Here is a 474,474-nt window from a genome sequence, read left to right as displayed (position 1 = left end):
GATTTTAAAAAAGTGCTAGGCTTGGCCTTGCTTGCGTGCCTGCAAAAATAACTAGAAACAAGTTTTTATTTATAGATTGTTGAATAGACCAATAAATATTTTAATTCACAAAAGTCCTTTAACATAAAGTGATCCGTAACATGACCAAACTTTGTCTGGGTGTAAATATGCAGATGTCTAAACTGTATTAAAATGCAGTTATTTAAGACACTCGAGGGGCAGCTTATGCAAATAATGCACATAAATTTTGCAGCGACAACCTGGCAATTCGTTCTAGCTTGGCCAAAACATTTGCGGAAAATACTTCACATTTGCCACTTTTCTGGCTGCTTGATTACTTATGCCACTCCACATATTCGCAGGATAACAAACACATACACACACACACACACACAAAAAACCATATGCCAAGGAATGCAACAATGTGCATAAATTTAGCAAAACTTTAAAGTTTCTACCACCGCCCGTTGCTTTTAGCCAACAATGTAAAGTGGTACACACCCAATCTCACACTCACACTCACACACAATAGGAGAAAGTTGCAACATATTTCGAGCTGTGCCACTCCAACGCATAATTAATGTTTATTTTAGCACTTTAATTGGTTATTAGAAGTGGAACCGACAAACTTTTAATGGCCCCGACAGGGCATCCACAAAAAACTGAGGAGCATATTTGTATTAAGTGCATGGAAATTGATGATGATTGCTATTGCCATTGGCAACCTCGGCGTCGCAGAAGCCTGTTTAATTGAAATAATTGACATTTTACGCCGCATGTGGCAAAGTTCCTAATGTTAACTGGTTGCTTGGCAGGCAGCTTTGCTTGATATGCCACCTAATTAATGTCATTATTCCCGCACAAAAGTCAATTTCACAGCAATCTGAAAACCAGCAATTAGCGCAATTGACGGGACACTTTAAACACTAACTATCAAATACATAATCAAATTATAGCGCCTATAAAGTTTAGTTAAGTGCACACATCAGGAAACAAGTTAACAACAAGAAAAGTACAATTAAACTGAAGACAATAATAAGTTTTTAATTAAAGAAAAAATAACATAAAATACAATAAAGCATCACTAAAAAATTTTTAGACATATTTATCGCAAACAAAAATAGCTAAAGGTGAGATGAATATAATTTATATAAGAAAAACCATAGCTAATATCCCATAAATATTTAAATTGTTGTTAAATTTTGATCTGATGCATCGACAGAAAAAAGAAGTTCATTTATATTTCAATTTCACTGATTTAAATTAAAATATGCTTATTTTTTTTTATTAATTACCATGGATGAGGTAGGTAATTTTATTGATCGAGATGAGATCCAAAGAGTTATGACTGGTTAATGCTCTTAATGAACTTTAAGTAAAATGTCACTCTGAACCCAAAAATGCATTTACAAAGTGTCTGTTTAAATACATTTTTACATTACGATTTTTGGCTTAAGCCAAGAAGCCTTTAAGCATCTTATCAGCAGCGAAGTAACTCAATGCCCTGTCAATTAATTCCCACGCAGTATTTGTATTTACCTGGCACTTTATTTGCTTAGCAGAATGGCCCCAGTGCTCTGCACTTTCTGACTTTTTCACTCATTAATCCGGAGAAGCCCGCCATCCACTTCACACATGAGCAGACATAAGCACTTTATAATTATAACATATTAATTAAATAAAGTGCACTTCCGCTGTCATTAACACACAGCTCCCGAACTCGGAGCTCGCTCATCATAATAGCTCGACTAAGCTGGGTTCTCAGCCGGATCTCAACCCTTCGGCATTGTTTGCAGCCATCAGCAGCAAACAGAAACAGAAACAGAAACAGACAACGAGGTGGATGGATGCACCTGCAGGTGAAGCGGCGAAGGCAAATGCTATGACTGGAGTTGAGGCCACATCTCCTCCATTACCATCCCATCACATCCCGAAAGCCCAAACCCATTCCGTTGACATTTGACAGCAGGAGTCAAGCAGAGGGCGAGGTCACTACTCCCACAGCGAGGCATCCAAAGCTAGTTTATGGTCAACTAGCCGGCCCCAAGTCCATTCCCTTTGGGGGTCCAGGGCCTGAGAACCGTCACTTCACACGTGCGGGTAAGTCCCAGTTAATCCCCAGTCCAAAATGTAGTGCTGGCACCAGAGAAACTGGCTGTGATTGCGGAATCACTGACACCCAATTGGGAAAATTACACATTTTCAACTTTATGTTAAAAAATCCAAAAATTTTCAGTAATCAACATTAAAATGATGCTGAATTTTATTAGGTATTTAAGCTAAACAAGGTTTTATTTAACATTTATCTATGGGAATAAAGTTAAATAAAAGTTCATACTTTAATTGATATGAGAAATAATAATGAAACGATTTTCAACCCTTAGACACATCCTTGTCAAAACTTTAAACAACTTAATTGAGTAAGTAAATGAAAAATTAAATAAACAATTACTACAAAAATGAAATAAATGTTATCTTTTCATTATCCAATCTTATGTATTTGTAATATTGTATACAAAATGAACAATGTTTAAACAAATTCGTTTTTTTATTGAAAAAAATAAGTGATTTTCGTTAACCAATGTTTTCTCTTTTACTAAATTTTTCACTTCACATCCAATCTTTTGTTTTAAGCATTTTGCAAAAATATTCCTGGTATTCAATCGTAAATGAAATTGCCTGTCTTCGTTTGTTGAAGGTAGTGACTGCTATTCGGAACTTATGGTGAGAAGTAGTTGCTGCAATTGCATTGTCTCAGCACTGACAGGCATTTGTCCAAGGCAAAATGATCCCCACCCTGTCAGCAGTAACCCTTTCCCAACCACCCAACCACCCAACCACCCATCCCATCCCCAACCACCTAAACATTCACCCACCCACAGACACACTCACATCAAACACACATATTCAGACAATGGCACTCGAGTTGTCTGTAGTTGTTGGTGTTGCCGTTGTCTGACGTCGAGTGTATTCGAGCTTTTGTTGGCAAGTGTTGCTTTGTGCCCGCGACTTGCGATGAACTCATAATTTGAACTCTGACATCGACGACGCATGCAAAAGAACCGCCCAGATAGTGGGCAAAAAAATCAATAATGCAGCGCTGCAAATATTTGATAATGCAAGAGTGCATATTTTTCCATTAGTTTTGGAGTAGCGTAAAACTGCCAAAATCGCATTCGCATTCTGATAACATTATGCAATATTGCAATTTGTTGGGCAAATAAGTGGCATCCAAAGCAAATGCTGTTGGTAAACAATTCGGCCCACTCAATGTTGCATTTTCGCCCCCGAACGCCGAGTAATATCAATTAGCGCCACTTGTGCGATTGATGGATGCATAAATTACACGGCACGAGCAGATCGCTCTATACAAATTACGCGCAGCGTGTAATATGACAGTCGACAGTGTTCAAACAGCCATCGCTCACACCAAGAGGGGTTTTCCGGGGGGTTACGGCTCCTCCGAAGGGTCCTTCGAGCTGTGATGCCACTTTAGCAATCTAGTTGCTATTTATGGCAACTTTAATATGTTTTCTTTTTTTTGTAATTGCTATTCGCCACATATTTAGCAATTTATAATTTTTCTTAAGCAATTGATTGCACAAACTACGATATAAAATGGTTCAGAAAGAAATCGAAACTTTTATTAACTCGGTGGTTCGATTATATGAATAGCTTGAAGTGTTTGGTCACTATTTTGCTGTGTTTTATGCTTGGGTTACATCGGAATAATAAAAAATATCAAATTTTATTTTAGTTTTAACTCACTAATTTTAAATTTTTGTAAAATTCTTTTTCATATAGAAATGGTTTAATACTTCAGAACAACGCTTTTTAATTTTATTAAAATCGGAAATCGATATCATATAACTTCCAAAGAAATGATCCAATAATTGAATGGTTTTTAATAGGTATTCATATAATTCAAAATTTACATGTTTAATTTTTCCAATAGGTGCAAGGGTGTATAAACATCGGCTTGCCGAAGCCATCGTCCTTTGGTTTTTTAATTTTTTTAAAACATACATATATATGTTAATAAGAAAAATTTAAATTTTTAGTACCTTTTAGCAGTTTTTTTCCAAATCTAGCAATTTTTGCTTTGGAGATTCTGACACTACTGCCTTCGAGGGGTGCTGAGTGGAATGCCGAGGCATCACATCCGTTCTGACAGCAGCAGGTGCTGCCAGTTTGCAGTTGCCAGTTTGCAGTTTGCCAGTCGCCCATCGTCCTCTAGTCCTTCACTTAGAAAAACATTTGTCTTGACTCTAGAAATTAGAAAATTACACTTTGGATTTTGACATAAAGTCAATACTTTGTCCGTTATTGGGTTTAACTACAGTTGCTCTTAATCTATGTATTGAAGGTGGAATCTTTTGATTGGTAAAGTACATTATAAAAAATTGGATATGTAAAAAATTAGAGTTTGTTTTAAAATATTATATTTATAATTCAATTTATCCCCACAATTTAAGGATTAAAAAAATCGTATGTTATAATTGTGTTCTGTAAAAAGAACCTCTTAAGCTGGAATAAAAGTTATTTATTTTTAGTGACTTTGCTAAAAATAGTTCGCAATTTTTATTTTAATTTTCGAATTAAAACTTGATTTGAATAGTATATAAATTCTATCAAAAATCTAATAAAATTGAGATAAAAATACCAAGCTTATTTTTATGCTATTTCCCAAATGAAGACAAAGAAAATCATAGTTAATTTCCCCTTTATAATGATGACTGTTTTTTAAGTGTTTGAGACTGCTCCTTCTGGGGGCAAGACGACCCCGACCGCATAATTTGCGGCAATGCCCGGAGGAAATGTCGCCGCTAAAGTTGCGGCTGTGTTGCTTCGAAGTTTCCCATCCTTGAGCTCCTAACACACAAGCATACTTATAAACTTGCCTTCAGAGTCGTTCGGCATAAAAATTTATCATCTTTTCAGCCAACCGGGAGACATTCGAGGGGTTGTCCTCGCTGTGAAAATTAACTTAAAGTCCTTTAAAGCAGTGCGCTTTTAATGTTGTTAAGTCAAAGTTGATTTTCTCGGCTTAACCCGATTTTCTTTTGTCCCCCTTTTTCGTACAAACTGTGCTAACCACATCAATCGACTTGCACAGCTTTCCTCTCAACCGGACGCAATGGCATATTGAATTTATAAATCCCCATGATATGGCGCAAATTTGTTTCACTGACAAATCTACTCGCAGCCCTTGATGAAGTCACAAAAAGCGTATTTTTTATATTGACACATCAGCGTAAACAAATTAACTTTAACGCCCGGCAGTTGCAAACGTTGAAAAACCGTACCATAAAATGGAAAAAAGATTTCATGACAGCTGAATGAACTGAAGCGAGTGCGTGGAGTATCCAACTCACTTTAAAAGCCATAAACTGTATGCCCCACAAATTTATTATACATATATTATACATATTTATTTCAATATGATATCACAAATGTTTTTAAAAATTTAAAAATGGGCAATGATTTAGTTTTAAGTTATGAACCATTTATTAAGAATAAAGACTTAATAATAATAGCAAACAAATTTTAAGAAAATATTGAAAAATATTATGTTGCTAATCAAAAGTTAAAAGTTAAAAATACAATAATAATAAAATTTCATTTTTACCAATCAATCTACCAAATTTGTACTCACTCCTGCTAATAAATTTTCTTATCTAAGAAATCAGTTCTGCCAATTTAAAGTCTAGTCGGATCAGAAATAAAATTAAGTGCAAAAGTAGGTTTTATGCCTAAATACAATACGATTACACTATATAAATTTGTTGTTAGGGAAAGTAAAATTTAAAAAAATGTAGTTTATGTGAAAAACTTCAGTAGTTATTGAGAAATACGACGAAAATTAAAATATATAAAATTTATTGTTGAAAAATATCTATTTATTTCCAAATAATAAAATGCTGTATAAATGTGTAAAAATAATATTTCGACAGAAAATAATGTTTGTAAATATGGAATGAAATGGGAGTGATGAATTTTGTTTTTTACCCTAAAATATCTTAAACAGGGATTCGTTCCGTAAAATTCTTCAATGCAACCGGCAAATAATACAATTCCAGGGCGTAAAAAAATTATGGCAGCAATGCATTACAGATATTGATAAAAAAAACATGAAATTGTCAGCGGACGGGAAAAGTGTCCGAAGCCGAAATGAAAACGCCAGCAATAAGGGAAATCGTAAATGCTGTAAAAATGCCCGGTGGTTCTAGCATTCGGACCATTTCCCTGCGGTGGTGCGGTGGATTCGGTGGGTTGGTGGATCGGTGGTGTGATGTGTGTTATGGGTGGCAAATAGTCAGAGGTGATGATGGTGCTGCTGCACTGTTGACAGTACACAAAACCGTTTGCTCTTTCACTTTTTTGCAATCTATTTTTCTCGCAAATTTACAACTGCAATCAGGAGTGTTGAAAATGGCCGAAAGCGATTCGCGCTTAAAACAATCCAAACTGTTTTCGATTCCATTCAGTAAACACAAATAGTAGCAGCATAATGGCTTTATTTAAACGGAGCTTAAAGCGGCGGCCAAACATCAGTGTGTAAATCAGACGTTAAAGCCGAATTCAGGCTCAGTTTCATTGTCAAGTGCAGGACCCTAAACGCTCTATTCCGCATGTGTTATTATCTTGGCAAAATGCCGAGTTGTTTTTCGCCGTTTTGAATATGAATATGACTAAATGGAGACTCTGGTTGCACCTCCAAAAGCAGTCGGGAAAAACGATACGTTTTTAGCTTTAGAGTTCTTCAACTGCCACCCTACTTTTTTTAAATTTCTTTTTTGAGTAGCTGCAATTTGCAAGTGGCAAACAGTTGTTACCAATTTTTTTATTTTTTTTTTAGCGTTGCTTTTTCTGTCTGGTTTGCTTGCAGCACACGTAATTAAAAATTCATCATACGCCACGTTGACTGCGACCGACACGAGCAAAAAACAGGAGATAAAGCGAGGGCAAATTCGACGGGTGGGTGGGTGTTGGAGCTAAATGAACTTCAAACTTTTTACAGCAAAACTAATTGGAAAACAATTAAGGTTTACTAACTTTCAAAGGCTTGCTAGACAAATGAAAACGGACTAGGCCACTGAATTAAGCTGGCCAAATGAACCGGTGTACAAGTTTATATAACAATATTTACAATCAAAATATACAACAAGGCATGTCTTATTTTTTTTTTTTTTTTTGTTCGCTACAAAACTTTCAACTTGCTACTTTTAGTAGTTTCGTTTTTACCCGCGTTGTCTTGTTAAACTTGCCCTTATCCTTACCATTGGCGAGCAAACAAAACTATGGGAAGCACCTGAAATTTGCTTTAGGATCCAGGGATCCTGGAAACAGGAGCACAGCGTGGTCAGGTAATTGAAAAACTTTGAACGCTTGGGCTTTTGGGCTTAGCAGGCCGAAAGTTTTCGTTTCGAAGTTTTGCTTGTTACAACGGCGGCAAATGCGCCAAAAAGCAGTGCTTGTCGTGGCCTAATCAATTGGCGATTTAACTGGGTGCAGGTCCACTCTACTCCACTTCGAACTAGGCCAAATGCTCAATGCGCATCAATTGGCTTTGTCGCAGTCGCAGGCTTCAGTTCGGCAGCTTCCGGTTCGCCCCCGCATGCATGTCCGTGCACGTCGCGTGCGTGCTGCCAAAAAGAAGCGGAAATGCACAAATCATGGAGCGCGCACGCCATTGTTGTTGGCGCAGTCAAAACGGAAATACGAGCGAAACATATGCGTGGGTGTAAGTGTAAGTGTAAATGTGGATATGGATGTGGATGTGGATGTGGATGTGGATGTGCATATGTGGGTTTGTGGACGCCAACGGGGTCGCAATTGTGACAGCGCAATGCGGGGCAAAAAAATATGGATATGGCTGGCATACGCTGCCCCTCTGGAATAATTAATTTTCTGTGGATTTTGGGAGACGATGACCAGCATAAGGGAAGCATCAGCAAACCCATCAAGATGTTCGCAGATCTCTGCAGAGTAACTTCAGTTAAGATGTCATAAACACATCCTGAAAGAATTGCACTGAGAGCTTTTATTTTTTATTTTTATGTACTATAGTTTTTTTGTAAAGCATTTTCAAAATGTGTAAGGAGTCTAATTTGTGTAATCAATACAATCTTACAAAAATCACATATTAAACAAAGCGTACTTCAAAAAAGGCAGAATAAAACGTGTATTAATTAGAGCTAAAAATTATACATAATCCACATTTAAAATAATAAACCTCATTAAAACTTAATGGTACTAGCAATCGATAATTTTTAAAAAAATTTATAATTTTCTCAGTAATCTTAATTATTTGGAAATACACTTTCCTTATAGCTTTATTGCTATGGCAGGTTGAATATGAGATCGGAGAACTAACATAGGAACATTTGGAGAACATTTGATACAGTAATGTTCCACGACTTCAGAAATACTCATTTAATTTTATAAACATGGGACGATTATGTCTTGCAGCTGCCATTGGAAATACGAGGAAAAAAAAGGAAAAAAATAAGTTGATTTTCAAAATATACGCATATAAAGCAAGATATTACCGCTTTTTAGAAAAATACAAATTTTAATTGGATCAGCATAAATTTTACCGAAGCAAATCGGCTTTCTACTTATTCCTGGAGTCGTTGTTTAAAGACCACGAATAAAAACCTTCTCTTGAAAAAACTGCCTCTTAATTATGCTACTGGATTTTCACATATGTATATCAAACTTTTCCTTAGAAATCGCTCTGTTTTATGATTTCTGTTGCATTTTTATCGCAGTATAAGGAAGATTGGACGTCAAGTCAAACAAAAAACTATGGCAGGCAAACAGAAAGCGCAACCCAAGCGAAATCCACTACTGACACACATGCAAACGAATGGGTCTGTGGAGTTCGGGGAGAAAAAGAATGCAGGATGTTGGATGTAGGATTCTGAATTCGGGATGCAGGTGAGCTAAAGGAGGAGGGGGGGGGCGCGAATATGTTTACACATGTTATGGCCAGAATGGCTTCAGTTTTCTCCGCTCCAGTGGCTGTCAGCAACTCTTGGGCACGTTCGCTGCAATTGAAATTTAAACTTTTTCCGCAGAATGCAAAATTGTTGCAGCAATAACAAATGGCGGGGCTAAGAAAATAAATAAAGAGTGGTATCATGCCACAGCACAATGAAAGTTGAACAAAAGTTTCGGCACAAATGCATGAATGTATGCATTTTTGTGCAACTTTCAGCGGAAGCGGAAACGCGTGTAGCGCCATTGCAATGGCCGCTTTGTTTGCCAATATTTGACTCAAAATAAAACGCGTGCGAAAAACATTACACTGGCAAAAAAGGACTATTTTAAATTATCTGTATAGAAATATTTATATAGTTTTTATATTTTAAATATACCTTGTATAAGGACTTTGGGGTTATTTCAATTTCTTGACCATATTTAAATTTAATTTTAGCTACGGAAAAATTGTAAGCCTCTAAATGCAACCCTAATAATTTAATTGTAGTGAAATTCACATATAACTTTCTAATAAATTTTATTTTTGTACCAAAGAAATTGTAATGTTTTCAATGAAATAAAAGGTTAAAGTCATTTCCAAAAGCAAAATAAATTAAAAGCTTCATTTTGTTTAGAACTATAAAGTTATTTAAATCATTTTAAAGTGTAGTCCAAAAAAAAAGTATCACGAATCCGTATTTTTTCGCGGTTTTTCCATCAGTGTGAACGAGCGACGAAGGAAACCCCGGATCCATCGAGGCATGGGGCCTTCATCGCACTTCCCCAAAGGATATTGGCCGCCTGTGAATAGGTGCGAGGACAATCGACCTCCGACGTGGCCTAAATGCAATTCAATAGTTAACTTTGTGCACCATTGTGGCAACGAGAACAATACAGATTTATGCGCTTATCTATGTGCTGGTTCAACGACATTCGCAGGCACAAAGATAAAGATATAAATATAGATATAGAAGCTATAGAGACGTTGAGTTGTGGACTCCACGAAAACATAATTAAAGTGCCAGTGAAAGATGGCCGCCAGCCAATTAACCGCATTGCCAGCCCCACTCCGCTCCTTTTGGTCGCTTAAGTTTGGACAACAATGGTGCTGCAGCTAAAACTGAAGCTGAAGCTTCAGCCAGAAGCCAATGGCAATCATAAAGTCAGTTGGAGCACGGAAATTGCAAGCTGCGGTCTAAAAGGTGGCACGCTCTGGCCATAACTCAGCACCCAGCGCCACTCCACTTCACGCTATTCCCGACTCCCGACTCCCGACTCCCGACTCCTGACTCCTGATCCCGGACACGTGGCCATAGCTGCTGGCTTGGCCCAAAAAGTATGCAGCACCAGCAGCTAAACGGAAATTGCAAACTGCGGCTCCTTGTGCTCATTCCATCCACATTCACGGGCTAACCATTTTTATTTATTTCTCACTTTACAAGCACCTTGGGAGTGAAAGGGGCCAGTGAAAACGCTCTCTTTGTAATTATACATATTTAATGCCCTTTGTTATATGTACGAATACATCTATTGCAGCTCTATTGGTGCAGGTTGAGGTTCAAGTGCTGATTTGGCTTATTCTCCTGAACGACATCCACTTCGATATGCTGGGGATGCTTCTGCTCTTCGGGCTTGGCTGACAAAGAAACCAGGTGTTGATGTTGCTGCTGCTGCTTGATCTCAACTTCCATGTGCTGAGGAAGCTTGTGATCCATCTGGTGATTAGAAGGAGAGTTCGAGTGCTGCTGCTTGATTTCCACCTGCAAGTGTTGAGGCTGCTTGTGCTCCACTGGCTTTACTTCCAAATGGACCAAGTGCTCCTGGGCAGAGTTTTCATGTTGCTTGTTGATCTCGATCTCCAGGTGCTGAGGTGGCTTCTGTTCCACGGGCTTAATATCCAACTCCACCTGATGATTTGGCTGCTTGACATCAATCTCCAAATTTTGAGGCTGATTGTGATGTTGAGATGTTTGTCCCGCTGGTCGTACCTCCGCAAATATATGAGCATACTGGTCAAAGTCGCGAACTGGCGTCACCATCACCACAAGTGGCGGAGCAGCCAAAACTGAACCGATCAGTGCCAAAACTATAGCTGCCTTCATCTCGAATTGTGTACAAGAGACTGTGGATCCAGCCATGGGAAGTATCTACTTAAATAGCCGAATCAAAGTGGTTGCAATGCCAATATTTTACAGCTAATTAGGTGTCAATAACATGTTATCAGGGCACTCAAAACAGATGCCAAGAGAGGAACCCCAAAAACACACCTAATTGCAGTAGATTAGATAGGGACATCCAGATAAATCGGTCGTGACGAGACCCATCCCCTTTTTCGTTTCGTCTGCAGATGATACAGACATGTCTAATTAAACGCAGCGGTGGATGGTAATAAGGCTAGTTTAATTCACAGGTTGTCAAACTCATTCGAGCTTTAGGTCGTAGATTCGTACCAAATGATCCTCGCCGCAACTCGCCAGCTGGAGTTCTTTTCCAGGTCGAAACTGAAGTCGCCGAACAGTGAGATGATGAGCTTGGCTTTAAATTTAAAGAAATTAATATCAGAGTACATTTGAAATACAATTACCAACTCACATCTTATTCAAATCGCTGAGTAATTTCCATTCCCCACGAACCAATTGATATATCTTAATTAGCCCTGCTTCCGTACCCAAAGCCAGAATGTATGTGTCATCTGTTTTGTTAAGATAATTACGGGAAAAAGCCACAGCTGTGATTGACTCATTTTTGAGGTCCAAAACTGCTGCCGCCTGCCAGCCGTTTAGAGAAGATTCTTTGCCATCTTCGCCCTTATTCCAAGCCACTACTTTTCCATCCCTCGAGCTGGTCACAAAGAACTGGCCATCATGCGACCAATCGCATGACCAGATGATGCGGGTGTGAACTCCATTGGATTTGTCGGTGCTGGCCACCAGTTGGTAGCCCACGGAGGAGTTCTGTCTCTCGTACAGACACCAGCGACGATCCCGGGAAACAGATAGAAGATACTGCGCATCGGGGGAGAAACTAAGTTGCGTGACTGTCAACTGGTGGCCACTCAGCTTTTGCAATTGCTTCCAGTTCGAAGTGTTCCTGAAAGCGCAGTAACATTTTAGTTCTTATTATAACATATGGAAATGTATCCTAAACGAAAGCTCAATCTTCAAGTTATGGCAATCCTTTCGGGCGAAACGGATCAGCATGTCTTCTGCTGTTTATTATCTCTACTTATTTTCTCTTTTTGTTTGTTATTTTTAGTCGGGCAGAGCTGGAGGTCAGTCTACTCACCACAATATTATCTGTGCATGCTCGGCATTGCTGGCTTTGCAGGTAGATGCCAAGACGGAACCATCTGCAGTGGCAGCCAGTGCAAAGATTTCGTAACCATGGCCATAAAGCTTCTGCAGCTCCGGCCAAAGTGTGTTCTGCATTAAAGTCTCCTCCTGCGGTGGTGTTTCCAAAGTAATGGGCACAAAGTAGTTGTCCGGATAATCATCTTTCCCCTTGCTGGTCGCCTCATTGGCGGTGTCTACTTTATAGACAGCCTTGTTGGACAGGCCCAGCGAAGGCACTGAAGCTCCCTTCGGAAGAGCTAAAAAAAATGACATAGCGTGTGAATTCACTTAAGTATTATATACCTAGGATGACTTACAATCCAGTAAAGCATCTCCAGCCTCATCTTTCTTTATCCCACTGATGTTACGGAAGTTTTCGATAAAGTTCGCCGGCGCCTGAAAGGTGCGCACAATCTTTTCCTCAGCTCCACTGGCGAATTTATAGCGCGAGAGCAAGGCCAACGCCTGCATGTCGTACCCGTGCACTTGCGGACGTGCCAGCTCGTGCCAAGTGGGATTGCGTCCATCCTGCAGCCAGGGAGCGTGCAGACGTGTTGTTTGATCCGCTGAGACGCTCATTAAATAAGCGCCTTCATGCTCCCAAGCCAGATCCTCACCTCACCGTAGTGGCCGCCCACAATGACATTGGAGGTCCAGAGTTGCGGGCGCTCTAGATCCTGATTCCAAATGTGAAAGCCACCTTGGTAGCTGTGGGCCATGATCGAGTGCCCATCGGCGGAGAACTTTCCGCCAAAAAAGCCCATGGAGTTACCGCCCACTTCGCCGACACGAACTTGTTCCAACCAGACGCCTTGCTCCGTGGGCGCCCAAACAATGAGGGTTTTGTCAATGGAGGCGGATAGCAGGCGCAGCTCTGAAAAGTAACATAGTTTATGGTTTTTCGGCGAGTTGAAAATGTATTGCTTACCCTGTTCTGGTGTCTTGTGCCAGTCAACCCCATAAATCCATCCCTCATGGCCATATAAAACAGATTCCAAGCTCACTGCATACCAGGCCTGCTTTCCCAGTTGCAGTATCTTCTCCTCCACCTTGATTTCGCTGTCGTTTTCGGTTAGCTGAAGCAGATCAATCCGATTCTCACGCATTTGCTCCTCACTACGAGGCGCAATCCTCCAGAGACGAATGAAATTATCCTGCGAACCACTAGCTAGCAGCAGATCCTCTCCATCGTCCACGAAATCCAGTCCTCGAACCCAATCCTCGTGGCCAGTGAGTTTATGGACCCGCTGAAACTGCAGACCCGGTGCATCGCCACCACCTGTGGCTTCTATTTGTTCGGTCCACAGGGAAACAGTCTCGTCATCGCCACTGAAGGCCAGTAGGACATGATTGCTCTTGGGCAGCAGCTTCAGGCGAAGGGAGAAGCAGAATCCGCCAGACAATGGTATGGTCTGGAGGCACACACAATTGCCTTGTTGGTAGGTCCACAATTTGATGGTGCTATCAGCTGCAGCAGTGGCCAGCAGCCAGGAGCCATCCTGACGACGCACTCCATCCACAGCATTCACCCCACTGGCGTGTCCTTTGAGCAGAACGCTTTTGGTGGCTCCACTTTGCTCCAATTCCCAGATGATCGCATTTGCATCATCGCCGCCGGAGAAGAGTGTCCCTTGATCCAACCACTTTACAGTGTTCACTCGCTTTGTGTGCTCGACCAGGGTGTACAGGATCTTGGTCGAATTGCCATTGAACTTAAATAGGCAAAACACAATTAAATATTTCTTATATTTTTATTAGAAATCATGATTGATACCTTTGGATCCATTATGGCTATGGCATTGCAAGCTCCATAAGCAATCCATCCATTTGGGCCCCAGTCCGCGCATTCCGTGCAACGATTGCAGGCCACCGAAGTGTATAGGTTATTCACTTGCATACTTTACTATTTGTGCTTTTTCTTACACCTTTAAAACAATCAAAATTCAATTGAAAGTCGGCACTTTGTTTTGTTTTGACACATGTGCTCTAAAAACTGCAGTGATTGTCAAACTGTCGCATCTGTTGATAAACATATGTTTTTCTGGGTAGGTGCAAGCGAGACAACTATACATTTCTTACCAGGCTGCCAGAAAGGCGGAAATTGGTGGGACCAGTTGTTGACTTTGTACAGTCTGGCAGGACTGGTTCTTAAAAAATTCAGTTTTTTAAGGCTTTCTGAGGTTACCAAAACTTTGTTCTCCAAATTTTTAAGTCTTTTTTTTTCTATTTTCCTATCACATTTGAATAAAACATTTTTAGCAACCCCAAAAAGCGCTTTATAGAGTTTGACTATTTAGCGGTTTGAATCGGCCGCTTTATTAGAACCACTACTTGGCCACACTGGCGGGCAGAAAAAATAAAACAAACTCTTGTAAAAAAGCATCCGCAAATGTTTTCTAGTGCAGCTCGCAGCGTTTAATTAAAAGTAATTTTCCTAATTGATGGCCAGGGGTGAACCCCAGTCACGGTTATTTGACCTTTCACCGCCACCAGACTGAATTTCCAATCAGAGACGACAGTTTGCCAGTGAATCAGAACGAAGCCACTTCAGTTTTACCCAACTTGTTCTATTTTTTGTTTTTCTCCCCTGCAAGTTTGTGAGCATATGGAATGCTGAATGTGTTTCGCCAGCAGCATAATCGAAGCGCACAGGAAGTTATTTATAGCGCCGCCGGATCCGGATCACTCCCATCCAGCAGCCACGCCCACGATTTCGAGCAGAGGCAAGATGTCAAGGGGGAAATCGCGTTTGCAGACCGAAGTTTGCGGCGATTGTGGCGCCGGTGATCCATCCTGGGCGAGCATCAATCGCGGAATCCTCCTATGCGCCGACTGCTGCTCCGTGCATCGAAGTCTGGGCAGGCACATCTCGATCGTGAAGTCGCTGCGCCAGGGCAACTGGGAACCCTCAGTGCTGAACTTTGTGAACTCGCTGAATGCCCATGGAGCGAATAGTGTGTGGGAGCACCATCTGCTGGATGGCAGTACGGGTTCCACCGGGGGTAAACATCTGCCCCGCTGGCGCAAACCCTCGCCCAAGGATGCCCTTCACCCCACCAAATCCGACTTCATCAAGGCCAAGCATGTGAATCTAACGTTCGTGCTGAAACCCAGTCTCCAGGACGATGACGATGGCAACGGGTCCATTGGCAGTCTGGAGCAGGAGCTGAGCCGGCAACTGCATGCCAGCGTGAGGACCAGCAATCTGGAGACCTCGCTGCGCTTCTTGGTTCAGGGCGCCGATCCCAATTACTATCACGAGGACAAGCTCTCGACGCCACTTCATATGGCAGCCAAGTTCGGCCAGGCATCACAGATCGAGATGCTGTTGATCTATGGAGCCGATGTGAACGCTTTGGACGGCAATGGGATGACGCCTCTTGAGTTGGCCAGGGCCAACAACCACAACACCATCGCCGAGCGACTGCTGGAGGCCATGTACGATGTCACCGACAGGATCATCACGTTCCTGGGCGGCAAAAAGCCAGATCATGCGGTAAGTTTACTAGATTACTTATATATAAGTTTGTCAAATTCAAATTGAATTTCCCCTCAGAAGCTCATTGACTCATTCAGTTCAGATTAGGTCATGCAAGCAAGCCAAATCGATTCATCAAGTTCAGCTTACTTCAAACTGTTAATTATTTATCCGTATGGCTATTTTTAAGTAAACAAGCGACTATTTGGAGTATATGAGTTTGGTTAAAAAATAAATAATGACGTTGCTTCAAGGAAAATTCAGATTAGAAATTCCCTAATACAAAATTTTCTAAAGCTGTAAATCTGTAAAGTAAGTTTATCTGATCTATAATTCATTAGTGATTGCTCCTAATTGAAGAGACAAAAGCTTTTCACATATTAATCTTAACAACCAGCTATTAAAAGGCAAAATTATCTCCCTTGACGATTGTAAACCCTTCCTAATTATTTGATTTCCCTTCTCAGAGTGGCCGCCACATGATCATACCGGATGCCAATGGGGCTGACATAAGCGAGCAGCTGAAGATTGCCCGTGGAAAGTTGCAACTCGTGCCAAATAAGATGTTCGAGGAGCTGGTCATGGACCTGTACGACGAGGTGGACCGACGCGAATGCGAAGCTAGTAAGTAAAATGTTAATACCCATTAGTTCTTAATATAATACAATTCACTTTGCAGTCTGGTCGACGAGCACCCTGAATGCTGATCATGCAACTGTGCCATTTTTGCCGGCTAATCCATTTTTGAGCGCCACGCGCAATCAGGTTTGGCCTTGCCGTTCACAGATGATTAAAACCTTGGTTCATTAACATCGTTTCGCCGACAGGGTCGTCAGAAATTGGCACGCTTCAATCGGGCCGAGTTCACAGGTCTCCTGACCGATGTGCTCGTCGACGCCATGCGGCGGCAAAACATGGCCAACCTGCGTCCGTTGGATGCCCCACAGCCCGGCCATCAGTCGCTGCAATCGCTGCCGTATGCCAACAATTCGATGCTGCTCGGTTCGTTCGAGCAGGGCGGACACGATCCGAACCTTTCGGATGATGAGCCCATCTATGATCCGGTGGCTAGCGATGATGACTATGCGCCGGTGCCGCCGATGGCCCAGCAGGTAAACCTAATGCGCCAAAAGATACTCAAGCTGAACAATAGCTTCGGCTAGAAGCGTAAGCGAAGACTGAAAATTAGACAACCCGTGCTGTATCCATTGTGTTCATCTGTAGGCCAGGGCACTATAGCTCCCTGTTTTTTAGTCAATCTAGTCGATCCCCAATGGTAGAAATCCAAATGTAGACCTTAAGCCTCAATAAAACTAGATGATACTTATAAAAGGGTAGTTTAAATATGTGTAGTTATCCAGTTATTTGTCCGCTTTCCCTTTTGTTGAACTGCGATTGTAATTGATTTTATTTATTTATTGATTTTTTTTATTCATAATTTGTATGATTTCTTTTGCTTAGGCCATTGTCCATACGCCACCACGCAATGCGAATTCACACAATGAAATGGAAACGCTGCGCAAACAGCTCAGCGATTACAAGTCGGAGATCAATCAGCTGAAGAACGTGGTGCAGATGCTGTCTAGCGAAAACTCGCAGCTCAAGTCCAAGTTCTCGAGCGCCTCCAACAACAGCGTCTACGATGAGCCACTGTGAGAGCCCTGATTTCCATTTGCATTTGCATTTACTTTGCTTACGTTTATTTTATGATTTGTTTTTGATTTATCTTTGGTTAGTCGCATTGATCTGAGCCTTAGCAGTCCAGATACCGAGCACGAGCCCCTGTCGCTGCCAGAGGGTGGGGCTGCCAATGTGGACAGCGGCTCCTCCAATGACTCATCGAACCAGTCGACCATCAAGCGGCCGGCCAGCATGTACGAGCGTCGTCTGGTGCCCAACGTGGCCAAGGGTCAAACGGATATCCGGAATACGACCAGCATGTACCAAATGGCTGGCGATGGCAAGCCTTTCGGTGAGGAGGTTAAGCTGCGATCCGATTTGGTCACTCGCTGTCTGAAAGAGCTCATACGAGCCATGCAGCCAGTGCCGGAGGATCAAAAACAGTCGATTGCCCCGCATGGAGAACTGATTCGCAGTGCCGTGACTGATCTAATTGCTCTATATGCCAATTTGGTAAGATATCAATTGCAAGTTTCGCAAAAATCTCCTTATGATTGGTTTAATATTTCCTGTGCTATGCCAAGACATTTAGCCTTTTTATATTCGTATGACAAAAACCGAAATAACATAGGGCAGCAGTTTTTGAATCGTCACTAAGAAAACCTTATAAATTTTTTAAAAATTTAAAACAGCTTCCAAATTATGATAAATGTTTCAAATGATGGATAAAAATATTTGAATTTGATTTTAAACACTGTTTGCTTTGAACTTTGAAATAAAAAACATATTTAATTCTACATAAGTTTAGTAGGCTAATTGAAGACGAGAAAATGAGATTCTAATTTTCAAAAAGCGTACCAAAATTGGTTTACCAATATTGATTAGTTCCTATCAAACAAAATAATTCAAAATGAGATTTTGTAAAATTTAAAATAAAAAACACACCAGAGCTGATAGACTATGGGTACAGTGAGATGATATGCAAAGAAATATCAAATTTATCATAAGTCTGCACAAAAAAAAATACATTACTTTTTTTTTAAAACAATTGTTTCAATGAAACGTAAACGTAAGAAAGTTGTTAAAGAAGCTACATAAATTTTAGATTTTTACGAAACCTTAATACATAATAATGTTATGGGGCTAAGAACAAACAAAATAATGAATATTATTTTTAGCCACCAAATGCTAGCGACCCCACGCGCGAGACCCTTAAACTGCTGACCCGCCAGAACATATTAATCCAGCACGAGTGCGAGAATCTGCAGAAGGCCATCGAGGCGGACGACAAGCAGGCCATACAGAAGAACACGTTGGAGGTGCGCGACTGCGCCTTCCACATTGCCAGTGCCATAAAGACCTTGGTGTTGCAGTTCTATTGAGGTGGCCATTATAATTGCCCTAGAAGTTTAACTCACCCATATTGAAGTATTAACCCAATCACTTTAGTGCCCGCTGACTAACAAACGTGCTTCCGCCAAAATACATTTAAAGATCCCCTTTACATATAGTTTATGTATTTAATAAATGTTTACATAAATCAATGTACTTCGTTCAATATACACAAAATGCGTTATTCTACGGGCTAATGGCCCGTTGCCAAAATAGTTTAAAAGTGTTGAAGGTTGGCCCACTGCCGAGGGCGTAGAAAGAAGTCAAAAGATGTACGATATCTATATATATATATATATACATATATATATATATATACGGGTCCTTTATAATTTTAATAATCAGGTGCATTTTGAGCCTGCATATTGTTCACTTTAGTTAACTGTACGTTCTAAGCATGGACAATCAGTTAAGCATGGAGTACATATACGTGCCTTCCTCTACTTATTGTTTAACTTTGTGTAATTGAGTGGGTAGCTGCTGCCTTTGTTTTCACTTTTGTTCTGATCTCCGGTTAACCGTCAGTTATTCGCAATCAGATTGCTCTCCTATGGACAAAAATACACTCAGGCTTTTGTTGCATCTCGTGTGTGGGTGGTGTGTGCAAGTTCAAGGAACTATTTAAGATTAAAGCATTTATCCATGAGTGTTGCACGACGGTTCGTGTGTTCTAAAAAATAAAATATGTTCTTCTGTGTTCAAGCGCTCCAAAAGTGTCCCTAAAAATATACATATTCTATTTTGACATTCAAAATTAAGGTGCATTGTCTAAAATATTGCTTTACATTCACTTTACATCTGCTTGCCTCTTAAGTTTGCCAGTGCTCCTCGTGGTCGTCCAATGTTTTGCATACATACAACCTCTAGTTTTTGATTGCGTTCTGTGGACTTGGGATTGTTTAAACAACTATTTTGGAATATCTAGGGAATCTCAAAGCTCGGCTCAAACTCTTTTTTTATCAATATAATAATCAGTTGGTTGTGTAAATCAGTTTATCTAATTAAAAGTAAATTAAACTAGCGGTAAGCTTTAGGTACACGTACTCACTACATACACATACATCATATACAATATCAATATCAAGTTCATACATCTCTGGGGAAGTCTTACTAATGTTTACAACGAAACTTAGCCGAAAAAAAAAAAAACGGAGGAGCGGTAACAATAAACGGTAATAAATATAGGGCTCGATCATACAGATCTGCCAACTAACTAACTATCTATCGGGGTATATCTTTTCTTTGCTCTGCCTATAATCCCTATTTAAATGTTTCTCTCCAAATCGGAACCTGCCCTTAAATCAAGTTGTCTTATTTTCTTGTAACTAGAAAAACGAAAAGAAATAAAAAATAAACAAAAATTAAATGCAAATTGTGAATTAAATGGCATTCGGTAATTCTTTACTCGTCCTCAGCCTCGGTGATCGTGGAGTTCATGATGTGCGTTTCCTTTTTAAACAGTAACTGTCGTTGATGCTGCAGTAAAATTAGAACTTTAGTGCAAGCTCTATAGGAAATCTAAAAATGTCAAACCTCTTCGTTTTGTATCATAATGATGCGGTGCTCCAGTTGAGGCGCCAAATCGCAGGTGGACTGCTCTAAATCGTCCAAGGAAGCACGTCGTAGCATCTATACAAGAGTAACCATTAATAATTTATATAAATTACGAAAAAACTTCTGCTCACCTTCTGCGAATTTCCATGCGTCAGATCCATCGACTTGTTGTGATGACCCACCGAGAGTTTTCTGATGGGCGATGGTCCATCCAGATCCATGCTGTCGAGGCACTGCACCAGACTGTGCCTTCGGGAAGTGTTACCAACGACTGCCGATGCTTTGTGTTCTGACCGCACTTCCGCGAGTTAATCGCCTTGAAGTGATTCTGCAGTGTAATGCCCAATTCGGGACAGGCATCGTCATCCATCTGAAAAAGAGATTGGTTTTATCAGAGCAAATAACGTTTGCAATATGTGGCCTGCCTAAAAGATTAATCTTTAAATAAAGTGCAATTATATATTGAATACCACTTGACATTAGCCCCGAAATATATATATATATTTTTTTTTTTATTGAAAATCTTAAAATAATTTTTTGATTTGATTGTAATCGAATTTCTCTGGAGAAGAAAAGTACACTTACAAAATGTGTTTTAAAAAAACTAATTAAAAATCCATTTATGAATTTTTTAAATGTGATTAGATTTTTTTAGTTTTTGATATAAAGCTCCATATATACAATCTAACTTATTTCATAAAAGTTAAATGTAGAAGCAATTTTTTCACATTTCTTAGGATTACGGTTTTTCAAATGGGCGGCCAAGTCAAGAAGAAGCACATACTTTTATACTTTTACAATATGCAATTAGTAACTAGGGATTGTAAAACCCTTAAAAAAATCGAATGACTTACCAGAATAGTGGCGTCCTTGAACATGGTATAGCCGTCGCAGCCCATGAAGATGTAGCTCTTGACGCACAGCTTGTATTTCTGCTCCAGGTTGAGGTATTCATCGCCCACCTGGATTAGTTGCGGATCGATGCGCTTACCGGGCTCCGCCTGCGGATTGAAGGCGAAGCTGATGCCCGCCACTTGGGGAAAGCGACCCTCCAGCTTTGGGTAGGCGGACACGCCATTTTCCAGGGCCTGCCACAGCACCTGACCTTTGACCTCGAGCAGAATGAGTGGATCACGCATGGGGATGACATTAACCAGGTCGCCCATGGTGAAGGCACCCACCGGATGCACGCGATCCGAGCGGAAGGTGCCGCCATTCAAGATGACCACATCGGCGCCAACGGCGGCCAGCACCACGTCGCACACCCAGTTGCCCAGATTCGTCTCCTGGGTTCGCACCCGCGAGAAACGTCCGTCCAGTTCCACGCTGAACACTCCCATCACATCAGACAGCTTGCTTTCGATGAACTCTGCAAGAAAGTCGCAACGAAATTTAATTAGGTAATCAAGTAAAAGTATAGTGAAACTTCCATAACTCAAAAAACCCTTGACTTTAGTTAACACTTTTTTGTCTCAAATTTAAGGTTAGTTCCAGAAATATCAGCTAGATTACAATCTTTTTTTTCAAAAAATCTATCCGGAAAATGTAATAAGTTGTGGGTTTACCAGGTTTGGCTTTTGGTAACGATTTTGTTGTCATTGAATGTCGTTAGAAAAGTGAACGAATAAAAAAATGGGTCCTAAAGCAACCAATTCAAAATTGAAGAGGTTTCTGTGGTTCGGGAAGTAAATGTTTCTATTATCAGATGAATGTTTACATTTGGGAGCTTCGATTGCAATAAGAACAATAAAGTTAGCAAATTTAATATTATAAAATTCTTTAAAACGACAAAACTTCGAGGTATAAAACCTGTATAAAAACAATAAAGCAAGGTCAACATTCAGCTTGATTTCGTTCAATCGTTCCTTTTGCCAACTATATGATATCCTTGCCATAGCCTAATTTTTTTCTAATTAGTAATTTTAATTATTGGTTAGCTCTTAATAAATAAATAATGATATCCTAAATTTATCAATAAAGCTAGGAACAGACGGACAGACATGGCTAGATCGACTTATGATCAACAATGTATAAACTTTATAAGGTCGGAAATGATATCATCTCCAAGGGTTAAATATGATTTTCGTTATTCTCCCCACTTACTGGCATATTTGGAGAGCTCCTGTTTGAGGGCCGGATCCTCGGGAATTTTGGCCGTCACATCGAAGCACTTGACGTCCGTGGTGAAGTGCTCCCGATTGGCGGCATCCCGTTCGATGGTGATTACCGAGAACTGCTGGAAGTCAGTGCCCGACTTGACGATCATCTTGCCGTTGATTTCGGTCACCTCGCGAACGTGATCGTGGCCACCGAGGATAATGTCGATGCCGTTGCACTTCTCGGCCAGATTGATGTCGTTGGGGGTGCGCATGTGGGTGAGGGCAATAATGAGGTCACAGCCCTCGTTTCTCAGCTCGCGGGCCAGCTTATTGCCGGCCTCCACATAGTCGATGTAGGTCACCTCATTGGGATCAATGGTCGGCAGGGTCTCCAGCCACTCCCGCTCCACCAGACCTATCAATCCAATTGAGATTTGATTGTGCAGTATGAAGTGCGATATCTTGCCACCGCCCAAAGGACGACCGGTTTCGTTGTCCACCACATTGGACATAAGCCAAGGGAAGTCCGTCTGCTTGATCAGGTTCACCAGGACATCCAGGCCGTGATCTGAATTAGATAATTGGGTAGTTAACTTCAATAGAAAGGGTATCATGGGCGGCTAGTCACTCACCAAAATCATGATTGCCAAAGACGGCACAGTGTGTGCCCACCGTATTGAGCACGGGAATCATTTGTTCGCCTTGGGTGAAGGTGCTCACTGTAAGGACATATATTTATGTAGTTAGAATTCTTGAAAACAACCATCATCCCCTGATACTCACACATGCTGGGCGAGAAGGCATCTCCGCTGAAGAGGACCAGCGGATTCAGATGTGCAAAACTCTTGATGGCCGTGGCAAAACGGGCTGCTCCGCCCACCGGCTCCGTTTCCGCCATGGACTCAATGTTGTAGACATCGTTGTAGTGCAGAATGGTCAGCGGCTTGTCCTCGCCCTCGGTCATTTTCAGCAGCCTCTTGGTCTTCTCCAGCTGCGATGATATCGATGTGGATCGTCCGGTCAGGCCGTGTGTGATTATTCGCGATCCGGAAACGGATGCCGATCCGGAGCCTCGATGTCTGGGACTCTGGGGCTGGCTGACGGAGGCGTAGGCGCGTGTGGGTCTGGTCAGGAGTTCCCTGGCATCCAGCGGTGTCAGCGACTGACTTCCTCCGGTGGCGGCTGCCTCCTCTGGATCCTCCGGTCCAAATTGCAATGTGGAACCACTCAACGAGGCGGTGGCACTGGCCGGTGCAACTGGAACTTCGCTGGAGGTGGGCGTAGTGGATGTGGGCGTGCCCAGAGATAAGTCCAGGGAACGAAAGTTGGGATTGCTGCTCTGCAGCATCGACAGAGTTCGTGTGCCGGCGTCACGCACTTCAATGGAAGCCTGCAAAAGATTAAAAAAAAACAAAAGGAATTTGCAAGTCAGTGATTGCTTTTAGGAAATCCCTAAATCACATCGATGGACATCACAGGGTCAACTGAAGAATCAGGCGAGGGGGTGGGGGATGCAACACAAAAGCAAAGGGAGTGCAGGTTTGGTTTTGTTTTGTTTGGGGTGCAATGCACTGTATTGTGCTGGGTGGTTCACATCAATACGGATCACATTTTGGTTTGGGGTGTGAACAGAACCTGCTTCAGCCAGCCCACCACATTGCCCATGGCGGCGGCTCCTCCCGAACGGCTATTGCCCGACAAGTGGCTCAGGCGACGAGTGGATCCATGGCCAGTGGGTGGTGGCGTTGTGGGTGGCACTGCTGGCGATCCTGCACCAGATCCTCCGCCGCCGCCGCCTCCTCCTCCTCCTCCTCCTCCGCCATCGATTCCCGCATTGCTCATCCTACAGACGCTGCTTGGTTTGGAAAAAGATCGAAATGGAAATGGCACACAAGAGATTGGTGATGGGCACGATCTGAGAGGTAAGTTAAATGGCTTGTTTTCACGATCTGATTGCACAGCTAGTTAAAATAATTAACCTAATAATTCTACAACAAAAAAAGGTCTTCTCTTATTATATAAAACTTAGAAGACTGTAGTTCATCTATAATATTGCAAAAATTATTATAAACTAATCATATTATTTTGATATATCAAAGCAATATACGAAAAGGATACGTGATTCATTAAATGTTATAACTTCAATTTGTAAGACCCAAGTCAAGACAATACATACTATATAAATCAAGTACTATGATAATAAAACAATTTAATTTCTTTTTTAGGTATAGGTAAAATGGAATGTACATACATTACAATTTTTCATATTAATAATCAATAATAAATTAATAACAATGATACTTAAGCCAAAAAAATATATTTGTAAAAATTATTTCTACACCCACATAGTGATTTCAAGCCTTTTGGCAAGTAAACAATTTAAAAATCTCTAATTATGTTGATTGTTTTTCCATTCTTGTGAAAAAAATAAAGTTTTCTATAAGTCACGTACATATTGCATTATTTTTCCAGCTGTTAATTTTCACACGCGTAGCTAAGAAAGCAATCAAACATTTAGCTTGGGTATCAGATCGCGAAAATATAGCCTTTAGAGAACTTACAAAACGCGTGCGAAGTATCGAACTCGGCTTGGGCGCATTTTCAATTATTAATTAATAACGCAATGAGAAAATTTCGTAATTTCGCGCTAAAATAAAAAACAAACCAAGACCCGCACCACTTGAACTGCAAGACACAAATGCGATTGCAAACGAAATGAACACAATTTTCTGCGATGCAAAAATATAAAAATATATACAAACAATGATAAGGCTGAGAGCATAAAAGTGCACAGAGAGGTGTCGAGAAGTGAAGACATCAAAACGAAAGTAAATAAAGCACAGAAGGAAATCAATTTTGCACTATTTGCTCATCGCAACAAAGTGGGATTTGTTCATGGCAACAAAGTGGGATTGATTTGCCCATGACCTACAGATGGGGTTCCTTCATTATTTGCTCTTATTCCGTCTGCGGAATGCCCCCCATTAACTCAGGGTAAGACTAAAGCAATCAGCGATAATGAGAGGCAGTGGAAGATTGAAGATTGAGTGGAAAAGTATCTCACAGATTTCTCATTGAATTCTAGAGAGAGCTTATTGGGCATTCGGGCACATTGACATTGATAATGAAAGCAACAAGCAAATCAACAACAAGTCATCTAGGCAACACTCATACGCAGCGTTGGCTGAGCGAAACAAGGTCAAATGTGTTTGAAGGCTTGAGAACATCTTCTTCAGGTCGTACATTAGGCTGACGGCAACAGTTAAGCTGCGGATTGGGGCAGGACATAGGAAATGAATTGCTCTCGGACAGGAAATGCGCCAAAATTCCATTTTCAATGAACTCCCCATAAGTGGCAGAGAAAATGTGTCCGTCCAGCTTTAACTGGCTAAATTTGGCTACCAAACAATTGAAGCCAATCAGTCGACTATCAAATTATACTGACCGCACTTTGTTTTGTTTATTGGCTTAATTAATTCTCACAGAATTAAATTTCGAACACAGTTTGTTTTATCATGTTTGCATGACAACATGCTTATGTCAATGTCAATGTTTAGTTGGCCAGAGTTTCATTCTAATTGACTCATCTGACCCAAACATAATTAATTTAATATTTAAGCAAAGTGCTGTTTACCCAGAACCACATTTCATATTGCATTAAATATGCTCATCAAGCGTTCATTCAGAAACATTCATCGGAATACAGAGTGGCAACCGCAAAATCTCATTTCGGTATTTGCGCAGACCAAACAGAAACCATAAATACTTCGCCGAAATTCAGCAAATGAAGTTTCAAATACCCTCTCATAATGTTATTAATTTTTTTCCGGGTCTTTTAGGAAGTGAATTTCTTGTGATTACCCCCAAAATTGTTTCGCGCATTGATCGTAATTAACAAGACAAATAATTCTTAATTTTTTTTTGGCCCCTGTTATTTTAGTTTATTTTTTCAAATTCTTTTCTAAACTGCTGCTTCTGCTGTAAAAATTATTATAAACTTATAAAAGTTTATTTTCTGAACTGCTATCTGATAAGATCTTTAAGTTAAAATACTTGCTGAAAGGGTATACGTTTCAAAAGTGAAATCAGAGCAACATAAAATATGCATTTGGACATGACAGGCCTGATTCATGAATGTGCAACAGTTGAAGTTGGGTTTGAAATGGGAATCATTTTTTGAAGGGCTGCCCTTCTGAACCAACCAGACGGAATGGCTCCTGAATAATATTAAAAGATATTCACGTACTTAATATTGCCAGTCGTTTCGCTTTTTTTTTTGCCAAGGATTTGTGTGGGGATGAGCAGACAAGTGAAAGTAGGAGGGAAAAAACAATTGCATGCAATCAATTGGTGAAATCGGGCATGCAATTCGTATGAGTGTGTGTTTTCACCGTCCTTGACTCTTCGGCAAGGTAAATGCGGGCAGGTGTGAGACACTCTTAGGCAAGGGTTAAGGGTCAATTGGCTGACGGCTGAAGGCTGAAGGCTGCGAAGTGAGCAGTCTTTCGCCTGACTTGTTTTTCGACAACCTTAGGACATGCCCAGTTATCCGCAAACACATTTACACACACGAAAAGTTACTTTTGCAACAGTTGGGACCAAAAGGTTGGGGCTTGTACTGAATTTATCACCAGCATGTTGGCAAACAAAAGTTCATTAGCATATTACGTATACGTCTGATTGCCCTGTAACATTTTCATTTCGGTTGCGGGAAACGGAAATGAAAAGTGTAATGAGAAAAACGGAAACTCAAACAGCAACTCAGGAATAAATTATTAAGGGCATTTCCACATTAATTCAAAAAACACATATGGTTTCCACACACGAAGCAATTTTATCTATTAAAATACCCTTTCAGAACTATTTTAGTACCACTATTAAAGGTTCTTCAATGATGATTTGTACGAATCAAAGTTTACCTTCTAAACTCACTTTCCAACTATTTTAGCCTTGACATTTTATTTAGATCAATAAGTGCATTGGGCGAAAGTTTTAACAACTCTCAGTTGAGACACTCAACTGTCACAATTACCACCCCCCATTTTAATTGCATAATTGATAATTTCACCTAACGGATGCCAGTTAAGGCCACTTGTTTACTCACTTGCGTGTAAGGCTCGGTGAGTCCTCCTCCCTTGGCTCTTTTCCCTTTCCGGTGTTCGGTGGAGGTTGCCCCAGCAACAGCTTTTCTGGAGGTTTGTTGGAGGATACAAGCAAACTGCAAAAGTAAATAAACTTATTGAATAATTAAGGTAAAAGGATATACAGGCGAACTTGCCATACTCGAACTTTGTAGTAAGTTAAACTAAACTTTAAAAACTAAACTTAATGAACTTAATACAAATTATGGTCATCATTTAAAACGATTAAGTGTATAACATAGCTTCTTTTTCATCCAGAACACTACCTTAAGTTGCTTTGGTTCCAACTATATAACCGAATGTTCTTAAGACAAGATAAAAGCTATTTTTTAAAGGGAGTTTTGAAGTTTGAAGGTTGTTTATTGTTTATGGAATACGGATTTGACTTAAGTATAGCATAATAAATAAAAGGAAATTTAATAAGACAAATATTAAAAGTATACGTTATTTTTCACTTAGCAACAATAAAAGTTAAGCAATCACAAATAGGTTTTTATATGGCAAAAAAGTGGACCAACTTAATGAAGTCTGACTGTGCCAAGTCCTTTGGCACTTTCCTTGCAAGGTTTTACTATCCTCCACTACTTTGGCGCTAAAAGCTGTAACTAACATTGATGGTCGATTTTACAACCCACCACCCAGTTTGGGTTTCTACTGTAAACAAAGTATTCCATCCACACACGCACCTTCACTTTACTTGACTGCCTATTAAATCACTACATACTAATATAGCTAACCAATGCTCTTCAACCCACTGTCTGAAATTTCAAAGCCGGCTTTTTAAAAACTATTTTTAACCATTCAAAGCTTTTAATTGCGTCGTAATTTTTCAACATAACTTCAAGCATGTAACACAGCCATTAAAACATTATAAAGGTATGATGGGTTTTGTTCTTTTAATGTCATTATTTTTACTGATGGGACATCAATCAAAGTAAATGGCAATTCTGTTTTCGTTTTGTTAAAATTCAAGTACCTACCTCAAAATGGAAACTAAAGATTAAAGAAATGCTTTGTAAAATATATAATATCAAGGTCATGCATCATAATAACTGACAGCAATTACATTACAAAATGAATAAACAATAATTTAATTAATTATTAAAAAATTGAATAAAATTGTTTAGCTCCTTAATTGACTAACTTAAAACGTATTTAAATTTTTTGAAACTTTTGCCTTACAACATTTATTAAATGACAAAATAAAAACGTAAAGCATCACCTCCAAAGTTGTTTTTAGGTATTCAATAATCGACCACTTGATCAAAACAACACGCGAAAGAGGAAGTTTTGAAATGACACATTTCATTTGGCTTGTTTATTTTTGAAACGAAATGAATTCGAAAGACTTGAAGGTCAAGCAAACCTAGAGAAGACCCCGAAATGTGGTCACACTCCTTGTACACTCAGTACCCTAGACCCACATATTTGGTGCCAAGTTCAAATGGCCAAAAACATGGCCAACATCAGCAAACAATTTTTCGCCAAGAGCGGCACTTGTTGTAAAAACAAAAGGGGTGATTAAACGGGGGGGTTTCGAGTGGGCTATGTAGGGGTATTTGAGGCCAAAACTACCCATACACCGTTATGATTCTGACAATCAGCTGTGTTTGAGAGAGACTTTCTGTCGAGAGAGGAAGCTTTTTTGTGGGGGCTGCTTTTTAGCGCGTCTCTCCCCAATATTCATAATTTCTCTCTGGACGCTCTCTTAATAAGCACGTTGTTTGGTAGCTGTTATTATTGTTGCGTGTTTTTCTTATTTTTGCTGTTGTCTTTTAACTTAATATTTTAGAACGTGTTGAGCGAAGGGGCTTTCGCACACCACGTCATGTACCTATATTTATACATATATATATATATGTATATGTGTGTGTTTGTGTGTATCATGCGTAATGTAATTTTATGGGGGTTACGAGTTTTGTACACTTGAACTTGCAGCTGTCCTCTGGCATATAAAAATAAACTGTTTATGCAGTTAACTTTTGGGCCGTGCTTTTGTTACCCCGATTTAACATCATCCCCCTCCCCCCCCCCCCCCCACCAATTTTTCTATCTATCATTATTAATTCAACACACACTCCTGTTTTTCACAAAAAATGTTGCTATCGTGCGAGTTTTTCAATTGACATATCCGCTACATTAATATGTACAAGCATTTTTTTGCGGGGGATAAAGTAAATTGGCAATTTCACTTTCTATTAGAACGCACACAAAATCACTATCACTTCATAAACTCATCACTTTCAATTGCAGCTCGATTGATTTAATTCAAATATAAACAGATTAAACGCTGATTAATCATTTGGCTCATTAGACACTGATAAGGAGGATTTCCCAGTCAACACGATTGCTTCGCAATTTTTTTTTTAACCAAGACTTACAAAATACTTTTCAAGAGTTGATAAATTCCTTTGTCTCCTTTTTTCTTGAAGCTAGAGTAGATTGCTGGGTTTGCGATTTTTTTCTTCTTTTCTTGGTAAAAAATCTTCTGCGTAGCGAAAGAAGCGGCGCAGACGATTGGAAACGCGTAAAACACCAGGCCACACCGTTCACATGGGAAGCAAAACTTTGACTGGCATCATCCGCTTCTAGGTGAGCACGGTCACAAAATAAGTCCAACATGTGGGAGAGCATGCGCCAGCTGAGCGGAGAACCACTAATTGGTATCGGCCTAACAGAAAAGCTCTGCTAACATTACTGGCCAAAACAATACCCTTGAGCCAAGATCAGGTTTACAGAGACGAAGCTTAATCGCTTGAACAGTCCACATAAACGTTGTTTAAAAATTGAGCGCCAAAAACATCTTAAGCAAATTAGACAGAAATCAATAACCATTTATACACAGGAAAAAAAATTAATATTAATTTGATTTGTTGATCTCAAAAATATACATCTGAGATTATTTTAATTCGTATATAAAATAATTATTTATTTATTAAATAAACTTAAACATATAAAATGAATTTGTTGGGCAGGTGTAGGATTTAAGGGTGGGGCTATAATGCCAAGAATTGTATAATTAATAATAAACCTTAAGCCAGCGCAGTTCAATTGGAAATCTGATATCATAATTATCACCCAAAAATTTTTCGAAATTTTTCCAAATTTAATAAATAAATGAAGAAATTTGTTTTAAATATGTCCATTTTGTGTAAGCTATTTTGAAGTAGGTTATGTTTTAATAGTAATTTCTCAAATTTTTTTTAATTTTTGTTTAATGTTTGTTTATGCTGGCTGTTATTTAAAAACCAACAAATCGTTTACAATTAATTCCATGCCCAAATATAATAAAACTGAGTTTCAGATGAAATGAAAAGTATTTAATATTATTTAATAATTTTTATTTATAGTACCTCACTTTAAAAATTACGTTATACCAATATTACATTAAATGTTGTTTGTTTATTACATGGGTTTTTTGCTATTTCGGCTGTTACATAGATTGTTTCAGTGTTTCTTTTTGGGTTTACATTTACCGTTTATAATAGATATTTGCTGTATATGCATATTTGATAATCCAAAATGTGCTATAATATTGTGTGGTTAAAGGTTACACTTACACATTTAGTTAGCTTAAAATTTAAAATGTTATATTTTATTATTTTTACTCTTCTGTGATTCGCCTTCATTTTCGATTCTTCTTCAAGTTGCTGGGTTCATTTTTTAATTGCTCTTGCGACAATTTTAACAAGGTTATAATGATATTTTTTGTTTTATTGTTGATTTAACTCTTGTAGATGCTACTTCGTATGCGTTAATTAATTTACAATGATATACAGTTTTGCTATAAAACATTAAAATGAATCCAACTAAAGATAATAGGAATAGAATTAAATTATGTTGAGTTTAAGGTAAGCATATTGCATTCAGTTCTACGGGTCTATAACGCTAAAATAAATTAATTTGCAACATTTGATTTTGTAATTTTCAGATACCTGTTCCCCTAAGACAACTAACAACTAAAGAAATTATTCAAATGTATTTACAAAGATTTTCAAGTGTTCTCCGCACACGTATAGTTGAGATGAAACCAAAAAATAGTTGAAGTTACTTCAGTTGGGTGTTAAGAGTATCCTTTCCTCGTTTCCTAATTATGTAGATACGCTAGTGGAAGCTATTATACATTTTTTTTTCTTTTTAAATTACTAGTTTCAAAATTTTGAATGTAATTTTTCTCCTTGTAGATTTTATTTCCGATTTTTGATATAGATACTATTATATCTACTTTCCTTCGTGGGGCAACATAAAGCCGCTTGAATAAAGTGTTCTTTAAAGCAAGAAGGTTTATTATTACTACACTCGTTCGCTGCTACATTAAAAATTTTACAGTTCACTTAGAGATTTTTATCCATCCATATATATACGTGTGTATTTATTGGTTGATTTCTCTTACATACTTGTATTAAATCTTTGTTTTGAATGTGATTCCGAAAGGACATTATTTAGAGCTTAACATTAATAACAATTGCAGTTCGATTTGCTAATTTCGCCTGCTTTTGTTTCTGCTATTATCAAAAATACATTCCATGGGTTGTTTTCTTGCAGTTACTTCATGTCTACAAATATGTATTGGCTATATTCTTATTTCAGTTGAAATCAAATCAATATTGGTTGATTCACGGCGCCTCCAGTTAAATTCAAATAACTCTTAATTTTCTCTCTTATCTGATCTGTTTGCAGTTGTCATTACATGCTAATGAGTTTAATTTCTAGGACCTTGATAATTTGGTTTAATTCTACATTAAGGTATTCTCCCCTTCTTTCTTTTCGTTCAAACAATATGGTTATAAAGCATTTGATTCATATATGGGTTGTGTTGTATGCGTATCCACTATAGTTTTGGGCTTGGGTTTCTACAGTTTTAGGCGCACTTTCAGTCTCACACTAAGCGAAATTTATAACAAAACGTAGAAGAAGGGGGAGGAAATCTTGAATCGGGATTCCACGTTTAGCTCCTAGTTAAATGTTCTTAGAATGGTTACGAGTTCATAAATAAAAACGCGTATTCCATGTCCATTGATAACAAAGTGCTCTTAAAACTGCGAGCCCAAAACGAATTCATTTTCTTTCGAGCCTAGGCAAATCTAAAATTCATTTTTCTCTTACGATCTATGCATGTGTATATCTTTCTCTCTCAGCTCCAACTTACTTGGCTAAAACAAAGGACTTTTGCAAACCTAATACCTATATAACTATTTTCCGTATAATGTAGATAAAGCATATTTCGTTATATATTTACATTTTATACACATCTCGATTGTGTAATTAATGTCCATCTAGTTGAAAAGTGTTTTTTTTTTTTTTTTTGTGATTGGTTTGCTGCCCTCTACCCTTAGCAATTTGTTGTCTGTGGGTCATTCATATAACTTCCTTAACTGACTGATTGACTACTGTTTGGACAATAGCAAATGAAACTGGCGCAGCTTGCGCTTCCAGTGCTTGCAATTAAATCTAAACTTAATGTCCCCGGGTCTGGCCACTCCGGCAATTGTTTGCAATTGCGACTTATCATGTGGCTGATCCTGCTCCTGCTCTCAACGCTTTTGCTTGTTGGCTTTCTTGCGCTTGCTGGTGCCGCCACTGGCTGTCGACGAGCCACTGGGAGCCACCGATGGTGGTGGTGGTGGTGGTGCACTGCTCGGTCCGCTGACCAGTGCCGATATGCTGGCAAAGGGTGTGCTACTAGCCGCCGTGCTGCCACTAGTGCTGGCTCCTACTCCTACTCCTCCGACTCCTCCTCCACCACCTCCCCCACCACCGGTGCTGCCCATTATTGCCGCAGCATGCAGTGATTCTCAACTACGCTCCGGCGTGCCGTGATGCTGATAGATCTGCTGAAGCTGCTGTTGCTGCTGCTGGCTGTGCACCACCTGACTGCTCGATGTAACCACATCCTGCTGCATGTGCTGCGGATGGTGACCCGGGTGGGGCGACTGCTGCTGCTGTTGCTGCTGCTGCTGCTGCTGTTGCATGTGCACCACGTGCTGCTGCATGTGTTGCGGCGTCGGCGGACCCTGCGACGTACTGTGATGCTGCGGCGTGCTGTGGTGCTGCGGCGTTGGCGGATGCGGCGACGGGCTGTACGGGAACTGTTGCTGTAACATATGCAACTTTGCATAAATAAATTGATTATCTCGGTTAGTCAATGCTGGCATTTGTGTGTAGTGCATTTTTGTGAGGAGTTGAAAATGAAAAAGCGGCAATAACTACATCTTTATTCATTCAAACAAAATGTTATTTAAAATCCAGATATTAATTGACAAAATAAATGGTACATTGCTGTGTTTAACAATTTAAATTATGTTGTAAACGAAATTATTGATGAAACGGAATTGTTTTCTTTAAAAAATTGACCATGTGAAACTTTCAAAGCGTTAAAAATTAGTGATTTATAAAATGTTATTTAAAATTCAGATATTAATTGTACAAAATAAATGGTACATTGCTGTGTGTAACAATTTAATTTATGTTGTAAACGAAATTGTTTTGTTTAAAAAATTGACCATGTTAAACTTTCAAAGCGTTAAAAATTAGTGATTTATAAATTATTAGTATTTTTTGTCTAAGTTCGTTTAAAGACATTGTTTTGAGAGCTTGGTGGAACTGTGTTTTGCATATGCTTTTAGCTTTTCAGCTGCCGAGTGGCTACGTACCGAATTCTCCTGACTGTGCTCGATAATCTCAATGCTGCCGGTGGTGTTGCCCGAGGTGTTGAGGAGCGCCACGCCACTCGTGTTGGCCACCACGTCGTATTTGCCGCGCTTAAAGCGGCCGTAGAGCGAGCTGTAGGGCAGGTTGTAGTGAATGGCCGCCTGGTTAATGGACATTTGGCCAACGCTGTGGGGGATATGTGTCGGAAATGGTGATTAGCGACTTAATTGACGCCAGTAGTTCGCACGCACTCACCGCACTGAGTTCAGGGCCTCGTTCATGGCATCCTCGGACCAGGGCGTTGGATTCGAACGCGACAGCTCAATGCCCTCCCGTTTGCAGCGTCCGTAAAGTGTTCCTTTGAGCCGGTTGATGGAGTGGAAGAAGGGGATTAGTCACAAATCAGACATAAGGGGGGAAAAAAAAGGGATCTAGGCAAAGAGCATCACAGTTTTTTTCAGTTTCTGACATTTTTTTTTATGCAAAAGTGAGAGAAAAATTCGAAAATCACTTTTCCAGATTGGCTTCAAGTTGGAAACCGTAAAGCGGATACTTAAAACTAACATTGCATCCAATTCTTGGTCTCTTGGGACATTTAAGAATGAATTCCTATTCATATATTGTAGGCTGCCATCTTTTCTAAAAACCACATAAACTACGAAGCGGAAACGACGAAGCGGAGAAGTGGAGACCATAATTCGATATCCGGACTGGATTCGCGGACAACTCACCTGTGGGTATGCCAAACTCAGCGCTGGCTTTCTGCACCGAGGTGTTACCCGCCCGTATCGCCTCCAAGGCACGCTCCAGATCCTCGGGCGTCCACGTGGTTGGGGCGGCATTGAAGGGCGCCGCAAGGCGGATGCCCTCGCGCCGGGCAATCTTGTAGAGCGTCGAGGAGGGGATGCCGAAGGCCTTGGACGCTTTGTTCGCGGATATCTGACCCGAACGCAGCGCCTCCAAGGCATTCTGGAGGGCATCCTCGTTCCATGACTTGGTGCCGCCCTCCTTCTTGGGCGTTTCGATGCCCAGGCGATGAGCACGTTGCCACAGGGTGGTCGATGGGATGCCATAAATGGCGGACGCTTTCGTCAGGCTCATGTTTTGGTTCTTTAATGCATCTAAAGCTGAATTCATATCATCTTGTGTCCAAGCTTTGGGACCATTAAACTGACCTTTCTCGCCAGAGCCAGAGCCAGCACCACCACTCATGCCCCCACCACCACCAGCACCGCCGGGCCCCGGGCCGCAAACGCTGCCACCCAGCCCGTGTTGCTGGTCCAAATTCGTATAGTGCGGCTCCTTCTGATCATGCGGCGAGCCGTTGGCGATCATCATCGAATCCTCGCTCGTGTCCGAATTGTACATGTCTGAAAGTGATTTAAATAATTTTTTATTAGTATTAATTTACTTGGCACACGGATTAACAATGTTCAAATCTTATGGTCTCTAATGCTGTTCACAAATCATATTGACTCTTAACGATTCGGTCGGTTTCCAGTAATAACCACATAAAATAGTATTTTAATCATGATTTGATACAAAATTACAAATTTTAATTTAATTTTTGGAATACTAACTCCGCTTCTATTCCAAAGCCTAATATATGTCTAAACTTATTAAAAACGAATATTTTATTTAATTTCTTAATTGACAATTAAGATTTATCGTTTAAGAGAGTTGAATGAAATATGTTTCTACATTAAGATATTTCTTTACAATCCGGAACAAAGAAATTTAAGCAATAGGCATTTTAAGAATCATTTTCGGGCTGAGACGACCCCTTCAATTTTGTGAAGCACAACTCACCCATATGCCCTGAGGACATCATGTTGACAATCTCTGGCGTTATTATCATGCCCGGCTCGTGTTTAATCTGGCTCGGATCAATCTCCATGACTGTGGCACCGCCGATGTCGGCGTGCGTCACATGTCCCCCATGCTGGCCGTGCACACCAGCTGCTGCCGCTGCTGCAGCCTGTTGTTGCTGCTGGTGGTGTTGCTGCTGCTGCTGTTGCTGTTGCTGCTGCAACTGGGCCTGACTTTGGGCCAACATCTGCTGGGCATGGAGATGCTGCTGCTGCTGTTGCTGTTGCTGTTGTTGCTGCTGCTGTTGCTGATGCTGTTGGTGCTGCTGCTGCTGCTGCTGCTGCTGGTGGGCCTGGTGATGGGCATGTTGCTGCTGGGCCTGGCTAAGGGCATGCTGCTGGGCAGCTGCCAGGTGCTTGGCCTCGATCACCTCGCTCTTGATGTGCTGCACCAGATTGGAGTTGCTTTCATCGCCGGTATGGTGATGCGATATCGAGTGCATGGGGGACTGATCGAGCCGATGGATCTGCTGGGCCAGATGATTGTCTATATCGAGCGGTTCGGTGGGATCTGTTGGGAGGCAAATTTAGACCATATAAGTTAGTCTCTCTCTCAAGACTTTGGGATGGTACCGCGTTAGACCGCTGGCTACACTACCGATCACTCACTTGATAGATCGCGCGTATCCGTGCTGGGGTTGCAGGACAGATCGACGTGCTCCGTAACGGTGACTGGGGTGGCGGATGGTGCTGGTGGCTCGGGTGTGAAGTCCAGGAAGCCCATGGGCACGCCCAATAGGCCGCCGTTCTGCATGCAATCCAGATTCGGGGTGGAGAGAGAGATAGGAATGACAGGTTAGCAAACTAGTGTTCATTATGCCTGAGGAGATCGACCTGATCGGCGATCGATCTCTGGCTAACTGAGAGTGAATGCTGTGTGCTAACTAAACCAAACTAGCTAACCAACTTACCATGCCCATGCCTAAACTAGTCATATTTTTTGTATCTTTTCCGTCGCGCGCTACTACAATTTGTGTGACGATGGCTTGGCCGGTGGATGTCACGCCGCTCACGCCCGCTGTTGCATTGTTTGAGGCGCTGGATGAATTGGACGCCGGCGAGGCCACCGATTGCTCGGTCTTGCAGATCTTATTCGGCTTGTTCTCGTGCTCGTGATCGTGACTGTGATCGTGGCTGTGTCCGTGTCCGTGCGGATGTCCTCCGTGCCCGTGTCCGTGGCCGTGTTCGTGCTCGTGATCGTGATCGTGATCCTCGACGTCCGAATCGTCTCCTGTTCCCGTCACGGGTATATAATTGCCGTCGGCCGTCTGCTGCAGGCTCACAATTGAATTTGGATTTTGGCCCTGGATGAGTATGGTCTGCGGGTGGTGGTGATGCGCCGGCTGGGGTTGCTGCTGCTGCTGCGACGATGAACTGCTCGAGCCTCCAGAGCTTCCTGCTCCTACGCCCGTTGGCAAGTCCGGCGATTTGGAGCGCTTGAGTCGAGACCTGCGTGGCGTCGGCTGCAAACCGGATGGCGTCTGTGGTGGCTGCTGTCCGCCGGCCGAGCTTCCGCTGCTGCCGCTGGCCGAGGAGCTTAGCAACTGTCCGGATAGGGAAACACTTCCGCCGGGCACTCCGTGTTGCGTCAGCAGGGCAGCGTTGATTTGTTGCTGCTGCTGCTGTTGCTGCTGGGCATGCACCTGCTGCTGTTGCTGTTGCTGCTGCTGATGCTGTTCTTGTGCCTGCTGTTGTTGCTGCTGCTGGTGGTGTTGCTGCTGCTGTTCCAAGGAGGGCGACGGAGCTCCGGGAACTATGGTGGCATTCACAATATTACCAACGACCGCCTGCTGAATGTTCTCCGAAACAGTGATTGTTGCTGTGGCCGCGTCGTTAAGGTCATCCGCGTTCTCGGCGGTTTCGCAGAGGCCCTTGATCTTTAGCTGCTCGGCGGTGCGCAAGAGGCCCTAGAAATAATCGAGAAGGTGTAAAATATATTAGTCAACATGTTTAAAATTATTTTAGGGACACTTTTCTGAACGTCTTAGACTGACTCGTGTGTTATTCTTGGCCCAGATTTTGTAATTATAAATGAAATAGTATAAACAATGAAATAATTTAAGACTATCTGCTCGCTTTAAATCATGTTTAGTCAATGTTACGTTATGCTTTAAACAAGCCTAAACATTTATTTTAGCCAAAGTCACATTTAAACCAAATTCAAATCATTTGAGTAAGAAACATTGGTTTTATAACCAATTCTTATTTGGGTTTTATACAACTCACACGATATCGGCTACAATGACTAGTTGCCCCGATTCAAGGATATAATGGTATGCATCACATACCAATCTCCCCCAAGGCTGTACAGTGCGTTTCCCTTGGCAATTTACACACACTGAATATGGAATACGGTGATTTGATTGAAAAATAGCCTATATCGGATAGTTGAAAGCGTTCCAAAGTGCCGCACCCACTCCGCCAGTGAGACGCCCGCCCGGGGGAATACATAACAGAACTTAGGTGATGGAAATTTGTTCATTTTTTTTTTTTGTTAAAATTTTTTTTCTTTTTGGGATGGTGGCATGGAGGCATGGAAAGGGTGGTGTCTTGTGTTTGTCCATGGAGCGCTGTGACAGTCATTACGGCGTCGCTTGTCTTGGCATGGTCGGTCACCAGTGTCCACAGCAGTGTCCGATGCCCAACCCGTCCAACAACACTTTCGCCATCGCCGTCGCCGTCGCCATCGCCAATGCCAACGACAACGCCCACATTCAAGTCCCCCTTGCCACCCACTGCCACCCAGCAGCTACCTACCACCCCCATTCCGAACGCAATCCGTTGCAGTTGGCAGTCGCCGCAGCAATTGGACAGACAAATATTTACTTCAGAAGTTTTTCTTTTAAGCAGTGCGCAAAAGCCCTCCACCCTCCTCCACCTTCCCTCGCTCCCACCCCTCACCATTTTTATACATATATATTTTTTTTCCATGCTTCGCATTTTAAATTAAAAATACGGAAAAAACACTACGGCTCACGCACACTCCGGCAGCGAAGAAAAAATTCTTATTACCGCCTTTGCAAAGAAGCTGGAGATGAGGGTGGAGCTTGGGAGGATTTGGGATGGCATGGGCATGGACATGGACATGGGCATGGCTCCGGTCTGAGGTCTCCTGGCGAAACAGAAAAGAAATTAAGGCAAAAATTGAGTAGGTTGAAATTTGTGTACCCGTTCTTTCGGTTCGTTCAAGCCGCAAAGAAATGCTGCCCACCACACCCCTTGGGTCGACCCGTCGTCGTCGTCGTCGTCGTCGTCCAGTTTGTGTGTTTTAAAAAAGAGGAAAAAATCTTTTCTTCTTCGACAGCAAAAAAAAAAAAAAAAAAAAAAAAAAAGAATCTGCAAAATTGGGGAGGGGGTTGAGGATGAAGAATCCTTCGAATAAATGAAAGAAATTTTTTCTGCTGTAGATGCAAATGGCAGGCGCCGGAAACGGAACTACAGGCCAAGGGGATGGGGTGCACCGTCAGGAAAGGATGCATGATTGCTTGGATATATATGATTGGGTGGGCTGTGGTCGCTCTGCTCATCAACGCCAAGAAGACTCTCCTCCTCGTACCCATATTTATTTATTTAAAAGAAAAAAGTACATAACAAATTTACGCAACTTTTTTCTCAGCTTTTTCTTGGCCCTTTTTTTTTGTTTTGTTTTTCTTTAGCGCTGTGTCCAGCGCACTTTATTAAAAACAACAAGTACAAAAGAAAAGGGCTGAAGAAATTAAGAAAGAGCAAAAGAGTTCGGCACAGAGAATTTAAATAAATTGCGGCAAGAGGAAAGCGGTTGGATGGATGGATGGATGGAAGGTAGGTGGTGGTCGACGAGAACCCAAGGCGACCCAATCTCACAATCCGCCTTCTTGGCACATTTTTTTTCTCCGTGCAGAATTTTCCTTGTTTTTAATTACGACAACGACAGAGCACAGAACGCTCTAATGGCCGTGAGGGCACACCCGGACTTTGGACTTCTCCGGACTGTCCGGGTCTTATGTAAAGCAATACACACAAACCCCTGGAAAAAAAAGGCTGCGTGGCAAAGTCTTGGCGAGGAAGTTCAAGAAAAAAATTGGCATTGGGCAGGTATATATACGTATGTATCCAAGAGCTGCTACCCAAAAAAAAAACAAAAAAAAAACAAAAAAATCAAAGGAGAAGAGCAAAGAAAAATCACTGCCCCTTGCCTGGTTTTGATAATCTCCCACTGCAAATTCCAATTAAAAACTCTTCATGTGCCAAAGTCAAATCAAAGAGAGAAAGAGAGTTCAGGACGTGGAGTACAGGAAGGGGATGGTGGTTTATATCTCCTATTCCTATTGAAATTCTAACGCAATTAGTGCATGAAAATAAAGCGCCAATGCTGCGTATGAGTGATATATAGCTTAAATGGCACAATGGCTAGTTCAGTTCGGACCGCTTCAGCTCTCTGGGCTAAAACGGAGTGCAGGACTAGTCAGGCATAATTGAAAAGCGAGACCGACTGACAACCAGAGTAACAAGCAAGTGTAGCAAAACAAAAAAAAATGACTGGAAATGGTTAGTGAACAAGAATCGCATAGAATGAAGGGGGAGAAATGCAAAAACCTTGATCAAAGAGGCCAAATCTGTCGAAACCATAAATGAACAAGATTCGAGAGGCAACCAAAATGCAAAAAAGAAAATTTTCTTTTCTGGACATTAATTAATAGCAGAAAGGCACTTCTTTTAAAAAGTTAGTAAAGCAGACATTCGGTTTATATATGACTTATTAAATTTAGCAATATCCCATATATTGTGAATAGAATAAAAGAATTAATTTATATTTATCTATTATAGTTAAAAAATATTTGTTTTAGTATTAATGAGACAAATTATTCTGTTAAGCATTCGTTTGTCATTATTAGCGATTATTCTATGCTAATCCATTGTTATTCCTGTCATTAATAAATAATTAACTAATCAATTTTGATTTATCTAAACTATATTAAAATAAATAATACAGAGGAATTCCCTTTATCCTAAATTAAACTTTAAAAATAAATTGATACCATTATTTTGCCTACTCTACATCAATATTAATGTAATTCCGAGCAATTTGTTCGTCTTATTTATTGTATGCTGTATTCCTTCCTTTTAAAAGAGTAACCTTAGAATGTTTTCCGTTCACCCCTAATATCATCAAACAATTAAGCCCTTCCTGCCTTTTGGCATCAGGTACAGTACCCAATCCTAGCTAAAAACACAAGCCCAAGAAAAATCGATAATTACTAATGTAACTAAATACAATTAAAAGCACAACCAAAAAAAAAAGTACACATACACACACAGAAAGGAGAAAATCGCGGACATTTTCATGCAGAGACAAATGAGCGGAAGGAAGAGCAAAAACAACAACAGCAGGAGCTTGAAACAAAAAAATCGGGAAAAATGCGCTTACTTACAGCCCAGTTGGCAAATGGGCAACCCAGGATGCTACCCCATCCTCCTTCTTTATTTTTTTTTTCCACACCCCGTGGACCGTTTCCCGTACTTTCCCGCCGACTATCAAAGACAATGGCGGGCCCATTCAAGGGTTTAAAATTTCACCATTTGCATTTTTTTCCCCTCAATTCCCGCCCCTTTCCATCCCATTTTTCTGTTCAGTAATTTCATTTCATTTACCATTTTATTTTTTTTTTTTTATTCTGTTCCTATCCTTATCTTCGACTTGATTATTTTTTTCAACATTTTTTTTTATGGTTGCATGCATTTGTCATTGAAGTTTGGGAGTCGAATTCACAGCTTGATTAAATGCCCATTGAAGATGAATGAGAAATTACAAGGCGAAGAGGCATCAATATTGTAACTGAAGCTGAAGTACATGTCACAATTTGTCTATATCCCGATATCCGCCCACCCAAGGGTTGAAGTTTTTCCATCGGGGAACAGCAAAATAATTGCATGCAAATGAGCCACTGACGTGCCGCATGAAAATCTACATAATCCAACAGATAAAGGTGCGGGGAAAGATACTGAGAAGGGTGATACTACTCAGCGAAATCTTCCATGGATTTGCATTTTCACACGTTTCCAATGAAAACTCCATGCTGCCCACAACAATGTGGATAAGTTCCTTAAGCAAAGTTAGCAATTTAGCAACTCAGCAATTTAATATGAGTTTCAAGATCGATTCAAGTTGAGTCATACTAAAATTAGTAACAGTCTTATTACTTGTTAATAATGATACAAATTTCAAAAAAAAGCTGTATGGTATTACTGAAACTGATTGCTATTACTTGTTTACTAATTATGCTATTTGTGTCATAAAAATATCCCAAAAGAAGATCAGAAGTTTTGTGTGCGTAGTTGCTACGGCTTTCCAATATTTTCCATAAAGATTTAAAAGTAAATAAAAAAAAAACCGTTTGTCTGAATTGTTCAACCCACGATTAACAAATTCCTTTTCTTTGCAGTCAAAAAAAAATGTTTTCGGTGAACCACTAATCAATTTGAATCTTTGGACCCCACTGGTTACGCTTTTGGCATTTTAATTTTAAGCCCAGCAGCAAGCATAAAAACCAAATGAACAGTGAGCACTCACTAACAAGTAATTTTTGATTAAGAGTCGTGGCCTTTAGTTGCCAATTTGTGCACCGTTCGATATTTACCTGAAACGAAAAAGAAGAAAAGAGAAAATTAGTAAAAATACACAACTATGTTGGTAAAAATTTAAAATATTGTTAATAGCCAAAACGTTTGGATGATTTAGCAAGAAATGTGAAATTAAAAATCTTAAAAGAATACATCCCGGAGGCAGGGAGTCAAGGGAAAATTTCAGCCGTTGACGAAGACAAGGAAGGGGAAACTTTTCGAAAGCGGAACCAAACCAGTTGCTCCGATGGTTGAGTTTTGCTCGGTCATCAATAAGAAAACAAAATGGAGTCGGGCCATCGCAACGTTAACAACACCAACTAATTGCCCAGTTAGCGATAGATACAAAGATATATATATATTTACAACACAATAAAACAAACTGCTGGCGATTGAGAACACCTTGTTGCACAAGTTGTGAAGTTGTGAACAAGTTTTACTGCACTTAGACTAACATTTAAACTAACACAAAGCTTAGGTTTTTAAACTTAAACTTAAACAGAATCAGTTGAAAATATTTTAGGTATTACAAAAACATATTTATTATGTAGTTAACCAATTTCTGGTCAAAAATTTGCTAGAAAAGATAAAAATAAAAACTAAACTAGAATTGAGTTCAGATTTTTGGCGATTGTGAATAACTTCATTCAGAGAAAAACCAAGAGGTTAAAAAAAATATAAGCAATTTGTTAAGCAAGTAAATTACAAAATTGCTGATTGAGGTAGAAACCCAGAGGGGTTCAAGGGGGACGGAAGACCAAAAAAAATACATGTACATATATGTGTGTATATACTGAAAAGAAAGAGAAACAAAATCAAATATTCGCTAGCTGCAAAAGTTTATTGAACTTTTTTCGACGTTTCGCTGGCTCTTATTATGGCTCCATTATATTGTTGTTGCCCGACTTGGGTAAGGTGTACGCCAAAGTTATAAAATCGGCAAGAAACAACAATAACCGACGCATATTAATGAGTTTTGCATGCGACGCGACTTTTGGTTTTCGCCATTGGTGTGTGTGCGCGTGCGGAAGGTATTTTCATAGCCAATTAACAAAGGTAAAAGAAAATAAGACCGTTTGGCAATGAGGTTGAATGAAAAGCATTTGGCAAATTGTATATTTTCATAACTTGATTAATTTGTCTTCGATATTCATTAACGTTTATAAAAACTAAAAGGGTCAACAAGGTAAAAGTCCATTAAATCATTACAAAGTTTAATAACGTTAAACAACAATAACGTTTTACAAAAAAAAAAAATTTGCAGATTTTAAAATAAAACCAACAAGTGAAAAACCCCATTTAAAAGAAAGTATAGTAACGCAAAGCTAATCGAGAAAAAATCAAGTCACCGAACGACCTTCAGTCATAAAAAGAAAAGCAGGCAAACCTTGAAAAGCGCAATAAAAATCAAATAAAACAAATGCAAGCAAGTGAGAACAAACTGAATAAAGAAGGGAGAAAATGCAATTTTAGGTTTTAACCCCTCTCGACTCACACAAACACACATCCGCGCGCGTAATAAAAGCGTGAAAATATATGAATGAACGTCTAGCCCCACATCACTCCATCTCACTCACGCCCAATGTGTGTGCTTAACTTTTGATATTGAAATGGAGGAATAAAACAGAAAAGAAAAGGAAAAGCAAAATAAACAAAAAATAACATAAATTGATAGACTCAGAACGAAAAGGCGCTGAAAGCAAAGTAAAGGCTAAATTTGACGAGCAAAACAGAAGGAGCAAAGTAACAAAAAATAATCATAAAATACTTAACACACACACAACCAGTTGAGGGCATAGAAGAAAAAGAGGAAGAAGGCAAATAAAAGAAAACGAAAAACAAAAAAAAAAAAAAAGTAAAAGTTGAATTTTTCCAAAGAAACTGCAGAGCAAAACAGAGAATTACGCGAAAAATAATAATAATAAAAATACCAAAGCGAAGAGGAGAGACGAAAAGGCAGACACAAAACAAATAACGTGTGGGAGAGTAGAGTCAGTAAAATATATATGAGAATGGCTGGAGTAGATTGGGGGGCTCTACAGGATGGGACCAAAGGGGCGGGGCGGGGCGGGAAGGCAAGGTGTGACGCAAGTACGCGTCAGACAAACAGACGCAGCAGCAGCATTTTTATAGCCCTGTCTACGCGAAAAAAGCAAAAAAAAAAAAAAATCAAAAAGTGGGGAGCTGGAAAATATAGAAAAACGTGGCACAATAAGACGCCGTCGTCTCAGACGGAAAAAGCTGAAAAAGCAGACAAGTGGGGGAGAAGGATGTATGCCCCTCCAAAAAAGGACGAAAAGAGGGGATTCCCGAGCTTAAATAACATGTGAGCTGTCTAAAAGGGAATCTTAAAGTACGCAAAACGAAGGATTAATACACTCGCCTTTATTGCTAAAATTAAAATGAATTTATTAAAACCGATCTGAGCAGAATATTTCCTAAAATTAACAGAGCTATACGAAAGAGTGGTATATATTTATTAACGAAAATTTATTGTTATTATTATTGATGAAAATTACATAAAATAAAATTATAAACTTTTTTTAAGTTCAAATCAAGAAAAAGTTTTTAAAGTAGAGGGTGTCTAAAAAAAAATAGAGTGCTACAAGAAGTTGCACAAGTGCGGCTTACCATGCACATACAAATTACACTAACGGATGAATCGAAAGAGACCGCCATAGAGTTAAGTGAAAAAGAGGGATGTGTGGTAAGCAAAAGAGACAGCAGTAAGCATGTTAAGCAGCTGTTAAATGGACCCCGGCAGCTGCTACCATATGCACACTTGTACTTTTTTTTGTTCTCCTGTGTGGGAGATTCTCAAAAATCAGGTGGAATAACGAAGTGACTCTCGAATGCAGTCCCGAAAATAAACGTTTATCGGTTTTATATGTACGGAATATGTTGGGAACATCTCTGCACCTCAGTTGCAAATTTGTTGGTTGTAAAATTTGCAGACAGGAAGCGAAAAATCGAGGTCAGATGAAGTAACCCCAATAGCTTGCAATAAAAAAGGTAAAGGAAATGGTATATACAATATAATAAAAAAATGTTGCAAAAGATATCATACAAATCTGATTCAGAAATTTAAAATGTTAATAAAAATCTTTAAAAAACCTACTTTTAGTGTAATTTATTCTCTTTACCTTCAAAACAGAAAACTGGTAAAATCTATTTAAAATTTTAAATTCGGTACCAAACTATGTGCAGTAAACCCACTAAAAAAAAACTGTTCCCGCAATTGCTGGTAAACTACCCGGCAAAGTGTAGAATTATCCAGATACTAATCGGCAAACTGCAAACAATAGCTTAAGCATAATGAGAGAGGAGCAGACAGGCGGACAGAACGAGCTGAACAGGAAGTGTCGGTCATTTGGTCAGAAAAAGGCATATTTATTGGACGGATAGAGGGGAAATAAAGCTTGAAGCTGAAATTGAAAACTTATAAAATCGAATCGAACCGAACCTAAACTGAAATTGAACTCGTACTTGCCGGGGGGAAAAAGGGCAATAAGCAGCCATCTGGGATGGGATGGGGATGGAATGGGGGATGGGATTCCGGATTGCGATGTCAGATAGGTTCCACCTTCTGGCTGACTCACACATACCATATACTACCCCACATACACTGCAGAGGCCAAAATACAAATACAAATCGTGAGGCTTAATATGCATGGCTGGATAAATTGCTGGCTGCCCCGAGTCGTCGCCAACGTTGCTGATTGAAGGCAGTCGTCGGCGAGAAGCTCAGCTCAACTGAACTCTGGATGGAACAAAAAAAAAAAAAAGCGGGGAGGAGGAACAGCAGTGGGTTGTTGGGCGGTAGGGATTCGAGGGGGTCCGTTATTGAACAACATGCCATTGGGGCGGCCTCAGACGACGGAGGAGACCACGATGACGACGACAACGACGCTGGCAGTCACTCACTCAGCGAGTCTGCTTGATTGGACTTGGACGGACCTCGAAACGTGCCGATTCCCAGCTTGGATATATATTCACCCTAGGGTGGTTCGGAATTCTTTGTAATATTCAAGATCCTATTTGCCTTACAATGTCTAAAAACTCATACTGAAACAAAATTTACTCTACAAAAAAATAGTTTAATATGTTTTATATTTGAAATGGTCTTTGACTCACATTACTTTCTGCAGAAATGTACTTTGAGTTTATACAAAGTTCGAGAAATCTTTAAGCACTCAAAAAATATGAGATTTATTGGGAGCTGTCCTTTTTTTTGGTTTTATGCACACTAACTATGTGGTTTTTAAATACTCGTAATGAAAAAGAATATTTGAAAAAGGTATAGCTTTTACTTTTAATTAACTATTTTTTTTCTATTCTTATTTTTTTCTTTACCATTTTAACCAATTTAAAATCAAAAAAGTCTAATTGTAAAATTAAATGTTAAGTGTTAAAAACCTTTTAATTTTAATTTGTTACTAATTGAGTGGTCCACCCTAGTGCGAAAACATATATTTGTATGTATGCTACATTGGGCCAGCGTTTTGTTTGTGGCTTCTCTCGGCCAAAGGTTTCGCCAGCCCTTACACACACACACTTTCATATATTTAACACACACTGGCACACCACACATTCGCTGTGAAAATACACGGTTAATTTGCCATTTTTATGGTTTCATGCCTTTGGCCTGGACAGTCTAAACAGAAACAGAAACCAAACTACATATGTACATACATATGCCCAGCTCAAAGAAATTTCATAAAGCAAACTTAATACAGATTATGCATACACACACATAAGACACAAAATATATATATCCCGTCGGTCGGCTGTTTTTGCACAAATCAAAACTTTGCCTTCTCAGACTCAGGAATGAAAAAAACACATTGAAAAAAAAAATTACCAAAAATTTCAATTTCAAACCCCAAAGCCCAAGCTCAATCTTAAGTCCCTGGGCAGCAAGGGACGTCTGTGTATGTCTATATGTAAGTCTGTATGCAAACTTGGGGGAAAAAAACTTGGGATGACGAAAGCCAAAAGAAGATGCGGCAGCAGCAAACAAAAATCATCATCATTTATGCAGATTTCAAGGCAGTGATAGCGACAGCTTTTCAGAGTGTGTGCGGCCTTTTTTTTTTTTTTGGTTGTTGTGCGGGGGATACATGCGATTTGTCTCCTATCTCTGTAGGTATGTTTATGTAAGGGAACCCAGTTCGTAAAAAGCACTCATATACATAGGGGTATCTATACAGTACGTTTCGAAGGTTTAGGATAGTTTTAAGACCAATAACTTAATTCAAATATTACACCCAAAAAACGTAAAACACAAAAAAAAGGTTAAGTGTACGTTGACTCTATTCATAAATTAGATTTAAAAGGATTTATAAAAAAAGAACATAAAGTATTACAATTATTAACCGCACTGTAAGCCAAGTAAGATATGCATAAAATGTGAAAAATAAAAGAATAAATAACTGGACGCTATCAGAGCTAGAAAAAAACTTCCACTTGAAACCCTGCTCTTAGCCCCTCAACATACCGCCCGCCCTTTTTTAGCTTTTTGCAATGCAAATTTGCGTTTTTTATAGCAAAACACATGCATAAATACATAAACAAATACAGACATACATATCAATTTAAAGCCCTCTTTTCAGTGAAACTTTCTTTCTCTGATGTTTTTTGAAAGTAAAATAAAAACAAAAGTGATTGGAACTTTTTCTGGCTGATTTTAAAAACCGATAACAGGACAGCCAATGAAATATTTATGCATTCCATTCATGTGTATATATGTATAATATGGAGAGGAAACAAAGATATGAGGGCGCCGCAGCTGACTTTTCTTTCGGTCTTCCGATAAGTTTTGCTGCCAACTTATTCGCTTATCGCTTTCGCAGAGTTTCTCACAAGACCGCTGCAATTTGAGACCCTAGACAGAGTTTGTAGCCGACCCGACATGAGAACAAACCAACTATTAAACGAATCCAAACCGAACCAAGGAAAAAAACAAAGAACCTAAAGTGGCAAGCGAACCCTATAATCGAAATCGATTTCGCAATGAGGTAGACATATATATATATATATATTTTATATATAGGAGAAGCGACACCTACAAAGGGGCTGTCACCCCACCTCCCAAGACCGTTGAAATGGCACCGAGCGAAGACGATTTGCCAAATTTGCTAAACTTACAAAGTGATGGCAATGTCGTGATGGGTATTCTGTATTTTCTATGTGTGCGAATTGGTGTTTGTTTGCATGTCTTTGTAAGTAAATTATGTTAATTGTATTCTTTGACTGTCACCGTATCAAACTGCCAGGCAGGCCAGCCAACTCGGGCCCAACAATTTTTTGTCCCGTCCTCCCAGCTTTCAGCTCAACTCCGAATTCCAATCCCATTCGTAAATAAAAAAATAAAAAGACCAAAAAGAAAACAATAAAATCAGCGAAAATATTGATATGCCGAAATTGGAATACACTTGAGGAAGTGTAGCAATTTAATCCAGTAATCTGCAAACACCATGTGATTTAAGATTCTGTATTAAGAGACAATAAATTTAAAAGAACATAAATAAATTTGCTAGCCTATATTAAAGCATGTAAAGGTGCAATTTTTTAGTTAACTAGCTTTAAATAAAAATAAAGTTTAACGATCACAGTTTGCCTTAGTTGAGTTAAAATTGTAATAACGCAATAATGGATTAATATTATTTACAGAAATAAAAAAAGGTATATAGCTACAAAAAGGGACTACAAAAAACCAAAAAAAATTAAATGTAAATGTGTCGAATAAAAAGAGTATCATTAAATTAAGAAACAAATACAAACTCTCTTTACAACCACTACGTGTGTGTTTGTGGGTACCCCAAATATAAGGTTATGTACAGTACAAATATATCTGTATCTGTATCGGAACGAGCTGAATGTGCACATGCGGATCGAAATAAAACAAATTGAAATTCATTTTGTGTGCGACACGGAGCACAGAGGGGTGTAGGCGAGGGGAGCATGAGCAAAAGTCATACTCAGGGGCCATTTGGCACAGCAAATCATTTTCAGTGCCCACAAGAGATCTATTTAAAAAGATCGAAAGACACGCAGACATCCGTTTTCGAAAACCATTTTTCAAGTTCTCCGCCGATAACCAAAAAAGAAACGGGCATATATCCCTCTATTTTCAATAAAGCTCTAACAAGCTGAGCGGAAGCATTTTGTGTGAGAAACAATGGCTACAAAAAAAATAAAATAAAAACGTGCGAACCAAACTTACAAACAAGAAAATGCCGGCTCAAGTCGGACATGAGCTGAGAAACTTAATTTTTGGCTGACTGACGACTGGTGAGACAAGAAACAGGTTTCCAATTGCCGGTAAGGAAGCAGGCAAAAAGGGGGAGGTGAAGGGCGGCACGCATGACTTCAGCAGCAACCACAAAAACAAAAAAAAAAACCTCGACGCGCCGTTTTCCCAGCTGTTTGTTGACCTCAAAGAGCCAAAGCCAAAGCTGAAGCTAAAGCTAAAGCCCAAGACAGGGCAAGTCATGGTTATGGCCAGGCCAAGTCGGACCGGGCCATAAAAGAAGAGCAGGCCGAGCAGCCGAGTTAATAATAGACAGCCAAGTAAACCCAAGACGAGCCGAACAAGCAGCCGAATCCCAAGACGCCAGCAGCAAGACGAGCAGAACGATACTGGTTCTTCAAAGGGGCTAACAAAGAGAGAGGAACGGGTAGAGTTGGGGCAAAAGAGAGCACAGATGAGTGTTGGCTTACACGAGGTTTTCTGGGCGATTGGATTAAACATACAAAATTATACAAGATACCAACTATATTTTTACTCTTATCAGTAAACATTTGTTAAGCTCAAGACATTTGTAGTTGTAATCCAATTTGCTTATTTGCAAAGTACATAATACAAAGCGATTAAATTTGTCAACATCTTGAATTGAATGTTTCCTATTTAAAGCAAATAATAATTTTTGAAGGAGTCATAAAGCCTTTTCAAAATAAATCTATAATAGACGATATACATTATTTAAATTCAATGTGGCCAAAAGTAATTTAACAATTTTATTAATAAACCGTTTTCATAGATTTTTAACTATACTACAAAAAAATTAAAGTACATTTTATAAAATAACTAAATAAATCAAAACAATACTAAATGTACTTCATGAATTGAATCATATTTAAAACATATTGTACGAAAATTGAATGTCCCAATTAAGAATTAAATTAAAAAGTTCTAGCTATTTATCTGAAATTCTTAGTTTTATAATAGCGATTTGATTTTTAATACATAGTTTTCAGTGGTTTTTCAGTTGCAGTCAGTCGGCGAACCGGCAAAGTATTTTTATCTGTTGTTTAATTCTATGGACCACAATTGAGTAATCAAGCGTAAAGTCGGAGTGAATGAACACATAAGAAGGCAAAAGCAGTGTGGCTAAAAAGGATTTCCCCAAGAAGACGCCAAGAGGGGCGGCGAGGAAACCAGGGAAACGCGGACAACAGCAAATGTCAAAAACGAGATGAAAAGCGCCAAAGTGACGACACAAAAACCTATAAAGACCAAGAAAAGACACCAAAGCAGCAACAAAATATAAGACAAATCTTCAAGGACGTATGCCAAGGTAAACAGACACACATATGAAAGCCAAAGAAGGAGAAGACGGGGGAAGCGAGGCACAAAAAATAAGTAAAAGTAGAAGAAGCAAGACGGTAAAAGAAAACGCGACCTGTTTGATGGCAACACACACAGAAAAGGAGATGTGAAAAGCAAGTGTAGGAAAAACTCGTTTCCAAAACGGCAGGGTAAGGGGAAAACCCCCAACAATCAGGAATAACTCGAGTAACAAAATGTAGGTAAGTTTTATACCGTCGTCCGTTTCTTCGCCTGCTTCGTTTTCTTTTTATAAGAAGGGGGAGGGGGACAGGACAACATAAAATTTAATCAAAAGGCAAACGTTTGAAAATGTGCCAAAGAAGGAGTAAAAAAAAAAGGAAAAGAAGGGGACGATGTGCGCGTAATGTGAAGTAAAAGCCAGTTTGATATCGGTTTGTCCCCCTCTCTTTTTATTTAGCTGTTGCCCTCCCTTACTAACCCCTCATGTGTGTGTGTGTATGTGCATTGTCTAGCCTAGATTTACGGACATAAATTATGCAAGAAATGGAGCAGACAGCGAAAAGGAGAAGACGAAGGAAGAGCCAGTGAAAAAAGGAAGAGCCACTAGACTGACAAAGTCAAAGACAAGGTCAAGGTCTCTATTTCGCTCACTCTTTTTAACACTGTTTCTCCCTCCCTTTGTTAAACCTGGTCCAAAAGAGATAAAAATAATAATAATAATAATAATAATAATATTAATAATAATAAAAAGGAGCAGAGGGCCAAATAAGAAAACGTGTTCCATTAAACAGGTTCTTCTTCGGCCAAATCTAATGTTCTTGTACCTTTTTACCTGCTTTGCTACCTGTTGCAGTCCAAAAACCAAAAAAAAAAAACAAAACTGAAAGTCACTTCAAGGGGAATACAAAAGACTGACCCTCAAATCCCTCTATATAACTATCCAAAACTCAACGTTCATCCACCTGTACATAAGAAGATTGTAAAGTCAATGAGCTCAATTTATTTTGAGTCACCCCATGGCATTTATAACTATAAGTAGGTGATGTAACCACATATGTAACCCGAAAACTATAAAACAAACCTTTTTGGTAAACCAGCTGAAAATTTACAATAGGAGAGAGTGATTATCAGAAAGCGAAATCCCAAATGGAAAAATAATACAAGTCAAGGAAAAAGCTAATAGTACTAGTAATAATTAAAGGAACACCTTTATCGCATTAGATATCATTTCCATGTAATTACAATATTTTAATATTTTCTAGAATCGTCTCATTTATAAAGAGACCCTATGAAATAAGATGTACTAAACTAAAACCGGTTTCTATAATTTATAGGTAACCACACATGGGTGGATAATTTCTTATTCAATTCTTAATTGTCATGGGAGCGTAGCACAAAACGTTCTCCTTCTAATTCACTTCCCGCTTTTTGAGGTTTTCGGTTCGGTTTGGTTTGAAATTTTTTGGTAATTAATTCTACGCACTTGCGCAACAATGTCGCGTTCGCTATAATTTCCAGCCGAGTCTACGCACTGGATTTTCAAGGTCTAATGAGTTTGTTGCCACCAAGCGAGAAACCATTGGCTATAATGAGCCTGGCCGAAGAAAAATTATAATCATCATTGAAATAAATGATTAAATTGCTATGCCAACAGTGCGTTTCATGGCCATCATGTCCCTCTGAAAATATGTGATTCTTGAAGTGAATAAATTGAGAAAACTAATGAGTATTAGGGAACTAATTTTGTAATCAGACAATCTTTTCATCAATTATAAAGTGTGGATTTAAATCAAGTTCACTAAAAAAGAAGACAAAGATAAAAATCTTTTCTAAAAAGGAACACCTTAAGTCTCTTACCGGTTTTTTAATATTAAATCTACCGTTCATAAAGTTTTTTTACATTTTAATATAGTTATTTTACTTTTGTGACGCTCTGTGAACATAGTTTTTTTCCGGTTCATTATTATAATTGTAGTCACTGCATAGGCCTATGAACAATCAACTTCTTGACGATCTTTAACACCCGTGGAGGGTGAAGAAGGTTTTCCATCCGGCCAAACTTAAGTTCAAGGCCTTTGACAAAATTTCGAAGAAACTCGGCTTAGTATTTGGCAAGTTTCTAGCGAGATTGATTTGCTGCTTGTCGTCTTGTTTTTTTCTTTTTTTGCAAACTCTTTGTGATTAATTAGTGTTAATTACAATGTCGTCCAGGCGAGCGTTTCGTAAGGCTTGCTTAAAAACTTATACAATCTCCCAAAAACCAAGGCGAACGAAATCAACCAAAATCACAAATTGTAAAACGATTACATAAGCTTTTAATATGAATGAATTGGGACTGAGTCTGTGCTTCGTTTCGGTTTTTATTTGAGTTTTATTTTATACTTTCATTGGCTTATAGCTTCGAGATGAGCTCATTTTTGTTTTAAGGCAAAACGAAAAAAATATGAATATTGAAATATAATATAGGGGCAGGCAGTTCGCTTGAGGTGTCATCATTATGTTTTCTTGGTTAACAAAGTTCTTTGAACTGAATTGCTTAATGGTTGTTGGCCAAGAGGAACGATTTCGAAATTTGGTAGGGCAAAAAGAATTTGAGAGTCAAAGGAAATCTAAGCAATTTAATGTAATCAAACAAAGACAAAGGCTATTCATAGAAATTCTTTTGGTTAACTAAACTTTAATTGCACAATGAAAGATTCATGTTTGTTACTATTGTTTTAAGAATAGAGATTTGGATGTAAACTTGATAAATCCACACTTAGGAAACCCAATTTCTTTTGGATAAGCCTTATTTTGCTCTGTGTAATTAGCTTTCTAAATATTTGAAATGGCTGAATCAATCACTTCAACTAGACTACAAAGTGGCCAACATATTGACGTTAAGAGAGCAGCATCTGTGGAAGAAGTAGCAGCGGCAATTGCAGTTGCAGACCCCATTGAGAAATAGAATGTGAACACATAGCAAGTGCGTGTGGGGCTAAACATATAGCACAAAGTCGGGTAGATATATGTATGTATATCTGCACTCGATTTCTTAATTGAATTTGGTTTAAAGCACTAAGCCAAAACCGAAGCACGAACAAGACAAAAACGCATTAGGGGAAATGATGCTGGCGACTTTGCGCTAATAAGTTTATTATAAAATAATAATTACAAACCGAACTAAGACGGAGGGAAGAAAATAACGAGAAAGTCGCTGCTGCACGCTGATTAGCTTTGTGGCTACCGACTTGAGCTCCGAGTTTAGCTGGATGCTGTATCTTCTATATACATCTTGTGTATCTATGGCTCTTGCTGCACCCGTGGATGGATGCTGATTAGGCGTCAGCAGCAGTTGCAGCAAAGCGAAACCGAAATCAAACCAAGCACGTACACTAAAGTGTTAATTGCAAATGTACCAAGAAGTAAAGTTGGGGTTGAAACGGAGTTGCAGTGGAATTGCAGAGGTGCCAATACATTGAGTATGTGGCACATGTTACGCGGTTGCTAAATACAGTAACTGCTCTCTTGGACGGACAACCCAAGTTTGAGATTACAAAAATATAATTATAACAACTTAGTATAACTATTTTTACCTCAAGTCAATGATTCAAAATGGAAGTAGTGATTTTGTCCGCAAATAAGTTCTCCTGGAAAGACTTTAGGCAAAATATCTTAACTACATAAGAAAGATGGTGTTATTTAGTTCTTTGACTCTAGTATTTTATTTATTGATAGCCTATACAATAATTCGTTCCTTCAGATGTGTAAACTAATAGTATTTTTTGATCGTTCACCGAGTTATGTATTTGTCATAGTTGGTGTCCCTTTAAGACATTTAGATTGTGCAGGCAATTAGGAATAAGGAAACATATTTGTATAAAAAATAAACTGACCATTTAAGAGATCTTTCAACAAGAACACCTTGAACATCGTATAAGATATCAGGGGTCATAAGCGCATGCGCAGCTTGTGTTTTCCACTGTCAATAAGGAAACAACTGAGGGAAGACTTGAGGACTTGGCTCCATGACTCTTGCCCATAAATCGATGATCGGCAATTGGATTATGGTGGGGAATTGGTGGCCTGAGGGGACCCAAGTTGGGTGGTGTGGGGCCGTGGGGCACAAAAAGAGAGAGTGCCACACGCAGGCACAAAACAGAGGCGTCAACGAACCGGTTTGCAAAGGGTCGTCGTCGCGGCGAAGTCGCATACGCGTCAGCAATAATTAATCAATCAATAATTGAGGCAGCCCAGGCACAAACACACACACACTGGCACTTAAGCACACACACAGACAACGCCACACGCATACACTGACAGAAAGACAAATCCAGACGGCGAGTAAGAGAAACGTTCAACTAATGACAGGGCATACAAAATGGCCGACACATAAGCCCATTAAGTCCGAACAAACAGACATCCGGTGACCATCCATCGAGCAAGTGTTCAAAGAGAGGGGTGGGGTCAGTCTATAGGCTAGACTTAACCTTATCTCACCTCATATATCCGTCCAGAATCTTTTTATCCCCACCACCACCAAAATAAATTCGCTCAATATGTCTGGTAATCCACTATAATATTGCCCAATATAAACCGATCAACTTACTTTCTTTGCTCTCTTTTTCGGTGCTGTAACTTTTGCTTTTCTCTGTCACTGTTTGGTTATAGTATTTTTGTTTGTTATAGCATTTATGTTAAGACTATTCTTTTAGTTATTTAATTTAATTTTGAAAGATTTTTAAAAATTTATTGTAGTATTTTCGGGTAAGCTTAAACTTTTTTTCTTACAATATTATTTTGTGCCTCTTTCTTGACTTTCTTTTGATGGTATATTTCCCTAAGACAGTATTTTAACTTCTTGTTTCGCTATTTTCGCTATTGTTGCACTTTTTACTCGTACTTTCGCGACGTTTCGAAAATTTCGGGTAGCTCCTCTTTTTATTTATATGGGAAAGGTGAAAAAAATCGAAAACGGAACCCACATGTTTTAGGCGGCGAAGACGAGACGAAAACGAAGACAACGACGACGTCGGCGGAGGAGAAAACAAAAGCGAAGCGCACAGGTAAGGTAACGAACGTTGCGACTGTGCATAAAAATCGAACTGAACTGAAACCAAAGAAGAGCAAGAAAAAAATTCCAAAACCCAAGTTTTGACGCTGCTGCCGTCGCACCGCTGCTGCCGACGTTGCTTCGTTGTTGTTATTCTTGTTGTTGTTGTTGTTATTGTTGTTGTTGTCATTGCTGTTGGCCCGCTTTACCTGTAGACCGCTCTGCTGAATCCCAGAGAAGACCGAGCCGAACGAAGACTTTCAACGTCGCCCGCCGTTCGTTTTCTTGGTTTCTTTTTTGTTTCTGTGTGCTGCGCCAGCGTCGTCGACGTCGTGTGGTTAACGCCGCCGGCGGAGCGGCAACAACAACAACAACAACGACAAGAGCGGCTCAGCTTAGCGTGGCCCGTTCAGCTTGGCTTGACACCGGCGCACACAGGTGCGAGCAGGATAGCAAACCATACTACCGCCGCCGCCGTCGATCCTCTTCTCGTTTTAGCACATGTATCTATGTGTGTGTATTTGTGCACAGGTAAGGGTAATCTGTATATATGTGTGTGTGCGTGTATCCCTTAGGTAAGAAATGGAAATGTGTCCAACTTCAGCGAACAGGTAGACCGCACCGCTCACATGCCGGTTGTTGTTGCTATTGCTGTTGCTTTTGCTGCTGTTAATGTTGTCTCAGATATTGCTGCTGCTGTTATTGTTGATTCTTCTGATGTAGCTTCTGTTGGGAGATGTTGCTGCTGTATTTACTATTGTTGCTGCTGTCAATTATGCTCATGTCAAAGTTATAGCTTTTCATTTGACTGCTTTTATTGTCCCTATTTATGTTGCTCTTGTTCCTAATTAAATAGTTTCTTAGCTTGTTGCTGTTGGTATTAACATAACAGCTTTTATAGGGATGTTGCTGTTACAACTGATGTGTGCTGTTATTATCTATTCAGTTAATGTTGCTTTTGTAAGTTGTTATATTTCTGCCCTTTTTTTTACTTATGTTGCTGATCTAGGCGCTAGTCCCGCTGCTGTCAACACTGTATTTGTTAATATGGCTGTTAATGTTGTTGTTTCTTATGTTTCTGATCTACATAAGTGCTGCTAATACTGCTGTTGCATCTTTTAACATTGCTGCTGTTAATGTGGATATACTTATGTTGTGCTGTTAACTGTTGTAGTTTTCAATGTTGGTTTTATTTTAGCTAAAGTTGTTGCTTCTGTCTCATGCTGATGTAGTTGTTGTCGCCTCTGCTGATTTTGCCGGCAGCAGAAGCGACCGAACGGCGTCGGCGACTTCGTTTTTGCGGCTTAAATGCGCACACATCAACACACATCAAGCGGAATAGTACTACTACTCACACAAACAAGCGCAAAGTCAGCGCTTTAGGGTGCCTCACCTTATGGCAAATAAATTGACTTCTGGATAATACTGCTCAAAAGACAATGGAAAGTGTGGCGTCAATAAGCCGGGTTTACAATCCGTGTTAATGAAGTCAGAAGGAAAACCCAAAGAAACCAGAGAAATCTTTTCAGAACTGAAGAGGATTAAGGATCTCGAAGTGGGCCAACATTTTCTTAATGATCTGGGAACTATGAAAAAAATTTGATAGCAAAAATGTGTTTTAAAGTGGGAAAGTTGTCTAAATCAAGAACAAAATAGCCGACCTTAGTCAGAACTAAGGAAATACCTTTTCACCATTTAAGACGACTAGTTTTGGTGACCACAATTTCAATTAGTGACCTTTTATTATTTTTTTCAAATTCTTTTGAATAACTTTACAAATATTGGGGAAACCAATAATTAAAAAATGTAAATTATTCGCTTTGTATCACCCTAATACCCCTGCCCGCATACAGGTAACGTGAGGAAATAAAAACGGCCAGGCGTTTATGCATATGGAACGCAGACACATAAGCAGCAAGAAAGCATACGTCATACAGTGAAAATGTATGTGGAAAAATACGCGGCGACAACAACAGCAACAACAACCATAACACCAATAATAACAACAAACAATAACGAATGGCGATTTTTGCGCGTGAGTAATTTGTTGACTATGAGTGTTGTATTTTGTAGTGTTGTGAAAAGATGTGAGGGGTACATATGTATGTATGGTGGCATTTGTCCAGTTTTGTCTCTTGAGAGGCTTCTGCTGCAGGTAGGCACACACACACTCGCATACTCGCGCAAAAACCCAAACACAGATACTCCGACCCATACACAGATATAGATACTTTTGTATGGTGGTAATTATCGGTTTTCGATGCCATATGGCACTGGGCAAAAAAGAAAACAAAAACGTTAAATACGAAACGAAACCGAAATCGAGACGTATGTAAGGGCCCTCAATTTTTTTTTTTTTTAGCATTTTCTGGTGTTGGTGGTGTTATATTCAACCCAACGTTGCTAACTAGACACAATTTTAACCTGCTACGGATTGTGTCGAAACGCCCTATCTATGCATATGCGGTTGTTTGGTCTTTTTTAATTTTTTTTTGGCATCATGCATACTAACTCAATTAGCACATCGTGTAAACGTGATGTGGGAACAACCAAAAGTCTCCCAAAGGCGCCTGCCTTTGGGACCTTGCCACAGTTTGGGGATTTCGGATGCCTTGCAAACAAACAGAACCAAGTACAAATGTTCGGGAGCTAAAATGCAATCGACGATTCCAGGAAAACGCCAAACTGATCATGCAAACAACAAATATCAAGTCGCCGAACACACACACACAGACACACACTATCGAAAACAACTTTGGGGCAAGGGTTGGGGATACGGCACGCCCATGAAGTGAATGCCTCGGATGTAGTCCAGCGTTCAACAGGTAAATCTCCACTGTACATATACACTGGTATATAATACACAGTATCGCCCATATAGGTTTGTACATCTGTGGTTTTTTGGGAGTGTATCGCAGACTTCAACGGAGTTGGAGTGTCCAGCTGCTTTCGTTTTTATTTTTTACGTCTGCGATTTTTATTTTTGACACGAATTTTTGGCTTCATTAATGGAGTTTTCGCAAATACACTTCATAAAATAGTGAAAATACAAGTAAAACTTAACAGTTTCAAGACAAGTCTTAAAGTAATATGACTTTAATTTTGTATCTTTACCTTAACGGTGTTATAAAATCTAGGGTTATCTGGGATATCTAGAATTTTCTACCTTAAAATCCTAGTCACTCAAAAATGATTTGAAAGGAGCAGAGATTTATATAGCAACTCAAGGACAGACAACTTTTAGTTGGCTCTGTTAATTCAAAAAGGACCCCACAAACGTTATCGAGAGTATGGATACCTTAAACTAGGGTATTCCATCTTCGACCTGCTCTCAATCAATAATATCTCCGCTCGTTTGCTGCATTGTGATTCAGCTTGCATTTTTGCGCATTTATCGAAAATATTTGCTCTGGCTCAGCAGCTCGGCTCATATTGAATTCAATTTTAGTCGTATCCGCTGCTGGCCATCGATGAGTGAAACTTACAGTTCATTTGTTGGCTTTACTTTTATTTTTTCCGTTTTTGTATTTTTGGAATATTTGCTGGGCATTACATTGTCACGACTTGGCTTACCTGCAAAGAGAAAGATAGAGAGGAAATTGAGGTCATTAGTAAAAGGTTTTTCAGGTGTCGGGCTAACGAACTGCTTACGGCTAATTAGTGCAAATGTTTATAGATTTTCAATGAGTTTACACGCATACGAGACGAAAAATTATTTAATTTTCAGTACTCAAAGGGAAAGCCTTTAACGGACAGTCAATAAAAAACATCAAATAAACCCCAGAGCTATATTTTAACCCTCAGAAAATAAACAATACAAAAAAAAAAACATCGAGAAAGGAAACTAATTTTGAGTAAGAATCCTGAAGCCTCAAACGAAATTTTTAATTACAACTGAGCAGAAATTTATGTACGAACTCGGAGCAAGGAAAAAAGCTGTGAGTACTGGAAAAGAAAGCTGAGAAATGGATGGAAAAGGAATGCCCAGGGTGTTCAGGGTTCAGGGTGTTCTGTATGGGAAAAGGAAAAAATCTGTGCAAAGGAAATCGACATGCAGATTAAAAGGAAGTTGCACAAACCGAATGGACAGGCCAAAGGGCGTGGTGGTGCGATGCTGGTTGTAGATTGCGTAGAGCCAAGCAAAGGCAGAAAAAAAATTCGATTATCTGCGAGAGGAAAACTGTAATTAAATCTATGGGGTTTTCCACACAGGACGCCAAAGGAAATGTGAGCGAGTAGGGGGGAGGGGACGGACGGTCGAAGAGGAGGGTATCAGAAAAAATGCAACGAAATCACGTAAAGCAAACTAATACCGCAACAAGGCGTGCAGATTGCACTGGAAGAACAAGAAATGCCAGGAGTGGGTGGTGGTGATGCGGAGTCCAAAAAATGGGAGATGGGTGGCGGAAGGACACACAGCTGAGCCTGCGCAGAAATTGCTTGGTCCTTGGACTAAGAACTGGTCTGGGGTTTTGGGTCTTAGTCTGGGGCAGTGGTCTTTAGTGCCAGGGATTAAGAGCGGAGCCAAACGGCATGAGCTTAGGCTCTCGGGCGACCATTGAAACCATGATGATGGCACTGCCTGCCAAACACACACACAACCTTTAAAATACAAAAAAAAAATTGAAAAAAAAAGTGGGAACGCAAAGAAGAGGCTTCATTAGCATAGAGGATAGAGTGCCCGAGTGCGAAAAGAAAGCAGACGACGGGGTAAATATCCAGGCGGAAATGCGCCACAGTTTAAGAGCTTTAGACTGAATGTTACCGTCGAAACTTAGCTGGATTCCCAAGCATACTAATGTCTAGCTTAAATAATCTTCAGGACTTTGAGCCCAGGATCGCAGTTAAAAGAATTTCTAGTTTATGAATAACTGCATGGAGGGATTTAAAAATTATGACACAAAGAGTTTGAGTTTGTTTATTTCATTCATTTAATTATTTATTTCATTTAAAGACAACAAAGCATCTGACAATAATTAAACGATTGGAATATTGGCCTGTCCAAAAAAGAGTTCTCACCCTACACATACAGATTGTTTTATCGATACAATTTCGCTTGCCCACTCCCTGTATTTTTTCTGTGGACTTGTCATACATACCCCTAGCTGCAATATTGGCAGGGTATGGAATAGGAGAAAAAACAAAGCAATGTCGAAGTAAAGCGTTGCATGTGCGGCTTATGTACCCCATTCCTTCCCTAAACCTGCCACGCCTCCTTGCCACATAGGACCTCCAAAACTCCTTCCATTCAACTGCCGCCTGGCTACAGTTGCGGAAAATGAACAAACGCCAAGAAGAATGCTCCTCACGCTCCTGCTTCCTTCCAGTCCTGATGCTGGTATGGTGCAAAAAAAAAAGGACATTGTGAAGGATGGAAAAAATGCGGGGAAAGGCAGTGAGAAGGGAAGAAGTGGGAGCATAGAGAGTACGCTCTGGGGGACGCAAGATGCCACTAACTCAAACTCAAAACTCGAGGTACCAAAACCTTCCGAAAAAATCCACCTGAGCAGCCTGCAACAACTTGCACTTGTACAGAGAGAAAAAAAACTGTGAGTGATTTTGGGTTATAGATTTCATAGTTAAATAGAATCAAACTAAGACAACTATTCTTAATTATATAAGTTCGCTAGGGAAGCATAATTATGTTGTAAAAAATAAATTATGCCTTTTTGGATCCACTAGTCACTCATAAATAAAAATAAACTTATCCGGATTTAGATATGATTTTAAATAAAAAAATAATTGGATTATATTTTTTTTGAACAAATTACTATGCTTTAACTTTGAATGTTCAGATGGGACCTTATTTAATATCTGTATTTCTGAATTTATTTAAATTTAATTTAGTTACTTATTAAACAATTCTTTAGTTTTTTTAGTGCAGGTGAAATAAAGTGAGCTGCGGTGGTTAGTTGGGTGTTGCAGGAGCAGAAAAGAAGAGGACAGGACAGCGCCGAACAAGAGGAATGGATTGGGGAGTTCTGGCAGGACGCGCAGTTTGACTGCCGGAAATGAACATTGGAGTTGGGCCCTGGCTCTGTTTCGGTTTCTGGCTCGGATCTGGGGGATCTGGGAACTGGGATCCTGGGTAGTTTCAGTGGGACGACTACGTCGACGACGTCGGAGCACAAAAGAAATTAATTTCATTTTTTTTCGCCCTCTCTCTTTTGGCTTTCCTTCATTCTTTCCATTTCTATTGCCTGGCCTTCTCTTCGCTTTTTTTCTTTTTGTTGTGTTTGTCTTTGTTGCTTTGGCAATGTTTTGTTTTACCCTCAAGTTTGCTGCAACAAAAATTGCAAGGGAAAAATTTCTGCTAAACCAAACATTGATTGTCAGCTGGTGTGTAAGGGGAATGGGATGTGTGTGAAGATGAACAACGACTGCAGAGGAAAAAAAGGTACTTATAAAGTCAATTCAATATCAATTTAAAGTTTTCTTTTTAACATCAGCAAGCCAAAAATTTTCCATATCCAGGTTTTAAATTGAGATCAACGCATGTTTATGAAGATAAAAAGAAAAAACCTTGTTTACTGTTCATATTTTAAAACGTTTCGTGCTGAAACTTGCTTTAAAAAAAAGAGAAGTGATCAACAGAATAGTTTCAAAACCTGTAAATTTGTTTTATCTTGTTAATTATATAGGTTAGTCACACAAATGACAAACCTATTGAAAATCCTTGGTATTGATGAGCAATTTTGTTAAAATTTTTCTTCTGTGCTTGGAAATGAAATAGAATGCAAACTGGCCCAGCTGCCGCTTGTGCTGATGATGATGATGGCATTTCCCCAGCTAAGGCCCAGAATAGTTAGCTTAGGGAGCGGGAAAATTGCACTTTGCATGCTGCCACTGCTGCGGGACAAAACAAAACAAAAAAAATTGAAAAAAAAAAAACTAAAACAAAAAGCGGCGAAGGAGCAGCCGGAGAATGCTGCGGCGCGGAAGTAAATGAAGATTCGCTTGGGCTATAAACTGTCTCCACACACAGATACAAAGAAACATCCATATACGGGGACACAGGGCAGCATTTGAGTTACGGAAATGAAATGTCAGAGGAGAAAGAAGAAAAAAAACTAGGACAGGGAGCCTGGAGAATTGCCCCTTATGGGGCCCGATGTTTGTGAACGATGTTGGCTTAAATGCCAGGGTCCAGCCTAGACTAGGACCCCTTTTCCTTTCCCGACTTCGCCGATTTTTTCGGTCTCTATGCTCCTCTAGTTGAGCTTCGTTTCCGTGGTGGACTTTTGCCTGCGTGAACTTCCGGTTACGAGCTTCGGGTTCCTCCACCTCTATATTTCAGGTGTCCATATGTGCATCTATCTTTTTTTCTTTTGTCTCTATTTTTTGCAATTTACTAACTACTTTTACGCGCTCAGCTTTTGGCCAAAAACCACAGCATTTTCTCTCACCTTCCCCGCTTTTCCTTGTTTAGTTTACAAAATTACAACTACAACACGAAAGCTGCCTTGCATTTTAATTAAAAATTCTTCAAAATTCGCTTTGAGCTTGCTTCGTGAATTTTCCATCCCCTGTCTCCCACCACTTTCTTTTTATTTTCTCTTTGGGTCTGAGTGTTTTTTTTTTTTTTTTGCTGCTACCAATAATAATACGCTTGTTGTTGGCTATTTTGCTGCTGCTTTTACTACTGCATGCCACCCAAAAGTAGACCACATATTTTTAATTTGACTGCAGCACAAGGATAAAGGAGAAATGTTGCGGTGGACCCAAAAACCTGGTCATATCAAATGGTCAGGTGCTCCTGAAACCGGACAAAGTTAAGCAAGTGAACTGTAGGTAACTTGTATTTTTTAAACTTATATATAGACATTTTAGGTATTTCGGGTTATATTTTGAGTTAATGAATATTTACCCATTTTTTTGTCTGTTTAACTCGCATAAATATTATATAAAGAAAATTAAGAACGGAGAGGTTTTTTTTATAGAAATGTTACATAATGTAAAATCAAAATCAATCACTCAAATCAGCATTTCTGCTAATAAAATTCAAGATAATACAATTTTTTTTCGCGACTTGAACTTGCAATAAAAAAGGCGACAATATGGGGTCCATATTTCCAGCAGATGAAGAAAAGAGAAAATTATTGAGAGTATATAAAACCTAGAAAAAAACAAGCGGAATCAAATATAAAAATAGAAATATACAAACAAAAATTAAAGAAAATTCAAACTTAAAGACTTTTTTTTTTTGAGATAAAATGATAAAGAAAAGAAAAGTAAGCATAGGTGAAGAAACAAAACGCAAGAAAAAATCGCAGCTGTCAAGGAGTTGGTGTTTGGGGTAGCATTATCAAAATACATAATAAAATGGGGGGAGTAAGGCAAAGGAAAGCAGACGGCGGAAAAACATATGGGAGCTTGCACGAGGTGCTCAAAAAGGAAAAGGCAAGAAAAACGAAGAAGCAAGAGAGTGAAAGAAGTAACTGGGCTCAGCTGACTGACGAAAATAGTACGCGACGATAGAAAATTCGCGTGTATGTGTTTGTGTGGGGGGAGGATGATGATAAAGGGGGAAAACGAGGAGATGAAGAGATGGTGGGATGCGGATGGCATAGAAAAGAAACAGAAATCAGCCGCTTAAAGCGGCCGGCATTTTTATTATTATTTTATGTTATGTTATGTGGCCTTGGTTCGCTTTTTCTTTCTGTTGTTTTTGCCTCTTTCACGCTTTACTTTTATTTACATTGTGCGCAACGTTGCTATTTTATTAGTCGGTCATATGAGGAGTTCCTCCGTTTTCTTTTCTTCTCCTTGCCCTCTTTTTGTGCTTTCTTTCCGACTGAATGTGTATGGGTTTAAAAAAAATTGTTCTCTTCTCGTGGCTTTTATTTTGATTCAACAACTTCAAACATTGCCGCAGGTCCATCTATCGTTTTTGTTTTTCCTAATTTTGTTTTCTATTTTTCTAAACATTTTTATTGCCTATTTCCTAGCGCTTTAGAAGCGAATCCTTTTAGCTTTATTCTTTGTTTTCAAAATTAGGTTTAAAATGGATATGATAAGTAGTTTATGAAAAACAAAATACTACGCCCGCAAGGTCAGAAAAATTAAGTAATATTGATGGACTCACAATTACAGAATGTGGAATCAGGGACAAAATTAAACTTTGTTTAGCTACTGTTTTTTAGAACAACAATACCAATTTGCTAAATATTTAAATAAAAATAACAGAAATTGTACAGGGGAATGGTCTTACAAAATTGGTCGATTTACTTTTTGGAAATTGTATCCCATCAACGCATAATGTTAAATCAAATTTTAAAATGTGTCACTAAAATAAATCAAGCATTGTGGTTGAAATTTCATAATTTTTTTCTACTCAAACTTATATTACGCAACTTTTTTTTGCATAATTGTTACACCTGCCCATTTTTTGTCGTTTATATTGGCATTTATTTAACAAACACATGCCAATTAATAATCATGTGCATTAATGGTTGTACTTAAAAAACACACTAATACAATTTCTAGATGTAAACTAATAATCTTTTTAGTATAAACTAAATTTAGCTAGCTCTCTATAAATAAACAATTCTAGTAAAACAAAAACGTTTTGTTTTCCGAATAGAGACCTACTATCCATCCTCAACTATCAATTATTGGTTTTAAGTTTATTGAATGCCCAAAGCTAAGATTCTGCTTCTTCGATTCAAGGACTCGGCACAATAAAGGGACCGAATTTTTAAGGGGTGGCCTAAGTATAACTGGTAGGAACAAAACGGGAATGAGTTTTTGTCCAATGAAGCACGGCGAAAATGGGACGGTCGGCCAAATAAATAAAAAACGCAACAAAACTTAAACCTTTTCTTTATATAATATGCCCCTAGACCGTCCACACAAACAAACAACTATATACCATTTTGAGACAACAACAAATGTAATCTATATCTTTGCAGTACAATAACAACAAGCCCAGTTTAAAAGTGGAAAAAAATACTTGTATCGAGAAAGGGACGAAGACGAAGAGGTTCGGTCAAAAAAGCTTTTGGGGAGGGAAAGGCATCACGAAATCACTGGGTGTGCCCGGTGGTTCGGTGTTCGAGGTGTGGGATTAGTTGAGAAATAAAAACCCAAAGCCAAGCCAAAAAAAATCTGCTGATGAGTTGGAAACGTAGCCGAAAAAAATCGGTTATTTAGTAGTTGTGTGGGCGGCAGCACTGGGCGAATATTTTTCCTCCTTGTGGATTTTTCTGTTGTTTTGTTTCTTTCTCTTTTTTTTTTTGGGTGTGCTTCGAAAAAAAAAGTTGAAAAAAGAGAAATTAAAACAAGGGACTTTTCCATTTGGCACCCTGTGAGAAGGAGAGCTCTTCTGTATCCTTCTTTAGCATTTTTTTCACTTCTGCCAAGCAAGCTGCTGACTTTTATGTAATTATATAGCATTGTTCAATGAATGCTATAGGTAGGGGATATAGGGAAGGGGGTCGTGAAAAGTGGGTTTGATTGGTGGTGAGTCCCAATGTATTTGTTAAAAAACGCAATCGTTTGAAATTTGAATTCCAAGTGGAAATTGTGCAATGCATGGAATATAGTATTGTGGTTTTTGTGTGAAAGACAAAGAAAAAAACACAAAAACCCCTAAAAAAAATCAGATGAAGTTATTTGCAATATCCGATTGTTAGGTTCTCAGTAAATTTACCAACTATTAAAATAGTCAGGAACTTTAAAAGGTGTTTATTTAATATATTAATGGAGTAAAAATTACTCTGATAGACAGTTACTATAAATCACTAAGGAATGAAGGTTAACAAATGAACAAAATGAAAGTTCTATAGTTTGGATTCGAGGACATTTCTTCTTTTGTATCCTAAATGCACTATATAAATTCATCAACTTATTTTTTGGAGCCTTTATAAATGTTCTACTACGAGGCAAACAAAAAGTCCTTTCAGTTGGCACAATATCCCCACTATTCTCGTTTTTCACGCACTTTTTTGTAGAAAAATACATTTTTTACCTGGAAGGCATTGGGGTAAACTTTAAGCTGCTTGCCTTTGCCATAATTTCAGCTTAGAAGTTTATTTATTTCTATTATCTGATTTGACTGGAGGATTGCCCCGGAGCGAATCTTTTTTGGATATTTTTTCGCTGACCTGCCGCTGACTGTGATTGATGTTATGTTGCCGCACTGCTCGCCAATCCGATCGATTAAAAAACGGAGAAAAAGAAAAGAAAAAGCGGTAGAGACAAGAACCCAGAGAGGGAGACAATTGCACCCTTAAAAAAATGGTGAGGCAAGCCAACAACAAATAAAAGGAAAGCAATGAAATGAAAATGCCTGTCCAGTTGTTTTACATTTTCTTGTGACTTTCTTGAGTAAATTTTCGCCTTTTTGCCAGGGGTGGTGGTTCGTCCCACCCGCTTTTCTCCTTTTAACACCCACCACCTTACCAGCGACTCATTTGCGCACTAAAAAGAAATTAAGAAGTAGCAAATGAATGCAAGAAAAAAATGGAAAAACTCCCAGCAAGAATGCCAAAGGGAATGGGGCATAAACACAAAAAAAAAGGGAAACAAATTGAAAAATATAAAAATCACAGCACGGAAATACCCTGATTACGCTATCTGTGACTGTGTGAGTGTGGCGTAGCGAGGGGCGGGGCAATAAGCCGCCTTACACCACCCACTACCCCTTCCTCGTGCCTCCATCTCCACCATCTCCCAACTACACCAACAGCAAGCAGAGCCGCTCAATAGGCTTGTGATAAGCAAAAGCGATGCTTGAGTGAGCCTCAGCCTCCCTCCACAATGCACCCACACCGAAACCCCGCAATCCCAAACCCCTTATAGCAACGGACTCGGACCCGACTGACACTCGCAAAAATAGTTTAATGCCCTGTATAAATATTACAAAAAGTTTTAAGAAGTATTAAGCGCAAAAGAGTGGCCTGCTACAAAACAAGAAGCATATCTTAAGGAGGTCTCTGGGGGTCTTCAAAAAAAAACATTTTATTTTCCCAACACTTTTCCAATTTATTAATCAATCAAGGGAATTAAACTTCTTTTTAATTTCAAATTCTGAGGGTACAAATATTTTTTAACAGGAATACTCGAATAAATAACCTAAAACATGGTTATCTAAAACAATAATTCATTTAACAAAGACTGGGCTTGAAAATTTAACGAAGTTTTATTTCCTATATCCCAGGTTAATTAGAACTGACCCTAGAAACAGAAACGGAATTCAATTCTTGGGCTTTATTACACAATGTTCTTAGGGTTATAAGTTTTTTTTGAAGTTGTTGTTTTCTTTTCAGTGCAGGAAAGGAAGAGGAATATGGAAGGGCCCAACGGTCGGGCCGCTGTTTGGACTTGATAACCCGCCATTGTATACAAGTGAGGCCAAGCCGGCGCATAATCGTCGCCGTAGTCGACGGTTGGCCCTCAACCGATTTCTTCCTCTTCATGGAAAGTGGGGATAACTACGGGGGCTTAAGAGAATAAGGGGTTTTGGGGTCATAGTTTGCAAGGCAGCTCTTTTCTTTCCGAGTGCACATCTGCTCATTCGAGACTCCACCCAGAGTCACAACTTGCTCCAACTTGGACTTTATCATTTCAAAGGCTTTTGTTCTTATATCATTCACATCATGGTCAACGAGTTTTTGTTGAACTCTTCGCGATCATTTGATTCACTGATTTCTTTCTTCTTTTACTCCAGTGATTGGCTTCTTCCATGCCCCATGCATAAGAGGTGCATAGTTTTGCTGGAACCACTTGGCGAACTTTGACGCTGCTTGATGTGTGAACTTTTTTGCCGGACTGCAATCGATTCGAGCTCAGCGAGGCAACTTCGAGTAGTTTACTCGAATGGAACTGTGTACTCCAAAGTTCAGCAAACAACATCAAAGGCTATGCTGCAAAAACCTTGATTTCTTCTCTACGAGTAGGTTTTATTGCCGTAGTCTTTGAGTCTTTGGCAAGAGAAGAGAAAAAAGCAAATCGCCTATGGAATCTTAGCACAAATATATTCGACTTATAAAATAAAGCCTTGGGAAGGTTAATGAGTTAACTTTTATTTTATACATTAGCTCTTGTTTTAGGTCAAAGATTATTTTAATTCGAAAAATCGGACAACTCCGCGTTTATAGCAATATTCTAGTTAAAAAATATTATAAAAATATTTTGGGGGAATTAAAATAGTCAAAAAAAGTTAGCTTTTGTTTTTAAATGTTTGCGAACTTTTACTTATACAATTAGTTCTGAAAATTCAGATTAATTAAAGGTCCTATTAAGCAACACAATATTTTAAAATAAATTAATCTAGTAATTAGTGTTGTAAAAACCAGTATATTAATTAAGGGTCCTAATTGATTATCGATAAGAACGCTTGAAAATAAAGCCAAGCAAAAGTCGAGCACAAAATCCATTTTGGGTGCGCCCCCAAGTGAAGGAATCGGGCAAAATTTCTACATTTCTTTTTTGTACGCCTTTGTTTCGTTATGTCTCAGTTTTGCCGTTATTCTGATGGTCGCTAATTGCGAGAGTGTGTTTGTAAATGTGCGTGCGAGGGTGTGTTTTGGGTTGGATGTATTCGTGGGGGTTAGGTACATCTAATTAATGGCATTATTTTATGTGGCCTAGCCCAAAAAAACACGAAACTTATGGAGTACATTACGTCCGAAAAGCGCCCAAAAGAAAGCAGCAAAACAGAAAAGGGTTTTTTATACCTTGATCGGCGAATGGTTGTTAATTATTCCAGGGAACCAAGCATAGTAGATTTGTGTTTTTAGTTTTAAAGTTGACAAATTGTAGTAGTCGACGTGACGGAATTATTATCATACAAAAAACGGTTTGCAATACCCAAAATAAAATTAGAGAAAATAATAGATTTTATCGTGTAATAATTAATGACAATAAAAAGTAGTATATTTTTTTCGTAGGACGCAATCGGTGCGAATAGTAGATATTATATGTGTAACATCTCCTTTTAATAATGTTTATCAACACGTGGCTTTGGTATTTGTTGTTTTTTGCTATAAAAAGAACTGAAATCAATGAATATGCGGCAAAAAGAGAGCGAAAAGGAGTAAACACACGCGAATAACGCGACGAAAAGGGAATGCACATTTACATATTGTATAAAATATATAATCATAAAATGGGAAAAAGCGCACATGTATGTTTGTTTGTTTGTGTGAGGGAATGCCTTTTACTACGTAATGCAAAACGTATAGCTTTTTTTTTAATTTTTTATGCGTCTGCAGCCGGCAGTTCTGAGAGAGAGACTGGGAAAGCGAGAGAGCGATGAAAGGAGAGCGCGCGCGACTAACGGGATCAGGTGGGAGAAAGAGAGTCCGAGTTTTATTTTCAGCACATGTGAGTTTTTTATAAAACTTTTTTGATTTAAATTGGCACTAATGAAGGGTTTTTTGTGTTTTTAACGTTATATTCTTTATAAATTTATTTTGGTTTTTGAACAATTTTTTTGTACGTTTTTCCTTTTTGTTATTGCGTTATAATAACGACGTTACAATTCCGATTGTCCGAGAGATCGAAAGCGCGAGACGAGACCCACCGACTACAAATACAAATTTTGTCTGATGGCTGGCGACGCAGCGCTGGGCGAAATTGACCGTCGTCGCCGCTGCCACCGCTGCAGAGAAGAAAGAAGAAGCAGAAGAAAAGTAGAAGGAGGAGGAAATATAAAAAAACATATCAGCAGCAGCAACAACAACAAGAACAGAAGAAATCTCACTCAGATCTGTCTCTCTCGCTCTCGCTCGCGCTCTGAATTACATAGTACATGTGCGACAGAACGATGAACGATGATGATGAACCGAATTACAAATAAAAAGAATGATGCCAAAAGACGACGACAACGCCAGCGATTAGCAAAAGCAAAAGCAAAGGAGCAAAAGCACTCACACACACCACAACGCCCTCCCCACCCACTCACACATACATATAGCATACATAGCGGTGGCGAAAAAAAATCGGTCGCAATCGGAAAAAAATGCAAAGGCAGCTACAGCGGTGGCGGCAGAGCTCTCTCTGCTCTCCACATAAAAAAAAGAGAAGACGAAAAAATAAAACATAAGCAAGCTCACACACACACCGGCTCAGAAAAGTACTCAAGCAGGCTGGAAAAAAATGAGAAGAAACTTTGAGCCTGAGCGCCAACTGACAACAACAACAACAACAGCAGAGGGCAAGAAAGCCGAGGAAAAAAATTGCGGCACATCACGCGCATAGTGGGCCAAACCCCATATTTAATGAATCTAAAGATACCAAATGCTACATAAGATTGACCAACGTTTTTAAAAGCTTTTATTTTCAAACACTTTCTTAGAAAATTGCTTAATTCCAAAGATATTACATAGTTGGACAAATTAAAATTCCATAACTAAATTTAAAAATCGAATCGATATTTTGCTGCAATATCCGTAAATTATTGAAAAGTGTGCACCGGTAAATCATGGGTAAAAATGATTTATAAATGTACCGGAGCCGAAAGGTGGTACAATTATCACAATTGGAAACAGTGATAGTGGATTGAACTTGCAAACAGCGCACAAAAAATAATTTGCATTATTGATGAGGGGAACAAATTTCTTAACAAACTTGTTTGGGGACAACAGAAGAGGTGGAAATAGAAAAAAAAAATTAAAAAAGAAAAATATACAAATGAGTGAAAAATATACATAGCGAAACCCACAGTACATAGCACCCTTAGAAAATGACCAGCACACTGACCATCTACAGAAAACCCCAACCCCAAACAAAAAAAAACTCCAATACTGAAACAAACTCAAACTCAGACTTCCGACTCGCGACGCCCATTAACTGGAGATGAATCCCATTCTCAGGACCCCATGATTTGTGTTTGGGTGTCGCGTAGACATTTCTCCCCATTTCCCGAAGAACGCCAAACCAGTAGCAAAAACAATGGAACAGATGAGCAACGAATAAAAAACTAGAATAGTGCAGCAATTGATGGAAGGACGACGTAGTTGTAGTTGTTGTATTTGAAAATGGCCATAAGCGAGAACAAGCAACATGGATGTAAAAATGGGTGTGGACATTGCGCGGATGAATTGGAAATTCGAACTGGTCCAATGCCGTCCTAATTGGAAGCCGTTCTGGACTAGGGCTTACCAAAGCTAATGCAAAGTCGAGAAATTGATTTTCACTTTTTCTCATTTGGCTATCTTAAAATTCGCATACTAGATTCACGTATTTATAACCACCCAAATAGTTAATTTAAAAAAAATGCTCCTTTTCTTCATTTGATAAAGAATTATTATAATTTGTCTTATTTTATTGTCTTAAAATAAATGTTAGTAATAAGTTAGATATCTAAGGTACCTACACGATTTTCAATATTAAATCCAGCTTTCTACTCTTACGGACTTCTCGTATTGATTTTTAAAACATCCAAAACTATGACTAACGCGCCTAAATTTAAGGTTTGTATCATTAATTAAAATTATAAAATTTGTTTGTTAAATAAAATCCGTAAAGTTTTCAAATATTTGTAATATACGACTTTATCCACTTTGAACTTTGAAATGTAGTTACTAAATTCGACGCCTCATCCCACCGTGCAGCAAAAACAATGCACGTTTCGTGAGCCGCAGAAAAAATTGCGCTCTCTGGTCGAAGCAGCTACAACAACTACAACAAAAACAAAAACCAAAAGCGGGAGGAGTGCGAGAAAGAAGAGCGGCGAAGACAAGAAGCAGGACGAAAAGTTGAACAGAGAAAAAAATCCTGATGGAACTGGACAGACGCAGCGTCGTCCGCAAAAGGGGGTTGGCTAAAAGAGGTGGGGGGGGGGGGTGGTTTTGGGGCGTTAAGGCTACGACTTGGACTGAGAATGAAAGTGTATGGGTCTCAATGTGTGTGTGAGCAGCGGCCATTGTTGGGGGCACTCACACACACATAAGGGCGGGCAAAAAATTTTTTCTTTGCGCTTCACTCAATTTCGATTTTTTTCTTTTAGTCCGTTTCCTTCGAAAAGTTCAAAGTTGCAAGCGCGCTCTCGCTCTTTCACTCAGCAAAAAAAAAAACGTAATTCTGTTTGCAAGAAAGAACGAAAGAAAAAATCGGAAAAAATGCAAGCCAAGTGGTTCAGACAGAGGGAGATGAAAAGAGAGAGCGAGTGCGGGTGTTGAGCCACCCCGTTAACTGATGTCCACCTTACTCCCCGTCTCTGTCTTTCTGTCCGTGTATTTGCGACCGTTTCAGCTGCTCACATAGTTGGCCAAAGATAAAGGTGAAGGAGTGAGGGAGAACACTGAGGTACACCGAAAAAAATTACATATGACATGATGAACAATTTAACCCTAGAAGTTCAAGTTTTGAAATTGAGCAGATAGATAGTACATTCTTAAATTATCTTTAATTTTCATAAATTTCCTACTTTTTTTTAGTTTGCATTAGTTTGCAATAAAGAATGTGCATCTAGGGATAATCATTTTTTTTTTATTTTTGTCAGATAAATATTATATTATTATCCCTTAAATCTATTATTTACACTGAAATATATGTATATGTGCCAACAAAGCATTTCATTAAAGATCAGTGGGATATAAACTGGAGCCTTAATTTCCAGAAGTGGGTTCCTCAAGTAATTGTATTTAAGCAAAAATAAGAAAGCATCTGTAAATCTAATTGATTTTGCTCTGTTTTTCTCTGTGTAGCACACATGCAATGAGGCCAAAAGAGGGGAGGCAGCAAGTTGGTGGGTGGGAAAGGTACGACGCATTGGGAAGACCCTCAAGTGTTGGCATGCAAAAAATATAAGAAAAAAAAGCAGAAAAATAACAAAACAAAAAATACATAGCAATAAATATAACCAAAGCACATGGCGTGGCAGACACATGCATTTAAAAGTGAAGGAGCACTGAGGGGGTTAAGGGGCTAAGGCAACTGGCAACACTAAATCATACGTGTATGTGAGTGTATGTGTTGGCTGACCACGTTTGCTAAAAGCATTAAAGCAGCGCCAGCATTAATTAACGCTTAGCGAAAATCGAATCTGAGCTTAACCCCAAAAAGAAGGGAAGAAAACAAAACCAAGAAAGAAGTGTGGCAACGCTGGGTTCAGTAAGCGTGTGTGCGAGCGAGATACATATGTACTACATAGAAGCGTAAGAAACCGTTTCTTGAAGCGGCTTTTTCGGGTGAGCCTTCTTCACGTCAAAGGAGTTCCATTAATTGTTTTTAAATGTGCCTGCAGAACAATTACAAAAGCCACAAAGTAAAAGAGGAATTCCAATATTTTTTAGGGTGAACCTAATTTTAAAGAAGAAATTTTAGAACTTTAATAATTTTTTAAGGAATGCTAAGTTTTTTTTATAACTATTTTCCAGAAAAAAAAAGTTAACTTAAAAACAATAAGAAGATATTTGTTACATTGGCATTTCAATATAATTAAGGTAGACCTTAAGTTAAAGTTTAAATTTTTAAATTACCTATTAAAAAGATTTATTTTTTAAGCCTTTTTTTACCGTACTGAAGGTTATCACAAATTTTAAGTACAAACTTAAAGGTTCAAAAACAAAAGGTTTTTCCAATGAGCCGTTTTAAGAATCTTAAACTTTCTTAATCCATGTTATTTAAACGATATAGTTAACGTCAAAGTATTCCTAACCATTTTAGACATTTTTAACAGTTTTAACTAATATTTCTTTAAGCTGGGTGGGTAATTCAAAAGCCCCATTAATATTTTAACTAATTAAGCTGACTTTGTAATTCATTTATGTAGTTAAAAAAGTTTTTATAAGAACTCATATTCTTGGCCAGTCGCAACAACAATGAGTAAGTTTGGCAAAACAATTTTTTTCGTTGGGAAACTCCACTGCACGTCGTCCAAAAGTACGAAAACTTTTGTACTTCCCTCCCATTTTCACAGGGGTTTTCCCTTAGCGTTGCCAATCTGAAGTCCGTACAAAAATTTTTCAAGGCGAAATGGACGCGCCAAAAAAAAGGGGGGCACCACACACACTCCCAGAAAAAGCAAAAAATTATTCCCAAACACACACACAGAAAATACGCACCAAGACGAAAGCTCCAACACACACAAACGGCAGTTGCGGTTGAAACATACAAAAGTACAAGGGCAAATACAATAACAACAAGAAGCGGCGAAAATAAAAATGGGCGAACAAAAAGAAATACATAAAATAAAGGAGAAGGAGGAAACTCCAAGAACATGTGCAGAAACATCGGCGACAAACGAAAGAGATACAGCTGTAGTTGTAGTTGTAAAAATCCCCACAAAATGAAAATAAAGTAAAAGAAAATAGAGGCGCAAAAAAAATCAGCAACTTGTGGAGGCTAAGAAGGGGGAGTGGGTGGTTGGGTGGACAGATGGCCGGCAAAACTTTGCAGCGAAAATATAAAAATGGAGCGCACGTCTGTGACAAAAACAACAACGAGGCGTAGGGGGAAAAGAGAGCATGAATGGGAAGTCGCCGCAAGAAGAAGGAACGGCAGAAGAAGGGAGCTTAATGTGTGTGTTTGAGTGGGAGTGAGAGAGTGGACCACCGTTTGAGTTGTTGTTTGTTGTGTTTTTTTTTTCGCGTCCCCTCAGCTTGAGTAATTTTTATTTCTCAACAGCGACGGCGACTTGAGTGTGAAGCAAGTTGAGCGCTCGCTTATTTGCTCAAGCGGACACACGTCTCATTGGCCACCACTGTAATATGGTTGTTGTCCCCGCTTAAGTGGTTGCTGTTTAAATAAGTTAATGTTAACACTTAACAGCAACGCGGATTTCAGCTGTATACATTAACATAATACTTTTTGTGGATAATACGTTTTCTTGAATTAACCTCTTATTACCTTTTATATTATAGATCATCAATCTGAATTTTAAAACATAAGTATGTTATCTTAAAACTAAAAACCAATTTTCATTTTATAATGCAGTATAGTATCCAGTTTCGAACTTTTTTGCGCCTCATGGAAAATATTAAATAAAATATTCATAAATGTAACCACAATTTTTTAAAGAGATGTTTTTTGGCATAATGTTTAACCGGTAGCTAGCCTTAAAAAATTAAAACATGTATAGTCTATAAGCACAAATAGCAAATTGTAATGCAAATTATTCAATAAATAATTAAAATGTCATAAAATAAAAGTTAAATTTACAATACTAAATCCATTGCTCGATTATTATGTGGCATTTAAATGACAATAATAACTTGTAAGGAAATCAAATTGATGTCTGATCCAATTAGTTTCACGAATTGATTGGCCTAATTTAATTTTTCGCCTGCCCTAAGGTAAAACTCTTTGACCTGCCAGCTAATTATTGCTGAAAAATCGATACATTTGCAAAGCCCCAATGCACAGACAATGCAAATCAATATTAATTACAAGTTGCGGCAACAACAAACCTGTGGCCATGTCACATCGATAGCAAAAGCAACGACATTTCCCCGATAAATGTTCAGAGGTGGTATATATAGTTCGTTCTCTATAGCACAGAGTCTATATGCCCCAGAGCAATCGTCAGCAGCAAGAATTAATGAAGCACACAAATGACAATTACATTGGGGCGTTGTCGTCAAATGCAAAAAGCAACAGAGCGGGGCACGTTGATGCACCGAAAGAAAGGCTTACTTATTCAAAATCAATAATATTTTTAATGCTACTTATTTAAGCCAAAATAATTGTAATGAAAATTGGTTCGATTTTTTTTTCTTTTTATTTTGGAAACAAAATTACAAACTATAAACGATTTTAGTTTTAACAATATACTTATAACTTGTCTCTACTCCATACCTCTTTTATGTACAATAAGATAACCGCCAAAAACCGCCAAAAAAAACGGAAGTGGTTTTTTCGGTTACTCAATTTCAGCGAATCCTGATTCAATATTTCAAACAGACTAATTTTAGAATGTTTCCTATAAAGTCTGTTAAAAATAGATTTGAATTTGTTTGGACAGGTTATTAAATTTCTATTTATTTGAAAATTAAACATTTTCTCATTGTTTTAGTAAGGTTGTTTTCTATAACCTCAGATTAATGGTTGTTTTGTTTTTAGAGGGATAGGTAAAATATGTACGAGAAGCATTATGTAATAAATATATTTCCTATCAATAAAAGAAAAATACAAAAAAAAGGGTTCTTAAAAAATCTAAACAAATATGGTAGAATTAAGTAGATCTTCTTCCTAAAAGTATTTTTAAATTAACTTTTAAAGTTTCTGGATCTGGTTGACTTTTTATTGGATATATCCGTATACAATCTAAATTACTACATTTTGAATTGCAATTTAAGAAAAAAAATGGTCACAGTGTAGTAGGCCGGTTTTGGTGGGTGGCATTCAGATAAATACGGGAGAAAAGGGTGAGCTTGGGGAGAGGGGACTTGCAGAAGCGAGCTGTGCCGAGATAACAGCGACCCTGACAGTAATTGTACTCGTACCGCTCCGCCTCTATATTTGTGCGTTCAATTTAAAAAATAACCACTTTTGCGGTTTGGCTAGCTTGATTTTGTTGTTTTGTTTGTTGACAAACCGATTAATAGGTGGTAATTGTGGGTGCAGTGTATGTATTTCATTTGATTCGACGATCTAGTTTATACAATAAGTTATTGCTATTTTCATAATTATATGATTTTATGCCAGCAACAATTGATTATATTTTAAAACCCATTAGTTTACCCATTTTTTATATTTTTGTATATCAATTATAAAAGTTTTAATTTACACCTTATAACAGGAATAAGCCATTTGTTATAGAATGATTACTGTTCAATAAAGCGATAAACATTCTGATTTAATTATAATAATATTGATTTAACACTTATTAAAGCTGATATTTTTATTTAATTTACGTTTTGCTAACCAAACAAAGATGAGATAAGAAGAAAGATCCTAAAAATAGTCTTCAACAAAATTATCTAATCCATGAATTGTAAAGATTGTATAAAAATGTAAACATTTTATGGAACACATTTTATCAAATCGGATATTCAAAGATGAAACGTGGAATTATACGTCTATTAAACTTTCAGGGTAACATTGTAAGTAAAGTATTAGTATTTCTCATTCATTTATCGGATACTACAAATTAAATTAAATAAATAGGAATATATTTGTAAACTATTTGAATTGTTTACCTATTTTATTTTACGGTTTTATCGATATGTATTTATCATTGGTTTTATCAGATATTTACCTTATTACAATTTTGCTTGAATGTTTTATGCAAACTAAAAATACCATCTATCTATAAACCATCTATACGAATCTTACTGGCTAAGCGAACACTTAATATCGACTCACCTGTAGTTCCGATTCAGTGACGTCTATTTCACCGCGATAAACAAAATCGATAATGGTTTTCAGGTCAGTGAAGATAATGTCGGCGGGCAGGATGATCGTGGGATGTTTGCAAGGGTTCTCGAGCAATAGTTTTTGGAAATATGTCGAGCAGGCGGACAGGACAACCTAAGAAAAGAGCAAAAGAGGTTATTAGATTGATATGTGTATTTGTGGAACTTGGCGGGATACTCACCTTGTGCGCCTTGAGGGATCCGTGTTCGCAGGACAATGTGACATCCACAAAGGATAGATCCTCGCGCAGCTGTTGGAACACCGATGTCATCGTATTCTGATAGTTATTCCAGCGCAGGCTGAAATACTGATGTCCTCGTACCGCTGCCATTTTCAATGGTTTTACTTTTAAGCTTCCTCGATAAAATCCTTTTGCTGGCTTCGGTTTATTGTTGTCGCGCCAATGTCGTGACGTGTTCAACACGCTGTATATATCCTATATCCTGCTGGGAAGGCGAAAAGTGCTTGAATTAGATGCGGTGGTTTACATCGGGCTGGGAAATGGGAAATCAATCAATACAAAATGAGTGAGGCGGGGCTGCATCCTCCGTTTTTAGTTCTTCGTGAATCGCCGTCCCCGATGCAACTGAATCACCACCAACCACATGTTGAAGATGCAATAAAAAAGGAGTCGCAGTCAGTCGGTCCATTGTGTTTGAGAGCTTTGCAACGAGTTTCAGGGAATAAGCACAAATGTTGGAGGAGAAGGTAGGAAAATTTATGAAAGACGAACCCTGGTCGAATAGCTAATGTCCTGTGAGACAAGCTGTGTTATCTAACACCTCCTGGGCAAGCATCTTATCTTAAATGTTTGTTAATTCATAATTTAAACATAAAAAAAAATATTACGTTTTTGAAAAGCTCAAGAAAAGTATCTGCTTAAACTGATAAATAAATTGTTTTTTACACACATTTTTTATAAGTTTCAAAATTCAACAAAAAAGCTGCAAATACGGAAGAGGATTAAAAAAAAAACAATTGAAGCACATACTTTTATAATTTGTTTTTCTATCTGTCTGAATTTCATTAGCAAATTGTCATTATATTCGAAACTATCCGTTTCGTCCAAAAAACTAGAAAACATTCCACCGAGTACTTTGTTTTGAAAAAATTTCCGAAAATTACCTATTTATTAATGACTTACACTGGTAGACTTATACAGCATTATTTGAGAACAAATAGTTTCTGATAATGGGCAAATATTGAAAAAAAAGATCCACAACTTTAGTTTAAATGTTTATATTGAATTAAAAGGTGCCTGATAAAACGTTCTGTCTAAATATATGTTTTATTTTAGATGTTTTTATTTAAAGCTTAACCATTGACAGCCAAACGAATGGGAACTATTTCTACTTTATTTAGTAATGGTCATGTCGGCTGGTTTTAAGCACTGCACACTGAGCCAGCATGCTCGAGTTTTGGCCAAAAGTTCGTATGGGGCCCTTTTTAAAATACTTACTTATTTAATAATAAGTAATAATAATTTCCGACTTTGGTTCAACCCTTTAAGAAGACAAAACGCTCCCTAGCTTTAATATAAAAAAATAATATACAAATATAAAAATAATTGCTTTTTGGCCCAGTGTGCACTGGTGGAATAGTTTTGTTTTGCACATTTTCATGTAAAATGCTGGGCCAGGCCAAAAGGAAGAAAACCAAAACAGAAACCAGTTTTCAGTGAATCTTCTTTTTTATGCGCTGACGAAGGGTATACTAATTTTGGTCAGAAGTTTGTAACGAAGTTAAGTGATGCTAAGTAATTTTTTCGGTCGTCTTTTCTTATATATGTATGTTCCTTGTTCTTAAGCTTAGAAATCTTAAAAACAATTGGATTATTAATTAAGGCATTTTTAAAAGTACCAGAACTCTGTTTATAGACGCACTTATAAATTTTGATCAAAATCAGACGACAATATTCTAGGGGTTTCGTGTATACAATGTCAATAAGGGCAAATAAAGTTTTAATAAAATCACAAACCTCCAATCTGCTATCAGGAAAAAGGGTATTAAAAATTTAACTGGCCGAAGTTAACATGCTTTTTCATTTTCAATGGCACGTATTGAAGCCTAGACGTTTTTTTTTCTAGTTGGGGCATTGTCAAAAAAAGAAATAAAAATAGTATAATAGGAATGCTGAAAGGATGCTTGAAGAGGCAACTTGCCGTGCAAATAGAAGGGGAGGCAATGTGGCAAGGAGGAGGATGAGGAAAGGAGAAAAAAACTTTTGCTTGCAACGTCTATCGCGGAGGTTGAAATGCAACCACAACTTTATTCCAAACAGAACAATCAAGAAAAAATGAATTTTTATTACAAAGTCAAAACTACAGTGGAACCTGCTTGAGAAAACATATTTTGCAACTGGAATTTAATATACATAATTAATAAAAAAGGTGAACAATACATATCCAATGTTCTTTTATTACATTTTATTTTCAGACTTTCTATAGTTTACTTTTGTGTATCGCCCTCAGACTTTAATTTATAGTTCATATACTTTGAAAAGATTTACTGTGTTTTCATATTGTTATTGCAGAAGATTCGCAGTCAAAACAAACCAGCGGCAAGAAAACAAGGTGTAAAGAGGAGAAAGAATAGTTGTCACCACCCACTCAAGTATCAGGTCTCTCTCGTTCTCTTTGTTTCTCCCATAGAGAGGCTTATCATTAATCGCGCATTATGCGGCCTGTTTGTTCCAGTTGTTACTATTCTTCTTCGTTTTGACTAGACCACGTTTTATGTTTCTGCTATTGTTCGCGTAATTGTTGCTCGCTCACTCTCTTGCACACACATGCTGCAGATTTGCCGCTTTTTGGAGCCCCTTCATCTTCTTCATTCCCCTCTTCATCTGCATTTTTGCATGTTTATTTGGCAAATGGATAATGTGTGTTCGTAGTGTTTGTGCTTTCTTTTTACCTTTTCTTTGCTTTTAAATATTTTCTTGCACTCCATATTTTTGGTACCCTACGAAAGGCTTTGTGATCCGACAACTTTAAAAAAAAATTGTACGGTAATTACAAAAATATATATGTATGTATAAACAAATTTTTCAGATCGTTAAGTTATACTGAATTCAAAAGTAAATAACGAAAAATGAATGTATACATTTTTAAGTTTTTAAATCTTTCCGTTTAAAAAAAAAGTAAATTTAATAAAATTGTAATTGCTTTCGTGCAAAAAGAATTTTAATCAAACATTAAATAAATGTAAAATCAATAAATAAAGCCACAATAATAAGCGGAATATGCTAACAATTATTTATGATTAGACCAATTTAAATTATTTTTAGCTTTAAACCTTTTTTTTAACTTTTATTCCTTAAAGTGATCTGAAGCCCTATTTGCCCCACTGTCTGCTCTGTTAGTAACCACAATCCCACTGCGCCTCGTTTGTCCACTAATAGACTGATTTTGTCCCACAGTCGTGTTCCAGGCAAGGTAACTTCGTTTTCGTCGCGTCTCTTCTTTGCTTTTAGATGGTGCGCAAGCGAGCGAGTGAGATAGCTGCTTTGCGGGGGCGAGAGAAGAAGAGGGGGAACAGCGAAGAGGGGGAGGCAAGGGCGCAAGACAAGTGACAGCGCTCAGCGAAATGAAAGAGTGGGTGAAGGAGAGGGCAAAAGAAAATGGATTTTAAACATTTTTGTTTTGATTATTATTGTTCTTGTTCGTCGCAAAACTCTTTGCAAAGCAAATTGGGCGAGGAGAGAGCGGGAAAGGAAGTGAAAGAGTCGAGCGGAGAGAGAGAAGAGAGCGCTGTAATGTAAATGTAATGCTGAACAATTGCATTTGCCAATTGAAGCCAATTGAAAGGTTTGCAGTATTTTTATTTTTCCCCTCAAACTACAAATATGTTCGCCTCTTATTTTTAGTTTAGTTTTGTGGGGCTGCGCCTTTACCTTTTCGCTATTTATATTTGAATTTCGCTGCTGCTGCAATTTGCCGCCTGCCTTTTTGCATAATAATAATAGAGGAAATACGTCAAAGAGTTCCCGTTACGTTGCGTTTTGTTGTTGTTTTTTTGTACTGCATACGAATTTACCGCCAGTTTTGTGTTGTTTTTGTTGTTGCTTCTCTTGTTTTTTTTTCTTTTGCGTTTAGTACACCTTTTTTTATTAATTTGTTCGCTTTTATTTTTATTTTTCGCTGCGCCTTCTGCTTCTACGCTCGCTCACGCACACACGCGCAGCACCACACGAACACACACACACGCATTGCGATTGGTTTTTCATAATTCGCAAAGCAAAAACTTTAAATTTATTCTATTTGATTTTTTTGGCTGGCACGCTGTCGCTGCTTAATTTTTATTGGACTAACCATTTCGATTGGCGCCGCACTTTGACCGCTTCATAATGCGCTGCTATAAATTTCCAACCGCGCTTTTCCGCACTCTTTTTACGCGCACGCACACCGAATTTCGCTGGCAAAACGGAATTTAAAATAATAATTATTTTTTCAGCTCGTCGTTCATCGGAGTGCTCGTGTTCGCCATTTTCGTGTAGCGCTGCCAGATAGTTGTAGGTCGCTAAAAGGTAGTAAAAGGTGTTATAAGTTTGTAAATTACATTTGTTTTAATTTAAATCACTGCCTTAGTTTCTTAAAAACCTATGTATCTTATCAATGTATTTTGTTTGGTGCAAAAAATCGTTGTAAGTATGTTAATTTACCTAAAAGTATTAACTAGGTGGCATCACCTTATCGGTCGTTCTTTGCCCCGCCACATGTACTATCTAATTGTCTCGCTCGCACTCGTTACATTTGGCCTATTGATTTTTTTCACTATGGACTTTGCATTGGGCGCGTAAAATTCAGCAACTTAAATATAAGTTCAAAAATTTTACAATTTTTATAAGTTGCCATTTGCTCAATTGATCTTTTTTTTAGAGCGTGAAAAAGAATGTTAACAAATGATTTTTTTTAATACAGTCAAAAATATAGTTTTTTGAGGTGTAAAGTGAGTTTGGTTAAATATATATTGTCTGAAAATTAAGATTAAAGAAAACGCGGTGGACATCAAAATTTACTTTATTTTAATGTTTTGTATTATCCAAGAAAATATTACAGTTTATTTATTTTTAAATATTAAGCATTTAAAAAGAAATACTCCAGAGTTGCCACCTTGATACTGAACTTGCCAAACAAAAGCTGCCTGCAATGAAACTATCGATAGGCTCACATGCGGCTGTCGATAATGGGGCGCGAAAACTTTGGCAATTCAAATGCATTAGCCAGCTAAACCTCGATCCAACATTTCATTTAGGAACCCGTTTAATGCTCGTGTGCTTGCAAGTCATGAATCCGAAAATGCCAAAAAGTTTATGTATTTATAATGAGCACATAAATATTCGCCACCAATATCGGCGGGATTTGCATAATGAAGGCGAAACCATTCAAATGAGTTGCACTTTTTCCGCTGCCTTAGTTTGTATAAATATGTGCGAGTGGGTGGGAGTCGCCTAGCCCCTTAAAAAAATCCAAACAAAAAACGAAGCTGGCATACAAAACGACTGATTTGCAGCGTAAAATATATGTACATAAATACAATATATAGACATTTGCATTCGGATGCGTGGAGCCCCGGATAAAAGCTAATAGCTAATGGAGAACTTACGTGCCAATTGACATTCATGAGTCCCAAGGCCGAATACATTAAAATAATTGCATGTTCTAGCTCCAAAGCAGTAGATACAAAGTAAATATAAAAAAAAAAAACATAATTGTAGCATGATCGAAATTAATTGGCCCGGTTTTCCAACTTTCCAGCGCGGAAAAATCGATCAAATGGGAAGGTTAAAAAGGGGCTGGAAGTGGGGACCCGAGCGAGGTCGTTCCAGCAATTGACGTGAGCACCTATTTACCCACCAAAACCACATACAAACACAACCCTACCTATGCTATGCACAAGTACATATACATATATGTATGTATATATAACATATAATTATAGGCGCACATAGTACTCCCCCCAAATCCCGCCCCCTTGAAAACCTACAAACGCACCCTACTCCATTCAAATAACCCCACACGTCAACCACATATACCGTACATGCACAAGTATTTGTTTAGGTACATGCAATGCGGATGAGTGTAACTTTATCGTGTCACGAGGTTTAATACATTTGAATAAACACCGTGACACTGAAGCATCTCGGTTTTATACATACATATATGCTAAACGAAATGTTTCAGTAACAAAGAAATTAAAGGTTGACTTTAAGATGCTTTAAGAACGGATTCAAATAACGTAAAAGTTTTTGTAAGTTTGTTAAATAGTGTTTTCCCAACTTTTAATTACAATTTTTTTTTAATATATTAAAATAAAAAAACGTTTGATTATTTATAATTTAATAAAAAATGTTGTTTTGGATTAAGCTATTACGCTTTAATGTTTTAAGGACCTTTTTTATTTTTGGATCACAAATAATTAGTTCTAGGCTTGCGCTAAGACGTTTCCAAAAAATTACTCATTCGACACGTAGTCCAGTTCGAATTTTGTACAAACAAATCTCTTAACTAATACAAACTTTGTTAACTAATTGATTTTGCTTAAATTGAATTCCAAATATGGGAAGTGCAATAAGCCAAAGAGAGAAGGACCTTTGAAATTTTTATAAGCATTTTAAATACACTAATGTAAAAAAATTGGTTTTCATAAAAACGTTAGAAAATGTATTTTTTATTATACACATAACATGCAGCATATTTACATATTTACATATTATTTAATTTAAAATACCAGCAATATGTATCCTATTCAAGCGGGAACCCCCCTAACAAAACTAGCCTAAGTTAATCAGTATTGATTTAACATTCCCCAATTCCATTCGATTTCTTGTGCCATCTCTAAAACATACACACGCACACGATTCCACAATTAGAGGCAGGCAAACAAACAAAACAAAAGATCCCCCACACCAACAAGCACAACAACAATTTTGGGATCGAAATAAAACTGAAAGCAGCGCGCTGCTCCAAAAAAAACATAAAGCACGTAATGGAAATGAAGAAGGGGGAGCGCGAAAGAGAAGTAAAGAGAAGGGAACAAGAGAGAGGAAAAAGGGGAAAACGAGAGTGAGCGCATTAGAATAGCTCTGCTGCAACAATTAATGCATATTAAGGTCAGTTTTTTTGCCCTTCTGTTCTGCTTTTCGAAAAACACCAAGTGTGGCCCACAGATGGAGCCAGCAGTCTCAAGTCAAACGTGGAAAATATTAATATTATACAGTTACATTGGCTAAGAAAACTTAAGTCTTAGAAATAAAAATATGTTACAATATTTTTATGGAATTAAATAAATATATATACATTTTTTTTTTAAGTTTAAGGATATTATTAATCTGAAATAAAACTTTTTCTTTTTTTTTTTTTGTTTTTTTTGCAACAAATGTAATAACAACATAAAAAATGTTCGTGCTTAAAGAAAGTATTTAAATATATTATCCGTTAAAAAGAATGACATATTTAGAAAAAAACTTTCGACTAAAAAAAGTTTAATTATTTATTCTGAAAAGTAAAGCTAAGCTAAAAAGAGATTTATTCTTACGGTTTCCCTTTATTTTATTTTAGGAAAATTCGAGTTATGAAAGATCGATGAAGCGCGAACATAAATAGCGCTGATTTCATAGTCGATGATCCACAAACTCGGTTCACAAAAAAAATGACAATGAGCATTAGCTGCGGCCTACTCGAAATGCCGAAAAACTTCTGTTTTTGGCATGGAAAGGCAGCAACAACAAAAACAACAGCAACCAGTTAACAAAAGCTACAATTTACAGAGCGATTGACGTCATTGGAAGGTTTATTATTTTTTTTTTTCTATGGAAAAGTTTATGTAAGTCTGTGGGCAGAAAATGTGTGTATTAGTGCGCGTGCTGGGCGACAAGTGCAATGCATTTCTTGAATGGTGCGCATGCACTGACCCCCCACCCACTTTTCATATCCCCTTGCCCACACCCCTTGAAAAAACTAAGAGAATGAGAGGGAGTCGAAAAGCTTTTATATGTGTGTGCATAGCAATTTCATGTCATAAGTGCATAAAAATTGCAAGGCCCTGAAAAGCGGTTCGCTTCACATGACAAACATTAGAATTATCAGTCGAGCTCTCTTTGCCTCTCTTTCGCTCTCCATATCGCCCTCTCTTTCACTCTCCGTATCGCCCTCTCTTTCTCGGCCTCTCCACCGCTCATTATCTAATGTTCACTTTGGAGGTTTTTGCAAAAAAAAAACAAAAAGTACAAACTATAACCTGCCCTAGAACTTTTTTTTACATACTAACTTATGCACACACGCGTAGATAAAAATTCGTATGTAAGCACAGTTGGGGCCAAGAATATAGCACATGAAAATGTAACACTAGCGCTAACATATTTATAACTGTGTCATTTCTGTTTTTTATCCGCAATTGAATGTTGTTTAGATTTAGACTAGTTTGTAAGAATTAATAAATTTGCTTAATAATAAATATGATTTATTATATTTGAAGTTATTTTTAAAGTTGATCAACATTTAATTTTAATGTAACATAATTGCTATTTCAGTTAACACATGTGCTTTTCCTCAAAACACAGTAAAAGCTAGTTAATTACCCAGTCAGTTTTTAAAAGATTTGTTAACGAAAACGCTTGTTGAATTCTATGAGTTGTTGTGCAAAGCCAATAATCATATAAAACACAATATTTTAATAAATTTTTCAAGCAAGCAAAATTAAAATAAACGTTTTCAATTTTTTTTACTTTAATGCGTTATACTAATGATTTTAGATACAAATCAATTGAACAATTATAAATCATTGATTTTAGTAAAGCACATAGTGCCAAATCAAATAAACTTCAATGTATTTAAATGGAAAACAGATGATTCGTTAAAATGTAAAAAACACAAACGATAAAAAAGTACCAAATGATTATTCAGCAACCGAAAGGTAGTAATCAAATAATACTTTATTGAGACTTCAGGTTATTTTAAGGGCTGTCTCCGGGCCTATAATAGTCACCAGAGTTGTTGGTATGTACAGGCGTTAGCTATCTCATTTTGGTTGCAGTTTTTGTTGACGTGTTTTTTGCAACGAAGCCCTTCAATGGATGCCCACACAACCACACACCTGGAAACTAACTCAAAGGTAGAGAGCTAGCCTCTAGAATTATCCACGTGCATATGTGCATACGTACATATGTATGATGTATGTACATATGTAGGTCTAAGTAGCTAGCTATAGCGACAGGTGTTGGATTTTTCTTCAAACTGCAATGCGTTGACATTTAGCTCAACAAAAGTATCTGCCTATATCTGTGATCCCCGATCGATTGATTAATAAGTAATTGATACACATAAAACTTAATGCAGATCTTTTGGAAATTATCACCAATTGGATTTATGTATAATGCTCAACAAATAAAAAAAAATATTCTGTTGGGGCACTCCCTCAAAATTGGCATATCATTTTAATATTTATTCAATACAGAGTTTATTTGAATAGGAGCTTTATAATGTATTGATATCGTGTTTATTTTTGCCTGTTATATTAACTGGTTAGAACGCGTAAACTAAAAATGCTTAAATTAAAAGACAAGAAATATTTGAATATTACGGTTGAACTTTTATTAATAGCTACAATACGTATTTTTAGGTCTTAATGGATTTCTGCATTCAACAACAATTTGATATGAAATGCTTCAATTTAAAAATAATTTTACATAAATACATTATATTTTGGTTGTGTTATATAAATCTGTTTTATTTTTCTACTTTTATTTAAATATTTAAAAATTAATTAATTAATTTAAATATTTATGATATATTCCACTATATTCTGGAATATTAATTAATAAGTTAAACAAATGCTTTTGGCAACATACATAGTTTATAACCGTATCTGCTAATTTAAATCTCTAAACCCCAAGGTCTTATTCAGGTCTATGTGTCATGAAGGTGCACCATTCCCCCTTCCATGTCACTCTTTTTACCTTGGGTATGACATAATGTTCAAGCTTAGTTGAAGAGTTGCCCAAAATTTGCACTTTAAATTTAATTGTCAGTTCAATTTAATTGCGGCAACAAATTAGCAACGCTCAAAAGTTAGTTTATGGGAAAGATGAAAGTCTCCTTTTTACCTGTGTGTACTTCACACAGCTATGACCACATTAATAGTAACAAGATATTATCAACAACTTTTTCTTCAAATAAAAACATATTTTTTGCATAAGCCCTCACTATTCGAAATATATTTTTTTAATGGTTAAAAACAAGAGACTTATAGGTATATTTTGTAAATTTTATATTTTTTATATCTAGATGATGATCCAATGATCCGTTGTTTAAATTGGGTTGAGGTAACATAACTTTATTGATATTAAACTAACAAGCATTTGTTCCGAAAACAAAATTTTTACATTCACTATGAAAAAAATAGTTTTTATTTTAAAAAAAAGGAAACTGCAGCAGTTGGCTTCTTATCTTGTTTACAACATTTTTTTTTAATATTAAACTGTAAATTCAATTTAATTTAAACTACAAATTAGCCAGTATCAAATGTTGGGCTATGAGCTAATGCTCCTTCAATTTATTTCCCTTCTTCTCTTTATTTCATTATCCTTAAAGGAAAAAGCTCGCTTGGCAACAGAAGTGGAAAGTTAAGTCAAGCCAAGGGAAAAGGTGGAAAAGAGAGGAAAAAAACAGAAGCATACTTCGTGGCGCTTTAGCCTGGGCTCTCTCTTTTGTACTCCCTCTTCGACCCCCTCCCTCTCTGGCACGATTTTGGCTCGTGTGGATCTCGTGCTCTCTGTCACTCCCCCGAAAAGAGAGGAGTGAAAGCGAGAGGGAGAGGGAGAGCACGCGCATTTATCCCTTCGATCTGGAATAAGTTTTTGTGCTTGGTTGGAATGTGGAATAACGGCAATAGTACGCCTCTCATTTAACGTTATTTTAGGGTAGTTTTATGCTCTTTGGCCCTGAAGCTCTATTTGCCTCAATCGATGTTCCCTCCTTCCCACCCTACACCTCCCCTGAAAATACCCACTTTTTGGGGTGGAAATTGTTTCGGCTTCGGGGATCATCATCATCATCATCATATTGTAACGAACCGAAATAAACTTTTTTTTGTTTAGGGTTTCACCATTTTGATGTTTCCATAGTTGTTGTTGTGGGCCGACATGACAACGTGAAATTTACTTTATTGTCTGTCCGTGTATTCCATTTCAAAGCATTACTTTTTCGCTGATGCGCCCTCGGGGCGAATCGGTGAAGCGCCCACACCCATCTCCATAAATGTACAAAAAACACTATATATGTATGTAGTAACAATACACAAACTCACATGCCCAGACGACAGTCAAACTCCCATAACCATAACTCCCTAAACCATGAACTTCCAATTAGTAACATTTACCTTAAAAGACAAGAAACACAAATAAATTGTTTCCTCATAAAAATCTCAGAGCACCGAAAATCATTTTAAATTTAGATGATTTTAACGTATGACTCAAACGTTATAAAACTAAATTTTCCCTAATTTTCGGTTAATTTCATAATAAAAAGTTTTAAAAGGTATAATATAAACATAATTCTTTTTAATACAGTCCTGAATTTACAACTTTTTGAACCTAACATTACTGATTCAAATTTAATAATAGTTACTTTTTATTCTGAGATGTAAATTTATAAACCCTAAACACCTTAGCAAATCTAGCTTATAAAACGAATTACAAAACACTTAAAATAAATGTACACTTACTTTACGGTACAATAAATCAAACAAAAACACTTCTTATGGCGGTAAAAAAGTCGTGACGATCAACATATAAAATTTTTGATATTAAATTTAGTGACGAAAAATTATTTTTATAATTTCATAAATATGTTATTGACACCAATACGATAAGAAAGCGTGATTAGCATTTGACAATACCTTTTAACGACTTATACCATTTGCCTGTAGCTTTATATATATCTGATTTCCCGCCAAACCAGCTAGTTTTTAAAAAAGTCACAGAACAAATGTTTTTTCTAACGATCTGCCCAACACATCAAAAATTATTCGAGGATCACAAAATAAACCTTTACATTTTTTTAGAACCGACAAAGGCAAACAAATTTTCATTTTTTTTCTGATCCAAGCAAATTGGGTATTTTTCGACGCGTATTTTTAAAAAGAACGCAACTAAGTTAAAAAACTAGATTATTTTATTAAATTTGGGCCAAGAAGAAAAACCTTAAACATTTTTAGTATGTCACTTTCACCGCCATTTCTTGGTCTTGGTATGCACACCATTTTCTTCTTGATAAACTCTGTGGTTATATACAGTAGTCTCCTGTGCACACGCTTTTGGTGTGCATCGTCACTACATGTACTGCCGTACACAGTGATAAGTTATACAAGTCATTTGTATAGCAATCTAGAAACTACAATTAAATATGGTTCAATACCTAAAATTTATCTGAATAATTTGTGTAAACTATATACAGATTATATAAAAAATTTAACATTTTAAAAAGGATTTTAACGAAGTTTGATCTTTAAATAAACTAATGTTTTTTCGACGATAAATAAAAGGTTTAAGTTATCGAAGCCCAACTGTATCCCCATCAAGGGATCGTCGAAAAGCTCAACATCAAAATGATTTTTAAACATTGCCTTTTTGTTTTTGCATGCAACTTTCTATGTGTGTATAAATCTTTTTTATATGTAATTAACTTTTATTCGTGGCTTTTGTTTTTTTTTTCCGTTTCTTTGTTGCCATAACAATTGCAAAAAAAAAAAAACTTGATTTTCAGCGTGTACGAAAATAAGTGCTTACGATAACTGTGTTTCATCAAAAAACCGCAGCCGCATCAGCGGCACACCACTCATAACTTGGAAACCATAATTGCGCATCTTAAAATTCTGCACGTTATTAATGGCACCAAGAAATCTGAGTTTTAATATAATTAACAGACATAAAACTTGCAAAATTAAATAGCTGTAAATTGGTTGGATACAGACTAAAGATAAAAAAATTTTGAAAATAAGTTATGCATATCTGTTGTAGATATTCTATCTTTGTTTTAAATCTTTAACAATAAGTAAAATAAGTAAAAATGTACTTTGTAGTACTCGATAAAATACATACACCGAAAAGGCTAAGGAAATCCAACTATAATTACTTACAAATTTTAACTATTGAGTAAAAAAAAATATGTTAAAGGCTTTTAAATAAATAGGCACAACGAGTCACTCAAATATAACACATCAGTATGACTCTAATCTATAATGAATATTCTATTTATTCTATGAGGAACAACAACATTTTTTTTATGCCTACGGATATTGGCTTTTCTACTACAAGCTACTAAAACAATGAAAATATTGGCTAAGAGCATGAAAATAAGAAGCTGGACCTGAAGATCGAAAAATGAAAAACTTGTTTGGCTTCTGTTTTCTGTGTTGTTTTTTTTTGGAAACGTTTTTTTTTTTTATTACTGAAGCTTCGGCAAAGTGAAAATTTGAGCCGCACCTCAAGTCAGTTAAAACCCTTGCCAAAATGGGGTTTTAACCTACACTTTTATTACTAAGGAAAATGAGGAAAGGGTTTGGTTCTGTATTTTATTTTATGTGATTGAAACAAAAACATTAACTTAAAAAAAGCATTTAAACCTGTTTATGTGTAGGAAGGAAAAGTTATTATAAATAGAAACTCTCAACGATTTTAAATAACTATTTAAAGGATTCCTTTTCTTTACAATACATTGTGTTTTGTAAAGATGTTTTATAAACTTTTAAGTTAATGTTAATGTTTAAGAAAAGTCTCCACAAGGGTTAAGAACTTTTTACCGAAGTATTGTGGAATTTAGCCAAGTTAAAACGCAGATATGAGTCACTGATTGAGTGCATGAGTATGTTCAAAGCTCTTGTGGTTGGGGTTTTACCTTGTTTTCCCATCTTTTCTCCGTCTTCTCTTTTCTTGGGCTTCCAATTCGCCAGAATGGCGAACACAGCTGTTCCATAAAAATTCCTTTTTCGTGTTTAATTTTAGCCACAGAAATTGCACGGGGAAAACAAAAAGTGCAAGAACAAAAAATGTTTATTTTCGTGTTGTGCTCGAAACTCATTTACATGCTTAAAACACAAACTCACACATTGGCAAAACCAGCAAAAGAGCGAAGAAGCCGACGAAGAAAATGCGAAAAGGAAGCGAACAAAATGCGTGGGACGCCAACTCTACACCCCGGGCCACAAAAAGATGGATAACCTTGAAAGAGTCGTGGTGCCGAGCTGGCCAACAAATGGCGTCAGCGTGGGGTATATCATCATACCGCAAATGGAAATTTTTTCGGAGTAAAGTAGCTAACAAAATGTCTTAAGATCCCATTTTTATCATCAATTTTCGGTCGCTATATCTGGTTACAATAATACAAATAAAGATAAATATATTTAAAATCTTCTGAACGGTGATTGAAGCTTTATTTAAATGAGAGCACCCATAGTCTACAAAGGTCTACCGTAAATCGACGTTGAGAAAATGTATTTATAATGGCTTTTAATTAACCTGTTATCTCGTCTTAATAAAGATTTTTTGTATCTAGAAATATTTTTATAAAGCTATCTCAAGTTACCATAATCATTTCATTAAATTCATAATTTTTGCGGTTTAGTATTTCATTTGGGTATCTCCGAATCGATCAGTTTTTGGGATCAGAGTCGCATTGTTTGCCCTATCGCAGACTGTTTGTGCCACACACCCCTGATAAAATTCACATGCGAATGCAAATTGCAAATGCAAAGCTAGAGGGGGCAACATGGCCACAATTTGTGTAGTACCTATGTATGTAGAACCCACAAGACCATTTAGAAGACCCATGTATGCATCCATGCCCGTCTGTCCATCGAGAACCGAGAAACCGAGCATTTATAGCCCAGAAGAGCAGATGTGCGGCGTTGTGGCTCCCGCTACACCGATTCCTATTCCTATTCCGATCCGATTCCGATTCCGATCCCAACCCCCCCTTGAGGGTACCTTGAATTTTCCCATTTTATGCGCCCCTACCCATTGTGTTTGTGTTCCTCCATTAATCTGTTTTTCGTTTGTGTACGAGTATATGTATGTATGTATGTGGCACATGCATTTGTTTTTTTGTTTTTTGTTTTTTGCATGCTCATGTTCATTTCCTTTTGTCAATTGAATTTAATGGAGTTGAGTGGCGACCCGTTTCGTGTCGGTATGGGTGAGAGTATCTGTGAGTGTTCGTGTGGCCAAGGGTGGAACAAAAATTGATCGATCAAGTTGATCAGGGAAGCGTGCAACGATCGTGTGCATAATGTATGTATAGTTAGGGGTGGTTTTCCAGATCCTGATCGGCAGCTGTTGTAATTTTGTTTTTCGTTAGTTGGGGAGGGCGGGAAAATCGCCGAGTGCAACCCTTGGGGAACTGGATCCTACAGCTGGACCCAATGCACCCGGTTTCCACACTAAGAAAACAAACTGGGAGTTCTGAAACCAATTTAAATTTTTATGCACATGTGTTTTCCTTTCACAGCCATTGAACATATAATTTGGAAACATTTTAGAGACCATTCGAATAAAAATAAAAATTAACACCTTAACACTTTTTAATAAAAAAAAAACCGTAACCAACATTAAATGAGTATTGACCAAATATAGAGGTTAAAAGACTTGATAGCTATTGAAAGAATGTTTTCATAAAAAACCAATTAAATAAAACGATTCGAAGCGCTAAATTTCGACCTTTGCTTGTATATTTCCCCTATTTCAAAAGTGTTTCTATTAACTAAAAAATACGTAACAAAAGTTGTAATTTTGTTGTTTATTGTTTTATGACACCTTTAACTGTATTTTTAACAGTATTATCATAAACATAAAAATGAAGATATAAAAACGGAGCGATAAGATATGCACAGTAAAAAAGTAATTCACTGCCCCATGGAACTAATTGTTGTAGCTACAGTTATTTATTAATTTGGGAAAAGTTGAGTGCTTATTGTTGATATTTTTCCACGCTGCAAGATAAACATTTTAATCCTACGCATTAGTCGCCGTTGTATCATTTTTTTAGGTTTCAAGGACACATTTATTTTCCAGTATAAAGGGGTTGAATGCAACTCCTTTTTTTTTTTGCCAAGTGCCAGGACCAAGAGTCCCCTGTGAGATCGCAGCTGACGTTCGGTTCCGTTTTTGCAACGCAATAAAAAGGGGGGACGGAATGGGACCACCAACCCCTGGCGGCAGGATCTCGGTGCGTTCGAGTTTCCACCCCAATTGGAAGGGACAGTGCCACCCTCGCACCCTCCGAGTTCCAAACCGGCCTACGATGCTACCACCCGCCGACCGTCTGCTCGTGATCTGACTGTCGCTCCCCCGTTTTCGGGTTTTAGGGGTTGGTTTTTGGTCCTTGACAGCGGCAGCAGACAAAAAAAGCTCTTTGCTCTGAGACACCGAGGCAACAACCCCCCAGCGGAAAAAGCGAAAAGGGAAGGCAACATCCGGCCATCCGACGGCAGGGATGGAGGGTTTAGGGTTGCAACTGTGGTCAGAGGGGATCATGCTTGGCTGCCGCTCAATTTCTGAGCACTGTAATGCCTGTCGTTGCCAGACACCCGACCATACGACCATCCGACCACCCGACCACCCTCCCATCGAAACTCCTTCACCCCCCAGGGCATCCTCCCACCCCTCACAAATGCGTCCTTGGTGCCACGGCTCGGGGGGTATTAGTGTTTTTCCCAGGACTTGGCTATTTTCGGGCCTATAATAGGTACATATAGCGAATTTTTGGATTTGCCAACGACGTTTGTCCAAATATTACTGACAACGCCTGACAACACTATAGTACTCATAAAAAAGGGAAAGTACAGAATTTTTTAAGTATAAAATATAGCCAGTCTTATATTATTAGATTCTTTTCAAAATACAACAGCTAAATATGTCAAAACATTTTTTTCCTTCACTTATCGATCGATTATACAATGTAGTAAATGAACACGAATTGTAAAATTAATTTAAAACAAATTGTAAGAAATGGATAAAAATAAAAATATTAGTGTAATATATATTTCCTGAAAACAATCCATTATTTCAAGCCATCGAATACCAAACTAGAGTATTTTAGGAAATGTAAGATAACCTTGCAACACCTTAATCTTATCTCTAGGTCATGTTTTTCTGAAAAAAAAAATTCTTCGATTTAGTAGAAATAGTTTACTGTTTCTTTAGATCAACATGTTTATTGGCAACAAAAAAATGGATTGTAAATTTTAACCCACAATAGTGCTCTAAACCCAATCAGACTCATATGATTGTATGGAACTTATACAACAATTTTTTTTTTTTTGACGAACTCAAAAAAATAGGTTTACCAAGCTTCAGTTACATATTTCTCAACATAATTCGCTGTACTTATCAACAGCATCAGTTCGCACTATATCGGCATAGCTTTCATAAGAACATCAGTTGTCCAGAGGTATTAAAAGCTCAGTTTTCGTTTCCCTCCGGTACTCTAAATGCGTTTTTGTGTAGGGTTGGAAAATCGATAATCTTGGGCGGATCGGGAATGAAAATGTGCGCAGTTGGCAATCTGATAAAGATGATGATGTTAATATGTATTTTTAAGGGGGGAGGTTGGCCGACCATGGCTTCCTTTCACTCGGATTAACTCGCTATTGTAACCAATTCTCTATCTCTCACTCGTTCGCTGTGACCCAAAAAGTAATGAGCAAAAGAAGAAAAGAATTTAAATTTGCAGGCGAAAGAAAACCAGAAAGTTCCATTAACAACAAATATTTTTGGCAGCCGCAGACTCAATTTTAATGTTCTCTTCATTTTTTTTTTTTTTTTGGGAGCGGGAAGCTGTTTGGGGTTTTGGGAAGTTTTTACCGAGCGGGAATTTTTGAAAAGCACACGCCATCCATCACTCAACACTGAAAACAATGTCATCAAAAAAGTACATATGTATACATATTTAATTAGTTATTAAAACTTTGTATTTTGAAAAGCAATCTGTTTTAATCTATTTAATTTTTTGTATTAGCTACGGGTATGTGTATATGTATGTACATAAATTTCGGCTTACCGAAATTATCAAAATTGTTTAAATGAAAGGAACATTCAAAACATAGAAAATCTTATCTTTCATTGTTTTCTCTGTGCGGTAATCGCTCGAAAGAGAGTAAATGAGAGCGATATAGAAAGAGATACATAATGCTAATTCTGTTTCGAGTTCGAAATTAAAACGAAGCTAAGCTCAAAAATGGGAATTCGAATTGGAATTGAAATTGAAAAGAGCGGCGCGAAATCATAATGGAAATCAAAAATAGCAACCAAACACACATGCACTTACACTGATAAACAACGAAGTGTGTTGAAAGAAAAGCCATAAAAATGTGTTCGACGAAAATTGTTGAGCAAAAGAAACGGCGGAAAAAATTCAATTACATATTGGCTTTTGTTTATTTGTTGGCGCGGCTTTGAAATGGATTGGAATTTTGGTGTGTTGTGTGAAATCACGGACTCCAACTTTTATTTCTGTTTTTTTTTCGAGCGGGGTGCGGCATAAATTTTCACTTTGCCAGTGGAATAACAACAACAAGCGAGCGGCGTAGAAGTGTTGCCAAAAATACAAAAACACACACACACTCTGGAATTTCGAATGCCAAAACGAGTTTTGATACTCTGGTTCCTCTGCTTCTTCTTGCTCTCGGCGAATATTTTCTTCGTCATTCAATGGCTAAAAAAAGGTAGAAAATAAGCAAAAAGCGTTGAAAAAATTTCCAACTTTTATTGTTAATTTCTTTGAGCGCAGCTTTTTTAAGCTGCTGCGCGGGCGTCGACGTCGGTAGAGAAGCACTTTAAGAAAATAATTTATCTTGATCTTGTGTTTTTTTTAACTGTTTAAGTTTAAATTTATTTTTTTGTTTTAAATTTAAAATATTTATTTATAATTATCAATTTTTGCATTGGTGTTTTGCTTTTTTTTATATTTTTTTCAATAAGATGTCAAATAATTTGAAATATCATAATATTTATTTAACTCTTTCGTTAATACAGACCCTTTACACAAACAAAATACAATTTTTTTAAATATAACATTTTTAGAGATCGATTCAATGAAATGTTTTATTAAATGTTAATTTTAAAGTAAACAAAACGATGTTAAAAATAAATTTTATGTTATGTTAATGGTTATTATGTTTTAAAAAATAATAATCGTACATTTATGTTAGAGATTTTATATATAATATATATGTATGTATATATATGTATGTATGTTTTCATCAACATTAAATGAAGTGAATGTATGTACGTATTTTAATTTTCTAATTCATAATTAATACTATATGTGGATGTATGTATCTATGTGTGTATGTATGTATGTATGTATGTACATATCTTTTTCCTTATTCTTATATCTAGAAATATTAGATTTCTTACCGTGCATAAGCATCATTTTTGTTCTTGTTTTTTGAGCCAACATTTGCTCAAATCAAGTAATCATTTATTTTTAAGCATCAAAATCAAGTTTTGGCAATTGCTAATGCAAGACGTAAAAAAATGGGAAAAGATTTATACGAATGTACGCCTGTGTAAAGGTATGCTTGTACATTGACGATTTTATTAGAAAGTAGCAATTGGCAAAAACAAACGATATGTATGCAAAATGGCGAAATGCAAAAAAAAAAGTGGAACCATAAATTGAAAGTTTAATCTTTCCTGACACCTTTCTACTTCCCCAGCCGGGAATTTTAATTGCCTCGCTAAAAATAATGACAGGTGCCTGGTGAACTATGTTCTTCGGCGTTAATAACATTTATTTTGATTGTAGTAATATTACCTATGCATATTAGCTGTTAATTTATTGAGTTTTTGATGTTCTGTATGGATGATGAGATCATTTTATTTTAGTAATCTTCTAAAAAGCATTAAGAAAGAAATTTACTTGTAAAAAATGACATGGACAAATATGATGTATGTATATTTGTATGTATGTTCACATGTACAGGTATTTTAAAAGCTAACATACATATATGGTGTTTAAACAAGTATTGTAAATTTAATAGATCCTTATTAAAAATGCTGGCTTAAATGGTTTAAAGGGATTATTATTTTGTCGTAAAATATTATTTAATCGGTCATTTTAAATTTTTTTTCTTTAACTGGAAAGCTTTATCCATGCGAAGGATATCTATTCAGGTGTTTAAGTACATACCTCTATACTTAAGATGGCACAAAAATCTGCAGTGCCTTTTCTTAAGTTTGTATCTTTCAATCAACCTAAATATTCTATTTAACGATTTTAAAATTTAAATTTGAATAACTGTTTTGAAAACCCAGGGTCACAGAAATCCTTACCAACCAAATTCGGTTGGAATTGAAGTATGTATGTATATGTATGCACATTGTACACACATACATCTACATGTATGTATACTTACATTTTACATATTTAAATTCATACCATTTTCAACTGGATTTGGTTGAAAGATATTTATGTGACATACATACATTCTGTACATACTTTTTACCATATTTATTGCGATCATCGGAGCTTTTTACGGAGAACTTCATATACATTACATACATACATATGTATTTTCGTATGTGCCAACCAGAAAAAACATTTTCTTTGCCTTTTCATTTAGCTCGACTTCCTTTTGCCACCCACAACCCCTTCTTCTTTATTTCCTCCCGCTTTTCAAGCAGACAATTGCAAAAAGCAATCAACTGTATCGTCTCCTATCACCTTCTCCCTCGCACTCGCTCGTTCTAGCGCACGAACGATCTTCGGATTTTCGAATGCAGCAGAAAGAACAACAAAAAGCAGAAACTTCGTGCCCACACGCATACACACAGGCAAGCCTTTTTCATTTTCGACTTTTGTTCGAACTTTTTTGCACCGATTTTTTTTAATAGCAAACGGCAACTCAGGAATAAATCGTCGTCGCTCCGCACGTTAAATTTTCGTTATTTCCCACCCACACAGAAAACCATATTTGTTGGTAATTTGAAAAGCTGCTCGCATTGCATTACATAAATCCAAGTGGAGTATCGAAAAGCAGAAACACCAAACCGAGTGATGTGAAATATGTACATTTCTGTGTCGAGTGCAATGCTTAAAAATTATTAATTATAATTAAAGTTCGGAACAGAGAATAATACGTTGGTGTTTGTGCGTGCTTGTCGTCTCTCCTTCGCGAGAGAGACCGAGACGGAAGGAGAGAGATAACGTGACCGAGTTGCAATGAAAACTCCAATGAAAATTCAGGTGAGCGATTGTCAAAACAACTTGAGTTATACGACGAATATATTTTTGTACATTTGCGTGTAGATTATGTAGCCCCCAAGTAATTTATAGAATTTATGTTCGGCCAGAGGAGACACTCCTCGGATCAATTAGTATTGGCTAGATGAATTTCGCACTGGAATGTTAATTTTCCAGCCCCAGTCGAAAACCGTTAAAAATTAAGGTACATAAAAGGTACACATAATTTTTACACAAAATTAGAGAGAAAACGCGAGGCGATGAAGTCATGCTGGAAGCCAAAAATAAATCAACGTCGATCATAAAAGCGTTTTGGAGAGTGCACAAAATATAATTTGCGCTTTTTAGTAGGAAATGCATTGCACACAAAACTATCATCTGTCCCCCTCGCACACGCACGCACACAAATGCTTTAAAAGAGAGAGAAGGGGGAGAGCCAAAGAGAGAGCTTGCTCGACAACGGTAATTTTTACCATTTCGAACATTATGGCTTCGTTTTGCCTGTGAAAAAAAGCAGAAAAAAAAATCAAGCAATAAAAACTAAAGCAACAACAAATCTCGCCCCTTGGTGGGTAACAAAAACAATAACAACTGCGAATGATATTTTCGAACTCCGCCGCATAGAACCAGAGTTTCCAGCCTTTTCTGTGGACGATAGAAACATTTCCTAAATGGGATTCAAGGAAAAAAAAAGGAATTCATAAACTTACTTTTTTGTTTTTGGGAAATGTAAGGTTAAATTTCAATCGAATATAAAAATGGGTTAATGGATTCTTTAAGAAGTGGTATTGATCTTATTATTATTATTATTATTCCAGTGTCGAAAATTTTCATTTTGAAATGAATTACGAATGCAAAATTGGACGGAGTGGAAACAAAATAACCCAAACATGTGAGCATCGATTACAACTTCGCTGACTATAAACAACAAATGAAATCCATTACACTGGACAGACCCCAAATAAAATTTCGACGCTGGGTTATTTTGTTTGTCATATTTTAGCTTAACAGCAAATTAATTTATTAATTAATTACACATCCGCCAATTATTTTATTTTTGTTGGTACTTTTCTCCTGTTTTCGTCGATCTTTATCTGGGAGAGTTGACAACTCTAGCTGGCAACTCTGAGCGGCAAGCATACAAAAAAAGCCAAAGGAAGAGGGAAAAAAGAGGCAGCACGAGGGGAGACAAACAGACGACGTCAACTCATTTTTCGAACTCGAACTCGCACTCTCTTCGGGTTTCGAACTCTGCGCTCGGCTACCCGACAGTGACAATTCGGCTCCGCTCTCTCTTCGGCGATTCTACTTTGGGCAGTTTTCGTGGCCAGCGGAAAAACTCCGTCAATTTCAAATTCACCGTTTCGCCGTTCGGACGTTTTGCCCGTTGGAAACGTTGCGGGCGTAGTTTTTCTTCAGGCTCCGCGTCCGCAATTTTCAGTGTGGTGCGTTGTTGCTGCTGCCTACTCTTTTTCTTTCTGCTCTCCACGGCAGCGGGAAAGGAAAATACAAAACATACACTTGCAAACAGGGCCCCACATACAGTAAAAATAAATTCAACTTTATTGCTTTTCCCCGTCGCGTTATCGTGTGTGTGTATATATATATATTTATATATATATGGTTTTGGAAAAGCAACGCCAAAATTTGATATGTGCAAAGTTTTATTGACGACTACGTGCTGCCTGTGATTCTATTTCGGTGTGTATAAAAAATTGATAAATAATATTGTTAAAACCTATATATTATATTTAATTAATACTAAAAACTTGCATTTGAACTGTACTTGCTCGTGCTGGTGTGTGTGATTTTGCATATCGAATCGATATTTCCAGTGGTGTTTCTATCGATTTTTCCCTATGCTCACAGAGGAGAGAAAGCTTTTCACCAGAAAGGGGAAAGAGAGAGAGGGAGAGCTTTCCCACCGAATGCAACGCTAAAGTAAAATGACGGGCGATTTTCATTAATTTTCACACACGCACACTCTGAAAACTGGCTCACTTTCCATGCAAATGAGGTCAAGTGTTGCAGTGGAAAACGTTTCTATAGATGTGTGTCGCCCAGTTACATAAGCTTTTGTTAAAAATGGAGGGAAGCAAAAACTAATTAAAAGCTAAAGCTTGGTAAAAAATGTAGCTAGTAAACAATGCGCTTTAGAAGAGTAACAGAAAATTAAATGCTGGCTTGGAACTCCTAGAGTAAAGCACGTTTTTCAATTCGATAGATTCCAAAAGTCTCGTTGGCCGCCATCTTGGTTTTCCCCAACACATAAAATATTTTGTTCTCTCGCTCTTTTGGCTCCCCTTCCTTTCTCTCCCGCTCTTTCTGCCTTACTCCCTCTTTCGTTTTTATGTTTGTTCACGACAAAAAAAAACAGCCAACAAAAACAAGCGTGAAATTTTCTCTCTGCACTTTTCACACACACTTGGAAATATGGGAGAGACAGAGGGAGATAAAGAGAGCAGTCGCCACATATTTTTGTTTCCACTTTGTGCTACACTTTTGCTACGCCGATTTTGTTGTTTTCTTTTCGACACGTTTACATTTCCATTTTTCATATTTTCGTGTCGTCTAATCTTTTCATGGGATTTCTGCGACGTTGCTGAATTTCACCTGCAAAAGTTTCATTTGTTTACATTTTACGCACATGTGCAGAATAATAACAATTATAAATGAGATATAAAAAAGCTTTTGCGCAACAAGTGTAGGAAATCAGCAACTGTATTTTTTTCTTTGGCTTCTTGCCTTAATTCTTTGTTTACCACTTACATATGCTACTTTCAAGTCATCAGATTTTTTGAATCACCAATGACCTTGCAACGAATTTCTGACCTAATGTCGCACTTTTATTTTCTCTTTTTTCTGCCATTCCCATGTTCTTGTTATTACAGTAAACAGAAAATGTAGAAAAAAAAAATTGAAGGAAAATAATGAGCAGCCGTTATCGCAGACTGCTCTTTGGCCGACTTTTATTTTTGTTAGTTTTTATGTACTTATTCGCTTTGGCCATTAGCAAAAAAGTTCATTGAACTTTTGTGCGTTTTATTTCGCTGTCTATTGTTGATTATTTTCGGTGGCTTAGTTTTTTCACTTTCTCTCGAATTGACGGGCAGTTAATAAGTTTTAGGCAGATTTAACCAATGGTATGCTTAAAAAATCCGTTCAGAAAAAGGTCTTTTCAGATGTACATTCATTATTTTATTTATAAAATTTTAATTTTTCACAAAAAAATAAAATAAATTCATCACACTAAATCCACAACACAACGTACTTTGGTTAAATTCTCAAGAAAGTAAATCACTCAAAAGTTTTCGAGCATTTAAAACTCGACTTACTTTACGATCGTTTGCTTCTATAAATGGCAACCGAATAAATAACCTTTAAAAAAGGCGGAAAAACTCACAAACAACATTCTTAAAAACTATACAAAAATCAAATAAACGACATCATCAGCGGGGCGGCAAATCTCCATGGACCCCAAGACAGATATAGATAACCTCACCAAAACCCAAAGCAGCGACTTCCTCCGCACCCACACTACTACAAGTATAACACCCGCAGTCTCATATACATTTACAGATACAGATACATTCGCACATAACAAGCCCTTAACATTCACTTTAAATAGCTTTTCGAGAAAACAAGTTTTGTGGTTGACTTTTTTTTAATATACATTTTCGCTGCTTTAATGGCAAAACGACATTTTCTGCGGCCGAACAGAGCCGAGCGAAGCGGAAAAGGAAAGAAGCATGGAAATGGAAAACGATATGTTCAATACACTTTAATACAACACTTCTAGATTCCAAGTTTCATGATCGATATTATGATTAATGGCTCATTTTCCGACAGATGCTTAGAATATTCAATTATTTAATTGCAATGCATAAGTTGAGTAAGTAAAAAAAGCTTCATGTGTTTTATTTTTCTTATATGGAAATTAAAGCCATGCTAAATTACCAAAGACTAGTTTTTGATGACTGTTGCACCACGACTTGGGAAATAACGTGTCTTCTTTCTAGGAAAAAATAATATGAACGATATTTTGGGTAATTTACCCGGACGATCCAATGTTGACTCAGATTGTTGGCTTATTTTCACCTGATCTCGTCGTACACTTGATCAGCTTTTCTCAATCATCTGTTGTAGCCTGGTTGCTACATGTGTAAAGAAAAAATCAACGGGTAGAGAGGGTGTAAAAATAAATAAATAAGCGACAGACGCCTACGTGGGTTTTCGAAGGTATTTTTCCCCTCTTGTTTTTTTGGGCTTCAATCCGAGCGAGTTGTTCGATGTGCTCGTGTGTTGCTATTCAGCAACATTTTCAGCTGCCAGAAATTAAATTATTGAAAGTCAGTGCGAGAGTCGTCGAGTTTATTTTTACGTCGTAAATATACAAATTTTATGTCTCGCAAAGACGCGCATACACACTCATGCGTTCGAACAGAAAAAGATTCCACTTTATGCAAATCTTGTGGGGGAAGTTTTGTGTTTTGTTCTTGGCCTCCACACTCTTTTTTCTCTTTCTCTCTTATTTTTAAGTTATTTCCATTTTAAATTTGTTTTTCTGGCCAAGTGTGTATGTGTGTGTGTGTGTCATGGCGATTTTTCTGGCTGCGATGTGAAATGAAATGAGTTTCTTAAACTGGTTTTTCTGCCAGCGATCGGATCGGATCTCGGATCTCTAAACCAACAAACAACTCGACTTGCCAACCGAGAACGGCGACGACCACCCGCTCCTTCGTTTCATTTTCGAAATGGCACAGTTCTTGTATATTCTGCGGAACCGGTTTTTCTTTTGACTTTTGCACAGAACAGCCAGTAAAAAACACACACACTCAGAATTCTGAAAACCAGCCCCATTAATATTTCCAAGTTCAGAGCTCTCTCTAACTCTCTCTCTCTCTCTCTTTTGCTGGCCAAGAATTTTCATTGCTCCGGGGGCTCCAGACTTTGGCGGCACTTCCTGTGCAAAGAGGAAGAAAAAGGGACGACAGTTGTGATCCAACATCTGCCGGCAGGACCAAAAACTGGAGGGAGAATTCATATGTATAATACAGTGAACCTGGAGAGGGGGGATCAGCATACTTAGGGGTTGATTGCAACCCCAAAAAACACGGGACGACAGGACCCTCTTCCTCCTCCTTTTCCCATAAACCGGTTATCCCGGGGTTCACCTTTTGCCGTCTGGCGCGTGCTTAGAAAAAGGGGACCGACATCGCCCCGACATCCTTTATTATCCGCTCCCCATCCCACCATCGCATCCCATTTTCATTTCCATCTGGTACTCAAAAAGTCTGTTGGCATTGAACCCTGAATTAATGAAGCGGGCCTGAAAAGCCTAAAACACGTTTATAACAAAAAGATTCAAATGGTAAATAATCTTCAATTTAGGCACAGCAATCTAGGCATATTAAGTATCATCCTTACATTTTCCGCTCCATATTGCAATCTATTTTCATTTGGAGTTGATCTTGATTCTTATTATTTTAAAATTCCTCACAAGATCAAGTTTATAGGAAAAGATTATTTAAATTATGTAATAGTAAGCAACCCAATCAAATTACGAAAGATATACATCAGTTTTTCGTGCTACAGCGGTTGCAATAACAAAATAAAAGTTGAGTTTTTCGCTAACAACGTTTCGTAAAAAAAACATTTTGAACGTAGTTTGATAGTAGATCTCAACACAAAATAGTATCAAGTTTGTTTTCCAGAGGGATTTAAAAAAAATGGATGGGAGCAACTAGCTTTTAAAAAGTAAGAAAAATATATTTAACATTTTTTCTTATAAACACACAGTTGCTAGAACAAACATAAGATGAGTTTTTCGCTAACAACGTTTCGTATAACAAAATAATTGAACGTAGTTTGATAGTAGATCTCAGCACAAAATAAGGGTTTTCTTTATATTTAAAAGTAATACATGATTGAAAGCAGCTCGCTTATATAAAAGTATGGAAAATGGATCAAATATTCTTCATACAATCCTGCGATTGCTAAAGCAAATTCCAGATGAGTTTTTCGCTAACAACGTTTTGTAAATTAAAAATTGTGAACGTAGTTTGATAGTAGATCTCAGCACATTAAAATAGGTTTACTTGATCGAAGCAATTCGCTCATATAAAGTATGAAAAATGTACTTAAAGTGTTTCATACAATACTGCGGTTGCTAAAACAAAGTTCCAGTTGAGTTTTTCGCTAACAACGTTTCGTAAAATACTATTTTGATCGTAGTTTGATAGTAGATCTCAACACAGAATTTCTAGAATTAAAAGTATTAGGAAAACATTTTTTGTCTTACTTGATTTATCAATAGTTCCCAAACTTTAACAACTGGATTTAGCTGTGGAATAAGCCTCAGGAACCGATCAGCTGGTTCTATTTAACACTACTGCACTTGTCATTGTTTCACCATTCATTATTATATACCATTTGCAACAGCCATTTATTAGTGTTTTGGACTTATTTTTGCCAAAACATTTCCCTATGTTGTTGCCAGATAAACACCCAGTTGAGATTTTCGCTAACAATGCTCCGTAAAACTTAAAATTTTGGACATCGTTTGATAGTAGACCTCAGCACAGTCTCTCAGTCTCTTAGTACCGATTGCTCATCACTCCACCCCCATTAACTTAATCTTTTGTGGGTTCTCGTGGGAAAAGGAAAACTGAACCCCAAAGAAGTATGAGCCTTTTGGACCAACTGTACTTTTTCCGCACACGCAAACAACTCGCTCTTTTCGGTCACAGGATCCCAATTCATAATCCTCCACCATCTGCGCAAAAATAAAGCCTTGCAATGTGCAAAGAGCGCGCGTCATTCGTTTTCCACAGGGAGAGAGTGAGAGAGAGCGAGAGAGATCCTTTTTCGCCTCCCTGCAGTTTTTACCTACTTCTCTTTGTGTCTGGACCTACATACATATGTATGCCTTAATGTATGTTTGTGGAAAACCCCTCTAATGCATCATCATTGGGGTAAGACTCGTTGTTTTTGCCGCTTCTCTTTAGTGATTTTTACACAAGGAAAATTCAGAAAAAAAATATTTTCACTTAAGTTAAAATGGTGGTCAAATAAAATTTAGCCGATATGATTATATGGTTATAAGTCGTTATTGTTATTATTTAAGGCAAAGTTTAAAATTTGATGTGAAATTATAGAATTGATCAATCAAATTTTTTTTCTGTGTATTTGTGCGCATGCTTGCACCTTTCTTCATTGTGGACCCTGTGTGTGTATAACAGAATTTTGAAAAACTGATCCCTCCGCCTAACGGTACTTGGCTTGGGTCGCCCTGGGGGTGATTTCATCTCCTTCCATTCTCCCTCCATTTCCTTTTTCACTCTGCTTAGTTTTTTTGCGCCTGGATCTGGCGAAAAGGGAACAAAAAATTAAACTGGAAAACACAAAGCGGAGAGGAAAAGGGAGCATATAGTCACGTAGACATGTGTGTATTATGGTCATTTTACTCTTCGTCTGCCGGCCACTTAGTTAATGTTTTATTTTGGGTAATCCTTCAACATAGAAAAGTTTTCTTGGACTTTAGGAAAATGAAAACCACGTGCAGAATTTAAAATCAGATTACCATGTTTTAGCCTATCCTTTAAAAAATCGAAATAATTTTGTACATATGAACATAAATCGGCAAACATAAAACAAAGTAAGCAGAAATGCAAAGTATCAACGCTTTCCACCCAATTTTCGCTACCTGCATGTGTTAGTTTGTCTGTGTATTTCCCGTTATTTCGCGTTGGCACGATTATTGCAGTTCTCCTTTTCCTTTGGGCTCCTTTTTCCGCTGCCTCTGCCGACTTAGCTGCCGCAGCTTACCTGCCTCTCTCTTGCTCTCCGCTTACTTGGCACTTTCATAACGTGCCCCCAAACGAGGGAGAGAAAGAGAGCGACGCTCAACTCATGCTCGCCCCCTCTCGCTCTAGCAACTTCGTTTTCAGAGGGCGGCCATTGGTTAGAGAGAGCTCAAATGAACGCGCTGCGAGACGAGAGAGCGCCGCAGCAGAGGCGTCGTTTCCGAGGGTCGCTCGTTGCCATCACATTTGCGTCGTTTCATTTATTTTCTTGCGCTCGGGGCTTTTGTTTGGTTCTCTGCGTTGTGCGGCAGATCGCGCGGTTGCTAGCTAAATTACAAACATTTACACATCAACGGCAGAAGCGGAGCTAGAATAGGAATCAACCTTAGCAGTGCTAATTATTTACAACACAACAGTAAGTGAAGCATAATCGCGAGCGAGAGAGATTGTGAAATAGCGCCCATATCTATATAATGGCTGATTTAGTGTGCATGTGTGTGTGCTTCCAATGAAAAACGTTCTATTTTTAAATGCGCACACCATAAAAAACTGAAACGATTGCTCCACACTTCAACTTTAAAAATTATCAGTGGCCGTTGTGTGTGTGAGTGATTATGATGGGGGAAAACGAAAATCATCTACTTGTGAAATTTTCCACAACGGAGAAAAAAAAACCCGGACCAGACACACACATACATACATATGTGCGCTGCAGCGAAAACTTCCCCTCTTTATGTTTCATGCTTCGTTTTTCGGTTTTGTCACGAAGTCTCTTCGTGTTTTATCGTGTCCATCGATCTCCAACACTAACACACGGGCATTCATTCGGGAAGCAACTGTAATACAAAATCCGTTAGCTCTCTCTTTTAATGAGAGCGTGTGTGTTGGAAAGAGCAAAGTTGAAAAATTAACAAGAAGCAGAAACTCGCTCGAATTAAGTAAAGAAAAATAACAAAAAAAACAGCATTTTGCTGTGAAAATTTTGCATATACAAATTACAAATGTCTATGGGTGTGTGTGTGTGTATGTGAAGGCAAAAAACAATAATAATCTAGCTAAAATTTAAAGCGTGTGCAAAAGAGATACAAGATGATGTTATTGCTGTGCTGAAATTAAACATGAACTTGACCTTGGGGGCCGCATTGTTGCGAGTTTTTTTTGCGTTACTAACTTTTGTATTTCCTCTCTTTCTTTGCAGCATAACTGCTGATACCAAAACCAAAAGAAGAACCGAAGACGAAAACATTTTTTTGTTTAGCCCCCACTGCACCCCCAAATTTTTCCCATTGTAAATCAGCGAGCGAGTGGCGAAAAAACAGCAAGTCAGAGAGAGTGCTCAACGTCCCGGCCCCAAGGACGTGGGCCCAAAAACCCCCAGGAATCCTACCATCCCCATCCAAAACATAAAGCCCAAATATGGATGACGATCAGCAGTTTTGTTTGCGGTGGAACAACCACCAGAGCACACTGATCAGCGTGTTCGACACGTTGCTGGAGAACGAGACTCTAGTCGATTGCACGCTAGCCGCCGAGGGCAAATTTCTCAAGGCCCACAAGGTGGTGCTGTCAGCATGCAGTCCCTACTTTGCTGTAAGTTTTCGAAAAGCCCCATAGAAATACGATTTTCATAACTAAAAATTAATTCTATTATCTACAGACCTTACTACAAGAACAGTACGACAAGCATCCCATTTTCATACTCAAGGATGTCAAGTACCAAGAGCTGCGCGCCATGATGGACTACATGTATCGTGGCGAGGTCAATATTTCGCAGGATCAGCTGGCCGCCCTGCTCAAGGCCGCCGAATCGCTGCAGATTAAAGGTCTGTCGGACAATCGCACTGGCGGCGGAGCGGCTCCCAAGCCAGAGTCCTCGCATCATCGCGGCGGTAAGCTGAGCGGTGCCTACACATTGGAGCAGACTAAGCGAGCCCGTCTGGCCACCAGCGGAGCGATGGACACCTCCGGCGATGTGTCTGGTTCGCGCGAGGGCTCTTCGAGTCCGTCGCGTCGACGTCGAAAAGTCAGACGTCGCAGCATGGAGAATGGTGAGTTGTCAAGCGATTAGGATTATCTTTAATACTGCTGAAAAGCCAATCCCCAAGTCGAGAACGTTCTATAGATTGAACTATAATTTAAAAAACAACATGGTTGACCATTTTGCATTTCAAGAATGATAACATTGTTTTGAAATATTTAGATTCATTTTCTGACTATATCTGACTTATTGTGCCAACTTTATTAAATTTGGATTCTTATTCGTTATTTCAGATGCCCACGACAACTCTAACTCGTCCGTGTTGCAAGCCGCCTCGAATCAGTCAATCCTCCAGCAGACAGGCGCCGGTCTACCCGTCTCCGCTTTGGTCAGCACCCAGTTGTCCAGCGGACCCGCAGCCGGAACCAGCAGCCAAGCGTCATCGACCCAGCAACAGCAGCCATTGACCAGCACCAACGTTACCAAAAAGACTGAAAGCGCTAAACTTACATCCTCGACAGCCGCCCCAGCGAGCGCAGCAGCTGTGTCAGCGGCCGCCGTACAACAGGCCCATTTGCAGCAAGCGCAGACTACAAGCGATGCCATTAACACCGAGAATGTACAAGCCCAGAGCCAAGGTGGCGCCCAAGGCGTCCAAGGCGATGATGAGGACATGGAAGAGGGCAGTGCCATTGGCGGAGCAAGCGCCGCAAGTGGGCCCAACCCCGCCTCCGCCTCTGCATCCGCCGTCCATGCCGGAGTTGTGGTAAAGCAGCTGGCCAGCGTTGTGGACAAATCGTCATCGAATCACAAACAGAAGATCAAAGACAACAGCGTGTCGTCCGTGGGCTCCGAGATGGTTATTGAACCAAAAGCTGAATATGACGACGATGCGCACGATGAGAACGTTGAAGATTTGACACTGGACGAGGAGGACATGACAATGGAGGAGCTGGACCAGACGGCCGGCACCAGCCAGGGTGGCGAAGGATCTAGTCAAAGTAAGTAAACACTTCATATCTCGCGTTATATATTTTTAGAAACTAATCTTCTTTTTCTTTTTCTTTATTAGCATATGCAACATGGCAGCACGACAGATCTCAGGATGAGCTTGGACTAATGGCACAGGATGCACAGCAACGGGATCCCCAAGGTGAGTGTTTGTTGCCTCTGAACTCGTTTATATGAGCTACGAACAAATGAAAAAGCAAAAAGTACAGCTTAGCCTAGAAGTTTTTAGACGAGATGTTTTTTCAAACCAGCGAGCACGACAAACAAAAAGCTTAAATTAAAATGCAAATGCAGATAAGAGATTAAAATCCGACTTTCCAAGGTCACAACTCAATTTTATCCACACAAACACTTAAATAAATACATCTTTATTTTTTAAAATTTTAACGTACACTTCATAAGTCGTGCTCCGAAAAAAGCTCTTAAACGTTGAAAAAAACATAAAGAAGCAGAATTTTTTTGAATATAATTTTCAACAAGATAGCAGAAGAAAAAAAGCAAGCAACAAGAAAAAGTACAAGTACAAACATACCAAAATAACAAGATTTGTGAGCAAGAGTTTGGCGCAGAGAAAAAAAAACAATAGCAAAAAAGTAAAATTAATGTTGAAGAGCGAGAGTTTACGACTCTGATTTGAAACGTTTTAATGAGAGTTTGCAATGTTTTTGATTATTTTTTTCTTTTGTCTGCGCCATTTTTTTTTGTCACAGATAAATTAACCCGAAACAAGAATAATTTGTGCAAGTTGAAAGTATTACTTAAAAACTCTTTCTTTACTTAATATAATTTTTTACGAAACTAATAATTTTTTAATTACGACACACATAATTCGTATAACTAGTAATTTTTTTTTTTGTACAAATCTATTTACTATGATTAATTTTTAACAAACACACTTTTGAAAAAAAAATGAGAAACATTTACCACTCACACTCCACCAACATATATAATTGCTATTTACCACAAAACCCTACCACCACCAACCACCCTCTAACATTCTCATTTTACCATTTTCTATATATATATGTATGATTCTATGTATGATAATTTGTTGTTTAATTTTCGTAATTCGTTTTTTTACAATTGGTGTTTGATTAACTCTTAATTTTGCCTTTTAACTGTATATATAAATCGCATAATTCAACATTCTCAACATTTTTAGTTGCTCGCCCCCTCACTATCTCTATTTCCCCTCCCTCTCTTTATTCTGTCTCTTTCCAACATTAAGCCGTTAGCTGTAGAGCAAAGAAAAAATATTCATTCCATAATAATTAATTTTTCATGGTCACACTGACTGACTCACTCACACACACAGACACACACACAACACACTCACAAACACACTCAGTCACACTGCAGCTCCAATTTAGGAAGAAAAATTAAAGAATTCCCTTATCATTTAAGTTAGTGTTAAAATGTACGTATCAACAATGTTCTATGTCTGTGCGTTGTGATCTCTCTCGCTCTTTCTCCATTTTTTTAAGCTGCTGTTTGTGTGCGTGTGCCAGTGTGTATAGTGTGTGTGTGTGTGTGCAGGGCTCCACATATATTCCCCCAATCTCAGAAAGAAAGCTCTCTCAGTACAGTCGTGTCAAAAAGTTTGCAAAGTTTGGCCACACTTCCAGCAATTCTAGAAAAACTCAATTATGTTTTGTCGCCCCTAAATTTGTTTGCATTTTTTAAGCATAACACACCACCACACCCACGAACATTCGCAAACAAACATTCATTTGTCGTTATTCTTTTGTGCCATTCCATTTTGATTGTCCTCTTTTTAGAACTCTCAGCGCGTGCTAATGTTTTATACACAGTATTTTTTTTTTACTTTTTACATATTATTACAAAAATACGCATGCAGTTTTAAATTGTATTTTAGTACTATCTCTATATATACATATATATTTTGCTTTATTTTGGTTGACGGGACCTTTTTTGTTTATTATTTTCCTTATAAATTTGTTTCTAGTTTTAAAGCTAGTTTGTAAGTTTTTCCGATACGACATACGCGCTCGCGATTTCTTACGCGTTAACGTCTATAAGGTTTGGGCAAACTTTTTCCCACGACCAAAAGATGTTCGTTGCTGAATAAAAAAAACCTTTAAAAAGTCAAGTGCCAAGTGTTTTAAACCCGAAATCAACTTATGTCAGAGGAGATGGAACCCGAAACCAAAGGATCATCGTTTGAGGAGAAGGATCAACTACCGCAGGTCTTATGTCGTTGCCAAAAACAAAGCACGTAGCCATCATAGATGGTGAGGTACAATCGCAGCTTTGGGCACTTCGACGAGATCCAACTATAATCCCAGCAAGCATCTAGCTTCAGAGTGGAATTCCAGGTGCGTGTTCAGGTAAGTATGCTCCGCTCGACGGTATCGGTTGGGCGGAGTGCACTACAAAAATGAAATAAATTTTGTATTTTAAGTTCATTTTTGTTTGACCCCTGAAATACCCGATCCTTAAAAGAGCCACCCTATCCTCGAGTCCCTTTCCTTATCACCAAATATCTCCTCCCAAAATCAACTATCATTCCTCATAAAAAATTTAAAAAAAGAAAAATTTACAGCGATTACAGGTAATGTGTGAAAACGAAAAATCTACAAGCGCTCTCTTTCTCCTGAATAGAGTCGATGGGCCCAGGGTAAGCTATAGTGTAATTCTCAGGTTTCACTCTTCTTTCAATTTATTTCTAAGTGTACACATTAAACTTGCATTGTATATACATATTTTATTTCAAATTTTATTTTTTGTTTGGCGTTTGTTTTACAAAATTGCTCGAAGCGTTGCCAAACAGACATCAACAAGCAAATACACATTCTCGATCAATTCCTACACAAATGCATATAAACAACACTGCGATATAGTGTTTATAAATAAGAATTGTTTAGCAAGAAAGTCTTAAAAAAACGATTTGATTGTGTTATATGTATATTGGTTTAAACAAATCGTGTTCTATTGGTGTCTCAAAAAAATAATGATATTCTGCCAATTGCGTCAAGATTTGTTTAAGTGTTTTCGAGCATTTTTTTTGTTGAATATTATTTACTCTATTTTCTATTGAGATAAGAACATTTTCCCTTATCGATTATATTTGGATTTGGATCTCAATGTTTCGTCAATCCTTTTATTGGTAATTTTCGTGTTGTGTGTTTTTCTTATATGAACAGCTAAAGGAGATTTTGTTTGTTAATATTACTTTTAATGAAATATAATTCTTCGTTTTCACACAAAAGGAAAAATGATTCGCTTTCTAAATATTTCTAGTCAAAAATTAAAGGGGTTTTCCAAAATGCGCTTTTTGAAAGCTTTGAAAGCTCGTTTTCAGTGTTTCGAGTTTTTTATTTGGCCAATAAATTTATTAAGGCTTTGTTTTGCTCGTTAGCAAGGTGAGGTATATAAAAAAAGAGACATTTTAATATCCATGAAACTGTTGTTAAACTCTCCCATCTCCTCTTTTACCCACCCTATTTTGTCGGTTCTCGCTGTCTATGCTCGTTCTGTTAATTATTAATCAGCAAAAACAACAAATGCTACAACAATGCCAGAGGCATTCGTTCAAGTTCAAGGTCGGCTAAATTATAATGTGTTTCTATGTGTGAATCTGTGAGGTTTTTTTTCTCTTTAATCACCATTGTTCAAATGAGTATGGGGGGTGGCGAAGAGGGCTGAAGAATGAAGCAATAATATTAATGTTCATATCTCTGTGAATGTATCGCATTTGTTAGATTTTTGTTGGTTTTTTCGCTGTTTTCTTTTCGTTTGCTATTTTTAAAAATTCGTGCTGCACCCGTGTAAAGTCAATGGTTGGCGATGCGATGCGATGGTGCTGGACAATTAAACTTTAATTTAATGGTTGCATAAAGAATCAGGTTTGGGAATTATGGGAATTTGAAGAAACGTAGAAAGTTGCTTAGCTGGATTTGAGGAAGTGGTTTGAAAAACCACTTTAAATTTGATATTCTTTAGTCATTGTATGGCTTAACCTTATATAATCAAAGGCTTTGTTAAGAAAGACATTTGATGCTTTTAGTTATACTTCATTTATAATGCCATATATTCTTGACAATTGCAGTTTCTTATTTTAAAGGAAATTACCATTTTCGTTTCTTGTAAGACCGACATTATTAGTAAAATAAATAATGATTGTAGAAATGCGGTGACCAATTCAATAAACAGTTGTTTAACAGTGGAATACTTATCAGTGCACCACGGATTTAACCAGAGTTTAAAAATCACGTCTAAATCGATTTGGGATAAGTGAGACGCTATGTTTGTCATTCGTTGCTCAGTTTTTAAAGTTGAATCCAATTTCATCTATGCAATATACTTGTCTTACGAAAAATCTTCATCAGCGTCTACTAATAATGTTGAATTGCCTTATAATTCCTTTTCCATTTATGTCATATCAACTGTTGGGCAGTGTATTTTAAAATAATATTGATTTAACAATATGCAATAAAGATTAGGAGCATTGTTTTAAAGTCCTGTTCTTTTCCGTATTATTTTTTCTTTTGTACGCAAATCAACTTGAAAGTGGGATTTTTTTCAGTTTTAAATTCTAACACACCACCTCCCTATTTCTGGTTTTGGCCCAGTTGAAAGCTGTTTGCATGGCCTTGACCCAATTTACAGGCAGACATTCGCATACATATATAAACACACACACAAACAGGCACTGTCGTCAGGCAGCGAACGAATCTTTTTCGTTTTTTTTTTTTTTTGTGTAACTTGCAATAAGCCTAAAGCTTTTTATCAAATCACGCAGACCGCAAGCTCTAAACAAAATTTATTTACTTGCGGTCCTTGTTTATTCGCTTGTTTTCGTGTGTGGGGGTGTCTGTGTATATCTGTGCATAAATTGAAATGTAAATGTGTCCTTAAGCTTTTTATGTAGTTTAAATGCAACAATTTTGCTCCACCTGAAGTATTTCGTAGTTGGTATTTGCCTTTAATCTGGACTTTTCCCATCTTTGTGCTTTCTTCTCTCTTACCTTAACCATTTTCAACTTGCATTTATTTATATAGTAATAATACATGTGAAATTTCAACACAAAAAAAGAGAGTAAGAGCTTTTTTTCAATGGCAGCGCAGAGTATTACAAAAAATCAAAAATAAAATAAAAAGTTTGATTTATTTTGGAAGAAAAAAACCTTTGTTTAAGAAATGACAATTGCACATGTTTTAGAATCTTGTTCTTGTTGTGTGGTTGTTTGTTTGTTGTTGCTTATTGCTTATGCATTTGTCTCTTGATGTTGGTTAACTGGATAGTTAATTAAATAATTGTTGTTTCCCCTTTCAATTAAAATTACCTTTTGATTCACATAAATCTCACTTGAAATCTCTAACTTGAAATTATATGAAAGTTAAAACCAAAAACAAATATTCTACTTACCATTATATTTAGCCATATATGTATATGCGCAATATAAATTATTGGGTGTTGATTTTAGACAGAATAATTTTGCGTTAGTCATAAAAAACTGTTTCTTAATCGATATAAAAATTTAAAATTCACAAAACGCAATTCAAAAATTACAACTCTAAAGGTAATTGACTTTACAAAATTTAATTTTCTAAATTTTAACTTGTCTATTGCGATTAAATAGAATAAGTCTGTCAAGCGAGAGGGATAAGCTTAGAAGTTGTTTGTTATTTCATTTGTTTCTTTTTGGAGTCTTGTGTCTCATTTCTTTTTCCGCCCCCTGCTCTGCATTTAAATTATTGGTCCATTGGTTGCAGACGCTATGGTTGTGCCCAAAATCACGGCGGTGCGCGGTGGCTCAAAGCGTCTGGCCAGAAGAAAGGCCACCATTGCCATTGCCACGGTAATTGCCTCATCGGCCTCGGCAACGCACACGATGTCCAGGCGCAAGCGCAAGGTGATGGCGACCAGCTCCTCATCGCGCAGGTAAATTTTGCGGTGCTTGGCGATCAGCTTCTCTATTTTTCCCGTGAAACTCTGTCCCAGATCTCATGATGATATGACCATCTCTTCTCTCCCTTCCGCTTATTGTTTTCTCTAGAAATGCCACCAGCGGTGTCGGAGATGGTCCCTCCACATCAGCATCCGCCGCCTCGGCAACCACCGTATCCACATCAAAATCCAAATCCAAATCGGCGGATGCGGCAAGTGCTCCTTACGTGTGCCAGACGTGCGGACGCCGCTACCAGGTCCTAGGCACTTTGACGCGCCACATGCGCAAAGAGTGCAACCAGCCGAAGAAATACGTGTGCCGCATTTGCGGCCGTCGCTTCCATTATAATTTCAAGCTTCAAGATCACTACTATTATGTGCATAAGGGCGTCCACAAGAGGGAATAGTTTAGTAGGAATATAAGTGTAATCGATGTAAAACAACACCAGTTTTTTACACCCTATTCATATCATCACACAATACACCCAACATGATATCTACAATAAACTTGGGCTAGAATTTCAACCTGTGGTTCTTCTCTGTCGGATCAAGTGAAAAGTGGAAGTTAAGGTGGCTTGAAGTGGATTGGATTGACGAGTGCTTGAGTGATATGACTAAAAACAGTGTTGCCAACAAACTATTGAAAACAACAGAGTTTGTTTTTTGTATTTTTTTTTTTTTGTACTTTAAAATTAGAAATTTCATCACCAGATCAATTACTTTACATAGAGTTAAATATGCATGTGCTTCTACCAAGGTCTGTAGACATGGATAGATTATTGAATACAATTTGTCTAAGTGTAATCAAAATTCACCGTCTTTAAAGTACGGTGATAAGAGTAGACAGTGATATATATTTTAATGTCCCTTTAAAAAAAAACAAATTCCCAAATTCATATCCAAATAATATGCTTTAAAGGAATAAGTTAAATTTACAAAACATTCTTCTTAGCGAGTCATTTGCCTTCATATATTTTTCAATTATTTTCAAAATCAATTGTTCCCAAAACTTTATTTTAGCTTTTTGTATACGTTTCAATATAATATCTTCAATTTTAAATATTGTAGTTTTAATTTCAATTAGTTAGGCAAACATATAATCAGGCGATTTGATTAGAAACTAGCTTGAAGTAGTAGTTTAGTTGGCAACACTTAGGTTTTCGTTTTCAAAGTTGTGTGTGCGCTGTGTTTGAAATTTAAGGCTTTGTCTGTCGGTTGCTCGCTTTTTCTCCGTTTCTCTCCGTTAATTGACTCCCTGTGTGTTTCGTTTCTCTATCTGCTCTTTGCTCAAACATTTAATTGCAGGTCTGCTCGAGTTGAGCTTGAATCAAATGTTTTACTATGACAGCGAAATGCCGCCGCCCCCGATACCGCCGCCCGTCGCCCTTAAATCGCCGCCTGCATCACCGCCACTACTTGCAGTGGCTACACCGGTGGTGCAGCTGCGGCGGGGAAAGCTGCGATCGCGAAGGAAGAAGGCAAGCAATAGCAGCAGCAGCAGCACCACCACCACCACCACCACCACCACCAGGAAAAGCATTCCACAGCCGACGGTGCGGAGCAGTGCGGCGGCGAATCTGGCGCGGAATGCGGATATGCGGGATGATGGCAAGCTGCAGTGTCCGCAGTGTCCAAACGCATACACGAGGGTATCCGCGCTGAAACGGCACCTGGAGTTCGAGTGCGGGATGCTGGAGAACTTCCGGTGCCAGGTTTGCGATGCGGGATTCAAGCGCAAGGACTCGCTGCTTCGGCATTGCAAGGTCAAGAAGCACAATACCAAATATTTGTTTTAGACTGAAACCGAGAGAGCCATTAAATACGTTAATATAACGATGCCAATGTATATTACCTTGGGAATTACTTTCCTTCTTCCATATTCTTTCGAGTTGTGTCTCGCGTGTCCCAAGATCAACCACCATATAAAGCCATATGATATCTGTATATGTTATAATTTTTGCTTGCCCAAAGAAACAGATACACTTTCAAACACACACATTCATTTTCACTTCATTAAGATTTTTATCCATAACTTACACCTTAGTAAAACAACACAAACAAAGGGATATATCTTTCTCTTCTTGAGGCTTTCGTCTTATCTATCAACAAATCCTACTCTACTTTTTTCTCCTACGAATAACCCTTAACCCAACGCCCGCCCACCCGCCCGCTCCTCCCTTTTTTGCCATGCTGCTGTGCAATTGTTTTTATATACATATATATGCCTGTTTGAAATTTGTTTTTGTTTAATGCAAACCAAAAATTAATTTATTAATTTACCACAAAACGAAAATAATAATGCTTTCGAAACTAATCTGGCATTTTGAATCTCCAAAATAACAAATTGCTTGTTTTGTCTTGAAAAATAAACAACTAAAAAACAAATCAAAACTTAACATTCGATAACGAATAAAAAAAAAAAAAACAAAAACGCATGATTGACCAAAAATTAACGTTTAACGTTTTAAGAACAGAAAATCGCAAAGGAATTTTGTAGAAAGCGTAATTCGAAACTGAGAAAACATGAAAATACCAAACAAAAAACAAAAACAAATTTCAGGCCTGCAGCTGATAGACGACTCCTCATCCAGTCAGCAGAATCATCATCTGAATGGAAGCAAGCTGGAGCTGATGGATGGCAGCAGCGATGACTACCACCAGGGATCATCGGCATCGTTGCATCACTTTCAGGCGCCGCATTTTGATCACTTTCATGGATTACTAGCCGGTGGAAATGGTGGAGTAGCCGGAGGTGGAGGGCAGGAGGAGAGTTTCACATGCCCGCAGTGTTATAGGACGTATCGAAGGCATGGCACCTTGCGACGCCATTTGCGGCAGGAGTGCGGCAAGGGCAAAAGTATGGTGTGCTCAGTTTGTGGGCATCGCACGAAGCGAGCGGATCACCTGCGCCAGCATGTGCGTAAGAAGCATCCGGAGATTGCCATGCGATCGCTATTCAAGCGTCAGCAAAGAGCAGCAGCAGCAGCAGCGGCCGCCTCATCCGGTGGCGAGGAGCATAAGGCCGATCCCGAAATAGTGGATCTGGTGGACATGCTTGACGAGGCAGGAGTGGCGGCCGTGGATGAAGATCAGCATGCCTATCTAGTCGAAGATGATGATGAGGATGAACTGCAGCACCAACAACATCAACAACATCAACAACATCAGCAGCAGCAGCAGCAGCAGCAGCAACAGCAGCCGTCGCATTTAATGGAAGAAACAACGACCAGTAGCTATTATCGCCAGCAGCTCCGGCAGCAGGCCCTGCTGCAGCAGGCTCTTCAGCAGGTGGCAGCTGCAGCGGCAGTGGTGGCCAGTGGCTCCTCCTCATCCTCTGTGGAACTGCTGAAGGGGGAGGGCTTGTAAGGGCGGTGGGGATAGCATTTTGAACTGAGGGGGCGGGTTCTCCTCTCCTCTACCTCCATTTCGAGAAAAGACGCGCAGACAACGCTATCCTGTCCACATAAATCTCTACTACTAATCGAATTAACCAAAGAGCAGCGGTTGAACTTTGACCTTAAGCTTGCAACATCTTTTTTTCCTGCATTTATATTTTATAATTTTTTTTTGGCTGTCACACAACCAAAATATATAAGTATTTCTTTTTCCAGCGCTAAATCAAAAAGTTTAGAACTAATCTAATAATATATAAAAAAAACTATATATATTTTGTATAAATTAAAAAAAAAAAGAAAAAGGATAAAGCTAAAAACTAAAAATAAATGCCACGTTTTTTATAAACCAAACCAAAACAAATGCGTTTTTCAATTGATGCATGAAACGACAAACAAAAAAAAAAAAGAAAATGGAAACCCAGTTTCGAAATTTATTTAATTACTGATTATTTTTGGTAAATAACATTTTCTCAAACATTTTGTTGGTGCCAAAGTTGATTATTTTTGTGTTTACCTTTAAGTTAAGCTTAAGTTTTAACTGCGGCGAGATGTATATCAATGTATTGGCGGCGTCGGTTAACCTAATCCACATTATATATTGCATAATACAAGATATAGCTATAAGCCAAGACAACAACACACTGTAAAAAATGAAACAAAACCCAAATCAAAAACAGCGAAGACTGAACACGAACATATACACACAACATAAACACCACCCCGCCATAACTCTATTTCTCCACTCTTCTCCCTTCTTTGACTCTCTGTACTCTCTGTAAGAAATCGTTAAACAGTCTCATGCAAATCTTAGACAAAAACCCAATCACAATTCTTACAGATTTAAGGACGCTTTACTGTAATTATGCCACGGCAGTTATAGCAGCGGCCAGTGCTGCCAGCAAGAAGCCGGCGGAGCATCAGACCACCTCAACCGCAAACCACCAGAACCTCAACCACCAGCAGCAGCAGCAGCAGCAGCAGCAGCAACTGCACCTCCACAGCAGCAACAGCAACAATAGCAGCAGTGGTGCTCCTGCTGAGATTTGTGAGCCGGAAGTAACGATACGCAGAATGTACAAATGCGGAAACTCTGGTCAGGCGGAAGCCATTGTAAACCACCTGCAAACGACCGGTCAGCAGCAGCACCAGCAGCTTCACTGCAACGCCAGCAACTGCAGTGGTTGTCACATGTCTGCGGCAGCGGCCTCTTTCCAGTTGGCCAATCTGCTCAACAGCAGCATACGTCCATCGGTGAACAAACCACAACGTAATCACATTTCTGCCAGTGGCAACACGAGCACCAGCTACCAGCAACAATGCCAACAGCAGCTCCTTGGCTGCCAAAAAGTCCAGCATACAGTTCCATTGCGAGTTCTGCAACTTTAGCTGCTCGTGGCGCTACGATTTGAAACTCCATCTGAGACAGAAGCACGGCATTCATCAGCTTAAGAAAGTCTAGGACTTAGGCGGACTGTGATTCCAAGATTGAGATCAAAACTGGCTGTTATACATCTAACATAAACATCCCCTTTTATAGTTAAGAAACGTTGTTTAATCTCGCTCTATTGTTCTGTGTCTGTCTGCTAAGTCAATATCTGAAGTTAAATATATGTGTACGAATATTTATTGAAATGGATGTTGATTTTTTTTTATCACCTATATCAACTTTAAATATTGTATTTTTAGAGCCAGTCAGTGATGCCAAAATTTCCTTCGGAGGCCAACCACACAAAACCTCTCTTTCGGTGTTTAACACGAAACTTACAAAATAAAAAAACAAAATCCAATTGTATAATTTTTAACAAAGTTGAAAACAAAACTGAAGTTTTTATTAATTTTATAAGGTTTACCTTTAAATTAAAATTTTTGTTTACAACTTTTAACAATTTTGTTTGATAAGTACCTATTTGTTAGTTAATAGTTTCCAAACTTATTTTTTGTATTTCTGTTCGAGAAAGTATTTAAAATGTATTTACTTTAATTATTGTTTTTGTTTAAAATTGTTTAGCGTAGCCTCTCCAGTAGTTTTTGTTGAAAATGAATTTGTATCATTATGTAAAGTTGATTTAGACTTTGAATTGTATAATTTGTGTTAGTTTTCCTTCAACTTCTCAAAATCAAAAAAAAAAAAATCAATGAAAATTGACAATTAAGTTTAGTTTTAAGTTAAGTTCATAAACAATATTTAAAGCGACGATTTGAGTCTTGTTTATACCAATTACGATTAAGCCTAATTCTGGACCTTGTGTTTATGATTTTTCACACATATTTCTTTTTATTTTCTTTTCATTTTCATTTCATACAACCCCCACAAAAACATCAAAAACAAAAACAACCAATCAAATCAAATCGAATCGACACTCTAATCTCCCCAAATCACCAAATAACCCAATCAATCGAATCAATCACCAAAACCACATATAAATCTCCACACATCATAAATATCACACCACACACAACTAACTAACGATCGCCGGGATTCGATTTGGTTCGATTCCACCAGACCTGAAGTACGATTACAAGCACAGCGTCTTTGGCAGCGATGATGCGGATCCGGATCAGTACAAGGAACGGTTTCACTGCGCCGTCTGCAACAAGAGCTACCTGCGCAAGCGTCACCTGCAGCGGCACATGCGCGACGAGTGCATCGGCATTCCGCCGCGTTTTAACTGCGAGTTTTGCAGCTCCCGTTTCCGACGCAAGTATCACATGGTGCGCCATTTGGTCTCCAAGCACGGCATTCCGCCGGCTATTGCCCAGATGACCACGGGCAGTGGTTCGCGCACATCGATCGGTGGTTCGCTGGACCTAAAGCCTGGTCTAGCTGGTCTCCAACAGATGGGCGGCGGCGGTGGTGGTTCCAGTGGCGATTGTGGGGCTAGTGTGGGCAGTGCTGGATCCCACAATGGCTGCGAGAGTCCCATACCGGAAAACCTTTCGCTGCGCAAGGAGAACTACGAGAACGAGAATCTGCCGGGCTCGCGCTGCACATCGCCATTGCCGCCGCACATTATGCCGATACCCACGTACGGGCTGACTGGTGCCATCACGGCGATCTCTGCAGCAGCAGCCGTGGTCGAAGAGCAGGCGGCAGCGGCGGCGGCGGCCGCTGCAGCAGCAGCAGCCGTTGCAGAAGCACATGCCAAGAACAACAACGAATCCGGAGGAGGACGAACAGTGGACCCCGACGATGAGGAGGCGTTGGCCGCACAAGCCGCCGAGGCTGCTGCAGCCCTTGGCATCAAACCGGAACCGGTGACGCCCAGCAAGGTGCAGCACCTGATGAACGAGGAGTGGAACATGAAGCTGGGTCTGCAGATCATATCGAATTCATTGCTCAAGGAGCGATTAATGAACACTATGCCATTTGCTTATAACAATAACTAAGCTCTCTCGACGACTATAGCTATATATTTGTACGTCTTATTTATTGAAACTCAAAGAATCTCTCATTTTATTTTGTCAAGAGTTTAGGCTCTACGTATATGTATAACTGTATCCATACGTTTTCGCCCCCAAAACCCAACCTCCCATTTAATATGTATTGCCCCAAACAAAGAATCTCAAACGTAGACATTCCATTTCGAAAGATCATTTTAATTATTTAATTTTTGTGAGTCGCGCTAGACAAAATGTGTCTTAAAATTTGTCAATATTACAATGTTGAATCAGCCAACGAAACTTTCCTAAAACAAACGATAACGAACTTGAACCGTCACGAATTTGTAATTTTATAAGAAGTTTTACTGCATGACAGGGACGACGGGATTACTTTATCCAAAAAGTGTCCACCACCTAAACTATTGTTAGTCATTTAAGATGAAACCAAAAAAGAAAAAAAAGTCAAGAGAGAATATCAAATCTTTTACTACAAGTTGAGTAATTTCAATTTGATTTAATCCAAAAAATACAAAATACTCAACTAGCCACCTAACTTTCCTCTCGCAAATAGAGGAGGCCATGGAGGTAGATTTATAATTGTAATGCACTTATTCCAAATGATATGCCACCAAATTGTATGACCTAGTTAAGTTATTATTATACTATACATTTCTAGTATGTATGCCTAAAATTAAAACCTAATTTATCCAAAGTCCAAACGAAACAAAAAATGAGAAAATTATATTTTTAAATGAATAAATTACGAAAATAACCAAATACAAGAAATATACTATATTTATGTATTCAATTGCAGCAATCGAAAGTTTTATTTTTTATTAAAGCCCTTTGTCATCCCCAGCCCCAATTCTTTATCGTCGTCATCAGTCTTTGCATTATCATCTTTTGTTCCATCTATGATTCATCAACATTTTCCGTTCGTCGTCATCGTGTTTGTTTTCTGTTCTCCTATTTTTCCTCATTCAGTTTTGTCATTTTTTTTTTTTGTTGTGCGAAAATTGTTCGAATTTTTCACTAACCTATTTTTATTACTAAATTTCTTTTAGATGTCTCTACAAACAAAACTGTTGTTGTACTACCCCACTACTCCATCCACCACTACTACTCCAATATCTACTACCTACTATCACATACTATCTATGAAGCCGACCGTATCTAGTTCTGGAAAAGTCAACCGTCTGCAGCGCATCGATCTGCGAAAGAAAAGTCTGTCACTTAACAGTATTATATACCATTCATATTTTTTTTGTTATATATTCTATGATATATATCTTTGTTCTGTGTAAACTCTCGCCTCGAATTGTTTTTGTCTGGGTTTCAACTTGATCTACACGTACATAAAGCGATATAGTGCTTTTCGGAGTCAACTTGGAAGATTCCTTCTGTTTTTAAAGAAATGTTCGATTTGGAACAAAAGTTAAGCTATGCCTCCGAGATCCGTAACGCACTAGATCGTTTTGTAAGCATGTTCTCAACAAAATTCGTGTCAATTTTTCACTTTGCTTGGGTTCTCTCATGTGTCTGCTTTTTGTGATTTGAATGCGTGTGTTTTGTGGCGAGTGTTAAAGCGTGTGTCAATTGTGCTTTTTGTGTGGCCTTTTTCCATTTTCTAGTCTTAATCTTCCTCTATTTAATAATGTATTTGTGTCTCTTTCAATGATATATTTGCAAAACCAAAATAAACTACTTAACACTTGATGTTTTTTCCTACACAGCAGTTTTTCTACTATTTAAGGCGGTTTAACTTGGGTTTATTACAAATAAAATAAAAACATTTCTAATTCTAAGTGATCTCGATGTTTTACATACATACATACATATAAATATATATATATATATATATATATATATATATATATATATATATATATATATATATATATATATATATATTTTTTTTTTTTTTTATTTTCCCGTCAAATAGTTTAATTATTTTCGTTTATGGAATGCTTGACATGTTTTTAAGTCGTTTAATATTTATAAATTTTATTTTAATCTCTATTTATAATTTTTCTTGATTTTTTTGTAGCCTAGCGAATTTGACTTGCTCAAAAAGTACAGAAATTGAAATGTGTAAAGCAAAATATCAGACAGATATTATATATACAGTCAGTCATACACGATCAGGAAACGAATCATTGTATATCCAACTATCAATCAACTCAACTCGATCACTTTCACCCACTCACTCAACCATCCGTCTCCGTGTGTCCCTCTCTCCGCCCCGCACCCACATCTACATTGCAGATTTCGTACTAACCTGGTATCAGCACGCCTGCGATCAGTGCGGCAAGTCCTACAAGACCCGCAAGAGTCTCAGTCGCCATCGACGGTTCGAGTGCCGCTTCACCACCGAAAGACCCATCTTCCAGTGCCCCAGCTGCAACTATGCGGCCAAGAGGAGCGACAACCTCACCAAGCACATCAAGACGCACTTTGCCAAAATGAAAAAGGACTTCCTGCCGCTGGCCTTTCAGATGCAGGCATCCACGGGCATAAATTCCAAATGGGAGGCCACCGCATAGGCAGGGCTCTAAAAACAAAAAAAAACAAAAAACAAAACAGAAATTATTTACATCTCTAATCCAGTCCAAGAATTTTAGTTTTTAGCCATCTGCACGCACGTATTATAAATTCAGTTCTTAAAAAAAACCAAAAACCAAAAACCAAAAAAAAAAAAACAAAAAAACGCCAACCAGCCAGGACGGTCTGCAATGATCTACTGAGTTCGCGCAGGAGCTTAAATTTATCGCAAAGCCAAAGACAAACAAAAAATTTCAGCTTTCACTTTGTATTATGTATGGTAAACTCGATTTGCATAAATTTGGTTAATTCATGTAAATGGTATACAAACGCCGCGAGCGCAACCAACCTGCCGCCTGCTTAAAATTCCAATCATTGCAGTCGACGTCTCTCGGTTCTCATTTAAAATTCGTATTTTAGATTTAAGTTAAGCGCAGAAATTTTTGCAATCATAACTTATGCTTCAGCTAGTCTGACATTTTCCTAAGTTAATTTAAGTTTAAAATTGGTAGACTTTAGTTTTTAGCCCAGTAAGCCAAAACAGTCCAAAGAAAAAACGTAAACGAAACTAAGTCAGGGAGGGGGTTAAACTACTGAGAGTAGTTTGCGGTCATTGACCCACACAATTTGCATTCCTAAGAAAAAAAAAAAACCAAAATACCAAAAGACAAAACAAGTGAAACATTTTTCGATATAGTCTAGTTTGTAGTAAGAGAAGGCCATGCCAAATCAGCGAAATTCCAAATAAAACCCAACTAACACTAAACTTTTATGGATTAAGTTAATACAATCTAAGTTCCTTTGCTAGCTAGGATTATGACTAACTAACTGATAGACAAGGATCTCAAAATGAAGACAAATTAAATGCAACCAACAGTACAAGTACAACAAACAATTAACTAAAACTAAACAGCCGCAAACAAATAGTTCAAATATAAAACAAACATATATTTACAGAGCAGCCAAAGAAACGAAAAAAAAAAAAAAACACAAAGCCCAATTCGTAAGCAGTTAACTATATATTTTGTGAACCGTTGAAAAAATGTGAAACGAATTTTGTGAACACACGAGTATAACAAGCGAAAACGATATTTAGCTAGACATTTAAGCCATTTAAACGTATATATTTATAACCCAAAATCAACTATTTTTATAAGTCAGAGCCATAACTAAGTATTTTTTATATGCATATTTTTGTAACTCAAATAAAATTGTATTGATAAAGAAACCGTTTGTATATCTAGTGGGTCGCTCTCTTTCCTCATCTCTCTGTCGTCCAGTTTACTAAACATGTTTCATTGCAGACCCATATCAAGCATCATCATCATATATGCATCAACTTCAGTCAAGATCAGTCATCATTTCACAGCGTTCATTCAAAATATAAAACAAAGCAAACCCAGCAAATAAATAAAACCAAGCCAATCTGCAACTACTGCTGCTAGCTCTGCTCACGCTTCACCATGCCACGCCCACACAAAATACAAATATTTTAAATCAAGCAAAACACCCCGCAACACACACTAACTGTAAATATCACCACTTTATTACTATTCCTATTTTAATTTATAATACTCAATGCAAAAAAATAACTTTACAAAATTATAGCAAAAAAAAAAAAAAAAAATTGTTTACAAACTTTAAGAATATTTTTTTTTTATACTGAAATCTTGTTACTTTTTCAAAACGAAATATCTCTGCTCTAGTTGTATAAGATGCCGACTAATCAGATGGAACACCACCGAGACTCATGAATATATAAATCTCTTCTTTTTTCTTCTCCTTCTATACAAAACGTTAAACAACTAAAAAATTGTAGCTCCAAGCAGCTATGCCTCCAACTCGAGCCAAACTCCGCCACCCACTGGTGGGACATCGGCCAGTTCGGCGCAATCCCTGATCCGCGACTACTGGTACGAGCTGAAGTTCTCCGATCTGTTCAAATTCATAAATCCGGATGGACGTTACCAGTGCCCGAGATTCAATTGCCTGAAGAGCTACAAGGACGCCAGCTCGCTGCAACGACATATCAGGTGAGTGGATTAAAGTCGAGCTATTAGTTCTCGATCTCTGGTCGGGGTCTGTCTGATGATGTTGTGAATACTGAATACTGAATATTAAATACTGATACCTGAATATCTGCCTCTCTCTCCCTCTCTCTATATCTATCCGAATACGAATCTGAATCCGAATCCGAATCCGAATCCGATATCTCCCCCAGATATGAATGTGGTGGACAGAAAAAATTTCGCTGTCTGATGTGCGGCAAAGCATTTTCACAAAGCTCCCACCTAAAGCGACACCTTGAGAGCGGTGTCTGTGTCAAATATTACTTATGAGATAATGTTTTCTTTAAAATCAAATAGAATAAGCGTTATCCCAATAGGCAGAAGATCAACTGACGATCAAAATGAACAACTTGAACATGATTATATACACGTATATTACACACACACAATACAGCAACACAACAACCAACAAAAAGATATATAGAACAATTAGATAAAACCAAGAACAATTACAAATAACAAACAACAAAACGAATTTATTGGATGCCACATCATTTATAAAGAAAATGGATAAAACAAAAACAAAAACAAAAAAAAAAAAACCAACCAATCTATATATATAGTATATATGATGAGAATTATTGTTGAAACTGAGCATTAAAGAAACAAACAGAATACTTAGTTAAAGAACAAGTGAAAATATTTAACAAGCTAGAACAACAATATATACACATATATATATATATTAAATGCAGTCAGTGAACATTTTATAGAATTTTAGTAAAATGTAAAACCAGAAAAAAAAAACCTAAGAAAATGAACAAAAAAAAGGAACTAAACTAAGGAATAGAACAGAGAGGCAAAACAAACAAACGTTAAAAAACAAAGGATAAGAAATTAAACAAAACAAACGGAGAAAACATACACGCAAGGAAGCTAAGAGCAAAACAATTTTAGTCAAACTAACCAAAACTACGTAATTTTAGTTAAAATATATAAATAATATAGAAACTAAACCAAGCAAAACTTAGTGAAATTAACAAATGAGAGAAATGCATCTATAACATCCAACAGAAAGAAAAAAACAGAAACAGAAGCAGAAAAAGAAAACAGAAATGCATATAACAAAACGTACTGTGTTTATTTGTTGCCAAATATATATCTATTATATATATTTCTAATATATAATATAATTAATACGATTCTTGTTATGACACACAACCACGAAATTAACTAAACCTGAAAAGCGAGAGTGGATGACATCAAAAACAATAATAACGGAGCAAGAAAATCATCAAAAAAAAAATGTATGTTATTGTTTAAGTTGTTATTATGCCAGGTACATAGACACACCAACACACACGCTGGCAATGCACAGTGAAACCTCTGGACTTATAAAGAAAAGTGTGTCCAGATGGGCTCCTTTGGGGTCTTCACTGCATAACCCCAGAAAAATACAACAAATTAAGTCTCATAGAGTCAACTTTGGTTAGGCATCACGAATGTTTACCAGAGACAGATGGATAAAAGGGATTGCAGGAAGATTTGTTACATGGTTCCAAGAACAAAAATAGTAAAAAGAGTTTATATACATATATACAAAACATATACATATGAGGAAACAACCACATCTACATAAAAATATACACATATAGAACTATATATAATGCTATATTAGCAAAAATGTTGTCTGTTGAACAAAGAGGATATTAAGGAAAAGCAAATTGTTAAAAAGTCAGTGAAGAAGTTAAGATAAGATGTTGGTAAATTACACTCACATCGCCAAATATAATTGTGTATGAATGAATGGGAGCGTGTGTGGGTGTGTGTGTGTGCGTAGACTTGTGCTTGTGGGTGTGTGTGCCAATCGGTTAAAGAATTTTATACCAGAAAAAAAAAGAAATAGAACATTTTGTGCCATTAGAAATTATCCACCAAAACTGAAAATAAAATGCAATGCTGCTTTAGAGAAGAAGAAGCCATAGAAGAGATCGAACAATATACTCATATATAGATATATATGTAAACCAATATGATTTGTTGTTGCATTCAAAGACGAAAAAACGATTCTGTTGACAAGTGTAATTATAGTACATTTTCGTTGTTAGTTCAAAGATTGATTTTAGTAAAATTTTTGACGGCAAAAGTGACAACTAAATGCTATGAGAGTGCCATTATCAAACAAATTTTTAATATATATATATAAATGATAAATTATTGAAATTATACGAGAATAAAATATATATAACCTAAGCAGGAGGCAACTAAAAATAATTTCTAGTTAGGATCGCAGTAAGGAAAAAAGAGCGCAGGATATATATTGTTTGTTGCTTGTTGATTGTTAATCTTTGGGTTGCAGATAATAAACCTACGCGTATATGCAAATTACATGTATATGACAGTACAATAAACAAATATTATATAAATACAGAAAACCAACAGCAATAGAAAAAACTGTATGAACTCGAATGAACTAGACAAATTATACACAGTATAAAGGAAGATAAAAACGAATGAAAATCAATTATAGTGAAGTACTACTAACTGCAGTTTAAGACCGGGTTGACACTAAATTATAACCAACCGACTGATCTGGCTTATGAAAATTATTACGTGTTAGTGATATATGATGAAAACTTGGTTAATTAAGGCAACTATCCTCTAGCCCAAATCGCAGCTTTAAGTCGGCGGAATTTTGATTTTAGTGTCAACCATCGGTATTAGCACATGTTCACCTCCACCCCCCCGCAAATAACTAATACCAAAGGCAAATTTTTGATTGATTTAATTCAATTTGGTTACAAAATTCTGCCATAAGTGCAATACTTCAAAAGTTTGTTGACAATTTGTCTTGTGCGGCTATTTGCCAAAGTCAATTTTTGAAATGAATAGTCTAATGAACCATTTTGCAACCCCGAAAACTACCAAGCGAACAAGACAAATTGTGGGACTCTTTGAAGAAATAGGGAAAATGTTGCTTTCAAATTAGTTCAAATTTATTTGAGAATTATTCGCTTTACTTGTATGATTTATGTTTTTTGTTAAACTAATTTACTAAGACCTTGTTGCGAGTAGCTAAATTATTATTATTATTTTTTTGCTGTTAAAGTTTAGATAAGGGGAAAGAAACATGGAATGTTTCGAAATAACTTTTTTGTTAAATCGTTTTTCTTTAAATTAGTTGTAACACTGTTTTAATATTATTATACATACAATTATATATCGTTTCACATTAATTTAACCAGAGAACTCTTTAAGTTTTAACTTTTGTTATATTGTTAATTAATATTTATTGACTAAGAGCAGAAAACCGTTTGCGAAAAAAAAAATTAGAGTTAACTATGTAAGTTACAAAATAATGAACAAAATATACTCCAAAGAAACCAACCAAATATATATATATACACACATATATACAAGAACATATACATATACCAATATATATATATATTTTAGACGAAAACTGAACAAAGCAAAAACAGCAACCAGACAAGAAAACGTTTTAGTAAAAGTGTATTTGGAACAATGAAATTGCCATAACAGTCTAAAAGGATTAAAGGATATATATTATATATATAATAATATATATATATATTATCAAACCAAAAACAATAATTACCAGAACAAGAACAACCAAGAACAACCGGAAGGAAAGTTTAATTGTAACGAAAGTTGTTTATTTTTTGTAGCGTAATATTTAACAACAATGAAACCAAGTAAATTGATAAATGATATATACATATATTTATTGTTAACGAAACCACGGAAAAGGCGAAATTATGAAACAAATTTATACAAGATGAAAAATAAATAAAAAGTAAACAGAAAAAAAGCAAGAAAAACTTTCATTGACGAAGCTGATATTGTTAGTACCTTAAAAACATGAAATAAAACAAAACAAAATTAATAATTATTAATAATTGTAATAACAAGCGGTAGGATTAAAAAATGAACAAAACAAAAAAAAAAACATGCAAAAACAAGAATTGATGTAACCAAAACCAAGCTAAGACCATTTGGGATTATGTTTTAATTTTTCGAGAAACCATTTAACCCCAAAAATTGTTATTTTTGCGAAAACTGAACAAATGGCATTATATATGGAATCGTTTATATACACATTGTTTGAAGAAAGTGGTAACAGAAAAAAAAAACAAAACAACAAGAATAATAAAGATTGATATTGAAATGTTGAAACCCCAAAAAAAATGAATCAAGGCCATTAATTATTAATTTCGGGCAGTTTGGGGGTTGCCAGGTTGTATTTGTCTGAATTAATCACTTTCCCTACTTACAGGTCGACTAGGACGAAGGGTCAAGAGTCAGGTCAATGGTTTGTTGAAAAAAAAAAAACAAAAAACCATTGCTACCGTTACGCCATAGTAGACGGTACTACCTGCAACTGTGGGCAAAAGTTATTGCCTAAAAAAATTGTCTTTTTTTTTTTTTTTTTGTAAAGTTAAAAAGTTTTTGGAATGGTAAGATTTTGTCAACTTGTATTCTCTTTTTGGTTTAGTTTTAGCTTTGTAAATCTCCTTTAGCTACCGATGTAACTTTCTGCTACAATAACTACTCTCTATCGCTGAGCAATTGAACTGGTAGTTGGTTATACAAGAACATGCATACACATATCATACATAGAGCATTCATCATCAGTCCTCCCCCATATGAATATTGTCTAACTATGTTTTCGCTGCCATTAAGAAAACCATGCTGTAAATTAACAAATATTCTAACCTATTTCGTTTCTTTCTCGAAACTTTTTTAGAGAACGCCTGGACGATCTCCGTGAAATCGGTCACCTCGCTGAACAGTGTCTTACCATCGAACAACGCGCACATTTGCCCGCAATGCGAGAAGGCCTACACCTACAAGAAGAATCTCTCGAGGCATCTGCGTTACGAATGTGGTCGCCTGCCCACTGAGAAGTGTCGCCATTGTTCCTATGTAGCGCGCTACAAGCATAGTCTCAATATGCACGTAAAAACGCAGCATCCGGAGAACCACAGTGATATTACATTGGGATCGGGCGAGGGCGATAGGCGGGAAGTGCCCTTTTTGGGCCGGGCTTTGGCCCGTGGTCTGTTCGAGTCGTCCCAAGTGGACAAAGTTCCTTAATTACTTTAGTAAATAGTTTCTAATACGATCTCGAGAAGGTAAGTTTTCTAGGGGTGGGAGAAAAAGAGTCCCGATCGATCCGCCTTCTAATGTTAATAAAAAATGCCTTTTTGTAACCAAAATTGAAACGTGTCATTATTGAATTCTTCTGTAGTCGTTAAGTTAATTAAGCTTTATTAAGGGCACGGTTTTTATTCCCTTATTTTTTGGCTATGGTATTTTGTTTGTCCTTGGTTCTCATTTAATTGTGCTGTACAGCAAACACAAACCCACCCAACACACACCTATAAATATAAATCTTTACATTTAAGAACCTAATTTAAGAACTAAAACGAATACGGATCCGAAAATTGTTTGCTTGTTTTTACCAAGTTAAGATGCAACTAAAAAAAAGACGAAGAAAACAAAAAAAAAAAAATAAATAAAAACGATTTCAAAAGGATATTATTAGTGACAGGAGCTGAGCTTAACTACTTCCACTAAGCGGTAAATTTGTACATCCTAAACATTTACTAACCATCAATCATTCGACTCTGCAGCCTCCAAGCAGGACAAGGGCGAGCAGACCGAAGGAACCCACGATGAATTCGAACTGGACGACTGTCTGCTGGAGAGCAATGACATTGTCATCACCCAGAACAAGGACGGATTCGTGCTGCACGTCAAGAAGTTGGGCAACATAACGGCCGCCAAATTGGAGGAGGATCAGGCGACAGCACAACAACAGGCCACAGCGGCGGTCACTGTAACTGGACCGGCTGGACAGCCCACGCCCACCATCACGGAACTCTTGAACGCCGCCGCCGCATCGCACTCTGAACCCAAGCTAACTGCTCTGACCAGTACGCCCATCAAGTTGCCCTCATCGGAATGCGGTAAGTCCAGAACTTGACTTGGTATCCATATATGTAGCAAAGCTAGTGGGATTCAAGTTTTTTTTTCAATCCAGTTAAATCTCAGAGTAACGTGAGTAATGCAAATGCAAATTTAATAAAACAATTCTATTGGCTAATTACAATTTTCAGAACCAATTGTAAGATAATTTAAAACATCTTTTCAATTACAACTTGATTATAAAATTTGTAAATTACAATTAATGTGAGGTATACCTTACTAGAATATAGGGAAAAAATGTTTTCTTCCTTTGAAATATCTATAATATCTGTATAATTGCAATGAACGAATAGCAACATAGCGTAAATCTGTATTTTATTTTAACTAGCAATTTACTAATAAAACTTTTGTATATTGCTCCCCCATTTTCAGAGCTTATCAACATCAAAAAGATTATACCGACCACCACAACGCTTGCCACTCATCATGCGCACACAAGCTCCACAATCATACATCCGCATCACATCATTCAGCATGTGTCCCAGGAGCCGCATCATCAGGAGCACCACCACCAGCAGCATCAGACCATTCACATCGAGGAGGTGCCGCAGACGTCGCAACAGCACCACCAGCAGCAGCAACAGCAGCAGCAGCAGCAGCAGCAGCAGCAGCAGCATCACCACCAGATTCAGACGGCTCAGCCGACCCACACCCAAGTACAAAGCATAATCACGGCCCATCCGGGCCAGACAATCAACCTGGTGGGTCTGCGTAATGTGCAGATAGCCGATGCGAAACCAACGTCCTCGCGGATACGTTACTCGCGTGGCAAGATCATCGGGTCCACGTTACAGAACCTACAGATCGTGGAGACACATGAGCCCATCCAGCATCAGCAACACGAACTGGCCGATGGCACCAAGTATGAGATTAGCGAGATTGACCTGAACAACCCGAATGCATCGGCGGCGATCATCAGTGACCTGGTGAAGTACGCCGAGATCGATGACATCGAGCTGCCCGATGGCACAAAGATCGGCATTGGCTTTGCACCCTCGGAGATTACGGAGCACATGCAGACCTCCGGTGGTGAGACGCACATCACCACCATCGAACATGAGCCGCAGGAGCTGCAGACAGTGCATCAGCACGAGCAGACACAGCAGACGCATCACATCCATCAGCTGCAGTCGCACCAAATCCAGACGGTGGTGCAGACCAGTGGCAGTCACGAGCAGCACGAGCACGAGCAGCAGCATCATCACCACCAGAGCATTGAGCTGCAGGACGACGATGGTGTGGAGACAATCTCGCCCGAGGAGCTGGGCATGCACGACTCGAGCAAGAGCTACACCATTCTGACCACGCGGCCCATGAAGGAGGAGTCGGAGCACGATCCGTCGGGCATGACCTATGAACTGTCGCTGAGCGACTCGTCTCTGGGTCCTTGCGATGATCCCGAATCGCGGTACGTGTGCCGTCATTGCGGCAAAAAGTACCGCTGGAAGTCCACGCTGCGGCGCCACGAAAATGTCGAGTGCGGCGGAAAGGAGCCGTGTCATCCCTGCCCGTACTGCAGCTACAAGGCCAAGCAGCGGGGCAATCTTGGGGTCCATGTGCGCAAACATCATCCGGAGAAACCGCAATTGGAGAGCAAACGTGGCCGGAAGATCTAAGCAAATGTTGTTGTCAGGGGAGGAGTGTGAGTACACAATTGTTGAGTGTAAGCAAACAACCGTTTTTGAGTTTTAGACCAGTTTCATTATTATTAATACTATTCTGTATCATTTTATAATCGTGTACACTCTATTTAATCTTAAAGTTCTTATTTGTTGATTATTTTTATTAAGTTTATAAGTCGATTTCCCCTCGGTTCTCAAAAGCTATACATTTTGGCAAAGCATTCACTCGGTACTGTGTGCACTCAATCCAATTTCATCAGGCTTTAACTTGTATGTCTTCACATTTAGTATAATTGGTTATGTATATCGTTTATTTGAACGTAATTTTCAAAATTACAAAACAAAAGCCCCCGCAAAACAGTTGACAAGATGGATAACAAAAAAAAAAAAAAACTTTAATCAATGTGCAAGTATTTTCATGGAAATAACACAAAGAATATAGAAATCAACTATATAACTGGAAAACAGATAAACATTAAGTACAATTAGAAACTTAATTCTGTATGTATGTGTGCGTGCTCTCAAAAAATATTAAATAAAACCACAAAAAAAAAACTTTATATCGAGCTGAGTTATGTAGAACTATCATAACTAAATCCCTGGCAATTCATTTTACTGCAATTCAACGTTTTTGGAGAAAAGTGCACATAAATTGTATTTTATGAAGATCAGATAAAAATTATTGTAACCTATTTAAGAAAAAAAAATTAACCGACAAAAGATTGGAATACATTGTAAACTTATCTAAATTGGAGGCTTACAAAATTAAATTTGTAGGAATTTGTTTTCAAATATTTATATAAAAATATATGAAAAATCATACAATTTATATGGAAAAAAAGAATGTTATTTTACTGTAAATTACAAAACTTACTCGAACTTAGAAAAATTGATTGTGTACAACTAAAAATCCGAGTAAAACGTAAACCCTTGGAAACATATTTTCGCAGATAAAGTTAAAAACAAACAAATTCTAAACATATGTATTAGAACAATATATAAATATATATTATGTCTTTTTGCAATTTTTGTGTGTAAATCATTTAATTGATTGAAATTAAACATTTATTATGAATACTTATCTATAGAAATTATATTTTGAGAAATAGTTGTAAAAACAGAAGGTCAAAATAAAATTATATAAAAATCACAAAACCCAAATTTGTAGCTTTAATATGTGTACTAGGTAAAATGTAGTATTTCAACAAAGTTCATACTAACATATTTTTCTTTCCAGGTGACCGATATGACTTCAACCAGCGATTGCCTCAAGTTAGCTAGCGAACACTTTAAGATCTGATCTTTTCCGAGCATACCTAATATATTTCTCTTTTCTTTTAGATTGGCCAGTGGACCGGGACTTGGATTGGGACCATTGACCTCCTCCGCCTGCCAACCATTCGCATTGAGCTAAACTTAAGTAAAAACATGCAAAACAATTGTAAAAGGGAACAATTGCCATTCCTATATTCTATTATGTCTAAGAGCCCAAAATCTAAACGTTCGTTTCTGTATGCCACTAAAAAGTAACCAGACCCGAATCGAACCTGAATCACAACCTGAATCCAATTTCCCAGCCGTGTTTATCGATGTGTGTACAAGCAAAATCCCAACAACAGCAACTACAAAAACCACCCACCCCAAGCAGCACTCCAGCTACTACAGATCAATTAATTTAGTTATCCTCTTTTTAGTTTTTTAAATTTATTTTTAAAATAAATATGTTTACACCCTGCACTAATTGGCCTTAATTTTGCTCAACGTTTTATTGAGAGAGAGAGTTTTCTTTTTATCTTATATGTTAACTGTATATATGTTTATTATTTTGTACTCTAATTTTGAATCATGCCACGACATCTTCTAATGCTTTTTATCACCACTATACATATATATATTCACCCCCTAAATGCTTTAACTAATTATTAATTTTTGCTTTGCGTATCCGCCTCATCCAGATCATCCCCAGACAAATCCAAATCCTCCACTTTCGTTTGTGTGTGTGTTGGTCTCTGTGTTGGTTACCCACCCAGCTTGATCTAACAGCTAAATCCCTAAGTGTTATTAAGTTTGTTTTTTTGATTTTTTTTCTCGATTTACATGAGTTTCTCTTGCAGAGTTGTCCTGTGTCCAGTCAAAAGTAATTCTATTTATTTTTCGTTCTTCTTTTCTTTTGTTTTTCTTTTCTCGTTTTTATTTTCATATGTTGTGCGCTGCAACCCACCTCTCCCCAAAAATAAAACATAAAACAAACAAACTACAAACTACAAAATTGCAACTTCACAAAAAACACCTGAAATCCATGCTTGAACCTGTGACAAAACGAAATGATAACCTAGATCTGAGTATTACGCGCATAGCCGGACTCACCTGGAATGAGTGGAACGCCCGCCTGGCCATGCCGCTGGTGACGCTTCGCGAAGGTGTCCAGCCCCTGGTCTTTCCCACCGACCTCTCAGTGGACAAGCAGGGCGCTGTGGGACTGAGCGTCAAGGATGTGACCTCCAGTGGCCGCAAGACGCCCACGGATGTGGCCTGCAAGAGTGAGCCACGGGCAGCCTCCACGCCCGCCAGGATTCACAGCAGCAGCACCAGCAGCAGCATCAGCATCAGCAATCACAATAGCAATGGGAACAGTGGCAAACCCACGAAAACCAGTTGCGGTGGCAAGTTGAAACACCTGAGCGAAGAGGAGGCCACTGCCCTGATGCTAAAAGCCGTGGCCGAGAAACAGGCAGCCGCAGCTGCCGGCACCGAGCTGAGTTTTGGCGAGGATCAGGCCAGCTCAGGTAATGGGAACAGCAGCGACTACCCAGCCACACTAAGTGGAGCCGTTACCTTTGCGGATGTTGGCGGCCCAGCTGGACTATGCCACATCAACATCCTGAACAGCATCAGCGCCATGAACAATCTGATAAGCGGCAACACAGCGGCTGGCGTTGGCTTATCCACGGGATCTGGATCGGGATCGGGATCTGGATCGGGTCAATCCCCGTCTAATAGTGGCGGTAACAGCGCGCTGGGCGGTGCTGACAACGGTGCTGGACACCCGTGCCCCGTCTGCGGGAGAGTCTACAAACTGAAGTCCTCGCTGCGCAACCACCAGAAGTGGGAGTGCGGCAAGGAGCCGCAGTTCCAGTGCCCGTTCTGCGTCTACCGGGCCAAGCAGAAGATGCACATTGGCCGGCACATGGAGCGCATGCACAAGGAGAAGTTCAAGCTGGAGGATGTGAAGAACTTTGCCGGATCCGGCGGCCTGGATGGCGACAGCAGTGGAGCCACGGCAGCAGCCGTCTCCGTGGCAGCGGCTGCAGCTGCTCTGGCCAGCGGTGTGGAGCTGCATCCTCACTTCTCGTAGAGTACCACAACCACTCTTCGGAACTTCTAGTGATGGAAACTTGTATAAAAAGCTAACGTTGATCAGTTATTAATGTTGAGAAGACGACCAACTAAAAAACAGAATCAGGGATATTAAGAACGAAAGGAAATTACATAAAAGAAAAAAAAAACACAAAAAACAAAAAACCGAAATATTATCACACACCAACCTCTCGGGAAAACGGAATCAGTGTGCCAAATTAAGCTTAAAACAAACACAACAAAAAAAAACAAAAAAAAAAAACACAAAAAACAAATGAGAAAATCATAATGAAATAGTGTTGTAAGATGCCTGGATGTTTCGAAAAGAAAACGTGTTCGAATGGACCGAAAACAATTTGTTGCAAAGCACAAAAATCTACGCCATTTCACATAAAATAATTTTTTGTTATTGTTATTAATTGTTTACACGAGACCGATTTGAAAATCTATAATTTCTATTATTTCAAGCAAACAGCAAAGTGATCAGTAAAATGATTTTACACAAAAACAATTTTAGATATTGCAACATTCCACAAAACGTAAAAATGAAAGACAAAACTTGTACAATGAAACGGTTTAGAATTATTCAATAATATCATAGGTTTAGCATGAGAAGTATATATATATATACATATATACATATATGTACTAATATATAACGTAGAAACAGTAGTAGTAGCAAACTCAGTGGATAAAAAGGAAAACTCAGACCATATTAAGATATTACTCGTTAAAAGAAACAATCAATCCATTAAACCAGAGCGGTTCGTTTCCAAGTACATCCAGCGAAAAGGAAAACCCTCGACTTTATAGTCAAAATTCCCAGTGGGAATTGTAGAGAAAGTTAAACATGTAAGCTTAAGACGATGTACTTGCAGCAAGCGTTAGAACGCAATGGACGGCGATATTCAGTTCAGTACAGAGTGCCAAACAGATTCAATTTAGGTTCCCATACAGCCAGTCAGTCAGTTAACCAGCCTCTACAAACAACATTTTACCTCAAGTGGAAATATTTTGCTATTATAACGATGTCTTAGGCTAACGAAGAAAACATTCACTAAGCTCAGCAACTTTATATAGAATTTAATGTAGGCGAGGCGAAACGTTCGATAGTCGACGGAGAAAGTGCCTTGAAAAATTGATGGAAAAACAGAAGCAATTTGCAACCATTTTATTTAAAAATTTATTATATACCAATATTCGTAATTGTTTAAAGCCATATTCAAGTAGGTTAAGGCAGGAATTTAAGTCAAAAAAGTCAACCAACCGAAGGAGGTCGGGATTTAAATGGTTTTTATTAGACATTTAAACTCAGGTACTTAGTGAGGGCGAGACCCAAATTGCATAACTAAAATACAACAGACGACAAAAAAATTCAGTAGCTGAGCTACCACAATAGCAACCACAAAATAAAGAAACAAAAACAGAAACAGAAACAAGAAAAAACAACCAACAGAACACCGCCACAAAATACGTCACATGCACTTTATTTATTATTTTTTTGATAACTTATGAATATGGTATGAATGTGTGTGTTTTTATTTTTTACTTTTATGCTGCACATTTATAAGTAGTCAAGTGTAATTTATTTTTATTTCCTTGCTTTCCACTACAACGAAATACATTCCATAGATGATTTTATTAAGCTTTAATTAAACGACGACAAACTACAAACATTCACAAGAACAGACAAACTAAACCCAAACAAAAATGTGCGGCCAGTAAAACTGTGCAACAAAAACAATTAGTTTAAGAGCTCTGATAATTTAATACTTTATTAAACAAATAGAACCAGAGGAGGAAGACAACAAATCTCGAATGCTTACGTATAAAATAATTTTTTAAGAAACTAAAGTTCTTAAACAAAACAAAAAAAACATTGGTTAAATAATTGCGGTGTTGGGCTAAGTTTAGCAACTCTTTATAAAATGAAGAAAAAACGAAACAATTTCAAAAATTATAAAATCGAAACATTATGGCAAAAGTTGAAAATTCCAAATTTTCTAAAAACAATATTGTTGAACAATAGGAAAACACAAAAATATATAAATAGAAAATAATTTTAAATAAATAAAACACTTAATAAGACAAAAATACTCATTAAACAACAGAATTAGCATACCCTTATATATATAATATATATATTTAATTTTTTCTATGAATTGTTTGTAAAACTCTTTTTGTAAATTGATAAAAAAAAAAAACCCAAATTCAATGTGAAAAATATACAAATTCCATGTAATAAAACGCAAAAGAAACGAAAGTTGTTTGCTATAGTGCGTTGATAATTAATTTATTTATGTCTATGTTGATACGTCTTATTTCTTACACACAGATTTAGTAGCGCTTTATTTACTGCTTGTAAGTATTCATTTTAATTTTTAGTAATAATACACAATTTTATGATTTCATTTTTGGAAACATTTTATTTGAAAAGACACAAATTATTGAAGATACAAAAACGGTTAGGCCATCATCTCTAGTATAGGCACACATCAAAATCTGTTTAATATATGAATACTTGTCAAAAATATACGATAACTAATGCAAACAAATATATAAATTGCCATTTACAGATGAAAGTGGCCAGCTTGAAGGTGGCGAATCCAGGATCCGCGTGCGTAACTGGCTTATGCTGGCGGATCAATCCATCATCGAGAAGTCCTCTGACGATCCCTCAGGTATTTGCCTGCACTGGCTGCATTACACCTAATTCATATATGATTTTGATTGATTTTGTTATTTATACGAACCTTGGTTTTTTCGTATTTTTGAACTCTCCAATAATTTTGCTTTCTTTTTACAGTCTTACATTTTGTTTTGTTGCTGAGCACACACAGACACATCATAAGTTTTCTTTACGTATTTCCTTTTTATAACCATTCATTCAAACAATAATCTAACTTTAACCATTCCAAATTTCTATTTCATGACTAACCAAAAAACCAAAAAACAAAAAAAAACCGACAAATAAAACTAACCATCAGACAAACTAACTCAGTCCAAAAAGTCACTCATAAACGAAGCTAAAACCACTAACAAGTCATCGGCGTCGATCCGGCCGAGAGTTTCGACGACGACCACATCCACGTCCACGGCGGCAGCGGCGGCGGCCACAATTGCGGCCAAGCAGGCGGCAGCGGCCATTGCCAGCAGCAACATTAACAACAACAATGCCAGCAGTTTGACCCAGACGCTGACCCAGACGGTGACCCGCATCGGCAGCATCGGACGCACAACCATTGCCTGCATCACGCCGGCGAACAATGGGAACAAGAATGGCTCGTCGAGCAACTGCAATGTGGATGCCGCATCGGCCGCAGCGCTGGCGGCGGCCGGCGTGGAGCTGGACAGCATCGATGACACCATGACCGAGGTGATTGTGAAGATTGAGAATCCGGAGAGCATGCCGCTCAACGGTGATGACGACGACGAGGCCGTGTGCAACGAGGCCATCGAGGATGAGAATACTTTCGACTATGACCTGAAACTGGGCAGCCCGTTGTCATGGACATACGATGCGGTGAAGATCGAGAACGAGGAGTTCGAGGACAGCTATCTAATGGACAACGATGACGACGACGATGATCTGTTGACCACGGCGGCTGCCACTCAGAAGCATGCCAAGCAATCGAATGATAAGCAAATGGCCACCGGCCAGGGAGGTGCTGCTGGTGGTGGTGTTGGTGTTGGTGTTGGTGCGGGGGCCGTGAAAAAGATCGTGCTGAGTGCCCAGCAGCAGCAGCAATTGCTCGAACAGCAACAGCATCTGCAGCACTTGCAGCTGCAGCCCACCAGCCAGTCGCTGCAGATCAAGTTGCCTGCGATACCAGCCACCATAACGACGATTTCGGCACCCAAGCAATTGATGGCCGGCGCGGGAACCAGTGGTTCCCTCAACACGACCAATTGCACGCTGATGAGCAACAAACTGGGCCTGCCCATCAAGGACCAGAATCTCGACCTGCACTGGTCGCACTCGGACGACAATCGCTATCGCGTCCTCGTCCAGAACAAGCGCACACGCAAGGAATCACTGGAGCACTCCGCCGACATGATCTACAATGCCGACATCGAGAAGCCGTGGGTGTGCCGCAACTGCAATCGCACCTACAAGTGGAAAAACAGTCTTAAGTGTCACCTGAAGAACGAGTGCGGCCTGCCTCCGCGCTATTTCTGCAGCAAGATGTGCGGCTATGCCACCAATGTCCACAGCAATCTGAAGCGACACCTGAACACCAAGTGTCGGGATCGCGAGAAGGATGCCGATGAGGAGAAGAAGCCCCTGCCCGGTGGCGGCAGCATGCCCATGGTCGTGGGCGTTGGCAACGGAGCCGTCGTTCCTGTTAGCAACAGTGGTAACAACAACAACAACGGCGGCGGAGGCGGCGGCGGCGGCGGCGGCGGCGGCGGCGGCGGAAGCAGCACCAGCAGCACCTACACCTTGGTGTTCCAGAACGACAGTGCTTAGGAGAGACTTGGACTTGTACAAAACGCAGGCGGCGGCTAATGAACGGCTTTGGGAACGAATCTTCTGCTACTGCAAATCTCGGTTACTCCATCGAGCTGAGTTTTTGGGAGCTACGGATCGGATCTGCAAGGGCAAACCCCCCATTCACAATTTATTTTTTTTCTTTTCGTTGAACGAAGCCGGTTATGATGCCGTGGAAACTAGGAGTAGTTTGCAATACATTGAACAGAAGACATGCAAGAACAAGGAGTGTTGTATTGTTTTAGCGAATTCTCACAAACAAAAATTAACTTTAAAATTCATATAAATATGTGTACATTTTTTCCCAGAAAAAAACATGAAACAAAAAAAAAAAAAAAAAAAAAAAAAAAAATTGAACACAAAACCAAAAAGAAAATGATATAAACTAGTCACCAGCTAAATTTTGTTTAAGTGTGCTACAAAAACCACAAGAACAAAAAAAACAAACAAACAAAAAAAAAGGGAAACTTTTGTAATAATTATTAAAATAAAAGAAACCCTAACTATATGCATGGCATGAACATAAAGCAAATGCCCCTCCAAAGATACTGAATAATAATATTGATAAACTTTTTGATTTTGTATTATGTTTGCATACGCAATAATTTTTTTAATTTGTTAGAAACATTTTTAAAGATTTTATTTCTGGTCATTAAGTTATGCTTATAAAATAATAATTATTAACTGAATCGATTATCTAGTCAAAACGAAACGATAATGAGATAAAATATTTTCAATTTTAGACAAAAATTAAACCTAATTGATAAAGACAATGTTTATAAAATTTAATTCGAAATATCATCGGCGCATGTATGCTTTGAAAATTGTTAGATTAAAAAAAAAAAAAAAAACAAAAATACAGAATCACGATTCAGATACGGCACTGAAACCCGCGAGTTGTACCATCTAATTACCTTACCAAAATGTAAAGAAAACAAAAAAATAACAAATACCTCTATAAAGTTGCAAGAGAGATAAACACATTATATTAATTGAGTACGATTATAACTATGTATTTCCCATAAACCGATGAATCGTAATTATTGCCGGCTAAATGTATTTAAAAACAAAACACAAAAAATTCGAAATACAATTAAAAGCAAATGTCAAAAAGAAAATACCAAAACCCCAAGTTGTACTTATTTTAATGAGATCGCCATTGAACATCTTCTCATTCCATCATACAGGTAGAACTCGATCGCCACTCTGCATCTCCCACAACCACAACCACATTACATCCTCTCCCTCCTTCCTCCATCCGAAACACCAATTCTTAGGCAATCCAATCATTTGCTTAGAATCTATACTAATCAGATCTCTATTTCAGGTGGATGGATGTGATGTGATGTTAATGAAGATGATGTGGGTCTTCTCTGATGAACGCCAGCCAAACAACGCGATTCATGGTGTTGCCTCCTCCCTCTCTTATTGTTGTTTGCATGCTTAACTACTACAACCTATATATATAAATACTATTTATACAATATAGATATGCATAACTATGTATCCATTTACTTAGTCCTTATATACATATGTATTTGTTAGATGAAGTAACTATAATTTACATAACTATGTTTGAGACCTATTAGATTTGTAGCTTGATCTGGTTTTTTTTTGTTTTAATACTCCACTTGTTTGTATTGCCGAGGTTTAACTTTAAGTTTATTTTACCTATCTATCTGTCTTCTTCCTAGCGATTGTGAAACGTATAAATCTATCTGATTACTATATATAGCATTAAATTTATTTAAATATTAAAACATGAAAATGAAACCAAACAAAAAAAAAAACTTAGTTTGTATAGAATTATATTTTACAAATATCCATTACTTCTATCAGAACTTTTAATTTTGTATTATGATTTCCCTTACATTTTAATATTGCATGCGTATTTACAAAGTGATAAAACGAGCAGAGAACACATTGGGCACTGGAAACCGGGATGAAATTTCCAAGTCCTGCCAGAAATACGTCCACCCCTCCTCTAGAAATATTAAGTGTTTTTTGTCACTAACCACCCAACACACATTCCTCTATAATTATTCAAAAAACGATGTTTTTGAAACCATTTATCACTTGTATCTTTATCAACAAAATTTTTTTTATTTATTTTTGCTTAGCTCTCCTAAAATGTTTTACTCAACAATTTCGATGTACTCATTGTGTTTTAATTTAATATTTAATGAAAATTTACTTTTGCAGCCTACTTACACAAGCTCACACACACAAACAGATACACACCACACATCTACACCACACACACCAATCCAGTTCACTCCACTCCATATAGCACCATGTATCACTAAAGCAACATATTTAACTCAAAAACAAGTAAACAAAAGACTCTAAACAACTACGGTAAAACTTCATTATTTATTTATTTCCAGTTAGTAATAGGTCTTTTTATAATTTCAAAACAAAAAAAAAAAATTAAAAAACAAAAAAAATTTTTTTTTAACTAGATGAAAAATACAGCTTACTAAAATAATATTTTCTTTTTATATATTTTAATTAATCTTCTCAGAATTTGGACGCTTGTCACCTAAGCGACGCAGCTACAGCCTTTTGGGCATCAAGACGAGTCCCCACACAAGTCCCATCGGAACGCCGGTCATCAAGTACGAACCGGGCAGCGGTCTGGAGGATCATAACGAGCACTTGAGTGACCGAGCCACGCCCACCACCCACTGCCCGGGCATCCTGCTGGTGCCCAAGTCTCAGCCGCGCCACGGCAACGGCGACAACGACGACAGCAACGACGAGGATAGCATGGAGCCCTGCGATCTGCGCATGGACCTGGCCAAAGCCCTGCTAGCTGCTGCCCAGGTCGGAGGTACGGCCACCCTGCCCCTGGGCCACCATCACCACCATCAGCAGCAGCAGCAGCAGCAGCAGCACCACCACCACCATGGTCGTGCCCTGACGCAGCTGATTTATCCGGCTGTGCCGGTTCAAGTGCCTCGTCCCGATACGCCGACGCGTCGCTACAGCAGCAGCAGTGGTCCTGGCCAGGATCCCACGAGCAGTGCTGCCGCCGTGATGGTGGCCGTAGCAGCTGCTGGACTGGCGGCCAATAACACAAGTGCCTCATCCGCCGGTGGAGGAGGAGCTTCAACTTCAGCAGCGGCTGCAGCGGCGGCAGCAGCAGCAGCAGCAGCTGGCGGATCAGCAGTGGGGAATTGGAGCGGAGCAAGCGGAAGCTGCTGGTGGAGGAGGCAGTGGCGTTGGCACTGGCGGAGGCGGAGGCGGAGGAGGAGGAGGAGCCTATGCCTGCGATAGGTGCGGAAATACCTACGCCCGGCCGCACAGCCTTAACCGGCATGTGCGATTCGAGTGCGGCGTGGAGCCCAAATTCGAGTGCCCCATTTGTCACAAGAAGTCGAAGCACAAACACAATCTCGTGCTGCACATGCGCACCCACCAACATCGATGATATAACAAATGCTGCAACGGCATCCGATGACGCCAGGCTCTTAAACAACTAGTGGCTGTCGGGACGGATCCGGACCCGGGATCAGCGTCGGTATCAGCATCGGTATCGGTATCGGTATCAGTATCGGGGATCTAGAGAGGGTTCACAGCGCAGATTCTATCATAGGTTTCGGGTCCTTAGTGCCAGGTCAGCTTCAGTCAGAGTCCCAAGTCCTAATATGACACACAGTTCAGTCCAGTCCAGTCCAGAGCGCGGTTTTATGTAATTTTCCAAATGATCTTGAAACATTTAGTCGTTTTTACATATATATATATATATCTACATAAATATATATACAACTACACTAACTCGTAACTATGTATATACAGAAGGAAAATTAACAACTTCTAATTCTTAGCCCATTTTAATGTTTTTTTGTTAGTTCACCCTCAATCTTTCTTGATAGATTTAACAGTAACGATATTTCATTTGTAATTACTTTGGTTTTGAATTGGCAGGAGTCTTGACGCAGGCAATTTGAGAGGTTTGAGGGGCGCGCGAGAGTGCAGGCGGCGCCGCATGTTGCATGATGTGTGTAAATCCTTAGGAAAACTCAATGATCTCAATGAACTTTTTCTTGATTGTGGTGAAAATACGGAAAATGGGAAAAATTATGCACTTTTATTGTAGCAGCAGCACACACGCAACAGCAAACGCAAACGCAAACAAAAAATAACATTCACATTACTTATAGTGTAATTCTAGTGCAGGGCACTCTCGCGCGTCTTTCATGATTCTAACGATATTATATAATATATTATACTATATAATATATATATATATTATATATATATATATACTATATATCTATATATATCTCTATATATATACTATATATATAACAAATATATATATAGCGAGACACACGGAAAACACAGTCAGAGACAGAGTCAAAATGTAGAGCTTAAGTTAAGACCCCAGAGAAGGCGTTTCCAAATCTAAATCGACTAGATCATGTGCAATACGAAACGGGCACCAAAACAAAAAAAATCAAAAACGCGAAAAAACAAAAAAAAAAACACTGATATGAAACGCAGTCGTCGTTCTTTACCTTTTCACATTTTTTGTTTGTTTATATTCACAAACTCACATCGATAAAAATGTTCGAAGTTTGCTTAGGTACGCACGCGTACGCACCCCAAAAGCCACAGGAATGCATGATACAAATATTACGCATATATATATAAAACAAATTATAGCTAGTAGTTAAAACTCAACGATCTCTATCTACTCTTTTTCTAAAAACAAAGCAAACAATTTATTAATTTATTTTGTGCTCATTCCATGAACGTTTTTTAAATTATGATTTAATTATGAACCACGATATGTGATAGCGGGAATTTTAATTTGACCAAAAAGTGAAAAACAAATCAAAATTAGCGTGGCTTTGGGTTCAGACGCCTCTGCACAAAGCAAACCGTTTTTAAAGGCAAACTAAAACAGTTATTAATTATTTTTAAATAACATTAACATAAACATAAACAAGCAGCATGTACGAGTGTGAAAAAGAAGGTGGAAATTGGCAATGTAAACGGGTTGGGGGGAACTCGCATCGAGTCACAGTCAGAAACATAAATTGGTATGTGATATAATGAATATAGTCCTCATTGTAATTAATAGTAATCATAATTGTATATTTTTTCTTGTTAAAAATAATTTTATTTTGTCAAAATTGAAAGAAAATACCAGAAATATTGCAGAGCAGTCTTGTTATAAAACGATAATATATAGATATATTGATGAGCGTTTGTTTCACACATTCAGACACACAAACACGAATTAAAGTTTTGATAATGGCTGATAATGGCTGATATACAAACGAAGAGCTTAAATGTATAACAAACTTGCTTAGGTACTTCATAAAAAAATATTGTTAACTTAAAAAATTATAAAACGAAAGAAACCACATAGAGGGGCGCATACCATAATTTGTTGTCAGTTTTGAAGTTTGTGCCACACAAAAAATGTGATAAAGAAGTAAATTAAACCACAGACAACAAATTGGCACAAATCAACACAAAATATGTACGAATATTAAACGAAATTGTTTAAATTGTTAGAAACAAAAACGAAAAAAAAAAAAAACAAAATTCTTATCGGTCAGTATTCGAATTAGGTGAGGAAATTCTAAATTTAATTCGTTATAAATTAAAACAAAAATTTGGTTATCTGCTTTGATTCATACATTTATAATTATACATATTTTATAATCGCTTTCTTGCGCTAGTCAGTTTCTAGAGAGTTTTCGCTTATCATTTTGTTAGATTTATGAATAACAATGTGCACTACACGAAATTCACTATTTGTATCCGTTTTGTATAATCAATAATCTAAATGCGATTTATTTAATTTTTTCTAAGGTTGTGGTTCTTATTTATCTATAAAGCATAATAATTTTAGTTACATTTAGTTCTTTTTGTTACAACAAAAGCAAGGAGAAGAGGATGAATTCATCTACAATGCCTATTTTATAATTTATCAACAGCGCATGTGATGGACTCGAAATGATCCAAATGTAAAAGAAAATCCAAGACAGACGAGACCATGCAAGCAAATGGGAATTGGGTCCGAAATGGCAAATCTTTCGAGTCGTATAGTTAAAATGTAAAGAAAAGCATGTGATAAATTTTAATATAATTTGATTAACAAACAATTTACTAACACAAAGTCCCCAAACACTCCCCAAACCGCAGACAGTTCGCATATATACAGACACCAAATGGCCGCCAGGCGATTAGTTCGAGTTTGAGAACGAATTAAGATAGTCGGGATTAGTATGTATGTGGGCAAATACCATAAAAAATGAAATATTTTTCGAGAAATTGTACTAACCCAGATATCTCTATTTCTACTAATATGTATCTTTATTAATTCTGTTGAATAAACAATATCAAAGATTTATAAACACCCAAAACACACCCCAAAACACAAAATACACGTTTAAAAAAGTTGTAAACAAGGAGCTGTGAATGTAAAATTATATGTAAAGCAAATTATATCTCTATATAGATACAAACAAACATACAAACATATAAAGGAATCGATGTGATTAATTGTGATTGAAATGAAACGAAGCATAGGTCAGATCGAATCTGATAAGTTGAGTGAAGAGCAGAGTGGGTGGGCAATAGGTTGGGTTATGGATATGAGAAAGGCTTTCTTTTCAAACACATACACACACAATACACAAACAACACACATACATAATAGATAAAAATATGTTCTAAGAAAATCTGATATTTTGTTTCTCTTTACTAAGCTATACTTTCTGTTTGTTTTTTTGTTCTAATATTATTTCCAAAAATAATACTAATAATACAAAATGGGGAATTAAATACATAGCACACGCATACACAATAAATCAAGTAAACCGTAGCGTTAAGTTAACAACAAAATAAAAGGAAGTGAGAAATTAATGTTGATTGCTGTTTACGCACGCTTCAAGAATAGTAAATGTTGACAATGAATGCAAAGCGGCGAAAAAAAAACTAAAGAAAATGTGTCTACAAAACGCAACACAAACCGATTCGAGTTGGAACATTTGTACCATAGCTAAGTTTGCGCCAACAAATAAATTTACAAAAATTTATACAACACGACAAAGAATCACATTGCTTTTTGCACTGCAATTTAGATTAACAAATTGAAAATAGTAATCAATATATTTATGAAAATGAAATCTAATTAAACAAACGACATTCAAAATGCCAGTTAGACTATAAAAAAAGTGTGCTTAAACCAATTTCAATGAAACGATAATATAAAATGTTAGAACGAATTCAGAGTACATTTAATTATGTAATTGTGTATAAAGCCGAGAAAACGCCTTAAACAAAATTTGTAAAACTATTTTAAATGTTAAACGAGAAAAACGATTTAATTGTTATAAGTAAACAGGCAAAAAGAAAACAACAAATAAAAACTAAATTTAAATATATATATTGAAAAAATAGAAAAAAAAAAAACAAAAACCACCTTTAAATGCAGTTTGAAAATTCTCTTTTTACAGCCAACATATAACGAGTACGAGAATGCAGTAAAAACCTTGGATAAGCTGAAAAACGTTGAACTAATAGTACCTTTTCTCTTTTTCTAGGTTTGCTGGATGAACTGAGGTGCGAGAAATTCAGACGGAATCCGAGGAATTCTTTAGTGGCCCCCAAATGCTAATCAATGTTATTATACTGAAAGTGATTTGAGCTTAGTTATACTGACAAACCAAATATATGATAAACATATGTAATTTAATTTGCTGTATTGTTGTAGTTTTGAAAATCACACCAACAACGACACACCAACACCGGACATTTGATTTGTGATTTCTTTGTCTGTTACCTTATTGTTTCTGTACATATGTTCGTTCCAAAGCTTTTGTTTAGAGCAATGCTTGAGTGGCTTTTGTATATGTGGTGCATTCGTGTTATTCTTCTGGGGATTGTGTCATCCATCCATCACCGCATCTTCATCACTAAACATCATCAACCGCTTCCCAAAGCTGCTAAAACTTCATCAACAAGAACCAAACCAAGAAACTCAACAACAACCAGACCACCACCATTCACCATTCAACAACATTCACCAATCAGCGTCTCTTGGGTAGTAGCCAAAAAAAAAAAAACAAAACAAAACACTAAGTTCTCGAATATTATTTGATTAATTTAACATAATTTAAGTTTATGTGAGCTCAGTTACCTGGTCCACTATTAATTTGCCTTTGGTTTGTTCTCCTTTTATTTTGTTCCGACACCTCCATGCTGTGTGTGTACCCGTGTGTGTTGACCAGCAGACATCTATCCGATCCTGGGCAGTCTCCTGGGCGTGGACACCTCGACGAGTGCCAATCCCGGCTCCAGTGCCAATGCCAGTGACGAGTTCTATGGCTATCATCTCAACAACAATAACACCAATAACACCACCACCAGTAGTAGCACCACCATCACCCATGCGAAAGCCACCAATCCCAGTGGAGGAGCAGGAGGAGGCGGCGGAGGATTATCCCGGGACGCTTTTATGCAATGCAAGCATTGCAATCGGTACTACAAGTCGCATCAGAAGCTGCAGGAGCATGTGCGCAAGTATTGCCTCAAGCAGAAGAAGTACAAGTGCGTGTCCTGCGAGTATCGATCCCGGCGCAAGGATCACGTGCTGCGGCACGCAAAGCGCAAGCACTGCATGCTCTACGAGCAATCCAAGGACGATGAGGAGAGCCTGTATGTGATACGCAACGAGGATGATCAGAGCAATGACGAGGACGCCGGAGACGGGGACGGGGACGACGGGGATCCCGAGGATGGCGATCCCGAGGGCGGTGGCATGGACAGCGATGTGGCAGCCGCCCTTTGCGAGATCAATTTCGACTTTGCCGGCAGGGATCTGACCATCACAGCGGTGCCGGCGCTCCAGGAAAGCGAGGAGGAGGACGAGGACTACGACGACGATGGCTAGGGAAGCGGAGAAGCAGAGAAGCAGAGAAGCAGAGAAGCGGAGAAGTTGAACACCCAGAGAGCAGCCGCTCGAGAGGCGTAATGTGAAATGTTTACCAAATGAATAATGACAATAGTTGCTTGTCCAAGTAGTAGCTACCTCCAACCAATCTCCAAACCATCTAAACCACCCCCTTACCGAACCGAATTGTTGTGGCAAAGCAAGCTGGTCCACATTCCTGCACAAATTACTTAACGAACTTTTAACTTTTTATATATATATCGATTTCTCTGAGCGCATTCCGTTTTTTAAAGTTTTCATTTCATTTAAAAGTGTCTTTATGTTTGAGTTATGCCTAAGTTAGCCGCAAATTGTCGGAAGACCCTTTTATTTATGTATACACACATACGATACGTACAGATCCAGATGCGATATGGAATACCTAAATGTTTAGTTCTACTGTGGTTGGTGTTCTCAAAACTCAAATATTCTTGCCAGCAATTAGGGCTTTCGCATGCAAAGCAATCAAAGACTTAAAGCGCCATTAGTTTGCCACGTTTTTCAAACACACACACACAAACATATATATATTCCTCAGTTATACATTTAACAATTCGATATATTATCTACTATATAAACGCCTGTAATTATAGTCTTCTTGGTGTTCTATGAAGCAAAGCAAAAGTAAAGAAAGAATTTGTACATTTTTTTAAAAAATATATTGTAAATGCAAGCAATTAAGAATAAAGCATACAAATAATATATGCGTAAAAGCAAAACCCAAACAAGCCCAAGTTTATAATCCCTCACACACTCTCCACCCAAATACCAAAATCCAAATATCCAAAAAAAAAAAAAAAAAACCAATTGGACGACCATGCAGACCACACACTTGTTACCGCTTACAAGTAATTATAGAACCGATTGTAGAGTTAATCATCCGGCGGATGACTAACCAGTGTCTTTACTTTTCTCCCTGGCTTCTTGCAGATGGCTACTGGACTATTCTGGAGACGGTGCCCTATTCGATTGCCAGTGCTGCTCCCAACCAGACTCTGAGCACCACCACTCTGAGCAATGGTGGCTCAAGTTTGCTTTCGGGCGCGACTGTGGTGGTTGAGCTGCCGCCCGACGATCTTGGCAATCCGGTGGGCAATATCCAGTATACCATACCGGCACTCACCAAAAATGCCACAACGAATACGAATACAACCAGTCTGCTGCACAAGCCACAGGCCACCACCATACAGATTGTGAAGCAGCAACATCAACAGCAGCAGCATCAGCAGCAACAGCAGCAACATCAGCAGCAACAGCAGCAGCAACACCACCAGCAACATCGACAGCATTTAACTATCCAGCAACCGCAGACGCATGCGCGACAGGAGTACATCAAAATAGACACTTCCAGGCTAGAGGACAAGATGCTGCTGCGCGACGTGATGCAGTATGGAGCGACCAGCATTGCCATGGCACCGCAAAGTGCCACCACCACTGTGGTGACCAGCCACGAGTCCACCCTACTGCTGGCCGATGCCGATGAAGCTGAACGGGAGCTGGAACTGGAGGCCATGAAGGTCGATCAGCACGACGAGGATCAACTGCTCGACGACGAGGGCTATGTGGTCGAGAAAATTCACGAAGATGGTGAGGCGACGGTTCATCATCAACAGCAGCAAGAAAAGCTGTACCTGAATGGGATATCCAGCACCATCCATACCACGGCCACCACCACCATGACGTTGCAGCAGGTGACCGGTGATTATCCGCTGGATGACTGCAAGTACGCCTGCAATGTGTGTGGCAAGACCTACAAAATCAAGGGATCCCTGAAGCGGCACAAGAACTACGAGTGCGGCGTAGAGCCGAATCTCAAGTGTCCCCATTGTCCGCACAAGTGCAAATACAAATCGGATTTGCGCAAGCACATGAACCAGAAACATGCCGATTCCGGGGAGGCGATCCTTGGCAACTAGATCGATTAACTCTTAGACGTATTTACCATTTGTAGTCTCTGTTTAGCACTTGTTGTTGTTGTGAGTTTCCATAATGGATGTGATGAATTCTTACCCTAAATTTATGTAAATTTACACGAGGCTCACTGTTTTTTTTTTTTTGTTTTGAGATTTAAAAAATTATTTATATATTTACAAGCATTGTAATGCTACTTATATTAGAAGTGTCTAGTAAATCAGTAAATCAGCCATATGAATCCATATATGTTAATGTTCCTTTGTACATATGAAGTGTATAGCCTCCATTATATTTTTTAAATCTCAAAAAATATCTTTAAACACCAGAATAGTAAGTAACCTGTTTGTAATATAGCCAAAGTTATGATCTCAAAGTGTAATCTTAAATACAGTAAGCGAATTGGACTGAGTATCGAAAAGCGCCGTCATGTCAAGTTCAAGTTGAATTGCTCAATCTGTAGAATGAAATTTCTAATCAGCTCAAAGTCAAGTGTAAGTTTAAGTATTTTAAACTCGAACATTGTACCCTAGTTAACGTTTTAAAAAAATAACCCAGTCACTGCGTATTTACCATGTATATGAAAGTACCCCAAATATTACCAATAAATAAATGTTTACAATCGAATCGAAGGCAATCATTGAATCTCTTGTGATGCCCACCTGTCAACTCAACACTAATATGATTCTCTTTTCTCTAGGACTAAACCGTGGATCGAGATGACGAGAGCTGGAGGATGGATGGATGGATGGCTGGATGGATGGCTGGATGGATGGCTGGCCCAACCGATAAAAAGGTCTATACATTTAAATTGACTCGTATAGCAATAAGTAGTCCATGCATTTATCAGCCAATAAAAATGTCAAACTGAAACGAATTTGTTGTATTCATCACCACGATCACCACAAAACTAGCCAGAATCGAAAACCTCCCCCTCTGTAACCTGTGTGACTTGCTTAGCTGTATGGAAAGACCCAAAACAACCGCATTACGTTTTCCGTTTCTGTTTCTCCTGTCTGCCTGCAGATTTTGTGCGTCACGGCCCCAAGAACCAGCTTCTGTGCCAATGTGGTCGCTACTACAACACCCTCGGTCGACTGATGCTGCACCAGCGGGAGGAGTGTCAGGACTTCAAGCGGTTCCAGTGTGACTTCTGCCTCAAGTGGTTCAAGCGACGATCACACCTCAATCGTCACAAGAAGCTCCACGATGCCGAACTCTTCCTGGAGCCGCTATCCAAGCAAAAGCCAAAGGCCAAGGCCACCAATCAGTTGGCGGATGACGCGGTGGCCACCGTCACGACCCAAGAAGAGGCCTCAAATCGGGCCGAATATCTGTATACGTCTGAAATCAAAGTGGAGAACGAAGCGGAGTTCATTTAAGTTTTGTTACCAAAAATTATTATACCTATTACTAGACCAGTTCTCGTTGATGCCAAAACCAAAAAAAAAATACTATACTGATTTTGTAAATAAATAGAGAAAAGCAAGCGAAAGTCTTGTCATGTCGAAACCTAAGTCTTACGTTTAGTTCACCTTTTCGAGATCTTCTTAAGTTTATTTATAAATTTATATTTTATTGTAAATATGTATGAATGCGATTGTGCTGATTCTACCTGAATGTGCATAGCTCAATAATTAATTTTATGTTCCATTTCATGCAGTTTTAAGGCCATTTCCTTTGTTTTCACTTATTATTTTTATTTTTATTTTGATTTCCTGGGACTTGTTCTTTCGTTGCAGTGAATTCCATTGGAAGGAAGTACAATCTGCGCACCCAGGAAAACTCTGTTAGTCCGACAGACTTTCCCAGCACTTCGACGCACATTAAGGTGGTTGGAGTCAAAGGACGAAGGACGGTAAGTCCGCCGGGAGAAACGGTTAGTTCGGAACAGAAGAGTGAGAACGAGGAGCCCTCGGATGATGTGGACAATGCCGCGAGCCTCAAGAAAGCCATGGCCACCTCGGATGCCATGATAGCCCTGCAGCAGTTGGCCTCCATTTCGACGGCTAGATCGCTGCAGCATCTTGTCCAGAACATGAGTAACATCGACAACAGTGCCCTAGTTCCTGGCCGAAAGCTGCCCCGCCACACCACCAAGAGGTCGCCCAAGTACGAGTCCAATCGATGTCCGCTGTGCTCCCGCGTCTGCCGCTCACAGGCCTTCCTCAACGAGCATATGCGCAAGGAGCACTCGGTGCTCATTTAGGAACACATCCCACATGGATTCCAGAAAAACATAAACCCTACCTACCACCTGACTCCAACACCATTTAGCTTAGGTTTTTTCGATTTCAAAAAATATTTTATGAACAAACATTTAACCAACTCATTGCAAAGTTTATTTCGGATCAGATATTTTTGAACCTGTATACAATCCACTTTAAATTGCAAAATAGAAAACCGTAAAAATCCGTTTTATATTCATTTTCTAAATATTTTACTTGACCGCACTTTAAATATTTGATTAATATTATTTACTAAATTAATGGAATCCATTTAAAAAAATGCAAGTGAAATATTTAAATTCAAAAGAATCCAATTCCACAAAAATTGATTGTTATCAGAACTGACAAAATTGTATTTAATATAACTTTATAAAGTCCGTTTAAGATTTTATGCTCTTTAAAAAAGCGATGGAAAATATTATTTCGGATCGACTTTGATCCACAAAATGTATTCAAAATTGTAAGGCCGCTAAGAGAATTTTACCAAATTAAAATGACCAAAAATCATAGAATAGAACTATTATCATATACCTACAATAAACTCGCCTGATGGTTAAGAGTTAAAAGTTAAAAATTCAAAACATTTTGCATTACATTTAGTTAGTAATTAGTTTGAGGAGGAGGAGATTTAATGTCCATATAGTAAACAAGGTCCAATTTAAGAGATTTTATACCTATTGCTAATAAACAACAAATAAATATTAAAAGATGGTAAATTATTACCCATGGTGTTTATTGTGCTGGCGTATAATATTGTTGAATTATTTTTAATACTTTTATTTTACCTCTCTAAAGTTTTCTGCTGAAATGGAGCCTAATTTTTCTAAAGGTTGGTATATGTAGTTTTTCTGTTTTGTTTTTATTAATTTTTGTTTTATTTTTTCTTTATTATTTTCAGTTAATCTGTTAATTGGCAAACGTATTTTAAACAATGGACTCAACAGCAGGCAAGTACCTGATTATTTTTAAGAACTATACAATTTTCCTTGAAAAAAGTGCATTCTGATGCAGATAGAGAGAAATAATAATAATAATCCTTTAACCAAACAGGTTTCTGGTAACAATAGTTGGGTGGATGGTGCCCTTGAATCTGCATTGCAGTGCGAAAAAGAAAACACGTTCTCTAGAGATTCGGCCAACCACAAAATAACTGTACTCCCCGGGCCTTTTGTCCTCGAAAGGGAGATAGATGTATCCCTCAGATACGCTCTCTACCATCCATGCAACATACAACTCACGCTCTCGCCCACACAAAACCCCGATATGCATTTGAAAAACATTTGCGCACACATAAATCAGGATCCGTATTGTGGGTTTTTCTAAAAATAAGTTTTCCTTTTCCACTGCCTGACTCGCGATTGCCTGCCTGCCTGCTTTCTATCTGTATCTGTATCTATGTGTCTATGTATCTATGTATCTATGTATGTATGTGCATATATCTGTATCTCCGCTGGTGCGGCTTTTGCATTTGGGCTTCCCACGTGATTTTTTCCGAGTTTTCCGATTTTTGCCTGCCTGCCCTATCGGTCTCTCCTTTGGGCTTTACCTTCGCAAAGCCTGGCCCAAAAAAAGAAAAAAATATCAACCCAAACACACAGGACACACAAGTTCCAGGGGCTGGTTTTCAAGCTATTTGTGTGGGATTTTCCTGGAAAATCGTCGGTAAACCTTGATGGACAAGATAATTGTATGTGCGTGTGTTTGGAGATATTTCCAGAAAGGAAGCGCCTTGAAGCTGGAGTTCTGAAAATACCCAACACATGTACCCATAAATATTTATGACCTAGCTGCCCTTAACTTTTCCGCATTTCATTTTGAAGAAATACTTTTGTATTAGACAGCGTTTTTAGAATATATTTTAAATATCCGAATTGCATTTTAGTACTGTTTTAAAATGCGTTAGAAGTCGCAAACCTTATAAAACATATTTAACAAAATATATCTTACAAATCAACAATATCTTTGAAAGTTGATTTCTAGAACAGCATATTTCTTGAATACTTCAGGAAAAGTTACAAAAAAAGGGCTTAGACCTTATGTAAAGAATTTTGTAAACCAAATATATTATCAGCAGCAATCTAAATTATTTTTTTTAGTGGTTCTGCCAACTTAAGATAATAACATTTTGGATCCAAAAAAATCCAAAACAGGAATTTATGCTAAAAATAAAAGGGATAGTTTACTATGAGAAATTATTCTTAAATATAAAAAAACTTAGCGCAGCTGTAAATTCCAAAAAGTTCTAAAGTTAACTTAAATAATATTTAATAAATACATATATTTTTACGTTCATACGTTTTTAACTTTAAGCCAGTGGATCTTCCCTGAGATACATTTGTTCAGAAATTAAAACAGATTTTTAAGTTTATATTAGAAATTCATGAACAGCCCTGAGGTCTGTAACAATCCAGAACAAATTAAATTAACTTTCCCGCTGCTGACCTTGAAAATCCCACATGAATGTCGAACAGATGCATTTGGAGTTTGAAAATAAACATGAAAAACACCACCGGAAGCTGAGTTTACATGTATTTCACTGCGCCTGCTTAAAATGCTTTGAAAACTCTCTCCCTCATGCTACCACAAACAGAGAGCGATTTTCTGCTCTCGGAGAAAGTTTTCAGTATTGCAGTTTTTCAGTTTTTCCATAAATAGAAATAGAAAGAGAACAAGGGACAACAAACAGCCCACAACAACAACTGTTGAGTTAGGTAGAAAACCCGAAAATAAATCAAGGATCCTAGACTAGACTAGAAACAAACCCGATCCGAAAGCAGGCAGGCTCTACACTTGCTGTGCAACAGATACACACGTTCACACAGATACTCACAGATACTCACAGACACTCACAGATACAGATACAGATGCAGATACAGGAGAATTTTCTAGATGCAGCTGCGCCTGCGTGTTGGGACTTAGGACTTCGATTGAAAATCCGTAAGCTAGAGCCAACCAACCAGTGCAGTCTCGATTGTGTTGCCGTGTGGACGCTTTTCAGTGCGTTGGTCGTGGGCGGAATGCAAATTAAGCAGTGAAAAAGCTTGGATGAGCGAAAGTTAAATGTTTAATTATTTAAATTAACAATATTTAAATGTTTAATTATTTAAATAATTTTAATTTAAATAATAAAGCTCCTCCCAGGCCAACCCACCAAAGCCAAAACCGCACCATGCACTTTATTACGCTTTTTACACATTGTTGTGATTTGAGTTTTAGTGTTTTTGTTATATATTTAGCCTAGTGATGATAAAAAGTGGTGTATTCGTTGATTTTATCGGAACCCTTTAAGTCATTATTAGGTTTAAATGGCATTAAACACACAAAAAAAAACCAATTTAACAACCCAGTGTAAAAAGCACATAAAACTAAATTAAAAACCTCTCAACTAATTACAATATCTTGTTTATTTTTAGGTACAATCTTTGGATTACGCCCGAACTGTGATATAAAAACGGAATCATAACAATTTCAACATATCGCTAACCTATTCTTCTCTGTTTTTCCAGATCACTCAGGTAATGAGTTACAATTTAAATGGTTTTGGTACAAAAACTCACTCACCACATAAATCCACCAACACATCAGCCACAACATCATCATCCATCACCTACAAAAAAAAAAACACAAAAAAAAAAAAAACTGTGTGTTTCATTTGCTGTTGCAGCTTTTTTTATTCGATATGCCAAAAATGTGTGTGTTTACCAAATTAATAAAGTTTTTAATTATGTGTAATTTTGCTTAAAAATGCAAAAAAAAAAAAAAAAAGCAAAATAATTTTATGTGTTTTTCTTTAATTTGTTGATTTATTTGTAGAGTATTTTGCTTAATTATTGCATGCATTTCATCTAACACCATTTCTTGCCCTAATCCCAGCAAACCGAGAGTTACAACTTGCTTTTTCATTTGTCACACAGCCCATCAGCAAAACGTTCGAACAAAAGCTCAAAACGAAGGAACTTTTTAAATGAGTTATCATCCGATAGAGAAAGTAGCAATAAAAAAAAAACAAAAAACTAATTCCCAACTATGTTTCCGATTACAGATTTGAGCAGGAAGGAGAACACGGCACCGGATGTGGCCACCACTGCGGAGATTCAGCGTAGCTTCCAGCGCAGCATTCTCAACGGAAAGCAGCGGGATGAGCAGAAGATCCAATTGCCCGGCTCGCGTCGCAAACGCCTCTCCGTCACCGAGGTCTCCGACATGCTGTTCGAGTTCTACAAGACCAAGTCGGCCAAGGTGCCCAAGCAGGAGCAGCAGGTGTCGCATCGTCAGGTGTCGCCGACATCCGGCGAGATCCTCGATCCCTCAACCATTCCGGCCATGGCCGTTTATGGTTCGGCCACCGAGACGGCCTCAAAAAACTTGAATGCTGATGAAATGATGCGGACTCAGAACACCACAACAACAACGCATGTGGTGGGTGCTGCCGTTGGCGCCGCCGCCTCATTTCATCCAAGGCCCAAATTCACTCTGAAGACAGCGGCGTCGCCCATGGAAAAAGTGGGCGGTGTTACGGCCATACCAACATCCGTGCTGGTGGCCAACAGTTCGCTCTCCCTGGCGCCCAAACCGCAGGCGGCCGTTATTGCCGAGGCCCTGATGCGGAATGGCCTGCACAGTTTCCAGCAGCAGTTGCGTGCCCAGGAGATCCTGCGCCATCAGACGCCGCATCGTCGGATCAAGGAGGAGAACGATGCTGGAGTCGCCGGCGGCGGTGACATTACACCCACCAAAATACTGGAGAACCTCTTGCGGAAGCAGCAAGAGCGTGACCTCCGCCACTCGGAGTGCGAAAACGAACCGGGCTACTCGACGGAGGACGAAGATGAGGGGCGATACCATGCCTTCGATGACATTCACCTGATGGAGCAGGGCGGCGCCGGCGGTGGCGGTGGTGGTGTCCGGAACGCTGGCCTGGGCATGTTCCATGCCAATGCCCATGGTGGATCGGCCAACTCGATATTGGAGGCCCATTCGCAGGCCTTCCGCAACCTGGAGTTCACACTGAGCGACTACGGTGGCAGCAGCAGCAACGGGAGCACCACCAGTCCCAATGGCATCGGCCTGGACGGGGAGCCGGTGTACGAGTGTCGCCACTGCGGCAAAAAGTATCGCTGGAAGTCCACACTGCGTCGCCACGAAAATGTGGAGTGCGGCGGCAAGGAGCCGTCGCATCAGTGTCCCTACTGCCCCTACAAGTCCAAGCAGCGCGGCAATCTCGGTGTCCATGTGCGGAAACACCACACCGATCTGCCGCAGCTGCCCAGCAAAAGGCGATCCAAGTATTCGATGAAATGCGAAAATGGTATGAGCGGTTCCATGTCGGATGACTCACAGGGCAAGCTGATCATCGACTTCAATGTGAAGGGAGAGTGCTCACAGCTTGAAACCAAATAAATCTGTATGGGGACCGAGTGATGCTTCCATTTAATTTAATTTGAAACTCTTTCGACTGGTGTCAGTTTGATGTGTCTTGATTTGTCCATTTGCGAATATTATTTCTTGTCATTCATGTGTGTCATCCCAAATATTTAATGTTTACTTGTAATAATTTATGTTATCTAAGCAAATGTAAACCAATCTAATCAAGCAAATAATCAAAGTAGTCTTAAGGCCTTTTTTTAACGATGCGCTAAATATGTTGATGCGTCTATTCTTAACTTGAAAATTGTAAAAAAAAAAAAAAATATCAATCGAATAATTTTTATATTATCGAATTTTTGTGCAACATATTAACTAGAAATTCGATCAACACTAAATTACATTTTTATAAGGCCAGTATCATTTAAGAGATTAAAAGCACTACGCTGCTATCCAAAATTAAAAGTATTCTCTAAGGGCTCGCCATGAGCGTATTTCCGAAATGTTTCCAGCATCTTGCCCAAAAAAAACCTCTGCCACCCAACGATCTCTTAACTTGGCTTAATCAAGCTCCTAAGACATAACTTTTGGTAACTACTCGATCACCTCAATCGATGCCATATACACTAAATACTCCATGACTGAGCTAGTTTAGAAGAGATTATTTTCAGATCTTTTTATTAAACAAGCCATTGCCCAATTTTGGAACAAAAAAAAACAAACATATTCCTCGCCCTGAAGACATTCGTTTGATATAGTTACGGACTTTAAGACTGACTTTTTTGTATCGTAAAAATTATTTACCCATGACCAAAAAGAAATTGGAACATCATACGATTCCCAAACCAAAAAACCAAACACTTATTATGCCTAAATGTTTTATCTGATATTAATGTTTGTATTTTACCATTAAGCTTTTGTGCCGTCACATTGAATCGCCCAAGATTTTATGATTGTATACTAAATAAGATTATAATTCCTAAATGCATATCAACGTGATCTTCACCGATCTACGAAGACACGATTTTGAACTGTGGGGCAGTGTGACTGCTAACATAAGACATGATTTTATAATGAACCTTTCATATACAATGTTTACATTTTAAATAAAACACAATTATATATTAACTTTTAAAAATACATGTGTATAGTTTATTATTAGGCGCAAGAGACTTTGTACTATGATTGAGTCGAACTGCGATAACAAATACTTTTGAAATTGGATTCTGATACCAGGAGATTGCAATGTGACTGTGGAGTGAAATAATGCAGTACATATTAAAAAGCTAACAAACACCGTAGAAATTTAAAGAAAATGCACCAAGCGCGCAATCTGATGACTGTAGTGTGTGTGCAAGAGTATGGATTTTAGTTCCCTTGGATTCGTTGCCTTGATAAATCAGTACGAGCAGCCAATGGCCACGGTCAGGAAATCCTCGAAGCCAATTGTGATGGTTCCATTCTGTTGGGTGTCCCGCTGCCTGAAAGCCTCGGTGAAGCGCTGCACCTGAACGCAGAGCACGATGAACTGGTCCACGGACACCTCCTTGTGTGCCTGCGGATCGCTCTTCTTCACCAGAAAATTGATGAACTCAGGCGTAAAGCGAAAGCCCATCTGGGTGAAGGCTGAAAGTATATTTTTTAGTTAGTTGGGGCCGTAAAGTGTATGCTTTTAAAATCAATTTATAAAAACCTATATAGCATGGCAATAAATTGTTACAATATTTCATATTGAGACTCTACAGATAATCACACTATAGGCTATAAATCTAAAAACAATTCTTTATATTTTTTCGTTTCTCTCAGGGAATAATTATTCGGTACTACATCCTTATAAAAAATAGAGGTTAATTTATTTCTATAATTATTTGTTTTTTTTTTTTTTTTATCAAAGATTACTGTAAAAACATTACCATTTTTAATAAAAAGTTGACTAATTTAAGGGCGTAACAAAAAAATCGCTGTGCCTTTGGTTGCGTTTCTCCCTAAAAGTTTATAATTTTTATTTGTAGGAAAAGGTAAGTACTTTTACGACCGAAATGTATACTTATTTTAAGATCGATAAGACTTTGTTTGTTAAAACATTTTCAAAGAAAACGATGACTAACAAAATTAATTTCAGACTACTTCGATTGTAGTGAAAAGCTAAACATACCCTGTGTAAGCTCATGCTCCTCGATATGTCCAGAGGCGTCTTGGTCGTAGGTCTTGAAGACTTGCTGCAACAGTGAGGACTCAATAAGCCAAAAACTAAGCTTCAACACAATAAAATCCTTACCAGCCACTGGTTGATATAGTTGTAGAGCTTCTCAAACTCATACACGTCAATGGTGCCGCTGGCATCGTTGTCGAACATGCCTATTGAGTAAATTTAAAAAAAAAGGCGATAAAAAGAACATTAATCTTAAGGTAAACAATTGAGATAGTGCCAGGCGCTCCAGGTGATCTAAACAAATATGCATGTGCCCGACATAAGTTTGTATATAGCTACAGTCAGACTTCTTCACCAAAAATATTGTTATAGAAGTGCTATAACTGGTATTTATACTTCCTATTTCAATAGTTTACATTATTATACTTTTAGGGTTGTATTTACTAATTATTATGTATAAAACACAATTTTAAAATGTATCTTGCAAAATTGGTATAGCAAAACAGAAAGCCAATATATAAAAAGGTAACTACATACAAAGTTCGATTTTGAGAAATGGATGTTCGAGTTATGGAAGTCCTACTGTATATGTATACAACACGGAAGTCAACTGACGTCACAAATATTCCTGAAGGGGGGGGACTATGGGAATTTTGGGGAATTGTAGGGACTACTGCTTACTTATCATCAGCTTGCATGCGTTATCCGAGAAGTGATCGCCACGCCCATTTACCAGGGCGGCCTGCAACTCGGAGGCGTTGATCTTTCCAGACCGGTCGCGATCCACCATTGCAAACCATTGCTGGGCCTGCGGAGAAACCTGGGCATTTTGCGGTGGAAATGCTCCGGGCGGGGCGGCATAGCCTCCACCGGGCTGACCATACGGATTATAACCTTGTCCCTGCAAATAGTGAACAATTAATACTTTTATTCCACTTGCTCAAGCCAAAAAACACTCACATACGACATTTTGTCACGAGCCTATTTCAATTCTAATTGGAACTTGATTGACAAAACAAAATTAATAAAACCACAGATGACAAATCAAGCGTTAGCCAACACTGTTTAGGGTAAGCGATAACAGCTATCGATAGGTGTACACAAACTATTGCTTGTCTTAATTACCATCTCTAACGCCGGCATAAACAAGCGACAACGCAAGTGAAATTTTTACCAAAAATGTCGAATTTTGTAAATTTGGACATATTTTCGAACTACCAAAAGTATATTGACAATGAGCAGGAGCTCAGGGAGGTAGGTCAATCATAAATTAAGTCAATAACTTTCTTAAAAAACCCTTCCTACAGAACATCCGCATTGTGGTGCGTGAAATCGAACAATTGGCTAAGGAAGTGCAGATTAAATTGCAGATTATACACAGCGATTTGAGCCAAAGTAAGTTTATTACTATGGGTTTTAGTTAGCTGTTGGTGTTCAATATAAACAATGTATTTTCCTTGAAACATAGTTAGTGGCGCCTGTGGTTTGGCACGCAAACAAATTGAAGCCTGCGCCGAAAAGTACCAGAAATTGGCCGGCTTGGTGCCAGCTGGGCAGTACTACAGGTGAGTCAGACGGCTAGAAAATCCGTACTTTTCATAGTGGGTGTCTAATGGACCGCTTTCTACAGATACTCCGATCATTGGACTTATATCACGCAGCGTTTGATCTTTCTCATTGCCTTGGTTATTTACCTGGAGGCGGGATTTTTGGTCACCCGCGAAACTGTGGCTGAAATGTTGGGATGTAAGTTTTCGATAATAGTAATCCTTTAAAAACCCTTCAATGTAATATTAATTTATTTATTTGCAGTGAAGACCAACCAATCCGAGGGCTTCCATCTGGATGTGGAGGACTACTTGCTGGGCATCCTGCAGTTGGCCTCGGAACTCTCCCGATTTGCCACCAATTCTGTCACCATGGGCGACTATGAACGTCCCCTCAACATCTCCCATTTTATTGGCGACCTAAACACGGGCTTCCGTCTATTGAATCTAAAGAACGATGGCTTGAGGAAGCGCTTTGATGCCTTAAAGTATGATGTCAAGAAGATCGAAGAGGTAGTCTACGACGTCAGCATTCGCGGCCTGTCCACTAAGGAAAAGGATCAACAGGAGGAGCAGGCTGCTTCTGTACCCGAATAGTGGACTTTCTACCTAGACTAAAAGACAGTTTACTTAAGACATTAGTTAAGATGCAAGAAGCAAAAGTTCCATTTTATATTTGGTAAATATATATCTCATTACTTGAACAGAACCAAATTGCATTCTTAAAGAGGAGGAAATTTGTGTTATCATTAAAATGGGATAACTATGTTTAAAAGCTGCCAATGGAATGATTGGGACAAATATAAGCCTATCTATTTTTCATAAAATTGTTTGGCTTCCCAATGCCAAATTTATTTATCGTTTATTACTTGGTGTTTTTTTTATAACAATTTTATTAGTAGAACACATACATAAGTTGCGAATAAGCTATACTTATATTTGGATTTTTATAAATTGTGAGGAGCGTATACATAATAAATTTAGGGATCCAAATAGTTTATTCAAGATTATTTTTATGTTTTATTTAATGTTTTTTAAATCTAAAAATTTTAATTTGGGAATTTTAAACACTTTCGTATAACTTGTAAGACCTTTTATATTTAAAACTTGGTGAAATCATTTTGCTGAGCTTATTATGCCCATGTACACAGCACATGTATGTACATATGTATTTATGTATTATGTATTTATGTTTGTAAAAGCTTAACCCCTTTGAATGTGGTTTAGCCACCACCACTGGACCGCTGTTGTTGTTGTTGGCCCGATCATATGGTATATTGTTGCTGCTCTTCTTTGACTGCTGCTGCCGTTTCGCTTTTGCTTCTCAGACGCAGTTTTAGTCTCTCTTTTGCCATCGCACGTTTACAACATTGCGCGCGCGTCTTTGCTTTTTGCTGATTTTCTGCTCCATCGTCCGTTGTCCTTCGTTTTTGTTGTAATTTTTCGTGTGCGCTCTTTTTGTTTCGCCTGTTTATTATTTTAATTTAAAAGAGGAGGCGCTTTCAAACAAGGATTTATTGCATTTCGAAGGAAGTAAGTGTGGGGAAATTGCCCTGTGAAAATTGCGTTGCCCCAGAAAACCATTTACCTCCTCTCACTAAAACGAAACGCTGGCCCGCCCGTTTTTCGCCCCCGCCCAAAAAGAAAAACTCTAACCTGTTCGCAAATAATTGGGTCACAAAACTTACAAAAACTTGTTGCCTGATATGAAGACTTAAAACAAATAATAATGTATTTATTACAAAACTCTTGTCGACTCTATATGGCTTGTTGTTGTTTGTTTGTTTTAATTTTTTTGTTAGATTACGTTGTTGTTGTTTTGTGTTTTTCAAAACACGCTTTAATTTAATCGACGCGGTTCAAAGTCCGAAACGAGTTTTCGGAGAGGCTTAACGGGGCACTCTCTTTGGTTAGCTCTCCCACTTTTTTTCTTCGTCTTGAGTGGGAGGAGAATAAAAAACTGAGAGAGCTTTACTGGTAAACATCTGTAAAACAAACACAGCACCAACACCCACACAAAAGCAGGCAGGTGCATTTGTGTGGATTAGTGACGCTCTCTGTTTGTTCCTCTCCTTCCCCCTCCCACTTTCCTCGCTCTCCTATTAAGGAAAATTCAAAAGAAAAGCTTTGCCAACATAGCCCAACATCAAATAGTCAATATAAACCCTGAATTTAGATGTTAACTAGTATGGAAAGTAGCAAATCCATTAGATAGTGACCTCTCCCATTAAGAGTTGTGTTTTCATACCTGGTAAACGTAGAATAAAAGGGTATATTTATTTTTTAACGGTAATGGAACAAATAAATATTTATGTTACTGTTAATTCCTTGTCAGAAGTTTTCCTTTCTGAAACAAACTATCTCCGGGTACCTATAACTCTAAAAAGCTAACTAATTCTATAAATTAAAAAACTTACTTAAATAATTTGCAATAAAAAAGAAAAACCACAAACAATGTTTGTCAAATTAGAAAAAAGCTTAGAAATAACAGAAAAATCAATATCAATATCAAGGCAAGTCATTATGAAAATGATTAATACACAATTTATATTTGATTAAAGGTATCTAATTATTAAAGGAATCATAAAATCTCCTTATTTAGTATTGATGCTATGGACATCCTTAAAGGCCGTTCTAAACTCCAAACTGGTTACGTTAATAAATAACATGCTAAAATTATAAACAAATAACATTTATAATATATATTTATAATATTTATTTATAATATTTATTTATAATTATAATTCGATTAACAAGCCCGATCTAAATGAACCAGCGGGTATCTCACAGTCGAGTATCTGAAAGATACTCTGCTTGTTTTTATTCATTTTCGTTTCGTAGGCCGCAGCAGCTGTGAATGATTTGCACGGGGAGTGGAGGGAGGGGGTCCGAAGCACAACTGGTTCCCAGCCGCTGTGTACCGCCCCTCAAGACCCAATCCCAATCCCAATCCCAAGACCCACCGCGATCGTCTCGCTCTCGTTAGACATGCGTGGCTGCCTTGGTTGTTTTTCTGTTGCCGTCGCATTTCACATTTCAAGTTTGCTGCGGTTCAAAGTCCAAATTCGAGATACAGATACCACAGCACATCATCCGCATGCTTAACGGTGGGGATTTCAGTTCCAGATAGCTATACTTTCTTTGGGTGGTGGTGTACCAAAATCCCAGTCGTGCGATAAGCGAGCGGTATTTGTGCCAGGTAGACACTTTCAACGCGTCACCGATTGCAATAGGTTCTAGATGACAGCACTTGTTTCTTATCGGAACCGCGTGCTCTGGCAAACCATATCAATGTGCCGAAATTGCGCACTATCAAAGTTTTCACAGGCCCCCCGCCAATGTGATTATTGGACTTTCAACAAAAAATAGTGAGCGATAGGTTTTATCGGTTTGCTCAATTGTTACTTATCTGGCCCAGTTCATTGGTCAGTTTTTGGGTTATAAAATCAAATCATATAAGCCTTGTTTTTCAACGATTTTATCAAGTAAGCAAGCTAACGTGTCATGTAAGAGCGATAAGAACACGTGTGGAGGGCCGATCTTCAGATTGAAGTTGCTTACCCAACTCGAATGAAGACGATGCGCCATCTGCGGAAAGGTCAAAGTCCCACTGCCGAATTTAAAGCCTAATCTTTATGATACCGAATTCTGATATTACGAAATAGTGCCGACTGATAACTCCAATATGAGTTATTTTGCTATTTTTTTATAACTCAGTTAATGACATATGGGATAAGCTGTTAGTGGTGGCTTACTTGGGGTGCTGTTATTCTTTAATTTTATCATGCACTTTAGACTAATAAGATGTTTTATCTAGGAATTTAATAAAGAAAGTTTGTAGCATTTGCAGGCTTTAAAGTGCTCTATTTTGTTAACTAGTTGTTAGTAACAACTTGTTGCCCTGTTAAAGCGGGGTATTAAGGACTGACTTCACACAGCTTTATGTTTGTGTAATTTAAAATAGTTATAAAATAAATATACATTTGTAAATTTTCATATATATTTGAGTCGTTCTTAAACACAACACAATATACACAAGGTGTATTTATATCAATAGGATTTGAATTGTATTTTGATTCGTCTATACAAACTGTGTTTGCTGATGATCAAAACAAATCTGAGTGTTTTTACAAAAATTCGATTGAGGTTCACCTGGCGCACTGATAGAACACCTCGTTTCCCAGAAATTCGTCTAGCCAAGTTAAAAACATATTTTCCAGAGATAATGACAAGACTAACGGCGTATACCCCTTCAAATGATGAGTACTTCAATCATACATGAAGGTGGTTTACTGGTTTTAATCAGATATCCATTTGGCAAGCGGCCCGAGATAAGGCCCTATCGATCTAAAAAGGGCGGTCATATCGCCGGTCAACACACTCCACAGAGCACCCTTTCCACTTTTCCACACTTCTGAGCAACGAGCCCCTCGACTTGTGACGCATCCACATCCACATCCACATCCACAACCACATCCATGGCAGAAAAGCACATAGGCGCTACAATATCTCAGCGCTTCGCTCCGAGTGCTTTTAAGACTCTAGCGAACCCGTTGTGCTCGCAGTCGATTCAGTCAACGCTCGACGTTTAGCCGATCAAGTCGCTTATAAAAAGGGGGATCCAAAATAGTATCCCCAGTGGAATTTCTCGTGTGTGCATCTTGCCTAGGATTTTGCAATTGTCATTTCCCCGCCACGTTTATAAATACCCATCGCCCATCGAAGTGCAATTAATACAACGCGGTAGAGGAAACAGTTTATGCCGAATTATTTTAATTCGCCGAGAAGGTTTGTTTGTGTTTCGCATTTATTTGTTAACCCAGCTGAAGGTCGGAAAAGCGTAAACAACGCGAAAAGAAATGCAATGGTTTCAGCAAAGGTTGCATTTTTGTGGCTTACGTAGCCACCTTTTTGTTTTTACCCATTCTGATCGTTCCCCTTGTCTTTATCTCGGAATCGCTTTAGTGACCCAAATTCTGGCACATGTTTTTGATAGTTGAAGAATCTATTATATGTACGTTATCAGCTGGGGGGGGGAATTTTTATGGGTTACATAAAACCCGGCATTGGACCCGCCCCCCTCACAAGTAAATACACATACGTATAAACCACAAGGTCGGGCCCACTCGATCAAGAAAAAAGCAACAATTTAAATTTTATGCAATATAATTAACGATTGTAGACCGCGTATAGGAAGAGATCACACGGCCGCGCAGACCATAGAAAATATAATTTGTGGACTTTGTACCCTCGTGCCCAGCGAAAAAAAAAGATCTTATAAAAAAATAAATAACAAATCGCGCATATTTTTATTTTTTTTTTCCTCTGCTGAGGTTATTGTAGTGGATATTGTTGTTTTTTTTGCCCCCTAATACGCAAACAAATAAAAGCCGGTAGTGGTCGGTGCTGAAATTATTAAGCATATGCCGCATAGTCGTCGCCCCGAACTGGGTCAAACGAAAATGAATTCGGATCGTATCTTGTTGTGGCTATTTCGAGTTGGAGCTGGTGGTCTTTCTGGTTTATTGATATGCTTGGACAATAGATACACAATCGGATGCACTGACCTTCACCAAGGTGTACCATTCCAATCAAGGTTTATCTGGTCTAGAGTCTATCGAAACGTTAACAACTCTGAGAGTCATTTTGGGCATGCTATCTGAGGAACTTTTTTTTTCGCTTTATATATAGAAATATATAAATAAGCATAAGCATACTAACTATATATATGGCAATAGCATGCATAGTTCCAAAGCTGACTGTAAACGTTGAATAGGAACTCATACGAATCACAATAGTAATCAAATGGTTGTGCAATCTAACTACGAATTCAATCCCAGTTAAGGTATAGAATTGCAGTTGCTTTGGGGAAACCCACAATTTATTTATCAAAGTAATTATCTCCTTAGTGAGGAATGGAAAGAGACTCCGGTGAACTTTGTCTTTGTTTTTATTCTCCTTGCCACTGCAGTCCGTTCTAGAAATGACCGCCCGACTGCTGCCTAGACCTAGAATCGCCGCCAGACTCAATCGTTACTCCCGGCGATGATGATAACCCCAGCTGAATGGATCCGCGCTCAGTGACGTCAATCATCAATTGCATGTTAAATGTTATGACATCGAATGCTGCTCGAAGCGTGTATACCAATCAATTTTTATAAAACGAATCCTAAGCGTGCAATATTACGTTGAACTTTGGATTGGTACTGCTCCAATCCAAACACTTCATGCAACTGATATACACAGAAATGTGAAGTATCTACAATCGAAAACGCATATTAGCTGAATCTCGAGTAGCTAACTCACCAAGATATTATTAGTCACATGCCTCGGGTGTCTGGCTTTTTTTACGATACCTTATCGGTGAGTGTTTATTGCGAAGCATCTAGACCACAAAGGAGCTAATTAATAGGGTTCAAATTGGGGTTCTATGGGTGTTCACCTTTATTGTAAGTCAAATTTGTTTTAACACTTAGCACGGCTTTTGAATCGTAGTAAATGCTTAGTATCTTTGATAGATCTTAGATAATATTTAAACATATTTTTTTCCTGTGCCCAGTATTCTAAATATATTATCTTATTTTCCACAGCATTTTTCTTGTACGTCGGATATCATTAGTAGCCTACAGGTATGGCTGAAGCCCATGCCGCAGTGGCATTTTCATTTGCCATCACCCACGAGGGCTTCGACATCAACTATGATCACGAGGTGCTCAATTTGGTGTGGAATTCGGGAATTCGCTCCTGGAAGAAGCGCTTAGGCCGCGCTAGGGTAAGTTGAAATTAGGGATTTAAATAAAATTAAAATGTGGACTAATTGAAATTGGTATTTTCTTATAGAACGGTGTACGAAATGGGGTCTATCCGGCTCACATTCAAAGCCTCTGGCTGATCTCAGCCATTGCACTGGGTCTGCACTTTGCAAGCTACCAGGCTCCATTCAATCTGACCAACCGGATACTGGTACATCTGCCATCCAACACAATTAACTGGCAGGTGACCGCCTGCTTTTTGGCCGCTTTGGTGATCTGGCTTTCGATCTGCTTCACCATGCGGTATACTCTCAAGTTGCTGCTCATGTACAAGGGCTGGATGTACGAGTCCAGAGCGCCCGGAAGTCGTGTCTCACTGCCCACCATGCTGTGGGTGGCAGTGGTGCGAGTGCTCTCCAGTTGGAACAAACCAGGCTTGTACAGCTTCCAGGGATCGCTTCCCCGACTGCCATTGCCCTCCGTCAGTGATACGATGGTCAGGTACCTGCGAAGCGTCCGACCCCTGCTGGACGATGATAACTACACGAGAATGGAGCGACTGGCCAAGGAATTCGAGCAGACCATCGGCAAGAAGCTGCAGTGGTACCTCATCCTCAAGAGCTGGTGGTCCACCAACTACGTGTCGGATTGGTGGGAGGAGTACGTCTATCTGCGTGGTCGCAGTCCCCTGTGCGTGAACAGCAACTTCTACGGCACGGATGCCATATTCATGAACCTCACCGACAAACAGGCGGCACGAGCGGCCAATGTGATCTCCCTGTTGCTCAACTTCCGTCGACTGATCGAGCACCAGGAACTGCAGCCAGTAAGTCCCAACAATATCGTAGATTTATAAGACTTAACAACTTCTGTCTGTGCATTGGCATATTCAGAGTGGGCATAAACTATACTAGATATTAGAATTCATTTTACATCAGTGACGGCATATTAGCCCCAATTTCATGGGCATTTTCAACGCCTTAATATAAACATTTATGGCTCATTTGTCATATCCGTTTGATTTGGTTAAAACCATTTGCTTACCATATATTGATGAGTTATTAAAATAATGGATTTATCTTTATTTTGATTGCACAAATTTATTATAATTATCAGACAGGTGCTATTTTAATATAAGTTAAATAACAAATAATGCTAAAATTGATTGAATTCTCCATCAGATCATGGTTCAGGGCATGATTCCTCTGTGCTCTTGGCAGTACGAACGTACCTTCAACACGGCACGTGTGCCCGGCCTGGAAACCGATCGCATTATCCACTACAGGGACTCAAACCACATTGTGGTGCTGCACAAAGGATGCTACTACAAGATGCTCATCTACTACAAGGGTCGCATCCTGCGTCCTTGCGAGCTGCAAGTGTAAGTGCCTCCCTGTTGAGAACTAAGCAGAAATTGTTATTAAATTTTGACTTATTTTGCAGTCAAATTGAGGAAATTCTGAAGGGAAAGGCAACTCCCGTGGAGGGCGAGGAACATTTGGCCGCCCTGACAGCCTGGAATCGTTCCAAGTGGGCGGAGGCCCGCAACACGTTCTTCTCGCGGGGCGCCAATCATGTCTCCCTGCGAACCATTGAGTCGGCCGCATTCGTGCTCTCCCTGGATGATGAGCCCTTCGAGTTCGATCTGGCCCGTCCGGAGCTGCTGGACAACTTTGGCAAGAAGCTGCTCCACGGCAATGGCTACAACCGTTGGTTCGACAAGTGTTTCACCGTCTGTGTGGGCACCAATGGACGTGTGGGCTTCAATGCCGAGCATACCTGGTAAGTGGAGTAAAATCGCTACTCCCAATAACTCATTTCAGTCCCCGAGAACTTCCTCTGATTTTCCTTGATCTTAACCATCTGAACCGATTTGTAAAATCGCAATCCAAAAGGTCTGACGCCGCCATCGCCTCACACATGTGGGAGAACCTGATAGTCGACGATAATGTGTCGCAGGGGTAATGATTTTCGATTCCTATGCCCGCCTGCAATTTATCGGTTTTGGTTGGCTGCGTTCAGTTTTCAGTTATCACCCATGATTATGATTATTAGTTTTATTTTTATTAACTCTGGTTGTGGCCTAACAATTTATTTACACCATTTACACCTTCTTTATAGGGCCGATGCACCGGTTTTGGGACATCTATGGGAGTATATATTTGGTGATGATATTTATGGGTAAACACTTAATTCCAAAGCACACACAAGCGCAAAGCAAAGCAATTCAAGTCATTTTGGGTTGAGCACGAGAGTCTCCAAGCGTTAAAAGCTTTAATGATTTCGCGTTACAGTAAATATTAGTTTCAATGATCTTGGAAAATACGTCAAAGTCCAATACTAGTCGATAAAATATAATCCAGTGCACTTTTACATTAATTTGTTAAGCCAGTATTTAAATTTGAAAAAAATAAGTTTAGCTAAATATTTATGGTGATTTATTTGTTTAGTTTTAATTTTTTTAATTTTAAAGAAATTTACACATTCCCCTTATTGACTCTATTTACATATGCTTAACAACCCAAAAGGCCAAACATTTATTTTATTTGATTTTTTCCGTAACTAACAAATATTACACAAATTTAACAAAAGTCTTTGGTTTACGTTGCTTGCATTATATTTCCTTCCACAAAACAATTCACTTCGATGCTAACCAATTTTTTGGGAATCCTGTAGATATGATGAAACTGGTAACACCAAAGGAACCCCCGAGTTCCAGCCACCAACACCCACCCGCCTCACATGGGATCTGAAGCCCTGCCTGTCGCAGATCGAGGAGGCCACCATCGACGTGACCAAGCTAATCAACGAGGTTAATTTGCGCATCCTGGTGCATCAGGAGTACGGAAAGGGATTTATGAAGAAGTGTCGCATCTCGCCGGATGCCTACATCCAAATGGCCCTGCAGTTGGCCTACTATCGGGATGCCGGACGCTTCTCCCTGACTTACGAGGCCTCCATGACCCGTCTGTTCCGCGAAGGAAGAACTGAGACAGTGCGTCCTTGCACCATTGAGTCGTCTGCCTGGGTCAAGGCTATGCAGAATCCCAATACAACCGTAAGATGTGTATATGGTATGAGATAGATCCCAGCCTAATCTGTAACTTTTCGCTGAGCAGAACGATGAGCGCGTTAAGATGCTGCAGGATGCCTGCGATCGCCATCAGTTGGGATACCAGGATGCCATGTGCGGACGGGGAATCGACAGGCATCTGTTCTGCCTGTATGTCGTCTCCAAGTACCTGGAGGTGGACTCGCCCTTCCTCAACGAAGTGCTCAGCGAGCCCTGGCGCCTGTCCACTAGTCAGACTCCGCACGGCCAGACGCCCAAGATGGACCTGAAGAAGCATCCGAACTGCATCAGCGCTGGCGGCGGCTTTGGGCCCGTGGCCGATGATGGCTATGGTGTGTCCTACATCATTGCCGGCGAGAATCTAATATTCTTCCATATCTCAGCGAAGACCACGTGCCAGCAAACGGTAAGCATTAAACATTCATAAAGTGAAATTTATATAGCTAATCCCATTTTCTTGGCAGGATGTGCATCGCTTTGCGCAGAACATTTCGCAGGCTCTGGCCGACATTCGCAGCATGTTCGAGCAGCACATGAAGGACCATCCGAAGCCCGCCAAAACACTCACAAACGGCGCCTCCACATAATCCACTTAGTCTATGTAGTCGAGATTCTTGTTAGCATTTGTTTTATCCCCTATAGTTGATCGTTTTAAACACATCTTATACATCCGTCTAGTGTTAGTTCCAAATTAAGTGCAAAAGTCGTCGAGAGAGTTATACATAAACAATGCAATTTTTTATAAACAATTGTGACTTGGCTGATTTTAAGATTTAGTCGTTAGGTACTTTTGCACAATATTTGATGTTTCTCAATCAATTAGCTTGTAATCGAAGAAAACGTGTAAACTTAAGTGCTATAAATATATTTCATTTTAAGCGTACGTTTTCGAATTCGTATACTCTATCACGTCGCCAGAGGATTGGCATGTATGGTCACGCCGTTGATCTTCTTGTCCACATGGGGCCGGTAGTTCTTAGGATTGACGGGCAGCTTCTCCAGCTCGTCCAGTGCATCGAAGCCATCGATAACGCGTCCAAAGAGCGTGTACTTCAGGTCCAGGTTCGGCTGGGCGGCGTACGTGATGAAGAACTGGCTGGCATTGGCGTTGGGACCGTTATTGGCCATGGAGACCATTCCTCGATCAGTGTGCTGGATAAACAATAATATGTTTTTTAGTCGTTTGAGGTGGTATTAGATTTCTTAATTTAAGTAATATCAAGAATAGTTTCAATGAAGTGCTTTTATATAAATCCATTAACTGAAAAAATGGAAAGAGGTTACATGGTTCAAATTGATAGGAAATCAATTTAAAATTACAAACTAACAATTAAACGCAGATTTTTAGAAATATAAACCACAAACTTTTAAAAAAATTAATGGTCTTTTTCATTTTGCTTTTGAACTAAATGATACATTAATTTAGCGTCAAAATAAGGTTTTTGATAGGAATATATCTGTTACATCTACAAGGCGGTCTTGTTACATGTAAAGATTAAACACAATATTACCCTCAGTGCCAATTGTTACAGGGTACTAAAGACAGCCGGCATGGCCTGACTAAAAGGAAAGTTTGCCTGGAAAATCGCTCACCTTGACGGTTTCCTTGAACTCGTCGTCAAACTTTTGTCCCCAAATGGACTGTCCATTCTTCCCCGTATTCGTGGGATCACCAGTCTGGACAATAAAACCCTTTATGTTCCGGATAAAGACGCAGCCGCTGTAATAATCGCTGGCGCACAGGGCAAGAAAGTTTTCGCATGCCTTGGGACAGGCATCGCAGAAGAGCTCTATTTTAAGATCCCCCACGTCGGTGTGCAGCGTTACGGACTGTAAATAACACAAGCAATTTAATTAAAATCCGTGAAATCAACAATAGCAATATTTGTTTACCATTTTCTAAGTGCGATTGCAGCCCTGGTTTCCCTGTCTATCGCTTTGCCCATCGATAACGCGGCAATCGAAATTCCTCGCTTTTGGTATTTCAACCACCGATGGTCACACTTTTAGGCGCGAAATCTGCCGCATAAAATAATTTTTCGCACTTCAAGCCGTCTACAGTGTAATTAAGTAAACAAGATGAAGTGCCAGACACCCGAGATCTCGTGGCACAACCGCGATCCTGTGCTGAGCGTGGATATTCAGCAAAATGGTCAGGGATTGCGATCGCCGGCAATTGGTCGCCTTGCCACCGGCGGCTCAGATGCCCATGTTCTCATTTGGTATGTGAATCGCGGTGTTAACACCGAGGGCGTGGATGTGGAACTGGCCGCCGATCTGTCCCGGCATCAGCGTGCCGTCAACACGGTCCGCTGGTCACCCAACGGAGAGCTCCTGGCCTCCGGCGACGACGAGAGTGTGGTGTTTATCTGGAAACAGAAGGCCGACCACGAAGTGATCAACATAGTGGACGCTGATGGCTGCAGCGAACAGGACAAGGAGGTCTGGATGACCCTGAAGGTTCTGCGCGGCCATCGCGAGGATATCTACGACCTCAGCTGGGCGCCCAACTCACAGTTCCTGGTTACCGGATCCGTGGACAACACCGCGATGCTGTGGGACGTCCATAAGGGCAAGTCGCTGGCCATTCTCGATGACCACAAGGGATATGTCCAGGGCGTGGCCTGGGATCCGTGCAATCAGTACATCGCCACAATGAGCACTGACAGGTAGGCACAACATCTATTTAATCCTGGTTAAAAATCTTGTTTCGGTTTTTCCTTAAATTAGTTCGAAATCTCTTCCCACCGAAAATCTTATTTTGGTACATAACTTCTCAACGTTCAGTAATATGGCTAAAGAGGGATGATATAATAGCATATAAAAACATTTATTGAAAGTGAAAAACCAGAAGAAACCTGATAATTGCCAGGAGTTGTAACATCTCAGAGACTTTCTAATAATAACACATTATTTGTCTTTCAGGATAATGCGCATATTTGATGTAAATACCAAGCGAGTTCTGCACCGAGTCAGCAAATGCGGATTTCCGGTTAAAGAGGGTCACGAGATGCACGGCAAAAGCGTTCGACTGTACCATGATGGCACATTGCAGACATTCTTCCGCCGCTTGTGCTTCACCACCGATGGCAAGATGCTGCTCACGCCCGCCGGAATCACCGACTACGACGGCGTGGAGAAGCCCATAAACACCACCTACGGATTCAGTCGCTATGATCTATCGAAACCCGCCTTCGTGCTGCCCTTTCCCAACGAATACGCTGTGGCGGTGCGCTGCTCTCCGGTTCTGTATCGTCTGAGACCGTACAACGCGGAGAAGAATCCACCGATCATCTCACTGCCGTACCGCATGATCTATGCCGTGGCCACAAAGAACGCGGTGTTCATTTACGACACCCAACAGTCGGTGCCGTTTGCAATCGTCTCGAAAATCCACTACAGCAGACTCTCGGATCTGACCTGGTCCAGTGACGGGACTGTTCTGATCGTGTCCAGTACCGATGGGTTCTGCTCGCTCATATCCTTCGAGCCAAACGAGCTGGGTGAGCGGTACGAAGATATGGATGCAGTGCTGAGCGCTGCCCTAAAATCGTCGGAGAACGTACCGCTGCCGAAGAGAAAGAAGCACAAGCTCCGCAAGGCATCGTCGGATGAGGTGGCTGCCACACGGAAACCACTGCAGGAGAAGACCAAACCGAATACAAACAGGAAGACTGCAGGATCAGGGACAAAAGAGGAGGGCGAGAACAATGTGGATGCTGAAAACGACTCATCCATGCACAGCGCTAGTTCATCGGGCTCGAACAGCCCCAAGGCGAAGGCAAAGGCGAAGGACGATGTTAAGCCCACACCCATTTCCTTCCGGCGCTCGCCCCGTAAAGTTACGGCCGCACCCACGCCAATTGCTATACGTAGATCTCCGCGTAAGCAGGAAGATGGAAAGGAGGGTATCAAACTGTCGCAGTCCAAAGTTGACGCTGAAGGCACCTTCACACAACAATCAATTTCTAGATCGCCAGAAAAAGAAGAAGTGCCACGTGATGGTGCTGCGACAATAAAGCGCAAAATCAGCACTGATTCAGTGCCTCCAAAAGAGACATCATTATTGGCAACTCCGATCATCGACAAGAAGATCATCAGTTCAGACGAGAAGTTCGAGTCGCCTGAGAAGAAGTCCCGCCCCGCAACGCCCATCCAAGTGCGTCGCCAGCCCCGAACTCCCGGCAGCTCGGGCAATTTTAACCTAACGCCGAAGAGCCAACCCGCCAAACAAGCCACCCCCATCGCTGTAAGACGAACTCCTCGTGTGCTCATCGACATGCCCGTCAACTCGCCTGTGGGTCCGATGGAGGAGGCCATGGATGCCTGGCCCCTCGAGGAGGGCATTACACCCCTGCCAACGGCGAAAAAGGATTCCCAAGAGTCATTGCCGGAGGCCAAGAAGACAGAATCAAAACCGCCTGTGGTAATCGAAACCAGCGAGGTCACCTGCGAGCGAACCGAGGATATACGTCTGGTCTACGAGGATACACAAGAGGGGGCCACCGAAACCCCATTGAAAGTGTCAGAGGCGACTCCTTCCACACCCAACAACAAGACGCCCCGGCGAGTGTCCCTGCGAACAATATCTACACCCAAATCGAAAAAAAAACTTTTAGAGTAGACAATGCAATAGACTAGTCATAACACATCTATCTAAGAGGAATTCCTGTAACTAATTATGATTATAGAGCATATTGGGGTTACCCCATACACATTGTAAAAAATGAATAATCACAAGGATCCCATTATAAGTTATTCCACAATAAATTGCCAGTCAAGGTTTAAAGGAACACATTATGTTCATTTTATTTGGCTGTTAGTTTTCGGATCGTTTTCGGTTTAAATTCGAAGTTCCTACATAAATGATCTAAAACTATGTATATACCAAGTGGATGACTTTGTCAGAGCTCTTTTAAATTCCAGAAATAAGTGAGAAAATCGAGTGAATTGTACAGTTGCCAAAACTAGATCTTCCCTCTCCTACCTGAGTTTATCGTCATTTAATAATTTTTTCGGAAGTGGTGAACTGTACCCAGAAAGGTCACATTAGCTTGAAGAGTTTTCTCTTTACCTGATCCCTAAGTTTAAGCGTACTTTGCCTGACCCTTGATTTCGCGATTTCGCACCGCAGTTCTTGGAAAAGGCAACACAGAAAATGGTACTTATATAAAAGGTTCAGCAGCAATTGTATCCAAGAGAACACTAAAAAAAAGTCTGTTGAAGACCTATACATTTCGATCCCAAAGAGGTACAATTTAAGACTAAAGAGTTTTGAAGCCTTCTACAATTGACTTCTTGGACTCACCTGTCAGCTTGCGTCGTGAATAAAAAACCAAAATTTGTTTATATTTTATTTATATTTATTTAAATTGTAGATGATCTCTAACGTTTTGAGTTTCTTTTACATACAAACATTTTGGTTTTGTTATTTCAGTTTTTATATCTTTATTTTATGTTTCATATATATTATTTAAGTTTTTAATTCAACGATTCAAATTCATTCATCATTATCGAGCTTAGTAAGATTCTGTGGCTCGTTTCAATCTCATTTTAAAACTTTTCCATGGGCCATTAGCTACACATTATCCACGTGGGTCATTAGAGAGAGAAAAGGAGCTCAAGAATTGAGGAGAATTATATTTCCACATACGCATTAATAAGTATTAAATAGTTTACCATATACAAGTTAAACAAATCTGATCTGCTGCATGGGACAACCAAAGCATTTTGAATTAGGCTACAAATTAGATTGCATACAATGTCTAAACTTTGTCTAACCTATAATCTTGGTTCCACATGTCTTCATCTATCCTCCAGCTCCTCTTTAAATCCCAAAGATTTGATTTCGCCACTTACAAAAAATCGTTTTTGTGAATGTCCTCTGACATTTGATTTGAATCAGTTAGCATTACCTTCGTTAGCTCATTATGGATTTCACTTATAAATGTTTTAACTGCTATTAAAGTAATTTAGTAGTGGTGCGACTTGCGTTTCCATGGCTTATGTGGGTGTGTGGAGCAAAGAGGTGTATGAGCTTTAGAAAAATATGAATTATGTTTGATTCCATTTCCGTACCACTCTATTCTCCGTTTAGTATTGAAAATATGCAAAAAGTTTAGTCGATATTCTGCGGTTAACGCTATGCTGTACTATATGAACGAATGTTGCTATTACTTGAATGCTGGTTTCATTATTTTTAAGTTTCGCGATCTCGGTTGATTCAAAAGTTGAGCGACGTTGAGGAGGTAAATGATAGTCGCTACCGTATGAGGAGTATTCGATTAATAATTATTTACGAGAAAAATATAGTACATATGTATGTATGTGTATGTGTAGAAATTTGTTGATCTCCCTTTACTAAATATATTTATTTTAATTTATATATCTGTATATATAGACCGACCTGGTTTACTTTGTCTTGAAGGTAAATGAATAACTTTGTTGTTTGTGGCTTAATTAAATTGTCAATAAATATATCGATTTGGTATTTATTTATAGTTACATACAATTATTGAACTTTTTGTTCTAGATCTTCTGCATTACTGGTCAAGTGACTATATACTGATTTGTTGATTGGTACCCCAATTTCGAAGCTAGCAGCAACAATGACAAATTTATTTCATGCAAAACCTTTTGCTGGCTGTAAGGAAATCATGAAACGATAACGAAAATAACAAAATGTCTTTTGGTTTTTGTTTTTGAATAAATAGTTTTATTTGAAAATGGTTTTTGCGTTTTTGTTTTCATCTTTTTGGTAGAATTTTACAAGTTGAATGGAAAATACATACGTATTAAATATTACAGTATTTGGTTGGGCCAGGATATAATAGGGGGGGGAAAGGTGGGGGGAGGGGTCATGGAAATGGGAAAGTGTTGGCTGACCTAAGTAAATGCTTAGAAGTGAATGTTTGCTGATCGGTGTTTAAAATCTAGAAATGGGAATTATACGGATCTTGCGGCCAACACAACTTTTGAAAAGTTTCACTGGATCCGCTGGGGCTGCCAAAAAATCAAAACGATTTCGTTAAGCTTCTTGCAAGTTGTCCTCACCTTTTGTTGATCATCAAATCATATTTATTTCGCTAATAAACTTACTTAGTTGATGTTTAAGTTGTGTGTGTGTGTGTGTGTGTTTGTGTGCGTTTACATAAATTAGGCTTAAAAACTATAAAACATAAATGGATTTCCGTCCAACTAGAGCAAGAGCACAAGGGAGGAGGCTTCCAGTAAAAGGGAGGGGAGAAGAAGGATGAGGAGAAGACTGGGCACATACAAAAGAAATACTATATAAATAACAATATAAATTCATTGCAGCTAAATCGTTGTGTAAAATCAAAATGCACAAAATACATACATACAAAGCATATACATAATAATTATAATAATAAGTCTAATGAAACAATTCAACATAATCGGGGTTAAATGCCATTCGCTAGATACAGTCACATACGTATAGGTACATGTATGAAGATGTTTATCATTAAAAGTAGAATTTATAAATTATTATATTATTACATACAATCCTTAGTTTCATTGTGGGAGATTTGAGTTCTGCGTTCCATTCGTTTTGATTCATATTTTGTGTTTGGGAGTGTGCGTAGATATGGCAAAAATTTGTAGCATGCTTTTGTGCGCCGCAAATGTTGAATTATGTTTTGATCTTCGCTGATTTGCCTTGCTCCTCGTATAAATGCCACAAATCATTGTAAATTACAACAAATCAGCTTATTAAGTGAAGTAAATTATAGTTAGTTTGTGTCCATTGTGTCTGTGTGTGTGTGATTGTGTGTTTGCCAGCTAAACTTCTTCTATACACGTAAATTCAACAAATTACAATTTACATTGAAATGTATCAATCAATCATCGATGGCTGCTGCTACTGCTGCTCTTTACATAAATTAGTTAAGTGGCCACATATACTTTGCTTGACTTGACTCTTCTCCGATTTTTAGTTCAGTTTTGCTTCGTTTTTGTTCTTGTAAATACAATAGATAGCGTTTTATATCCGTTTCATTTATCTTTAAATTAGACTTAAACGTTAAAGATTTGCCTTCCATATTTTGTGTTTTATTTCCTCATTTGTTTTGGTTTTTTTGGTTTGTTATATAATATTTACTTTAGCCCACACGCTGACACGCAACCAAATTAATATTATTATTTCCATTGCCGCTGGTTTTTTTGTTGAAACTTTCGAACTTAAGTCTAAACAAGCATGACAAATGCAGAGCGTTGATGGCATGAATAATTTTAAAGAGAGATTGCAACAGGAAACATTTAATATATAATATTTATATATATATATGTATAGAAGTGTATGTATATATATATATATATATGCGGTATATGTAGATATACGCTCGTTTGGTTTTTGTTTAATAAATACATGAGGAAACTAAACTACACATAAATTATGAAATTCTATAAAAATTATTCAGACCAAACAACAACTTTATGCAATGCTGGCGCTTGTGTATGTCGTGTGAGTGTGAGTGTGTTAGTGTCATGTCGTACATGTGGCTTTGCATAATGCATATGTATGTGTTTGTATATGTATGTATATAGGAAATGCTTTCAATCAACTGCCTTTTCTTTTTTTTGTATTTTCAAATGTGACTTCTCTCGCGTGTTCCAGTGTCAGCTGCTTGTCGACCTGATCATCATTAGCATTGTGTATCTGCATCGATATTATCGTTATTATGTAATGTACTTGTCGCTTATTTCCCATCCATCCATATCATCCGTCCGGGATTTCTGTCCGTCCGCCGTTTTTTTGTTAAACAAATAAAAGTTCTTTGGGCTTTGCTTGTTTAGTGTTCAGTGTCCTGTGTTTTCTGTGTGGTTGCGGTTGGTTGGTTGGTTGGTTGGTATGTTGGCTCTATCATCTGCTCTTAAATTGTTTGGTTTTTGATCAATGCTGGTGGGTTGTTGTGCTCCCGCGCTGCTCTTTAATACCGTTACGGTGTTCCCTGCTAACGCCCCCATTCTGCTCCACATCATCGTCATCGTCATCGCCATCATCATCATCATCATCGCCATCATCATCATCATCGGGATCCACTATCGCGAATCCTCCTTAGTACAGTCCACAGCCGCGCAGGTTGTTTGCTATGATGACATCGGTGACAGCATCGAATACAAACTGAATGTTGTTGGTATCTGTGGCACACGTCATGTGGCAGTAGATTTCTTTTGAGGTTGATTTGTTTTTCGCTTCAAATTGAGCCTGAATGTAAGCAGCCGCCTCGCCGTACTCCTGTCCACCTGAAGCATCACAAAAAGACGATTACTAACCCATTGGTAGCGATGTCTAATTGACCACTCACCTGTGTACTCGGGGAAGCAAATTGTCAGGGGACTCTTGCGGATCTTCTCCTCGAACAGATCCTTCTTGTTTAGGAATAGAATGATCGAGGTATCCGTGAACCATTTGTTGTTACAGATCGAGTCAAACAGTTTCAGCGACTCTTGCATGCGGTTCTTTAATGGGAAAGAAATATATTTCATTATACATGGATACAATAGGAAATTTATCACTATTTAGGATTACATTTCTAATTCAATTCTTCTTTATTTAAATTTAAAATTTTATTCTGATTACTATTAAAAGAGTATCGTAATTAAATCCATCAAATAGAACCGAGATTGGAAACAAATGAAAAGAAAATATTATGACATAACAGCGACAAAATGAAATACTTGATATAAGCACTTATTTAAAGATATTACATCAAGGCAAAAATAATATTTATTTTATTAAATAGTTGGCTTAACCCAATCCTACCGTGGTTTCATCCTCATGCAAGACTTGATCGTACTCAGACATGGCCACGCAGAAAATGATCGCTGTAACATCCTCGAAGCAGTGTATCCATTTCTTACGCTCCGAACGCTGGCCGCCCACGTCAAACAATCTAAAGATTTACAAATTTAGTCAGTTTAATGGATTACCCTTTGCAATCGCAAGCTGTGACTTACTTAAAGTTGAGGTTTTTGAAGGAAAAGTGTACCTCAACGATGCCAGTGGTCTTGACGCGAGTACGCAAGATATCCTGTTCAGTTGGCTGGTAATCCTTTGCGCCTAACCGATCCAAATCATCCAGGAAACTGCAAGAAAATGGAGCAGGGAAAGTGTGTGTTTTTTAGTCTAGGAACGAAAGAACTTTCATTCCCCACCGCACACATGGCTTGACCAGACACATGTTTGCCCAACCATTCTCACCCAACCATTCTCAATTTTCCGGCCCTATCTGCCAAGACTTGAGCAAACAATTAAGGCGCAGACTAAAGCGCTGAGCAAACAATTAAAAACAAAAAAAACCTGTGCGCGTGTCGAGACCAAAGGGAAAATGGGAAATGGCAATTGGGAAAAAGCACCCACTCACACACACATTAGTTGGCTATGCAAACGGCTGCTTTCCCTGCTGAAACTGGTCATTCAAAATGATTTCCATTTCCGTGACTTGTTCTGGTTCTTATTTCCGTGCATACAGGCCATGCCATATTTGTAATTAGTTTTATTTGCCGGTTATGTAACCGTCAGCCAACGGCAACCGAAAGCATCTGTCAGATACAGATACAGATACAGATACAGTTTGAGATACAGATTACAGATACAGATACAGATACAGATACAGATACAGTTGAAGATACAGATACAGATGCAGATACAGAGTCTGCGTGCTTGGGTGTAAGAGCGTCAACAAGTAGGTCATCAAAGAGGGGGTCAGTTGGGATATGTGTGTTTTTGGGACCGTAATTAACGTCCAGCACGCAATGCCTTTTGATAATAAAGGGCCAAAGGCCGCAGACTTGTTGGTCAGCTAATTTTATTTGTTGGCCAGTTTCAGACAGGTCGTAAATAGTTTTTGACGCTGGCCGAGGAATCTGCGCTGGTTATCGCATCAATCTTCGGTTGACTTGCTCTTGCGCTGAAATCAGATTCATTGGCCAACTGGTTTTCGCCTAAATTACACGCACAATTGCCCAACAAGTTGGCCAAAGTTGGCCATACTCGAAGATAGGAACTGGATAGGGCCTCTGCAGTTGCCCAAGGAAATTGGTCGCATGGTCGCAACCACCTCCTCTTTCATGCGGAAAAGTTTGGCGATGGGGTAAGCTGCATAATCAAAACTAATGCCCCGATATTTGTTACAATTTCTTGGACAAACGTTAATTGACCGCCTGCAAACGGATCCGATACGTTTGTCGATTGGGCAACCAGTTGCTTGGTTAGCACTTGGCTGGCGGAGATCTTATTTAACATGTCCATCTTAAAAGTTTTCTTTTCTGTTTACTGATCCAAGACCGCAGCCACACATGCAGCTGCAATTTGTAAGCCCGGAAAATGTGTTGCAATGTGTGGCAAGTGGCTAAGTTGTGGTTTTTTCAAAGTAGATCATAAATGAAAGTGAGCTTAAGACAACCATATTATCATTGCTTAAATAAGAGAACAGAATTAGAGAAAAAGTTTTATATTTTGTACATTGTATGGGGAAAAACAACACAATTTAAACTCAGAAAGATTACCGATCTGGTTATTAAATGAAATCGAGTATTGGTAATATATTACTTAATACATTGTAATGCAGTTTATATAGTTTTGACCAGAGAGCCTTTGCACTTAATAATAATAATTTAGTTTCAGTCAAAAGTTTGAAAGGCACATTTTCGACCCAATAAGGTATATATATTCTTGATCACCATCGCCTGGCAGGTCGTGCAGGTGGTATGTAAATTTATCGGTCGACAACATATTATATATCCCATAAGAACAATTGAAATAACTAAACAAAAATATTTTTTTTAATTTTGTAAAAAAAAAAAATAGTACAAATTTAGTATTTCAGAGTAGTGGGTTTAATTTAAACTAAATCGGACAACTATATCATCATATCATATCACTTTTTTTAACATACATTGTTTTAAAGAAAAAACTGCGGCAAGCCAAATTTAGGGCTTGTGTTAAAACAGAAAACTTTGTAAAAAAAAACTAGTTTTTATAATAGAAAAACCTTTTCGACGTCATCTAGGGTGTTTGTAGCCCAACTCCATTTACCCATTTGCCATCATGCAAAATTTATTTGCCGGCTTCTCCGACTATTGTTTTACCAACTTTTATGGCCTTTTCAATTAAGCGATTTGCGTGCAATTTGGCCAAGCAAATGGGTCGTTAGTCTCAGCAGCGTTTTATAATAATTTATTTGTTTTACATAACCCCCAAGCCTTAAAGCAAAGCCCATCCGAACCTCGTCAGGCCCCTCATTAATGTCAATCAAGTGTGCGTAAACCGTTATATATTAACACAAACTTTTGCTTTTTGATTAGGATTATTAGGCACTTTCAATTTCATTTGGAAAATTACGTTATTTATACCAGCCATAACCCACTAGTTTTTTGGGCTAGAAAGAGTGATAAAGTTCGCAGCAGCAGGTAGCAAGTAATTAGCAGAAATATTATAAGTGATAAAACTAACAAAAATGCGCCAAAAGTCCACTTGGCCGATCAGCAGTTCGGAGTTGGCCTATAGGGTATAGCGTATAGCGTATAGCGTATAAGTAGACTAAGAAGCCCGGCGATCGCGTTTAGTGCGTCGCGGTTGGTCTACGAGGCAACAGCTCAAGACTCGGGAGCTCCATTCATAGCTCCATAGCGCTCGGTTCGGTTTCGGTCTTCGATTCGGTGTACCGCAAACATAAACCTACGACTGCGACGGCTTCGCGTTGCGTGACAAAAAATACCTGGCGAATCTCCCTGCCTTTTCGAGTGCTTGTAAGCGAGTGGGAAATTGGCCAAAGCAACAATAGAAATCCATACAACAAAAGGCATCCAAAGCTGTTTTTAATTGTCCACAAACGACGGCTTGAAAGTCTTTGCAAAACCAAGACCACAAATAAATTTAAACTAAAATTGAATCGGCAACAAGTCGATTTAAACTCAATCTCAAACCCAACCAACTGGCATAGCAGGCCGAGAAAAACGAATCGGCAAAATAATAAAAAAAAAAAACAAACGTTTAAGTGAGTTTTCCCGAGTGGTGTTTTCCAGCGTCAACTCGGGCGTGTCAGGTAAACTAGTTGCACTTTGAAAAGTATTCAGTCAACTTGGCTGTCAAAGAAATCAACTGTTAGCGTGAAAGGCCCAATTTAATTAAATTGATTAAGTATTGGAAAAAAAAAGAAAGCAAGTATTTAATGGGAGTCGTGTAAAATTGAAAAAACGTATGAAGTATTAACAACTTAAAAGTTAAATGAAAATTACAGTTTTTTGTTTTTAATTTGTATAGATTTTGTGGAATTTTTAATTTGGAATCTGAACACTATGTAATAAAATAACCAGAGAAGGGTTCAAAATATTATACTAAAAAGTAGATATAGACGAACAATTGCAAAGTGAAAACTAAAGTTGTTAAGGGAAAAAGCAATTAGCTGCATGATAGACGAATTTGAAATTTTGTAATCGAGTTTTCCAAGTTGCATTTTCCCAGACAAATTAGGCAATCTAGCTAAACTAGTTGCACTGCGAAACTTAAGCAACTGGCAGCGTGAAAGCAAATTTAAATATGCTTTTTGGCCACACCTCTCGAAGGGCAAGTCAAAAACCAATGGGCCAAAGATTTGCCAAGCTGCCAGAGTGACATAATCGGTCGGGATTTTTCAACCACCTTTGCTCATTTAGCAGCTGAATGCTAATAGAATTCCTTTCAATTTCGCATTCATTCGTGTGTAAAGAAAATGCGGCCCAGAAATCAGACAGCTGCTCCCCCGCACAGCCTCTAGTTTTGGAACAATGGCCATAAAAGTCAACGACAAGTGGCTGCTTGACATTTCTTCTACATTACTCGCAGGCGCTAGGATTATCACTCAAGTTCATTATAACCGCCTGGGCGATAAAACCGCGCTGACGTTCTCAGATAGTTTAGTTGTTGTTGTTGTTGTTGTTGTTGTTGTTGTTGTTGTCGTTGCTACCGCTCGAGAGCTCAAGGTCGCCGCTTGTGCGACAAGGGCAAGGATAAGCCGCTCCGCTGCCATTGTGCACACGAGTGAGTGTACACAAGAAATAAAAGGCCAGAAGGGGAAATGTGGGTGGCAAGCTTGCTGGATTTGTGTGAGCGCAGATTTCTGTTCCATCAAATTTTCGGCATTTAAATTATATTGCCTTTTGGGGAGCAGGCGCACAAGAAGTCAGGCAGCTGGCGTACAAAAGTGCCACTGCCACTACCGTTGCCGCTGCCGCTGCCACCATTGTTCGATGGCATACGCGGCGTATGAGCAATCTTGCCTCGTTGCCAGTTTTCTGGCTGCGGGGAAGGAATGCTCATATTAAATGCGTGTGTGTGTGTTAGCAAGTTTGGTGTTTTTTCTTTTCTTTTTTGGGGTAGAAAACAGAGTTTGTATACTGCCAGTAAAAGTGGAGGAAAATTAAAGTCATACCAAAGCCAAAAAGAAAAGGTTGGCTCAATCAAGCTTTGACATTTTAACGGTTTGAAGTTTGAAGCAAAATGTGTTTCTTGTTTGGCAATACTATTAAGTTGTTAGCCCATTTTGAGATTATCCTGTTACTTTTAAAGGATTTAGAAATGAATTCCAAGTAAAGAGGTTAAAAACTTTATTAGTTTTATCAATTTGAGTGTGATTCGTAAACCAATATTGCAGAATATGTTATCCCTAATAACATTTAAAATGATTGAAAACTAACACACTTTTGGTTTTCTTTGGTAAACGAAATTCTCAAAAGTTTCTTTAGAAGTTTCGCAAACAGAGACAAAAGTTGTTTGCCCATAGCCAGAAGTTTACAAAGCCTTTATCAAATAATGTCGAATTGCTATTGCTTCCTTTCAAAGTCAAAGCAAAACAATGAGTTGGCCAGGGCTGACTTGGCCCTCAGTTGCGCTACTTCAATAACTCTTCAATTTGTGTTTTCTTTGTTTGAATTCACATTTTACGAGTGCTTGTAGTTGGGCTCAATTTAACGCTAGCTAACTCCGACTTGATTATTGGCAGCAACCATAAAATGGAACGCACCGAGTCTGCCGACAAATGCGAATCCCCCTGCCACCCGACCTCCTAATGCTGCTCTAAAGTGCTCCCCCGAGATCCGAGGACAAGGGACAATCGTCGATTGTTTGCTTGGTTTTGTTTTGCAACTAACTCGAACTAAGTGCTGTCAGCGCTGAATGTTTAAATGAATATGGATATGCGAGTGTGCCATAATATTTGCTCTCCAAGCGAACGCCTTTCAGCGCTAGACTCTACGAATTCTCTGTGGGAATCGCTTGAATAATAAACCCGAGTGGCCTTTATTTCTTATCGATTGATTTCCCCCCGGCAAAATCACCGTGTATATGCATCAAAAGTTTTGCCGCCAGGAAGAAACACTTTGAAAATAAGCATAAATACACAATTTAGTTGCCGTCAGCAGATTGCTCAACTTGCTGAACTTTTTTTTTACATAATACTTTTGCCCAGCAGGACCAAGCTCAAGATGTCGGGCTTACGCAAAACCTCCATTGCGCTGATGAGGCGCTCCACTTCCAGCACCACCTCATTGCCGCATTTGGGGGGCGGTGGGGCGGTGTCGCCACCCAGCAGCGGAGTGGGCGTGGCGACGGAAATTGAAAAATCAATTGCAATGCACCGACTGCGGACAGGAGAGTCGGCAAATCTCAAGAAATTAAATGTCAGGTTAGTAATTTTCTCACGCCAATACTTTAAAATTCTACACATAAAAAAAACTAATCTAATTTAGTCATTAATAATGTTCTGTTAATAATTATCCGGTCAATTCGGTATTTCACTTTTGTTTTTTGTTTTACTTGAATTCGATTTAAGTTTGAATTAGATTATTTGGGTAACATTTTTGTGTTATATAAAAAGTTTAAAAAATAGCGCATTGCTTATTCTTACTAATAAAATTACATTTAAACGACCTTCATAAGTGAATATAAGCAAACGCCTGTAGATTAACTTAAATACTATATTTTTCTTATTTAAAATTAAATTTTCAATGTGAATTGAACATATACTCATTTCACATATAAAATAAAAGAATGGCATTTTAAGACTTTCATTAAACGTTTAACTACATCTTTGCTCATAAAGTTCAGATCTTAAAAATGAGAATACAATTTTGACTGCTCAAACTTTATATTGTTATTAATATAAAAGAAATAAAGTAAAAAAGTTGTGAAAGCTAAAAAACTTAACTTAATAAAATTTCATCAAGTTCAGTTAAAGCTTTTATAAAAAAATGAACAAAATAATGAAAATAAATATGATTTTTGTCTTGTTTCCCCTTTTACTACGTTCAATTAATACTAATTGACAGCCAACAAGCCGTGACAGCAGCAGCAACCATTACTATGGCAAAAACAGCCGCTCTACCGGCAGAAAGCACCACTTCTTCGGCAGCTGCAGTGCGTCCTTACTCGGAAGTGCCGGGTCCATATCCCTTGCCGCTGATTGGCAACTCCTGGCGGTTTGCTCCCCTAATTGGTAAGTTCTCGTCCCGCTTTCGGGAAATTGCGACAGGGAGGGCTAATAAACGAGTTGTCACCGGCAGGAACATACAAAATAAGTGACTTGGACAAGGTCATGAATGAGCTGCATGTGAACTATGGGAAGATGGCCAAAGTGGGTGGTCTGATTGGCCATCCGGATCTGCTGTTCGTCTTCGATGGAGACGAGATTCGCAACATATTCAAGAAGGAGGAGGCAATGCCACACCGGTGAGTGATAATCAATTTTTGCCATCTTTCGATGATATAGTACGAAATTGCGTATACGACTCATGTGACCTGTCTGTTCGGTATGATTGATTATCCTCTGCATGTTTTATAATCGTAAGAAAAGAGGGGCTAGGACTTATTTATACAGTCTGAAATCTTGATTCAAAAATATAATCGAACTAAGATTATATCGGAAGAGACCCACACACGTACTGAAGTATTTAAAAAAACATGACATTTTCAAATAACTAAACTATGGTATATTCCCCCCTTTAAAGATTAATCAAGTTAATTTTATATTTTATTAATCCAAGATTATAGTTATGTTCTGCATGGCTGCACTTGGTTTGAACTACCAGTAATTCCACATATGTGCACAAGCCCACGTTCATATAGTATATATAGTATGTATATCCGCAGCAAGTCAGTTATGCATGGACGATTTTAGCCCAACCTCCCTCTTTTTAGCCCCACTGCAAATGCAATTCATCTTTATTTATGCGCATATTGAATGAATGCAGCCTGTAATTAAATTATTAATTAACGGAGGAGGAAAATGGCAATTGCACCGGGAATGCGGATTAAACAGAATGCGTGAAAATATTGTGACAGATTGAAATCGGTGTGGCAGATTTCAAAAATATTGCTATTACGAAATTTATTCAAGCGTGGGAGGTGCAATTCCATTACCTTTGTTTCCCAGGCAAACTAAATATGCATAACAAACAGTCTTCTATTAAAGGTACTTTCTTTTAAATGTTTAAGACATGTAGGTAGAGAAATATTACTTTTAAAATATAAAAAAAAAATTTAATTTACTCTAAATCGAAAGTTATTTAAGACATGCATAAGCATTTTATTTTCGTTGTGAGTTCTGTTTCCAATGAACGTTAAGAAAACATAAGAATTAAATAATTTAAACAATTAATATTTATACCGAAAAATATGTCATAAAGATTAAAGTTTTTTGCGCGTGATAAAAATAACCTATTAAATTGAATTTAGCTGAAACTTTCACTTCTCATTTGCCTATCCGATCCGTAGGCCTAGCAACACGAGATCCAACCGAAATAAAACCAGACAAAACAAACTATTCACATAGTCCGGCAAGAGTTTTTTTTTTTTGCATCATAGAAATAAATAAAAATGACCGAAATGATGAAGGAAAAAAAAAACAAACAAAACGAAAGTCACACAGATCGCTAACATGTCCATAACTTTTATAAGCTTTCTTTTCTCCGCCTTTCGCTATCATTCGGACATATCTGCGGCATAGCCGTGGCCATGAACCAAATTTAACAAGTTACGTTTTTGTATCCAATAGTTAAGTTCATGTAGTTTATAGACAACAACACGGATCGATAGCGAATCGCAGACGCCGCAAAAGCCAAACACTCTATTGTTTGCGAATGGCGAGCACATTTAGCAAGTCATCATTAAAATGACTGAAAAGAATCGCTAATAGATTGGATATGGGACAACATTAACGTAATGTTGGCTCGTTGGTCGGCAGACAGATTGATGAATGAACCATCTGCCGGCGCAGAAGTGTGAAGCCAACAGCTAACTACTGCTCACAAACTGAATGACTTACTAACTGACTGACCGACTGCCCAACTGCCCAACTGATTGATGAACATATTTGGCCAAGAGATGTATGTACAAAATACATGTGCCCGAGGCGTCGGCTTTTTGTTGGCTTTTTACGAGGCCCATAAAATTCGGAAAGAAATGCCGATTCGTGTGTGGGAATATCTAACTCGGAAAAGGTATGCGAGCTATTTCAGGCTAGAGTTCGGATCGTGACTATCTTGGGGTCAACTTGAAAAGCTTTAGTTACGGAATTGTGCACAGAAAGTTTCTTGGAGTTCCCGGTTAAGTGTTTAGTATTCCAAAGACGTCACTCTTGATTTAGTGTGAAATTTTTAGATAAACAAAACACACATACATTTAGGCCCATACATTTGTGTGATTTTTATACCCTTGCAGAGGGTATTATAATTTCAGTCAGAAGTTTGCAACGCAGTGAAGGAGACGTTTCCGACCCTATAAATATTCTTGATCAGCATCACTAGGAGAGTCGATCTAGCCATGTCCGTCTGTCCGTCTGTCCGTCTGTCCGTCTGTCCGTCCTTTTATATGCAAACTAGTCTCTCAGTTTTAAAGCTATCTGCATGAAACTTTCCCAAAAGTTGTCTTTCTATTGCAGGTAGTATATAAGTCGGAACGAGCCGGATCGGACGACTATAGCATATAGCTCCCATAGGAACAATCGGAAAAATAAATGAAAAAAAATTATAACTTTGCTGTTTTTTAATTTTTTGTTTAGTTCTTCGACATATAGTAATGGTAAAATATTTCCGATTTACGGTTTAAATTTCATCAAAATCGGACGACTATAGCATATAGCTCCCATAGGAACAATCGGAAAAAATAAATGAAAAAAAATTATAACTTTGCTGTTTTTTAATTTTTTGTTTAGTTCTTCGAGATATAGTAATGGTTTAATATTTCAGAATTACGGTTTCAATTTCATCAAAATCGGACGACTATAGCATATAGCTCCCATAGGAACAATCGGAAAAATAAATGAAAAAAATTATAACTTTTCTGTTTTTTAATTTTTTGTTTAGTTCTTCGACATATAGCAATGTTTAATTATTTCAGAATTATGGTATAAATTTTATCAAAATCGGACGTCTATAGCATATAGCTCCCATAGAAATAATAAAAATATATAAAATAACTATCTAATAATTGAGCTGCAAATAATCATAGTTTCAATGTTTTTTTTTAGCACATACTCAAGTAAATCATAATTTAAATGTTTTCAAAAGTATTTAATTAATGCAATAGCTGCAAGGGTATATGAACTTCGGCTTGCCGAAGTTTGCTTTCCTTCTTGTTATAAATGTTATGCCCTTTCTCTATTTTTTTAATGTTAATCTTAACAGACGTCATCACGAAACACAAAAAATCCCTTTTTTTTTAAATCTTACATTATAAATTTTCAATTTCTTATACATTTTTATATTTAAGCAAAGCGATGTACATTGATATGTATCTTCTTGTGTTTAACTGCCATGGGCTCATTAATTTTTTGCCTATTTTTAAACTATTACGTTCTTGCCAACTTGCTGCTAGTACACAAAATTTACATAATTCGATGCAAAATATACTTATTTTATAGACATTCAGGGGGTTGAGTTTTCTTGACGTTTTACAACAGACAAATTTACATATTTACACTTAAATCTCGCATTTAATTGAGCGCTTTGTTGCCTAGGACAACTTACAGCCAATGTAAGTGAGAAGCGAGCAACAACACAACAGTCAAGTCAAACGCGCCAAATGGCTGGCTAAGTTGTTGGCCAGGGTGGTGCATAAAACAAAAGCCAATAAATACGCTTCTCTTATTTGTTCTGTGACATGCGAGTAGACAAATATAATGCAAATAGGAGTTGCTATATGTATGTACATACATCAAGGGGTGTAGAAATAGGGAGAAGGATAGAAACCGCTTCATTCTGTGTGGGCTTTGGTAGGAATTTGTGTTTGATGTTGTCGTCGCCGGTCTGTCTGCACGCAAGGGCAAGCGACCTCAAAAGGGGCGGTGTGGTGGCTTACGGGGGCGGGGTTCTAGCTATTCCATACACTGACAAGCTCACATGCATAATGGAAAAAAATATTATCAAAATTGCTCATTATTGCGAGGTTTGTAGGGATGAAATTTTTTCGTCTGAGCCTCAGATTAAGGAACAATACAAATCTTGAACAAAAAGAAAAATATATAGATTTTATACAACTTTTTCGCTCTCAATAGGTGTGCAATTCTAAAAATTTTGACGTTTTACCTATTATATAGGTAAAAGTTTGTTCAAAATTGAAGCAACTTTTTTTTATTCAATATCAATTACAATGAAAAATATAAAGTAACTTAAACAATATTAAATATTTATAGTAATATTTAAATGTATGCAACTTCATTAAGTGAAATCTTAAACAAATATAATTTATTGTAATAATATTGATATTTAACTTTAAGCATTACCTTTTAGTGCTTACAAAACAGTATAAATGCATTTAGTAAGTATGTAGTGTGTCATTTTTTCTGTGCACCCTTTAACATTTTTTTAAAACCTATTTTTTATTTGCTGCTAAACCCAGACCTTCGATGCCCTCACTGCGCCATTACAAGGGCGACCTGCGACGCGATTTCTTTGGCGATGTGGCCGGCCTAATTGGCGTGTAAGTAATGTGCTTATATAACGGATATTGTGGCGGGCATTCGGAGTGCACATTCCACATCCACCCTCTTTTCCAACTTTTTCAGGCACGGTCCCAAGTGGGAGGCCTTCAGGCAGGAGGTGCAGCACATCCTGCTGCAACCGCAGACGGCCAAGAAGTATATTCCGCCGCTAAATGACATTGCCAGCGAGTTTATGGGCCGGTAAGTCTGAGCCAAAGCATCCGCGCAGCCAAACTGTTATGCAATCTACATATACTCTATATTCAACTGCAGCATTGAGCTGATGCGCGACGAAAATGACGAGCTGCCAGCCAATTTCCTCCACGAGCTCTACAAATGGGCCTTGGAATGTAAGTTGTTGCAATTTCATTTTACTTATCCGATTATGACACTTTGCTGGCAATATTTATTGAATTATTGCAATGGTAATTAGGGTATAATGACTTCAGGACACTTTGGACAACCAAGGACTTGGATTTTATATCCTTTTGACAGTTATAAACTAATTAAAGAAATTGGTATATGCTCTTGCACGTCAAGGCTTTAAATTTATTATTATGTAAAATACAATAATGCGTTTCAAAGAATAATTCTTTTTAAAACAATTCTCTGGATATTTAAACTTTGTATAACACACAATGTGAGTACGTTTAGTTTAAACATAAAGGTCTCAGCTTTGTGGTCAAAGTTTGTCAACTTTTAATTGGACATGTAAGCTGACGACATACGTAGTTTTTACGGTAGAGAAAAAATGTAGTTTTGTAATTATTTAAAACTTGTTGCTTTCACCTCCGCTTTGTTAAACCAGAAGCCAACTATTTTAATTATATTTTAAGGTTCTTATATTAATCCTTAAACGATTTCAGCTGTGGGTCGTGTTTCCCTAGATACAAGGTTGGGCTGTTTGTCGCCTGAAGGCAGTGAAGAGGCCCAACAGATCATCGAGGCTATTAACACATTTTTCTGGGCAGTTCCGGAATTGGAGCTACGAATGCCCCTGTGGCGAGTATATCCCACCAAGGCATACCGCAGCTTCGTCAAGGCTTTGGATCAGTTCACAGCGTAAGTTTGTTAATAATCACATTTAGAATTCATCAATTAAGCTATTACAACATTGTTGTATACCTAGAATTTGCATGAAAAACATTGGCAAGACCATGGACAAGGCCGAGGCCGATGAGGCTAGGGGTTTGCCCAAATCAGAGGCGGATATCTCAATTGTGGAGCGAATAGTGCGAAAGACGGGCAATCGAAAATTGGCTGCCATTTTGGCTTTGGATTTATTTCTAGTGGGCGTCGATACGGTAAGCCCAAAGGCAAACTCATTATTTTTACTATCAATATATATATATTTGCATTATCTTGCAGACCTCTGTGGCCGCCTCGTCCACAATTTATCAGCTGGCCAAAAACCCAGACAAACAGCAGCGACTCTTCGATGAGCTGCAAAAGGTGTTTCCCCATCGCGAAGCAGAGATCAACCAGAATGTCCTGGAGCAGATGCCCTACCTGCGTGCCTGTGTGAAGGAGACTCTACGGTAAGAGGGCACTTCTCTTTGATTGGTTCAAGGCCACCTTTTTAACGGATAACCTTTTTGGCCATGTAGTATGCGACCCGTGGTAATTGCCAATGGCCGAAGTCTTCAGTCGGATGCTGTCATCAATGGTTACCATGTTCCCAAGGGCGTAAGTTTCCTTTCAAAAGTGACCATTTGGACTGCCACTTCACTCCTCTAGTCCTCTTTTTTTTTGCAGACGCACGTTATCTTCCCCCATTTGGTTGTTTCAAACGATCCCGCATATTTCCCAGAGCCCAAGCGTTTTTTACCGGAGCGCTGGCTGAAACAGTCAGCGGCAGATGCAGGTAAGTTGGTCTCTAAAAAATGTGCTTTAAGCATAAAAGAACGCTTAAGTCGGCTACTCAGCAACTATAAAATGTCAGGCACTTCGTTCGTTAAAAGCATTGCGTACTTGTTCTTGACACACCATTTTTTGAGCCTGAATATAGTATAATACACCCAAAATAAAACTTAAAGTTGATATTTAATAAGTGTGTCTTGAAAATAAACTATTAGGTATTAATTTAATTCCAAATAATATACTTTTAAGTTTTCTTTCTATAAGTCTAAGGCCCTTTTTTAAGCCACAAATGTTTTGCTTTTATTGATCGAGGTATTGATTGAATACTCATCTTGTTGAGACATTTGTCATACCCAATAATTTAAAATTCAATAGTTTAGTTTTATTGAAATTTTTTTGTGTGTCTCTACTCTAAACCAAGAAAAACAAAAAGAAGTTCGATTATTTAAAAAATATTTCCTCTTAGTATTTGAAAGGAAACCCTTATTTCCAGTGTTCTAACGAAATTGCCTTCATTTGCAGCTGGTTGCCCCCATGCTAGCCAGAAAATTCACCCGTTTGTGAGTTTGCCCTTTGGCTTTGGACGTCGCATGTGCGTGGGTCGTCGTTTTGCCGAAATCGAGTTGCACACGCTGCTGGCCAAGGTTGGTTTTATTTTTGGTTGTTTTTGCACCTTTGTATCCCCTTGCTGGCCCCTCTAATTTGCGATGTTTAATTCTCGGAACAGATCTTCCGCAAATACAAGGTCTCATACAATTCCGGGGAGTTTGTGTACCGTGTGAACTCCACGTACATCCCGCAGTCTCCACTAAATTTTAAGCTAACGCTGAGGGACGAGTGAGTGAGTGTCCACCGAAGGGAACTGGAGGCCCTGAGAGCTCTACATTGAGCTCGGCCTAACAGCCTCACAGCTGCAGTGACACACGGCGGATGTGTGATATTTATAGTCAGAGCCCAGCTGCTTCTGCTGCTGCGATGTTTCTTTTTAATTAAGCAAATGTACATAATACACAAAGTCCCGACAAATTCAGCACATCCCATAGCCACGAGCGTATTTATGTGGATGCGTGTAAGTGAATAAACGTTGTGTATTTATGTGGATACATGTGTATATAGAACCCATTATAATCCCCCATATTTAGTTGTAGTTTTTTCTTCGAAGAATAATTGTGCCTAATAAAGCGTCGCAAAGTATGCAATATAAATGGTGTTTCTGTTTGTTTTTCTTGTCTGGCATTATCATTAATCAAAGGGCGTGTGGGCTTAGGACAAAATGTGATGGCTAAGGTCAAGCAAACGCCAATCTATGCTCATGATTAATTGGTTTTTATTAAGTGTATCATTAGTTTTGCTGGTGTAATGGCTTGGTGTGTGGTCAATCTGAAAGTAATTCTATTTTGGTCTTAACTTTAAAGAAATTTCTTAAACTTTTGCGGGATGATTCTGACTAAAAGCGTAAATCAAAGGGAATATTAAATTTCCCTCATAACTGCACAAACTAATTTTTATTTTTAGATTGTAAAAAAGAAAAATCCAGTCATATTAAATTACAAGTTCAATTTAAAGAGCAAAACATCACGTATTCAGGAGTCATAATGATGTAGCTTAAAATACATTTATAGGAAAGGTCAATCGTGACGTGGCAAAGTTTAATTTAGCCAGGAAAGTTAAAGAGTATTCAAATACGCTGTCCTAAACATTTATTAAAGTGCTTAAGCTTTTCTAATTTTAATGTTAATTTAAATTTTAGAAAGTCAATTTTCTTAAATATAACGGATAGTATTAATTCAAGTTTCGCTTTAGTTGCCAGTTTGCTCAGCGCTTTTAAATGAATCAATTAAAATAATCTCCATTGGTTTGTTTTTTGCCACCTACGTGTTATCCAACTGATTAAAAATACACCACTTAAAATAATATGCTCCACCATCTGCCCGTTTCACTTCACACCCCATTCTGCGTGGCTAAATATTTGTGTATTAAAAATGGTTGTACTCACTATTTAGCGGAATCGTTCAGTTGGTATTCGTTGCTGCGCGAGAAGCACTCCTGGACGCCGGCATCCTGCCAGAGGCGTTTCATGGCGGCCAGCAGCTCCTCCGAGAAGGGTTCGGTGTCGTGCATCCGCTGGCACACATCAAACACCATCTTGGCATCGCTCTGGGAAAGAAAAAAACCGAGCTTAGTGGATGTGAACGGACTGAATGGGTACTCATTGGGGGGCTTACCTCCCGCTCGTTATTGCTGTACTGAATACTTAGGTTTGGCATCGCGCGCAATATTGCAACTAATGATTGTATTGTGTTGCTGTAGACAACCGGTCGATATTGTTTAAAGTCCTCCGCAGTGAAGCCGCTCTCGTGAATGATTTTCATCTGTTTGACTATTGTGCTCTTGCCCGATTCACCGGCACCTAGAAATAGAAAAAAAAAAAAGAAATAAGTGGATGGCAAAAGTTAGTGGTGCGTGGAGATACGAGTATCGGGGGGGTTTTATGCGTCTGGTTATGCGGTTATCGCCGCCGACAAAAGATCTTAGAGGGTTGCAAATATTTATGCTGCGTTTAGTTCTCGAGCACTAAATGTCTGTGCTTTGTATTCCTCAAGTAGGGCTTAATGGCCTCTGAGCACACACCCACCCACCCACATCGTGATTATCATCATCGTCGTCAATGTATCATCTCGAGATGCCGTCGGCCAAAAAGAAATGAGAAAAACGCAAAGAGGGGGGGCAACCATAAATGGCAAACAAAGGATTAATTGTTTGGCCCTGGTCATTTGGCGACCATATAGACTCCTTTTCCTCGTCTACGTCTTATTTTTATTCGTTTTTTGTTGCTTTGAAGGATTTGCAAGTGCAACTTTAGCAGAATTTCCATCCAATTGAATGCAATTTGTTAATTGAGTGTCTGCTGAAGGGGGTTTTGTGATAAACGAGATAATCGAGATAGCTAAGAGCTCGGCTGGAAAATTGCTTAGCTAAGCTGTCCTTGGGAGAATGGCATAATTTGATAAATGGTAATTGCATTTGGTTATTTTTTAATCGTCTTTAAAAAGCTTTAAATAACCGCTATTTGTTGGTTTTAATATGAGTATACAATTTATTTGGCTTTTTTTTCATTAAACATTTTCTGATAATACTATGAGTTAAATGTTCATTTTGCGTCGTTGCAATAAATTTAATTAATTTTAATCAAGCTTAGTTTTATGGAATAACGTAATTAATGTTTCTTATATACATTTAAATATTTGTAATAATATATATCTTCAAATATTTTATTATGGTTATTTTATTAAAGCACAAGGTTTTTCAAAAATATATATAAAAACAAAAATAATATATTCAAATACATTCTGAGACTCTTACTAATGGTTTTAATATTATAACATAATAGGATGCAAGGGATAATTTTCTATTTAATTTTCTAATTTATCTATCAAAACTCAATACTTTTCAAGAAATAATTATATGAACCAACTTTTCATTTCCGAATTTAACCAATTACATTTCCTGATTCTTCTTTAATAAAACCATTCAACAAAATAATGAGTTCATTGTCCACCACTTGAACACGTCTACACATTCTTTACAAAATCATAAAATATTCTTTGGAAAAAATGCACCCAAAAAAAGCTAAAGCAAAGAAAATGTTTAGATTTCCAAAACTCAAGAGCAGCGAACAGGGAAATATCCCTGGGTTGTTTATAGAGGCAATCGGGGGACTGAGAAGGCACCTGAGATTAATGTTTTGTTTGTGTGGAAATCGAAGGCAAAGTGCTTAAATTTAATGCCTCCGTCGATTGCAGGAAAACAAAAGATTCGGCAACAGAAAGAGATAGAGCGAACTTACGTGTTGCTCTGATTATTATTATGAATTCTTGGATGCGCACGGCAAGGCAGAAAAAAAGGAAACAAATTTTTTAAATAAACAATTCCAGTACACACGCAGTGGGTGTTGCCTGAAAATGAACATTTTTACTCTGAAACGCACGCAAAACTGTCAGAAATTGAAATCTTCTCCCCCTGCCAAACATTTTCGGCTGAGTCCGAGCCAAAGAGGAAATTAAATGAAATACACGAAATGTAAACAGCAAAATGGGGCGGCAGGTTAAATATGCAGCCGGAGATGAGAAGTACTGAAAAGTATATGAAAATATGGAAATTACTCATTGGCCCAGCCGAGCGAACAAATAAAATGCAATTTTCCTACATATTCCCGCCTCGGTTTACAGCCCAAATTTGGTCAATTTGTACGGAAAACTCGCAAAGGTTATTTATGCCGATGCATTGACTATTTTTCATTTGGTAATGCCTCCCAGCGGACATGTTTATTATGACCGCTTATCACAATTCGGAATCCAATTGCAATTACAATCAGCTGCCATATATTATTGTACATATGCGCACACTATTTGCGCGACTTTTGCACACACACACACACCCTCCAAGCGATTCACCCGCAACCAACTGACCTTGAACTTTTCGTCTGATACATAAAAAATATTGTTGTGATTATTAAATTTATGACAATTCACAGTCGCACTAAGAGAGAACTGTGCCGAGACGAGAAAGTACAACTTGCAGTTCATATGTCATGGAATCGATATAAGGGGCAATATAACTGATTAGATGATATTATTAAACAGCATACATAATTACATATTAGGATTTAGATATTTATTTGTTAGAACCATTAAAAGTAAAGCCTTAAATATGATTTATTAAAAATCTACAATTAAAATGTTTAAATGCTTATGAAGATTTTAAATAAGTAGTATTGAAAGATGTTTTTGAAATTCTTATTCGGCGAAAGACTTTCTGTAACGTTATCATTGTAATAAGTAACGGATTCGAAGCACAATTATTTACTTATTATTTTTGATAAGTTCTTACAAAGTTAAACTAGGCAAAATAATTTTCTCAATTTACCAATACATTTTTAATAAAGGGGAAAAAGAACCTTAAAGTGTCATGCTGGGATATATAAATTTCCAGCAGTGACCACAAATAGCATTGGTCAGAGGCCAAGGCTGCATCTGACGGAAAATAAAACCGAAGCTTGTTTTAAGGACATCTGGCTTTAATGAGCAGCCAGGGCAGCCGCTAAGTATACTACACTAATTTTAGCCCAGCCGTAAATTAAATATGCATGATGCCTGTTCATTTCGCGTGTTGCCTGGGTTGCCATGTTGGGCATTGCGAAAACTCACCCAGCAGCAGGAGTTTGATGTCCTTTGCCGCCTGTATGCCATCCTCCTTGAGATTGCGCTCGATGAGGCGACTCCTGGCGGCTGCGGCTCGCTCCTCGGCAGACTGTGCGCAGCCCATGGTGCGTATTGCCTCGACGCAAAACGTTTTGAAGGTCGTTTGGTATCGGCCAACTCAATGGCCGACTACGTTGCCAGCGAAGAAAACCAGGTGAGCAATGTGCGGGGTAAACAATTCGGAGGGTTCAACTAACTCTGTTATCCGAGGGATTGGATCTTGTCACTTTACTCAAGTTTTCAGTTTGCTTTTAGCTTGTCTATTGGTTTTGTAGCACTTCTTTTCACTTTTTTTTTGCTTTTTCTTTCAAGGGTTTTTCTTTTAATACTCTCAAAATAAGTTTGTTTACCACTGCAAAATAGTATGATATTATGTCACCCAACAACTCAGTTTGTTTTTATCTGCGCATTTTGTTTTGATCCGCACTGCGAATCCTCAAGGATACGCGTTTTGACCGCTAACGGTAGAGTCCAATTGTAAACTGAAAAATTCGCGTGTCCAAGAGCAAGGAAATTTGTTACTCGCTGGAAATTGCGGGAAATTTTGTTGTCTTTGGCTAGGAAAACTAGAGACTAGGAAATAGAGGGAGAGAGTGAGTAGCGAGTGGAAAAGCTCTAGGCGAAAGCTTTCTGAGCCAAGTAATTAAGGAGCGTGTTTTTCATTAACCAAAATTCGAAATGCGTACAAATATGGCAAAAAAATCAATAATTTAAGACAACAACTTTTGTTCCTCTTTGCGATAAAGTCAGTAATGAAATGTTTATATTTGTTGTTTAATAATAGCTTTTTATGATTATATTTATCATTAATAGCTATATTGTTGGAAACTTCTCCACTTTTTAAACAATTTTCATTCACGCGCTGTCTTACAAGTGGCCATAAACAAGAGAGAGGGAGTGAGAGAACTGGAAAATGGGCACATGCTGACGCAAGGAGGCGAAATTTTGTTGTTTCAGACAAATAAGAAAAGCACAACCAAAACTTTTCTTTTGTACACTTGGCAGCTATTTGTTTTTGTATTCCAGCAGGCTAAATGATTCATGCGTTGTCCAAAAAAGAGGAAAGGGATGAACCACTTTTGCAAAGTCACTGGTTTAAGCGCCAAAGTAAATTGTTCACAACATATTAATTTACACACATAATTATTGGATATTATAATAAAATTAACACATTTTTTAGCGATTTTGTTGGTTTAGGAACTCCAATTTAACGGTTTTATAGCTCCCTTTCGTGCGAGTTTTCTGGAGAGCTGGCGGAATTCAACTGAACTAACGGAACTGTGTGCCTGGATGCGCTGGAAGAAATTCCTCTCTTGTGTGGTGCCGCCCAAAGAGGCGAGCTTTCTCAGTACACATAGTGAAAGCTCCCATAGAGAGAGGAGTAGAGGGCGTCTGCGCCTGCTTCACTGGAAATCCCAGAGAGGCAAGAGCGAAACAGTGAGTCTGCGCAGAACAGCGAGTAACCACACGACAAGGACAACCCCCAAATCAACGAGTGCGCCCACGCGAGTTTCCTTTTTTTTTTTTTGAGAAACTTAAAGTGGCTTTGCAGTTTAAATGGAGAATGCTACCCTCCTCGCACACAATTAAGTCGACGGCTTTAGAACTTTGCCACGTTTATGGGCCAAGCCAAAGCGCATTAGCACAAAACAGTTGGCCAGCAGCAGCAAGATTCTGTGTTCTTCCTCCTGCTCCGCCCACGCCAACATAACGGTAGAGCGGAAAATCGGGGGAAATATCCATTAGATAAAACAATCGCATTGATTCGACTGATGGGATTCTGTCGCTGGAACTTTGATTGAATGGTTCAATGGCTCACTACCTGCAACTGCAAATCGAGCTCGGCAAACGAGCAGATTGATTATGAGTAAATCAATTAACGGTGCCATAATAAAAAGCATTGCGGCCCAATTAGAGAACCGACATGGCCATCAAACTGGCAAAGCGTCGGCAATTATTTATGCTTAATTGTACAGTACAGCTCGGCATTAATTCAATGCCCGTACCTATGGATCATACGCCTAAGGTAGAAAACTTCTTGCCATTTAAAAGTGTGCCAATTCTGAGAAAAAAATTAGTTAAAAAAAGTATTGGGGAAAAAATGTGATCTCTGAAACATTTTTACTTTATTTTGATAATAATAAATGTTAACTATTAAATTACTTAAACAGGCTCAAATCGATAAAGCTTTTTAAAAAGTATATAAAAGTATAAACATTTAATAAAATGAACAAAACGAATCACAACTTATCAATATAAATGAGACCAATTTTTCTTAGTTTCTCAGAAATTAATTAATTAACTTTAATTTATGCACTCAAAATCGTAATAAAATGCTGAAAATGAAACCAACCGTAGTTGCATTTATTTGGAATACTTAACTCAACATCACAAATTCGAGGAAATCAATGCAATCTCTATTCCCTTACTTACAATTATCGTTTTACCTTGAACTCATCAGCCAGCCAATTAAGTGCTGACATCCTGATTCAAAGCCTTTGCCAAGAGGCAATCAAGAAGTAAGTTTCTGGGGAAATTTCTGATTTTCAGAGGAATGCTACGCCCCGCCACCAACCCCTTCAATGTCCGGATAAGGCGGCGATAATGGTCTCCATGTTTCCGTGTCAAAGAGTTAAGGGAAAATAGGCAATTTGACAACCTACAAGCAAATGACGTGACAAAAAATAAAATAAATAAATAAAATAAAATATAAAGAAATTAAAACTTTTGAAAAATGAAATTTTTTTTGGATTTTAATATTGATATAATTTATAATATTTTAAAAGTGTCAAAGTGATTCTTTCTGAAACAGGCCTTTTTGCATTCTTTGCTTATTTTTTTTTTAATTTTAAATATTTATTAACATATACAATTTTTTGTTTTGCAAATATGTAGTCCAAAATGTTTAACTACATATGTACAAAAATACTCTTTGTACAAAATTTCGAAGGGAACCCCTGTTTTCACCTCGATCCCCTAACGAGCTTAATTAAATTATCACTGTGCGAAAATGGACCAAAACGATGGCAGCCCAGAAAAAATTGAAAACAATGAATGGGCAAATGAAATTATTGAATGAATTGGGATTCAGAAGGAGAGGGTGAACTACATGGAGAGGGAAACCACAAACCGCAGCCAACGACAAACGGCAAACAAATTGACAACTTTTTTTTATCACGCGAACTCTTCGCTCTTTGGAATGACAGACAGCGGCAAAGTGGAGCACTTGTGCACTTGTCGTTCTACTGAAACAATCTGCACCTCCTCCCTCAAATCCCCCCCACCATCCATCCATCCACCCGTCCGTCCATTGCCATTTTCCATTTTCCGTGGCGTTTTACGGGTTGCAGGTCGCGGGACCTTTTGGCACTCGGGCGACATTTGACTCTGCTCAATTAAGTTCGATTTGTGTTCTATTTGGCATCTTTTATAGTTTATTTAACGAGCCTGTTTACTGGCGTTTTGTGGGCTGTTTAGCTTTGAGAGTTTGAAGAAGCGGACAGACATTTAATTGCTTTGTTACATTTGTTTAATGTTCTAGATTGGATGGGGCCATCGATAGCTTCTCTAGATGTTCAGTGGAATATTCACAAAAAAAAAATTCGATTGGAAAGTCATATTTTTACCAATAAAACTTTTTTTAATTGTTAGAGTAAAAATATACGTGTCCAAATACATAATTTTATATATTTTTTTATAAATTTTTATGATAAGCCAAAATTATATATTCCCTAGATCCCATGTCGAATGACTTACTTTTCATAAGAACATGTCTTGATATGTACATAGGTCCCTACAGGTCTTTAATCTGAAAAGTAATTCTCAGAATTGCTTAGGTCAACGCAGTAAATAATTTAAAACAAGAAAGGAAGCAAACTTCGTCTTGCCGAAGTTTAGATACCCTTGCAGGTGTTGTAAAATATAAATAAATAACATAACATAACATAAACTATATTGAAAACTATATTGAAATTTCACAAAGAAGGGCGAGCATGTTATAGTAAGTGTGCTGACAACTGCTATACAGAAGTGTATTATGATTTTCCGATGAGTTATTCGATCGCAATGGTATAAAAATTGATTATAAATTGAAGCAGAAAATGGTGAATAAGCAGTTAACATTCCCCAGAGTCCCCAATGCAGTTTCGCTTTTCATTAACCCTATAGTTTTTTAGTCTGAAAAATAATAGTTAAACTTGCCAACAAAACCTTTTTTATGCAGGAATAATATTCGCAGACAGTCATTCAGTAAGTGGATACTAAGCGGTTATCAATAACAAAACTTTGGACACTCTGACTTTCTGATAACATTAGAAATATTTTATCATCAACAAAGATTACCAAATTTGCTGTTCAGGTTTAAATTGAAGCAGCATTATCTTACATAAACTGATTGGTTCTCTTTCATTTAAAATCCATAACTAAACGTATTGTTTCCTTTATTTAGTTTCGTTTCTTTCGAGATTAAAAGTATATTTATTTAGAGTCAGCTAAAGAAACATTTTACTAAGCCAGAAACTTATAGTATATTTGTGTAGTTCGGCTCAGTGCAAAATTGTTTTTTATTGTTTCAGTTAGCCATATCACTCAGCACAAGGGCTTGTAAAAGTGGCAAACAAACGAGCATCGAACGTTTCCTTAATAACCTTTGGCTTGAAAAGTATGCCTCAAGTGGCAGTTTCTTCAAACTTCTGCCAGGAGGCGCCACTCGAGACCCACAGTGCTGTTGGGAAGTATGCAGCCACACCCAGGACTTGTACATGTTCCATTCATTCACTCCCTTCCGTCCTGTGCCGTCCATTGTTTCGTTAGTGTTTCCTGGCCGCCATTCGATGCTTCCGCCTGCCATTCATCTCTCTACCGAAAACCCACTTCCACCACCTTTTGGCCAACAAACCTGCCACCCAGCGATTCAGTGGGGCTTGTTGCAACATGTCTGCAATCCACTTCCCTACACTCGACTCTGCCCCTTGTAGCTTGTTGCTTGTTAGGGCGTTTAAAAGTTTTGCCTGATTGCACAGAACAACAGCTAGTAACTGTGCACAAAGTAATCCGCCTACACAGGCAAAACATGGGGTACAAATCTACAAATTTATAGCTAACAATTTAAGTTAAAAAAATGTATGTAGCACTTATAAGCTTAACATGGCCTTAAGTATGTTAATTTTAATCGTTTTCATAAGCGGGTTTTGCATTGGGAAAACTAGTTCATTTTTCTTATAGAGGCATTGATATAATAATATATAAGTTAAGATAATATAAAAGATAAATAACATCGTATAAAGTTTTAATTTTGTATATACAATCTTTTTTCAATTGTTAAAAGTATTTTTTTGAAAATTCCAATAAGCTTAAACTTTTATCAAATCAAAGTGCTCAAGTTTGTATTATTATTATAAAAGGTTCTACAGAATAAAACAAAAAAGATTTTAAGTGCAAAATACTGAAAATTAAATACGCCTTTAAAGGGTTTATTTTTCGAACTCAGAATCATTGAACCTTCGTTTTTGTCTAATTACAATTTTTATTTAACTTCATCAGAGTTTTGAATAGTGATTCTTTTAAGTGTACCTATTTTAGTAACATGTTTGTGTAGGATGTTAAAGTGAAAGAGAAATTCCAGTGTAGGTTGCAGCTTTGTCCTTTCTCTGCCTGTCTGCATCCTTATCTCTTTTTTGGGGCGAGTCAAAGTCAATAGCATTAACTGACATTTCAGTGTCACTGGCGCAAGCAGGTTAACAAACACTCTGGCACCCAAAAGCATGTTGCATCCACCATGGCACCCACGTGCAATTGTTTCAATGTCAAGTGGCGACGATTGCCTTCATTCTTTGGCGGATGCAGACGCACTTGACTTAATCTAAGGCTAAGGCTGCATGTGGGCTGATTCCCAACAGAGATGACAAACATATTGCTATACACATACCTTTCCACAAAGTTCATTACTTAAAAATATGCTTAATCGTGATGCAATTGAATTTCAGAAAACATTATAACGATGTTGCACTAGAAAATCAAAAATTTATAAAAACAAATCTAATTTAACTTAAGACGTATTTGAATTTCCTTCGCCTTTGATAGTTAAATAAAAAAATTGTAATTTAAAATACTCATTTGTTATTACTTATTGTACATAAAGTTGGGTTTAAAGAATATTTATAGTTGGTTTAATGATTTTTAATCTGTATGTTTTGAACAAAATTATTCAAAACTTTCAAATATTTTTTAGCTTTCAAAAAATTGAAATGTTTTTAATAAAATTAAAAGAAACCTTTTTTGGTTCTAATCTTTAAATTGGGAAAAAATTTAATTAATTTTCTTAGTAAGCCCTTAGAAAAACCTAGTTCGTTTATAGCATAGATCGTAAACATTTCATAGGTATATTTTTGGGATTTAATCAAAACAAGAGGAATTTCAATCCCCCATCACTACTGTACCGAGTGCACCACTTGAATCAAGGCGAGGGCTCCACAAGCCACATGTCTTCTCGAAAGTGTTTAGTTTTCACACTCGCCTGCCACAAAGGCAGATGCAACTGTTGCTGCTGCCCATTGTTCACAATGTTGCCTGCACAGTGGTGCATGAGTACTCCTTAGTTTGGGATAACCATTCGATATGCAACACCCAAAAGTTGACCCTAATCTATTGCTTCAGTTTCGCCTTGGCCAAAAAAGCATGCTAAGAACAGTTTTGTCATGTAATCGATGCCTCATCAGTCGAATAGAGTCGTAAAACCTTGAGTGGGTTTTTGTTTTGTAGGGCAACAAGTCGTTAAGTTAAACATTAATAGCTTTGAAGTTGCTGCCGGAATAGAATTTTTGCCTTATCGAAACCAAATTAATTGTCAGTTTGCAAAACACTTGACAAAACTTAAACTAAACTAGTATATAATTTTGCATGTGTTTTTTCTAGTAGTCTAAAAAGAATGAAATCCTTTTTTAAAAATGATTGACTTGTTTTAATTTATTACATTTTTTTGTTTTCATTAATAGTTTTTTACGTGATTTAAATTTAAAATCAATATTAAATTGGTTATCATTTGTTTAATTTAAAAAATGTACTGACTATATTTCTGAAAATTAATGATATTGTTAAGCTTTTTCAATTAATTGGTTTTAATTTAGTTAATATAAAAACAATGAAAACACCTTAATGTACTCCTTATTTTTTTTAGAGTGGGTAAAGTAAAATATCGCTTTGAATATTCAGCATTTCCGCTACCGTGGCCGCTGAGTGAAAGTGTGTGCAATAAATATTCCCCTATCTATCGGCACATAAAACCGAAAATACAATTTTCCAAAGCACTCACTCAAGTGCTCCGTATTCTGGCCGCCGATAAACCAGCAATTTCCCTTGAAATAGAACAATAGAATCGCGCTCGAGTGGAAAGGTAAGCGCGAAGCGGAATTTCCACATCCGGCAATGGAAAATCAAGGGGGTGGGGAAAGTGCACTTACCCAGCAGAAGGAGCTTGATGTCCTTGGCCGCCTGGATGCCATCCTCCTTCAGATTCTTCTCGATCTGTTTGGATCGCTGTATGGCGGCGCGTTCTTCGGCGGATGTGGTGCAGCCCATTGTGGTTGTGTGGGTGATTTGGATTCTGATTTGGATTTGGTTTTACACGGGGATTTTCTGTTAATCGTTTTTTTTTTCCAATTTTCCTGGACTTTTTCTTTTTATCTTATTTGCTTATGTACAGTTTTACGGTTTCAACTGAAATGGAATATTGAACCCATTAACAATCACAAATGCTCGGGAAAGCCAATGACTCACTGTAAACAGTGCACACTCGATAAAGCAAACCAGTGAAAGTCATTGGATTTATAAACAGCTCTGTTCAAAATAATAGAAGCATGTTTTCATCAATACAAACAAATCACAAGAGTATACAAAAATTTTATAAAATGTCAATGAAAATCGAATTTAATTTATAGGTTTTGATTTCATAAATTATAATAATAATTTTGAATCTTTTATGATGCTCTCCCTCAATTCTATGAAATTGGTTTTATTTTTTAATTTCGATCAACATTTTTTAAAAAATCACACATCAACTAGACGGGTCTATCTTCATGGCGTGCACTGTCCTGAGTTAAGCAAGAAGTCGGCCTAATTATATGACCGCCATTGTGTGTCCAATAAGGCGCGCACTGTTTCAATTATGTTGCTTTTGTTATTGGTTTTTATCAGCAGACGCAAAGTAAAAATAAAAGCAAAAGCAATGATAGCCTTAGCTAATTTGCATATGGAGCATGTTTTTGTGATATCGATACAAAATTCATCAATCGCACTGATAAGATAAATCCAACAGATATCATTGGATCGAGATAACGGGTGGTAATTTATCATGTAAGTGAATTAGTCTGGAGGTCAGAATTTTCATTTTTTTTTTTTTGGATTATGATTTTATATTTTGCACTATAAAATTTGTTTTATCAATTTTTATTTTGAGCTGTTTGATTATGTTTATAGTTGTTTTGGGTTTCACTTTTCTTTCTTGGGGCTTTAATTTCCCTAGAGTTTTACATTTTATGTTTTATATGTTAGCTTTGTCGTGTTTTTCTTCCTTTTTTTGTTATATTTGCTGTGTGTATGTATTAAGCGTGGGCGTAGGCGCTAAAAAAGAGCCGGCTATTTGGAAAAAGGCGGCGAACTTGGTGATTCGCCATTAAGCTGTCTTGAGAAATTAAATTATGCAAAAAATATGGCTTTTTTAATGCGCTTTTTATGCAAACAGTTAACCATTTCGAGTGTATAAATTTTCATTTAGTTTGTCGCTGTTTCACTTACACACACACTTGCACTCGCGCACTCACTCACACGCACGCGCTACGCACTCTCACGCGCTGCACACGCCACACCCCCCGCCCACTTTTCCATCACCCACCACCCCCCGAGTTTTCCTTTTCCTTGTATGTATATTTTCTACTTTTTTTCAGCTTCACATTTACCACCGCCTAGTTTTCCAGCCAGCAATGTATACACACCGCTAAAGTGTATGTGTGTGCGTGTCTCTGTTTCTGCTGCCTAAATATGTGTCCATGTGTGTGTGTGCAGGAGGCTCTCTTTTTTGCCTTTTCTTATTGGTTCCGCTTGCTTTGCGTTCCTTATTCGCGACTCGTTGTTGTTGCACCGATCGTGGGCATTTACCGTTGCACTTCCCGAGCACTTGCACTTGTATTTCTGGCCGCAGTGATATTAGTAAATTGCACTTTTCGTGTGTGCGAAAATTTAGCTGCTCTCTCTCGCTTCGTTCGCTCTTTCAAACTGCAGAACGCGAGTGGGGAACAGCTGTTGGCGGTGCCGTTGCGCAGCACTGGTGGCGGCGGGGGTGGTCGCTGACCAACACTGGGAGCAACAGCTGCCATAATGCTTATTGAATTATATTAAAAATATAAAACGTAAAACGTATATTTGTTTTATTTAAGATGATACTAAATTTATATTATTAATTTTTAAAGCATATTTTACAACTTTTTTGAGATTTAAAACAACTTATAAACATTTAACGAAGTAAAGGCCAAATATTTTTGTTTTTCTCTTATGTTTGAGTCTAAAGCTTAGTAATGCAAAATAATCACTAACAAATTCTTAAATTAAGAATCCTTTAAACTCTCTAAAGGTAAATAATGCACAAAACAATCCGTATTTTACATATAATTTATAGCATTTTTAAAAACTTTTTCTTTTTATCAATACTATTTATGGTAACTGTTATCGATTAGTATAGCATGCTGCTATCGATTCAGAATGTTCTGTAAAGTTGTTGACTAACACTGTCGTTATATCATTGTTTTTATAATTTGTTTGTTTCACAAAATGTTGCGGCAAATTCTGGTGAGCTTAAGGACCTAGTTCAATCACAATTATTTGCTTATATGTATATCTTTGTTTAGTTAACCACATTGGGGCGTCGAATGGCATTGCCTTCAATCGCTCAAAATCGTTTGGCCAGCAATTTGGACAAAACGGAGTACACAACTCCGGGGGAAATTGTTGATTACGATGATCCCACGCATTTGCCAGTTCCGGAATATCCTGTCCGTTTGGATGAGCCCCTCGAAACCCGAAAGCAGCGGTAGAATCATAAAACAAATACATAAAAATCGTTGGTTTAATTTATCTTTTATAGCCTTTTGTATCAGAGCCGAAAGCGTGGAATGCTGGAAAACGATCTTCTGCTGAGCACTTTTGTGGCCAAGCACCTGAAGGATTTCAATGCCGATCAGACCGCCGAATACGATCAGCTAATTAATGGCGTGAGCAACGATTGGGACATCTTCTACTGGGCCACCGAAACAAAGCCCACGCCCCCGCAATTCGATACGGAGATAATGCGGCTGCTTAAGGAGCACGTGAAGAACCACGAGAAGGTCCAAAGGATCAGACAGCCGGATCTGTAGACCACTTAATCCTATTAACTATTTACCACGGTATATAAGAAAACGTATTAGCTGGGGCATTACTAAACTATTACAATGTAAATGGTTTCAATAATTTAAATTGTAAGATACATTTGTCATTTTTTTTTTAATTGTAAATGATTTCTTAACCTGGCTGAGTTTAGCATTTTTCCCCGTTTTAATCTCTTACCTTTTATACTGAAAAATAAATAATTGCTTTTGTTAAATGTTTAAAATTTTGTTTTACTACATTTACTGCCGTCCTTTGATTTCTCACTTTAAAAACAAATGATCAATTTAAGTTTAGATATTGAAAGTAAGATACAGATATACCCACTTTCCCACCATTAAAAATCACATTTAAGTTTTTCCTGAAATACACATCCATACAATATATTTAAACGATTATCCAGTTAAATTGTATTCATGCTTGCCGTATGTGTGTATGACCAATCTTGTATATATAGATTAATTTTTAATATGCTTATCACTATAGCGAAATATTACACTTAAAATGTTCATTTGCTTTTGCTTAGTCTTGCCACAATACACATGATGACGCGAAATCCTTCGAAAATCGCCGAAAACACGGAAAATTTGAACGCGGAGTGTCTACGTAGGTTTATACCAATTAACTATGGGTTTCGGTTCACTATTAACTTGCTAAGTAGATGGTTGAACAGTTGTTGCACTAAGCTAGTACACTTCAATATCGATTCTAGATTATATTTTTGTGAAGTATGTGTGTGTGTGTGTGTTTTTTTGTGTTCGGGCGGTGGAAGCGAAAAACAAAGAACTAAATCAGTTTCAAGGGTCGTGTCGCAGCACAGTTCGCAAATTTAATTATACATCATAATATTACACACTTTATGCTTACAGAGGCTATATAAAATATACGTTAAAAGTTATTCAAAATCACGCTAAATCAAAGGCCGCATCGCATCTTTAGCATAATCGAACAGTTAAAAGAAGGTGGTCAATTATTTTGAAATGGGCGCACGGAAGCCGGTGTGGCGCGCGGGTAAAAAATGAGAACGAAAGTAACAACAAAATTTAACCTACTACGAATTGTAAATAATCTAGATTTAGTCGAGCGTCTCGAAGAAGTCCTGCGGATCGACGAACATCGATGGACTGCTGCTGCCGCTCAAGATTTCCGCCGCCTCCTCCTGTCGAGCCGATGAAGATGTGCTGACCCCGCTCCTGCGCCGACCCCGACGCACTGGTCCCGTCCCTGTTGCCACGCCCACGCCAGCGCCCCCCACCGATGCCGCCGCCGCCGCCGCCGAGCGCAGGGTACTGCCCGTCATCACGGGATCATAGGTGCGGGACGATGGGGCATCGGTACTGCTGGACAGCGAGGACTTGCGACGTCGCTTGTTCCGTCGCCGGCGGCGTCGTTTGCTCGTCTGAACGGCCACCGATGTGGAGGGCCCAGTCCCGGTTCCGGCGCTGCCCAACGGTTCCGTGAGCACACTGGTGCGCGGCAGGGTCAGCGTGGTCTCGAACATCTTCAGCAGCGTCGGCGAACTGGGTCAATTTTGCGGGAACACGTCGTCGATGGTAATGAAAGCGTCCTCGCCCAGCGAGTGCTGTCCAATGACCTTGATCAGCTCGGCGGCGTGGGCCACCAGATACTCCAGCGGCGGACGGCGCTCGCAGTTCAGTGACTCTGTAACATAAAGGATTACAGATTATTCGAGTTGTAAAAGTAATGCTTCCATTAGGACTCACCCAATATGGCCGAGTTGAGCGTGGTGGAAACGTTCTCGCGTCGCGAGGGACACAATAGCCAGCCCAGCGGACTGGACCAGGGATTTGAGTAGGCGATCAAGCTAAATGCATCCTGCGAACACAAACATAAGTATACGAACTCTGTTAATATATTCTAAATCATGCTTATAAGATAGGGACGCTTTTGGAGCTCTAAATTCAAATGGGGAATTCATTCTGTAGTCAATCATACTACTCTTGGTAAATAAAGTAGTGGTCTTAGTGCCAATAGCGATTGAAAACGTATAATATATATGCCTTGTGCTCATACAGCTAATTGTTAGGATATAATTTTATTTAGATCAAGACAATGTTCACTTTAATATCGGGTTTGCTATCCTCTTAAGAAATATTATGTCTGCGTTTAATACTAGCTATAGCTCTAACCTCTAATTTTTTAGCTTTTAGTTTTAACTATAAGTTAGCGCTGTATAAATAAACAAATAAATTATTTCTGCGTTTCTAAATAACTGCGATGGTACTTTACCATTTTAATGGAATTTATTCATTAATAAAATCAATTTATTAATTATTAAAATCGGTAGAAAATAGTTTAATACTTCCATTGTTTTCTTGATTTATCCATTGATGGACTAAAATACTACTTTTATGCCATAATTTTTAAGCATTGTCAATCGACTAACTCTAATGGTTATTTCGTAAAACATTAATCCAATAGTTAATTATATTTAAAAGCTGAACTCTATACACATCGTAATATGGACTATATGCAAGACAAACAGTACCTCCAACATTTGACGCTCCTCTTCAGTCATGAGGTTCTCCTTCTCCAGCTGCTGGCCCATGCAGGACAGCTCCTTGCCGAACTCAAGGATCTTCTCGATCACACGACCGCAGCTGCGCGACGAGGGGGAAACATCTACATCTGCAAGTGCTGGCGATTACGGATCTTCCCGGAAACGCAAGCGACATCTACTCACCCATTTCCTCGTCGATGGCATCTAGAGAGTTGCGCACTGCGCTGGCATTGCCATTGGAGCAGGAGTCGCCGCCGTTGGAGTGACTCTGGCAGGGCTCCATTTCCACGTCCATGCTGTTGCTGTCGTGCTCCACGCACTTGTTGGAGTTGTCATCAACCATCATGCTGAGGGAATAAGTTGGGTTTAAACTTACACAGAAACTTCATATGTAAAGAATTTCATACTTTTTTATATCTGGCTTGTCGGTGCCTTGTGGCTTTATCACAGCTGGAATCGCAGTGGTGTTTTGTTGCTGTTGAGTCTGATTAATGTTCACGTTGCCGTTGCCGTTGCCATTGCCATTTCCGCTCTTGCTGTGCTTGAACGCCTTGGTGGACTGTATCACGGATGTCTGGTTTGTGGGCATCGTCTGGGTTGTGGCGGTGACTTTGTTGTTGACATTCTATCAAAACAATTCTCTTATTTATTTATTTATTTGATAAAGAACTTTGGGACTCACTTCAATGTCGGCTCCGTTGATCATTTCGATAAACTGGCGGCACTTCAAGGCGAACCAGAGGTTCTTATTATTTTCCAAAAGTCCGGGAAAGGAGCGTAGGGTGTGCTCAATGGCCTGGCTCATCTTGCCCGTCAGTATAAGCTTGATGATCTCTGCAAGATTTATGGTTTCTTAGTTGATTTTATTACTCTACAAATGCTGAGACTTATACGAACTTTGACGTATCTTGATGGATGCCAAGTCCTCGTCGAAGGACTGATTTGTATAGCCATTGAAGGCTTCGGCGGTCTTGCTGAAGGCATTATGCACCAGGTAGGTGGAAACTAGGCTGCAGAAATGGAAAACAAAATAGGTTGTAATAAATTGGCTCTTACAATCACGCTTAGTATGAGTGGAAAGGATTTAACTATACCCACCGATTCATTAGGTTCTCCGGGGTCTCAAGCAGATGTGGATATCTGTCAATCTTGCGAAGCACATTGGAGCGCATCTCCTTCATCATGTCGACGATCTTGTCGAATTTGAAAGGCTCCTGGCCAAAGTTGGCATCCACCTCTTCACCGGGAGTCTGTAGGCCAACGGTCGGATATAACTTGGTCTGGAAATAGTCACACAGATAATTTATAGGATAAAGGATTATAAGATTCAAGTAGATACGCACCGGCAAGTCCCTAAATGCGATGCCCAGATCCACACCGTTCTTGGTGTAGAAGCACGTGTTGTTCACAAAATTAACGCAGCATCCGATCACATCGCCGGTGGTGAAGGTGGGCCCGTAGGTCTGGCCATTTCCCGAGGAGCTGAACGAGTTGCCGTCGTCGCCGTGGTAGCCGTACGATTGCTTGTCCCAACCTACTTGATGAGGGGTGCGGTCATTAGGAATCATGGGGGCATCTCGCCGAGCAGCACAACGCAACACAAACCTGGCAGGCGGTTCATCCGGAACTGTTGGGCGGTCAGGCCGATGCCCATGTAGCCGTTGCGTCCCTTGGAGATGATCCTCACCTCGAAGTAGTAGAGTCCGCAGGAGGACGGGATCGGATAGGCGGTGCGCACGGAGGCGGCATCACTGTGCTGTTTGCCCACACCTGAAAGAGTGTAAATGGTGTTAAGATCATGGTTACCATTAATGGTTAACAAATAATTTCACAATGCAAACAATTTTTACACTAATCAAAGGTTTCAAATGTAGAAATACATTATTAGACATTGGCGGTACTTCTCCACTGAGGTAAGGTACACTGTTTACATGCATTCTACACGTGATTCTACACTGATTAGGCCAGCTGTTCCTGTTAACGATTTAACAGCCACGCGAATGAGCGTGGGATAAGTGTCTAGTGAAAAACACAAAACCACCAGCACACAGCTGAGAGCACCTGCATGTGCCTATGTGGGTAAATAAGAGAGAGAGAAAGAAACAGTGGGAGAGCGTACAAGCTGCAAATGCACCTTTGATACGCTTCTTCTTGCTACTATTCTGTGTAACATTTTTAAATATATATATTTTTCGGGAATGGGGAGTACAAATAAACTCAAATTACTAAACATTTCAGTTGTAGAAAATCATTCTTACGGTTCGTATTTATGTTATATTTGACAAAACATTGTATCAGGTATATTTAAAACTCAGGGTCTATACGAATACCAAACTTTTCATTACAAAAACATTTTGAAAGATAACGAATTTTAACTTGATCGTTTTTTCAAATTCTGACCCACTACATACATATTTAGGACAAAATTCCATACTTATCGGACAAGACGCATTGGCCTAATATTAACTATTTGGTACAGACTGTCAAATCCAAATATGAAGGTCGCATTCTTCTCTTGTTCATAGAACGATTCTGAACACATTAATGTGTTTTTTCTATTTCAGATAAAGGCCCCCTTAGTTGTTATCTGACTTGAAATATTTTTTGATGTTATACAACCAAAAAACTGTAATGAAAAAGAACTGGTATCATAAACTTGAATCTGAGTTATAGGTTTAACATTTCATAGTTAAAGCCAAAAAAAAAAATAGCAAAAACTGAGATCATAAAAACAAAAGCCTAAAGACAATATGAAGTTAAATACAGTAAATGCAATCCTCAAATCCGACTCACCCTTGTAGGTGACCCTTAGGTTGTTCTGCGAGAGGCCAATGGACAAGCACTTGTCGTGTGGACTCCAGCACCTGGGCAGCGGGGTCTCGCTCTCGTTGACATTGGGATAGAGCAGCCTCAGGGGATCCACGCCCTGGTGCTGCGGCGAATCGGAGGCGGCAGCCGGGGTGGAGTGCTGGCGACGACCTCCCACCCTGGGCGATGTTTGGGTGCTGCTGCGGGGGGCGTGGCTGGGGAACATGTCGTTGCTGAAGTGACTGCCGTTGTTGCTGTAGAAATGGCGAGTGCGTCGCGATAGACCGCCGCTGCTGGTGCTGCTGTTGTTATTGTTATTGTTGTTATTATTATGGCTGCTATTGTTGTTGTTGTTGCTGGTGTTGCTGGTGTTACTGCTGCTGCCGCTTCGTGGTGCACGGGCAGCCGAATAGCGCGGCAAAACGGCCACCGAGTGGAGACGCTGCTGGCCTGCGGCACCGGAAACGGATGGAACCTCAGCGGCTCTATCGACCCGGTCCTCTACCACCTCCTCCTCCTCATCCACCTCCTCGTCGTCCTCTTCGTAGTCGTCGATGCGCTCCACGGCGTTGGCGTCTATGGTTTCGGCTATGGCGTTGGCCTCAATGATCACTGCCGGCTGCTGCTCGTTCAGATCTTGGGATCCCGAGTCCTGCTCGTCCAGTTCCTCAAGGAGCAGCGGTGGCGGTGGCTCGGCTTCTGGTTGGATTTCCGGCTCCCGAACTTGTGGCTCATCGGGCTCTTGATTGAGCTGTTGCTGGTTTTCAAGTGCTTGCTGGCCTTCTCTGGCCAACTCTTGGTGCTGGATTAGCTGGATTGGCTGTTCGGCCACCTGCAACTCCTCCCGATGGGACTGCTGCTGCTGATCCTGCAGGTCAAGGTGCTCCTGTGACGGCAATGCTTGATACTGCTGCTGCTCCTGCAAGTCTGGCCGTTGGTGTTGATCTTGATCCGGCGATGCTTGCTGTTGCTGTTGGTCCTGCAATGCCTGATCGTGTTGTAGTTGATATTGCTGATCCTGGTTGGGATGTTGCTGCTGATCTTGCCCTTGGTCCTGTAAGTCCGGATGGGGCTGCTGCTCATGCTCTTCCCGCTGCGGTGCCGTCGATGGAGTCGTGGATGGCGGTGCAGTCTGGTGGAAAGTAGGAGTGGGTGAGTGATCATGCGGTGAATTCTCGCTAGCCTCCATTTCAGATGGGGGATTCAATGGGTGGTGGGGATTCGGTATTGGATTTAGAACGATTTGGACAGAGGGGGCGGGCGAATGAGAGCGGGAGTGTGACTGAGACGAAGAGGGGGCTTCTTCGGCGCCCATGGCACCACCCGCCGATTGAGAGAGCTGGTGGGAGCTGCTGCTGGCGCTGCTGTTGTTGCTATTGCTGTTGCTCTCCGAGGAGAGTGGTGGGGCCTCTTCGACGTTCTCCATGTTATGGTTGTTCTGTTGTTGTGGTGTGGTTGCAAAAGGAGGCTGAGAGAGAGACAGTCAGCGGACGATTAGAGAGAGAGAGAGCGAGCGAACAACGAGTGAGAGAGCAGATGAGATGCAGATGCAGATGCTGTGTGTGTATACGTAACGGGTGGGGGGGGGAAAGGGGAAAGGGGCAAGGTATTCGCTAGCAAACACAAACAACCTCCAAAATGCAATGTCCTTTGTCAGTTACAACGTCCATCTCTCTCTCATTCACACGCTCTTGCACTCTTTCACTCACTGACCCAAAACCCAAACAACAACAGCAACAGCGTTTTTACAGTTGCGACGCGCAGCTGCAGCTCCAAAAAAACAACAACAATTACAGCTACAAAACTGCATGCTCGAAAGTGCAAAAAATCAATAACCAAACCAAATTAGCTAATGCTATTTACACTCTCTTAACTTTGCTATTATATTAGTTTATATTGTTTTGCATTTGCAAATGCCTTTTTACGTCGTTCTTTTCTGAAGTTTTCTTTGTTTTCCCTTCTAACCAACGAGTCACTGTCCACACACACACTCAGCACTCTCTCTCGCTCACACGCATATGCATGCAGCACGCACACACACACTTACAGCCACACACGCACAGAGAAGAAAATTTTATTTTTTAGCTGGGGCAAATGATTTTTGTTGGGGTTCTATTAAAGCTGGTGAATTCGATTTGGCTGGCATTTAAAGCTGTTAAACGTGGCTACGGTGATATCTGCATATATTTACCTTCGAGCAGTGGCTATGCGCTGTTAAATCTACGAATTCGACTTTACAACTTTTTTACTTTTAAACTAGTGGTGGAGAAACATCGATGCCAACACGAATGTCATCGATATTAATTATTTTCAAAACATCGGTTACTTCGATGTTTTCCACCAAAGCCATCGATGTCTGCGAACATTCATGTATCTCCACCACTACAAAAGATTTAAGTCGATTGGAACGTCTCTATTACTCTCTCCTCTCTCATGAAACACAACATATATGTTAGGAAAACGATGATAACATTCTGTTGTAGCTGTTTAATATATTTCCTATTGCGTTTGTATAAAACTCATGGCGGTTAATTTGAATTTTGTATAATCATTTTGAAATACCTTTCTAGCGGTATTAAGAATGATAAAAACTATATAGCTCTACCAGTTTTCCTGCAAAATTATAAGGCTTTTTTAAAACTGGTTTAACAAAAGTTTTCCAGGTCGAGCGGAGCATAAAAATTCTTTCGGGTGAGGCGTACTCAATTGCGTATTCGAGCCATTTTATGACCACATAGGACAAGTTGCCGCAACGGCCACAAATGCTATTATTCTTACTAAGCATTTGAATTGCCTTTTTTTTAAGCTATTTCTTCTGACTGATTTTTTTTTAAAGTCAATGCACTTAAAGCTCATTTTTTTCTACAAATTTTTTTCCGGTAAAGGGATTATAGACCTCAAAAATTTTCAAACTAATTTAGTTGACTTGAGTTCTGGTAGTCAACCGTCCAATAGGGGGCGATAAATTTGAAAGATTCGATTGCAATGCGGTTATTGCAGTCTATCGATGATATGGCGCACCGATCAAACCCGGTTCGCTCTTTTTTTTCTTGTCTCTCTTTATCATTTCCTCTCTGTTTACATCTCTATCACTCTCTGAGAGAACCTGCTCATGACCTTTACCTCTCACTCTTCCCTCCCGTAAACTATTTTGCGTTACACTCGACAACAAAATACATTTGAAAACAACAGCAAACAGCACTGAAAAAGATAACCAACGGCAAATGGAAAATAACCACAAAAATTTTATAATAGAACCAAATGTTTTTGCGTTTTGAATTTAATTTTGTAACCACGCAAGGTTTGCATAGACTGTTTCCAAACTGAAAGGGAACTGGATTTTAAAATATGAACATTGAATTTGATTTTCCCTTAGATAAACTTCCCACACGTTACAAATAGCATATTCAAATTCCAGTTGGGATATTTAACTATGGTGATCTTAATTTAAGTTGGGTTCTTGTGGCTTCTGAGCCAGCACTTTACGCATCCGCCTGCCCAAACCCACTTCACCCATTTACATATGTGAGCCATTGAGAGGAAACCTGCCCTAGTGTGTGAATTCTTATAAGAATTATAATATATATACCCACACAACCTCACAATTGTACTCGCTCTTCTCTGCCAGTTGGAGGCTCGTTTTGTGTATATAAACGGGAGAGTTTGCCAATCTATGGTAATGTGCATGTTTTATAGGCGTTCACACATACCACCCAATGACTATCTGCTCTCTTGCGCTCACTGTCGACCTATCGGTGTGGTTATACATTATCTTGTATTAGTGTTCCCCCACTGTTTACTAACACCATTAATAATTAAATGCTCTCTGGTTCTCTGTTTATGTTTGGAGCCGGTTGAGGAATGATACAAGCTAGAAAGTGATCAACTGGGAAGTGATCAGTTGGTGCACCTGTTTGGAAGAGAAATCCTCAAGGGATTTATATTTTTTAACCAATTTTGTCAGATTTAAAGGGATACATATAGGCCCCAACGAGTCTCAGACAAATACGGAGATCTTGTATGTGGTCTCCTTTTTTCCCCCTCCAACCCCTTCTATTAACTGTCATAAGCTTTAAAAATTTAAGAAATATTTTATAATACATATATACCATTTTTATGATATTAACGGAATTAATTTAAGAAATTAATTTTCTAATTACCTTGTTTGAAATGTACACAATAATACACTAAGAAACGGATTGGGGTTGGTTCTTTAGTAAATAACAATCTTTATTTTATTGATATACAACTTAATGACATATGATGGGAATGAAATTTACAATGATAACACAATTACGTGGCTAATACTTCGAGGAGGTGCACTTGTAGTTTACTCAATTTGCAGACTTTTCTAAAACTCAAGGGTTAAGGCATTTTGCATCGGTAGCGGTCGTAAAGATCGCTTTTTTAGTCGACTGGCTTCGCATTTTCCCTTGGCTCTTCGTGGAGCAGATACTCTTTGACCATGGTGTAGGCCAATCCGGCGGTCAAACATCCGACTACGGTTCCCTGGGCGGCCACTCGCAGTTGCATTAGGAAGACGCTGGTGCTCATTGTTCCCCGATTTCGGTATTTGTAGGCTCCAACCAAACCAGCGGCCACGAACCCGGCAATACCCACTAGCATAAAGGGAGATTCCTTGACTTTTCTGGACAACTTTTTGGCCTGGGCAACATCTTCGTCGGTTTCAAAGAGGGAATTGGAACCCATTTAGAACGCAGGTGAAGAAAATTGTACTTGAATAATGCTTTGCTGGTGCTAGTTTGCTCACTTGTTGCTAACTGAATAACGAATGAGAGCGATCGCTGGCTTTTATACCCAGCTGGTTCCAGGCGATCAGTAAGTAGCGATAGAGATAGGCATTTAGCGCTGCCATATCGCCAAGTGCATACTTATACTTATACGCCCATAAGAACATGTGTAGGGTATGTATGTATATAGCCGCTCGTGGAAGACCTCCATATTTGTTGTTCCTCTATTTTTGTATTTCTCTACGTACATATGTGGGCTTGCTGAAACTCTGATTTTGGTGATGAAATTCTAGAAGGTTGCCTCCTAAAAAGTACAGTCTTACTATATTTGATTTTTCCTTTATTCCATTAGCCTATTTAAATAAGCCAAGTTTAACGGTCAGGAGACCAGTCCTTAAACAGCTGATCCAACAGCTGATCTCTCTCCGGAGAGCATTGCAACATTCAGTGGTGCTTTGTGTTTATTGGTGAAAGACTGACACAAGCAAAAGTATAACACAACAATAGTTGGATAGTGAGCGCAAGAGAGCGGCGAACAGTTTGGTGGTATTCGTGAATGCCTGTAAAACACGCACATTACAACAGATCGCTCGTCTCTCCCGTTCACGTACACAAAACTTCCAATTGAAAAAAAAGAGCGAGTGAATTTGTGAGACTGTGTGGGTAAATCTATCGGCAATTTGCACACCTATTCGAACTTTCTCTCAATGAGTAACACAGATGGATCAAGTGGGTGGGCAGAATACTAGCTCAGAAGCCGAAAAGCCCTTCATAGGAATGCAACCCAAATTGCAATCAGATCACAACAATTAAATATGAGATCATAACAATGGAAATACAATGTGCACTGTGTGGTTTTTGGAAATGTCATTTGAAGGAGAACAATGCCAGTTTCTCCACAATTTTAGAGATCGTTACAAAATAAGATCTAACGAAAAAAAACAGTTTATTATACATATTTTGTGTTAATTTTCAATAGTTTTCTAGGTTGTTTGTCAATAACAAAATGGATTTTGTAGACGAGTGGGAAAAAAGATTGAGTTGAAGCAGGTGAGAGCGAGAGGGAACGAAGCCATGCGCAAGTTGAAGGAGTGGAAGGGAATGGAAAAAGATTGAGAAGACGAGAGCGAACCGGAAATCGTAACCAGAGAACGCAATGCAATCGACTATTTGAAAAATCCGCGCACTGTTATCGACATTGGGGTATATAATGGCTAGCCTCGCTGCATTTCAGTTTAATTAACAACCTCACTTAAAGCATTTCAAAGCCATCTCGCTTAACCATTATGTCAAAATTTGTAAGCGAGATTTGTGGTCTCATCGATTCTTATGGCGGTCGCGATGTCCTGATGGAGGCGCTGTGCCAAAGTGCCAAGTTGGTGACAGGATATCATGCGAAGAGAAATTCAGCGCTGGCCCAAAAATGTGACACCATCAGCTCGAAAATCTCGGGAGCCAGGTCCACTCTGCGCCTGATCGACGACCTCCCCGTGGTACAGTACACCCTGGAGTACGGATTGGGCGAGGGTGAACCCGATCGTATTACAGCCCTACTGGCGGTGATGTCCAACGCGGTGGACGTGATTTTCTATCCCATCGAAATTATCTGCTGGCTGGCCAAGAACAAAGTGCTGGATTTGAGAAACAAAAAAACCTGGAGCTATGTCAGCTTCATCTTCAGTGTCCTCTCTGTGTACCTGAACCTCGTGAGGACATTGCGCACTTTCTCGAAGAATCGGGACAAGCTGAACCGCCAGGATGTGGTGTCCTTCGCTCGCATCTCCCTCGATCTTGTCCATGCCATCAGTATTCTGCCCAGAGGTTACTTGTGGAGCGGCAAGTTGTCAACCCTTCAATTGGGGGCCATCGGAATCCTCTCAGTGGGACTGGGAATCTACCAGATCTTGGCCAAGAAAAGACTGAACCTTTAGGTGCTCCTATTAATGTGCTCGAATTTTATAAGCAGAATTTTAAAATAGTCAATTATGTTCGCCTAGGTGCATTGAGTTTTAGCGCTCTAAGAATATATTGTTAAGTTATTTTGAATATTATTAAGAATAAAATATGGAGAAAACCACAGTAAACATGTCTTCGTTTTATTTGTTTACGATATTTAAACGTACCATTTTTGGTCTTGCTGAGATATAATATTCAATAGATATACACTTCTGTTAAAAAAAAGAACTATATTGCAAATTGCATATAGTGAGTTGCTAAGTATAGTTTAATGAAGCTAAATAAAAAATGTACATAAATAAATAAACACAAAAAATGTCTAAAAAAACATTGGTCTTCTAGTTTTTTGGTTGCAACAGAACTAATTTGCGACAGCTACATTGTTAAGGATCTTAGTGAATAAAATCAATGATGCTTCTATACTCTAAATATGTTTTTAAGAATACGATTTTAGTAAATTGATAAAAAATAAAAAATAAACTACTTAAGAATACACCAGCCGATAGATGGCGCTCAAACGTCCGATTACGGTTATATGAAGTCTATCGATGTTGTAGCCAGCCGATCTGACCCGGTTCGCTCTAGGCTTCATACTCTCTTTTGCTCTACTTTAACTTTTTCTCTCTCTGACTTTATCACTCACTTGCGCGTGGCCTCTCCCTCTCACTCTCCCCCGCACCAACACAAACTTGCTTGACTACAAATTCGAATTTGTTGTTTACAAACAACCGAGGCAACGATAAGCAACGACAAATGGAAAATTACCACAGAGTGTGTATAATAGAAGCAAATGGTTTTGCGTCTTAAATTTCTCTCTGTTAAAATTTTCAACCGAGGGCATAGACTGTACGTGTAGCTCATGAAAAACGGCACAGTAACTAGCTTTGCAAGCACCAGATACGACTATTTTATTGTTTGTTTATGGTTGCACTAGTCACAAGATCTTTTTCAAATTCTTCTTTAAGCGACCCTTAAACACATGGCCTGTTGCTCATCACAACTTCATATCCATGTAATATTTTAGTATTCAATTATGCTGATCTTAATCCAAGTTGGGATGCTTTCCGCTGAACTGTCTTTTGGCTTCTGAGCTAGCACTCTGTCCATACGACTGCCCGAACCCACTTGATTCATCTGTGTGAGCCATTGAGAGGAAACCCGCACTAGTGTGTGAATTCTTAATAGATATACCCACACAGTCTCACAAATGTACTCGCTCTTCTCTGCCAGTTGGAGGCTCGTTTTGTGTACATAAACGGGAGAGCTGCCGATCTATGGTAGTGTGCATGTTTTATAGGCGTTCACACATACCACCCAATGATTATCTGCTCTCTTGCGCTCACTGTCGACCTATCGGTGTGCTTATACATTTCTTGTGTTAGTGTTCCCCCACTGTTTCCCCACTGTTTACTAACACCATTAACAATTAAATGCTCTCTGGTTCTCTGTTTATGTTTTGAACCCGTTGAAAAAGTGATATCAGCTGGAAAGTGATCAGCTGGGAAGTGTTCAGTTGGAGCACCTGTTTGAAGGATAAATCCTGGAGGGATTTACATTAATGGGCCAATTTAAACGCATTAAAAACGGATTAAACAAATAAGCAGAACTGTACTTTTCTACAAAGAAGCATTTCCTCACAAAGTCCATAGTTGGGCGAGGCCCCAATCAGGTTCTATATAGCAAACAAGTAAAAAAAAACAAAAATGGAGACCTTGCACGAGGTTTCCTCTTCCCACACTGCATACTAACATACTATATATAAACACGAACGATAAGGCAGCACCCGTTCTCGACTTCTATCGCCACCCCAGACTGAATCGATCCGGCTGGGTATAAAAGGCAGCGAGCTCTCCAGTCAGTATTCAGTAAGCAACAAGTGAGCAAGCTTCAAACAGCTACTACCTAAACAGCCAAACAGGTTTTTCCAAGTATTAAACCAACAATAAACAAGTAATCAAGATGCGTTTGGGACAGACCGTACCTAACTTCCAGGCCGACACCACCAAGGGGCCCATCAGCTTCCACGAGTGGCAGGGCAATTCGTAAGTGCCCTTTAAAACATATTCTCCAGTCGATACTCATCCTCATCCAATCCTCCGTCTGATCCTCAGGTGGGTGGTGCTCTTCTCCCACCCCGCCGACTTCACGCCCGTGTGCACCACCGAACTGGGTAGAATTGCGGTGCACCAGCCGGAGTTCGCCAAGCGGAACACCAAGTGCCTGGCGCACTCCGTGGACGCCCTCAACTCGCACGTGGACTGGGTGAACGACATCAAGAGCTACTGCCTGGACATTCCCGGCGACTTCCCCTACCCGATCATCGCCGACCCCACTCGGGACCTGGCCGTCAGCCTGGGCATGCTCGACGAGGAGCAGAAGAAGGACCCCGAGGTGGGCAAGACCATCCGGGCGCTGTTCATCATCAGTCCGGACCACAAGGTGCGCCTCTCCATGTTCTACCCCATGTCCACGGGCCGCAACGTTGAGTAAGTACTTCCTTAGGGTCGAAGGTTATGATAATCTTTTAAATCGTACTCCTCCTAATTTACAGTGAGATCCTGAGGACCATCGATTCCCTGCAGCTGACTGATCGCCTCAAGGTGGTGGCCACTCCAGCTAATTGGACTGTGAGCATTTCTTTTAACTAGTTCTTACTTATCTCCTTACTAATTGTGGTTCTTCAACAGCCTGGCACCAAGGTCATGATTCTGCCCACTGTCACCGATGAGGAGGCCCACAAACTGTTCCCCAAGGGATTCGACAAGGTGTCCATGCCCTCTGGAGTCAACTACGTCCGCACCACTGAGAACTATTAGAAGGCTTATTTTTTTATTTTATTAACCATTGTTAACCATTGTTGTTATTGCCATAAAGTACAATATTCTCCTACCCAATAAAGATATTTTTTTCTTAAATTTTAATGCCTTTAATATTTAAAAAAGATTACTTTTCAGCTACTAAACTAAAACTTTTCTGTAAAATTTTTGTAAACCCTTGCAGAGGTTATAATAATTGCAGTCAAAAGTTTGCAAGCAGTGTTGGAGACATTTACGACCCTTAAAGTATATATATTCTTGATCAGCATCACCAGCAGAGTCGATCTAGCCATGTCTGCCTGTCTTTCGTAGTGCAACATGGCAATGGCAATACTTTAACCGAATGATTCTGGTAGGCTCACTCATTTCTTTACAATAACACCTGTTTACATGAACGAATCAATTAAATCGAAAACGTTTCAAAGGGAGCATAACTAGCTTTAAAATAGTTATAATTTTTTTGGTTTCAATAATTAAATTTGCTAAAGTAATTGAAATATTTTTGTTTGTATTGGTGAAACATTCATAGCCTTTTATGTAAGTTTTTACATACGAATATTTGATAGCGTTGGATGGCAAATTCACAGGACTTACGCAATTATCTTTTTTAACGATAATAATTTTCAAAAGCCAATATAAAATGAATTGTGAGCACAATAGCACAGATTTAATTTGCCTTTGCTTTGGCAGATGTTAGAGCTAGAAATTAATTTGAGCTAAATTCAAAATGTATTGAGGTAGTTGTTTTGTAAAAATAATCTTTATTACATGGTAACTAAATTTGTTATGGCACAAAAGGGGGGAAATAAAGATTAAAAATGGAAATAGTCTCAGATGTCTAATAGTTCTCAGTGGTGCGGACGTAGTTGACTCCAGAGGGCATGGACACCTTGTCGAATCCCTTGGGGAACAGTTTGTGGGCCTCCTCATCGGTGACAGTGGGCAGAATCATGACCTTGGTGCCAGGCTGTTGAAGAAGCACAATTAGTAAGGAGATAAGTAAGAACTAGTTAAAAGAAATGCCCACAGTCCAATTAGCTGGAGTGGCCACCACCTTGAGGCGATCAGTCAGCTGCAGGGAATCGATGGTCCTCAGGATCTCACTGTAAATTAGGAGGAGTACGATTTAAAAGATTATCATAACCTTCGACCCTAAGGAAGTACTTACTCAACGTTGCGGCCCGTGGACATGGGGTAGAACATGGAGAGGCGCACCTTGTGGTCCGGACTGATGATGAACAGCGCCCGGATGGTCTTGCCCACCTCGGGGTCCTTCTTCTGCTCCTCGTCGAGCATGCCCAGGCTGACGGCCAGGTCCCGAGTGGGGTCGGCGATGATCGGGTAGGGGAAGTCGCCGGGAATGTCCAGGCAGTAGCTCTTGATGTCGTTCACCCAGTCCACGTGCGAGTTGAGGGCGTCCACGGAGTGCGCCAGGCACTTGGTGTTCCGCTTGGCGAACTCCGGCTGGTGCACCGCAATTCTACCCAGTTCGGTGGTGCACACGGGCGTGAAGTCGGCGGGGTGGGAGAAGAGCACCACCCACCTGAGGATCAGACGGAGGATTGGATGAGGATGAGTATCGACTGGAGAATATGTTTTAAAGGGCACTTACGAATTGCCCTGCCACTCGTGGAAGCTGATGGGCCCCTTGGTGGTGTCGGCCTGGAAGTTAGGTACGGTCTGTCCCAAACGCATCTCGATTGCTTGTTGGTGTATTTATCACTTCGATAAGCCTGTTTACAGGTAGCTCCTTCTGGCTTGCTCACTTGTTGCTTACTGAATACTGAATGCGAGAGTTTGGTGTCTTTTATACCCAGCTGGATCTGTTCAACCTGGGTGAGCGATAGAGACGGAGAACGACGCTGCCTTATCGCACATTTTTATATAGTGTGCAGTGTAGTGAATAGATTAATAAAAAATTCTGAGCAGCAGCTCATGATAGATGGAAAAAGTGGGTTGGAAGGGGGAAAGAGGAGACCTCGAGCAAGGTCTCCATATTTGTTTGCGACTTGTTAGGGGCCTCTATAAAACCCGATTGAGGCCTCGCCTAACTATGGACTTTGTGACGAAATGCTTCTTGAAGTGCCTTCTAGAAAAGTACAGTTTTGCTTAATTTTTCACTTCAAATCTGTTAAAATTGATCTAAAAATGTTAATTCTTTCAAAATTTGGTTTCCAAAAAAGTGTTTAATCAGCTGATCACTCCCCAGCTGATACTTTTCCTTTTCAACCGGCTCCAAACATAAACAGAGAGCCAGAGAGCATTTAAATGTTTACTAGTGTTGGTATTTAGTGAGCAAACACATACACAATCAAAAGTATAAGCACACCGATAGCCGGACAGCGAGCGCAAGAGAATGTCAACTCTGTAGTAGTATTTCTAAACGCCTGTAAAACACTCATACTACCACAGGTATCACGATTCTCCCGTTCACGTACACAAAACGAGCCTCCAATTGGGTAAAAAGAGCAAGTGAATTTGTGATACTGTGTGGGTGGTTCTATAGTCAATTCGCTCACTCGAGCAAATTTACTCTCGTTGGGTCACACAGATGGATCAAGTGGGTTTGGGAATTCGGATGGTTAGAGTTTTAGCGCAGAACACAGGCGACGGTTGACAGGAATGAAACTCAGCATCGATCAGAATAATGGAAGATCATCAGAAATCAATATGAAGTCATGATGTGCAATCTGTGGGAAAGATTTTAGGGAAAAATCGCATTCGTCGTTTATATTTGCAATAATATGTAGTACGTAGAATCAGTTTTACATGTTCTACAAGTACAGTCTACTCATTTGTTTGAAAAATCTTAGTTACAACGGGAAATTCAAGAAGCAAAAGCATTTGCCTAAGTATAATCTTTTTGTGGTAATTTTCCTTTTATCGTTGCTTATCATTTTCGGTGTTGTTTGATTATTTCAAAACGGATTTTTTAGTCAAGAGAGACGCAAGATACAGGTTGTATGGGAAAAAGTGAGAAGTAGGGGCCACGAGTAGGCAAGCCGGGAGAGAAATAGAAAAAAAAGTAAGCAGACAGAAAACATGTATAGAGAGAAAAGAAAATAAAGAGCGAACCGGGTCGATCACTGCGCCTAGATCATCGATAGACTGCTATAACGCCATTGCAATCGAATCTTTCAAATTTGTGGGGCTCTATAAATTCGGAGCGCCATCTATTGGACGGTTGAGTAACAAAAAATTAAAGAACTTAAACTTATCTCAAGTTTCTAAAACAAGGCAACGATGCTTAAAATGCACTGAGCCCTACTTTATGGATAAAAATAAAATATTTCGAAACAAATATTCATACTTCTGTGATAATTGTGTCTGGTCTGTTTTGTTTAAGAATATGAAAGTGTCTCACAATTATTTTTGATTTACAATAATCTGATTTGAACAAACTTGTGACAAATTTGTTATAAAAAACATTTAAAAATTGAGCAAGTCATCCAAAAATATGACGAAATCACAAAAAATTAAAAAAAAATAAAAGGAGTTGTTTAAAGGAAAAGTATTGCAGGCTAACGCCAAAAATGTTGTTGTTGTTAAAATTGGAATATGATAAAAAATCCGTTTGTTTTGCTAAGCAAACAAACAAACGGGAAAACAAAATTTATACCTTTTTTAATTTTGCTCCTATCAATACAAAAATTTTAACACCATATTCTAGAAAAAATTTGTAAAAAATTAAATAAAAAATCGCGGTTAAAAGTTATTTATAACAATCAGCTTGTACAAAATCGAAAAGTTATATATATTTTTTTTTTTTTGATTTCATATAAAGCCCCTTAAAGTATGCAATGATTCTTAAAACTGTGCGTAATGGAGAAAGGATTGTATACATATATTGCGAAACCTTACCCATTTTCGCCTCCACGACTGTCGACAGAGCTTTTGCCGCTTTAAGCTAACATTCAAAGTCAGCTTGCGAACAGCTGATTTTGATAAGCACCGCCCTCGCCCACGCCGCATGTTTTCCTTTTTGCTTTCGCTCCTTTGCTTTGCTTGGCTTATGCTTTGCGTTTGGTTTGGCGCTCTGGCGCAGTTCAAATTTAGCGATGCGCGCGTGCGGTTGCTCAGTGGTCGAAAAAGTAACGGCGAACGGTCTGCGAACTTGAGACTTACTTACTTGTCTTATCGCCCCGGTGTTTTGGGTTTTGGGTTTTGGGACCGCGATTTGGCGTGTTCTCTCATTCTAACGAAGTGCACACCTCGAAGGGAAAACTTTTTCCGCGAAAACTTTCCCACTTGTTTGCTTATGTGCGGTGCGCTCGTGTGTGTTGGCCAACTAATCCAAACATGTAAGACTGCGTGCAAATCATCTACAACATTATTCCCACTCCGCAAGCCCCTGAAGTGATCAGATCGCCTTCCAAAAAAAGTTTTCACTCTGACCAAATGTAATGGTGAATGCAGTAACGGCCGCGACGATAAAGTTCTTTTTCGGGTGGGCGAAAAGTTGCGAACCAACCCAACTGTCCTCATAAAATATGCCAAGACATTTACATCGCCAGACCCAGACCCAGACCCAGACCCAACAGCTTTAAGCCCTCTGGCACCCGCCGGCCATCAAAGTGTTAAAGTGCTATAAAAAAGGTACGAAAAAATACTCCCTCGACGGCCATTGAATAATGCATTCAATTACGAATGTCACCAAAATAATAAAAAACAAAAAACAGACAAGAATTTATACCCACATGATGTGTAGATACATATGTTTATATTCATGCACGGTCTGGTTTATTTTACCTGATGTTTGCTTTCGGACTGACAATTAAAATTTAAGGGGTCCTTTCATAATTAATGTTAACAGTAATTTGATTGTTGTTAAAAAATATAATGCTAATTGCAAGGCAGGCAACTAAACAAACATATAACAGTGTAAACCGTTTATGGTTTGTATACGGCTTATTTTGCATTAATTTTGTTTTTGGTTGAGAATGACAATATTTAAGTTTCGAGTGCGGTTTTAAATTTCTAATTAAGTTTGAACGAATAGAATAATAGATAAAAATGCAATTCTCTATGCTCGTTAATTAATTTCAAATAATAAAATTGTAACCTTCACGGACGTTATGACCATGACCTATTGCACCAAATGTTGTGTTTTAAAGTGGTTACCTTATTTAAGAATCTTTATCTTTTACCTACTATTTAAATGTATTGCAAATTAAAGCGGTCTTATATTTAATCAAATAGAATGCAGAATCATTTGTGAAACATACAAGTTCAATGATGAAGTTTTGCAGCTTGTTCCATTAAATACTTGAAATAAAAACCTCCTCGTGAATGTGAAATGAATAAACCATTTAAATATAATTAACGGCTTATCCGTGATGATTCAATGGCAGAAAAGGTGACACAAAACAACAGCGAAATCGCATTGAAATTGAAAGTCAGTGCGGGGACCGAAAGCCGTTAGACAGATCAGACCGCTTTAAGCCTTAAATATTTATAAAACGATTAAGCAAACTTTGTATTTTATTTTGCGTTTTCGGAAAGTGCCATTTGCACCCGCCTTAATTTGTTTTTTCTTTCCACCCAGCAGTTCATGAAATGTTAATTTTAATTAAGCGGCGCTGCGCAGCTGAGAAAAGAAGTTGGAAAATAAAAAGCGGGATTAAAGTAAAAGGGAATAAAATCAAAAAAAAAAAAAAAGAAACAAACGGGAGTATGTGTGAGTGACGGGCGAACAATGATAAAGCAACCAAAAAATTAAAAAATAAGTCGGCAGTTGGGTGGATGAGCAGGTGTATGGCGATGTAAGAGTACAGGAAATGCGAATTTCATTCGCTGTGGAGAAAAGTGGGTCAAGTTTTTGTTATAAAATATTCCAAGTGTCACAAAAAAAAAAAAAGCGAAAATAATAATAACGAGTGGTTGTAAAAGGGGGTCGGTTGGGTAGACCGCGGAGGCGGCTTGTTTAGCAGCTTCGGGGTCCTTTAGTTAATACTTGTGCAACAACAACAACAACAACAACAACAACAACTAAAAAAAAAAACAACAAAAGTTACAACAAAAACAAAAGCCAGCAAAGACAACTGGCGACGACTTCTTGCGGGACATTGTATAGGCCAAAGAATAATAAAGACTTAGGAAAACAAAGACGCCAAGAAGAGCTTCCATCGCTTGCGGTGTTGATGATGAGAAAGCCGTAAATACACCCGAAAACAAAAATGTATTGTCAAAGACTGAATACGATATTTAAAAGAATCCCCAAACTGCTACAATTAAGTAAAAAGTTGAAGAGCGAGTAGACAGGATAACAATTGCAAATTGACTCTTTGTGGCCAATGCACAATAAAATAAATAAATAAAAAGCATATCTTTGAAGTGCATGATTTAAAATAAATGAGAAAATCATAACAATAAAAGCAACAGACTTACACTTCAAATGCTTAAAAATAAATTTAACAATATTGTAAATTATTATTGTTAATATTATTGTTAAAATGTTTAATCGGTATTCCGAGAAAATAACTTTTGCTTACTTTTAGGCACCTTGTTATTGTTTGTAAGCCAACGGGACTTTTTAGTGAAAATTTTTTTTCTTCCAGAGGAAAATATGTTATAAAAACAAATTTGCTAAAACATATTCTTTATTATTTACCCAAAAATATGAAAACATTATTTTTTGAAGTGTAAGAAAGAAAGGTTAGGGCCAACTGAACGGGACACGCGAGAGCTAAAGGCTTAGGAGCACAGGTCTGGGCAATTATTGTTGATGAATACACCCACACTCACACCCACACACCCAGACACACACCCACACACCCACACACCCAGACACCTAGACACATACCCACACAGACCAACGCACACTCGCGCAGAGCAATGGGAAATAGGGGTCCCACCCACACCCCTTTTGGCACGCAAAGTGTAGCTTTTCTTTTTTGGAATATAATGGAAAACGTCCCTCTTTCCTTTCTGTGCATGGAAAACAATAATTTGTTATCTGTCCGCTCAGAGATCCTCTCAGTTTTGGGCCTAAGAGCAGTCTATAAATCACAAAAAACCGAAAAATATCCATCTATGCATGGGCTAGCAAATCGTTTTGTGTGCCGGCAAAAAGATAATTAAAACATTATGGCATATCTTCGCATGCACAAATAACAATGGAAAACCTCGTTTAATGTGGCGGTATTTCATAAATAATGATTAGAAATTAAATGGGTTCGGCACAGCGCAGGAAGCAGCTCCATTTACCACCAAACAAATTGCCAAACTAACGAGCCAAATAGGAGGAAATAAATATTAGATTAGTTGCTGCAGAAAGGTATTTTACAGAAGTGTGTGAATAAGCTTATTTCGGAAAATTAAACTGAGCTTTAGTGGCTTTAAAATACAATAAATGTTATGTTGGAATTAATAACAATAAATTAAAGCTAACAACGCCTACAAAACTGGCTTTCTTGATAAAAAAAGGCTGATGGCTTAATAAGTGCATAAATATTTTGGGCCAACATAATCCAAGTACTTAGTAACATATATTTGCTTTCTGAAAAGTTTATATTTGTTAAATTGTGATAATGGTTTTAAAAATATGATCCATTAAAAAATATGACGCCACAATAAGATTAAACTTTTGTACACCCAGAGAAAAATCATGGTAAATCCAAATATTTTCACTTTGAATTAAATATTATCGGTACTGATTTGGTGTTGTGTTCAAATCAAAATGTGTTACACTTTAATTTTTATTATTAAGTATGAAAAATTTAGTTTTAAATTAAAAAAAAAATGGAAATCTTCAATTTTCCTATTGGATTATTTTATATGCAAATATTATAAAGTTTAATTTTATTTTTGGCTTTTTCTCTGGTTGTATATTTTGTACATTTGTTTGATTAATTAAAATTAAATTGGTTGAGGCCTCTCAAAAAAATATGTTCGCTTTGTTAGGAAAACCTTTTTTAAAATATGTTTTTCGAGAGAATGGGAGATAATACACGCTTTCTTGGTCCATTAATTTCCGCTTGTGCGCACTAAAACTATAAATCTAATTGAAAAACTAATTTGGGAGTAGCCAAAGTGAGGGAGAAAGTCCAGCACCAGCGACAGATGCTGTATACAAATTTGTTAATTTCGCCAGCGCTAATTTGCTGTAACTAATTAAAAAACACTTTAAGGCAAATATTTCTCAGTCGCATAAATATGCCAAATGGTGAGGGGCGCTCCGACAGAGATGCACGGCACGGCAACTCTAATTAATGTGCGAAACAAACGGGCGGGAAATTTATTTAGCGCATTGGCGGGAAGCAAAGGACACCTGTCCCCCTCTGACTGTCCCCTCTTCATCTCGTCCTGGCGGCAATAATTGCGTACATTTTTCACAAACAGACAACAACAAGTGGGGAACTTGAAGTGCCTTCAAGTGCCGCCAATCTGTGCCCAGTGTGTTTTTATTTCTGTCTGTGCGATGATTTGATTCGGCTGCTTGTATTTCTGAAGCATCAGCATCTATATAGAGTTTAGTATACTGTTGCTATGGCTTTGGCTTGCTTGGTACCTTTCTCACTCATATGTCTAACTATCTGTTCTGTTTGTTTGCTCGTCCTTGAAGTGAATTTGTTGCCCTTTGACGTGAATTGGATTGCGGACAGCCGGGATTTATGGGCCAAACAGACGAGGTTTTAAAAGTGAAAAACCAAGGCGGTCAATTCGTAAAATGTGTATCAGAAATTACTTGCTATTTTTAAGTGGTAATGCGAAAGGGTTTCTTATCAATGCTTGGTCTGTTTTCAATCAAATTGACGTTTAACCTATTGGGGTGTTCACGAGCAAGTGAATGTAAGTCTGACTATAAATCGAACCACTTTGAAAGGAAATCAAATTTGTAGTGTTTTAAAATTGTAAAATCAATTACAACCTGCTGAAGCTGCCACATAGGTAGCAGTAAACTTGTTTATTGTTGAAATGTATACATTTTTAATACCAAAAATAAGAAAAAAAAAAAGATTGAAATCACCTAAATGGCTGACTAAAAGTATGCTGTGAAAAATAGAACGAAAGATTTAAATAGATAGATCTATCTATCGTAGAAAACTTTAAGATACCCTAAAAATATAAATCAATTTACCTATTTACATGTACAACATTTAAGCCATATAAATGTTAGGTACATTTATTTTCCATTTTTTATTGATTTCCTGTATTTCCGATTTGTGTGCATACTTTCAGAGCCATGTCCAAACCGATATCGATACACGTGCACGCACCTGTCGCTAGAGCGTTGTAATGCTAATAAATTCAGCGGTGCCATCGGTTTAATTAAAGAACCGTCAGTGCCGGACTCCGCGGAGGGTCCTCGACCAGGCTGAAGAGGTGGACGAGGTGGACGGGGTGGCAAAGGTAAGGGCATTGTTCGACCAGAAGGACACTCGCCAATCTGTGGACGCGCCTACGTTCGCCGCGGCCCAATCGGGCCACTGGCGGCTACCTGCTGACGGGCACAAGTGCGCCGCGCGACGATGAGTTCGTCACAGGACGAAGGCATCTCCAGGAGCAGGGCAAGGATAAGGACAAGGAGCAGTTGGGGCGGCGGGGCTGTGCGGCGGCAGCTGCCGACGAGTGTTTAATTAATGTGACGGACTTTAGTGATATTCAAATAAGTGAAGGGGCTGGCGAGCCACTGGCACAAACCATCACCGAGTTACGAGTGCCGACCATAACGACCACAAGCATCAGCAACAGCAACAGCAGCAGCAACATAAACAATAGCAGCAATATCAACAGGAACAGCAACGGCAACAGCAACAGCAACTGCAACAGCAACAACATCAACAGCAGCAACATCAACATCAACAGCAATAACAACAGCAGCAACATGTCGCGCCTTATACAACCACGATATCGTTTTCGAGATTTACTACTTGGCGATTTCTCATTCAACGATGATGGCGAAAGGTAGGTGAATTTATACATTACATGTCATTGCGCATACGCTCCGTTGGCCATGCAGCAGTTACCGTACCGTGTCAGCAATTTTCCCACCCGGACAAAAATAAACTCTTAATTACGCTGGCCAACTGCAATTGGCAAAATGATTTGCCCCATACTTTATGTTGCTTAGCTGGCGATCGATTAATCGATTTTCCAATAGGGTGGGGATAGCACCAATGTCCTGTCTTCTGAATTGTTCATGCGAAGGTTTAAAGCTCGTTAAGCTAATCGAAGTCTAAGAAAATGGACATGCGGTTGACACTGAACGTCGGGGAATACTCGAAAAGGTCGATGAATTAGTTTGTTCAATAAGTAAAATGTATAGATTTCTAATAACTGTCAATTACTGATGACAAAAAAAGTAACAGTTTGATTAACTTTTTGCTAAGTATATAACGAGATTTTAAATGGAAGCGTTTGTCTTAATATTTGTTGAACTAAAATTGGTTTAAAAGTGATTCAATTCCGAAAATTGAAAGAAAATTGTTTTAGTGCGCAGCACTATTAGTTTTTTTTTCAACCTGTTACCTATTTCCCAAAGCCATTGTTTCAAACAAAAAATCTGCTATCTCATATGAGAACCTGTCCAAAAAGGAGAACTTCTAAAACCAATCAATATCCGCAGCTCTTGTCGTTTTGTTTGAGTGCCAATTCAGTGCGATGGAAATTACAAAAAAGCAAAGTGGATTCACTGCCAGGGAAGGGACGCGAATAATTTGATTTAGCTATTGTTTGCTTTAACCCTAACAACGAAAACCATATATATATACCCATATTCTACCTATAAGCACTATAAGCACTTAAACAAAATGATTGCGATAATCGTTATGTGTTTTTTTATAATTTATATGGCCGAACAAAGTTGTACGAGAGCTGGCTTAATTTAGTTATAGTTCAATGATTGCCCAGTACATTACTACCTTATTTTGTATGATTCTTTGCTTGATTCCAATAGGAATCAATGCGAATGAAAAGGTGTGTGGCATTTCAAATTAAAACACTTAAAAAATGTATAAAATTATAAATATTTCCAGGGTTCATTACGTAAAGCCGTGATTTTAAGCATGGAAGTGATTTACGATAAAACATACCTGGAATACTTTGGGTTGGCTTCTGGGGAATCTCAGATGCTAATGATAATAATAATGACACAAACCAAACAGTATATAAAGTCAAAAACTTCGCCGTTAGCTCTTTTTAAATAAGCTTAACAAAATTTCACTGTTGTTAAGTGTCCCATAAAGCCAGGCGTCTACTACTTTAAAAAATAATTCCAAAGAAGTAGTAGTGCCTTTATATCATCCATCAGGAAATTTTTGTTTGACTATCGACATAAAAACAGAAAGGGAAGGATCTATTACGGCAAAGCTAATTTGGAGATATCGTGTTATGCGTATATAAATATGATTCAACCCAAGTACCAAATGTCAATAAATTTATAAAAAAGGATTTAATCAATCTGAAAATATATATATATTTCTTTATAAAGCTTGAAAAACTAATGACATTTTTAATCTCAGACTGATAAAAATAGTTTGTACCCATGTGGCTCATTAAACTAACCGCTTAAATGTCACAATTAATAGGTCATTATTAAGCTGAAGACCAAATCAATGGGGAAAATGGTTTGTTTGATTAGTCCAAAAATGTTTTTTAGTTTTGGTGCATGTTGGTTGCCCTTCCTGTGGATTGGTGCAGTCGTGTTAGCTGCGGATCAAGAGGTAGTTATAATACAAATTTCCCAAAAACATACTCATTTTGTGTATATACCACAGCAACCGCCGGTTTTTCGAAGGGGAGGTTCCAAGTTCATCATGGAATCTCTGTTGACCAGTTGTGATCACAACTTTGTGGAGTATTTCCGAAAAGTTCCCGACAAAGTGGATATCTACACATTTCGTGTGGTGAAACTGGCACCAACTTTCACCATCGATATAGCTGTGAGGGTCCTGAAAACGAAAAGAGTGATGTACAGGGTGGATAACTTGAATGGCTGTCAGTTCCTGACAAATCCCCTGATTAATCGCGTTTTCGGCTCTGTGTACAAGCGACTAATCGTGAATGGTACTTTTTTTAGCTGTCCTATAAAGCCGGGAGTATATTTTCTCCGGAATGAGGGATCTGTGGCCATGTTGCCCACCTTTCACCCACCAGGAAGATATCAGATCACCATGCGAGTCAGGATGCATGAAAGTCAAGCCCCCTTTGTAATGGAGATGCTTTGGATATATAATGTAGTTCGTATAAAGTAAAATTATTATTTTAAGTTGGATGTTTTGGAACTTCTTTAAATTTTGAATAAAATTGATTTTGAAATTCCTATGTCAGGTATTTGCTTTCATAGCGCCTAAACTAACATGGCCTAATGGGTTTTTACAAGAATAAATACCAAATTATTCGCATCAAATAAATGTATTTTTATTATTTCTTTCCTTAAACGTATACTTATATGTTATTCCATGCCTTTAATTTGGAAATAACAAAATTAATCTGATCATAAGTAATTTGTTTTTTAGCTCTACTAATAAGTTGGTGTGTGGTCAATTAATAGCTCATCAATCGAACTGCGGTTGCTAAAACAAAATCATTTGGTCAGTTATGGTCCCATGGCTTTCTGTGTCTGGTTTCTTTTTTCGCTCTGTCTGGCTAGCACACTCTCTGTAGTGGCCGATGAGGAGGTATTAAAATCTTTTGAGCATCTGGTACATTTTTTTAAATATAAAAATCTGCCGCAGACAATGGTCTTCAAAAAAGGCAACATAGAGTTTATCCTGGAATCTCTGGAGACGAACTGTGATCACAATTATGTTGAGTATTTTAAAAAGGTGCCCAACTCTAAGCTGCTCTATACTTTTCGAGTTGTAAAATTGGCCCCTGCTTTTACAATTGATATCACAGTGAAAGTGCTAAAAACACAGAGAATTTTTTACAAGATAGAAAACATAAAGGGCTGTGACTTTCTAAACAATCCACTGCTGTTTAAAGTGTTTGGCGAAACCTACAAGCAGCTGGTGGTCAATGGCAGTTACTTCAAGTGTCCCATCAAGCCGAAGGTTTATTTTCTGAAAAACGAGGCCACTGTCTCTTTAGTTCCCGCCATCCATCCACCTGGACGTTTTCAACTGTCGATGCGGGTGAGAATGACAGAAAGTCCTGGGCCATTCGTTATGGAAATGTTGTGGAAGTATAAAATTATTCGCATCAAATAATTACGATAATTTTTTTTTTACCCATATGGCTTGAGAGTTTTAAAGTTCATACATTTAATCTCATTTATTATGATATCAAATATATCTGATCATGAGTATTTTGCTTTAAATTGGATTATTAAGTTACCTCTACTAATGAGTTGGTATGTGGTCAATTAATATCTCATCAGTTAAATTTCAGTTGAGAAAATAAAGTCATTTGATCAGTTGCGTTGCAATGGCTTTTAGTGGTTATCCTTTTCTTTCGCTTTGGTTGGTTTGCATAGAGTATTTACTGTAAAAGCCAAGGAAGAGGTGTTATTGCTATGAAATAATTAAAGCTCCCGCAAAAAGGGCAACAGAGAGATTATCCTGGAGTCTCTGGAGACAATTGTGATCACGATTATGTGCATTACTTCCAGAAGGTGCCAAACTCTGGGCCTGCTCTATACTTTTTGAGTGCTTAAGTTGGCCTCAGCTTTTATCTTCGATGTGACGATGAAAGTGCTTAAAACACAGCGTATTTTGTAGAAAATGGATAAATATTAAGGGCTGTGAATTTCTAAATACAAGCAGCTGGTGGTAAATGGCAGTTACTTCAAGTGTCCCATCAAGCCGAAGGTTTACTTTCTGAAGAACGAGGGCATGGTTGCCTTATTTCCCAGCATCCATCCACCTGGTTGTTTTCAGCTGTCGATGCGGGTAAAAATGACAGAAAGTCGTAGACTGTTCGATATGGAAAAGTTGTGAAAGTATAAATTTATTCGCACCAAATAAATGCATTTGAATTTTTTGCTGTGTAAAATAAATGGCATTGTTTATTCAAAAATTTTAAGGTTTCCTGTATGGTTTCAAATTTTAAATATACATACATTTAAGTTTTTTACATTTGGGATAACAAAATATCTGAACAAAAAAACCGTTTTTGTTTAACTGGATTATTAAGTTATCTCTTAATAGTTAATGACTTGTGGCCTGGGCAATCAATTGCTCATTAGTTATTTAACTGCGGTTTAGTAAATAAAAGTATTTGGTTAGTTGTGATCGCATGGCTTTAAGAGGGTGTTCTGTTTTTTCGCTCTGTATTGTTGGCATACTCGCTGTAGTAGCCAATGAGGAGGTATTATTATCTTATAATTGTGGTTAATTTTCATGAAATAACTAAGACTTCCGCAGAAAAATGTCGTCAAAAAAGGCAACATAGAGATAGTTTTGGAGACGCTGGAGACGAATTGTGATCACGATTATGTGGAGTACTTTAAAAAGGTGTCGAACTCGAGCGTGCTCTATACGTTTCGAGTGGTAAAATTGGCCCCTGCTTTTACCATCGATATAACAATGAAAGTGGCTAAAACACGGAGAATTTTGTACAAAGTGGAACAAATTAGTGGTTGTGAATTTCTGAACAATCCTGTGCTGTTTAAGGTGCTAAGCAAAACTTACCAGGAGCTGGTGGTAAATGGCAGTTACTTTAAATGTCCCATCAAGCCGAAGGTTTACTTTCTTAAGCACGAGGGCACGATCGCCTTGTTTCCCAGCATCCATCCACCTGGTCGCTTTCAGCTGTCGGTGCGGATAAAAATGGCCGAAAGTCGTAGGCCGTTCGTTATGGAAATGTTGTGGAAGTATAAAGTTGTGCGTATCAAATAAAAACATTTCGGGGTGTGCAAATTGACTAAGTTGCTTGCTCATATGCCGTGTAGTTAGCAGACATTACTTCATAAGTTGCTCATTTAGTGCGCCCTAAGTTGCTTATACGCCGCGTAGTTCGCACTCGTTGCTAATACGCAACGTGTGTGTGGTTCGCACTCACTCCCAAAGGTGCCATAAGGTGCGTCGTGTGTGTGCGCGCTCCAGCACTCGCCAAATCATAATTCGCTGGCGATGCCTCCTTTGCATTTAATGTAGCGTAAACATTTTAATTTTTCATAAGCCCAGTCGCCTCCATCGCCAATTTAGCCCGGCTCTTCCCTGCTCAGCTGACTGCGACGTGCGCAAGTGGCCGTGGCTGTTGCCTTTATAATGCCACGTAGTCCCAACCACTTGGCCCGGCCCATGGCACATGGCACATGGCCCATCGCCCATTTCGCATAGCCCTCGGCTCGTGACGGCCCAGTCTGCTGGGGAAGGTTCTCACTGTGTCACGGATGCCTGCACGTCCTGCTCGGCCAGGACTCGGATTCCCTACCTGAAATCGGATATAAACGGTTTGGCAAGCTTCAGCGGATTGTTGAATTGTTCCCCAATGCTTGGGTGGTTATTACGTATGTCAAACATACCACGCGAACCTTTGCCTTAAGAGGTTTTGGCACAGAGCCAAAAAAATGCAAAAAGAGGCTTGAAAATGAATATTTGGACAACAAATTTAGAATTTCGGTACAGTTAGACAGTTTGTAATCCTAATTAAATTATTTTTAAAATTAAATTAAAATTAAATTAAGTTAATGCTGGAGCATAAATGATTTAATAATGCCTTGAATGTTTTTTATATTTTTAATAAATATGTGTTATAAATTGTATATACAATGAATAAAATGTTATATAGTAGTTTTAAAGCAATTTAATGCGTTAATACTAATAATAATACAAAATATTTTTAAAAATAACTACTTTATTGCATCATAAATCATATCATAATCTAATATTTAATCCAGTTAGAGTATGTCATATTTGGTTTTTTCACTAATAGCATTTCAAATTCCTACTGTCCTCTTGAAGAACTCCGTTTGGGTAACGGCTTAAAGGCTTTGTGACACTGTGTATACCTTTTCGGCGAAACCCTTTTTTTATGTGAAATATTTAATAAGTACGCGGAAATTACGCTTTTGTTTTGTGAACGTTGACGACAGCTTAGCGAGATCATGATTTATGGGTCCTTAAATACAACACTTTTATGGCCTAATTCGACCTTCAAGCATGGGTCTGACCCAAGAATATTTAATTGCCCCTCCAAATGGCTGTGGAATTTTTGTGATTTTAATGGCCACACGTTCGAGTTGAGCAAGTTGGCAATTTGTTGGCGCTCGTTAACAGATGAAATTGTCCGCATTCTGGGACAAATATAACATTTCCGACCTGCTAATAAAGGTCAGAGTTCGGGCCACTTAAAGGTACCCCATACTTTGGCTTCATTAGCAAACAAATTCCCGACCAACATTCGAGGTTGTGCGCACTTGAAATGATTTGGAAAATGCGCACACATTTTTCACAGCGTAACTTGAGTAAAATGTTCTATTAAGCCAACTAGGGCTTTGTTTACCTTTTCTGAAAAAGGGTTTCTGCCCACGGAATTTCTCATTATATCTAAGTGGCGAAATGCCCAAAACAAAAACATAAAGCAACAACCAGAAATTCCCTCATCAAGTTTAAGAAAAAACAAGGAGGAAATCAGGCGTAGAAGCTTTTATTCCAGGCTGCATAATGGCAAATTACTTGATTTTCGCACGTCTAACATAATTTTTGCGCAAGAAAGAAAAATCTTTGCACCTGATAGTTGGGCCCTGACTTGTCTTGGCTTTCCCGCAGCTAAAGTGTAGCTTTGGCCTTCGTGAAAATACTTCAGCGTGTCCATTAGTGATGATTATAGTGCTTACCAGAGGGGAATACTTTCTCTTAGAAGGAAAAATAATAAGCGCCTGTTTGTGAAATACAATTTCTGACATTCTTCATTTACATTTGTACATCTTTCGGACACATCCCTCACGTGAGCCGACACACTTGTTTGGTTTACCATAATAGCTTATGTAAATCGCTTCCTTCTCAGCTCGTTTTTCCATTTTTCACTAACATTCAACTGCAGGCGCTGCCAGCAAATTTTTATTATTCTACCTGCTACTTATCACAACACGGGGCGTATTGTTTCACGCTACAGGATTTTTTAAACAAAGAAATTTACTAAAATTTAAATGGGGATCTTGAGATGGACCATCTTATATGTTCTACTGAAACTCATAATTTGTTGTTGCTTAAGTCATGCAAAATCGACTTTTTACAAATTTAGTAATCATTTTTTAGAATTACTGTCTTTCTATGTGATATATGATATATAAGTCCAAGTTAATGAACCCTACTGTGTTAAATAAAACAACTTACCTTAGTTTGTAAGACTTTTAGTTATCTAAGTTCGCAAGCTAAACGTAAATATCCCTTATTACTTTATATTATTTGAATGGATTATATTTATGAAGCAATTATTTGCTTTAAATAGAGGGTAAGGAATAGTCTTAATTCTTGTGTGTGGTGTACCTGCTCATATTTTGCGGTCTCCCCATTATGACGAGTCGGACAGGTGCTGTACCCTCACATATCCCAACAGTCTCGACGTTAATCCTCGACTAGCTCCGGTGGCTGACGGGGTTGACTGCCTTAATCCATACGGCTATAATTATAATATGTACAACGCAACCGCAGGCTGTTGCCATTCCGCACTCAATAATGGATATGTCGGAGGCTCCAGGAACATGCCTCAGCCGAGGGTCCTCTGAGGTCCTTGTGTCCCATTAATGCTTGCAAACTGGCGTGCATTATGCATACAGTTTTATATTTAGGTACCCTAGTGTGTATTTCAACCTGGCGGCTATTTTGATTTAAGTCCTTGAGTAAATCTACTGTTTAATGAGTATTGCCCCCAAGAATAGGCCAATAATTGTTAATGGTCGATTTACTAAAAATTAATAAGTATTAGTAGGGTACTGTATTCGATTGATCTTAGAAATAATATTGAAATTTAATTTAAAATACCATCTAACTAATTTTTAAAAATCAAAAAAAAAAAAGAATATATAAAAGTGATTTCCTTATACATACATGCATTTAAATATTTAAAAAATAAAACAGTTTATTGTAACTTTTTCCTTAAAAGCCAAGATATTTATAAAAACACACTAACGCTGCTTTAAAAAATTGTTATAAATCTTAATTATCTTTTTTCGCACGCCCTCTGATTTACCATACATTTTCCATTCTGTTTTGCACAAGGATTCTTGCCAACATAAATAGTTGAACAAATACAAAGCGGCTATCCTGAGTGCTTCCGTTTGTATTTTCTAACTTTGGCAACGTCTCGGACTATTTTTACACCTGGCAACCAAAAAAGTGAAAGAAAAGCAGCATTTCAAGCCAGGTGAACCGGCCTGAACCCTCACATTTTCGCATTGGGGCGAAGGGCAAACGATAACAGGGCAATATAAACAGCGTTTGTGTTCATCAATGAATGAACACTCGTAAATAAATAATTATGTGTTCCACAACTATGGGCGGTGTTGGCCCAGGATCGATGGAGGTCAGCCGAGGCAAAAACCGAGCTGAACAATTGCGATGCCATCCGAAGCGCAGCCGTTTTATTACCACTTTTGTACTGAAAGTAAAAAGAGCCCATGCGAGTGTGTGAATGTCTGTGATGGCTTTGAGGGTTTCCGGGGATTCCGGGGATTGGGAGGGGGGTAAGAAAAAGTTCCAAAATCAATCAACGTGCGAAAAAGGCAATTTGTGGCTACCAGTGAGAGGCGAAGCATCAGAAGCCAGAAAACGGGTCTGGAGACCGAATTTTATAGAGGACAATACGAAGGCCTATATACCCTAAGGATATTCAAAAATTGTGTTTCATAAGGCAAATTATATTAATTTTAAAGTCATTAAAAAAGTTTCTTTTAAATAAATATTAAATTCAATTTGAAACACTTCTCATTTATAATTTATAAAAATTTAATCATTTTAATGGATTATCTAAATAAATATTATTAATCCTAAAAAATTACCTTAATCATAGTTAAAATATTTAAATTCCAATACAAATAACATAACCATTTGTCAAAATTCTGCCTTCTCAATTTGTATGTGCTTTAAAAATCTACATAGTCCTGACGTCATTGAGGGTATGGTCATGCTTGAAAATTCTATTATAAGTAAAGTTTCCTCGCTGCTTCCTGTGAAAAGTGTTGGTGTGAGTATAAAGGTGTTTGTGTCTGGTCTTTCAGTGTGTGTTGTTCGTCTGTTTTTTTTGTGTTGACAACTTTTTTTTTTGTACCGGCAAATGTGGCGTAAAACATGAGCAACGCTTGACTTTTTGGGATTTGTTCAGGTCCTCGGCCATGTTTTTTTTCTTTTCTCTTCCTGACAAAACAAATATTTTAGCTCGCCTGTTGGTCAATGATGCATTTAATAGCGTTCGCTTCAGCAAATTCTCGCTCTTCGGATCTCCACACTGTTTACTTGTGACAATGAACAATAAAGAATTTTTCAATTTCCTGCCAAAATAATCCATTGTGCGGCTGAGTGTGTGGGGAATTTATATTCGTACATAAGGCGGCGACATGTCCTTTGCCCACGTTTAAATTTAATTAGCGAACAGGCCTTGCATGACTGCGAATGATGACTAACGACTGTAAATGCGAAGACGTTTTAAATTTAGCAATTACGTGGGCCGCAAAAAACAGGATACCAATATACATACAATCCAGAGCTGCAGCTCATCGAATCGGATATCCTTTCGGGCTGGGATGGAATCGAAACGTACCAGGACCGAATCGAACCAAGCCAAGTGGAAGTGAAGGATACTGCGGCCCGGCTGACTGAATCCGTCGACTGATTGTCGGATTGGATCAGGATTCGGGCCAGCAGACAGGACAATCCTGACGGCATTAAACCGATTTCAGCGGCTTCCAATTTATGCAAATTTTAAAGGGATTTCTCGCTAACTCTGCCATTTTGCGGCAATTGGCCCCGACAGGTCCTGGAAAACAATAGGGCGCCAGCCAAACGGAAATACAATAAAATATATATATTCAACGCACCTGATGCGTTATTAATTTTCTCGATTTGCTGGATTTACAGATTGGTTTCTGGGGTAACAATAAAATATGCAATAAGTTAGAGGTATTGTTTTCAAAAGTGAATCACAATATTTCCATAAAATGTGATAGAACCATTTGCAGTTGTGCATTATTTATTTTGAGTTTATTTTAATAATATATATAGAATTATAGAATAGAATACATATATTTACAAAGAAAATTTATTTCAATGTATAAAACGGCACACAAATCAAGACGTAAAATAAAATATAGTAATCGCTCCTTACAAATTTAAGTCCTTTTTTCATTTACTTAAGTGCCTGAAAGACAAGGGTCCTACAATTAGAAGTGTCGTTAGCTGATTTTTATGGAGAAGCTTTAATCAAGAAAAGTCATAAGACATTTTAGGACCTGTCTGAACCTTCAATTTATCAACTTAAAGCTGATTCGCAATCAGCATAGTTTTGTGGGTATTTCTTTGGTTTTGATTTGGTCCTTTAAAATACAAATCTCTAGATTTTAGAATTTTAAATCAAGGTTTTCCTCATTTCCTTGGTCGATACGTAAAGAGCATCGTTAAAATCAGGCTCTAATTACTTGGGAAAACAAAAAGGAATGTTCTTTTTGCAGCTCATTTGCGGCAAATTGAAGGCTTCACTGGGTGGCTCAAACCTCAAAGAGTTTCAATCGTCTGCCAGTTCCTTTCACTTGAACAATGAAAATTAAATGAATCGTTTTGGGTTTCGAGAGGAAAGCCAACTGAGGACACAATTGCATTTAGCTCAAATGCTTGGTAATGAGTGGGTCCAAATTTAAGAAAATGAGATAAATTTAAGTTCGTCGATTGAATATTTAGAAATCGGCAAAAGATAACTAAAAAATAAATATTAAAAGTAAATTAGGTTTAGGCTCTTATTGGATGGAATATATTATTTTTTTTAAACTTACCCACACGAATATGTATTCTCCCATCGGGCTCTATAAAAATGCTACCAAAATAGCCATGGAAAGTGAAAGCAAACATTTGATCAGACAGCAAAAGTGTTGGACATTATTGAAGAGGAGGCAAAAACAGAAGAAAAAAAAAATCACCAAAATAAATAAAGAAGAATTTTCCTACATTTTTCTTGTTGTACACTTGTGACAAAGTGCACTGCGGAACAACGGGTTTATTTACACTTTGGCCTCTCTCGAGGGAGGCGTTGACAGTGGGCGTGGCAGGTTACACACGGCGAAACAACATGGCCAGTTCGACTCGGAAACCCTTTGTCGTTTGTCCTTCACTTTTGGGCCAATACAGACTGGTAAACGAACGCATAGGACATCCTTTGGACATCCTTCGGTCCATTGCTCCTGCAGTGACCTCTTGACTCCTCCTCCTCCTCCTCCTCCTCTGCTCGCCATCTTCTCTTTCGTATCTCTTTGCAATTTCCTAATGGACCACTGTTTAAAGTTTCAACAACAAGACACAAAAATGCATTATCAGTCGAACAGTGTGAAACCAAAAACACTGCGAAGTGGAAACAACACCAGTCCAAGGACCTTTTCGGAAGGTTGACATTTGAGCGCGCCATGCCACGCCCCCTAGATGCTATCCCCCAGATGCCTGACCGGGCATATCCACGGCTGACTCATACATCAATTACTGTCCAACCAAATGGTTGTCGTTCAATTAGCCCTCAAGCGGACCTGCCACTTGCCCCACAGCCAACCCCAAGGATTTTAGGGCCCAGTGGCGAGACTTATTCAAAATTCAACAAGGCAGGCTTCCGTGTAGGTACAGTACAGGCTTAGAATGGTCAAATGTATTTCAATTTGGTATTATTCAAAGATTTACTTTCGAAACTTGTCAAGAGTGATTCCTCAGTAAAACGTAAAGTTTAAGAATAGTTCATAAAAAATAAATACAAATTGTTGGTTTTAGAGCAAAACTATTTGTAAAATTTCTTAGAAGCGTTTAATTTTTATTCTATGGTATCTTCCAAATATATTTACTTTTTAAAACCATATAAAATAATCGAGGGATGTTGTCAGAACTTACAACTATATAGATACATAATGTGTATTAACATAGAATTTTAGACATTGCCAAACAATAACATTTTTCCGGTGAAAGTATAATTAAAATGATTAAAGCTTTAACATGAACTTGAAAACTGACATAAAGGTTGTCAGCTAGAAAATTTTCAACTTAATAATTAAGCCGCACACGTTTGTGGGAACACCTGTTCCTGAGCACGTAAACATACCCGCAATAAGCAAAATGTTGTTCATCATAAATGGCTTGTGCTGTAACGTAGCTCGGTGTATCTTTTAACCAAGTTCCAAGCACGTTTCGTCCTTGCATAATTGAGCAAGCTGTGGCTAGGGCCTCCTTCCCAATTTCTTACTTTGCGATTCCTTTTTATTTTGGTTTTGGTTTCGGTTTCTGTTACTGACTTAGATTCACAGATCACGAAGGAGTTGGAATGGGTGATGGGTGTGTGGGGGACTAAGGATTTGCAGGAAGCTTTAGTTAATTGATCTGACAGGGAATTCACCATGTTTGAAGCCTGGACAGAATTCAAACTAAATTCGATGTGTCAATCAAAATTTGTTACCAAAAATACGCCTCCGTTAAAAGTCCCAAAAGTCGGAAAACACACACATGAACGAAAACAAATATTGACAGTCACAACGGGCAAACAACAAAAAAAAATGGTCTGACGTTTTTGGCAATTGTCGCGACTCGCGGGAAAATGCCACGGCCCGTCAAAATAAAAGCAAAAAATGAAAAAGTAAGAGTATAATAAAAAAGGAAAAGAACGTGAAATGTTACATAATTTATGCCAGCAGTGCGAGCCATTTTTTTCTTTCCATTTTTTTTTTTTTTTCATCCTTGGTATCAGTATTTCAGTGGCAGCCAGAGCCTCTCGCAGGACTCGCATAAATATGCAATTTAGTTTAGGCATTTGAATACTTCGTTCGCCGCGCGCTGCCTTTCAATCTTTTGATGAGCCAGTGGAGTCGGCAGCAGCTGTGTTTTCCGCTTTTCCATGATTTTCACGTCCTGCGATTCATTGCCAGCGTGACACTAATGAAAAAAGCCAAATCGTGTCGACTGCTGCAAGTTCGAAGCGATTGGAGCAATAAGTCACACCATCGGAAGTTATTTGTTCCCTTCAAAATTTAGCTAAAAATAAAATATTTATTTTAGAAGCGTTTAATCCGACATAATATTGATTCTTAGAAGTGTTTAAAAATTTTTATAATAAAAGGAGGTTTTTAGATAACCAATAATTTAATTATTTCCTATAGAAAAAGTTTCCCAATTAAGTATATCATGTGTTGACCTTTTCGGTGTTGAGCTATTTATACATTTGTTCCGTGTTTACACAGAAAACAACTGTTTCATATGGCAAATCAAATTACTGAATTAGATTTTTACCATGCTACCATATTTTTTGACTAAATTTAATAAATTACTTGATTGACTTTAGGGCTGCGTGACTTTCAATTTCATAAATTAAAAAATAAATAAAAATCATGAACTATTTTGGGGGCAATATTTTGTTATCAGCTCTTAAAAATGTATCAACAAGTTTTTTGCACAAATAATTGTAAACTTTAAAGGTAAAATGTAAAAAACTAAAGAGTAATAACCTTACTATGTTGTCATACTTTATTTAAAAATTATTGGTTCCTTGTTTGACAAATGTTTTATTTATACCAAACTTTGCGTGCTTATAAATAAAAGAAGACTACGAAAATACCCCCGTCGAAATGCCGTCTATCCTTAAAGTTTTGCTATTTTGTGCAGGCTTAGCCAGTAAATGCGTGTTCGTCCCTCCTAGAAAACTGTACCAGACACGAATACGAATATATACCCATCTGCATATTTTTGAAATGTAAATGGACAGTAGAAGGGTAGCTTTGCCTGTACCTGTCATCCGACTGAAATGCAATCTCAGTTCGCAGTCCCCAGTGGTAGAAAGCCTTTCTGTTGCAATTCATATACAGCCTCTCTAAAGTTTCTCATTTCACATGACTCTTTGGGGGCTATAAATATCACAGACATTTATTTGTTGACATATATATATTTTTGTTTTACTTTTTTATTATTTTTTGCCACTGCGTGCCAATTTATTTGTATTAATGTCCCAAGTGATTTCGGTTTCCCATATCAACAGGGCCACATCTGATGTAAACGTAGTGCGGGAGATCCTTTGCCCTTGGATATGATCTGTTTGTGGGTTTTTTGGGCTTCCTTTTCAATTTTAAGAAAGCGATTTGCAGGGTAAGACAAATGACATGTGGGTAATATATACATGAACTCGTCTTTTGAATGTTTTATAAAGCTAAGAGTTTTCTAATCCGTTGAATATTTAATGAAACCAATTTATTATTCAAATTGAGTTAAATACTTTAATTTTCAAATTTTTTGTATTTATTTAAAATATTGATAACGTTTTTAATTAATTTGTTTTTTATTTTTGCACGCATTTTATGGTCTCAAATTTTTGCTTCGATTTCTGTAAATAACTAATGACATAAAGAAAATTTGGCTTCATATTGACAAAGTTATTATGAATATATTATATATACCCAGTAGACGTATGTTTTTAAAGAAAGATATATTAAAGAGCTTAAGAATCTAGAGATTTATATTTTAAAGTAAAAATAATATAATTTTAAAACTTTTGTTATAAAAGCCGAAAGGTTCTTGAATTTTTTTTTAAATGGGTATCGTAGTTGCTTAAACAAATTTTCTTTTCTTGCCTGTCAAGAAGGTTTTAAGGTTTTTTTTTTGTTTTCCTTTGGCTTCTGTTGGCCTGTTCGTGAGAGATGTCTTGTCTGTGCTGGCCATCTCCGTTCGTTTTGTATTTATACAAAGAACTGTTGAAATATTTTTGCATCATTGCCTGGCTATCTTTCTGTGTGTCCGGCCAGCTATTTTCCTGTTAGAACATTTCTCTTGTTCCCCCCAATTGTTTGGACCTGACAGACGGGCAAACCGCAAACTAAACGATGGGCCTGGGCAAAGGCTCTTCGCTTTCTTTTTTTTTTAGCTGGGAAATCCTGCACTCTAAAGGAATGTGGCATGTAAATTCGTTTTGACATTTTAATTAGAAGAAAGCGGGCCTATGTAAGTGCGTACGTGTTAGCTTGGCTGACACATTAATGCATTCCGGCAAGATTAAGCAATCAGAGAGCGCTTGACTTCTGGCATAATTGGAGCAACCTGACAGGCGAATTGCCATCGGGGGAGGTGGCATGAAGGACTCCATTTAGGCCATTAGCTAGTGCCGTCGGTGGCCTGGTTCCATTTCCCCCATCACTTTCGCTTTCGCACTTGACTCTCTCGTTTAGCGCCGAAACAAGTTACCCATCTTAACATTCTAATTTACTTTTATATTATGTCGTGTTGATTGCGTTCGCCACGCTGCGGATCCATTACAGGATGTGTTAGTCGCCTGCCACCCTTATCACAATGATTTTGCTGCCGACGACAAATTGCCGGAAATTGACAACAAATTTCCAGCTCACACACGCACTTATATATTTGGCACATAAGTAGCCCATTTACTAATTCTTGGGTCCAGTGTTTGTTGAGGTTGCTATTGGCTCCTTTGCTCCTTGGCATATCAATGGGACAGCTCCGAATATTGACCGGAATGTGTAATCGAGTCAGGGACAACTTTGAACCTTGTCAAACCCTTTGAATGTTTTGTGTAAGGCCGTAAAAATATACAATGCAAACTATTTTAAATATGATTTGGGCTTAAATTCAATTTTGATCAAAGGCTTTTACTAGCTGTTTTTCACTTAGCTCCAAGGCAATCAAATTTTGCATAATTTACACTTTTGGCCGGAAAGCATTAAATATTTGTCGTTTACCATGACTTAATAAATAATTTGCCATTTATAAATTTAAATAAATTAGAACTAGCAAAAAAAAGCATTTAACTTAAATCACGAACGTCTTTATTAAATTTTAATTATAGCTTAATTAGCAGTCGCTTGCTTCAATTCAAGCTGATCTTAATAATTGCCAATTAAAAGTTGAAAATAAGCTCAAGCATTGGTTTTTGTTTAGTTTAAAATAAACATAAAAGAAACACTCGTTGTTCAATAATCAGACTTTAATTTAAATAACTGCATGATTCTCGAATGTATTCTATTACATACAGTAATAAATATTTCGCCCACTAGCCCACATAGCAATCCTTTGTTCTATTGTTCCACACAAGTTTATCTCTAATCAATTTTAAAGCTTGATTATATTGAATATTAAAGCGGATTCCAATGCATTTTTGTTAGTAAACCAACTGCAGTTGAAGTTTGGGGATTTGCATATAGAATGAAGGATTCAAAAGTGCCCTAAATGCGCCACCCAACCGCTCAACCGCTGTCAGCTGCACTTTTGTTTTAGTCCATAGACCTTGGTTTATACATATATTAGTGACGGGCCGCATAGAATCCGGGTTCATCAATCACTTATGGAAATCAATACGCTTTCCATTATACGCAAGCCAGAGTGGGGGAAATCTATTGTACTTTCATGTTTTTGAATTCCCAAATGAATTGATGACGGGGTCCGGTGGCTTCTGCACCTTCGTTTTTGCTTTTCGTTCTTTTAGTATGATTAGAAGTGTTTAAATATCTCCGTTTCTTTGTTCGGTTACTCGGCCACTATTTGTGGTTAGTTGAAACGTGCCTGAAATATAAAGATAGTGTTAAAATGCCTCAGGATATGTCTTATTAAATACAAATCCGTAACAGTTTCTAACTTAACAGAATTCGAACTGCGCTGTGTAGTTTGCCAAACTTTTCCGACAGATGGTGCTTTTCGTTTTGTGTTTGCCACACACTTTTGTAGACTTTTCTTTGGCTGTGCCATCTGACGTCATAAGGCCACAGCTGACGTCACACAAAAGCTTCAATGTTTACATGTAACCAATGGAAATGGAATGGTCACGTTCGTGTTCCAATTCCGCACGTGTCGTTGGCGCCAAATTAGTTGTTTGTCATTCTGTTTTGTTTGCTGTCCTTCTTCTGGGTTACGGGACCAAAAACCCGTAACACTTCTTGCCGGAGACCAGAAGCGGATTGCTCTTACGTTTCGTTTGTTTCTTACATAACACGTGTTTTGGCAGGCAGTCGGGCTCCACAATGTAGCCGCGATGCACTGATAAAAATTAATCAAAATATTGGATTCAATTACTTTAGGTAATTAAGCTGTATTATGTTCAATAAGTGTGTCTTGAAAAATAACTAGACAGTAATAATGTATAAGTATTTAATCAAAACTAAATAATTAAACGCCTATACTTTATAGTTTTAGTTGTATACCAATTAGTCTAAAACTGTAGTCTAAGGCTTTATTTTAAAACCACATAAGATTGATTTTGATACTTTCGTGGAATTAATTTAATACTCATCTTATTGAGGAATTTTTCATATCCAATAGTATGAATTCTTGTAACAGTAGTTTAGTTCCTATGACAACTTTATTTTGGTGCATATTTGAACAGAGTTTGCTAGAAAAATATTTCAGGACAAAAAGTCATCCATTGACAATAATCTATAGCATTTTTAACAAAAATTTTACTTATTTTGAAGTATTAGAGCTTTATTTTATTTATTTATAAAATACCATGTTAATGCTAAATTATTTTATAAACCATTGTAAACTTATCAACACGACGGTCTTAAATCGAAAATTTTAATGTTGTTGTTTTGTGGTTTTTGAATTGTGCGTAGTATCAATGATCTATCCTATTTTATTTGTGTTATCTTTTACTTTAGAAGCTTTTAAATTTTGTTGACTTCTAGATTTCAAAACAAAAGCTTATGTGCCAACGGTAACTTTTTCCAAAGCCATTTGTAGTGATAAATGCATTCTTTCTTATGCAAATTCGACCATTTGACAACTCTAGTTAACTGCGTCCAGCATTGAATGCTGTTTAAGAGAGGCGACCTCAAAAAGAGTACCGCCGAAGAGCGAGCTCGAAGGACCAAGACACAGATGCACGCACACAGGCACACTTGGTGGGTCCTGCTCCTGGTGGTGCGTGACTTTGGACGCCTGATGGAGCCAGTTACAAAAAGATTGGTAGCAGTGCCTCAGTTCGTTTGTGCTGCCAGTTGGATGCAGAACGCTTTGACGACCGAGCGATATATTTGAATAGAATCGTGCTGAATATATGCGGTATGGTTGGTGTGCCCGACTGTGTCACCTTCGCGAATTAATCAAGGCGTATTTGAACAGGCATTATCATGCTTGCGGTTGTGACCCTCCCACGTGACGGCCGGATTTGTTGTGTTAATTAGCGAAAAATGCCAGGCCAAAAATATATATATAAAAATAAACAACGAGGAAGGGCTGCAAAGTGAAAGTTATGCGTGTCCTTGGACTCAAGGGAAAGTGATGATAATATATGTATGAGTACATGAAGATGTAAAAAACGAAATGAATTAAAAAACAGCAGACTAAAAGTGTCAGTATGTCAAAGCCAAAAAAAAAAAAAAGAGTACCGAACGAGTGTAATAGAGAATTCCTTCGAGTGCGTGACCGCAAATTTTGAAGTCCATTTTTGTGCGCAGCGCTTGCAAGAAACTTCTTTTTCGCCCAAAATCGATTCGCCACCGTTGTCCCTTGGCTTTGTTTACCATTCCCAGCAAATTATTTCCAAGTGAACATTTTTATTTTTACATATGCTGGGCAGAACTATGTTGTCTTGTTTGCTTTAGTGAAGCGCCCCTGCAGGTATTTGGCCGTTGTTTTTTGTTGCCTCGGATTCGCCTTGACACATTTCGCTTTTACCATAGCAAATTGCTTCATGCTAGGGCGCATGGGAGGCTGCAGTTTATTTTGCTTATCTGTTTTCCCCGACAATATTTCTTGCCACGCCCACCCACAGCCATACAGATTGTTGTCAGTTCGTGGCTGAAATTTTCAATTAGGTTTTATGACACATTCCGTCCGCTGCCATCGATGCAGTTAACCCCCAGACCCCCTCTTTCGCATTTCGCAATTCGCATTTTGTGTGCCATCCATTTAGTCGGAATGGGCCAAGCAGCCGAAATTTGCATTCCAATTAAGTTTATTATATATTTACTTTAACTTTCATTAGGCCACTCGGCGATGTGCGGATTGTTTTGGTAAATTGAAATAAGTGAAAACAAAGTTTAATTAGGTTGTCAAAGGTCTCGCAGGAGTAACTTTACTATTTTATAACTTTTATAATTAACCTTTAAACTTTATCTCATTGAATAAGTCTACAAATATTGGCACTTTCAAATTATTTTTTTAAGACATATTGAGCTCGTTATTTTTTAATATTTATGGTTAACGATATCTTTATTTAAAGAATAAATGAAAAACATTTTTATTTGTACACTGAAAACTTAAGTCTAAGACTAGGCTACATGAGGGGTGTCAATAGCTGCGGAAAAACCAATAACATATTTAGTGTATCATTAACAAAACAAATGTTGTCGTTAATATTTTAATAGAGCAATATAACTTTAAAACGTAAACTTTGAAATATTTCTCTACCGAACTTAAACTACAAAATAATAAATAAATAATATTTGAAAACTCGGTGTATCTTAAGCGTAATTTATGTTTTAGTGGCAATCGCAACGGACTATTTAAATTTATAGTTTTTTTTTTTTTTGTTAATTATTGTGCTTTCAAACTTTTGCGTTTTCCTTTAAATGCGTTCGGCTGATAGAAAAAAATCAAATTATAATAATATAATAAATTTGCCAAATAATTTATGTTGCTGACAACAAAATCAGCCTCAGCCATAAATAATCCGGAATTTTCATTTGGCGAATAAAATAAAGGCAAACGGAAAAAGGCAAATTGTAGCCAAATCGAAAAGCCACAAACCCTAAAATAATAATGAACATAAAAATATCGTAAAAAACAAACTCATATTGGCTTTATCAAAGGCAAAGGAGCCCATAAATGGGAGGGTCGTAAAAGTACTTTAAGGCGAGCAGCACACATGGCGTATGAGTTATATTTCGCAATTAAATGCTCACTCGATTTCCAAGAGCTGCAGCCGTGACCAGAAAAACAGAAAGATGTAGGGGAGTTGAAGGGACGCAGTTCACTGACTCGGTAAGCTGGGAAAATACCTTAAAAAGCTAAAAGTGAAAGCTTAACAAAATTGAGAAAAACCACAAAAAAGGCCAGCAAAAGAGGAAATGCGGCGAAAACTTTTGTGGCTACGTGGCTGGGAATTTGGATGCTCGCCCAGGGGCTGGGGCGGAAACGGGATGTAACAGGCTAGGCTAATCCCTGGCTAACGCCCCATCGCAGATGGAATGAGAAAGGACTTTGACCAAAGGCTGGCAAAAGGTCGAGTTAATCTACGGTTATGCCATACTGCAAATTGTGACCGGCAGGACAAACAAGAAAAAAAGAATGTCGGATAGGTATAGAACTTTTACATGAAATATATTATATTTGTGTGTGAATCATTCGACCGTCTCAATGCAGCCATTGTCATGCATTCCAAATGAATAACTTTGAAACTCGAACAATGTATCCGAACTTCTAATCAAAATATCTGTGTCCGCGCCAGGGACTGCCTTCAGTTTAGCCAATTTATATTTTTGACGCCCTCTGAGATTAATTAAAGTTTAAGCATTTCCACTTGTTATCCTGATCATGATTTGACTGTGCCCACTATGAGATTGATGACTTTTTCATTCACTTGGCACTCTCTGTCAATTCCTCAGTGGATGACATCGACAGGCTCCACTCGTGTAATTGACTAATGAGGCAAAGTTCAAGGTTCATCAAATGTTTTTGTGCCATTGGATGACATTTTGGCATTTCTGGACACTTAGCCGTTTAATGAGAACTTGTGTATTGTGCTTGTTTGCGGTAGATCAACACGTACGATAAGCATGCTAATTTTATTTGCCATAGAAACAGCTCACTTGAAATATTTTAAAAAGGATTTATAGGTGTGTAAAAAAATCTTATTTTTATTTTAATTTATTTGTTTATTTTGCATAGAAGATTTCAGCAAACTCTAGAATGCAAATTTCATTGGCCATAGAAACAGCTCATTTCAAATATTTTAAAAAGGATTTATAGTATTTAATTTTATGTTAATTATTTTGCTAAATAAATATTTTTAAAAAATTTTAATATTTAAATATTTATTTTTTTACATAGAAGATTTCAGAAAACTCTAGCAGTTTGTCATTTACAATTAATTAATGGAATATAATTTAATAAAGTTGAAAAAGTAAAGCTTGTAAAACTTGGTCTAGCTAATCCTGCTTTTATTTTACCCAAACGGTTTTCCTTGGTTAACTTATTATTCCAGCGGCAAAACTGCTCTCAAACACAAAATATATAATCCAATCTCTTTTCGGGAAAACATTTCAACTTTTGCCTTAACTTCTGCCCCAAGCATTTGTGGTTGACATTTGTCGTGGTCATCAAAAAAAAAATGTTAATGCTTATTTTTATCTGATAAGTGATGACGGTTGCGGACGAGACAAAAATTACTTTGAGTGCCCAGACTTACTTGATTGTTGGTTGTTTGTTTGTTTGTTTGTTTGTGCTAAATGTATTACACAGACAACTTATCACGCTGTATTAACCCAAACCAAAAAAAAATATATATCCGCTGGACCTTTTCCTGATTTGTTGTTGGACTCTGGACACACACTCTCTCAACGGGGGGCATCGTTTGTTTGCACATTATTTGTCTTTTATATAGTGAAGATTTTTCTCGTCGACTCTACTTCGCAATTGCCAAGTTTTTTTTCTTGCAGCTGAGTCACCGGCAGTTAAGTGATTTCTGTTGCCTGTTTCCTTTTTCGTTTTTCGACATTTTATGCAAGAATTTAGTGTAGTAAGTCTCAGGAAATTTGATGTAGCCTTAATGTAACAGAAATTGAATTATCTATGAACTTAAAAGTCAGTTTCCGGTTAGCAACTTTAGTATACAAATGTTCATCCAGTTGAAAAAGTTGTTTCTTAACTTTTCCTTATGCTGGCCAAAAGTTTTACTTTGAATATGAAATAACAATATGTGAATGTATGCCAAGCACGTTGTTAAGACTTTAGCAGACAATAACTATTGGATTCGAAGAACAAACCTGTTTGACATGCTAATTTTAAGCTTTTCCTAGACAGGTGTGAAAGCTACTGTGGTTCTTGGATAACTTTTCTCCTCATATCAAATTGCAAACAGAGAAGACGGCAAAGCAGGGCAGAAATAAAAATTCAATTTCCCGACCGCAAAAAAGTTTAACTTTTCTCTGCACCCACAAATCAATTTTCAACTTGGCAGCACGATGGCCAAAAACGAAAAACAAGTGAAAAAGGGAAAAGCGAAACTCTTTTATGGATGCTGGCCAAAAATTAGGGAAAAGTGTTATATAGAAAACAAAATAAATTCAAATTAAAGCAAATTTGTTTAAAGCTGTTTGATAAGAGAAAGTAATAAAGTTTTGTGATAGTGAAAGTATATGGTTTCTTTTAAACATCTTAATCTGTAATTTGCTTTAATTTTTATTACTTAAATTTTGTTGAAGTAAAATTAAAAATGTCATAAAAATTTCTGTTACCCCTTGGTAACGAAGCGATTTCATTATATTTATAATACCGAAGTAGAGAAACCTTTTAAGTTTATAAGCTCACTAATAAGAAAACTTTTCCTACCTTATAGATTCTTATCTTTAAGTTTCCAATAATCTTTGTCACAAAATTATAATACAACTTTACTAAGAATTTATATTGCTGTATAAATACTTAATAGACTTGCTATCTTTTGTAAACCCTATGACCTTTTTTTCTGCAGCATTTGAATGCCCGAAAAGGTCATGTTTTGTGCAAAAATTGAGTTCAAAGCGCTACTGATAAGGGTAAGATACTGGTGACAACTTTTGGCCAGTTTGTAAGAAGGGAGGATTATTCGTTTTACATGCAAATAGGTTGAAGGGGGTCCGTTAAAAGACTAGATCACACAAGTTCATTTCTATGGTCTAAGGAAAAATGTCAACCAAGGATTATCCGCTCTTGAAAAGCGGTAACACCTTCGCTTTAAGGGAATTTTTTTCTCGGTTAAGTGCTTTAACTGGATACCCAAATGACGACATATGTTATGCGCTCATGTCTGGGCTTTGCTTTGTTTTACCCCCCTTTTAATTTATGGCCAACACATGCTAGGCTAACACATTTTTTATTGTGCCCGCTCCCCAAACAGCCTCCCATGAACAATTCCCGCATGTTTACATACGTTCTGTTTGTCGGCCATTTTGAAAGACATTTCCTTTTCGGCCCCGACAATAAATGTTCTCAGTGGTGATATAAAGAGGCAGGAACTATTGTCACATGTTTCACTTTTTGTGTGCCGTTTTCCCTTTCATCCTGACTCGGGGTGAGAAAGTTCATTAATTGATAAGGCGGAAACTTTGCTCATGTGCGCCGGAAATCAGACCAGGGAATTGTTCTGGGGTCAGCTCCAGTTAATAAAAGCCAAAGCCTATTTTCAGCCATTTATTATGTATGTGCATATATATTGGTATTCAGGAAAAGAAAGTTTCATTACTATAAGTCTAACTATTCGTTTAATAATGGGAAGTGTGAAGTTTGTTTAATGAAACACTTTAAATAGGTGTATTTTTTAGACCATTATTTCAGAATTTTTAGTGTTTTTACCTCAATTATGACTAGTCTTAATGATTTTATTTAAGCTTAAATTTCTGTTGACTTAGAATATAATTTAGATGTGATTAAATCTCTTTGGTACATGCATAATTTGTAAGAGCACACACACAGAAAATATAATTTATATTTAAACCATATTTAGATTATATAAAAGGTATTTAAATCAAAAAGTAACTTTTTTTAATCTACATTTTCAACATTAATTAAAGTATTTAATATTTAATCATGACGTTTAAAACGCATTGTATTTAAAATTAAGATTTAATCTTTAATTGAAATATTAGGTATACAATAGTAATTTATTTATTTTAACTTTTCCATTTTTTATCAGTACAATTTAATTTGGCATTTTCAGATTTATAAAAAAAGTATTTAGTTATTCTCTAAAGTAAACAAAATGTTTTAAGTCTTAAAATAAGAAAAATTATGCAGGATAATAACAATGTTATTTTGAAGGCCTCGTGTGACTGCTAAAAATCTATTCTCTTTGTCGATATACTGAAATTGTATCGTTTTTTTTTCGTTTTGTATTTGGCTGCCACCCAAAAAGTACGCTAAACGAAACACATTTGTAATCATGACCTTGCAAGTGTCGCCCAAACATTTCTCCTCCCTAAAATCCGTATCCCTTGATATTACTTGACTTCAGGCCATTTAATGTCTTAGTTATGTGAAACTTTAGCTGGCAAATCGCGTGCACCACTTAAGTTTTGGTTAAGAAAAAGTAGGCGTGGCATCCAGTTTAGCACTCTTTACATTTGTTAATTGTGGCACTTAGTCAGGCAAGTTATTGTGTAGCATGCAAATGGCCTTCGGGGCTTTCTCAACACACTTAAGTCAGCAAATTCTTTAAATATTTGTTGGACCCAAAACATAAAACTCAAGTAGCCGAAAAGAGTACAATAAAGTGTTTGTTTATATTGCATAAAATGGGCAAAAACATAATTTCGCAGTAAAAGCAACGGCAGAAGCCCTTCAAATGGGAGCGTCCCGAAGGCAGTCGACAAAAATTTAATTTAGTTCATTCCTCGTTCGCGTCATCTGGCAAAACTGCAGCTTTTTGTTTTGGGGTGCGTATGGGTGTGTCTCCTTGGGAAATTTATTTTTCATTATGCTGATGAGAAGCGCTATTCGCCACGCCCCAAACACATTTCAGCTTGAAAAGGGTCTGTGAACGAAATTATTTTGGGGACACATAATGAAAAAATTTGATTAATTACAAAGACTACGGATAGAAAATAAAGTTAATGCAAGAAAAACCTTTCGTTATTCAAAAAGTTCATCCTTTTCTGGTTTGTATATCTCTAAGTCTAAAGTTTTTAATATTTTTTATTTTATTAGAAGTAATTTTAGTTAGCTTGTTTGTAATTTTTGAGCGTTGCTACAGAAAAAGTAGGTGTTTAAAGGAATAAATAATCAAAATAGCCAACTGCGCACAGAAATCTATGAAAAAATATCCTTTATATCAATTCCATTTAAAATTTATGTCAATTTATAAGACACTGAGGTTTTTTTCTTGGTAAAATGTAATTTTTTGTGTTCCATATTTTATTTTAATGAACTAAATTAGCGTTCAAATATATATGTTTGTTTTATATTATATTTGTAAAGCTTTGCGTTCAAATATATATATTTTTTATTATAAAATTAAATTGCCCAAGCAAATACTTTTGTGCGTTATATATTTACCTGATGAATAATACTTAAAATACCTTTTTGTTTTGAGCCTTAAAATTCAGAACCATAAAAAAAAGCAATTGAAGTCAATAAGTTTCCACTAGTAAAATAAAACATGGGTAATGTAAAAAATTTCAAAAATTCTGGTTAGCGATTGAAAAATCTCCTTATATGATTTTCAAGGATTTTGATTGAATGGCTGCCTGATTGATCGTCTTGGTATTTGAACCTTAAACTTTGCAAATTTTAGCGTGCTGCATGTTAACTGCAGTCAATTAAGCAGCAGCCGAGTGTGAGATAGAGGAAAGGTCGCTGGGTCGGCAATTTATCACTGTCACTTAGTTCTAGAAAATAGCGATGTGGCTGAAGACGAGAGCGGGATCGAACGATAAAGAGCGAGTCAGTCAATTGTTTGGGCTGATTGTGCTTAATGAAGTGTCGGATATGTCATGAGCGCAGACAATAAACAAGCCTTCGCGTAAAGAGTCTGCACTATTCGGTCCGCAGTGCACGTTTGGTGCAGATGCCTCTGCTGCCTCTTTGAGATACAAAATGTGCCCGGGAAAAGTGAAAAGTGCCAGTGACAGTGGGCCAACGTGCCAGTGCACAAGCCAAAGCCAAATTATGTAGGCCAAGATCTCACAGACCTGGCCCGAATCGAACACACATATCCCGAACTGTCCCCCTGCCGAAGGAAATGAGCCAGAAGCTCCAAGTGAGCTACACCGCTTTGGGCATGTCGGACGATAATCAAACCTGCAGCTATTCGATGCAATCGGGGGCATCCCCACCCCCCTCCCACAACCACCGCCTGCAGCGCAATGTCAACTTCAACGAGGACCTCAACGACCTGGCCGGCTACCCCCCGCAGCAGCTGCCCCCCGCCCCGGCGGTCCGGCGCTTCTCCAAGTCAATTTTCCAGCGGCCGCGCTCCATGTCCGTTTGGAGTGACATCAGTCGCAGCAGCATGCGTCTGGATGAAAGGTGAGTGACGGGCCGGAATTCCGGTTTCTAGTTCCTCGTACACTGGGGAAAATGAAATACCTTAAATCGGTTTAAGCTAAGCAATAACAACAGAGAAAGATAGCTTAAGCAGGCAGAAGCTGCATAATTTACATCATTTATTTGGCAAGTTTCATTGGCAGCTGAAAGTACAGCCAAATTAACTTTCGTTTTTTATTATTAAAAAAAAAAGTATTTTTCATTACTGTACAAAAGAAAATGTGAAATTTTGAGCAACTTTTGCAACATAATAGGTATATATTTAATCACATTTTTAAAGCCCAAAACATGGTGACAATTCTTGAAGATATGATGTAAAATACTTTGTAAAAGTTAAGATTTTAAAATAGATTTTACCGACTCTCACTTATACATTCTTCTAATGTGTATACGTTCTATGCATATACATGCAAAAAAAAAACAAAAGTTTTGCCGGGCCTGCATAAATGTTTATTTATATATATATATATATAAATATTGTAGTAGCTATGATATTTTCACTGTACGAACCAGAAATTCCTGGTGTGGTTTCCAGTTTTTGCTGTACGGCAGCTTTTATGTGTTTTCAGTATTCTTAGGCTGATTGCGTGCGCGCTGAAATCTACATAAATATTTGCTTTTATGCGCCTAAAGGTCTGACAAAGGAGAATATTCCCTGTGCGTTTTCTGAAAGGATACGTGACACACAACGATGTGTTATAAGCCCCATCTGATTGCAGCTAATCCGTCAAGGACGCATATAAAATCAATAGAAAGCAGGTATTGATTTTAGGAGAAGACATGCTTTTAAAAAAAATTTCACAATGTTTTATTTGAAACTTATTTTCATGGATTGGCCTATTTTTTAAATAAGTTGAAATGATAATTTGAGTACATTTTTTTATTGTCGAATATAATTTATAAATCGCCCAAATCGGGCTTACAAAAATATGACTGTATTGTAGATTGTGTTTCTCATAAATTATTAAAAGATTTTGGTTGTTTTAATATATTAAATTAAATTCAATTTTCCTTAGGAACACAAAGTTTATTTCATAATCAAATTGTCGAAAATAAAATTGTGTTTGCATATTTTCTCTTAAGTGCCATCTAAGCTGATGTCAAATTATTTTTTTATTAGATTATTCCATTTAAGCAAACAATTGGTTCCCACAAACTTCACAAATATACGCAAATTAAGTTTGAACGCCATGTGCCAGTGCCATTGAATTCGGCTCTTAAATATTAGGGAATAGCTTAAATCAACTTTGACACCCACGCAAAATCGTTTATGCTTGCGAGGACAGCCTCGAGGACACATTAATTCAGTTTCAGCACTTTGACTTTTATTATCCTTTTATCCAGTGCTATCTGTGATTATTGTGCTCTCCCCCAAAAGGGCTATAATGAGATCTAGATATTGGGGTTGAAATGAGCTCTAGACACTACAGGCGTTTGTGCTTAGTCAAAAATAATGATAAAAGATGGCCAAAGCTATCAAGCTTAGGACTTAAAGTTGGTATCCATAATTCATTCAAGCAACAAATGTTAAATTTTGTGGCCGGCTTGTTTGTTATTCAATGTGCTTGAGTTTGGTTGGCAGGATGTAGCACGTGGCTGCCGGCCGGAAATTTGCCTCTGAAATTTTTGAATGAAATATGAGTGGTACAATGATGTGGGGCGAGTCAACAAGTCAGGAGGCCCGTGAGTTTGCTGGGCAAACTTCTGCGGCTTTTTCCTGCAGCTCAGCCATTTTACGTCATCAGCCTGTATGTGCCAATTAGAGTAAATAACTCAATTATGCTTGGTCTTGTCTTCCTTGCGGTGTGTAGATCGGCACCTCCTTGATTGGTGATTATACCAATAGGTGCCAGCCATCCTGGCAATTGGCTTGTCAGCACTGGGTGAGTTGCAATCCCAGTCACCAGCGATAACCATTAATTAAGCCCGGACAATGGATTCTATCCTATTTAATGGCTGAGCGCGTAATTGAAATGAATGATTATCGCTCGGCTAAAGTTAAATGGGGGAGAGGAATGCTAGATAGAGTTAACAGCTCTTTAATGGTGTTTCGTGGCTGAGATCTCAACTATGCTCTACTTCTGACCAAGTCTCTGCTGTATCGTTTAAGCCACTTTATTGCAATAAGCACACAACGCTTTACCTCTTTAGAAAAAAATCCTATAACAATGGCCCATAAAAGTCCAGACAGAAACGCCACCAGCACAAGCTCATATATCAAGAGCTATTGAAGAACATTAAGAACTTTAGTTTCTAGCTACACCCTCCAAACAGTCGTCTACACAGGGAAAAAAAGAAGTACCTGCATCAACAAAAAAAAAATTTCCTTAAACGGTCAATATATTACTTATACATTTATTCATTGGAATTTTATATAGGAAATGAAATAATGTTTTAAATTTAGAAAAAAACATTTATACAATTTTTATAACGTCATTTTAAATAAAGACCAGCATTTTTTTGAGACCTTTTTATTAATCTGCGCTGGTTGTAAAAATACTTAACTATAAAACAACAACGTATTAAGATAACATAATTGTGCAAGCATTTTTTTCCAGTATAAACTGATTTTAATAAATTCTTATCTCCTCTTTTTCAGGTGAGTAAAAGTGTCTAAATTAACGCAAGATTCTCCCCTTTGTCTGCGGTAAGTATACGATAAATACGATATGTGGGTGGTAAATGGACTTTATCATGTGTAAACTTGGCTGCTTGTGTGGGAGGAGCCCAAGAAGTTGCTCCTTGACGAGAACGCTATTAATAATGTTTTATCTGGGAAAGAACACCGTTGTCTTTGTTTGTTGTTTCATGGCAAATTCCTCAAAGGAATTTGTGAAATTTGCAAATGACTTCTCGCATACCAAAGTAGTCTTTGCTTTTGTCGGCCGCATTTCATTTTACCCTCGCTTACACATAAAACAATCATAAAAAATGCCGCAAATCATCACGGACGAAGGACGAACCTCCCCCTAGGGTCCTGCAGGTGTAGATTTCGTGTGCTTCGCGCATCCTGGCGAGCATTTCGTTATGCCTGCCATGCGTCGAGTGTTATGTTTAATGTTTTCGCATTGTTTATGTTATGTTTATGCTTTGCCCCGTGTGCGTGCCTCCTAATTGTGTTTTTCGTGCGCGTTTGGATACCTCGAAGTTGTACTGCTCTGGGATATATGTTGTCAATCCCGAAATATTTAACAATCAGTAGGAGTGGATATCTCTGTCAGTCCAATGTTTGCAATTAGCGGTTTAATCTTCTCAGCCGGTGGGCCTTTGCCTCTGTGGGAAATGAAGCGATTTTCTGAAGAAAAACGTGTTTTTTTGCAACGAGGATACTCAAAACGTAAAAGAGAATAGCACGAGGACAATATCAACTCACTTGCCACAGTATTTCAATATAGTACATAAATACAAAAGATAGTCAATATATTTTTAGAAATATATTTAAAATATTTGATCAAAGGGGTTGATTTTAATTTGTTTGCTAAATCGTTGGAGTTGTTAATAACATTCTTTATATAAATAAAAAAAAGTGCTTTGATAGAGAGTTGATTTCGTTTTACAATAAATCCATAGAAGGAGTACCCAATTTTTTTCATAAAAAATACAGTTTCCTAACTTTTGTTTTGTTGTTAATTAATTCTTTGATATATTTAACAGTAGATCAACAGGTATTTTTAGACGAACCGTCTGACTTGACCAAAACTTTGGCTCAATTTATTATTATATAAATAAAAAAAAGTGCTTTGATAGAGAGTTGATTTCGTTTTACAATAAATCCATAGAAGGAGTACCCAATTTTTTTCATAAAAAATACAGTTTCCTAACTTTTGTTTTGTTGTTAATTAATTCTTTGATATATTTAACAGTAGATCAACAGGTATTTTTTAGACGAACCGTCTGACTTGACCAAAACTTTGGCTCAATTTATTATTATGTCAGTATGCAGTCCTCTTGGTTCAAAAAGAAAAGCGTACAACTGCGAGGAACGGTTTTATTATTTTTACTTTTAAAGATCCTTGAACATACCAAGCTTTCTTAGTTTATTGCTAGTGAATATTGCGACAAAAATGAATAATATATTCAAGTCCCCAGTTCATAAGATTATGAAGCAGACAAATTACGGTTCCATGAATTTATGGACTTATCCATTTGAAAAAGTAGTTCGCATTGCGTTTTCCCTGCAAGCAAACTCAATAAATCGAGAACTGGTTTGCCTTGCTCAACAACTTAATAACATTTTCCAAGCACACTTCGTTGGAAAGCCCCTCTCAACCCCGTTAAACTATTCGCTATTCATAACCACAAGGGTAAAACCATTCAACGGCATTGCTCCTTAGATGGTTAAAGTGTTTTTTGTAGCATACTTTCCGGCGTGCGTCATTGCGCCCGTTACGTATACGCCTCGTTGCGTCATAAGATTTAATTAAAAAATTAATGCAACAAGTCCTAACAATGGGAAATTACGCATTACCTAGATTTCAAAATTAATTTTCCACATTTAGACTGTGCGTGTGCTAAATTCATTAATCTGAAATCAACAGGAAGCCAACAGAGGCGGCCAACATTAGCGGCCACGACAATTTGCTTTCACTGAAATTGCCAATTAGGCGAGAGAGCAGCTGCAAATGCAGCAGCAGTGAAGGCCATCGTAGGTCAACTGAGGCCAAGCTGGTCAGGAAATGGCCAGGGAAAAGGCCAGGGAAAAGGCCAGGGAAAAGGCCAGGGAAAATGCCAGTGAATGTGCCAGTGAAGATGCCAGTGCAAATTCCATCTACCATGAATGTGATTTGCGGCCCAGCAATGCCCCGTCCTAGATGTAACCGATGGGTCGCACATGTTTTCCCCTGGGCTTTCCTCATTTCCCTATGCCTCAGTTTTCTCTTTCTTAAATTTTACAATCGAGCCGTTCTCTTTCATCAAATTCATCAACTTTTCTCTTGATTTAATTCAACCACGTGTTCGTGCTACTTATGCTTTCACCTTGTTATTCGCAGTTCAAGCTCAAAGAACAGAGAAGGGAATACTTATAAAAAAGAGATAGAAATGAACGGGGAAATAGAGAGAGAAAGAGAGACAGCTGTGGGGATAGTAAAGAACATAAAGAGAGCTTGCAAGCTGTGTAATGTTCAAAGGACACTGTCAGTGTTCCCATTTGAACGGCTATACAGCTTTCATTGTATTTGGTTCTCAAAGCTTAATTTGTAGACTTTCATTTACTTCAAGAAACCGAAAGATGGCGCTTTAAGGTAATTTTGAAGTGTATGAATTAATGTTATAAAGGCTTACATTTCATATAAAGATTGGTTTGTTGTTTGGCAATCCTATTAATTGCTACGAACAAATAAGATACATCATTTGAATAACGAAAGTTAAATTATTAATCTATCAATTTTAAGAACAAATAAGATATATAATTTAAAAAAATAAGTTGATTTTTATTCCATTATCAATCTTATCCAAATTACCCATGTCCTCATTTAATTAATGTTCATCATATCGATGGTTAATCTGTCTCATACGTTTACTTTCTAATGAGTACTGAATGTTTTTAATACCTGTTAAATTGCTTAACAAGTGCTTCCATATCTGCCAAAGCAACATCATCAATTTGTCCACATAATGCTGATAATATCAACTACAGACGGCAGTTGACATTGCCGTGTGGATTGTTAGCTATTCAAGTCAAACTATTTCCCTGCAATAGCATCCTTTGGCCCGGACAACTACGATTAAGATGCAAAGTGAATATTAGTATGTTAACACACTTTGGCCCCCTGTCACCAGGCCCACTTTCCACTTGATTTGACTGGAGGCAGCTGCCTTGTTTTGTTGTCGCATGCTGGCTACTTGAATACCGTACCGCTGTCCTTGTGTCCTTTCGTCCTTTCATCCTGGCAAACTGTTTGGCTTGAGTGGCCATCTAGCTGCGTGCCCCTGTGTCTGGCATTCGTAATGAAATTCAGCCTAGGAATGCCTTCGCCAACCTTAAACGTCTTGTCTTGTGTGCCAGCCGCCTTTGGTTGCAATTGATTTATTGGCTCAGCTTGACTAAGGGCGAGTATACATTTGCTTTTTTTTCCGGATTCCTAAATATCACTTATTTAAGTATGATTTAGTACCCAGGTGGCTTTTTTGGCATAGGTATAGGTAGTAAATACCTATCGAATAGTTGTGATCTATAGATCGAGTCTACGTAGAAAATAATTGTTTTTTAAGTCTTATTCAACTCCCTAGTTTCGCACAAGTTATTTTTTCTATAAATATTTCAAAAATTAAATTTAACATTTAGTTTATTGCTTAAAGTTTCATCTTTGGTGGCGTGAAGTCATTTATATTTTTTTTTAACATTTATACCCTAGGTTTGTAGGATTGAATAAATCTTGAAAAACAATTTTCAAAATTTCTTGTTGTTTTGATTTTGGTGTTGGTGTTCGGATATGCTGCTAAAATAATACAGCCAGTAATTTAAATTTAATATATAAATAAAAGCAGCAACAAGATAAACTACAATGTGTAAAACTTATATATTTTAATCTTTTGCCTCAGCTTGTCATTTATGATTTTTTGCCCTCACATCTGTGGTTAAATATTTAGTTTGAATCCGCCGCAAGCTCATTTGCGGTTGCCGCTCACCTGTTGCTGCTGGGCGTGAATTTAATTATAGCTCCATAAGTGATTTGTGGCGGGCCGCTAAGCTGAAATTCGAATCTCCAACTGAGTACGGTGACGAATCGCAGTGAACTGAAGCTGTGCCAGTCATAAACAAGCGTTAATTGCACTTTGAGGTTGCACGACTGTCTATCTTTATTTCTATTTCCATTTTCATTTCCATTTCCCTCGTAGAGTGCGAGTTATGTGGGAACTTGGCTAAAAAAATTCAACTAACATGGCCCAATTATGGGGCACTCTGTTAACCGAGTTAACAGCGAAGCTTTGAGCTTTCCCCCGCTCGGGAAATCCTCCGGCATAACAGGCATGTTAGATGGATCGGGATTGGGAAAATATATATGTTAGTCGGTCGGAATTGTCGGCTTTTCGCGCTCGGCGTTCAGTTTGTTTTTATACTTTGCACATGAAACATGTGATTTCCCTCGAACGCTCGCCGCCGAAGCCAGAGTTTTCTTTAGAGTTTTCCCCTCGCCGCCGGCCGCAAGAGTGAGCGAGAGAGCGAGTGTTCGTGAGTGCGTTCGTGAGTTTCGTTCAATTGTTCGTGTCGTGTCGTGTCATTGGACATTTTCCTAAAGCGAGATTTTTGTAACGGAAATCGCTGGAGTGCTAATTAAATTTGCATCTGCCGATTTAAGTGGATGTCAAATTTTTAGTCATAGGGACTAGTAAATAATTGTAATTAAATTAAAAAAAAAAAAAAAACACAAACTCTGCCATAAATCTTAGTTATAGTAGCCTGCTGTGTTATTTCCACATGGCCCACATAAATCAATAAGAAACAAATAATAAATCACCAAGTTCGAGTTAAATATTTAATTTCACACCAAACGATATAAGTGGCTATGCAATTTTCGTGCGAATTTATTGCTGTCTACAAATCCATGTGCATAAATAAATGAGGCTGTGACCAGCCAGTTGACCCGTGAGCCGTAATTTATCCGGGCATCCACGTGAGGACAACCCCAAGTTGCCGAAAGTTTCGCAGTGAATTTATTGCCAATGCCGCGCTCGCGCAATACGTTGTCCTTTGGGCCTCGTTGTTGGCCAGCGACGAGCAGCTTAGCGTTAATAAAAATCCTCAGCCAGCACAGGAAATCATAAACACCAGAAACTCAAACCCACAATAACTCACACTTTAGCGTGCCCGGAAAAATGCCAAAGGTACGTTGGAGCCCCTCCACACCCAAGTATATCCGCTGTCGACTCAAGTGTGCAATCGAAAGTGAATCCGCATCCGTATCCGCATTCCGCATTCCGCTTTCCGTTTTCCGCTTTGGTTACAACGGAACTGTTGTCTTTAACAATTTTCGCTTTGCCATTCCGTTTGTTTGCTCTACGTGGGTAATTTTTTATATCAATAAAAGTTTTTCTGTAGGTACCCACACAAAAAAGTAGTTTGGGCCAAGTGTTTATCTGGGCTTGGTCGCGCACTCAGGAATCTTCAAAGTAATAGGAAATGTTAAAGATGGTGAAATAAAAATAAAGTAGTTTTCTGGAGGAAAAGAGGAGAACTTCAATGAAGAAAAGAAGGGCTCACAGAGATAGCTTGATATATTTAAAAAAAGGTATGTGCGGCTAGTACTGGATTTTATTGTCACGTTAAAATGTTAAAGCCGAATTTTTCAGAGAAACTATACAAACGTTTATATCACTACTTTTACATTATCATAAGGGAATAAGTTTGAATAATTTTGTGTTTCAATTTGCAAAGCTTTGTGTAGACCTTAACGAATTTACCAAATATCATTCTGGAAATTATTTAAATGAGGGAGAACTTATATGTTCCTATTATAAAGAAGAATTTAAACAATAAAATACTTAACCTTTTATTGTTTTGCAAGAGTGGTTTAGTAAAGTAAAGTATTTTACTGTCACAAAAGCGACAGTTAGCTTTCTTTTTCTCGGAATTTCGTTTAAACATACCAATCCCTAATTAGCAGATAACGAGATGGCTAAAAAGTTATAATCAGATAAAGGAATTCATTTCAACTCCACTGGCTAAGCTTGTTTATAAATGTTGTGTGTTTGCCCTTTTGGCAAAACAAATCCCCCGCTGAAAGTTGATATCCTAACCCCTTCGAATTGCAGCCCCATCCTTCTTCAATGTGGTTTTGTGCTGAGGTTTGTTGTCTCTGTTGCTTTGTTGCATTTGACATTATGCGCATTAAATGCGCTTGAAATGCTCCACTTCCTTCAGTCATCCACGAGCACAGACTGTCACTGACAACGATAAGAGGGTTCTGGAGGGGAGCCGGAAGTGTCGGTAAGGCGACAGGGGAACCGGAAGCGAGGATCTAGGAGTCAGGAGCAGGGACACGGGAGACAGAGGTAGACAGCTGCCAAAGCGCTTTGTAAATTATGTCGCTGAAAGGCTTCAGCTCGAGTGGGTTTTATGGGGAAAGTAACCAAAACCGGAATAAAAGCACTAACCGTATGGCAGGACATAAACATGTGTGCTCGAAAGTTTCCGAGTTTAGGGCACATTGTGACCTGCTCTGCCTTTAATTAAATATGTAGAAAACCTGGCGGTTGCGCGACGCGTAAAAGTACTTTGAATTTAATATTCATACTAATTTTAATATGAAAACGCAGTTTGTGGATAACACGTAAGCCTTGGCTTGATTGCTGGTTTGCAGAGCACTTTAGATGGGGACTAGATTTTAATGGCATTAGTGCAGAGATGCGCGGATATGAATTTAAAAGCGAAATGAACATCCGTCAGTGACAACAGTTGTGTTTAAAAAATCCGATTGCCATGAGAAAAGTTGAAATATTAATTTGCTTACTAGTCAGTGGAGTAGTTTCCTCAATGGGACACCTTTTGTTCCTAAAGGAATTTCTGAAAGCAGTGCACAACGAAAAATCTATTTCCACTCTGCTTCTGATGCAAAGGGAAGTTCATAGGAAGGACATACTGGAGGAAATATATCCCATGTCCTGGCCCATAATGTGTTTGGATGAAACTCAAAAAATTGAGTTGTTTTACCACTTCAATAATGAAATTCTGGCACTCGTCTTAATGGATTCTTTGAAGGATTTATTGCTACTCTCAGCACTGGCTGCCAACTTCAATCACATGAGGGAGGCCAGGATTGCAATTTTTATGCAGTTCATGCCTTCTCAGAAGTTTCTGGAAGACATCGCACATCAGGCAGCTGAGTACAAGTACCTCAATCTGCTGGTAATCGAAAAGTCCAACAAAATCTATAGATTGTGCCCATTTCCCCAGCCAAAGTTCGAAGTGTTCGTCCAACCGCTTGAAGGAAAGGAAATCTTTCCCGTTTTCTGGAACAACTTTATGGGAAAGATCGCTGTAACAATGCCCGACATGGTGCCACCTCGAAGTTTTTTCTCGATAGATCCTCAAACGGGACGCAGCAGATCCAGTGGCTACGTTTACCATTTGTTGAAAGACTTTTCCCGCAGGCGCAATATCACGCTGGCATTGCTAAGGCCCCTAAACGAAAAAAGTTCTCAAGTGGATCTTATAGAGATGACAGTTAGGGGTGAGTTGGATATACCAATGACCGGTCAGTTGCTCAACTTCAGACACCCGAATGTGAGCAAAGTGGAGTCGTTTCTGGGAATGACAGCGATTTCCATAGCAGTGCCTTGTGGTCGAGAGCTTTCTTTGTTTGACCGGTTTTTTGCCGTCTTTGGCCTTGCATCAACCTATCTCTTTTTCGGGTCATACTTTCTTCTTAGTTGCGCAGGATGTAATTTTAAGAACAATAAGTGATCGAGTCAGACACCATTGTCGCCGTTTGGAATTCCTTAGCATGGTGCTTAACCTGCGAGTGCTATGTTGCCTTTTAGGCATGTCGATTCCGCTTGGGAACAAAGTTCGATCCATCAGGGGGCAGTTGACAATGACAATGAGTTTTACAGGCCTAATGTTGGCCTGCATTGCGGCAGGCCAAACCAGCTACCTGATTACCATAAACCCGCAGTACCGGTATATAAAGAACTTACAAGAACTGTACGACAGTAACTTAACCGTCGTGTTTAACCGCCAGAGCTACGAGATGATCAAGCAAATGGACCCCGAGATTCTATTTCCATTTTTGTCAAATTATTGGATCACAAGCAGTCGGGAGCAAATTGAAATGATCGTCGCTTTAAATACTAGCTATGCCTACCAGACCTTCTCATACAGAAACGATCCCTTTTCGGAGCTGCAAAGGCATTCCACCCGAAAGGCCTTGTGTAGGACCCCGGAACTGGACCTTGTCGGTGGTCTCTCATACTCCTCCGTTCTGCAACAGAATTCGATTTACGCATTAGCCCTACGCGATTATGCCAGTCAAGTCTGGAGTGCAGGACTGCACGATTACTGGGTAAAAAAAGCCGTTCGGGATTTGGTGTCCACCGTGAGGAATGACCGAATTATCAGGTTGCCGTTTGTGACCGAATTTAAGCCCATTAATCTTCAGGATTTTAAAGGCGGTTGGTACATGCTTGCAGTAGGCTGGACTTTAGCCTTATGTGTTTTCATCGCGGAAGTTTTAGTCGGTTGGAGAAGAGGACGATTGAGGAATATTTCAACCTAAAAACTCGAATTAAATCTAATATCAGCATGCGTGGCTTTAAGATTTAAAAAAATAAATAATTTTGTATATCGCTCAAAAATATTGTAACAAAATTGCAAGAAAATTACATAATCTATCGCCCTTCTTTAAATTAAATATTTAATTTTTACAGTTTAAACAGTATAATTTACCCTGTGCTTTAATAATTTTTTAAGCAATACAAAATGTAAAACACTTAATATGCATTTTGTCAAGAAATATCCTTTTCTAAAGCCCGTTAATAAAATGTCCCATAAATTGTATAAATATATGGAATAATTTATAATATAATCTGTTTTCAAAAAGAAGATAAATTAAGCTCCAGCTGATTACAATGGTGTAGAGGTGCTAATGCCTAAAATCCAAACCATAGTTTAAGTATTTATGTCGTTAGACATTAAGAAGTAGAAAGTATTTTCAAGTCTCATTTTTCATAACAATTCTTTAAAGTAGGTTTTGAAAAAAAAAAACGGGGATGTATCTTAATCATAGTGAAAAGGAAAACATTTAAAGGAGTATTTAGAACAGTGCGGATATATAATGCTTGGCTTGATTGCGGGCTTGCAGAGCACTTTAGATGGGGGTTAGATTTTAATGGCAGTAGACCGGAGATGCGCGGATAATAATTTAAAAGCGAAACGAAATTTCTGATGTATAGGAAAGTCCAACTGTTGGGAATATATGCTTTAGTGCATTTTTAATAAATTTCAACAGTTATAAAATGTATTTTATTTTGTCATTTTAAATAAACAGTTTATTAAGTATTTGTATGCTGATTTTCTATGCAAAACATTTTTTGTATTGGAATTTTTAGCTTCTTATCTTTAAAAAAGGCATATCTGCTATTTATGTAATATGTAATAATTACATTGCCCAGTGACTTGAATATATAATGTCAACGTGATCCCTGTCTAGCTTGCATCACTGACTATCTGAGGGCCCAGATCTCTGACAATAAAAACTCAGTCATAAATGGGGCTCATGTGACAATTGTGACGATATGCTAGGCATTTATGATGGCAAAGGGACACCAGTCAAGAGGTTAAGTCATGTCCGCTGGCCAGATTATGTGTGGGAAAAAGGCAAGAAGTCGACATATGGTGACCGGGGTTCCAATAGCCAGCCTTGACCGCTTTTAGGACTGTCTCGATTTTTGAAGTGCGACAATTAATTACTGCATAGTAAATTTGTATTATACGATTGATGGGATTTGATGAGCCGAGCGTGTCTGGCTTTTGGTCAACTGCAATTAGGGATAGTATGGATCGAAATGGAGAACATACTCGAAAATCAATCGATTGACGTCAGTAAACGAAATTTGGGCAAAAGAAAAAAACACTGTGAGGTGACACAATCCCACAAAGGATACATACATGGGGCCACAGGGCGTATGCGTCACATGAACCGCCGAATGCCTCGGAAGGGGTTTAAGTTCTCAACTTACGCGTTGCCTTTATGCCCGACTTAACGTGAAAAAAATAAACGAAATCCCGCAGCTAAAGTTACGATTGTGCTCTTTGCCGTTTTATCATTTAATTAAAATTTAAATTGTAACAGCTAGCGGAAAAACCGAGAAAAGCAGCGAGCAGAAAACAAAACCTTTCACATATGAGCAACTTTCGCTACCGCTACCGTCCTTCTCACTCGGCGTGAATTATTTATATCGCATACAATTTGAATTTCTGGTATTTGCATTTGTCAGATTGTTATTTGCTGATTGACATTGTGTGCTTGGGTCGGTGTGTGGTCCTGATTGGAGTGCGTTCCCCCAAGGGAAAGCCATAAAAATGGACGCCTCGCATGTCAATCTTTATTCGAAAGAGTGTTGACGGGTACTAGGTAAAGGTTATGAAATCATTAGAATAAAAATCCACATGTTTACATTAACTTTTTTTCATCGAATTCCACTGCGAACCGCATTCAATTAAATTCAAAGCTAATTTCGCTGGTAATGCAAAAATAATTTTGCTAGCGCGAAATTGCATTTGCATTCCATTAGCATTCGCGTTGGTCGGTCAATTTGTTATCAAAATATGCCAGACCAGCAGAAGTGGCTGGGTCAGGTCACTTAACCGCATTAAAACCGTCAGTAGGCCAGTCGGCCGCAAACTCATTTGGTGCATGAATGTGCATCAGCAGCACTACTAAATACAATATTTTCCAGAATTTGTATTTTCTTTTTTACCAATGTGTATATTTATGTAAACAAAATGAGTTAGAAAATATTTTTTTAAATTATTAGTTCTTATAAAATTAATTTGTCTCAAATTAATTTAAATACCTTACTTTCAATAGAGGTTAGTTAAGATGAGAAGAAGGTAAGGGTTTTTTTCTGTGAGTATTTAATCAATGAACACTTAACAGGTAGAAAACTCAGGTAGATTTTAGAAACCATAAAATTTGATATGAAAAAAGCTGTGTTTTTTTAATTACCTTGTTCAACACATAATTAATGGGATTAAAGTTGTATTTTTTAATCTATGCAAATTTTAAGGGTTTGCGACTGAACACTCAGTTTAAACAATGTTAGACAAGGTAATCTTTAATATTAAACGAAGAACTCAAAAACTTATGATTTGGCTAAATTTTTCTTCTAGTGTGTGGTGTGTGGAAAATCCAACAGAATGGCAAGGATATGGGGAATGGGGCCGGTTGGGCAAAGTGTGAAAAGTAAAGAACCCCAGGGCTGCTCTTCTCGCACCGAGCTAGAAAAGTTCAGTTTAAGTCAAATATTGGCCTGGACCAGCCACCGCCACCGTCTCCGCCTCCTTTTTGTCCTTGCTCTGGGATATTAGGCGAGAAACGGCAACAGGACAATGCAGACTGCAATAAAAAATATAATCGGAGGAAAGGAGTAGAGGATAACAAAGCTGAATGACTTGCAGTCAGTTGAGGGCAAGCTTAAAAATCCATGCCGAGGAGGTATTTTCATCAATTATCCAAGCATAAAATGCAATTGAAATTTCCACAGGGGCGGATCAAGATTTTTATTATGCTTTATACTCGCCACCAATTTTTACCCCTACCATTTGGAAATCGTAAATTTACAGTTGACAGCTTTTCCAGCCGAAGGAACGGGAACGTGTCGGCTTATGTCGGGCCTGGCTAAGTGCATGACAATCACAGATAGTCGGATAGCCAAGGGGCATGGGGCAGGGGCAGTGGGAGGGGCGAAATGTCCTGTTTCGACCCGGTTTCGTTGTTGTTGCAACAAAGGACCATAAAAGTAAACAAACAAACCGTTCGACATATTGCAGCCGAAGAAACAAGAGACAGTTTGATGGACAGCCTGTCAACGCGCAGTCGGTTCAAATTTTGCCATTGCATATAGTACTATGACTTTTGTAATGGTTTAAAACAATTTGATGTCATCTGAAACTCAAAAGGGGCAATGAGAACAAACTAAAATTGGGTTTCCGCTTTTTTATTGTTTGATTCTTTAATTCATTTTGCGATACCAAAACGTAAATGTTTTTATTTGTGATAAATGTTGTCTGATTATCATTTACGTTGCGAAAATAATATATTTATTTTAATTTTATAATTTTTTCTACGACATTTTAAATTGGTTTTCCGAAAAATTGTATTGTTATTTATTTCTACTCAATTATAAAAAGGTGCTTTTCCCCGGTCCTTTAAAGCCATGAAAATGCTTAAGTGTAACTCAAAGAGAGAATAAAATAATAATATATATTTATAAATACCTACTATCAATTTTTTTTATTAAATTTTGTATACATATTTACTGTTAATTCAAAAACAATCCATCGAAAAATGAAGACATTCAGCATTTATTCTAAATGTCATGTGCAAGCTAACTTTAATATTTGAATAATTGATCCCGGCAAGCCCAGTAAAAATTTGACATAATATGTGGACAAGTCCAACAGTAAACGTATGGAATTTGCAGTGTTTTCTGATTTAAGGGATCTAAGGATGCCGAGAATTACTGATGTCAGTTCAAGGTGTGGCAGTTTACGGGGTGCATTATCATGTAAATTAATTGCACTGCCCGGCGAGGCGTATTAAGATGGCCACTGTCACTGACACTGCATTTCAATTAAATCAACACATTGATTTAATTAAATTTCAACCGTTTTACGAACTCAAGTTACTCAGTTTACCCCCTTTTATTGCGTTGCGGTTGCGTTCGATGCGTGGTAGTTCAATTAAAAATGCCATCGATATGCGCAACTGCATAATTTATGCAGAGGAGTTGCCATGCACTTTCCACAGGCTGCTCTTCATCTTTCAGAGCGGAGCTCTTAAGTATATATATATTGCTGAGTTTGTAAACGGGTGGGGAATTTTTTCGTTTTAAATTTTTTATGCCCGTACAATCAGGGCATTTCAGCATTTTGTAAGGAAAAAACCAAACATTAGCACATCGTATAAAATAAATTATGAGCTTGGTTAACATTACTAATTTCATAATACTTTTCCGTAAAATCCTTGTAAGTCCAACAAATGGCTCCATTAGAACGCCTTTCAGGCGCTCTTCAAGTGTTTTAATTACAAAAAGCGCGACAAACGTCAAACAAGCAGTCAAGAGCTGCCTCTACACATGCAATTCTAAGCCGCTTAATTTGTTTACACGAGCCTTGAAACATGCTTGAGCCGCCTTAGCAGTTCGTGCCACCTAAATTTGGCTTAAACGCTGCGATCCACATTTTGACAGCGAAGATATAGGCCAAGACTTCTCGCTTAGGCCTTTGGCCCGTGTCAACAATTTATTTTCTAATTTATGCATGAATAATTAGGCACCACCATCCCAACCTGTCGCAATTCACACGGACTTTGGCCATAAATGAGGGTTGTAATTGTACAAATCCAAATTTGCTAACATTATGCAGAGAAACGCAGAAGTTATCTCTGTTTAAAATGTTTTTTTTTTATTTTGCAAAGGTGCTTAATACTATAAAACCAAAAACAATGAAAGGATGCTTTAAATGAAAATACATTTTCAAACTAATTTCAATGCTAAGAATGTTTAAAACAAACAAAGGAAATAAATATGTGTGCCTACTTGATTACGTTTATTTTTAATAATGTCTTTTTTTTTCTTTTTTGAGCTGACATATACAAATAAGTGTAACTTATGTTCCTTAAAGTAATGTAAACTAACAAGAATTCAATAATTCAAATACTCTTCAAGTGTGGGGTAAAAACTCCAGATATACACACAAACTACCTTCAGCTCATCATTTATTTAAGATAAGTTTTTCGAGAAATTTATTTCAACTTTTTCTCAACTATTTTTCCTGTAAATTTGGCATTTTATTTGTTTGACACGTGCAGCGATGAAATTTTATATTTAGACGGGATGGCAAACTTTTGGGCCACATAATGGCTGTTGACAATTGCCAAGGGGGGAGGGGGTACGAGGACCCCACAATATTTTAGGCCTCGCTAAGTGCGATGAGTTTGCCATTTTATTGTATTAAAAGCAACAGGCTGTCCAAACAGTATACACTTAAAGAAATCGCCTAGGGCGCTGAGTAAGGGCCGCCAAAATTGGAAAATCGTACTGCCACGTCCTTAATTATACTTCTCGCAGTGCAGGACAAGTTTTATTAGCAGGCACAGCAGGACATCGGAACCCACCAAATGAATTACCTTTCCTTAGTCCCCCCCTCTCAAACAATGGGAAATGCGTTTTGCTTGTATGGGGGACAGAAACAACTTTCATTATTCCCATAAATACCAACACTAGGGGTGGCCCACCAAAGGATCAGGGATACGGGGGGCTAGTGTTTGCTTAGTGACTGCCAGGACTAAGGGGAAATTCATTTACTCATTCATTCATTCATTCTTGGCCGACGCAAATTGATTGTTTACTTAATTCCATCATCGATTTTGTCGCCCGGAAAGGTTTTTAATCAACACCAGACGGGGCCCTCGTGCTGTAATTCATTGATCATCGTCACAATGCAAATTGGTAAAAATTAATAACAATTATAATTTACAAGCAAAAGGCATTTTGCGGCCAGCTCGGCAGCTTGGCATCATGCGGTCACAGCTGGTACACTGTGACGTGCAAAGTGTAAATTTTTCCCAACCCCTAATAGTTAATTATTAATTTTGGCTCGGAACTTTGAGTTTTCACTTCTGAATTGCAGCCAACCGGCAAATCATACGCTGCTTTTAGTAATAGAGTAAGTGGAAGTATAATTGGAAAGGTTTGTTAATTAGCTTCGGCTAAGGGGTTCATTAGCCGGTAATTTCGAAGGCTTTGCGAAATTTAGGGAATATTAAATTGGAATCAAGGCTTGGCATCCTGATAAAGTAACATTTCAATTCCTTTAAGCTACTTTAATAAGGGGAAATCTGAATGCTACATATTTAATGAAAATTAAAGATTGAAAATTCTCGTTCCCAAAGTATATTTAGCATCTTAGTGAGGGAAGTACATCAGGAAGAAAATTCAGATAAAAGACAATGCATGCATTGAGTATTAAAAATATAAACTGTCAAAGTATCAAATTCATAATTTTGAGATATTTAAATAATGAATTAGGCTTTTAAAAAAAAAGAAGAAGGAAAGCACTGATTTTTAGATAGCTGATTAAAAAAACAAGTGATTGCTTAACATCCATAGCTAATGCAATTGACTTTTTCGTTTTTATATGCCCAAAGTTCTCGGATTCTTGCCATATTTACCCGATTTCCGACATCACGTGGTAATGCTAACTGACAGGTGGATAATTGAGAAAGAAAAGCAAGATAAATAAGTAAAAAAAAAGAGAGCATGTGAAAGCTTTTAAGTGACAATTATGTGGCCGCTCCGACCTGATGCGAATTGACGTGCACAAAACTTTTGCATTAAATATTGCGGACCAAGCGCAAATTAATATTAATTGTAAGTGTTCCATTTCGCGCAGCCAGACAAAACAATCGCTGGCTAAAGTAAATTGAATTTATTACGGACATGGATTGTCGGGCTCTAACCTGGAGGGAAATTTCATATGCCGCTGATTGAATTTGGCACTTTCTTGGAATTCACATAGGATTGGATCGGTGTGAAGCGGCCGGGGCATATTTTATTAATAACTCGCCTCGCGTTCTTGTGGCTTACTTTTTATGCATTCAGGAAATTTAAATTGCGTAATAATAATGAGCCCTCGCTTTCCTTAGGGGAATAGCGAACTCAACGAATTCGCAGGACAAAATTCAAATTGCGAATTCGCTATCTCGCTTTCACTCTCTCTTTATGTCGCTATCTCTGTTTCTGTGTATTTTCAAGTTGGTCATAAATTCGTGTCCAATATTTAATGAGCTGAATGTTTTTGCGCTCGCTGGAAGTGGTGGGAGTGGCATGGAGTGCGGTCTTTAATGCATGCCCTTAAATTGTTTATGGGGCGTATGAGTAACGTGCGCAACGCATTAGGCTGCTGATGTGTGGCAAATGCGTTTGGCAGCGACCGAATCAGCCATAAAACCCGCTTTAACCTGTCAGGGCCACGTCTCTCGTCTGGCTTTTGTCCAAATTTTGGCCTTGTTCGCTCTCTGTCACATTAGCCAACTCATTTGCGCTGCATGTCGAGAGCATCAAGTCACTCAAACGGTGTGCAGATGGAATTTCCAGTAGACAGGCAGGCGCTTAAGCTTCATTTCTGTCGCTTAAGTGTGTTGCAGCTGAAGGTGTTTCTGCATTCACGTTTGGTACGCTCAATTTGAGTAAGTTCATTCTGGAATGCCCCACGTTGGGCGTCAGTAAGTGCACCCGGCCATGCCCCACGTTGGGCGCCACGAAGGACAGTCTTTATTGGCCTGTACAGAGGAAATCAATGAAATAACTGCATAACTTCATTTGTCCCCCTGCCTTTGGGGTGGCATTCAAGTGGCACGTAGCGACAACACAGCGGAATCGAACCGAACAGAGCGCACACAAAGCGATTTCTCAATTTAAAGTCATTTTGCGTTTTCCCAGTGAACGTTGGGCGAATACGAGTTGCCGGGCCAAGTGCTCCCTGTCCTATACTGCAGTAGTGCTGTACTGCTACACTTCTACACTGCTGTACTGCATCCCTTTTCAGGCAATGGACTCTTTCCCTATCCCTTGGTGACACATTTTTACCGTTTCCAGGCAACGCATTGCATTTTTATGCGAGCTAACCCTCACCTTGGTCGGATAAATCGCACCCTGCGACACACCATCTTGTTTGCTAATCGCCCAGCCGCAGCAGGGTTTCCTGCTATGTTTCGCTTGGTTTCGTTAGATATTCACGGGGAGTCTCAAATTTCAGCAGATCCGCAATGTCGAGCGAAATGGGTTTCGATTGGATTTGACAAACGCATGCAAAGTGGGCAAGATGTAACAGCAAAGTGCCGTCAAAGTATTTGGGTTAAACACCCAAATGTAATCGTATACAGCCCGGGAGTGCTGAAACTTGTCAATATGAAATTGTAACATCAAACATCGAGAAAAGAACACTTTGAAGAAGTTGCAAAGGACAAAAATGTGAAATTGAGATGCTGAGATGTATACTGTCCTGATTATTTATAGGTATGCGGTTGTATAACTGATCTTAAATATTTAAGTCAGGACAAAAGTTAAAGTCCAGTACATAATAGGCATGTTTGTCGCTTATGTGGATTTTGCTTGCTGAAGAACTTTCACCTATTAAAAGTATCCATATAAATTTAATTAACTCCTCAGATCAAATACATATTATCAGCTCACTCAGCTTTTAATAAAATCACATTGCCTCTGTTTTTGAGAAAAGTTAAAAACTTGTTGCTCGGGGGAACCTTTTAAGGGAAAACTTTTAGACAAGCTGGCAACACATTCAAATCGAATCGATAGCCCCACGCCCCTTCGCTCATATTAATTAAAGTTTGTTAATGCATTGCCATGGCGAGCGAGTAAAAGTTACAACGAAAATTGAAAACTTTTCTCGCAATTGAAAGTTGTTTAAACATTCATAAGCTTTCCATTGCCCTTCCCGGGGAGAGTGGCTCCGTCCCCAGTGCGGTGGCAACTCGTATAAAAGTAACTAAACTAAACGCAACTGGAGCTAAACGGCCCTGTTGCGAAATGGTCAGCACTTAGCTAGTGCCAGGCCAATTATGAGCCAAGTCAAAGGACGGAAAAGAGGAGAGGACTGCCTGAATGGCAGCCGGCAATCAATAAAGCTCCATTTGGGCTACCGTTCTGTCAGTTAAAATTGCTCAATTGAGTGCCGAAAATGTCGAAACCGTAAGCGTGTAATGCCAGCTAACAATGCAGGGGCATTTTGGCCAACTTAACACCGCCCCAGCCGCATTGTTGCAATGGATGCGGTGCGCTGTGGTGCTTTAATTACTCGAGACGCCCTGGCTCTGGCTCTGGCTCCTTTGTGTATTTGGTCGTCACGAATCTGACACGGGGCTCTGGACCTCGGTAACCTGGCTGCAATTAAAGTAAGTGGCGCCATTTTCCTTTCACACTGCCGTCGCCTTTTCTTTTGGCCAAGTAGTGGTCCATTCTGCCCTGGTCGCCACTCCCCGCAAGCATTAATTTGCGCTGACAAACACCCTCAGCATAGTTTCCACTTTGGTGAGATTTTTCATAATTGCCACCCAGGTTTTTATTACTTATTTTGCTGGTTCTTTAGCATAATTCTGTGTGATCAAAAGGACATATCTAACTAATACGACAACTTGGCTTGTTCAAATATTTTCAAATACTTTTTATGTTACTTTTATGAGTCTAGAATTGTTAATTTAATTTTCTGTAAATATTTTCCTCAATTACTGGCCCTTACAAAGAGCAGTGCTGAATTCGTTGCTACTTTTATGTCGTATCTTTTTTGTGCTAAGAGCCGACATGCTTGTGATTAATGAGCTCAACCTTTTTTGCAGCGCTTAAATAGTGACACAATTTATGGGCTAAAAGCTAAGTAAATTCAGGGATTTGTTTGCAGGAAATTTTAAAGAATCTTGATTTAAGAAAAACTTTAATGATAGACATAACTTTGATAATAGGAAATTACGGATAAGACTTCAATATTATAATTCTTGTATCTTTGTGAGTTTAAATTACTTTTATGCCACAACTTTTTGGCACTCACTCAATTAGAGACACTTCATTGACATTTCCTCTGTGCTTACTTCTTATCAAGTTCGAAGAGGAATTATTCAAAAGTAAAAACCAAGTCTGAAATTTTTCACAGCAAAATAAACATCCATAGAGACAAATACATGTAATTTGGTCGAATAATCTTGTGTAATCTCTGATTTCTGTTGGAAAATTGCCCACCCTGTGGTTGTGCGGTGTGAAAATGCCAACACGGCAAAACGAATGCGGATTTGAGGACCAAACAACAACAGTGGTAACTACTAGGAAAACAATGGAAATGGGAAAATAAATTGAAATGAAATGATTTCTCTGTGGCTTCTCCTTCGAAAGTGGTCCTTGGTCCCTTGGCGGCTTCTAACTGGTCCGTTGGTCCTTCAGTGCTTTGCTCCATGTCCTTTACCGGCGTCTCCGTTTGGCATTTTGATCTTTAAAAATTGCTTTGAACTTTTGGCATAAAAAATCGTAGCCAGATAGCTGATGCGAAAAGCAGAAGCCCCGGGATAAACTTATACGCTCATGGCTGATGGGGAAAGTTCCTTGGCTTGGATGGGGTTTTCTGGGTTGCTTTATAGTGGTCCAAACCGAAAAGTTTGCCATACACGAAATGTGTGTAAACTGTCCAGGCAGCAGCTGCTGTTGTGTATGTGTGCGCGTATGTGTGTTGGCCATAAATTCAATTTCCAAACAGGGGCAAAGGAGGCCAACGCCAAGTCTCATATTGCATGTGCGAGCTGACTAGATGTCGCGTTTTTTTTGTCACTTGCAACTGCAACAAAACTAATAATCAAAGAAATTTCATTACCTTTACGTCGTCAGCGCACACCTGGCGTATGAGCAATTTTCAGTGTATCACATATTGATTTTCGTTTTTGGGTGAGGGGGGGGGCAACTTCTATATTTAGGCAGCGAGCAGCTGGGCACCTGGTTGTCGTTTGCAGGAGAGTAGGCGCTTGACACTGGTCAAAATTAATTATTTAATTAAGCATATTATATACGTATACTTCATTTTTGGAGCTTTTAGCCAATAGAATGGTTAAATTTAATCAGCACCGAGCTTGGGGATTGAGAATTAAATTATTGTGGCTGCAGCCAGGGCCGAGACAAGTGGCCAATGGAAGGCAGCATGGCAAATGGCAAGTGGCCCGGGCTAAGTGGCACAAAAGATGGCAAAATTGCTGCCTGGCACGCATTTGAAGCTTAAGAAATGGCCTCCATTCGACTCCTCTCTCAATGGGTGTCCTTTCTTGGCTGCTGCTTCGCTGGCTCCTTTTCGCCTTTGCTCCTTTTATTATTTGCAAAATATCATGGCCATAATTTCGTTTGGCAAGCAAATGTTTCAGTCGCTCCCGGGAGAGGCAATCGCCCAGCACACTTGAGTCGATGCGGACCGGCAATAGTTTCTTGTTTCCCAGCATCCGCTTCTATTTCTCTTTCGCAGCACGAACGGAAGAAACAATAAATATCAACAGGAGTCCAAGAAAATCAGCTTTATATACTACATTATCAACGTATCAGCAACTGACCAAATACATTTAATAACTAAGTAATAAATAAACAAATACCTAATCCAACAACTGTGCGGACCAAAACGCGGAAAACTATTCTAAGCAGTAAAAATTAATGTGAGACTTGTGCTTGTAAACAAAACGAAGACCAAACAGTATCGGTTATACGGATCTAATCTAGGAACAATTATATTTAGCTTAGCTTTAAGTGTACATATGACCAGAATGGAATACAAACTTGGTAAAAGCTTTAAACTAGTCAACTAAGAGCGGAAGGGGCAAAACCAAACTCGAATTTTGCTGTCAATTCTCGTGTGTAATGTGTAACTGAACTAGTAAACTGTAGACTGTGCTATAAACATATTCAACCTATTTAACTATAAACTAACTAACAAACATATACAATATATTATTGTCGATAAAAAGCATTTAGACCGGGCAAACAAAGATCGCTTTCAGGTAACTAACAGCAACTAATAACCAGAACCAAACGCAACACATCAGCAATCTTTCCTGGGAGCTTTCCTTGTTGTGCTTTCGTAGATCTGTCTATCTGTCTATCAGTGTTCCTTATGCATTTATGTGACTGCTGTGTCTGTGTCTGTGTCCTTGCCTGTGTGTCCATGAGTTCCTAGCACGATATATTGCCATCCTGCGAGAGTCCTTCTGCAAGATGATCAGCAGCAACTTAGACCAAACGGCCAGTGGCAGCGGCAACGACAACAATAATAACAATAACAATAGCCACAACGGCAGCAACAATTGCAGCCGATTAAGTAGCGTTCGTAACTACAAGTTAGCTAATTGGTTTCCACAAGTAAGTTTTGTTTATCCTTGATTTCGCCCACCCTATCATCTATTCGGTTTTCATTTCTCATTTATATTTGCACGACAATTTTCACACCGCACCTGCAGATGGCTTCATTCATGGCAAATCAAATTAAAATGTTCACTCTGTGGCAACACACACTCACAATGACGTGCAAAGTAAGGACTATATCCCATTGTTGTCGCTGGATGTTGTCGGAAAATACCGTAGAATGGGATATTAGGTTACGGTGGAACTATATAAGCAGAAACAAAGAACTCTCGAAATTAATGCATAGTTAAATAAATAATAGAATCTTTAAATTTAATGAAATATTTGTACTAACATTGCTAAAAGTAATAACAGAGATTTTAATTTTTGCCTGGGATCATACATTATTCGTGCATACAAAAAACATTACTCTTAACATATTTTAGCTTGATAAACTTTTAAAAAAACGTTAACATTAGTTAAAATCAATTAACTACTTTTTGCTTATTGTATCTAGTTCAAAGATCCACTTAGATTAAAATGATTAAAAAAAAGTAAGAAACATAAACAGGTGAACCATAATAAAAACTCAACTATACACGAACTCTGCACAGGGTATCATTTATTTCGAAACCACTTTTTTTAACCAAGCTTAGCAAATCCTTTCACAACATCATCATCAAACCACTAGTCTTCGTATACAGCTTCTTGGTCTGTGGCTCTGGATTTGGATGCATTGTGGTTGATTTTTTCCATTATATATTTACTGAATACATATATGTAACTGTTTGTATTGGTTCAAGTTGTGCATGTGCCTTGGTTTTTGCTTTGTGCTGACACGCCAGACCAACTCTCGTGCATGGTATGATAAACTCTTTGAATCGAAGTATTTGGTCTGAAAGAAGCTTTGACGGTCTATGGCTTGAGTTTTTTGTAATCGCCTTGCAACCAGCAGATTGTGTACAAAGTCGACTTGGCGATGAGTGCCAGAGTCAGTTTTCGGTCAAAGCTAAACAGGTTGAGTAAGAAGACCCGTTTGGGATGCATGGCCAGCTTGAGGGTGAACATGGAAAGCTGAAATCAGAGTTCAAAAAGGAAGTTTAGGACACTTTTATATAGAACGACCTAACCTTTCTGGAATGGCCAGCAATTTTTAAAGTAATTTTGCGTTCCCCCTCAACAAAATAAATATTTCCGATTAAAAAATCGGTTTTAAAACTGCCCTTATCAATTTGTTAGTTATTTAATTCATTTTTTAAGACACAAAAGAAACCGCCCAACATAAAATTTACTTAGTTTTTACAAGTTTAACTTACCGATTCATTTGTTTAAATTTTAAAGTAAGAAAGGACTATTCAGCTACTTACCAATCGATCCATTCGGTATGTCTCACGTAGAATGCGTCTTGAGTCTGCTCTTAACGTGGCAAACAATTCAGCAATGTCAGTTCCAAAGAACAGATTTAAAGCATCCAAAATGTAGCTGAATACCACAAACACCCTCATGGACAGGCTCAAGTCTAAAGATTTTGGGGCAGCCACGATCTGGAATATCTCGTAGCCATAGGTTATCTGAAACCAACTCTTGCAGGCCAAAACGCACACCGAAACATGCCCATATTCGTAGTTGAATTGGTCACAAAGCTCCAGAACTTTTGAATAGAGTTTGAGGCAGTGTGCCATCTTCCTCAAGCGATTCCTCTGTCTCGATTTAGTTAAAATCAATGTCATCTGATCATTAATCAGCTTATGGATTCGACAAATCTGCCAAAGAGAGCAGTAGAATCCAATGACAGCAGCTAGCATCATGTTGTAGAGTAGCCAACAAGATCCCACATTGAGATACAAATGTTCGGGAAGTAGTCGGTTCAGATAGATGGGATAAAAAATATGGATTCTTATTAGGGTCACCACAACAAACAACATTTTCATGTAAAATCGGTTTTTTAAAGTCGATCCGCTGGGCTTTCCCGTAAAGTATTTCTGCTCCATTTGTATTAGACCATTGGCCAACTTTCGTAGTCGTTGACTTTTTTCCCAGCATGACTGCATACAGAAGACTGTAGTTCCGCCCAGCGTAAGAATGGTGACATTTAACCGCATACTGCCAGCCGAGTCATAAAACATATGTCCCAAAGCCAAAACGCAGAGTACATGGTGGATCAGACAGTACATCTTCAGCTTCCAGGTGCCGCAAAATTTATTCCTCTTTGAGTTGAAATAGTAAGTGTTCAGACCGTTGAGAGCCGTAAACTTTGTCAGTGCACTATAGAATTGCGAGTTGGTTGGACGCATCTTGAAAACTAGCAGAGTGCAGCTCTTTCATGGCTATTTTATAGGCTTGCAGTCAGGCCAATTAGGCCTGTTATTATAGTTTTGCCGTTCATCACAAAGGTGGGCGATAAATAGGTCAATGGGGGGTCGTTAGATGGCTTTGAAAAATTGTTCACACATTAGGGATCGATTTACAGGACCTGGGCAATCAATTACTGGACATTAAAGTCATGGTCTATTCAAATACGTATTATATATATTAATTTAATATATACTAATTAAAGTGACAAAAAAAACAGTTTAATTTCAGTTAAAATGAAAGTACTTACCCAAAAGCATACAAAAGATGAAGAGCCAGCGACAGATATGACTTTCAATATGGATAAATCAAATACAGAGTGGGAACTGCAGAGAAATCTCAATAACGACGACACTGACAAAGCCCCATTGTGTGGCAAACTATAATAAAAAGTATGGATGTATAAAGGTCCTGTGGGCACAACCTCCTGGTGGGCAATCAATACTGCTTTTTAATGAAGAAATAAAAGCGGAATGTCCACTTGTGTTGTTCGGACAGTGTCGTAAAAATTGTCTACATTTTTATTACGTATCTCGGGCTGGGGCAAGTCAGGCCGTGCCAAAGACCGTGAAAAGATCGTATCCTGTCTGCCATTCGTCTGTGGGTCCTTACCAGTGTGTTGGTATTCCTTACAAATATAGTATCTCCCACTCACCAGTCTAATGGTCTCCACGACCGAGGCACGCACCAGCGCCTAAACGCGTGCTGAGCTGGAAAATATTCGCTTTTGTGGTTGGGAAAACCACCTAAGCCACCACCGTACCAAATTTTTCACCAGCGACAAGTGTTTATTTTGGCATTTCGCTGGAGCTGTATTTTTTCGTTTTTTTTTTTTTTTTATGCCCGGTCAGCGTTTGACAACGCACTCAACCCGATAGGAAATGGTGGCAGGGGAGAGTCCTTTGTTGGCCTAATGATTATTGCTTTCGGTTCGCTTTTTTCGGTTCCTGCATCGGCATTGTTCGCCTTTGCGAAAACATCGCATATTGTTCGCCTGCCCCTCGCTTTTTTTTACGACGATTTTCAATGGACGTGAAAATACTTTTTAGGGTAGAACTGAAGCATGTCCTCCCTTCGGCCTGATAGGGATTTTAATGTTATTTAAATGATTTGCTAATTTGGGAGAGCTTATGGGTTCCGCACTAAAACGCTTCATAAATAATCCCAATTAGAAGGCTGTTCAGCTCATGAAATTTAATGTATGTAAACTCCCTAAATTGATATAAATAAATTTAACTAAATGTGTTACCCATTCATTATTTATGCATTAATGCACATTGAGAGTTAGGTAGCACAATTTACAAGGCTGTCAAACAAGTATGATTATAGATTTTTGAACGTGTCTAAAATACCCTTTGAAAAATGTATTTATTTTGTGAAAATACTTAATTAGCATATCTCCTTGATCGTATAAACTCTAGTTCTTCGAGTTCTTCTGGGTCGCCTAGTTTCTCTGGTCGAAGGTAAATTGCCCCCTGTTGATGTTTCATACTGCTTAGTTGTTGTTTTAATTTCAGCAATGGTTGTTGCACAAGTTATTATAGATACGGCCTGCGGTATTGACTTGAGACTAAGTATAGATTTATGTTTGGATTTTGGTTCAGGTTTTGATTGGTGTTTTTTAATGCAATTTGTCTCACATTCTTTTTTCGAGTATCCATCAATGCAATGAAGAGCCTCCCTGCATTTTCCATTTCTAAGAACCCAGAGTGAACGCAGGGGCTCGCACATTACTCGATGTTTTAGAAGCACCACTCCAAGAGTACAGTAGTTTACGCCTAAAATTAATATAGATCTTTTGTTGAGATTCTAGTTTTCCGGAAAAATCTCAATCTTACCTGGACGTTTATGAAAAGATTGCACTGTATTTAAAAAAGGAATTAACAAGAACACACCTGCAGTGTTTCTCATAGTAACTTTAACTGGCAGAACAAAATTTCATTTGCTTATACTGTGAAATTTAAATTGTCCAAGCTTTTAAATATTATGTAATCGACTGTGAAATTTGTGTTTCTTAAATGAAAAAAAAAAAAACAATATAAAAGGCAATTTGGCATGGGAACCGCAAAAGTTTTTGTTATTTTCATTATGTTTATATAAACCACAGGATTAATAATTGTCGGAACTTGTTTTAATTTGTTGATGAAAAATGGACAGTGTAAGAACGCTATTAGTTCAAATTGGGGTATTACCCTATTAAAACGACTGATGATGAACTGCCATTTGTAAAGAGAAACTTACTTTCGCTTTCCGCATTTTTCCCCTTGTGTCCGCTCTTTCCGACGTTCTCTGTAATTTGCCTTAGAGCTCCATAATTCTTGGCTATAACAAATGTAGAGGATTATATGTGCAGCTGGGTCAGCATTAAAATATTTGTTTTGTTTTAAATGATTCTTTAAAGAGAATTCATAATAGTGTACAAAACAGCTTTTACACACGCTGAATTAATTCATTTTATTAACAATGCTGTATAAGCCAATGGATAGTGTAAATGTTTAAAGGGGATTAATTGTTTTATTTGTTTAAAAAGTGAAATGTTGGAATACTTTTTCCTTTTATAACATGTTTGTGTATCTATTTTTATTTTTCAATTTTATTTAAATTTACATTTTTGTTACATTTATAATTTTCGAAATAGTTGTATAAATAATACTAAATTGAATCTCTTAATTGAAAACTTTACTTACTTATTAAACTAAGATTTTTCCAAACTTATTATTTTACTTACTAGGTTTTAATAAATAAATCTGCAATTATCCCCTGCAATTATCCAAATCAAACTGTCTACTAAGACTAGCTAATGATTATGCAGAGTGTTCGTTTTTGTTACAGCTCATCGCAATTTCCATTGGTCTACCCCACATCCCCCTCTTGTTTTCTGTTGGCTTTTATAATTAAGTTTCGTGAACGCAATCATTTAGAGTGTTTGGAGTATTGGAGCAGACGACGCGCCAATGGCTTCAGACCAAAACAAATTTATGCAAATTTCGATTCATTTATTTTTGACACAAGCGGGTGCTCTCACTTCGCCAGACTCATTAAGGAGGGAATTCGCTGGCTAATTGAACGGAAATCTCGAGCTGATGACAAGAGAATCGGTTGATTCCCGTCAAATATATTTGCAAGCCGGCTGATTGCACCCGATCAATCAATCAATTTGCCAACCCAATTGCCTTTGGCCTTGTGCATAAGAAATATCAAAGCAAAAAGAGGTGCAGCTTTAAATTCCGGGAAAATCTGGCTTACTCACAGAACTTCCGCCATTTCCTGCCGTTCACAAGGACATTGTGTAGCATTTTCGAAGGGACAGTTGGCCCAGAATGCGGTTCATATTTCAATTTCCGGAATGGAAGGAGCATTTCAGATTTTTAGCTTTGAGTCCTCCGTTTGCGGACAGTTGCCAGTTTGTTGCTGCCCTCTGTCCGTTCTAAAGTTTTTCTCATTTTTGGTAAAAAAAATTCTTTTGGACTTTAAATTTGATTGATACTACGGAAGTTGGTTTGTTTCCTCGAGCGTATGGCTCTCTAGTTGATTTATGTAGTTTTGCCATTTTAGTTTTCTTTTGAAATCTCGGGATTGCTGGGATTAAATGTGGTGTGTTTCCTTAAGCTGTTGGACTAAAATGCTGCTGAGTGTCATTTAAATATTAATTTGTTGTTTTAATTGGATCCCCTGGCCATCTCTTTGTTGTTGTAATTTTAAAATGGTTGTGATATTTTTTTTTTTTTCAGTACTTTTTCATTGAACAGCTTGCATTTTTATTAGCAAAAAAATGTAATAAGCTTAAGGGCACAGAAAAAACTATATATTCTATAATTGCCTTTTAATAAATTCCACCAAATAGATTACCATGTATTTATTTATGCCTTTGTTTGTTGTTTTTGTAAATATTGTTTACTGTTTTTTAGTATAGAAAGCTCCCTAAAAAACACTTACCCACTTACTTAAGAAAAACCAATCAAAAAATTTATCTGTAAATTGGATGTGCTTTTACCATATGCTTCACAAAAATACACGCTTTTGATGACAATGAAAACTGAAATCAACCAAAATGAAATGCTTATCAAAATTATTGAAACTGAACGTGAAAAAACCGAAAATGTAAAACTCCCTCAACAACAATAATTGCAACATTGTGCACAATATCGCCGCGAAAATCAACGGAAAATCGACCCGCTAAAAAAACAAACATTGGAACTGCAATCGAAATTATTTCTGCAATCAATTCGTCATAACATCTACCACCCACCCACAACCAACCAACCAATCAACCAACCACCCACCCGCAGAATGTCAATGTTCTTCTTTCGATTGCATAACCTGCAGCGCGCCGAGGAGAACAAGCGCAAGAAGCGCGTGGAGCAGCAGCGCCAACAGCAGCGCCAGCGGCGGGGGGCCAAGGTCTTCAAGTGTGTCAGCGACTCCACCGGCCATTTGACCCTGGCCCCCTCGCGCCTCTTCGAGCGCACGCCCATGAGCCCGTCGGACAGTCTGGACGAGATCGCGCTGCAGATCCCCAGGTGAGTGGACACCCAAGCGTTTCTGGAGTCCGAATATTTACCCTTAAATCTAAATGTAAATGTGGGGATTTATTTTTACAAATGGTAGAAAAAAAGGATCCGATTCCGCATATTAAGTTATAATGTATTTATTTTAAACGACAAGCACATTTTAAGCACTGAATTTTTAAATTAGATTGGAAACAACTTTTAAGCAATAATTAAAAAAGTACGCCAGCGGTGTCGACCTACATTTGTGATTGAATAACGACTCTTAAAAGCCAGAAGTGGATTTTAACAAGTTCCTTTTAAATAGCTTAAAATAAAAAAAATAAGAAGAAAACGTTTTTCTTTCATAAGCTTTAATCAACCGTTTAATTGATAAATGATAATCTTGTGGAGCTGATAACCTTTTTCGATAATGTTGAAAAAAACTTTATACATGTGTGAGGTCTTCATTTTAACTATCAATTTACTCTGAAGCTTTTAAATATAATAAATAAATGTCAATCGAATAAAAAGATGATACATTAAAAGCAATATTTTTTGACTTTGGCCTTATTCTCAGGTGAGTGAATTTCCAAAGCGGTGAAAAAGATTGCCCAAGTATTTTAAAAGGGGTAACAAAGAGGGATTTTAAGGCAAGCCCCACATTTTCGGTTTTGCCTGCTGCTCATGACATCGAAGCACATTTGCAATCTTGGGGACGGATTCACTGGTTGATGTGTGGTTTGGTTGTAAAAGCGCTTTTGCAAGTCACTTTGCAAAAATGTGGTTGTGTCAAGAAAGTGTGAGATGGGAAAACCCATTTACGGAGTGCAAGAGCTTTTCAGTAGCGCCAACCAAAGTATTTAATGGTTATTTCGTATAAGTTTTTGAACCAACTAAACAGTGGTAATCAAATTAATGTAATAAAGGTACAAATAAATGACTGCAAAGTAGGCAGTGTTGTTTGGGCTTCAATAAGGGAAATCGATCAGAAAGTAGTACAGCTCTATCTCAAATTTTAAGTCTTCAAAATTGTTCCATTTTGTAACCCAATAGCTTAACCTTAACTCTCCAAAATGCGAATGCTTTGCGACAGACTTGCCGCTCTGACCGCTGGATCAATGGTCGGGGTTTGGTATGCAAAGAATTTCCCCTGCGATGCGTCCAAGGCTGACGATGGAGGTAGTAAGGATAAGGACAAGGCCAAAGAAAAGCGAAAGGACGAGGGGAAAGAGATGGAGAAGGAGAAAGGCAAGGACAAGAGATAAGATAACTGGGTGGAACCAGAGCTCCTTTTAGCTGATATGATACGTATGTGCGAGACTTATAGGCAAATTTCTCTTTTAGTTACTCGTAAACGTTCTAGTAGACATGAGCAGAATTCAAATGTCGAGGACGCAATCAGAAACATTAAAGGTCAAAATTAAAAATAAATTACCTCTAAAAGGATTTGAAAATTCTTGAGGTAATACTGCAAGAAAAGCTCTGCTGCTATGATTCATATGATTAAAAAAATTGTTTTATTACGATTCCGCCCAGCTGATTTATTGTGATGAACATTTTGGCAGTTTTATAAAGATGCGAAAATGCGCATTGTATTAAAGAACTCTCCGAGATTTTCTGTTACGATTGGGTTATGAATGTGCCAAAAAAAAGTACAATTTAAAGTGCACAAGTCAAATCCTTTTGTGCTTTTTTATGGGTAAATTTGTTCTTTCTCCTGTGGTTTTTCCCCACAACTGCTTGACTTTTAGCAGAGTCATGTCCTTTGTAGCATGTGGAGCCATTGTTGTGCTACATGCGATACAAATAAGCACGAGTTTCGGTAAGAGTGGGCAACGCAGGTGGTAAAATGGTGCTTTAATTTCGCATTTTCACAGCACAGGGATACACGTAATCCCAGCTAATTAAATTGGCCTTTGTAATCTTTCAGTTAATTAAGTGTGCGCCAAAACCAATAATTTTAATTGTATGGAAAGTGCTTCAAAGCAGGCTGTGAGATTTGGGTTAAAGTGCTTTGGAATTTAGGGCTGTGGCATTTTTCAGTTATCCGTTTTGGCCGCACCAGTATACTTCCATGAATCTGAAAAATTTCTAAATTGCGTAAATCTTTAATTTCTTAGTTGCTTCGAGGCTATCCTTGAAAAACTTTATTAACACCATGCATTTGATGTGCGAGCGATTGTCGTCGATTTTCGCGGGCGTCTTAGTGGGCTTGTGGTACGCCAAGACCTTTCCCGAGGACGATAAGGGCAAGGATAAGGGCAAGGAAAAGAAGAAGTAGAGTACTTTTACCCCAACCCAAAAAACCTCTGCAGAAATTGGAATCTCAATCGATTTAGGTGGGTATTAATTAGCAAGACATAAATCTAGTAGTCGAGTCGGGTACTTCAAGCCAGTTGGCAACCTGTCAAGCCGGCACCCTGACAATGCTCAGTATTAATTTCACTTCACTACTTAAAGATCAAACTTTCGGTTTGCACAAAAAATTTCACCGTATTTGGTTTTCAGACAACTCCCGCTAGCAAACAAAATTCCGGTCAAAATTGAGGCGAATCCTTTCGAGTTTTTGGAGCCATGCCTTGTTGTAAGCGTACCGATGTCCGGAGGGTGTGCCGGCCGATGCCGTCGCTCCTTGCCCGGCTCAACTGTACGCCGTGCAACCGCGTCCTCTTCTTCGTGATCGGGGTGGGACTGGGCGTGCTCTTCGTGCGCAACAAGGACAACAAGGGCAAGGACAAGAAGAAGGTCGATGGCAAGGGCAAGAAGTAACGACAATCCATCTCGGCCAGCGGGATTCCATCCTATCCAATCTGATCGATATCGCAACTTCTGGAACACCTTCAATCAAGTAGCCAAAGTGACCAAGACAAATGCCATTCGATAAGTTTGTCCGCCGAAGAATCAATGAAAATGAAATTTCTGTCGATAAATTTATCTATAGAGCAATTTGTCAATCGAACAACTACCCACCATATTATAGACGGATTTCTTCGATTGATCTATTCTCTATTCCACTGTTGAATACAAATGTAAATTTGGTGCTTGTACACGGATCACCATTTCTAAATTGAAATTAATTGGGGGGTATCGTTTGAGAAGTTGTCAAACCTTATTACCAAAAGCTTGAAACCGAAACATATAGCATTCGATACTCCTGGACCACGTACCGTTCTTAAATAAAAATTATTGCATTTCAACCGGTTGGGAGTTTGTAATCAGAATTTTTCAAAGACCACTTGAAACCAACAATTATCCAATGCTGCATCTCTATAATTATCGATGTTTCAAATTGGCTATCAATATAAATTGGTGTAGAATAAAATAAAATATAAAACCATACCAAACATTTTGGTAATTATAAAATGTTTGGGTAGCCGTGTCTTCTTTTCAATGCAAATGTATTTTCGAACGATAAATTTAAGGTTAAAAGAACCCAACAGGAAGGATATGAGTTTTGGGACAAAAACCATTATAGTAAAATGTTCAAAATTGTTAGTTTCAACATAACGTTTTGTTTATTTTTTAACCTCAAAACTGCAAACAACGTATCATTCCAGTTTAAATGTATTTCTCATCGATACATTTTAGGGCTCTCACTAGATGGTTGTCTTTCGCGTGGCCATTTCTCTTCAGTTGAAATTCTTTTTTAATCTGGAAGTATTAGGGTATGGTAAATGTAAAACCTTTTTATCATATTTTATGAACAAGCACTGACCAATGGTGATTTTTAAGTCGTCCATTTAATGCACTTGAAATTTTTTAATTGTAGAAATGATTGGCAGGTGATACGAATTTCGTGGCAAAGCATCCTTGTTCGGGACATCACCGTTTAGGTGCTCTTCAGCGTTACTTGCCCTCCTTGCCCTTTTCCTTGCCCTTGTCCTTGTTTTCCTTGTCCTTCCGCTCCTTTTCTTTCCTTTCCTTCTCGGCCTTCTCCTTTTCTTTCCTCTCCTTTTCGGCCTTCTCCTTGTCGGCCTTTTCCTTCTCCTTCTGCTTCTTCTCGCGCTCCTTGGCCTCCTTCTCCTTCTCCTTGGGCGACTTGTTGGCCTCCTCAGCCGCCTTTTGGGCCTCCTTCTTCATGTGGTCCCAGTAGAGGCCAATGCCAGCCCCGATCAGGAAGAAAAAGAATCGGTTGCAGGGCACGCAGTTTATCTTCTGCCACAAAGTGGGCGGTGGTCGACAGGGGGGCGGGGGCGGTGGACAGCATCGCGGGGGCGGGGGGCAGGCAGGCTTGTCGCACATATTGAACGGAATTCGGAATGGATGTCCTGGTAAACAGAGGGTCCCCAATAAAACGTTTTAATTTTACACCAAAATAATTTCGAAAAAAATGATGTTAGCCAAATCGAGAATTTTGAGCAGTGAGGACTCTCAGTGCTTTAACATCTTAGTTAAACATTTGAAGTTAAATTCATACACTACTTTGTTAATAATCATTTATGACTAAAAATGCCCACAAAATCGTCTGGAATGTTAATAACATCGTTATCCTACCCATGTTTCTTTTTAGTTACTGGTAATACCAACTCACCACTCGGTAGATTGGTATTAGTTATTTTTTACAATAATTAATATTTTAAGACTCCTGCTTAAAATGCTGTTCACTAAAAGATAAGTAAAGCCTTAAAATATCTGTACTTCATTGCTATTTATGTCATTTTAAAACACTTTTCTCAAACAAATACCTTCATATTTTCGGAAAGTCAAAACCAGTATTAATGTTACTTCTGGGCCATTGATTATGGATAACTCGTGGTTTCTTACCTTTATTGTTGGCTGTATTGTTGGGTATTTGATAGGGAAACATCATTAAAAAAGGTAAGAACTTTGATGCATTTTTCAGTAGGCCTTGGCAAATGGCTCACTGAGATTTTTTCCATTCTCCGCTTAGCTTTTCCGAGTTTCACATTAACTGATTATTTTTGGCAAAAATGGATGTTGACTGGGTGATCACATTTCTAGTTGGCTGTTTGGTAGGATACATGGTGGCCAGGAATACCTGAAATTCAAAGTAAAGAAATTCTCGACTGAATTTCAATTTTGGAGGAAAAATCTTCACTGCTGGTATCAAATCTTTTCAGAATTTTCCAAATCCAAATCAAAGAAGCAACATGACCCACGTTATCTCCTTTGCCCTGGGCGTGATTATTGGAATGATGAGCTGCCGAAAATGCTAAAATCCTTTTGAGCTGAATTTATCACAAATTTATCAAGAAATATGGCTAAATAAATATAAGATTTAAAAATTCATGTTTTGTTTTTTTGTTTATTTGTTTAAATAGATTTTGTAGTTAGTTGGCTTTGTTGCTAAAGTCTTTGAATTTTATTAGTGTTTTAAATAAGAAACCTAAAATTGGCTTTTGAAATCTATATTATTTAACAAACATGGAGTGGCTTTTGGTATTTATTATTGGCTGTATTGTTGGATATCTAGTATCGCAGCATACATAGATGAGGTTTTTATAAATTGGACTAGAAATATGTGAGTGAGTCTAAATCAGAGGACGGCACACCCCACCACACAGTTAAAATACTATTTGTGAGTTTTTTTCTCTATTCAATATGTATTTGTATGCATAAAAACCGCATTGATGTGCCGGCAGAGCGCCAGCAAATCGCTATTCTGTCCGACCGCTGAACTAAAATGGTTGAATATTCAAATTGGTAATCAGTAGGCTTTGCTTTTGCTTTTCTAATGTTTTACTCCAACCTAAATAATGTATTCCACAGTCGACATTCTACTTGACGTGTACGTTTCGTGTACTTAAAAATATTCAAAATTTTGCGTTTAAATCCGCGGAGATTCTATTTCTATTAGAAAATATGCAACGCTTTATCACTTTCATTGTTGGAGGAATCGTTGGTTTCCTCGTTGCCAAGAATACCCGTGTAAGCTTTTGTGAATTGAATTCTCTGTCCTTAGTTCTACTATATGCATATCCTTTCTGCAGTAAACATCATGGCCTATGTCATCTGCTTCGGATTGGGCATGGTGTTCGGCATGTTTGTATGCCGACGTTGCGAGCCGTGATGTAGACGATTTATGGACCTTGTAACTCCTGCAGCCCTGCAGGAATTCAAGATCTAGAGTGCCATCTTCTGACTTATGGATATTTAATAAACAATTAATAATTGCCGACATTAAAATGATTGTTTATATTATTTATTAATTCTAATAAACATAATTTACTTCTCTTTTGCAGGTAATTATTCGAACTCTCTTGACAGAATACATTGTATTATGAATTGTTAGCGAGCATATACAAATAGGCAGCCTCTTACCAACACCTATTTAAAATTCAAATAACATAAAAATATAGGCCAACTATGTTACAACCAATTTCAGTGTCTCTTAAAATGTACATTTTGCAAATTTTTGTTTTAGATTTCACACAAAAATCGGCAGGGATTAAAGCCCACTTTAATGCATTTATGACTTTGGGGAAAGTTTCGCCGCCTTTCTTTTAATGGCTGGAAAAACAAAAGCAACCGCAATAAATACGTACGTCAGAATCTGAGTTGGGTGAAAGTTGGCCAACTTAAAGGAAAGGAGAAAACTTTTCACTTCCTCTATCATGGGGGCCACGGTGGTGGGAGTTAAAGTAAACCTTACGGGCCACCAATTTGCCATTTCATGTGTGGGAAAGCGGGTACCCTTTTGACCACCTCCACCTGGCCATTCATTATGATTGATTATTGCGCAAATCCAGGGATATATGTATATGTGTTCGACGTCGTCAGGCGCACAAAACGTTTAACAAATGGGAACACTGACGACCTTCTGACACACAAATGAACTCGTTTCAATCAGTCTTTGGGCCCCCAGATCGAGCCGCAGCATCCGCATAAATAAATATTTTATGAACTCTGCACCAGCTCTCCGGATCCATTTCCAGTTGGGTTGGGCTCGAGTGCGTCGCCCTGCATAACTTAGGGTCGGAATGTTTGTGGCAAGTCTTATCTGCGGAGCAAACAAAGGTTGAATACAGCCGGGCCCCCCTTTTGCCACGATTTCCCCCAGTTTTTCATCTGCGGTTAGGTAATTGGTTAAGGTGGCGCTCACAAGATTGACTCGCCTACCAAATGAAACGGTTGCCTTCCAGAATGATTGATGCCCCATGCCAGGAAGATTTAGCTTAGGTGTGGCTTCTCCTTTTGGCCCAAAGGTTAAATTGCTTGGCCGTGCGGGTCGGGGACTTGGATTTATAAGCCAGCCCAACAGGTGGGCCAACTCAAGTGCCTCTCACCTGACCTTCAAATGGGGGACACCCTTCTTCACTTCTACTGATTGGTTTACACCTCTAGCTGTTACCCTGTCCCAAGGAGTTCTCCGGCAATCCTCATGCTAATTTGTCAACACAACAAAGTTTTAATTGAATTTGTGGTTCACATGTTTTGCAGTTAATTTATGCAGTTTTATTTCTAACAGCGGGGATTTGAAATTCGGTTGAACTGTGGAAAGCTGCTGTTAGTGGAAAGCTTTCACTTAACAGTCTTCCTTCAACGCTTTTCCTGCTCTCGCCAAGCTTTTCCTTTCTCTCGCCTTGAGTGGAAACCCATCTCTCTTTTGGGAAAAACGTAAACAATAACGGTTGCCGGCAACTCAGCTGTTTTGGCGCCCACAAAACCCACCACTGTGGTGAGTTCCCGCATTTCCGTTTCGCTTTCCGAGCTTGCGCCACTACCTTTTGCCGAATAGGGTCCTCGGCAGGACCTCAGTCCTTTTCCGAATGCGAGGGCGAGCGTATCTAATCAGCCGCTGAAACGCTTTCCCCGCGAGTTGTTTTTATAACGCAGCGAACGCAAAGTTGAATAGAATTAGTGTTACCTGTTTCTAAAACATATATGAATCTATTAGTGAAACTGTACAAGTAAAATGCAAAACCAAATATACATACGAGTTTAAACGAATTCTTCGATTAAAAGAAATAGCTTTAACTTAAATTGATAGCTTAAAATCCAAATAATTGTGTTCCAACAAGATGAAAAAAGTATTACTTGTTATCACTTAGCAAGTCGTGTAAAGCAATTAACGATTTTTTTTAGCATGGGGCCAATGCCACACTTAAATATAAAATATTAAATTTAGTAATCCTTAATAAAACTATTGTTATGATAGAATCTTATGAAAAATGAAAAAATTGTATAAGCATACTGATCTTATAGCAGATAAATTAAATAAAATTAACTAACCTTTAAAAAAATAAATTTAAATCAATAATGCACGAAAATTTCTACAGCATAAAATAAATTAGATATTGAACATTGAATGTTATTGAACTCTTATAATAGAACGGTGTAAGATAATTAATATTAATTACCTTCTCAAGTTTAAAAAACCATTTAATGTGGCAACCCAAAATAAAAAAAATAATATTAACAAGATTAAAAACAACCAAAGCAAAGTCAACAAAGAAAATACAATTTTCCTTTTCCAAACAAAATCGCAAAAATTCTCTCAAGTCAAAGCCAATTACTAAGCTTTAAGCCAGACACCTTTGTAATTAACCAAGTTAATGCTTTACCTAATTTAGACATGGCTGATGGGGATTATGGATTGGGTCCTGTCCCTAACAGACTGCCTGAGACTAGTTGGTTGTCCCTGAAAATTTGCGCCAATTCAGTCAGAAGTCTTTCCAACAAATCGACTTGGCAAGATAAAGTTTTTGACAAACTTTCCACAAGTCGAAATCGTTTATGATAACTCGACATGCGCCACATGTTGTGAGCTTGACTTAGTCAAATGGTGAAGATTAATTGGATTCGATATTAATAATCAAAGGGGCGGGGGGCGATGGGCGCTGGCAGCCTCATCATTCAACTGGCCATGAAGTCGGATCAGCCTCGTTATTTAGTAAGAAGGAGGCAGAATCCGGAGTGTTGACAAGTCTCCGTCTGGCTGGCCGTGTAATTGAGTTACTCCCTTGGATTTCAGTCATTTTTACCATTTTATTATTATTAAATGGCTGCTGCGACAACAAGCTGTTAATGGCAGGCCATAAAATGGCGTTTCTGCTTGTGTGTGCGTGGGTGTGTGTGTATCTGTGAGTGGCGATGTAAGCCTAAGCGACGTCATGATTGTTTTAATGGCTACTTGAACGGAAATTAACTGACAGCTGCAGATAAACGAAAAACCCACTCAATAGGAACCGCACAATCTTAAAGCTCCATCGATTGCCAACGACTGCAGTCGGGCATGAAAAATGCGTAGCGACTTTGCGTTCACACTTTTCCAAATATTTGCACATTCAAATGTCAAATAAGCTAATTTGGCCCATAATTCCCATTTCATGCGCTTGCTCTGTGAATTTCCATGTATGATAAACAGAAATGGCAACCAATTTGTTCCCAACAGCAAAAACAACAAAAAAGCAAATGCAAATTGCTTTTCGGCACGAAGAATATGAAAATTATGAAATATGTGCGACATTTCTATTTGCATACATTTGGCCAAGAAACTGGGGATAAGGTTAGGGGGGAATGGTAAAAGAAAACATAAGAGGAGGACGAAAAACTGGTAAACAAAAGTAAGCTAAGGCCAAAGGTGAAAGTCGTTTTCCATAATAAAAGGGGACTAATTGAAAATGTTTATAAATGATTTAATTAACTTCTAAAAGTCATGATTTTCTCAGATAGATTCCACAAAATTAAGTTAAATTAACAAATGTTCAGCATTAGGAATAAATAGCAAACCAATTATAATTGAGAAATCAATAAAAATTGAAATAATCATCAGAAATTGATGGAGGTACTTAGAAAATATATATATAAAGAGGTTATATTCCTTTTTATTAATAAACTTGTAAGTGAGTAGATTGCTAGTTTAGTCTAATGAACTGATTCACTTACTTGTTTATCCTTTTGTGGCTTCATGTTCACAGTAGTTCTGAGGAGTCACTCAAGCCTTAGCACTTCACCTTCATCTCTTAATGCGCTTTCTTTTTTTTCGCCTGGCCATCAACACAATCACAAGCACACGCACACGCACATACCACAAAAGAGGGATCAAGTGAAATGTTAAAAAGAGGAGTGGAAAAACATGCTAAACACTTTGTAATACGCTTTTGTTTGGCTCAAGAGCCATTAAGCTGGCCAAGTGATAAATTCGTTCTGCCTACTCAAGTTTTTTGCGCTTCTACTGCTGCTCAGAGAGAAAAATTTTTATTTAATATTTATTATTTTTTATTTACATAAAAACAATTTTTTTTGGGAAAAAAAGGATGTAGTTATTTTTCTTAATAAGTTTTGCTCTAAATAATATTTTTGTACTTATAAAATAGGCATAATTAATATTTCAATTCAACAGACATTTTGACAAATTTATTTTGTAATGTAAAATAAAAGACAGTTAATATAGCTGGTACAAAAATTAAAAGGGTTTTTAATATATTGTATTGTCTACATACCTTTCCTCTACTGTATTAAAAAAATTCAAAATATGTAAATCATGCATGATTGCATTAGGGTCTTACGTTTATAAAGCAATTATTTATATTGTATGTTAAAAAAAACATGATTTTTTTCTCTCCGTGCAGAGGCTGTTGGTCTGGTCTGCCCGAGAAAAGGTCGCGTGCGGTTTTTTTTTCTTTGCCAAGTTTAGAGCATTGATTTATGAACGGGCTGCTGGTGCGGACATTAGCCTTCCTTCTTGGCCAGGAATGTCCTGCGGCTGTTGGCTGTTTGCTTGTTGCATGTAATGACGTCATTAGGTACAAATTGCCACCCATTTAGCGGCAATCGATTGCTTCCGCACGATTAAATATGCTAAGCCAAAGGGGAAGGCAGCAACAGTTTGTCTACCCGTCTTCATAGCTTCACTTCCATTCCCGTTCCCATGGAATTGTATCCACTTTGTTGTCCTTTCAGTGCCGACATGTCGTGCCTTGCCGGTTGACGCCTACTTTTTAAACTGTTGCGCACTCCTTGTTGGCCGAGAGCCAAGGCGTGCCACTGTCTACTGTTTGAAATCCTTCACCCTCCTTGTGTTTTTGCCACGCTGTCTGTTCCACTTTCTCCGCATTCACTTTCCCCATCATTCAGTGGCGCGTGCCAACTTTCACTCGAATTGGAGAAGCACACGCAATGGGCAAAACAACAAAGAAACTAAAGAAGTAATCAACAAGTTATGGAAAATATAGCACAAAGTATAGCAGTATATTGATGATGATACTGTGTGTTTGAATTTGTTTATAAGGCAAATAGCTAATCAACAACAAAATCAAAAAATAATATATATATTTTGTATCTGTACAATTGTTAAAATACCTCTGAAGTCACCTTGTCAATTTCTTAAAATGGTTTAATCTTGGATATATTGTAGTGTCTATTAAAAAAGTTTTAAATGAGATATTTAAATTCAAGCCATTAACGAATGAGCCTTTCGAAAATTCCTGAGCAGTTTCCTTCGTTTTTCAGGCCTGATAAGTATTAGTATGTTTTTATTGGAAACAACAAGCCTTAATTCTATTCATTTTTCGAGGAATTTCCTATAAATATGTCTGACCCTTGCAAGTGGAGAAGCAGACGCCTTTTAGCTTTTAAAACTTCTCCCTTCGCACTATTTAGTTTTTAAAGGAGCATCTATTAGTATGCGAATTTCCCATGAAATTGGCATACCCTTGCGAATGGATGGGGAAACGCCTAACCCGTGTGGCTGGTTATTTGAGAAGCTCGAATGGCTCGATCGCGTGGGAAAGGGCAATATGTTGCCGATGACTCAAAACATTTGTAAGGCTAATTTGGGCAGAGGCGAGTGCAACTTAGGTCTGCTCCGGTGAGCAGCTGCTCAGAACACATCAAAGCCATTTCCATTTCCAGGTCGTTGAAATGTGCAGCTTAGGAGCGAGCTGGATACATTTGATCCCATCATATTTCCGGGGATTTTGTGTGCAATCAAGATATAAGGCTATTAAAAGGCGACCTTCACTCAGTTTAAACGATTCAGACATCAAGTTTATTATGCTGCACATAAAGCCAGCACATAAACTGCCAGCAGAAATCATAAAATGCTAAAAGTTGGGCACTGGGGACGATGGATTGGGGATTGAGAAGAGGCAGACCAAAAGCGGCAAAAAAAGAGTTCATGAACTGTGGCGTCTTTGGACTTCCGTAGGAACAGCGGGCAAAACAGACAGCAAAGGTCACCGGATCAGCAATTTCTATTCGCTTGGCTCACCAAAATGAATAAAGATATTTTCGGTATGCAAATGCCAGCAGCCAGCAGCCAGCAGCTAGCTCCAACGAAACAAAGCCAAACTGTCTGGACAATGAAACAAAAGCTTGGCTCTGGGAAAATATTTGAATTTTATGCAGCCAAATTGATTTGTTTGTGAGCAGCCAGTTCAACGCTCCTGGTCCTCTCTAGCTCCAACTTTTCGAAGGACTAGCATCCAATTCTTGTGCCGAGTGTTAATGCAAATGTTTGCATACATTTAGGCAGCACACACGATTTCCACTGTCAGAGTGGAACTTTTGGTCCTTCTGTCTGTCGCCGCCAATGCTATTGGTGCACGGCAGACTGCTCCAAGCCGAGCAATCGATAAACCTAATGAGCTGTGCGACAGACGGGCAGACGTTGTGTCTTCGGCACGGGATTGGTTTTAAAATGAACCCCCCTGCGGAAACCAAAAATAAACTCGAAAAACTGGAGTACTTCCTTGATGGGGAAAAAACAGGCACTCAACGTAAAAGTGGTCTTAATACATGATACATTTTTGTTTTCTGTTTAAACATTTGCCATAAAACATCAATGTATATTGATATAAAAAGTTTTAACTTTAAAGCTCATAAGTATTTTAATTATTTTTGCCTGTACATTCTCGAGTTCTTAATTGAAACCTTACAGCCCCAAAAGTTATTTACTGAGAGTAATTTCGTGTTGCTTCAAATGATGTAGTTATGGTCACATTTCTCTGCCTTTTTTCTACCCATTTAAGACCAAAAACTGGGTTACTTGTCCCCCTGAGACCCACACCATTCGGACCTTGAACTGGTGCCCATAAAAAGGTGTTAGTCGCAGGACAGGCCAATTACTGTAATTGCCGGGCCCACGAAAAAAAGGCCTCATCACACAGGCATTACCAGGCAGATAGTTGGCCTGAACAGAGCGTAAAATTCTCGATGTGCGACAGACTGTCGGCACGCACAAGAGTTCCAAAGAAAGCATTTCGATTAATCACATCGAGCGCCTAAATAATTCACAACAAGCCATTGCCATGCAAATTGCATTTGGAGACAGCATGAATAAAAGAATAAATGCATTCAAGAGTAGGGTAAGGGAATCAATCAGTGTCCCGATGGGGACAAAAAGTGCAATCAGGGAAAGTTCAAAGTTCAAGTGAAAGCGACAAGGAACTGGTTGAGAATTTCTCTCAGATTTTTCACTGACATATTTTAATTGAAGTACTGGTACTGGCTCACCAAAAGCCATTAAGCGAGGCAGCAGATGGCTTAAGGCCAGAGCTCGGATAATTTAAATTACAAATAGCGAGAGGCTGGAAGAAAAACGCTTTAAGACAGACAGATTCGTCAGGCGGAATAAAAACCGCAGAATGTGCTTTGGATCCAAGACAGACGACGGTACTTGGCCTTGTCATTTGTCAATGTGTCACTTAGCGAGACTTCTCAGGTCACGTCTAATGATTTGGCTTTGTGTCTGTCAGCGAATGTCAAAGGCGATAAATTTCATTGACTCTTTTGGGCCAACTGATGGGACTCTCAAATCGCTCACGTAGACGAATTCGTCAGCCCGTAACTTCCGTAACGACACTTTAACAAATTTCCTAGCCCACAGAGAACATGAATTTGCAATTAAAAAGCAATCAATATGAATATACAAGCTGAAAACCACCGAGCACGGTAAATAATGCATGAGGTTCACAATTGAATTCCGGATTAACAAATTATAATGGGGATGAGGAATATTCCAGTCAATTCATGCATTTTAATTAATTGCGTAAACTGTAAAAGGGAAGCTGAAAATAATGTAAGCCGAGACTTTGGCAAGGGGTTGCCCGATGCGAAAGTAGCAATAAAAAGTGTAAAAACAGGGCTTAATCACAAAATGAGGGCACAATGCTGGTTTATCGTCCACATACATCTCATCCACTGACATTGCTTTTCAAGGCTATGGCCGTTAGGGCCATAAATTTATTAAATGGCCAAAGAACACACAATGGGAGGACGCAACAACACCCACATGGCCAGCAACAAAAAATCATGTTAAACAAGCTATAAATAAGTGTGTGCCAGCGTGTGTGTACATGCGTTCTGTCCTCAATTGCGTGTTCAAACAACAAAATTAATTGCCAAGCCAGGGCAATCAATTTTGATTAAAGTTGGAGTTCTGCAAGTGCTGGAATTAAAGTGTGATAATCCTAAAGGGTCTAGGTGCACAGTCTCAATCAATAACCCATACATATCAGTACAACCATCCAAAAATCGAAAGTGCAATGCAATCGACAGAGTGATCGAAAGGTGAAATTAAATAAAGTGCTTCGTGTTGCGGTCATTTAAGCCAATGGATCATCTATTATGCAATATGGCGGGCAACAGTCGCAATTCGTCCTACAATTGTCTCTCCTCGTGGGACTCCTATGATCGAATACCAAGGTAAGTCTACACTGTGTATACGCCCCTTAGGGCACTAAAAAATCGCGTATACGCCGCGTCCTCCGTAACTCAATTCGAAATTCGATTTGGGCCATTAACAGGTCAAAGCAGTGGAATGGCGTCGATTCTTAATCGAATCAGGTCTCAACTAAAAGCTTACACTCAAAAAAATATTAAAGTGTTTTGCAATTAAAGCTATTGCTGATATTTCTGGTACTATGCCTTCAGTAGTAATATAATTTAATTTAAATATTACTTATCCTTAGAAAAGTACTCTTGAAATGAATATCATAAAAAATACATATTATTTTTAGATGAACTAAAACTTTTTTTCTGTCAAGAACATTTCAATATAGTTGAAAGTTGAAGTCTTACTTTGACAATTGTAATTGTGTATGCGCATAAGCAGGGATAAGTTCTGGTGGAATTTTAGTAGCTTTTTTACAGAAGCATTTTCTTATAAATATTTTAGCACACAAAAGACAACTTTGCATTGGAAATGCCCAACAAGTGCCGGAAGCTTGTCAGCAAAATGCATTCTCATCCTGAATAATTTGATGAATTCCGCCCCCTTAAGCTGTCATCTGCACTCTCATAAATAAGTGTATATATCCCCTGCTAAGAGCTCTTAGCTTTTTACGAGAAGCAATCAATGCAGCGTTTCCTTAATGGACACTTTAGCAAAGATATAGAGATGCCTCATCAGGAGAGCAATAAACATGCAGGAGCCGAGAACAAGCGAAAACAGGGATCCTATTTTTGTTTTTGTTGGTGCCGCCTAAGAATGCAATTTGTAGCTACCTGAAACCACGCATGGGCTTGAATGGTGTCCTTTGTCCGCCAATCCTTTGTGTTGGGCAGGCCCAAAAAAAAAAAGTGGAAAACGCTGCTTTGTTAGGCATTCTCCTAGATCCCCTTTGTGGCCTTTGATTTGCTTGGCTTCGCCGTTTCGCCATTTCACCTTCGCCTTGCTTCCTGGCACAATTTCATCATGGAGTTGTAATCAAATCTCGACACGAACACAGAAACCCGAGACCACCACGCACACGAAATTAAATCAAATTTTCTTTAAAATGCTCGAAATCAAAAATCAATAAAGGTAAAACAATCTAAGCACATCCCGCCGCGGGCTGCCCATTTGCCCATTTGTCCATTTTAGCCAGCTTTAAACTCAATATCTGTGGATAATCAAATGATGGCACAACAAAAACACATTAACGTGCAATTTGTCCCCAGCCTAGGAGGTCCTCTCAGTCAGGACCATGAACTCCTGGATGAGCAGAAGAAAGGAATAAATTTAAGCCAAAGTTGGGAGTTACTTTAAAAGTTCATAACTTTGCGGGTACAGCCACAAACTTCACATAGGAAAAATGCGGGATCCTTCGGGTATAAAACCAATTATTTGAGGCCAAAAAGTTCACGCAAAAGATATGCAAACATATAAATGGTGTTGTTAAAACTTTTCAAATGTTAGTTAGAGAAAGAGCATATCTCTTAATTTCGTGAAACCAAAGATAAGAAACAAATATGAATTTAGTTTTAGTCAAACAATATTATGCTAAAATTTATATTAGTTTTAAAGAAGAATATAAAAAATATGTTTTAGTATTAAGTAGGTTGAGTTTAATGTTGAATTTGATTAATGAATCAATTAAATGAAGATATAGTTGCTCACAAAACATTGATTTTGTAAGGCAAACTTTATTTAAGATAAATACTTTAATTAAAACTTTCATAAATCCTAAAATGTAGACTAACTGAACTTGTTAATAAATAAGAATAAAATTAAATTGTTAAAGGACCATTTCACCAATAATTAAATATAAATTTTAAATGAATAAACAATGAATTCGGTAAGGCTCTTAACAATGACGTCGATTTAAATAATTCGCAATTTTCCGACCTAAAAAGTTTGCCAATTTCCAATTCAGTGGCTAACCCGTAGATTTCACTTGCAAACTGGAATTTCCACAGTTTTTGCCACCTGCAGCAATGCACAATTTTCACAATTATAATTTTTGTTAATGGAAATGTTTGCAATCAAAGTGAATGCAAATATTTTGTAGTTTTGATTACAGTTCAGCTTGGGATAAACGCAAATGCGAAATTTATTTTAAATATGCAAAGCAGCGTTTGCGCCACTAAAGACTTAAAGCGCATGGAAATGGCCCACAAGTGACTAGTGATTGGTGACCCCTTCTTGGCCAGAACTTATGGCCATCTGGCCATCTAGCCAGCGCTTGTGCCGCGTTCAATGGCCGGAAAAGGGCGAGAGGAATGAACTCCGCCGCCACAAACCGCAGAGAAGTGCGAAAAATCCTTTGGGGGCAGGTCAGACTTGATTGTATGCAGTGGCTCGTTCTGCTGAGCTTCTGGCCGGGCCATAACTGATTGGTGTGTGTGACGGTGATGGCGATGGTGCTGGTGCTAGTGATGGTGATGGTGACTGTGCTCGTTAATTTCGCCACGCACTCGCACAGTCATCGTCCTTGGCCCTCGAATGGCCCCCAAGGTGCCATTTCTGAGTCAACACTGCTGCCGGGAGCCACTTGAACTATTCTTACAGTTCCTTCCCCTGCTCCGGTGCATTAACCTTGGCATGAATATTCCAACCGAATATGCTTCTGCTCCCAAATGAGCTGCGACAGAAAGCTGCCAAAACAAAGGCCAAGAAGGTGGCACAGAGTTAATTGAATCTCCTCCGGGTTTCCTTTGTGCCCGGGTTAAAGCAACTCTTTTAATTACATGAACCCAGAGAAGGTTTTCAACTGTATGGCCAATGTCTTGTGCAGTCAAGTGCACAAAGATCAGGCAAAAATATTTGCTCAACACTTATGGTGCGGCGGGCTGAATACTCAGACTCTGAGACGCTAAATGCAAAACTCGAGCAGCACATAAAAATATATATTATATATATATATGGCGCCACCCACAATTGTCGGAAGAGCTTAAGACCCGCATTTTGTTGCTCATACGCCATGTGTGCTTGAGTGGTTTAAACTCGTTTCACACTTAAGGCAGCAGCGTTGCAGCTGCAGTCAAGGGTTATCAAATATGAAGAATATGAAGACGTTCAAAACGCATGAGAAATAGTCGAGAAAGGTATACCCTTTAGCTAACAGAAGTTACCCTTTTACGAACAAATTTTCAAACTCAGTTTTCCTTTGATCACATCAATAGTACATAAATATGTAAGCCTGGGGCTCAGACAGATATTCATTGATGGAAACTTATGCACGGCACATTTTCCCAGGAAAAAGCCATTTCCAGACGCCATTCGTCCTTGGGTGACGGTGCCAAGAAAAGGGCGGCCAGGATAGTCACGTGTGTGTGGGGGTGCCTTTCTCCTTTCCTTTCCTTTTCCTTTCTCAACCCCTCAGTACTTTTGAAGATACTTAACTGCCTGCACTAAGTATGGACTTACGTTACATTGAAAATTAAATGATTGATTTAAGTTTGTTAAATAAATACACTGAACAGAAAAATCATAAAAAAACTTTGAACAACAGTTTTGAAAACTTATAAATTTTTAGTTTGTAGCTTCGACATTTTGTTTATCCTTAAAAGCTTATTGGTTTACTAAATCTATGGTAAAATAAAAATGTATTTAAATACGTGTGCTTAATTTCAGTCATCAACTTCTGAACTAAGCTGAGTGTCATCAGTACAATTTAACGGAAGTTCTTTTTTTGTAAGGAAACTAAGCATAATTGCTATTACCTCTCCAGAAAAAATACTATTTATATTACTATGTTTTGAATTAGACAATTAGCACTGAAATAATGATAGTTAAATCGTTATGTTAGCCTAAGCACTTCGACTTCATTTTTCCATAACCATTTTTCTGAGTGTAAGGTAATGGGGCATGGGGAACACGGCAGCCAACTGCGTCGCCTAATGTGATAAGTAAGCGCATTAATTGTCGAGTGCAGCGGAAACGGGGGAATTCGATTGTCGGGGATAAGGACGCAGAACAAGGGTCCTTGCAAAGGCTTTGTTTAACAATTCAATTTAGAAGCTCAATCATCAGCAACCCACTTCTCTTCTTTTTCTTTGCAGAGTTCGTGTAGAGTACTATGTGAACGAAAACACATTTAAAGAAAGACTGCAACTCTATTTCATTAAGAATCAGCGTTCAAGTAAGTACCCACTAGTTAAGTGTTATCTTTGAATTAACCAAAATATTCGACATAATTACAAGAATCAACAAGATAGTATGTAATTGAATTTGATTAGTGGCGGAATGGACGGGAAACGAATGTATAAGTATTTTGCCAGCCGCACAAGCACATAGACAAACGCACAAACGGACCAACAAACGGACAAACACACATAAACACACAGACAAACGGACCACCGAATGACATTACAAAGCCGAATTCGATAATCTTGGGTAAATATTGATTTGGAGAGGAAATAATTGAACAGGTAAACAGGTCGTCTCGATTGAGGGGGAGTTGCTTTTGGGGCACGTAGGGGAAAACCCCCTCGACAAACATTCGTAGACATTCATATTATTCACTCAACTGACCCAAATTCTAACTCATTTGCTATTCCCTTCACCTTTACCTTAAACCAAAAAAGGCCTGCGCATTCGAATCGCCGATTTATTCCTTAAGTTACTGTCGTGTGTTCTCTACATAATACGTGTGATATTGGATAAAAATCCAACATTTATAACATGGTGAGTGGTGGCGTCGGCAGATGGACCAGCAGCAGTACGATGATTGATTAAATATCCCATTCCATTTCATACCATACCATACCATACAATACCATCCGATAGCTATGGCTGCGAAGTGGGCAATAAAACGGAGTTCATCATCTCGGCCAAACTGACGGAGGAGGAGTTCCAGGAGCAGCCCATCATCAACTGGGACGCCATACTCTGGGTGAATCGGCCAACAGTGCTCTGGGTCCTGCAGCTGCTTCTAGCCATGGTGTCGCTAACGCAATCCTTGGTCCTCACATATCTAGGCTATAAGGTATACCACAATCCACCATGAAACTTTATCCCTGCTGTGTTACAATTTCGGTTTTGTACTTTCAGGGCAACATCTGGCAGCAGATACTCTCATTTCACTTTATACTAGAATTAGTAACGACAATACCCTTTGCACTTACGGTAGGTTGTAAGTCTGTTCCCCAAAGCGGTCTTAACATAAGTGTTTGTTACACAGATTGTTCATCCCCCGCTGCGGAATCTGTTCATTCCCATTTTCCTCAACTGTTGGCTGGCCAAGCGATCGCTGGAGAATATGTTTGTGAGTTGAGATGTTTTCCCCAATTTAATCTCAGATTAACGTTATATCCCAAAAACCTATAGAATGACCTCCATCGTGCCATGCAGAAGTCTCAGTCAGCACTCTCGCAGCAGTTGACCATTTTATCAGCCACATTGCTGTGTCTAGTCTTCACGAGGTAATGCAATCCTGACTCCAAGTTTATCCCACAATCCATACAACTTTTATTTGTCCCCAGCGTTTGTGGCATCCAGCACTTCCAGCGGGCCGGTCATCGTCATCTAAATCTCTTTCAGAGCACTTACTATGTGGTTGTGACCTTTTCCACGGTGGGCTATGGTGACTTTGTGCCGGACATTTGGCCCTCGCAGCTCTATATGGTCATCATGATTTGTGTGGCCCTCATTGTGCTGCCCACGCAGGTGAGTCAGACGAGGGAACCAATTTGGCTTCGGTATGGGGCATTACCCAAAAACCAAATAGTTCCGTTAAGAAGCTATCTTATGGGCGGGCAAAAAATCCACATCAAATATTTATGCTCCCTAAGCCGGAGCGAACCTTATTCACATCCATCATCTGCATCTGGCTGAGGGTGGGAGACCTTGGTCATCAATCGATATTAATAAATAGAGGAACCCGAGATGGGACGCTGTCGATGGAAATTGTTCACCATTTGCCCGGCTGCCTGTCTGTCCGTGACCCCTGCCATTCCCCCACCGACCGATTGACTGACTGACTGACTGACTGACTGACTGACTGACTGACTGACTGACTGACTGACGGCCATGTTCAACAATTTGCAAACAATTGTTTTATCAACAAAAACAAGCGCTGAACAAAGAGCAGTAGCAGGAGAAGAGATTCGATGGGGAAATGCGAACTAGGATGGAATCACAAAATCGGAATATCGAGAACAGCACACCCTTAGCGGTTAGATAGAATGAACAGTTAGGATTTTTTATTAAATAACATAACTAATACATTTATTAACAAGCTAATGTAACTGAAATATATGAATTTCATTAACAACTTAAATATCTTACAAATTGGCAGTACCATTAAGGTATTAAGAGAGTTGTTAAATAGTGTTAGAGTGTCTCGGTAAAAAGGGTATACAAATATGCCTGACCATTGGTCACTTGGCCAAACGGCAAACAACAAGAGCATCCATCAAAACAGTTTTTCTACATTTTTTCCAGCGCAGTTTCGGTGGTGGAATGGGTTTTTGTTCTGCCAGCACTAAAAGATCCAAGTGCATGTCAATATGCTGCTGAATTTATGGCTTTCTGGGCCCCCACCCCTCAATAAAAACAACAAGTTGCGTGCGTTTTTGACCAAATTGTTGCAAAAATCCAGGAAAGGTGCTGGCACTGAAATCTAATTGAACTGAAATATTATAGTGACGCTTTCAATTAACTCTGCACAAGGAGAAATTGAAACGTAGTTCCTAAAAAAAATATATCAGCCTTGCGTTATTATTTCAACTTTATAACCAACGTCTTAGTTTTATGAGACCATACAACTGGAAAGTGGAAAGTGGCACAAAAACCTTAAAGAAAATGCACATAAAATATTTTCGTTAACAAAGTTCTCAAACTAAGGTTTAGTTTTAATAGCATTGTTAAACTGATAAGTAAAAGATATAGGAAGAGAGAGAGAGAGGAGAGTTTCAAGTGGAGTTTGTTAATAAAACTGGGAAAACAATAACCAAACATATTAATGAATCTTAACTTAAAAGTGCCAATCGCCTTGAGGAAAATCTTATCTTAATCTCTATGGAGCTAAATGTGAAATGACCACTGCGATGTATAAAATGTCTGATTGATGATTGAGCTAGTTAACAAATTACTTCTTTGTATACAGTTCGAGCAGTTGGCCTTCACGTGGATGGAGCGGCAAAAGCTGGGCGGCAGCTACAGTTCGCACCGCGCTCAGAGCGAAAAGCACGTGGTGGTGTGCTCCACCACCCTGCATGCGGACACCATCATGGACTTCCTCAACGAGTTCTACGCCCATCCGCTGCTGCAGGACTTCTATGTGGTGCTGCTAAGTCCCATGGAGCTGGACACGACGATGCGGATGATCCTGCAGGTGCCCATTTGGGCGCAGCGCGTCATTTACATTCAGGTGCGACTTGGCTTCGTAATCCGGCTTGGTAGGGAGCAAAACAATTACCCACTCAATTGCAGGGCTCGTGCCTGAAGGATGGCGACTTGGCCCGGGCCCGCATGAACGAGGCGGAGGCGTGCTTTATCCTGGCGGCCAGAAACTATGCGGACAAAACGGCCGCCGACGAGCACACCATTCTACGCTCGTGGGCCGTCAAGGACTTTGCCCCAAATGTGCCGCAGTATGTGCAGATTTTCAGGTGGGTTGACATCTACTCTTCCGGTGCTGATTAATTCAATGTTCGATGTTGTTTCTCTCTGATATTCGCAAATACCAAACGGGCGGCGACTCAACCGATCGCATATCCTGCGGAAATTCCATTTCGCACATCCGCAGACCGGAGCACAAGCTGCATGTGAAGTTCGCGGAGCACGTGGTCTGCGAGGACGAGTTCAAGTACGCCCTTTTGGCCAACAACTGCACCTGTCCCGGCGCCAGCACACTGGTCACCCTGCTGCTCCACACATCCCGCGGACAGTACGTATACGCAAGGTGGTCCTTGTGGCAGGACATGCAAAAAGTTCTCTATCCGGCGTGCGTCATCGGTTCGCTTGGATGCGTCACGTCATCGGCGGAGTCGGTGGTCAGGTCACAGCCGCTTGATTGCTCATTCAGACGTTTTTCCTCGGCCCTTTTATGTTTATTTTTTTTTTGCGGGGGCAGCTAATTTAGCTTAGCTCGGGGTATGCCGCTAAATGCATAAGCTGGTTGGGAAAACCATGATTCAGAGCTTACTTCTTGCTTATTGAAAGTAGTTTCCTAGCGGGAAATCCCAGAAGTGTAGGTGTGCAAAAGGAAGGGAAATCAGGTTAGCCACGAAACTATTTTGGATGCAAGGTAAAACTAATACTATACTAAACTAATACTAAACAAACTTAATTTTACCACACAGAAATGCATTGTAAAACAAATTCTGCCGTACAACAAAAATTATAGCATACTTATTGGGGAATGACTAGCTAGCTTCCTTATAAAGCTCACCTGTCTTGGCTCAAAAACATCTAAGCGAAAGTAAAATTGACTTCCAGAAAGCCAACATTTTTAATTTCGTTTAGCAGTTAAACTAAGAATTGCTAGAATAGATGCGTTTTTTTCAACGTGCTATCTCATGCACTTACATGACGGAAATTCAATTTAAAATTCCGGTTTTAATTAAAAGGATTCTGTGACACGTCGGAGGAAAACTAATACTTTACTCCTTTTCGGAAAGTGCGAAAACAAGCTGAGCGAGCGTGTTTATTTAGAGGCGGTTTTATGTAAACTTTTAATTATTTGCGTCTTTTAGTTTAAGTTTCCGTGAACTGTGGTCGCGCGGCATGAAAAGCGTGGTTAATCAGATGCCAGTGAATGCTAATTGGGCCACCAACTAGGCCGTGACTCATGCATTTCACATGAGCCTAAGTCGCGAAATTGAAGACTACTTACTGTATACGAGTACATACATATATATATATTTGAACCGTCCGCAGGGAGGGCCAGCAGAGTCCGGAGGAGTGGCACCGGCTGTACGGCAAGTGCTCCGGAAACGAGATCTACCACATTGTGCTGGGCGACAGTCGATTCTTTGGCGAGTACGAGGGCAAGAGCTTCACATACGCCAGCTTTCATTCGCATCGCAAGTAAGTGTGGCCCACCAGAGGAATGCCCATTCAGAGCCGGAACTCGTGCTAAACTCAACTATATTTCCACCCCCCCCCCCCCTCAGATATGGAGTGGCCTTGGTGGGCGTGCGTCCGGCTGAGCTGCCCGAATTCTACGAGGAAACCATTCTGCTGAATCCCGGACCCAGGCACATTATGAAAAAGGATGACACGTGCTATTACATGAGCATCACCAAGGAGGAGAATTCCGCATTTGTCGTTAATCAAAATCAAACATCGGACCCCACGGCAGCTGCCAAGGAAGGGGGCGGGGTCGGTGGCGGTGGCGGGGGCGGACCCTCCTCGTCCACTTCCCCCCACCGCGCGACTGCAACTGGTGGGTAGAACCTCTTTATAACTCCACGAGTGTGTGTGTGTGCGTATGTGTGTGTGTGTGTTCGGTTCAACCATTTAAAATTCAAGCGAATGAACGAAATACTTACTTTATATATATCCATTAACATACATACATAAATATGATATATGAATTACAAGCTTTCCTTATTTAGCAAAATGTTCTGTCTCTCTTTCTCTCTTTTTTATTACATTTTTCCGATAACCCTTATTTTTGAGGCTGAGATAAAAGTTTTCCTTTTTCTCATTTTCCCCGAATATTCCGTTCGTTTGGTTTGTCTGAATGAAACGAAACGCTTTAAGTGTGTGTTTTGTGAGCGAATCTGTCTCGCATTAACGTTAATCATTATTACGCCTGGCCCGAATTTGTTTTTTTTTTTCTGTTGGTTAAACTTTTCACTTTAATCATTTTGTATGGTCTCCACTGTGTTAATTATAATACTCCTTCGAGGGAGTATCTTGACAAACTTACTATATATATATATATGAAAACTAATACAACATTTGAAACACGAAGAACACGCTTATAGTTCCTGAAGGCAATGTCCTTTAGATGAAACATAGTTTCAATTTAGAAACTGTAGGGTAAAGAGTTTTTCCTAAACTTATATCTCGATTGGGATTGAATAATTCTTAAGCTAGTCCAAACACACACACACACAACACTAGATTTACACTTAGAAAACATAGTAAACCTAGTTTTCGTTTCCACTTTTGATCCAAAGTAGCGGATATGCTTATGAGAATTGTTTCAAGCCAATATGAAAAAATGTTACATTCGGAATATAAAATATATATTGTAGTTAAAGCTTTCGTAGCTACTTTTGATCGGATTTGGAAACAGAGAGGGGATTAAGGGAAATCCCTTCAGGATTTCTGTTGTGTAGTCCCACATAAACACTCGTTTGATCGTTTAATGTAATGTGTGAATGTCGCCTAAGTACAACAATAACAAACAACAAACTACATCATCAACTATGACAACAGCAAATCCAACAATAACAACAACAACAGTACAAGCAACAACAACAACAATTAGCACAACCTTCACATCATCAACATTACTATCAGCATCAACAACAACAGCAACAATAAATGCAACCTCAACCGCCGCAGCCGCACCACCACCAGTGCCGTCTGTTTGTGTGCGTGTGCCCCACAGTCCCAGTTACGATAGTGGTGGTGGCACCACCGGCAACACCCACTTGCAACCGTATCCGTATCCGCAATCGTATCCGCAATCGTATCCGCAATCGCATCCGCCAATGCAAACACCAGACAGTGGCGAGTTTGCATCACTATTTGTGCGTGAGTGTGACACCAGAATTACCAAAACCCCTTCAACGAAAATAAAAAACCTGCAAGTCAAGAAAACCCGCATCATTGGAATCAAAGACAAAACCAAAAAAAAAAAAAAAAAAAAAATGAAGCAAAACACAATTATTTCGTTCACGTTCTTTGCCTAACTCTATCACTCACCTAAAAACCGATTCAGCGACCTCCCCATCCAAGCTATATCTTTCGTAGTTTTCCCTCTCGCCGTCTCGATTTTGAAGCTTGAGCTGCCTTTATTACCTTCCCATATAACTCACATTCTTCGCACACCCATGTCAAAACACATTTCCGCAGCCATCACAACACGATTCTGCATTCCTTTTTATCATATACACAATTCAAATAAAAAACCCATACATGAACACTAGGGTGGACTGTAAGACACTAAAAGTTTGAAAACTAAATTTTTATTTTTATAAAAGGATTTATTTATAACTTAGAAGTCAATTTCATTGTATAAATGTACTTATAAATACGTAAAGTCTAACTTACAACTGAATTGAATTTATTTTTATTGTTAAAAAAAAAAAATAAATATTAAATACAAAAATGTCTATTCCATCCTATAAGTCAATATGTAAATAACTAAAATAATTTAAAATAAGTATTAATGAAATTAAATATTGGAAATGAATTTCTAATGCAAATTTGGTCCACCCTAATGACCACACCTAGCCTGGCCTTGCCTTTTCTCCTATTTTCTTCTTTTCCTTCAATGCAAAACTATTTTTGTTGTTTGCTTCATTTTTCAAATGGCTTTTTCTACACATTTCGTAGTTGTCTTTGCTCAAACATCACTTTTTCAACTTCCGCCCATCTTTTTCTTCTTCCGCTTGCCTTTGCACTTCGTTCTGTTTGTCTTTGTGTTTGTGTTTATGTTTGTTTCAGTGTGTGTGAGCATGAGTTTTGGATGTCTAGAAAAATGGCTGTAAATAATATATCAACCTCACGCAACAATTCGTGTAAATTAGCTGCATATAAATAGTTTAGCCTGTTGTGCGCTCAATTTAAGCCCCTTCATCCCCAAACTTCGACCCTGTAATTAAGTGTCCAAAAACTATTGGCAGAAAGGGAAAGACAACATTTTGGCCAAGTTGCACCTTAATCACTTTGCCGAAAGTTTCCCGGCCAGTGCAAGCTTGTCGAGGACTTTTAACGAGTTGTTTTCCCAAGCTTGTCGTGTAGATTCTCCATCTTAGCTTCTTTTTTCTACCTTTTTTTTGCTGTGTCACATTTTTGTCGCCCAGCTGAACTTAGTGGACATTTTAACCTGTATAGCAAGCGCCAAAGTAGCTGTAATTAGAATGGATATTGATCGACAATTTGGCCTGGCTTAATTGCACTTTACACTCTGCCCCTCCAGCCAGCGATAATCCGACGGCTGTGATAATCTCGGACTCCAGGCAGAACCTCAAGGACACGACGGTGACCCAGACGGCGGCAACGATAACCACCACGACCCTGCCTCCTCCTTCCCAGGCGATGGGATCCCCCAGCATGGCCGGCGGATCGGGTGGCGGTGGTGGTGGTGGAGGAGGCCTGGGACTGGGACTGGGTAGTGCCCACAGCATGGGCACCTCGCTGAGCATCACCCCAGCCACTCTGACCACCACTGGCAATCACCTCGATGTGCCCTTCGCCAACAATCCCAACCTGCTCAGTCCGGATGTGCTCAACCAGCGGAGGGGTGAGTTTGAAATATTCTTTAGTAATAAGTTTTTTTTAAATACAATCATCTTTAGATGTGTTGACAATTAGTTAAATATCTCTAGTAGGTTTTTAAAAGAGGTTGGCTTTCTTTTTAAAATTCTCAATTAATATTGCGTAAGAATTTAAAACAACAGAACGACTGCCTCTGTAAATATCTCTGAACATTGCCTTAGAATATCAAACAACCGCTAATGATGATTGTCCAATTTCTTGTTTGTTTTACATTTACATTTAAGTAAAACAATGCCATCATTAATAAAATTTCAAATTCATTACTTTGAAATTATTTCTATGTCTAGGCAGTAGACGTCCCTCAATCCTGCCCGTTCCCGATATGTTCACCTCATCATCGTTCAGCATCGCTGGCAATGACGATGGCGAGGAGGGGGACGAGAGTGATGATGAGATCGACGACGAGATGCCCTGGCGTTCGCCCTCCGAGAAGATTGCGTAAGTATCGCCCTTCTAATCGCCTGCCCTGCCTTTTGTCACTGTTCCGAGGCACCGTACCCCTCCTTCCCAGTGTAGTGACTCTCTCTCTATACATAGAGTTGAACCCACAACCCACAATTGTACCACGTATGTGTGTATCACTAACTATACTTCTTAGCCAATTATAATCCATGAGAAACTAACCTCGAACATGAACTTTGTGTACATAGACCATGCTAGTGTGATCTCGGCAATCCGATACGATCGAAGTGCCAACTCGGTCGCTGAGGATTGAGAGACCCAACTGAATGTAAATTGTATATGTTGTATTTAAGCACTAGAGACACTTCCCTTTTCCTACTTGTAACCACCACACTATCCTTTTGTACACACATCGAACTAAACGAAAATCGAAAACTTTGCCTCAGCTGCTTGGGCGGGCACTTTCCACAATCGCGCACCTATTCGCTCATCATGAGCTCCTCGGAGGATTCCTATCAGCGAGGTTGCAGCTTCTGCAATGCCACCGCTTCCGCTTCCGCTGCTGCTGTTGCTGCTGCTGCTCCAGCTGCTGCTCCTGCTAATTCCGCTTATGCTGGCGACTCTCCAGGCGAGTCCGCCACCAATGCTGATTCCCTTGAATTCGCCACTGCGGTGCCATCCGAAGAGTACCTGCCCCAGTTGCGCAGGCGGGTCATGAAGAAGAGCTTCAGCTGCGATAGTGAGTGCCGCTCTGTGCCCGCAATGGGACCAGGAATGGGATTGGGTCTGGGGGGACAAGGAGGAGGAGGAGGAGGAGGAGGAGCCTTGGCCAGGTTGGCGGCTCGAAGGCGCCAGTTGCAGCGATGTTGCTCCTGCAGCTGCTCCACCACCACAACAACTACAACCACGCCGGCGGTGGCAGCAGCAACAGCAGCAGCAGTAGGAGGAAGTGGGGCAACTGCATTCACGTCGAGCAGTTCCGTAGAGACACGTCGACCGGTGCGTCCGGTTTGGGTCTACGACTACTCCTGGTAAGTCTGACGATTGGGGAGCAAGGACATCCTGCGGACACACGCCATTTGTTGAAGAGTTCTTGTCTCATTGTTGCTGTTCGTACGTTCGTTGTTGTTGCTTTTTGGTTTGCCTGCCGCAGGACATCTTTTAATGACGGCACGCCGTACCGTTTACCTTGGACCAACTGAGCAGCAACTCGAGATCCGTTGCCGTTGCCTAGTTGCTGTTTGTCGTTGCTCTTGATGCTGGTGCATCTGCATCTGCATTTGCATCTGCATTTGCTTCTGCTTGCTCCTTGGCTATGCTTTGTTTTTGTCAAGCTTCCATTGTGTGTGTTCATTGTGTAAAGGATTCGCTGGGAGCGGCAATGTTTACCCTCATCCGCAGAGGTTGTGCAGGGTCTCGGGAAATCACACATTAAGTTTTCACCATTTGTTGATTCGTAGTGAATGCTTTGGATCTGCTCGTAGTTTGCATTTACCCAATCCCACACCCAAACCCATCCCATGTCGTAGCTAAATCGTTTGAGTCCCAGCACATTCTGCTTGCTTTCCCGCTCGTACACATCACATACCCACCCGATATCCTGCAGCCCATCGCCATGTCCATGTCCATGTCCACCGGAATCCAACCGTTTAACCCAAAGTTGTCTGCCATTCCAGCATCGTCAAGGGCTTTCCACCCGTGTCACCCTTCATTGGCGTGAGTCCGACGCTCTGTTACCTGCTCAAAGAGAAAAAGCCCCTCTGCTGTCTGCAGCTGGCTCAGGTGAAACACTTTGACAGCCTCTTTGGCCAGGCCGTTTAATCAGTGGAAAAACACTCACCTCCACAGGTCTGCGAGCACTGCAGCTATCGAAATGCCAAGGAGTATCAGTGGCAGAACAAGACCATCATCCTGGCAGCGGACTATGCCTCCAATGGCATTTACAACTTCATCATCCCGCTGAGAGCTCACTTCCGATCGAAGACCTCGTTGAATCCCATCATTTTGCTGTTGGAAAGACGGCCAGACGTGGCCTTCTTAGATGCCCTCTCCTACTTTCCACTGGTAGGTCTAAAACACAATACACATTTCTCCTGGGATACTGAGCGTTTCACTGCCGATTAGGTCTACTGGATGCTGGGTTCGATCGACTGCCTGGACGATCTGCTGAGAGCCGGCATCACATTGGCCGAAAGTGTGGTGGTGGTCAACAAGGAGCTATCCAATTCGGCCGAAGAGGACTCCCTCTCCGATTGCAACACCATTGTGGCCGTGCAAAATATGTTCAAGTGAGTGTAGCGATTACCGGTGGAACTTTAAGTCCATTTCATGATGCCAATCCCCCTTGCAGATTCTTTCCCAGCATCAAGAGCATCACGGAGCTGTCGCAGAGCTCCAACATGAGGTTCATGCAGTTCCGGGCCCACGACAAGTATGCCCTGCATCTCAGCAAAATGGAGAAGGTCGGTAGCGCGTTGGCCCCACGCCCGTGCATTCAGCTGACATTTGGTTAATTTGCCGCTCACTTAATTGCAGCGCGAGAAGGAGCGCGGCTCGCACATATCCTACATGTTCCGGCTGCCCTTCGCCGCGGGAGCCGTGTTCAGTGCCTCCATGCTGGACACGCTGTTGTATCAGGCCTTCGTGAAGGACTATGTGATTACGTTCGTGCGACTGCTGTTGGGCATTGACCAGGCGCCGGGTAGCGGGTTTCTGACCTCGGTGAGTCCTTATCTAGTTCTAGTTTAGTGGAACTGATCTCATCTGCAACCCTTTTGCAGATGCGCATCACCAAGGATGACATGTGGATACGCACATATGGGCGGCTGTATCAGAAGCTCTGCTCCACCACCTGCGAAATACCCATTGGGATTTACCGCACGCAGGACACCTCGAATGCGGACACGTCTCATGTGAGTAACTCGCCGGTCGAGAGATGGGGACCCTTCTCGGCCTTCAGCAGGCATTGTGTGCGCTTGCGTCCATCGGTGAGTCCAAGGCAAAACAGCAAAACAGCAAAACAGCAAATCTCAAGATCCCATGTACAAGCTTCAAGATCGCGCAGCCGATCTCGGCAGGACACTCAAGAGACATTAATTTCTAACCCAACTAACACGCTCACTCACCCACTCGCCCACACTTAGCCTGACTATATCTCTCTCTCTCTCTCTGTTTCTCTATGTCTAACTCTAACTTCCTAGATCTACTCTAACTATAGCCTTTTACTTGTCTCTTGCTCACCTATTCGTATTTCGAGCTGCGATTAGGTACACACATCGAAACACAGCGAAAAGCAAATTAACCAGAAAACGATAATCTTTTATCTTCAGTTGCCTATTACCTAATTGAGTTACCCCAGATGAAGTCGAGGCCCAAATAAAGTTATTTTGGTTTCATTTTCTTCTTGGTTTAACTATCCTTTAGTTGGTTTTATAATTTTGACTTTATTTTATGTCAATCACACGCTTACGCTTTACTACTAACTGCATTGAGTCTGAAGTCTGTCATCATACGAAGTTTTGCATATTTATCTCCAATATCGTTAAGTGCATACGTATACCTGAATCCCTCTATCGCTCTCTCTTTTTTTCTCTCTCTCTATATATATATATATATATATATATATGTATATATATATATATATATATACATATATCCAAGTATATATAATCCTATTCAACTTGTATCAGTTAATGACCGAAATGGTAAAGACATAGATTTATTTTATAAATAAACATACAACGACTTGCTCCCTCTAAAGTAAACTCCTAGATATCAAAGTATATATACACACTTATTTAAAGCATAGCGTGCTGATTCCGATTCTGATTCCGATTACGACTCCCACTCCCATTGCAGTTTCGGTACAGATTGCCTTCCCATTTTTGTTTCGTTTTCCAGTAGCTCTGCTGCAAGACTTTCCCAAAAAAACCCAATCGTATGTTTAGTTTTTGGATTAATTTTTGCAGTCACAGCATTCATCCTCCGATAGGCAAACAGATCAGACAGACGAACCATTTATCAGCGTTCTGTGAGCATATATTAGATCAGGTCATTGAAATTGTTCATACAAATTACACATACGCCCCGTTGTACCAATTGACTATTGATTTGCGTTTGTATTGGACCTGACGCACACGCACGCAGTGAGTTTCCCGAAGCGATAAAAAAAAAAAACGAAAATGAAAATGAAAATGAATACGAAAATACCCATTAAATACCCAATGAAAATATCAGTCACACCTCATACAATCTCATATGCCTGCCCCATTAGCCTGGCCTCCAATTCGTTGTGTGTAACTGTGTGTAGTCTAGTCGTAGTTGTTGTCCTTGGGAGTGGGTAGTGGTAGCTCCATTCCGGTTCCTTTTGGTCCTTTTTGCGTGACCTGTTGGCTGCTGCATGTTTGGCATTTCCGGCTTTAATTTCGTTACGTTTTGTTTCGGTTTCGGTTTTGTTTTGTTTCAGTTTCTGATTCTGGTTTTGTTTCTGTAGCTGTTTGCATGTCGCTTTTAATTAGGTGATTGCATCTGCTTGTTCTGCCAGGCCTTCTTGCAGTTGGCACTTTCTCTAACCCATTCCCAGGCATTGAAAAACTCTTCCAATTACAAAAAGTTTTCGTTCCTGCATTGACGCGCGCGCTGATTGCTCATTAAAAATGCTTGCTCGATTTAAAAATCAATAAGATTCAGCCGCGTGAACGAAGGCAAGACAACTTTCGGGTTAATTGGTAAACAAAACAGAAGAAAACCAAATTATTTAATTAGAGTAAAACAAACTTAGAAAGCAGTTGCAAAGTATTCCCGCCAGTTGAAACTTTGTTCTTCCCAATTCCCAGTTGAAAAGCAAACCGCCTAACGCTTGCCCAGCACCTTCTTTCCTAGAGTTTTTATCGTTTTTTTTTGTGAAGTAACTTTTTGCTTTACGGCTTTTTAAATCAATAAATCGCGTGTTTATTTTCCTTTATATTTTATAATTTAACTGTTAGCGGAAGGGGGAAACGAAATGTTGCGTGTTTCCCTTCCACGGCATGCCTAAACAACCTAAATGTTAACAATTTTGCTAAGGCCACAACTCAACCACCGTTCCATTCTAAACACAAACACTCTCTCACACTCATGCATACTCGAACACTTTGAGCAGTGAAAGCAATTTGCCATTTCAATTAAAATCCAATTAAATTTGTAAATCATTTTGTGTTTAACCGAACTCATCGAACTCGAATTTGCATACACCAAACAAATCATGGGCATGCCTCAGTACGACGAGGAGACCGGCACGCCCGACTCGACGAAGGACTCAACGGAAATGCTGCGCGGGGTCACCTACCGTCCGCCGGGGTCGGCAACAGGTGGCGCCAGCAGTTTCCGGCCGCAGCCCCAGCGCCAGCGGTCAGTCAACTGTTTGGGCGGTTGCTCGGAGCGCAAGGGATCATCCGTAAGTAGTCGCGAACCACTCTCTAGCATTCTCCATTCCATTCTCCACACCTCAACTGTGTTGGTCCGGTGGTTTAAAGGTGGGGCTAACGGTTATGGGATAAATTCGGGTTCAGGTAGGTCCGTCTTGACTCCATTCCGGCTTTTGCAGCATGATGTTCACTGTATGGTAGCATGTCTCACAGCAACTAAAACAACTAAACCAGCAGGCGACGATGAAGTACATCGGTCGGCCAATTTCTCACTGTCCACCCTGTCTGCATTTCAGTACAACAATTAACACTTACTCAGGATCAGCTAGCATATATCTAAGAGGCCTAATTGGGGTTTTTCTTTCACACCCATTTGACTTGATCGCGTTTGCAATCCAAAGTGTATCCAAAATTTTGTTAAAATTTCAATTGCTGAAAGTAAAAACGCCAACTGGCCTTTAACTTTATGTGTACGTTAATATCCAAGACATTGTGTTATGAAAGTGCTCAACTCTTTTAGTATTCCATCAATCTGGCCGATGAGGCGAGGGACAACCATGCCCAGCAGATTGAGCGGGCAGAGATCGCTAATCTTGTGAGAAGTCGGATGGAGTCCCTGAATCTGCCCACCATCGACTATGACGATGTGAGTGAGAAGCGCAACCATCTGTCCTATGTGATAATCAACCCGAGCTGTGATCTCAAACTGGAGGAGGGCGATCTCATGTGAGTAATAAGCCATTCAAAGTTGTGCCAGAAGCATTATTTATTTAGTTAGTTTAGTTTACTTTAGAACTCTACACTTTACAACAGAGTTTTCTTTTCAAAACCACTAATTTTATTATATATATATATATATATATATATTTTGTATTTTTAATATACTTATTTTGTATTTTTAACATACTTATTTTTTAGATACTTGGTGAGGCCTTCGCCGTTCTCGGCCCAAAAGACCTTCGAGCGACACAACTCGCGCCGCAAGTCAAACATCTCGTTTTGCTCGAACATTAATCTGGGCGCCACCTGCGGTCCCCAGATGCCGCAGATGAACATGAACATGAACATGAACATGGCCAATACCGCCGTCGGGGCTGGATCGCGTCGAGGATCCGGCATCGCCGGCTTGAACCCCATGCAAATGCAGAGTGTCCAGACCTTGGCCGGGTATGGATCATCCTCGCAGCGCTGTAGCCCCCCGATGCAGCAAATTAAATCGAATTCTCTTTCTCTACCCGACAGTCCGACGGTGGTTGGCAATCAGCGCGGACGGAGTAACTCATTGCGGGTTGGCTATTATTCCTTTAACACCCACACACCCCAAACACACACACCACCTGTTTCCTTCTCTATGTTCGTTACGTTTCGATTCACGTTTTCTGCATAGTTTGTTCGGTTTTTGTTTGGAACACAAAGTGAAATCGTAATGATGGAGTTTTATGTTGCGATCACTAGTTTTAAAATCCATATAAACAAAATTTCTGTCCTCTTTGTACTAATCTTACCATTACATAAGAGCTTTAAAAGTTTCATAAATTTCTGATCGCAATGTAAACTCTATCTTTAAATTGCTAAAGTGAAGCTTCATTGAGAGCCTGCTAAAAACACGACTTATTTCTTTCACACTTTAGCCTAGTTTTATTGTTAATTTCATAACAAATTGGCTAAAACAAACGAATGAATTCACCCCGTTGCTTTACCCTTGTTTCGGGGCAAGCGTTTGCACTCTTACACTGAGCAACAAAATTGTGGGTACACGTTTCAAAAAGAAGCCGCAGCACCATCAACCAAACAGCACGGCAGCCACTGCAACTGCAACTGCAACAATCGACAGCAGCAACCGCTAGAACAACTGCAACAATCAACTCCAATCAACTCCAAAAATAATTCATAGTAATAGTTCGCACTCAGAGGGAAATCACAAAAGCAAGGAACTCATGAAATAACAGACACCTTTCATCCCAGTGTCCGAATCCATCGAGCCGCATTTCGAGTTGAAGTTCATGTGTTTCTTCTTAGTGTCTTTGTTTAGTTACTGCAACAATAGCTAATTTGTATGTGTAAACGTAATTGAGTTTTGTTGGTATAATAATGTATCCGGTTTTGGGCTTACTAACCCCACTAATGGCCGCCATTTCCTGGTGGATTTTCCTCGTGCTTGCTCCACTTGCAGATCGACAACGACATCCTGCTCCGTCGATCCTCGTCCCTGCGACAGGGCCTTCCCAGCGTTGGCGTCAGCCACGGCCGGCGAAAGTCGTCGCTGGAGGAGATCGGCATCAGTCACTTCACCACACTGATGCAGGCAACGAACCATAGTAATCCCATCAAGATATCGCTGAACGGCAGCATCGGCATGGAGGTGGGTGCAATATATGATGATCTTCCCAGTCCACCAAAATACTAACTCCTTGATCAGAATCAAATCTCGCTGCAGGTGACGCCGCCCGAGGAGCCCACACCCATGTTGGGCGTACCCTGTGTATTGGGCGGTGGTGGTGGCGGTGGCATTAACCCATCCGGAGCGGGTTCCTCCACCGGCGTAATGATGGGCACCGGCTCTTCGCTGGCCATCAATACCGCCGACCTGGGACCTGGACCGAGCACCTCATCCGGGGCCAGTGGGTCCCTGCAGGCACAGGACTCGCTGGGGCAGCAGTCGGCTCAAGTGTCCTCGCCACAGCACTTGCAGGGGACGATCGTATGATACAACCTGATGTGGGGGCGCCGACTCCGCTCCTCCATGTCGAAAAACAAGTGGATATAGAATACGGCCGGCACACACAGACACACCCGTAGAGATAAGTTCTAGGCAGAGCGAAAGTATTAGGAACCCAACCAAATAAAATAAAACCACCCACCCCAAGAGGCTGTCTGTGGTGTGTGACTCCCGGCAAATCCATTTCGAGTTCCCTTAAGTTAGTCTCGTATGTTCAATAGATCACGATCACTATATCATTAGAGGCGCGTGCTTATCGGTTAATCCCCTTAGGAGTATGTATAGATATATATTGTAATAATATATTGCAAGTTTTGCAATTAGTTGTAAGCTAATGATTATGACGGCTTTGCACACTTAAAAGCCGCGGCAAATTGTGTTTTGGGAACAACAAATGTAGTTAAACTATTGGATAGGTGGGACTATGAAGATTTAGCAAACTGTATAACTGTATATATCTGATGCCTAGTTGTAAGCATATCCGAGAAGTCAAAAGTAGCAAACTATCAAATAGATCGGGCTAAAAAGCTTAAAACCATGTACTTGTATATACCTTAGGTATGACCACTTAGTTGGGCCTCAGCTCGATTTAGCTTCCCCTTCCCTCCCTTCGGAAGGAACTTCCTCTGACCCACTTAAACCCCATATAGATACATATATGAAGGTGCTATCAATGTCTTGTACTATACACACACACTCAGATAAATGTTTTGTGAAACTTCTAGAAATGTTCTACAAAATTATAGAAAGGTAGATAAGAAACCAAGAAAGTGAAAAGGTTTTCATAACATAAATTGGAACGGGCTTTGGTATACTCTAATGCTTTACAAAACCAACAACAAAAATATGTATACATATATAAGAATAAATCAAAGAATTTGTATATAAACTATCTAGGTAAGGAAACCAACCATGCATTCAAGAAAAAACGAGAACGAAAACAAACTACTAGAACCTAATGGAACAACTTAAATCGAAAACAACAGAATCTAGGAATAGAGTTCTAGTTTAGAGTTAACTAATTAAGGCTAGTTTGGACCGAGGATCGAGTACCGGCAACTGAACCAAATTCAATGAGCTATTAGAACCAGCGTTCGCAGCTGACACAACCCTGTAGCAACGCAACCCACGTCCCTTTAAATTAATTCGATCCCAGCTATAGGCTCTATAGGAAGAAGCTAAAGTAGCTAAAACAATGTACCTACACGACCATTTACCACACAAACATCCATACACTCACTTAAAAATGTTAGTTAAAGCACCCAAAGCAGTTTTATAAGGAAATTTTAGTCAACGACGACGATGTAATGCATTCCAGTGTCTCGAGAGGAAACTAGTTAAGCTTATGCCTAGCACCCCCAGAAACCTATTTATATAGATCTGTATACTTATGTATCTGTATATCTGCATCTACCACATAGATCAAATCGATGTCTCAATGTACAAAAGTAGGTAACTAAACCGCAACTGGCATTGGCTGCAGCATTAGAGATACATTTAGTGTGAACTAGGGTATAAACTTGCTGTAATATTTATCGGCGCCATGCTCTTTAAAGCATGTCGAACAGAACTCACAATAAACTCAAACTATAGTTGGAAATAACATGATCGGCCTATTATTTAAAGCTTTTGTGAACTCTGTAAAGGTAAGAAATGGTAATTATGAATGACAACATATAGGTTTGGATTGGTTTTCTTGTATCAAATTAGCATGTTATATAAAAGATAATAAGAAAAATTGGGCTCTACCTTTATTACTACAAAAGTTTAATAAATATTATTTTATATTTTCTTAATCGCTACTCACAACGATTGCCAAAATTTAAAGACAAAATCTTTCCGAGAAGGCAAAAGATGTTTTAGTTTTTAACACTTTCCAATTGTTTTAAAATTCCCAATAAAATCAGGCATTAACAAAATGTAATAAGCAATTATTGGCTAATGATTTACCATTTAAAATGAAGCCCTGTTTAAGACTGGTTTCTCTTTATTAATTATTTTTCTTTGAGTAGCTTTACATAAAATGGCACACAGGCACTCCTAGTTAGTTAATTAAATTAAGTTTAGTTTACTTCATTTCTTTTTCAGCGCTTTGGTTAACTTGCTTTCTTTGTGATTGTATACGTATCGAAAAATAATTTCACCATCCACTAAACATAGATTTAGTAGCCGGGGTAGGGCGTGGGCAAAATGCATCCTGTGGAGCCGCTGGTGCACTTGCAGCTCTTTCCCGACGGAGCCTGTCGGTTCACCAGACAGAGCCGGGCGTCCGTGCATCCGCCGTTGTTGATCTGACAGGCACTCTGGTACTGCGGGCAGTGCTGCTCCACGACCGTCATGCCGTACATCTTGTGGCTGCCGAAGAAGGGCGGCTGGATGGCCTTCTGTCGTGTGCCCAGGCTGTCAACGATCTCAACTTTTTTGCTTCAAGAAATAAAAGAAATATGTGGCTTTAGGCAAAGTCTGTCGTTGAGGTTAGTCCTTGGAAACTCACGTGGTCCAGTCCGTCCAGTAGAACTGATCATGGGTGTAGGTGAGTCCGAAGGGGTAGGACAGCTCGTTGGAGATGGTGCGAACCTGGCGGTTCTGAGGGTCGATGCACTCCACCTTCTTGGTACCTGCATCCGCAAAGCACACCTCGCCAGAGTTCTCGAGCACCACCAGGGAGTTGGGCAGGGTTACCGCCTCCTGGCCCAGCAGAAGTTCCCGACCAGTGCCGTCCAGGTTGGACATCTCGATTTTCGGCGAGTAACGGTCCCAATCCGACCAGAACAATTTTCTAGAATAGATAATCCACTTGGTATAAGTATTACTTAACAAAAAAAAGCACAGAAAAAGCACTTACTCCCTGTAGGGATCCACGGCAATGCCACGTGGGTTTACCAGCTGCTTATTGATGAGCACCGTCCGCAGCGTAGGATCGTCCAGACTGGCCACCTCAATGGTGTCCTTGGCCGAATCCGCCCAGTAAAGGCGGCGCGAGATCACATCGATGGCAATACCCTCGGGAGATTCGATGTCTGTGTAAAACAAATGGTCAGAGAACGGACTCTTTGAGCTGATGTCCTTGGCATACCCGTGGTGATGAAGGGACGTGCATCGGAGCCGTCGTACTTGGCGCTAACGATTTTCTTGGTCGAAATATCGCCCCAGTAGACACGACCCTCAACACAATCCTTGTCCAGACCAATGGCCATTTGGGCCACCGAAATGGGCCGCACGTTGCGTCCGTTCAGGGGAACGCGAGCAATCATCACGCCCTGGCTGACGATCAGGAAGTCCGATTCGTGCTGTTGACGCTCCTGGCACAAGGATCCATTGCCATAGAAACCTGGTATCGAAAGGAAACATTGTAGGTTTAAGTTTTGAAAACAATTCATAATATTTGAGGTTCCACAGAAATCCCTAGGGTTTTGAAACTAGTTTATTTAAAATCTACAAGTTCGCTGAAATTATTCCGAGAAATGGCGGTTATTTCAAAATTCTAATGATTTTTTGGCATCCAAGGTCAACACTTTTATTAAAATTGGAGATGCCACATAAAACTCGGGGTTTGAAAATAGTTTATTAGATAGTTAAAATTCAACAACATACTATTGAATTTACTTCGAAGAAATTTAAAAATCCTAATAATTTCTTTTGCATCCCCTCATTATTAAATTATGATTATGATTTTAAAGTAGGTGTTGTTATAGGGATCATAGTATCAGTCTCTGTATCAGTCTTTTCTAGACCTTTACTTTTTTGCTAAAACTTTCTTTCCTCTTTTTAAATTTCAAGTTTCTTGTTAATTATTCAGTAAGTGTCCATTTTTGGCTAACTTATACTTTATAAATAATATTTATATTCCATTAAGAAATGCGTAAAGCCCAGAAGCTGTTGACCCAAATGTGGCGGCCATCCAGCGGTGGGCTTAAATTGAAATATCGGTCTTTCAACCAGCAAAACTTTACTCCCAAGAGTCCTGAAGAGGCACTTAAGCGCCCAACGCATTACCAGTCTATGCGCGAATTCTTTATGCATCCGCTGACCTGGGACCGCAACAATGGCTACTTCAATGTGGTGCTGGCCCTAAGCATCTTCGGCTTCTGCTTCTTTAACTCTTGCGCCCCGTGCGAACAACGGATGAGCGGAATTGAGGAGCGCTCAGTAAATCCAGATAGATCCAGGTTGGGACCCAACTCACCCTGATTGCAGACGCAGACCAGACCGGAGTTGGTCGATCGGCACTGGGCATTCATGTCGCACAGCGTTGGGTTGTTCAGACAGTTCTGCTCCTCGATGCACACGTAACCATCGCCGTTGAAACCAGCATTGCACTGGCACTCGTAGTTCGCGGGATCCCTAAAAATATAACAAAATACACAAAAGTAATTAGATTTCCTGTCCATTGAATTTCGCGATGATCGTCTTTAATGCAAAATTAAAACTGATTGCAGTACTTTATTGAATTTGGTTTCGGAATACTACAATTTATTGTCTTCATTTCAACCTTAATAAGATGTAAAAAGAGGTCAATCCTTTTCTAACTCTCTATCTTCTTTTAAATCCTGCTTCAATATGCTTAAATGTAGAATACTGTTAATTGTTTACCTCTAAACGAGGTAAAAAAGTGGTGACGATCACAACTTCAATTTTGTGACGAAAAATTAATAAGCATTCGACTAAATAAATACACTTTTTAAATGTTTCCAATCGGTCCGCTTCATTCAGGTACTTTGCCTGCACAGACATTTTTTTATCTGAGCGTGCTTAGAGATACAAGTCGAAATGTATGACCCGGTCAAAGAATAAGCTCCAAAGAATTTGCTTGATTTTAAATAAATTTGATAACAAAAAGAAAACTTATTTTTACTTTACTTGATCAATGTTAAATGCTTGAAAAAAGCCACTATTTTTCCAAATTGTTTTCTTTAGTTTAAGTAAGCTATTTCTTTGAATATGTCCAAAGCTCATACAGACTAGCTTAGAAATATTATTTAAATTTTTATGTCGTTATGTAAAAAAAAAATATACTTTATTTTCGAATCTGTATGCAAATTTGCTTTATAATCCAAATGCTCCAACATGTAAAGAACTGCTTATCACAAGTTGCATAGTGATAAGAGACGTAATGTATTAAGGAAAAAACTCAATTCTTGGGAGCACTTACTCGGTGGGTTCGCAGGTGGCATGGATGCCGCAGTTGTTCACCACGTGGCAGGATAGGGGCTTGCTGGTGCATCCCGTGAGGGCATCGCCCTGGTATCCCTCGAGGCAGTCGCAGAACTGGGTGCTCTGCACCGGGTCCCACTTGCAGATGGCATGGGAGCCGCAGAAGACGCTGCCGCACCGTCCCACCGGCACACAGTGGTCGCTCACGTCCCGCTCGAAGTCCGCTTGGCAGCGGCAGACGCCGTCGTCGCAGAAGGCGTTCTCGCCGCACTGCTCGGCGGCCTGGCACTCGTCGGCCAGTTGGCAGCGGATGCCATCGCCGGCATAGCCCGCCTGGCACTGGCACTCCGACTTGCCCATCTGGTCGTTGTAGACGCAGGCAGCATTGACGTCGCACATGTCGGGGATCTGGAAGCCAAGCGGTTGGGGTTTCATGGAGGATTCTTATGTGGGTCATAGAGGAAATAGCCATAGGACTCACATTATCACAGGAGTCCTCGCTGGTCGGCTCGCAGGTGTAGCCATCACCTCGGAATCCCGGCAGGCAGGTGCATCCGTGGCGCAGCTCGTGGCTGTTCCAATTGCAGGTGGCATTGATGTGGCAGTTCTCATCCACGTCGCAAGGAACTGAAGGGTATGACAAGCGAACTATGATCACTGATCACTACATTATGATTAGTCTTCGAAATCTCACTCAAATCAAAGTCTTGGACGAAGGAGCATCGCTGGCCATCCTCGGTCAGGTCGTATCCATAGGGGCATCGGCATTCGCCCAAAGCATCGCATAGCGGATCCACATCGTGCCGGTCGAACAGAGGCTCGCAGCGATCGTTCTCCCAAACCTCGTTGGCTCCACAGAGGCGGTTGCAGGTGAAGCCGTCGCCCTCGAAACCCTCGTGGCAGGTGCAGCGACCTTTGTAGCAGTCGGCGTCCTTTGAACAGCGCTGTTTAACGGATGATGTTATGTGTTAGTGATAAAACAAGTTAACTAATTTCCGCTAGCCAAAGATTTAATACCTTTGAAGGTATACCAAAAATGAATGCATATATACTGTGTATAATCGATTAGTGAGTATGACAGACATATAGTTTGGCAGTTAAGCGATACTGTCAACCTTTAAAATTATTTAAAACCATAATATAAGACAGAGGATATAGACGTTCGATTAACGGGGCTTACAAACTTCATCTGTGACTAATGCAAAAGTATAAAGCTTCTGGTTTTTAATCTGAGCTTGCAAACGGTATAGAAACAGACGGACTATGTTAATTTGCCTAGTGATGTTAATCAAGAATCAAAGTCCTAAAAAACTTTGAAGGGTATAATAAGGGTATAACAAGACTCTAATGTAAAATATCCACTACTCTCAACGATGATAAACTTATATCTAGCCTATCTACAATCGTTAGTTTAATATAAACGTATGCTGCCTTTACATTGTTAGGATCTGCCGAAACTTAAGATATCTAGAGAGCTATTATCAGTACAACTGCACTTAGTGTTACTTCTGTAATTTCAATTTAGACACTATTAAATGGGGTATATCCCTTTGCAGAATATTAATAATCTTATTAGTATTACTGTAGCTAAAGATTTTTAATTTAATTGATCAACCTACGTAGCAGTCGTCGGGATATGGATGGTCCACTGGGGGACCCTGCTCACGGTTCCGCTCCTCTTCCAGCTCCTGTTCCCGCTGCCTTTCCCGCTCCCGCTCCAGTTCCTGCTCGCGCTCCCACTGGGCACGCTCCTCATCCTGATCCTGATTTGGATTGGGGCTTGGAATGGTATCAGCGGTGGATTCCTCTTGTCCCGGATTCGCTGGCGGGTACTCAATATTGTCGGCGGTGCTGTTGGACAGACAACGGTAGCCGTTGCCCTGGAAGCCCTCGGCGCAGTAGCAGTTGAATCCGCCCTCTGTGTTGGAGCAGATGGCGTTCTCGTCGCAGACATGATGGCCCGAGGCGCACTCGTCGATGTCCAGGCAGACCTCCACGCCCCGCTCGTCCACCTGGGCGGCGAAGCCATGATGGCAGTCGCACCGATAGGCGTCCTCGTACGGAACGCACACGGAGTTGTCCACGCACTCGGCGGTGCCATCGTTGCAGGCGTTCGACTCGGCGGTCACGCCCACCTTGCTCATGGCGCTAATGCGCAGGGCATGGTCACTGTCCACGTAGTCCAGGGCCACCTTGGAGGTCTTCTGCAGCACCTTGGTGGCACTGGGATCCGGCTCGTCATCCCGCAGGCAGCTGCGGTACAGGATGCGTTGCTCCACCTGCAGATGCAATTCACGGGTTATTACCTATATTAACCCACTGATGATTTGGTCTCACCTGCAATTCCAGGACGCGCTGTTCTCCCGTGATCTCCAGCTTGTGCACCTGCACGGACTTGAGTTCTCCGGGCCGCTCGAATGTGTACTCCTCCACATATTCGGGCAGATGGAGGACCGCCTGGGCCGCCACCGCCGGCACCTCGCCGTACAGCTCGATCTTGACGGACAGCTGGTCCCAGTAGTTGAGGCCCTCGAAGGTCTGGTTCACATGGAGGCTCTCTCCGGAACCGAACTGCAGGCGGGAGACGTGGGTGTAGACGCCGCCGGTCAGCTGGTAGCCATTGGCCACGCCGCCCACCGACTTGGCGAACAGCCAGGGCACGGTGGTCAGCAGCGGCAGGGCCAGTCGCAGCTGGGCGCCCTGCTCGGCGGTCAGTGGATGGATGGTGGTGTAGGTGCGACCTTCGCTGGTCACCACGTACGACTGCAGCTTGGCCTCCTCGTCCACGGGCTGGTGGTTGAGCTCTCCGGCCAACGATCCCGTCACTCGGATGGGCTGGTCGTTGGCCAGACAGGATTTCCCGTTGCCATAGAATCCGGACCCACAGACGCAGCAGTATCCTTCGGCCTTGTCGTGACACTCGGCGCTCTTGTGGCACTGATGGGCGTGGGCCTGGCAGCTCTGGGCCAGAGCGGGCGACTCCGTGCGGGTCTCGGCGTTGTCGGGCGTCCTCACATTCAGCTCGGGCTCAATGGGTGCCACCTCGAACAGCCAGACTCCGGGCACGCCCAGGTTGGTGCTTTCACTCAGGAAACGGGCCTGAAAATGGGTATATTAATAGAGTTTCATCCGCCAAGTATGATAGTAAATTGATAGGAAACTATTAACTAACTCTAGGTCAAGTGATGATTGAGAGGTTAATCTAAGACAAGACTTTATGTCAGCACACACAAAAGAAGCAATTTCACCAGATAGCCCTTACTCACTTGCCCTATCAAATCGGTTTCTCAAAAAAAATACGCAGCTAGAACCAGTTGGGAATTATAGCGCGGTAAAATTAAACGAAGCAATGCCATTAAGACTCGTCTAAGATTTGACTTTAGTAGGTGACAAAGGGAGAGGTTTACCACTTCTCAGTAAAAAGGTAGCAATAATAGGTCAATAGGTCATAGTATGTCCCTAGCACTTACATCCTCCGATCCGGAACCATTCAAGTTGTAGTAACGCCCATCTTCAGCCACGAATCCAGCCTGGGCACGGATGTCGGGCAGCCCCAATCCAGCAGTCTCGCCCTGCACCCAGTTCAGACCGCCATCTGGATAGATGAACTGCACAAAGGTCTCTTGTTCGCCGGCGATGAGGGCCACCTGAAAGGTGTTCACACGATCCGTCTTGGAATCGAAGTAGCCCACATTTGTCCACGTGGCCACGATCACCTGGTGAGCCTTAAAGTCGGTCTGACTGCTGAATGCGTAACGCACCAGACTGGAAGCTTTTTCGAGGGTTTCCTGCTCCTTGGTCTCGAACAAAGAGATGGAGGTGTCATCATTACTGCTCGAAGTGTCCACATTCGAGTAGAAGGCCGCTATCGAGGGGTACTCGAGCGGAAAGGCCTGGTTCACGTACTCTGGAAACTCCAAGTTGAATGTTAAAATGCCATTGGTGTTGATCTGAAAGAAAACAATACAAATAAGAGCCAATATGAGTTCAATGCTTTTAAAGCTTGTTACAAAAATGTGCTATTTGGTATTTATGAAAAGCTTATATTACACTTTGATTCAAAACTAACAAATACCGAAGGGCACTTGCCCAAGGCAATTTTTTTCTTATTTGTGCATGGGAATAAGGAAGTTCCACTTGGGATCGTTTGAAGTGGAAATACTTGGCCTCCATATGGCGTGGCATTTAGTGCACCCCGTGAAGTGCTAACGGGCCACTTAACTCTAATGGGCATTCTCCTGGCGGAAACAAAACAACAACAAACCATTAACAAGGCGGCAAATGATCTGACGAAGGGACGTGCACTCTAGATGTATAATATAGGTATGAAGGGATCTCCTAATTGAGTCCTCGGCCGACATCCGCCTAACGATCCGTCTAAAATTTAGCGGCATCTCCAGCGAAGCAACAGGCAATCTGAATAAACAACTTGGATTTGGAGCACAGGTGTTTGGGAAATGCCTTTCTTGTGGCTGCCGACGGGCCGCAGCATAAATCATGTCTATCTTCTGGCACCACGGGCTCCAATCATCTCCGCAGGGGAACGCGCCATGTCTAGGAATTCCGGCAGCTTGGCAGGTGATTTGTTCGGATTCCTATCTCCACATGGAAAATCCACATGCCGCAAAACAAGCCAAATTGAGGTTGGGTAAGCAAACATCAAATACTTTATTCTTCTTGGCCTGTTTAAACCACTTGAAATGTTCCAGATTTGAATAAAACTTTACTTTTTTTGGTAAATAATTTTGCCTTTTTGGTTAAGAGATCTATTGTTGTGGTTAATAAGGCTAAAAAAATGTAACTAAGAAAATGTAAATCATAAATATATAGTTAACTATTATATTTTTACGTTAAAAAAATAAACAAAATAAACAATAATTGTAAGCCAACAATGTATTTGCAAATAATGAATAAAAAAAAATGTATTCGTTCTGTATTAAAAAAAATACTAATACTATATTTCAAAATAATTTGGCTTTCTTTATTTTTTTTAAATATATATACAAAAGTCTATTAATCGCAGATTGTTAATCTGAAACCAAGTAAGATCTTTGATTTAATGAAATATAATAATATAAATTTCAAGAAGTGTATAACAACATGTTTTCTTATCAGAAATATAGGTATGACTAGACTTTTAAACAAATCTTGGCTGGGGTTATTCACACGCTTTTGTGGATTGCAATATGACAAATCTATTTATATGCCTTCAAAATGGTTTCGACACCAATTTGACCCAAGAGCTTTGGAACTGGGCGACAGGCGACAGGCTCCTCTCTGATCTTTGCGACCATTTTGTCAAGGAATTTGAATGAAATTTATGGATTTCTATGGCCAAAGTGCTCGTTCCGATTCTGTGCCGCGTGCTATTTCTCTACGTCAGACACATAAATTCAGTTAATTAACTAACAAAATGCAGAGCAGAAAATGAAAAAGAAAACGAAAATAAAATAAAAATGAAATAGAAAATCGTTCAAAAATAGGCGACACTCTCAATTCGGAGAACTCATAACATAACTTTGGCTGCCAAGTGCCGAATCCACTCAGACACTCGCTGTTCAGACACTCGGATGCGGATGCTCAGAACTCTGGCATCTGGCATTTGGCCAAGGCGGCAAAAGCGACATCAATGGGTTCGCTTCGGTTTGGTATGGTATGGTCTTGGACCACCCTCAAGTGGCTGCGGATTGTAGCTGCGGATATATGGCATGTGGATTGGGACACCCATGCGCGAGGTGTGTGTGTGTGTGTGGAAATCGATGTACGACCTGTCATGTTTTGCCGAAAATGAATGCCGCCTATAAATACGCGGTCCACAACAAATCAGCTTGCTTGCCCAGAAATAGAAAACTAGTAGTCAAGAAACGGAACTATTTTGAACCGCGTTGTGTATTTGCATATTGATTGAGTCTTATCGGCGAAGCACTGACACGGAGCTAATCACCTCGTCACCCTGCTCGCTGCAAAAATTCATTCAGTGCACAACAATCTTCGAGATACTTTGTAGCCGACCTGAACCTTGGATTTATTAAAGGGTGGGGGGGGGGCTTGGTATATTACTCACAAATAGCTGCTCGTACTGCTCGCCGTAGAAGTGAATGGGCTGTTCCAGTTGCAACGCGACGAATTCGCTATCGCCCTTGGCCAGATACTGGATGCTGCCCGAAGATCCTTCCACGAACTCGTAGAACTCCGACGATCGCAAGCTGTCCAAATAGTGCTCGAACTGACCGCTGACCAGGATCACCGAACCGAGCAGCAGGCAGGCGAGGAATTTACTGCCGAAGCTCGGCATTTCGGCGGGATATGGGGGCTTCCTTTTGCTTTTGCCTTATATATCGCTTTGCTTAGTTGACTTTGACACGGCGAGGATTTCACAATTTCGCCAAAGGCATTTTCACACTAGACACAGAAACGAATTCCTAGAACACTTTTGCTTTCGCCTCAAGTTTGATCCAAAAATATAGGCGGTTTATAAATAAAATGTGGCACTATCTATTCGATGGGTATACGAATATATATATATGCAGAGGTGTACGGCGTGTGTATAGTTTGACAGATTTTTGGAACTGTCGTTCCAAGTGGCAGAGGAGCTCTGCTTTTCCTCTGCTTTTGCTTTTCTGCTTTTCGTTTGCTTCCTGAGCACGCGAGCAAGGAAAACCGAACGAACCGCACGCTTTGCCAACAGATTCTCGACTGATTGGCCGTCGTCTTCGCTGTGGATTCTCCTCGACTCGGTGCTCATCCGTCCGTTACACTCGAGTATCTGTGTGAGCTGCTGGCCAGTGTATGTATGTATGTGTATGGGTGAGTGCCGGAAAGCGAGAGTTTCTCTGGAGGCCGCCGCAGATACCATACATTTGTGTCCCGAATGGGATCCACAAACTGCAATCCCTGCCAGATGCCGTTCAATTATGACTATTCTTTGTTGATGTTTACCATCAACAACCGTTCGTGGCTTGGGCACTCAACTCATGGAGGGAGTACCTAATTATAGCCAAATAAAATAATCAGTTATTAATGCAATTATGACTAACAAATATAAAGACAATCTCCAGTTAAATTCAGAAATCAAATAAGCTTATAATACCCGGAATCATATGTAAAATCATATAACAATTAAAAATGTTTTTAACGATATGCAAAAACCAGAAAATCAAATAAAATAGTTAATGACAAACATTTTTTGGCATTTAAAAAAAATAATTAATATGTACAATGTACCTATAGATTGTTTTTGTGCTTACTTTATATAGGATACAACGTTCAACTTAAACAACCTAAACACACTTGGTTGTAAAGATAATAACTTTTCAACTTTATAATCTCTTAACTTAAATGTATATTCCGAGAGATTTACATTTCAAATTTTTTATTACAAAATAAAAGCTGAATAAAAACTGACAGAAACTCTCTGATTTTATGGAGTATTGAAATCAAAAATTAAAAATTAAAATTCTATGAACATATGGCCTCCTTAAGTATCTCAACCCTTGGCTTAAAGGCCCGGCTTCCGAAACTCACGGATGCGGCTAGTTAGTTGCGGGCGTTCCGATTCCAGGGAACCGAACTTCGGGCGGGCACGTGCCGCTCCGTTGCTCTTGCCCCCCAAAATTCCCCATCGCATGCCACCGTGAAGCGCCGCCAAGAAAGGGAGGAGCTGATACCTTCTACACAGGCACATCCGAGTCCACACGTACATCCACACCCATTCCTCAGGTCCCCTCTTACTCCACAATTTTCGCAGCAGTGGTGCCAAGTTGTATTTATTGCTAGATTTGTTAAGGAATTAAAAAATATATTTCCATTTTTATTAATTCGAATATCGTGCTTTTCCAGGTGATCAAAAAGATACTTTGCTTTCAATTAATTTTATATTCTCTTTTAAAACTCCACAGAGATTATAGGATCATTAGATATTTATTATTGCTGGAGAAAACCGATTTTTGGACAACAATTTTTTTTAGCTCTTAATTAGAAATAAGGGTTGTTTAAATATACAATGACATTTCTGATTTGTTTCAATAATAACTAATTAAAGATTAATTTTTTGATGAAATGCTTAAATCTAGTATCTTAGTACACTAAAAAAAGTGTAATTTTGAATATGTAGTGAATATTTATTTGAAATTTGTGATATAAACACATATAGTTCGTTGGCATCTCTGCTTCACACCACTCCCTTTCTTCGGCGGGGTGTGTGTGCGTGTGTGCGCGTCAAAAATAAACAAATGGTAACTTCTGAGGCAGCGACGCAACGTCTGCGCCCTGACTGATGGCGATCGGGTGCTGGCGCGGATGAGCTGGATCCCAAGATGCAACTGCAACCGATGACGGTGGATGGGGGATGGGGAATGGGGTACGGGCACGGCAGTTGGACTATTTATGATGTATTTCTCGGTTAATTAGTTGCAGCTGAACGCAGCGAAATGGGTGTGGGAATGGGAATGAGTATTGGAATGGAATTGGGATCGGGAATGCTTCCGCATGCATTTGCTAGACATCAACCCAGTCATCTTCAGTCGACCAGAAGAAAGTGCGTGGCTGGAGGGCTCAGGGCCCTGGGTATTTTTGCTATATTTGGATATTGCGCCGCTTGATCGGTGATGGATGCCTGCGCCTTTTCATCATTTATCTTCGAGTGCAGCGGGCTAATGGAACTGCAATGCGTTCCAGGAACTGGAGCGGAACGATGACGATGACGACGACGATGGTCATGATGACACTGCACCCTGGCAGACAGTTTGGTTAATTTCGGGTGGAGTAATTAAGCAAAGTAAATTAAGCCCCAAATTAAAAGCCATCAAATGTTATGCAAAATTACACTTTCACAGCGACTACTCAGTTATAAAAGCCCCGACTTGCAGATTGGATTACCCCTGGCATTGCGAATAATGTTCAGCCAACAACTAAATGTATTTTTTCTGCTCCTCCCGATCGCTTGGGTTGTGGGCAGAACCATTTCACCCGATTTGGATGAGGACTGCGAACTTAATGCTGTCGATACAATGGTGAGTCCACCAACCATTCTGATTGTGATGCAATCCAGAGATGGAGATATGAAATAAGCTATGGAGGCTTTAAAGGAAATATATGAAGATTAATAAAAACATAACAAAATAGACATATATCCTGAAATACCCATTACATCCTAAACGGCCTATGACTTGATCATAAAAGTTAGAAATCTATTGCTAGACAGAAAGATCGTCTTTTTAAATACAGCTTCTTTACAATTTTTATTTGCAGCATGATTTTTGCTGCGACCTGCATGACGAGAGTTCAGCGACTGCCAGATGGAATGGCACTAGAATATCTCCTACGAGACGGACGAAGAGGAGCAGATCTACATGTTTGTGAGTTTAGTGCTGAAGGATAAGAAAGAACTCTACTAACTCTATAATCAGTGCGCTGCAGAGTGCAGTTTCAACAACACAGAGTTTGTGGGCAGGGATCGCCGTTCGCTGAATCTTTTCCAGGTAAAGGAGAATTTGGAAAACTATCTGGTTAATGATGCGGATGTGTCGCTCCTCTATGACACCTACATCAAGTGCGACAAAAATGGTGCGTTCTAGTTTCAAGAGATTCTTATTAAACGAACCTTGAACCAATGAACTTTTCCAGCGCTTTCGCTTATGCCGCACAAGGGAGTCAAGCAGTTGGCCAGACGCCTCTCCCATCCGTATCCGGGTTTGGTTTTCGAGTGCGTGGCCAACAAGATGATCCTCCACTGTCCCGCCAAGTGATTTTATCAGACAGCCCAGTGCGAAGAGACCCGCAATCATTTGAAGCAATGCATGCAGTACCTGAAGTACAAGTCCTAAAGTTGCATTAAACACACAACACTTGCAGCTTACACGTTTATTGTCCTGTGCTATAATTTAACTATGACTAAAGGTTGGAATGGTCAGCTAACTAGCGATCTTGACCAGATCGCCTTCTACTTGCAGTGAGTCGGCTAGCTTGAGTTGCTTGTCGAAGCGTTTCTGGAACTTCTTGGCCTGCTTTTCGGTCAAATCTTCGACAGACAGATGCTTGGCGTACTTCTTGAGCAGCTTCTTGCGTAGCTTTTCGAGGAAAATGCCATCAGCCTGCTTGCCAACGATCTTGGTTAGCTGGGCGGGCCAATCAAAGTCGCCGGATACGCCATTGGAGGTCTCTTCGGGTGCAGCCTCCTCAGCGGACTCCTGCTTGGCCTTCTTTTTGGGCGGCGCCTCTTCGGACTCGGCCTCCTCCTTCTGCTGCTTTTGCAGTGCCGCTATCTTTTCCTCCTTGATCCTGGCCAGCTCCGCCTGCTTGGCCTCCTTCATCTTGTTGATCTCCTTCTCGAGAATATCCCACACCTGGCTGGCCTGATGGCGGGACATCCTCATGCAGTTGCCCACGAAGTTTTCGAACTTGGCCTTCTTGCGTGGCACATTGTCGACGCTCTGGAGCTTCTGGAAGGCGGATCGCACGTCAGGCGTCAGTTTGTATTCGCTGCTATCGAGGATCGCACGGATGATGTCCATCCAGTTCTCCTGCTTCTGGGCGTTCTTGTTGCGGGACTCCTTGGGGGTGAATCCCTGGCTCTGGCTGGAGTACTTTTGTGCCTCCGAGATGCACTTGATGTGCGCCACGTACTCCTCGCCGTAGAAGTCCTTCAGGCAGTCCATGCAGGACACGTTCTTGTTCTTACCGCGACAGCGTGTCTGGTAGTGCTTCTCCACCGCCGGCTTCTTCACCGACTCTCCACAGATGTTGCACGTAAAGAAGACCATGTTTCTATAGTCGCTGTTATCCTGGGCAAAGGGGAATCCTTAAAATTTCCGGAGATTTATAATGAATTCAGTGCCGGCGGAGGCCAAACAAAACGCACGTGGGTATTAGTGTGACCGCATAAAGGCAAGGCAAAAATACCACAAATTAAGTATTGGTAAAGTTCATTCCAGGGATGCAAATCTAAAAACAGTTAATATATATTCATTTATTTAAAACAAAATAGTTGACATCTCATGCAGAATACACATTTCACGGTGTAATTTATTTTAGGGCTATTCCCATTTTATTAACCTACTGAAAAAATACCGTCAGCATTAAGCGATTAAAAATACAGAAAATGTTAGAAGAAAAACTATTAGAAGGAATGTAAATATAATATTATGATATTATAGAAAAATAGGGATTCGGAACCACTAAAAACTAGAAACAAAAACCAATTATATTTTTTACTAAACTAAATCCTGTATTTATGTATTTAGTGTAGCCATCATCATATATTGTTATATATATATATATATATAATATTGTTATATATATAGAAGAAATATTTTTTTTGAATATACATATATTGAGATACAAAGCGGTATACATAAAACGTGAAATATTTAATGGTTTTGAAAACATAGTTGTTTAATGTTTGGTTTTAAGCCAAAAAAAATAGGAAACAATAGGCAAAATAGCTAACATTAGATTCCGATCTATAAATTTTACCGAATACCATTTTTTTTTTTGTAACAAATGAAATATATATTTTTTTACTTTTTTTATTTATAGTTTAATTTTAGTTAAATGTTTTAACACAGGCAAAGTTTCGTAATAATTAATAATTTTAATTTAGTTTTTAGAGCCCCAATTTCGACCCATCGTTTAAAGTATCGCAGGCCGAGTGTCATCACTAATTGCAACAGCTGTTCGCAACACGTTGCCGTTGCTGACGAAATTCATACAAACTATTTGGAGAAATCCCGCACTTTCTGTTTCTCAGAAGTTCAACGCCCCTGCGATTACAGACGCCGACGAAATACGAATGTATATAGTGAAATCCGTAGGGTCGCCACTCTATAGAACTCTGCGAACACTCACGACGAGTAAATCGATGGCGGCCACAATAGCCTCCGCAAAGGATCCCTTAACAGGACCTCGCTATGAGCGCGAACCCAATGTCCTGAAGAAAAAACTGGCATCCGTGGTGCCGGGCACCGTGAATCTGCAAGTCCTGGGCTCCGGCGCCAATGGAGCACCGGCCGCTGTGTACCTTTTCACCGATCAGGCGCGTTACCTGTTTAACTGCGGCGAGGGAACCCAGAGATTGGCCCACGAGCACAAGACCAGACTGTCCCGCCTGGAGCAGATATTCCTTACGCAAAACACTTGGGCATCCTGTGGCGGATTGCCCGGTCTGACTCTTACCATCCAGGATGCCGGAGTGCGCGACCTGGGACTGCATGGCCCACCTCATCTTGGCGCCATGCTGCAGTCCATGCGACGCTTTGTGATCCTTAAGAACCTCCAGGTGCAGACGTTCGATTGTTCCGAGGGAGCTTGCTTCGAGGATTCCATACTCAAGGTGGACTCCCTGCCGCTGATTAGCTCGGAGGAACCAAAGAAAAGTGTGATCAACTACATCTGCCAGCTGAAACCACGAGCTGGTGCTCTGAACCTGGTCAAGTGCGTGGAGCAGGGTGTGCCGCCAGGACCTCTGCTGGGACAGCTAAAGAACGGCCAGGATATAACGCTGCCTTGTGGCAAAGTGGTGCGTTCAGCTGATGTCACCGAGGCCAGTGAGACGGCCCTCTCCTTCGTTTTCCTGGACGTGCCCAGTGTGGATTATTTGCCAAGTCTCCTGGCGCACGGCAAACGGCTTCAGAAGTTGGGCGAAGAGCAGCTTACCGAAGTGGCCCTGGTGATGCACTTCACGCCTCATCTTATAGCCTCGCGGCAGGACTACAAGGACTTCCTGGCCGAGAGTTTCTCGCCGGGCACTCAGCACATCCATTTGAACTCTCCCCTTAACCAATTCTCTGGATATGCAGCTGCCCATCGCATCCAGCACCAATTGCACCAGCTGGCCCCTCAGGTTTTCCCACTCCTGGGCGAACAGATGCCCTGCCAGAGTCAAAGCCTTAGCCTCAACCTCAAGAAAACCAAGCTAGAAGATAGCAACGATGATGAGGTGAAGTCCAGCGAGGGAGGAGAACAGGGCGTGGTAGCCATGACCAGCTTTCATCTAAGGCCAAGAAAGGGTGAGTATCATTAGCTATAACAAATCCACAGTTTTATTGAACTAAATATATGTGTTTTCCGAAGGTCTGGATCGCACTCTGGAGTCCAAACTCACGCCGGAGGAATACGTTAAGGAGACCCATGCCGTGCCTGGCTTTATAGAGCTGTTGGCCAAATTCAAAGAAGACTATAGTTTCCCCAATAACTCAGCCGACAGCTTCCCAAAGATTATTTTCCTGGGCACGGGATCCTGCATTCCCAATAAGACGCGCAATGTTAGCTCCATTCTGATCAAGACTGCCGTTGATGCCTACGTATTGTTGGATTGTGGAGAAGGCACCTACGGCCAGATTGTGCGGCTCTACGGTAGCGATCAAGGGCAGCAGGTTTTGCGCCAACTGCAGGCGATTTATGTGTCTCATTTGCATGCTGATCACCACATCGGACTGATTGGTCTGCTCCGGGAGAGGAGGCAGTTGGAACCGAAGGCTGAGCCACTGATTCTGCTGGCTCCCCGCCAAATTGAGCCTTGGCTGGAGTTTTACAATCGTGAGATCGAGACAATCGAAGATGCTTACACTCTAGTGGCCAATGGCGAGCTTCTGGCCAGCCCCCTGACCGGCGAGACAGTTGAACCTCTGGGCATCACCTCGATATCCACCTGTCTGGTAAGGCACTGCCCCAACTCCTTCGGAATAAGCCTCACTCTGGCAGCTAAGCACAAAAATGAGCCCGTGAAGATTACCTATAGCGGCGACACCATGCCGTGCCAGGATCTGATCGATCTGGGGCGTGACTCCACGGTGCTCATCCACGAGGCCACCATGGAGGACGAACTGGAGGAGGAGGCACGCTTAAAGACGCACAGCACGGTGTCGCAGGCCATTCAGCAGGGTCGTAGCATGGATGCTCGCCACACGATTCTCACCCACTTTTCGCAGCGCTACGCGAAATGCCCGCGATTACCCAGTGACGAGGATATGCAGCGAGTGGCGATTGCCTTCGACAACATGGAAGTGACCCTGGATGATCTGCAGCATTACCACAAACTCTATCCCGCCATGCTGGCCATGTACGCGGAATATACGGAGGAACTGGAGCAGCGGGCTGTTAAGCGAGAGCTGAAACAGGAGCGAAAGCGCAAGTTGGTGCAAACGTGATCGCAGGAGGAGCAGGATTATTTATACAAGCAGCTACTGTTAAACTAATATTAGCAAGGATTAGTTAGTTTATAACAAATGCTTTAGACCCATGAAATGAACCGGAATATTTATATTTTATATACACGACTTTTACGTTTTTGGTATAATGTTAGTTCTAGGAAAAAGTTACCCTTAAATGTCTTACGATATTGTTATTAAAAACCTTATTTTCCAATCTGCACTTAATTCCCCCTCAAACTCAATAAAAAAGTATAAAATCCTCATTGTTTTTTAGTTTTTTCTTTATTTACTTAATACGCTTGCAACAGTGTCTGTGTAATAAACGCTTTTTGTAATGATTTTAAAATGTTTTATATTGGTTCGGACTTGACAATATCATCATAAATATTATTAATAATTATCAATAATAATTATCCACTGCCGACTCAACAAGGGGCCCTTGGATCCTAGCACATTTTTTATTATGTTTTATTTTTAGTTATTGAAATTTCAACTTTAAGGCACTTTAGTTCAACGGTCTTCACTTCTTCATTTTTTTTGTAATTGATTTTGTTTTTTTGGAAATTAGCTGTGACTAGTTAAAATTAGTAGGTAAACGACAAAGTATATATATGTATGAACTTATTTTAGGTCCTTCGATATTTGGTGTGTGTGTGTGTTTGTGTTTTGGGTGAATGCGGGGGTGTCGGAGTGGGGGGAGGTGGAGGGGACAACTTCTGGTTAATATTTGCATCTCATAAATAAACGTAGTTCCAACATTGATATAATTAATGCTCTGTTTAAAAATAAATAAATAGCTTTAAAATACGGCAAAACGAAAGCAGCACAATTAGCGGGATAAGAATTATTCAACAACAACATAAAATAATCCAGTAAAACCAAGTCAGAATTAATCATAGAACTGCCTTCGCCCCGGCCAAGCTAATTCCTCCTCGTATTAGACTACAAATTCATTAAGATTAGAGGCGAACGCCGCCCCGGGTCGGCAGGATCATCCGCGATCATCCGCATCCGGTCGATCTCCTCTAGGCCCGTTCCACGTAGTTGCCGGGGAATGTGCCGAAGCAGCCGGTCCTCTGCGAGGTGCCCACGAACCATCCGTCGTCGCACTTCTCCAGCACATGGACCACATCCCCCTCGAGGAGCTCCAGTTCGTCGGAGTTCTGGGGCCGGTACTTGTAGAGGGCGCGGTACCTGAAAGATATATCGCATAAATCAGATATTCCTGTTAAGCCGGATCTATATCTGGGATAACTCACGCCAATGGCTCGGAACTGGTGTCCACATGCAGGGCGTCCGTCTTGTGGAGCGTCCGTGTTTCCTTGAGGATTCCATTCGGTGGCTGGACACCGTTTTGAGTCAGGGTGTTGAACTCATTGTTGATGTTTGTGCGTAGCACATCGAGATTGGGCCGCAGATTCGTAGTGCTCTGGCTGGTGATCACGGTCGTTGTCCTGGCCGCAATGTCCTCAGCACCAATGTCCGTGAGAACCTTTTGTTAAAAGAAACGGGGATAAGCTAACTCGGGAACTTTGTTTGTGAATTCCAGGGCTCACCTCCACATAGGAGCACGGGAAGATGCCCTTTCTGTTGGCAATCTTGCCCTCGAACCAGTTTCCATCCACTCGGCGAGTCAAAGTAACCAATTCGCCTTTGTTCAAGGAGAGCTCGACGCCCGATTGGGCCTGGAAGTTGTATTTGGCACGGGCCTGGCCCTCCGATGGCCGCTTGGATGGAGTTCGGGCGCCATCTCGGCTGACAATCTGGAATTGGGATATTGGTTCGATTTATTAATGGCTGTTTTACGGATGATAGTAATTGGTTGGGAAATTCTGCTACTCATAGATATGTTTGTTTCCCAGATAATAGCTAATTCTTGTCTATGCACATTAAAACTTTGCTTTCGTAACTTGTTTTTTTTAAAGTTCAACAACTAATAGTTGATTCAACTTTTGTGACTGACCTTTCCGGACTATTGACTAAAGAGTTTAATCAGTGTGCACATTAACTTGAAAACCCCAGCAGCGTGGTTTATTCATGATCCACTAATAACAATTTAAATGAATAAAAACGGATAAATAAAAATATGTTTTGGTACAGCTAATACGAAATAAAAAGATGAAATTTTCGGGGCTTGTTGAACAATTGCCAAACAGCATCTTTAACAAACCCAATCCTAGTATTTGACACTCACTCACCTCAACATAACTGGCCGGAAGCAGACCAATCATGGCATTGTGCTCGCCCTCGTACCAATTGGCATCGATCTGCCGCCTGATGTAGATGGTGTCGCCCTTGCGGAAGGTGAGCTCCCTGGAAAGATTTTGGCTGGAGTTCATCTTGTTAATGGGGAAATACCTTAAGGAGTACGTACTTGGAGCTCTGGCCCTGGAAGTTAAAGAGGGCCCGGGCCACCGTTTTGGGGCCCACCAGCGACTTGAGGGTCACGTCCGTGGGGAAGTCATCGTAGCGGTTGAGGGCGATGGGCGACTTCTGCGACGGCGTGAAGTTGTCCGTGTGGCGGCGCGAGTTCATGTCCTGCAGCTCCTGTAGATACTTGCGGCGGCGCTCCTCGTGGTAGAGCTTCTGCATGTGCTCCGCTTGGCGAATGGCTAGTTCCTCCTCCGGCACGTTCTGGCGCTGCTCATGCCTGATCGGGGTCTTGAAGTGGATATTCACGTCTGTGGCATAGTAACGATTGGGAGACTCTGTTTAGATGAGAGGCACAAAAGCGGCAAGATGGGGTTCAGGCTCAAGCTTAAGCGATGCGGAATGGGCGTTGTTGGTTCCGCTTCTAATGTATAGTAAACCACTAGCACTAATAACTCAAGATGATCAAATACCTTACTTAACTCTAACATTAAACCAAAGTTTTTTATATTGGATAACTGCAAGAACATTTAACTGTAATGTTTTCATACCAGGTAGATGCTTGTTCGAGTTATAAAACTTCAGCTGCATAAATACCAACCCATCTTATAGAAGTTGTTTGAGAACAAACTAATTTGAGTTGAGAACTTATTTTGCCCAAGTGTACTTGATGTTTACCCTGCAAAATAACTAGCTGTTGTTGCCATCGTAGTTGTCTGAGTCGTAAGACGATCCAACCGCAAATCGCCGTCACTGCTGGCGCTTCTGTTACGAAACACTGGCTTATCTGAGAGTCGGGTGCGGCCGTACATATCTGTCTGCCAATTGGTAGGCAAATAAACAGCCACCACCACCAGGCCCCCACCCACCACCTGACACCACCCCACCCGACCAGTAATGAGTGGCATTCCAAAATCCCGAATTGAATTAAGCAGCTCTCTCAAATCGAGAATTAACTGCAATTGAAGTTAATGCTCGTTAGCCTAACAATCTGGTAATTGGGGTCTGAAGGAGGCAGGCACAACAACTAAACTCCCAGCGATTTAGAGCTTTACTTAGCCAGATGACCTCGCGATAAGATAAGTTGCCTATTTGCGTGCGAATCTCTCGGAGTAACTCTTTGCTTTAAAGTGCCCCGATTCCGTTCAATTGATGCCACAATGGAATTGCGCAGCAGTCGGCCAGCTGATAAAGATGAAATTAAACATCCATTGACCCGATTCGGAAAATTTTCAAGGGGAAAACCTCGGGAGATGGACTGGTAGTAGGTGGAAATGGAAATGGAAGGGGTAGTGGTATGTCAGCTGCACAAATATTTTAAAGCAAATAAACCATGAGCCGCAAAGCTTTGTTTTCGAACAACAACAATTAGCAACAGCTTTGTACGTGCTGTTTACGCCAAGTGAAGAAATGAAAAGAGAGGTTTAATTGACACTCGAGGGATTTTCACTTTCACTGATTCGCTGCGGCATATTTTTGCCAGCGTTTGAAAGTGCTTGCACAGAGAAAAATCGTAGTTGGTATCAATATGATAGTGTTATCTTGTTTTTATAAAACAATTGGGATTATTTTTAACTATCAAGACAATTTAATGTGTGGCGCATTCTTGTGAACCATTTTTGTTTTATATAAAATTACGTATACGTAATGTTTTTAAATTCTTAAAGCTGTTTTTTTTTTTAACTGTTAATCAATAAGATTGAAAATAAGAGGGGTTATTTGGTAAAAAAAAACTTAATTTAATAGAATAATGAGCTGGTAATGGCCAATTTCCAATTAAAACCACTTTACATTTTCCGCTTTATGGAAATCGTTGCTTTTCATCTTTCTCTGAGCACCTACAACACAAATACGTAGGTTTAGGCTTTTCTTTCCATTTCACGCTCAATTAACTGTTTTTAAATGGTTTTCTTTACTGTTTTCTTCGGAGAGCGCTCATTAGTCACAACAATCAATCAGAATCAGAATCGGAATCGAAGGCTAAGGCAATTTTCTGATAAAGCTGAGGAGAATCAACGAACCACAACAACAAACAAGCTTCGCGCCTCACTTGAGCCGGAGAAAGAGACGAGTAGAGGGGGTTGGAGAAAGAGAGGGACTTAATAACCGACTTTACCGTAGCACGCGTAGCGCTCAACTGAAACCGAAATCGAATCTGAATGGGGGCTCCAAGGCAGCTAAGTGATATAGAGATAGAGAGAACAAGGGTGAGCAAGGGAGGAGAGGGGGGGGGGGAGCCAGAGACTGTCAGAGAAGAGAAGCAAGAGAGAGAAGACCAGAAGACGACGTCAAAGACTCTCTGCCGGGTGAGTAATTCGCAGAGATAGCGGCGTTCGTTTTACTACAAGTTCCGTTTTCTGGCGGCGCCGCCTCACGTTTAATTGTTGTTGCTGTTGGTGGTGCAGTGGGGTGTGTGAATTGCTTGCTGGTGGCACAGTGGGCCGAATCGATCGAAGCTCGCTAAATTTATCACGAACTTAAGACACAAATATCCATATTAATTTTTATTGAGACTTTGCTGTTTTTTTTTTCAAAAAATACTGCATAATCTATTATGAGTTTTATTTTTTGATTTTATGCCGAGCTTTTATCCGTAAACTATGTACGCATGTTTTTTTTCTACAGGTTCGGCAATGCATTTTTGTATAAGTACAACAAGTGGCTTAACATTTCTGATAAGCAAAATCAATTATAATATTGTTTCACAAAAAATATTCTAAGTGCCTTAAGTCCGATAAAACCCACTGCACAGCCCATTGTTCTTTCTTCACCTTGATCATAGTAAAATAAAAGCTTTTTCTCGCATTAACTGATACAGCTTCAAGCTTTTATCAAATCTTTGGGACTGAAACGTGAGGAGCGTGGCCAAGAGCTGCCCAGCTTTATCTCTCTCTTTGGGCCAACGCTCTTCGGCAAACTCAGGAGGCCCAGGTGATAACGAGTTTTTACCTTTTTGCAAAAGAAAAACCGTGAGAAAGTGCAAAACAGGAAGGTCGCTTAGTCAAATGAGAAAGTGCAAAGCGAGTGGGACGGTGGGAGCTGAAAAGGGGGTTCAATCGATTGCTTGGCTTTCTTTTATCTCGCTGGGGCTCTATCATACCACTCACCAACATCTGCGGTTGGGGTGATAGTTTATAATTTAAGTTATTAGTTGTCTATTAAAAAAAATTGAAGCTTACCTATACAAAAGAATATGTAAATGTACTATTTAAAAAATCTGTTCAACATATTGAATAAACGATTTTTATAAATGTTTAAACTACCTCAAGGTGACAAGGAGATAGTTTCAAAAAAAAATTTAGAAATCGGCAGCAGTAATACATGCAAATATCAAAATAATACAAATAAAAACAAATACGCACTTTGGATCTATAGATTGCTTAAAAATATTGTTTTTTTAATTAAAAGGCAAGATGCAGAATAAAATTATTTATGGAACTAATATTTATAAACCTGATTCCCTTGCTTGATAACGAACTTGTTTTAAATACTAACTGCCTGGCCACTGATGTTGCATCTTTTGGTATCTTTGATGTTGCTGCTGTTGCAATTGCTGCTGATGGTGCTGCTGTTGCTGCTGCAGCTGCAATTGCTGTTGCTGCTGCCAGAGAAGCAGTGGCATGGAAGCCCCAATGGCACGTTGATTGGCGAGGTAGGCCTGCCTCTGGTTGGGCTGCGGTGTGTGGGGCAGTCCCACCACGTGGTAGCCACCTGCAACACCCTGATAGTTTGACGGGGACGGAGGTCTCAGGGGGGCGTGGCTGGAGTAATCGTATCCCCGGTGATCTATCCACAGGATTTTGCCACAGTTGGGTATATCGCAACCGCTGTCCTGACGCAATACGCCGTTGTTGTTGTTGTTGTTGTTGCTGTAAGAGGCGTTACGCAGGTTGCTCACATCGCCTCCACTGCTCTGTGGTCTTTGCCACGGATTTTCATTAATCTCCGGGCTGCGCCACCGGTTTTGTGCCTCGGTCGCTCGTCCAGCTCCAGGCCATCATCGCAACTGCGGTGCAACTTCTGCCGCCAGTGAACCGCCTTGCTCTTGGAGTAACTGGAGGATTGGCTGCGATGCGGCGCCAGCGTTTGGTGGATCATATTGCCGCAGTTGCATAAGTCATTTAATTTCCGAGCGCGACCCGAAAGACACCTTTTTTTTGGCACGGAAAAGTGAAAACTGACTAGCGGCGGCCGCGACAGGTACATTCCCGAGTTTGTTTTGTTGACGCCATCGTCTTGGCCATGGCAACGCGAACAAACTGCAGGCCGGCAAGGTGAGCGAGCCAGCCACCCCCACGTGGCAGTGGCAGCAACACAAACAGCCGTGCCACCACCACCGCCCAGAAGGGTGGACAGGTGGGTGGTGGCTCGGCGGTTCGGCCGGGTGAGCTAAGCAGGTCAGGCACGTCCGCGTGGCCGGCATTCTCATTGGTGATATCGATTAATTTGCCCAACTGAGACACGGCGCGCCTTCAAAACGAAATTGCACCAATTGCGGAAATTGCCGCCGTTGCGGTAGTAAAAATGCTTTTAGCAAAGGTCAACGAATGACACTGGCTTGCTATGGATACTTAATGTCCTGGCAGTAGTTTCAGCTAAGCAGCTCACTTAGATTAATTCATTAAGAAGTTTTTATGAGATTTAAAATGGGTCTATGTTTTTTTAATATAATTTATTGTAAGCTATTAGATAGTCTTTTGTATATAAATGTTTAAATGGGAGATCTAGATCAAAGATAAAAGATCCAACAGTTGTTTTATACAGATCTGACAGTTTTTCTTGATTAGAAAAAGCTTAATCGCTACTGGTAACTTTTAAGTACGACTTTTAAGTGGAGGTCTTTTATAATAATGAATATATTTTTTTTTGTTTCCTTTATGTTTCTGTTTTTTCTCTATTCTTACAAAAATAAATTAAATTGCTCGTCTAAACTTCTTAGTACGATTTTTAATAGAAGATTTTTTTAAATAATTACTGGATATAAATTCCAAGCCTTAGATTTATATTATAAACCAATAAGCTACATCGATTAACCTAACTTTTAAGTACTAGTTTTAAGTATTTATTAAAAAAGTAGATCGCTCCTACTAAAATGTAAGTACAACTTCTAGGCGGCGGTTATTCTTGCACCAATTAGGAGTAAGCCAGGAGAACACCTGCATGATCGTCACTCACCTGATCCGTCGACGGTGTCGGTGTTGTACGGGAAATCGTAGGCGGAGAGACCCTTGACCGGCGGCTGGGGGGGAATTGGGGGCGCGTTCGGATCGAGATCTGCGCCAGGGATTACAGACAAAGAGACGGGTAAAGGGACAATTTCGAATAGTTTATGACCAATGGGGAAGTACCCAGAAAGCAGCTGCTAGCTCTACGATATCAGGCGACCAACGAAGCATAGACTAGAGTTGCCCTGATCCACCCTTAGAACCCCCAATCACTGCTCCCTGAAAGCTGTTACTTTTAGTCACCTTTAAATGTCACCATGGCCGTCTTCTTGAGGCGCTCCAGAGTTCCACTATCCTTCGGATTCTTATTGCCATTCTCTGCCCCATCGGGCACATATCGAGCCTTGGGTCGATGCTTGTCGGGATCGAACTTCTGGTTGGCGAATATGTCCCTCATGCAGCTGGTAAGTCGAGAGCTCAGTTGGTGACTCTGCGACTTAGCCGGACGCAGTGGCGAGGTGGAACTGGCCCGCACCACCCGCTGCGGCTTCTTGGGCAGCTCCTTGGGCTTCGAGGGTTCCGGGTGCCTGTGGGCCACCCAGTCGGCACTCAAGTGCGGCGATATGTCGTGGACATCCCGCATGTCCGGATGCGAGGTGGACAGATAGCTCTGGGTCTGTGGCTCCGGCGACTCGTAGCGCATCCTCAGTCGCTCGAAGCAGTGACTGTTGCTGCTCACACTCCTCGTGGGACTCGACCGGATGGGCAGTTCCCTCTTCAGGGCCGCCGTCTTGCTAATGATGTCGATGTGCGGCATTAGTCTGTCCTGGGCGCTCCGCATACGCCTTCTTCCGCGCTCCGGCGACGGCGTTGCTGCCCGCACCTCGAACTTGTGGGTGAGACGTGGCACATCCTCCTTCTGCTTCGACACCGCCTCCGTAGCGGCGTCCGGGGCGTCTTTGGATCCCGCACTCATCTCGGGATCGCTGCGCGCCCTCCGCAGCGAGCTAAGCCCAAAAAAATCACGCCGCTCGTTGGATGGCTCCCGCGACTGCTCGCCGGACTGGCGGATGCTCTCGAAGTGCTGACGCATTTTGCGCACCTCGCCGGTGTAGACCCGCTGCAGATAGGAGCTGGAACAGGCCGAGGCCTGCGATTGGGGCGACAGACTGCGCGATCGGTAGTAGGAGTCCGAGTAGAGCTCAAGACTGCCGTCGCCTTGATCCGGTGATCCGTTCCCAAAGCTGATGAGCTCGGTGTCGTCGGGCGGACGGTCGGGAGGGCTGTGCAAGTGAAAATTTACACGGGCCGCCGGACGTTCGCCAAACACGCCGCTCAAATCGGTCAGCGAGTTGCTCAGCTCCTGGTGGTGGTGATGTTGATGTTGGTGCACTTGCCTGGCTCGCTGGCGTTCCTGCATATTCTGATTGATCAGTCGCATGACCTCGGCCTCATCCGGCGAGGAATCTTCGCGAGCGTGGTAAATGGTCTTGGGTGGCTCATCGAACTGCCGATCCTCGAAGTACTGTATCTTCTGGTTGATGTCCTCGGCCGGTTCGCGAGCATCCACCTTGGCTTCCGCCTTGGGCGGCGGTTTACCCTTGACCTCCTGACTTGGTGCTGGCTTGGGCCTGGGTGGCACCTCGGGTGGCGGCTTCGACAGGGTCAGCTCGGCGTTCTTGGCCGCAATGGCGCCACGGGTTTCCCTGGCCACCACCACCGGCGACTGACTGCGAGTGGCACGGGGCAGAGTCTGGCTGGACTGCTGTTCGTCCCGCTTGCGCTGAACGGGCCCCAGGAGCTGATCCTTGGAGATGGTCGAGTTGCAGCGCACCTTCAGGCCATTCGGTCGGGAGCCCTTCTCCACGGTGACCACATACTGCTCTTCGACGGAGCCGGGTACCTGACGATTTCCCGAGTAAATCTCATTCAGCTGCTGGGTGATCTTCTTGATCTGATCCTTGGACAACGTGCTCACCAGGTCGTTGTCCAAGTGGCGCTCCATCTCGGGTTCCACCTCGACGCGTTGCTCCAGACTGCTGGCCAGATCGGCCACCGTGTTGCGCCTCCAGTGGCGATGAACTGGCTCCGATTGCAGTTGCTGTTGCTGCCGCAGTAGATTCAGTTGCTCGAAATTGTCGCGCAGATCCTCCACAGACTTCTTCTTGGCCGTCAGCGATTGGTCCGCCTCCTGGCGCCACTTGATGGCGCCCACGTCCTTGGAACGGAAGTGCAGGTCCCGCTGCTTCTGGTCATCCTGCAGCTTGCCCACCAGATAGTGCAGCTCCTTTTCGGCGCGCTCGTGCAGTCGCACCCGTCGCCATTCGTCAAAGTCCAGAAGCTCGGCATCCTTCCTCAAAGGATGGAAGCTGCTGGACGAGGTGGCCCTCTCCAGCTGACCCACCCGCTCCAAAGTGCTGTAGAAGCGATTCAGCTCGGTGAAACGTTCGCAATTGTTGCGATACCGACAGCTGGGACTGTGCCGCTCCAGGTGCGTCAGCGAAGTGGCGCTGTGGGCCAGTTCGCCGCACTGGTAGAGTCCATTCGAAGGCGCCGGCGTGGCCCTGCGACGCTCGTCGGCACTACTGAGACTGCTGGCCCTGGCCAACAGCGACTGCTCCTTGTCCTTGGAGCGCAGGCTGTCGATGCGACGGCGTGAGGGGGAGCGCACCTCCCGGCTGATCTGGGGCACCCGCACCTCCCGCGTGGGCGAAAAGCGACGCTCCTGCAGGCTGCCGCCCAATTGCGGCGACTGCGGACGGGCAATGTCCGTCACGGAGACGTGTTTCGGCGGACGCTGCTGCTCCTTGCCCTCGTACTTCCACACAAGGTCCTCGATGCACGGCTGTTGGATCGTTTGACTGGCGTAGTCGCACACATCCTCCGGACCGAACTTGTACTCCTGCGGCAACGACATGGCCTGCTTGGCATTGTACTCGTTCCAGAAGTTCGTCTTCTCGCGCACCGATTCGCTGTAGGAGTGGACAGTAACCGGTGGTGGTGGTGGTGGTAGTGGTGCCTTACTGGTGGATTTCCCGGACAGTCGCTTCCGGGGAACATGACCTTCGCTGCGGCTGCTCTGGAGTGGAACCAGTGCCTTGGAGGAGGAGCCTCTGGACTTGCTCACATACGTCTTGGGTGGGGCAATGGGCACGAACTCCTGACGCACCAGCGAGTCAATGGAGAAGGTGGAGTTGCTCCGGGGCAGGCTGTCATTGGATCCGTTCTTAGCCTGACCCTTTCCTGCCTTCGATGAACACTTCCTCAGCGATCGAGTGCCACAGTCCAATAGCGTCTGCGGTCGCACTTGTGGAAAGCACATGGTCTGTCTGGTGGTAGTGCTCACTGTGGTGTGACGAAGTCTTGGCAAGGACTTGCTACGCGAGGTGGCATACGAACGCACTGCCTCCCGCACCTCTTGAGGCGATTTAAGAGAGGGATCCCTTAGGATGTTGGTACTGGCCTCGAAGTTGGTGCGATTAGCTGGCAGGGTGTTCTCCAGTCGCTTCTTCTCCTCGGCGAAGCTGCGCTCCTTGGAGATGCTACGTCCAAAGGCCACCGGACTCCGGCTGGAGTGACGCAGTGCCAGAAGACGAGCGGGACGTCTGCTGGGACTGGAGGACCTCAGACGGGACAGCTGATGTTGCTGCTGCTGCTGAACGCGACGCGTGAGTCGGGTCTCCTTGGTGGCCGTCAGGGTTTGCAGCAGGGTGGACACTGCTCCCGCCGACTTCGACCGACAGATGGGCTCACGACGCGAACAACTCGAGGTGGCCACCTTCCGCAGGGTGATGGTGGACACTCCAGACGCATTCGCTCCATTCGGTGGCTGGAAGCACTGCTCATGCCTGGACTTCGAGGCGGAGCTCAGCACTCGAACGGTGCTCTTCGTGCAGCTGGACTTGCGGTGGGGCGGCCTGGGAGGAGGGTCGTCCTGTGGCGACACTTGCTGCTTCTTGCTCAGCGGAATGAACGAGGGCAGATTCTTCGAGAGCTGCGAGAACATCTTCGCCGGCTTCTTCTCGCTCCTCTTAATCAAATGTTGATGGGACGGTGGTGGTGGTGGCGGCGGAGGTGGCGGTGGAGGCGGTGGTGTGGGTGGTTTTCTGAAGGGTTCTTCTCCTTCTTCCAGCTCCTTGGTGCTCACACGAATCTTGGTGAGCGTGGGAGTGATCTGTATGAATTCGAACTCCTCCACAATTTCTTGAAGAAGGCAATAAATCGGGTTTTGAGATTAGGCAACTGCTGGGTTTTTTTTGGTGGTGCCTGTGACAGTGCCATAAACGGTGGTGCTAGTTTTGGTTTTTTTTTTTATTTTTCGGTGGTGCCGCCTCTTTGTGGGCGAACAAAAACAACTTCAGGTGAGCAGTGATAGTGGGTGAGAGGGATAAACCAGGGCAACGCGTGGCAAGAGTTTACAGTCTTACATAGTTTGAGTGAACAATAGATAGACCTTGGAACCAACACCGTTTGCAGGATTAGTGAGTAGAATAGCCCAGCGACTTACAACTAAGTTAGTTATTAGATTAGAGTGGTAGAAACTAGTCCGATAATAAAAACAAGTGTGACTTACCACGGGGTTTCTCGGGCGCGGGCTTGCGGAAGCCGAGAAGTGGGGGTTCTCCGCCTGCCTGGAGACTCTTGTAGGCCTGCTTTTGCTCCACGGGACTCAGGGGACTGCTCACTGGCAGCTCCTTCTTGCGGAAGACGAGGTTCGAGTCGCTGGTGTAGCCGGATTCCTTGGCCAGAGCTCTGTAGTGACAGAAATGATTACTATTATTATAAGTTTATATCCCATTTTATTTGGCTTACCTGGACAAGTTACCTTCGGTATACAGTGGTGATAGTTTCGATTGTTCTAGGTTCTATTAAAGGGAAAAAAAGAACACAAAAGTTAGCATCAATTTATAAACCAAACTGTATTTGATCGAGTGGCTTCTATTAGTAGTTCTGGTGCCTTTTGCAATGATTCCTGCCTCATAATCTCTGGATGTTCTTTACAGGGGGAAACTTACTCCAATGCCGTCGAAATCATCGACGAACTCTATGATAATTCGCGGGATGCGTGTATGCTCCCTAAGCCACTTTGCGAACGATATGGATCAGGCATTTTGGCAGGCGGTAAATGGTAGGCAAGGAAAGATATAACAATAAGCAGATAGTTGGGAACAGTTTAGTTCCCGTTTAGTTAGACAACGGAAAACGGTCTCTAGTAATTCAATCGGAAGGTAAATAAACTAAAACTAAATCTAAATAATATAGTTGAGATCATACCCCGTTAAAGATGTCCATCACTTCGTCCCACCACTAGAATTGTGAATAGAATAATTGCTGTGAGTTAGAATATTGGAGGCGATCTGAATGACTGAATATGGGTGGTGAGTGTGAATGCTGCATGATTGTGGACCCGATTGGGCCCCTCATGGGTATTATCATGGCGGTGTGGGGAATCAGGGGGCAATAAGCTAGTACTGGACAGTGCTGTGAATTAGGCCAGTGAAGTAAAGTGGTTGCTGATTGCTTCGCATGGATGAAAAGTGATGGTGGTGAAGTGGATTGTGGCAAAATGATCTCATCACTTCGGTCACTCTGATGAAGGTTTATGAGGCTGTTAGGAGTAGGTGCCGTACTTACCTCCTTCTTTTCCTTTTCGGAAACAGACGAATGACCTGTCGTGTAGTTCTCGATGCGACCTGGCTGATTTTTATACGAGTTCTGCGCCGATTTTATGGGATTTGGCATAGTACCATACAATCTGTGGGTAAGAGTTATCTATTAGGTAGAGAAATCCCTATTGAATTTAAAACTAAGAACTAACTTCTCGTCCTGGTTGAGGTTGCGCACATTGACAGCCGAGGACACGGACTGCACGCGGTGCGGATTCGGGGTGCGGTACCTCAACGTAGAGTAGTCGGAATCGTAGTTGGGTTCCGGCTCCGACACGTAGCCGTTGCTCTTGTACGACGGACGGGCTGATCGAATATGGAAAAACTTATTAGTCGAGGTATGTATTCTTCAGTCTGGGTAAGCATAAAGCGGTTTCTCAAGCTCTACCAATCATAATCATTACTTTGTCTCCAGTGGTGTACTGGCGGACATGATGTTAGCGTTGTTTTGTGGTTTTGCGTTGGGTGAGTTAGGCCTTAGATTAGGTTAGTCTTGAAATTTAGTAGAAGCTTCCAAATAGTCAATGAGCTAGACACGGGAACATGGGAGAAATCATATGTAGATAAACCAAATAATACAGCATGCATGTAAACAAAATATAAAACCAAAATAGGATGAGGCTCTCTATTTTCTAGAGGTTACAGGCCACTGGACCCTGTCTATATACTATATACAGGCAAAAGCGGGTAACTAAAGGGGAAAGGCTACTAGGGGATAGCATAGATTATAGATCAAAGAATCACCTCTGGGACACTTGTAGCGAATCACGAAATCATCTTGAGGCGAAAGCGAATGGGAGAATGAGAAACGAGTGTTTTTTTTTTTTTAAAGACCCAAACGATAAGTTGGAGATCAGACTGAAGCATTAGAGGGATTGAGTTTTTGGGGTCTAGGAATGATCTGGGATGGGCATGGGAATGGGAATGGAAATGGTGTTCGTAATGCTTCAGACCGAAGGGAAAGTGGGGGACATTTACCGCCGTTCTTCTGCTTGTGAATCGTCTGATATAGACGCTTGTACCACTCATGCTGATGCGGCTCCTGGACCTCCTGCATGTGGATAGGGATAAGGAACAATACTCATATCAAATCGTCTCACTTCGAGCTCAAGACCCCCGACATGCTTGCTTTACCGATCTGAGGATGATGGGCATTCCATCGTTGGTCACCGGACCGATGCCTTCGTACTGCCTTCGCCCTAACTGTGCCATTTTCCGGGGACGATCGCTGCCCGTCTCCGGTTCGCTCATATACTCGTGCTTGACCTTGTAGACTGGAAACCGCAGAGTTTGGAGTTTGGTTAGTTGTTGATTGGGTTCTCTGGAGGGTTTGGTTTTAGGTTTATTTGGTTTAGGTATTTGCGGTTAAACAGAGGACACAAACATCACAGCTACATTCAGTGTTGTGCGTCGACATGAGCTCGCTTCACCTGGTCACTTGCCCTACCCACATCTACCCACATCGGCTATACTTACTGACTTCATTGGGCCTGTAGACTGGGCGACTGGCGTCGGACAGTTGGCGACGCACGAACGGCCTCTGCAACTCCGAGTTGGAAGAAGAGCGTTCGAATGCTTTTCGGGGCGATAAACGACAGTTAATCGTTAGCGAAATCGAGCGAATTGAGGGACAGAGAAATGGGTTCCATGTGGAGAGGTAAGCAAGTAAGATAAAGTCGGAAAATCCGACATTTCAATAACCAATACTCAAGTTTTAATATATACATATTTGGTATGAACCAAAATATAAAATACTACATTTGCCATTTTATGGAAAATTAAAAAAATAAATTAGTCGTATAATGCAAATTAGTTTTCTACAACAATGTAACAAATATTTCGCATTTTTAGATTGCCTCCACGAAGTCTAGTATGGGACTATGACTTCCGTTATAATAATAATGTTCTGTTGTTTTTACTAAAATAGAGCACTCAAATGTACATTATGAGGTAATAATAATTTTACCAAATATTCTTTCATTTTAAAAATTTAACCAATAATAAAAGCTTTACCTTTTAAGAATATAGTTGTATGTAGTGAAGTGATATAAGGCTTCGGAGAAAGTGTATAAATTAAATTTAATTAGGAGAACTTAATAAAACAAAACCAATTGTATAAATGTCAGTTTCTATTTGTTCTGTTTGTTGCCTTGATATAAGGCATCGGAAGAAGTGTATAAATTAAATTTAATCGGGAGAAATTAATAAAGCAAAACTAATTGTATAAATGTCAGTTTCCTCCAACGGAATGCAATTTAATTACTTTGAGTATTGGATTTGAGATAGAGGAGCTCGGCGAAATAAAAAAAAATTCGGGGAAGGCTATGTAGTACTTCTGATCTTGTCGGAGACACTGGCACTGGGCGCCAAGGGAGCAAAGTGTCCGGAGCAGTCGGTTTCGGCGTAGTCCGAGTTGGAATTGACGGAGTTCAGGGAGGGCGGTGCTGGGGGCAGTTGGGGGGCACCCTCTCCGTTGGTATACGACCAAGGCGGGATCGTGGTCGTGGTCGTCGTCCTCTGTGGCTGCTGCTGATCTTGCTGCTGCAAAGCCGTGTACCGACGTGGCAGAGTGGGCGACTCGAAGCGGACCGGACGGAACTCCTTGCGTCCGCTCAGCACCGGCGACGGCTGGGGCGTCCAAACGGGCAGCGAGGGTGGCGGCGGGGGCGGGGGCGTGGCCGAGGTGGGGCCCGATTGATTTAGTTCGCCAGTGGAACCGTAAGGTGTCCACACGCCTGTCGAAAGTGTTCAGAGGGTGAGCGAGAGTTGTGGGCGGTGGGTCTTTCATGTGCCTGATGACATTTTCAGGGGCGACGGCCAGTTCAGAGATTGAGTTTCCCGCCCCGACATTTACACTTGTCAACAAATTTATGCTCGCTGGCTGTGCTTAAACCGCAGATCTCCTCGAAAATAGTTTCTTGGGCAGTCAACAAACCGAGCGAAGACAAATCGACAAACAAACACAGCGACGTGGAACAGCCATAATTAATACGACGGCGACCGAGGAAGCCGCCATTTGGCAGCCATTCAAAATTTGGCCAACACACACACTCACATACACACACACCGAGACAGAGACGCACACTGACGCCTCTCTCACACGGATGGAATGAGTCATCGCATTTGGCGCATGTTTAGCATTCACAAAAAAGCACACACATGCAGAGAAATAGTATAAATTTATATTCCCGTGCCGTTAAAGAACTGGGCGAGGTGTGCTACCAAGGTTAGTTCTATATCTTTTGCCCATTTTTTAAAACGTTTCTCTTATAACTTTCATTTGACAATCTGACAATTTGTAAAAATTTGCCACATAACTAAAAAGCATTATAAGAAGTATTAGGTAAACTGTAAAGTTTTATACAAAGCTATCGCAAACTGCAAAAATATTAAAAAAAAAATAGTTTTTATCTTTTCAAATCAGTATCAGTTTGTTTTCAATAAAATGTACCATGAAATATTTAAATCAAATGTTTTTGTACTTAAAGCCTTTTCAAGGGAAAATATTTCCAAAAGAAAAATAAAATATATTATAATCAATGAAGATTGCTTTAATTAAGACATTAATTAATAAAATATTTATGGCAAACTATGAAAGAGTTTAAGGAACTCAAATCCTTTAAAACAAAATTAAAAGTTGAATTTTAGTTTTATAACTATTGGAATCCTAAAAAATTCAGTTCAACTTACAACTCCAAATCTTATCTGTAATTTAGGAGAGCAATTTTAACTCAATTTATATTTAAGTAGGTTATAAAATTTGAAGCTAATCATCCATTTTAACCACCGGTTAACCATTTTAAATCGGTGCAAATCATTCGCTTATCTTTACCGTAATGAGAACAAATTGCCGCCAATTGTGGATTTATTCTGGCAGTATAATCTTATGACTTGTCAACTAACCCCCGCGATGTCTGTGCGGCTTTACATTGGGTCTAGCCAAAATCTTTCATTCTACAGATTTATATGCCACCTGTAAAAAAACAAAAACCACAAACAAACACCCCGAGATCACAGATACATATACCGATTCAGAAACAGATACAGATAGAGATGCCCTAGGCGCATTGCCTTCGAGACATTGACACGTATTTGGCCGAGGAGCAGTTTGTTCAGTGCTGCCTCGATATTCGTTAGCGGATTTCTTGGGTTTCACTGGGGCGGTGGGGGAAACTGTTAGGGGGAGGTGGTGAAGGTGGTGCTGATGCTGGTGTTTCGGACGTGGGCGCGCTGACGTCTTTATTCAATCAGCACTTAATTGAATTATACAATCGAATCAAAAGGAAATTTCTCCTTGCAAATGTCAATCAAACTCTCGCACACACTGCGATCGAGATCCTCTGAGTCACTCACATTGTTATTAGTATCAGTCGATCTTATCCGAGGGAATTACCTAAGGAGATTGATTGCACAGATTGCACCGCTTGCGGATACGGATGGCACTGGTCACCGATTTCGAGAGCGATTTGCTGATTGAGTTGCTGACTCCGCGCACGGCTCGAGGCGAACTGAATTTTGCGTGACTCGCCAGCGTCGAGCAGAGCTACCATAAAAGCCCGGGAATGGGGATGGATTCCGATTCGGATTCGGATTCAGATTCGGATTGGGAATGGGAATGGGAATGGCCATGGGCAGGGAAAAACAAAAGGCAAACACACCCAGTTGCCGATGGCGGCTACTCCGCTCCTCCGCCCCATCAGCACAATCCCCAAATAGCAGATCAATTACTATTCTGGCTGCTCCGTGCTCGATCAACCGGAGACAGGGGATACTCTAGAGAGGGGGAAACGCCAATTATGCGTGCAATGCGAAATGGAACGGAAGTGTGTGCGCCGGAGTACAGTGAAGCAGCTCACAAAAGTCACAAAAGTCACAACAAAACATCAAAATATCAAAACAACTCTTCGGCAAAGCCAGACAAAAAGCAAACCCAAAACAAAAAGCAAACTCAAACACACAAAGCCAACTCGATTGGTTTGGCTTGACTTGGCTTGGCTTGGCACTTCCGGTGGCCACTGACGCTACTGCTGCTGCTGCTGCTGCTGCTGCTACTTTGGCTTTAGAACAAATCAGACGGAAAATTCGAAAAATCGAAAATTCGCTTGGAAAAATGTTAATAGTGGCACTTGAGAGCGCGACACACCCGCAAGGAGCGCCCGCAGTCGAGCAGAAGCCGCATTTCGCTGGCTTTCGTTGTTCGGGGCAATTCATTTCAAATTTATCGATTTGCGAACAAGAAAAAATTCGAAAAACAACAGAAAAGGCGACTCCACAGAGAAAAAACACTCTGAAATTTAGATTTTTGCTTTGAAATCAGAAAGAAAGATTTCCTAACTTAAATATAAGCTATACAAATTTTTCGATGAAAATGTAAGCAATAAAAAATGAAGAAGTCTTCTTAGCAAATTATGTTTAACTTGGTTCCAAAAAAATGTTTCCCATATTCTGGTAACCATAAACTATTTTGGATTTGGCTACTGTAACCACATGAAACTAAAATTTATTTTTCTGAGAACTTCATTAGCATCATCCTTAAGCCATAAATATAAATCCAAACATTTTTGGATTTGGCTTCTGTAATTACAAGAAACTGAAACATATTTTTCTAAGAACATCATAAAGTCTATCCTTTAGCCATGATTATAAATCCATTTTTATATCTTTATAAATAGAAACTCGATTTTGTAACGGTCTGAAATTTAAGTTATCGAGTCTTTAATTCAACCACATATTTTTTCCACAGTGTACCTGCCATGAGGAAACCATTTAATTTTAACTCTGGATAGTTTGTAAAATGTTTTTCTAATAGCGGAACCCATATGCTCGCTGCGGCCTTGTAAAATTCACACAAAAGGTGATGGGGAAAATAGTTTGGGGAGGAGTGGCTGGGTGCTCTATGCAACCTGTCACAGATTGGAAAATGGGAGTTGGCATCGGGAGTTCCGAGTCAGAGTGCGACCTGTCAATTGGAAATGGGAATGGGAATGGGAATGAGAATCGAAATGGGTGCGGCTGCCTCTGGCAAATTAAGAGCATTTCCTGAGTTGATTTATGTGGAATTTAGGGGGAGTCCGTCTGCGTGTGGCTTGTGGAGAAGGCGGGAACTCCTCAACTTTGTTTGTTATTTATGGAGTGCATATTTGCGGTGCAGTCGGAACTGATTGGAAAAGCTGTAGTTGCAAACATAATGATAAACATAATTTAAAAGAACAGAGATCATCATTCACGGTAAGTAATTGTGTTTATAAGAAGGGCATGGAATCAAAGGAATCGGATAAATTCCAAAAAATCTTTGAATCTTTAATTTTGGTTATATAAATACCAATAAATCATTATAAAATGTTCTAGATACAGAAATCATAGGTATTTATCGGTTAGATACCTATTTATTGCATCTCAATAAGAAAGAAAATTATAAAAATATTCACAGGCTAAGTCAGTTCGTGAGATGATAATAAAAATGTATCTCACGCCAGTTTAATTTGTGCTTTCATCTATCCACCCATTTACCTATTTACTCATCGTGATTTCCAAATTCTTTTCCAATCTATACTCTTAAGAGCTCTTCTAAACAGATTGATAATCCCACCGATGGCAACGTCATCAAACAAAATTAAATCGCTATTTCCCGACCAGCAGCTAAGCAAAGGAATCGTTTCGTTCAAGTTCAACTGAATTTATACCGGACTATAAATTATTTTCACTCACTAAAAGTCTTAAAATTTATATTTTCCATTCTTTGGCATGGGCAAAAAACGGCTGAGCCAAAGACAACAAAAAAGAAAACGAAAGGGGAAAATGTTAAAAATAACAACATACAAATTAATGCTTTAAATAAATGTGTAGGATATCGAAATTTCCAAAGCATAGATAATACCATCAGATGACGCGAATCAAGGAATGAACGTTTTGATGGATTTGGGTACGCCCCCGTAAATCTGAAAATCCAAAAAGGGGTTTTATGGCCCCGGCGGATTCTGCTGAATGGAAAATCAGTCCAACGGACTGGCCTAAAACATCATCAAATGGGTCGTGATGGCGACATGGCAGAGTACGCTCCTCTCCGTGTTGATCTTATTTAGCTGGCATTTTTATTGGAGACTGTAAAAGGCGGCATCCGCGTGGGCGGCTAACACGAAAAGCGAACAACAATTGAGAACATTGCAAATATTGTAATAAATATTCCGCATTTTCTCCCTCGGATTTTACGTCATTTCGTAAATTTAGCAATGGCGCACCTCGTTTCCAGTTTGGATTTTCCAAAACGCTTGCCTAAATCATGTGGAAATTTTGGTCTGTGCACAATTAACATCAACTAATGTGAAATATTTAAAATAAACAATCGCAACTGCCAAAGGCGAAATCAAGTTCAGTCCAAATTTCCAAAGGAAACAAAAAATGGAAGAGCTAACACACAAAAACAGAAAAAATGATCTATAAATACGAGCAATAAATTTGGAAATGAACCAGTCGAAAGGTGGAAAGTTGACTGGGGAAATCGCGGCGAAAGATCCACTCAACTCGTCTGCCAGCGAATCATCAAAGACAGCCCACTGAAAACGTCATGTTGGCCATTTGTCACACTTGACGTGGGTGCATCCGCGGGATGCAAAACGCATCCGCCAGATACAATTTACCTGAGCCTGGTGGCGCGCGCGCCTTGAATTTGGGTGCAAACATCGCGGTGCCCGTGCTTTGTGGTGTATGCTCTGCAAAAATCAAATTGCAAATGGCCAAATCGGCGCTTTAATCGGGAATACCATTCACTAAATACACTTCACTTCGGTTGCACTTCGTGCATCTTTGTATCTTTTCGATATTTTCGATCTTTTCACTGGGCAGCCGTCGAGGAAGTGGCAACAATTTTGGGGATAACACAAACAAATTCGAATACAAAACACTCAACTAACCCTGCCCCATTTCTGCTGTGGAAATATAGAAGCGACTTCTTTTTGATTTCCAATTTCCAATTGCCAACTTCGGACTATTCTATATTTCTATTTTCTGACGCGCCTTCGCGTTGCTCACACGACTTTAACACGACGACGACTACGACTACGAAACGGTTGAATTTTCGGTCAGGTTGCTTGGACTTTCGTAGTCTAGAGGCCCACCGAAAATCCCAGCCGAAAAATCTCAATTTGTGTGCGAGCGCAAGACAACAAATTTGTTGAACGGTTCACGTTCTCGTTCTCAGATGAAAAATTCGTATTTTTTTCCGTTTCGCCCAGTATAAACAACATTTTTTTGTATGCTTTCGTAAACAGAGACAGCGGAGAGGAAGCCAAAAAAGAGCGATCTTCGGGGTGTGAGTACGGGTGAGGTCTTCGACTCAAGTGGGTCATAAATTATGGACACAGTGCAGATAAAGATAAATATATAAAGAGATATGTGTATATGGCCGAGTGTGGCAAGTGACCAAGAAGGAGCCGCCGTGTCGTATACGCAATGTGCTGAAACAAAACGAACGAAAAATGTTGCCTACTTTCAGGCAGGCAAGCGATTTGGCTAAAAATAAACTTAACATAATAAAAAATATACCGAGAAGGGGTTAGACAATTAGAGAACAGGGGCGGGGATGGATGGGGGAGGCTGGGGTTCTGGGGTTTTTCTGACACACCATTGGCGTAGAGGAAGCCCTTGGCCAGCTGCAGTTCGCTGTCGATCTCCCTGAGAAGATCGCTTTCCGACCAGCTGCGTCGCTGCCGCTGCTGCTGCAGCTGCTGGGCGTTGAGGAGGAAGCGCGTCTGCTTGGGTGGGCGTGGTCGCAGCCGGACACCCATTACCGCTCCTGCGTCCGCCCCTGATGCGGTGGCTCTGTCTGAACGATAGCATTCGGTTAGATCTTCGCCTTCTAGCGTAGTCCGTTCGTTGTCCCCGTCCCTGTTCCAATTTCAGCATGCATATTCGCTCGTACACAGAGAAAAATACTTAGTCCACATGGGCAAATTTTTATAAATTTGTATCTGTCTTTGCTGTTATTTACTTATGGTCAGTGAAAGTAAAAATATTTATCACTGTTATCATTTTTATACTATCTAAAATTGTGTTTTGATTTTTTAAATGTTTCATGTTCTTTAAAAAAAACATAATAAAATGGGTAAAAGTAAAACTTTCTAATTTGCCAACAGAACTTGACATATTTTTTTTTAATTTTTAAGCAATGAAATCTTTTAAAAATGTATCAAACATTTAAAGCCATTTTTCCAACAGTATTTTGCTAAATTAGGAACAAAATTAAGTATTTCCATTCCTTTTCAAAAGGAATAAGTTTTCAAAAGATTTTCTATATATATTAAGAGACTACGATTTATTATTAACGACTGATATTGCCGCAGATACTCTTTGATAACCATTTAGTACTATTTTTTCTTTGTGTAGACGCTCTAGCTCAATTGCCCCCGATTCCGTAATTCTCGTTTAAACAAACGGATCGTCTGTCGGACTGCACTTTGTGTCCATGCAATTGAATGGAATTAATTTAAAATTTCCGCTTAATCGCAATTTCGCTTGTCTTTTGCTTACTTCGTTCTCGTTTCTTGAGCATGTTTGCGATTCTTGGGGGGCGGAAAAGTCGACTTAGGGGGATAGAATGGAAGGATAGGGTAGAGGGTAAAGGGTAAAGCCGATTTCAGCCCTCGGGCATTTGAGCACAGAGTCTTAAGCGAAAGCTTGCGGATTACAAAGCCAAATGATTAATGTCTAAACTTAAGCTTAAGATTTAACAATTATGTGCGGTAAGTTGGAATAATATCAGAAAGGTTTGTTTTCTAGGATATGCGCTTAGAAATGAATGACAATAATGTTCATAATTGTATTGTATTGTATTTAAGTTTGTATAATTTGTAATAATTTTTATTGGTTTTTGATAAATATGAAATAATTTACAACCATTAAGGTATTGTTATACAAACTCGAAGCGTTTCCAAAAGTCATAAGACGAAAATGGTCTTGCACATATTTCCCAAAACATTTTGTTTACGCCAGTCTGATATTTCCCAACCGCACCTATACTACACACAAATATGGATTAGTTTTGATTTTCAAGCACATCGTCTCTCTCTTGGGACACATCAGACATACAAAACAACTAGAAGGAATCGCATGCGGAATATATACAAATGTCGATATGAATGCAACGAAAATACTCAAATTAAGTAAACAATTTTTGGTTAATCAAATAATTTCGTTTATTAAACATTAAACAACACTAAATATAATTTTCGGTTTCGCTTTATTGCTATGGTATTAATATAATTTTTAATGTTTCAAACATTTAACAAAGTTTCACAAACGCAATTTGGACAAATCTGTAACTTGTACATTTCATTTATTTTGACATGAGTGGGGGGATGCTGCATGCAGCTGCAGGGGGCGAGGTAGGCGTTTTTTGGAAGTGGGCGGGGGGTCAGGGGTCAAAGCATTCGGCTTGTGGTTCAGGATGGCCCTAGAAAGTGTTCGAGGCGGAGTGCTCGAAGTTTCGCCAGTACTTGTCGAACTCTTCGAAGATTTTCGATCGGAAGGGTGATCCGGCGAAAAACTCGTTCAAATTAGCACCGAATTTTCCCGCCTGCGGATCGCTGAAGCGATTTATCTGATGCTGCATTGTACTGCTCCTGGAGCCCGCATCTGTGGCCTCGTCTGTGTGGATTAAGTAGGATTGCAATTCGCGCACAATGAACAATCAAAACGAGATAGGGCGAGATAGAGAGAGAGAGATAAAGATATACAAAAGAGGGAGAGAGAGAGATAGGACAACACCAAGTGGCTTGGGTATGCAAATGAGTTGAGTGTGTGAGCGTGATGGCCAGAAACCAGAGATAGGATCACTTTCAACTTGATTTTAACAGATGGAAATTTGGTACATTTGAATGTGGGAAACCCGCTTAATTGATACCTCTTAAGATCAAGTTTGCGAAGTGATCAATGTGAGTGGGCGGATGAACTAACTGAACTTGTTCCAGGCGGTCAGCAGGGATAGGCCCAGCAACAAAGCGGTTCCCAAGATGCCGCCAGCGGTGCTGGATGCAGGATTCAATGGTTCAATGGGTGGCGGTGCAGAGGATTGTGGTGCTGGGGATAAGTTTGGGTTCGGGGATGAGTGGGCGGAGGAACCACAACCGGGGGAATGGGCATGGGGATTGGTAACGGAGGGGGAGGGCGAGGGGGAGTCAGGCGATGAGCTGTGGTTACTGGTTAGTTCCAGGGGGATGTTATGGCGCACGAGCCGCGCCGTTAGCGAGCGTTCGCGATAGGGTCGGCCGCCCTTGGACACCCCGGTAAACGCCGGGCCGGGAAACTCACCCTGGACGGAAGGCGGCAGACGCGACACCTTGTACGTCTTCACGATGCTCGTCTTCTTGGTGGCACTGCTGTGCGAGTTGTCCGTGGCCTCCTCCCGGCGCTCCTGCTCCTCGTGCCGCTCCATTTGGCCGCCATCCGGCAGCTGTTCGCTGGTGGAGAACTTGGCGAACTCCCTCAGGTGACGGGGCAGCTGGCGCAGATTGGCCTCCGCCTGGCCCTCGAGTATGCGCACCGGTGCCGCCTCCACATCCGACTCGGGCTGGGACTGCGCCTGCGGCTGGGGCTGCGACTCCGCCCCGCTCTCCCAGTCGCTGTCCGCTGGCATGGCCAGCTTGTGGCGACGCTCCTTCACGCGGTCCAGGAACTCATCGCTTATGGTGGCCCTGTCTACCGTGGAGTGGTCCTGCTCGTCCTCGATCTTCGATATGCGTATGATCTTGTGCTGGCGCCGCTCCTCCCGCTCGGCCACCTTGTTCATCCATTCCTCGGCCATCTGCTGCCGGAAGACCTCGTCCTCGCTCAATGTGGGCAGCTTGGCGGCAGGCCTGTAGCTTTCCCGGCGCTGAGGGGCCGGTAGAACCGGCGCCCGCTGCATCTCCTCCATGAGACGGCGCCGCTCCTGCTGCAGTCGCTCCACCTCGAACTTGAGCTCCTCCTCCTTGGAGAGTATGTACTTCAGCTGCTGCTCGTGCAGCTCCCTGGGCAGCGAGGATCTCCTCTGCTGGCGATCGTAGGCGGGTGGCGGCACCTGCTGCTGCTGCTGCTGCTGTTGCTGCGGTGGTGCTAATGGTAATGGTGGTGGTGCCACTGCCGGCGGTGCCGGACTCACGCCCCTTCGCGAGGTGGTGCTTATGTACCTGGGATTGGGATCCCTCTCGATCATGGAGTAACAGCTGCCGTAGTGTGGTCGCTGCTGCTGCTGCTGGTGCTGCTGCGCCTGGTTCAGCATGGGGGCATGGGTCCGCCTGCCGCCGTAGGCATTGAAGCTGTCGAAACTGTACTGGCTGGAGCTGCTCAGGTCATTGGTGCTGGCCGAGAGCCGTGGGGCCCTGATGCCATGCGGTGGACACCTCTGGTTCTGTCGCTGGTAGCAGATCTCCACCTCCCTGGCAAAGGGTCGAGCTATGTTCTCCGAGTAGCCCAAATCGCTGGCATAGCGCGACCAGTCGTCCTGGGCCGCCTGGTGACTGTAGTGACCCACTGTGGTGTGCGGACGTGGCGGTGGCTCGTTCAGATTGCACAGCGATTCGGCACGACGGGATCGGGACTCTAGTTCTATGGGAATCTCATGGGTTTGCGGCGTTGTGGCCTCCATTTGGCGCGGCACCGACGACATGCGCTCCAGTCGCGACTTGGCCGACCGTTCGATTTCCTTCTCCAGCTCCTGCATGTGGGCGTGTCGCCGCTGCTGCAGCTCCTCCAGTTTCGGATGACCCGCCGGTGCCGCCGCCGGTCGGGTGAAGCCACTGAGATCATACAGGGAGGCGGACTTCTCCCGCCTTTCGCGGCTGCTTTGCAGCTCGGCGTGCATCTGCTGCGATAGCCTGTCGAAGTCCTTGAACACGCGGTCGTGATCCAGGCCATTCTGTTGCTGCTGATCTCCAAAAGCATCCGCCGCGGCCTTGGCACGCTGCCGAAATTCCTCATACGTACCGTTGCCGCTCTCTTTTGTTGGCTGGCTATTTTTGGGCGCCACGTCTCCATCAATGAAAGTGCCGCCGTTTAATTTCGTTGCTGACATAATTGGCGGCGGCGGGATGGGCGGCGGTGCGGGCTGCTCTTTCGGCGGATCGCCCAGCTCCTTCTTCTCGCGACTGGAGGTGCTCACATCGTAGACCACCTGACCGTTCTCCAAGCGCTTCTTGGACTCGTAGCTGCTCGTCTCGATGTTGGAGTACCGCTTGGTCTGACTTTGGCTGCCGGTCTGCTGACTGTGACTGCTGGGAAACTCAATGTTGGAGAAGCGCTTGCGCTGCTCCTCGAAAATGTCGCCCTTGTGCTGCGGAAACATCCTGGCCAGCTCGCTCTCCATGCTGTCCAGCGTGGGAAACTTGCTTGTGGCTGCACTGGACATGGCTTCTGATGTGGTGGTGGAGGTGATGCTGCTGCTCTGGCGGTGCTCTGCCGACTGCTGCTGTTGCTGCTGCTGCTCACCGAGATCAGCTGCTCGCCTTGGTTTATTTTCAAGCGATGACGATTTCATCTGCTTTTGCTCGCTTGCGTCATCTCTCTTGGCGTTTTCACGAGCGGTCGCCTTGGCCGCCGTTTCGGCGCTCTTCAGCGGCACGGGCGGCGGTGGGAGGGGCGGTGCCGGCGGCGAGAGGCTCTTGCGCAACTCGCGCATCATGGCCGCGGTCTTGAGCATCTCGCTCTGCTGCTGCTGCTGAAGCTGCTGCTGCTGTTGATCCTGCTCAAGAACTTGGGCTTTGGTCAGCTCATGGTAGCCCCTTCGCTCCACGAACTTCTGGTGGGCATCTAGCAAATCATCCGGCTGTGTTTGGGCATCCAGCAGTTCCCTCTGGCCAGGTGATAGGCATACCAGCAACTGCGGATCCGATTGAGTGGGCAATCCTAGCCAGGCGGATGAGGAGAAGGAGGTAGAGGAGGACTTGCCCTCGCCGGCGTTCAACTGCAGCTCCTTGATATGCGGCAACTGGGGCAGTGGATAGGGCATCTTGTTGTGCGACTGATCGGCTATATTCTGGGCCACGCTGGCTAACTCCTCGAGCACTTGTTCGCCATAGGGCATGGAGGCCAACTGCTCGGTGCACAGCAGACGCAGCTTCTTTATGGCATCCGCATCTGCATCTCCCGAATCTGCAACTGAAAGCTCTGGCTCTGATTGGGTTGTGGGTGGTGGTGATTGTGGTGGTGGTGGTGGTGGTGCAGGCTTTTGTCTGAGTGGCGGTGTGGGTGGCTGTGCGGTGGGAGGGGGACTGGCCACGTTGATGGCCGTGCATTGGCTGTGGGTGGTGCTGTCTGAGCAGTGGGAGTCGTTCGACTCCTGCCGCCTCAAATGCAAGGGAGTGAGGTGGAACAGGGAACTGGATCCGGTGGCGGAGGGAGTGGACGACTCTACGGGGGGCGGGGGAACAGGCGGCGGCGACGGCGAACGCGTCGTACCGGTCGAAGGGACTTCCATGTTCATTTCCATTTCCTCTTCGCGCCGCGTCATCTCGATCAACTCGCGCACTTTGTCCATGTTGCGAACGAACTCCTCGCGCGTGGCCGCCAGCGGCGATGCTGTCCCGAAACTAACCGCCGATCCGCCAGATACATTTGTATCTTTTGCTAATTGCTCTCGGTCGGCAGGCATTGGTGTTGGTGTTGGCGTGGGCGTGGGCGTTGCGGCGCTCAGCAGCGACGACAGCGAACTGGCGAGCGTCGGGTTAACAGGTGTGCTCTCGCGACTCTCCTCGGCCTCTGCCTCTCCCTCTCCCTCTCTTTCCGTCTCCGTCTCCATTTCCGTTTCCGTTTCCGCTTCGGTCTCGCTCCTGTCCGCCGTAGTAGTGCTAGTGCTACTCATCTCATCATCCGGCCGTAGGATCAGACGGCTGGCATCCGTGTCCAGATCGACCAGAGCCCTCTCAGCCAGAGCGGCCGCCTGCTCCAGTTCCAGTTCCATGAGGTCCGACACACTGCTCGAGGCCGAGGAGCTGAGGTAGACCAGTTCGGCGTCCTCGGATTGGGGCGACAGGGCGCTCTGCAGACGGGTGCAACTCTCCAGATCGGCGGACTCCTCCAGCAGCTTGGTCTCCAGTTTCAGCGGCAAGGGGGCCTCCTCGCGTCGCTTGTGCCGACGGCTAAAGTCCAGCTGGCTCTTGGGAAAGGTCTCGTTGAGCTTGGGCGTGCGCATTCCCGCCTGATCGGAGGAGTTGGAGGAGTTGCGGAAACTCATCGCCTCGCCGCCATTCTCCTCCAGGATGCTGTCCAGGTAGCGGGGATTGAGCAGCTGCGGCAGAAAGTGCGACTCCAGAGCGTTCCGTTTCTGGGCGCGCTTCTGACGCAGCTGCTCCTGCTGCTCCACTCGTCCGCTGCCGGACGGCACCACCTGCTGATCCGACGGGCATCGCTCCGGCCCCAAGGCCGCCGATCCCTCCGACTCGGAGTCCGCTTCGCAGACCAGCGGGGATTGCAGCGAATTGAATTCGCCGGAGCTGCAATCGCTGTTCAGTTCCAGCTCCTGGATTTGCACGTCGCGCGAGAAGCGCGAGAATTGGCCACCGCTCGACACATTCTTGGGCGATTCCACCAAATAGCGGGGCGGCGGGGACAGAGTTCCGGCCAGAGAGCCGGAAGTACTGCTGATTTCCTCGAAGGTGGGCTTACCTTTACGCGCCCGCTCTTCGTCGTTGGTTTCCAGCCGGATCTGGTGGATAATCACCTTGGAGGAGTGCTGCTCGGGTTTTACAACGGGCTTCAGGATTTTCTCCAAGGATTTGGAAGCAATTTCAACATTTTGCTGATGAACATTGTTCATTAAGGATACCGGTTGCTGTTGTTGTGCATTAGAGCCATCTTGATCATTCGGGCTTTGTGCAACAGCAACATGTTGCTGCTGGGCATTATTCAACTCCTGTTGTTGCTCTGCCTCTTGTACCTCCTGTTGGTCTTGTGCTTCATGTTGCTGTTGTTGTTGTGCTATATCTTCTTGTTTTTGGTGATTTTGTACAACAGCCATATGTTGCTGGTGTGCATTTTCTACAAATTCCATGGCTTTTTCAAGCTGCAACACATATTGCTCCGGTTCTTTTGGCTCCTGTTGTAGTGTTTGCTGCTTTGGGTGTTCCACTTTAAGTGGTTGCTTCTCTGAATTATCCACTTCATCTTGCTTTGGTGATGCCCGATCGTCTTCTTTGCCTTCCTGAACCTCTAGACTTTGTGCAACTGCAACATGTTGCTGCTGTGCGTCTTCTAATAGCTGACTAGTTTCTGGAAGTTGCTCTTGAGTTGCTTCCTTTTGCTGTGCTTCTTTCTTTGATGCCTCAACCTCCAAGTGCTGCTCCTTGGATTCCGCAACCTTGTGTTGCTGCTGTGCTTCAACTTGGCCATTTGCCTTGGCCTCCTCCTCCCTCACAATGCGATGAACTATGACCTTGGCTTGGCGCGGACTGCCTGGTGGCCTTCTTATAATTGTGGGTGGTGGACGCACCTGCTCTTCGGCTCTTCCATTGGTGGCCGGCTTATCGGACTTTTCCTTGCGATGTTTTGAGTTTTTGGCACCCATTTCTGCGTGTAAATCTTCTTCTTGTTGGATGACTGTTGCTGGTTTCTCGAATATTTTATCTATTTCTTCGGTTTTCTCAAGAGTGCTCGTCACACTCTGGTCGCGACAAACAACAACAGCTTCGCTGTTTTCCGCTGGCCCATTTGAAACGCTGCCAGAATTTCCATTATCATCTATGGAGGAAGAAGAAGTTGCTACTGCGATCTGAGAATCCTGCTGCTCCTGCTGCTCCTCCCGCTCCTCCGCCCCCTCTGCCTGCTGCTGATTGTTTTCGTTTTCGTTTTGATTTTGATTAGGATTTTGATTTTGATTTTGATTTTGGTTTCGATTGCGTTTGTTGCGATTTCTATTGCGATTACGATTGCGGTTATTGGGCATCGTCTACGTCCACTTTCGCTCGATCAGAACTAATGCAGTTTGCAGTGTGAGAAATATGTGAGTGTACGTGTGTTTCGTGTTTCTTAATCAGCCAGAATCTACAGTACAACTTGGATGTTGTTTCGTCTTTCGATGTCGTTTATTTCTAGTTCCCTCTGTGTGTGACACTCGTCGCCAGAAACTCAAACAGAACTGAACGGAGAACCGAGAGCCGGCGGCATTTCTGCTCACGACAGCCGACAGCCGGCAAAAAAAAAAAAAAAAAACGAAAAGAAAATAACAAATATAACAAAAAAGAGCACTACGAGCGGAAAATCATATGAAAGCGCAGCGCCAACGTCGCTGCCGGCGTCTCTGCCACCCCGCCCACTGCGCACCGCCCGCCGACTGGCACGCGTCCGAAATCGTTATGTTTTCAGGTTTATTTTTCGCCGTCGAGATCGCGCCTTTGTCTTTGATTGTCTTGAATTGTTTTGGCCAAATTAAATTGCGTTTGCGTTTTGAATGCTGAAATTTCGCTCTCGTTTTTTCTTTTGTTTAGGGGTATGTTCGATTTTAGCTGCGATTTCAATTTTTGAAATATTTTTTAAGACCGCGTATCCCGCTCCTCGTGGCGCTGGCGACCGACGGACAAGGAATGGGCCGTGGGCCTTCGACGATCTCAGCCGGGAGCCAGTTTCCCATCATCCCACTCACACACTGGCGAGCACGGCCCAATTCGGATGCAAGTATTTGAAAATATACACACAGAAAACAAATCGGGGAATTCATAATGATGCTCATTTTCAAAATACACACAGAGAAAAACAGGCACAAAGAGAGAGAGATTGGGAGAGTGGGAGTAATTGAGGGAACTGTGCAAAACCAAAACAAATTGCAGGGTATTCCAAAAACATCAAAATAACCAAGAGACCGAAAAACAACAATACAATGGTATAGCTTCTAGGTCAATGCAATTTCCACAAGCCAAACAAACTCATAAAGTCATGTGAAGAGAAACGAATCGTACGTTTCGAAAATATATTTGGCGCATCCATAAATATTAGAAAATGTTTTTGGAACACGTTCATAATTTGTTTGTGGAATTTAAGCCAATGAATATATGCTTTCGAAAATACATTTTTAAAAATGTCACAAAACACACATTTTTGTCTTGAATTTCATTTGATAAATGCTCAAGAATGAAGGATGTAAGACATTAAGGGAAAAATAAATTATTTAGAGGTCAGAAAAACGTTTATCTGGGAATTTTAAAGGGTTGTAATTTGGTAATTTCATAGTTCAAATCTTTGAATGTATGTAAAGCGAAAAGCTGCCTTGCAATATGCCCAAATAGATCTGATGCAGGGCATTGAAGAAGAGAACTCAATACGGAAATAGTTTGCCACAGTTTGAGTTTGTCTATATCTTCTCGCGGGTGTGTGTGTGTGTGTTTGTGTATGTGTGTGTATCTGATGAGTCTACGGTGGCTGTGTATCTATATACAACTTATGGCATTTTCAAGATATTTTTCGTGTGTAATTTCTTTGATTTTTGTGGTCACAAGTCTCTGCTTTCGGTGTACTCTTGAATAATTGAAGAAGCATATATCCACGCGTATATGCATGTATATATATATATATATATATATAGAACTCGCATGTATCATCCTAGTGGGCCATGCGGTTAGTAGTATTCCGCTTTTATTTTTAAAGGTACTTAATGGCTTTCAATTCCTCTTGTTTTGTCTGGCGGCCTGCGGCCCCATCATCATCATCATCATCAGCTCTCCATCAACTTCCCCCGGCCAGAACCGATCCGAACTGAAGTAATTTCAGTGGGGCTGTCAGGTGCCAGACGACCCAGACACGTGATGTGGGTTTTTGCCCGGGCATTATGCAATTCCCGGTTTCTGCACAGTGTGACACAGGCTGCCTAGCACCGGGATCCCAATTAGGAACCACTTAAAAACGATCACTTCCCCCTTTGGACGGAACCCACACACTTAATGTGTATGCTCCTCAATTGGTTTCGGTTTCCGTTCGGATTTCATTTGGGCCTACTCGTTTAAGTTACTGACGTACAAACAAGTAGCCGCTATCTATGGAACCATTGTAGTGGCTCCTATTTTCTGTTTTTCTTGCTCCGTTATATCAACAAATTCGAAATTGATTTCTTCGCCTCGATTTATTTGCTGTAGAACAGCGCACATTTTAGTTATCTTTTCTGGGCTATCGCTGATAAATTTTGCATTTCTGATAAAGAACATGGTGTGGCTTGCGCAAATTTTTGCCTTCAATGAAATCGGGGTTGGAGAAGTCAATGCAATGAGGTAATATTGGCTTCTTGGAAATTCAAAGCAGATTGCATTTTTTATATCTAAACAAGCTTAGGAGGTCATCAAAAGAAGTCTTTCATTAAGATTTCAAACAACAAAGATTGCTCATTGCTTAATAAATTGTTTGCCATGAATGAAGAGTTCTTGATAGTGTTTAATACAAATATATATTCATATTTTTAATTATTTGTCTTAGAGGTTTCTTAGTCGCTTGTATAAACATAAATATAAGTATTTAATAAGTAATAATAAACTTTAAGATGTCAAGTATAACAAATTTCGAATGAGAAACGATTAGGTCATAAACTTAAATTGTTTTTATTTTAACTTTTATTTATCTTTGAATCTGGTTAGTTATAAAATGTGTTAAATAAATCAAGAGAGTTGTGGAGACTAACCATTACATTTTTGTTGGTAAAAAAAATAATTACATTTTAATTGCGAATTGATTGGTTTTCCTCTCTAACATTTCCTTTCACAGTCTTAGCATTCCCAGGGGTCACTATCATTTTCCCAATGGAGTATGATTACAGAAACACTCTCCATTCACTCAGCATTCACTATTTGTCGCTGATGTTTTTTCAGGGTATTCCGAGTGTTTGGCTGCCTGCCGATTTGTTGGCTTTGCACTTATATTGCTGGGGCTATATGTTCGAGATACATTCTCTCAGATACACAGATACACTCTTCGCCTTTGTTGTTATTGCTGCTAATTAGCATAGATTTTTGAGAGTCTTGGTGCTGTCATTTTTACGCTTTGCTTATTTATTTGGCCAGCGTTGCGCCGAGCATTTTGTTCTCCCATAAACGAGCTGAGCACATGTCTGTTTTCCTCTCTCTTCCTACTTATTGTTTGTTTGCCTTTACACAACACACTCAAACACGCACACACACACACACACATATACACACAGAGTATTAACACAAACAATGTGCGCTTAGTGAATTAATTTATGAATCGCCCCACAAGAACATCGAACCCGGTCTGACGTCACGTTCTTACAATTTAATTCCCAATTAATTGCAAATCGTCGGCATCGGCGAAAAAGCGTTGCATCAAAGGCCGCGTACGTGAGCCAACTGAACTGCAAGTGCGGCAAAGAAATGCCGCCGCCAAATGCCGACCCACTGTCTCCGCCGCACAGTGGGCCACATCGCTGTCTTATCTGTGGGGCATATTCTAAAATCGAATAATGATCTCAGTGCCTTGCATCCAAGTGCCAAAGTTTGCGCGTAATTGCCAACGTTTGCGACTAATAACAGTAGTTGAATTTGGCACCGGCCTAAACAAACACTTTAACTTTGCCCTATTGCGTCAGTTTTTGGCAGGTTTTCCCCATCCGCGCTTTTCCCCCGCAATTTCCCTAGACGAAGTCAAGACACACACACAGAGAGTGAAGTTGAGGAAAACTAAACAAAAAACACACGCACACAAACACGGGGCTATTTTTAAAGGGCGAAATCAATCGGCGACTCGAAAACCACAACTGGGGGTGTGGGAAAATCACTACAATTCCGAAACCGACTATGTAGTGCAGTGTAGTTTCCGATAGCTATCAAGTCTATATAGCTGTCGCTCGATCGACACAACGTCAAAGTCGAAGTTCTAGTGCCCAACTGAAGCCGAAGCTTCGAAAGCTTCCCCCGTTCACCTGGAAATACGAAATACGACATACGACATACGAAAAGGTAGCTAAACGCAGATAAGTTGTTTCTAACAAAGCCTTCAACTTTTTTGCTGATTGCCATCCGTCTCGCTCCGTTCCTCATGCCCTCTCTTTCGCTCACTGGAATCGATGGCAAATCGCTTGCCAGCGTACAGCTACTAATTTGCTGGGCGCTTGGTATCGGACATTAGAAATGTTTTGGCACTGCGCCAATCTGCTGACAGCTGGAAGCAGCTTTCGATTTCTGGAATAAACAGCGGACGACTGGAGTGCTATTCTGGGGCTTCCATGAAATCATAAGCAAAATATAAACCTGATTAGCTTAGAAAGTTAAGGTTAAACGGTTTTGTTATTTTCTGTATCCGTATGCCACTTTCGAGGGAATGCTAATTTTTAAACAATGCTTAATTGCTAAGTGCGAAGTTAGGTATTTTGAGGTGCTTTGTATATTTTGGCTTTCCGGAAAGTCATTTGAATTTTACATTTGTTTACATCCCTTGATTGTATTGCGTTGCTGGAATTCTTTTAGCCCAGCCCAACAATTTAATACAAATATTAGAAATTTCAAAGTCATATAAACAAACATTTTTACGAAAAACCAAACACATTTTGTTTGATTGAAGTTTAAATATGAAAAAGCACAAAAGACTTTAGAGATTTGAAAGTACCAAAGAAATTAACTGAAAGTATGCAGTACAAAAATTGTACACTAAATTAAAGCATACTTTTCAAGGTTTTTCCAACACTTTTGTTTCACCATTTTCACAACATTATGAGTTATTCACCACAGAAATTTCCACTGTACCAGAATCACAATTGTAATCACTTAGCATGATGTTAACTTATCGTTCAACATAAGCCGACAAAAATCAGAGAGAGATAAGAATGAAATTTTTGCTCGGCAAACTCGAAAATCGTTATCAATATTTATTCAAGCATTATGATTTATTTGAGAACTTGAACCGCGGAGCAACAAAAGAATTATATAACCAAAACGTTTGCCAGCTGAACACAAAAATCTGAAGTCATTTCTTCGCAAAATAACAAATTCACGCTAATTGCATTGTCAAAAATTCTGTTTGTGTTGCTTTTTCAGATACTGAATCACAATTCAATACTGAAATTCTGTTTTGTTTGTCGTTGGCACACAAAATGATTGCCAAAAAGCCAGTCAGCTGCGTCAGCTGAGCGGCGGCAAAACGACTTTATAGATAGCCACAAAACAGGCTGGCAAAATTATCATAATGAAATAATGGCCAAGCGACACAATGGTCAACGATTTTGGAAAGGTTCGGTGGGGGTCGAACTGCGGGGGCGCTACCAGAAAAGTAAACCTGACGCCATTAGCAGACCGATTTAAGTCGAGCTTTTGGAGGTAAACATTAGACTAAATTAGCCGAAAATGGCATCAGAAATGTAGAGGTGGCTTTTAGTCGTTTTATTAGGCTTTTTTATTTGCTTCTTGACTTCACTTAATTTTTATATGCAACTTATTATTTTAGAAAATGGTTGTAAATGGCTTCTAAAACAAAAATTTGTAAAAATTATTTTTTTTCCTTGTTTTGTTGCATCTATAAAAATATAAATAGTAACCAGCTTTTAAAATTACTTTATATTAATTTTTCAACTTTGCATTTATTTATTTGTTCAATTTTAAGGTTGATTTTCTAATATTACTTACAAAAATATAAAATTCTTTATTTTAAACAGCTTTAAAATGTATCTTAAAAACAAAAAAATAATTGCTAAATCAATATTATTAATAGTGGATTTATGTATTTTGTTAAAAAAAGGTCAAGTTTGATAATAATATTTAATTTTTTAAGCATTGCATAGAAACTATTCCGTTTCAAAATACCGCTTAGTTTTAAATTAAATGATTTTTTTTATCCACTCTTTTGAACTTCTTAACGAAGATGAATATATTGTTCGCCTAGAAGTATACTTCGAATAGATCGCAAATATACTAAGAACAAGGGAAAACATTTGTTATTGAACACCTTTATTATTGATAAACATTTAGTAATATATACATTGAATATTTTATATGACACCATTTATAATCAATTGGAAGCCGGATCCCAAAAAACAAAAGCCTCCCAACCGCGACCATCGATCGCAATCACTCATTTATGCCTCATGGCTAATTAATGTGACACAGGCCATTTAAATAGATACCCGACAAACAAATTGAGTAGCCGCAGTGGTGGCCCCCTCCCGAGATATGTACCCCGAGGTAACCAGAAACCGCAATATCTCCAACCAATAGTCTATGGTTTGGGCTGGCTGAAAGGGCTCCCAAATTGATTGAGGAGTGTTCCCCGAGCCAATGACCGCACTTGATTGAGTCACCGTCAAATAATGACGATAATTTCATTAAATTGTGTACAAACTTTAAGTAAACCGTCTTGGGACAAAAACAGCTGCTAGTTAAAAATTAAGGAGACGCATTCAACTAGGTCACCTTTCCTTTATAATCGATTGAAGTAAACAAAGAGCTTGTCACTTTAAAAGGTTCTTTGTTAGTCGTATTGATTTTAAAAGGTTCTTTGTTAGACGTATTGATTTCAGTTTATACACATATACGAGCAACACAAGAAAAAGTACTCTAGAAGGCATTTCCAACTTTATGGGAAATACAATTTTGGTGCAAAGTGGTCGTAAAAATATTAAAGCATTTAATGGCTCTAGAAATGCGAAAGAGTATTCATCGCCAGACTAATAACAGTTTTTAAACATTTTACAATACCATACAGTCATAATCAGTCGATTTTGTTCTCTCTACTTTTATTGTCTTTTTATCGCTTTTAGCAATTGACATAAACTTTTTGCAAGTGTGTTTTCTTTGCCAAGCCAAAACACAAACACACATGTAGGGTAATAACAAAAAAATTTTGTCTTTTCGCCAGCAGCTGAGGCTTATCAAAAATTTGTGTGTCGCCGACGTCGTGGAACGGTAAACAAAAGGAGAATAAATAATAGTACGTAGACAGTGTTCGCTATTTGCCTTGGCTTTCTTTCAGTTCAGCGATAGAAGAACGCCGAATAGAGAATAATAATTAATCGTGAACGAGCTCGGGGAGTGCCGGTCGCCAATTGAATTATGAATTCAATTCGGTCTGACCCACTGGGGCGAAATTAATTTTTTTAAAAATTTAATTTCACTATTAAATCAAACCGAAACCGAAACCCAAATTCCGGGACATATTCCCGGCTTCATTTGCATGCACAACACACCAATCGCACGGGCACAAACTCAAACACAAACACAACACTAACATCCGGTCATTAGCCACTTAATTGAACTATGTCCAACAGAGTAAAAAGGGTTGCACTGTATAATTTAAAACAAATTAAAATCACATATGCACAGACAGATCTATATATGGCGATATACACCTAAAAAAAAGAAGAAGTTTGTGCCATTTTCGGGGTATTATTTATCAGCAGACACACAGGCAATGATTAGCCCAAATTCGGTCTGCATTTGCCTATCTGCTGAATTTGAAATTGGAACCCCATAATCAAATACTGCTCGATTGATTTAAATACGTAACGAAGCCAAAGCCAAGAAGGTATCACACTTTTTCAACTGATGACACTGGGTCAATACCTTCTTGGCCCGCTGACACGAAAAAAAGGGGGCCAAACTCAAGCTCTGAACGGATTTTTTGAATGGGGTGGCTTAAACTACGAGTAATTCGGGTAACTCACTTTGTTTGGCCTGCTGTTATTGCGCTTTTTTTGCAACAACGGTAGCTAAAAGTTAATACATTTCACGCGCCCGTCCTAACTTTTTACGGTTTATCTATTTGCCACTGAACTTGACTGATCGCCCGCAAAAAATAGCAGCAGAAAATTAATAGATTTTCGCTCGCGACAACTTGACTTGGCAAAACTTCTGTAGTAACTAAATCGCTTGGGGAACACGGTGTCGTATCGTATAACACCAACACACCGATGGCAAAAAGCACGCCAGCAGCAGGCAAAGCCAAGGCAGAGCAAAAGCAGAGCAAAAGCAGCGCAGCAGCAGAAAAGCAGAGAGCAAAAGTCGCCTGTTGATTAGTGACTTGTTGCCGCTGTCTCTGCCTCTGTCGCTGTCTCTGCCGCTGTCACTGCCGCTGCCACTGCCTCTGCCGACGTCGACGTCGAGTGGTGGGTGAGGACTGGTCTCTGCTGTTTGCACTGGTTGTTGTAGTTGTAGCCGGCTTAGAGCCGTGACTTGTTGATGTTTTGCCATAGCGACACCCAGTAATCGTAGGACACAGGGGTATACTCGACTTGAAAAGAATATTTCATACTTGGGGGTGGGAAATACAAAGAAATGAATTCATTATGTTATTATTTATATTGAGTGTCATAGAAATCTTGTACAACAAATTGAATTGTAATTTGCGTATAGATCTACATTTCAACCAAATTTTTTTGGGGGACATTTCTTGACACTTATGACTATCAATTAAATATGTTGGAGGAATAATAAATATTCAATATTTTTATGCTATACTAAGAAGAATTAATGAAACATACCTACCCTTTTAAAATATATATGTAAATTAATATCCAACGTTTAATTTTATTTCACATATGATATAATTACTGTAGAAAATATAAAAAAAGAAAAATTCTAAATATGCTTTACTTACTAACTGTTAGTCTTTGCAGATTTTTTAAACATTTCTAAAAGTTTTTAATTTAAAAATCAACTTAATAAAAATATTAGATTTACTTTTCTGATTTTATTGGGTTTTCAAATTGGTTCTTAAAATAAAAACATCTAAAAGTGTTTATTAGACAGATTCGTAATTTAATAAAATCTATGGATCTATTACATTATATATAAATGGGTACATAAGTTCATATTTTTGTACACAAAATGATTCAGGGGTATTTCAATTTCGGATCATTCTTATGACTCTTGTCCATGGTGACTTTGTTGTTGCTGCTCCCCCGATTTGCGTTCTGCGTTCGGCGGGCACGAACCACAGATCCGATATTTTTCAAATTTGTATGCATAAATTCACACACAAATGCACAGCGAGGGTCGGAGGGTCAGTTTGAGTTTGAGTGGGGGTGTGGGGTTGGGAGCGCGGAGGGGGAAGGGAGGAGGGGGGACGCGGCCTGGCCAGCAAACAGAACAAAAGAATCCAATCATTGTCAGTGCATTGTGCCGCAGCATGTGCGCATCTGGTTTAGGGCAGAGGCTGGGGCTGGCCTGCAACTGGAATCGGAACTGGGACTTGCATGGGGCTATATCACTCGCATTATAGTCACTGGTCGACGGGCACAGACATATGTCTGGAGTGGAGGCAGTCGATGAATGACGATGACGACATTGCGGGTGGCAGTACTTATGGCCATGGGTTGATCAAGGAGTTCTCAGAAGCGAATAAAAATTAGCGGCTCTTAAGTTTTTTTTTAAATATTGCAATTTTGTTATTAAACAGCAACTATTAATGTGGTACTATTTCAGATTTTAAGACAGCGTAAATCAGCTTGCTTTCCAGATAATTTATAACATTGGCATTAATCAACAAATGACGCTTGTTCCGTTCATCATAATTAGGATCTGAGCATGGTTCTGCATTTATTTTTTTTTAGCCTATTTTATAACCAATAGATCCAACAAAATCTTGTATCAAAAATAGTTTTAAAAGAGGAGATCGACACAATTTCCTCGCCTTATTTTTTTTTTAAATAATCAAAAAATTAAAAAAAAATGTATATTTAGATTTTTATAACCGCTTTCTTTCAGCTGACTTCCCATTTAAGTTGTTTTTAACTCTACCTCAATTACCAACTTTTGAAGCAGCGCTCGCATTTATGTTGACTTTCATTTGGTTTTTACATTTTTCCCGGCTTAGTTAGTGACCATTCGTTCTGCACCCTCCCGTTATGCTGGGGTCGTCCCTCCCCCTGATTCCCGGAATCCCCTACCCCTCCCGGCCCCGCCCTCTCCTGTCAAAACACCCCCGTAAACACATAATGCCAGCGTCATTGTCATCGTCGCGTCGTTCGCGTCGTCAAGCTCCAACAGATGACAGAGGCGCTGTGAGGGGGGTGAAACGGAGGAGAGGGGTGTTGGAACGGGATGTGGTGGATGTGGAGGGGGAGGGTCCCTGAAAGGGGTTCGTTTTGAAATCGTTCGGCGTGCACTTTTAGTTATTATTTTTCCAATACCATTTGCTAGGGAGTGAGCTGTTCTCTGCTCTGTTCTTTTCCCACTAAACTGTTTATGGTTCTGTGCTCGTTTATGCAGAGGCATGTTACATGAATGCAGAAAATCAATTTTGCTTTATGGCTAAAGTAATTAGAAATGCAACACTCTTGTGTTTTTTATTCAATGATAGTTAGATTAAGTTAAATGTTGTAAAGTTGATTTTTGAGAATAACAAATAAATAACCATTGGCATGTAAACTAGGTCACTATATAAACACATGTTACTTCTTTAACATTTTGTTTCCGTTTTTTTCCCAAAAACTCAAAATATACTTCAACATGTTTTTATCATGAGGGAATGAGTCAGACCCCAGATGACCTTAAAAACAACCAAGTATAGCGTGTATTTTGGTTTCTAAAAGTGAACAACATTTTGGTTTTGATAAAATAAATCCCAAGAGAATAATTGTCATAAAGTGTAATTTGAATGGTTGACCCGATTCGTTTTTTTTTTTGAGCAAATTGAGGGAGGAAATGATACCATATATGCACATGGTTGGTTGTGAAGGGGACTTGACCAAATCAAATTACTTACAAAGCGATACATTAAGCCCACAATATTTGATTAATTCAAATTCATTACACGGTTTTAGTAAAAGCAAGCAGGATGCGGATAGCATAGGGCTCTTTGTTATATATATATATATATATAATATATATTCTATTGCTCACCTGTTGTTCCATTTTCGACCACCTGACGACTTTCGTAAGGGGTTCCGCACTTCCGGCAAGTTTCCGCACTGAAAGTGAACAAGGGGGAGTTCTCACCTCCGCGAAGGAAAGGAAATGAAAGGAAGGGATTCCGAGCTGCTCACCTGCTCAGGGCCAAAATCAGAGGACCCCGCTCCCGCTGAGCGTGGAGCACTCGGAGCAGCTGGACGTCGTTCAGCGGGACATCCTTCAGCCGCAGCGATGACTAATGGGATGTGGGGCGAAATGGAAACCAAAACAAACTTCGGATTACATCACAAATCACTTAAAGCACTTTTTATTGCGGCATAACACTTAGTGGGAACGGCTAGGACTTATACTAATTTGTCGTACACTCTTAACCACTTTGGGAGCCGCACTCGCTGGCTCCTTGCCCCTTCGCAGCGAACAGAACTTCAGCATGTCGACGGGCTGAGGCCACGCAACCAACTGACCCGAGAGATCTCTGCCTGGTTTTAGGGGGCGTCTGTCGATGATCGGAACCACTGATTGGCCGGACTGGGGCTACACCAAGTCGCAGATGCCACGGTTCAGGAACACCTCGAGGCACGTGTTGTCCACTCGATCGAAGAGCAGCGAACCGAATCTGCGGGCCGTGTAGTCCACGATCAGCACCATCTTGCAGTTGATGCACTTGTCGCGGTAGTGGAACAGCAGGCCCACCGTTGGATGGACCACGTGGTCCGCGTATCCGGGCGCGGAGCGGTACACCTGGTGGTTGCCCATCTCCACAATGGCCCTGGCATTGACCACCACCTTGCTGCGCACGTAGGCGGGCAGCACCTCCAGCGTTCTCCGCACCTTCGATTGAGTGTACAGCAACCGATTGAGGACGTGGGCGGGAGCGTTGAAGGTGTCGTTGCTGTCCCGCCGGTGGAAGAAGACGTTGCGGAAGACGAAGCCGGCGGTGCGGCCTTCATCGCACTGACGCAGATACTCGGCCAGGGTGTTGTGCTTCAGCGGCATCACCACCTCGTCCAGATCCACGACTGCCGCATACCGGTAGTTGTCCACCACATTCGCCCGGTAGACGCAATCGTTGAACTGCGCCACTATGCCGGCGTAATGGACATCCTGCAGATGAGCCTGGACATTCCACTCGAAGACGTCGGCCAGGCCGATCCGCTGATAGTGCTCCAGCACGCGACGCACTTCCTCGCTGGCCTCCACGTAGTAGAAGTAGAAGTGGCTGGCGCCCTGCAGTCGATACATCTCCACGAACTCCACCAGGCGAAGCACATTCGAGTAGTTCTCCTGCAGGGGACCCACGCACACGGAGATCGCGGGACGGGATCGGCCAAACAGATTGGTCATGTTGCGTGGATAGCTAAAAAAAAAATGAGAGGATTAGAGGGGATATCTTTAAAGCTGGGCTATTCAGTTGGGTTGATTTGATACTCGAAAATATGGGAGTTCTTGATGTGTTTCTTGCTAGTTCTGAACGACATACATAAAATAAATACACCCACAAAAAGACTTGCAAGAAATCTATTGGAAACAAGAAGGAAAGCAAACTTCGGCAAGCCGAAGTTCATATACCCTTGCAGCTATTGCATTAATTAAATACTTTTGAAAACATTTAAATTATGATTTACTTGAGTATGTGCTAAAAAAAAACATTGAAACTATGATTATTTGCAGCTCAATTATTAGATAGTTATTTTATATATTTTTATTATTTCTATGGGAGCTATATGCTATAGACGTCCGATTTTGATAAAATTTATACCATAATTCTGAAATAATTAAACATTGCTATATGTCGAAGAACTAAACAAAAAATTAAAAACAGAAAAGTTATAATTTTTTTCATTTATTTTTCCGATTGTTCCTATGGGAGCTATATGCTATAGTCGTCCGATTTTGATGAAATTGAAACCGTAATTCTGAAATATTAAACCATTACTATATCTCGAAGAACTAAACAAAAAATTAAAAAACAGCAAAGTTATAATTTTTTTTCATTTATTTTTCCGATTGTTCCTATGGGAGCTATATGCTATAGTCGTCCGATTTTGATGAAATTTAAACCGTAAATCGGAAATATTTTACCATTACTATATGTAGAAGAACTAAACAAAAAATTAAAAAACAGCAAAGTTATAATTTTTTTTCATTTATTTTTCCGATTGTTCCTATGGGAGCTATATGCTATAGTCGTCCGATCCGGCTCGTTCCGACTTATATACTACCTGCAATAGAAAGACAACTTTTGGGAAAGTTTCATGCAGATAGCTTTAAAACTGAGAGACTAGTTTGCATATAAACGGACGGACAGACGGACAGACGGACAGACGGACATGGCTAGATCGACTCTCCTAGTGATGCTGATCAAGAATATATATACTTTATAGGGTCGGAAACGTCTCCTTCACTGCGTTGCAAACTTCTGACTGAAATTATAATACCCTCTGCAAGGGTATAAAAATAATAAGAATAAGGAGCAGATTAATTTAAAGGTAGCTCACGTATTTGGAAAACATTAAAATTTGTTGTATACCACTTTACACATTTTAATTCTTGTCATCTAAGTTAAATGCGTTTTGTTATAAACATTTAAAATTAACATACCTTTTTGTAACACCCTTTATTAAGTAACAAGTAATTAAGTAAAAAAGAAAATGTTCCTAAACTGCACAACAAGTTTCTACAAATTTATTTAATTAAAAAAAAAACAAGAAGGAAAGCAAACTTCGGCAAGCCGAAGTTCATATACCCTTGCAGCTATTGCATTAATTAAATACTTTTGAAAACATTTAAATTATGATTTACTTGAGTATGTGCTAAAAAAAAACATTGAAACTATGATTATTTGCAGCTCAATTATTAGATAGTTATTTTATATATTTTTATTATTTCTATGGGAGCTATATGCTATAGACGTCCGATTTTGATAAAATTTATACCATAATTCTGAAATAATTAAACATTGCTATATGTCGAAGAACTAAACAAAAAATTAAAAAACAGAAAAGTTATAATTTTTTTCATTTATTTTTCCGATTGTTCCTATGGGAGCTATATGCTATAGTCGTCCGATTTTGATGAAATTGAAACCGTAATTCTGAAATATTAAACCATTACTATATCTCGAAGAACTAAACAAAAAATTAAAAAACAGCAAAGTTATAATTTTTTTTCATTTATTTTTCCGATTGTTCCTATGGGAGCTATATGCTATAGTCGTCCGATTTTGATGAAATTTAAACCGTAAATCGGAAATATTTTACCATTACTATATGTCGAAGAACTAAACAAAAAATTAAAAAACAGCAAAGTTATAATTTTTTTTCATTTATTTTTCCGATTGTTCCTATGGGAGCTATATGCTATAGTCGTCCGATCCGGCTCGTTCCGACTTATATACTACCTGCAATAGAAAGACAACTTTTGGGAAAGTTTCATGCAGATAGCTTTAAAACTGAGAGACTAGTTTGCATATAAACGGACGGACAGACGGACAGACGGACAGACGGACAGACGGACATGGCTAGATCGACTCTCCTAGTGATGCTGATCAAGAATATATACTTTATAGGGTCGGAAACGTCTCCTTCACTGCGTTGCAAACTTCTGACTGAAATTATAATACCCTCTGCAAGTGTATAAAAAAACTTAATTAAATTGAAAAAAAAAATAATCTGTACCAGACTAAATGTCCTTAGATTTCAGAATGAATTTTTTTTTTATCCCACTTTTTGGTTAGTTTTAACAACGAGATTTGATATTAAGTTGACATTTAGTTGCGGGAGGTTTTTTTTGGATAAAAGGCACCCACCTGATCTGGACGAAGGTGGGACTGAGGTGACTGTTTCGATTGGAGGCGTAGGCCAAGGCCACCGCATGCGGCAGTCGCAAGGGGGCGTTTCGGGAGGCGTGCAGCGGACACATGACGCTCCAGGCCGCGAATGTGTTGTTGTGCACATCGTGCATAGCTCCCGCCTCCTCGGCCACAATCTCCTGGCTGGTGAAGTCCGCGAATCGCACGATGCAGCTCACACTGGAGTCGCGCAGGCGTTCCGGCAAAATGGCAAAAACACGCAGCGATCCTATGGTCATCTGCTCCTCATCCAGGCGGACATTTCCTGTAGTAAATAATCATGTATTTAATACAAAGCTGTATGTATTTCAATAAAAATGGGAAATAATTATTTCACATCATATTTAAACATCGCTATTATATTGAACTCGTCCAAATATAATATAGTCAGGGTATGCTATCCTCTAAATTGTATTTTAATAAATTCTATCAATGTACGCAAATAGAAATACGTATCTGGGAAACTTAAAAATAGTTTACCCAATCTTAAACGTGTTGATATGGATATAAATAGCTTTGGAGTTTGGTTCATGCTGTGAAATGATAAGTCTTTAATTTTAATAAGAACTGTATTTATATATTACTTTTATTATTTGTACATCTATGGGCAACTCGGAAAAAGTGGTTTGCAAGACAGCGCGATATCTTTGATTATCTATTTCATAGCAACCTTCTAATTCTTTTACTTTTTTTAATGGCCAGAACATTATCAACTGTACAACATTTCTAAATATTTTTTTAGTCATTATTAAATTACATATCTCGAAGTATAGAACTGTATAACACAAATATTTTGATAACTTTCATCACACTTTCACTCATTAAAGAGTGGACCCCGACTATGATAGGACTAAATTAATGAATAAATTCATTTCTGTAATATTTTCATTATTTTCTGTAATATTTCTTGACACGGCATTGGCCAACTCACCTATGATATCCGTCCTGGCATCGAAGTAGGCCGAATAGATCTCGTGCCTGAGGGTGGCATTGCCGATCCGACGCCAACTGTTGCTGTAGTCCCAGTGCGGATTGGGCCGCTCCAAAATCAGCTGGCGCTGCGCCTTGGCCAGATCCTCGCGCAGTCGCTCGTTCTGCAAGTGAAAGGGCGAAAGGATGCCGAAGGATGAGTATCACTAAGCTATGATCGATGAGTGGCTAAATGGTATCCGCCACACTCACAAGGCTCGAGCGCATGGAGATGTAGACCAGGATGAGTATGGCGCCGGCCACCAGTGCGGATAGTGCGAAGTACACATGCTGAAAGCGGTTCTCCTGGGCGGCCAGCATTTCTCGAGTGGGGGAAAGTATAGCGCTGGGTACTCCGCTCCACAGGAATCGCGGACGGCAACTAAAACTGTTTATTTATTTTCTAGCTGCGCGTTGCGTGGACGTTGACCGAGACCGAGACTGTGGTGGCAACGGCTGCGATGACGTTGACCGAGACGCCGACGTCTTGGGTCTCGTGGGGTGGGGTCTTCTGATTCTCGGGCTCTGGGTCTCCAGTCAACCTTAAGCGGCTCCTGTTGCTTAGTTGCTTAGTTGCTTAGTTGCTTAGGGCTCTTGATGGCCGGCCATCGATTAGCGATAACACGTGTGCGGTTGTCGCTGCTTGTCAATGTGGGGGCGTTCCTTCAGTGTCATCACCATCGACTGCCGCCCGTCCTCGGCATTCTTTGGCCACCTCCGCTCGACTGACCCACCCGGCCACAAGTTCACTCGGCGCCCCACAATAAGCAAATAATTATGGCGCACACACACTGGCAGAATCAAATGATACGTAGTGTATTCGCCTGGTCGGATAATGCCATAAATTATAGCTTTTTAATCCCACAATTCACCACAAAATAGAACATTAAAAATAGATCCCCTAATTGTCTATATCACTTTTGCTCTGCGAAAATAACAAAGGCCAATTTGTTATTTGTAGTTTAAAAAAAATAAAATGTTTATTTCAAATAAATAAACGTCGCATATACTTTCCTTATGTTTTTTTACAAAAATCTTTTTATGATCTTTGTTATAAAAAGCTTTTAAATGGCAGGGGTTTTTTTGTTGTAAGCCACTCAATCCTTTTTATATATTTTAGGGCTTTTAGATTTTATGAGATTTTAGGGTTAATTAATTTTGAATTTTTCCATTGTCTTGCAGCAATCTTTTTTTAACATCAGTTCCCCACAAATGTCTTATTTTGGAGAGATTTTAACAAGATTAAATATTGTTGGGCTAAAACTAGCCAAAGAAATATTCTTGTATCCTCACTGATGGTTTTTTACATTAATTAACAATAATATATGTCACACTTTAACTAAATCACAACTGGAGTAAACGTAAGTTTCATATTAAATGATTTGCTTTCTCTTTCCTAGCTATAACCCAATTTTAATCCCATTTCTAATGAATAAATGTAATTATGGGTGTTTTTTTCCACCGTGCACTAACGAGGGTGGGGGCGGAACGAGCGCTTTCCCGCTTTTCTCCTTTTCCGCTTTTCTCCAGGACGCGTATGCAACAAGTTAATCAACGCACGCCTCGCATCAAACTGGCGCCTCAGTCAACGGACGCTGTCATCAAATGGCGGCGCCTCCGGCAGCGCAGCGGCGTCGCAGCAGCTGCGCAGCGGCAGAGCTTCGAGGGCCTTGCAAAGCGTACTCCATGCCCCACAAGTGGGTGGTGGGTGGTGGGTGCTGTACGGGGCTGGGACTTAATAAATTGTACGCTTGTCTCCCGATTGGAGTGTCCATGTCCATGTCTGCCGCCTCGAGTGAGTCAGCGTCGCTTTTCCAAGCTATTTTTAAGTTAATACGGCCAACATCCTCCACTTTTATTATTGAGAATGAAAATATATCAATTATACATAGCCACATGCCAGCAGCCAGCAACCAGCACACACAAACGCGATTTTCTTTTACTTGGACACATGTTTGCGTATAATTGCCGCATTTAATACATTCGTCTTGGACATGGCAATCGAAAGTGAAGGAAGGCGTTGACCACTTGATGCTTCAGTTAAAATAACGCTGCCACAGTGTGGCAAAAATGGCCTAAAACTTTGAACTACGACGAAATTTATAGATATTTTGGTTCCCAACAATATTTTTACTGAAATTTTAGAGTTTTTTCCGGTGATTTAGAATAAATTTGATGAGTGCTTGCTTGTCACTGTGGACTTAGCTGGCTTTTAAATCTGAAACAATGGTTGGATTGGACTTGGATTTTTTTACTTGTTACCAAGTATCGAAATATACAATTTCATTGTTTAACATAGAAAACGCATTAAAGGATAATTTCGAAATGTTTACTTAAACGCTTTACGCTTTATCAGAAAAACAGCAATACACTTAGTTTTTGGACATGCAACATAACACACGACGCAGTGTCCATTATTATTTATATTTATATTTCTGTTTTTGTTTTTCTTCATAGCGTGTTCAAATAAAAGCAGCGAATTTGTAAAGGTATTTCTTTCATTTTGTGCCACTCAAAGCCAAATATTAATTATTCAAACCATTTAGTACTTTAAGGAGGTCCGGATGTGTTTTTGACAGAGCCTATTTGTAGCTAATAGAATGCAGCTAATTTGTCACACTCACTTGTAGGAATTTATAGGCGACGAGGAGAAAAACATATACGAAAAAGACCAGAAAAGCAAAATGCGTCACTCTTGGACGCTGCCAGAAGGAAATTCTAGGCATTTTCCCCATTTTCCGAACACCGAACTTTAATCCAAACAGACTGGAACTAAACTGAAGCGTTGTGCGCTTGCCTGTCGAAGAGTCTCCAGTTCTTATCAGCTTGGTGCCATTGATAAGATGTGCTATCGCCCCAATTGATATGCACCTAATTAAATTGCTCAGGTAGTGAACAGAACACGCTCTCGTTACTTTTTTGAGAATTTTACGAAGAACCATTAACAGTCCAGTCGGTGTGTTTCTCTTTTACCAACAACATTTGTAGATAAAGTGTTTATAGAAAGTCAGACAGATAGTTAGACTTAACTACTGCTATGACTTGGCATATTAGATTTATTAATACCACTATGGTTACTAATAACTATTCAGAAAATCCGTTAAACCACTAAATTATATTTTTTTAAATTTCATAACACATACAACTATTTAACAGTTTTGTTAAAATAAGTTTCCTTTAATCTTTAAAGGTAATATTATTTAAATTATCCTACTTAATTTGTTCATTTGGTTTTAATTAATTTAAATAGCTAATTTGATAGTTGTTTTGACATTGGCAAGACTTCTTAAGAAGTAAATTTTCGCTTTTTAACCATTTTGAAGGGAAAATCTTATAACAAAAGAGGGTTTAATAAATTTCATCAATTAACCACTTAAAAACTCTTACTAAGTAGCTTCTTGGGCATTTTTTGTGGAACTCCCGTTCCCAGCAGCTGCACCTTTGGCTCATCTTCAGCCCGCATACTGCCAGTAGCCAAAGCATGTTCAATTGATGATCCCACAAGAGTCCTAAATGAAATTAAATGCAACCAGCATATCTGAACAACCAGTAGTTGGCAAACTGACACGGGAGCTGGCGTAAAACCACCCTAATACTGATACCCGTACCCCTATTCAAAGGGCTTTTGTTATCAGTTCTTTGAGAAAACATTTGGGTGAACACCTTTCCTCGGCGGATTTTCGCCAAGGGACCAAAAGAAACCCCCAGGAGCGTGAGAAAGCGAACGAGAGAAATCTTGACTAATTACTATGCACTCAACTGGTAGCCCTAGATCAGTTCGGTTCCCACAAGACGGGAAAACCTCGGGCAAACCGAGGGTGACATAACCCAGTAACCCTCCACCGAGAATCGGAATCTAGAGCCAAGAAGTAAAGCGATCGCAGGGACAGTGCCGACATACCAGCATAAAACTGAAATAAACATTTCCAATTCAGTTCATTCCTTGGGCCTAACCCCCGTTTTATTGTTGTTATGGCCCAACGGCACGCACCCGGTTCTTGGTTCCCAGTATTCAGAATCGTACCCCCTCCCAAAAAATGTTGAGTTCCCCCTCTGCTGGCACGCCTGCGTCATGCGAAAGTATTTCCAACAGCTATCGCTGGTGGTGGATTTTCCGCACGGTATAAAAGACCGATCGAATCGGCATTGCAGCACAGTTCAGTCTAATACTCCGAAGAGTGACGACATCGCACTCGAAGATCGCTAAGCCGCCACCCCGCCACCATTTGGCGTGGCGGCCTCAGCCGTTAATTGAAGTTCATTATTTAAAAATAATCATTCGACTTTGAAAAGTTCTTCAAATACATGGAATTCTTTTTGGTTTTATGTAAGTATTAAACTAGAAAATATATCCTTGAGGTGAAGATTACAACTACTTGTTTCCTTTTGCAGGAATACAAGGAGAGCACAGTTATAATAACCCAATCGACAATGGTTAAACAGCTCATAACTCTTAACTTCTGTTAAAATAAAAGCAACAGGAAATACAATAGAGTCGGTACTCAAGCTTAACAAGGCGAAAGCAAATCCATTATTTTCGGCAATGCTTAAATTATATAGCAAATATTTGCCTTACCAAGAGTTGTGAAAGTGTTAAAAGTTCCACGTTCTATAGTCACGTTACAAAAAAATCCAAACCCATAAGATCATTGCTTAAGGAAAAATATAAAAAAAGTTAAATACAAACACTTGAGGTTGCACCAAGCATGAAGTAATGACATCCAGGCAAAATTACTACAAAAAATATTAACCACAGACTCATATCGCAAAAATATTTAGCTTTTTTAGAGCGAATATAGCAAATATTTTGTTGTAAAACTGAAGGTGTTAAAAAAAGCCACGTAACACAAAGTATCACAAAATCAAGCATATAGAGAGGGAAGGATACCGTATTTAAAGTCTAAGCAAAATATTCAAGAAGAACCGTCCGGAAGAAATATAAAAACATTTGAGATAGCACCAAAAGAAAGTTTTCAAAAATGAAGACATCCATCTACAAAAATTACACGCGGACACAAATATTTACAAAAAGTTCTGGAAATTTTTTCTTCACTTCCACTTTAACCCAGTCTGATGTTTCAAAAATAACGTTGAAATCAAATATTTAACGCAGGATCACCATGAACAAAGCGACTACCCAACAAAAGAATAATTCTTCCACATTTGTACTCGTTAGTTCTCCAAATTTTAAGCATACAAAACTCAAATTTAGTTAAAAATTTATTTGTGCCTTTTTTAGTTTCATATTTTTTTTTTATTTTTGTTAATGTTTTTTGTTAAACCAATTTAAAAGCTATAAATTTGTTGGTCTAACAATATTCTTGACAAAGGTTTCCATTTTGTTTAATTCTGAACTAAAAGAAATTTATAGGAAAGTTTTCTCAATGTATATTGCCAATAGCAAAGCATGTTTTTGTTGCATAATGATTGTTTTAAATGTGAGGATTCCCCGATCAGTTTTAATTAGTTTATGGTTTTTTTTTTAATTTCTTAAACGGATTCTGTGATTATAATTTTTCTAATTTTGATTTTTTAAGTTTTATTTATGTTATTATAATTTTAAAGACATTTGTCTGGTGAATTTTTATTGAAATTGGTAAGTGTTTTAATTTTATTATTTATTTATTTTATTATATTTTCAAACATATCTTAAATTTCAATTTTTGTTCTAAAATAAGTTTTGTTAAAATTTATTTTACTCAACTATGATTTGATTTCATTTTCCAATTTTTTATTTTATTTGTATTTGTATAATATTTTCCGATTTGTTTTATTTTTTAAAGTTTTATTTACAAGATTATTATTATAATTTCTAATGTTGGACCAGTGAATATTGTATTGTACTTCCGTTTTATTATTTTCGAACATAAGTTGTTTGAATTTGATTTTATTTATGCATTGGATGATTTTAATTTTTTTCTGTTGTGAATTATTTCGGGTCATTTAAATCTTGGTAAGTTTTACATTTTTTTATTATTTTATTTTGATAAGAATTTCTTACATTCTTTTTTCATTTACGATTTTGGTTATTTTACAAATTATATTTAATATTTGAACAAACTATGTTGATTGAGTTAACTTTAATTTGTGTTATAATTTGTTTTATTTTACTAAATTTTATTTAAACTTTATTTTATTTAGGTCATGTTTATTGATATAATTTTATTTATATTGCTTTTGCGTTCCTGTAATTTCTTAATTAAGTTTTATATATACTTAATACATTTTTTGTTTAATGTTACATTTTTACCAAGTTATTTCATGAATTAAGTTGTAACATTTTTAAGATGACTGTTTTTTTTTTATCTTTTATGTATATTACATGTTGAAAGCATGGTGTAGTTTATTTATGTTTGTTTTTTATTTCAATATTTTTTTTTTGAGTTTTTGGATTTGTTTTTAACATTTTTGTTATAATTTTGTTAATTATAGTTTTTATTGCAATTTAAGTTTTATGTTTGTAGTTGTTTTTTATTTTCCTTATACATTTTATAAAAAAATTTGTTGTTATTATTTTTTTTTTTTTATTTAAATTGTTTTCTTCATTTTTTTTTTATATTTATTATTTGAATTTTATTTTCTTTTTCTAGTTGAAAGTTTGAAGTTTTAATTTTTTTTCATTTAGTAAATCAGTTAGGTTTGATTTTTCTGTTCAAAATTCCTATAATAACGTTTTTAATTTATCTTTAATTTGGTAATTTTTGTTGTTTTTTGTTTCTTTCTCATATTTGTTATTCCTATTATTTTTATTTGCTTACACTTATTTATTATTTATATTAAAGAATATTTTAAACATTTTGAGTTGACCTTATAAATTTTGTTATTTTTTTGAATTATTTTTTTGGTTATTTGAACTGTTTGGATTTTTATTTTTTAATTTTCCTGTATGTTTTATATATTTTATTTCTTCTTTTGAATTTTACTTCATTGGTTTATGTTAATCGTGCTCAGGGTCTCTCACAAACAAAGTTTATTTTTATAATATAAATAAATGTATTACCTCTTAGTTAAGCATTACACACTTGAACAATAAAATAAACTGTACTTGCAACTGAAAAATTTGTATTATTTTTCTACCCCTATAAAAATAACCACTTGTTGAGGATCTTTGAATTTTGTTTATTTGAGCAAAGCTGTGCCACACATAAATATTTTCTTTGGAGACTTAGCTTATGAATTACACATAAATACGGATAGTAGGTTACACTAAGCCCTGCCACGCCCACCGGGCGGACATCTCTCCCAGCCGCTGCACTGCATCCGGTCCTGGATTTGGATCTGGATCTGGACTCAGATCTGAATTCTGCGTCCTTATCCAGTTACTGCTTGGCTGCGCCGGAACTTTCCTCGGCAGCCGTCTGGGCAGCTGGGATGGGCATGCTCTGGCCACCAGCACCACCACCACCACTTCCACCATTGCCGGCGGGATTCGCCGTGTTTCCTGCCCCATCCGATGGGGTGTCCGCGTCCCGTTCGAGCAGATAGCTGACGCCTAGAGGACGTGGTCGGCCACCATAGGAAGAGCTACAAGGGGCGACAAGAGGGCAAGCCTATCTTAATGCCGTGACCGATTCCGAGTTCGATTCTGTGCGGGACATAGCTGTGGGTGCACTCAGACATCAAACATCAAAAAAATCTTGAACTTTAGAATTCAAAGTCAATTATTTTGAGAACTTTGGCAATGATAATGGTAAAAAAAATATTTATGAATTTTTAAAAACCTTATTTAGAAGCGTAGATCAATTAATATTTTCGTAGTTGCTTAGTCTCTCATCATTTTAAGAGTTCTACGGCCTTATTGAATGTTTAAAATCTTGTGAGAAACAGCTAGTTATGATTTAACAGAAAACTTTCTGTTTTGCTTTTAGTTTTTAAAAGTATTATTTTTATTTAAGATTTGCTTAAATAATTCTTTTTTTTTTTAACAAATCATGCAAATGCTCAGAAAACCCTTCATTATCTTAAATTATGAAAGATTAAAAAAAAATTTATTAAAAAAAAACGCCTAAATCAAATACAATAGCCTCTACTCATTATTCCTATGTTCAGTAATCTTGACCTGATTCTTAGGTGATTTTGTTTTCAGTGGCTACATTTCTTAGGTTCATTGAATTTTATATTTAATCAAGTCATTTAGATTCAAGATTTTTTTTTGGTCTGAGTGCATTGTCGATGCTGTTGCAGGGGCAGCACCCACTGCAACTTACCTCTGTGCATCCCGCTCCCTGTCCCGTTCCCGTTCCCGCTCCCGACTGCCGCCGCTGCCGCTTGAGCCGTTGCTGCTGCTACTGCTGCCGCTGCTGGCCGATGCGCTGCTGCTACTGCCACCACTGCCCTTCTCCTGATCCCCCAGATAGGTCCAACTGCCAGGACCTCCCTCCGATCCCAGGACATTGGTATGTCCACCCACTCGCGAGCTGTCGCTGCCTATCGCGGAGGAGGTGACCTTGGAGCCACCGGCATAGGGACAATTTCCGGGGATGCGCCCACAAGGCGAACTCATCGAGGAGGAGGAGAAGGAGGAGGAGGTGGGTCGAGAGTAGGAGTAGCCATATCCTCGATTCCTGTCGCTTTCATCATCATCTGTGGCAAAGTAATAGCCACGGCCGGAGTTATCGAAGCCGGATTGACCCCTGATCCATTCAAAGTTATTGTTGTTTCATTGGGCAAACGGTAGCGGAAGCGGTAGTCGAGTGGGAGTCAACGGGGCGGATACGGGTTTTTTTTGGGCGTAAAATAGTGAGTGCAGTTGTTGGGGTGCATTACGGATTAGATTGTTTTGGTTTGGTATTGCCAGCCGTGGATCATCCGCAGTGTCCACAGTGTTGTTGTTGTGTGGTGTTTTGTTCATGTTGTTGTTGTTGATGATGTTGGTGTGGTTGTTGTTGTTGTTGTTAGCGTGTTGTTGAATTGTTGTATGAAAGTAGAGAGTAAAAACGGAAAACAGTTCAGTGATAGAAAGCCAACGATTTAGAGATAGCAGACAACATGGATATATGTTTATATACACAAAGAAGTGCAACGATACCTGTAGGTCTCATCCCAAGGGCGATAGTTGCGAAAATCATACCTGGAGTAGTAGCGATCGTACGGATCGTAACGATCATACCCGCTGGACCTCGAGCGATCGTATAAGCGGTCTGAAAGGGAGAAACAAGTGATTGTATAAAGGGATTTAAGAAATAGTTTTTAAATCCAAGGATCACAACCTTTTCCACAATAACTTTTAAATTTTTTAGATAATGAATGATTTTACTTTATTAACGTTACACATTGTTATATGAAAAGCTTAGAAAGATTGAATTAAAAATTAAAGTGGTAGAAAATGGATTGATCGTTTAAGTGACAGTTCAATGAAAACTATTCAAGCTCCTTTAATTTAAAAATTTGTATAATTTGGCTGAATTTAACACTTTAAAAATTTGTTAATAAGACTCCTGTGACTCTCTTTTTCAATAGGATAATTTAACATACCTCGGGAAGATCCCTCGCTGTAGCGATCAGCACTGTAGCGATCACCACCATAGTAGCGATCCCGGTTGTCGTAGCCATATCCGCGTTCCCGATCGTAGGATCCACTGTAACCGGATCCCCTTCTGTAATCATCATAGCCACGTCCCTCGTACCGATCGTAGGTCCTTGGGGTATAACGATCATCGTAGCGGGAGCGATCGTAGTAGCGGTCGTAGTCGCGATCCCTGCTGCTACTGCGGTCATCGTAGCCGGTATAATACCAGGCACTGCTGCGCATGTCGTCGCCCGATCGACTGGCATATCCGCCGTAGTAGCGATCCCGGTCTCGATCCTCGTAGCATCGCACACAGCGCGACTGGCGACTCTTTCCCCGGAGCACGGAGTCCAGGATTCCAACGCTCGCGGTGGCCAGCTGCTGATCCTTGGAAGTCCACACTAGAGCGCGCCTCAGGTCCTGTGACCGCTGCCTGGACACAGACAATCACGGCCAGGCAGGATAGCTAATTTATATATATATAAAGTAAATTATTAAATACTGAACTTCCTTATGTTACTATATTAATAAAGCACAATTTGTTTTTGTACATCCTTATGAAATAGTCTTGGAATATTCGAATTAAAATATTTCCTTTTAGCTTTAAAGTCTTTTTAAAATGTGAACAAAAATCTTAGGAATCTTAACTATAATGAAACAAAGGCACATCGGAAAGCCACAGTTGTAATATTCTTGGTAAGATAGGTAATTATTAAACCAACTAAGTCTATAAGTATTTTACTTTCATTGGTCCTTATAAGCAATAACATATCATACAATGGTATCAACAAGGCATCTTTTAATTAGGCGTCCCCAATTCAAATGGCTTCAGTGATCTAGTTCTAAAGCCACAGATAACATCCTTTCAAAGTACATATTTGTTTTTTTTTTATATGTATGCACTGTGGCAGATAACATATATGCTTTTTAAAACCGAGAGCGTGATCGCCATTAGTTGATTGGCTTTAATTGCCGCTGAGTGCGGAGCCTATCGCAACCGTCTAAGCCGGGGAATCAGCCAGCCAATACATATCTCACGGTTCAGCTGCCAACTGGGCCAAAACACGGAGCTCCATGGCAGCCTCCGATCGTAATTGAGGCGCCCTCCGCCCACAGATGAACACCGCTAAAGTGGACGACAACGCGGCGTGGCCAGTCGGCGTGAAATATGAGCATCTCCCCCACCGATTATGCAATGGATTTTGGGCCGGGCCAGAAGTACTCGGGGATGGCCAGATAGCATTGACATCATTTCCCAGACCAGCTCATGGCTGCATGAATCAGAATTGGATTCGGAATTGGAATCGGAATCGGAATCATAACTCCAGTGGCATATGTTAAAGCCGAAAATCCGAGAATGACCAGCCCAAGCAGAGTTAATCATGGAAAATATTTTGCTAGCTGGCCGCCACGCTTTGTTAGCCAAGCATCAGGAACAACTTCCGGCCAAAGCCGATGGTGTTGGCTTGGCTTCGGCCTGTGGGGAATGGAATTGGATGGGGATCGACGTGACTTGTCACTGACTCTGGCCAACTTCATTAGAATAATTATATTTCGAGCGAGTACCGAATGGTATGTGAGCATGTGAATATGAATGTGGCAAATTGTTTCGCTGACCGAGGGTCGTTGCCATCGAATACTTATGAATGGGTTATTCGGGGCCCTACTGGAGTTTGGTCTGTCTGTCCGCCTTAATTTACATAACATGATCGTAATATTTTGGGGGTTGCATAATGTGTTCTACATATGTTACATAACATTTTTTTTGGGGTCAGGTTTAGTTAAAAGTTCCACGATTAAACAAAGATGGGACATCAGGGAAGATGTACGTTTGTATGTACATTCTTTGATGACGAATTTCCCCTATTTCACTTTATGTAAGGAAACAATAATTGTCTGAAACTGATTTATGTCCTCTTTTTCAAAAGCCTTTTAAAAGAACTAAGGGTGGTTTATTGTTTATTGTTATTCCCAATAAATTAAATACGATGCACGCTCTGTGAATTAATAAAAACCAAGGGAGTTTACCATGTAGATCAGGCTCGTTATTACTATTAAAATTGGAACTAATAATGAAAAATCATTTAAGAAAATTAGAGAAACACAGTAGTGTACTCTTTGTTCAACAAACTGGCTTAGGCTTAGCAAATGTGTGCTTAACAGAGTGTTTAAAAAAACTAATCTGGCATGTTGAGCAAGTCCTTTTCACTCGCTTGATTTTTAAAATAAGGTATATCCTATTGGGTAACTAATAATTACTATTTACTTGTAAATCAACTATTATAAAACTGAATAAACAATGTTATTTGCTTTAACAAATAATATTTGTTTAATGAAAACCCATTTTTTTAAATGTTCGATACTTTCCTAAGCTCTCATCCGAAAGAACTTTTTCAAATAAAAATGTTAGCTTAAATTAAAAAATATATATATTTGCTCTAGTAAGGTATGAAGACTTAAAGGACTCATCTAAGAAATTTAACCATCATACCAGTTGAATTTAATGACCTTTCCGTCAAAACTTCCATTTTCTTAAAGTTTTTCCAGTTAATTAATAATACACTTATTTGGCTTCCAGGAAATAAGATTTGATTTCCCTGATTATTCTCAGTTTTCTTAGAATACCACTACATTAGAACTCACCAACATAATAGCACGCATGGTGACCCCTCTTCACTTGCTTCCACCGAATCGATCACAAATTTAGCACCTGGCACTCGACGTGCCTTTCGAGTTTTGGGGGTAAAACCGAATATATCCTTTACGAACTGTATCACAACGAGCCAAAGCTTCTCGGACTGGCATCAGACCGCGAATGATCTGGCCGGAACGGATGGGTCCGTATTTATTTGAACTCTAACCCAACCCGAGCTTGGGTTCTGCCCGAGCCGAGAGCACTGAACCGCGATCCCAGCCCCGGATCATCGTGGCTATTAGAGGTGGTTTTGGTTTTCGGCGCTTGTGCTGCTGATGGCTGTGGTTCGCTGGCATTCGTGGCTAAGGTGTTGGCACTCGGTGTTGTTGCTTTCATTTGAATTTTTCAGACTTGGGCTGGGACGTCGATTTGTCACTTCGCCTGCTCCAACACCTTGGGGCGGGCTCTGCTCTCGTTTCATGGTCAGTTTGCCGTTCGGAGAATGACAGGGAGGATGTGCCCGAAAAACGCCTCGATTGTCTCATCGAGACGTTGGCTAATTATGCGTCTGTTGCGTAATGCCCCTCAGAACACTCCTGTGAAATTATCGCGGATTATTCCGGCTTCTCGGACGCTGAATCACCTGAGACCTGAGTCTTAAAATCAGCATGGGATTAGCATTTCCACTTCCAACTGGAACAAAACACTTTTCAGCGCTTACATAATCCAAGACCGTGACCATGAAAAGACTTTCCACCTGAAGACGTCCCAAATTAAGAAATCTGTTTTGGGGTCTACAAGGGAATTTTTAATACCCTTGAACAAAAAAATATTAAGAAAAACGTTGTAGTTGAATAATTTTTTAAAGAAATTATTGAAGAAAAAAGTTTGTTTTAAGCCGTGTTGATAATAATAACGAAAACCATTTAACATACTATTTTACTTAAGCCAAATAAATATGTTTTGAAAAATGTTTACTATTGTAAAGGAATAGCACATGGTTTTTTAATGTTAATATGACTATAAATGGAATCCCGAATTATATAAAATATGCTCTTGCTCCTTATTTATAATGATGAACTTAGAGATCCCTTTTTAATTTCCTTCTTCTCTGTTTGCTTCTTTTCTTATATAAATATTGTTTAACATGGTCTTGCAACATTGATTAAAATACCTTCAGTGGTTTTAAATTTATTTTTAAATTAAAAAAAAATTGGATAAACCAATTCAAAATGTTAATCATGAGATTATCATGTTTTTAGTTTACTTTAAGTTAGTTTATATGTTGAAAAACAATGTTAAATTCATATATTTTAATGTCTAATTTTCCTATGCGGTTTTTCTCTGGGTATATAAGCATATTCATATCTATAGCCCACATAGCTCGTTTATAATCAAGAACAAACCGTTACTTAAAATCAATTTGTTGTAAAATAATTTCAAAGCATGACAAATTGCCTTACCAAAAAATATGTAGTCATGGTGGGAGGGGACGAGTCAAAATACAGCCGGTGGCGCTACGGATCACCTTCTTGGTCTGCATGCTCACTGAACTCCGGGCGGAGGTCGTTGGCATCGTCCATAAAAATCATAACCATCCAACGCATAAAAAAACAACAGCCAGGCGACAAGTTTAATTAAACGATTTAATTTAGTTTTTACAAAGCGCGCAACAGTCTGGCAGATTTGTTAGGCTCAGTTTGAGATACAGATTCGATATGGTACTCGCAAATATATATAGTTTCTTGGGCTCTGGAGATTGCATCTAGTTTTCGTCATGGAAGAACAATTTGTGATGTGTGTGTACAGTGCGATTTGTGTGTGTGTGTGTGTGGCACATTCGAGGGCGCTACAAGATCAACAATTAAGCTAGTTCAACGATTCTGATAAATACGAGTTATTGTCTCAAGTTGTACATACTTATAGCTCAGAGCATGTGTGTTCGCATGTGTGAAACAGCGGCAGTAGTCTAAATGATTTGGTTATATAAAAATGAACTTTCAATTAAGCCGAGCCAACTTAAAAATGATTTAATAGCTTAAATATGAAAGCAATATCACAAATATTCAAATATTCTATCTAAAAAAGATGTTTAAAATACGTTTTCGGCATTGGCTTTGTTACTAACATTTGGCTAATATTCAAAATATAATTAAATAACTTATTTTCGTTAAATTAAGACCTTCCTATATGAAAACGGTTACCAAGACTTATGATGTTGAATTTAGAAAATATACAAAAATATAAATCACACTGCTCTTCATTTACACACACTTGAATATTCGCCGAAGATAGAAAAGCCAAGCGATTAGGGATACCTTTGTTGTAGCCAAGTATCACGATACCATCTTGGCGGCATTTGCTGCAGCTATATCATCCCGGAAGGCCAGGAATCCAAGTTGGGCATGCGAGGCCTCATTCAAAGCCCTCGATCGAATGCAAGCGCGATACTGATCGGCTGTCAGCGAGTTGGAACAGATCTGCAGGGTAGATACATATATCTAGGTTATTTCTATGGAAAGTGGTATATAAAACAAGACTACACCTTTGTGTGCCAGCGGTGGAAGATGCCCGGATCGGTGGCCCTGATGATCTTGATCTTTGAGCGAACGTATTTGCGGTAGAGCATCACATCCTCGCCGCCCCATCCAACGATCTCCTCCTCGTCGAAGCCGCGCACCTGCACAAAGTCCGAGCGGTACTGACACGTCATCCCGTAGCCAAAGTCCCGCCAGAACCCAGTGTCCCGTGAGATCACCAGCTGCTCCTCGTCGCCAGGCAAGGGTTTGCCCTGCAGCGTGTACACAACGTGCGGATTGTACAGGCTAAACACCACCGGGTAGTATACCTGTGTAAAATAAGGAGTATATTTAATTATTTAATTTTTAATTTTGATAGCTGACATTTACCTTCTTGCCTGGAGCGGCATTCCAGCGACATCGCTCCATAAATCTGGCTGTGAACATAATATCGACGTCACACATGAAGAGCAGTGCGTCCTCAGCGGCAGGTTGGATATGTTCCGCTCCCAGTCTCAAAGCTTTGGCTGCAGTCAATAATTAAATCAATAAAATGAATATAGTTTTACAAAATACCGAAGCTAGTTTAAGGTTAAAAGGGTTTAAAATGTAATTTATGGTAATGTTGTTCATTAAGCCAAAGTGCAAACTAAACTGAGGTATTTTTTTTATAGAATTAAGGAAAGTGCTAGGAATCCAAAAAGTACATGTTCTATGTGATTGTTAATTAATGTTTAATTATTTTAGTACAATTTTTTCAAAGCATATAAAAACACTGCTTAGATTAAATTCTTTTAAACATTTTAAACAAAGTTTTTATAATTTCAAGTAAAATTAGACTACAAAATTTTGGTCTAATAAGTATAAAATTTAAATTGTTTTACCCCTGCTAAAAGTCTCATTGAGAGCCAAAAACTGTGTCCTTTTAGATCGTCCTGCCAGCCTTTTGGCTTGTGCCAGTCCGCTAGTGCCAAAGTACACCACAATTAGCTCCAATCGAGGATCCTCGAACTTGTCGAACATCTGCAGGAAGCTGCGAAAACTGTGCAGACGTCCTGCCAAGGGCAGTATCACATGGATGACGGGCGGACCGCGAGTTGGAGTGGCCCTACCACCACTGGCCACATTGGGGGATAGCTCCGATAGCTGCACAGTTTGCAGGGGGGCAAAGGGTCGCATGACGAGGGCTCTTCTCACAGGACTGGCTTGGTTCTTGACACTCTGGAAATACAGCTCATACTGGGTGCCTGTGGTGGGTTCATTGCGGTATATGCCCTCGATGAAGTCATCCAGGGTGTATTTGATCACATCTGAGGGCGGTCCAACCGGGGAACCAGCTGCCTTGGCCCGTATCCTCGCCGAATGATTCCGGTTCAGGCTCTCCAGAGCCTTGTTGACAGCATCGATCAGGTCACGTCGTCGATAGCCGATGGGTTTCTCCACCACCCGCTTGCCCAGACCCAAGTCGATGGGATAGACGCGGGTGAAGGTGAAGTGATTGAAGGGTATCAGCTCGTACTCGTTGTTCAGCGGCAGTCCGTGCAGAATTTCGGCAGCGCCCACCTGTTTGCGGATATAGCTGCTGCAGTCGTAGTGGTGCCCCAGTGGGGCAGTCGATGGACCGACGGTGGTTTCCTGCAGCTGCAGACTGCTGCCATTGGACAGCTTGCCAGTACTCCGATTGTTCTGCAGAAACAGGATCTGAGTGCGAAGCGTGAGCACCTCTTGTTTTAGCCGCTCAATTTCCGCCTCGCGTTCGCTCAGCGAGTAACTAAATCCATTGGATTCACTGGGATTACTGGGTTGCGTTTCCCTCGCCGTAAGTTCGTCAAAACCGCATTTTGTAAGAATCACAATGGAGGCAACTGTCACCAAGGCGAACAGCAACAGCAGACGCAGCAGCAATTTGGAAACCAGTGAGTTATGCATTTTCCATAGTTATGTTCCTTTTTTTTATCTGAAATTTATGCAATTTGAAAATCCATTTAAAATTGGTTAGTCTGGCAACTCGCTGTTATGGTAGTGCTCACAGTGTGCTATGACACTTTGCAGCACTACACAACTGTGTTAAGGATGTGCCTTTTTTAAGCGATAGTTAGTATCAAATCATCGTTAACCTATCGATGGAATTAAATATATGATTATGATTATTATGAATACCATTTCAGGAACCGTTTAAAATACAATAAATATATTTTTATTTTAATATATACTCTAAAAACGATTTTACCCATATTATGGGCTAAAATTAACTTAGCTGTACTATTAATGAGCCACAGCACATAATAATTTCTACTCAATCGGAAGAAGCTCTTTCTTAATATATGGGTTCTAGAGAGTTGAATTTTTATAGAAAACTATGGTCATAACAATTAAACTTTGTGAGGGTGATATAAAAATATATGAAAATTAGAACTGAGCCTTAACTTTATAAACAAAAACTAAAAACAGAAAGTATTACATATTCAGTATAAAGTAAATTCTTGATCAGCTTCACCAGGCGAGTTGATCTAGTTCGTCGGTCCTATTACATATGGTACATAAGTCACAACCAGCCTGATCGAACGACTGTATCATTAGCTCCCATAGGAATAATCGTAAAAAATAAGTTAAAAAAGTTAAAACTTCTTTGTTTTCTAATTTATACAATTATAGTACTGGTCTACTATAATTTTCTGAGTGACCAGTTTTTGTGGATAAACATCGATTACCTCTGCCAAGCACGGATTAGAGCGAAAACATCGATAACATCGACGTTGGCATTGGTGTTTTTCCATCTCTAACACTGATCGCTGATATTTATTAAAAAAAATTGTGCTATTTAAAAGTCAGCCGCAAGTTTTCCGTGGAAAACCCGAATTACAAAGCAGTATTGTACAGGCATATTGTCAAGGTAAGTGCTCGGTGGGTGGTGGGTGGCCGGGGTGCGGCTTTAAAGCCATGCAAACAGCGTTTGCTGGCAGTGCGGCATGCAACAAGTTATTTTTTCGCCCCGTTGGTGATGGCATTTCTCTAAACCGAGTGATTCATTGGCCAAATAGATAAGGTGCGTGCTGCGGTTTGTTTTCTTTCTTTTTCGGACGTGTAATCTGCGTATTTTTGGGTGTGTGTATGTCAGGGAAATTGCATTTGACTTAATAAATCAGCGAATTATGGCCTTTCTTTGATTAATTCTCCTACCTACAGCACCAGCACAATGGAGAACAACGAAGCCCCCTCCCCCTCTGGATCCAACAACAACGAGTAAGTGGTGGAAATTCATCGAATCAACAGGCTCAGTGCACAGAAGCAAGGAAAATCAAAAAATGACGTCATTTCTCCAATTAAGGGGCAAAACAAACCGGAAATTAGGTCTTAGGGTTTGGGTTCCGGACTTTGGAATAACTCAAATATTTGATGGTAGATACGGAGCAATAAATAGATTTTAATAAAGGCGATAAAATACTATCAGATATGGAACTCATAGACAACAATGTCATAAAAACACAATGAAAACAGGAATTTATAAAAATGACATTGTTAGTATAGTTTTAGGGTACGAATAGTATACGAATTCAATTCAAGATGATATATTTTTATAACATAGATAGAACCAAACTCTCTATAATTATTTAAATAATCTTGAAAATCAGAAAAGTTTTAGACTCCTAAATCCGTCAGATTTTCATATGTGATTTTGAATAGTTGCTAAAAAACTGTTTTTTGATTAACTTATTTGAACAAAAAAACTTATTCTTTAAGCGATTGTTTTGTGATAGTCTAAACTCAAATGTTAAACGATTAGATGCATACAATTTTCTAAAAAAAAACTAGTTATTTGAGTTTTTGGGCTATATTTGTTAAATACTGGTGAACTAAGCTTTAGCATTTAAATATACGGTTTTTGAGGAAAGAATAAGATTTGATGACAAAGAGAGAGTTTAATTTTTGCAGCTAGACAAAGACATGCCTATATCAGACGCAATAATAATAATGATCAACGTCAGACTTATTAGTACTTCTTATCGGAGATGTAGCCTTTTGTCGGTCATAGAGTATACATGTATAAGATATACGTCCCTCAATCCACTTGCTTTTGTGCCCTGCAGCTTAAATGATCTGCTGCTTTTCATAAGTGTAAGCATCCCAAAAAAAAAAACACATAATATTGTACAGTTTTCCCATACTTCCGCCGCCGCCGAACCATCAAAACAACCAATTCGGTGACCACCACTCCAGCAACAACAACGCGGCCCAGAAGCGACTCCAGCAGACCCAAGCCAAGGTGGACGAGGTGGTCGGGATTATGCGGGTGAACGTGGAGAAGGTCCTGGAGCGGGACCAGAAGCTGTCGGAGCTGGGCGAGCGGGCGGACCAGCTGGAGCAGGGAGCCTCCCAGTTCGAACAGCAGGCCGGCAAGCTGAAGCGCAAACAGTGGTGGGCCAACATGAAGATGATGATCATCCTGGGCGTCATCGCCGTCGTGCTGCTCATCATTGTCCTGGGTAAGTTGGCCGTCTTTACACCGTTTCGACTTCGGCTTCTGCTTTCTGGGGCTTCTGGTTGCGGTTTTTACTTGATCAGGCCAAAGATCAGTAGTGTAGCTAGGTGGCTGGTTTAGTTTTAGTTTGCAACTATGACGCAAGTCAACGCCCTGCAACGCCCTAATCTTGCTCAACCTGTGGTTTCGGCCCTCTAGCAATTAATCCATGTGGCCCACAGCCAACTAACCCAATACTAGATACTCGAACTCGTACTCGTACTGATGACAACCCGTTGTGAATTTCTGTTTACTTGCAGTGTCGCTTTTCAATTGATACAATTAATCACACACACAAAGAAAAACAATAGAAAAGCCAACAAAAAATCAAAATGCTATTCCGTTTCCCATGCAGCAAAGTTAAGATTCAGACTAATCGTTTAGCACGTTTATGTACGTGTATCGGGCTCCTACTATATACACTTAAAATTGTATATTATTTTATATAAACATCTTAAGCTAAGCAACTCTAAAACTCTAAAGGTAAATGTTGTTTTTGTGTCTCTGTCATAAGTGTTAATTATCTTTGTATTTGTTTAGTGTTCAGTGTATGGAGATTAGAACCTCAATGTGAACGTGTGTGGACTATAAAGTATTTTGCTCTAGGTCGGGGTGCTTTTGCAATCAAAAGGCATAAGAGTCTCTAAATGCCATTGGTGGGGAAAAAATAATTACTGTAGAGGTATAACGAAAGTATAAAAACGAAAAATATGGGTTACTTTGCACTCAAAATTTATTTTTATAGTTGACTCATAAAAATTTTTAAGAATTCACATTGTATTAAACTTAGATTTGATTATGAATTCACTTCCTAAATCATTTCATTAAACGGTTCTTATAAAATGAATGAGCTAATCGAGCTTAAATGTTTAAAAAAAACAATTTTAGAAGGGGAAAAGTTAGGCCAAATACCTTACAACATTTTTTAAGATTTTAGCTGGCTTCCAAGTTTTATTAACTTCACATGATGGTTAACTAAGCTTGGTAAATCATTGAAAAACTTGAAATGGCTTGTTCCTATAATAGCTAATCGGTTAGAATTGATTTAAAAATCTTTCTGTGAGTCACTTACTTGGGGGACGAAAATCATTGTTTATAATAGGTTTGATTGCTTGATGATAGGGATTTTACTTGTTGAATCTATTGAAAACCTCTAACCTATATGTTTTCCCTATTTTAGTGTCCGTTTGGCCAACTAGCAGTGACAGTAGCAGTGGTGGTGGAACTAAGGCCATCACCCAGGCACCGCCGCACTAAATGCCTCCGAAGGAGTGAGGTAACCACACGGATACGGAATGGAAAGGGACCAAACAATTCACTTCTAGGATGGAAACCTCAATTTCTGGTCTTTTCGCGCAATCAGAGAGGGAAAGAGGGATTGAGAAATCAAAAGGATAACTTACTAATAATGCGTCTAGCATATATTTAACCAGAATGTAATTATTAAAACTTAATGTTAACGAAACATTTTTACGTATTGTAGCAGAGACCAGAGGTCCACATTAATGTGTATTGCATATGTACAATTATATCTACATGTATGTCATCCAAGTGAAAATACATCATGCCACCTACAATTTAACCAGTCCAAGGAAGTCCGACGTAGTTTTGTCAAAACGGTTCACAGAGACAGCCATTTATTTACATGCAGCTACGATGGTTGAATTGCGCGTGCCAAGAAAACAGTTATCGATTTTCCGGCAAACCGAATTGAACCGAAACGGCTTGTGTCGCGCCACCCTGACCAACTTGCTCCATGGACTTTGAGGCACTGATGCCCCACTAGAGAGGCGGACGCCTCGTCTCGGGTAAACATTTGGTCCCAGCTGTTTCGATAGTCCGCGCATGCGTCCCACTCAATCTGTGACTTTCTGGACAAATAGGTGCTTGATGATTGACTTAGCGGTCACGTTCCAGCCCATCAGCTCGGTAAACGATGCCACCGTATAAACATAACCCATGTACAGCGCGAAGAAATTGAGGTAGTACAGCTGGCCGATCAGTATATAATCCCCATTACAATCGTGATGATAAAAATTTGGTCTTCGCATCGAGGCGGCGAAAACTATGACGAACTGTGGGGCAACAGTGTCTTCTAAATTTACGTAAATCTATATTTGTGTTCCAAAACTTATAAAAATTTGCTTCATTTTGATCTGAAACTGTCAGTACTTTTGAGAAATAAGTGTTATATTACACTTACCACGTTTGACATTGTGGTGTATATAAACAGGGTAGAAAACTCGATGGTAACCCTCTTCATTTCGGCGCACACGATGATGCCGAAACAGGTGAGCACATATAGCCGTTCGCTCCACAGGATTACCTTGTTGCGGGAGGTCTGAGGTAAAAGTGTTAAGTGGCGGCTACCAAACAAATTCGACACTTACGTATAGGCCCCTTCTGTGATGCACTGCCTTGTTGCCGTATATAACACTGATGATCATCACAAGGAAGGTGAGGAAGAAGGACAAAATGAGGCTTACGTATGGGGCTCGTTTGGCGGGCTTCATGATCGACAAGGTGTTCACCTCGTACTGGGTGTGACAAAATAGTGTTCAATGGGAAAGAAAACATATAAGACCAAGCTTACCGTCCAGAAGCCCGCCAGAATCCGTACCCACATGGGTTGTTTAACGATCAGGTGGTAGAAGAAGCCGTAAAGCTGGATGGACAGGAAGCTGACCAGAAACAGGACCAGACTGAGGTAGTAGCGTTCCGCCAGAAATTCCTTCAGAGCCTTGCTGAAAGGGAGAAGGGGTTGGAGGAGCTGTCAAAGGTGGCCCGAACCACTACTCACATCTCCATGGCCACCGATACCTGAAGCTGTCCGATGACGAGCATAATAATGGTCACCCTATATGTGGGCCCCACCAAGCTCTTCTGGCGCGGTTCGGGGTTCTCACGCAACATATGTACAGACGCTCTGAGTCTGGCACTGAATCTGGTGTGGCTTGTTTAGATTCACATCTAAATTTTTTGAAAAAAAATATAACTAATTTCAGAAAAATAAATGCCAACTGTTCTGTTCGCCATTGGGGACGCGACTGTGCGAAATTTATGAGAAATTGTTACATTTTGAAATTGTTTCTGCGGTATAAAAACTACCATGCTGCCATGGATCAAACAACATGGCGGATACAATATGGGGTGTAACTGACTTACTGCCATTGTAATTTATTTTTACAAATGACTTAGTGTTAAAATTCAGGATTCCTAAAAACCCTTGGATACCTATGTTCTAAAAATCATACAAAAATATCAGAATTTGTATTCGTAATCAAACAAAAAACTCTTAAAAATAGTCTGTCAAATTTAATTACTATTCTAAGATACCTCTAGGGTTAAATATTCTACAGTTTTTGTTAAAAAATATCACCACCAAATAAAATACCACCACTTTACACTTGCTTTACATAATTTTTGTGATTTGTATCTAAATTGGGAAAGTTTTCATTAATAAGTTTTTAATCTGGAATTGGTTGTTTGCCATTGTTACTCAGGTTGCTATGAAGTTTTAAGACAGGGGTCTTTAGATTGAGGTCTTTAATTCCCAAGTAAATCAGTTGAGCACACATTCATATCAGAGCGGCTTTGTCAACTTCGTTAAGTTGAAAAGTAGTTCCTGGTTTGTTCCTGTATTCCTTACCTTTTCCTGACACTCAGCTGGGGCCACGCCCACACCGCCATGGAGGAACGTCGCCTTAGGAATGCGGGCGTACAGGCGGGCCCGCCGAAAGTTCGCCTGCGTCGTCTACATGGTGACCATAGCCTGGATGATCCTGGCCCTCGTGCAGTGGCTCTTGGTCAGCCTGATGTGAGTTGGTAGGATGCTGTTGGGACCACGTGTAACCCCCTGTCCTTTCAGTTCGGACATAAGCCTAGTCTTCATACAGTTCTACTGGATTAGCGTGATCTTCTTTGCGCTGGCCATGGTGATGGTCACCCTGTTCATATTCTTCGAGCGGATCCGCTTTATCATAGGTCTCAACTGGCTGATCACAGTGCTGATAGTGAGTATCCTGCAGATAGGCATATGTTGCCTGATCTACCATTTCGATGCCATCGCCTAGGTGGAGTTCGTGATAATAGGTTTATTTGCGCTGGTGGCCCGAACTCTGTGGCCAGATCTTATAATGTGGTTCTTCATCTGCGTGCTATTGGTTTTTCTCTTCGTGCTGCTGGGATCCATTATGCCGGTAAGGATTCTGCTACTTTTGCTTTCAATCCTTCTTGAAATCTCTTTTTTGCTAGCACGATTTCACCCTGGACGTTGTGATACTGTTTGTGCTGGCCTTTATTTTTCTGATTGTCACCATCTTCTTTATCATGATGCACATTTTAATAGCAATGCCGTACTCATTTGTGGTCTTCCAGCTCTTCATCAGCGTCATTGTGCTTTTGGTAAGAGGAGGGGATCTGATTGGTGACCCTTGCCTTGACAGTCCTTTGTCCCCCAGTTTGTGATGTACCATGCCCAGACCATAAACGGAGGACGCTTCGCCGAAATGCGACTCAACGATCACCTACTCGCCTCACTCATCCTCTTCCACGACTTCATCATCATCTTCCTGCTGACCTTCTATGCACAGATCGTCTACCGGATCGCCTCGAGAAACTCCACCACCACGGTGGCACCACCATTTGGCACCTGGTTTCTGCCGACCCTGCGGCCAGATGAAGACCTTACCACCGAAGCTGACCCGAATGCGGAGGACAGTGGGAATTCTCCCGACGAAGTCCTATCGCCCGATGAACAAAGCATTGTTTTCTTCTGAGGCGAATATGCTTTATTTCTCGGGCAGTAGAAGTTTCGAAGGGAAGTCGTCCAAATCGAAAGCAAGCTGACTTCAATGTTCACTTATACAGCCGATGTAGAAAATATGTGCCGGCACCCTGAAATACCTAATAAAACCTTATGATCTAGATTGGATTTCCTTAGATCCTTTGGACCCCCCCAGTAAAAAAAGAGTTCGGTTAAGTTTAACTGGAACCTTGAAACTTTAATCACTTTTACATTGATTAAACATGGATATATGTAAGCCGGTTAGTTGTGGAGTTTTCTGGTTACCTAATCCTGATGTCTGCTGACTGACATCAAAACTAGTTGACCGCTAATCAGTTATCTTACAATAGGATATAGATATAGGCATGCAAATTATGTATATAACGTACGGCTCAGCATTGAAACTTCGATCGCTTGCATTATTGATTGATTGCACAGCAGCGTTGGATGACTTGTCCCTCTCCCCAATCACACTCACATATATGTACAATTATGCTGAGATATCGTAGGGAATCTAAGAATTCTTTAGATTGGAGCTAGATTTTTTTCTTGGCGAATTTAATCTCTTGGAACATATATATTACTAGTGCTTCCGCTTCATTCAAAAACGGTGGGTTATGATTGGATTAAATGTAAATCTTTCGACCAACTAAACCTTTACCTTCAAAATGTAGATTACATTTGTTAATCCAATACAAAATTTTATAATAGGAATGCGGCAAGACTTAAATTAGATGTGTAAACTACAGTTTCTAAGGTGAAACTGCCTAGACTGAAAAAACAATATTACTTAAATTTTATAAACCATGGCCTAAAAGAGGAGTCCACCACACATAAATTTAAGAAAACATGACCTTTAAAATATAGTGCTCTTAACTCGTCTTTTAGATGATTTTTCCCAAAAAAAAAATATAGGCATGTTTAAATAGTCCGGTTCTTAAACAAATTATAATGAAGAATTCGCGTTCGTAGGGTGTTGACCTAGGACTAAAGTGATTCCATCGACGAGGTGGCCGAGCAAACGGTTGCATCCGAGTCGTGATCCTGTTCCCGCTGCCCCTCCCCGATTCCATGGGCGGAGAGCATCGGTTGCGAGGAGGGGGAGGCGAAGGATTGCAGCAATGGGGTCACCAGATCATCGAGGCTGCTCAGGGGCGTGGGTGTGGGCGTGGCACCGCCACTGAGACTGCTGCTCTCCGTCGACGAATTTCCGAGAGATTGGGACTGCGAGGAGTAGCGTTCCAGCAGCAGTTGGCTGAAGGTCTTGGCCGGCCAGTCCGGATCCTCGGGCGTCTCCAGGGTGGGCGTGGCCAGGGGCGTGGCAAGGGGCGTGGGCAGGCGGAAGATGCTGCTGCTGAAGGAAGCACTGCTCTGGGCGAGACTCTCGAGGGGCTCCAGAAATCGCTTGCCATGGTACACGTTGCAGGTGGTGACGGGGGTCAGGAGGCTATCCACGGACACGGTGACATCGCGATGGGGCAGGGGCGCGGGAAGGGGGATCGAGTGCGGGCATTGGCTGGACAACCCACACAAGGTAATAGGTCGAAATTGATTGGCTGGCGGGGAGTGGTGGGTGGAGGGCGAATGCGGGTACGAGTGGGGTGTGGAGCTGCAACTGCGGCTGGGAGTGGACAGGGAGTGGGCATGGTCGTGGTCATGGTCGGGTGTGGGTATATTACTGGTCCTGCACAGTGACAGCAACTCAGTTTCTAGAAATTGAAAATAAATTACTGAAAGGATTAGGGGAGTTTCTAAAATCTTGACCAGTGATGTCAGTTTAACCAATTTTAAGGATAGCAAGCTTATAAGAAAATTGCCCTTAGGATACAAAAAATATTGTAATTCTAGCTTTCTGTTTTAAAAAAGCAATTTGTCCCAAAAAAAAAGTTTGTTTATAGTAAAAATTGTTAAATGTTCGGAAAGCTGCTGACTTTATAGGCTAGTTCTCAATATTGCTTTAAAAAGTGTTTTAAAGCTTTTTGGATGAATATATTTTATGAGCAATAAATGACAATTTTATATTTTTTCAATTGATTTAAAAAATGTTTCCACTGTAAATTATTAATATAAATACTTTTCAAATTTTTCAAATGTTTTTTTATGATTTTAAAATGATAATTATTTTTCTACTGATAAGGACAAAAGGTATTGGGTGCATCCAAAAACTATCCAAACAGACATCACTGATCTAAGCAGTCCAACGTTTTTTTTTTCAAATGCAAGCTAGCACTGGCGATATGTCTAAATGGCCGACTACACTACCTGGGTTTCATACCTTCCGGCGACTCCTCGTTGTCCTCCTGGATGCTCACTTGCCTCTCGGCGTTTGTTTGGCCCGTGGAGGTGGTGCGGCCGTAAGAGTTAGTGGTGCCGGTCCGAGATTCACCACTGCCCGCGTCCAAAGTCGTCTGAACCACCACGTCCATGTGCGAGTCCAGCGAGAACTGCTTGCCTGACATGAGGATGCCCCTAACACGTCGTCGCATCGATGGCGATTCCTGGTGCTGGAAGATCGTAAGTCCAAGTTCTGGCTGCCAAGCTAATCCACATTGACTCACCGCTATCCGGACACCCGCGTAGGTCTTGGCCAGAAACTCGTCCGCATCGAATATGGCCGCAAAGGAGCCATTGACCACCTTGGGCGACAGCGGAGAGTTCGAGAGCAGCAGACTCGAGCCGAACGCTTCGCTTTTCTCCTTGGTTTCTGCAGGGTAATATACAATATTATATGGGTTTATCCCATAGTATTTCACAGAGATTGAGAAAAGTAAATAAGTTACTCCAAATTGTAAAGCTCTTAAGCTTCTTAGTTAAACCAAAGTTTGACCCAATGTCAAAAATCTGTTTACAAAATGAACTTAAATAACATTTTGTTAAAATAATCCCATCACTTCATAAAACTTAAGATCTTTTAAAACTGAATATATTTGTAAGCAAATATAAATACATCTATGATAAAAACTCAAAAATATATACAAAGCACAACCGTATATTAGCTTAGCCAAAACCAACAATTTCGGGTGGATCGAGGTGCGTTAACAAACTGAAAACAGGAACAGGAACGGAACGGAAACGGAAATATAAACAGGAACGGAATAGGAAACTGGAACATGAACGGGAACGAAAACGGAAACGGAAAAAACGGAAGCGGTGACTACTGGAGGCGGTAGGACTTGCGTTTACCCTTGAGATAGACGCGGTTCGAGATGGTGATATTCATTTCCTCTAGCACCATGGAGGCCACCTGCCGTATCTCCATCCAGTCCTTCACTATATCGTCCAGGGTCGTGTGCGTCGACGTGATGGTGAACCGGATGACATACTGTCCCTTCAGCGATGATGGGATGCAGTGCAGGTTGCCGCGGTGGTTGAGCCTCTTCAGCAGCTTCTCGGTGATCTCGTTGTCGCCTCGGATCCGGAAGACCACCAGGCCCAGATGCCGCTTGGCAGGCAGCTCGAACCGGTGATCGGCCAGCACGAGGGCCTCGAACTTCTGGGCCAGACGCACGCCCTCGCGAATGTGGCGCTGCAGTCCTTTGATCCCGTACGACCGCAGGACAAACCACACCTTCAGCGCACGGAACCGACGACTCAGCGGTATCTGCCAGTGCATAAAGTCCACCGCCACCCCGGAGTTCTCGTGCTGCAGATACAGCGGTTCCACATTGAAGGTCCGATGGACGGCGGTGCTATCGCGCACCCACAACGCGGTGGCATCGAAGTGCACCATCAGCCACTTGGACGGGTTGAAGGCCATCGAGTCGGCCCGCTCGATGCCGCGCAGCCAGGTGCGGAACTCCGGGCAGATGAACGCACTGCCGGCGTACGCGGCGTCCACGTGGAGCCACAGGTGGTGCTCCGAGCACACCAAGCCAATCTGGTGAAAGATTTCAGTTTAATAGTTACTTAATCCTATTGCTAAAAATCTAAAAATGTAATAAAACTCCGAAGCACTTTTGATATTTAAAACGTGCAGTTAAAATTTCTGTTTCTTAAACATTGAGTTTAGAGACTTTGATTTATAGAAAAAGTTTGACTTTAATCAAGGCTAGTTTAAGGTTTGAAAGGTATGGCCATTATTTTGATATACACACTTTTAAAATATTTTTAAAATCAGGTTCAAAATATTTTTCAAAATTGGTTAATATTGTGTTGTTAATCTATAAGTTTTTTTATACACTAGTTTACTGGATAATTATTTTGACCTATTTAAATAAAAAATATAAATAAATCTAAAATAAAAACCTTTATGAAAATAATACAACTAAACAAATTTTGTTTGAAACTGGTATCTTTAAGAGATTTATAAATCCTAAATTTGAAAATGGTACATATCTTGTTTCTTTAACAAATGTTTTAAAATAATAACTGGAGGTATTAATAGGAATGATTATACCATATTAAGTTAATGTTTTTTTTTTACCAAAATATGTAATTTAGTTTCCGCTATTTCAAATAGAAAAAAATACAATATTTTAGTTTTTTTCAAAGTCTACCCATGCATATTATAGAACGGTTGAGAAAATCATTAAAATTTTTGCGTCAGTTTCCAATCCAATTTAAACAACCTAATAGAATGTTTTTGGTATTTTTTTTGTGGTCTCTGGATACCTATTTTTCTTGTAATTATTCCCTAAACACCCACCTCCTCCAGGTTGTCGAAGCTGCAGCTGCCGGTGGTGCCGAGCGTGGCGCAGACCTAAAAAAGAGAACGACCGCAGGACATTTAAGTGGTGACATGTATTAATTGGCTCCAGTGGGATTCGCGAGTCTGGGGTCTCCAGTCGGAAATCAGGAACCAGGAAGCAGGAATCAGTAATCACGAATCAGCTGGCTGCGAAAGGCGGGCCAATTAATTTTGACAGACTGACAGACTCACCCAGAAGGGAACCAGGCCCTGCTTAATGTCATCCTCGATGGCCTCGCGCAACAGCTTGCCGCGCATCGCCAGGTCCTCATCCGCCTCGATGTACCGCATCCTGACGAGTCCTGCGGAAAAAAGGAGCGGGAGCGTGACTTAAACCGTAAGCGGCTTAAACAATAAAACTAGCTATGGTCGAGTGAGCCGGCCATAAGATATTTGGGTTTCAAATTGCATCACAAATATCCTAACTTCGTTAAAAATAAGTAGAGCCAATTGTCAGTCATTTTTTTCTTAAGTTCATTTTCAATTTCAGCTTTTTTTTTTATTAATAATCCAGTAACTATCCCTCTTACAGAACTTTATATTGCTTGCAATTCAGACATTAGATATATTTCTTCTCAAACCAAAGAATATTTATCTAGCTTCAAGTTAAGTAGCTTGTTATCACACGATTATGGAAAAATTATATTATGGCTATGAACTTAGATTAACATATACGAAAATGCAGAAACCTTTCCTCCACATAAAAGGGGTTATAGCAATTTAAATGGCCTGAAAACTATACAAACAAAAGGACGAGCTTGTCTATGTATCTTGTTCAATTTAAGATAAGATTCTAAAGAATTCTTAAAACATTTCAGTAAAACCCACCAATAAGTGCTGCCTTTTCCACACTGGAGTGCGCCTGGTCGGAGCAGTAGGCCACCAGTCGGGCGTTAATCTCCGCATCCTGGTATCCCGGATGTCGCTCATGGAATCGCTGGATCGCCCGAGTGCGTCCGGCCAGCAGGCAGACGAGAGTGGCCTCACTTGCCGTCGTCTGGAGCACTCCGCCGCCCTGACTCTGGGAACTCAGGTGGAGGAAGGCATCCGGCAGGCCGATCATCTTGCCAAGCCAGTTCATGACTATGATCTCCAGTTCGGTGCAGGCCGGCGAACTGGCCCAGGTGAATCCCAGGCAGTTGATCGCGTCCGCCAACATGTCGCCCAGTAGCGAAGGCATCGAGTTGAGGGCTGGGAAGTAGGCGTGCATGTGCGGCGACTGCCAGTGCGTTATGCCGGGCATCACGATCCGCTCCACATCCGCGAAGATCTTCGGCCAGGGTTCACCTTCGATCGGAGCCGATTCCGGCAGCAATTGTCGCATATAGCCGGGACTTACGTCCGGAAAGACGCGGCGCTCCCTTATGTTCTCTAGATAGTCCGCTATGTAGTCTACCATCTCTTTGCCTACAATAAAAAAAAATGATTTCATCACATCAAACGGAATTGTTACGCTATTTATTTATTTTCTTTTAAGCCTTTAACCTTTTTAGATTTTTGTAAAAATGATTTAATAACCAAAGTTATTGTATACAAACATATAATAAAGCACTTCTATATATTATATATGTATAGGGAATATTTAGTGATTCGTTAAAGTGGTTCATTAAATAATTCAGTAGAACATTCTTCTCTGTTTTTAAATGCCTTATTCTATTATATAATCTAAAAATAGTTGTTGCGCAAAAAATGTCCTTTTAGTAACGTTAAAATTTTAATTTTTTTTTTTAATTTTAAAATATATTTTTAATACTTTAACACTTTAAAATTCGAATATGTTTATGTACAATCTAAATTGAAATATTAATTTAAAGTTAAGGTTAAGCTTTCAGAAATTTTCAGCACAAATAATTAAGACTGTTAAAATAAATCCGCATAATAAGTACGAAATAATTAGGCCCATTGCTCACTAAACCAAACGGTCAATATAGGCTGGAAAAAAAAACCAATAAACATTGATTTGGAAATATGATACTGGTTAGCTTGGATTGTCTGCGAAATCAATTACGGGCCAGCAAACGAAGACAAACGGCCGGGGCAAATCCGCTTTAGGCCAATCAAATTTACGCCCCGTTAGACTGGATTTCCATCCGGTATTTACACACATGCGTCTGCCGCTGTGCATTTTATGGCCCTGATTTGGCCAGTACTCACCCCTTTGGCGGTATTCCTTGAAGTCCATGCTGCAATCGCCTCGCTTTAACCCTTGCTGACGTAAATACTCTGCAATTGTCGCACACAATTCGGGGGTTAAGAACTTATCTGCAAGCGTCTCGGTTCGCAATGAGTTTGGCCTAATCCTGTTGGACTTCTCGCTAGGCCAGCTCCATTTTTTTGGGGACTTGTGCTAAATTGAAATGCCAAATGGGAACGTCAACCGTCTGACCGCTGGTGAAAAACAGAAAACAACGGAGAACAATATAATGAAATGGAAACTTGGGCACTTCCGATGTTGTGGGGCTTCTGGTGATGGTGATGGCTGGAAATGAAAATGAAAATGAAAATGAAAAGAAAAGCGCTTGGAAATGCGCTGAGGAACGGTGCCAGCTGTAAAAACACAAGAGTGGACGACGATGGTAACTGGAAGGGTTCGCAAACGATAAATCACCTAATTACGGCAGCGATAATATTTGTTCTATAACTAGGGCTTTTGAGATCGCACCCTGCTTTTATAGACCCGGCCGGAACCAATTAGAGTGTTCGCTCCGAAATAAATCCGATTTGGCAAGGGATGTGTCGACAAGTTGTCGCAACATGAAGCTCCCTAATTGACCATTCCCCACGGCAAACACGACATGAGGGGCGTGGAAAAGGGGGATGCACTCGGATCGCAGCTGATCCCCTACAAAATTCCGTTTAAATTGGAAAGCGCCCCCTTAATTGTTTATGCTTACTGACTCGCATAGCTCGACTATATTTTAAATACCTCAAATTAGATATATCGTTCAATCTGCAGCGCGTGCGGTCGTACCGTACGGGTGTATCAATTTTCCAACTGCATTTTGTCATGCATTAAGAACGAAGGAAACATGAACTTAAACTCATCCATGAAATTTGTCGGGAAATCAAATTAAATGTTTGGCATATCAAAAAAAAAAATGTTGATAGTCGCAGAACCGCAACATTGTTGCTTTTAATATTTATGTAGATTATTAGGAAAGGGAATTTATAAACATTTTGACATCAAAACTCACATTCACATTACCAAATTAAATTCCAGATGGGTTTTAAAATTTTCTTTACCTTTTTTATGGAATAAAATTGTTTAACTTTAAATTGTTTTTTGTTAGTAATTTAGGCTGCACAATCAATATAGAACTAAATTTACTACGCGCAGGACTCGATTCAAAGTGGAACTGAATGGAACTGAAGCTACAAATTGAGAACAAGACATTATGAACTTAAACTCAGCCATGAAATTGTCGGAAAATCAAATTAAATATGTCACATACAACAATAATGTTGATATTCGTAGAACGACAACATTGTTGCTTCATAATTAAGGTAAGAAAGTATTAAAACATTTTAGCATTTGGTGCTAATTATCAAAAATATAACAGATAACCACAAGCTAAATATTAATATATATATATATATATATACAGCATATATATATTTAGCAGCTAAATGTGTAAAATGTATTGAAACTGCGGCAATCGAGAAATGGGTTTACCAAGTAACTTTAAATATATTTTAAAATAACATAACTAAACTAACCACACTAGACACGCAAAATCACTACAATGTTAAATTGGCCACGCACAGGACTCGAATCAAAGTCGAACTGAATGGAATTGGAGTCAAACAGGACCTATTTATACCCGGAAACTGTTGCAAAAACAAAGGACATTGGGCCAAATGAAAATGCTATTAAGCAGCAGGATGGCTATTTTTCTAATATGAGTGACGACAACAATAAGCTTAGAGAATATCGTGGGAGTAGCTTTAAATCTTAAGATACACTTCCGAAAGATTTTTATTTTGCAATAAATAAAAATTTGTTTAGTTTGGATTAATTTGAGCGACATGCATACAACTGGATATTTGATGTTATTTATATTAAACATATATATATTTATAATATTTAACAAATCGGACAAGGAAACATAAATCAAAATTTATAAATTAATTTTTTTCCATTTGAATTGAATAGAACTTTGAGTTTGTTAAAATAAAAATTTTAAATACCAATGTTTTGTTGCCACATTACATATTTTTATGAATCGTACTTTAAAGAATGTTATTTTAGTTCACTCATCAGATACTCACTTTCAATGAGAAAGAGTATATTAAGGAGCAACAGGCAGTCGTGAAATAAAAGGATTTCAAATACGAAGCAGTGCGAAGCAGCGAGAGAGTAAGAAAGAGAGGGAGGAGTGGGAAGGAATAGCCAATGGCAGGAGATATCCTTTGGTAGGGAAAGCCAGTGACCAATCGCAGGACAGCGAGGCAAACGAGATCAACAGGCTGTCATCCAAATACCTCCCTTACATCCCAACTAATTCGCCTGTGGGATTACTGTTAAATAAATACCCCATCTGGCCCGATAAAATCGCAGTTCCCCAGGGAAAACGACGAAAACCAAGATACGTACAGGAAGACATAAAAACCGAAAATGCTTGAAACTTATGTTAGTTTAAAGCCCGGCCCAAAAAATATCAAAAAAGCAAATCAGCCCCCCCCCCACCACCCTCCCTGCTCATTACACACTTGTTACAAGGGAATGGGGCAGAAGACTGAAGAGAGAAGAGAGTGAGAGAGGTCAATGAGCTTTGTACTCGTCTCGAGACTCTGAGAAATTTTGACAAAATACCGCTACATTGAATGGCTTTTGCACGTCGAATGTATCTGTATCTGTAGTGGTATCTATATCTGTATCGTGAGTGTTGAGTGTATTAACAAATATTGAGCAATAAGAATAAGAATTTCGGTTTCTTTTGGTCATGAGACAGACAGTTACAAAGCGGCTTTTGTTCCGGCACTCTCTTTTATATTGCTTTCCTTTTAAATCTGCGTCTAAAAATACATTTTTTGTAAGCTTTTATTTAGCTGTAAGCAACAGATAAATTTGTTTCAAAAGTGCATGTGCATACAAAAACACATTCATCTTTTCTCTTTGTTTGCATATATGCCTCTTTAGTTTACCTGTTGCGCTCTTAAAACGATCGCCTGGCTTTCTCTCTCTTTGTACTTTCTTTGCACTCTCTTCCGCTCTCTCTTTCTTTCAACCTCTCCGGGTTTTTTGGTGTGTTTTGATTCCTTCATTCTTGAGCTCTAAGAACGTTCGTTGACCTCGGAGAGTTGGGGCCTCCGCTTAGCGGTACTTCTCAACCTGTTTTCCCCCGCTCGCTCGCTCTCCGCAGCGTGTGTGGTGTGTGTGTGTGTGTGTGTTTGCCGTAGAAGTCTTCCTGTTTGCTCAGCGATTAAAGGTGCAACTGAGCGGGCTGTGATCCGATGACGGGCCCCAAAGATACACAGATACTTGTAGCACAACCACAGATACAACGTCACGGGTTTCGAGTCCCTGACTCTTTCGAGCACTATGAGTATCGGAGTAAGAGTCGGACTCTCGGACATGGCATCACATCCCATCTCTGATGAAATGCACGCATGACTCCACTGCCTTGTGTATCTGTTACCAGTCGATACAGGCCAACTTCCATTGCTCAAACTTATAAATCGATGAAATATTAAGCAACCTGAATGGATTTGTTATGAAGTTTCTTTTCGCATGCTAACTTAAAATTCTCTCTAAATTAATAAGCTAACAAATGACAAATGAAATACATTTATATTAACAGAGAGCACAACCAACATACTTTTAAAGGTATTGCTTTATTTATTTAATCTAAGGAACTACAAATGCTGTTTACAGCACATAAAAGATCCGTTAAATTAGCTAATAAAATAGTTGCCTTAGCTGAACATAAATAAAACCTACAATGTACATTTAAAACCATTTTTAGGAATACGATCAGACAATTTAAAGAAATATTTAAATGCAAATTAATAAACCATATCGTGGTCACCAATCATTGTATTTATGTCATCTAGGATATATTAGCTAGGATATCATGAGTCCTGTTAGGTACCTGAACTTAGTTGTGCTAAAGTTATGAGCCCAAAAGAGTAGGTATTAGTCACATTTCAAGATTAAGAAAACTTTGAGGTCACCAATGTTTGCGGTAATCCTTTCCTTTGTACATTTCAGCAAGATTTATAAGAAGGCAAATTTAATGTAATGCTGAGCTGATTGACAAAAATCGGACATAGGTAGGCGGGACTGTAGCTTTTCGGTTGCTGCGTGGATATTTTTGGGCAGTGATCACGCATTTAATTAGCAGGAATTTGTGGTGAGCGCCCCCTCTTGCAGGTGTGTTGGTGAGCGCGTGTGCTGAGGTGGGAACTTCTGGCAGCTCCTTTCTCCTTTCTCGGCTGAGCTTCTGCTTCTGCTTTTGCTTCTACTTCTGCTTCTGCTTCAGTATCTTTTTGGGCCTCGCTTGCTTTTCCGCTCGCCTCCGCACACTGGTTCCCGCCAGAGGATGATGATTCCGCCGCCGATGAAGAGGAGCCCCATGATGATGACCGCGATGCCGATCATGATCATCGGATGCAACGGGTCTTCGACTCGGTCTCTGCCCATTTAGTGTGCAATCGATTGTCCCCACGTCCAGTCCAGTCCACTCGGATTCTGGGCTCTCTCTCATCGGATCACTTCCAGTCCCGATTACGTTCGCCCGCCTTCCTGATCCGTTCCACCTCAACACCTTCATCATCACCTTCGCCGGCTAATTTGACCGTTTGAAAACCGTTTGATCCACCTCTGCGACTCGAACTAATTCGCGCATGAAACGATCATGATCATGATCTGGTCGAGTGAAGAGTTCAAAGCCTTGACATTGTTCCGATCGATCTGAGTGTGTGAATGAAAGTCCATATCCATTGATGAGGTCCGAGAACCTGGATAACATGCCAAGCACCATCAGAGGTTAGTGCATATAAGGGTTTTATAATCATAATTTATAGTTTTAGCCATTCTATTTTTTAAAAATACCTAATTTCTTAAATAACCACTTTATTTATATTTTATGGGCACATACCATCATAATATTTTTACATATTTTAGAAGATCTGGTGGTTTATTCTTTTACACATACACAATGAATGTTTAAGATCTTATGTTTCTTATGTTTACGGACATTTAATTCAATGCGGTTCATTAAAACTTAAAGCCAAATAAGCAAAACCAAAATAAAGGTATGTTTATGAATACAGTTTTAAGCATACAATTTATATACGTATAAATAAATCATTAAAATGAAAGGGGTCTCATTTTAATGGTTATATTAATTATCACTCTTTTAGTGATAGTGATTTATTTTCGTCCATTCGGATTAAAAATTTTCTCTGTCCAATATAGTTGAAACTTTAGCTTATTTTGTTACATCTGCCGAAGGTCTTTTGAGTCTGCCAGTTAAGTTTTGTAAAGCTAAAGCAAAGTTTCTTCGGCAATCAAAATAGTTCGGGTGATATTACGGCGCAGAAATCAGCCTTGCCTGGCTATAACCGACTAATGGAATCATTAAGCTGACTGAAAAAAAAAAAACCTAATTGATTATAAAAGGCAACGGCTTTCAATAGCCGCAAACAAATGGATGGGATATGCAGTCAAGCTGCAAGACATGCAATGCCTTGCTGCTGGGTTTCCGATTCTAGCCAAAAGATTTTACCACATCTTCAAGGCAGCGCCAAGAACAACAGTAATGGCCAACTGTTGCCTCATCGACAGTGGGGCTGCAATAAACCAGTTGGAAGTCGCAGCTAATCTTGCAACACAGTTGCGCAACAAAGAATCCGAGGCAACGGTACTAACGTGTTTGCTGTTTGCTGTTTCTGCCGCTGCTGCCGCTGCTGCTGCTGTGGATATATGCTCGGCTCGGCTCTTTTCTTTTCTTTTCTTTTCTTTGCTGTTCTTTGCTGTTCTTTTCTGTTCGTTATTTTCTTGGCAATCAACTCTGAGCCAGTTGCGTGTAACAGGTTTTTCCTCTTGAATAACTGGGACTTTCTTACGGGACTTTTTTCGGAGAGTTTCTGCAGAAAACAGGTTAGAATCGGCACAGACTTGCAATAGATGAGGCAACACCGACACAAGAAGTTTACAACGGTGAGGCACACATTTTCACGTTAGAACCAACGGTGTTTTAGCCAAGTTTAGCTGCAAGTCGCTGGCAGAACCAGTTAGCTCTTGATTGTTGTTGCGCAAGCGGCAGCTGAAAGCAGCGCAAAATAAATCTAACATGATTCAAGCAACGGAAAAACATGAAATATTAATGCCGATGCTTGACTCTTGGCTCCGACTACGAATCCGCATCCGAAACCACCGTAACGGTGGTCTATTGGTTCGCCTTCATCGGCCCTAAAACCAAGACACCTCCCCCCCTAATGATGGCTCCGCTCCGCTTCGATCCGATCCGAAGCGATCTGATCTGTTAGGCGGGCGCCCAGTTAGGCGATTAGTCCAAATTCGCGCTGGCGGTTGGGCAATGCCCGAGAGTTGTTCTCCCTTTTTTTGAGCAATCACTTGGGGGTCATTGTGGCCATAGCTGTTCTTCGATTTATTTTTACCGAATTTCGGCTACTTTTTTGGCCACGGCGAGGCTTAATTACAGAACTTGAAACTGGATAAATTCTGCTTCTAAAATTCTGTTGGATACCATTTTTCAGAGGTTTTAGTTCTATGAATTAAATGCTAAATAGCAATAATATGTCTTTAATGGTACTTGCTTTGTTATTGTACTTATTTAATAACACAAATATGCTTAACTTTCCATTGTTGCTCACTTACTAATTTAAAAACAAATTTTGAACTCTTATTTTATTTAAATAAATTGATCCATATTTTAGTTGAAATTAAGTAAATGAATAAAAACTTTTATGTGAAGCGCATAAATTTATTTAAATGAATATTATATTTCGGTACTTTAAAAAAAAGCTAAATAAATAAGTATTTTTGAAAAGTTAATTTTTTTAACATGTTAAATTAAAAAATCTATCTTCACAAGGAAAGTTATGGTATTAAACTTTCCTTGCGGAGATAGATTTTGTATTTTAACATGTAAAAACTTAAAAATAAATACTATAATCGTTTTAATGAATAAATTAAAGTAATAAAAAGTAAAAAAACCTTTAAGAAAAAATTTTAAAAAAATACATGACAGTTAAAAACGTTGTATTATTATAACCAATGACAAACATGACCTCGAGTTCAAGCAAAAACTTCGATTAATCTTCTTATTGTGTTTAAAACACGTTCAAAATCTGCCGCCCTTAATATTTTCACCTGAGGCGTGCAGAAATTTCCCGTGACTGTTTTCCACCACGACGGGAATTTCCCTGGCAGTGAACCAAGCCCCCTCCCCACGCAAAGGTTAAGGGTGGAAAAGCTGCGCAACAACGTTCGCCTGTGCTCGTTTTCCTTCGTGTTGTGGCTTCCAGTTTTTCCTGGCTATGCACTTGGCATTATGCCTACTAACCCTATTTTCGCAGCAATTCGCAGCGAGTCCCATTTTTCAACTTGCATGCGGATACACACACGCACACACACCACACACACAGAGACACATACTCGGATTTTCCCAGAAACTGAGGCGCAACCCCCATGAAACAGAAAGTTTGTGCAGCGGCAGAACGAACTGTGTTTGTGGCACTCGAATTTGGGACACATTCCTGTAAAGGACGCAGCTCCGGTCAGCTGCTGTTCGACACCAAAAAGAAGCCAATAGAAAAACGCGCGCGGTGCAGTTAGCCCTTAACTTCTGAAAGTGAAAATAAAATACTACAGATACAGTGGCAAATGCGGTGACCCAACCACAAGTGGAATAAACCATACAGTGTACTAAAACAAGTATAGTATATACTTGGAAGGGTCAAAATATCCTTTGGCAAAATCGGAAAAGGGAAAGCTGCAGCAGTGCTCCTGTTTGGCAAATATTGATTGGCAAATGTGTTGCTGAAAAATCGATTATTAAAGCCACTTTCCACACACAGCTGGTGGTTGTTGTTGTTGTTGTTGCAAGGATGGAGGTGGTTTCAGGGGTGGCGGCGGTGGTTGCATAGGCGAGGGTTGCGTGCCGCAATGTGGGAAATCAACAGCAGCAACATTGGCACATCCAGAGGCACACTTCCAACTGTTTTGACGTGGTCGAGTTCCAATGGCGCTGGCTCCACCGAATGCTGCAGCGCAGCCTTGCAGCCATCCAGCGGCGACGCGTTGCATGTGCAGCAGCAACAGCAACAGCAGCAACAGCAGCAGCATGAACAGCAGCATGAACAGCAACAGCAACAGCAACAGCAGCAACAACAGCAACAGCAGCAGCAGGATACGAAAACGAGGATGACAACGACCACAGGCAACCGCGGAGGACACAGATACAGAAACACAGGCACGGTCACCGATACACAGCAACAATTGCTGCACAATAGCCAGGCAACTGCAGCATATTTTGGCTGTTAAAAACAAAATAAAACTAGAGAAAACCAAAAGACAAACTCTAAAACCAATACAAATTGAAACCATTAAGTTATAACTCAAACCAAATGCATCGCACAAAGTTACGTTAAGTATACGACGCGTATTTCCAGCTGCAAAGCGAACCAAAACGAACCGAACGAAACCAAACCAAACCAAACCAAACCAAACCAAACGAAACGAAACGCACAGGTGCATCTGCACACCCCACTACGCCCCTGAAAAAAACCCCCCTTTCGTCGCTCAACCCCCTCAGCCCCCTTCATTGGCCCAACCCCTGTGGGGTATCTACACCAATTGACAAGCAATCGAGGCAATGCAGAATGAATCAACTTATTTAGTCGACAACTTTTAAGTGCACTTTCGTAAGGCTGATTTTGAATTTATTTCGATGTTGTGCTTCTACACCCCCCAAAAACAAAACGAAAAACAACCCAAAAACAATCCAAAAACAACCCAAAAACAACCCGAAAGACCAACGAGCAACAAAGAGCAATGAACCAAGTGAAAGTGTGAGAGTGAGTGTTTAGTGTTTAGTGCGTAAGCCAAAGCGGAAGAAGAATATTTGCCAGCACTTGTTTAGAAACGGCCGCCACAACGGATAGGCCCAGAGATCTCCTGCTGATACAGCAGGCCAAGTCCGCCGGCGGCAGCAAATCCTCGAACGGCGGCGGACCCACATACATTGGTACCGATGCGGCCACAGCAGCGGCGGTGGCCAATTTGCGCAGCAAGGTGCCCTCCATCTCGATAATACCGCTGCCCGTCAACACCACCATTGTGGCGCGAAGTGGTGGTGCCGGTGGTGCCGGTGGTGCTGCTACTACTGCTGGTGGTGGCTGTGCCCTGCCCCAGTTGATCCAGTCGGCGAGGAGTGTGTCCATGTCCAGCAAGTCCACGGCCACATCGCCACCCTTGACGTTCATATCGGAGGCAGCGGGTGCATCGGGAGCGCCTGCCCTGGCCCTATTGCCACGCCCCCAGCAGCAGCATCAGTACCAGCAGACCGACAAGTGCACAGTCCTCAAACTGGACGTCCTAAAGGCGCAGCAGACCGGCAACAGCGGCAGCAGCAGCAACAGCAACAGCAACAGCACGTACTTGCAGATTGAGCAGCAGCTGAGCGAATTGGAGGCCGCCGACGAGGAGGAGGAGAACATGGCCAGCCTGCTGGGCAGTGCGCCGCCCGCCCAGATCCTGGCCAATCAGCCGATCATCGTGAAGATCGAGCCCACGCAATCCTTTCACATTGTGGACGAGGGCGACACACGGGTGCTGAGTCTGCCGCTCAGCGATGCCGACAAGCTGGGTGCCAGTTGGATAGACCTCAAGGACATAGCCGGCCTGCAGGCGGGCGGCGGAGCCACCTTGCTGGACGTTTGCTTCGAGCAGGCCAACGAGGAGGGCACCATCATAGCCACCGTCAAGTCGGACATGGAAAACGAACTCGAGGCTGAGCTGGAGGCGGAGGGCGAGCCGGAGGATGAGACTGAGCCGGAGCTGGAGCCAGAGCCACCGGCAGCCAAGCGATTGGCCACCGGCATGTCAGCGTTACAGTCGCGGCCACAACAGCAGCAGCAGCAACTGCAGCAACAACAGCAGCAGCAGCAGCAGCAGCAGGTGAAATTCCTGTCGGATCCACCAGCTTTGGCCCGTTCCAGCAGCTTCAGCAGTCTCAGCAGCTTCAGCAGCATCAGCAATATCAGCTCAGTGTGCAAGAACATGACCAGCAACACCAGCCAGGAAGGCAACCTGAAGCGGTCCAAGGAGCGAACGCCACCGCCCATGCCGCCGTTGACCGCACATAAGCCCGCAGCAACATCAACAGCAACATCAGCGACACCGGCAACAGCAACTGCAACAGCAACAGCAACGGCCAGCACATCAACCACATCGGCCAGGGAAAATAGCGGTCACCACGGCAGCAGCGGCAATGGAGCTATGACAGGTACATTTTATTGAAATGGGATTCAATTGAATACATTATTATAAACATAGTTTAGATTTCAATTTAAAAATTTGTAAGGGCTAATTATACAATTAATTCCTGGTTTTAACTAAAAACTTAGAGAGTTCTCTTAAATGAAGGTTTGAATAGATTGGGAATTCTGTTTATATAATTAATAATAATATGTTTAAAGACAGGTTTACTAACTAAATGAATGTGTATGTCTATCAAAATATGAATAGTTAAGACTAGCTTCTGGTATTAACTATCTGCTAGAACCAGCTAACTCACTAAGAGCATTTTTTTCCGTATTACCTGTCTGCGTCAATAGTTTTTGCCTGTAACACACATTTAGGAATTGCCATTAACTACCATGAGTGATAGTGGCAAATATTTGAAAGATCTTAAGTCAAGGATTCCTCAAATGATGGGTTCACACCCCATAAAACTCAGCCAGCGACTGTATCGCAAAGAATTCCACTTGTTGCAACAGCATAAGAACAACAGTCGGCTAGCCACAGTGAGCACTCACCCAGAGCGACCACTGACGATCAGCGATAATTCAGATAATCGTACACATATATTCCCCTAGCCAAACTCCCGACCCCCAAGAATCCGAGATATGCAAATGAACGCTGGCCCATTGCGCAAGCATCCCAGGCAGCGGCAATTAACAGGCTGACACATCAGCAACACATCAGCGACAGCAGCAACACCAAGACAGCAGCAACTGCAACAACAGGTGTACAGTGTACAGTGTACACACCCCATGCTAAAAAGAATTTCAATTTACAAGCCTCGATTTATTGGCTATTCACCTTTGTGTGGCTGCAGCAACAGCAGCAGCAGCAGCAACAACAATTAAGCTTCGGGCATGTGTCCCACTTTCCATAGTAAACAACATACAGCAGCAACACCCCAACAGCAACACCAACACCAACACCAACAGCAACACCAACAGCAACAGCAACAAAAACATGTTTTGACATACTAAATAAGCCGCTGCTAGGCTGACTAGCTTTTGGCCAAGTCTAGATGGTGTTCTTTATCATTAGGTTCTGTTAGCTGTTTTTGCGATTCTCGCTGCCTCGGCATATTCGCTTTACTGCTGTTGCGGCACACCAGCAACACCAAGAGCAACAGCAACAACAACAGCAACAGCAACAGCAGAAGCAGAAGCAACACCACCGCTGTTCTTCCTCTTGGCTCATATTTTTACCGTAGCACGAACCTTAGCGGTAAAATCGTCAACTACAAACTATACAGTTAACTGAATGAAATCTCCAACGGAGTGAGCAGGACGGCCTGAGAGCGAAACTCAGGCCAAAGCGTAACTGGCTAGAACAGAATTAACGTTTATACACTGATAAAAAAAGCGAACAAAGGTTCAACAAAATTTTATAAAATATTTCCATAAAATACCAAACTGATCTCATATACTTTTAAAATAACTATAGTTTTAAAAACCCACTGATAACTTTTAGAAGCAACAAAGTTGAATTGAAAATATCAAACCGAAAACATTAAAGGATGAAACAAAAGTTGAGATCAAAGGACTTTTTTTTCATATTTTAGAGATCTTTTTATACTTTTGGTTAAAGGATTCCAATATATTAAAGTATTAATCTAGTTTATTGAAAAATAAGACCAATTAGATTTAAAGTTATAATTCTTATGATCAGGGCATAATTTTCTCTGTGATTTTCGTTTTGCAGATGTTTTACAGATAAATGTAGATGTTCATTAGAGCAAAGATAAGTATCAAAATATGTAGTTTCTAGAAGGTCGATAAAATATGAACAAAGCTTTGGGAAAATTTCATATTTAATGATTGAAAGAAATGTTAGGTAGATTGACCTTTAGTTACATAAATAAGAGAGTTATGTAGTTATATTATAAAGTATTTTAAAGGTATTGTTTTCAGTGCATGCTGTCAAGCAAAGAACGGGATCAAGCCGAGGGGGCGGCTAAGCTGAAAAATTGATTTGGCAGCGCCTCGGGCCAGCGACTCGATTCTGCTCCCTCGGCTCGGTTCACTTGATGACTACAAATGAGTGTCAGGCACTGACACGACTTCTCATGCAGAAGCCCTACAGTTTCGGCCAAGATTGATCTATATTTTATAGTCTCTGTTGATATCTGTGCGCTGTGGGCCACCGTATCCACATACACGGCTCATTAGCAGGCTGGGGCGGTGGCCAAAACGTCGGTTTTTTTGGGCTCGTGATTGATGATCGAGGCGATGAATCGTTACCTAATTGCTGTACCCACTAAAACAAAACATAAGCTCCACAGAATCGATCACAGATTTGTTTTGAGACAATCTGCTCTCCCAATTCCAGAAGCTAACTGATCGATCTCTTCTATGATATACATTCCTTTACAATTCCCAAATGTCTTGAGGCTATACAAACTGTTTCTGTAGCTGTGCGTCATAAAATAAAAAAGTTTTTACAAATTCAAGCACAATATACACTAAGAAAAACATTTCTTACCAAGTCAAAAATAAGGCCCAAAATGAAATAGAAGCCAACTCAATATGAATCATTTTTTGTTATTTTAAAATGTTCCTAATGTGAAAGCCATTTAGAGGGTAATAATATTGAAAGGATTTAAAAAAAATTTAAACAATTAATGATACAGAAACCATTTTGTTAAAAACAACTTATTTTTCATATCAAGGCAATTTTAAATTTATTGATTTTTACTTACCCGTCACGTGAAATTTTCAAAATGATTTAAATGAGTTTTGAAAACCCGTTCAGAGCCCTCTAACAGGGGAATGTATTCACAAGCGGATTTGACAATGATTAGCCCACATAATGGTAGTTGGCAAAAAAAATGTAAAACTAAAAACATAAAGGTTTTCTTCATCCGAACCTTTCTGCAGATGAGGCGACCCTGAACGTGGTCGATGGACTTTGCCAGTCCGCCGTTGTCGCCGTCGTCGAAGATGTCGCAATCTCGGGGATTACGAGATATATCTGCGCCATTGGGACTCGCACTATCACTTTTGCGAAGGGGTATGTGGCGGGGCTCATTTTTATTGTTGTAATTTCCTATATGAATCGGAGCCAGGTTCATTATAATTTGGTTGGACAACGCTTTGCATTTTATGCATGAATCTTCTGCTTATTGGCCGGTCGTTTGGGCCTGGATCCGTGGCTATTAGCCAGGTCAGCGCCGCATGAGATTTCGTCTCCAATCGAGCGTGGCGAAGTTTCATTATCATATTTTCGATTTTGCCAAACTTCATCGATATTGCCTGGCGATTTCGTAACCAACTCATCTCTTTCGCGTCTATTCAAAATGCGGTTTATGCTCCGCTCACATGTATCTTTGTATCTGCGAGATGCAGAGTTAATGGATTTAGTATCTGGCGTCAACGAAAATACATAAATTAACTTTAGCGAAATATTAATTTATATCTTGAGCAAAGTTGACTTGTTTCTTTTTCGTTTTCAACATTTACATGGAAATTTACTTTTTTATTTTGATTTTTTTGGTTTGCTTTTCATTTTGGCAAACTTCGAAAGCAAATTGCCAAATGACTTAAACTTATTTTAACATTTTTAATTGGCCAGCAAACTCCGTGTGCAGTTCACCTTGACTGTCCGGTGATTTTTTTCTGGCTTTTTGCATTTTTTGCAAACATAATGGCTTGAATATTTATAAAATTAATAAAAATAGATGCATAAAAACTCATCTGTTTTGGTATTTAACCCAGTTAATTTTTCTGCATTAACCAGAACCAGACATCTTTTATAAAATTGACTAACTGGTGTAGCTGGTGCGACGAACGATTTTTAAGACACCCAAACTATTTTTTTATGTAAAAAACTTAACTTTAATTATTCACAGCAACAGTTTTTTCATATAACGATATGATTGAAGACTTTGTTAAACACAAATTATAATGATTAGTTGTATCTTTTATATAATCTATTTCGGAATATGTACCTTACCTACATTTTATATATTTATTTAAGTACTCCTTGTCTGATACCCCATTTTAAGATACCCATTACTAAATTCCCTGTTAAAAAAGCTTGCCTACCTTATGGCGCACTTTACAATTATTAGCTAGCTCATATGAAAATTTTCTAAAAATTATACTGTAATTACAGTTGCTCGGTATAGTCATTAACAGGACTTAAATATCTTGAGATGTATCAACATTTACGTTCAAGCATCGTTTGGCATTAGGGCATATGCCTTACTAATTTTATAAAATTTTGGTATTACAAGCAAGTCAATCATTCAACGCTTGTTGACAGGACTCGCGTAGTTTAATTTAGGGCCAACTTCCACTTCCGCCCCGAAAAAGTATTTGAAACAATTGGCCAAAAGCAAAAAAAGTGCAATTAAATAGATGGCAATTCAACTGCAGTGCAAATATTTTGGCCTAAAAAGCAATTGACCTGCTAATTGAAGGCGCTTCCTTAAAAAAGCTCTCGCTCTCTTTTGGGTAAAGAGAAATTGTGGGGCTCAAAGAGAGAGAGAGAGAGAGAGAGCGAGCGCCTCCGCGATAACAGCTGATTATGCCCCACACTCTCTTTCGGGCGAACGGTTGCCATAGCGAATGAACGGCCCAAAGCGGACGTCGCAAAAGGGGAAGGGGTGGAGTGGAGGGGGGTTGGGGCAGCGAACTGAAGAAGAAGTCATCGGCACAGAGACACATATACCCACTTCTCTCTCTCGCTCTCCTGTGCGCTCCCACTCTCTTTGGGGGAGCGGGAGCTCAGCTGCCGCATTGCCGCCGCTGCGCTGCCGGCGTCGCTGCCGCCGCACGACGACAACGAACAGTCGATAACATTTTGCGGCACTTTTCAGCTACACCTCGAATTGAGCGTTTCGCGGCGGCGGGTTACGATGCGTGGCGCGTTGTATCTTTATTATTAATTATTTGTTGTTGTTGTTTATACTCTGTACCGTTTTATTTCCCATCGCTCGCGTCCGCGTCCGTGTGTGCGTTTGTGTGTGTGCGTGTGCCTATGCGTTTTGACCCCCACGCCCCTCTCCAGAAAAAAAAAAAAAACGCCTCACCACCCCCCCACTCTGCCGAGAAATCGAACCCCCAAAAAGTAAAAATTACTAAAAAAGGCAAAACTACGAGACGCGAGTGTGTGCTAGTGTGTTGAAGCCAAAATACATCAAATACAAAATACAAATTAAAGCCTTGCAACATGCGGCGGCTGATGAAGTTTGTTCGGTTTCAGATCAAAACAAAATCATAGGATATATCGCTATATATACAGTACCAGTCAATCAATCAATATCGTGTGCATTCAAATTCCACATCGTGCCTAAAACTGCAACTGCAATTACGCGCGCCCTCTCTAAACAAAAAACGGAAACGGAAGTGCCAGTGACGTAATACTCCCTAAAAAAAAAAACCCTGGAGAATCCCTCCCACATCCTCATCCTCCTCGATTGTGCAACAAAAACAAAGCCAATTTCTGTGTATGTGTACGATCGATGTGTGCTCAAGTGTGTGTGTGCCGCAAGGATATCAAAATATTATTAACCAAATGAAAATTAACCGAAAATCCATCAGGAAAATCCCTCATCGCAACACGACGAAAGCAGGCTTCGTCGCTCGCAAATTGGATAATTTATTGGAATAATCTATTTGCCTCTAATTGGATAGCTAGCCACCAGTTTTCGGATATATCACACGATCGGGGATTTAATGATTGGGAAATAGAAATTTATGACATCGTTTAGGCTTGCTTGTTTTTATATATGTATATTTTGCCTATTCGGGGTTTATTAAGTACACGTGTCTAACACTTGAACTACTTAATGCAAAGCGATGCAATTTTATAGAATAGTTGCATTCCTTTTAGGCTTTTGCTTTAGGGTTTGTCATCTACAATTTGGAAACTTCATTAAAGTAATTTTTAAAACTGCAGTATTTACCCAACTTGGACTAGGTTCTATAGATTCTAAAAGATAAAACACATTAACCTACCTTTAATAGAACATCTATTCCATTTGGAATTTTATTCTGTGATTTTAAGAACTAAGTAACAACGTTTCTTTGCCAGTATAGGACGTCAACATTTTCAACAATTTATCTTCTGACTTCTAATGATTCCCATTTTTGCATTTTGTTCTTTTAAATTTGATTACTTAAAGTCAAGTTTTGTGGATATCGGCTATAACATTTGGCTAGCTTGTTTGGCGTCCCCCATATACATAGGTAATAGTTTCCCCCAATTAACAACCCCTTTTCTAGCAACTATTGCCAACTGTCAGTTGAAAGCTTTTCGCAATTTTTCATAGTGTTCCCAGTATCTGTTACTTGGTGCTTCTGGGTCCATTGTCTTTGCCGTTCTTCTCCATCCTCCGTGCAGATCTTAGAAGCCCGAATCTCAGGGCACAAAGCACGAGATGCTATGCCCTTTTCTTGTCCACAGTTTCTAGACCCTTTGTTGCCGCTGCAGTTTTGTGTCTGTGTCCATTGTGGCAACTTATGATTATCAACAATTGTTATTGTTGTCGTTAGAAGCAGTTAGAGGCGGCAGTACGAGTACTTGCACCGACTTTTCAGTTCAGGCGAGTTCAGAGCAGAGCAAAGTCGGTCGTCGCCAGCACCACCCACTCTGCGCTTCCTTTTCCGCCTGCTGCCACTGCTCCCTGGCCTTTTTAGTCGACTGTTTGCATTACCGTTAGTGGAACAACATTGCTAAGCACACACACACACACATACTGGCACACTCCATGTGTCGCCCCATAAGTGTGCCACCCCAGCAACAACAACAACTGGTGCTGCACGAAGAAAATTGTGTTGTTTTCATCTATTCCTGGGGATACATTTTAGCAGTTCAAGCACTTTTAACAAAGAAATCGCAAATGCATATGATATTTTAATAGCCAAATATCCTAGATTACTTAAATCTGTCTTAGTAAAATTGGAGTAATGATCTCCGACATAAACATTAAACAGCATATTTAAAATCTTTTATATGATCAGCATATTATTTATGATCTTATGACCCATTAATGAATTATTTTCCAAAACAAAATTTGGATCTCATTGTAACTTAGCTTCAAATAATGTTTATAAATCATATTTTTTTTTAACCACTGCTTTGGAATAAGTAAGAACTAAAATAATTTCAATAAAGATAATAAGTATTTTAAAACTTAAGTTGTTGATGTAAAAATTAATTTAAGATTCTAGATGATCCCTTAGTCTTAAATATTTTTCCGTAGCATTGCAGTCTGTTAAAAATAAGTTCTTAAAATGAAACACATGAGATTAAGCGATCTTAAAGATAGGGTCTTGATAGCGGAATGGGATCTCAAGAGATTACCAAATTTAGGAGCATTTCGTATGGCTTTTCTGGCCGTGTAGAAGCGGAAAACAGCCTAAGCAGAAGTCCCAGGCGGAAAAGTGGGGGCAGCGGCAGAGCCCACCCATAGGTCATTGGTCTTTTTCGTCGGCGTCAACGTACTGCGACGGCAACAGCAACAGCAGCAACAACAACAGCACAGCAGCAACAGCCCAAGCAGCGCTGCAACTGCGTCGCCGGCAGCGCTGCCTTGTAAACTTTGTCGTCTGCTTTGCTGTCGCTCTGTTGCTGTTGTAACTGTAACCGCCTTCGGCTTCTGCCGCCTCCCTCCTGCCCCACCCCCTTTCACCGCCTCTCTCCGCTCTCTCTGTCCTTCTCTTTCGCTCTGCTTCATCATCGGCTTGACCGGCTCGTTAGCTTTAGTACCGTTAGTAAGTTCGTTGTCGCTGCGAGAGAATTTTTCATTTCCACTGTGGGGCTATTCATTTTCATTTTCTTTTCAGCGTTTTCTTTGCGCTTTGTCTATATGTAAATTTCTCGCCCGCTCTTCGTCTCCGTCTCTCTCTTCTTGCCCTCTCTCTCTCCGTTTCTGAGCTGGCACAATTTCAGTGTTGTTGCTGTCGCTTTGGTGACGTATTTTATATGTCTGCCAGAGGCTTCCGCATGGCCACCCAAAAGCCACCCTCAAACCACCAACAAAGTGATTACACTCCCCCAAAACCCCCCTTTGGCCACCCCAACAAAAAAAAAGAGGGAAAAGTAAAAATGTTTTTATATTCATTGGGTTTGCCGGCTCGTTTGTCGCTCATTTTCTATGTGTGTGTGTGTTTGAGCTTTGGGTCATAGAACTTTTTTCTATGTTTACACACACACACACACACACACACACAGGAACACACCCACTATGCTTGGCGACGAGATTTATGCGCTGCATTTCAGAGTTTTTACCCATTAGCCCCACAACCACCCCCCACCCGAAAACCCCACCGTCTGTCTGGGCACCCTTAAATCCCATTTCTGTATCGATTTTCCATGTTCATGTCCATATAGTCATCAGTAGCCTAAGGGAGTTGCCAACCGAAAAAAGGGAGAGCTACGGGTTATACTTTATGGTTTGGGGGTTCGGCACAGTTCCTGAATTGCGATGCCTGCACAGGGAAAATGTGGGATTGCACTGGACATGATGTTATACGATACTTTATATCATTTACTATATCTGTGGGCTTAAACATGTCATTTGCCCTTTCGCACTGAGTTCGCAGAAACAAATATTATACGTTTATATTTATTGAATGTATTCCCTGAGTTCGATGAGGTCCTAGAATAATTATGAATTTATAGGCAAGATCATGTCATGTGTATTCTGATAAGTAAATTAAAATATTACAACTATAAATTTTGATTTCTGATTGAAGTACAATTAAATTTAAATATGGTATAAATTTTCTGAAAATAATGAAAATGTAATAAAGAGCGCCACACACACTCTCGGGCATACATAGATCAAACGATCTTTGTTTATAGAGCTATCAAAGATCGTTTGACTTATGTATCGATTTCCCCACTTGCAGACATCATTCCCGTGCAATATGCTGAATGCCATGATTTGGCCATGGCTGACAGAGCGTAGCAAAAGTATTTACATAACTGGCCAAACCATTTTGTACATCAAAGTGTTCAAGCTAAGGGCCTAATTAAACCATATTGAAAAACAGATGAACGTTTCCAAGGCAGCGACAGTTCGAATCGATGAGAAACAGATTGCGCCTAAATGTCTTCCGGAATTAATTGTCGTGAAATTTTCGTATTTTTGGAAATTTTGATTTGGAATCAAGCAAAACAGAGAAATCGACAAAACAATGAGCATAGCAACAACAAAAGTAGCAGCAGCAGCAACAGCAATAGCAACAAAGAAACCAACAGCAGCAGCAGCAACAGCAACAACAACAACAGCAACAAGCAACACAATAAAAATCACAGTAACCGAAGAAGCAGCAGCAGCAACAACGCAGTGAAAGTGATAAAGCAGCAACAGCAGCAAAAACAACAACTGCCCAAAGCAACCAAAAACAAAAACTACAATAGCAATAACAATAGCAGCAACAGCAACAATCTGCACATACTGCAAAAGGGTTAAAGTTGGTCGTTCGATTTAAATAGATATTATCAAATCATAGAAAATTGCTTTAAATAAACGATAACGATAGATAACTAAACCAGTTTAATACATACGCGAACAAGTGTCTTATTAAAAAATAGTTTAATAAACGAAAAAACAATAATTAAGCGGCAGCAACAACATATAACATCAGATCCAACAACATCAACAATTTAGTACCTACAGGCCTGACAACGTTAGATCATTATATACATACATATAGATATATAGCAATATACAACAAACAAAATATATATACATAAATATATATCGATTGGCAAGCCCCCTCACACCGCCCCCGCCCCCGTCTCACAAAACACCCACACACACTGTGATAATTCTTGATTCACACTGAATGCGAAAAGCGCTGAAAATTCATTCATAAAAGCATCCACGGACAAGCTTAACACAAGCCACAAAACATACATAAGTAAAGACCAAGTGCAATAAGACGATTGGCTAATACCATTTGAACCGAAGGGCAGCTATATAAAGTATATATATCTATATATTAAATATTGTATACAACGTTTTACATATTTACAAAAAACGCAAAAAAAAAAAAACTAAACTAAGCTAAACCTAAGCGAAATTCGAATTCATTCAACTGCAAAAAGAGCAGCCAGATTGCGCATACGCCGCGTATGGCAGTCTGTGTGAGTGCCCGTGTTCATCAGCGGTTGCACCAACTGATACCAAGTGTACATAACTATAACTATAACTATTTCACCAATCAACTGCAGCGGCAAAACCAACAACAACAGCAAACGTTACAAACGTCACCAAAGCTTCGCATTTCCCATTAATAATTATGTATACGCAACGTATGTTTGACATGTGGAGCAGCGTCACTTCGAAACTGGAAGCACACGCAAACAACCTCGGTCAAAGCAACGTCCAATCGCCAGCGGGACAAAACAACTCCAGCGGTTCCATCAAAGGTAAACCAAACTAATTTAAACTCTTTAATTACGTTGAAATTGTCCTGAGAGGAAAAATAGCAAAAAACTATATAAAAAATAGGGAAATATTTAATACATTTTTTTTAGAAAAACCAAACGAATAAATAAACTTATTAAAATAACCTAAGAGAATGGTATTAATTGTTATGGAACTGGTAGATATATTTATTTATAAAATATTTTTTTTTCTTAATTGTTTTTTAAATAAGAACACATATAAAAAATTTAAACTTTCACAAATTGACTAGAAAAATACAATACAATCAACATTGAAAAAGCGGATCTACAATTTTACTTGAGGTTAAATGAAAATTAATAACAATCATAACAATCTGTGCATTTGTAAGAGTTTTATGGATAGGTTATGCCTTTACGGATAAAAGTAAAAGTTGTGCACTATGAAAAAAAGTTATTACTTAAGCCACCGTTTTATAGTGGATATAAAATAAGTGCTAGTTCCGCCTTCATAGAGATTATATAATGTATTTGCAGACTCTGATACACTGATATAAGTCCTTTGGGAAGTCAATTTTTTGGCTATTATTCAGATATTCCAAAGGCAGCAAGTGAAGTAAGCGACAAGTGTGAACTTTCATCCCGCTAAAAGTAACAAGAGAATTGCACAAAACAGCAAAAGCAAAATAAAGTATAAATTTTAATGAAATCCAGTTAAGTTGCTGGTTTTATGTGGCAGAGTGGAGTCACTCAGTCAGTCAGTCAGTTGGTCCCGAAATGAGTTGCTGCTCTTTTTCGTTATTTTTGTATTTTCGTTGGCTTGGCAGTGAAAGTCACTTGGGTTTCTCAACAACAGCAACAGAAATTATTTAAGGGAAATCCATGAAATTCGTAAATGAAGAAAGACAGCCAAATGAATATTACGAAACCCACTTGCGCGTGTTTGCGTTTGTATGCGAGGGGCCTGTTGCCTTTTTGCATTGACAATTCAACTAATTCGAAAAGGCAATCAGAGAACAGGAAAGAGACGGCTGCAGACCCTTTCTTCTTCGCTGCTGCCAAAGATACAAAGATACAAATTGTATATATAACTGGGCCGTCATAAAAAGCGTACAGCAGGAGATCATAATAAAATAAAATGAAAAAGAAACTTGCGAATTAAAATTCGCGCGCTAGTCATAAAAACCTACATATATACGTATATATGCGATATTGTAATGCCAACAAAGTTTCAACAAGCCATATAAATAAATTACTATGCGAGTATGAATTTCTAGTTTGTTTGTATTGGATAATTAGCTTATTTCATTGTATTTTACAGTTATTTTGCAGATTTGTATTTTTTGCTCTTCACAATTGACTTAATTGTGTTTTTGGCACTATTAATTCGGCGGAAAAAAAGAAACTTAGGCAGTTTAAATAAAATAAAAGGTCTTGGATATTAATGATACACTCAAGATACATATCTTTAAGTCTGATAAACGGAATATCCGGGTCTGTGCAAGTAAGATTCCTTCTGTTACCTTATATGTGTAAAAGAGATCTCATGGAGCTTTGCAAGATTTAAGAAATCTTAAACTATACTGACAAAGGAACATTTTTGAAAAGCTGCTAAAAGTAATATTTTCATATACTTCTTCAATAAATTTTATTTTCTTGAATGGGGAATAGTAGCTTAGCTTTGGTAAGTTTAGTTTAAATTTATTTCCATTTACGAATTTCCTCAAGCTCATTCTTAGCTTCGACTTCATGAATTTATGATTCACTCCTTTTTAGGACTGAAAGCCTAGGAAATAAAGTTAAGAACTAAATTAATACGTTTTTAATTGGGGTGCTTTGACCCCTTAGCGGGTCAGCTGCGAATGCAATTAAGGTTTGGGTCGGGAACATGGAGGATATTATTTCTAACATAAATCTTAATCACTGGCAGCAATCTATACCCTGGTTTTCGAAGTTGCGTGTAAGTAATTAAGTTAACTGCATGGGGGTCGAAGGAGGGACTCTGTTTTTTTGACCGCTGGTCACTGTTACTTTTGGCATGCAATTTGCCTTTATGACTTCCGCAAAATCAACTTTTATTTCATTATTGAAATTTTCACTTTTTGCTGCTGCTACTGCGTTTCACTGTTGTTTTTTCGCCTTTCCTTTTGTGAAACAAATAGAAACGTAGGCAAAGTGAAAGAAAGAAATTTTGCGGCGCAAACAGTAAGCGTCCAAAAACGAAATTTAAAAAGCGAAAGAGTTGACAACGTTGGCCCTTGGAAAAAGAGGGAAGAGAGAAGTGGCAACAATAAAAAATATTCAAAAAAGCCATACCGAAAAAGTTTTGGTATAGTGAAATGCTGCTGTTGCCTTAGCTGATTGTGTAGTCCGCTCACAGACACATGCGTATCAAATAAAACAAAATGAAATGTGTGGAAAAAAAGCGACCCATGCAGGCCCAAGCCCAAACCGGCCCCGCCCCCTATCCCCCCAACGCCCCTGCGAGATAGTGCGAACGCCCGTTTAACACTCGAAACAAACGAAAAACCAAAAACTATGAAGCTACAAAATTTCTGACAACCTGAGAGAGTGTCCGTGTGGGCAGAGGCGTAGAATGGGGCTCATCTATGGGGTTTTGGAAATCCAAAGATGTCCAAGTACTAGTAAAAAAAAAGTATAATTTGATACTTGTAGTTTAATTTAATAAAAACATTTATTTAATTTTAAGTAAATGAATTAACTCAATGAAATTTGATTTTTAAAATTGATGTGCCTAATTTCAGAAACTAAAAAAAAAAATTTTAAATAACTAATTTTTACACTTTTTAGTTATTCAGAATAAAGAACAGTATTATTAATATCATTATTATTTTTGTTTTTTAAATTTGTCTGTTAATTAAAATATGTATATATAGTCAGGGGCTAACTCCCCAAAAGCCCCCTCAAAACGTCCCTTTGTATGAGTAGTGTTTTTTCCTGTGTATCTGTGTGAGAAGCGCCAAAGCACACAGTCATACACTCACAATCATCATTGCCAGCGTCAACATAGTAAAAGTCTAAAATCGAGGAAAAAATTATTTTCGGCGGTCATTCAACTCGCACGCACGCACACTTACGCACTTTTTGATAGAGCAAATTGGGGAGAGAGTGGCAGAGCGGGAGAGTGGGAGAACGGGCGAGAGTGCGTGAGAGCGGCGCGTTCGTTGACTGTTATGCGGGAGCGTGCGTCGACGTCGACTGCGACGACGGCAGCGCTGCCCACGCCACGCACATTACAACATCCAACACAAAAAAAAAAACCAAAAAAATTAAAAACACAACAAACAATGGGCCTTACTTTCTATGGCTTTTTCCACTTCTCCCCCATTTCTATTTCTCTTTTCAAACAAACTAAAATTATTATTTATGCAGTCAAAGTTTTGGAGCCATAAATACAAACCAGAGAGAGAGGAAGAGAGAAATTCTGTTGCCCACTTCTTTGTTTGACAATTATTGCGTGAATTTCCACGATTACGACTTCTATCGCTCATGTAAATGCCGTTTTAATTGCCCGGCGTAGAAAAGTCGCCGAACTTTTGACTTCCTTTCTGGGAGGCCGTTAACTTCTTCGATTAAGCAAAGATGATAAAAGTTTATAAATAGGATTTTACTAGTGCGAAGCTAAGTAATGATAAGTTATTAAACAATTTTAGGGAACTTAGTTAAAAATCTCTTTAAACTAGGGAACAATAAAGGTGTACCTAAAATTAATACAAATAATTACAAGTAAAGAAATGGTTCTTTTTTGGCTACAATGATCGGTAACAAAGTGCTTAAAGTGTTTTTTAAATAAGAAATACAAGTATATGTGAATATAAATTCAAGATCATTAAAAAAAAGGAATAGGCCACCTAATCGCTATAAAAATATTTAAAAGTGCAATGAAATAAGAAAATAGTTGTTGGAATAGTATCCATTGAGGGTTTTGTATTTAAGAGTTATATGAATCTATTGAACTAAAACAATTAACTGTTTTTTATGAGTTTTAATTAATTAAATAGATTATAAATATATAAATTTATAGCGCACGCATGTTAATGATATAAAATTTGAGCTTAACAAGGGTAATGTCAATAGCAATAAAAATCCTTAAAAATATTGTTAGTTCTGACTTTTCAAATTGTTATAAAATTTGTTTCACTTTTTTTCAAGCCACAGAAAATCTTTGGCATACACATTTCTTCCAAAATTCCCATTATTTGACAGATGTTGGAAATAAATATGGTCGCACTTAAACTTTTGAAACACAGCGAGCATTTTCAGACATCTTTTCTTTTCGAAAAAAAACCTAAATTTGGCATGGAATTTCCCATCAATTCCCACCCCCATATATCCATACAGTTTCCGTATGTGGAGCATGCAAATATTTTGAAATATTCTGGTCTGTCTGCTGGAAGCAAATAGAGTAATGTGTTCTTTTTCCCTGGTGCTGTTATTGTTCCCGAAAAGTTCATTCGCTTATGTCCTAGAAAACTATGAAATGCAGAAACCACATATTTATTTATTCTGATAATTTATGGAAACTTACAAGAGTGTGGCCAAAAAGCCAGCCAAATAGATGAGTGAACAGGCGCTGAGTTCAACGACCTCGGTTAAACATAATCGTCCAGATAGTGACACGAAACATTTACAGATATTTGTCAGACCCATAACCCAACCCATCGAAATGTCTAAGAGATATCAATCGATCCAAAAGAAGATATGGCATATTGATTCAGCGGTGCGCTTAAAGTTTGGCTTCCTTTCATTTTATAGATAGTTACATGTTAATTTTCGGACAATGATCAACGACAGAGATGGAACAGTCGCTATCTCTTTGTCTTTCTCGGGTAACTATTGTAGTTCGAGCCTTACGTATAAGTACGGCAAAAAAAAAAACTTTTTACATATACACGAGATAAGCTTAACCACAGAATGTGTGTCATAAGGCCACCACAACTTCAATGCTATATACCAAAGCTATAGACAAGACATCAAAATAGAATACTAGACTTGAGTGGCGAACGAAAACTAGAAAGTTCTATAGTTAAAGGCGATGTAATTCTCCGGGCGATACTGATACTTTACGGCGTTGCAAAACATTTCATAGAAAAGACTACATAGAGCAAAACTCCTTAAACACGAAGAGATCTAGAGTACTTAAAACTTATTTTATGTAATTGGGCATGCTGAAAATTCTATCCTACTTCTGACTTATTTTAAAATCAAGTATTCAAAAAATGTTTGTTATTTTAGGAAGGACAAAATTTTAAATAAATCTCTTAAAAAGCTATATATAACAAAAAAAATGCATTAATATTTTAGGCTTAATTTTTTTTTTTTTTCGGAATTTGACTTCCATTTATTTTTATGTTCTGATTAATATTAAATTATTAAAAATTAAGTATTTTACTACACTTAGAACTTTTATTAATTTACAAAACTTTTCTCTAAATTGTAGATTTTTAGATTAAATAGGTGCATTAATTTACAACCTTTAAAATTTAACTCTCGGTATTATTAGGTTAATTGCAGTTTCTCGAATGTGAAAATATGCACCATACACCACGAGAGCATATAATGACATCCGTTCAATAAAGTGTGGTTTCGAAAAATATGTAATAGCTGAAATGACAAACATTTCCATTATGTTAGGCAGCGGCGAAAAAATAAATTAAATGATATTCTAGTAATTATAAAGCAGACATAAAATGCGATGCATGAGTGGGCCCCTGCCCCTACCCTCCCGCTCATTCCCCCCCTTCTACGCCTTTTTCCAATGCAACAACCCCCCGAAAACCCCGCTCACCAACCAGCTGCGTATCTTATCTATGCAACTCTTCGCATAGTTTAACGTTTTGTGCGTGAGTTTGTCACGAATATATACGAGGTATATATCTAGGGGTATACTATATATATATATATATATTCGTGATTACTCGCGAGTGTGTGTATATGTATATATATAGGCAGCAAATAAAAGATTGCATGTGCCCCACAATGCAGACACAAACAGATTCACAGACATTGCATTTGAGTCGCGTCGCCAAATGAATAGACAAATATATACACACGAATGGCACACACACTTGGGCGATTACACACACACACACATACACTCACTCAAATGCACACACACACTTAGACAGAATGCAACGCCAACGTTTGTGGAGGCAAAGCGCGCCAACAAAATGCGAAAAACTGGGACAAAGTTGAACAGACGAGCCAAGGACGGATATTAGTGCGACGCGGCGCGAACAGTTGCATGATGAAGCGACTGGGGCCAGGGGGGTGTAGAGGGGGTTTTGGGAGGCCAGAAGCGACCGAAAGGGGGGTGAAGTTGGCAGCGAAAAGTGGAAAAACAAAATGAATGTTTTCTGCTGTTGTTGCTGGTCCAACAGCAGTGTACAGTGGACCTACATTGGGTCACCCATTAATTTGACTCCATTCAAAATTTATCCACCTTTAAGTTAACTAATTTCAAAGCATCATTTTTATGTATCTTAATATATATTATCTAAGTTTTACTTCAAAGCCTTTTTGCTCACTTATTCTTACAATTAATATATCTAATTGCTCTTATCTTAGTAATTATAAATTAAATTATAAATAAAACTCTATCGAACATATAGGTATGACAATTTCCATAATTCTTTTTTTGAAACAATAGATTACCTTTAACTTTTCCTTTTTAATTTTATATATATTAAATATGTTTTATGAAATGGAATAATATAATAAATTGTATATAATAATAATAATAAATCATTTTTGCTAAATGTGTTCTTATTACACAGCTTAAAATTTAGTTATTTGAAATTGCTCAACTCCCTATTTTGATAATTTTTAGAACAGCTTTTAAAGAGAGTCTAGTATATCATACATAACGATATCTAGACAATAGCTACTTTTTGGATAATTTCAAATACACATGTCCACGCTCAAGGCGAGTGCTTACTGTGCCTGCAGTATAGTTTTCAACTCTACAGAAAAATTTGTTGTTTGTTGATTACAATTTGCATGACGCCAGCGGCGGTACAGCCAACAGGGCGGATAGAAGCACTTTATCTCCCCCACTCACCCACTCACCCGCCCGCCCGGTATCCCCCCTCTCGCTCGCTCTTTTGGGTTTTTCTTCTGCTTTTCCAGTAGCAAACTGCAATCGTTGTTGTTAATTTTGCAGACATTTCAACCAAAATACCAAAAAAAAAAGCAAATTTTAATTAATGGTGGTAAAACGAGTTTGCCTGGTTTCCATCAACCCAACGACCACTATGAATCGATTTTCTTCAAGAACTTTTTTTTCCCCACACAGATGCCATTTTTCGTATACATTTGTATTTGATATTTTTACGTGTGTCTTGGTCTGGCTCAACTTGAAAATTCTTGTTTTGGCCAAATTGCAAACTGCAAACGGCAAAAGTTGATGTCGAGTTCTTTTGGGTTGATGCTTTAGTCAAAACACTTAAATACCATAAATAATTGGCTACTTAAGTGCATTTGTTGCGCAAAAGCGAAAGAAAAACAATCAGAAACCAAAGAAGTCAGTTTACAAGCTTTGTGTGTGGCTTTTGAGGTTTTCAAGGTATTTGCCATGAGTTTTTCTATTTTATTTTTTTCGTTGAGTTTCATTTATGCTGCAGCGTTGCTGGTGCATTTGAAGCGTGCATAAATAATGCCGTAGGCCTACTTTTTATGTTGCGTTGTGGGTATGTTTTGGGGTGGGGGTACGTCGATGTCAGGCACATAAATATGCATTTACCGACTGAATCAATTGTTCAGAGAATTTTCCGAGTGATATTAAGCTAAATGGATTTAGGAACTTGTCTCCGTTTTGCTGAAAACATTAAGTAATATGATGACGTATTAGTAACGTTCCATTTATTTTAAACATTGCATTTAAACTTCAGCTTGGCGAAGTTTGTTTCCTTTCTTGTTTTTCTTATTTTCAACATTTCTCCGTGAGAATATGTATATATGTATATCTGGAAAGCAAATTATTTTGGTGTGTCAAACACAACTTATAGCTGGCCGTAAATCTAAATCTACAAGTGAAATTTTTTACAAAATTGTGAATCATTTCGAAGAAAACCAGTAAATTTCACCCGCTCTCTCTCGATATATTGCCAATTGTTCTCGCCTGCCATCATCACGTGAAGCGGCGTATACGTGATGTTTGGGAAACAATATAATAAATTGCGCATACGTCATGTGTCCGCCGTTCTGACTAATTGAGGTGTACGTATATACTTTTGGGCATTCTCATCAATACTTTGTATAAAACTCGTATAGAAAGCGATCGGATTACGAAGAGAAATTACATCATTTGGTGAAAATGCTTAGCATTTCATTTAATCGACTAAAAATGGCAAATTCTTGGGCTGCCGCTGTTTCAGCCTCTTTTTTTTTTTTTGGTTGGTTCCGTGGGTCAATAAACTTGTGGGCCCAGTCAAAAATTTGTATATGAGAAATTCTTTTGTTGGCAACAAAAGAACGAGCGCGTCACGTACGCCGGCAGTGCGAAAGGGACAGCAATGGGGAAAAGAGAAGGAGCGAGCGAGTGCGAAATGTAAACATTACAAAAATGCCAAGCCAACGTCTTCATCATGTGGCCAAAAAAAGAAACGGAACCGTTAGCCAAAGTTTATAGCCGCGAATATTATGTATATTTCGAGATGAATGAATTTTGGACCTTACGAAATTCTAACGGCATTCTACGGCCTTCTGCAAATATGCAAAGAGAAAATAGCCACAATGAGCTGGCCGAAAAGAAAGCGACAAATTACGTAGCCAGCATGCTAATGCTAATGCTAATGCTCTTTTTTCCCTAACGGCATTTCGCACAGCCGGCTAAAAGCCCCCCTTTAACCCCATCCTCCACCTCCGCCCCCCTTTTTTTTGTATTTGTTGTTTTTTTTCATTTATTTTTTTTTTTTTTTATTTGTGAAAGCTGAAAACCAGTTTTCTATTAGCATTTGCTTGGCGGCAAAAGAATGAAACACGACAGAGCAGAGAAAAATAAGAAGAGAGAAGAGAGCGCGGCTGGCTTTGTAAGCTCTCTTGGCTCTCTTTTGGCCACAAGGCAGTCGGCTGGTGCATTGACCCCACAGCTCGCTGACCCACTTACGAAGCTGCTTTTTGCCACTGCGAATGCGAGTTGCGAATTGCGAATTGCCGACGCTGCGAGCTCGTGCCTCAGCCGACGTCGAAGTCGCTGCTGTTGCCGTCGTTGTTGTTTCGACGAACGAGCAACTTGTGCAATAGCCGCAGCAGCAACAACATCAACAGCAACAACTGCAGCAGCAGCAGCAGTAACAACAACAGCAGCAGAAACCGCAGCAGCGTCGACTGCGCTGCCACATGGGCAACTCAAAACTGACTGTGCTTTACTCTTTGCCTCAGCACAGTGGTTAAAAGAATGTAAAAATGCTATAAATGTTTTAAATGCAACAATGTAGATTTCAGAATGCAATAAAAACTTTAGTGAGTTTCATTGACAATTGAGTCCGGTAATACATTATCTTCTCTAAAAAACGTATGATATTAGAAGAGATAATCGTGCACTGAAAAAAAACAATGCCTTTTTGTGACCACTTCAATTAAATGCAAAATAAAGTTCACAATAATTTTAGAAGCTCGTAATCAAGCCGTCTACGAAAAGCATTGCCTACTTTATGGCGCCTATACTCTCTGTAGACAAAATGAAATAGCTTTGTCTATATCTCTAACGTTTTTCTAAGTTAAGTAACATACAATAAAAAGAGTTGTCTTTTAGAGATCAAAAAGATCAATATAAGTAAAAAATTCACAGCAAACATTTGTAATACGAAAAGCATTGCCTACTTTATGGCGCCTATACTCTCTGTAGACAAATTGAAATAGCTTTGTCTATATCTCTAACGTTTTTCTAAGTTAAGTAACATACAATAAAAAGAGTTGTCTTTTAGAGATCAAAAAGATCAATATTAGTAAAAAGTTCACAGCAAACATTTGTAATATATCTATTTCGTTACAACAAAATTTTAAACAAGTATTAAAATGGGTTTTTTAATTATAAATCAATCAAGTTGTTGTAGTTATTTTACAAAGTTTTTGCTCAATTCAGTCAGACTGTTCGTGAGATATTATGTGAGTGTTTTTTTTCGTATATCATTTCTATAGTTTCAGGCGCTGTTATTGTTATTTTATTTGACTTTGCCGTTCGCCGCAGTGCCAAAAACTGCAATTCATATGCAGCAGCCCCTCCCCTGCGGCCGGTGCCCCCCGCCTCCCGCCCATTATAGCCATACGTCCCGCCCGATCTCCCGTGTTTTTATATTTTTATTCGTTAGCACATGTCGTTGCATATTAATTTTCGTATGCAAGTGTGCACACATATGCATGTGCGAGTGCTTTTTACACTTTTTACTCGCTTTGTGCTGCTTCTTGGCGAACTGCATTTTTTTGTTGGCATGCATTCGCAATAAAGAAGAACATATTAATTTTGACTTCTGGTTATTGCTGCACCCAGCAGAAGCAGTGCGAAAAAGAAAGCCCGCGGTGCAGTGCAAATAAATTGCATATGCAAAACATTTGGGCGGTTTTCCGCTTGGCTCTTTTTCATGTGTGCTGGCGTTGGCCATTCAGAATTTATTTTATTAAGCCGCTTTTATACAGCAATTAATTTTCTTTTAAGCTGAATATGCGTAGTAAACTCGTTGGTTGATCAACAACGAAATGCAGTTTTTTAGTTGATTGAATGTAACTTGTTTTTATCCGACAACGGTGCGTGTACGTGATGATGTGGAATTACCTAATAATTGAATGGATGCGTTTTCATTGAGCAAAGGCGTTCGTGCCACTCACAAAAAAAATTGTATTTAATTGAAAATTTAACTCAGATCGTATGCATTTCTTTTTACTATTTGCGTACACTAAATTCGCCTTTTAATTCCTGCCTTTCGCCTCTGATAAGCAAACAATTTCACCCAATATTTGCCTTCGTTTCGAGAAAAAGTATGTCATAAGTTTTGTTTTCTCGCCGTCAAAGTACACAACGCAAAAAATGCCAAATAAGACAATAAAATGTATTTCATGACACACTTTTCCACACCGCATATTAAGTAAATATTTGCGCCTACTATTTGTTAACCCAAATGAGGGCGAAAATATGCGTAGATTAATGGTTAATAACCCTAAGGTAACTTGTTACCATGTAAGCTTTTGCCAGACATTTTTGGGTTCTAATAATATAAGAAAGTTGTGGGGGTTTTATAATTTTAAACACATAAACTACGAAGTCCACGGAGAATTTGTACTAATAAAAACAAATTTTTGTCACTTTGCACACAAAAATTTTAAAGTAATTGTAAATGGGAAAAGTTATACTCGATTTTCGGATCTTAATCGGTTTTATGTACCAGTATTTAACTAAAACTACAGTTAATTTCATATACTTTAAGATCTAGTCAAATTTTTCGGATTGCTTTTTAAGCAAATTCCACCTTTAAAGTACATACATGTGTAAGTGCTATCGGTTGACTTATCGATTTCCTGAACTGCATACAAATGAGTGCCTGAATGGCTGTAAAGTTTGAAGCTTTTACTTGTAATAACGGTAAATGTGCCCCTCTCTTTGCTTTTCGCTCTTTGCTGCAGCAACCCCCGAGTTATCTGTCTGAAGACCCATAAACACGCACATTCCGGTACTTCGGATAAAGATTTATATGTTTTCGGGAGAAAGGCGAATACGAATACTGCATTTTCCGTGCAAGTATTTTAAGTATTTCGTAATGCCTGAGAACGATAAAAATTTTAATGCGCCTTAAGTAGGCCCCAAGCCCCTTAAAACCGTCTTAAACCTAAATCTTAAAACCCTACTTTTTCACTGATGACGACACACATTCTAGCATAATTAAATATCTGTCTGCCCGCTCAGTTGCAATGAAAGAGCGCGGCTCTTTTAAGAGAAGCCCCCTAAGAGTGGGACAAATTGGAAGAGAGTCCGGAGCAGAGAACTTTCTTTTCGATTTTGTTTTTGTTTTATTTTTCTTCGCTTCTCGAGAATGTTGTGTGAGTGTGAGATACTGCCGTGTGGGAAAAGTTCATTGACTCTTGAAAAACATTCAGTCACTCACTCATACAAAGACAGTCGGGTTACTCACTCACTCATCATCTGTCACACATTTCTCCGATCCGAAAATAAGCGACAGCGCTTGGCACATTTTTTAAGCTGCGCTCGTGTTGGTGTTGCTTTCTGTTGTGTTTTGATTGTGCTCCCCCCTCTGTCGACGTCGACGACGCTGCCGTCGTCGCTGCCAGCGTTTCTGCCGCCGCTGATGCTGCTGCGTCTGTAATTGTGTTCGTTCGGTTCAGCGCGCATCTTTCATCCTCGTGGGTAAATACAAATACAAATACGCAAGGCAAAGCGCCTAGATTACACAATACAATACCGCCGCCAGACGAACCCAATTTGCCGCTCTCGCTCTTTCCCTCGCTCCACCTTCCCTCTCGCACTGGCTTTTAAGTCCTACACTAGGCCACAAAAGTTTGAGTACTTCAAGTACTTTTGTAAAAAACATTATAAGTACATTTTAATTCTTTTTCTTCTTGGATAATGTTAAATTTCTATGCATTTTTTAATTACCTAGTTTTAAGTAGATATTTTTTTTAATTTCATTTATTTATATACATATTTAAAAATATATTTATAAATCATAAAATTGTATACTTATAACGAAAATTTAAAACGTGTATGATTTTGTTTTTATACTAATGTGTTAAATGTGCCAGACTTTTGAGCTGTTCAATAAAAAAAAACTAACAAAACAAAATACTTTCCCCACTTTTTGATGTTGATTCAAATTCAAAAATATTTTTCTTTCTTGTTTAAAAATTAAAATTTATGTAGGATTACATTTGAAACCATACTTTCGTGCTAAATATTCAATTCTTAAATATTCAATTCCTATAGTCAAAACCAACTAATTTCACAGACAAGAATGTTTTTCACCCCACTTCTGCAGGGCAGTGTAAATGGCCGCAGATTTGAATTCTCTCTGTGAACCAGTTCTCAGCGATGCGATGGTGCACTGCTGTTGATCAGGAAATTGCATCACCATCACTGCTGAAAGGATTGCGGCAAGGGAAACCCGAACAGCTGTCGCACTATTTCCCTCCGTCTCTGCGAATCCCGCCCCCTCCTCTTCACAGTCGGGCTATTCTTTATTGTCTGGGCAGACAAGTGGCTTAAGGTACCGCGTGCATTGTGCTGCATGGATAATACATTACAATATTGCGCAATAGTTCTCTGGGGTCGAAGTGGCTTTGTCTGAACTCCGACAATGAAGAGGCTGGCTGGCATCGGAAATCCATTGACTGTAATTGCGGGGCGTTCTCTATTAGAAATTACTTGAGGCCTGCAATTTCAAGATTTTAGAGGGCCTATACTTCTTCAATATGTACATATGCAACTTTACATTAAAAAAACTAGTCTTAGACCAATGTTTTCCAGATCTCTTAAAACTCAGTTTTTATTTATAGGTGAAAAAAACCATTTAATAACTTTGGTACTACTTTTTGTAGAGATTATAGACTGTAAACTGTTATCGTTTATAAAAAGTAGAATATCCAATGGATAAATTCATTGATACAAATTCCATAAGCAAGATCGATACGCTAAGTACTTAGCTTATGGAATTTGTATCAAGGAATTTATCCATTGGATATTCGGATTAATCATAATGCTGCGACATTTATTATAACACATTATAGGAACAGCTAAAATAATAGCATAATTCATTTTTAAATAGCAACATTCTAACCCATATTTTTTAATCATTTCATTGCAGCTCAAATTGAGATAATTCCATGCAAAGTCTGCGGCGACAAGTCATCGGGCGTGCACTACGGCGTGATCACCTGCGAGGGCTGCAAGGGGTTCTTTCGAAGGTCGCAGAGCTCCGTGGTGAACTACCAGTGTCCGCGCAACAAACAGTGTGTGGTGGACCGCGTTAATCGCAACCGATGTCAATACTGTAGACTGCAAAAGTGCCTAAAACTTGGAATGAGTCGTGATGGTCTGTAAAAAGAGTTAAGCGGTGCACCCAGAGAAATTTGCTTGGAAAATAAATTGAATTTATGCGTTAAAATAAGATACTGGTTCTGACATTCAAACTTTTGCCAATTTATTCTATATAAATTAAGAAAATAAGTTAAAAGAAATATAAATGTGCTGTGTTTTTAAATAATTATATTAGTCTAACATTAATTTTTTAGAATATTAAATATTAAATTAAATTATTTCACAATCTAAAGTACTCAGATTCGAAACAAAAAAGTTTATCCCTAAAAAAGTGAGAAATTTTAATATTTTATAAAAAGGTATTTTTATAGTTATTGGCTTAGGCATCAAAATTCCCTTTGTTAAAAACCATCTTGATTTAATTTCCGCATTTTTCTCCGCGTGCTAGTGATCAACTGGCGCACTGCATTAATGTATTTATCCCGCCCCCATTAACCACCCCCCATTGCAGCTGTAAAGTTCGGCAGGATGTCCAAGAAGCAGCGCGAGAAGGTCGAGGACGAGGTGCGCTTCCACCGGGCCCAGATGAGGGCCCAAAGTGATGCGGCCCCCGACAGCTCCGTGTACGACACCCAGACGCCCTCGAGCAGCGACCAGCTGCATCACAACAACTACAATAGGTGCAGTATGACCGATATGCGAACGTCCCCCGCTCCCTGTTCTGATCAGTCCACGATCCCCTTGACCCCTGACCCTGGCCATGACCCTGACTTTGACCCGCCTGGTGACCTCGATCTTTATCTCCCTACTCTCGTCTGCTCTTCTCTTCCCCGTCTGCCATCACCGATCCCGACCCGTAATGCCCTTCTTGTCACTCAGCTACAGCGGCGGCTATTCGAACAACGAGGTGGGCTACGGCAGTCCCTACGGCTACTCGGCCTCGGTGACGCCCCAGCAGACCATGCAGTACGACATCTCGGCGGACTACGTGGACAGCACCACCTACGAGCCGCGCAGTACAATAATCGATCCCGAATTTATTAGTCACGGTAAGTTGGGGGACATTCCCAATTCTAAGAGTTACTTTAATTTCGAACCATAAAAAGCCCTTAATATCTTAGATTGGTTTTCTCCACAAGTTTTATTTCACAATCCATATAAAGTCTTATAAAGCTTTTCCAAAAATAATAGTTTACTCTTTTTTAACTCAACCTTAATTAATTAGCTTTAACATATATGTATTTAAACTATATGTATACAACTTAAACTATCGGTAAAATATATAATCAGAACCTGTGTGCACTGTATACATATCTTAAAGTCTAGTACTAGAATGTGTAATGATAAAACTAAGCAAAGTATTAAAAACAAATAAATCTGATCTTGGATTTTCGGATTATTATGAAAATTTTAACATAATATTAAAGAGCAAACTTAAAATTATAAATGATTGCAAAGTTTATATTATATGTTATATCTTTGAAGTCTTTTGTTTTCTGTTACCAAAAGTTGGCTTTAAGCTGCCAAGTTCGATTTGGTTTCACATTCTTAAACCCACATTTAGGATTAGCATGCAACATTATGATCTCTCAAAAATGGGTCATAAAAACTGTTGCAAAAATTTGATAATTACCTATACCTGATACCTCTTAGCGGATGGCGATATCAACGATGTGCTGATCAAGACGCTGGCGGAGGCGCATGCCAACACAAATACCAAACTGGAAGCTGTGCACGACATGTTCCGAAAGCAGCCGGTGAGTGTTTACCGAGAAGCCCCGAAAGTATGCCCTGGATAATTGGGTATTTAATCTTTTCTCGCTGTGTAGGATGTGTCGCGCATTCTGTACTACAAGAATCTGGGCCAAGAGGAACTATGGCTAGACTGCGCCGAGAAGCTTACACAAATGATACAGAACATAATCGAATTTGCTAAGCTAATACCGGGATTCATGCGCCTGAGTCAGGACGATCAGGTAATATTATAATTAAATATATTAAGAATATTCAATATGATATTATTTTTATTTGTTTTTGGCTTAGATATTATTGCTGAAGACGGGCTCGTTTGAGCTGGCGATTGTTCGCATGTCCAGACTGCTAGATCTCTCACAGAACGCGGTACTCTACGGCGATGTGATGCTGCCCCAGGAGGCGTTCTACACATCCGACTCGGAGGAGATGCGTCTGGTGTCGCGCATCTTCCAAACGGCCAAGTCGATAGCCGAACTCAAACTGACTGAAACCGAACTGGCGCTGTATCAGAGCTTAGTGCTGCTCTGGCCAGGTGCGATTTATTTAAATAAATACATTTTTATTTAGTTATCTGTAACTTAACGTTTCCCGTTTCCCTTTTCTAGAACGCAATGGAGTGCGTGGAAATACGGAAATACAGAGGCTTTTCAATCTGAGCATGAATGCGATTCGGCAGGAGCTGGAAACGAATCATGCGCCGCTCAAGGGCGATGTCACCGTGCTGGACACACTGCTGAATAACATACCCAATTTCCGGTAGGTCAATGAATGGTACATATGGTGCTTAGAAAGATTTTAAGTCAATTATTAGCAAAAAAACTAGGCCCAATAGTATGGTAAAGCAGAATATTGTTAGTTAAGCTCTTTAGTTTTCCAAATAGCGATTATTTCTCAAAAATAATGAGCACATAGCTAACCAATTTTATTAAATCTTATCTTTTGTAAAGGAATCCTAATATTGATTGTTTATATTACTCAGATTAATATCAAATACCCTTAAGGGGCTTTACTAAAAAATTGGGCGATTTTTGAAAATTTTGTTTTTTATTTATGACTTTAGACTTCTTAGACCTTAAAAGGTATTTTACAGCTCTATTTTGAGTTTTTTTTTATAAAAACATTCAGAAATAAGGAAGCTCGGACTTGCCAAATGAGAAGCACCCTAATAATTTAAAAAATGTCGCAGCTTTAAATAAAAAGTAGTTTTTTAGGTTGAAAATTTTTATTTTTTTAATGCCAAATTGACCACATCAATATTAAGTGAGCTTAAAAAATGTTAAAAACCTCTGTTTGATATTTTCCTTATTAATGAAAGTTTATAAATTAAAGTAAGGGAATTTCTTTCAAGCACAAATGTATCTACCATCTACCACATGTTTGTAACACGCAATTTTCGCCAATTTTCCAGCGACATTTCCATCTTGCACATGGAATCGCTGAGCAAGTTCAAGCTGCAGCACCCGAACGTCGTTTTTCCGGCGCTGTACAAGGAGCTGTTCTCGATAGATTCGCAGCAGGACCTGACATAACAAGAGCAGCAGCCGTTCCTGGAGACGACCGCGGACGAGGTTGCCGAGGATGCGGCTGCCACCGGATGTGTCCTGCCGCCGGTGGCGCCCCCTGCCGGGCAGCAGCCGCCGCTGCTCGAGGACTGAGGGCCGCAGGATGCGGCAACAATAATTATTTGAATATCCAACCACTGCGCGTGCGGCAGATACAAGAAATTTATCCATGATTTAAGCTAGCATACAACCAAGGATGTGATCCTCGCCAAGGACTCACTTAAAAAGAACTCTATCTATATACATATATATTATATATGACAGAGCGGATGACGCAATGGGAAGGGGAAATATTTCAAAAATATTGTTAACTCAGTTAAGACTTTTGCTTCGTAGAGAACCGAAACGGAAACCGAAACCGAATCCGAAACCGAAACCGATTGCATTTCGAGCAAGGGGCATCAAACTCTGATTTTCGAGTTTATACTATATATATGTATATGTATGTAACTTCCCAACTCTCATATCCAGACCCGAGCAGATCAGATCGACTAAGTACTTAAAACCAAGCAAAATTCTCCAACCCGCACATCCAGAACTAAAGTTCGGTTAACCCTCCCCCCCCTCAATAAATCCCGATTCCGATCCCGATCCCGCCTAGGTTGTCTTTGCCTTACGTTGTAACTAAAGTATGTGTATTATATATACAGCAGATGTATGTATAACTATAACTATGTCTTATTGGTTATATGCCTAACAACAATATTTCTTTGTAAACAACAACAAAATCGAATATCTCGGAAAATGTGTTCTTATAATTATATTGATTAATGCAATTACAATATATTTACAATTTACCGTTACGTTTTTACATTTTACATAAGACGAAGAGAGGAGGAAACAGATGATTAAGGATTAGGATGCAAAAAAAAAAAAAAAACAAAACAGAAGGAGCAAAGTAGCAGTTAAAGTGAGCGAGAAATCGAAAGAATACATGGAAATTTCAAGCAAGCACATAAAAGTATGCAATATTTTGTTTAAAAACAACTTTTTATTAGTTTCTTAAATATAACATAATTACGTACATACACACACGTATATATAGGGCTATATATATCTATATATATACATGATAGACAAATCCCAATCCGGTTCCAAGGTTTAGTAAAAATAAAGAGAAATAAAACGAAAAACAAAACACTTTTGATATGAAATCCTACGCATAATTAAAAACTTTTATTGTTTCTAAGACTTAAGCTTAAATAAAATGAAAAACCAAAACAGACTGACGGACCGACCCCGACAGCATGCCACGCCCTCTCCCGCCCCCTCCCTCCACAGATCCTGGCAGAAAATAACACGGAGTTCGATGCAACAATCGAGTAAAAGAAATCTTCAAAAAAATAAAGACAAGCAAACAGCAACTTTTTTGGTTGATACATTTAAATATATACAATTATATAACTGACTGACTATACAAAGACGTTACACACACGCATACACACACATACACGCGTATACACACACATGCTTACATTACATAAATTAGTTAAACTTAGAGTAAACGAAACAACAACATACACATTGGATAGTAGGTGATAATTGGTGTGTCTTAAATAACCCCTCCCCCTTTCCCGCCCGCCCACTTGCTTATTCTCCCACGCCCCCAACATCCCCCCATTTTTACTAAATTTAAAGCTTAATCAAAACAATTTTTGGTACATATTGAAAAGGAAATTTCAGCAGGCAGGCATAATTATTAATTAACATTAATTATAGCAAGGAAAATTATAAATAAAATGTATACAACAAAAACTAAAAAAATCAAATAAATTACATTTTGCAAATCCAAAAAAAAAAAACAAAAAACAAAACCATTATTTTTCAAGTTATCTCAAAAATCCTTTCCCTGAATCCGTTCGAGAAATATTTACACTAGCTTACATAAAACTGGGACGAGGACATCAATATTTCAATTGAAAAAAAATCTATGTTAATGTAATTTATCGATTTGGACATATTTAAGTTCGACATTTTTGGCCTTACAAAAGAAAACAAAAAGAAAGAAACCTAAAGTACTTTATATATATACAAACCATATATACAATATAGAGAATACAAAACTAGTTTTAATTTATACAAAGCAAGGGAGCAGCTTTCAAACTCAAAACAAAAATATCCCCAAAAAAACAAAAACTTTGTTAAAAATTACCCATAATAAAGAAATTAATTGAATAAACAGAACACAAAGTTAATCTATAATATAAATTGAAGTTAAGTTGATTTGAGCGGTCGATGGCAACAACATAAATGTATCTGTAAATGATATATGTATTGTTAAATTTGTATGCTAAGTTTTTAGTGAGAAAAACGGTTAAATTTTTAAATAATAACAGAAGATCGCGAGCTCGACACGGTGTAAAATGAGTACATTTAAATTTAAATTAGCATATATACGGCATAAATATTATGTTACGATATTTACATTTATATAAAACAACAAAAAACAAAAGAAACCCACAAAAATCAGAAGTCCCTTATAAAAAGAATACGAAAAATCGAAAAAATGATATCAACTGACAAGGGATCTCTGAATCTGAAAAAAAAAAGAAAACCGAGATGGGAAATACATTAATTATACAAAACCAAAAACTTATAAAGAAAAGAAGGCAAATTATATATTATATATATGATTAAGTAGCTTTAGGCCGACTGTTGCACATAAACATACACCTCACACACACAAATTCACTAACACAAACTCTCACTTGCAAGTAGAAAAAGCTGCAAATGACAGTTCCAAATGTTCAACTGCAATAAGGAGCGTTCATAAACTCATTTACATAACATCATTCTTTTTTACAGTGCACAAAAAGCAATATTCGGGTATAAAAAGCAAATGAATAAAGAAAATCACAGTGGTCGCTGGCTAAATTTTATTTTTTATTAATTTTTATTAAAAAGTATAAACGTTTAATAATTAACGGTGCTTGTTTACATAACTCTTTGATTTGGAAATTCAGTTTTCTATTTCGTTTTAAAAAATGTTTACTAACTGTTAACATTTTGTATGTGCATTAACTGAAAATCTGTTTGTCCGAATTAATAAAATAATAAAACCCAAGCTACAATTTAATACTTGGTATTGAGACAAGTAAATCATATCGTCTTGCCAGTAACCACTGTAAGTGTTTTGAACTCTCGTCATCAATCGTAAAATTTTCTTTGTCCGTGCAACGTGGCGTATGGGCAAGACTCAATGCTCCGCAAAATTGTTATTTATATTTCAAGAGAGCTAGACTCGGAGCATGTTTAGTTTCAAACAATACCACAATACCTATCAGTTTTTTAATGCCAGGGCACGAACATAAATTAAACCGAAATCAACAGATAAACCAATATATTATTTGTGTATGTAGATTGGCTGTAAACAAATAAAGGCGGAGGTACACGAATGTTGCATAAGCCGAAAACAAAAACACAGAGAACATAAGCTTTCAAACAGGAATAAAAAAACATGTTGCCACGTGCATAAAATGGAGAGGAAATCATTTTTTATAAACTATCACACACTCACAAACACAACACACACACACACACACACATGTAGCTTTAGTTTACTAGGTGAATTCGTTTTTATATATTTGTAAATTGTTTTTAGGTAAATCTAATTATATATACACACACATATATATATATAAATCTCGATACATATACACGCATATATATGGAACAGATTATATGTATTATGTCATACTGTATTATGATTATTACGATTATTATGATTCAACACAGAACCCAGAAAAAAGGCAGAAAAGCATCAAATGGTGAAACCAAGATAACCCAGATTATCCGAAAAAAAGTGCTGGAAAGGCCGTTCAAGCCGCAGTTCAGGATGCAGAGATCGGAAAAGAGCAAATAATTCAATTCATTCTTAACAATAAAATGTAATCTGAATTATACAAACGAAACAAAAAAAAAAAAAAACAACAGCAAACCAAAAGAGAAAACAAAAGAAAATCATAAAGAAAACATTTTTAACTGCGTTTACTTACTTGGGAAAGGCGATGGTTAGTAAGACAGGGGTCAGGCCTTCATTTAATGGCCTTTGTTGTGTTGTTTTCCAATTAAAAATTTCATTTATTGGCCAACGGCATTGTTAGGTGCTCGATTTAGCATTAATAGTCCACATAAATGAAACGTCAATCAGTTCGGATGGGAAGTGCAGGCTTTGACCAGCGAAGTCAGGAAATGTGCCGAGAAATTCGTACGGAAGTGGACAAGGGGGCTTACCCCATCATAAAGTGGCTGTTTATCAAGCAACTACAACTTACGGGAAGCCAAGATGAGATTATCCAATGAGTATAGTATTTCGAACACTTAAAAATTATGTTGAAATAAATTTATATATAGGTCTTAATCAAAGATATCGGTGTGCAGTACTGTGGTAAGTTTCTAAAAGAATTTGGATTGAGTTATTTAGATGTTTTATTTGGCTGGATCAATGGCAGTTTAAAAAATATAAAATATTTTGATCAAGAAAAAATTATTATAAAACTATATATATTCTACTAAGTTAATTCGCTTTAAAGTTTGAATAGATACAAATATTTTCTGACTATAACATGTTAATTTTCAATTACAAATTAAATTAAATTACCTGAAAACATCCGTGGAACATTAAGTTTTATAAGCCAGAGTTGAATAAATCTGAGTGACCGCACCCACAAAACAATCTGAAAGTCACTGGACAGAAACAGGAACGCAATGCTTTATGTTATTTAGGTCAATTGCAGTCATGTGTATGCGATCACGAGCCATTTGAAGGCCAACCCGCTGGGCGGACGCAGAATGTCTGCGAAACTTTGCGATATATGCTAGCTAGATTTCTGCTAGGTTCAGCAAACTTCTGTGGCACTCCGAAATGCTCAATCGTCTAACTCGCTTTTGATGGCCATAAATTAATGCACCCCTCCAACGGCGAGTCTCGAGTCTCGGAGGCCATAAAAACGTGCTGCATACTATATAGTATAGTCGAGAATCTTGTATGTTGCTGTTCAATACGCCATAACAGTGTGGCAACAACGACAACGACACCTGGGTGCCCCGTTAAAGGCAAATCCATGTTTGCGCCAAAGCAAAACTTTTGCCCCCACTTGCCCCACTTGCCCCACTAAAAAAAACAGCCACGTACACTTGTGGTCAGAACTAGATTTATAGCCACTTGCACAAGTTGCCGATTCCTGTGGCAAGGTCACTTTTGATGATGTCAGCAAGGCAACTAGTTTTGCCAGCAAGAAGTTTCCCAAGTTTATCCTCAAATCTTTGCACTTGATTCATCGGCAGCTGGGAAATCGAGTTTCAAGGACAGCAAGAAATTGCTGATGATGCTGTTTCAAATGATTTAATATAACATGGAAATCAGTTTAAATGACTGTTATGACTAATTTCGGACTACACATCCGTTTAATTAAAGCAGCTTAAATCCAAAATAATAATTCATTTCATTTCTTAGGATCGACAGCACAGTCCAAGGACAAGAATTGTGTTATTTTGCTTCTTTTTCGTTTTTTATCAAAAATGAGTTGAGTTCATGAAATTAATGTCTTAACATTGCTTTAACAATCTTCAATCAACTTAAACCATTAAATAACGATAAACAATTATTTGTAATATTAGTAGTTATAGTTAAAAGGAAGTTGATTTTAATAATAGGGGTAAACCATTGACTAAATGCCCCGACGGCAGACTTGATTACATTAGTTTAAAGCAATGTGATTTTACCAAACGAATTCGGTTTTAAAAGTATAGAGATTTATAGGTATATAACCAAAACAGCAATTTGATTTACCCAATTCCGTACTGCAATTTCACAGAAATGCTGAGGCTAATTAGTGACTAACTTACTGCTAGTAGGTACCTCATAATACAAACCCGTACCTGTTTGATTAAGGAAAAGCGTGTGAAAAGTGTTATATCAGCACGCCTTTCTTCTGTCGAAACCTGATCCGCTTTTTGGTCAAACAGCCGCTTAATCCCAATCGAACTCTTTAATATGGTCATCAATTACATATGGTAAATGAAGCGGGAAACTCTGGCGGCTGGCATGCAAATGCATAATAAATACACAAATTTTCACTTTGTTTTCATTTTGATTTCCCCCAACCGTGTTTTTTTGTTTTTTTATTCAACCATGGTTTGGCTCTGCAATTTTAACGCGCTTCCGTCAATTAAACTTACGAGGCGTAACTGGCAAACTGGAAAATTGTGTCACACACAAGCCACCCGAAGTCCACCCACCGGAATGAAAAGGGGTGCTGATGTTGCACATGAATGTTGCATGTTGCATACATACGCATATGCGGCGATGATCGACATAGTTAAGTGAAAATTTATTGTAAAAGGAAATGGATGGCGGACGGGCAGACATCAGCCGAATGTATCGGTTTCCGGGACTTTGGCTTTCGGTTGGATAATCCTTGGCAGGCCATTCCGAAGTGAAAGGCCGTGAGCACAACAGGTTAAGCAAATTTGGCTTTGGCTCCGGTTTCGGCACTTTCATTTGCATTGGCCGCATCGCCACTGGTCATCTTCAATATTAATCTGCGGCTTCCACGTCCTTGCGCCAGATTTCTGTGTGAATATGAATACATATAGGTTTACTCTTTTGAAGCACACAAATGTTAACAAATATTTAATTGAATATAAAATTAATGAATAAACGTTTTCTTTAGGTTTCAGGTTTCAATTAATATTATTAATACTTTTTTTGGATACTAACTTAAATTTGTAAGTACACCCAAAATGAAGTTGTCATAGAAAATAAACTAATGTTTAGTTTTAAACTATTGGATATAAAAAATTAATCAAGATTATAAAAATTAAACTAAAAAGTATATCATTAGGTATTGAATGAATACTTTCACTTCAAAACACACTTATTAAACTTATTATTATTTATCATTGGAATATGGTTTATTGACAATACATTTTAAAATACTAAAATAAATTATACAGCTCAAAGTCAGCGTATCACAAACTTATTTGCAAGGATATATATTTTTTTTTAAAGCATACAGTTCGAAACATATTTTATAGTTCTAAATTACGTTCGCCATAAGAGATAGTTTGCAAAATGTGTGTAGTATGGTTCAACATAACATGGAGATGATATGCCTCCATAAAAATTGTTATTGTGAAATTTAAGCTGACAATGTCGATAACATATAACAATTTTATTACAAAGCAACTATTTGCATTTCGTTTTATATAAATATAAAAGACTTTTCCGTTGATGTTGCCACCATCCACGCGAATGTGGTGCTAATGACCCGATGTCAGCCAACCACCGCATCCAATCGAGCCACTTTGTATGCAATTAATTTTGACACTTTTTCGCAATTGCGCGATCATGCTGGAAAAGTGGACCGAACCGGTCAAATGGCCCGATCAAATTTCTCGCTTTTATGATTATATCATCATGGTGTGTCCGTTAATTGCCCAACTTCTGGCAGTGGAACTCCGCGAGGAGAAAACTTTTTCCTCCTCGTCGACAATAGCAGACCAATGAGTGGCCTCCCTGGAGTATCAACGTTATATCATGTCAGGCGGAACAGCGCTGAAAAAAACGGCCAGAAAAGCCAAACTCGTCGGATGAGACCGTCTCCGGCGAGGCGAAGACAATGACCAAGTGTCGTGCCGGTCTGGATTTGTCATTGTTATGCAATCGCGGCGTGCCAGTGAAACCAGTTGATTAGCTAGCCGAAATGGCCGAAATGGCCGAAATGGAGCGCTTCCTGCATTACATTCATGGCTAAAGCCCAAGTACCTACGACGCGGGCCCAGCGGCCAGAATGGCCAATCAAATGGATTGCCATCATGCTGGGCTGCACATTTAAATTGCAATCAAATGCAGGTCGGCGCGAGTGCATTTACACTGCGATCTTTATAGGGTTATGCGTTCCTTTGCTTTTGTGTTTTGTAACCTTTCAAGGTCTGTTTTCTAGACTTTATGGTAAGTTAAAGAATAGAAATAACTAGACATAGAGACGAACAAAAAAAACCTAAATACATAAGTACATTTATATAAAACCGAATTCCATTATTAAGAAAAATAAGTACGTTAGCATAAGTATAGGTAGGCAGCGTAATGTGTTTTAGTGTGTTTGAGACTAAAGCATTAAATATAAAGTGGATGGCTAACAAAATAAAATTGTAGAATTTGTAGAAGGTGGTGTAAAGCTTTTTATTAAAACGAGAACAAATATTTAAGAAAATTTAAACATTTATTGATAAGCTATAAGTTTAAATTTTTGTGCATTTAGAAGATCATGTTCTTAAATTTTGCACTTAGTAAAATATGTCAATACTTATTTTATTTTCTAAATAATTAATAGCTTAAGTTAGGGCTGACAAAACATGCCAAGAAATATTCAAAAATTAAGCGCTCAAGATTTTGAAAACGCTTTGAAACTTTATTTTGTAAATACTTCTATCAAATAAAAAATTAAAATCATTATTGAACTTACACTGATTCATTCCGCCCAATAATACCCAATTATTTGTAAAAAGCAGGCGAATCCTTATCAAAAAAAATTTATTATAACTAGCAAAACAGGTTTTCTCTCAGTGGATATGCTTTTGACACGACGACATATTTCAGCGCACAACTCAATTTGCGACAAACGAATGCGAGTCCAAATGCCTAACCAGGAAGCTGGCTAAATCCTTGCCATTGCAACTGGAAACTGCAACTGGAACCTGCTGCCGGCGCCACCACCCCCTCCAACTCGCCCCCTTCGCCACCTCCCCCCACTTCAGCCTGCCCCGCCCCCCTTTCCCGAACGCTAGAGGCTGCCAGACCGACATAATCGCTGCGTTTAACTCAGGCGCAGGCTTCAATTACACGTGGCCCCATCTCACTCACTCTGTGGCACTTTGAGTTGGAAAAGTGTCTTCATGTTCGGCGACTTTTCCACCGGGTGACGGTTGCGAGCGCAGGTGCGAGTGAGAGGGGAACATACGGTACGAGAGCTTGTGGTTTTGAGGCTGACTTTCTGGATTGCCTCTGACTTTGCTGGTTACTTTTGGGTTTTGTTGTGGCTTTGGCTCGGTATATTTGCGGCATGAGTTTTCACTATCATGTCAGGGTGGACAAACACCCTACCCATAGTTAATCTGGAGTATAATATATTCAATAACCGACTGTATATAAAAGCATGTAATTGAATCACGGTTATCAAATTATTTATTAGTTAGTTTTAAATAACTAAACGTATTCGAGTCAAAAACAATGTATAATTTTATAACAATTAAATACAATTATACAACTTGTGTTTTTTAATATATACAGAAGATGTCCGTTGCAATGTACACTAAAACTTTATATGTTCTCATTATACAAATAAATTAATTAAATTACTACAAAATGTCGAGCTCTAATATGCATTAAAAGTAAAATTAAAATTAAAACTTTTGAGTCATTATTCGAGAAAAAAATACCTAGCTTTTGGAAAACTTATATTTTTTTCTGAAAAAATCAT

General features: G+C 39.5%; 44 protein-coding genes, 3 long non-coding RNA genes and 3 pseudogenes across 155 annotated transcripts; 28 read left to right on the top strand and 22 right to left on the bottom strand.

Annotated features, from left to right (window-relative positions):
• Positions 1 to 10,386: 10,386 nt before the first annotated feature.
• On the bottom strand, positions 10,387 to 11,130 carry LOC128256159 (TOX high mobility group box family member 3). Its single transcript, XM_052986292.1, has one exon. The coding sequence runs from the start codon at positions 11,121 to 11,123 to the stop codon at positions 10,524 to 10,526; it is 600 nt and encodes a 199-aa protein (XP_052842252.1). The 5' UTR covers positions 11,124 to 11,130; the 3' UTR covers positions 10,387 to 10,523.
• Positions 11,131 to 11,364: 234 nt separating this feature from the next.
• Positions 11,365 to 14,326, bottom strand: LOC128256152 (elongator complex protein 2). Its single transcript, XM_052986281.1, is given in 7 exon segments — positions 11,365 to 11,520; positions 11,578 to 12,075; positions 12,271 to 12,574; positions 12,635 to 12,931; positions 12,934 to 13,191; positions 13,246 to 14,029; positions 14,092 to 14,326. Coding segments are annotated over 7 exon segments (2,379 nt in total). The 5' UTR covers positions 14,215 to 14,326; the 3' UTR covers positions 11,365 to 11,405.
• A 268-nt stretch (positions 14,327 to 14,594) lies between these two features.
• On the top strand, positions 14,595 to 18,959 carry LOC128256153 (ARF GTPase-activating protein Git). 2 transcript variants are annotated; one of them, XM_052986283.1, is made up of 8 exons: positions 14,595 to 14,742; positions 14,912 to 15,813; positions 16,263 to 16,419; positions 16,475 to 16,560; positions 16,623 to 16,907; positions 17,257 to 17,447; positions 17,532 to 17,928; positions 18,594 to 18,959. In XM_052986283.1, the coding sequence occupies exons 2-8, from the start codon at positions 14,935 to 14,937 to the stop codon at positions 18,795 to 18,797; spliced, it is 2,199 nt and encodes a 732-aa protein (XP_052842243.1). In that variant the 5' UTR covers positions 14,595 to 14,742; positions 14,912 to 14,934; the 3' UTR covers positions 18,798 to 18,959. The 2 variants fall into 2 exon arrangements, with proteins under 2 accessions (XP_052842243.1, XP_052842244.1); XM_052986284.1 differs by lacking the exon at positions 14,595 to 14,742 and having other exon boundaries at positions 14,757 to 15,813.
• Positions 18,960 to 19,786: 827 nt separating this feature from the next.
• Positions 19,787 to 25,163, bottom strand: LOC128256151 (snake venom 5'-nucleotidase). Its single transcript, XM_052986280.1, is given in 11 exon segments — positions 19,787 to 20,132; positions 20,213 to 20,283; positions 20,341 to 20,436; positions 20,493 to 20,620; positions 20,623 to 20,731; positions 21,216 to 21,730; positions 22,465 to 23,028; positions 23,093 to 23,179; positions 23,244 to 23,850; positions 24,096 to 24,312; positions 25,022 to 25,163. Coding segments are annotated over 11 exon segments (2,493 nt in total). The 5' UTR covers positions 25,060 to 25,163; the 3' UTR covers positions 19,787 to 20,071.
• A 5,757-nt stretch (positions 25,164 to 30,920) lies between these two features.
• Positions 30,921 to 83,065, bottom strand: LOC128256262 (broad-complex core protein isoforms 1/2/3/4/5). 3 transcript variants are annotated; one of them, XM_052986547.1, is made up of 11 exons: positions 82,522 to 83,063; positions 78,811 to 79,075; positions 78,579 to 78,743; positions 37,032 to 38,027; positions 36,730 to 36,868; positions 36,062 to 36,631; positions 35,428 to 35,622; positions 34,984 to 35,373; positions 34,508 to 34,610; positions 34,255 to 34,438; positions 30,921 to 33,711 (listed from the first exon to the last, which is right to left on the bottom strand). In XM_052986547.1, exons 2-11 carry the CDS (start codon positions 78,958 to 78,960, stop codon positions 33,397 to 33,399), a joined length of 3,207 nt encoding a protein of 1,068 aa, XP_052842507.1. In that variant the 5' UTR covers positions 78,961 to 79,075; positions 82,522 to 83,063; the 3' UTR covers positions 30,921 to 33,396. The 3 variants fall into 3 exon arrangements, with proteins under 3 accessions (XP_052842507.1, XP_052842506.1, XP_052842505.1); XM_052986546.1 differs by having other exon boundaries at positions 30,921 to 33,696; positions 34,984 to 35,622; positions 82,522 to 83,065; XM_052986545.1 differs by having other exon boundaries at positions 34,984 to 35,622.
• A 12,983-nt stretch (positions 83,066 to 96,048) lies between these two features.
• LOC128256263 (uncharacterized) lies at positions 96,049 to 97,330 on the bottom strand. 2 transcript variants are annotated; one of them, XR_008267712.1, is made up of 3 exons: positions 96,947 to 97,330; positions 96,238 to 96,301; positions 96,049 to 96,184 (listed from the first exon to the last, which is right to left on the bottom strand). It is a non-coding gene; the product is annotated as an uncharacterized LOC128256263 (long non-coding RNA). The 2 variants fall into 2 exon arrangements; XR_008267711.1 differs by lacking the exon at positions 96,947 to 97,330 and adding an exon at positions 96,484 to 96,535.
• A 2,180-nt stretch (positions 97,331 to 99,510) lies between these two features.
• On the top strand, positions 99,511 to 162,976 carry LOC128256036 (longitudinals lacking protein, isoforms F/I/K/T). Of its 20 annotated transcripts, none has more exons than XM_052986063.1 (7): positions 99,511 to 99,868; positions 108,869 to 109,260; positions 109,328 to 109,718; positions 109,942 to 110,649; positions 110,721 to 110,801; positions 141,464 to 141,568; positions 141,875 to 144,331. In XM_052986063.1, the coding sequence occupies exons 2-7, from the start codon at positions 109,087 to 109,089 to the stop codon at positions 143,356 to 143,358; spliced, it is 2,943 nt and encodes a 980-aa protein (XP_052842023.1). In that variant the 5' UTR covers positions 99,511 to 99,868; positions 108,869 to 109,086; the 3' UTR covers positions 143,359 to 144,331. The 20 variants fall into 20 exon arrangements, with proteins under 20 accessions (XP_052842023.1, XP_052842022.1, XP_052842021.1 ...); XM_052986062.1 differs by lacking the exon at positions 99,511 to 99,868 and adding an exon at positions 101,195 to 101,566; XM_052986061.1 differs by lacking the exon at positions 99,511 to 99,868 and adding an exon at positions 107,920 to 108,085.
• LOC128256042 (peflin) lies at positions 162,963 to 165,069 on the bottom strand. Its single transcript, XM_052986088.1, has 5 exons — positions 164,951 to 165,069; positions 164,672 to 164,891; positions 164,117 to 164,196; positions 163,994 to 164,057; positions 162,963 to 163,464 (listed from the first exon to the last, which is right to left on the bottom strand). The coding sequence occupies exons 1-5, from the start codon at positions 164,957 to 164,959 to the stop codon at positions 163,238 to 163,240; spliced, it is 600 nt and encodes a 199-aa protein (XP_052842048.1). The 5' UTR covers positions 164,960 to 165,069; the 3' UTR covers positions 162,963 to 163,237.
• A 16-nt stretch (positions 165,070 to 165,085) lies between these two features.
• Positions 165,086 to 166,251, top strand: LOC128256041 (translin). Its single transcript, XM_052986087.1, has 5 exons — positions 165,086 to 165,244; positions 165,298 to 165,385; positions 165,459 to 165,555; positions 165,621 to 165,736; positions 165,803 to 166,251. The coding sequence occupies exons 1-5, from the start codon at positions 165,170 to 165,172 to the stop codon at positions 166,132 to 166,134; spliced, it is 708 nt and encodes a 235-aa protein (XP_052842047.1). The 5' UTR covers positions 165,086 to 165,169; the 3' UTR covers positions 166,135 to 166,251.
• Positions 166,252 to 166,869: 618 nt separating this feature from the next.
• Positions 166,870 to 176,245, top strand: LOC128256039 (carnitine O-palmitoyltransferase 1, liver isoform). 3 transcript variants are annotated; one of them, XM_052986084.1, is made up of 9 exons: positions 166,870 to 167,070; positions 172,128 to 172,309; positions 172,378 to 173,115; positions 173,471 to 173,670; positions 173,733 to 174,071; positions 174,185 to 174,250; positions 174,966 to 175,347; positions 175,409 to 175,768; positions 175,827 to 176,245. In XM_052986084.1, the coding sequence occupies exons 2-9, from the start codon at positions 172,169 to 172,171 to the stop codon at positions 175,947 to 175,949; spliced, it is 2,349 nt and encodes a 782-aa protein (XP_052842044.1). In that variant the 5' UTR covers positions 166,870 to 167,070; positions 172,128 to 172,168; the 3' UTR covers positions 175,950 to 176,245. The 3 variants fall into 3 exon arrangements, with proteins under 3 accessions (XP_052842044.1, XP_052842045.1, XP_052842042.1); XM_052986085.1 differs by lacking the exons at positions 166,870 to 167,070; positions 174,185 to 174,250 and adding exons at positions 170,093 to 170,325; positions 174,411 to 174,470; XM_052986082.1 differs by lacking the exon at positions 166,870 to 167,070 and adding an exon at positions 170,093 to 170,325.
• Positions 176,079 to 177,384, bottom strand: LOC128256043 (peptidyl-prolyl cis-trans isomerase-like 3). The gene is made up of 3 exons (XM_052986089.1): positions 177,256 to 177,384; positions 176,956 to 177,192; positions 176,079 to 176,514 (listed from the first exon to the last, which is right to left on the bottom strand). Exons 1-3 carry the CDS (start codon positions 177,256 to 177,258, stop codon positions 176,269 to 176,271), a joined length of 486 nt encoding a protein of 161 aa, XP_052842049.1. The 5' UTR covers positions 177,259 to 177,384; the 3' UTR covers positions 176,079 to 176,268.
• LOC128256040 (chromatin assembly factor 1 subunit B) lies at positions 177,323 to 180,155 on the top strand. The gene is made up of 2 exons (XM_052986086.1): positions 177,323 to 178,031; positions 178,288 to 180,155. Exons 1-2 carry the CDS (start codon positions 177,442 to 177,444, stop codon positions 179,984 to 179,986), a joined length of 2,289 nt encoding a protein of 762 aa, XP_052842046.1. The 5' UTR covers positions 177,323 to 177,441; the 3' UTR covers positions 179,987 to 180,155.
• Positions 180,156 to 184,056: 3,901 nt separating this feature from the next.
• On the bottom strand, positions 184,057 to 212,755 carry LOC128256014 (G protein alpha o subunit). 6 transcript variants are annotated; one of them, XM_052986005.1, is made up of 8 exons: positions 212,609 to 212,755; positions 210,916 to 211,171; positions 200,423 to 200,607; positions 200,194 to 200,354; positions 185,341 to 185,469; positions 185,147 to 185,276; positions 184,689 to 184,842; positions 184,057 to 184,626 (listed from the first exon to the last, which is right to left on the bottom strand). In XM_052986005.1, exons 2-8 carry the CDS (start codon positions 211,031 to 211,033, stop codon positions 184,439 to 184,441), a joined length of 1,065 nt encoding a protein of 354 aa, XP_052841965.1. In that variant the 5' UTR covers positions 211,034 to 211,171; positions 212,609 to 212,755; the 3' UTR covers positions 184,057 to 184,438. The 6 variants fall into 6 exon arrangements, with proteins under 6 accessions (XP_052841965.1, XP_052841967.1, XP_052841969.1 ...); XM_052986007.1 differs by lacking the exon at positions 212,609 to 212,755 and adding an exon at positions 212,410 to 212,427; XM_052986009.1 differs by lacking the exons at positions 210,916 to 211,171; positions 212,609 to 212,755 and adding exons at positions 203,405 to 203,810; positions 204,630 to 204,772.
• Positions 187,934 to 199,629, top strand: LOC128256013 (probable cytochrome P450 49a1). 7 transcript variants are annotated; one of them, XM_052986002.1, is made up of 14 exons: positions 187,934 to 188,133; positions 190,833 to 191,045; positions 191,689 to 191,855; positions 191,923 to 192,088; positions 196,256 to 196,336; positions 196,422 to 196,538; positions 196,611 to 196,687; positions 197,204 to 197,399; positions 197,467 to 197,641; positions 197,706 to 197,875; positions 197,945 to 198,023; positions 198,093 to 198,201; positions 198,720 to 198,841; positions 198,925 to 199,629. In XM_052986002.1, the coding sequence occupies exons 2-14, from the start codon at positions 190,846 to 190,848 to the stop codon at positions 199,036 to 199,038; spliced, it is 1,773 nt and encodes a 590-aa protein (XP_052841962.1). In that variant the 5' UTR covers positions 187,934 to 188,133; positions 190,833 to 190,845; the 3' UTR covers positions 199,039 to 199,629. The 7 variants fall into 7 exon arrangements, with proteins under 7 accessions (XP_052841962.1, XP_052841964.1, XP_052841961.1 ...); XM_052986004.1 differs by having other exon boundaries at positions 190,830 to 191,045; XM_052986001.1 differs by having other exon boundaries at positions 187,934 to 188,348.
• A 400-nt stretch (positions 212,756 to 213,155) lies between the features above and the next one.
• Positions 213,156 to 214,047, top strand: LOC128256290 (succinate dehydrogenase assembly factor 2-B, mitochondrial). Its single transcript, XM_052986584.1, has 3 exons — positions 213,156 to 213,295; positions 213,355 to 213,536; positions 213,591 to 214,047. Exons 1-3 carry the CDS (start codon positions 213,278 to 213,280, stop codon positions 213,859 to 213,861), a joined length of 471 nt encoding a protein of 156 aa, XP_052842544.1. The 5' UTR covers positions 213,156 to 213,277; the 3' UTR covers positions 213,862 to 214,047.
• A 173-nt stretch (positions 214,048 to 214,220) lies between these two features.
• LOC128256288 (ran-binding proteins 9/10 homolog) lies at positions 214,221 to 221,511 on the bottom strand. 5 transcript variants are annotated; one of them, XM_052986581.1, is made up of 12 exons: positions 221,392 to 221,511; positions 219,186 to 220,668; positions 217,998 to 218,162; positions 217,736 to 217,929; positions 217,491 to 217,672; positions 217,290 to 217,402; positions 217,075 to 217,226; positions 216,800 to 217,017; positions 216,576 to 216,739; positions 216,381 to 216,514; positions 215,596 to 215,707; positions 214,221 to 215,533 (listed from the first exon to the last, which is right to left on the bottom strand). In XM_052986581.1, the coding sequence occupies exons 2-12, from the start codon at positions 220,624 to 220,626 to the stop codon at positions 215,397 to 215,399; spliced, it is 3,012 nt and encodes a 1,003-aa protein (XP_052842541.1). In that variant the 5' UTR covers positions 220,627 to 220,668; positions 221,392 to 221,511; the 3' UTR covers positions 214,221 to 215,396. The 5 variants fall into 5 exon arrangements, with proteins under 5 accessions (XP_052842541.1, XP_052842540.1, XP_052842542.1 ...); XM_052986580.1 differs by having other exon boundaries at positions 216,381 to 216,520; positions 217,736 to 217,926; XM_052986582.1 differs by having other exon boundaries at positions 217,736 to 217,926.
• Positions 221,512 to 223,399: 1,888 nt separating this feature from the next.
• LOC128256291 (HIG1 domain family member 1A, mitochondrial) lies at positions 223,400 to 224,052 on the bottom strand. Its single transcript, XM_052986585.1, has one exon. It carries the CDS (start codon positions 223,908 to 223,910, stop codon positions 223,608 to 223,610), a length of 303 nt encoding a protein of 100 aa, XP_052842545.1. The 5' UTR covers positions 223,911 to 224,052; the 3' UTR covers positions 223,400 to 223,607.
• Positions 224,053 to 225,049: 997 nt separating this feature from the next.
• On the top strand, positions 225,050 to 225,949 carry LOC128256289 (peroxisomal membrane protein 11C). Its single transcript, XM_052986583.1, has one exon. The coding sequence runs from the start codon at positions 225,238 to 225,240 to the stop codon at positions 225,880 to 225,882; it is 645 nt and encodes a 214-aa protein (XP_052842543.1). The 5' UTR covers positions 225,050 to 225,237; the 3' UTR covers positions 225,883 to 225,949.
• Positions 225,950 to 227,847: 1,898 nt separating this feature from the next.
• Positions 227,848 to 228,792, top strand: LOC128256292 (peroxiredoxin-6). The gene is made up of 4 exons (XM_052986586.1): positions 227,848 to 227,949; positions 228,019 to 228,393; positions 228,459 to 228,534; positions 228,595 to 228,792. Exons 1-4 carry the CDS (start codon positions 227,867 to 227,869, stop codon positions 228,721 to 228,723), a joined length of 663 nt encoding a protein of 220 aa, XP_052842546.1. The 5' UTR covers positions 227,848 to 227,866; the 3' UTR covers positions 228,724 to 228,792.
• Positions 228,793 to 229,464: 672 nt separating this feature from the next.
• On the bottom strand, positions 229,465 to 230,509 carry LOC128256044 (peroxiredoxin-6-like). Its single transcript, XM_052986090.1, has 4 exons — positions 230,336 to 230,509; positions 229,892 to 230,266; positions 229,751 to 229,826; positions 229,465 to 229,690 (listed from the first exon to the last, which is right to left on the bottom strand). The coding sequence occupies exons 1-4, from the start codon at positions 230,416 to 230,418 to the stop codon at positions 229,562 to 229,564; spliced, it is 663 nt and encodes a 220-aa protein (XP_052842050.1). The 5' UTR covers positions 230,419 to 230,509; the 3' UTR covers positions 229,465 to 229,561.
• A 2,282-nt stretch (positions 230,510 to 232,791) lies between these two features.
• On the top strand, positions 232,792 to 332,637 carry LOC128256264 (potassium channel subfamily T member 2). 7 transcript variants are annotated; one of them, XM_052986552.1, is made up of 29 exons: positions 272,062 to 272,840; positions 287,746 to 288,271; positions 295,253 to 295,483; positions 314,123 to 314,202; positions 314,648 to 314,747; positions 314,850 to 315,048; positions 315,114 to 315,188; positions 315,244 to 315,327; positions 315,390 to 315,484; positions 315,545 to 315,728; positions 317,170 to 317,433; positions 317,496 to 317,674; positions 317,812 to 317,952; positions 318,945 to 319,094; positions 319,181 to 319,452; positions 322,168 to 322,491; positions 322,814 to 322,964; positions 323,375 to 323,959; positions 324,605 to 324,710; positions 324,777 to 324,992; positions 325,053 to 325,216; positions 325,279 to 325,390; positions 325,464 to 325,649; positions 325,709 to 325,840; positions 328,186 to 328,362; positions 328,854 to 329,059; positions 329,252 to 329,621; positions 330,507 to 330,695; positions 330,753 to 332,637. In XM_052986552.1, the coding sequence occupies exons 3-29, from the start codon at positions 295,254 to 295,256 to the stop codon at positions 331,038 to 331,040; spliced, it is 5,259 nt and encodes a 1,752-aa protein (XP_052842512.1). In that variant the 5' UTR covers positions 272,062 to 272,840; positions 287,746 to 288,271; position 295,253; the 3' UTR covers positions 331,041 to 332,637. The 7 variants fall into 7 exon arrangements, with proteins under 7 accessions (XP_052842513.1, XP_052842514.1, XP_052842515.1 ...); XM_052986551.1 differs by having other exon boundaries at positions 325,709 to 325,915; XM_052986553.1 differs by lacking the exons at positions 272,062 to 272,840; positions 287,746 to 288,271; positions 295,253 to 295,483 and adding exons at positions 232,792 to 233,319; positions 237,904 to 238,629 and having other exon boundaries at positions 325,709 to 325,915.
• LOC128256267 (uncharacterized) lies at positions 240,308 to 240,917 on the top strand. Its single transcript, XM_052986558.1, has 2 exons — positions 240,308 to 240,386; positions 240,441 to 240,917. Exons 1-2 carry the CDS (start codon positions 240,312 to 240,314, stop codon positions 240,915 to 240,917), a joined length of 552 nt encoding a protein of 183 aa, XP_052842518.1. The 5' UTR covers positions 240,308 to 240,311.
• On the top strand, positions 241,398 to 241,874 carry LOC128256274 (uncharacterized). The gene has a single exon (XM_052986564.1). It carries the CDS (start codon positions 241,404 to 241,406, stop codon positions 241,872 to 241,874), a length of 471 nt encoding a protein of 156 aa, XP_052842524.1. The 5' UTR covers positions 241,398 to 241,403.
• On the top strand, positions 242,092 to 242,630 carry LOC128256209 (uncharacterized; annotated as a pseudogene).
• LOC128256266 (uncharacterized) lies at positions 242,902 to 243,503 on the top strand (annotated as a pseudogene).
• Positions 274,435 to 276,229, top strand: LOC128256208 (uncharacterized). Its single transcript, XM_052986440.1, is given in 2 exon segments — positions 274,435 to 275,349; positions 275,351 to 276,229. Coding segments are annotated over 2 exon segments (1,794 nt in total).
• On the bottom strand, positions 289,363 to 291,036 carry LOC128256265 (uncharacterized). Its single transcript, XM_052986557.1, has 2 exons — positions 289,979 to 291,036; positions 289,363 to 289,685 (listed from the first exon to the last, which is right to left on the bottom strand). The coding sequence occupies exons 1-2, from the start codon at positions 290,903 to 290,905 to the stop codon at positions 289,527 to 289,529; spliced, it is 1,086 nt and encodes a 361-aa protein (XP_052842517.1). The 5' UTR covers positions 290,906 to 291,036; the 3' UTR covers positions 289,363 to 289,526.
• Positions 292,313 to 292,874, bottom strand: LOC128256268 (uncharacterized). Its single transcript, XM_052986559.1, has 2 exons — positions 292,802 to 292,874; positions 292,313 to 292,741 (listed from the first exon to the last, which is right to left on the bottom strand). Exons 1-2 carry the CDS (start codon positions 292,872 to 292,874, stop codon positions 292,353 to 292,355), a joined length of 462 nt encoding a protein of 153 aa, XP_052842519.1. The 3' UTR covers positions 292,313 to 292,352.
• On the top strand, positions 296,396 to 297,027 carry LOC128256271 (uncharacterized; annotated as a pseudogene).
• Positions 297,491 to 297,784, top strand: LOC128256273 (uncharacterized). Its single transcript, XM_052986563.1, has one exon. It carries the CDS (start codon positions 297,612 to 297,614, stop codon positions 297,732 to 297,734), a length of 123 nt encoding a protein of 40 aa, XP_052842523.1. The 5' UTR covers positions 297,491 to 297,611; the 3' UTR covers positions 297,735 to 297,784.
• Positions 298,028 to 298,506, top strand: LOC128256272 (uncharacterized). Its single transcript, XM_052986561.1, has one exon. It carries the CDS (start codon positions 298,028 to 298,030, stop codon positions 298,220 to 298,222), a length of 195 nt encoding a protein of 64 aa, XP_052842521.1. The 3' UTR covers positions 298,223 to 298,506.
• On the bottom strand, positions 299,175 to 299,870 carry LOC128256270 (uncharacterized). Its single transcript, XM_052986560.1, has one exon. It carries the CDS (start codon positions 299,693 to 299,695, stop codon positions 299,300 to 299,302), a length of 396 nt encoding a protein of 131 aa, XP_052842520.1. The 5' UTR covers positions 299,696 to 299,870; the 3' UTR covers positions 299,175 to 299,299.
• Positions 300,080 to 301,594, top strand: LOC128256275 (uncharacterized). 4 transcript variants are annotated; one of them, XR_008267715.1, is made up of 6 exons: positions 300,086 to 300,271; positions 300,345 to 300,464; positions 300,535 to 300,935; positions 301,057 to 301,117; positions 301,184 to 301,342; positions 301,405 to 301,594. It is a non-coding gene; the product is annotated as an uncharacterized LOC128256275 (long non-coding RNA). The 4 variants fall into 4 exon arrangements; XR_008267714.1 differs by having other exon boundaries at positions 300,080 to 300,271; positions 300,535 to 301,117; XR_008267713.1 differs by lacking the exon at positions 301,057 to 301,117 and having other exon boundaries at positions 300,088 to 300,271; positions 300,535 to 300,992.
• A 384-nt stretch (positions 332,638 to 333,021) lies between the features above and the next one.
• On the bottom strand, positions 333,022 to 342,906 carry LOC128256065 (nidogen). The gene is made up of 12 exons (XM_052986117.1): positions 342,271 to 342,906; positions 339,677 to 340,156; positions 338,544 to 339,305; positions 337,826 to 338,485; positions 336,901 to 337,150; positions 336,688 to 336,833; positions 336,205 to 336,614; positions 335,239 to 335,396; positions 334,129 to 334,383; positions 333,898 to 334,072; positions 333,547 to 333,831; positions 333,022 to 333,476 (listed from the first exon to the last, which is right to left on the bottom strand). The coding sequence occupies exons 1-12, from the start codon at positions 342,499 to 342,501 to the stop codon at positions 333,215 to 333,217; spliced, it is 4,074 nt and encodes a 1,357-aa protein (XP_052842077.1). The 5' UTR covers positions 342,502 to 342,906; the 3' UTR covers positions 333,022 to 333,214.
• On the top strand, positions 334,707 to 335,234 carry LOC128256059 (uncharacterized; the record flags this gene model as incomplete). The annotated part of the gene is made up of 2 exons (XM_052986112.1): positions 334,707 to 334,850; positions 334,909 to 335,234. A coding segment is annotated over exon 2 (324 nt), but the record flags the coding sequence as incomplete, so codon positions are not given.
• LOC128256066 (uncharacterized) lies at positions 340,253 to 341,069 on the top strand. The gene is made up of 3 exons (XR_008267696.1): positions 340,253 to 340,529; positions 340,595 to 340,854; positions 340,916 to 341,069. It is a non-coding gene; the product is annotated as an uncharacterized LOC128256066 (long non-coding RNA).
• Positions 342,907 to 344,296: 1,390 nt separating the features above from the next.
• On the top strand, positions 344,297 to 346,030 carry LOC128256168 (uncharacterized). Its single transcript, XM_052986303.1, is given in 6 exon segments — positions 344,297 to 344,982; positions 345,041 to 345,217; positions 345,456 to 345,483; positions 345,486 to 345,562; positions 345,614 to 345,770; positions 345,831 to 346,030. Coding segments are annotated over 5 exon segments (579 nt in total). The 5' UTR covers positions 344,297 to 344,982; positions 345,041 to 345,100.
• Positions 346,031 to 346,052: 22 nt separating this feature from the next.
• On the bottom strand, positions 346,053 to 347,084 carry LOC128256167 (cell growth-regulating nucleolar protein). The gene has a single exon (XM_052986301.1). It carries the CDS (start codon positions 346,964 to 346,966, stop codon positions 346,118 to 346,120), a length of 849 nt encoding a protein of 282 aa, XP_052842261.1. The 5' UTR covers positions 346,967 to 347,084; the 3' UTR covers positions 346,053 to 346,117.
• Positions 347,085 to 347,874: 790 nt separating this feature from the next.
• Positions 347,875 to 350,616, top strand: LOC128256193 (ribonuclease Z, mitochondrial). Its single transcript, XM_052986395.1, has 2 exons — positions 347,875 to 349,210; positions 349,275 to 350,616. Exons 1-2 carry the CDS (start codon positions 347,995 to 347,997, stop codon positions 350,348 to 350,350), a joined length of 2,292 nt encoding a protein of 763 aa, XP_052842355.1. The 5' UTR covers positions 347,875 to 347,994; the 3' UTR covers positions 350,351 to 350,616.
• LOC128256191 (sorbin and SH3 domain-containing protein 1) lies at positions 350,617 to 391,794 on the bottom strand. Of its 44 annotated transcripts, XM_052986369.1 has the most exons (22): positions 391,712 to 391,794; positions 391,483 to 391,583; positions 391,340 to 391,407; positions 374,859 to 377,681; positions 372,175 to 372,375; positions 365,888 to 366,289; positions 365,031 to 365,129; positions 364,689 to 364,828; positions 364,533 to 364,605; positions 364,299 to 364,331; positions 363,707 to 363,860; positions 363,523 to 363,643; positions 363,163 to 363,195; positions 362,701 to 362,753; positions 362,462 to 362,640; positions 358,192 to 362,091; positions 357,899 to 357,997; positions 352,728 to 353,061; positions 352,552 to 352,666; positions 351,910 to 352,116; positions 351,613 to 351,845; positions 350,617 to 351,547 (listed from the first exon to the last, which is right to left on the bottom strand). In XM_052986369.1, exons 1-22 carry the CDS (start codon positions 391,778 to 391,780, stop codon positions 351,379 to 351,381), a joined length of 9,606 nt encoding a protein of 3,201 aa, XP_052842329.1. In that variant the 5' UTR covers positions 391,781 to 391,794; the 3' UTR covers positions 350,617 to 351,378. The 44 variants fall into 44 exon arrangements, 42 of the variants coding, with proteins under 42 accessions (XP_052842329.1, XP_052842345.1, XP_052842312.1 ...); XM_052986385.1 differs by lacking the exon at positions 374,859 to 377,681; XM_052986352.1 differs by lacking the exons at positions 391,340 to 391,407; positions 391,483 to 391,583; positions 391,712 to 391,794 and adding an exon at positions 385,173 to 385,240 and having other exon boundaries at positions 374,859 to 380,492.
• On the bottom strand, positions 391,628 to 398,955 carry LOC128256194 (uncharacterized). 3 transcript variants are annotated; one of them, XM_052986397.1, is made up of 5 exons: positions 397,641 to 398,353; positions 396,381 to 397,092; positions 396,130 to 396,292; positions 395,157 to 395,463; positions 391,628 to 392,705 (listed from the first exon to the last, which is right to left on the bottom strand). In XM_052986397.1, the coding sequence occupies exons 2-5, from the start codon at positions 396,486 to 396,488 to the stop codon at positions 391,883 to 391,885; spliced, it is 1,401 nt and encodes a 466-aa protein (XP_052842357.1). In that variant the 5' UTR covers positions 396,489 to 397,092; positions 397,641 to 398,353; the 3' UTR covers positions 391,628 to 391,882. The 3 variants fall into 3 exon arrangements, with proteins under 3 accessions (XP_052842357.1, XP_052842358.1, XP_052842356.1); XM_052986398.1 differs by having other exon boundaries at positions 396,381 to 396,991; XM_052986396.1 differs by lacking the exons at positions 396,381 to 397,092; positions 397,641 to 398,353 and adding an exon at positions 398,792 to 398,955.
• Positions 398,956 to 403,014: 4,059 nt separating this feature from the next.
• On the bottom strand, positions 403,015 to 408,336 carry LOC128256029 (keratin, type I cytoskeletal 9). Its single transcript, XM_052986034.1, is given in 6 exon segments — positions 403,015 to 403,691; positions 404,375 to 404,800; positions 405,196 to 405,307; positions 405,642 to 406,068; positions 406,070 to 406,141; positions 408,319 to 408,336. Coding segments are annotated over 6 exon segments (1,260 nt in total). The 3' UTR covers positions 403,015 to 403,486.
• Positions 408,337 to 409,053: 717 nt separating this feature from the next.
• Positions 409,054 to 417,059, bottom strand: LOC128256028 (chondroitin sulfate N-acetylgalactosaminyltransferase 1). Of its 3 annotated transcripts, XM_052986031.1 has the most exons (6): positions 416,924 to 417,059; positions 411,714 to 412,786; positions 411,220 to 411,356; positions 410,856 to 411,158; positions 410,629 to 410,790; positions 409,801 to 409,858 (listed from the first exon to the last, which is right to left on the bottom strand). In XM_052986031.1, the coding sequence occupies exons 2-5, from the start codon at positions 412,756 to 412,758 to the stop codon at positions 410,647 to 410,649; spliced, it is 1,629 nt and encodes a 542-aa protein (XP_052841991.1). In that variant the 5' UTR covers positions 412,759 to 412,786; positions 416,924 to 417,059; the 3' UTR covers positions 409,801 to 409,858; positions 410,629 to 410,646. The 3 variants fall into 3 exon arrangements, with proteins under 3 accessions (XP_052841992.1, XP_052841991.1, XP_052841993.1); XM_052986032.1 differs by lacking the exons at positions 409,801 to 409,858; positions 416,924 to 417,059 and adding an exon at positions 409,054 to 409,126; XM_052986033.1 differs by lacking the exons at positions 409,801 to 409,858; positions 416,924 to 417,059 and having other exon boundaries at positions 409,943 to 410,790.
• On the top strand, positions 413,569 to 416,930 carry LOC128256031 (synaptobrevin). Of its 7 annotated transcripts, XR_008267693.1 has the most exons (5): positions 413,569 to 413,722; positions 414,016 to 414,072; positions 414,985 to 415,313; positions 415,609 to 415,831; positions 416,529 to 416,930. XR_008267693.1 is itself a non-coding variant. In XM_052986040.1 (4 exons), exons 2-4 carry the CDS (start codon positions 414,026 to 414,028, stop codon positions 416,603 to 416,605), a joined length of 390 nt encoding a protein of 129 aa, XP_052842000.1. In that variant the 5' UTR covers positions 413,569 to 413,722; positions 414,016 to 414,025; the 3' UTR covers positions 416,606 to 416,930. The 7 variants fall into 7 exon arrangements, 6 of the variants coding, with proteins under 6 accessions (XP_052842000.1, XP_052841996.1, XP_052842002.1 ...); XM_052986040.1 differs by lacking the exon at positions 415,609 to 415,831 and having other exon boundaries at positions 415,048 to 415,313; XM_052986036.1 differs by lacking the exon at positions 415,609 to 415,831.
• A 297-nt stretch (positions 417,060 to 417,356) lies between the features above and the next one.
• On the bottom strand, positions 417,357 to 418,744 carry LOC128256030 (uncharacterized). Its single transcript, XM_052986035.1, has 5 exons — positions 418,149 to 418,744; positions 417,942 to 418,092; positions 417,739 to 417,885; positions 417,552 to 417,689; positions 417,357 to 417,492 (listed from the first exon to the last, which is right to left on the bottom strand). Exons 1-5 carry the CDS (start codon positions 418,259 to 418,261, stop codon positions 417,460 to 417,462), a joined length of 582 nt encoding a protein of 193 aa, XP_052841995.1. The 5' UTR covers positions 418,262 to 418,744; the 3' UTR covers positions 417,357 to 417,459.
• A 161-nt stretch (positions 418,745 to 418,905) lies between these two features.
• On the top strand, positions 418,906 to 420,276 carry LOC128256067 (uncharacterized). The gene is made up of 5 exons (XM_052986120.1): positions 418,906 to 419,165; positions 419,217 to 419,361; positions 419,422 to 419,547; positions 419,603 to 419,752; positions 419,809 to 420,276. The coding sequence occupies exons 1-5, from the start codon at positions 419,059 to 419,061 to the stop codon at positions 420,124 to 420,126; spliced, it is 846 nt and encodes a 281-aa protein (XP_052842080.1). The 5' UTR covers positions 418,906 to 419,058; the 3' UTR covers positions 420,127 to 420,276.
• A 56-nt stretch (positions 420,277 to 420,332) lies between these two features.
• On the bottom strand, positions 420,333 to 427,110 carry LOC128256115 (histidine decarboxylase). 3 transcript variants are annotated; one of them, XM_052986212.1, is made up of 8 exons: positions 426,976 to 427,110; positions 425,650 to 426,228; positions 425,014 to 425,123; positions 424,780 to 424,833; positions 423,318 to 424,011; positions 422,693 to 422,838; positions 422,410 to 422,638; positions 420,333 to 421,843 (listed from the first exon to the last, which is right to left on the bottom strand). In XM_052986212.1, exons 1-8 carry the CDS (start codon positions 427,001 to 427,003, stop codon positions 421,122 to 421,124), a joined length of 2,562 nt encoding a protein of 853 aa, XP_052842172.1. In that variant the 5' UTR covers positions 427,004 to 427,110; the 3' UTR covers positions 420,333 to 421,121. The 3 variants fall into 3 exon arrangements, with proteins under 3 accessions (XP_052842172.1, XP_052842173.1, XP_052842175.1); XM_052986213.1 differs by having other exon boundaries at positions 422,410 to 422,632; XM_052986215.1 differs by having other exon boundaries at positions 421,714 to 421,843; positions 422,397 to 422,638.
• A 4,367-nt stretch (positions 427,111 to 431,477) lies between these two features.
• Positions 431,478 to 466,133, top strand: LOC128256024 (probable nuclear hormone receptor HR3). Of its 4 annotated transcripts, none has more exons than XM_052986026.1 (9): positions 431,478 to 431,809; positions 461,503 to 461,730; positions 462,187 to 462,355; positions 462,555 to 462,724; positions 463,329 to 463,432; positions 463,505 to 463,651; positions 463,719 to 463,962; positions 464,036 to 464,186; positions 464,839 to 466,133. In XM_052986026.1, exons 1-9 carry the CDS (start codon positions 431,767 to 431,769, stop codon positions 464,957 to 464,959), a joined length of 1,377 nt encoding a protein of 458 aa, XP_052841986.1. In that variant the 5' UTR covers positions 431,478 to 431,766; the 3' UTR covers positions 464,960 to 466,133. The 4 variants fall into 4 exon arrangements, with proteins under 4 accessions (XP_052841986.1, XP_052841984.1, XP_052841983.1 ...); XM_052986024.1 differs by lacking the exon at positions 431,478 to 431,809 and adding an exon at positions 435,936 to 437,297 and having other exon boundaries at positions 462,561 to 462,724; XM_052986023.1 differs by lacking the exon at positions 431,478 to 431,809 and adding an exon at positions 436,036 to 437,297.
• On the top strand, positions 434,509 to 435,898 carry LOC128256026 (putative uncharacterized protein DDB_G0294196). The gene has a single exon (XM_052986027.1). It carries the CDS (start codon positions 434,957 to 434,959, stop codon positions 435,332 to 435,334), a length of 378 nt encoding a protein of 125 aa, XP_052841987.1. The 5' UTR covers positions 434,509 to 434,956; the 3' UTR covers positions 435,335 to 435,898.
• LOC128256027 (putative uncharacterized protein DDB_G0283051) lies at positions 442,125 to 446,742 on the top strand. Of its 2 annotated transcripts, none has more exons than XM_052986030.1 (2): positions 442,125 to 442,670; positions 446,170 to 446,742. In XM_052986030.1, the coding sequence occupies exon 2, from the start codon at positions 446,370 to 446,372 to the stop codon at positions 446,733 to 446,735; it is 366 nt and encodes a 121-aa protein (XP_052841990.1). In that variant the 5' UTR covers positions 442,125 to 442,670; positions 446,170 to 446,369; the 3' UTR covers positions 446,736 to 446,742. The 2 variants fall into 2 exon arrangements, with proteins under 2 accessions (XP_052841990.1, XP_052841988.1); XM_052986028.1 differs by having other exon boundaries at positions 442,125 to 442,760.
• Positions 466,134 to 474,474: the final 8,341 nt, after the last annotated feature.

The sequence above is a fragment of the Drosophila gunungcola genome (genome assembly GCF_025200985.1).
Source record: "Drosophila gunungcola strain Sukarami chromosome 2R unlocalized genomic scaffold, Dgunungcola_SK_2 000013F, whole genome shotgun sequence".
Taxonomy (NCBI): domain Eukaryota; kingdom Metazoa; phylum Arthropoda; class Insecta; order Diptera; family Drosophilidae; genus Drosophila; species Drosophila gunungcola.
The sequence above is the reverse complement of the archived record's forward strand: the minus strand, read 5'-3'. Positions and strand labels throughout refer to the sequence as shown.

Excerpts from the sequence above, each read along its gene's own strand:
- LOC128256159 (XM_052986292.1), bottom strand. The coding sequence starts at position 11,123 with ATGGCTGGATCCACAGTCTCTTGTACACAATTCGAGATGAAGGCAGCT.
- LOC128256153 (XM_052986283.1), top strand. The coding sequence starts at position 14,935 with ATGTGTTTCGCCAGCAGCATAATCGAAGCGCACAGGAAGTTATTTATA. Across the intron at positions 16,420-16,474 it reads CCGACGCGAATGCGAAGCTA|TCTGGTCGACGAGCACCCTG; the intron begins GTAAGTAAAATG and ends TTCACTTTGCAG. Across the intron at positions 17,448-17,531 it reads AGCGTCTACGATGAGCCACT|TCGCATTGATCTGAGCCTTA; the intron begins GTGAGAGCCCTG and ends ATCTTTGGTTAG.
- LOC128256262 (XM_052986545.1), bottom strand. The coding sequence starts at position 78,960 with ATGGCAGCGGTACGAGGACATCAGTATTTCAGCCTGCGCTGGAATAAC. Across the intron at positions 36,632-36,729 it reads GGATACGCGCGATCTATCAA|ATCCCACCGAACCGCTCGAT; the intron begins GTGAGTGATCGG and ends GCCTCCCAACAG. Across the intron at positions 34,439-34,507 it reads GAGGCCCTGAACTCAGTGCG|CGTTGGCCAAATGTCCATTA; the intron begins GTGAGTGCGTGC and ends TATCCCCCACAG.
- LOC128256036 (XM_052986063.1), top strand. The coding sequence starts at position 109,087 with ATGGATGACGATCAGCAGTTTTGTTTGCGGTGGAACAACCACCAGAGC. Across the intron at positions 110,650-110,720 it reads TGGCGAAGGATCTAGTCAAA|CATATGCAACATGGCAGCAC; the intron begins GTAAGTAAACAC and ends TTTCTTTATTAG. Across the intron at positions 110,802-141,463 it reads ACAGCAACGGGATCCCCAAG|ATGAAAGTGGCCAGCTTGAA; the intron begins GTGAGTGTTTGT and ends TGCCATTTACAG.
- LOC128256042 (XM_052986088.1), bottom strand. Across the intron at positions 164,197-164,671 it reads CGCATGCAAGCTGATGATAA|GCATGTTCGACAACGATGCC; the intron begins GTAAGCAGTAGT and ends TTTACTCAATAG. Across the intron at positions 164,058-164,116 it reads ACTATATCAACCAGTGGCTG|CAAGTCTTCAAGACCTACGA; the intron begins GTAAGGATTTTA and ends TCACTGTTGCAG.
- LOC128256041 (XM_052986087.1), top strand. The coding sequence starts at position 165,170 with ATGTCGAATTTTGTAAATTTGGACATATTTTCGAACTACCAAAAGTAT. Across the intron at positions 165,386-165,458 it reads ACACAGCGATTTGAGCCAAA|TTAGTGGCGCCTGTGGTTTG; the intron begins GTAAGTTTATTA and ends CTTGAAACATAG. Across the intron at positions 165,556-165,620 it reads CCAGCTGGGCAGTACTACAG|ATACTCCGATCATTGGACTT; the intron begins GTGAGTCAGACG and ends CGCTTTCTACAG.
- LOC128256039 (XM_052986084.1), top strand. The coding sequence starts at position 172,169 with ATGGCTGAAGCCCATGCCGCAGTGGCATTTTCATTTGCCATCACCCAC. Across the intron at positions 174,072-174,184 it reads TTCAATGCCGAGCATACCTG|GTCTGACGCCGCCATCGCCT; the intron begins GTAAGTGGAGTA and ends GCAATCCAAAAG. Across the intron at positions 175,769-175,826 it reads AGACCACGTGCCAGCAAACG|GATGTGCATCGCTTTGCGCA; the intron begins GTAAGCATTAAA and ends TTTTCTTGGCAG.
- LOC128256043 (XM_052986089.1), bottom strand. Across the intron at positions 176,515-176,955 it reads AGTTCAAGGAAACCGTCAAG|CACACTGATCGAGGAATGGT; the intron begins GTGAGCGATTTT and ends TTGTTTATCCAG.
- LOC128256040 (XM_052986086.1), top strand. The coding sequence starts at position 177,442 with ATGAAGTGCCAGACACCCGAGATCTCGTGGCACAACCGCGATCCTGTG. Across the intron at positions 178,032-178,287 it reads GCCACAATGAGCACTGACAG|GATAATGCGCATATTTGATG; the intron begins GTAGGCACAACA and ends TTTGTCTTTCAG.
- LOC128256013 (XM_052986002.1), top strand. The coding sequence starts at position 190,846 with ATGTCGGGCTTACGCAAAACCTCCATTGCGCTGATGAGGCGCTCCACT. Across the intron at positions 197,400-197,466 it reads GCTTTGGATCAGTTCACAGC|AATTTGCATGAAAAACATTG; the intron begins GTAAGTTTGTTA and ends TTGTATACCTAG. Across the intron at positions 198,202-198,719 it reads ACAGTCAGCGGCAGATGCAG|CTGGTTGCCCCCATGCTAGC; the intron begins GTAAGTTGGTCT and ends CTTCATTTGCAG.
- LOC128256014 (XM_052986005.1), bottom strand. The coding sequence starts at position 211,033 with ATGGGCTGCACCACATCCGCCGAAGAACGCGCCGCCATACAGCGATCC. Across the intron at positions 200,355-200,422 it reads ACAGCAATAACGAGCGGGAG|AGCGATGCCAAGATGGTGTT; the intron begins GTAAGCCCCCCA and ends TTTCTTTCCCAG. Across the intron at positions 185,470-200,193 it reads CTGAACGATTCCGCTAAATA|TTTCCTGGATGATTTGGATC; the intron begins GTGAGTACAACC and ends ATTTTCTTGCAG.
- LOC128256290 (XM_052986584.1), top strand. Across the intron at positions 213,537-213,590 it reads CTCGAAACCCGAAAGCAGCG|CCTTTTGTATCAGAGCCGAA; the intron begins GTAGAATCATAA and ends TATCTTTTATAG.
- LOC128256288 (XM_052986578.1), bottom strand. The coding sequence starts at position 220,626 with ATGGAGAACGTCGAAGAGGCCCCACCACTCTCCTCGGAGAGCAACAGC. Across the intron at positions 217,403-217,490 it reads CCGGAGAACCTAATGAATCG|CCTAGTTTCCACCTACCTGG; the intron begins GTGGGTATAGTT and ends CCATTTCTGCAG. Across the intron at positions 216,740-216,799 it reads GACAAGCCAGATATAAAAAA|CATGATGGTTGATGACAACT; the intron begins GTATGAAATTCT and ends TTATTCCCTCAG.
- LOC128256291 (XM_052986585.1), bottom strand. The coding sequence starts at position 223,910 with ATGGGTTCCAATTCCCTCTTTGAAACCGACGAAGATGTTGCCCAGGCC.
- LOC128256289 (XM_052986583.1), top strand. The coding sequence starts at position 225,238 with ATGTCAAAATTTGTAAGCGAGATTTGTGGTCTCATCGATTCTTATGGC.
- LOC128256292 (XM_052986586.1), top strand. The coding sequence starts at position 227,867 with ATGCGTTTGGGACAGACCGTACCTAACTTCCAGGCCGACACCACCAAG. Across the intron at positions 228,394-228,458 it reads TCCACGGGCCGCAACGTTGA|TGAGATCCTGAGGACCATCG; the intron begins GTAAGTACTTCC and ends CCTAATTTACAG. Across the intron at positions 228,535-228,594 it reads CCACTCCAGCTAATTGGACT|CCTGGCACCAAGGTCATGAT; the intron begins GTGAGCATTTCT and ends GTTCTTCAACAG.
- LOC128256044 (XM_052986090.1), bottom strand. The coding sequence starts at position 230,418 with ATGCGTTTGGGACAGACCGTACCTAACTTCCAGGCCGACACCACCAAG. Across the intron at positions 229,827-229,891 it reads TCCACGGGCCGCAACGTTGA|TGAGATCCTGAGGACCATCG; the intron begins GTAAGTACTTCC and ends CCTAATTTACAG. Across the intron at positions 229,691-229,750 it reads CCACTCCAGCTAATTGGACT|CCTGGCACCAAGGTCATGAT; the intron begins GTGGGCATTTCT and ends CTTCTTCAACAG.
- LOC128256267 (XM_052986558.1), top strand. The coding sequence starts at position 240,312 with ATGTTTTTTAGTTTTGGTGCATGTTGGTTGCCCTTCCTGTGGATTGGT. Across the intron at positions 240,387-240,440 it reads TGTTAGCTGCGGATCAAGAG|CAACCGCCGGTTTTTCGAAG; the intron begins GTAGTTATAATA and ends TATATACCACAG.
- LOC128256274 (XM_052986564.1), top strand. The coding sequence starts at position 241,404 with ATGGTCTTCAAAAAAGGCAACATAGAGTTTATCCTGGAATCTCTGGAG.
- LOC128256264 (XM_052986549.1), top strand. The coding sequence starts at position 264,709 with ATGAGCCAGAAGCTCCAAGTGAGCTACACCGCTTTGGGCATGTCGGAC. Across the intron at positions 322,965-323,374 it reads TCGCCCTCCGAGAAGATTGC|CTGCTTGGGCGGGCACTTTC; the intron begins GTAAGTATCGCC and ends ACTTTGCCTCAG. Across the intron at positions 325,391-325,463 it reads ATCTCAGCAAAATGGAGAAG|CGCGAGAAGGAGCGCGGCTC; the intron begins GTCGGTAGCGCG and ends ACTTAATTGCAG.
- LOC128256265 (XM_052986557.1), bottom strand. The coding sequence starts at position 290,905 with ATGCGTCCAACCAACTCGCAATTCTATAGTGCACTGACAAAGTTTACG. Across the intron at positions 289,686-289,978 it reads CATACCGAATGGATCGATTG|CTTTCCATGTTCACCCTCAA; the intron begins GTAAGTAGCTGA and ends CTCTGATTTCAG.
- LOC128256268 (XM_052986559.1), bottom strand. The coding sequence starts at position 292,874 with ATGAGAAACACTGCAGGTGTGTTCTTGTTAATTCCTTTTTTAAATACA. Across the intron at positions 292,742-292,801 it reads ATCTTTTCATAAACGTCCAG|GCGTAAACTACTGTACTCTT; the intron begins GTAAGATTGAGA and ends TATTAATTTTAG.
- LOC128256273 (XM_052986563.1), top strand. The coding sequence starts at position 297,612 with ATGCATTTGATGTGCGAGCGATTGTCGTCGATTTTCGCGGGCGTCTTA.
- LOC128256272 (XM_052986561.1), top strand. The coding sequence starts at position 298,028 with ATGCCTTGTTGTAAGCGTACCGATGTCCGGAGGGTGTGCCGGCCGATG.
- LOC128256270 (XM_052986560.1), bottom strand. The coding sequence starts at position 299,695 with ATGTGCGACAAGCCTGCCTGCCCCCCGCCCCCGCGATGCTGTCCACCG.
- LOC128256065 (XM_052986117.1), bottom strand. The coding sequence starts at position 342,501 with ATGCCGAGCTTCGGCAGTAAATTCCTCGCCTGCCTGCTGCTCGGTTCG. Across the intron at positions 340,157-342,270 it reads AGCAGTACGAGCAGCTATTT|ATCAACACCAATGGCATTTT; the intron begins GTGAGTAATATA and ends GTTTTCTTTCAG. Across the intron at positions 339,306-339,676 it reads ATGGTTCCGGATCGGAGGAT|GCCCGTTTCCTGAGTGAAAG; the intron begins GTAAGTGCTAGG and ends ACCCATTTTCAG.
- LOC128256167 (XM_052986301.1), bottom strand. The coding sequence starts at position 346,966 with ATGGTCTTCTTTACGTGCAACATCTGTGGAGAGTCGGTGAAGAAGCCG.
- LOC128256193 (XM_052986395.1), top strand. The coding sequence starts at position 347,995 with ATGTATATAGTGAAATCCGTAGGGTCGCCACTCTATAGAACTCTGCGA. Across the intron at positions 349,211-349,274 it reads TCATCTAAGGCCAAGAAAGG|GTCTGGATCGCACTCTGGAG; the intron begins GTGAGTATCATT and ends TGTTTTCCGAAG.
- LOC128256191 (XM_052986352.1), bottom strand. The coding sequence starts at position 380,463 with ATGCCCAATAACCGCAATCGTAATCGCAATAGAAATCGCAACAAACGC. Across the intron at positions 362,092-362,461 it reads CGCGCCCGAGAAACCCCGTG|AAATTGTGGAGGAGTTCGAA; the intron begins GTAAGTCACACT and ends GCCTTCTTCAAG. Across the intron at positions 352,667-352,727 it reads TTCCAGGGCCAGAGCTCCAA|GGAGCTCACCTTCCGCAAGG; the intron begins GTACGTACTCCT and ends AAATCTTTCCAG.
- LOC128256194 (XM_052986396.1), bottom strand. The coding sequence starts at position 398,902 with ATGGGGAAAATGCCTAGAATTTCCTTCTGGCAGCGTCCAAGAGTGACG. Across the intron at positions 395,464-396,129 it reads TGCCAGGACGGATATCATAG|GAAATGTCCGCCTGGATGAG; the intron begins GTGAGTTGGCCA and ends TATTTACTACAG. Across the intron at positions 392,706-395,156 it reads CCCACCTTCGTCCAGATCAG|CTATCCACGCAACATGACCA; the intron begins GTGGGTGCCTTT and ends TTTTTTTTTTAG.
- LOC128256028 (XM_052986031.1), bottom strand. The coding sequence starts at position 412,758 with ATGCATAACTCACTGGTTTCCAAATTGCTGCTGCGTCTGCTGTTGCTG. Across the intron at positions 411,159-411,219 it reads ATGCCGCTCCAGGCAAGAAG|GTATACTACCCGGTGGTGTT; the intron begins GTAAATGTCAGC and ends TATTTTACACAG. Across the intron at positions 410,791-410,855 it reads TCCACCGCTGGCACACAAAG|ATCTGTTCCAACTCGCTGAC; the intron begins GTGTAGTCTTGT and ends TCTACCCTGCAG.
- LOC128256031 (XM_052986036.1), top strand. The coding sequence starts at position 414,026 with ATGGAGAACAACGAAGCCCCCTCCCCCTCTGGATCCAACAACAACGA. Across the intron at positions 414,073-414,984 it reads TCTGGATCCAACAACAACGA|TTTTCCCATACTTCCGCCGC; the intron begins GTAAGTGGTGGA and ends AATATTGTACAG. Across the intron at positions 415,314-416,528 it reads GCTGCTCATCATTGTCCTGG|TGTCCGTTTGGCCAACTAGC; the intron begins GTAAGTTGGCCG and ends TCCCTATTTTAG.
- LOC128256030 (XM_052986035.1), bottom strand. The coding sequence starts at position 418,261 with ATGTTGCGTGAGAACCCCGAACCGCGCCAGAAGAGCTTGGTGGGGCCC. Across the intron at positions 418,093-418,148 it reads GTATCGGTGGCCATGGAGAT|CAAGGCTCTGAAGGAATTTC; the intron begins GTGAGTAGTGGT and ends TCTCCCTTTCAG. Across the intron at positions 417,690-417,738 it reads ATCACAGAAGGGGCCTATAC|ACCTCCCGCAACAAGGTAAT; the intron begins GTAAGTGTCGAA and ends CTTTTACCTCAG.
- LOC128256067 (XM_052986120.1), top strand. The coding sequence starts at position 419,059 with ATGCGGGCGTACAGGCGGGCCCGCCGAAAGTTCGCCTGCGTCGTCTAC. Across the intron at positions 419,166-419,216 it reads TGGCTCTTGGTCAGCCTGAT|TTCGGACATAAGCCTAGTCT; the intron begins GTGAGTTGGTAG and ends CTGTCCTTTCAG. Across the intron at positions 419,362-419,421 it reads GGCTGATCACAGTGCTGATA|GTGGAGTTCGTGATAATAGG; the intron begins GTGAGTATCCTG and ends GCCATCGCCTAG.
- LOC128256115 (XM_052986212.1), bottom strand. The coding sequence starts at position 427,003 with ATGGACTTCAAGGAATACCGCCAAAGGG. Across the intron at positions 424,012-424,779 it reads GCTTCGACAACCTGGAGGAG|ATTGGCTTGGTGTGCTCGGA; the intron begins GTGGGTGTTTAG and ends ATCTTTCACCAG. Across the intron at positions 422,839-423,317 it reads GAACCGCGTCTATCTCAAGG|AAACCAAGGAGAAAAGCGAA; the intron begins GTAAACGCAAGT and ends ATTACCCTGCAG.
- LOC128256026 (XM_052986027.1), top strand. The coding sequence starts at position 434,957 with ATGTGGGAAATCAACAGCAGCAACATTGGCACATCCAGAGGCACACTT.
- LOC128256024 (XM_052986023.1), top strand. The coding sequence starts at position 436,232 with ATGTCCAGCAAGTCCACGGCCACATCGCCACCCTTGACGTTCATATCG. Across the intron at positions 463,433-463,504 it reads ACATGTTCCGAAAGCAGCCG|GATGTGTCGCGCATTCTGTA; the intron begins GTGAGTGTTTAC and ends CTCGCTGTGTAG. Across the intron at positions 464,187-464,838 it reads AATAACATACCCAATTTCCG|CGACATTTCCATCTTGCACA; the intron begins GTAGGTCAATGA and ends CCAATTTTCCAG.
- LOC128256027 (XM_052986030.1), top strand. The coding sequence starts at position 446,370 with ATGTCTTCCGGAATTAATTGTCGTGAAATTTTCGTATTTTTGGAAATT.